The 519,085-nt window shown below is 42.2% G+C and overlaps 19 protein-coding genes and 2 long non-coding RNA genes across 44 annotated transcripts; 10 read left to right on the plus strand and 11 right to left on the minus strand.

Annotated features, from left to right (window-relative positions):
- Positions 1 to 1,121: 1,121 nt before the first annotated feature.
- LOC135233348 (corticotropin-releasing factor-binding protein-like) lies at positions 1,122 to 7,515 on the minus strand. The gene is made up of 7 exons (XM_064296778.1): positions 7,367 to 7,515; positions 6,885 to 6,978; positions 5,432 to 5,589; positions 4,539 to 4,749; positions 3,363 to 3,517; positions 2,243 to 2,360; positions 1,122 to 1,955 (listed from the first exon to the last, which is right to left on the minus strand). The coding sequence occupies exons 1-7, from the start codon at positions 7,445 to 7,447 to the stop codon at positions 1,801 to 1,803; spliced, it is 972 nt and encodes a 323-aa protein (XP_064152848.1). The 5' UTR covers positions 7,448 to 7,515; the 3' UTR covers positions 1,122 to 1,800.
- An 11,926-nt stretch (positions 7,516 to 19,441) lies between these two features.
- On the minus strand, positions 19,442 to 22,145 carry LOC135233349 (proteinase-activated receptor 2-like). The gene is made up of 2 exons (XM_064296779.1): positions 21,728 to 22,145; positions 19,442 to 21,262 (listed from the first exon to the last, which is right to left on the minus strand). Exons 1-2 carry the CDS (start codon positions 21,792 to 21,794, stop codon positions 20,169 to 20,171), a joined length of 1,161 nt encoding a protein of 386 aa, XP_064152849.1. The 5' UTR covers positions 21,795 to 22,145; the 3' UTR covers positions 19,442 to 20,168.
- A 2,791-nt stretch (positions 22,146 to 24,936) lies between these two features.
- f2r (coagulation factor II (thrombin) receptor) lies at positions 24,937 to 27,681 on the minus strand. The gene is made up of 2 exons (XM_064296783.1): positions 27,405 to 27,681; positions 24,937 to 26,870 (listed from the first exon to the last, which is right to left on the minus strand). Exons 1-2 carry the CDS (start codon positions 27,472 to 27,474, stop codon positions 25,717 to 25,719), a joined length of 1,224 nt encoding a protein of 407 aa, XP_064152853.1. The 5' UTR covers positions 27,475 to 27,681; the 3' UTR covers positions 24,937 to 25,716.
- An 883-nt stretch (positions 27,682 to 28,564) lies between these two features.
- On the minus strand, positions 28,565 to 91,330 carry iqgap2 (IQ motif containing GTPase activating protein 2). Of its 3 annotated transcripts, XM_064296780.1 has the most exons (38): positions 90,952 to 91,330; positions 83,651 to 83,750; positions 68,233 to 68,389; positions 66,823 to 66,900; positions 65,168 to 65,244; positions 60,919 to 60,986; positions 60,033 to 60,146; positions 59,485 to 59,663; positions 57,965 to 58,052; positions 57,403 to 57,566; positions 57,194 to 57,281; positions 56,855 to 57,018; positions 55,965 to 56,125; positions 55,420 to 55,544; positions 54,208 to 54,371; positions 48,935 to 49,025; positions 47,992 to 48,159; positions 47,619 to 47,764; positions 47,185 to 47,355; positions 46,666 to 46,749; positions 46,327 to 46,398; positions 46,088 to 46,157; positions 44,879 to 45,087; positions 43,905 to 44,057; positions 43,603 to 43,766; positions 43,155 to 43,379; positions 42,252 to 42,392; positions 41,254 to 41,338; positions 40,281 to 40,513; positions 38,393 to 38,525; positions 36,249 to 36,351; positions 35,466 to 35,607; positions 32,721 to 32,808; positions 32,280 to 32,492; positions 31,807 to 31,967; positions 31,097 to 31,240; positions 29,732 to 29,840; positions 28,565 to 29,397 (listed from the first exon to the last, which is right to left on the minus strand). In XM_064296780.1, exons 1-38 carry the CDS (start codon positions 90,995 to 90,997, stop codon positions 29,284 to 29,286), a joined length of 4,992 nt encoding a protein of 1,663 aa, XP_064152850.1. In that variant the 5' UTR covers positions 90,998 to 91,330; the 3' UTR covers positions 28,565 to 29,283. The 3 variants fall into 3 exon arrangements, with proteins under 3 accessions (XP_064152850.1, XP_064152851.1, XP_064152852.1); XM_064296781.1 differs by lacking the exons at positions 83,651 to 83,750; positions 90,952 to 91,330 and adding an exon at positions 83,551 to 83,587; XM_064296782.1 differs by lacking the exons at positions 83,651 to 83,750; positions 90,952 to 91,330 and adding an exon at positions 83,053 to 83,081.
- On the plus strand, positions 50,897 to 54,835 carry f2rl2 (coagulation factor II (thrombin) receptor-like 2). The gene is made up of 2 exons (XM_064296784.1): positions 50,897 to 51,197; positions 52,392 to 54,835. Exons 1-2 carry the CDS (start codon positions 51,131 to 51,133, stop codon positions 53,432 to 53,434), a joined length of 1,110 nt encoding a protein of 369 aa, XP_064152854.1. The 5' UTR covers positions 50,897 to 51,130; the 3' UTR covers positions 53,435 to 54,835.
- Positions 91,331 to 95,738: 4,408 nt separating the features above from the next.
- sv2ca (synaptic vesicle glycoprotein 2Ca) lies at positions 95,739 to 141,441 on the minus strand. Its single transcript, XM_064296785.1, has 13 exons — positions 141,259 to 141,441; positions 128,789 to 129,483; positions 115,707 to 115,887; positions 112,073 to 112,224; positions 104,701 to 104,834; positions 103,790 to 103,879; positions 103,264 to 103,374; positions 102,902 to 102,990; positions 99,283 to 99,447; positions 98,255 to 98,388; positions 97,398 to 97,601; positions 96,907 to 97,066; positions 95,739 to 96,419 (listed from the first exon to the last, which is right to left on the minus strand). Exons 2-13 carry the CDS (start codon positions 129,369 to 129,371, stop codon positions 96,236 to 96,238), a joined length of 2,187 nt encoding a protein of 728 aa, XP_064152855.1. The 5' UTR covers positions 129,372 to 129,483; positions 141,259 to 141,441; the 3' UTR covers positions 95,739 to 96,235.
- A 15,159-nt stretch (positions 141,442 to 156,600) lies between these two features.
- Positions 156,601 to 168,421, plus strand: poc5 (POC5 centriolar protein homolog (Chlamydomonas)). 5 transcript variants are annotated; one of them, XM_064296791.1, is made up of 13 exons: positions 156,601 to 156,677; positions 158,117 to 158,200; positions 159,076 to 159,256; positions 160,669 to 160,764; positions 161,373 to 161,554; positions 161,870 to 162,046; positions 162,512 to 162,616; positions 163,028 to 163,207; positions 164,739 to 164,901; positions 166,612 to 166,751; positions 167,072 to 167,185; positions 167,415 to 167,591; positions 167,867 to 168,421. In XM_064296791.1, exons 1-13 carry the CDS (start codon positions 156,609 to 156,611, stop codon positions 168,002 to 168,004), a joined length of 1,806 nt encoding a protein of 601 aa, XP_064152861.1. In that variant the 5' UTR covers positions 156,601 to 156,608; the 3' UTR covers positions 168,005 to 168,421. The 5 variants fall into 5 exon arrangements, with proteins under 5 accessions (XP_064152861.1, XP_064152859.1, XP_064152858.1 ...); XM_064296789.1 differs by having other exon boundaries at positions 156,603 to 156,677; positions 167,397 to 167,591; XM_064296788.1 differs by lacking the exon at positions 156,601 to 156,677 and adding an exon at positions 157,309 to 157,555.
- ankdd1b (ankyrin repeat and death domain containing 1B) lies at positions 168,382 to 178,080 on the minus strand. 2 transcript variants are annotated; one of them, XM_064296792.1, is made up of 15 exons: positions 177,821 to 178,075; positions 176,505 to 176,605; positions 176,291 to 176,389; positions 176,056 to 176,154; positions 175,297 to 175,401; positions 175,056 to 175,160; positions 173,772 to 173,870; positions 173,227 to 173,325; positions 172,847 to 172,945; positions 172,247 to 172,345; positions 171,820 to 171,918; positions 171,265 to 171,357; positions 170,367 to 170,568; positions 169,760 to 169,891; positions 168,382 to 169,135 (listed from the first exon to the last, which is right to left on the minus strand). In XM_064296792.1, the coding sequence occupies exons 1-15, from the start codon at positions 177,993 to 177,995 to the stop codon at positions 169,080 to 169,082; spliced, it is 1,662 nt and encodes a 553-aa protein (XP_064152862.1). In that variant the 5' UTR covers positions 177,996 to 178,075; the 3' UTR covers positions 168,382 to 169,079. The 2 variants fall into 2 exon arrangements, with proteins under 2 accessions (XP_064152862.1, XP_064152863.1); XM_064296793.1 differs by lacking the exon at positions 168,382 to 169,135 and having other exon boundaries at positions 170,367 to 170,510; positions 177,821 to 178,080.
- A 2,606-nt stretch (positions 178,081 to 180,686) lies between these two features.
- polk (polymerase (DNA directed) kappa) lies at positions 180,687 to 200,026 on the minus strand. Of its 2 annotated transcripts, none has more exons than XM_064296795.1 (15): positions 199,896 to 200,026; positions 198,287 to 198,458; positions 197,226 to 197,345; positions 195,693 to 195,845; positions 194,064 to 194,195; positions 190,987 to 191,149; positions 189,327 to 189,521; positions 189,063 to 189,187; positions 188,528 to 188,694; positions 188,151 to 188,183; positions 187,178 to 187,274; positions 184,122 to 184,293; positions 181,871 to 183,028; positions 181,158 to 181,209; positions 180,687 to 180,813 (listed from the first exon to the last, which is right to left on the minus strand). In XM_064296795.1, exons 2-15 carry the CDS (start codon positions 198,416 to 198,418, stop codon positions 180,732 to 180,734), a joined length of 2,781 nt encoding a protein of 926 aa, XP_064152865.1. In that variant the 5' UTR covers positions 198,419 to 198,458; positions 199,896 to 200,026; the 3' UTR covers positions 180,687 to 180,731. The 2 variants fall into 2 exon arrangements, with proteins under 2 accessions (XP_064152865.1, XP_064152864.1); XM_064296794.1 differs by lacking the exon at positions 199,896 to 200,026 and adding an exon at positions 198,898 to 199,148.
- Positions 200,027 to 200,458: 432 nt separating this feature from the next.
- Positions 200,459 to 231,771, plus strand: LOC135233358 (ceramide transfer protein-like). Of its 3 annotated transcripts, XR_010323817.1 has the most exons (19): positions 200,459 to 200,600; positions 201,732 to 201,866; positions 209,554 to 209,670; positions 217,873 to 217,980; positions 218,789 to 218,927; positions 219,732 to 219,815; positions 220,047 to 220,204; positions 223,108 to 223,200; positions 223,438 to 223,524; positions 223,927 to 224,019; positions 224,696 to 224,758; positions 226,280 to 226,375; positions 226,915 to 227,047; positions 227,140 to 227,210; positions 227,469 to 227,597; positions 227,842 to 227,971; positions 228,412 to 228,548; positions 229,170 to 231,388; positions 231,473 to 231,771. XR_010323817.1 is itself a non-coding variant. In XM_064296797.1 (18 exons), the coding sequence occupies exons 1-17, from the start codon at positions 200,505 to 200,507 to the stop codon at positions 228,537 to 228,539; spliced, it is 1,860 nt and encodes a 619-aa protein (XP_064152867.1). In that variant the 5' UTR covers positions 200,459 to 200,504; the 3' UTR covers positions 228,540 to 228,548; positions 229,170 to 231,771. The 3 variants fall into 3 exon arrangements, 2 of the variants coding, with proteins under 2 accessions (XP_064152867.1, XP_064152868.1); XM_064296797.1 differs by having other exon boundaries at positions 229,170 to 231,771; XM_064296798.1 differs by lacking the exon at positions 224,696 to 224,758 and having other exon boundaries at positions 229,170 to 231,771.
- Positions 231,772 to 233,913: 2,142 nt separating this feature from the next.
- On the minus strand, positions 233,914 to 245,614 carry hmgcra (3-hydroxy-3-methylglutaryl-CoA reductase a). Of its 2 annotated transcripts, none has more exons than XM_064296799.1 (20): positions 245,358 to 245,614; positions 243,286 to 243,473; positions 243,028 to 243,139; positions 242,843 to 242,930; positions 241,262 to 241,346; positions 241,040 to 241,145; positions 240,668 to 240,774; positions 240,456 to 240,575; positions 240,065 to 240,225; positions 238,962 to 239,203; positions 238,689 to 238,849; positions 238,242 to 238,436; positions 237,841 to 237,999; positions 237,592 to 237,749; positions 237,398 to 237,503; positions 236,630 to 236,800; positions 236,349 to 236,489; positions 236,068 to 236,226; positions 235,811 to 235,965; positions 233,914 to 235,472 (listed from the first exon to the last, which is right to left on the minus strand). In XM_064296799.1, the coding sequence occupies exons 2-20, from the start codon at positions 243,448 to 243,450 to the stop codon at positions 235,418 to 235,420; spliced, it is 2,646 nt and encodes an 881-aa protein (XP_064152869.1). In that variant the 5' UTR covers positions 243,451 to 243,473; positions 245,358 to 245,614; the 3' UTR covers positions 233,914 to 235,417. The 2 variants fall into 2 exon arrangements, with proteins under 2 accessions (XP_064152869.1, XP_064152870.1); XM_064296800.1 differs by having other exon boundaries at positions 245,246 to 245,364.
- A 1,004-nt stretch (positions 245,615 to 246,618) lies between these two features.
- Positions 246,619 to 248,061, plus strand: LOC135264538 (uncharacterized). The gene is made up of 3 exons (XR_010332727.1): positions 246,619 to 246,876; positions 247,141 to 247,202; positions 247,980 to 248,061. It is a non-coding gene; the product is annotated as an uncharacterized LOC135264538 (long non-coding RNA).
- A 73-nt stretch (positions 248,062 to 248,134) lies between these two features.
- On the plus strand, positions 248,135 to 249,685 carry LOC135264524 (uncharacterized). The gene is made up of 4 exons (XR_010332718.1): positions 248,135 to 248,198; positions 248,396 to 248,463; positions 248,903 to 248,973; positions 249,228 to 249,685. It is a non-coding gene; the product is annotated as an uncharacterized LOC135264524 (long non-coding RNA).
- Positions 249,686 to 253,266: 3,581 nt separating this feature from the next.
- On the plus strand, positions 253,267 to 265,948 carry LOC135233360 (uncharacterized). 2 transcript variants are annotated; one of them, XM_064296801.1, is made up of 16 exons: positions 253,267 to 253,471; positions 253,786 to 253,916; positions 255,273 to 255,449; positions 255,589 to 255,731; positions 256,452 to 256,596; positions 256,695 to 256,771; positions 256,961 to 259,817; positions 260,036 to 260,191; positions 260,474 to 260,616; positions 262,101 to 262,263; positions 262,456 to 262,565; positions 262,804 to 262,891; positions 262,980 to 263,076; positions 263,193 to 264,327; positions 265,168 to 265,288; positions 265,665 to 265,948. In XM_064296801.1, the coding sequence occupies exons 1-16, from the start codon at positions 253,452 to 253,454 to the stop codon at positions 265,802 to 265,804; spliced, it is 5,703 nt and encodes a 1,900-aa protein (XP_064152871.1). In that variant the 5' UTR covers positions 253,267 to 253,451; the 3' UTR covers positions 265,805 to 265,948. The 2 variants fall into 2 exon arrangements, with proteins under 2 accessions (XP_064152871.1, XP_064152872.1); XM_064296802.1 differs by having other exon boundaries at positions 262,456 to 262,556.
- A 594-nt stretch (positions 265,949 to 266,542) lies between these two features.
- Positions 266,543 to 271,366, plus strand: LOC135233361 (beta-1,3-galactosyl-O-glycosyl-glycoprotein beta-1,6-N-acetylglucosaminyltransferase 4-like). 4 transcript variants are annotated; one of them, XM_064296803.1, is made up of 3 exons: positions 266,543 to 266,665; positions 267,368 to 267,438; positions 268,018 to 271,366. In XM_064296803.1, exon 3 carries the CDS (start codon positions 268,019 to 268,021, stop codon positions 269,312 to 269,314), a length of 1,296 nt encoding a protein of 431 aa, XP_064152873.1. In that variant the 5' UTR covers positions 266,543 to 266,665; positions 267,368 to 267,438; position 268,018; the 3' UTR covers positions 269,315 to 271,366. The 4 variants fall into 4 exon arrangements, with proteins under 4 accessions (XP_064152873.1, XP_064152875.1, XP_064152877.1 ...); XM_064296805.1 differs by having other exon boundaries at positions 266,574 to 266,665; positions 267,345 to 267,438; XM_064296806.1 differs by having other exon boundaries at positions 266,609 to 266,679.
- A 13,740-nt stretch (positions 271,367 to 285,106) lies between these two features.
- LOC135233362 (trichohyalin-like) lies at positions 285,107 to 307,379 on the plus strand. 3 transcript variants are annotated; one of them, XM_064296808.1, is made up of 14 exons: positions 285,107 to 285,449; positions 296,123 to 296,259; positions 297,124 to 297,223; positions 297,315 to 297,400; positions 298,007 to 298,178; positions 298,577 to 298,756; positions 299,029 to 299,151; positions 299,268 to 299,371; positions 299,711 to 299,753; positions 300,338 to 300,452; positions 300,720 to 300,879; positions 301,250 to 301,414; positions 301,791 to 306,662; positions 306,785 to 307,379. In XM_064296808.1, exons 2-14 carry the CDS (start codon positions 296,125 to 296,127, stop codon positions 307,349 to 307,351), a joined length of 6,822 nt encoding a protein of 2,273 aa, XP_064152878.1. In that variant the 5' UTR covers positions 285,107 to 285,449; positions 296,123 to 296,124; the 3' UTR covers positions 307,352 to 307,379. The 3 variants fall into 3 exon arrangements, with proteins under 3 accessions (XP_064152878.1, XP_064152880.1, XP_064152879.1); XM_064296810.1 differs by having other exon boundaries at positions 301,250 to 301,408; XM_064296809.1 differs by lacking the exon at positions 285,107 to 285,449 and adding an exon at positions 286,391 to 286,976.
- An 8,951-nt stretch (positions 307,380 to 316,330) lies between these two features.
- Positions 316,331 to 326,572, plus strand: LOC135233363 (ectoderm-neural cortex protein 1). Its single transcript, XM_064296811.1, has 3 exons — positions 316,331 to 316,700; positions 318,116 to 319,918; positions 323,266 to 326,572. The coding sequence occupies exon 2, from the start codon at positions 318,122 to 318,124 to the stop codon at positions 319,895 to 319,897; it is 1,776 nt and encodes a 591-aa protein (XP_064152881.1). The 5' UTR covers positions 316,331 to 316,700; positions 318,116 to 318,121; the 3' UTR covers positions 319,898 to 319,918; positions 323,266 to 326,572.
- Positions 326,573 to 420,086: 93,514 nt separating this feature from the next.
- Positions 420,087 to 482,035, minus strand: LOC135233364 (rho guanine nucleotide exchange factor 28-like). Of its 4 annotated transcripts, XM_064296812.1 has the most exons (36): positions 481,734 to 482,035; positions 478,527 to 478,570; positions 470,859 to 471,009; positions 469,489 to 469,785; positions 464,251 to 464,434; positions 463,638 to 463,827; positions 462,619 to 462,694; positions 460,918 to 460,964; positions 460,415 to 460,478; positions 450,167 to 450,291; positions 448,128 to 448,432; positions 447,074 to 447,278; positions 446,602 to 446,713; positions 444,926 to 444,968; positions 442,985 to 443,086; positions 441,965 to 442,088; positions 440,511 to 440,646; positions 439,740 to 439,795; positions 439,317 to 439,374; positions 438,072 to 438,198; positions 437,658 to 437,776; positions 437,296 to 437,436; positions 436,298 to 436,548; positions 435,412 to 435,537; positions 435,180 to 435,297; positions 434,329 to 434,583; positions 433,936 to 434,012; positions 433,590 to 433,768; positions 433,191 to 433,282; positions 432,688 to 432,870; positions 432,158 to 432,298; positions 431,621 to 431,763; positions 430,510 to 430,557; positions 429,205 to 429,693; positions 427,008 to 427,335; positions 420,087 to 422,750 (listed from the first exon to the last, which is right to left on the minus strand). In XM_064296812.1, the coding sequence occupies exons 2-36, from the start codon at positions 478,557 to 478,559 to the stop codon at positions 422,566 to 422,568; spliced, it is 5,310 nt and encodes a 1,769-aa protein (XP_064152882.1). In that variant the 5' UTR covers positions 478,560 to 478,570; positions 481,734 to 482,035; the 3' UTR covers positions 420,087 to 422,565. The 4 variants fall into 4 exon arrangements, with proteins under 4 accessions (XP_064152882.1, XP_064152883.1, XP_064152884.1 ...); XM_064296813.1 differs by lacking the exon at positions 442,985 to 443,086 and having other exon boundaries at positions 481,734 to 482,034; XM_064296814.1 differs by lacking the exons at positions 460,415 to 460,478; positions 460,918 to 460,964; positions 462,619 to 462,694; ... (4 more) ...; positions 478,527 to 478,570; positions 481,734 to 482,035 and adding an exon at positions 455,555 to 456,246.
- A 2,665-nt stretch (positions 482,036 to 484,700) lies between these two features.
- Positions 484,701 to 492,064, minus strand: utp15 (UTP15 small subunit processome component). 3 transcript variants are annotated; one of them, XM_064296816.1, is made up of 13 exons: positions 491,892 to 492,064; positions 490,999 to 491,118; positions 490,457 to 490,549; positions 490,097 to 490,281; positions 489,490 to 489,668; positions 488,916 to 489,041; positions 488,236 to 488,371; positions 487,893 to 487,977; positions 487,606 to 487,761; positions 487,241 to 487,342; positions 486,342 to 486,475; positions 485,991 to 486,049; positions 484,701 to 485,568 (listed from the first exon to the last, which is right to left on the minus strand). In XM_064296816.1, the coding sequence occupies exons 2-13, from the start codon at positions 491,086 to 491,088 to the stop codon at positions 485,336 to 485,338; spliced, it is 1,578 nt and encodes a 525-aa protein (XP_064152886.1). In that variant the 5' UTR covers positions 491,089 to 491,118; positions 491,892 to 492,064; the 3' UTR covers positions 484,701 to 485,335. The 3 variants fall into 3 exon arrangements, with proteins under 3 accessions (XP_064152886.1, XP_064152889.1, XP_064152887.1); XM_064296819.1 differs by lacking the exon at positions 491,892 to 492,064 and adding an exon at positions 491,742 to 491,870; XM_064296817.1 differs by lacking the exon at positions 491,892 to 492,064 and adding an exon at positions 491,512 to 491,658.
- Positions 492,065 to 493,108: 1,044 nt separating this feature from the next.
- Positions 493,109 to 496,471, minus strand: LOC135233367 (transcription factor BTF3). 2 transcript variants are annotated; one of them, XM_064296820.1, is made up of 6 exons: positions 496,324 to 496,471; positions 495,108 to 495,176; positions 494,881 to 494,994; positions 494,565 to 494,766; positions 493,704 to 493,760; positions 493,109 to 493,421 (listed from the first exon to the last, which is right to left on the minus strand). In XM_064296820.1, the coding sequence occupies exons 2-6, from the start codon at positions 495,174 to 495,176 to the stop codon at positions 493,375 to 493,377; spliced, it is 489 nt and encodes a 162-aa protein (XP_064152890.1). In that variant the 5' UTR covers positions 496,324 to 496,471; the 3' UTR covers positions 493,109 to 493,374. The 2 variants fall into 2 exon arrangements, with proteins under 2 accessions (XP_064152890.1, XP_064152891.1); XM_064296821.1 differs by having other exon boundaries at positions 496,260 to 496,342.
- Positions 496,472 to 497,505: 1,034 nt separating this feature from the next.
- Positions 497,506 to 499,224, plus strand: LOC135233368 (forkhead box protein D1-like). Its single transcript, XM_064296822.1, has one exon. The coding sequence runs from the start codon at positions 497,749 to 497,751 to the stop codon at positions 498,679 to 498,681; it is 933 nt and encodes a 310-aa protein (XP_064152892.1). The 5' UTR covers positions 497,506 to 497,748; the 3' UTR covers positions 498,682 to 499,224.
- The last annotated feature ends 19,861 nt before the right edge of the window (positions 499,225 to 519,085 follow it).

The raw sequence follows: 519,085 nt of genomic DNA on the forward strand, positions 1-519,085 counted from the left end.
ACATACAGCCAAAATCATGACAGCCTGTCTTCTTGATTTTCTCAAGAAGACTGAAAATCACATTTCCTGGAGGGAGGGGAAAGGGAGGAGAAAAAAGCATACGATTGCTTAATCGAGTAAGCATGTGTGAAGTGATTTGAGATTAATTTAATTCAAAAGAAGGATCAAAAGGAAACAAGTCTCAAAAGATGTCAGAGAAAATATCTGTAAAAGCGCTAGGATTCGAGCACTAATCCCATTAGCGAAATTATTTTTACCGATAAACGATAGCATTTTCAACCACTGAAGAAATCCAGAGTCTCGGGCTCAGTAAGGTCAATAACCTGTTTCACGTGATTATATCTGCGGGAGCGTTGCGTGTTCGCCTGTGGATTCAGCTTGTCGGCCACACCACGGCTGTATGCGCAGCAGATGCGTGCATGACAATCCCGGGGAGATTCATTAACACTGGAACTGATTCGATTACGCGCCCATTCCACCCACCGAGCCTTTCGTTAAGCCACGGCTCAAAAAGATTTGTGTCTTTCGCTCACGACGTTGCATTTCAAATGCTGGGAATGGCAGCTACAAAACGACCACTGTCTGTCAAGACCTCCTGCAGTGGCCTGGTCTTCTGCCATCCATTTTGTTTGGATTTTCCTCACGTACGTTCATTTTTTTTAAATCAATGCCTTATGGCCCCACGGTATCCTCATATTGTGCAAAAAAAAAACGATGAAATTAGACAAAAAATGGGAACATAGGAAGAAAAGTAGTTAATTTTATTTATAGAATGTTCCCCATTTTCTGTTGGACGAACATTACCGAATCATTTTAACCAGAGATTAGTTTTTTTGTTGCCAGCTTGATGGGCATTTCTGTTTAACTGCCGTTTTCACAGCAAATTGTGTGTGAGTGGTAGACATTTCTTTACAAGAAATAAAGCAGAAATGAGCAGTGTAATGGACTGAGGGAATAGACACCCTCAAGACATATTAGTTCGGTGTGCCAGCAGCCAGGGGATTCAATAAAGTGTTTCTCATTGTGTTGGCCAGAGGATTATAAACACTAAAATATTCAGAATGAATCATAGCAACACTGCTTTCATAAACAATAGTTTTCCACAGATTATCAGCTTTCAGTGATGTTGACATGCAGCCCATTTTTATTACAAATACATTTAATACATTTAATACAAATAAATACATAGGTAACATACTGCATTTCCCTTCCCTTCATTCATACAAACAGAAAGGTATGAAGCACACATGCACATTTATTGAACTTCTCAGACAAAAAATATATATATTTTACGTGACAAAATAAATACTTTGAATTTGAATTTCATTTTCAGTTATCCCCATCCATTGATTGTTTAAGTACTGTAGATATATATTGTGGGTTTAGTTGGACCTGTGCTTTAAAGTCAAAGTACACTGTTTTTCATAGTGGTTGAATCAGGTTTAACTTTAAAATGTATATATTCCAGAATACTTAGCAACTTCATATACAACTTAATATACGGTGCTTTAATAATGAATAAACATTAATATTTTTATTTCATTTGCATAATTCTGAGATGCCATTAAAATGAAAAGAAATAATAGCCAAGGACATTATTCGTATAAGCCTGGCAAAGATCAAACAAAAAAGATTAAATTACACAGTATCTGTTCTGAGGAGAGGGGATTTTATATGCGTAATTGCATCTAAATTTCTAACAAAAATGACGTCACAGCAACAACGGGAATTCTTTCTGCTTCATTCACCTGGCTGTGTGGAATTCAGCAACTGTTTTCTTGCAGCAAATGATTCTGGGACTCATTCAATGAAACAGAAATCCTCCACGTCGTTTCCTTTGAGCTTCTGTAGTTCGTGGTGGTCCAGTGGGCGGTACTGGAAAGTGACGCGGTTGATGAATTTCCCGCTGGAAACCAGCCTCATGACGGCGTTATCGCATCCGACCTTCAGCTGGGCTGCAGGTACACAGAGACGCATGCGGAATGAGGACCAAAAGGTGGCGTCAAAACAGTGACTCAGCTAGCTTCGAACCAAGGGCAGTTTCGAACTGAACATTAGAAACTGATACGGGCGAAGAATCTATGAGAAATGCATGTACTTGGGTTTGACACAGAAAGCTCAACACTTTCATGAGTTTAACCCATGAGTGTGGTAAATATCCACCACGCAAATGTGTTGTGATGTTGGTGTCTGGTGATTTAAATTTTTTTCGGTTCAATCCAGCAGCTGCCATTATACCCACCAGGCCCTTTTAGGGAATAGCAGATATCGGCCACGGGAAACATCTTAGCGGTGTCCACGCCGTTCCCGCCCAGGAGCTCCACGAAGTCCCCCGTCCCGCCACACCCAGGGACTGACCGCTGGAGAGAGAGGGGGCAACAGGTATAATCCAAACTGCACTGGAGGAACATAAACTATCCATAGAATCCGACAGCACTGAAGAATTCCATTCTGCTACAGAGAGTCTCTGTTATACTACCCCATGACAAATCAAAGCCTTCTCATCAAGTTCACTGCGATTTCTGTCACATCCCTTGAGGACTGTCTTATGAGTACATCCAAATCTTCAACAAGATGCTCCTTTCACAAAGGATTAATAGCAAAGTGCTGTCCAAGATATGTTAAGTCCAGATCAGCATTTGATCAACAGCTCAAACTTAATGAGGAGCTTGGCTAGGACAAGATACATACGTAGTGGTTTGATTAGCACAACATGTTCTCTTTTATTTATTTGAATGGCTTTGCTCAGTTCATTTATCTAATATTCTCTTATCTTGGGTTTATAAAAGGAGTAATTATACTTGAAAGGAGTAATTATATACAAATAACGTGAAAGTGTTTCCAAGTACCATTTGGAAAGTTGAGTGCTTTCACAATAAATCATTGTGGTAACAACTGTACTGTGGGCAAGTAACAAGCTACTCAATCTGATATATGATACACTTACACTGTCCTCTCACTATAACATGTCATTTTATCTTCCACAACAAGGCCCAAGATCTGAATGCATGAATTCCTTCCCAAAAGTCCTACTGCTTAACCACTGCTATCTCACTGTAAAGCTGCTGTTTCATGGTGGTGGCACAAGATTCCCAGTGTTGAATGAACTCTAAAAGAGTTTATAGGAGTCCAGTGGGGATCCACAAATACTCTATTAGAGTTTAAAGTTCTATATCACAGTTGATTTCACATTGAACATGCTGCTGTGTTGAGCGATGTCTATCTCCGCAATGCCCTTCCTTAGTCAGAACCCCAGTTTATGACTAACTCAATATCAGTCTGACCCTTTCCGGAGCAGATGCAGACCGCCAATGATCCATCTCGGAAATGAGCACTACTGGCTAATCCCCGCTGATCCTGACCTTCACTGGTGCGTCATTGGAACCCAGCCGCCCCAAGCTCAGCTCCTCGATCTGGATTTCCACCGGATATATGATGGAGAAGCTGCAGTTGGTGCGCTGGTGAGGGATCACCATCGTGAAGCTGCCTTCCCGGGTCTGAGAGATGATGTTGCAGGCTGGTGAAAGGCAGGCGTGAAGGTAAGTCATCACACTGCGGCTACGCGCTAATATTATTTAACCCTTTAAAGGTGTAAGATCACAAACATATGATTGGAATGTTCTTACAATTAGAATTGAACATTCTAATGCTGATGTCACAATCACTACTGGTGATTGAAAACAATGGAGTTCTAGAATGCTGACTGACTGAATTTTAAAGAAACATTCCAAAAAACCTACTCTTGAAAGGGTTAAAATCTTATCAGTAGTTTACAATGCTAAGCAGTTATATACACCCTTTATATTGCGTGTGCTGTGTATTTGAGTTGCTCACACAGCAGGGAACACTGCGAGACACACCTGACTAATTCAGACCAAGTGCTTTGACATAATGTTTTGTACACTGCGCCCCATTCAAGTATTTTAATGCAAAAATTGCACTAACCAGCTTCCCTCATATCAATGAAGGGTGACTGGAGTGCATTTTCTACATTCCCTGCTTAAAGGGAAATGGTGTAATCACCTTCCTCTTGAGCTTTGAAAAAAACTGCTCAGTTAATTGTAGCGTTTGGTTAATGTGTTATGTACTGTAATCTGCATGGCACTGCTTTTAACTGTATCGGGGATACATTTCAGGCATAAGTGGGGCCCAGCATTCAATTCCCAATAACTCAAGAAAAAATACCCCTCTCTAGAGAATGTAAAAGAACATGTCGTTAAAGAACACACAGTGAAAGAACAAACTGCATTTTTGGAATTCCTGAACGTAACACTGACGTTCTCCAGACCTGCCCGATAAAATGCCCAGTGTTAATTCAACTCTGAGAGAGTACATACTGCATGAGTCAAACTGGGACCATATATACTCTGTCAGAATTGATTTAACACAGAACCTTTTACTGTGTGTAGAATGGTGCGAGTGAATCCAATAAATGTAATGAAGGAACACAACGAGGTGGCCCTAAATGACACATGGCTCAAAAGAGTGAATTGGTTCAAATGATTCAGACTACATGCCCTCAGTGGCAGCTGACTCACGGAAGGGGTTGATGAGTTTCCTCACAGTGATGGTAAAGCCGCTCTCTGGGCTATGGACGCGGAAGAAGATCATGGCGACGTTCTGCGACGAGCGGACGACCCTCCTGGGCATGCCCGTGTCGCAGTAGTCCACGTATCGCTCGGGCAGAGGGAGGGGGTGGTCCTCGTTGCTGGGGAACTTCTCCCCTTTCAGGAACCACCCATCAAACACCTGCAACGCAGATACAAGAAAAACCTCTCTCAAGTCCATACCAACCGCCTGGCAAGTTGTCCTTAACTTATTTACCATTTACCGTGACCCATTACTGTCAACGGCAGCATGTGCTTTCAGTTAGTCGAAATTATGTATAAACTGCAATGCGGTTAGATTAAATACAGGCCATACCCACTTACTGACAAAATTACTACTGACAAAGTAAACCCTCCTACAGCTAGCTGAGCCTCCTCAATTGTGAAAGGAATACATTTCATATTCCTAATAACAACGGGGAGCGAAGGGGGATCGAAGACACAGCCTGATCTCTGATAGCCACTGCAGCTCATGAGGAGTCAGTATATACAACAGGTACGGGGACAGATTATACCGGAATAGTAGGTGCTTCCTGTGGCCTTGCACCTGCACTCATGATGAAATGTGCCCACAGCCAATGATATGAATTATGTGGTAATGCTATTAAAAACGATATTAATGCTGTGATAATGATATTATGAATAATCTTAAGAATGTGATAACGCCATTAATAATGATATTCATAAAGTGATAGTGATAGTAATAATGATATTGATAATGTGATAACGCTCTTTTCTGATGGCGTAACCCCAGTGACCGCCGCTGAATCCTGCTGTAATATAAGGGGCGCTGGCGCGGAGGCGCCACGGTGATGGCGGTGTACCTTGAGGAAGTCCCCTCTGCGGCAGTCGATATCCACGGCGCTGAACTCCACGCTGATGACCTCGCCGGGCTCGGCGATGAAGTAGGCGGCGCAGTTGAGCTGCGGCCGGTCGGCGCTGAAGATGAACTGGCCCTCCACGCTCAGCATGTCCAGGCATCCTGAGACGAGAGACAGGGGGCGTCTTACATCAGGTCATCACTGCTGAGACACACACATGGATGTGTGCATGCGCATGCATATACACACACATGCATGTGCATGCACATACACACACATGCATGTGCATGCACATACACACACATGCATGTGCATGCACATGCACATGCACACATACACATGCATGTGCATGCACATACACACACACACATTCATACATATACATACACATACACACACGCACACATATACACACACACGCATGAGCATGCACACATACACTCTTACCTGAACTGAACACGGCCACACATCCACAGTGTACATTCAACACTAACAGTGTTTTATGAGATCAGAAAGATGTATGCTAACCTTATGAAATGTACTCTTTAAGAGTGCACTTACATAGATTTTTTTCTGTATCTGCACACACAGATGCACATGCATGCACACACACACCCACACACACAAGATGGTGATACAACTGAAGCAAATGAACACACTTTCTCCTATGCATTTTGTCAGAGAATTATACACAGGCACGTATTGCGTATAAAGCATTAGAGTACCACCACACAGTAATGTGCAAAAATGTGTTTCTGCCTTTAGATAACAGTACTCTGTTAGAAATGTAAATGAGAATTTTACACTGTCTTTCACATTAAGACAGTGATGCAATTACATTCTTATGTTAGCATTGCATTATAGCTGATCAATCTTTGACATCCAATTATACTACGTCTGATTCATGTAATGCCACAGTACCATTGATTTCATGTGTCTCTTAACATGTTTTACGTACCTCATTTCGCACATGGGCACGTTGCCAATTTTCATTACTAAATTCAGAGACGTCTAAAGACATTTTGAGATACTGTACATCAGCCTACACTTACTTCATCGGCCAATCACGTGGCATACAACAGCAAGCAACATTAGTTTTATTTGATGCTTACATATTCTAATGAATTCGTTAGAATAATTGAAACACAGCTCTTCTGTAACGTCTGCAGAGCGATTTCATCTCTATTATCAATTCAATTTTTCCACCAAATGTATCATATTTACGTTGACAAGCACGGCTGTGGGTTTCCAGGTTTCTACGTGACAGCTATTCTGTACTGTACCTAGACCTCCAATCATTTATTGAACAGAAATGGTGATATTGTCATTATGTTTGTTATGCACTAATTACTTAAATGTGTGGTGGAAATACTCCAAAGTATGCTTAGCATACCGTTGTATACTCTACATCCTGAGATGACAGACAGGCTGTCTATAAGTGAAATTATATACTTACGTAGCGGTCGACGGTAAATAAAATCTGTTGATGATTCTCTCTTGACTTCTGAATTAAGAAGCGAAAATAATCCCTCTGCAGTAACTTCATTTTCCTGAAAGAAAACATTTAAAATGGGTCAAGCTTCCATGCTTCGCTGTGGCACTCGCTGAACGAAAGAGATCAGCATGTAATGTGCGGCTTTATATTCCAGAGATAGCAGGTAATGCCTGGCTTTATCTCCCAGAGATAGCATGTAATGTGCGGTTTATGAGGTTGAGGCCATGGACTTTAAGTCACTTGGGTAATAGTGAACTCCGGACACAAAAGGTAGCCACCACAACATTTCAATGACGACTTCTAATTAAGTATTTCATGACTCTGACAAACTCGATTCATGCAAAGGCGCACATTTAAGTGATTTACAAGAAATTAGCTGTAGTTTCTTGGATGGTAAAGTATCACGGCACTAAAATAAAGGAATATGGTTCGATCATTCTTACCTGTAGGTATCTGCCCTCTCCCTTAAGAGCCGAGAGCATGAGAAGAAGGCAATACAACTGAACTCTGAAATTCACAGACATGGCACCTCTCCTTACAGCGCGCAACAAGCAAGTGTACAGATGCGGATAACACAACGCCCCTTTTATAGAATCCGGGATTTATTAAATAAAAAATAAAATAAAATGTATTGATATGACTGTAGTTATTATTAGCAAACCCTTGAAAATGACGTCGGTTTGACAAAGAGTTCACGATTCAGTAAACAAAAAAATTGTCGTATTTTATGAAGGCATGCCATTATGAAGTAGGCTACTGAGTACAAGTTCTCGGGGCCAAACACGTCGAGTGCTTCACTTTCTCGGTCAATTAATGGGAAAAGATTATTTAATGAAGTAAATGCAATAATGTTTCAAACCAACAAACTGTGATCTAAGTGGTTCAAGCACAATTTTAAAATACTGACTTGGTCTTCTTATGTTATAAATAGCCTGCATACATATAAGAGGTAATATAAAATATGAACATGAAATATGAATATGAAGTGAACATTAGTTATATGGATCGCACATGGAAGAACAATATACCAAACTAATTGAACTGCTTTCGAGCAAAGAATAAGATGTCATTGTGAAGAATAACAAAATATGGAGGAATGTTGACAGATGTATTAAAATAGCAATTGTTCCACCAAACAAAGTTTCAGGGCTGCTTTCCTTGTAATTTGGTCATCATAGCAATGTTAGATTTGAATTTACATTTTGCGTTTCTTAGGCTTAGGTTATTAATTGATATCGTAAACACTTATGACAGATTGATACATGCAATTTCTTTCAGCTGTGAAGATATTAATCTTGCATTATGTTCCATCCAATTGTGTTTTCACAATGGCTTGGTTTGTTTAAGCGCAATCTGGATGACCTTCAACTATTCTATTAAATTTGGCTTTAGTCATAACCAGCACGTTCATGTGAATCTCATTTTGCAGGAACACAAAATAAACATTTCTGATGGAAGCCTCTAAGAAGCACATTGAATGTGGCTCCCCTTAATCAGTTTAAGGTGGCCCATGCTGGTTTGAATGTCTTTTTTCTGTCATTTGGACATTTTACATGAGAGCATGCGAGCATGCAATATGGTTTCCCGGGGCTGCTCTTTCAGTAAGCCTAATCATAGTGGATCTTATGGAACAGAATGTACAATGCAGTGTTCAAAACATACAATTGCTCATTTATATCCATTGCAAAGTCACTGGTAACAACAACCATGTGAATTTCCAAAACACTTTTTTAAAAACCCCCACTGTCAATTCTCCTTTCAGTCCTTCAGCTTCACCCCATTAGTCCCGAATGTGATGCAACCTTTCTAACGCATTGAGTAATGAAAAGCTTGATGGCTTAATCAATTTGGTATGTGTCAACATCAAATATTATACAAAGGTACTGGTGAACCACATTCAATGGTATAACAAATCCATAGATGTATAATTGATGTTGGGGTCGGAGAATTACCTTTCATCTGCGACATATTGCATTGAATTCAAGTGAACAGAAATAAGTCATAAACAAGGTGGAAATCACATGACTGGTCTCTGAGATCATTGTGTGTATATTTAGAACAACATATACCAGTTCCTAAGGCCCCGTACTATATTTTAGCAACATGTTTGTAGGGAAACATTTTCAGCTGTTAAACAGTGAGTGTCTAGACCACACACAACATAGGCTCCCCAAACAGATCCCCTGTGACTGCCATAACATCTGGATTTTCCACCACTTGAAGTAAATTTCCTCCAGTATTTTCTATTGGGATGCCAAATGTGTGTGGAACATGTGGATAATCAATTTATGTACAACAAAACAAAGTAACCCTTATTTTGAGGTCATTTTGACCATGTTGCATAAGTGCAGCATTGGGACTCAACAGTAGCACCAGCCGTGTGTGTATTAGCGGGTGATAGGCTCACTATAACGGTACGCAAGAAATGATGTCTGCTAATGTACTGTAATCAGTATTGTGTTAGGATGTCGAAGGGTGACCGACAGGAATGATACTGTAGTATTGGACCTTGATTCTACAAGAGTTCCTGTGAATATCTTTCAATTGTGTCACTAGTGTGTTCAGTTGGTGGGTGACCAAGCACTAGACCCCCCCTTCTCCCTAACCCCCCCAATAAAGTGTCATAGCCCTATGGCCCTACACTCCTCATGTGCTTCAAGGAATATCTTCTGATTCGATGTTGTCACCATTCGATGTTTAGAAAAATAGCGTCACACGTACACTCATGCATGCATGTGCATACATTCAAGGGAGCGTAGAAAACACAGCAACAGTCCAGCGAAGACCACGTAAGGACATTGCAAACACTGCAGTAAGAGTGCTCTACCTGGGAAGAAAATGTCTACGTAGTGCTTGAGTCACAATTCTTTCCATTGAAATTTGACTTCATTCATTCACTGACTTCAGAACTGGCTTTCTCAGTCAATGTCTGAAGCTATCATTGTCTCTTTTGTCTTCATGTATTTGTATTTTTAGCTATAGGGAAAATGCTAAGAACACAATGTTATTAAAAAGGCTCTTAGAGTTAATTACCAGTGCTTCCTGCACCGACTATCCAATTCTTTAGAATTCCCCTGCCATTTATTTGTGTAATTCATTTCTTTATTAATCATTCTTTTATATGAACTTTTTTTTCTGCTATGACGCAAATGGGAGGTTTGAACTATAGTTTGTAGGCTAATCGCAGGCTTTCCGGGCTTCTAACTCTAACAGAAAAACACACAAATACAGCATTTGTCTCAGTATCTTAGAGGCTGTCTAAATACAGCCTTGCTGAATTCATAATGTACATCAGGCAGTTGCAATTCATTCAGATACAGACAGATACATACATTACCTGTATTATTTAGTTGTTTATACCTTCAAGCGATGCAGGACCGCTTTAATATTATCATTAATATGATCATTGACATTTCTGTTCATCTATACATCCATCTCCTCATGCCTTACTTCATTAATTCCTGAGGCCAACAAATTGTCATTGTCAAACAGTATCTTAAAAACAATAATTTAAAATTCTACGCTGCATACACAAACACAGTTCTGAAGTATGATCCCCTCAGTAGAATCATTAACATATATACTGTAATTCCGTGTAAATCAGATTAAATTATTTCCATAATCTTTGCCAAGTATACAAAGTACGTATAATAATTTATGGGTGGTATTGACATCTTTGCTTGGTGTTGACAGTTGGCAGTTACACTGGAGACTCTGGAGAGGGCTTTGGTGGCCTGAAAAGCTCTGGGTGCCCACTGCTAGTTTTGTTTCAGAGATATCTATAAACCAGAAGCTGATGTTTAGGTTGTACTGGAGTCCATCCAACAAATGACACAAGCAGATTAGACAATGATCTCCTGATTCAACTAAGTCACTGACATATCATTGAAGGTTTACACTTTGAGCCTAAGACCTAGAAAAAATATCACAGATGTTCCTTTGAAGAGGCCCTTCCTCTGAGAATGCGCATCATCAGGATTGATGAGTTGAGATGTATTTCTCTGTAATGATGACACAAGGGTTCTTTCCTTTTCCGGTTGAGGACATGTTAGCAGATAGCATCCGCCTGATGCATATACTTGGCAGTGTGATCAAATGTTATGTTTTAATAAATGGCAACAGCTGTCTTGTTTTAGAGCAATGCACACAAATGGGCAAAATGTTGCATTATAGAGTGATTTAGTTTTAATGCAGCGAAGACTTATATAACAGGGTGATAAATCTCATTAGCCACTCGGTTAGCGAAGCTTGCTCTGGTGAACGTAAAATAACGCTGATGGGAACAGTCTACATTCTGCCTGCAGCTATACCGCATTAATCACACCCGAATCTACTGTAACAAACGTCTGCGCTCAAAGGTGCCATACTGTAATTACGCCATTCTACATTTCATTCACTTCCTTCCGTTTCCGTTCCTTTGTCTTTCTCTGCGCATTTCCATTCATTATAAATGACGCGGTCCCTCTATCAAATATTGCGCTTGCCATTCTAGGAATTACACGTCTTTGCCTCTCGCTACCACAGCTATATGCTGGTTATAGTTTTGTATAGAGGCTGAAATTACTATGACTCATAAACAATTCAGTCGCAGCGTTTTCAGTACTTAGGGCTGCATGTTTTGCTAGGTGAAAATGATCATGATCATAGAAACAGAGGTCAAATCAGTGAAAATATGTAGAAGACAAAGAACACCATGGGAGCCCAAGGATTGCATTTTAAGGGGTGCATATGAGCTTTGTTAATTTAAATCTCCATCTGGCCCAGTGCTGGGTGGCATTATTTGCCCTATTTGGAATGGGTATTCTCATTCTTTGGCTGCATGTTGATGCCAAGGGAACACTAGAACCAAAACCTTGACCTTTTCCATTCTGGGTATAGGAGTGAAGATCCAGCTTGAAAATGTCAGTTTCATCACAGGGGCAAGGCCTGGCTTTTTCAGGGGTCTTGAAGTCTGTTCTTATCAGGAACAGAGATAGAGATGCAGAGAACAGAACAAAGGAGAGATTTTGAAAATGTTGGTGTACCAGGCCAGTCGGTGTGCCGGGACCCACTAGCCACCCGATCATCCCGGTTCTGATTGGCTCAGTGTGAACAGGATGTCCACCCCACAGTCAACATCCTATAGGACAGTTTATGGGTCTCCCCATAAGCATCAACATTCGGTGGACTAATTAGCCCTGTAGTTGTCTGAGACATGCACATAAGACATTTGGCAGAGCTGAGGGCTCAGGCACTGTCTCTGATGAAAAGATAGTGAGTACTGTTAAATTGCACAACAGAATGAACATATTTGCTTTAAATGCAAGGTGTTGTTGTGGATTTACCCCTGAATGTTACACTTATTTCCATTTACAGCAATTAAATTCACATTAGATTCGGACTCCAGCATTTAAGGTAAATGCATGCGCCGAGTCTCCAAACATTTATTTCCTTAAAAAATAAACAATCTATCACAGATGTTCACGCTAGTCCTCTACTGACTTGGCCAGCTATTTCTCTCAGTCCTGGCTCAACAGTCACAGATTTCAACAAGTCTTTAAAAACTGAATTTTTTTTTCTGAAGTCATCATGCTTATGAGCAACACATTTCTGGAGCATCACACTGGTACATAGCCAGGGGAAATTTTAAATTAGCATCCGTAGGAATGTAATGGCGCTGGGAGTTGTGAAATCATTTTTACTTAAGGCCACATGGAAAACTGATTTAAGTTTTAATATGCGTGTGGAATTCGGATTACAAATATGCAACAGAGAGGGAAAGACATTTTTATGTTGTTGACTTGGGAATGAGACAAAAATAAAAATAAGATGCTAATTTGAACCCTTGCCCTTGCAATAAATCCGGGATTCATCAGTTTAGCATGCTTTTTTTTTCAGGTCTTGATTTTTCAAGGCTAAATTGTTAAAATTCTTGTTCAGTATGGTGGAAGTGTTTAAAATCGTAATTTGTAATCAGAGACAGTAACATATACCCCTAGGGTTCAATCAAAACCTCAAAGTTGTCTTAAGGGAAAATTATTAACCCATCCATCCATCCATCATCTATACACGCTTATCCTGAGCAGGGTCGTGTTTCTGGAGCCTATCCCAGCGTGCATTGGGCGAGATCATTACACACATGGTGCATCACATGTTATTCCAGCACTAGAATACAATGAAATAAACGCTGAATTTTATCAGAAACTGCAAGCTCCCCATGGGATGGGGGGCTGGGGAGCATTGAACATTTATCGAGTTGCAGCCAGTTCTTCCTATTAAGAGTCTGTTTTCTTTCAACTATTTAAAAATAATCATTTTGAATGCACAAAATGCACAGACAGGTCCTTAAGGCACTGTTTTAACAAATGCTACTTTGTTTCAACTGCGGTCCAGGCCTGTTCTATATAATACTGGACAACAAGTCATATTTGTATATTGTATGCACTGTTCTACAGTTTCCTTGTGTACGAGCATGTGCAAAATGAATAAATGTAAATGTGTAAGCACACCTTCTGTGCCTTGGTCAATGGTCACCGTTGTTCAGTGAATTGTGCAGCACTATAAGGTCCAGCTTTCAAACCTTCATTCATAAAACTCCATACGTAATATTTTTTTTAACCAAGTATATATATGTTTCTAATATATATTTTGATAAATTGAATAGTTACTTGTTTCAGCTTCAATAGCCATATGACTCAAGTTTCTCTAGAGCAGGCATGTCAAACTCAGTTTGGCTCTGGGGCCGGATCCAGACTTTCTGTTCTCGGGTGGGCCGGATCAGTAAAAGAATGTCAACTCCAAATATTTAGCTTTGTTTTTCAGTACTATGCTTTATCATTCAGCCTACATTTGTAGCCTACCCTACATATTATAATCACGGATGACAAGGGATCTTTTCTAAGCACAACACATTTATTCACCAACAATGGAAAAAAAAAATGATTTCATGTTAGGCGGTGAATGTGTTAACAACTGGTTTATTTTAACAGTTAAGTGAATGCAGTTTTACACCTGAACCAACTCACCACACTAAACAAACTCAAGTGGGAGCTATGAAAAAATATTTTCGCCTTAATTGTCATACTGCTTTGAAATAAATAAAAAAGAAATACAAAATAAAAGTTATAGCCGTGCATGGGCAATAAGATTAGACTACATCAGATCAAACTACTAGGCTGGGCCTACTGAAGCTGAGAATATACTGCACAATATTAATTGTCTTTAATATGAAACCAGATTAATCTTATTTTTAATGATCTGTATTCATGAGTGCAAACAAATTTCGTGTCATCACACTTTTTTTCTCTCTTACTGCACTCCTGCAGTCTACTTGCTGCTGCTGGCTCCTGAAACTTGGGATCTTTTTGCCTTCACAAGTGTATCGATATTAGGTGTCAAATCCTGAGTAGCAGCACATTTAACAATGTCATTCAAGTGTTTATTTGTTAACCTTGAGCGCTGCTTTGTTTTATTATTGTTCATTACGGAGAACACCTGTTCACAAAGATAAGTAGTCCCAAACATGGATAGAACCTTTGCAGCCATGGCTGTTATTTTGGGGTAACCTGGCACGAGATATTGATAAAACGTATCCAATCCCACGGACCCAAATTTATCCTTCATAGCGGAATCGCACTGCAAGTCAATAAGCTCGAGTTGAATGTCAGCTGGCATATCAGAAGGCTTCACTGTAAATGGCGAGCGAAAAAAGCCAAATTTGTTCTCAAGTTCACTGAATACCTGAAACCTCTGCTCAAACTCTCGCAGCAAATCTGTTATGTTGTCTTTATATTTTTCCAAATCATTATCGGGACGGTCTGGTGCCTCCGGACGCACAGCTGTGAGACAAGAGAAATGCGCGGTGTCACCGTTGGATAGCTGCGTCTCCCACAGTGACAGTTTCATCTTGAACGCACTTATGCTGTCGTAATATTGAGTGACAACTCTGTTACGGCCCTGCAATGTAGTGTTAAGTGTATTCAAGTGTTGTGTAATATCAACCATAAACGCAAGATCCTGCACCCATTCCTTGCATTTAAGTTCCTTTACTGGGCGTCCCTTCTTCTCCATGAACTGTCTAATTTCCCTCGTAGCTCAAAGAAGCACTCCGTGTCCACTTTTCTTTTTTTGACAGTGCCATTTTGGGAAGGGTGTGTTGACCGATAACTTGTTTAGTAGTGGTGAATTGTGAAGCAAGATTGCCGGTTTATTTTTAGTACTAACTCGTGTCAATGCCGCATGCTGGACGTGAGCTCTTTTACACATTTACTGCCCTCCCGCGGCCGGAGGGAGCATTTGGTTTGTATTTATTTTAAAAAATCATAACTTTTGATAGAAATAAGCTAGAGACTCGCTTCTTTTTTTGACATACTCAGAAATTTATGCCGGGCCGGATTAAATCATCCAACGGGCCGGGTCCGGCCCGCGGGCCGTATGTTTGACATGCCTGCTCTAGAGTGTCATCCTTTAGTGCATTGGGTCTGTTCTATTACACTGGGCCATATATTGCTGAAGCTTAGCCAGTCCTGATTGCTCACTCTGTTACTTTTCTGCCTCCTGGTGTTGAAACCTGCCATTACAAACTGGACGGGAAAATTCAACACGTACAGTAGATGCTGATCTTGTGGTCCACTACACAAAGGTTCAGATACAGTATGACTTAGTGAATGAAAACAAAATGGAAATTAAAAAATGAAGATCCAAAAAATCCACCATAGTTCAGCAATCACAAAAAGCTACCAAGGCTTCCTGTTTAAAAAAAAAATTTTTTTTGACCATTAAGGGATTGATTACACTTATCCAGATCAACTGTCATTCTTTACCATGACACAACCCCCATCTGTACAGCTGCATATTTACTGAAGCAGGTCAGACATATGACATTTTTTCTAAAGCATATGAGCAGGGACCCATATAGGAACTGCACCTGTAACTTCAGAATTGGAATTCCACTTCTCTAACCATTACGCTGCTCTGCTGCCCCAACCTGTTATTACTGACAATGGTGCCTGAACTATAAAGTAGGTCCTGTACTTAAATTTGTGTTTTATCCACTGATTTATCAAACAAATTTATCAAAGCTATTTGCAAGTTACCACTGATCCCTGTTCTGTATTAATGTGACCATTTTAAATATATACATTTTATTAGTTAATGCATTCATGTCTAACTGCACAACTTAACCAATTAGAGGTAAAGCGTCAAGCTAACACTGGCTTTCAAAATGAGAAACAACATGGTATTTTGTTGTCTTTACCAGTAGATGGCAAGACGACTTTACAATACATTGATTAAATTATTGATTTTATCATTGAAGAGTTATTTTCTGCCATTTCAATAAAATGCAGCTTTAAAATTATGATGATTTGATGAAAGCTTGCTACCATACCGATATTATTTAATATTTTAATGTATTTGTAGCTTTTATTCAATCTTTAAATACTCCCCCAACTACTATAGACAACACGGTGTCTGTTGCAGTCCATGTCTCAGTGTAGACTATACGTCATAGTGTAATAAGTTGTCAAAATAAATCAGCTTTCATAGATAGTATTTGAAAGAAATCCTTCACATCCCCCACCCATTATAATGTGTAGTAGTATTATCTGACCCCTATATCGGGTTTGTCTTTACAATATACCCCCCGAGGGTACTGAAGACAATACAAAGCCATTAGGAAAAAAGATGCAAGTTAAATTCTCACACTGGAACACAGAGATTTAAACAAATTCTGATTTTAATTTTAAATGTCTATTGTTGTTTATTTAAATACCCATCTTATTCAGAAGCTCTTATTATTTCTTCTTACTGTTATTCCTCAAATGTAGGTGAGAGATTAGAAGAGAGATCAGATAAACTAGTTTCAGGTAGTCAGCGCCACTATCACGACCATCACAAAAACACAGTGGCCTGGATTTAATTAACATTTATCTTTTTATCTTTATGCTGTTTGGTGAGTTCAGCAATCACTGCAATAAACTCACTACACTGGGTTTCTGAAAAAAACCATTTTTAAGTCAAAGTTGATGAAATTGATTGATTGTCTGTGTGATAATCTGCCGAAGTTCATCACAGTTTGGAGATGGAATGTGCTAACTTGAGAAGCTCATTCTCAGTTCCTGTTTAAAGCTGAGAACACAAGAACATTATTAGCTTAACAGTAAGCAGTGAAATGAAGCGTGTTCGGTGAGCCCCCTAGCTCGGTATTGCGGTTGTTTGTTGGCAGTTATTTCCACTCACATATACATGAAGCAGGGTACATTTCGTCTTTACAGTCAAGGTACAAAGAGGTAGAAACCTGCTCAACTGGCTCAGCAGCATTCAGAATGGAGAGACCTGGGAAACAACACCAGCACAAACTGCTGTTAAATGACAGCTAGCCCAGCACAAGCAGAAGACACCCCTCGTGTTCAGCCCACAATGTCCGCCATTTTATAGATATGACGACAGATTAAACAAACTTAGTGCAATTGATTGCTGCTGCATGTTTGTTTTCAGCCTGTCCTTGGTTTAATTGCACCTTATCTGCATTTGCATTTACGTTCACAGGCGTGGGAAAGGTGCTTCACAATGGGGACCCCCCCTCCCCCACGCTAGTGTATTGACTTTCAGCTTCAATGGCCAACTATACTCCAGTTAGTCCTTTGTCCTTTACAAAGACAGGCATTTCAGTAATCTCCAGCGTCTCACCTTCAGACATAAACCAGGGTGCATGGGGGAAGGGAGATAAGTGGCAGACCAATTTTTCTAGCATGTACCTTTTCAAAGGAGGGATGTATTATTACAATAATTTACATAGCCCCATCTGTGCATACCTGATGACGTGTTCGTCTGTTAGTATTTTCACATACAGTACAGAACCCAAGGGAAGCAAAGTCATTACAAGATACATAAATTTGCACTTAAAGAGTAGTGCCCTCATTTAAGACGGGACTCTGAAGAAAGTTTCTAAAACTTCTATGGAATTCCACCGTTCAGAGAAATGCATTTCAGCCGAAATGCTAAAACTAGCTCAACAGTTTTTTAATGCTGTTATTTAACCTGCAATTTGTTCCTTCAAAATATTAGCTAACTTGTCTATTTGTTTATCAATACGTGAGATCCAAGAAACATGTGAATATATGACATAGCTTAAGATAACAGCAGCATGCAAAGCCCTTTTTTGATATACCTGCAAAAAATGTGTGATTTATTTATTCTGTATTCAAAGTACAGATAAAGATAAGATACACGTGGGTCAAATTAAACTTGCAGAGCCTCTTTAAAATCGCTTCCAGCTATGTGAAAATGGAAGTCGCAATAATTCCTCCAGATTCCTTAATCTGCTTAAACAAGGTGTAACTACAATATGGAATCACACCATTACATAATCAACACAGCACGTAATTGATGGTGGAGAATAAACTTGTTCTATGTGAAGTGTATTTTAGTCTCCAGTCCATCTCGTTTAATCTTTAATAGTAAACTCTGAAAATTATTTTTAGATGTTCCTTTGGAAACTTAGGGTGGGGTAAAAGGTGACATTTGACCTCCTCCCTTAAGCAACAAATAGTTGGAATTTCAAACAACACACAGGAGGAATTTTCACTTACGCAAGATAGAAAACTGGCTTGGTGTAAACTGAACTTAGTTCACACACTTTGTCAGGTTCACTTATTATAGCCAGTTACATCCTGACTGAATTTTGCCACAACCACATTGCAGGCCAGAGATTATTTTTGCATTTCCTGTGTCTGAGTGCAAAAGTGCTTGAACTGTAGGTTTAGGCTTACTGTTAAGAGTGCTTGTGGCAGGCCTGAACTGCCTCTAGGTTTGAAGTTTAACTTACTGTATTTAGTTTTTAAAAACCATCATTTTCACTTCAGTAATTATCATTCAGCTCACCTTACACAAGCCAAGGGTGTGACCTCATCATTAAACTGTACACAGTCTCCACTACTTCTGCTCAGTGGCATGGATAAGTGAAATCAACGGCAATCACCTCCATTATTGTACATAAATGGATGCATTCAAATAACAGTTGGAAAAATGTAATCAATTAAGGTGATATTCCTAAAACCTTCTGAGCATGAAATATTGTTAAATCGAGGAGCTAATGTTGGAGATCATTTTTTAAATCATTTTCTTCACTTGTAAAGTCCCTGCAGACATCATCCAGACAGTATTCGCGGTGCACAAGAGGTATCCCTGATGAAAAAGCCCAGAGGCTTTTCCATATAAGGTAGTGTCATCTGTCGAAATTCGGTCAACCATAAAAGCTCGTGACAAGTTGGGTCATGCCAGAGTGATGCGAAACTTACTCAGCCTAGAAACCTAAATTCCACAACAGATACCAAGTACTGTATGAGCCAAGAACATGGAGATACTGCCAGGACTGAAACAGAAACAATGACCTAGGTGGATATGTGTCACATGTTATTGAATATCAAGAGACATTTTTTTTACATGTCCATGGTCTACAGGCGATACGTTTTCCAAAAAAAAAACTAGTTAAAAATAGCAACTTGAGATTGGCATTAGTGAGTCATATTACGACAAACATAAATAAGAGTGGCTTTATCCAAGTGACTGTTCTAGTTATTAAATGACAATGGTGCCATTGTCATTACAGCGAGTTTCAGAAGGTATTTGTATCACAGATCATTTTATTGAAAAATACTATATTTTTAGCTTGATAACCATTCAAATGTTAAACAGATTCTAAACTTTGAATAATGTTAAAAACATAATTAAAATACTGACATTGTATACACAAAATATAGAATTATAAAATACAAACAAATGAAAACAAATTAAAAGCAAATTAAGTCAAGTGTACATTATATCAATGTTAATTTCTTCAGGACAGAGAATACCAGGTGTCAAATGATGTCATTTAGGTGCATTGTAACAGCTTGAAACTTGGCTATAGCTAAAAGCAACAAGCTGGAAAGTTCTGAGAGTGGCAGGCTTTAACTGGAATTCCAAGTAAAACAAACCACAGTTCTGAAGGTGTGTAAAATAACAGCATTACGACACTGGTTTTTCCACCCACTGTCACATTTATCAGTCAAAACAAACCTGAAAAACAGACCATACAGATAGCCACCATTTTATGTTGTTTTTTCTTTTTTCCCTCTGCGGTGTTCGTGCTGAGTTTAAAATATCCTTCTATACACACGTTTCCACCAGACAGGAAACAATCTACATGGCCTCCCTGATTCTGCGTGTCAGTGTCTCTGTGGGCTTAAACTGAACTCCCTGAGTCTCAGGTTTCCGTCCCTACGATCAGCAGGTGCTGGTCTGGGTGGTACCGCTGGATGACGTGTAGACGTCGCTCTTCTTGGAGTACTTCATGGAGCTGAAGGAGACCCTCATCCTCTCGACAGTCCTGCTACTCCTGCACAGCAGGGTGTTTTTCACGTTGTCTCTGAAGTCCTCGGACACATAGTAATAGATGAGGGGGTCCAGGCAGCTGTTGAGGCTGGCCAGGCAGAGCGTGACGATGTAAAAGGCGTAGCCGTTGTTCATCACCCCGTTCTTCAGCAGGGAGTAGTGGATCAGCAGCATGATGTTGCTGGGGACGAAGCAGACCAGGAAGGTCACCAGAACCGTGATGATCAGGAGGACGGCCTTGCGGCGGTTCTTGGTGGTGCTTTCGTCCATCATGGAGTCCCCCAGTGTCCGGAGGAGGCAGACGTAGGCCACGATGATCACCACAGTGGGGATGAGGAACACGAACACCCACATGAAGGTGAAGTAGAAGAAAGGGTACTTCACATCGGAAAAGGGGTTTTCGAGATCGGTGATGATGTTGACGTCATGGCAGGTAGTGATGCCCAGGTCCTTAATTTTTGCCGTCTGTTCATAGAGGTACAAAGGGATGGTGGTCAGCCAGATGAAGACCCAGATGGCGATGGAAATGCCTGTGGCAATCTTATTGTTCTTCCTCTGATGGGACAAGGGGTGGGCGATGGCCCAGTATCTCTGAACACTCAAGCAGGCGATAAAGAGGATGGAACAGTACATGTTAGCATAGAAAAATCCCACCAACACCTTGCAGAGCGCTTCTCCAAAAATCCAATCATTCCCATTGAAATGGTAGGCTATCTTTAGTGGAATCCATATGACAAAGAGCAGATCCGAGAGGGCAAGGTTGGCCATGTAGATGGCTGCTGGGTGCTTCTTCTTGGTTCGGAAAAGGAAGACCCAAATGGCCATGCCGTTGAGGGGTAAACTGATAGCAAACACGATGATGTAGATAATAGGGAGGAAGACAGTGGTCAGCCTGCCCTGAAGGGTTTCAGCGGTCACCTTGTCCACTTCAACGTAGTCTGATTTTTGATCCTTCACTCCTATAAATCCTCGTCCTTTACCCGGTACTGAAACAAACAAACAACATGTCATGAGCTAGACAGAAGATATGTTTACACTCTCTCACAGTCAACACGTTTATCTGAGCAATGCTAACCAAACAAACATTCTAGAAATTCAATGGACTGCATAGCAACATGAGCTCTTACACAGAGGTCTACCGAGTACAACCTGTACAACTTTATGGAGTTATGAACTTCAACCATTTTGCATTAAACGTAAAGAGTACCATCATCTAGTTTAAAGCATTATGATGACCTACATAATATATATTCTTAAGCTCTTAGTCAGATCTGGAAAGTATTACAAGAACTCGATGTTCGTACTGTAGTAAAATACGTTACTCGTTATTCAAGAATCAGAATTGTAAAAAATTATTCATTTACTCTCAAGAACGTCGAACAACGTCAGATTTAAAGGTGACCCCATCAAACTCCCAAACAAATAGTAACACAGCGTATAGTAGAACTTACCTTGCGCACTTATAATTTGCACAGACAGCAGGAAAATAATTAATTTAAATTTACGTGTTGAATCCATGGCAAACAGTTGTATACTCCACCGAAGCTACCTTCAGATGTCCGACTAGGTGTTGCGTAAAGCCTTTTGTTGATGAGCCTCAGATTTTCTTCCTTATCGAAACTCGAGGGCACACCCTTCACCATAAAAGGTAGAAACCCGGTTACCTGCACAACGTCACGTTTACGTATGTACCTCAGTTGCAAGACTCATATTTCGAAAAGGCTTAATAATAACTCGTGCAGGTTTTATGTACAAATTGCATTCTGTATAATTCCAGGTCCGGTCCTAGTAACAATGAGATGTTTGATTCTTCTGAACGCTTTTAAGCAAATCTCAGGTCTTTCAAGTCTCTCACTTGTGCTTTTGAACACGATAGGCCAATCTAGTAGTTTCGTTTTGAAAGCTAAGGAATCAAAAAATGTACACACGTCTACGTAATCTGCAATTACAAATGTGATCGGTCACCATCTACATTATTAAATCCCAAATAAAAGCATCAGTGGAAAATGTCAAACCTTTAAAATAAACAGTACGCTACCTTTCAGTAAACAAACAAGAATAATGAAAACATTAAATAATCAGAGAGATTCGTTATAAATTGCGACTAATTATATTTTACACTAATATATGGTTTTGATTACAATTAATTTATTTTATTTAAATATTGCAATTGGAATTCGATATTATAAAGGGAAATAAAATTTAGCTGTATGTTAAATTGAGCATTTATTGAACCTGATGTTTGCCATGTACTCAAACTGGAGATACAATCTAAGCATAGGATGCATTAACATATGAACACCGCTAGAGGTCAACATTACTTTATTGTTACAACATTCAAAGGGTTATTATCTACGTACAGTTTTACTCCGCTAATGCTAAAGTGGTTCTCAAATTCGGTCCTGGGTTACCACTGTGTATACTGGTCTTCATCCCAAGCACAATTGCAATCTCAGAATTGTAGCAAGCTGTTAATTTTTCTTGATTACGTATTTCTCGTATAGAGAGATTATTTACTTTCTTAAATCACATTATGTTAAGTCACATCAATATGCTCCTAATTTGCGAAAGTATGAACACAAAAAACTAACCATTTGGTAGCTAATGTAAACTTCAGATAAAGCACATGATATTGAGCCAAACCTGCATTGTGTCAATACGTTTAAGGGAAAAATTACGAATGAACATAAACACATATGTTCAACAGCCTCCTATTTTCCCTCAGTCTTTAATTTGATCAGTTAAAAAAAACTGTTACCTCTTTTTATGTAACTGTTTATTACTATGCATTACTATTTCTGAAATAATATGGCTTCAGAGGGTAAATAATCCCTCTAAACATGTAAACCACCCAATTAAGAAAAATTAACAGCCTGTTAAAATTTTGGAATTGCACTTGAGTTTGGAACAAAAACCAGAGTCCACAATGGCACCCCAGGACCGAGTTTGAGAAACACTGTGCAAATAATTCATTGTGAGTTATTAATTAATGGAAACAGTCTGGCTGAGTAGCAGAAAAGTGTTATGAGAGTGTTTGGTTTTTATCTACATCAGTGCTTCCCAACCCTGTCACTGGAGATATACTGTCTTATATGTTTTAATTTTAACCCAAACAAAGCACACCTCATTCAATGGCTAGAGATCTCATTGAGGTGCTAATTAGTAGAATCAGGTGTGCCAAATTAGGGTTGAAATGAAAACCTACACAATGGCAGATCTCAAAATCCTCCATCTCGAGGTTGGTGAGTCATAACCCAATGTGAGTTCTTGGTAAGTTTTCAATGTAATGTAATGTGAATAACATTGAGGATGTACTTCATGTTTATAATAATAATAATAATAATAATAATAATAATAATAATAATAATATATTTTTTATTGACTATGTTTGCAGATAATTGTTTGCTGATAAATATACAGCCCCATGTCGGGCACCAAATGTAACAATATTCTTATTATATATATTATAGAAAAAAAATGTAACAGCCGCTTTTAAACAATATAAAGATGAAGTTGTGAATATACATATATTTACCCTTAAAAAAATATTTTCCACTCCAGATATTAAGTGGAGAGAGGGCCCTGCATGTCCTGAGCAGTAATCTCTTTCCCTGTTGCTTGGCTATGTGCTTGTGAGTCTTTCCAAGACTCCACACACAGAATTTCCTCCTGGTTTTATGATTTGCAGGTATTAGTGTTGGATACAAGCAAACTGCGTGGCAGAGGGGGTCTGAATGGGAAATTCAGTAAGGAAAAGTTAACATTTTCAAAACTAAAACACTGCCAAAGTGTTTTTGTACTCTAGCAATATCATTCTCAGAGTCATGGAAATCCACACTGTTATTTTTGGTAACACTTTTCAATAAGGTCCAATTAACTAACATGATATAACGCATCAACTAACCTGAACAAAGAATTAACTAATCTATTAAAGCATTTGTTAACATGAAATCATGCACCATTTTCTTCATGTTAACGTCATTCAAGTATCATTTGTTTGGTCATCATAAGCAATGTTTCATATACAAACAGGAAACAGTTAAGGAAGTATTTCCTAACATTAACAAATTGTTGACTAATGTGACACTTGCACGAATACCACATAGTTTTCTATTCTCATAGATCTCCTATTCTACCTTTGCAAATGGCTTAGTTAACACAAATAAATGTAAATAGACTGGTTAATGCCCTTTTCAGTTTAGTTAATGCATTAACTCCTGTTAGTTAATGGAACCTTAATGTAAAGTGTTGCCTTCTTTTTTCCCTGAGTTAAGTTTGACTGACTATTTCACTATTGCCATGTGTTCTCCCCTCTATCCACTAAAATAAGCTGTGTATATCAATTTATATTGCACAAGTAGTATGTGCGATGTGATTGTGATAAGAGTAACAAGTACTTTATGTTAAGATACTTTCAAACCTTGCAGGAACAAGCTGTAATCAGGTTATTATGACTGGCAAAAAATAAGAGGACAGGAACATTTATCAGAAAGCTGGAATATTTTATTTACTTGAAGCAGAAGAGTCTCATTTCTATTTTTCCCTTTAAGATAGAAATGTGAAATATTGTGTAATGATTCTGTGCATGTCAGAAAAAGATACTGGATAATATTGGGTAATTGGTGTTTGTAAATCCTTAAAATCAAGGAAAACAAATGGCAATCTTTTAAAAATTTATTTCAAAGTTAGAACTATTACATAATCTTATACCACATAAGTAGTAGAAATTATTTTCAATTTTCACAGAATGATTGAACATTGCATTTTAATATTGTAAGCAAGCTGGCCATAAGCTAAACAACAGATGACATGAGATATTCATATTTGTAACTTGTAGTGAAACCAAATAATGCTTATAACAGGCCAACACTGACTGAAAATGAAATATTCAGCTAACAACCAAGGTTGTTACAGAATTAGTTAAGCAGGCCAGCCTAGCCTATATATTTTGTATTTAAAAGCACTATTTTAAATCCATGATTAATACTGGCAAGTAAATGTGAGAATACAAAATATTGAGGGTAACCAGACCCAAAAATAACACTGATAATATACATACTAACTACTCTTATATAATAAGCAAAACATGGCAATCCTTCATTATGTAGGCTATTGTGCATCACGTATTGTGACTGAGTAGTTTTACATAACAGCAGTCTAATAGGCCTAGCATTTAGCCAGCATATTAAAATGGCACTCCTGTCTCACCCAGGCCACCCTATGTAGGCTGTTCATCGAACTAGAAGCTATAAAAGTAAATGCAAATGGAGTGACACTGTCCCATAGCGATGACAGAGAATCTAACATGCTAGCGTTGCAATGTAAACTCATAGTCTAAGAACAGAGCTGATACAAAGCATTGAATAAGTTCCATACTTCAGATTCAGGTCTGGGACGCAGTTAAAAAAAGAAAAATTAGTCAATGAGAGTCTCATCGCGATCAGGCCACCAGTTTTTTGTACTGGCTCCCCATTTCACTCTGGAAAGACTCCATCTTGCTTGTCCGGGTACTGCCCGACTGCGTGCTCCGCTCCATCTGCGGGACGGCCCGACACCGCAGGATCCCGGCCACCTGCTTCTGGCACTGGGACGAGCCGAAATAGTAGAGGAGCGGATCGAGACAGCAGCTCACGGCACCGATGCACATGGACAGCAGGTACGCGACGTAGGATGCGTCGCTGTGCTTGTGCGCGAACTGAACATAGTGCGCCATCAGGATGACGTTGGTCGGCGTGAAGCACACCACGAAGACGGCCAACACCACGATCGCCATGGCGACGGCACGCGTCTTCTTGGAGGGGTTGACGGTGCTGACGGCTCTGAGGGCCTGGATGATGCGCAGGTAGCAGACGGTGGTGAAGACGAGGGGGATGAAGAAAAAGATGGAGCAGAAGATGGGGAAGAAGTAGAGGTAGTAGCCCCGCAGCTGGCTGATGTCCAGCACGTCGTGGCAGGTGGAGATGCCCAGGTCGGGCAAGTGGATGAGCTGCTCGGACAGGAGGATGGGCGTCACCCCGGCGACCGCGAGCATCCACATGGCCCCGCAGACCGCCACCGCACTCTGCGAGCTGCGCCAGCTCAGCGACTGGATGGGGTAGACCACGGCCAGGTAGCGGTCCACACTGATGCACATCATGAGGAGGATGGAGCAGTACATGTTGCAGTAGAATGCGGAGGTGACCACACGGCACATCCCCGACCCAAACACCCAGTCGCTGCCATTTAAGTGGTAAGATATCCTGAAGGGGAGCAACAGCACGAACAGCAGGTCGGCCACAGCCAGATTTAGCATGTAGATCGCCGCCGGTTTTTTGGGCCTTATCTTATTTACGAACATGAATAACGCTGCGCCATTGAGCGGCACGCTGATGATAAAGATCAGGATGTACACTGTGGGGATGAATGCGGTCACCAGAGAGCCGGTCAGATATGCGGAGGCCTCTTTAGAGACGTAATAGTGCTTAACTCCTGGTGGCTTGTGGTCTTTCGTGGAATCCGGGCTGAACCCGGATCCGCTACCTTCCTGCACATCAAAGTAGTCAATCGGCTCATCGGTCACCATCCGGAAAAATCCAGAAAAAGTCCTGATACTTCCTGTAGCGAAGACGGCATAGAGGATTAGTCAAACAAGACACAATTATTAAGGACTTCTAACTTTTTGAAATATGGTTCCTTTTAAATAATTTCGGAAAACAGGTTACTAATTTTGTCCAAAATCACTTGAGGGTAATTTAAAGGAATAACAGTGACTTAATCTCTATAGGCTAGCCTACAGTACTTGCACTGTTTTCATGAACGTCACAAACAAGCAGAACACCGCTTCTGAAGCAAGCGTCAAGTGTGTTACTCCATCTGGGTGCATGTCCAATGACCTAGTGTTAGACTTGTATTCTGGAACAGTGACATGCGTAAAATAGTCGTATGGTCAACATGCGAGTTTCTGTTTTAGCTGATTATGATAAGATGTAAGTACAACAGAAATCCAGTATTCAGTATCTACTTTCAGTATTGTTATCTATAATACTTTATTTTAGCTGCAATAGTGACTCCAGGAGTTATTATACAAATAATCAACCATAATTGCGATATTCCAGACAATAAATTAAAAGCTTCTGTTCGGAAACTTACCATTGAATGATGTAGCAGCAGATGGGTACAGTCCAAGCAACGCCAACGCGATAATTGCTTTTGAAATCATGGTAGTTACAGGCCAAAGTACACCCTTTCAAAACTTCCTTTTAGTATATATCAGTCACCAAATAGGTAATATGAGAGATTCGGAAACTTTAATTTGCAGTTGAACTGACACGAAAAACAAGGATCTCCTCTGCCCCGAATTGTAACTGCTCACTTTGCCATACCGCCCAATTGTCAACGCCCACGCTGTGAGTAATGCGCGAGCAGCGGGCTGCGCGTATCTTTTCAGTGATGTCAGCAGCAGAGTTTTTGGTTTTATCAGACGCACAACTTGAGTAAAAGCTGTGTCCGCTGCCTCTTGCGGCTTGCTGAAACATATACCCTCTACAAGGGGTTACTTTAAAATATCTGTTTTGGACTGAAACGTGGGTACGTACTTTATGTAGTAGAGAATAACAACTGTAGCCTAACGCCACGCTACAAATTACGCATTGCACTCCCAATCTAGGTTAATTTATTTGACCAAAATGACAGATTGTTTTGGCTATGCAACAGACCTCAGACTGAAGACACACCTGACTGCAGCTTGGTTACCCTCCCACCCCTATCCCATAGCACTCCCTCCATTTGTACTCCTTTACGTTATAGTATTTTTATGGTTCCAGGTTATATTGTTTATGGTTTTGCGTTTCTCTTCTCAGTGCTTTTTGTGGATGTAGCCTTGTAGCTATGTATTTATAACTGTTCCTGGTTAACAGTGAACGTGCACTATGAATTTCACTTCAGTGAAGTTGCATCTTTAGTCGCAGGTGTGGGATTGCTGTTAGTCAAACCTAGCACTGTTGTTCATTATCGTCAGGTGAATGCACTTGTGTTTCTCCTATATGGCAAGTCATCATGGACAAGTGCATTGGCTAAATAAAAGTAATGTAAACGTAGAGAAACGGTAAGACTACATGAACTCTGAAATAGCGTGCCTGCAGCATTATGTAGCATTATAAAATGCCTTGAGAAAACACAGAATGGTAATTACATTCATAACAGGTGTACAGTGAATAATGCTGTCAGGTTCAAACATACCAAAGGCATTAATACTGAAATATTTTTCAAGTGGGGTGCCATCTTTCAAAAAATGACATTACACTAACAGGTACATTGAGGTTTGTAGTTTATTCATCTTTTTTTTTTTTAAACAGTGGAATTATGTTAATTGGTGATCTGACTGCATTTAAAAAGGAAGAAAGACTGGGAAGAACTAGTTATTAATGAACTGGTTTTAAAAATATGCATAGCTTCCCAGTACTCTGACACAAAAAGGCACAGGGTAACACTTTTAGCAAACCGACTGGTGACCAGTCTGGTTGGAATGTTCCATTTTACATCCTAAACAACCTTGAGGCAGTAGTGCATTTTACAACAATTCACTATTATCTTTATTCACAAGTGATAATGTTGTTTGCTTATATAACGTCTTTATATAAAATGTCATTTTAATTATAATCTTAAAATATATATTCCATATACAATCACCCAGTGGATAACAAAATAAACCACAACAATAAAATTGACAATATAAGTAACCATTTGTTAACTTTTCCTTTTTTTTTTTTTTGCTTTGTAATGAGTGGAATGAATTCCAATCAACTTCCCAAAAAATAATCCAGTTATTAATTAAATGACAAAAAATGAATCCAGTTATAATTCTGAAAAAGCATGTTCGTTTTACACAAGGCAAGGCACAATCCAATTTTATCCCCCATTTCTGAAAACCGACTCCATAAACTGGGGTAATGGAAACCGTCATAGCTTTACACACAGTTATGTCTGGGGGCGGGGTTCTGGAATCTAAACTGTGCTTTGGTCAGAAGCTTCACTTCCCGTAGAACTTCTTGTTTAGTAAGAATATCAGCAGGTTGACGTTGACTTTGGCTTTGTCGAACATCTTCATGACCGCCACGCCTTCATACTGAAGCTGGAGCAGGTCCTGTAAGAACACATTCAGAAAAAAAAAAAAATAATATGTCCTGTTTTTAAGCACAAGTTCAATATTGCCTATCGCAGAAGACCAAAAGACCCATTTTGTAGATGTACATCTGTACTAGTGGAATGCCTAACATACCCTTTGATGCATTTGTAATACATGTGTACGGTATACAGTTAAAAAAAAAACAATTCTTAGAATACAACTGATCGTAAATGCATCCATAATTATAAAAAAATATATATTTTACTTGCATTTCTGGTGTTGTACTTTCCAAAGCATAAATATGAACAAAAAAGTGTGTGATAGTTCACACGTAGAGACTCTGGTTATTTACCTGGAAATGCAGTTGGACCTTTTCCATTTCTACGCCCATAAACTTGGCTTTTACCTCAAAGTCCCCAACTTCCTCACTGGGAGAGATTTCAAACATGACGTTCTTAAACCTGATAAACAATAGAAATATAGGATGTGTTCATCAACACCTCTGTTTCTCTGACACGGTCAAAGGGATGTGCAATGGCACACATTCCAGTTAAAGCGGTGGGATTTAGCCCTTAAAATCCAGAGTAAATGGAAGCATGCCAAATAAACAGAGTCATTACAGGTCAAATGTTAATACAGAACAATGTAGTATTAAAATTATTATTTCACAAGAAGCAGACAATTCACCCACACTAAACCTAAACTGAACTGTTATGGTCCGTTATTTAGCCTCTATATGTATCAAAACTAATGTGTTTTTTTTTCTTGCAATTGCATTAGACATTTATGCTGGCTAGTTTCTTTTCCCATAAAACATTAATTTAGTGTAAGGGGAAGTCAGTGTTTTAGAAAACAAACTATAGTAACCCGGCTTGAAGCAATTATTAAAAAATAAGGACAATGCACAGCGCATTGCAGGTTAAATTTGCATAATATACTTATGGGTTTGTTATTTTCTACCTTTAACTTTCTGTACATGTTTTCATTATAAATTTATTTGTGGCTATAATCCTTTTAGAAACTGAAGAAGATTTTAAAAAGAGAACTAGCCACATATTATACAGCAGGAAGTTAGCATTTTAAAAGGATGCTACACGATATTGAACCTGCTTATCTGAAGTTCATCTGAGCTTCACCGAGGCTACAGTGAGTCAGTCAGGCCTGCCTTCATTGCTACATATTTATACACGTACTTACACAGAATAAAAATGTGTTTTTCCACATTCGGTTTAAATGTGCCTAGCTTCGGTACATTTCCTACAGAACTTAAGAGTTAACAAATTACAGCAGAGTTAAACTACAGGAGTTAAAATGACAGCAGAGAGATTAAGACTCATTAGTGCACAGTACTTTTTCATGCAGGAGCGTTTTGTACGGTTCCAACAAAAAAAATATTGTAGTTACCGGCATATATAATATATATAATGTATTCTAGGAATTGATAACATAATATCCCAGGACCCCAGTACTTATGAGCCCCCCCAGCTCTGTGCCTGCTGAAAATTCCACCCAAATTTTCCAGGCCTCTGTCATTATTGCTTTGACTGGAATGGGTTGGACAAAACAGGAAAGGCCTGAGCCCGGACTGGGCACAAAGTGGCATAATGCTGCCTGCTGAGGCTCTCTCTAATAGCTCTCTTCCTTCCTGTCTCAAAGTGCGGTATCTCTATCAAATAGCAAATGATCATTTCTTCGCAAAATGTCCCTGGACACTCACTGGTTGGTCTGCAGTCCCTCTATTTCCAGGATGACTCCCTTCTCGTGCAGACGTGCCCCGTTGTACTTGAGCGACTGCTGCTTGGACTTCCTGCTCCCTTTCTCCTCTCCCTTGCTGTCCAGTTTGATTGACCTCCGAGCGTTCCTATGGCAACCCAGAAGAAACGAATGTTTAAACTGCGAGGACTCTGCTGCCAGTTGGGTGAACTGCCACGGGGAAGCCAACCGTAGCTGACCCATCAATTTGATTGTAGATTATGAGCCCATTACACGCGGAAATTATGGATAAATGCTGTGTCCTTCTCGTCACATACTATGATCTCACATTCTAGTGTTCTAGTGTTCTCGTCACACACTATGATCTCACATTCTAGTGTCTTCAGCTACGCATGCAGCATCCCTGAGTTAGCAAGGCAGAACAAGGGCTAATTGGTATGGATAAAATAGGCGCACATGTTTTTCCTTCATTCATAAATAATGTTTCTACAGTATATTTAAATACTAAGGGTAGAAAACACCTTTTCCTATAAAATGTACCATGTAGAACCCTGCATAAAACCTACACTAAATACTGTATGATTCTAAAACAGGTTACAAGATTGAAGAGTACCTCACAAATGAATTATTCACGTAATATTTTGTCTTTAAAATTCAGAAGTTATTCATAGTATGTATGCAGGTTGTGGGCTTTGCTGTGCATTGCCCCCTTACTTCCTGTTGAGGTTGTCCAGGCAGGTTTTGATGTAGGTGTCGTAGTAGTTGATCTGGTCCTGGTAGAAGGCCGTTTTTGAGTTGAGAGCGCTGAGAGTCTGCTGGAGCTTCACCAACTCGGCCTTCCGTCTCTGCCGGTACCGTCTCTGGTACCGGATGTCCTGTCAATCAAACGAAGAAGCTAGCTGGTGAATGCACTGCTGGGAATGAAATTATTCCTCTTAAAACAACTGTACAGTAGGGTGAGGCGTAACAGCTACAGTGACACCCGGGTATGGGGGGGGGGGGGTTAATTACTGTACTAGCATGCACCCTAGTGTGAAAACACGTGTACCAGTGAGCATCCTCTGATGGAGGACACTGGAACAATAGGACTTTTTCTCTGAGGGTGAACTATCGATTCCCAAATCACAGGAATCTCAGGTGCGCATCTCCCACTGAGACCCACAGGGTGGTTTGTGGGGGCCCGTTACCTTGGAGATGTCGTTGATGACGTCCTGGTACTTGTTTTGGGAGGACACGCGCCCAGCCTGCTCCAGGGTGCGCAGGTTCCTCAGGATCTTCCTCTTCTTCTGCTCCAGGGGCAGCTGGCGGTCCTCCAGAACCGACTGGCTGGTCTTCAGCCCGTCCGGCGTCCTGGCGTCCTGGACCGCCCGCTTCTCGATCACCTTGGCATGCTCCGACTCCTGCGGACCCCAGAGAGGCCGTCAGCTTCAGACACAAAAGCATCACCGGACACATTCACAGTGTCGTTTGTGATCAGGACACTAAGAAACGCCACAGAGAAGGTTCCCTGTTCTCATAATGCGAGATCCTTTCATTCAACGGAAAGGAAAAGTCTGCGAGACTCAGCCAATAATATAGCCGATTAATATTGGGCAATAGAGAACTAGGGGGAGGGGCCAGACACCCACCTGAAGGGGCGTGGCAGGCGTCTCCAGGGTGTCTGTCAGCGTTTCCCCCGGCTGGATTCGCACCACGTCCACGATCAGCTTCTTAGTCCTGATTGGATGGCAAAACACACACACACCCATTGGTGGAACGAATTGAAAACAATCGCAGTGGAACAAGTCCAAGTGGGATAAAAGTTATTCTCAAACCGTTTCCTGCATTGCATCCTAGTCATCAAATACAAGAGTTGGCACCAAACTGAAAATAAAACTGATGACATTGTTTTTATATAACACCCTGCCCCTGAGAAAGCATACCTGACCTACGACCTTGGGAATAGGAAAATACTGATGCACCTGAGACACACAGGGGAAGCAAGCACTTGAACTTTTCAGATGATTCTTTGCGAGTCACACCCAGACACAAATGATAACACAAACTGATATTCTCTCTGTTCAGCACTACTTTAAAGTAGCTGCAATTTTTGTTAGTCAGATGTCCATCTCCTGAGAGTGCTTTGTGCTTGTTGTATCTGGCACTGAAAAGAGGAAACTGTGCTATGAGAGGACTTGAACAATATGCCACGTTTTAGGGTTATTGTACAACTTGGTTTATTAGGAAATTCTCCAATTGTTCGGTTCCACTTCCCATTTCCTGTCTCTATTTCCCCTTCCTGTCTCACTCCTCCTGGACGTTCGGAGCCAGACTAAATACGGCTCAAACGCTACAGCGGGAATGCTAGGTCTTCAGAAGTCAGGAAGTGGTGTGGTGAATTCTGCTGGGGTCACAAGATGGCCACTGTGAGAGACCTTGTTAAAGGTTTAAATGGGCCGACCGCTTACGGATTCAAACTCAAAACCATGAAGGAATGCAGCAGCTGTTTTGTCTGCAGTTCACTGTCAATGATAAACACAGCTGGGCTTCGGTTTCAGTATGAGCACCAACAGGATGTTCACTCGACACCGGGGACCAGCGACCTTGTTGCTAGGCACAGATCCTTCTCTGTGTCATGCTCTGTGGACAACAGCCTTGGCCTGAATGACCCTGGTTTGGCTTGAGAATTTCAAATAATCCATGCAGTCTATAAAAAACAAATGAGCTTATTTACATAACTCTTAAAAACATATACACAGAATACCATGGGCACATTATCCAAAAAATATATATATACAGTATATTTGGTCTAAATTAACAGGTGCGTTAATAACTTTAAAAATTGGTTTGTAAAGTTACACCAACCCCCCATCCCCCGGATTTGAGAGACCATCTCTGGTAAAACACTCTTCATAGAATTTAAACACTTTTTCCAAGCACTTGTCTATGATTCCATGCTCTGAAAACGGCCAGTTCAGATGGATGATTTCCACATGTATTAGTAACAAATTTAATTTTATGACTTCATGAGCATCCTGTGCATTGCACCTTACATATCCATCATGGTTATATTAGATCACATGACTGACTTGCCAGCTAATTATACTTCGGGCACATCCCAATGCGCAGGGAGCAGAAATGGAGAGAACAGACAGATAAAGCTGGCCTCTAACCACATCCTATCTAGGCAAGGAAACGATAGAGAAATTAACTGTCTGCGTGGCTCTGTCATTTAGAGATAGCCGACAAGGAAACAAGCAAGTGGAGGGATACTAAAGTGACAAATTTTCAAAACAAAAAGACTGTATACTGTTGCTTGTACAAGTTCAATGGTATGAATAGCTATAGGGCCTATGGCTCAGAGACTTTTAGATCGTGTAATAGTTCTCCCAGTACGGAACAAGGAATATGCCAGGATGTGCCGCAGCAATTTTATTTTAACGTGAATAAAAATAACTAAATAGCAACAGATGCTTCCTTCCATGATTGAATGCATCCTTTCACGAATACAAATGACACGACTGGTTTCTTCACAGCTTGTCATGGATGGCATTGAAATACTTAGAAATGATGAGATCATTTCCCAAGTGTATGACATGAATTACATTAATAATAAAACTCTTCATTTGTTCTCTGATTTAGCAGATTACTGAACGACCCTTAGTGTACCTTCAGCCCATGAATCAGTGTTTGAACAATAGCGGCTAATCAAAATCTGTTTCACGGCACATTAATTTCAATGAAACGAACACACTCTCCTGAAGATACAGCACACTGGAGACTTTGTGCTTGGAACCCCTGCTCCGCAAAACACAATGACCGTCACTGTTACGACACACAGTGAGATTCAGCTTGTCATCTGTAAATTTGATTGGCAATATTTCACCATTAAGCATAGCAGACTATAACTTAAATACAATAAGCCTATAGTGCATTCAATTTTCACGTTGTGCCATTCTAAGACCTAAGAGGGCCCTGTAGATGTATGCTTGCGATTCGACGTGCGATTTAAAAAGAACCTTCACTGGAAAAAACCCAAATAAATCAGTGACTTAAAACCACGCCCACAAATACAGAGACAACAGTCAGCTGCCCCTTTAAAGAGAAAAACGTCGATGTCAGGCACACACCAACCCCAATGCGTAAGGCTCCATTATATTTACAGACAAAGGCTTCAACATTTTTAAACGCAAGTAACAAAAAAACCCCGTTGTTTAAATATTCAGCGACCTGCTTCCAAATACAAACATCGACGAGACGCTGGATTAAAAACAGCCGAACGGCGTGCTTTCTGGGAAATAACCTGAGGGCTTATCGTGAAATATGCAGCGCTGGCGCGTTTGAGATAAGGCCGAGACGACCGGGCGGAGGGAGGAAGGCCGAGCGACTCTTACTTCATCATGAGACTGTTCATGTCCTGTTCGTCGCCCTCCAGCAGCTCAAACTTGCTGGTGAGGGTGAGGGAGATTTCCGTTTTGGCCAGTTGACTTAGTGTGCTTTCCTTGTTGGGGTCGCCGGGGTCCACCGCTCCTTCCCCTGAAAAAAAAACACGGCCGGAGAACGATGGTTCAGCAACTGAGGTGACCTTTCGGCGTGAGTCAGCGGGCGAGCGAGCAGTGTAACGGGCCAGGTTGCAAAGAGAGAGAGAGAGACTAAACTGCTACTTATTTAGCTGAATTCCTGCAAACATATTCAGTCCGTATTAGTCATTCAAGATTAGTCCGTCGGTAACTTTTGCACTCTAATCCCCATAAACGTACAGAGTATATATGCTGATTACTTGCGAGGGCAATGGAGGTATGGTACTGAGTGCAGGGGTGCCTGTCAGTAATGTGGGGGTAAAAACAGTGCAGTGCTCCTCCCTCTACAACATAAACTGCCTTTCCTAAAGCATCAGCATTTACAAGAGCTTCTGGACTTTCAGACAGTAGCCGGCCATAGGGATTACAGATGACCCGGAGGTTTGTATTTCGATTCACCAGACCCTCCATAGGAATTACAGATGACCCAGAGGTTTTTATTTCGATTTACCAGACCCCCCAAGGGGATTACAGATGACCCGGAGGGTCGTATTTTGATTCAGCAGACGCTCCATGGGGATTTCAGTTGACCCGTCTGTTTTTCCACGTTGAAGTGACGCATGTTTTTGCCACGGGGAGCGGAGGGGAATGTCCTACCCAGCAGAGACTCCACGTCGGGAACGTCCCCCAGGTCCTCCACCAGCTCGTGAAGGAGGTCGTTCTTATCCGGCGAAATGGCGTCCTGATGTTCCAGAACCAGCTAGGGAAACCAAAGCAAGAGCGCTAGCCCTTTATCCGAAGCAGACAAAACTGTGCTTTCACCTTAAGTCTAGTGAAAGAAGACACCTTACAACTTAGGCACCATAGAAATACTGCGGTTGGCACAAACACACCGTTTTAAAAATCGCACATTGCTTGTGCATTTAGCACGGTAACAAGCATCATAAACTTCCAGCCGACAAATAAAACGGTTTGATGTAATGATTTGCTGAGAGAAAAGCAGCTGGTTTGGCACGGTTTCAGCACGTTGTAAATAACAGATTAAGATTTTCTGTAGCACTCACATCACAACAAATAAATTATCACAGATTGCCTTATTTGGATACCTTTGGTAACCATAGCAAAAATACAATGCCTAGAGTGCATGTTCAACCTTACACTGCTTACTGTTGGATCTGCTAATAGCGAGCTGTGTTTATGAGATTCATTTACCCTTTACAAGACATTCTAAGGCACTGAAGCAGAAATTCACTCCCCAAAATATGCAGACAGTCAAAATGTTCCTTGTTATTCTACTCTGCTAATGTCTAATCGTTAGAGCAACACAGCTCGGCTCCTGAGAAACAACTTCTGTTTAATCAGACAGCCAGCCAAGTCTTGTTGTGTAAAATGGATGTTATCACAACAAAAAAAGGGAACACTTTTGTGAGCGTTTCCTGAAACGAGCAGGGATAGTGCATTCCAATACTGGACATAGTCTATCTTGTTTGTATCAAAATTGCACTGAATTACTTCCTGAATGCCAGGACTGAACTCGTTCCTGACGCAGTAAATGCAATACAAACACGACACACTGCTGCTCTCTAATCGCTGAAACAAAGTCCAACTATAAAAGTTGAAAAGTTGTGTGAAAGTCTATCATCATTCAGAACTAGAGGAAAAACAGGCCATAAGTCTCTGATCAGACTAAGCATTGGCTCTGATCAGTGCAAACTATTATTATTATCTTTGACCTGTCAAACAGTTTAACAGATAAAAAATACGCTTCATAGAAAAACCAACTATGAATCACAATTACGACTTTTATGCAAAACTTTCACAAAACAATATTTCAAGTGTACTTTGAGAATAAGACAGCCTGCAATGTGTCCGGGACACATCGTAAACATCCACTGTGTGAGAGCTAGCTTTGCTGGGACACATGGTTCCATGTGAGAGGAATGAGAACTAGCTCAGCCCTCAAGCCCAGCAGGCTCTGAGCTCACTTCCTGCCCTGGGAAAAATGAGCTGTGAGCTTCACCGCGGCCGGGCCGGTGCACAGACTGTGTTCAGAGGGAGGGCCGGGGGCGGGGGCGCTCAGACGGAGGGGGCCCAGTGCTAGGGAGAAGGACAGAGGGGCCTGCTCTGGGGTCGGGGGAGTGGGGGGTGGGGGGGCGCTCCTTTGTGCTGGGAGTGAGTGGGCGTGAACCCGCCACTGACTCATCCTACCAAAACAAAGAGCCGTTACCTCACCCGCACACGCACGTATGGTCCCGATTACCACGGCCGGTCCTGCTGGGTCACCCCTGCCCCAGCGGCCTGACGCACTGTAATGCTGTGCTCTCTCCCTTCAGCACCAACTAAATCACAGTCATCACATCATCGCACAAGCCACACGCTTAACCTGATAAAGATCAGCCTTAAATCCACAGTCATCACACAAGCCACATGCTTAACCTGATAAAGAACAGCCTTAAATCCACAGTCATCACACAAGCCACACGCTTAACCTGATAAAGAACAACCTTAAATCATATCTTAACCAATTAGAGAACAGTCTTCCATCTCATTCACCACCTGATAGAGGAAGCATCCCCATTGATAATCCGCACTGATTTCAGATTCAGAGGCTTACTTTGACAAACAAAAATCTGCTTGTTTCGGGCATGAATAAGGCTAAAAGTAAAATTGTAGATTTTTGCAGCTTTTCTATGAGCAAATTTCCTTTATAATCATGTCCACACAATGTATTGATAGAACTGATATATGAAACAGCCTCAGTGTTCCATGGCCCACCCACAGTGAAAGCACCCCAGTCTTACTGAGTGAGTGTTGATGATCTCCTCTATGGAGATGTAGATGACGGGTTTGCTCAGGGTGACCATGTCGGAGTACTCGTCCACGTTGAACTTCTCCTCTGGCTCTGGAACATCGCACGCTGCCTGGAAAAGCAGTCTTAGAATACGAGGAAAAAACACGTCAGTGGGAAGATGCACTAATAATACCGCATCGTGGCATTACTTTACCAAACAAGGAAGGAGAACAGGATAAAATGTGTGAAAGTGAAAATGTAAATGTAGGACTAAATAGATTAATTAATTAATTAATTGTGGAGTAAATGTTTAAATTATTTCGTTAAATCAATTAGAACAAATACAAGGGAGAGAAAATAAAACAAAAAATCCGACTGAATCCTGCAGCTGGTTAGAATGACTCATGCAGCAGGAAAGACATTCACCAAAACGTGTGGTTATTTAGTGACACTACTATGGATGTCAGATGTTGGCCTGGAAAGCCTAGAGAGGCCCTACTGTCTGCAGGAAACGCTTACTCAGATGCCGACGGATCTCATTCAGATGCTCAAATTACAGCCCCATCTCTCTGCTCTATGTGTTCAGTTAAACTTCCCTGGACGGCTCTGACAGACGTGCGTTATGCAAAAAAGTGAACACGTGATCCGATGCACTTCCAGGAAGCGTGAGTCACTCCCGTTGGCTTATTGGTATTCCAAGAAGACCCCTATTCCCGTTCAGGCCATACGGTGCCCCAGAATTCCCTGATGGCCCGACACTAAGACAGACGTTTCCTCACTTTTTATTCCAGTGTAATCCGCTCAATGCTCAACCTGCAGATGGCTTTAGGGTGATCGTACTGCATATTCAGTCATTTTAGGCCATCGTTCCTTATATTTCTTGTATTTCATCGTTTCTTGTATTTCCTCGTATCGAACCTTGTATTTCCATGTAATAAGCTGCTTTAGACTTTTAACTAGAAGCTCATCTATCATTCGTTAGTCAAGGATTAAAATAATGACAGTGTGCTTGTGATGTCATTAGGCCACTAAAAACTGTGGCACAGAACTCAAGAAGTGATCCTCACTGTGTTTAATCGCGATTCGGTACCATTTATGGATTTCGGATTCCATGACACTCCCACGCCGTCAAATTAGCCTGCTTTCTCATTGGTCATTTCATAAATTAGTGTGTTAGAAATTAATAAAATGTCCTTAAATCTAATACTAGAATTTAAAAAGTCTGCACTGCAGAGACTGAATTGAGGCCACAACCCTAAATTTATGTCTGTCCACATTTCAGAATTAATTTATAATTAATAGATAAATATTAACTAGAGACTGTAGGTTATGGTGCAAACCAATGCACAGTAAAATACGTTTGTATGTTTCATGTGTGTTTGTTACCTAGCAAAAAAAGACTGTTCACATCAAATCTTTCAAAGTTCCAACTCCCCTATCAGCTTCAGAGCAAACTCTGAAGGCTGAACATCCAGGAATATGTTAGTCAGCTTTATTAGTGCAACCACAATTCAGTTTTCGCTGCCAGTTAGCATGTGTTGCTGCTTTTCTACTTGCACATTTTGTACACTGGTATGCTGTGGAGTTTCCCCAGAGAATCTTGGAAATGGCAGCATTAAAAGGTTATTTTACTGCAGACCATATTTCAAGCATATATATGAAAGATGGATTTCCCAGATTTATGTTACTGATTTCCCTCTTTCATAATTTTAAAGATTTGTGTACGTTTTTTATATTTTAATATTATGGCATAACATAATTAATTTATTAATATTCTTATTTCATTTTCTCTTGTACATGAAATACTTGCAGAGCACAGTCTGAAAAACACTACTTTGCATTGCTATCAACGTGTCAGTTCAAATGCACAGGGAGGGGGACCTAGTAAATTCTCCCACCTGAATTTTTGGTATGTCTGGGAAATGTAGTTGTTCATGGAGGCCATGTGGTCGGTCTCGCCCTCGAAGAGCTTGTTGGCGGCGGCGTGCTGCAGCACCTTGGCCACCGAGCCCAGATTCCTGCGCTGGTCCGAGTGTAGCTGCCCGCCCGCCGTCATGTCGATGATGTCAAACCCGTCCGGAGCCACAATGGCGGGGTTCATGTAACGGTAGTACAGCAGGTTTCCCACAATCTGCATTTAAACATGGAAACTGTTGTTTACTCCAACCTTCGTTCAATAAAAATATTTATATACATACACACAGACACAGTGTGATTACAGTTCCGATTATCACAGACAGAAATCAATAATAATCAAGACCATGAAGTGCATGAATCTACATAAAATAAATAGTCATGTTTATGCCACACTTTGTAAGAAGCAATCCATCAAAGAAAATAAACATTATGGTCGGGTTGCTAAATCCATAACACCAATCACCCAAACATTTGACCACAGTGTTTAGGACTAATGGCTTTCAACATAATTCACACGCCTCTATTCTGGGCTTGTTTGTTTTTGGGGAGTCACAAGGTCCATGTACTGTACTTGATGGGGGGGTGGGAGTTGCTATTTGTTGGATTAATGTGAGGATGGTATGTGGACTGGGGAGGGGAGGAGGGCGTATGTAAACGCTAATACAATTCCAAAACAAGGAACACATTTTTGGACGGAAGGGAACAGAATGCCCACGCAGCAGGAGGTGACTGTACTTTGTGATCCACAAGTGTATTGGCCACTGAGGAATAGTGCCTCCAATTCTGAATTACTGCTGATGACTCTCCTGTCCCACAAATTAGGCTGACTATAGATCTCCCCCAGTGAGGCTAACAAGTCTTCCTCCAGCCAGTAAATTATATTTATGCACCTCTACATCTGTCTCTTCAAACTCCCCACTGCGTGACTAAAGGCAGAGGCAAAGATGCGGGTACCTTTAGAAGCTCATCCTCCGTCGCGTCTGGGAATTTTTCATGCAGTGAATTCTTCAGAACTTTGGCTATGTATCTCATGCCATAGCTACATGCAAACAAACACAGTCTGATGAGGTGGAGTTAAGGCACATGACAAAGCAGGCACACCCAACGCATTGTGGTTTTACGAGAAACACTTAGATTTAGCTGGAAACGTTACAATGCGCTGTGCGGTATAGAACAAATCGAGTGGGTGAAAAGACTCAGCATTCTGTGTCCAAAAATTGACACTGCAGTGCCCTCTGGTGGACAGCAGCTGCAGACATCCAATTACAGAGTCAGTATCTACAGAGGATGTTGAAACGGGTTTCCTTGCATAAATATTTTGGGGTAAGTAATGTTCCTTGGTGGAACTCCTTGGCAGTCCAGTAATGAGAGAGGTGTTTTATTACCAAATTTTAAATACAACAGTTTATAAACTGAACAGTCACTTCAAACATTCCTGCATACCAAACAGGAGAATGTTACACAATTTAAAAGGCTTATCAGTTTACTGGAATGTCTAAGACAAGCTGTTTATTGGTCTCCATGCAGTGATGAATGCCTTTCCACTATTATGGCAGCAGTAACCTGCAGTGAACCTAGAGCAAAATAAGCCTAATTCTGAAATATAACATAGCCCAAAGGTCCCAACTGTCATGCTCATACGATCAGTCATTAAGTTTACCTTAGTGGGGAGTCAAATCAGATTCATTTACTCCAACTTAAATCATATAAGTGTCAAAATTAAGACTGTTGCATCAATCAAACGCAGGTTTTTCAGCTATCTATTTCAAAGTCCTTAGACTTACAAGACAATTTATTTTGTGATGAAAAATGTTTTTTTTTTTACTTTACTGTAGTGCTATTCCCCCGTTCTATATCTAAAAAGATTAAACATAAATGATTCTTTGCGATTAGTCTTTTCCCATCCACACAATGCTGAGCGGGGACCCCGGGGGATCCTGGGCAGGACTCACGGGATGTTGTCCAGCGAGGACACAATGGAGCCGAGCACTTTATCAGTGGTCAGGCGCAGGTTCTGACTGGAGGTCTCCAGCCTGGCCCTCACTTCCTCGTGGGCCACCGCCTGCTCGGGGGTGACCTCGTACGGAAGTTTGCTGAAACCACACGACAAACACGGCTCGACACAAAGGCAGGAAGACATTTGACGAAGTCCATCTGCCCGGACTTCGTCAAATGCCACGTACGACCAGATAACTGAGGTAACTAGCGAAACAAAAAAAGATGGGAGTTTGGTAGCGTGTGAACGAACAATGAGTCCTTGCACATATTATATTTACTGCCGGTATATACTGAATAAGGTTATGGAATCTTCAATCTAAAGAATAACAATCTACACAGCGAATGTTCTGCGTAAAATCAACTCTGTCAGAAAACTTTTCACTCTAATAGAGTACATGCGGTGCCCCTGGACTCCTGTAAACTCCCTTAGAGTGATTTAACGTGGAAAATATTGCTGTTTAAATCACTTGATGTCATTCCTTCTATACCACAATATGAAAATGGGGGTTAGGAATAGGATATGATCACTTTTGTTTTTTTTTTTCCATTTTTAAAGAAAAACAAAACTTCCCTAAAATAGCATAACCTATCGCCGCATAGCCAGGGACTCCGGGCCAGATCTGCGCGGAGCCCCGCCCGGCCGTGCAGACTTCGGGCCAGAATCGGCGCAGATCTGGCCCGGAGTCGCTGGCTATCTGGGTCGATACACCACTGAAGTGCAAAGTGAGACTGAGAAGAAAACAAAAATGGCATCTTACAAAAGCATTAAAATATTCTGCGCTCTTGAATGCCTGGTCAGATCATCTCCTCGCGGTCATAACGACCCTCTGTAAAATCCCCCTCCGTCTCCAGCTCACCTGGCCTCCCCAGTGGCAGATTCCAGCTGGTTGACCCAGGCCTTGTACACGTCCACAGGGTTGGTGTTGATCCCCAGGCTCTTGTCCTGGATGATGTCTCTCACCACTGGGGCCAGCAGCTGCCTGAGGGCGTTCTGACCACGGGCCCCGCGGTTAAAGCTCACGACCATCTTGATGACCGTGGGATTCCCCGTCACAATGTCCTGGAGCTGGTCCACCTTGGATCTGTGGGAGGGAGTGAGCCATTTCTCATAAAAAGCGAAAATGAAACATTCACACCACACTGATCTCACTGCAGTGCACAGGCACTGTCATTAAAACCAACCCACCTAACACCACTTAAACTCCTCCACCCACGCCCTGGAGAACCCACTAAATCTCCTCTCCACCCACACCAGACCCACTAATCTGCTCTTCCACCCAATCCCACACCCCGAGAGACACCCACTTAATCTCCTCTTCCAGGGCAGTCTTAAAGAGTTTGAGCAGCAGGTACTCCTCGCGTTGGTTGGAGGCATAGTTGTACAGGGTGAAGATCACCGTGTCCATGAACTTGGTCGATTTGTTCTGGGGCATCTGGAAGATCAGCTTGGCCAGGTACGAGGGATTCGTCTGCATACAGAAGAGTCAGAAATCAATGGCTAAATCCATTCGATGTGTAACACGGACCGTCAGCGTCGTAAAGGAAAGCTTCATCCTCGAGGAAAACCTCATATTCGCCGGGTTGTACACAGTCAGTGGGCCACTCACCTGGAGCAGGTAGAAGAAGTGTTGATAGGCCTCCAGCTTCCTTCTCTTGCCCTTGCTCAGGCCCTTGATGCCCTGCTTGTCCCCCATGGACATGTCGTCCTTGTTTACTTTACTCTTTTTGTTCTTCAGTTTCTTACTGTGGGACACCACGTCCTGTCACAGAGGGAGGTATAAGCGGTCAGTGAACCCTGGAGGACATCACACCCGTCGCTACGCAACCATCTCTAAACAACCGTGCTCATACGTTCGCACGGCTGGAAAGAGGCCTAAAAAACAGATTTGATCGAAGAAATAAACGTACTGAAGTTTAGTGTTTACATTCTGCCCTGTGTGTTTTCTCGTTACTTCCATTCGTCATCAGATTCACCGTTTCAGCCTCTGGTTACTTGGTTTGAAAAAGCCGCCATCCACCAGCAGTAGAGACTAGCTCTTCGATTTGTGGATTGCGATTACTTGCATGTTTGACCATATTTTGTTTGACTTTTGATTCTTGTCTAGCCCTTCTGGTTTGTTTGCTAATTCGATTTTGTGTTTGACTATTGACTTGTTCTACTCAATTCTGATTCTCGTCTAGCTCCTCTGGCTTGTTTGCTGACTGGACTTCGTGTTTTATCAGACTTGTTCAATTCAACCTTACCTCTCATTTTTCCTCTCCGCTCATGGTACTTCCATAGGGACTCTATTTTGTTATTTTTCTTTGTTATTTTTCCTTTGTTATTTTTTAAGGACAGGCAGATAACAACCAGAGTTGCTTGTCAGTCTGCAGTTATCATTCCCATTATCCACTCCCCTCTCCCTTATCCTTTTTCCCATTACAGTCTGACCTAGACCGGGTCATAACAACACACAGACACACAGAGACACACACACACACACACACACACAGAAACACACATGTGGTTGCGCGTGCACACACACATACACACACACACACACTCACTCTCTCACACACACACACACACACACACACACACCTGAAGCGTGATCCTGTTCTTCACCAGCAGGCCGATCTTGATGTCCATCAGATTGAGGTCTTTCTCCATCTGCTGGTTGGAGCGGATCATGGTCACCACCTCCTCCCTCAGCCGCGTCACCTCCAGCTCCTCCTGCAGGTCCAGGCTGCTCTGCTCCAGGAGGTGCACGAACTTCCGCACCACCGACAGCGGGGGGTCCTCGGCCCCAGCTGTGGGGGTACAGGCCCGTGGGTCAGTCTGCCGTCAACACTGCTAAAGAGGGCGGGGAGCGCCCCCTACAGCCAGACACCAGCACTGCTTTATTTCATTAAAGGAGGGTGCGCCCCCTACAGCCAGACACCAGCACTACTTTAGTTCATTAAAGAAGGGGGGCTATAGCCAGATACCAGCACTGATTTAGCTCATTAAAGGAGGGTGTGCCCCCTACAGACAGACACCAGCACTGCTTTAGCTCATTAAAGGAGGGTGTGCCCCCTACAGCCAGACACCAGCACTGCTTTAGGACATTAAAGGAGGGTGCGCCCCCTACAGCCAGACACCAGCACTGCTTTAGCTCATTAAAAAGCAACACTTCGTTGTACGTCGCTCTGGATAAGAGCGTCTGCCAAATGCCTGTAATGTAATGTAATGGGGGGGCCCTACAATCAGGCATCAGTAGGCCCTTCAGAACTAGAAGTATGCTGGTTTCTGTTTTATCTCCTCACTCTGTCGAAATAACTAAAGGGGTTTTCCGATTCCCAGGTTGATACATGAGCTTTCTCAAAAAAGCATGTTAAGAAAAAACACCCAAGCAAAATCAGCAATAAACAGTGTTTCCATGGAAAAAACAATATCACAGATTAAAGGCTGTCATTGGGCTATGTCTCATTGCTTTCCCAGGCACATGGGAGCATGTTATAAACTCAACAGTCAATGAGCACTTTATACAGGCCAGCTGTATAAAGTACATACATGGTACAGTGTGCAAAACAATGAAGTGTGGATTTATAGAAAGGGATATTCTTGATGTGCTTCATCAGCCTGTTCTAGAGCAGTGGAATACTGTTTGGAGGCATTCTTGAAGATGTCGTTATTCAGGTCCAGGTTCAGGCTTGTTCGTTTGGAGCCAGCCGTAAAAATGTAACATCCATCTTATTGGCCCTTGGAAACCTAACGTTGCTAAAGGGCAAATGTTCCGTCATCATGAATTCACAGTGAAGGCTCACTCACTCAGTGTTCTGTAGTCTTCTCTCGCCTTATTTGCCTTCAGAAAAGCCTGTATTTTCACAATCTCCTTCTCCTGACCACCAAAAAAAGAAAATAAAAAAATTATTTACGTTTCTGCAGAAGCGTTTGACCGACACATTTGGGCAACATTCCGAAAACTGACGTGTGATATTTAAGTTTCTTTAAGTTGCGTTATGTCTCATTGCAACATTAAGAGAGAATTAAGGGTAAGGACCACTTACGTGCTCTTTGAAAAACTGAATCCTTTTTGAATATCTGCTTCTCAGGCGCCACATTTTCACCCATGACTGTATCTGTATGTTGAGAAGTCAAATGTCTGAATGCACACTTAATGCTAAGCTAATACAAACCAGAAACTAAAACTGAACAATGACATACAAAACTACTATAAGTGAATTTTAAATGGATACACAGCAGACACAGTAAAGAGACAAAATTGCCTCTTTTAAAGGAAAATCATATGATAAATAATGAGACTTCAAAAAATGTTTTTGTTGTTCTATTAAAAATGTTTTTGCTGTACAGTGTGTATGCAACTAGGCCCACTTTATGTCTATTACCTTGACAATAGCAGCTACGTTATTTTGGAGCACGCTCAGTCTGTTCTTGTAGGTCTTCCTCTGTTTACATCCCTTCCAGGAAGCCTGCAGGAAGCAACAGAAGGTGCCGGAAGCATCATGGTCTGCCACTGTTTGTTTGTGTCATCGTCAAAAATATCTATGCAGACTAGCGCTCATCATTTGAAGGTTAATAAATAAAGGACTGAGAGCATCATGTTACCGTAAAACTTTTTACAGATAGGTTTTAGAACACAAATGGCTCTGTTCACATGAAACTAAAAAAAAACTTTTTCCATCATGAAAACAACACTAATGCTTGACTTAGTACACAACTGCAGTTTAGTACATTCTGTCCTGTAATTATCCATTATAATGTATTATAATAATATAATCTATTATTTTACATTAATTTTTCATGCTAATGACCAAATCCTCCAAAAACCCATGAGACTTAACACCTGGAAAATAAAACAGGATCGTCCCTGTTACTCAGACCCTGTGCTACCGCGAGACTCGCACCTGCAGCCTGATGACAGAGGGCTCCTGCCGCCGCAGGTACTCCAGCCTCTCGGAATGAGCCCGCCGCACCAGGTAGCCTCGAACCCGGGCCTGCAGCTGCACGATCAGGGGCTCGTTGGCCAGCCACAGCTGCTCGCGGTCATAGTCAGCCGTCACGCTTCCCACAATGCTCTGCGGCGGTCATGAAGAACCGAGAGTCACTGTTACAGCATTTACTTTACAATACAGGACGATATGCAAAGGACACACTCTACACACGCTACATACATCATATGAGCAGACAATACAAGAGCATATTCAATGGACCTACTGAGCACACTCTATACACAGTACATAAACCGCAATTAGTAAATTTCATGACAGCTGACAGACAGCCCATTTAGTTCACCCAGTAGGTAGAACATGCACTGTGCAGTACCAGCCAGCAGCAGTACCTGGATTTGCTCTTTGGTCAGCTGAGTGTTGCAGTGCACAAAGCCCTCCGGCTCCAGCCATGTCCCCTCCTTGCTCTCTAAGTTGTAGAAGAAGTCATACTTGTCTTTGATGCAGTGTTTCACCCACACGCTGTCGTTGGAGCCTACTGCAAAAGGAAAAATAAAAATTAACATAAAGCTGACAGTCTGAATGAGAGATAACAGCTATACACAATGTGAGGATGAATGGCTATTTCATGTATGAAGCAGTTTCTGTGTAACTCTGTGTATAATGTGAAACAGAGCCTCAATGGTGTCATTAGTGAGAAAAATGAAGTGGTCAGACCTATGGCCCTTCAATCTTCCCTGGGCGTGACTGAGTGGCTGACGGTACCTTCAGTAGTGTTGAGCGCCTGCTGCTTGGACAGGTCTGACAGATAGGTGTCCGCGCATTCGGCTAGCACCCCTCTTAGACCGACGCAGGGGGACTGCAGGGCCTGCAGGGTGCTCTGGGGGTCCCCCTCCGACACCTCCCGGTTAATGTCTGCCACCGCACCGGCCACTGGCAACACAAAACAGCAAGTTAACACTACTGCATCGGCCACAGTTAATTCAACCTTAACTGGAGAATTATAATAATTACCAATGCTATCGCATGGGTGGGGACACAACACTGCGTCATAGTGAACAGTTACAGTCCAATGTCCAGTGAAAATTCTTTGCGCATGACGCATTAAGGCAGTACCATCATGCCAGAAATGTGCCATTGAGTTAAATTTAAACCATAGGGTTAATGATTAAATAAGTAGTGCCCACAGTCTCTAACACAGTTGTGCTACATGTCATTACATGTCCACCTCAAATTTCACCACAGACTCCTCCGGGACGTACAGTAGGGCCCGTTCTTTCATTTCAAAATGATGTTCAGTTAGTTTGTCACAGTGGATATTTTTACAACACTCCAAACTGTACTGTAGTGATTACTTTGAATATTAAGGACTACTCCGAGAGAGGTGTGTGGGTGGGTCCTCTACTGCACAAAAACCCAAAAAGTCATTCTTCCGCGGTCAGCTAAGAGGCGTTGTGTCACAGTGTCAATTGTGAAAAGTTGTGTTAATTGTGTGCACAGATTAACTTTACTTCACCAAAACAGGGCTGAAGCTTCACTGGAGGTGATCTTTGGCTGCACATAATAATTTATAAACAATCATAAGGAGATTTGTATCCAGTGAGAACAACAGCTGCAAGTTAAGTCGGCTGGATTCCATTCAAAGAGCACCATGCGTGGTGTATAAGCATGGGCCGATAAGTGTAGCGGTTCATAAGCCGTCTCTTACGCTTGAAGGCCTCCTCCTCGTTCTTGTTGGCGGTGTGGACCCCCTCCTGTATCTGATCCAGCCAGAGCACGGCACTCTCATCTCCAGACTTCTGCAGGAACACACCACAGAGGACCAGTCGCCCCCGGATACGGAACACATCAGAGGACCAGTCGCCCCCAGATACAGAACACATCAGAGGACCAGTCGCCCCCGGATACGGAACACATCAGAGGACCAGTCGCCCCCGGATACAGAACACATTAGAGGACCAGTCGCCCCCGGATACGGAACACATCAGAGGACCATGCCCCCAGATACAGAACACATTAGAGGACCAGTCGCCCCCGGGTACAGAACACATCTACTCTCAGTGCTAATGTCTGAGCTGCCCTATAGCCTGGCCATGGGCACATAATGAACAGCATTTTTACAACGGCACTCACATTTCCCACAACACTGCGGCTCTCCGGATAATATAACTGCAAACTCCCACTTTTTACCTTTTTAAAACATTTTAAAACTTCTTATCAAATCACGTTTAAATTGTTAATCCTTTTTGAAAACAGAAAAGACAATAAATCACCCACCCTGAGGTGTAAACTAAAACTGATATTATCTGCATGTTTGATTCTTTATCAAGTAATTAAGTACTTCAAGTACTGCAAAATATGTCCTATGATGGACTAATTTTAGACAAGAAGTGGCTACTACTTAAAATAGCAATTTAAAATTCTAAAAAGTATTTAAAAAAAATGTAAACATTTAGTTTGTTGGTACTGTCTCCTGTTGTTTTTTGCCAATATAATTTCCTTCTTTGTCAGTACTGCAGCAAAACCTATTCATTCAATTCCTTTTGTAAATAGAGGAAAATCTACAAAGAATTACTACACAGTAAAACCAATACCATTTTCTCTACACCAACACACAAGACAGGCAGGAAAATGTGGAAAATTTAAAGTGTGTTAGAAACTCGTTCTTCAACAATTCCATCTAAGAGCATTACACAGTAAGTTTCTATTGTACAGGTTTATATACGTATGTTCCTTTCTAAATCATGCATTGTCCATTTAATCCAAATCAAACGGTGTGTAGTGCAAAAGCACAGAAAAGCGTTCCTGTGAAACAGGAGGGTAAATAAAAAATAGTTTGGGTACAACAATGCGATCACCCTTTGATAATGAGCACACTGCAAAAAGCTTTGCTTAGTCTACACAGCCCCCTTATCACAAAAGACATCTTGAATCCTTTTGGAAAGATATTCTTGAGGGATGGAAGTATGCTCCTGGTAGTGAGGTCATCAACACAAAAACTGTCTTATCCGCCACAGCCAAACGTTTCCTTCCTCCTGACACACCGACCAAAGTCACAAACCCCTTCTTCAGCAGACAGAAGCTCAAAATGGCGCATGATGAACACTTATTTTTTAAATGAGACTATGGCAGTTAGGAATGCCTGAAAAAGCATGTTAGCATGTTGTGCAATGAGGAAAATTAGTGATATGATATGTCCACTTCCACTGTTATTTTATATAGTAAAATGTGTGATCAATCTGAATGTGAACATCAGCCCCTGATCATAGAGATTACCAGCACTCTGGTTCACACATTCAATGTGACTAACAGGCTAGTAACAGGCAATCAATCTGAATTTCGACATCTGATCATAGAGATTATAAGCATTCTGGTTTAGTACATTCAATATGACTGTGCATTGTCACATTCTGTTTGTGTGGGTATGAGCCCTAACTGCTGTGGGCATTAAAGGTTATTAAGTCTCCAGGAAGGGAAAAATTATGGCATGTAGAGGGAATTGAATTAAGTACAAAACCAAAATGGACAATTGTGCTGTACGCAGCTACACACAATGTATAGCCAAGATCTGAATTAAAAATACACCACACTGTAAACATAGAAGTAGGAGTGTCACAGCAGAGCAAGTGGAAGTCCCCACCCACGGACAGACTTCAGCTCCTGGCAAAGCAGCCAGACATTCTCACACACTGCAGAGCAGGATACGGAGCTACGCGTCACAACCGCACACACGCGCAGATTTTATCGCGCTTTCATCATCGCACATCATGTGACTTCGGATCCGGACCGCGCGACGGACCACCGCCCTGATCTGGAACCGCACAACCTCTGGGCGACATTTAACGGCGGCTTTTCTGTTGTCGACTGCACAGTGCGCGAGCCTGGAATGTAGGAGGAAGAAACAATGCGAAAACTCCTGCTCTTGGTGCCGATTTCCTTATTGCTGCTGGGCCTACCACTCCCAGGAAAAGGTAAAATAACACTTTTCTACTTTCTGTCACATTTCAGTTTAAATCCTTGTGGATTGATAATAAATTTATAGGCAACTTTAAGAACTAGGTTCCACTGAAAGGCTGGGAGGGCCCAGAATATAGATTTTCAATGTTCTATTTTTATAATTATTTTTTAAATTATACTCCTATAATTTGTATTGTTCATTTTAAAACTGATTATATCATTATCTGGATATTTAACCAGAATGGTGTCAAGTTTATTTGCTATTTTCCATGTTTTCTTTCTTATTGGTAAGTAATTAAGTCAGAAGTCAGACCTTGGTGTTCAGAATTTTGTTAAGGTTTTTTTTTTTTTTTTTTTTTGGAAGGCTCTGGAACTCTATAAGGCATTGTAAATAAGACTGAAAATCAAATGTTCATGAGCTTCATCTCAGGACATGTCGCAAGCTGAAATTAGGTTCAATCTTTTATTTAATTTAATTAATTTTTTTAACCATCAACCACTGAACAATTAAACACTTTAAAATTGCAAGAGGGACCCAGACAAAAACAGCAATAACATCCCATTACACACCTGCACTACTAAAAGATTAAAGCCACCAATTAATAATAATGCCTCAGGTACAAATCACACGAGAAGAATGATAATGTCAAGAGACCTCAGGAAGGTTTTTTGGAGATTTTTGGGATTACAGAAATGTAAGAGTGCATTTAAATAATTACTGCAAAACAGCTTGCAGTGTTTGCATTATCTCTGGGCGGTGAAGCGAATGTTGGAGCCTCTGCAAACTCTTCCACACCGGCAGGCACAGAGTATGCAAAAACACAATAAAATACTCAGCTGGGTGTGAAATTTGTTTTTACTCTCTGGTGCATTTTCTTTCTACTTCAGTCTTCTGCTAAAATCATGTTAAATATTTCACTGACAGAAAAGAAAGAAAATGGCTTATACGTACAGTACATTTATGAAGAGATGGTCTAATAAACAGTACAACCTTGAAGCCAAAGTTTGTACACAGTACTGCACAGAAAACACTACCACTATAGAGATCTTAATTTACTGCTCTTCATCCTTTAGAAGAAAAGGTCCAGGATTTCAGGCTAGTTTTCAAATCTAAGACTGTAGTCCCTTTAGAAATTGTCAGGAATCTGGCATACTGGACTTTGATCATACGTTGATAAAATATATATATTTCTCTCTGTGTTTTACAGGAAAGAAGCCTAGCATAGCAAAAAGAAATGCCTCGGGCATCTTAATTCCCAAAACCTTCAATGGAAGGAGTATTAGTACGAACTCAAACGAGCTAGATCTGACATCCCTCCTGCCGGAGCCGAAGGAGATCACGGTCCATGTTGCCGAATACTTCCATGGGGTCCTGAGTACCCGCATAATCCCCGCGGCCTACATTTTGGCCATGATTATCGGGATCCCCGCCAACGCGTTCATCCTGTGGACTTTCGCCGCCAAAACCAAGACCTTCTCCACGGCCATCCTCTACTGCAGCCTGGCCGTGTCCGACCTCCTCTTCCTCGTCACCCTCGCCTTCAAGGTCCACTACCACCTCGCCGGCAACGACTGGGTGTTCGGGGAGGCCGCCTGCCGGGTGGTGACCGCCTGTTTCTACGGCAACGCCTACTGCTCCATCCACACGCTGGCGTGCATCGCCGTCAAGCGCTACGTGGCCATCGTGCACCCTTACACCTACAAGAGCCTGCCCAAACACCAGTGCACCGTGTGCACCTGCCTGGCCGTCTGGGCCGTCTTCGCCGTCGCCATGGTGCCCGAGCTCCTCATTCGCCAGACCTACCGCATCCCCCAGGTAAATGTCACCACCTGCCATGACGTGCTGCCCCTGGAGGACCCGTCGCTCTCCTTCCTGCTCTACTACAAGCTGGCGCTGACGTTCCTGGGGTTCGTCCCGGCCTTCCTGGTCACCCTCTTCACCTACGGCTCGATACTCCGGCAGCTGGGAAAGTCGCACTCCGATTGGGCGAGCTACATGAAGGCCAGCACCCTGGTCTTCGTCATCTTCGCCGTCTGCTTCGCGCCCAGCAGCGTCATCCACTTTGCTCACTACGTCAAGCTGAACACCAGCAGCCAGGACCACTTCTACGTCTACTACAACGCGGCGGTCTGTCTGTGCGGTTTGCACAGCTGCCTGGACCCCTTCCTGTTTTGTCTCATGTCAAAGGCCACAAGGTCGAAGCGGACGTTCATGACGTACAGAGGAAAAAACATCAGTCTTTCCACGTAAATCTGAAACCACCTGCAGCGCATCTGCCGGACAGTGGTGTCACAGGAAACCAGCACGAAATGTCTGACGTCGGTTGCCACGGGAAACAATGCAAGACAGCCCTCTGCAAGTCCAGGGCCTTCATGTGAATGCAAACTATTTTCACTTTGCTGTTACAATGCGTGCATTTCTACAGACTTTACACCTGTTAATCTGGTCACCTTTGTGAATGCTGTATGCATTAAACACTGATCAAATGCTAAATTTGATACACAAACTGCAACTTTTTCCACAATGCTCCAGAGTGCAGAGTCATCGAGGGGTGGTTTCGGTGTTGGAACAGACAAGTCTGACATTCCAGTCTTGTTGCGACAGACTCTCAGTTGCGATGTGTAACCTTGAAATGACTTACGCCTACCGCATAAATGTGGAGGTACGTGTATATACAGAGGAAGGGACTGTTACTTCATCGATTTAGTTTGTTCTTTCAGTGACAGATCAAGCAGTGTGCTATAAGCGGAGTCTCTCCTAGAACATATTAATATGTAGTACAACAGATATAATATGAAGACTTTCAATGGGTCGCATTGCTGTATAAGAGATAAATTCACTTAAACTGGATAAGACGTCAGGTTTTGCTGCGTGACAGCCAAAACGTTTACTGCACGTGGCTTTTATGCGAAAGGTCTGAAAGACATCGATCAGAAAGCCCGTTTGCCTCTAATGACACCAGACGAGAGGTAAACCGGAGGGCTTTTTTAATTTCAGAAACAGACGGCTTCTGGCAGACTCACCTCACAAATGTGCGCTTTGGCGTGCTGCAGCACGTCGTGATAGTGTTTGGCAGTGGAAGGCCTGACTCCCTGTAGCTTAGCGGTAGGCAGCAGGAGGGCGGACAGGGTCTTCTCCGGGTCGCCGGTGCTGAGCGCTTCGTTTATTTCGGCTATCGCCAAGATTCCTGGAGGGACACGTTGAGCCGGTAAAGCAAAATCAACACCTCAGTGTGGGCACAGACATTTCGATGCTTAAAAACAGACTATGCTTATCAAAGGCGGTTTAAGCCTTTAACTCTTTTCTATTTGGTGACCTTTTGTTCTTCTAAAAAATAAGCCGTTTAATTGGTAACAGCTGAGAATGCGTGTTTATTGTTCTTTGCTTGCTATGAAAGTGTAAACAGAGTTTGTGTTCTTAAAATGACATGAAAACTGTAAAAGCCCTCTTATAAAAGGCCCACAGAAGGCACGCGTAGCACTTATGCCGACTGAAATTCGATTATAATATGGTATACAATCTCACAAGTGACATTAAACATACCAAGTCAAAAGGTCACAGTATTATTTATTCTGTAGACAGTGACATAGCACAGGCCATGACCGTCTGTTTGGGGTGAACAATTTATCTCAAAAAATATAAATATCATGCTATGGACGAGTGTAGGAGAGAGATCAATTTCCTCCAGTTAGCTAGAATTAGCATTTATTCCAAAATGAGTGCCAAAGAAGAGAACTCTTCTTCAAAGACAAATATTTGTGTAAATAAGAGCTGAAAAATATTTTTTGTTCATTTTTCCCCCTTTAATATCCTTTTGTATTCTCTCTCCTTTCCCTATACTTGTTCTGTCCTGGGTCTGTGGGGTTTTTGTATTCCCCTGTTCCTACTGTAATGTGCCTTTGAGTTTCTTGAAAGTAAATAATAATAATAATAATAGTAAATGCATGTAAATAAAATGTATTATTATTGTAATGTAAACAGTTTAATAAAATTATGTTGGAAATTATTTGGTTTCATTTACCATTTTTATTCAAATAAGTACCACTGATTTTTACATTTCTAAACCATATCACTGTCATGTATCAATATATATATATATATATAATTTGTGTTGGTTTGATGAAGTGGTTTTATGAAGTGATTTTCAGTGTATGTGTAGTGCTTATGAAGCTGTTATGCAGTGCCTATGACAGCTCGTCTGATGGAGTGTTCATAGAGAGCATTGAAACACGTACTCTCGTGCTCCTCGTGGACCTGGGTGTTGACGGAGTCGATGCTCTTCTGCACATCGTTCCAGGTGAGGAACTCACGACCCTGGGAGATGGCCTGGGCTTTCTCAGTGATCAGCATGTCTGCGTACCTGAGGACACATCGCATCACGCCCCGTACATCACACACAAGCAGGCTAACACCACCAATGCCACAAAAACCCTGCTGCAAGTATGTTGTTCTGTATTGAAATGCGCATCCAGTATTTAAGAACTCAGAAGAACATTAATATACAGGCGCCCTCTGCTGGTGAAACTTGTTGTCGCACAACCTAGAGTGTATTGTTCTGAATTAGGATATTTCATGACACCGATGGTTCATGTAAATCAATGAATCATGCAACAAAAAATTTATTTTAAAAATGTTGCTAAGTGGTTAGTTCATCAATGGAAACATATGAATCGAGCCAACTTTCAAGGTCTAAAGCTTTCCTTGCAGAAGAACAGTCGATTTCTCACAAACTGAACCTGCCATAATTTCTGAAGCAGAGGCCCAGCAGGGTCCCTCTCACCTCTGCAGGTTGTCCTGCTCCATGTTGCTGAAGCCCAGCGGAGAGTCGTTCAGCTGCTCGATCACCCCCTGCGGGTCTTTGGTGTCCAGGACCTCGTTCAGCACCGCCACCGCCGACAGCATCTCCACGGCAACCGACAGCTCCTCGTATCCCAGGTTCACCTGCACGCGAGACGAGCACACAGACCTCAGACCAGCGGGTATCTGAATCTCACAGACCTCAGACCAGCGGGTATCTGAATCTCACAGACCTCAGACCAGCATGTACCTGAATCTCACACTGACCTCAGACCAGCAGGTATCTGAATCACACATTGACCTCAGACCAGCATGTATCTGAAGCACACACTGACCTCAGACCAGCGGGTATCTGAAGCACACACTGACCTCAGACCAGCGGGTATCTGAATCTCACAGACCTCAGACCAGCGTGTATCTGAATCTCACAGACCTCAGACCAGCATGTCTCTGAATCACACACTGACCTCAGACCAGCGGGTATCTGAATCTCACAGACCTCAGACCAGCATGTATCTGAATCACACACTGACCTCAGACCAGCAGGTATCTGAATCACACACAGATCTCAAACCAGCATGTATCTGAATCACACACTGACCTCAGACCAGCAGGTATCTGAATCACACACAGATCTCAAACCAGCATGTATCTGAATCACACACTGACCTCAGACCAGCATGTATCTGAATCACATTGACCTCAAACCAGCAGGTATCTGAATCTTTAGTGCAGTTTGTACGCTAGAGAGCAGTTAGTGCAGTGGGTACACTAATGAACAGCTAGTGCAGTGGGTAAGCTAGTTAACAGTTAGCGCAGTGGGTACGCTAGTGAACAGTAGCAGTTACTGAGCCTGTGCAGCGGAAGCCTCACCCCCGGGTTCTGGGCCTGCAGGCTGAAGAGCTCGGACTGGTACAGGTTGGCGGCGGTCTGGTACACGATGGGCAGCTGCGCCTCCGGGTTCATCAGCTCCTCCGCCGTTTCGGACGCATCGCCCCGCCGTATGGCCGCGTTGATCGCGGCGACGGCATCCATCTCTGAGAGCGGAAAAAATTTAATTCTTTATGAAATTCTTTAGAATTTTCTATCATGGCATCTTAGAACATGTGCGCGACACTCACAGCAATCACATTTAGACTGAATGGGTTTTAACACTAAGCTTTAACACCAAGCGCACTGCGCAGCGCAGTAAAACGCTCGATGAGGACGTACTTCGTTTCTCCGCCTCAGCGGAGTCGTTGCAGGAGCTGACCATGCGCTGGATCTCCTCCTTCTCCAAGCGCAGAGGTGTGCCACTGTCCTGCACAAACAGACACACCCGTTTCCAAAAACAGCAGACCTGCCCTAACACTAAGGTGCCAACCCCATGAAATTATAGGGATATGATAACAGGGGAGGTTGTGGGATAGCGGAGGACTGACCGTAGAGTTCTGCTCCCTGTAGGTGGTGAAGTGGCCCAGGTACCAGGCGGAGTTGGCGTCCAGCACCCCCAGGAGCCCCAGGGCGGGCAGCCTGAGGCCGGCCAGCAGAGCCGCCTCGTCCTGGGCACTGATGGCCTCGTTCACCCGCCCAACCGCCGCCTGGGCTGAGAGGAGGAGGGGGAGAAACGAGGCGCGTCAGGGGGCGCACCCGGCTGCATTCCCACAATGCCGTACTGTCCGTAAATCACTGATATTACGCAAAGCAATGCTGAGGGGGTCCATTACAGACAGGGACCTGGTCCTGTCACGGTTTCCCTCAAAAGTCTGCATAAACAGGATTTCTGACTGTGATTAAGATGGAGCAGATGTGTACAAGGGATTGGGCCTGGTCCTTTTCTGATCGTGTTATTCACAAACAAATCTCATTCTGCAGAACAGTACTCCTGCCTGAACAGAGGGGGGCAGTACAGCGCAGCCAGCGGCTCAAATGCTCCTCCCTGCAGCAGGACAGGCTCAGCTGAAGGTCCGGGGACAGGTAATGATTCACCACGGCGACACTCACTGTTAACGAGGTCGATATTGGTCTGGATTTCCGACTGTGTCAGTAACTCCTCGTACACGTCTCTCTCTTCAGTCGCAACAGAAGAGCGCTGAGGAAGAGGGAAAAAACAATCAAATATTAACTTCACTGCTGCACAACACACAAGGCTCATTTCAGACATCAAAATACCATTTTTGGGATATGCTCAACTATAGGGCGGCAGTGTAGCACAGTGGGTAAGGAACTGGGCTCGTAACCGAAAGGTCATAGGTTCGATTCCTGGATAGGACACTGCCGTTGTACCCTTGAGCAAGGTAGCAGGTACTTAAACCTGAATTGCTTCAGTATATATCCAGCTGTATAAATGGATGCAATGTAAATGCTACGTAAAAAATTGTGTAAGTCGCTCTGGGTAAGAGCGTCTGATAAATGCCTGTAATGAAATGTAATGTAATGTAACTTTTAAAAAAAGAAAGGGATTTGCAGGAGGACGAAGCGGGCGGAGTTTACTGTGCGAGCAGAAACCTTGCAGAGTCCTAGCAGGGCAAACACAAACAGCGTCAGCTTAATTTCCGTCGATCCGCTGGGAAATCGAGCGTGATGGACAGCCGGTCCCCACGGGGGCGGCGTACGCGGGGAAGGAGCTGCTTTCCCATTACCGCTTTTTCGGCTGACGCGGCGCATTCCGGAACGCGAGCCCTTCAGAAAAAGCGCCAGCAGGGAGTTCTGGTGCAGCGGTTTTTGTCGCGCAGAGTAATTTCCCGCCCCCTCAACCGTTTCTCTCAGTGGAGGACATTGGGTAATGCGGTTCATACATAAATAAACACAGGATTTCACCAGGGCTATGGTTCAATTACTAAAAACCTCAATTGAATTGCACCTTCCTTCGTGCATAAAGCACGAGCTGACACTGTACCACGGTACTTTGGGTTGCTGCGGTTTATTTATTACCGCACTGTGGCCTGAGCAACTGATACTAGCCTCAACTTCAGGAGCGCCACAATCCTGGTCCTAAAAGGTACTTTTCCAGGTCTATTTAAACAAAATAACTGGAAAACTAACTTTCAGCACTATGTAGTGTTGTTGAACCAGTCAAATCAGGAATCAAATGCGGTTATAACAGGGTACAGATGCTCCAGCGTCAGGTTCTGCATGTCTCTATATGAGCCTAGAGATATGGTAATAGTCCCTCTCTCAAAAATGTTGCTTTTTTTAAAATGAACTGATGTATTTATAATGTACTATCTGTGTTAGCCTTAACATTATGTAAATATAATGTTGGCCAAGTCCTGCAGTCCGGCCAATGGCACTGGGCACGGTGTAGGGGGGTCCATGGTATTTGCCGTAGAGTGGGGGTCCAGGGTATTGGGTGCAGGGGTGGGGGGTCCATGGTATTTTCCGCACCGTGAGGGGGAGATCTATGCTATTGGGCGCAACGCGGGGGGGGTCCATGGTATTTGCCGTAGAGTGGGGGTCCAGGGTATTGGGCGCAGGGTGGGGGGAGGGGGTCTATGATATTCGGCGTGGCGCGGGGGTCTTACCTGGCCAGCGGATCTGTCCTCCTTGCGTCTCTTGGCCTGGCTCAGGGTGCGCTGGTACTCCGGTGCCAGCGGGGCCTCCGTGTTCCTCAGCATGGCGTTGGGGTTGTTCAGCGCCGCCATCGTGGCCTCCGCCTGACCTTTGTCTATCGCCTCGTTGATGGCGATGACTGCAGCGTGCACTGGTTGCCCAGGCAACAATGGGGAGACAGGTCAACCGCGGCATAATGGCAGACGCAACAGGGGGCGGCTTGGCTGGGGAATATTTACTGTAACTGCTTTCGTATCGCCATGGGAACTCGGTCCCCCAAAACTGAGGTGCTTGTGCCTCTAAGACAGACAGTTAAACAAACTCGATCCACAGTCGAAAGCAAAAGCAAAACCTTTGCTGAAGAGTTTGCACCACCATCCATCCACCGTCCCACAGGCTCACGTGTAAAGGCCAATGGTGTGCCCACAATTTGTGGTATTAACAGAGATATGCAATAGGAAGCTGAAGATAATAATACTGTAAAATATAACATTCAAATATTGGAGAGAGGTTTATTTACGGGCAGCTTCGTCCACGGACAGCTCATTGGCCAGGATGCCTCCGATCTTGCTGAAGGTCGGCATCTGGATCCCGTATTTATCCAGCTCTTTCCTCACATTGCTGATCTCCTCCTCTGTGGATGTGAAATGAATCACACGCAAATAAGGCAAAACACCTCAACGCACAGTCACACGTATATTTTCAATGGACAAATCTGACTCTTAAATGAGGCTTGTTTAAAAGTAAGAGTTGATAACTTTCTTGAAACTTCCTGTCCCAGGTTTACAGTGAATCAGTATTCTTATCAGTGCTTATTCACTGAAACGTAATTCATGTACTACGCTCGGAACAGGAAATTTCTTATCTCTCCAACGAAGGCTGCAATTTTTTTTTCTGTGACACCACAAGGGCAAACACAATAACTTCACGACGCTCGACCTTATTTCCGTGAATACAGCTAATTACCCAAACTCGGTACTCAGAAAACACAACGATAGCAGCTGTTTCAATTAGGCAAAAAAAGAAAAAAAACACACAGAAACTTGTAATTACTTGTCATTAAGCCCTACAGAGATCCATTAATCATAATCTTACACGCCGGAGAAACGATTACGGAGCATTTTCAATTACTGAGAGAAAGGCCTCGAGGCTCACGCTAGGCCCGCGCCGCCGCTCCTTCGCTAAACGCCGCTTTCGGCTCCTGATTTACCTTCCTTCCAGCGGCTCTTAGTAAGCCCTGCGAGGCTCCTGACGACCTTTAGCTACCGGTCCGCCCCCCTAAAAACGCCGCCATCAATCATGAGCAGAAGCGCAGACGTAAACCCCCCAGGCCGCGGGGGGCTCCGGTTCGGGTGAACCGTGACGGAAGCCGCGGTGGTGTGGGTAGGAAAGCGTGCGGGGATCACCTGTGAAATTCACTTTCCCCAGCAGGTCCTGGATTTGCGGCGCTATTCCCAGCTTGTACAGGTACAGGCTGAAATAGAACGTAAAGAGAGATGGCCTTAATGTGATGTGACAGGGAGGAGGGGAGGCGTGAACAGACTTGCCCCCATCAAAAGCTCAAATATAAAGATGTTTAAAAAAAAAAACTGTTTTAATCAACTCTTCCTGAAACAATGTGTTAAATAAATTAAGAACAAAAATATCATACGTTTAAACAGCATTTATTCAACAGTTGCCTTCTTAAAATATTATTAGATGGAAAAACATTAAAACAAATTTAAAACAAAGCATTTGATGTTTTCACAAATATAATTCACAACCACCATCTGAATGTATATGTGCTATATAACCCCATGCTACAGGGCGGAGATACAACCAAACAGGCGCAGGAACAGCAGTGCGGACACAAAGATCGGAACACTTGGACCCTACGCAAGACTGGCAAGGGTGTGAGTGGAAACTGCATTAAAATTTAACGGGCCGTTCTGTTTGTGGGTAAATGGGTATGAATTATTGAAGGGCTGGGGGGGGGGGGGGGCGGTGTGTCGCTTGCGTCTACGTGACGAAGCGCGAGCTATCGGGCTCGCATGCAACCTTTGACCCCAGCGGGAGAACACGGGCCTGTAATGCTGAGAGTCTGCCGTCGGGCCTGGCTGGTGGGGGAGGACAAAGGTTTAATTGCATAACCTTGACGGTAACCGCGGCAACACAGCTCGGCTGAAGGGAGCTCCCAGTTCACGGAAGCTTAGTTAAGTTAAATTTAGTTAGGCCCGTTATCTGACTCAGGACACAAGCTTACCCCCCCAGCCCCAACGCCCACGTCTGCGTGCCCTCCGGCACCTCCGGAAATAGCCCCCATGTTTTCTTTTAATTTCATTTCCACGTGTTCCCCCCCACACTCCACCATATGGCACGCTGTAATAACAGTTATTGTCCAACCTAGCGCTGTGACGTTATTATTCTGACCAATGAGAGCACGGCGGAGCTTCAGAGACGCAACGGTCGCCAGCGTCACGGGGTTGGTTCAGGAAGTGAGGCGCAGCCAAGAGCGTGGCAGCACGAGATCGGCGAGCGCCGTCGGCCCGCGGAGGAAGGAAGCACTTCCTCAGAAGGCCCGTCAGAGCACAAAAAAACAACCGCGCTTTTCTTTTTGGCGGGAAGACACCGGCACAAAGATCTTTCACATGTCAAACTTTTACAAGTCTGTGAAGAGTCAGAAGGCTCTATAAAAACATTCAGAAATCAAATTTAAAAACACAAACCTGACCGACAAGCAACTGTAAGGCTGGTAATGCATTTCCTGTCATTCTGTCAGGTCTTGTTTAAACACACAGAAGATTTTCTACTCATCCCCCACTTGGGGGCAACAGGGACCCGTTCTGTACACAGCGCACGCCAGGTTTTACCTGCCATCGGAGGGCGGTGTTTCTCAGTTTGTTTGGCCTGTTTGGGATTTTCACAGAATCTCGCATCAACTTTGCAAAGATCAATATTAGAAAGGTCATTTGCTTGCACAATTGCATTTCAGCATCGACTGCACCACAGTCACGTAGACTCCACCGCGGTCCAGTCATATTTATGATATGAGCAATGTCATTTATACAGTGAATATGGGCATGCAGGAGCGGCCTTGTTTGAACTTGCATAGTGAACTAAAGGCTACTCTGACATCACATCAAGCTCTGTAGCGTCAAATGCTGCAGGAATCCCAGATTCACACAATCCAATCAGGCAGCAAACTGAGACAGAAAGTCGGTAGCCGATTCGCGACGTCATTTATATGGAGTTGCATGGAGGCGGGAAATTATATCCTGTACACAGTGGTGGGCTGAGGCAAACTCAGCGCCTAAGAACCAAAGAACACGTATGTTCCGTGTGCTCGTGTTCCCGCCACATTCGCGGCCTTGAGCGGACTTTAGAATGTCACGGGTCCATTTACGCGACGGGCGAACGCTCAGCGTTTCAGACGATCTCACCCGCCGGGTACGCGTGACCCATCGTTCATCGGAATTAATCAGAGGTCAAGCAAACTTTTAAACTGTACACGAGGTCCCAGTGCAAAACTACCTGCTGAACTTTTCAATAACAATAACACAATTCAGAGTTCAAATGTGCATTTACGCAGCAGAAAACGAGCATCATTTCCAAAATTAAAATGAGAACTGAAAGAGTTTTAGAGTCCCGGACATTCAAGAGTTGTGTCATTTCAAGTCACTCAAGATGTCAATATGGATTTAATTATGGGATGGTCAGAATAAATACCACCGATTATATTTCCTGCTGTGTCACACCAGACCACACACACACTGACAAAAAAGTTGTATAATCATAGCTTCATGTTGGTGGTATATTACCAAACAACTGCAAGAGCACAAATTGTGGTAAACACACATTTTGTGATTATGCGGCCCTGTTAAAGTGAGCGATTGTACACACCTTGCACACAAACCAGGCATGTAAACCTAGCGCATAAGCCCTGTGAACAAAAGAGCTTATGCTTACTGTCAGGTCACCAGCAGCACATCTCCCATGCCCTATCATGAGGGGAAAAGTGGAGCACACACAGGGCAGTATAATGCTATACACAACAGCTGCGTTACAGACCTCCGCCTATTGTTCTCCTGCACCAGTGAGAAAGCAAAAAAAGAGAAGGGATGCACACAACTGTGAAATTACACAAACACCTTTATAATATTTGATCTACCTTAACAAAAAAGAAAAAAATTCATAAAAATAATTCATAAGCCCTACAGATAGAGGTTTTCAATTTTTGTCATTTCTAATTTTAATTTCTTAATTGTTCATATTATTTTATATGGACAAAGGAAACCAACTAAATAAAACTATGCCTTTACAGGTCATTCTGTATATTTAGGTAGATGTCTTATGCACTGATATTCAATGGTGGAGTAGAATGAAAAAAAGCAGGTTCAAACTGACAGATGACTGCACATAATAACGTTTGAGACTTGGAAACAGCCATCTGGCTCAAAGCATGCTGGGAACATTTTTTATCTGGCAGGGGGGAAAAAAGCACTTTTTCTGAGACATAAAAGCAAATAACTCCACACCCTTTTAATTTGCAGCCACCTAACTGGAGTAAAGTGTCCAAGTACACTTTACTACAGAGCAATTTGAAGGCGTGGCCTAAATGGGCTCAAGGACTTTACTGGACTTTTATGTAGAGCATGAAGGACACTCTGCAGCATGGACTGGGCTCAACCTTTTATTTTATTATGCCTTCATTAAATATACTACATGTAAGGCGGGGCCTGAGTCACATGACTCAGTCTTACACAGGCGAGGTGAGGGTGAGGGTGCACGATAAGCCAGAAAAGGCATATCACCTTGTGTTTGTTAAAGCAAAAGAGCACATTTTATTTGTATATACCGTGCCCTTCAAAATTACTGGCATCGTAGTGTTGCCTTTAGCAACAGCCCAACAATGTGTAAATGCAAAAAAAAAAAACCAAAAAACCAGGTGTATAGGTTTACATATTTCACTGGAGATTTCATATGCTGTTCAACAATATCATCCTACTTCTGGTGTCAAACCCACCACTGGTGAGTGAGAAGAAAAAAAAATTGGTCTCACCTGACCATAAGGCTCAGTTCCAACTGAAGTTCTGCATTAGAATTTCACTTCCTTCATTTTGAGAAACTTACTGGGAACCGCATCATTCCAGAACAGATTTCTAACTTAGAGGCTCTGCCAAATGTTAGGGCCTGAAGCATCTTTTTTCCCTTAAAAACTGTATCTGCTACCTCGGCAAGGACAATAGCCCAGTCCACAAGCAGAATCAGTGGGTTTGATTTAAGCCTATTGTGTGTCATCCAAAGAGTAGGAATGTCTAAAAACTATGCACATATATCTTTTGACTGCTTTATAAATCCAGGAACAGGAGCACTGGTGACGTGGAAACTACATTACTCAAGCCTAGACTCAAGACACCATTTGTTAATGAGAGAGGACATGAAACAGTCCAGGTTCCACCACTTGACAAATGGCGAAGGGAAAACATATCTGTTTACAGGAAATGACTCAACGCAGACAGGAAGCCCCCTATCGGCTTGATGGGTCGGCCTACAGCAGCCTGAGTTCAAGTCCTGGACATACACAAACCTGTTCCATGATTTTTTTTTTTTTTACAATATTTTAGATGTATAAATTCCCACCTGATTCTGCTTTTAACATAAAAAAGACTGTCTTACCTTAACGCATGTATGCAGTATATCACCCTGGGCATGTTTTTACGATCGTACACGTCAGTCGTTTCCGGATAGAATATCTGAAAAGGTGAATGAACCACATTAGTCCCTATAATTCTGTTGATCTTTATGTCATCCTTATAATCCTGTACAAAAATGTACCGGTGCAAATGGTGGAGATACAATGGGACTCAACATGTAGCAAAAGACCCACAAACCATACAGAAACGAGTTGAGAATACAGCAGAAATTTCTGTCTGTTTCTTATTAAATAGTTCAAAGCAGAAAATAGATGCATATGCATAGATCACAATAGATGCATAAATGAACATGAGTGCCTCAAATAGACAAGAAAAGCTGAAACAATTTTCTCCACACCACATTGAGTGCAAGTGAACTAAGCCATCCTTCACTATTTCATCAGTCTGTTTTTACTACTGCTGATGTATTTATTACTATTCTTAGTTTATGTCATGTGACAATAAGCAGACATGCCTGACAAGTCCCTCAAACACTGCTCACCTCATTTCAATACGGTGTGGACTGAAACCTACGAGAATCTACTCATGACACATAATAACAACAGATGCTAGTTTATAGCATCTCTTTCAACGGGCATACATTATGCATCGCGTGCAGTTTATGAGTTCAGTGATATGTTGAGTTAGTGTACATCAAGAGTCACGCAACACACACACAAGCTCCATTCTGGGCCAGGGCTGATGAAGGGTATGGTGTGGATTGTGAGGGGAGGTCTCTGTGAATATCACTCCAGGTTCGTGCCGTGGGAGCGGAGCCCTAATCTGCGGGACGGCTGGGCGGGTCTAACGGCGTCTGTGGCGTCTGACACCGTGTGAGAAAAAGCAGCTTCCTGCAGGACTGTCGTCCAGATCCCGCCGGTTTCCCCAAGCTGCTCTCTCTCTCTCAGGACCTCCACCAGACCGCGCCAGACCAGACCGCCATTTCCCAGCAGGCCCTGTGGCTGGACACGGGCGCTGACCCCCTACGCCCGCAGCTGCGCTCACACGCAGGCAGGGGTCCGCTCAGCAGGCTATTTACAATGTCATGACTACGCTTCGACTTGTTAAGATCAAGCGACGCAGATGACGTAAGCCTCCGCATCATTCTATAGCCCTGCATTTCTCTCTCCTTTTCTTCTGTCTTCTCTTGTAAATAGCACATTTATGTCAATCCTAGCAACACTTAACAGATTCTCAAGCTAAATGGGAAGGTTTAGGCAAAAAGCAGATCACCTCCAAGTTATGAGTCCATTAAAGCATCACAACGATTAAATTTTACAAAGGTAATGTTTCACACAGTTAAAAGCTCAAAATACGTAGTTGTACTTGAAAAAGTACAAAAAATTGAGGCGTACTGAAGAACTACGCCATACATTCTGCAGACAGACCTGCTCTGAGAAACACCCACCTGACTAAAACCCACACCCCTGGGCAACAATGCAACCCCCACTGGTGCAACGCTGCAGCTAACCATGCATCACCCTAAGGATAGCTAACACCGCAGTCTGGAGGAACGCTCAGGAGAAGGCGGTCTGTAGCTAAGGAGAAGACGGAGGTCTGTATCTAAGGAGAAGAAGGTGGTCTGTAGCTAAGGAGAAGACAGCGGTCTGTAGCTAAGGAGAAGACGGCGGTCTGTACCTTGGGCAGTCCCACAGACTCCATGGCTCTCAGCCACTGCACTGTGTTGTCCGTGTGTCGAAAGTGAAGTCCCGTGCGCTGGAAACAATTCAAACAAAAGCAGCGTCATTTCTGTACTGTAGCAGGGATTTTCTGCGAATTAAGGGGCTCTCTGTACTGGATTAAGAGCTTCTGAATCTCTCAAAAACAGTAAGAGGGACGAGAAAGAGGATCAGTGATGCGTCTATGGAGACTGCGCAGTTACTTCTTGCTAGCTTGTGACGTCCATGAGAAAATGGCCAATTTACTGCAGTTACACTGTTGCTTAGTAAGCAAAGCCGTGTAATTTACACAGTCATGTAATTTATACTGCATAATATGCGAGTAAATCCCTATGATTAACATAATATCTTAAGCATTGGCTGGAAGTATCAATCATTTCTATGGGGACTGGTTCACAGTATAAGCTGTTTAAGAGGAAAATAAGCATCTGCTTTATGCTCCATTTCAAAGCACACTTACAGCAGAACCACACTATCTCCTCCGCATATTAACGTCATGATTCAACATTAGCGCACTTTATACCCATTCTTGAAGAGGTTTAATTTCATGTAAAGGACTGATGTATGTACAGCAATATTGGTTAGGGGACATGAATAAGTACTAAACACTTTTATGAATAGCTTGAAGAAGTCATATAATGTTAAAAAAATGTGAAGAGACAGACATTTTGAACAGAAATGAATCACACCAGAGAGGACGATGAACTCAGCATGGGAAAATGTACAGTAAATCACTGACACGGGGCAGGCATTCAGCTCTTTTTCACGTCATTATAACAACGCTGACGATAAAGTGCTTTGTTCAGGTCACCCATATACCAGGTCTTATCACATTATTGCCGTGACCTCTGACCTTTGCCCTCTGCCCTCTCTATGGATGCTAGCGGTCTTTTCCCGGGCAGTGTGTGACTCGTGTCCTGGGAGAGAGTGTGTGTTTGGTTCTGTGCTGTCAGCACAGCTGCTAGGCTGCCCTTCCCGCCCCCGTCGCTCCCCAATGGGGGGTTGGGGGGGGGGGGCGCTCTGCAGGAAATGGGACATCTATGGTGGGGATGGGATTGGGCCCAGGGCTTCCTGTTTGACACTGTGCAGTGTGGGGCTCCAGACAGACTTCCAGATGTGCAGCAGCCGCGCTTCCCCTGTAGGCTGGCTTTGGAACGTCCATCAAAACGCTTCACCGATTTTCACGTCAGGCCTGATGAACTCCGGAAAGTTCTGTTAAGTTTTGACTAAACTGCCCCTATGGGAGTGCACCATCCGTGAATTCAGATACAAAGTTATTTAAGGAAAAATATTATTAATGCTACTTTCTGTCAGATATAAGGTGTGTGAGAATCACGCCCGCAAGGTGTTATGGTGTTGATTTACCCACCTTATAACGCGCTTGGTCTCTGTCGTAGATCTTCTTTTCGGACACCATCTTGGGAGCGAAGAACGTGGCGAGTTTGCCCAGGTAGACTCCGTTGCGAAGGCCCTCCTCCAGCTCCGTGGGGGGCGGGAGCTCCTCCTCCAAGCAGGCCTCCATCCACCTGAGCGGGGACGGAAGAGACACCGCCATCAGACCGTGTTCTGGAACACGTCCCTGAACACTCTCAAACCAACACGCCCCGGAACACTCTCAAACACATGCCTGATTGTCCAGCAAAGGGCTGTCCAACCCTGTTCCTGCAGATCTGCTGACCTGCAGGTTTTAACTCCAGCCCTAACAAATTGCACCTCATTCAACAGCTAGCCATCAGGTTGAGCTGCTAATTAGAAGAAGAGTCAGGTGTGCCAAATTAGGGTTGAAATGAAAACTGGCATGTCTCTCACCCTGTAGCAAAAGGACGGAAGGATAATGACATAATGTTTTATTGATCGTCTTCTTCTTAGACTGCGGCAGCGTTACTACTTCAGGCCAAAACAGATTGCAATTAATATAAAACACCCACCTGAGTGTAACTACAAGGCTGAGATTTCATACAGTCTGTCAGTTAGCCGTTAGAGTCTTCAATCATTATAATCATGCCGACCGGGGGAGTCAAACTCCAGCCCTGGAGGACATGCGGTGTCTGCAAGTTTTTATGGTTTCCTTTCAATCGGCAGCCAATTAAGGCCTTGGAGACAAAGTGTGTTTGACAGTTTAGCCAATCAATGACTTACACTAAGCACTCAGGGGCTGAAACACACTGAAAAACAGCAGTCACGGCAGTATCTGACTGTCAGATACCAATAATACAAACAATTCAGTAGAACGCAAAGTGAAATATATTAGTCTGCATGCGATGACACGGACAGCAAATCTGTCTCGTCAGTACTAAACTAGAGTTACGTAGCTCACAATTTGATTAACATAATCAAACTATGATCCAATGATCATAAACTATGATCCAAAGATCATAAACTATGGTTCAAAGATCATAAAGCCTGAGAGGAAAAGTTGTGTTCCAAGTGATATGATTCTGATTCTCTTCATGCTGACAGGATACAGCATAAATTATTAATTATGATTATGACATTTACAAATATTTATAGAATAAACGACCAGTTTTTGAAAGTGAGATCATGTAACCCTCCCTCATTTGTCGAACTGTTACCACAGAAACGCACAGGAAAAATAAACGCAGCCTTGGACTGTCCCTGGCCTCTGACCCCACGTCCCACCGGCAGAGTTATCTGTCCAAAGAGACGGAACCGCTCCACAACCCCCCCGCCTGAATGCTGGGAAAACTGCGAGTTCGGCCCGTTTTCGCGGTACGCGGTTTGAGCGTCGCCGCGCCGACGTTTACCTCAGCAGGAGGCGGGCCGAGCACGGTGAGCCGATTCGGCAGCACAAACTGGGCTAATAGGCGATTACGTGACGATCCCTTCTATCCCTAACCGCGCACGGCTTTCACACCTCACAGCCACGAGAACGCTGTGGCCTGACACCGACGGCATCCGGTTACCGTGGCGGCTCCCGCTAGCCGCGGCTAAGGGCCCTCATTGGCCGGTACTCGGCGCCGCCCCCCTACGCGGCTCGCGCCCGTGCAGGTAAAGCCGTTCAGTCCCCCTCCCTGCTCCTGAGAACTCCAGGCAGGAGCAGGACTGGGAAAAATCCCACGTGGGCAAAGATAAACCTCCTGAAACACCAGCTCTATCTCTCAGTATCAAACCAAGCTCTACGCGCTACAGCTACACTCTGTGCTGAAAGTCAGCAACCAAAGCCAATATTGACTCTGTTTTCTTCACAGGACGCAGGTACAGGGTTTCGCATTACTGGAAGCGGCAGGCTACGGGTCCCTTTGAACCTGGGATTGATGAAGAGGCTGGCAAACTTTGGAGCATTTCATTGGCACGGCGACCCGTTTTCCTCCAAAATAAACGAGCTCTTTGGTAACAGCGTGTTGAAAAAAAGCTTGGCTCTGTGTGATGTATGGCATCAATCTAGTGCGACAGAGTTACCATTGTATCCTTTTCCGCAAACAGAACAGACAATTATGGATTTGTGAGACGACAAAGGGGGCTATTATCTGTATGGGTATTCTGTATTAAGGAAAGAATGAGCAAGACGGCTCACCACACTCCAGCAGCTGCTGTGCGTCCACTCATTGTTCTTTGTTGCGCCCGAGCATCTTACAACAGCGATGTGTTACACTTGTACGCAAAACCGATATATCTCACCTTCTGCCATTGTTTCTAACAATAGTGATGTTACGCTTGCACACCAAGCCAATATATCTTGCATGCGTCCATTGTCACCTTCTTCCATTACTTTTAACCAACTGAAATACACCGTAGGTGTGTGCGCCAAATTAACCTTCACACGCCAACGAGAAGCCTACGTATCACTAAATTCTGAACAGAGTTACACTTCATTGTGTATCTCAGATTAAACAAATATATATATTATGAACATGCTATGTGTACATCAAACAGTATATCAATTATTTTATTAATTCCCAAATTAGTGCATTACCTTCAAAGAACTTGTGTGGTTAGGGCCAAAGCCAATGACAATGCAAGGACTACCAGCAATACAAATCAGACAGTGATCTGTCAGCAACAGAGTGCAGAGTGTATATTGACAAAGATCATTAAACTCAAAGGCAGTGCAATGCCTCTTTCCCTTGAGTTATGCAATGCAGGGGAACCAGCAGACATAATCTATTACAAAACAGGTTCTCAAACTTTACTGCCACGCAACCTGAATGCATGCAGATACATCACATTGTTGACTGAAATGCAAGCACGTAAGGAGTTCGAGAAACCCTGTGCTGGGAACTAAAATTTTAGTGACATTTAGCACTGAGACAAGTGGACATTGTTAAGGCACCTACACTTGGTACAGTGCAGGGCCTGGCTCAGCCCAATCAGTTTTCAGTCAGCCAGTTCAAGCCTCCTCACACAAAACTGAACTATTGCCTCCTCACTTAATGAGCCCATAGAAAGTATTTTTATAGACAGGAGACAAAAAAATTATACTGTATATCTTTTTTTTGAAACATCTAAAATTAACATCGTAATAACATTCGTATTTGACGTTCTAAAAGGGACCGATATGGTCAAGTCATAAAAGACTGAGCTAAGATAAAATAAACACAGATTATGTATTTTTGTTGTATATGGTGTGTATCGTTCTAAATATGAAAAAAAACCGAAAACAAAGCTGCTTCACAATGGGAGGTGACATTCTGTTTTCATTCAGGGATGTCAAAGGGATGACGCCAGGGGCTCGTTTTAAAAGGGATCATTAATTCTTCATCAGAGGAGAGCGTAGAGCAAAACCCTTTACATAATTCACAGTTCAACAGAGCTGCAGCCAAATGCATGATGACAAAGTATTACTGAAGAGACACAGAAAACAAATACTGCGATTATCTTTACATAGTAAATGATCATGTACAAATACAACAAAAACACGTACAGTAAGAAACACAAACACCGCTTGCAAGTTAACGAAACATTTTTTAATCAGTTTTTTTCCTGCAACTATTACCTAATATTACAGTAAGTGTGTTATCCTGTCAGTATAGTGTAGTGTTTGAATGAGTGCCTGTAGAGTTGGAGAAAACTCAGAAGCACCGAAGGACATGGTTTCGCTGGCTGAGTCATGGGGGGTCTTGGGCATCTGAGGTGCTCAGTGAAGCCAAACTTTGGGGGGAAAAGGAAAGCAGGCATTCTGCCAGAGCCCAAAATGCAATGCCGTGGTTAGGGTGCGTGTCCAAACCCAGATCCAGCATTGAGAAATGCAAAAATCAGGGGGCGTGTCCAAACCCAGACCCGGCACTCAGAAATGTGCAGATCAGGGGGCGTGTCCAAACCCAGACCCTGTATTCAGAAATGCGCAGATCAGACGCTGCATACAGATTTTTTGTTGACTAATGATATTCAGAAGAGACTCAGGAGATGAGGTTAGCGGAGAGCATGAAATGAGAAATGAGTAATTTGTAATAAGGGTAATTTGTTGCGCAGAGTAACGTGCATATTAATGCATCTGGCAACACACTGACAGATGTCGACAGTTCGTCTGCACCCCCCCACCCCCTCCCTTCCGAATCCAGATGAGATCATTATCTTGGCTGAACAGGCACAGAAACAGACACTGATGGTGCCGTCTCTGCAGACGCCTGCACTGGTCCCACAGGATGCCCCTGGTCATTTTAACAGATGATAAACCAAAAGTATCAGATCGTCTGAGACTTTTGATCTCTGACTGTTTAACTAAACACTCCCCCCTCCAATTTTATTTTACTATCGCGAGGTCACATCCCTGGCCCTTCACAAAACCAGGCAAAAACACCCAGATCCTGCTAACACAAAACCAGGCTGAAAACCCTGCTAATGTCCAAGATCCACAAATATGGCTGGAAAATCTCAGAACTTTGTTTGAACAAATCTTTCCTAAGTTTCCAGTTATAGTTCATAACAGTTTCCAGTATTAGTTCAAACAGTTGCTGACTGTACGCATTTGCCTTCCATTAATTGCCTCCCTCTGGCTGAAATGTTTAAAGGGAATATTTTTTGAATATTCTGACTGTTTGACAGACACAAATCATATTATATCCTGCACACTGGACAAAAAATGTGGGGCTCCAACTGTTATTATGATTTTTATTGTCATCATGACTATGGGGTTTATAAAAATCGGTATTTTCTGAATGTTATGTATAAAAATGACTAATGATCATGTTTTCTGTAACAATTATGTTCAGCCATCAGATTTTACAGTGCAGAGGTGACTCTCTTGCGTTACAAGTGAGTACTGACATACTGGAGGATGCAGATAACATAGTGAGCCAGTAAAACCCAGTGTTTAATAAACATGGAGTTGAAAGATATGATCCCTCTTAATTATGGGCTGTGATCAAAAACCTGTGTGGTGGATTAGGCGCAGTGTGTCTCCGGATTCTGAGAAGCCTGCTAATTACATCCCGGGTAAGATTATTAGCAAATTAGATGGGGTTAGACCTGGAGGAAGTCCTGCTAAACGGATCATGTTAGAACACGGGAGATTTGTATCACAACATGAAAACATCACAAACGCATCAGTAAAGGGGGAAAGTCACTAAGACTGGTGTAAGCCATCAGGCTTTGTTCACTGAAATATTCCTGATCTAAAACCTGAGTTTTCTGCAGGGGGGGTCACTGGGCAGACATGATTTGTGATGATGTGAAGACTATGCATAGATTTGGCAGAATATTTTGAGAAATAAAACTTATGGTGTGTGCCTTCTGAATGCCTTTGAGCCTGGGTGGGGGTCCCTGGGGGATCAAAAAAGGTTGAAGTTCCCTGTTCTTCTAAAGGTCTTGCTTATAAATCTTCTGGCTCTGTAATGTAGATTTTTAGTGGAAGGGAAAACCGCATGTACTGATACAGGCAGACTTACAGGGCTTTTGAGCCAAAATGGCAAGCTTGTGCTTTGGTCCTCTTGTTTTACAGTACACGTTCTAACTTCAAAATGGCTGATGCGATTCCAGACTAGGCTAGTCTGCACATATACTGGTCAAACCCCTGCATGTGTGCAATATGACACTTCAACTGACGACTCTTTGAACTGATAGGATGAATCAAAGGAAAATAATTACAAACATCTGGTATTGGAACAGACACATGTCAGATAGAGCGGTGATAACAGTGACAAAAATCATGGCCTCCCCATTCATGCTGTGTCCTTATCAGCGACCTGCGTTTCCTCAGCAACCAAACTAAAGAACTACAAGGCCCTAAGTGCACTGAGCTGAAACCTCTGAATTGACAGAAGTTGCTTAATAAGAGATTCCACATTGCAGTGGCCAGTGCGAGTTTCACAATGTCAACTGACAATCATGGCAAACAATATAAACCTTTGGTTCTAAATCTAAATCTTTTTAAAGTGCATCGGGTTTCGAGGTACTTATAATGCAGGGGAGGTCATAATTCTATTATTATGGATGTTCGGCATCCATGGTATGCAAACCATAGAAATCTTTAAACATGCTGAGTTCTGTTAATAATCTGCTAACCATTTCAAGTTGACCTCAGCACTTGACTGGCTTGGAAGCACATCGCTAACTGGGAAAGCAGTACCTGTAGGTCTCGCTGTAAGTTCACGCAAATTCTCCTACAACAGAAAACAGTGTCCCACCACATCGAGGTCTCCATGTTCAAGATCTGTCCCAAAACTGGCTGCGTAAGCTCTTAAGGGGGAAATGTCTCTCTTTCAATACGCCTGACAGAAAAGGACGGGTGTTGCCATCCTAAACAGTGCCTCGGAGAGTAATCTGAACGCCGCTGTACTGACAGTGGATCAAAACTGAAATCAATTTTTCCATCGTGTTGGGTCTGGTATTTATACAGGAAGTGGCTGCCGCAATGAGATTAAGTTCTTTGCAAAGATTGCAGCCAGACAGTTTGCCTTTCTGAGGTTTTAGAGTTCAGTGTACAGTAAGCTCTCCCTCAATACCAGCTCGCCTCTGCCATAAAAACAGCCATCTTCCCTGGTATGAAATCTGAGGGACATCTTTAATTACTGCCACTGCTTTCCCTCCTCTTTTCCCTACCCTACCTTTCCTCCATTAGCGCTCCACTCCTGCGCTCGTTCACCCCGTCTTAAAGATGCACATTTAATTAAAGCGGGGGGGTGGGGAAAAACCACAGTGCTCGGACCCAACGTTCCGGCACATCCCTTGGTTCATTAAAAGGCCCCACGAGCCACTCTCTGGCACTAGAAACTCAAGGCCTGTAGCCTAGTCGTATCAAACAAAATAACAAGGTGCGCGTTGGGGACGCTGGGTTTGATATGCAATCCTACATGCATGAAATGTGGCGAATGTAGGGCTAGTTAAAAACCAAGCTGCTCATGGAAATTCTGCTTGGCTGATTGCATTTCTCATTCATCTAAGTGCACAAACAAACCCAGTTAGTACATCTGCGCTTGACTTCAATATAGCTGACTAAAGTCCCTCCAGACTTGATCTTGTTTTCTAATGTACATGGGAACACTAGGGTATAGTTTAAACAACTAACAAGGTAGGTCAATACGCTTCTAGTGCGTCAATGCTTGTTTTCACAGATTTATATACTGCAATGAAAAGCAATCCATTTCTCAAATACTCCTGGCACTTATTGTAATACAAGCCAGGCGCCAGCCCTTATCCATTACACCCTCAAATAAGATAATGTACTGTAATTTAATTTCTAAATATTATTTAAAATGAATATCTGATAACAAAACACAAATAGCAAAAAATTCCCAAAGCAAATTTCAATAACTACATATGATGTTATAGTGTGTATAACATTATATCAGCTGCATAGTATGCAGGCTCAATAAGACATAGGCTATGTTACCATCCCCTGAAGTATTTGTGCTTCTTGATCAACATACAGGCAGCCACCCTTTAAGGCAATGATAATACTACACCCTTCTATGCATCTTCCCTTAACCAGAAAATTATCAAGGATAACACCCTTCCTCTCTCTACAGACCACAAGCGGCTGATTCACCCAGCCAATGCCCTGAGACTATGCCGCCGTTCTGGGGAGGGAGGAGTTGTACCCAGAGTAATGTGGCATGGGCGTGTGTCAAAAACCGGAAGTCGTCTGGTTTTGTGCGTGCAAACGAGATATGGGGAATATGGGTACTGATTCTGAAAGATTCTGTGGTTTCAGGGTGGAGTCTCTCACACAAAAACTGTGAGACAACAAATTGCTACAGTGGAAGCTGGTGGTGAGGGGGTGTTCGAACTGACGTGCGTGCACAGTCAAAAAATCTACATCTACAGTCGTCATAGGCCGCGACCCATTCACTGATGTGTTAGAAAAACTATAGTCTGGCTTAGCATCAGAAAGTATCAAACTGTGGAGGCCTTTTTGGCACATCTCAGATATCCCAGCACATAAAATAACACTTTATAATAAATAAGACTAATCTTCCATCCTCACGCGAAGGCAGAAATGAGTCACTTTCAGTTTCGTGCACAAGCCAACGTGCTGATGACTCCGGTATTGGCAAAATGTCCACATTATTGAGTGTGTGATGATGGGCAGGTGATCCTAGCCCTGCTCCAACACTAGCAGCTAATCTAAAACGTATTCATCGGCGCAGTCGCTTTGTACCGCATCGGTTTCGAACCTCGGCTGTGTGCTGGCGGTTAGCTGCAATGGCACAGCTCCAGGAAAGTGGCCTGTGGAGGATTTAGCTCCCGTTTCATTTAGTGAATGGCTTTTAGAGGCAACTTAACTAGGAGAGGTGCCCAGTTACAAAGAGACATGCAATCTCTTTCAAAATGAAGGTAATGAGTTCACATCATTAGCACTCCAGTGAAATAGTTCCGTTCCCTTAAATGACTTAACTGAACAGGGGGATGACACTGGACCGAACACTAAAGGACAGACGGTAGCCTAAACCTGATGTCCGTACTGCAGTTTTGGCTCCTTTAGTGCGGAAATCGCTGTTCGGTGGGACCAAATTCTGAAAACCCTTTTGCATCTTTCATAGAAAATGGGATTGAAAATAATCCATGCACAAAATGGCTATTCTGGATATTACAGTGTGGCAGATCATGTGACAGTCAAAAAGTGAGGGCGTCAGCCACACTGTGGTCATACCCAGAGTATCGCACAGCCTACAGGTTTACGATCACAAAAAAACTCAGATCTTTGCTTTCCTCAGCGGTTTAGTCATTTCACAACATTACAACCACCCGTTAAATGAAACAGTTTTCATACCCACTGATTACTTTAGCCTCCAAAGAATAAAATATATTGTCACTGCAAGTCACCGCACTCTTTGCTAACATGGCCTCATAGTAATCCATTGTGTCGTAACAGAGGCGCTGTCTAATCTGTGCTAGCCAAGAAGGAGAGCCTCGCTCATTATAACCAGTTGGACGATGCCACACCAGCCGCTGTATTTATCTGTAAGGAGAAATATGCACTCTCTGAAATGTCAGTCTGATGTATGTGAGCACCTGACAAAACTGAACTAACACAAAGAGCTAACAAAGCTGAGGATGTTGGGCAGAGACAGAGAGGGAGGAAGAGGTGCCTGGGGAGGTCATGTCACAGGAAACATTTGGGAAGACCTGTTTATTATTCATTAAAAATGTATTTATTAGGCTACTTACTAAAACCCTAGGAGCAAATGCTGGGTGGTGCCAGCTTTCTGTATTATACTGTATATTTCTATGTGCTAGAGGTTCACTGTACGCCTGAACCAAATGTCATGAATATGCAGTGGGCTGCAAACCTTTTGTTACAGTAGGCTGCGTTTTGGCATTGGGAATGAATAAAATGGGCCTCGGTGCAGTTTTTTGGACAAAGGCCTGAAGATGTGATGAAACCTCTGTTCTTGCCTTTCCTATTCTGAGTGCTAGGCTACTTTCTGGAAAATCACACATCCCTCAGGGAAGCATCTCAAAATGTACAAGACCTTAAAATAGCCTCAAATTTCCCAATGGTGAAGTTAACCTGCACTGGCCTCAAATAAATAAAAATGACGAATTGTGTTCTGCGGCGGAAACGACACAGATTATGGAATAAGAAAATCAGACCGCTATGCAACTAGCATGACCAGCCCATATAATCCATACCGTTCTAAATCCCCTGGCTTGGCAACTGTTAAGTCCTTTAGCGGGAGAGTTTGTAAGGTTCACAGAGGACAGAGGAAAAGAACAGTGGCAGGAAGAGCCGAGAGCAGCACAGACGGAGTCCTTGCTGATCAGAGGAACAGCCCGTAAGCACAGCTATGCTGAGTGAAGGTGCTGTCCATTACATTAACTTCTACACAGAGTACAATGTGCAGAGGACAGAGGACAATGTGCTAAAATGGCGGGGATATTTATTCACCAGCACTACTGTCCTTCAGTTCACCTCAAGTCCCAACGAGATACGCAACAAACACAACGTTAGCAGAGATACAGCATGTTTAACTCAGATAATATGAAAAACAACGGGCAGGCTCTACTCCCAGCCTCACAGATAACACAGAGTACACACACAATGAAGCCTCTCCCCAAGATGCTGACAAGTCCAAAGAACAATCATTTTAATTTAGCGTATAGCATTTGGAGTAATTTGGAGTAAGTATAATGTGCCTTAGACACAGCCAGTAGCCTAGCACCAGGCATCTAAAGCAGACTAGACTTAATACAATTAACCTGATGACAAATAGATGAAGTCAGCATCAGGAGACATCAGAAGCAGCCTTGACTTAATACAATTAACCTGATGAAATTATATAATTAGCAAGCACATTGACAGAAATATCTTTGCATTACGGTTTAATAGTTTCATCTGCAAACTAACCTACAGTAATATACAAGTAGCAGTTTGCTAACAAGTTAACCAATGGCATCCTGCGTACCACTCTGCAAATGCCAAATTTAAGTTTAACTAATGCACTGTACAATGGAAGAACAATATTTTCATTGTTTGGCAACATTTGTTCACAAACAAACCAAATGCACAGATACTTTTATGTTTAAAGTGAAATAGCCTATGTGCTGATGGTTTGGATACTGCCAAAGCTGATCACCAGGATTGTGTAATGGGGGAAAATGAATTGTCACACACTGACACCCATTAACGTGAACAACTGTAAACAAGTATGGTTTGCACAGCAGATCAACTGGATAATCATTAAGGAGGAAGATAACACAATCACCTTGTTGACAATATCAGAAAAGCCTAAATATTAATGATATTGATTGTTTTTCCAACAGCTGTGCTCCAAAACGATTGACTCAAGAGTCATGTAAGGCATCAAATGGTTCTGGATAGTTTGCAGGCTAATGCTATTTTTATTTTTTTATTTTATTTACCTAAAAAAATTTATATCTTTGCACCATGCTTTACGAAATAAGCAGTAAACGTGCACGATCCTATCAGAACCGAAAGAGGAGAGCTAACGTGACTCAGAGAGTTTGGACAGGGAGCCAGCATCAGTGCAGATCTGTGGTCAGATAAGCCAAACTCAGGAACACCGTCCGGCACGCTGTGGCACATCCTGGTGAAGCTACCGAACCCCGCTCCTGACAAGAGCCGCTTCCTGGAGCAGAACAATGCCTCAGCGAATGTCTCACCGACTGCTTCTATGATATTATTTTTAACTGAAACCCCCCTTTCCTGCTATTGTTTAAACCTGCGGCAAATAGGCTATCTGTTCCCTTGCCGTATGAAATTAAACAAGAGTCTATTCCCAGCACACAGGCCATGTATTTTAAGACTCAGCAAGTGCTTCTGTATCCCAAGCTAAATTTTAAACTTTGCTACTGTTAAAAGATGTTATTTTGTTTATTTATTTTTTGATGAGCTAGTTTAAGTCATTTGGCGCAGAATGCATTAGACATTATGTAAAATGTAGCCTATATGTATGTCCACAACCCATCAACAGCGCAACACAAACAGCAAATAAAACACACAATTAGTTCACTACAATTATCAATTTAATAATCTAAAAGTCAATCCAGCTTTAATACATGTAAAAGATCCTACCCTCTTTCTTGCCAAAGAACCTTCATGATTTAATTAATGCTTTTATTTTGTGTAAAATTACACATTTTGCTGGGTTTGCTTTCAAACCACTTCCATCTTAATGCTAGAATCATAACCAGACTGTTGGTCATCTGGTGGTGTAGAGCAATGACTGAGTGTTTCAGCCTGATCCAGAGCCATTGCAAACGGCTCTGTTTCTCAGTTTCTCTTCATTTTCCCATTGGGAGTATGGCTTCACTTTCCTCTTCTGCAGAAGGACACGTTTCCTCTCAAACCCCAAAGGTAGTCTGGAATATCTTTAAATGGCAGTGGAGGATGACAAACAAAATGTCTGGGAGTCACGGGCTAAATGACCCAACGCAGTGAGAAGGACAATGACACAGACTTCACACATAAGTGAAAATAACGGCAGTGGCTGTTTTCAAAGGCCTTTCTCTGCCTTGACAAGCTGCCAAAACCAAAACTTCCTTTGGCAGCTCTGCTGAACAAGGGAGAAAATCACACCGACGTGCCGGACGGACAGCACGGCTCGTCCTAAAACCACGACTGGTACAGGCTCGTCCTAAAAGTTAACGGTCAGCCAAGTTCCCATGAGTCCTCATGTTTTTTTGACCTAACTCACAAAATGTTCTACTTCTGATAGCCACAACACACCAGTGTCACCGGCACAGCTTGCTTTACACCCCCAGCCCAGCCCACCTTTGAACTTATTTGACATATTCAGAGTTTCACTTCCTCTCTCTTCCTGTTTCCTGCAGTAACGGCAAAGCGTGCGTGTGGTTAACTAAATTTACAGTGGACCTCAATGCCTTAGTATAGAAGGGCACACACTTCTGTAGTGGGGAAAGGAAATGCAGTATATTTTTAATGAGCTCACTGCCGGCTCTTCTGATTGGACACAACCACTGCCGTTCAGCTTCAGCGGTTGAATGTTAGCATTGGCGATGAGAAGATTGTCGTTTCTTCAGTCATGCAAGCTACTCTATAGGCTGGCTCCTCATACCCCTGATCTGGCCCTCGGCTGAGAACCTACTGAGGTGGCCATACAGGACAGGGGAAGTACAGTGAGGATGAAAACAGTCCACCTGACAAAGGCCCAGAGTGTGGAGGGTGTAAATGCAGAGTAGCTTCTTTCACCTGTGAGACAGCTTCATTTTTCTGTGGCACACTGCATTGGTTAAAAGTCTATATGGAGGGAAAAAAAGGAGTCTTCATTTTTAATTTAAACAATAGACCTGTATCACAAGGGACACGTCCAAACACCAATGTACTGCTAGGAATTTATTTTCAAAAATGAAAATGAAAATGGCACTGTTTTACTCATTTTCCTACAACGTCATCCGACTTTGAATTTTCTCTGTTCTTACACCGCCAGTGAGTCAGCATCAGAAAACATTTCGAAAAGTAGCCTTATCAAAAAAAAAGTCTGTGCTGGTTAGCGGTATTTGTTTAGCGCTGCAGGTACAAAGTCCCCTTCTTAATATCCTGTGAGGGGAACAGCTCTGTGCTGGGTGTGGCCTGCAGTCAACGCTGAGAGCTCTCTTAAACCCAGAGACCACAGGCCACACATGAAAGCACCACAGTCATCTTCAACAGCCTAACACCACTCACCAGTATGTCACTGATCCGAGCACTGAGACTAACTAAAAATACTACCCACCACTACAACACCGTGGGCTGGTTTCCGGACAAAGACTAAGCCTTCTCTGGGAAACTGGGCCAGTTTACAGTGTTTATTTATTTATTTTGCGATCATTATTAAGCCAAGAAATAAGCACTATAGTTTCCCCCTCTACATCATCACCCCTGTGACTGACAGAGACTCACATTCGTTTTCTGCTTCTCCTAATACCATGGCGATGGTAAACCCCTCCCCTGTCCCGTAAAAGGCTGATTAGTAGCCAGAGGTATAATCCTAATCCCTTACGGGGAGATTCCTGGAACAGGTCTTTAGTTCAGAACAGAGGGGGGGGGGCAGTCATCAGCAGGGCTGTGAGGAGCTTTCCACAGGCAGGGAAAGCCATGGCAGTCCTCTGTCAAGACACGACAGCGGTCTGTCAGGACATATGGCATTGCGCTGTCAGGACATGGCAGTGGCAGTGGTCTGTCAGGATATGGCAGCACTCTGCCAGGGAGTGACAGTGCTCTGTCAGGACATGGTAGGGTACCCAAACCTTGGTTAACACGTGATGGCACAATGGATGTGGAAACAATGGCATGCTTTAGCTATCTGCTGCATTAATGCAAATAAAAACTGACAAAATTATTTGCGGCTACAAAAATAACTACTTCAGCATTAGACTATCGAGTTCAGGAAATGGAAGAAGTACAGAGTACTTCAGTTAAGCAAATAGGCCTATATTCAACTTCACCATCAAGCCTGTCTTTAGACTAACCTAGCCGAAAATGAACCAAATCTGACACAACAATCAAGTCAACAACAGAAGATCAGCTTTCAAAGAGCCGGCATGGAAGAGTACAGGCTGTTTTCAAGCGCAGTTTAACCAAGATTAACGATTAACTTCAATCTTAAACCTATTCAAAAGGAGGAAAAAAAAACATCCACACTGGCATACGTCTAATTCAACGTCTAATGAGAATCGGCACAGTTTGCACCCGGCCCTGTGGTGTGACAGCAGAGGAATGGCGAAAAGCGTGCGGTCGGAGCGTGGAACTGAGAGCGGGGAGGAAGGCGCTTCCTCTTACCGCAGGTGCGCCTGCAGACCGTGGTGCTCTGCGCTGCGACAGGCAGGAAGCGCATCACGCGCAGCAACCAGGAAGAAAGGGCGCGCAACGAGCCGGCTGAAACAAGGCCCGTAAATCAAAGCAGCAAACGTTCAAATCTGCTTACGTGCTGTAAGACTGAGGGATCAACAACAAAGCACAGCTACTCGCTCTGAGCACCCGTTCGCGCTCATTTAGGCACTTTCGCTGGCGGGATTCATAATTTCAGTTCCACCCCTTCCACCCACAATAAAAACACCATTTAGCAGCAGACTGCCTGGCTTTGAAGTATCTACTTCTCCCTGGCCTACAAAGAGCAAAGGACTGTGGGAATTTCACTAAAAGGGTATAAGTAGTGGGACACGGATGCAGGAGCAGCCATATATATCGTTGAACGAGAAGTCAGGCCAGGAGCCCTGACCCTGGCACCGATCCCCTGCTAATCAGTTGAACCTAATATGCTTAAACCGTGCACTGTGTCAGAACAACTGTCAATCAAACCACACAGGTAAACTCCACTGCGCTACTCACTGCTTGGCTTCCTCTAGGTGACACAGGTAAACTCCACGGCGCTACTCACTGCTTGTCTCCCTCCAGGTGACACAGGTAAACTCCACTGCGCTACTCACTGCTTGTCTCCCTCCAGGTGACACAGGTAAACTCCACTGCGCTACTCGCTGCTTGGCTTCCTCTATAGGTGACACAGGTGAACTCCACTGCGCTACTCACTGTTTGGCTTCCTCTAGGTGACACAGGTAAACTCCACTGCGCTACTCACTGCTTGGCGTCCTCTATAGGTGACACAGGTAAACTCCACTGCGCTACTCACTGCTTGGGTCCCTCCAGGTGACACAGTTAAACTCCACTGCGCTACTCGCTGCTTGGCTTCCTCTATAGGTGACACAGGTAAACTCCACTGCACTACTCACTGTTTGGCCTCCTCTAGGTGACACAGGTAAACTCCACTGTGCTATTCACTGCTTGGCTTCCTCTATAGGTGACACAGGTAAACTCCACTGCGCTACTCACTGCTTGGCTTCCTCCAGGTGACACAGGTAAACTCCACTGCGCTATTCACTGCTTGGCTTCCTCTATAGGTGACACAGGTAAACTCCACTGCGCTACTCACTGCTTGGCCTCCTCCAGATGACACAGGTACTCGTAAGCGATGTTCTGCCGTCGCCTCTCGTCCATCTCCTCAGCAGAGAGCCGCTCGTCGTCCACAATGGCTGCAAAACAAACGCGAGACACGGGGAAGATCAGTCCCTGGGAAAATAAATACGAGTTCATCACGGCTCTCTCGGCAGGCCAGCTCATCTCTGAGGTGACGTCCGAACGCCGTTTACTTTTCTCCTTCCTCAGAGAAACTGCAGCCGGAATGAAGACACCTCACAGTACACAACATCATGCCTGCTGTAGGCCCTGTAGGCAGCTTATAAAACAATTCACAGTTACATCAATGGCGTTGCAGGGTTTGCTAAGGTGAAACATGACAAGGAGATGACGTGAAGGGAAACTAAAACATGCTAATGGGGTCCAAAATGAAATGAATTACTAACAAAGAGGAATTCTCACTTCATTAGAGACAGACTTAATGGAAATGAATAGTTTGTTGGCGCTGATTAAGACGAACTGGAATTAGGGCTAATTTATCCTATTGGCAGGATGTCGGCCAACAGTGAAGAAACCGGGGGGGAAGGAGAGGAGCAGTGACAGCTTTGGTCCTTTTGCCTGCCAGGTGGTTTTTTTTTGGGGGGGGGGATTAGGAGCTGGATTTCTGGATTTCTCCACAGCACTGCCCTTTCCCCAGCTGCTAATGACATACTCCCCCTGCCCCCCCTCCCCCCCTCAGTCTCATAAATCCCACAGAATGGCTTTATTTCTGGCTGAACGCTGCCTTGGCTGCGCTGGAGAATGCGCTTTTAAAGCGGTCTCATGACAAGATAAAGTGCCGCGCGGTTATTGCTGTCAGCTGAGCGGCCTGCTCCAGCTCGGGGCTCAGGTAAGGTGAGAGACTGAGGCCTTTAACCACTCCCCCGGAACCCTTAACCACTCCCCTGAGCCTCTGACCACTCCCCCTGAACCCTTAACCACTCCCCCTATGTCTTTAACCACTCCCCCTGAGCCTTCAACCACTCCCTCCAGGCTCACAGCAGCATTTATGTGCATGCAATACACACACAGATGTCATATACCCAAGCCAACATACACATCCACACATTACACTCTAACACACATACACTTACTCACTCACTCACTACTCACACACGCACTCACTTTCTCTCGCTCTCTCACACACACATACACACATACACACACACACTCCCCAAGTCAGCAGATTCTTTATGTTTGGCAGAGGAATACCCAGGAATCAGGGTGAAGCAGAAAATAACATCACTGATCTGCAGAGAGGTTCTTCCCTCACTTGGGATGAAACAGACCTAATAAAAACCGAATGCACTAACTGTACACGTAACGTTATCACTGCTTACTACTCTGCTACACAGACACACACACAATAAACAGGCTAAACACTGCAATAATCTTTATTTTTGCCTGTAGGCCCAAGTTCTGACCTGACCAAGGACCAACGAGAAGTGGACACTATGCATAAAGAAGTGTGTCAATTGCCCATAAAAAAGAAAAAAAGAAAAAAAACACACACGTGTGCATTTCCAGTATGATGAGAGAACCAGCCAATCTGTCTGGCCCAACCCACCCACAGACCCACAGACTATGAGATTATCCCCCGTGAGACACATTCCTGTGGTCTATTTGGACATGCTCAACAACCCCCTAGTGACCTTCTTCCCTCCATAGGTAATGACTACAGCACCGTCAGGCCAGAGACTGCACTGGAACTCACCCCAGACGCGACTGTGAATGGGATTTATAATGTGATGTCATTGTTTTTTCTTTCTGTTAAACAAATGCCTAGTGATCTACACTATTCCCCTGAAGATTGCTCAGAAGAGAAGTATGGCTTCAATACGGCAAGACAAATCTTTGGCAGACAATTGCGCTAAAATTAAGATAAATTTTCCATACTAAAAGATGAAGAGACCCAAATTTGTTTGCTCGGAATTCATGTGACTGTGGATGCAGCAAGCAAAGGGCTTTATTTGTATTTATTAAATCTGTAAGTGGCCCAAATGTAAATCTAACATTATAATAGGTATTAGTATTAAATAAGCCCGAAATTCATGGACTCATTAATACATTACATGATGTGGTCAAACCCAAAAGTTGTTGGAGGAGGACCCAAATATAAAGAGTTGTTTGTTCTTTTATGTTTTTATTTGCATGGTAATATGTACTAGGATAAAAATGATTTGATATTTAAACACAGCATGGTTCCCAAGAATGGGTTCAAATAAAGAAATCATAAAACCACTGTTCTTCTAAGCATTGCCTGAAAGTTCTTTCAGTGCTAAATGATGCAAAAAAAGGCTTTTGTCAAACAGCTTAGTGTGTACTTCAGGGTAACGCAAGACAACCACGCTATCTGTAATTCTACAATTATTCATCCTCTCTTCTTCATGAATATTAATGAGAAGGCCTAAAATATTTCTCTCCTTTACTCGGTGACTATTTTGCAATGGCCAATCCAAGTAATTGTTGAGTGACCAGTAACCACACAGTGGAATTCTCAAATAATAAAATATGTGGTTAGTCATTTGTACAACTGTGTTGCAAAAAGAATTTTATTCATTAAAAGTAATTGCTGTGGTCTGAGGATAAGCAGGCTGGCTGAAAGCTGGTACGCTGGCTCTGAATCAGGCACCGACAGGCCTGTCAGTCCCACCACTCGCCACGCACTTCAGCCCTGAGCGCACATCTTGACCCAGATACGGCAGGTTGCTAGGCTACCCTGTGGCAGAAGATCGCGGCGTAATCTGAAATGGCCAGGAGCAGCGGGGTCAGCGGCGCGTTCGAGTGACCCGTGGACGCATCGGGCCGGCAGCAGCCAGGACAGCTGACCCCCTAATCAACGTGAGGCGATGTAGCCTACTTCACCGCTTCCTACAAGAAGTTCTTTCGCGCAAGCCAGCTAGCCTGCTCCACAGAGACAATAGGCAGCTGACCTCATGTACGAACTTAATATCCTCAAAAAAAGGTGAAGCTTGTGCTGGCTACTCAAAACCAATAAAAATAATGCTGCATTTGACACGCTGCCCAATGCGTCTCACTCCCCACACACTCTCATGCAAGTCTCTGCTGAACAGATCAGGACTTTACCAGCACTCCTTTGGTAAAGCAAACTCTACTCTGAAATGTGCAGCAACTAGTGAAGAAAAATGACAAAGACCCAAGTTTAGACAGGATTACACACACCACACAGAGGAGTGGACCTCTAAGAAAGCAAGGTGTTCTGGGATACATTCAGCTGTTGAGGAACGTGAGGAAAGGGGGCTGTACCAGACAGAAAGAAACCGTGTCACTCTTCCCACTCTGTACTGTACAGCAACACCAGGCTAATCGCTAAAGCAGTGTTTGGGCATGTCTCTCCAAAACCCATACTGCACACTTTTCCCAACAACTTTACAGATAATAAATCTGAATACTGCATGCCCCCCCCCCCCCCACCCCCCTTTTGAAAATAACTCCAAATCTTGAAGGGAATGCGTGGGCCACCCTTGGAATACAGAGACCAGGGCAACACCTATTAACACAAACAGATTCCAGCCCCAGATGGGAAAAGACTGCCAGAGTATCTGGACTGGGCTCACCCTCTGCCTAAGCCTGAATGAGCAAATTGTTTTCCTATCTTCATTGACTCAGTAATAATTAAGCCTGCTGACACACACCCCCGTGCAGGGGAGGTTCTCTCCGCCAGGATCACAATATTGCCCAGCGTGGCAAAATTTCCTCCCTGCCAAACAAGCTCGGATTTCCTAACGACTCTCTTTGGGGATTAATGGAACACGCCTTTGTTCGGTCGTATCAAACACATCGACACGAGTCCAGCCACCTCCTCTTTACAAAAGGACACAATATTTGTATGCATAAGAAAATGTTGCCATCACCGTCAAATCAGAGTTAATTACACTTTTGGCTCTTTTGACACTTTCTACACTTTTGACTTGCACCAGGCGCGGGTAACAGTCAGATTCCTGTTAGTACTCAGGCAAGTACAGAAGGCAATCACAAGACCTGTACACCAAAATGTGACAACTGAACTTCTGCAACACCTGCCAGAAACTGTTACATTTAATTCAGGAGTTAAAATGGTCCTTTGTACTTTATCAACTGTAGTAAGTTTAATTTGCTTGACCAAACATTAAACAGCCTCTGATAACTCTGTATTGCACAATACTGAAGTCTTCACCCTAGCACTTCTCTATTCAAGAACCAGCCCCAACTTACACCGTCTAACTTAATCCCTTTTTTCCTTCAGCTTTCAAATGCAAATCATATTGGATTATGTGGCTTTGTCAATGACAAGATCACTGCATTCTCAATAAGCTATAAAAACCCAAATGACTGCAGCCTGTTCGTTTGACAGTGTTATTCCATTTAAGTTCTTGACAGAGCAGAAATATCCTTGAACAAAGTCACGCTCCGCCCACTAGATCTTGAGCTTTTTTTTAATAATAAAAAAACAGCCCTGTCAGCCTTTCCTCCTTATTGATGTATTGCCTGCTCCGCTCTCCAGCAAAACCTCTCCTCACTTAAGAATGACTAACCCGATGAACCGAAGACGACCCCAGCGGTTGGTAAACTGTGATTTTTTCCCTAACTGCTTCCCTCTCGTTCTCAGGGCCATTAGGCTGTTCGTTAAGAGCGTGCTGACTCAGCGCGGCGAGGGGCAGGGCGCCCGCGAGAGCCAGAGACGGGGTCCTTGAGCTGGAGGCATCTGTCCGAGCGAAGGCCGTTCCGCCAGCCGCACGTCTGCGGAGGACGCCGCACGCGCTGTGAACCGCACGCTCGAGAGCAGCCACACCGCTCCTAACACACCTGCACAGCTTCTAACACACCTGCACAGATCCTAACACACCTGAGCAGCTCCTAACACACCTGCATAGATCCTAACACACCTGCGCAGCTCCTAACACACCTGCATAGATCCTAACACACCTGCGCAGCTCCTAACACATCTGCGCAGCTTCTAACATACCTGCACAGATCCTAACACACCTGGACAGCTCCTAACACACCTGCGCAGATCCTAACACACTTGCGCAGCTCCTAACACATCTGCGCAGCTACGTTTCCTCCAGCCGCTAACTTAATGTCCCAGATAGCTAACTCTTCAGTGCCTTCATCTATCAGTACACTGAACGTGTGGTTTATTTAGAACCAAATAAACATCTAAAATGACCACGTTGCTCCCTGCTTAATTTCACGCATAAGGGGCCTGGGTTGGGCAACGTGCACTGAAAAATAGTTCAGTGATAATTCAAGACCAAGAGGGTAACGATCTCTACAAATAGTATGTATAAAGTTTAATCTACTACAGTTTACCCAGCCTAAACACCATAAAAGAAGTTTATATTTAATGTCAAACAGGGCATTAAACATGAGGAAGGAAGGATCTTTGCTGTGTGCTCCCTCACCACCAGCATAAAAGCAGATCAGTCAAGCATGGTGGGAAAACACTGAGTCAAGCACATTACCACTCGAGCCGAGAGCTTCATAATATGCATAACGTGTCATCATCAACAGCACAACCACGTTAGGCTAATTAATAGAACGGCGCTTTGCATAAAATTAATCTAAACGGTACGTTGATTATAAGCAACACCATCCACTCCCAACAGTGCCTCATGCACTCCATTCTAACTGTGCTTGTGAACAGCACTCCACAGGTTTTTATCTGCATTGAGTAGACGAGGCTGGCACAGGGTGCTACAGTAAACAGCCTAGCATTGAAGAGTGGCAGGCTACAGCCAGACCTGCTGATGGACAGAAAACCCCCAAGGGCTACAGTAAATAACAGATGCTTTTCACAGCCCTGAGTTATGTAAAACAAAGGCCAGAAGAATTACATGAAAGAAAAAAGACTGGAGAATCTTTTAAATCAACAGTTTTAATGGTTTCTGTACTGTTTTGCGAATGTTGTGTGGCAGAGTGATCCATCTCCATTGTAAAGCACCATGAGTAAATCAGCTATAATGAGTAACTTGAGCCTACGTATGAAAACACACAGACCCAAAAAGACAGGACAGAGCATATGCCATTGCACTGCACTAAATAATGCCCTTTACCCCTTTGTCTATTGAAATTTTGGGCTTCATGCGACGTGAAGTCATACAGGCCCCAGTACCTTGACAAACAGAACCTTTACCCTTTTCCATTTGATCTCACAAAGTTGGTTAAGGTTAATATTATACTAGTAAACAACAATCAATGACATACAAACATATTGAGACATTTTTGACCCCATCCACTACCAAAGTAGCTTTAGGGATTTTTGTCTCTTGCAAAACAGATAATCAAAAATAAGTATATGCTAAAAACTAAAGGGAAAAAAAGACTGATCTTGAAACACTCAAATATATATATATACCAGCTATGTAGGTAAATAGGTTTTGGCAGTTGCTATATATATATTTGGCAACTGACAAAACCTATTTATGTGATAGAGCATCAAACTGATCTGACAGCAACAGATGAGAACGTCATCTTGTCAGATTAGTATGAATCTGCTTTGCAGAAACGTGTGCCGTGCCATAAAACCTGTATTCCTCGTTGATCAGAAAGGTGAAAGTTTTACAAGAGCAATAGAAGCGTTAATACTTAACTAGAAGAAACTTTTTTCGATGAAAATAAATACCGCTATACTGTCCACACCCACTTGAAGAGGCTCAATTTTAAATGTGGAAAAACACAGACTCTTGAGCGGATTAACCAACCCAAAATCCAACCATCATTTTTAACCAAAAATCACTGGATTAGTAATCAGATTAACGCACGTCGTGACGCAGTGCACAACATTATCAAGACAACTCCGACTAGTTAGCCATATGGGCTGCTTGTGGTGCCTGACAAATAGAAAATACAACACTATAAACACACATGTATGACAGGTCTTTAAATTGTAGTGCAGTGAACAGGTGTTTAAGGTAGGACCCAGTTCGCTAATGAAATCAGTGGGTCACCTGCGAAGGTTTTCAGTTATTTTCACTAAATATTGCGAGCTCTTTCGGCTGGCCAATGACCCCACAAAACCAACCACCTGTAGCTCGTCGGTTAAAAAATAATGCATGCGTAATAAATGGCAAACTAATCTTGTGTCCGTTGTCTTGCTAGGCGCTAGGCGAATGTTAACAGTAACATCACCTAAATATGCGTGCCAGTTATATCCAGAGAATGAGCTAGGTTTCTTGCTATACAGACATATATTACATAGAAAAGTTTCATTTGGTAAGGCACTGACTCAAGAAAGGAACTGTGCTGTAATTAATAAGTAACACTTAAATTACTTACATCCATAACGTGGCCTGAGTGCGCTCGTGTTTTCTTCATAGTACATCCTGCTTCAGTCCCCCAGTTTCGCGCACTTGAAGTTTCAGATCAGCCAGCTAACTATCTTATGTTAGCTTGCTCTTTCAATATGCCGCGACCTATGCTGGAACCGGTGGCACGATTTAAGTTTGTAGCAACCTAACTTTTTAAACTGTCCCTCTGTAATAAGTTTAGCCTTGTGGTCTCTTGTTTTCTAAATTATTACCCGACTCCGCTACGCCACTTTTCGCTTCTACCAGTCGCAATTCCTTACTCCCATTGCATTGCATTCACCTTTGCCTCGCTCATTGACAGAGAGAATGGGCTACTCGCTTCCTCTCCCTGCCCCGTTAGCAATTACGCTAGACTGCACCTTGGTGTACGCAAGGAATCAGACCCTTATTGGACCGTTGCTCCACCTGGCGGCCTATCTACTTTCTATCTAAACAGTGCTGTCCAAGAGAGCTTCGTTTGGCATAATAAGAATTATGGCCCAAATTATCCTTTCTCAGAGTTTAGTAATCAATATAGTTGTGGCGTTTTGCTCTTTGAAGCACTAGAGGCAAGTAAGAATCTGAGAAAGTTGATGTATGTTGCTCTGTGGCAGAAAGCGGTGTATGTTTTTTCTTCAGTGCATTCTGCACGGATAGGTTTGCGTAGCACCTTGACTTTACAGGATTTACTGTAAGGACTTGTACGTTTAATATAAAATACCATTTTTATCCAGTCAAGCGATTCCTATAATTTTGGTTTTCCAGTTGTCTTACAGTAACTACTGTGACATTGTACTTTACATTTGAACTTGTTTGTATGCAATTCTGTCGTTTTTATTTTTTTAATAGATTATTTTTAGATTATTCACGAGTATTTCATTTATTATCACTAGGGTTCCCATGGACCTTGAAGACGTAGAAAATTGTACGTTTTATTGCAACTTAAAAATTACCAGTGGAAGATTTGGCAGCAGTGATCTTCCAAAAAATGAAATGTTCCCAAAAATCTTTAGCTGGATTTTCAGGTATTGGTTGCAACCGGAAGAAGCAGTCTAAGAAACGGTGTTCTCGTTGAATTTGTGGCTCCCTCGGCAGTCATTTCACCGTTAGAGGGTGCAAAGTTACTTCAGTCAATGTACCAGGCCAAGCTGTTTGTTTAGCACACAGTGTAACCACATTTCCTCAGATCAAAACAGCAGGAAGTGTATGCACTTATTGTGCAGAGCCACAATCAAATAAAGTATTTTGACAAACATGTAAACCAGGAAATTTAATTTAATTGATTATTTAATCATCAATTTCAATAAAAAGTAACTAAATAATACATTTAACAAATGTTTAATATAGTTAAAATAGATGTTATGTAGCTGGCTGATATACTCCATTGTAGTGTGTCTTCATTTTAATATTAATTTAGTCAATATATGCTGTTGCTATTTTTACCTTTCTCTGTAAACAAGCTCCTTACATTCGAATACAGATCTATGTGTTTTTTTTATGTATTTGTATAATTTCATGGCCTTGCTGTGTAATTCAGGAACCAAACAGTTACCTTTAGTGCTCTTATAAATATATTTCAGACAGTGCAGAATGCATGTCTCGTTCTCTGGTTACAAATACATACTAGGGAAAAAAACAAAGAAAGCACCATTTTTATTATAGAGAACATAACTTTATTTATTAGGCGTGGACCACAAATGCAGCCACCTTTGTTGACTTTGCATCTTTTGCCTTCCCTTTTTAAAATTTTAAGGATAGCTATTTGGCAAATACTTTTATACACACCTTCACATATTGTACAGGACATATTTCATACAAACAGTCTTCCCACACAGGCTGCATGCCCTTCACTATCATAGACACATCTGAGCACACACTTTGTTTTTGTTCATTTCAACAAAATGACCCAAAAAAAAAAAACCTGATACCTTACAAGAATGATACATTCACATTTTCCAAATCAACATTTTTGTTCTTCTTCCAGAAGAATACGAGAACACAAATTAGAACACAAATGAAAGAAAGTTCAACACACACATGCAAGTTTTGTTAGACTAGGATACGGAGTGACGTGGAGATAAAAAGGTAAGAAGCTTGCAGCACCTGGAGTTCCAAAAGCTGTCCCAAGCTCATGAACACTTCAGTAAATCAAATAATGAACATATCAGCCCCAGAAAACAACTACGGTATCAATATATACAGTATTTACATACATACACACAATTGCACACGCATTCTGCATACAAATGGAAAAAAAGAAAGAAAAAAGCAACATTCGGCAGATAAAAGCAAAGGGCAAATTAAAATGCTATGCACATCTATGGGTTAAGTTTTAGAACTAGTCTATAACCAAAATAACAGTACAGATGTAATCTTTCCAATTCATTAAACAGTATTTTTTAGACTTCATGGCACTACTGAAATGTAGCAGCAGAGAGCAACTTTGGTATAACTCTGGCCTAATCGCATGGCTTATTTGTCACTGGTAAGCAAGTTTTAATAGTTTTTTTTAATTATGATTTTAATTAACATATGGCTGTTGCAGATTTGCACACATTAAATCGAGCAACCGATAATTAACAACAATCAACATACTTTACAATGTCTGAAATATTAAAACTTCTTTTGTACTGTACCTTACTGGAAGCCTGGAAATGAATGGGGCCTTTAAATAAATCTCAATGTGTCACGTTGATGGCAGTTTTATGAATTACTATATATTATATTATTTTTAAATTGTCACAGAAACTACAGGCACACAAGAGGACAGAGACACTATGAATGTGTTGTACTGACAGGCAATGCACAGAGAGACAGTGACAGCAACACAACAGACAGGAGTGTAAAAACATGAAGGCAGAGGTCTTTATCTGTAGCCAGTAGCATCACTGATATGATTCGATTTTCAGTGTAAAATAAGTTATTTTTTAAATGTCCACTGTCCATCCAATGGGCTGTCATGCACAACCAATGGGAGGACGCTGTGGAAATTTTACATCTGAATTCATCAATGCAATTTATACTCATTCAGATCGCTGTAAGATGTCCTGTTTTTAAAACTGACGTGAAATAAAGTCAGGTAAAAACCACACTGATAAAATTAGTTTTAGCAACAATTTACACCACTCCAGCAACGCAATGATCCATTTTCATTTGCGATGAAAGGTTTTTATATTTTTAAATTGGCAACACAAACCATTAGGAATCCTTAGACTTTCAAAATCCCATTGGTTGATCTATTTATTTAATTTACATGTAAGAATCTATAAAGTTGCTCATTGTATTTAAATGCTGAAAAAAATCTGCATCAACATTGGCATTAATTTTTCCCCATAGCCACTGACGAGGGTCCATACATCACACACACATGGTTTGCGCATATATGTGTACTGTATGTAACAGTATATAACAGCATACTGCGGACTAGGGGTGATATCACTCCTGGAAGGAGAGGCACAACATTTTAAAAGGCCATTCAGAATTTTCAAAATGTACAGCATGGGCATATAGTCACTGCCACAAAAAAAAAACCCAAAGGCGTTCCAGCGTCTTCTCTGGAACAGCAAATAAAAATTTGACTTATAATAAAGCCCTTAATGTAGAGCTTGACTGTACAATAAAGGAACCAACATAAACAGCAGGAAATAAGTTTACTGCATAATCTTTTGTATCTTTTTTACATGTTGTAGACTCCAGCCCAACAAAGCAGAAAATGTAAACAGTTTTTTTTTTTTTAAATTGCCAATAATGAAATCTGCAACTTAATGCAGGTGTATATACTACACTGAATGTATGCTTTACGTGTAAAATGATAGTAGTTACAATTCTTTTTCTATGGCCTTTTTATTCTTGGATTAAAAACTGGTGCAAAAGGCTTAGAAATCCACAGCACAGAATCTATGGGGTCAAAGATGATCAGAAATCACAAAACGCCTGAAGGCACGGTTGCAGATGCATCGTCAAAATCACAAACTCACTCAATCACAAAAGCACTCCACCAGGCTGCAAATTAACTAATGCTCCTAATGAATGCTAATGTCCGTTTTTAACAACAAACACAGTAATTACATCTCCAGTGAAAAATCAGTGAGATTTTTTTGATATTTAAAAGGGAAAGTCAGGAACTTCAACACTGCCATTCTCTCTTCTGATACTTGAGCAGCCTTATATCATCATTGTCCTTTAAGCAGTAGTCATAGTGATGGTTGAGTTTTACAGTAGTACATCTTTGTACTTTGTACAATAGTACATCTTTATGATTCATAATTCCACTTCACTGAACAGCAGGCTATGCTGTCACATCTCTAAGGGGATGTGACTTCTCATTTACACTTGTTTTTCACACACATCCATCCTAATAGCAGCGCATGAATAATCACATCAGCAACCAAGCCATTATTCCACTTACAGTCCGTTTCTGAATAAAATAAAACCATTTAAAGCTTTTTGCCGAATGACCTGACCTTTAATTAACTGACCTCTCGCAAAGGTCATCTACTTAGTGTGTGCCCAGCACATCCAACCGACAGCTTTTCCTGGGGTTCATTTCCTATGTCTACTATAATTGTTCCAAGAAAATGATAATAATGTGGATCGGTAACTTATATGCAAATCTAAAATAAAAAAGAGAATTGCTATAGTTGTTCTTTAAATATTCTGTTGAGCCAGTTGGTGACATGTGTGAAATCATAAAAATAAGATAGAGAACATATCAACCCCATAGATCCATTGAGCTCTAAAATGTTATGACGAAGCCACAAAACATACACTGAAAAGTAAAGTTGTGATGGGTTTATGTAACTGATCATAGTAACTGTGGTGCGCCATCTTTGATTCACAGAGCAGAGAATATCTCTCTGGTCTATGCTGTGAAATACAGGAATATCTCTGTGGTCTAAGCTGTGAAATACAGGAATATCTCTGTGGTCTAAACTGTGAAATACAGGAATATCTCTGTGGTCTAAGCTGGGAAATACAGGAATATCTGTGGTCTAAGCTGTGAAATACAGGAATATCTCTGTGGCCTATGCTGGGAAATACAGGAATATCTCTGTAGTCTACGATGTGAAATACAAGAATATCTCTGTGGTCTAATATGCGAAATACAGGAATATATCTGTGGTCTAAACTATGAAATACAGGAACGGTCTCTGTGGTTTAAGCAGTGAAATACAGGGATATCTCTGTGATCTAAGCTGTGAAATACAGAAATATCTCTGTGGTTCTAAGCCTTCTGCACCGCTGCCACACCCGGGCGGGGCTGAAGCGAGGCGTTACATGAGGACGTTGGCCCTGGTGTCCGGTAGCCGTAGCCCCACCAGGCCCCCGCACACCAGCACGGAGGAGGCCAGGAGGATGGGGATGGCTTTGGTGATGCCCACCAGCGACCCGAAAATCATGTTCCCCAGCACGGCTGCCAGCTTGCAGAGGGCGTTGCAGAACCCAAACCCTGTGCATCTGCAACACAGTGTGGGGGGGGGGGGGGGTGTGATTAGTGGGGAGACTCTGGGTTACACACATCTCTTTGACTTCATTTCAATTCTGTTCCATCTCAGGGTTGCCATTCTGAGAGTTCTAAACAGGAAGAGCTATATGGGATTATTTGAAACGAAGACTTTCTTCAAGCGTGTGTCCATGTGTATGCACATGTGCGTGTATATTATGTAGACATAATACAAAATGGTCCTGTGTTTACTTAAATCTATCCCAGAGCTAGAAAGTGAACTTAAAGGACAGACACTAACCCAAAACACAAACGAAAGGTGGTGAGAAAGTTATCGCAATAACATGTAGGGGTCTTCATTGCTATTGTAACTTTTCCCATGACATACTGTGTTAGTGTCATAATTCCATTTTTGACAGCAGTATTACTCTGTTTTGCAGGTGCAGTATAATTTGCTTTGCAGGCACACTCTGTGTGTATTGTGCGGACAGCAGCAGCTACCTCCTGTCTGTAGGGTAGAGCTCCACAGTGACCACATCCAGGGAGTTCCAGGCGGAGATACTCAGGCCATTATACAGGCACAGCATGCCGATCATCATGGCCTCGCTGGTCCCGAACCACAGGAAGAAACAGCTGATCCCTGACAGGATCATGGACCCGCCTGCAGATAACAACAACAGCACAGTCCACAGATATTACATCTCTTAGTGAAAGTAATATCATATACTGACATCTACTACATTCATCAAACCTTGTCTTCCAGTCATAGCCAGAAGCAGTACAGCTCCAGCACATTATATACAGAATATACCCAGAAGCAAACACTCTTCTAGCTGATTGTAAAGAAACTATCAAATCCACGTGGATAACTGTATACTTTGATGACATTCCACATGCTGTGCTTTTGCAAACAAAGTTATAGAATGAAAAAAAGCATCTTCAAAGTCTGTATACTGCAGATAAATCCTTCTATCTGAAATTGGGGAGATTACCTAACATTGACAGGCGTCCTATTTTGTCCATGAGAAGTGCAGACACAATATTCCCCGGCAATACCGCCAACGTTCCCAGGAAGTTGACAAAATAGACCCAGTAGGCACTGTAGTCATCGTCGAACGTCATCTGGCAGCCGGTCTTGTTGTGGTGAAAGGTGCTGTTTATCACCTCTGAGTTCCTTAGCTTAGAGTCGTCAATATCTAGAGGGAAAGGAACACTGTTTAAAGGACATAGAGACCCTTCTTTAAAGGCCTGAGCAATCACTTTTTTTTCTTGTATTTGAAAGGTTCACTAAACCACAAAATGAAGATGTATATTTTATTATTGTGATTTTAAGTTTAAAAGTTAAAAAACAAGAGTTAGGTAAAACCAGACATTCTTCAAACAGAATACTGTGACATCTATGAGACAAAAACCCATTTCTATCGTTACAGGTTTCTTTTCTATTTTATTTACCACTGAACTAGAGAACAGAACCGGAGATTTCAGACAGAACGTCTGTCCCAGGAACTGTCATGGTATGCATAACCACAAGGGGGTGTGGTTTTCATTTTATGTTCCATAAAATGTGGTACCTTGTAACTGAGCTGTTGAACAACAAAGTGAATTTAATCAAGCCAGTCACAGAAAAGTGTAAGCCGTGAAGTGTCTGTTTGTTATCTGGTTCCTTTGTTATGAGCACCTGCTCCAGTAAAAACAACGTTCTGCAGGCTCAAGAAGCTAAATTCAATTCACACTGAAAAATATTTCTCTACAGCACTACATTCAACACATTCAACTAATGTAATGACAGAGACAGCAGAGACGTGTTCAGAACAGTCGTGAAATGGTCCACTACAGTGGTCTGACTTACCCGTGTTGTAGAAAAAAGCTTCGATGAATGTGCAGTTCTTGAAATAGGAACCCACAGACGTCACGTCATCAAAGTAGCAGTTCTGAAAGGTGGAGTCGATGAAGGTGACCGACTTGAACTTCATGCTGACGAACCTATAACAGAAGACATTTAATGCAGACAACTAAAACAAGACAAGTTTAGCTGCCGGCCATTTCTAAGTTAAATTAACCAATCACATTCAGCCCTGGAACTGACAAGGGACTGACTGTATAATTCAAATAGTGTTTTCATTTGTCTCATCTTGTAATAAATCCAGTGGTCAGTTTAATTGCATTCATAGCTCCAGTTAAACCGTTATGTTTATTTCACCATTAACATCTTACCATCAAAAGAAACCTTATAGAAGAACCAATGGTGCAGAAGATGAGAATGATACTATAACGAGCAGTTTATCTATCTAATTACACTTTGTGTTGCATACAGAATGCTAACAAGCTAGCAGGTCAAGCAGGACTGACAACAGATTCAATATTAGTCTTTTAACAATCTACAGCGAAGGTTCAAATTCAGATCTGTGAGCAGTGATAGAGTCAAAATGACACTGAACACCGTGTTTATTCACTTGCTAATTGAAGCATTTTAACACGCCACTGCAACCATGCAAGTCAAGGAAATGCTCTCTGTTACCTGCAGATCTTAATCACATTTTCATTTATACATCGTCATCTAAAAGTCATTTAGGGTTAATTTTATTAATTCAGCATATTAATATGACCGCATTTTTCTTCAAGGGAGGAAGTTTTGGTCTACACCTGATGCAGGTTATTCTGTTGGGCAATATTAACAGGGTGCACAGTAACGTTATTCATTGTTTCTTTTACAGGGCCCTGCCGCAACAGCATATTAATTCACGTTTCCTTTTCGCCTTGGCAGTAGCGAGCAAGAAAACCGGCAGCAGAGAGGGTTAGCCGGGGGAGATAAGGATTTTAATTTCCGGGCTCAGGCGCAGATAGAGGCGAGGGCATAAATTTCAGCCCAACCCCAACCTGTCATTGATGAACACCCCGTTGGTGTGGATCTGGTTCTCCAGGGTGAAGTTGAAGGTGAAGTCCTCGATTCGCTCGTTGGCGTGGGTCTTGACTTTGGAGGCGTACTCGTCCGCCTGCAGGTGCTTGATAACATCGGGGAACCAGACGGACAGGCCGTAGAACCTGCGGGACAAACGATGAGATACGGCGGGAAGGAAATGAAACATTCGGACCGGCAACAATAAAGGAAGCCATTTTTTCTTTTAGTCGGACGCCTTAGTGGCGTTCTTTAGGAGCCCTTTGACTTTTCAGCATTTTTGTACTTTTGAAAAAGAACAGCAACACTTCCCAACACCAAAGATCATATTATTCAAAGATCACAATTTATATTCGATTCAAGAATATAACCACTTTCTGCATGCCTGGAAATGTTCTATTTCCAGAGAGGAAATGCAGTGTTTTCCAAGGACAGGATCATGTAATGTACAGTTCTAATGGGCTAATCACATTTCCTGAAAGGCTACATTCTTGGTCCCCATAACATAGGCACTCAAACCTAAAATATATATTCTAGATATAATAAATATTTGTAGATACAGCTCAAATTCAACATTATCTGATGTAACATCAGGCAATTTCCAGCCAACCCACATAGTCATATGTTTTTACCAACACAATAATTGGAAGGGTCATCAGTATCGAGTTATAATTAGTGTCATTTACATTCTCCTCGTATTGATTTTAAAATATTATGCGGTGCGTGTCTACATCACACGCGGTTACCATGGTATCAGAATCATTAAGATCTGTCTGGTCTGGTGCATTTCTGTTAACAGGTAGCGTGGGCAGTTACTGAAATGCACGACAAATAAAACAACCGCATTTAACAGCGCTCAACTTTTTCTCCACACCGCATTAGCATATTCAGAGAGACGGTAAAACACGGAGTCACGACCAGACACCACTTGATCCTGATGAAAACAAGAGATACGGGGGTGTAGTAGGTCGGCCAGGTGGCATCATAGCAACAGGCTCCACTGCGGGGGTTCACAACATTCCGGATTTAAGTCACATGATATAAATCAAAAGAGACTACTGCATGCCAAGTCTTTCGTGACCATTCATTTACGGTTCCACGACATCATATCTGAGCACTATAATCTAACCACATGAGATGCTGTAAGATCAGGCTGCACCATTTCTGTATCCACCACGTCCATAAAAGGACGCACCTTCCTTCAACTCCTCCCTCTTGAACTGCACCGCGGCAAAGAATTATGCTTGAGGTGGCTTATATGGGCTGAGTGAGCACTAATCTGTGACATTAATGCATGATAAACATGGTACGACCTGCGCCTCTGTCTGCGTATCCTGGATACCAAACTTCATGACAGTGCATGCTCTAGATGCATCTCTTTAATACAGAGATTACCCCAGGATAAACTAAATCTGCTGTTGCTTTTTCCAGACAAAATATAAATACAAAATGCTAACATTACAAAAAATGGTGACAGATGAAGAGACAAAAATCATTTATAATCCCACGCATATCTACAATGGTCAGCGCGAGTGAAATCTTAACATAGAGTACATTGAGTAACATATGTTAAGATGATCAAGACACTGCATGAATGTGATTTCAAATAGCACTGCCTTGCAGTGACGTTTTTTTATGAAAGGGAGAAAAACACAGCCTGTACAAAATATTTCTTTAAATGGCTACTTATCTCAGGAAAGATAGATACATAATACTTTGGCTTCGTTTAATTGGACTAGATCGGTACAGTTCCAGCCTGCAAGCCTGAGAGGACAGTGGGAGGAGCCAGAAGGTGGGATGGGGAACACACTGCAGACAATCTTCCTGAAGCTGATTCGTCTACGTTTCCTGTCTCCGGGGAGACGCCGAGGAAGCTTCATTTACTCTGGGGTTCACAGGTCGAGCTGTGAAAGCTGTGTCACTTTTAAGAGCCCCCCAGTGGGCCTCGGACACGTGAGGCTAATGGACTCCACTCGACCAGCTGGGCTACACACACTGGGGACACACCCACTCTGACAGCAGGGAGGGTCAGCGAGGGTTTACAAAGACAGAGATGAAGCTCCAAATCTACTCTGTGATGCCGTCCTGCTCTCTGCTCTGTGGGGGCCCTCAGTTATTAATCACAGAATGACAAAGAGGACATGTCTTTAGAAGGTGTTATAAGGAACCTAACCTTGCTCAATTTTGCATATACACATACACACACACATGCACGTGCATGCGCACACACACACACACACACACAAACGCACACAGTCTTGCCAAATAATTCAACAATACAATATTGTCCCAAGCAAACCTTTAAATCAACTCACGAAGGGTTAAATCACCACAAGATTTCTGCTTGCAGTGGCCATATCTGTCCCCAGACTTATACCTAACTGAACATTTCACGCTCACCGATCTTATGAAACAGATAAAAGATGACTCAGCAGTTTCATTCTTGGGAGGGTGCACAAAGTACTGAAATCAGCAGAGTAAATAATTGTGACACATCTCTTCGGGGGGGGAAAAAAATTTGTTCTCAAACAAACTTTTTCTCAGAGAAACTGTAATAGCACAAAAGAATATAATTTACCTATTTCTGAAATGTACAATATAGCTCATTACCTGCATTCTTTATTTTTTATAGCCTTTTTTTATTGTCTTTGCCAAGGATGTTAATAATACATCTGAGTCACTGTCAGTGGGGAATATTTTGGATCACACACCACTTTTTGGGATTACTTATCTTGACTCAAAGCACTGACGAACAGCAGGTCTGTCACATGCTCACGCTGTACAAGTCTACGCTATCTGTGGTAACTTTTAAAACATGTACCATAGCAGCCAACCAGCTGCTGTATAAAACTGGGTATATTTGTAGAATTTGAAGTGGTTTACTTTTCAAAGGTGGTCCTTTTCTGTCCCCCTTTCATAAGCGTACTGACATTATGCAACATATGCAGAATTTATCTATGCACTTCATCTGCATAACTGTCAGGATCAGACAGCACGCACAGCCAGCAGGACTCCATGAAAACTGCGCCGTCAGCACAAATCGGAAGAAGCTGAAGAAGGCTACTTCACTCCTGCGGCTACTGAAGATGTAGCACAGTGCGGAGCGATTAAAAACCCCTCCGGTATCCTTTCATCCCGCATTCATGCATTTAAATGGAAGTGGTAATGCCGCCTGTGCAAACCGATCGGCCTGCTTTACACTGCATTCGTTTACATTGTCTTCGTAAATCCACACAAACTGTCATCAAAGACAGACAGAGAGAGAATAATTTTTGTATTTCTCATTCACTGTGTGGCACTGTTATTACATAGACTGTTCTGATAGTGTGTTATGATATTATCCAGCTTCAGTTTATGAGTTTCATAAGACAGAAATACATTTTGATTCCCCAATGGGAAATGCTTGATACACACAGTAGGAATCTCAGAGAGAAAATAAAAGTCAGCTGCAGATTAAAATGTACATAAAAGCTACATAATACATGAAACTGTTTATAAATAAGTGTTAGCGCTTTCTTGACTGAGAAATGTTGTAAACAAAAAATGAATGAATAATGAAAATAAAAAAACAATCTTTAAATTGAGGTTGTTGCAGCTTACCCAAAGGACAGTGTAAACCATACAATGGCAAGTTTAATAGTGTTGTCTTTCACTGGGTAGTTGAAGCATTTCAGAAAGGTCAACCAAATCTGGAAAGAGAGAGAAAGTATATATTTTGGAGCTGAAGTACCATTTTTAAAAGTTCCCACCCCTCCACAAAACATAAAAATCACATTGACATGTAGGTGTCTATACCTCAATATTGTTATTTTACTGATCCGTGACAAATATCTTCATTGTGATCAGAGCTTTGGTTTCAGTTTCATTGCAAGTCATCCCTAGTGCAAGTATACAAACCCCCAGCATACGCCCGCTGACTGCACCGCAGAGCTTTAATTTGTGAGGACCGTGTTCACACCTACCCCGTGAAGTTCGGCCTTCACTCGGAAGAGCACTTTCGAGACGGGGTTGCCCGTCTCAGACTTCATCTCCACCAGCTCGTCTATTTGCTTCGGGATCTTGATTCTGTTCACCTGCGCAATGGGACAATCGGCTTTTTAAACTCATGGCATGGCTTTGTTAATTAATTTATTTATTTATTTCAATTGATTTTGCTAGCCTTCAATCTATTGCATCCACTCCACGAGAAAAAAACAGGTTTGCAGTTTTTTTCTCTCTTTTTTTTCTCACAGAGAGCCCGACAGTTAATAAGCTTCACATTTTAATATGAAGACAGGGCCCGGATAGCTGTGGCAATCTGTGTGCTCATACAGCTTTGATCTCCACTTTAACCACTCACCCCTGCCTTAGCCTACACGATTTAGCTTATGCATGCGAATACCTTAAACGCTTTTCACAGTACACACAGTTGCGGTTTTAACATGAGTGGTGTTAAGCCGCTTTAGCCCTAAAAGTTAAAAAAAAAAAAAAAATTCCACGTTGACTCACCGTGAACACTTTCTCTGGCTGCCCACGCGCTCGCATATTGGTGTCGTGGATCTGCTTGAGGATCATCCAGGCCTCGTCGTGCTTCCCCACCTGACGGGAAAAGCGGAGGCGTTCGCGGGATTAGCCGCTGGCGAAAAGCGCGGCTCGTGACATCCATGCTCGTCACGCATTCTCACGCTCGAGATAAACCGAGATGACAGAGCAGTGGAGTCACGACAAGCACGAGCCATTACAAGAGTGATTCTCTCCAGTATTCTGTGGACAGGGGTGCGTCTGCACTGCAGCATAGTGCATAAGTGTTCCCTTGCGTTTTTGAGTCTTGTGTGAAAAGCCAGGGGGCCATTGCGATTTAATTAACTTGTTTTTCTTCAAGGTAAAACAGCAAGATGATCCGTGGTAATTTATGGAGCATAAAAGACAGGCTGTTGTTTTTCTTTTGTGTTTCCATCAATAATAATAATAATGTGCAAGTTACCTGAATTGCTAAATTAAATGTGCACTGAGAAGGAACACTTCATTAGTTATATTCTGTCTCTCAATAGCGCAGAGTGGCTTTGTGAGACTAATAATCACTTCATAACTCTGAGCTACATTAAAGCCATTGCATATTAATACTCTTCCAATTTGATGAGTACCATAGCCTCTTCTTTCTTATTTTATGTTTGATCGAGTGTAGGGCATGAAGTATAATAACAGCAGTAAGATTACAAAAAACTGTTTATACCAAATAAACCAAGTGAGGGTAGATAAGTGCATAATTACCTGCTTGAATTTGCAAATGAAGTGCTGAATGACAATGAGAAATAGCATAGGCTACCCTGACTGTGTGCCACCAGGGTTGACCAGCCCTAGTGCAGAATACTGCAGTATTCCTCTACCCACCAGTCCTGTGTTTCCATGTTTGTGTTTACCTCGAGGTAGAAGCGGGGACTCTCGGGTATGAAGGTGAGCGCCACCACCGCGCAGACGCAGGGCAGGGCGCAGACCACCACAAACACCCTCCAGCTGTGGAACTGATACGCCGACCCCATGCTGAAACTCCACCCTGCGCGGGAGAGAGAGACGCGCGGCACCGGTCACCGGACGGAACTCAACTGCTGCAGCACATGCTAAGAGTTTTTATTATTTTATTTTTAGTCACTGACGCAGGGGAAAATGTGAACATTTAGCCTAGCGCAGCGTTTATTGACGACGACAATGTTATTTACTCAACATATATTGGAGTTAGCATTTTTTTTTTGCTATAATTTAGAGGACCTCATCAGAAGTCCTTGAATTTCTCGTATAATGCAGATAATGCTCTCTGTCTTTCACCAATGGCAGGAAATGTCATCAGTCAATCCAGCATGTCAATATTTTTCCATTGACTTTAAAGCAGCAACTGCCGGGAAACTGGGAGATATATGGCTTGGCCTGCTCAATGGTGACTTTGGGGACCGTTTCTTGTGTAAAGACAAAAGACCGGGACTCACTGAATGTCACATGGGGGAACCGTTTTTACTTATCTCTGAAATCTTTTCATCTGAGAAAATTCTGTCAATGTGGAATACTGGGGGGAGCTCTGAAACATATGCTTGATAAAGGGACAGCCAACTCCCTAGCCAGCCGTGAAGAGCCTGCTTCCACTGTAAAGAGACCCAGTTGATATATCTTGCTGTTCCAACAGATGGTCTAACCGACCAATATTTTCCATTGACAGCATTTACTGCACTCAATCACTGTACCTCCATACCTTACGGTGACCTCCCCCCCACCCCCCTCGTAAAGTATCTGTCCCCGATTCGTCCATTGGGCCCTCGTGGCGCAGTAGCAGTAATCAGTCCTAGCTCTAGTGGGGTTGGGTTAGAAAAACAAGATTATATGGGATGGCACAAGATAATAAGACGTAATCTGCCCCAGGTCATTGCCAAGAGTCCCTTATTTAGTTTGTGTTAGTCTAATATATGTTTTACACTAACACACATTTACCCATGTTCTTGGTGTGGTAGATTATGGTTAATGCAGTCGCCTAATCTCTGGTGAGAACAGCTCCCACAGGGAAAGGCCTGGGAGCAATCAGAGAGGGATGCTTTGCACAAGCCTCTCACTCGCCTCTTAAGCGAAGCTACCCCTTTTCCCATTACGGGGACTGTGGAGGCACTCGCGGCCCAGTCAAAGAAAATAACAGCTATTATCAAACCTGCCCGCCTTTCATTTTCAGGATTCATGAAGAGGAGGGGAGCCCGCAGTTGTTCTGCTGCAAGGTGTCTGATTGTTATCAAGCAGTTTTATGAGGGCCGTTTCTCTCTCTCTCTCTTTCTCTTTCCCTCTCTCTCTCTCTCTCCCCCTCTCTCTCTCTCGCTCTCTCTCCCTCTTCCTTTCTCTCTCTCTCCCTCCCTTTCCCCCTCTCTCTCTCCCTCCCTCTCCCTCTCTCTCTCTTCCTCCCTCTCCCTCTCTCTCTCTCTCTCTCGTGAGAGAGAAGAACTTCTTAGCTGCATTCCCATTCCCGCCTAAAAAATTAATTGCACTGTCAGAGCTGCAGAACATGGAGTAAGGGGCGCTTTAATTGAATGTGTTTTCAGACAGAACGGCACCGTGGCTTCCCCAAGACTTGCCCCCCTCCCCATCCAATCCCATCAGCACCCCCGTGTCGAGAAAGCCTCCCCCATCGCCCGTGGCGCATTGCACAACGAGCAGTGGTGGTATCACGGGGAGAACCCCCCCCCCCCCATCGGCATCAGACTCTCATCAGGGTCTACCCAGAATGCACTGCAGGGGGGTGAGGGAACTGCAAGGGGCTCGGTTCGGGGAACAAACCCAGGCCTACATGAGAATGACCGAGAGGCATTACCCAAAAATATTAGCTGTGTCACAAATCACATGCCGATTCCTAAACCCAGCTGTTTCTTGTACTGTCTGAGGTAAGCTTTTGCAGTCACTGTGTGTACATATACTGTATATTGGCATGTCAAACTGAGTCTTGTAGGATCAGCAGGTTTTTGTGGTTTTCTTTCAATCAGCAGGTAATATAGGATTTTTATTGGGCTTGGAAACAAGGTAAGTGGACTCTATTCAAGCAGTTACTTAAATTAGCAGCTTTGAGCTGATACACACCAAAACCAAGCAAACACTGCCTCTCCAAGACTGAAGTCTGACTCACCTGCTGTACATGTGTATAGAGTTTAAATCATAATTATAAGGTAGGTTGCAAGATTACTGTTTTGCCAGCATTAGCAAGCAATGATATTTCCGAGCCTATATCAAAGCTCTACAGAACAGATGACACAAATGCTAACCTCAGCAACCTAGCCTGACATTATTGATGGTCGTCTGAGTGTGCCAAGCTTGTCATGAGGTTGGGCGGTGTCCCTGTGTCACCAGTAGGGGGAGATGTGAGCACAGAGGATAAAACGGGCCCAACAGGCTGCAGCTTTGAGACTCTGGAGGATACAGGAGGTGAATTTAAACCACACTGGAGTGGATCACCACCTGTTTCTTCACTCTATAAAAAGACCTTCCCATACTGTGTCTGTTTTTCCTCATCTGTATTGATTTTCTTTGCACCACACTGAAAAATCACTTTCTGGAGCAGAACGAGGGGTGTTAAACCCAATTCCTGGTGGACTAACGGCATGCTGTTTTTTTCTCAGAAAATGCCCTGGACTTAAGTGTCTCAGTCAGTTAATTAGATCTGCATTATTACACCAAAAGGTATCGCTACAGTGAAAATCTACAGCCCAAAAAACAGCTTTGTGTTCAGATTTCCACCTGGAAAAAACTGTACAAATAAGAAACTGAGCTGAATGACAGGGCTAATTAAACCTCTACAAGTCGAGGTTGGACCAAAACCTGGGTTACGGGCAGCCTTCCAGTCTGACTCCACAAGCGTAGAGTAATGCAGAGCTAATAAAAGTCAATGAATATAAATGGCTACAGTGCTATAGTGAGACGCAATTAAGAGTTCCCTTTCTCATTCCAGCTCTACGATTTGAACGTAACATTTCATTTTAATTAGCCGGGCTTTCAGACTAAGGCAAACTGTAATGATCGCTTCCTGCTGGTGAGGGGGGGTTGTGTGTGGGGGGGTCCCGTCCTTTTAGGGTCCTGCCGCATGCCGGACCTGTGGCTGCACTGACCACAGCAGAATTCTTTAAACAGGGCTCCCAGTACCACCGCTATAAGACCAGAGTGTGTAATTACCGGTTAAAACCGGTCATTAAAACAGTTTTCATACCTCAGCACATCAAAACGTCTTCCTCATTATCATTCAGAAGAGCTGCTTACTGTACTCAATGGCTCACATAAATAGCTGCCCCACATTAAACCAAGGAGGACTTGAATGGTGTGGAAGAGGTGGTAAATCCTTGAAAATGGATGTTTCGTTCACGACAAATTCTTTTCCAGCTCACATGTTCCCTCACAAAAATGAACTGCTGTCAAGAAATTCTGCTCCACACCTAACTGACAGCCAGCCACTAGGGGCTGCTGTTCAGAACTTCTTTATTTGAAATATGCTTTTCATTCATGTTTCAATTTGTTGTCTCCCTCGTTTCATTATGGATAAAATGTCACTGTTTCTGAATACCTTGCTGAAATGTGTTCAGATTCATGAGAAACCACAAAAACTAGAGAGAGAAAACAATAAACCTGTTTTTATATTACACCAGTAAAAATGTAAGCCAAACGTAATTCTACTTGGACTGAAATAAAACCATCTTCAGCTTTTAGTGAATTTATCATCACACAATAAAGAGTCTTCCTGACTCCTCTGCTGCAGATTAAATGCGAATCAAAGAGAAAACAGTCCGCTCGTCTCCCACCTCCTCATCTTTCTCAGTAACAGGATGGCACGTATCGATGTGGGAGAAGCCGCCATTTTAAATGTACCCTCCCGCTGTCTGCTTCTTACCGTTGAAACCTCGCTTCACTCCCCTGCTTTTGCGTGTGGTGTCCTCACAGAATAATGCTCACTATACAATGATGTCGGGGAGAGGGGGATTACTACTGCATTAAGGAGCTCTTTAGATCAAATACGTGAGATTCCAAGGAAGCCTCGTAATATTTTCCATTATAATATTTTCCATTAAGCATTCAAGAGTCAGTCTTGGGCTACAGTCTGACTTCAAAGGCTGAGAGAGCTATCATAGGCAGTAGAAATGGCAGTGTGGGTGGACCCTAATTTTAGACCAGAAAAATGATGCATTAAATGATGGTTTGATGTTCAGGAAACAATAGAAATCACTGAATACTCCAAACAGACAAGAAGCACACAGTACCCGTACAGGCTGCGTTGTATTGTCGGTGATTGCCAAACAATATGGTAAATGCATAACAATTAGCATTTTCTTTATCTTTGAGAAGCAGCTCCACTGAGAGGGCACCCTGATTGATTGAGCTGTGGATGAGCTGGGGCAGGAGGTGATGGGATAGGTTTCTTCCACACGCACATAGAGGGGCACTGTGGTAGAGGCTGCTGCAGGGGGTTATGGGATAGGTTTCTTCCACACACACATAGAGGGGCACTGTGGTAGAGGCTGCTGCAGGGTGTTATGAGATAGGTTTCTTCCTCACGCACATCGAGGGGCACTGTGGTAGAGGCTGCTGCAGGGGGTGATGGGATAGGCTTCTTCCTCTCGCACAATCAGGGTATCTGTGGTAGTGGCTGCTGCAGCACTTGAACCCAGAGAATCGATGTGCCACTGGGAATGGTTGGACTGAGGCCAAAGAGTAGACCTGCAGTGGAGTGGGGACGGGGGGGGGGTCAGACGGGGGGGTGCAGACCCTGGAGGGGGGCACACCCTGGAGGCAGAATCTGTCAGTGGCTCTGGAGAAAAGATCATGTCTGAGATCATTAAGCCTCCAGCTAGAGACAGAATCTCCCATCTGAGTTCCCACAACCACAGATGCATATCATTTCCTAGCGAGGTAATAGCTCCCGTGTATTCAAACCAGGCTAAAACCTAGTACATGGCTGGACTGAACTGGCCGACGTCACAGACATTCGCATTTGCAGGGCTGGCCCCGCTGTTGCTGTCCAGCCAAAAAGCAAAACAGACAGACTTGTTTCAGGAGCACGAGTGATGTACCCACAGACCAAGGGTGCTTTGAAATTTGAGATAAAACTCTGAGGTGCTGGAGAGGTCTTACTGGCCCCAGTGTGTGGCTGGGAACTGTCCCTGTCGTTCAGATGGCCCAAGGGGGTGGGGTGGGGGGGGACGTTACCGCTGGACGGACGCAGCAGGATCTTCGCATTCTTCACAGGAAGGAGGATGCAGCTCGAGTAATTGGCTCTTTTGCGGCGGAGTAGCTGGGAGCCCCAGAGGGCTCCATTGAAAATCTCATTACGCGGATTATGTGTATAATTGAAGGAGAGCGCGGCGGACGGTGAAACGCGCGAGCCTTCGCCGGGCCTGTCCGCCGAGCCCTCGGTCTCAGCCCACTGATTCAGACCCTCCGCTGCCACAAAGCAGGCGTATAAATAACAACAGCGCTCTTTCAACCTGCGAAGAGAGCTTTCCGGAAACTGGCCACGAGTCATCCTCTCTTCCCACACATTCCCTGGAGACAGAAACGCGGCAAAGTCTATTACACCGCCTGGCTGTTAATAGAAAAAAAAACCCTGTTAAAACTAATCAATTGACCTCAATTACCGGCCCAGGTGGCTGATGACGGGAAAAGAAAAGGCGTGAGCTTGTTTTATGACGGCCTCCCGTCCAGGGCTTTTCAATTTTGTAGGCTTTTAAGCAAAATCAATGGGTGCTACGCGAACTCCCCCCCCTCCCCTTTTGTAAGAGGTAGTAAATTAGGTGCGTCTTCCACACAAAGCTGAGCTCAGTTTCAGTTATGCAGGGAACAGAGAAGCAGGTATGTGAAAAGTGCTTACTTCAGTAGAGCAGAGCAACTGTGCAAGCTGAATGAAAAACATAAAGCTGCTAAAAGCAATGTGCTTAGTCCACAAACTTTATTAGACAGAATTAGCTTTTGCTGCCGTGTCAATTTCATACTGACAGCGAAAATGTAGAAGGAGGAGTCAGTTTGTGTTCTTTGTGTGCTATTTCCCAAGTTCAGATGTTATACTGTACTTATGTGGGCAGTACCTAGACTGCTTCCTCCCTTGAAGTCACCACTGCCCCTTTAAGGTAATCTGAAAATCTGAGAGAAGCTTTCACTACAAAGCCGACGCCTCTTCATTAAGAGTCTCGTGAGCTCCACCCATCGGCTCCGCCCAAAAGAGCAGCGTGAATTTTGCAGTTGCCACACTTGTCTATCCACATGAATACGGGGGCGCCCCCTGCTGGTCCGGGCGTGGGCAGCAGTCTTATGTCACGCACGCCGAAGTTCACGGTCCCCCCCTGACAACGGGCCATTCATAAATCACAAGCCATGCCGGATTTGTTTTGCGAGGCAAGGAGAAAAACCTAATTACGCTCGATCTGGGGCGCCACGGAAAGGTGTATGTGCCCAGCGCAGCGACTTCCACGCGCTACTATTACGAGGGGTTTTTTTTTTTCCCCCGGCTTTATTGATGAGGCCAGCTTATTTCCTGCTCCGCGTGTGATAAATCTCCACCGCCGCTCTCCCAGAAGCACGGCTTCATCCTTTAAATATCCTCGTCCTCAGCTCGCATTAATCATTTGACCCGGACCCCTCGGCCGTCCGCAGCCACTTACAGAAATGAAATGGCGCAGGGGCCTACGGACAGCGACGCCCGGCCCCAGCTCACACACGACAACCTGCTTTCATTTCTCAACCCGAACCGAGGTCAAGTGCTGGAAATCTTTCTTCGGCATCACTTTATGTGGCTCCAGTGCATGCCTTTCGCCAGGGAGCTGTGCGATGTTCAGATTTTATATGTTTCCCAGTCAGTTATTTGTTAACATACCGTATTTACCATAGATATAGCAATGTCCCATCAGGATCTCAACCACAGCAACCTTTCAATTTTACCATTTTACTACTACTACAAAAAAAGCCCTCAAAAGTATACATCCTCATTCAGAGCAGCAGTCAGCATAACCTAACACAGGTCTGTATTCATCTGAATATACGAACGTGCAATATACAAGTGAAATCATATATTCTCAGTCATCAGTTTGACATGAGTCTGCTGAAATTGATTGTGAGGTGATTGCAAAATCTTACATTGACACATAACTGTTTTTAGATTTTAGGTAGATTACTTTTTATGTCTGCATATCTATTGGATAATGGATGAAAACAGGTTTTAAAGCAGCTGATTGTAATGATGTGGGAGGAGCCACGGGCAGAGAATGTGAGCAGGGGATTGTGGGTACTGGCTCTCACCGTAGTGCGGGATGATGGCCCAGGCCATCGCGGAGGCGTAGATGCCCCCGATCATCCAGAACATGCAGAGCCAGCTCAGGTGTTCCCCCCTCTTCTCCCTCGCCAGCGTCTCCGCAAAGAAGGAGAACACGATGGGCACGGCTCCTCCGATCCTGCAGGGGGCGATCAACACGAGACAGGCTTACAGCAGTGAGCGTCACACATCGCTTTCCAGTGGAGATAAAACACGAACCACGGTCTGGGACATGGTAGGATGTGCACAGTAATCCAGAATCGTGTCACACAGTGTGATTCAGGACAAGGGATATGGAAAGGATTACCCGGCTGATGCTTTCAACAGCGCCGCGGTGAATTGAATGAGTCTGACTGGAGGCATTTCGGTTAAGCGTTTTGATCAAGGTGACCCAAGCCAAGACTGAAAGCCAGAATCCTCAGTCATGATTCTCGAGTACGCCCACCCGTCTCCGAGATTTATGTTCGTTAAACTTTTCCTGACGACAGTTGGAAATCTTCTTTAGTCACTGCCGCGGAGGGCTAATGACGCTTGAAGTAGCGAAAGCACAAAGCGCTCGTGATATAAAATGCAAATCTTTCCTGGCAGCTGAGTCTTCGTTTGCGGCAGAAGAAAGAGCATTGAGAGGACTGCGATGAAGACCAGCTACAAATACTGCGGTGCGGCCTGATGTCAGGGGATGCACACACTTGTTCCCAGGGGGTGCTGGAGCCTATCCCAGCGGGCATTGGGCGAGAGGCAGGAATACACCCTGGGCAGGCCACCAATCTATCGCAGGGCACACACACCATTCACTCACCATTCATTCACTCACACACTCCTACCTATGGGCAATTTAGAGTGTCCAATTAGCACTACCTGCATGTCTTGTCCCACAAAAGAGTTCAGCATTGCAATGCTCAACATTTGCCAAACAGCCTGGGATCGCCCTTTAAAATGATGTGTTTCAGCTCATTACCTTCCTGGGCTTTGATATTTGCATTACTATTCAAACAATCTGTGCAACGCCCAGTCCATTCTGCATGCATCAGTATATATTCCCCTGACATTTCAAAAAGTTGATATTTTTGTGACCAATTGCCCATGTCCTGCCTGTGACATTTACTAAAATTTCCCAAAAATACAAAAAGTTTTAGTCTCATACACAGGCCAGTAGATAAGTATTTCCTGTATGCCAGTTGTTACTCATGGTGCCTGTCTGGTGTGAGAGATGCATTCTGGGACATTCTTTCAGTAAGAACAATAATTATGATGGCATGTACATGTATGTGCAGTTCACAAGAGAATTACTGCAATCAGTCAGTAACAACAGGAGTGACATCTATGTATTAGTTCCCTCCTTCGTCTATCAATTTTCAGAAGACGTGGGGCAAGAAACGAGTCAGAAAATCTGTTTTTCCGACTCAAGGTTTAACTTGCTTTAAAGAATCTTTCAGCAGAACAAGGCGCTTCATCCAACCAAGCAGGCTTTAAACAACTTCCCCATGCTCATACCCAATATATGTTATACACATACATACAGTACACGTACACATACACATGCATTTATACACATATTGCCACTCATTACCACTGTGGAAAAAATAATAAATAAAACATTCCATTTCCATCCAAACAAATTCATTTGTAATCATTTTTCCTCTTGTGCATGCTTTTTAATTACACACTTTTTAATTCACTTTATCGTTCCATTGCATTTATTATGTAATAAATTCCGTTATCTTTAATTTAGCTGCATAATTACTGTAATGTTTGTTTTGCTCTGTGGTAAACAAAAAAGGAAAACCAATCCGCATTCGTGGCTTATCCTACACAACATATCAATTAGAACGATCAGTGACTTAATTACAGACTCTCAGGCGTCTTCCGTTTTAGTCGGGTACTGAGAAGAGAAACACTGCAGTGACTATTGATCCAGGGGACGAAATGTATTGTCTGTCAAGAGAAGACTATTATCTAAAACAAGAAAAGCCAGACACGAAGAATGGCTCTGCAGGGTCTCAGACTCTTCAGTTATTTCCCATAACCGTTTCTCTCTCTCTCTCTCTCTCTCTCTGTCTCTCTCGCACTCTCGCTCTCTCTCTCTCTCTTTCACTCTCTTTCTCTCTCTCACTTTTTTTAGTATTGTTCTGTATAACATTCGTCATTCATGACTCATCCACCTGGAATTAGAATAAGCACAATGCCCCGCTTGTCATAACAATGCAGCCTCAAAGATGAGAAATGCCAAAAGTGCAACTAAGAACCAAATATATTCGATTTCCCCGCCGTTGCTCTTAACGACAGCCTCTTAAAAACCACCGAGACAGTGACACATTGTCTGATGATTAACACATTACACTATCACTCAACACACCAGTGACAGGACGGTCCTACAGCATGTGCTGTGTTTGGCTTCTCTCTAACTCTCCATCTTACACTCTTGCTTGCAAAAAATCTTTTTTTTTAACCATTATTAGAAGAGAACACCATCAGTAGAGCAATGAAAAATGAATGCTACATGGTTAGTAGTTGTGCACACATTTTAAATGGCTTTTCGATGGAGTAGTGATTAACTACCTTACAGATTAATAGAGAAGCATTCATATTTTTGCATTGGTAATAGTGCAATAAAGAATACCGCAGAATAGGTAAAGCTCTTGGAATTGCATTGTAAACTAGCATATCGGCTGTGTCTGTTCACATACAGAATACTGGCAACCCAGATGTGGAGCATCCTCAGGAATCCAAAATGGAAGGATATCATATGGCATTGCTGATGGAACCATATTTACAAGCACATGCTACGTGCACACGGTACTATGCTTGGCCACAGGCCCCCCAGCGCAGTTGTAATAATATTTTCCATTAAGGTTTTCATAATGCAGTATATATGTGATAACTGAATAGGATTGCGGGTGTGGATAGGGTTGAGAGGGATGGCCTGAGCATTCTCCTCTGACTGGCCACAGGTCAATAATCTCACACATGAACCCCACCACTGGGTGAGTGGGCTAATGTCATCTGAGGTGGTTAGAATTTAACCGGGCCATTGCACCATATCTTACAAACACAGCAGTGGCTGTGTGAATCATTGTGTGTCCTACGTTTCTTTACTGCGGCTTGAGAAGTGGCAAGAGCACATTGTTAAACTGATATTTGTTCTTAAGGCTATGGAGTATGTGCTTCCATTGAATGAAAACAGCAAAGCAAAAAGGGCTTTTTTCTGTCATCATTTTAGCTCCATGCTCATGTATTGATCTGTGTTTATTATTTATTGCTGATTTTCCCAAGTTTCTTGTCTCATCTTTTTTGCCTTTAGGGTACAACCTGTCACCTGCTACTGCAGTATTTTCTAACACACAAAGGCTAGCATATAATCCATGGCTTTGATGAAGGCAGACCAATACCGCATGAACCCTCAGTGATGTGGAATAAATGCGCAAAACACTGGCTGAAATCACTAGCGCCCTCCACTGGCCCTGTCGCGAATCACAGGACCGCTTTGTCCTTCGGTTCACAGCAGGTGGGTCGCAAAACCGATTTACCCCTAATCAAACAAGAACAACAGCAGCAGCAGCGCAAGATCAGAGAAGGAACGCGTGATGATAATAATAATAATAATAAAAAAGCGGCACTCACCCGAATCCGGCAATCAGGCGGCACAGCAGGAAGAAGCCGTAGCCCTGCACGAAGGACGAGAGGAAGGCGAAGAAGCCGTTGAGCGACATGCTGATCAGCAGGCACTGCCGCCGGCCCACCTTGTCCGACATGCCCCCCCAGAAGAATGCGCCCACCATCATTCCCAGGTACACCATGCTACCTGGGGAGACACAAGACACAGCATCCCGGTCAGCCATTTTGGCTCCGCGCACCCAATTTCACCGTCCATTCTCAGCACAGTCCATCTGTGAGCAAATGTAGAAAAGCAAAGACCCCCTGTGAAAGATTTTTTTTTTCATGTCGTTTACAAAATAATGGGCACTTTCAAAGTCTGTGGTCTGTAAGAGCAGCGGCTTAATCGCCACAGTTGTCTGATCAAAATAAAAAATGGCTTTGAAATTTATATTTTGAAATAGTGACAACAACAGCAGATTTGCAGTGTTATAAAATTCAGTTGATGAATATGACAATTCCTGTATCAAACAGTGACACACACCCCCCCCCCCCCCCAACCTGCATGTCTTTGAATTGTGGGTGGAAACCAAAGTACCCAGAAGAAACCCACGTGGGTGACTCTGGGTGAACATGTAAACTCCACACAGAAAGGCCCCCACAGAAGGTATAGGTTCATAAGCGTATACAGTGCCATGAAAAGGTCTTAAAGATCTGAAACCATTCAGAGTGACAAACATGCAATAATAGAGGAATCAGGAAGAGGGCTGTCACTGTAAATTCACCCCACGTTCACTCCAGACCCAGTTTATAAACCTCATCACTCACAACATTGCTCTCCCAGCGGTACATAAGAGCAGTCCGGGGAATCTTTTCCCCCAGCACTTCAATAGTTGTAAATTAAGAAAATATTTTTAATTGCGTTGTACTTTAACTTTCTTCAGGCCAGTCACAGAGCAGAGGATAATTAAACCTGTTTCTCTTTTACATACTGAAAATGCAAAAGTCGTCTAATGGCTGTCATTAGATGAGAGCTTAATGGGGGTTTTATCTCACCAATCCAAAGTGAGTGATCTCTCTCTGTTAATAATGGACCATTAGCAAAACAACCTTCACTTTTATTCTCCTGTCCTGTGCAGTAATGTATCTGTTTGTCTCTTTCTGTCCCTTTTATCAGTGCTTTAGTCACCTCTACTCACTCCCTGATGCAAGAAGTTTTTAGTCAACTGCAGCACATTTTAGCAGATTGTGTGCATGTGTGTGCGTGTGTGTGTGTGTGTGTGTGTATATACCCTGGAGAATAAAAAAGCAGAAGAATCCATTAGTGATAATCGTTTAATTAGCTGATTATACTTCAAAAGCATCTATTTTTTCATAAGTAATAGTTAAGATAGAACAGTAATAGAACACAAAGAAATCCTGATGATTGAATAATGTATTACAACAATAATAACAATTAAATTACTATATGTTTATTGTATAATTGCATTATATATTACATCATTTCTATAATATTACATTATTAAATAAGGTTTATTAAATTTATTTGTGTATATGATATTATTGTGCATATGATATTTATATGCATTATACTGTATATAATATATAATTCATATATTAATTTTTTACTATTATAATACTCATAACTCAAAGTAGCTTGTTCAGTAGCAACAGCATTACAAAGCCAAATTTTCAGTGTTAAATAAACTGTGTTTAGTGAGAGCACAAAACAGTTTACTGTGTTTGTCTCCAGAGGCTATAGATATGAATTGAGATTAATTTTATTGAATTTATTTACCATTATAAACATCACATTTTATTTTGCTGAGGCATAACACCACTGTACAAACTGCTTTGCGGTTACTCAAAGTGTGTTTTCTCTCTTTAGACCAGGAACCTCTGAATGTCCTTACAACCATTATAAAACTGGCAGGTAATCATAAACGTCTGTGCATAGCTAAAATATACTTTTAGCTAGTTCTATATTCCTCCAATTTCTGTAGGCTGAAATAGGCATGTTTAATGTTTTATTTTTAGCATGCATGTGGACTGGTTTTGTGCTATAATACTGAAGGTTTATTGTTAAGTTTCCCAATTATGAAGACTGGAGCGTTTTATATTTAACTACCTAACTCGCAGTACACTAATTAAATATAATCAACTCATTACTGCAACAAGGGTCTTCCCCAACTAAACAAACACCTTTTAATGAGCTACAAATTCCACACACACCTGCAGGAAAACCAAACCTCAGTCACCAGCCTACCAAACACATACCTCACAATACCACAGACCCAACAGTATAAAATTAATATCTGAAAAGTAAGTCTCCAATGTTATTTAGTCGATTCCTACACATCTGGGAACACATTAAAGTATCGCAATCCCAGTACGGCATTTTCTCCATATTTTATTCAGCCAGTACTTTGCTTTAGATCATTTTATACTAGCGCCCTGAGCCGTGGCAACTGAGGAGGTTGCAGTGAATCACTCTTGGTGAAATTGAACTGACTGATAAAACTGCATAAACAATTCACCGAATCCATTTTTTTTGTTTAACATAAATCAAGATGTCCAGGATAATAAGAATGCAAACTCATTACTGAATAAAGCAGCTGTTTGGCCCCCTCATTCCGTGCTGTAGGTGAATGAGTTTTTTTTCCTTCTTTCTGATTGGAGAGATATGCCCGGACCAGGATCCTTTCTCAGAGCAGTGCGTTTGTGATGACGCAGACTCCGTGGGCCTGTAATCCATTACCCGTGACAGCTGCAGCACGCTGCAGAACAAACAGGACAGGAGCGGAGCTCTTTTACTATGATGGTGCTAGTGCAACGTTGTGGTTAGGGAACCGGGCGAGTGAACCAAAGGTTACGGGTTCGATTCCCGGCTAGGGTGCTACCACTGTAGCCTTCCTATGATAGTTAACCTGAATTGCTTTGGGACATTCGCCAACTCTGTAAATGGACTGTATGAATACATGGCCTAATCTGTGTGTGTTGCTCAGTCATTCAGTGTCATTGCAGATGCATATATTAATGCAGTCATTCAGTATCAGTCAAAATGCATGTATTAATACAGCCATTTGCTATCAGTACAAATGCATGTATTAATGCAATCATTCAGTATCAGTATAGATGCATATATTAATGCAATCATTCAGTGTCAGTATAGATGCATATATTTATGCAGTCGTTCCGTATCAGTACAGATATATACATTGCCTGGGGAATAAGATGGTTGCTTCTCTGATTGCAGTCTGGACCTCTTTCTCCTCCGATGGGGGTTTGCAGATATTGATTGTTTTGCTCACATTTTGATTCAGGGTCAAACTGAGGTCATGATTTCTCCATCGGCCAATCAGCTTCCTCAACTCAAACGGGAGCTGAGAAGCCAGATAAAAGGAGCCAGTAAAACTCTTCTCCCTGCTGAGTCCATTGCGCTTGGATTTTTCTTACGATTATAATTAGTTAAAGGAGGGAGCCTTGGTACATTTCATACACAGGGATCCTACAGCCCTGAAAGAAGATGGAGGCCGCAGAACAATAAAAACACACAGGACCTCTTACTGCACAGTTTACCTCAGTCTGAGCAAAGAAAACTGGAAAAATAAAACGATTGATCAGCAAATAGGAACTTGAGTGGGTCAAACAATAAATTTAGTGAACTAAAATATAATGAATAGTCAAGTCAATTTGAAAACTAACCAAGTAACTGACTGCAGAGGAACAGCACACCGCATAGCAGCTTGACAGAGCACGACAAGACTGAAATTGAGCACTTCTACTCTGCCCCTGAAAGCATAACAATCTGCCATTTTCCTCATGGCTTTAATTTAAAATGAATGCTGCACAACTGTGTTTCCCCAGAAACTCCCACACCTTGGTTAAAATAGCACGGATATCAGGCATGGTGGAAGAGGATATGAATCAAGCTAGATTTTTGGCAACTTTCTGTCCCCGTCAGTCAATGTTTTCTGAAAAAAAGTTTAATTACAGGGTTCCTAAACATACTTTCGCTGCAATTAACAAACAAATTAGGCTGAACAATGCCTGTTCGAGACAAGACAGAATCAATCTGCATACCGTGAACAATGGAACACTGTTAATGTGAGATACGCCTCTTTGCTATGTCTGCATGAATATACATGTAGTTAACAATACTTCTTATTTTAGTATTATTAAAAACCATTATGTAAATGCAATACATATGCCTCATTAGTCTACATATGTATTTAATTAATTTTATATTAACCCATATATTAGAGTTCATTCATTTATTAAACATCTTCTGATGACAATACAGTTTTGAGTTCAGAAGCATTGCTCAAGCACAAATTTCACAAGCACTTTTTTTTCTTGCCATTTATTCAATACAGATCAATACTACTTTACAAAACTCTGTGGGACTGAATATTTAAAGCTGACATAGCCAGTTCACTGCTACTTTTATAGTGTTCCTGATTATATATTTAACACACTTGATTAGACGCAAAGTGTGTAGTTATGTGAATTTGCGAAACCTTAACCCTGAGATAGACTATGTTCATATTGATGATGGGAGCATACTGACTGACTATTGTATTTATTTCTGCTCAACAAAATGTTTTTATTGTGTTATTTTCCAGTGTACAGGCAGGGATATGTACGTTCTACTATCACTGATAATACTCTACCTTTCCTATTAATAGAACAAGGAGTATTAAAATGGTTCTCTCTTCCTGGAGAAGAAGTGCTCTTGGTCATGGCTTTGAAATTGCACTGTCATGCGCCTCTCTATTCCAGCTGTCGTTATGACCAAGCAATTTGCAAGATTTCGGCTGCAGGCCAAAGACCTGCTCTTCTGGAACAATCCAAGCGATTATTATGTTGCGGCAAACTGCTTTATTAGCATATTACAAGCGGCAAGTTTAACTGTCAACCGTCAAAAATCACAGGAAAACTGAGCGGGGAAAATTCGACCAGTGAGAAAAAAATAAGAGCAGCACATGAAAATGTCTTGAGGCTTAAAATGTCCTACTGCTTCGCCCAACTGTCAATTAACATCGGCGTTTTAAAGTATGCAGTCTATTTGTTTGGCAATAATATCTACACTACAGTGACTTTAAGACATATTCTGTCACAGAGAAACACAATCAACAAAAATACAAAAAGAATGTCCTGTAAGCTCAGGGAGTTTCTCTCCTCAATGCAAGCAGCTACCGTCAAAGTTGATTCACTGAGCAGGCCAGGGTGGGGCTATCTACTGATCACTTAATTAAAAACCACAGCCTCCTGCATAACCAACCTGGTATTCCATTGGTGCAGCTATATCCTGGCTCTCAGTGCATTACTGCACATAAACCGCTCAGTGCATCACTGCGCATAAACTGCAGCATATAAAAGCAAGGAAATCTTGTTGAAGAAGCTGTATCACACTAACGTTGATCATGGGTTCCACGCCAGTTGTTTTTGAGAATCAGAGGAAGTGTAGCTCACACAGGGAACACGTGTACTAATGCAGTACACGAAAACACAACACAAATTCCGCCAAAGTGTTAATATGCTCTGGAAGATGCTTTCATCGAACACCTCGCTGTGACATAAAGAGACATTGCCCCTGCAGTTATGAGAAAAATGAATTCACAAAAGGACATAAAAGTTTAATTGTGAGCACAATTAAGTAGGTTTTAATTAGAGTGATGAGGGTTAACGAGGAACAGCGAGGCAGAGAAATTAAGCTCAGGTGCGTATTTTAGGCACTGCCGCAGGGTTTTTACTGCAGCAGTAGGTGACAGGGCGGGTATTTTTCACTGCAGAGTAGGTCAGCGATGCGCAGCAACTCCGTAGCCAGGTAAGGCTCCCCAGGAGACCATCTGAACACGAGCAGCTCTGACAAGGAACAGGAGCTCATCACTGGGCATCCCATCCACCTCGTCACCAGCAGGACTGGTCTCTTAGTCCGCATATTTTTTTCCATACTGTAAGTGAATATTGCCCATGCGCGCACATACTGTGCACAAACACACACAGCATGGGTGTGAGACGTAGTGCATTTCAACAGGAAAGCGTATAATTTTTAAAAATCTGGTACTGAATTGCTCCTAGTAAATGCATTGAGAGAGGGACAGAGAGAGAGAGAGAGAGAGAGAGAGAGAAGGGCCTGGCGTTTTGCACTGTCAGATCATGTGAAAGCACCCTGGAGACTGGTGGAAGCGTTGAGCTGCAACATGGGGCCCTTTTCTGATTTCATGGCTGGACGGTTCTCCTGAGAGGGGGAAACTATTTCAGCCGCACAGAAACCATCGCTGCTTTAGCCGTGGTACCTGCACTGGGTGCAAAATGCTCCCTCCCCTGTTATGTGGACAGAGCAGTTTTTTTCCCACGATGGAAATGAAATGAGGTAATGTTCCCCAATGTCTGTTCGATTGGAGCAGGCATGTAATTCAATTGGTTATTTATAAAGCCTGGCTTTAATGGATTCCGTGTTCTCTTCATAAATAAACCTTGTCATGATCTCAGCAGAACAGCACCGCTGGTTTCACTGAAGCTTTTCATGCCATTAATGGTTTTAGCTTATAAATATCTTACATAACGCCGTTAGATTTAACTGTTTAACCAACTGTATTTGCATCAATGTACTTAGCTAAATTGATGTCACAGCAACAACATGCTAATTAGCTCACAATAAAGCCATAAAGGCATAAGCGTTACGAAAACAAGATAAGGCTCGCAACGGGCCATGGGTGTATCGTTTGCCTTGCCCGCGCTACCCGGCATTACGACTGTGCTGTAATCTCTGCAGTAGTGAGATTTCACTGCAGTTTAGCCACGCTTAGCTGCCTCCGGTCCGCGCGCGGAATAGCTGCTAGCGAGCGCCGTACAGAGAGGATTAGGGAGAGACAGAGCTGATAACAGCGATGGCTAGGATGTCGAAAACAGAGCGAACGTTGTAGCAGGGCCCTACTTTGTGTCAGACATATCTGAAAAGGGTGTCTGTCTTTGCCCCTGAGTCCTATATCACGGTGCAGTACATCAAAGCCAAGCTCTGTCACGTGAAATAAGAGGATTAGAGGTTGTGCTTTGCTGGTATGATGTCTATATTGTATGCAGTCCAAGTTAGGATACAGGTATAGCTATAGAGGGCATTCTTAAAATCCCCCAGACTTAGTCCATAGAATGTTGTATGGCCCCAGATTCCCACTGATTAAACAAGTCTACACAATATTTGCTGTACCTGCCTCACCTGAAAATGTTGGAATGTTGAAACTGCGCCTCATCATTCTTCCCAAAACTGATTATGAACTGCAAAACTCTCTTACATATGCCCATATGTGAAACATATGACTTTCGCTGCCAGGACAAGTTATTGGTCCAGTGAAGTCCACAGGTCATGAGAATCTGATGTTAAAGTCTAAATGAAGTGATTAAAGATTAATTTTTAGTGTCATTAAGATTCATGGCCTTTTATGACTTAGAACTGGAATGCTGCAAAATAAACAGTTCCGATTAGTTCTTCAAAAAATGTTTAAATTATTTCTTAACCACAGAACAGACGGGGAAACATCTGAAAAATATTTGAAAACATTTGAAAAACATATGAAGAGCCTGGGGAACTCACATTTTCGTCAAGTACAGCATGTAAGAGCATGCGGCGGTATTACCACACAGGGGGCGCTATACGATGCAGGACACTGCACGATGCAGTTCTCGGGCTTATTCAGCCCTGGCTGTAGCCTTTCTGTATCTATGACCTCTAAATCGCAAAAACTCCAAAACTAAAGGATCTGCAGCACAAACACCAGCAGGCTGAATGGGGACATTTCACCTTTGACAGCGAGCACCTCCGTCCTCTTTAAACACCCTTTTCATAGGTGACCTCACTCGCCACGCATGATTACACATTCAGAACGACCCCTGTGGGAGCAACACTTTTCTAAGGCGACGTTCAAGACTCTTAGGTTAGCCCACGCTCAGTACGACACTGTTAGCTCAGGTTGGCTAAAAGTAAAGCATGTGGTGAGAAATAAAATTGCATTGATCTACACAGGGACATTTAAACAATAATTATAGAGCAATTATTTCTGGGACAAAAGAGTGCCATGGAAATGTACAGTACATGGAGATATGAGAGAACATTCGTTGAACAGTGAATAAATAATAGCTTTTTTTATTTATAAAGTCCAGGGACAAAGAAAGCATTCCAAGGGCACTTTCTAGAAGCATTTACTGGCCCTCTGCTTTAAAGCTTCCTGTGCGGCAGAGCGCTTGCCAGAGCCCTGTTAAATGGCTGAAGCAGAGCTGCGCAAACGCCACCGCAATAAAGCAACGAAAAGAGGAAATAGCGATCTGGTCAACCGAGGACAACACCGACCCCAAGGCCCGGGAGAAGGCTCGCTTCCCTTAAGGTACTGACGCTGCCGATAAAACCGACGGCACAAAAGAATGAGGAAGTGCTAACACCCTTATCGAATACAAAAACACACATTCATATTACACCGCAAAGATAAAATAATTTTTAAAAAACGTGGAAGCATTGTTCAAACGCAAAGACAACAAGAGATGCAGAGATGGTTCCTGCACAGTACTTTGAGCTGCTTTTTGCATGAAAGGTGCTATATAAATAAAATAAACTTGAAACTTGAAACAGTTCTGGACTCAATGTAATTCACTAAAAAGAAAAGGTATTTCTACAAGGAGTGCTTGTAGAAATACCTGCAGAAATAGGCTATATCAGTGGGATGAATCGTCCTTCCAGGCTTCATAAATGCTACTACTCTGGAGTAGACTCTGGTCTGCTTGTGGAACATAAAAATGCTTCCTGACCAATCTCCCCTAATTGCCATTTATGATGGTGAGCCCACTGCTGCTCACAGTAAAGATACAGGTTCAGTGCATCACAGACACCACAGGTATATAAATGGACCAGACATTACGCTCTGCATGTGTAACACTACAAGTTCTAGATCTAACTATCTAGTATTATAAAATATCTGTGGTCACATATTCAGAGAGAGAGAGAGAGAGAGAGAGAGAAAGAAGGGGGTGGGGGTACAGGGTGTGGAATGTAACAGTATCATCAGTGCTGTTTTATCATGTGTCCCTATAGGGTCCGGCTCATTTAAGTAAACTTTAACTTAATTGGTCAGTGTTTAATCCATTTGTCTGACTCTGTCACTTTCTTTTGATTTTTAGATAGGAGCCAGATCCTCAAATACGTCAGCTGTCTCTGCACTATACACGTTTCACTGCTGTTCTCGACAAAGCCTACTAAATTCAAGAATAAAGCATCACTTCAGAAAGAATGTTGTTTACAAGCATAGTCACATACCATTAACAACAAGATGATGATGGTGAGCCAAATTAATAATTCATTTGTGTACTTTTCATAGTTGTTGGTCTTGGCTTTCCGTCATTTTAGCTCTTGTGTCATATACAATGGAATATACAGTATGGTGGCAATTCTTAAATGTATGTCTAAAAAAAGCCCTAAATGTATTCTGTTTCCCAGAACAGGCAGTCAGCTGGTGATCTGTCTGTGTCAGAACCTCTCCCCAGAACCCCTCAGACAGCTCGACTGCAGTTCGCAGGAGTCTTTCATGCTTGAATGAGCTTCACCATTTCCCTCGTTCCCTCTCTCCCCCCCCCTCTCTCTCTCTCTCTCTCTCTCTCTCTCCCTCGCTCACCACAGCTTGCTGCATTCTGTTGCAGAGGGAGGGCTCCAGCAAAGGCTCAGGCAGAGAGAGAGAGAGAGCTGCCCAGGCTGGAGCTGAATGCAGGGATATTGTCTAAATGCAGACCCTCACACGAGCACATATCTCAGGCCTCTACTCAGGCCCCTTTAAAGAGAATCAGAACACATGCACATTATTTTATTAGAGCTCACACTGTGATTTGAAAACACATACACTGAATCAAGTGTCTGTCATGTCCAGTAACTTTTATAGTCCTGTACACAGAAGAATTTGATGGCAGATGGTAAAATGGGCCTGTATTTCCCTCACTAGTGATCACCAAACTCATTATATAGAAATTCATTCCATATGAAAAGTAGCTTACAGAGAGCGGTGATTGTGCTGCACAGTGTGTGTATGTTAGCCTGGCCGGAGCGCATTTCCATATATTCAGTTCTGCGGAACTTGGCCAAGGTTGTCTTCATTCACAAAAGCCCTCAACTATGCAGTACAGAAGTGGCTGTAATTATCTGTGCTGGTAGACCAGCTTCATCAAGCTGGAAATGTAATGGGCATGCTATAATATCAACTTGGTCATGCTTGACCAGCTGGTTCCAGCATACTGGTCACCAGCATAACCATCTTCACTGATCTGTGCTGTCTCCACAGCATGATGATTTAGAACACGTACTTGATAACTGATTGTTTGTTATTCTAGTCATTAGGGAACTAATTATATAAGGTAAAAAATGTATTTGGATTAAGTAGATTTAAAAACATTTCAAATGAATTTAATATTGCTGACCTGTTAACCGGAATTACCTAGATGTTCAGAATGCTAGCTAGCACTGATTAACAGTACTAATAAATAAATACTGTATGAAGAACTACATTAATCAATACTAATCAATAAAGACTGTATGTAGAACTACATTAATCAATACTACTCAATAAAGATTGCAGGCAGAACTACATCAGTCAATACTAGTCAATAAAGACTATATGCAAAACTGTTAACAGCATCTGCACCCAAATTTACAGTGGATATAGGAGCCAGGAAAGCTTCCAAAACTTCGCAAAAAATCTAAATCACAACCGTAGATAACCCAGAGCCAATTTGAGATTACCTCACGCCTGAGTGTGTGAGTACGAGGCAAGGAACGCAAGCTTTCAGATGTACTCCTGCACCGCTAGAAAAATATATATAGCCGTGATAACAAAGTCCCTTTCGTGGCTTTTCCATTCACCACGCACTTTTTGATTCGTTTTCCATTACGCCGGGTATTAGGCGTTTAAATCGGGCACGCTGACGTAGCGGCGGACAGTGTTGCATTAGCAACGGCTCGCTCGCGCGGCGGCGGCTGAATAAAGACGATAGCGTGTGTGGATTAGCGGGAGAGGTGAAGCCCCGGTTCCCCCCCGCAGAGCTTATTAGAGAGGGAGTGAAACTCCGGGCGTGCGAGCGACAGCGTGCGATGATGCGCGCCGCTTGCCAAATGATCTCATCTTCCGCCTTTAATGTGGAAAACTGCGGGAAGAAAACCACATTCGCCCAGACCTGATAAAACAGCCCCTGTGAGACTCCACCGGATGCGACAGGCCATGCGTATGCACTGTGGCTGCTCTTGAAACCACTCACATGGAGCATGCGTTCCCCCAGCTAATGTACATCAGGGGTGTCAAACTGAATCCGCAGTGCCGCAGTGTCTGCAGGTACTTGTGGTTTGCTTTCATTCAGCTACCTATTAAGGCCTTGAGAACAAGGTGTGTGGATTCTTTAGCCAATCAATGACTTGAATGAAACACTTGTGCCGAGAATGCCCTAAAACCAGCTGCACCGCGGCCCTCCAGGACTGGAGTTTGACAGCTGTGAAGTACATACTTATGTACCCCTTTCATAAAGACACTACCCTCACAGGTCAGGGAGGCAGGTGAGGTAGCAGAAGATCCCAATAGAGGCCCTGTAATGAGTTCCAGCACTACTCTTAATCAGCTTTAATTAACCATTCCACTCTGTAGTCACATGTGTTTCTGATTAGAGCCCAAAATTAATTTCTCAATAAACTTATGTTGTGAAAAACATCAGTTAGCATTTGAAAATGCACCCCGGAGAAAGGGTTTATTAGAGCATCAAGCACGCACTCAGCCAACAGCCTTTCAAAGGTAGATTTTGTTTCTGGGTGCAATTTAAAAGCTTTGCTTACTTAATGCAACTTTCCTGCATGAGCAATGGCATCATTAGTGAAACTGTCTCCTGAAACAAACGGAAAGATTCAAACTTTGCATTAGCAGGATGCAACTGGACCAGTCCTACATTACTACATAGTGTTAAGGAATGTGAGCAAAGAATCTAACGCTTATGTTAAAATTCCAGGAGTCTAGTTCCTAAGCAGTGACTAGTAGCGGCTTCAGTGTAACATAAACACTGAGGAGTTATTCAGATGGGGTATGGATATGCTCCTATTGCTCACTGAAGTGCCATTATTCCTAAAAATAAAAACAAAAGACGTAAATAATTAGGGGCCATAAAGCTGGAAGCACACAACAGACAAAATGGGCAATTAGTTTAATAGTAAAACAGATCGATCTGATTGGTCCAGAGCAACGTCTCCGTGGCAGTCTTTGCCAGCTACTCTGACAAGCACACAAAACACACAAAAAAAGCACCATTAATGCGAGTTATAACCGTGCGGCTTGACCTTCACAAGAGCTGTTATTAGAGGTGCTGCATTCCTTTCTTCACTATAGCTGCTGCTTAATACAAGCAACCAAGGAGCTCGTAATACAATTCCGCAGTCCAAACAGCAGTACTTTATATCCTCCTGAATCTTTACTTAGAGGTGTTTCCTACAAAATCACTTATTAAAAGGAAGAAATCTCATTCACAATATCATCCCCCGTCTATCTCACTCTCTTTACCCCTTTCCCTCCCCCTTCTCTCTCTCTCTTCCCCTCACCCTACCCTCCTCTCTCTCTCTCTCTATCTCTCTCTCTCATTGCCTTCAAATACATTAATCCATGACAACCAATGGCTTGTACCAAACTATATCATTAGAAATGGCAACTGCAGAGCTATAAAACTATTGGGCCTGTAATTCTGAGTCTAATGCAGGAACCAATGCAATTACAGGTTATTTTCCTTATCCATCACATGACAATGCAGTACTGTATATAAACAGTACATCCAAAGACCTGCCTTTTTTCAGAATTCCTTGTTCCATTGTTCACATGGACCAGTGGTTCAGACCACAGGAATGGCTGTACTTTATGGCAGAATGAATCCTCCGAGGATTCTCTTCAGCCAAGGGGGAATGTCATCACGTACCTTTATAAAGCAATGTCTGAGACTGTTTCAAATTAAATGGAGAACAACCTGTTTCGCACTTGCCGCCTCCCAACATTCAAATGACACATTCCGCTATCGCCCCCTCCCGTTGCCGAGGGCGAGTTAACCCTTACCTAGCCAGCCGGAGCGGGAGTCGGGCACGCACATGTCCGTCTCGGCGCTGGGCAGCACGAAGCCCACCACGAAGACCTCCACGCCGTCGGCCATGAGCGCCAGGCCCAGGACGAAGAAGAGCTGCCACTGGAAGCGGCCGTGCCCGCACTCCTGGATGATCAGCTCGTACTGCTGCGCCAGCTCCTCCTCGTCGGCCTGCCGCTCCGTCTCCAGCTCGCGCCGGTCCTTCAGCCCGTCCGAAACGGGCTGCCCCGCCGCCACCTGGCCGCCCTTCGGGTGCCCCTCGCCGGGGATGCCCTGGTACTCCCCCTCGTAGATCTCGTCCTCGTCGTCGTGGCCCTCCGTGGCGTCGCTGGAGCCCTCGTCGTCGTTGGCGCCCCCCGCGTAGTCGCCATCCTGCCGGTAGTTGTAGTCGTCGTCCTCCTCCTCGTCCTGGAAGCGGCTGTAGGACCGCTGGGTGTACTCGTCCGCGGCCCGGTCCACCACCTTGTTCACCTTCTTCGCCGCGTGCCGCTTGGCCTCCTTGGCGATGTCCTTGGCCCCCTTCACTAAAGAAGTCCTGTCCTGGTATGCGTCATCCATCTCGTCCGGGGCGGGCGACCAGAGCGGGAGTTACCAGCGGGATTGTGGGAGTTTCGCAGTGGGCGCAGATCACCGCATAAGACTGTCAGCTTCAATGGCGGTGATCATTCGTCTGTGAGAAGCAACAGAGAAGCGTCATAATTAGGGGCAGAGGTCTCTCAGACGTCCCTTAAACATTCAGAACTGCTTAACCCTTTAAGCTCAACTCAGTCAGGCAGTATCATTTTTGTATGTGTTCTCCCTGGCTGCGCCAGTTAAAGGGTTAAAGCAGTGCTGAGGAATCCAGTCTCATTTCCATTTTCCAGCGTTGCTAACAATGGGATCATTTGAAAGGCTCATCCCTGTGAAATCACCTGGTTTTATGGATGATGTCCATGCTCCATTGTTTCGCATTAATATTCACGAAACGGTTTGCGTATGAATTTGTTTATCTTCTATCACTGTCACTTTGGATCCATATCTCATTCATATGTTGGTATTTTTGCATTTATCATAACCTGAGATATGTTGCATGAGATCAGCTCTATATCACAGTAAGTGAAGCATGCACTCTGTTACATACAGATGCATCACATGAGAATTTTGTTTGTGCAGAAGTGTCATAGATCAACAGTTTTTACATTTGTAATGTATTGCATGTAGTAGGCCTATCTTTTTGTGCATCTCTATTGTGCTGTATTGAAGCTTGACTTCAGCAGAGTTGTGGTCTAAAGTTCTCATTCATTTAAGTAAAAAACATAAAAACTCTTTTATTTAAAAAAGCAAAATAAAGAAATAACTAATAGCTAAGGCAGTGCCAAATTAAAGACAAAATTCTGAATGGTCTGTTCAATCCGTTCAGCATCAATCATAAGTCTTCGGCCTGTTGAATGTGTTGTTTTGTAGGTCAGATTTTTATCCAGATTTTTTATCCAACCCCAGAAATGTCTTCACGTTGCTGATGCACACCATTAAAAATAAATTTTTCATATTTCATATTTTGCCTCAAGAAAGAAATCATAGCATCATTCAATTATTTTGTACATATCACAGAATCCACAGAAAATCGAATACCCTCAGATATATTTTCAGTTGGCTAAATTTGAACATACATCATTAATATGGATTTTCTTACAATTTAGAAAAAAAACTAAAATTAGCAGTCCAATAACAGCAGTGTAACATTGCCTGAGGAAATTGTAAGAAATCGCACCCCAGACAACTCCTGTACCACTTCCTGGTTCAATATGCCGATTGACATGTAAAATAATCACACAAGCACGTGTACAAACCAAAGCAATGAATCAGGATCACGACGCAAGGTCATGCCGTATAGAGCGAGGCTGCGGGCAGAGTTTCAGCATTGAACTTCCACCTTAATCACTCGCTGGGGAAACGCCGCGTGCAAGAAACAGCGTACAAGTCATCACTGAGAGATCGCTCAACGTACCGCACGTCCGCCACCGCGAAGAATCCGTCAATCGCTGGCCTATGATGGCTCCGCAGAGTTCCATCAATGAACACGCCTGACAAGTCTTCTAATCTGTCGTTAGAGCTTTGGTACAACGCGAGCGAGAGCGCCAAATGGCGTACGACCAAGAAATGCCTTGCGAAGGCAGCGGCCATTTCATGCGTCAATGAGAATCAGAAAAGAGGGATTCATCAAGCTCTGCGGTTTGATTTATGTTGTGTTTAAGTGGGTTCGCTGTAGCTGCGAAAAACTGCCATGACTCATTTTCATGAGATCCGCAGTATATGCAATGAGTCATCGTGAAGTGAAACCTGAGTTACCGCGGATACAGACCAGTGGGGTTACAGGTAGCAGTCACAGCAGCCGTCATCATTTACAGAATAAAGAAACGCCAGGTGGGGAAAACAGCAGCTGCCTCTTAAAATGCAAGTCAGACTTTCTCTTTGCCTTCAAAGCTGTTTAAATGTCCCCAGAAATGTGGAATATGGTCTCTAAAAATATGCATAAATCCATGCAGATTTTCAGATTACTTGCCTCTTATAATACCGAACTACCAGTAAATTAGTACAGGGGTCTTTCATGTTATTTAGAATTTAAATTCTCAATGCACTAAGACACACCACATCTGTGTTTAGCCTGCTGGCTTACTGAATTGCCTTTATTCTGAAAACTCTGTCTCAACATATGGTCTTTGAAAAGGCACCCTCTTATTTTATCACAGACAAGGGGGGAAGGATGGCGCATGGCGGCGTCGAGCTCTAAAGCGAGAACGCGCGGAACCGTGGGGCGCAAAGCGGTGGAACCGCACGCAGTATTCCCGCGGCGGCGAAGCGAGCAGTAGGCCGGCGGACGGTGGAGCCGCCTGTCAGATCGGGCTGACGGCGACGGCTCAACCTGAGCGCTAACGCGGGATCTGTGGGTGTGCTGTGAGAGGCTACTCCCTGACTGTGTGTGCCTCCCCCTACCTCCCCTCCCCGGTCCCACGCGGGTGGCTGCCCCCCCCCCCCACCCCCCCACTGTGTGGCTCTTACTCCCCCCCCCCCCTTTTCCACTTAATGCATCAAAGCCCCATAAAAGCCCCCTTCTGTTCTGCATTTCTTACCAGATATATTCACAGATTTCACAAGTACAAAGCAGATATACTCATAGACTACAGTTACAGAGCAAATATGCTCATAGACTACAGATACGGAGCAAACATGCTCATAGACTAGAGATACGGAGCAGATATACTCATGCTGTAGACTGGATATTTTGCCTGAATTTTGACAGTTTGGTCTAATAATGCTGCTTTTATGTAAAAGAAGGACAGCATTTATACAAAGAAACATATATTGCACTCTTTGGACTCTTTTTTTTTACTGTTTGGAAATCATGGCCATTAAATCCCATCTGTGTTATAAATCCAGATTCACAAGATTAAATTCCACCCGTAGTCAAGCTTGGTTAATTACTAGGATAAAAATATTGTGCCTGATGCAGTGAAATCCTCCATTTTGTTAAGTAGTGGGCTCGGGAGTGTCAACCAGAGGCTTTCAGGCTCTTCCTGAGAAAATGAGGCCTATTCTCTCAAACCATGAATTAAAGTTAATTTGTGCACCGAATAAAATGATATAGCTCTGCAAGCACGCAGCAAATCAGGAAACATGGTTTCATTCTGTGGATACATATTTTGTGTTGTGATGTGCTGCAACACACCCCTCTCAGGCTAACTGATCTTTAGCATATTCCCCTTTCAGCCAAAAAGCATATAACATATCCAGCATAAAGATCCACACAGTAAATATCTACCCAAACTGGACCTCCTACCTGGTAATGACAGAAATTGGCTGAGACAGGGCGGGTGGCACGGTCACACTCCAAGCTGGGACTGTCATATGGGGGGGCAATCCACAGGGCCCTCTGAGCTATTCCTCCCAGGACTAGAGCCACTGGGGCTTGTGCTGTATCATTACTACTGTTCCCTGCTGCTTAAACTGACTTCACTGCCCCTACCTACTTTCCTCCGGTGTTTTCACTGAAGGATTTGACACTGCATCCCACGGTGCACCAGCAAAGTCACGATATGAAGCTCTGCACCTCCACTAACGATCATCCTGATGGTCCTTTACCTGCTACTGTGCTCTCGCACTGCATGATGGGAAAATCATGCGGACCTTTCCTGCAGGAGAGTCAATGGTACTGCAGCTTCTTTTGTACAGCGGATTTCTTTAGTCTAATGATGGACCCATTTTGACTCGTGAGTTTCAAGAACTACATTTATGTAAGATGCAATCAAGTCCTCCCAAGTCCCCACCAAAGATCCTTTTCGATTTAAAGATAATTTTTCTAATCAAGTTTCAAATGAGAAAGAGGAGCTAATCTCATAGATAACTGTGAGGAAATATATCTGATTTATCATATACAGTATTTTAATACCCAGGTTCACCATTCTTCTCTAAGGCCAACTAAAAGTCCTCTAATGAAGTATAGTCAAATAATGGTTTGATAAGACAAATCACTGTAATATCACTGAAATGTACTGTAATTAAATTTCATTGTAAGAATGATATTGTTGATTTAGGACTCTTAACATATATGGGAATATTAAAATGAGCAAACAAGTTGGTGTTGCTTTGCCAAAACTCAGCCAAAACTCACCACAGGTCACATTTGTAGTTGAACCATACAGGGGTCGCTACTTGTTTTACTTTCCTGAGGACCTAATTCTGGGTCTTACAATAATGCAAAGTTGCGTTTGAAAGTTTTGTGAATTTGGGAAAATTAAGGTAGAAAACCCATCGAGAGCTTTAGCACCGCATGCGAGGTTGGGGAGGGATATCAGTTTATGCGAGTGGAGAATAGCGCTAGCGGAGATACGACCCATTAGCTGCTCTGCTGAATGCAGGTTCAGCATCTGTCCATCAGCGATCCAGTCGAGTGGAGCCCAAATCCCCTCTGTCAACAACGATGAGCATCACCGTGGGCAAAGCCCTGCATGCAGATAGGGGTGGAGCATCTACCTGTCTGCGGCGAGATGACAGCGGTGCCAACAGTGCCAGCTGAACTGCGACACTCGGCCCGATTGACGCCCGTCAGTGGAGGAGGCTACATTTAGCGGTCCTTCACGCGGTCCTTCAGTCGTTCAGGCACGTATCAATATTCCGAGTACAACGCGAATGCGGTCTGCCTGACAGTGGCTGGAAACACGGTCTGCACCCGCGGTCGACTCGGGCAGCTTGATGTATGATGTTTCTCTTCTCTAACGGACTCCACTTCCAGATAAGACATCAGGTCAAGTCTCCGTCACCTCTAAGACAAGGACTTTGAATTTTTTATTTTTAAAACAGCTCAAACAAAAGTTTAAAAATGTAAATATTCCATGTTTTCTTTAGCCTAGCGAGTAAATCTATGCCTGAGATAGATTTATTTTGCTGGTTTCCCACTTCTAATTAAAATTTCCTTTTGCTAAGCAAAAAAGGTGGTGAATTCTAAAGGCTTTTGTGAGAACTATTTGATTCAAGAAATATGGTACAAGGTTACACCGCACCAACTGCCACAGGTCAAAAATTCCAAATTCCCAGATACCAGCAACTGCTAAGCTGCCTTGCCAGCAGATACATCTATTTATAAAATATCCTTCATTGCATGAAAAAACTGCCTACACAAACTGAAAACATAAAATAAAATTGAAATGATATCAGAGAACCCCAGCAAATGAACAATTCTATTACCTGTGCTTTTTTCAGTTAACTCATAGACAGAATCCCTTACAGAGCATGAGCAACAGAAACACCAAGACCCATAAAAACTGCTTTGTTGCATGCATTTCCTGTCAGAAAGCTGCTTCAGGGAATGAATATCTATATTGCTTACCCAATGTAAAAAACCTATATGAATTTTTAAGAGGATATTAATACTGCAGTGGAAAGGGAAGATTACACACAAAGAGCTGATCACACTCAGGTTTTTGCACCAGTAATTTCTGCCATAATGAAGAGGGAATTTTCCTAGAATTTCCCAGATAAGCTTCTTATCTGCGCTTGAATTTGGAAGAATAACTAGGAAGCTCGATGGGGTATGAAGAACGGAGGTCCGGATGTCATTGAAGAGAAAAATATTAAGCACATTTGAAACATTCAATCCAAAACTGTAGGATACACCATAGGTTAGTGAGAATAACCTAGAGTACCATGCTCTTTAAATGTTCTATTAAATTAACCATTACTGTTTTATTTAATAATTTAGCGTTAGTAATATATCTGTAGATTTGTGGTGATCTTCTAAATTCTAAGATGCTTTATGGCATGTGTCATTAATGCAGAGCATCAGGTGGGCGCTGGTTATTTAACTCATAACTACCCTGGGGGGGGGGGAAAGCAGAGCTCAAACGTCCTCTAAAGCTGTCAAAGGAACATCAACTTACTGTCCCTCGTGACTGCGAGGGAGCTACACTAATGTCAGCCGACTCAAATCCGCACGGACCAATCTCCAAAAGGGCAGAGCCGCGGCGTAATTACATCAAGCCAAACTGCGTTACCTAATCTTCAGGAGGAGGCTGGCGTTTCTTACATTAGGAGATCTCATCAGACGGTGATGGCATTACTGAGAGAGAGAGAGGGAGAGAGAGAGAGAGAGATAGAGACAGAGAGGGAGACAGAGAGAAAGAGAGAGTGAGAGTGAGTGAAAGTGAGAGAGAGAGAGACAGAGAGAGAGAGAGAGGGCATGTGGGCCTGTGGATTGCTTAAGATGAAAGAGCAAAGTGGTAGTGACAGCCATCAAGGCCAGTTTGCATCTTCTCTGGCGCTCTGTAGAGCAGGTTTTGGAAGAACACGTTTTGGAGAAGGTGAACAGTTTAAAGACACACTTTCTCAGCTACGCGCTGCACCAGTGACATGTCACCGCTTTGAAGTGGAGTAATTACGCATGGTAATTAATTAGGGGTATATAAAAACAGTGCTGTTCAAACTCGATAAGAAACACAGAACCTCAATGGGCAAATGATAAATGAGTCACATAACACTGAGCTATACATATGAACAGATGCTTTTTGCACCTCCCATTTTCATAAGAAGCAAAGGAGCTGGAAATTCCTTCAAGCGCACGTCTGTCTGAGGTTACGTCATATGACCTGCCAGATTTCGAGACAAATGCTTTCTCTTTGTGTCTCTTGGCAACCATTGAAGGTGGAATTGAGCTGCAGTGCCCCCCTGTAACCACTGAGAAAGCTGTGCCAGGAAAGACAACAACACTGCGTTTGCAGTGACTGTGCCTCTTCTCAACAAAATGGCAGTGTGTCTCACTGAGGATGATGATGTAACAAGGGAAGACTTTCAGAAATTTGCACTGGGGAGAATGAACCCACATCACAAGCATCCAAAACAATTCGGCCAAAAAGGGTGTGCCTCTTCAGAAGGCTGAACCAGAAGCAATGACAAAAAGTCAAAAGCACACCTAATTTTATAAATTGTACATAAAATATGTTATGTGATCAGGATTTTGTGTACCTTTAAGGTATTAGGTATTTAGGTATTAGTAACCAAATAGAACAATATCGTATTTTCGAGGACCATTTGAGAAATTTGTTGCCTAAAGAACAAAAATTTACCTCCACTGTACTCACAGAGTGTAGTCTGAACGCATAGTGTAATAATGTCTATACAGACAATAATAGAAACAGCAGCAGATCATTTAGAATCAGAGCATAAAAATGTAAATATTAGACATTACAGTGTAAGTATAATGAATGAATAAAAAAAAACCTTTCAGAAGTTAATGGTGCAACACAAGAGCACTTCACATAATGCACAAAGAAATGCGGACGGCACTGCAGCACTGCGCCAGATCCTTTTTCTGGGTCCTCTCCCTCTCGGGGAGTCCCGCTGGGTGTGTTATAGGCATGAATCATGCATGGGATTCTCCGTCGCAGATGAAATATTCGCCAAGAGCGATAAGCGGCAAGGCCGTGTTCTACACGGTTCACACGGCAGCCGGCCGCGCCGTGGAAACAGACCGTCGGAGGCGGGGCCGAAACGTTCAGAGGAAATCAAGGGCAGAATGGGGAAGTCCCGATGGGACACAGGGGAGCTGTGTATTCGTCCCTCCTCTAATTACCCGTGGCTACCCTCTCCTATATCCCAGACCTGCCCTGCCCTCTTTCACAGCAGACCCCACCCCCCTCTACTTTATCTCAAGCCTGCCCCGCCCTCTTTCACCTGAGACAGACCCCACCCCCTCTCCTTTATCCCAGATCCATTCTGCCCTCTTCCACCTGAAACAGGTTCCACCCCTTAGACCACACCCCCTTTCCTACAGGGTAAAGAAAAAGCTTTCAGGTTGTTAATCCTAGGTGGGGGTCCGTTCTGACGTCCTAGAGGAAGGTACATAACATGATTTGCCGGTGTGAATACCCAGCTGCATGAGCAGATAATAGAATGGGGCTGCATGGCCTTAGATAACATCACCTGCTAATCAAATTATATATGATGGTATGTCTGTCATCTGAGAGACAGTGCTGTATCACTCTGTCCATAAGATCCTGTTCTTCTTTTGGGCTCCAGAGTGTCTGAGTGGTGGTGAGTGTTGGCCAAAGCCTTTAGCTTAGACATCATTGCATTCAAAGACCACACCTCCACACACTGACTTTGTCTTGTAAGGGCGTTCAGTTGGCTTAATGTAGGTTACTACTGTAAAATCCTCTTGACATATCAAGCACTTGCAAGCTCATACCTGGCATCATTAAGGGTTACATCTTTCCTCCACTTGATGCTAGCTCTCCTGTAGTACTGTGAGGCCTATAACTCGCAAATGGACATTACCTCACTGAAGAAAACAACATAGAAGTGTACAGCATATGCCTTTGTTGTAAAGCTCCATTTGAAAGGTACAACTGCTGATTTCTAAATTTGGCTTCAAAATAAAATTTAAAAGAAATAGCTCTACCAAACTATCCAACACTTTAAAACATCTTTTACCTAATATATATTTGGGTCCTTGCTGTTTAAATGTATCCTCATAGTAAGGTATTATGCAACTCCTTACTGGGGAGTAGTTGGCTTGAGCGAGTGAACAGCTTATGTCTTGGTCGACGTTCATTGGAATGTCCTGACACAGCAGAACGGATGCACAATGTCATTTTGAAAACACACTGCTTTCAGTTTCTGTGCATTTTAAATGAGGTTTATTTGCTTATTCTGTTTAACAGTGTAAAGCCAGTTGTATGTGTGGGTGCTTTGAATGCACAGAAATTTAGGTGCAATGTGGTTACTATACATTTTCATTCTGTGTTAATTACAATTCATAAAATTGGCCTCATCTGATACAGAAAGAACTGAGGTGCAGATCTGTAACATATCAGTCTATAGTGAGTCTATATGGTTGCTTGTCACTACCAGTTAATTCATGAAAATCCAAACAAAATGAATAAAAGCACGTGCTAGCCGGCCATCATCTTACGCAATAGCGGATCGGATCTTAGAGGCGGACATATGTTCATCCGGCCGTGCCAGCTTACACTGTGAGGAGAGCAGAGCCGCAATGGAACCACATATTGAAGCACAAAGCATGTGTGTTTGTGTCTTTATAAATGGACAGACTCAGCTGGCAATACATTTCATATTTTCATGTGCCTTTCCAACAACATCTGTCTGTGATATTAATTTGAACTCAGCAATGTTAATAAGGTCAAGCTTAGAATATCTGTGGTATGAATTTCACTGAGCAAAGCAAAATAAGACTGTGTATATAAAACCAGGCTAATATACCTTTGCAGTAATAAATAAAATAAACATTCAAATGAATAAATTACATTTCAAATGCAATTATATAGAATGTTCAATAAATAAAAGTCATGATGAAATAATCACATTTTAAAAGGTGTTTGTCTTGTTGGTATATTGGCTCCAGGAGAATGCAGCTTTAAGTACATGATGGTTAAGCAAGAGTAGCTGTAACAACAACTGCCTTCCTACCCTTGAGAAAGGTACTTACCCTGAATTGCATGCAGTCATGCAAATGTATAAGATTAAAAGTAAGCTCCATGAGTCACTCTGAATGCAGACCTCCACCAAGCATGTAAATACTGTAATGCGTGACATTGAGCCTGACATTAACAATAAGACTCCAGATAGTCAGACAGCATAAATAAAGTTCATGCATTCAAGTCATTTACTGGTGATAGATGGCTCGTGCTATTTATTTATTTATTTATTTATTTTCATAGAGGCAGGTACTAAAATTAATTCAAGCTTTGAAGCTAGCTGGCTGAATTTTTTACGTCAGTTGGTCACAGTCAGTTACCACTTCCACATCACTAATAGTTTTAATTCTCAGTTTGGTTAATCAAATATATACATACAGCCAGAAGAATAATGAAAAATTACCCATATACCCTACTGACACCACGTCAGATCAGTCTCTCTTGTGTCTCTTTGAGATTAAGGCTATAGTGGTCGAGATAGTCATGTTCTGGTGATGGCCAGGATTCGACAGCAACAGGACTACACTCCACAGTAATAAACTGACAGCCTGCAATACTTCTGAGACATCTACTCTGTGATTTATCTCACTTCCATTTGCACTGCGAATGGACCAGTTGCGAGGAAGTGAATGATTTGAGCAGATCAGAATAAAATAAAATAAAACTTTCTGAAGGTGATGGAAAGGAGAAACGGTTTATGTCCTTTGATGAATGAGAAAATGATCCTGTCAAATATGCTGTGTAGGAAGGAACTGAGACACACACCATTTTCATCATTTCAAGATTGATAAGAGAATGAAGAACAAATGTACTCTGTATTGGTTTGCATTAAGAATCGGTTTTAAATATGTGTTCACAAACTGCAAAAGATGATTGAGCACATTGCATCCTGGACATAAATAAAGAGTAAGTAAGCAAATGAAACAATAAACAAATAAATAAGAGCTGCTGAAGTGTTAAATGTATTGTAATGTAGTGTATTTTTCATCAGTCGAATTGCAGCACTGTATAAGTTCATTAAAAACGATCACATTATTCATTACAAATCCTCCTAGTGTATTTTTGTACCGTCAGAGAGTCAACGCTGTCATAGTGCATTGGTAGCCTACATCACTTCAGCTCTCGTTAAAAAATATCTGCAGCGACATCAATACCCTGAGAAGTACTGAGCAACTACAAAAAATCAAAAGGCAATAGCTTACATTCTAACGTCCAGTCCTGTGCACGCTATGTTTGGAAAGGCTAACTAATAACAATTGCCAACTTTACAAGTAATAATTTCATGGTTGAGGGCGTGACCCATTTGTTATATGCAGTTATCAACATTTGTCTAGACTCTGAGGTTAAATGCTTTATTATTTTTTATTTATTGTGAATCATGCTTGTAGGCACTTGTGAAATGTACTGCAGAACAGGTTCTAGAAATGTGGTTTAATCTCCTACCATCCTCTTCAAAAAAAAAAAAAAAAAGTCATGACTATCTACCATTGTTTGCAAGAACTAAAAATGGAATCAATCAATAGATACAGCAGCAACAGCTGCCTTCTATATAAACCATTCTTGTACCTTGACAGGGAGCTTTTGAATTACTCCCTCGTCCTACTCTCTCCTGAGCTACAATACACGGATGACTCAGTACCGGCAAATTCTAGCACCACTTAGCCGGATCTGCGTAACGCAGAGTGCTCTGGGCGCCTAGGGCTAACTGCCATAATACACATTTTACAACATCGCTGTCTTACTCAAGGAAAGCTACAGCAGCGATAGGCAAGCCTCTTGTTTTCAGTGTCTGTGAAATATTCTATTTCCGACTGCGCAATATCCTTTGTTCTTATTTTATAAAGAAAAAGTAGCTACACTGGTTTCAGATGCAATGGTAGATCTAGAGCACAACCCGACTGTAGCCTACCGCAAGCACAACTTTCTGACTTTATTGTTGATTTACACAAAACGCAGCAAACATGATGAATGAGCATGACATATTCATAATAAAATGACTTTTTGCGAAAACATTTAATATATCTACTGGCAGCGGAGAGTTAATGCATATTCTACGTGTGTTGTTCAGTTGAGCGATGTATAGTCCTGGTAATTCATTTATATACTGTTTCTTGGGAATCATCATTTTTCAAAGAACATGAAAAAACGTTCATTTCTGCCAACGCTGCAATCGCACGTGGCTATATTAGTTAGAGTTCGACTGAAAGTTAACTTCCGAAGGATTTAAACCGCAGCTTTAATGTGAATGTGCATTGCTATATGTAACTTTATGTCGTACTGAATGTATGACCCAAAAAAAATAATTAAAAAAAATTTCCTCGGTAACATCCATATATTTTCGTTTGTAACATACGCATATATCAACATTGTACGCATATAAAACCCGTGACATTTCATGGATGCACACAAGTACAGCACGTTCTGTAGACACGGGGAAATCCTTCCATCACGCGTAACTCTCAAAGAATAAAAACACTTACCGCTGAAGAAAAGAGGTAGAGTGGATGTTAGGATTGAGTACCCATAGCACAAAACTAGCTGTATGCAGATATTTGCTGGTATCCCACAGCTGAATGAAAGGGATTGAGGTAGAAACTGCCGGGGAGGGTTTTTTTTAACGTTGCAGTTGTGCCTCTGCAGTACTTCAAGAAAGAAGGCAGCGAAAACGAGAGAGAGAGAGAGAGAGAGAGAGAGAACGGAGGAGGGTCGGGGAGGGTGTGTGTGTGGGGGGGGGGCACAAAGAGTAAAGGGAAAATAAATCAATAATTGTATCCCATGGGGGTGAAGTGGGCAATCCCCTCTGACGGAACAATCTAGCTGGCAGCGAATGTGGGGGTGGTCAGCAGAAAATAAACAGCGATATCATTCTTAAGATAAGGATAAATATAACGGATGAGACATGGGCATTCATAATACTGATATATGCGTGTTGTTGGGATGTTGTGAATGAATAAATGCGGCATATGTTAAATTAGTTACATGAAAATGAATAAATAAGCCTTTACACGCATCCCCCACATTACAGTTCTTCTTAACATGAAGGGCTTTCTAGACACGCGACTCTATAGCAACAGATAAGAGATAATACTACGTATGAGCTGCGTGTGGGTAGACTTGCTATTGAAGTTACAGCACCACATATGCATTTCAAGTCAAATATTTTATATTAAAACTGATGCTTACCAACCAAATGACAGTGTAGCCAAATATGCGTCAAATTGTTAATGACGTATATTGAAATGAAACGTTCATTAACTGAGAGTGAAATATATAAATCGCAAACTATCGAAAACTATCAACCCCTTGCCATTGGTTCTACAGTTTTGGTGTACTTACTGTATACACATGACATTTTTTTTTATCTACAGCAGAACAAACTTAAACAAAACTCCAATAGGACTGAAGTTTCTTCAATCAGGGGACAATTTGGCAAGTCTCTGTAGACAGCTCGCTGCATTCATGCGTTTACCTAGTACTCAATACGTTTCATGAACCTGCGAAAATTCGTTCTCATATTGCCTATTTTTCTTGTTTTGTTTTTTTGTTTTTTTTGGTGCTGAAATAAGATGGAGCTGACCTTGGTGCTGAAACTGTAGTTAAAATTGCAAGGCAGCCAACGGCCGAGTTTAATAGCCTTGAAAATGCAAATTAATGTTTGTAAATCCGTTTTCTCTTTCATTATCTGGTGCTCGTGGTCGCAAAGCCATCTGTGAACTGCCAGTCAGACCAGGTTTACCGGTGTTATTCTGCCCTTCATATTTAAACACTAGTTTTTCAGAGTTGAGGCTGGAACGCTTCCCACGAGATAGCTGTGAACACAGACGACACGAAAATTAGGAACGTGTTTCTGAATTATTTAATCTGCCAGAAATAACAAGAAAATATATCGTTTGAAGAAAGTTGGCCTTGAAACATTTTGATGCCACTTGCATCAAAACAACAGCAGACGTCATTTGAGTTCTTACACAGCTACACACAAGCAAGCACAGATGCATATACAAGTTCACAAGCACACACACACACACACACACACACACACTACTGCTGGCTTTTTTCTTACTGTTATTAATGCATTAATTGTATTAATTGTCATGTTGTGGTATGGTTGCAAACAAAGTAAAATGCTCCTGAAGGTAATGAACTGAAGCTGCTATCTGTAGAGATCTGCATCTCAGCAGCAGAAATGTACCTCTCCATTCCATAAATGTGCTTAGCAAACTGTTACAAACTCTTTGACATCACAAGCATTTGGGAGACATATTACACAGACCCAAAGCCATCTTCCGGCAGCATTGTAAATGGATTAGGAATTTTGAGACTCCAGTATATATGCAGCATGCTTTTGTTCCTGACATAGAAGTTAACTTAATGATGTCTCCAGTGGCGAGTGGTTGTGATGTGGGAGGGGCTGAAGCGTTTCTGTGCCGTTACAGTCAGTCTGACAGAGAGCCCAGGGTGTTTTATCCCCCCCTCCCCCCTACCCCCCATCCATTACCACACACAGCCTGAATAGATGTGTCCTCATTCTCAGTGTTACAGGGACTTGTGCTGCCACACCACATGACCACCCGTACACCATCTGTATTAACCAATCCGCACGGCCAACGTTTAAAACGCCACATCTTTCAGTCCTGTGCTTTGGTTAAAGACTAAAGAAATGCTCTGGGAGGAAAACATTGGTTCATAGATTTTCGGCAGTTATGGATAAGTGAATCGGTTTTATTCATGGAATGTATCGTTCAAATTCCTTCTCTTGTGCAGTGCCATCCCAATTCTGATTTGCATAATGAATACATCTTGATTCTTATCCAGTCACTTAAAGTCCCTTCACCATTATGGCCATACTGTGAATATTCAGAGAATTGTCATGGTCTTCCAAACAAAAAGTTGTTGGACACACAACAGATGGCAGATGTATTTTCATGACAAAATGTAACTAATTTCCTGAACCATACGGACCACAGTAGTCACTACACTAAATACAGAGCAATATAAAATGTGTGTATTAGGGAGACATTTAATCAACATGATCATTCATAAGAATATATTTGCTTTTATCATGCCACTGTAAAATAGTCATGTATGCCTTTTCTTAAATAATCTCAAAAAAAAATTTGAAATGAGTTTCTACTGGATAAAAGGTATCTTGTAATCTGTATTGTGAATCATACTCAGTAATCTGTAATCAGAGTTGATTTTGCACTGACCATTTGGCTGTGTGCTGCAATGTTACGTAGTATGACAGCCAGAAACTCCGGAGCTAAGGAGATCACTGCAGGGCTCATTAAGAGATAAGAGAGACATTGTGGAGCTGCAGTGCTTGCTTTATTCTTGTGCAGAACTCAAGCAGCTGGTGCAGGCAGAAAAAAAGATCTGAAGACAAAAATCCTCCGTATCGCAATCTGCATCCACCATTTTGAATGTGCAGTCTTGCGTCGCACAACTGACGCGGTCGCATGCAATGCAGCAGTGAGGAGAAATTGCATTGTAATGACAAATAACACAGAAAGTATCATTACGTAGACCGACTGAATTGCACCTTGAACAAATGTTCAGTTTCACCATTTTTATCCGAGAACCAGTCAGGGCCAGCAGGACTATATTTGTTCTGATGTCACTAAGCATTATTTTTAAGTCTTTGAAGGAGCCCTTCTACACTCTACCCATCCTTCCATTGCTTTACTGTACTGTATATATTGACAGTAGTAGCCTGCCTGCTTTGATATTGGCTGATCGCTGAAAAACTGGAGCGAGAGGTGGCTGTGACACTGAATATCATATTCAAATTACACCCGATCACATGGGTTTAATGTGCAGGAGAAGACTATCCTTTTCACGAAGCTCTGGCTGGCTGAACAGTAGGAAGATGTTTAGAATGCAAGTATCTGATTGGCAAAAGATAACGCTGAGGTTTAAACAGACAGGGGACCACCCCACCAACCGAAACTCTCTCTCCTAAGGAGATTCTGTAGCATATTAGCACATGATTAAAATATTTTTTGCCAGTATATTTTTGTATTGGCAGCTATTCACTGGCGATTGTTTCAAATTTATGCACTTTTAAAAAGCCCAGCGGTAGTTTAGAATCTACACTGACTGAAAGCTATAAACTCAACTGTTACTATAAAGCCTTTGGTACGATTAAATTCAATCATATTACAGGGGTTTGAATTACATGCATTACTGTTCCAGTAATCTGAACTACTATGTGTTGCTGATGTGAGAGTTATGCTGTCAGGCAGGGAACCCTGTGATTTGAGAACAGCTCCATAGCCAGATACATCAAACCTCCTGTAACTGAGAGGTCTGACAGTTGTCAGGCTATTCAAGGGATAATTGTGCACCTTTCAAGCAAGCTCAGGCACACATAGTTATTTCTACGATCATTTGTGATATTGAAGTCCAGGATACAGACCTAAAACACACTTGGTTTTTTGTGATTCTGTTTCCCTGTTTTGATTGTGCCTGTGTGTGTGTGTGTGTGTGTGTGTGTGCGTGTGCATATGTGAATGTGTGTGTGTGCATGTGTGAGTGTGTGTTAGTGTGTGTGTGTGTGTGTGTGTGTGTGTGAGTGTGCGTGCGTATGTGCATGTGTGTGTGTTGTAGGAACTGTTATTGGATTTTATTCTTTTGTTGTTTTATGCTTCTGTACTCCTCAGGGAGAAAAATAAACAGTGCTAAGCCATCAACTTTCCTTCGTGTCTTATCCATTCACTCCTGACACAGTGACCACCCCCCACCCACTACCGTGTCACTATACATGCAAAAAATATTACTGAAGAGCACCGTCTGTTTTATCTGAGCGTGATGATTCATGAAGTCAGACCCCCCAGGTCTAATGGCACCCACAGGTCTAATGGCAAAGTGCTTTTAATGCAAAGAGACAGGCATGCTCCTCTGGCTCAGTGCTTCAGATATCCCTGGAGAGCACAGAAGCGCTTCCCTTAATGTAAAACCTTCATATAAATCACACATAAAATATGCCACAGGTCGCTCCTGGGTTCATACACTAAACTCAGGAATACACAAGAGTGTAATACACTCTATATACTGTATTGGGTGATATATACAGTACAGTGATGTAAAAATAGTATACCCCCTTTCAATTCTATGGTTTTACACACTAGGACAAAACTAACCCTCATGTAATCGTCACCATGTCTTAACAGTACATAAATCTAACCTCACGTCAGTAATAACAGAGCAGATTTCACTTTGTCATTATTTATTAAATGAGAAATAAGCCAAAGTGCCTTCTATGAAAAGTGAATGCTCCCTATGCGAGTAGAACTCCCCCCTTATAGCAACAGAGACATAAAGTAATAGTTTTCTGGATGAGTTTATTGGTCTCTTGCATCACCTCTGAGGAATTCTAGGCCACTCCTTCTCACAAAACGGCTTCAGCTCATTGAGGTTTGAGGGTGTTCATTTATGCACAGCTCTCTTAAGGTCTTGTGTGATTTGTTTGGCTTTGTGGGCACAACACTAGGCGGTCATGACCATTGGTTTCGGAAAACTTGAGCACGGGGGTTTACTGCCACGATACAAAAGAGATTTTAGGAAATGTAAATTTAGGATTTATATGAAGATGGAGGAGGAAATGCTGTATTGCTATTTGTCACTACCACTGTACTGTATGTTGGCTATAACACAGAGTATTTACAGGATTACATGGATGCCAGGGAAGATTACATGGTCTTGGTTTGAAACACTCTCAAATGCTTATGTATTTTAACACACCATATTTTAGAGGTCTTGGTACGGAATATAGCCTTACTGACAGACTACAAGTAATCCTATAATATGCATGTAGTATAAAAAATACAGACGATGCTTTTATAGTATCATGTTTGCATAACATATTTATTCTTTCAGTTTGAAAGTGTTTCTTTCTTCCCGTGCTCTACGAAACAGCTTTTTTAAATATCAGTTAAACATTAAACAATGAGATTAACACATTTTTTGAGCTCTGTTTAAATTTTACATTTCACAGGCCTGCGAAAGCAATGCATAACCCCTGATCTAATTCTTCCACATTCCTAAATTAGTTTTCTTCCTGTGAACAAATATGTCATACAATACATCGTGCTCATACAAATGCTACTTTGCCATTGGCTACAAAATGCATGCCTCAACAATACAACAATTCAACGCAAGGCCCATGAAGTACTTCTTCCTGAGGGTCAGAATCTTTTGAAAAATCATTGTAGTGAGCTCTAAATGTGGTTTCACTTGCACACTCTAAATGCAGGAAACTCAAGAATTTTTTAAAATTCAGTAATGCTTCAGAGAGGGAGTTCAGACCAACACACAGGCACACATACACACAAACACACACACAAGAATGCATACACACACACACGCAGGCACACACACACACCTACTGTCCTCATTGGTTGGGGGGGTGGGGGGGGGGTGAGGGAGGGGAGCTGTGTGGGCGAATCACTGCGCTCGCTATAATTTGTCATCTTATATTTGTGTGAATGATAATAGATGGATACTGACATTGATGTTAATTGTTTTTTTCCCCCTTAGCTCTGCAGAGGTAGGGATAGATAACTAATTGTGCTTCTCTTCAGGGGCTTACAGCTGTTTGAGATTCCTCCGGAACCTGACCTGACTCTCTCTAAAATACTTACCCAAATGAATAATGTATCACTTTGGGTTCGTCTCTGTTAATCTCATTTTCTTATTTTCCCTCTACTGCGTGGTTTGTCCAAATGACTGTTTTCCACACTTTTGGTAATTTAGAGTGGTAATTACAGACTGAATAAGAGTTCACCTCTATTGCTTTTAATTGCATCAGGAGAGTCTCCTTTCCTGTTGCTATGGAGTTAGGCATGTACTCTGTCGGAGGACTACCAGTATATAACATAGTGTTGTTGTCTCGTTGATAGAAACAGTCCATGAATGGAACAATTAGCAGATCTGGTCAGATAGATCAAAGGAAGTATTAGCCCAAATGCAGTTTGGTTCTTTATGTTCCTTCTAACTTTGGCTGGAGGTACCCCAGGATTTCATCACTGTTTTGTCATGGGAGGCACCCTGAAATTTCTTCCAGATTTTCTCATTGGACGTACCCCAGGATTTGATCGATATTTTGTCCTCAACATTGACTTGCAGTTCAAATAATGTTTTTTCATTTTTTTCTCTCTCGCTACAAAAATGTCAAGCTTAAGTGAAAAGCTATGGACAAAGGTCGACTGAATCCAGGATGTGGTGCTCGGGATGCAGAAACCATAACGTTTGATCTCTGAATTCTCTGCGCAGAGGTGCTCGGGGGTGTGCTTGTGTCATTGCTGCTGGGGAAACCCTTCCTGTCACACCGCATTAATTCCCAGGCTCACAGTGCCCACACCTTCTCCTCCTGGCTGCCAGCAGTCTTTATATCTGATGTTCGTACGCTGACAGAAAATCCATTCGGTCGGGGAAAAATGCACTGTGATATTTTTCGAAGCGTGCGGCTCGGCGGGGTATCCACGGCAACGATGGGGTCGACGCCAGGGAAATGTGACCAGCATGCTTCCTGGCGATTTTACAGGCCCAGAAAGCCAGCCCACTCATTAAGGCCATAAGCAAGTGGCGAGCCATATGCTATCTTCTAGCTAACTACGTAGCATTCTAAGCAGCATTTACTGAAAAGCAGCTGAGTCACTATTTTTGTGAGGGGAAATGACAATACTGTGTTTTATTAGTGATACAATCAAGCAACCTGTTACGAGACATAATGAATCATATTCTGTGACTGAACGAATATAGACCAAATGTAATAAAACTTTGTTACTCGGGCCCCAGATGAGCAAACCTTCTCTCATTGGCTTTCTGAGGCTGAGGTAACCCTAATGAAAACGTATGGGCGAGCAGCTTTAACCAACATGCAAATCCACTTTTCCAATTTTATTTTTCATTTTTTTACAATTTCAGTCACCGAGCTTTAAGGAATGCACCAAAGATGCAGGCTGGCAGGTGCTCAGATAGAAATTGAGGACTATCTATAATATAAAACCTCTTACAGCCGCATAATTTACTACCCGCCTGTCTCTGAAAATCCCTTCTGCAGCCTCATAAATACTCTGAGAGTCAATACAGAGCTTTGAGCTTTTTTGACAGCACCAGCTTAGGATTTTGGCTTTTTCCCTTAAGGTATAAAGGAGCATCATTCAGCATCATTTGATTATAAACCTTATTTATTCATAGATTTTACAGACTATAGCTGTAAGGCCAAAGATCCTAAATGACAACCATTTATTTTACAAAAGATGGTTTCTGCCATAACTTCAAAATGAAGATTCAAAGGTTCAAATTCAGCTTAGCTCAAATTTAGCTTAGCTCATCATTGATTTAAAGGTCCTGTACCTTGGAAATCAGTGTTACCGAGTTTAGGCATTGATTGTGCAGTGTGGCATGATAAAATATGAACTCTCCTTCTACTTCGCATTTTTTTATTGTTGTATAAGAAAAAAAATCACCAGGTCAAATGGGCCATTCAGAATTAACCCCTCTTTCTGCTTCACAACGGGGCGGCTGTGAAAACAGGTGTCATTCAACTAACCAATCAATGCAGAGCATATGGAAAAACATACAATGCCCACCCAAAATGACCTGTTCATCTTGAAACGTAAGAAACTCACTGTATTTAATAAGAAATGTATTGCAATATTTTGTCCTTTAAAAACCTCACCAACATGTACGGTAGACCTTGTGGAACAAAAAAAGAAAAAAGAATAGTATAAATAGATGACCTTTAACACATAATTTGAAAATGGAATGTTTCAGCTAGTTATTCCTAAAATACTTTGTTTATCTCCTCAGGGATGCGTGATTCCACTTCCTTTCTTATTACATCTCTAGGCTACTCATCTTCAATTGATTTTCAATTGTGGAAAAGGCAGTTAAGACTAAAGCCATTTCTCTTTGTGTCGTACAGATTGATTTGAACGTGTGGCTTCAGAGATACAAAAGTTAGCGAAAATGTCACCGTTCAATGCAATTTGGGCACAGTTTTAGTGGCAAACACGTGGGAATGATAAAGTCCTGAAAAACAAAGACTGAAGAGAGTAAGCAGAGGCTATTAGTTTTAGTTTCCCTGTGCTTTAAAGATAACTCCTAGACATAAATCCTACACAAATTAGACAGTGATAATCTGGCTTTTTAATTTCATATTAATTTTAAATTGTCAGAGGAAAACACTAAAGTATTTTTTTTCTTGAAGTAAAAAGAGGGGTCGTATCAACAACCCCTCATCAGCATAATTGTGTTCATTTTTTCTGTCCAAGTGAATTGTGCATGCATGTTTTTCTTGGGGCAGTTGAATGATGGGCAGTCTTTGTTTTTGAAATGAAAGGGTAGATAATTGAGATCAAATTAGTCCAGTGCCCCAATTTCCATTAGTCTTATGGTGCCTGATCTGTATCATATGAATTCATGTTGTTCCCTAAATTGTGTGACTTTGTCCAGTCTGAATTCCTTTTAAACCATCATTACTGAGGGTAGCATAAAGGACATCATGAAACCAGCTAAAGGAAAGTGACTCACCATGATTGATTTGATTAAGGCTTGTCACTGGTCTCAACGTCATGAATATCTAAAATAAGTCAGTCATTGCTTTAGTCACTAATGGCTCCAGGGTAACTCGTGTTGACACATCTCAATCCAGTGACAGAAGAATGGAGAAAGTCCCTTATTCTACACGGCAGGTCACCAGTTTGTCATTTTTTAAAAAGAAAATTCTGTTTCTGTGGGAAAATTTAGTACACGTGATGTCAAATACATCAAAGAGAGTATTTTCAACATTTGAGAGTACTACTCATTGCAATTTTGGATGTTACCTATATATGCATGCTGATATGTTCCAATGTTGTAAGAACACTCTGTTCGATGTATCTGTGCTTTTCTTCAGCTTTTAAAATATACACTTTGACTACTAAAAATTTTTCTGCTTTAAACTACTACCATGGGGCAGTTAAAAAAAATCAAACAAACTGTATGTTTAAGTTTTAGATCACTCGTGCAGATGCAGTTTTTGGAGGAAATCTGTTTGCTTTCTCAACATACAATGTGAGTCAACAGTGTATTCAAAGTAATAAACTTCAAAGAGCAGTGTGGGCTTTTATGGAAGTCTGAGAAATCTTAAACTGTGTTTCAGCCTAAGAGGAAATGACATGAAATGTGTTCTAATTTTCCTGCGGCTGACATCTCATTTTTGCAAGTCACTATCCAGGGGAGAAAAAAATTTGGGTGTGCGTGACTAGGGAGCACAAAAAGGGCTAATACCATATCCAGGGGACAGCTGTGACCAATGGATACAAGCACTGGGCCAAATGTGCAAGCAATACATACAATAGAACTAAAGACTACGTTCTTCAGATTTTCATCATTAAATTACCAGAAGTCAAGATATTATTGCCGTTGTTCTTGTGAAGTAGTCCCACAATTTTATATTTACCGTTGCCTAAATTGCCTGAAAAACATCTTTTGTTGATGAGAATTTGAATCGTAAATTTAGCTGAAAATATCAACACTGGGATTCCTACTGAAGATAATTATTTCTATCATAAGTTTGGAAAGTCCTGTCCATTGAACATAATGCTAAATAATTACCTCAAGGGCTTTTTTATAGGTTTGCTGATGGATATTATGAGATCTAACAGTGAGCCACCACGGGATATTACTTAATAGGTGCATGAAAGATCATAGTTTGAAAGTTTGAAAGTCAAAATCAACGCAAAAATAAGCAAGGTAACATGCATGTTTAATTAGGCTAGCAAAGTAAGGCAACTAAACTGACTGCAATACAGTTGTGCCTTTATATGTATGCGTGATGTGAGCGCGTGCTGTTTCTCGGCTGATTGATTGTCCCCTAAAAATGCATGAATCCTTGAATATTACTATTTTGCACCGAATAATCAAAATGAGCATCTGTGTCCAGAGCATTGTCACTGAAAATTCCTCGCCTTGATAGGTGTAATTATGTTCTGTGGTTTTAATTATCTCCATACACCTGGGCTTCTCAGCAGTAGCTCAATCTCAATTAATTTATTCCTCTCTTTGCAGAACACAGTTACCACCTTTTGCAAATCAGTACACCAAAAGAAAAAAATATGTGAAGTGTTTGTATTTTTTGAAGTCTTAAGTGCAATAGTTCTGCTTATCAAGAGTTATCTTTTTTATATTGTCTGAACAGTACTCTCAAAAATAATAAAACATTTTTACACAAACACACACACTCCCATGCACATTCAAACCATGCTTCATGGAAAAGGTTTGGTACATACTGTACTCTCTGAATCATAACAACTCTATAATATGTAATCAACATGAACAAAGTTCAAAGCATCAAGCATTCACATATACAAATTATGTAGCTCACTGGAGGGCAATTTTCAGCAAATATGTATGTCACATTTATTGGTATCATAGCTACATCGTATTCTTCAACACAGGAAAGAAAAGAACAATGTTTCTAGGCAACTGTTTGCAGGGCAGTAACCTCCTTTTAGAAAAACAACTAAATGTAAAAACTGTTTGTTGGAATGCTGCATGGCATCGATTCCACACAATAGCATAAAGCCCTGCAGAGAACAATAAAAGGGCAGCTTTCAGGCATTAGTCTGACGTTAAAAGGAGCATAACTGGAGAAGATTCGCAGTGAAAGTGACACAAGCGCAGATATGATGGATCGCTCGCACCTGCAAGGCTTGCCCAATAATCCGCACCTTTTTTGTAGAAACGGAAAATAACGGACTGTTATGAAAGAACAATTAATGGAAAGCATCGGTCAAAATCACCGTTGTCTTATTAGAGTCATGAACTGGGTGGACATGTATTGTGAGTGATAACAGCACAAGTTGACATTTTCAGTCGACGTGGTTCTCATCAGAGTAACGTAATTGAAAATTGATTGCCGTGCACCATTTGGAGAGAGAGCATTGTAGCTCTGAAGCATTAGAACAAGGAACACCAAGTATTGGGGCTCTCGTAACCTCTCGATGACACGGCCATTAATTTCCATCAACTGCAATATGTACTTTAAAAATCTCTTACAATGTGATACTTATCACCCGCAGAAAGTTTTGAAAGGTTTGACAAATAGCACCACAGCATCAGCGCAACAAAAATAAACATGCTCTTTCGGAGGTCAAAGTCAGTAAGGGAATACAATTTACAGTTTTATACATTCTTACTGAGATAGTTATACTTTTTAAAAATCTCTGCAGTGCATTTGAAACGTGTACAATAATTTCTGGAACATAAATTGATCATACATTTACATACACACACACACACACACACACACAATGCACATATACACACATTCAAACATGCTCATACACCCACACACGCAAAACAACTCAACATTTTGCATTAGAATTTCTTATTTCTTTTTGGCTGAGCTCAGAATCACCGCAGTAAATGTAGTAAATCTACTCCAGAACAAATACAACAGGGAACAAAGTTTAATGGATTGTGATTATTGTCCCAGAACAGATTGAACCTCTTATAGCCTCTCAGCGGAGTGTGTGAGCTGAATGTAAACGAAGGAAGCGAGATGAATTTCAGGGTGCACCACCAGGCTGAGGAGGGCTGTGGACCTCATTTACAGCCAGGAAGAGTCCAGGGGTACAAAAGAGAATAAAAAAACAATCAACCCCCACATCAGCAGAACAGCCATTTATTCAGAGAATGGAATAAACGTATTGTTTAATTTGAGACCTCATGTACTGTCATCAAAGGAATCTTTCTAGCCTTATCTATAACGTTCAGTGCTATGTCACACTTCAGGTGACACGTGTTCTGACAGACTGTAGCTTCTGTTCATTGCACTCCTGTGCGAATGGATGTTTTTTTTCTCCTTTTCATTCAGCCAGCAAAGAAAAGGGCTTAGATGAAAATTTACATAAGATGTCATTTGTGCTTTTAAAGACATATATATTTTTCTTCTGTTAGATTTTCAAAGACCTGTGAAGAATGTTAGGTTTCTGTCAAACCAGCAAAGCCAATGTTTCCTCACAAATCCAGACCTGTTCTTCTGTTTTAATATAATTTACTCATTCCTATACATAAGTCATTCCTTGTCAATGTGGCCTATTTGTTTGTACACCACAAAAATCTTTTTTACTTTGGCACACAGTAAATACACTCTAAAGGAGGTAGATAAGCATATTGATGAATTTACAACAGGCTATACATTTAACTGACAATGAAGTATTGATTGATTTGATTAGCTGTCAATTAAGATTACACAGCTGTTATTATTCTCATTCATTCAATTTTCAGACATACCCGCATCCAGGGTGAGACACAGGGCATCTATTCATGCAACAAATTAATACAGAATGGAATGTACAAGTAATATACAGCTTAATATATTTTGACTTCAAACTACAACTACAACCTGCAAAACTCCAAAACTACAAATAAAAAAAATTATTAACATCTTGCTATTACCCATGGTGCCCTGAAGCTCAGAAAACACAGATAAATTCCTGGTTTGTTCGCAGCAAAGTGCTGATTGTGCAGTACGGCCCAATCAAAGATGAATCTTGTCATGCTGCCGTAAGCAAACAAGATGGCAGTAGACATAAGAGCCAGGGAATGCTCATGAATTGCAGTGAAACTGCATAAATGAATACATCTATATGACAAACTGAGACTAACAGGGAGAGGACCAACAGAGATCCCAAAGGAAAATAGCAAATAGAACATTTATACTGAGTATGTAAACACCTTCAAACTCCCCATAAATACAACACCATGCACACTCTGTAATCCCTCTTGACCACGCAAACACACACAAATTAGACAGACCACAGCCTCTTTCTCACATATAACTATATACAAATACATATTTATATATACACCACATAGCCACCACCAAAACAATACAGTACATATACATTTTTATCTACATGCCATCTACCCTCCACCAGGGACTTCTTTTCAGAAAGAGCCCTGGTAGGCTGGCCTCGAAAGGCCATGGGATGCACCTTCACCGCAGATCCAAGTAGAGGCGGGTTTTCAGAAGCTTACAGAAGGTGATGACTCTGCAGTAACTGCACCGTTCTGTGATTGGTGGATATCTTTCCATCAGCGATGACTCTAAATATGGCTGGAATTATTCTGAGATAGTTTCCGCCCCCGCTGCTCCTGATTGGCCTGTGTTGTGGTGGGGGAGGGGGGGGGGAGGGGGGTGGGAAAGCCACAGACAATTACTTAATGGAGTAGAACTCTCTCCGGGAAGTGGGTTTGGCTTTGCCAGGACAGCTCTCCTCTGACTCAGCAGCGCAAACATCATTTCTGTGAAAGGACGTTAACTCAATGCAGAGCATGCACACACACATGCACACACACACACACACACACACACAATTCTTTTTACCAGCAAACACTTCAGGGTTAGCTGACATAATTGTTCTTTGTGGTCTTTCATAATTCACTGTTTACAGGTCAGTGGATCTGTGTCAGCTGCTGCACATAAAGAGCACCTGGGAATGACCATTTCCATTGCTTGTGGTTTGTATCAGATCGACTGAGCACCACAAACTAGAGAGGGTCTGTCTATGTCTGTTATGTTGCCTGCAGACATAGTCTTTCTATTGAGTTTTGATAGTGACTGCCTTACTAAAATATATATTACTTCTGTCACTCTATTGATGTAGACTATTCTAAAGCCATTGTAGTGAAATATGATGTTTTCAGCAATTACTTCAGAAAGAGCCATCAGTATCCATCATGGCTTTTGTTGATGGATGTAAGTCATTATTTATTGCATGGTGATGTCTACTGGCCAACTTACTAGTGTTACTTGTTTACAGAAATATATCCACTTGTGTCTATTGTAAAAGTTCATATTGTTACACACATCTACGACTCCAATTTATAATACTAATGGTACAGCTTTGCTTATTATAGCCCTGCACCACTCTATGCCACAAATTCCACTGTAAAAACTCACACAGATACAGACATGATCTCACTGTATTATTTCCCTTTTTATTTATTTATTTATTTATTTATTTATTTATTTAATTATTTATTCATTCATTCATTCATTCATTCATTTAACAAGGACAGTGCACATTGATCAACAGCTCAGTTTTCACATCCCTGTAAACCTGTCACCGTTAGTTATAGAGCTAATTTTATTCTGTAGTCCCCTGGGCACGTTAGAACAGATATAAAAACAATGCAACATCAGAACAATACAATACATCATTATATATCATCATTAAAAGGGTCTGTACAACAGCTATATATGAACAGGGAAGATACATTAAAATGTCGCCACAGATGAGCTACTACTTAAACTCTCATATTAGATCACTTTCATTTTGTGTTCAACATTTCCATTGTCAGCAGTAATTATAACTGTAATGCAGAGCCCTGTCCAAAATAGCATTAGCGTTATCTTCAAATTGCTGCTTTTCAGAAAATAAAATGCAAATTTGAGAGAAAGCATTTCGTATGAGAAGTACTGTATGATAGTATGATTAGGCTATGTCTGAATGCCTTTCATTCACTTGTGCTAACTTAAGAAAAAAAATCGCCCTTGTATAATGCTTTATCAAAGAAATTTCGTTTTTGATCTTATTAGAAATGTTGTTAACAGTCAGGGAACAGGTTCTTTGTGTTGCTGTTGCTGACACGGACATCCTAAGGTCACATGTAAAGTATACAATTAGCCATACGGCCAACGTCTGACCATATGTTACTGTCTGAATGTGCCCCTGCTGGTAACGGCTTATGTAACTTGTGAGTAATCCACAAGCCCTTTCTTATCTGCTAATAAATAAACAGATGCTTCTTATTTGCCTGGTTCATAACAACCACGATGGCAACGGGCAGGCCTGCCAAATGGTGGTATTCACCAATGCAATACAGATATTTAAAACGTATAAGTGTAAGTAGATAACTGTTTTATTTGTAATCTGTTGCCGTTTTGCGTTCATTAATTTACTTTTGGTGTATTGTTTTTGGTGTAAGGTAACGTTAGCTCTTATAGGGATGTCAGTTTTTGTGGGTTAGCTAGTGAAAATGCTAAATTATTGATATAGACTAGATTACACGTGACACGTTTTGATTTTTTTTTTTCAAACTATAGTTAGCTAAAATGTTGCTATGCTGGTAAAATTATTTTTATCTTTAATTTCTAAGTTAGACCTAGTGTTAGGTGTTTGCAGTTTGTTGGGCTCAATTAAGGTTAGAATTACAGGAAAGCACGCAGTAACGTAGGCTATATTTGATGTGCCCCCGCCAGCTCTCTCCAGTCAAACAAAATGGAATTGTCCACCGACAGGATCAATTACATTTATAAAGCGATGGTTGTAGGATTCTAGCCAGCTATGTTTACTGCGAAGCACGCCTTCCGTTAACTTGGACTGTGCCGCTGTGGCCAGCTTATATAGAAGACGCTCTCTCGGATGAATTTGCAGTCTGAATAACAAAAAAGTCAAGAGGACAAGCGATTTCAATGAGCTCCAGTTAACAAAACAAAGATCCGTCCTTGTCATTGCTATAGTCAATTGGTTTTGTATCTGCAAGTTGCGTCCGCAGATTTTGGAAATAGCACGGCGTCGTTTATGGTTTGGCTGCATGTCACCATGGTGACTTAATGGCCAATCAGAATACAAAAACATGAACAAGTCTGCAAATTGTGACCAATCATATCTGACTTTGTTGGAAATTCGTCGGTTTGAACCGCTGTTGAAACTGGTGCAAGTTTTTGCTGCCTGGCTTTCTGAAAAGCGTGGTGTACTGAACTGGAATTCTATTTCTAAGGTAACCCAAAAGTTTTATTCGAAATAAATGGAAAGGGAGATCCTGAAATGGTTCCAGGCTTGGTTTAACTTCCCGCCGTGTCTTGACTATCTAGGTAGTGCTGCCTATTTGTATATTTCAAATTCATAGCTGTGTATTTTATTTTATAGTTAACTGGCTAGCGTGAGCTAACTTAAATATAAAGTACAACAAATCAGAACAGTTGGCTCAAATTTAATATGCTAGGCTTGCTAACATTATTCAGCTTTCTTGATGTACTTTGATAGCGAGTACGCTAACGTTAAACAAAACAATCTATAGGGCGTGTCTGATAACTGTCTGGTCAAGCCAATGTTTGTGCAACAACTGCAAATTTGTAGCAATGTTGTCCTTTCAAAAAGTGGCGAGAATCGAGTAATTACTAGCTCGCAAAGTTAGACTACAAGCAGCAGTATGTTGTCTAACGTTAGCGGCTAACATAGTTGCTTCCTGCTTTGTGATTCAGCAGCCAACGTAGCAAACACACTTCATGCTGAAGGCAGTTTTGTCTCAGGAAGTAATTTTTTCTTTTATATTGCTTAGATGTCTTCCGATGAAGGCGAGGTTAGCAGCCCTGTTCTACCAAAAGATTCTGATCGTGGCAGTTCCGTGTCTTCTGAGTTACAGGTATGATATTGATAGTGTAAATGTCAGCGTGCAATAAGGAAGTAGAACTCTCATCAGAACTGTTTACACATGCATGCATGTGTATGTGGCATACGTCTATAAATACAGAAAATGGTTTCAGGCGCTGAAAGACTGCATGTTTACTCGTTTTGATTCAAGTAAGACTTTAAGCACACTAGTAATTGCACTACATTGTTTTAAGAAGTTGTATGTGTTTAAAGACACCAAGACGGTGTTCAACTTGATCTGGTCTTATTATGCCAAGGCTGGCTGTAGCCAGTAACCCTACAAGGGTTGGCATATTCAATGACTTTCATTATTTGCTTAATGGTGAGATTTAATCGATTAACCCATTCATTTAAACATCTGTCTCTAGAACTCAGATAATAGACTGTAAAAGCATGCATCAATAGGCCAGACCACAGCAAAAACAATAAAATTCAAGAAGCTCATAAGCTGTTGCCTGTGATAGGCTGTTGCATACAATGCATTTAGTATTGTCTCAGTCAATAAAAGTACAACTGACATTTCTGATCAATTTATTCAAAATGTGAAACGGTGCCTCTGTAAAATAAAATGGCCTACAATACCTTTATTTGGAGGCAAAGCTTATTATTTTTCCTTTACACGGCACTGCTGATTCATTGCAAAATAAATACGCCAATAATGTGCTACTACTTTCCACAAATGGGGGGAATTTAAAAAATCTGTGGTGCCATTTTTGATTGCTGAGATGTTGGTATTGTTTGACTGCATGTGAGATTTGCAGTAAGAGCAAACTGGACTGTGCTGAAGATTCTGGCGCTCCAGGCCAAAATGGCCGGGGCTTGACTCTGTCTTTTCTCCTTCCTGTTCTGTGCGTGGCGGGATGACAGGATGAATATGAGGAGCTGCTCCGCTACGCCGTCGTCACCCCCAGATTTGACGCTGCTGCGTTTCGGCAGTCGCAGCTCTCCATGCAGCAGTCCGTGGACGGGCGGGTTTCTGCGGCGGTGGGGGACGCCCCCTCTGAGCGTTCACACGAGCTGAGGGACGCCCTCTCAGTGCATTCACACGGTAAGCTGGGGTACGCTCTCAGCGCATTCACACGGTAAGCTGGGGTACGCTCTCAGCGCATTCACACCTAAGCTCGGGGATACCCTCTCAGAGCGTTAAAACAGTGAGCTGCTGAACTCTGACACACCATCGCTAATCTTACACCAGAAAGACCACTCAATGCACTGAGGCCTACAAGCTGTGGTTTTCTGTATTTGACCTGGGCATGATGATTTGCATGCAACATGTGATTTCATGCAGAGGACAAATTTGCCATAAAGTAACTGTGAACCTTATCACTGCCCACTTGATTTGTGGAACAGTGCCAAGTTTGTGCCAGTACATGCATTGTTTTTTAAAACCGTATACAAATTATGTAACTTCCCTGTTGGCCAGTGTGAGCTTATCTTCATATTGCTAATGGAGCATGTAGATATGTATGTGTTCCACTTGCATGGTGGCCTCCTTAAGTGCAGCGTTTGAGGAAAAAGAGCATGAATTTGTGCTATAGTGCCGTTTCCATGGGTGCAGGTGGCTGCAGGAGTAACTGGAGAGGCTCACCACACAATTTCAGATTATGGAGGAAGAAACGAGACCAGCACACATCACCGATGAATGCAAAAGCTGAGATTTATCTTTTTGCACTTTGGTCTACTAACCAAAGTCTGCTGCTAAACTCAGACATATTTTTCTGTTTTTTTTTTTTTTTGATGATTTTAGAACATTGTGCTATTTTGGATTTAAAATTTTTTAAGTAAATGATACGCATTAAGACAAAATTATCCGCCGGTAAATGATTACGATAGGCCTTAATGTGTTAAGCTAAAAAATGATATGCAGGTGTTTTCAGTTCTGCTGCATTCCAAGTTGGTAGTGCTGCTGATTGATTTTCAGTGTCACAGGCAATCAATTCAATTAATCGGTAAGATCAAAGGTAGCCAAGCAAATTGGACTCAAGTGAACAAACTGGTGCCCTGAAACCAGAATGCCATTTTTAAATAAAATCGTTGAGGCTTTTCCTTTTCTCTCTCAGGCACTGATCTGTAATGGTCTCTACGCAGCAGTGCAGCTGTGGTTTGGAGTTGAGCGCGAGTATTTAGGATGGTCTGCTGTGAAGTGCTGTTAGCGGGAGCGGGCTGGAAACGATCCGCTGAAGCACGGCCAAAAGACGCGTCCTTGAGGAGCTCCCCTCATCCATTGCGCAATTTCATTAAGATATTGACCTGAAGCCATTACTAGATGAGATACCCGAGCGTTATCGTTTTTAGCATTCTACACATCTCTCTCACCCTGTCTTTCTCTCTCTCTCCCTCCCCCTCTGTTTCTCTTTTTCTCTCTTCCTCCTCCTCTCCCTCTCCCTCCCTCCCTCACTCCTTCCCTCTCTCATCTCTCTCCTCTCTCTCTCTCCCCCCCCCCCGTCTCTCCCCCCCCAGGCTCCGTGTCTGAAACTGAAGACAGGAAGAGTTCTGACCAGGAGCCGGAGTTGACCAGAGCCTCCCCGATGAAGTCGGACCCCGGGGCAAGTGGAGGTGAAAAAGAGCTTGTGTTTTACCAAGCGGGAGTTTAATTACACTAATGTGTTACTCCATGACAGGCTTAAATGCATGCATTTATTACCAGACGCATTAGAGCACTGAAGAGTTTGGTTCCTAGTCCTTTTAAGTGAAAATGGACATATTGTATCACATATTGTATTTCACACACATATATGTCACTCATTGTATTCATTCATACAAGACCACCAAGTGCAAATGTGCCAACCTGTTAAATTTTTGTTCCATAAAATTATGTGATAATTCTATAGAACAATAATTATTTTGTAACCTATTCGATGTCGGTTTTAAACATAAAGTACGGCAAAACTTGGTATCTCTGGAAATTTCCGACCACATGATTTTAGCCTGTTGAGCAGACACGATGAAATAATTCAATTCAATGAGCTCCACTGTGGTTTGGATATTATGAGAGACTTAAAAGGGAAGATTTTATATGGGGAAAGCCAAGCTTTTACTGCAGGGGTAATATTAATGTGAATAGGCGATTAGCTTTGGGGTATGAGTGAAATGGGAAAACGAGGGTAGTACTGAATTAAGAAGCCTGGAAGATGTGTGGGCTCACCCCATGTTTGTGGCTGCAGTCGATGATGTATCCGAGAAGTCCCCCGTGGAGTCTGAGGCCGAGTCGGAGAGGGGGTTTGCTCGGTCGGGCAGGAGCAGCAGTCCAGAACTCCTGGTTTCCATGGTGACCGAGATGTTTGTCACTGAGGAGAACTTGGGCAGGATGGAGAACATTCTGGACACCTGGAGCAATAACCTGAAGGCAAGTTATCCTCTCTTCAAGCAGTTTACAGTTTCATGTATTTTATTTATTTTATTTGCTGCCAATTTGTATTATATAGAGCTACATAAACTAAGCCAGGTAAAGTATCTTGGGACTTCTTTCCTGTTGATTACAGATTTATTCCCATAACCCACTATGCCCTGTACAATAATTGCTTTTATCCTGCAGACACAGAGCACTCTGTGTGCTCAGTGTTCCTAAGCCACACTGCAGGACAGGAAGTGTGTTCTGTGACACAGGAAGTGTGTGTCTAAAAGCACCACAGTCAGACAGGAAGTGTTTTTCTGTTTCCAGGTGAACGTGATGGACGAGTTGCGGAAATGGAAGGTGACCTTTGTGGAGCAGCACAGGCTGGAGTTGAGGAAGGAGAAGGAGAAGCATGCGGCCCACGTGGCCGGCCTGACTGCGGAGACGGACGGCCTGAAGGAGCTGCTGAACACCTACGAGACCTCCAATCAGAGGAAAGACCAGGTACCCACACCCCTTTACACCTCCAATCAGAGGAAAGACCAGATACACACAGCTCTTTACACCTCCAATCAGAGGAAAGACCAGGTACCCTCAGCCCTTTACACCTCCAATCAGAGGAAGACAGATACACAGTCTTACCCATGGGCAGGTCCTCACCTTTACACCTCCAATCAGAGGAAAGACCAGGTATCCACAGGTCTTTACCTCCAGCTAGTGTGCTAACCCTGTACCAGCTTAGGATGGAATGGAGTTATTGGTCCAATTCAGGGTTGAAAGGGAAAGCTAAGTTGAACAATGCCAATTGACACTTCAGTCTGTGAAAACGTTCACACCAAAAAAACATGGAAAAAACTGATTTGATTTGCAGTGTACGGGTAAATTTTGAACCGAAACATAAAATTGTGACTGTGTTCATAATGCCAAGTCATCAAATAGTTTTTTTCTCTCTCTCTTGCTGTCCTGCAGGTGATCAGTACTCTGATGCAGAGGGTGGAGAGGGAGAGAGAAAGGGTGGAGATGATGAGGACCTTCACTCGGTGGAGGCTGCAGCAAAGCAACGCCCGGGATGAGGTGATGGGGGTGGGAGGAGGAGGGGCTAGGCTGCTGGGGTGGGGGTGGGAGGGGGAGGGGCTAGACTGGGGAAAAAAGGGGCTAGGTTGCAGGGGTGGAATGGGGGGGGGCTAGGCTTTAGGGGCAGGAGGGGCTAGGCTGCGGGGGCAGGAGGGGGAGGGGCTAGGCTGCAGGAGCAGAACGGGGAGAGGCTAGGCTATAGGGGTGGGAGGGGGAGGGGCTAGGCCGCAGGGTCCTGGCACATGAACACATTGGATGCAATATGTTTGCAATATGTTATGTTCACAATGCTGAAGACCGACAGCTCTCTAGAAGGTTCTAGAATTTTGTAATATTCAGTGGTAGAGAGGTTTTCAGCTGATTTTGTATATTTTCTTTTCTCAAGCGCGATGTGGTTTTCTCTCGGCTTAGGCTCACGGGTGGAGGCTGGCGGAGCAGCACCACCGCCTGCAGCTGAAGAGGAAGGTGTGGGCGGGCTGGCACTCGCTCATCCAGTCCAGGTGGAGGGAGCGGGTGGAGAGGGCGTGCCAGGCGCGGGCGGAGGAGGTCTGCGTGCGGCTGTCGGCGGACTACGACGCCAAGCTGGCGGAGGTGAGGGGAGGGGAGGGGGCGGGGCGGCGCGCCGCTGTGCACATATGTCCACTGGTGCCTGCGGAGTTAGCGCTATTCATTACAGCGCGATGGAGCTGGCACCGCTCACTGAACAGATTAGTGTTTCTGCTCCGTCCATTTTCATGGAAATCCCGCTTGTTCAGTACGTGTAAGACATGAAGACTGCACAATGAATGCCTCATATAATACTGCATATAAGATTGGGGGAAAAAACACAACATGATTACAAATAGTGTCTGTTAAAATACCATAATCAAAAAGGCCACTATTGGCTGATAGTAAAAAAAAAAAACCTAAAATACCTTAAAACAGGGGTACCCAAACCGGAGATAAACCGGAGATCTACTGTCCTATAGGTTTTCACTCCAATTATAATGAAGCACGCCCCGTTCTACAGTTATAGATCTCGTTGGACTGTTTATTTAACAGAGTGAGGTTTGCCAAATTAGGGTTGAAATGAAAAACTACGGGATGGTAGATCTCCAGGAACAGGGTTGGCCAGCATTCAAATTTCCCTAGAATAAAATGCTTCAGTGAAAATAGTGATTTAAATTTCTGATTTTTTTTTGCAAGCAAAAAACACGGAGTTCTTTTTGTTCCACCTCTGCCCGTATTAAGCTGCCGATGTGGTCTTTTCTTCCTGAGCACAGATAGACTTCGAAACTCTAAAAACACAGTTTTTCAGGTTGAGGGTTGTCTGTAGGGTGCTTTGAGCGTGTGTGGACTATTGTGCAGGAGGAGAAACGATAGATCTGTCAGAGCCGATAGAACGTAGCTGAGACGCCGCATTGCAACAGTACAGGCTGATGACTCAGTACGTAGGGGGGGGGTTCTCTGTACGTTAAGAGAGAGGGGGGGTTTCTAAGTTATAGGGGTAAAAGGCGGCTCTGTGCTGTTTTATTATGTTTTTTATGAGTGAACTCATGTGGAAAGGTTAATAATGTCTGTGGATAAGAGCACGCTGAAGCAGTGGTAGCGAGTGAGTATGATTGATGAAGAGTGCTGTATAAGCACAGAGCTGGAGAACCAGCTCAGCAGTGTAGCCTACTGGCAGAGAAACAGCCCGCAGTCATCACGCAGGATATATATCCGCCACAGTATCTGCCCCTGCTGCTGCCGCATTTATCACCCGGGTATCTGCCCCAATATCTGCCCCTGCTGCAGTATTTACCCTACAGTCATCACCCAGGTATCTGCCCCAATGTATGCCCCTGCTGCAGCTTTTACCCCACAGTCATCACCCAAGATATTATGGCAGCAGGATATTAAACACTGTGTATGTAAAAGTAATCACCGGCCATGCCTTAAGCTGCAACGATTCGGTAATTAATGATGCGCAAAGCAGACCATCATAGAACCTTAAAGACACACACTATGGAAACAGGATGTGTTCATTTCATTATCTCTGTAGTTTATTAGCTTTCACAAGCAGTGCTGCTGTGAAGTATGATAAGAAAGCGCTAGCAGAGCTGTAAATGTGACCTGACCCCGCTGTGCTTCCCTGCCCCAGGCGAGGGAGGCGCTAGAGAGGGCCCGGGTGGAGATCCGGAGGCTGCAGCAGGAGCGGGAGCGCTACGAGGAGTCCATGCGCAAGGCCTTCATGCGCGGGGTGTGCGCCCTCAACATCGAGGCCATGAGCATGTTCCACGTGCCGGACGACAGGCAGGAGAGAGGTGAGCCCCGCCCGCGGGCGTCGCCAGCCCCCGCACGCACACGTACAGGCATCGCCAGCCACCGCACGCACACACACAGGCATCACCAGCCGCTGCTCGCACAAAGGCATCGCCAGCCGCTGCACGCCACTCAGGCATCACCAGCCGCCGCACACACTCAGGCATCACCAGCCACCGTACGCACGCGTACAGGCATTGCCGGTCGAGCGCCGAGCGCATTCGACGGCGTTCGTTCTCGCGGACGTCAGCATCGCGGAGAGAAGCTGGAACAGCGTGCGCGTTGCATGCAAAACCCGTTCAGTCAGGTTTACTAACGATGCACACTGCCGTCCAGTGACTCATTAGGAAGCGTAATTAAAAAACGCTTCTCACAGGCGTTGCCAATCAAGCATCATGTGTGCTCCTCAGCGGTCAAACGCTACACGCTCATAAGATGTCATTTGTGTGTGAATATCCACTAATGCCTGGTTATGAGGCTTAACCGGTAATTAGATTGAATTGCCAGCAATTAGCATGTTTCTACCTCTTACCTTGCACTGCAATTCTGTCTTGATTGATTTTTTAAATCATCAGCATGTTACACAGTGGTGTTGAAAGCACGCAATTAACTAAGCTGATGGGCCTGTCGGGTACTTAAACCCCGCCTCCTCATTCGTGAGGTCAGCGCTTCGCAAAGAGAGTCCAGACAAGAGAGGAAATTTTCCCGTTTCTTTTGATAACGCGGAATATGTCACCAGATGGGAGGAGCCAGCCGCAAGCCCTCCTGTCACTCCACTGACTGGGTTTACGGAGCGGCGTGAATCCGCTGGCGAAATGCTGACTCTGCGTCTGGTCCCCGCGAAGGCTGTAACGTTTTTAATGTCGCTGAAAAATGTCCATTATTCCGGATCGGAGGAAGGGCGTGCTTAACTAGCTGTAAAGGCACAGGCGGTATCTGCATAAAGGTGACTGCTGGTCTTTCTGCTAAAGCCAGTCCACCTAAATCACAAAAATAATTCACTACAGTTCAGTGCTGCGTATTTATATTCACAGTCATTTCCTGCTTGCTTTACGTGCCTTTATTTCTTATAATTGCTTAACCTTTTTTTTAGAATATTTGCTGCCTTTTCACCCAGCGGGGGTCGCTCAAGAGCGATGAAACGCAGATCCCTGTCCTTTCCAATTCATCTCTCCCATACCCTGGGCCACACAGGCACCAATTCTGTTGCACCCTGTGGAGCTACATGGCCAGTCTGTGATGGCAGGGTCCTGATTCAATCTGGTCCAGATTCGATCCCGGGCCGTGAGGCTCATCCATGCACCACAGCATGGCGCCTTAACCGAATGAGCCACCCAGCAGTGAAGCATTTCTGTGCTTCATGCAGATGTATTCACGGACATCTGCGGATCAAATGATATGCCTGTTTATCTGGTTTTCTATTTTCACTTGTGCTATTCAAATGCTCAGCGTGTGCTGTTTGCTCCCTGAGATACAGAATATTTAATTTCCTGGTGCAAGTAGGAGGACATAAACGCACCGCACGGTCTTGTTTTGATGCTTCTGTGAGAATTTAAATATTAATAGGGAATGTCACTTCCTCAGTCATAAATAAGTGATGATATTTAAAACACTATTGGAGAGTCCTCAATTGGAATCATTACACAGTTCGTATCGTTCTCCGATTGGTTGCTGTAGTTTTGATTGATGGTTTATTCCGCGCCCCCCTGCAGATGTCCCCACCCCGCGGGAGGAGCCCGGCTCCAGCTCCTCGGTCCGCTTCCAGGCCCCGCCCACATCCTCTGTTCGGTTCAGCCCCGCCCCGTCTGAGTCTCCTCCCCCTCCCCCCCTCCAGAGCGACTCTGAGGACATGGTGAGTACACAGGGGGCTGGGGGGGGGGGGTCCATTTCCTCCTTCCCAATATCAACCCACTAAAAAAACATCCTTACTATCTCTGTCTGCCTTGTCCTTAGCTTACCTATTTTCAGTCAGCATTTTAACTCATATCTTTACTCTTAACACACCCAATCTCTGGAGCTGCTCCAAAGATTGAGTACAAGTACACAATCACAAATTGAGTTCATAAAAATATTTGGTTCACCAAACAGCAGAAAATATAAGAAAATTTTTTTTTTTGTCTAAACCCATTGTAATTCTTTATGAGTCTTACTGAGGCAGTGCTCCTGGTTTAGTTTGTGTCCCAGTCTGGATCTGCCGCTGGTCCCTCCAGAACAGACGGGCTCCCCTCCACTACGGTGGTGGACAGCGTCCTGCCACCAGGGGGCACTGTGACCTCCCACAGACAGGTAACTGCTTCTTCCTGCTGTAGTTTTAAATACCAGTACAGACGATTGCTAACCTGTGCAAAAAATAAGAACTACGACGGACACTTGAAAGTCATGTGTAACCAGTGCACAGTCTTTAGGTCACTGTATAATTACAGTCATGTTTGTCCAGTACAGAGTGGCGATGTATATAATTGCAGTCTTGTTCACATTGACTTCCTGTTTCCGCTAGGTCGCCCCTCCCCTTCAGCCCAGCGCACACATGGTGACGTCCGGCCAGCAGAAAGCCGCCAAGACCATCACGGCTCGCGTCACCGGCCGCGCGGACCTGGGCAAGGCCGGCCGCGTGTCCACCCAGCTCGCCGTCATGGGCGTGGCCCCGCCCATGAGCTCCGTCATTGTGGAGCGACATCACCCCGTCACACAGGTACACCATGTGACACTGGTACACCTACATCACCCCGGCACACAGGTACACCATGTGACACTGGTACACCTACATCACCCTGGCACACAGGTACACCATGTGACACAGGTACACCTACATCACCCCGTCACACAGGTACACTATTTGACACGCATACCATGTCACCCTGTAGCACAGATGCACCATATGACACGTGCATCGGCATTGCACAGGCACACCACGTGACACAGGTCTCTCTTGTACCTCTCACTTTTTCTCATTTGGTCATGGATCAGCTGACTGTAGGTCAGGCGACGGCGGCCCGCTTTCCCAGGCCCTCCCCGTCCGCGGGCCCCCCCAGCTCCCGAAGCTTCCCTCACAGAGCCAGAGGACCCTCGGCCTCGCAGATCAACTCCATCATCGTGGTGGAGTGAGGCCCCGCCCGGCCACACCGACGCCGGGGGCGTGAGCACCGCCGCACCGACTGACACCTCGTCATTATGAAGGATTTACGCAAACGAATCGCTTTCCACCTCTGCTGGGGACTGCTGCTTCGAGGAATGGAGACTAGTTTCGAATAATTAATACAGTCTGTAAACTCGCCATTGCAATGGCTGAAATTTATGGATAACAGTACTGTCGCTGTTTAATCAATGTTGATCGTTTTGTATTGGTTTACAATTTTATAATGGCATTGCTTGAAGATTGTGTCCTTGAAACAATTTCACAATACTTTTTAGCTGCTTTTTTTAATGTACCATATGGTGTACGTTTTACATATTTTTTAAAAATCGAGTCAAGCCACTCAAGCCATGTTTTTTAAATTATTATAAATAAAATTTAATTCATAATGCGACTTTGTAATCATTCTCAAAAAAGCAAGCATTTAGCATTGGACTCAGTACATTCATCATGTCACTGTCATACCTTCAGTATCTTTACACTGTCACTATTTTATGTTTAGTTTCTGAAGTATTTATCATACGAGCAATAGCTTTTGTAATATTGTAATGTTATGGGTAAAGAGTGTATGGGTAAAGGACATATAAAATACAAACACCAATGAACACATGATACAGATGAACACATGAAAATGGCCACTCTTGCTCTAGTAATGAAAATAGGAAAATGAAGGCATTATTACTGTGTAGTCATAATTACCATAGTGTTGAAATGCTAAGATGCAAATGTCTTTCAGTGCCAGACCTGGAGAGCAAGAGGGCCTTGTTTTTAACTCAGGACAGTGCTCTCCGTTCCTGAGTGGAATCCACTGTGAGGAGCTCTTCACTCTGAGGAAATCTGCCAGCTTTCCTCCGCCTTGGAAGGTTGAAATGGAAGACGACCAATTTCTGAGTTGGCTCCGAAGACCGTTGGTGTAACTTCTTTCACAAGATCCGATTCGGAGCAGTTGAAGGAAACCAAGAAATGAGTCATTTGTTGACTTGAGTTGGCTGTGAAATTCACAGCAAAGGCTTACGGGGAGTCCAAACGGATGAAGCTTCACCGATATTATGATACGGTGCATTTCTTGGCTTCAACGCCAGTGGTTTCAAGCCTTATTTTGTCTGTAGGAAATAAACAAAGACAATTTTTTTTGCAGCATAGCCTGCAACCAATTTGACTCCATACCTTTACTTACAATCGCAATTCTGGAAATGTTTAACTCTGATCCCAAGATGAGATGGCCTACCAACATAATGGCCATTTTGGTAGTAACTATACTCGGTGACTATTGAAGCTGCAATGTATCACTGCATTGTAGCAGTTTAGGTTCTGAATTGTTAATTAAGAACCATAGATCTAAACAACATGGTCTTCTGCAAAAGTATGAATTATTTCATATGCAACGCATGCATTACTGGACTGGCTATGGACAGTTTTATGATGGCACATTACATATTTCGAGGGGGAAAAAAATAAATTACTGTTGATGTGTGAATGACTTATTGCTTTTGAGGAGCTGATATTCAGTCAGGTGTTAATTTCATTTTGCCTTGCTCATAAATTCACGCGAGTCTGGCCTTTTGAAAAAGCCTCTGTCTGGAGACATAGGTTAACATTTTCGCCCCGTCCCCGGAGAAAGATGTCAGCGCGGAAGCCAAGCGATGCTGACATCTGGGAGGAGGGAAAGTCGGCGTGTAAATGGAAGTGGATGCGGTGGTTAGCCGTAGCGTGCTTTGGATGCTTACCCGCTGCGCTTTTGTTTCCTACGGAAAGGAGAGCTTCATGCAGGGCTTTGGCGGCACTCTTGTGTGTATAAAGTGCTCCGTGGAGCCAGATTAACATCATTCGGTTTCCGTGCTCCTGGTAGCTCTTGAGGCCTGAAAATGAGCAGTAATAATAATGTTCCCTCAGTGATTCAGTGACAGTTTTTCCACAGGACAACACACACCTTCACATCACACTTTAGTCATCTGTCTTGCAAGTCAACATGGTTTGTCATTTCAGTATTAATTAAGCCTTCAACAAATACATGTTGAGCATTGTGGATTTGCATGAAGTTAACAGTGCAGATCTAGAGGCTAACAAAGATGCCTAGTACCGAACATTCAGCCACTGAGTCTCTTCAGCCACCCTGTAGTTTGGGGTTTTGCCCGTAGGGTCTGCAGCACTATGTGCACAAGCTAAATGATAAGGAAGTAAGCCGACTGCTTCCTGGAAAGGTCACTGCTTTGAGCTGGGGTTTTTTTTTTTAACGACGGTTATACTAAACACTTAAGGCCAAAAAGACTCCTGAGGGCTGGATTTGTCGGGAGGTATGCAGGAGCGGTTTAGTGATCTCGCGTGATCCGTCACCTGTCCACTGCTCCTCGATGGCCGCCACCTGCTCTTCGGTGAAGAGCCAGTGCCTGGCCAGCGTCTTCCAGTCGTGGGGCTTGAACAGTTTGTACGCCAGGTTCCAGAGGGTGGTGCGGATCTGCCTGGTCTCCATTCTGTGGTCTAATTTAAATGTCAGTGGATATTCGTCATGAAGGGTTTCGTTATTTTCCACGCCTGCCTGAAAGGGTAATCAAATCTAGTTACTCCGGGAGAGACGAGGCAGAAACTTTACAGTCAGGTGCAGTAAGTGGGACGGACAGGCACGTCTCGTAGAGCCACACTGGTGTGCTAATCTACCGCAATTAAGAAGAAAAAAAGAATACATCTGTGGCATTTCTGTTGAAAACACACAAAACTGATTATCATTTTTTAAATATGAAAATAAGTTGTGTTTGCATTCAACAAAGATCAAATATTGGTTTAAAATGGTCTCGTTGTTCTGGTTCAAGAGCAAATGATCAAAGAATGTGTACCCATTACATTTAAATGGCTGAAATAAATAGAAGGATGATACTGTAATTTGCTTTTTTCCAAACTTAGAGAATTACATCTTTGGGGAGGAAATTTCCACATATCAAGTCTACATTTAGGCTAGTTTGCAGTTTTCAGTTTATGACCAAGCTAATGGGAGCTTCAACTTCACTTATTACTGCAATATTTTTTTAACTAAAATGAAGGCCCTTAGGGAATTATGCAACTGTGTAACTGTGTTATGTAAAGAGGTAATTGGCGTCTAAATAAGTAAGGGTGAGTCATGTAAATACAAATTATAGAATGTATCTGTGGGGATGAGGGATATATTTGATGATCTACAGACCAGTTATAACTTCCTAATTCTTACTGAAGGTTGAAAAACACATGTGGGGGAACTGACCTGCCATGCAAAGTATCTTTCTGCTTTAATGATCATATCCACAATGATCACCATGTCCGCCCTGGCTGCCACGCCCAGCGCTGTCTTTCCTTGCTGTAAGTGTCAATAAGAGAACCCACCATTAGCTGAGAGGACTGAGACATTTTACTTCCTAAATTAAGGACAATGTGTACTCAATATCCTTTACATTTCACGTCCTAGATAAAGGACAATATGCACAATATATCCTTTATCTCAGTAAGTCATGCTGTAGATGCAGAAGCTAATTTCTGCTACAGTACAGCAATGCTCATTCATCACTGAATCAGATACGGGGGGGTGCGGGGGGGGGGGGGGTGAATTTCGATCTGGAGGTTGCAATCCCTTGGGGGGTGTACCAATTAAAAACAGGTGTCCCTAAGACACCCAGGACACAGAGTGCCTCCACCAGCAAAATTGTACACATTCATAAACACTGACATCTTGTAAACAAACGCCCATTTTTGCGCGTATAGTGTAGCCTTCTGAACGCTACACAAGTTCCTGAATGATCTTTGTCCTATTAATTATGATTACCTTGTCTTGGATCGCCAGGTCTGTACCAGTTTTCAAGATCATCTCCACTATGTCAACCATGCCCAGTTCTGCTGCAATATGTAGGGCAGTTTGACCCCTCTGAAGAACAAAAGATATGTATATATATATACGGTTAAAAAAGTAATCTTAAAGAGTTCAATTCTGTGAAACAGATTTATGTACAATGCAAAGAAGACAGATTAAAGATAAATGGTGTGTGTTGGTACAGCTCCACTTCTGAAAGCATTAGAGAATAAAGACGAGATGCTTCTTCCATTGACCCATTAAGATGGGATCAAGGCCACTTCTCAGCTGGCTGGAACATACATAAACCCTCTAGGCTAGCGTGCGCTATCTTTGCGGCTGATGGAGACGGGCAGCTGGGCGTTCGGCCCCAGGCCGGTGTGTTCGCGGGGGCGGTACGCACGTGATCCGTCACGTTGACGTTGCAGCCGGACTCCAGGAGCGTGTGGAGCACCGGGATGTGGCTGTTCTTCACCGCCAGGTGCAGAGCGGCCTGCTGGTGCTGCAGGTCAGAGGGAACATCGTGCCACACGTTTCGCACACACACCGAAGGAATACTGCAATATTTATAAAGGGCCATAAAACGTTTATTACGACTTCTTAAAAACTTACGACCTACAAGCAGGAAAAAAGGCTGTTATTATCTTGTTATTTGTATTTATTAGGATGTTATTTTCTTTTTTTCCGACAGTCTAAAATGGCTGGTTTTAACTGTTGGCACATTGCTGCAACATCCTCCATTAATTCAGGAGGGTGCACAAATATAGCGCATCACACAGTTATAACATGATCCACTTACAATATATGACACACTTATAATACATTGCACACTTACAGTATAGCACATCACACACTTAAGTTATAAAACATTGAAGTGAGTCACAAACAGTTATGTACATTGTTCATTTTTTATTAAAAAACATTCAGCATATATATATGACTAAACTTATTTGCACATTGTTTCATGATATTGAGAAGACTGACTAAATGACTGTTATCTCACCTGATTCTGAAAATTCATATCCACTCCATTTTCAATGAGGAGTTTTACCAGTGGGGTGTGGCCCTTTTCAGACACAGGATGCAAACAGCTGCTTTTCTCCTGGTGGTTAATACAAGAAAACCATTCTGTGAATCAGTTCGGACTCAAATGACCACTCACAGTCACAGTCTCAGTTGTACTGAATGGTTATTGCCAGCTGAGGTCAAAACAGCTTTGTGATTTCCACCCTAACCCCAACCCTCTAACTGTAACCCTAACCCTACCTCGGATATAAGTCCAGTCTCACCACTACTTTGTTTGAATCTTTACAGTGTGTCTCGACTCTTTTTAACCGTCTCAGTGTGTTCTTAGTGAAGTCTCCGCAGGAGTGGGTGACATACCGCAGTCACGATGTTCACATCACAGCCAGCATCCAGCAGCGCCTGCACACAGTCCTCATGTTCCCCCTCCACAGCCAGGTATAGAGCTGTCTCTCCAGCCTGAGGGGGGGAGTACACACACACATGCACACACACACACACACATACACATGCACATGTGCACATGCGCACACACGCATGCACGGATACACACATACAAATATTTCCTGATCATCAATTAATCACTCAAAAAATTATTTCGTATAATGTCATTTGCAATCAGGTTATCACATAATGGTTAAAGTGGTCATTTTCAGTTGCGAATATTTTATAAAATCTGGAAAAACTCATTCAAGCCCATGCTGGAGTTATTCCCTGATGCCTCAATCAGCGATAAAGGCTAAATATGTACCATGTCAGACTACAATACCAGATAGTTCTGTATTAGTGCAGTTTTATAAAGGATTTCTGTCAGATTAATCTGTCAGTAAGCTCTGAAAGAGGGCGGGGTGAACCCGCCTCTATGCTATTCTGATTGGAAGAAATTAGCTAGCATTCTACTCCACCTTATTGACTGTGTCGCGGGTGTCGAAGCTCCGGAGCAGAAGCTGAACCACATCCAGGTGGCCGTTCTTGGCCGCCAGGTGTAACGGCGTATTCCCGTTCTGGAAATCCAAAGGGATAAAAGCCCAGGATGAAATGGCTGCCAATAACCTGGTCCAAACATAACCTGGTCCAAACATAGCCAGGTCCAATCACAACCTGGTCCAAACATAGCCAGGTCCAAGCATAACCTGATCCAAACATAGCCAGGTCCAAGCATAACCTGGTCCAACATAGCCAGGGTCCAAGCATAACCTGGTCCAACATAGCCAGGGTCCAAGAATAACCTGGTCCAAACATAGCCAGGTCCAAGCATAACCTGGTCCAACATAGCCAGGTCCAAGCACAACCTGATCCAAACATAGCCAGGTCCAAGCACAACCTGGTCCAAACATAGCCAGGTCCAAGCACAACCTGGTCCAAACATAGCCAGGTCCAAGCATAACCTGGTCCAACATAGCCAGGTCCAAGCACAACCTGATCCAAACATAGCCAGGTCCAAGCATAACCTGGTCCAACATAGCCAGGGTCCAAGAATAACCTGGTCCCAACATAGCCAGGTCAAAACATAACCTGGTCCAAACATCTGCTATACTGCAACCATTCACCACCAGCTCTAAAGGCCAGCTAACCAGCAGGTTTCTGCCTTTGCTTTGCTTAAGCCAGCAGCTCCCACAGAAACCAGGAAGAATGATACATTTGCTTGGTCAAGGTAATGATTTTTTAAGTAAGGAGCATTGGCTGCAATAAAAGACAGTGCCCGCACCATGGCTGAGTGGATTTGTATACATTGTATAATTTTATTTTCCAGCAATTGTTTTCCATTTCATTCCTCTCCAGAGTGCAGTCATGGCTCTGCAGCCACTGCTGTGTTATTCGTACCTGTTCAGGGAGCATTGCAGCTCAAAAGCAGGCATCCCTCCAATGTGCTATCAGCCAGTAACTGTTTCCACATGACAAGTGAAAAAGCACTAAGGGAGACTACTGGCAATAGGAAAACAGACATATTTCTTAGCACTGCTAGCTCCTGGCTACCATGTCCATTGTCAGAAAGTGCTAACACAGTTGTAGCTGAAACCCACCCTTTCCTACCTATAGATGATACTTATTGGCTAATACTTGGCAAATAGAATAGCCAAAGCTCAAACCTACAATGTTTTGTTATAGGGCCGCGCCTGCACTAGTAAAAGACTCCTTTAGCTACTGAGTGATCCACTCTGGAGCATCGCAGTCTCACAGGGGCTGACCTGATCTCCTTCCATGGTGGCCATGGAGTACGGCTCCTCCATCAGCAGCTCCAGCATCTCCTCACAGCCGTGCTGAGCTGCCAGTGCGAAGGGTCTGTTCCCTGTCTGAGAGAGAGCATAAGGCCTTATCACAAAAGCGCATCATAGCCAGACTACACTCTCCCATAGCACACCACACTAATGGTTGATCATCACTGGGCTGCCTGAAATCAATTAAATAATTAAATAATCTCCTGGTCACCTGGTCTTCTTTATCCAGTGATTTCATCTGTAGGTCGTTCACAATGTACTGCACGATGTCCGTGTGGTTATTGACAGCGGCACAGTGCATGATATTCATCCCCTCCTGGTGCACACGCAGATTTGAGGTATGAGAGATACACACATACACATATTACACAGTAATAGTGCAGATAGTACACAGTAAAAAGATCAGTTCAGCCCCATTTTACATCTGGCTGCCTGAGAGCCCAAAGGCTGAAGAGGGTCCAAAACACCATGAGTGGTTAAGGCTTAAACCAGACCTTTAAATTCCTCTTAAATGTACATGTGAAAACAGTGCACTGTTTAGAAATCTGGGAAATAAAATGAATAAGCATTCTGAGATGTGTCTCCCTGTTTTCCCAATTATTCTGAGGAAGACTGTGCAGCCGCTATTAGATAGCTTACTCATCAAACTTTTGAATGTTTCCCAAGATAAAGGCACTGCCATAAAAATAACAGGATGTTTCTTACCCTTTAAAAAGTATTTATTATACCAATTAAAGTAGTTAAAGAGGCTGCAAATTTTACGGTAAAACAAAGACCAGCCACTCTGTGGCTCTTTGAGAACAACAGTCAACACTCCTGAATTAGTGAGGGGAATATCATGCTGATGCTTTAGCCTACTGGGATCCAATGTAGAAAACTATAAGGTGAGGAAGATCAATGTTAGGTGTAGGGTGAAGTGAAATTCTATTGGGGGATGAGTGCCCGGTTATTAAGGTGGGCTTTTTCTTGCCTGGTTTTCGACCTTCTGCTCGGCTCCACCTTGAACAAGTAATTTTAGAATGTCCAAACTCCCAAACCAGGCGGCCAGGTGGATGGCGGTCACCCCATGCTGTGAATGGAAGAAAGTTCCGGAACATCGCATGATCAAATCACGAGCAAGCTTTCATGGAACATGGAGGCTTTTTCCTCATAAGCGAAGGGCACCACCACGCAGCTCACTCACGCGGCCCCACAGCCCCTCTCACCTTGTCCGGAAGATCTAGCTTCGCTCTCCTCCGAAGCAGGAGCTCCACCGCCTCCTTATTTCGACCCGCCACGGCGTAGTGGAGCGCTGTCCGGTCATGCTGCGGTCACAGGAAATAGGCCAAATTTTAATAATCCTAATCATCCACAAACCCTTCCGCAAAACCTCTGGTCAGTGGAACGATTCAACGTGATGTTTCACATTTCGCCACTTACCACGTTTTTTGCATTGACGTTGACACTTTTCCCAAGAAGCTTCATGGTGGCAATGTCGTTTTTCTTTGCCGCTTCCATGTAATCCCTTTCTGTATCCAGCACTGCTCCGAGGTGAGGGAAAGGCATTAGAGTAGTTACCTTCACGTATCAGTATTCTGTGGGCTAATTAGGGACTGGGAAATTGCAAGTTGTAATACAAATCTAAAAAAGTAAGTTCATGATGGCATCTTAGTTATTCTCACGCTGGATTTGTATTTTCAAATTATAAATTGAATTTGTGTGGTAGAACAGGTTGCACCAATCATAAAGACCAGGCCACTCCTCGATGAGTCTCTGTTGGCCTGTTGATGCCATTGTAGCATCAGTTATACAGCAACATCAGTAAGACTACATGCTTCCAAGTCTGTGTCCTATCTGTGATGTGGGAATGCATTTTGTGTGACTCACCATTAATAAGAGCTTGTGCATAATTTCCAGTCTATGCTGATTTCAATAAAAAAACGCTAACATTTGGCTCAAAACAGTATTGCTATTGGACCAATCAGCTCTTTGTATCATGGTTTCAGAGGAGGGAACAAAGATATGAGAAATATGAATCACAAGATTATTTTATTATAAAATATTTTTATTAAGAGTGCATGCAAACATGATTTTTTCAGCCAGTGCAACACTGCCACAAAATCAGATACCTGAACGAACTGAACACTAAATGTACACTACCACATACACCATATGCATTGCTTTTTGAATACAGATCTGGCAAGGTACCTCAACCCCTGTGACAAATAAACCTTGTGTGCTCAGTACACTGCACCTCCCTGTGTGGCTTCTAGAAGAGTCACAGAACAGCCCACATGGCTGCACGTTTCTGCCTTGAACAAACATCTCGACAATGCTCAGGGTGTTCACTTCAAGTCTCACAGATCTGCTCTCATGCCTGACTAAATGACAAATTAATGATTAAGCAAACCTGACGTTCACTCTTTCCACACATATTGCTTACATCACAGCTTGGATTTCTACCTAATCCTAGATGTATGAGGAACCATTTAGGCTGTTACTGTACTAACAGCATATTTCTGCCTTTAAGAAAATAATGTGTTTTAATGTGAATTTTCAAAATAGAAAAACTTAAGAAAACATAAACATTGCTGGAAGATGGAGAATGTAGCTTGGATCATACTGTGCTACGATTGTCTGGTCCAAAGAGAGAACGACGCTATATATTCTTAAACATCAGGTAGTTTAATTAGAGTAAAGGTTCCTCTAACTTTATTAGTTACAGTTTAAATTTTTAAATAAAAAGCATTACTCACACATCTCAACATTGTCAAAGCTTGTGTCGGTGCCCATGTCGCTCTCCTTATGCTTTATAAAGTCTTTGAACCCCTTCAGGTTCTCAGTGGTCACCCAGGATTTGGGGCTCAAGGTCCCCCTTTTCAGGGAGGGGTGGTTCATCATTTTCGATTTCAAAGCCAGGGCTTTCTCCATCGTGAACCCTTCGCTGTTCCAGGTTCCAGGCGGTGTGCACTGCGTCACTCCCTGAAGAAGCTTGCACAGGACCTTTGTTTACACTGGAGGTCTCTCTGTTCACACCCACAGGAGACGTGTTCACTGGGATGGAGTTTAGCTTCAGAGCGGCATTAGCGCATGTAGCTACTGCGAAGGCTGGCCTGTGGAGGATGGGTTCCCCCTCTGTAGCCGGGTTCCTCTCGAGATTTCTTCCGATCGGGGAGGGTTTTCTCCCCACTGGGAGTTTTTACCTTATGTACTTGCTACTTGGGGGTTCAGGTCTAGTGTTTGCTCTCTTTCTTGCCTTGCTACTCTGTAAAGCGTCTTCGTGACAGTTCTCTGTAAAAAGCGCTAGAAAAATAAATTTTAATTGAAATTCAATTGAAACACAACTGGCTAAGATTTCATGTTCTGCAGGGGTCTGTTTGTCCTTAAATTCCACTGATTGGCTTTTCATGTTTTAATTGTATTTACGGTGTTGGCTGTAGTTGATTTTAACATTTGTCCATCATGACTTTAAAAAGGATACTGGTTTCAACATCCCTAAAAGACAAATCCTCTTCAGCCTAATGGTTTACGTTTCCCAGAAAGAAGCCTTGTGCCTTCTGAAGGGACTTTCCACGCATTGAAATACAAACAATCAAAATCAACACACTGCCACAAGCGTGACGACAATGGGGCTAATTATTTATTACATTTCCATACAGACACATTTCTTGCTCGACAATTTTCCTGCACAAAAGCACACACACATCCATCTTCGTTAAATAGAATCATAAATACGGAGGGGAGATAATATTATTTTTCACCATTCAATTATAACATTATAGGACAGATCTTGGAATATTTGGACATATCTTTGAATAGCTGCTCACACATTTGTTTAAGTAATTTTGTTCCGAGAGGAAAAATCTTATTCTAATTCCAAAAACATATATAATTTCTATGTAGGCAATTGTTTTGTTACTAAGTAAGGCATAATACATTAAAAAAGTTTAAATTACACACTCCAAGCAATGTGCACTAAAGGCAAAAGTGCATTAAACATTATACATTCAAAATGAAGTGCAATCAATTTAACCAATATATTAAAACACAAGTCTATCTTAGATTTAATAGCAAACCTTCTAAGATTAAAGCCATTTAATCTAAATTAAATGTTAAATCAGAGGCATTTACGAGTACCAGGCATGTGTTCCCCTTAAATTGAAATATATTAAGATACTGTATCACAGTATATTGGCAAAAATACAAATTTCTGTTTTTTGATACTGAAATATATTTTATGAAAAATGTAGTTCTTAAATATATTTATCATTATATTTTACACATGTTTACAATATACTGCAATATGCTATATTTCCCCAAGGGCTAAGCTATTGCACACACGAGCAGGAACCACACCTGCATGTTTGTAACAGAGTTTGTAACAGGTGTGAATCACTATACAGGTAATTCTTATTCAAAGCCCCTTCTCGTGACAGAATAATTAGAAAAGCCTAAGGTAAACACAACACACTGAAAAGCATGCTTTCTCTTTAGGCTTAGGGCTTAGCGTCTGGCAGAAGAACAGATGTTTTACAGTGACAGAAGCACACAAGGCTCAGCCAATGAGAAAGCCTTCCACCCACAGGGTGCACACGAGACTCAGCCAATGAGGGAGCCTCCTACTGACAGAAGCACACGAGGGTCAGCCAATGAGAAAACCTCCCACCCACAGGGTGCACACGAGGCTCAGCCAATTAGGGACCCTCCTGCTGACAGAAGCACATGAGGTTCAGCCAATGAGGAAGCCTCCTACTGATGGGGTACACACAAGGTTCGGCCAATGAGGAGGCCTCCTACTGACAGGGAGGAATGTTCAGTTAGCCCTGGAGGCCTCCCGCGCAGTGATGAATGGTGAGGGCTTCATGCTTTAGCACTGAGAACACCCCAGGGACCGCTAGTCTCTCAGATACGCATTAAGCCGGATTGTTTCAACTGGCGCTCTGTCTTTAAGAAAGCAACCCGCTGCTAGAGCACATGCCTAATATTAATGAGCGGTGCACTGTGCCTGCAGCCAACTACGATGGATACAAAGACATCAGAGTCACTGCCAATTTTTCACACAGCCATCGCCATGATCGTTATTGTAATACTGTGCTTTACCTTCACTATGCTTGTGCTCACTGGCTGGTACTGCTGGTCAGTCACTGTAAAACGGTTTTGATTTGGTAAATCAGATCAGGGTCAGTGTAATATTACAAAAAATTTAAACCAAATAGTTTTTGAGAAAATATGCCTGGCAATGAGTCTGCAAGGCATTATTTATGTTATTTATGATTTGATGCACTTCTTGTCATTGACTTTCTTCTTACCTGTGATTAATATGTAGGCGCATATATGTCCGTATACTGTGCTATGTTAAAAGAAAATGATTTCCATCAGCTCAGAGCACGAGAGCTCATGTCAATATGTGGATTTAAGCCCACTAATACTCTAAAGCCTTCATACTCAGGAAGTTAAGCTATTCCTCCATCAGTGAAAGCTAACAGCTAACAGGGAAAGTGAGTGCAGGGCTCATGCAGTGAAGCTACAGCTAAAGGAAATGAGTGCGATTCCTTCAGGTGAAGCAAAGCAACAGGAATGAGTGCAATTCTGTCAGCAGGAAAGCTAAAGCTAACAGGTGAGGCAGGCTTGTTTCTCATGATGAGCTCCAGGCTGCTCTCCTGTGGGTCACCTGAAGAACCTGTCGATGGTGTTTCCAGGAACCAGCACTTTGGCTTTCTTAGGAGCAGGAAGATGAGGAGACCCATGCCTGTGAGAAGAGCACACACACACACACACACACACACGTAGACAGACATGCAGACAGACACACACATACACACACACACACACACACACACACACATACATACACACACACACGTAGAAAGACAGACACACACACACAGAAAGAGTGAGGAATGGAGAGTCCTCTGTAAAGCAGAATTAAATCTGCCCAAACTTCCACATCAGCAGAAGTTAAGATAACTTTGAGTGCGCAAAGGGAGCAAAGGGAGAACACCTATCCCCACGCAATTAGTTTCCCATCACAAATACAAACCTCGCATCACACAGGTCAGGGAAACGCTCCGGACACATCTGCAGCGGTCTTACCGTTTGTTTTTACCGCTCGGCTTCGTAGGGCTGTGTCCGTTTTCGGGTTTTCCTACGGAGAGATGCGGAGCGTAGGTGAATTTAATTCGACCCGTCCGAGGAGGAAGTGGCTAAACGGACACGTCTCTTTTCGGCTGCAGTAAACGCAGCACTGACACGGGCTGTCATTTCAGACCATTCCGAATGCTTTCAAAGTCATAAAGACCTCCATCTTCTAACGCGGTGTGGTTAAACTGAATTCTGAAGACACCCTGCTATTACTGGAGATTAAGCTCGGGGGGGGGGGAATTGATTTAACATGTAATTTCTGAGTAGATGGCAGCAGGCTGCCTGGAGTTTTTCTGGAAGGAGGAGGAAACGATGTCTAAGACCTCAATTACGCTCAACCCCATTTGAAATGAAGACGAGAAGAACAATTTAGATGTCAAAAAACAAAACAATCTCACTGAATAGCAGCCCTTAATTATGTCCTGGTGCATGCTAATTCACTTCTTCCTTTGGTCTGCATGTCTCTTAAACAGAGCAGATGAAATGGTCATTTTAATTTGTACATTGCACAATGAGACTCATAGGGAGAATTATCTAATGACAGCAGAATTACTACTTAATTCAACAATTGTTTCCTAACAGAGAATAAATGTGTGTAAAAGATGATAAGAGATTGGGCAAACGCTGTAAAATGTTTGTTTTGGCACGTCCACACAAACACTGACCTTTGCCCCAGGCGGTTGCCGTGACGTTGGCGCTGTGCGAGAGAGGCCCCTCCCCGAGCTCCTGCAGGACGTCCTGGTTGAGGCAGACGTCCACGTGCCGGTTGAAGAGGGCGAGGTCGCGGGTGTCCTGCTTCTTGTTGCACACGGGACAGGTCAGGGGGGGGCCCCTGGACCCCCCAGACCCCCCCGCCCTCCCAGAAGCCTCGCTTCCCCTGCCGGCGAGACGGTCGCCGAGCGACTCTTCAGAACAGCCAGCGTCCATGTTTGACTCTTCCTCTCCACTGAACAGGAAGTGACTGGGCCTGCCGGTTCTGCTGGACTCCACAGGCTTCGGACCCAAGCCGTTCAGGGCGTATGTGCCAGATGTCCCAGGCTGCTGGTTGCTAGCAGGTAACGGGCTGGCCCTGCTCTTCTCTGAGGCCTTCTGACAGGCCCTGCTACCCGCCCCCCTGCCCGTTTCATACACAGCAGCGGGTGCTTTAGACTGCATCTGTTCGTCTCGCGAGCAGTGTTCCTCACCTCCTATGCTAGCTCCTGCCCCTGTCCTGCCTGCTCCAGGCCCCGTCCTGCCTGCTCCAGCCCCCACCATGCCTGCCCCCGTCCCTGGCCCTCCATCTGCGCCCGTCCCGTGGCGTTGGGCGTACCCGGCGCTGAGGCACTCGTCCACGTGCCTGTTGAAGCCGCGCAGGTCGGTGCCCTCCTGCTCCCGGAAGCACACGGGGCAGGTGAACAGCTCCCCGGGTCCAGAGGGAGCGGAGGGCTGGAGGGAGGAGGAGGGGCAGCAGGAGGAGGAGGAGGAGGAGGCGGAGTCTCCCGGGTCCCTGGGGTCGCCCCGCCCCGCCTCCCGCCGGAGCCTCAGGGCCTGAGCCCTCTGGAAGAAGGACTGCTGCCCCTCCTCCGCGGGTCGGCCGGGGATTCTGGGAAGCTCGCCCCATTTCACAGGGCTGGCTTTGGACTCCTGGGTCACGGTGGGAGGGGCGCCCGCCTGTTTTGAGGCCCCCCCGTGCAGGGGGTTGGGCGGGACCCCCTGCTCTTCCGGGGCCCCTTTAGGGGGATTCGGGGGATCTCCAGCAGACCTGCCGGCCTGCAGGAAGCCGATGATGCTCTTCTGGAGAGACTTCCTGTCCTCGCAGCTCACAAATCCAGACACTCGAACCCCTGCAGAGAAAAGAGGGGTGAACCTTTACGCAGACAAAAGAGGAGTGAACCCTACAGAGAAAAGAGAAGTTTACTGGCAGCCTTTATCGCACATATCTTGATTTTGTGCACAGTTGTATTTTTCAGTGAACAATTCAAGTCCCGCAAACAAGAAACGCCCCAAGTATTAAAAAGCAACAAGAAAAAGCATTTGATAATGTTCTAACAAAAGGACAAATAGCAGCCTGAAGTAAATATCAAACAGCACAACTACTTTAAAAAACGCTTTAGCGTATATGAAGATGTGTTCTTGCATTTCTTATCGGTTACTTTGTTCAGGAAGGCCAGTCTACGGAACGAAGGCCAGTCTACGGCAGAGTTGGGCAGACGAAGGATCTAACGGCGGCCCGACTGAAACCGGGGGAGGTTGTCGGCGCAGCTGCGTCTCCCCGAGCGTGAAACGCGCGATTAGAGCGGACACGCCGCGTTACTGACTGATGGAGTTATTCGCCGGGCCTCCGCGCCGTAATCAATCCGCCGTCGCGGACACACCGAGCGGCGCGTTCCGCGCCGGCGCCCCGAGCTCATCGAGCGGTCACCCCGCGCCTCGCCCGGGATCGATGCACGACGACGCATCGCCGCGCTCTACACTAAACGCGGATACTATCTGCGGAGCTTAACGAAGAGGAAAACGCACCACAATACTGTCAGTGTGAGAAGAAAGTTAAACAGTGAAGTATGAGTGTTAAAGCAGCCTACCTTGCAGTAGTGAAACATCCCATAATCAGACACACCTAATAGTTCATGCAAATTAAGTTTTTAACAAAAGGATAGTGGGAGTGAGGTCTGTATTGAGTCGTATTGAAGGTCTGTATTGATTTGTCTTTTCAGCTTTTGTTAACTTTGACTTATAAGAAGTAAACACAAGCCTTCACAAACTCAGTTAGTTTTAGCGATTAATGAACTCGACAAACTGTGTTCGTATTGGAAATAAAAAGTATTGCTTTTAAGTGTCAAGAAGAACAGAAGAGATGCTGCTCGACTCCCAGCCTGATTCTTGCATGGGGTGAAACACACAGCGACATGGCGGCTATCGCCATTCCGGTAAAATTACCCATGAGCCTCAGCCTGAGTGGGTGGGGGCTGGCGTTGTCGATCTCGGTTTTCAGGAGATCTTTAGCCACAGCAAAGATCTCCTCCTCGCTGGACACCACCGACGACAGGGTCAAAGCTCGGGTCTTCACCTCGAAGTTGACGTTCTTCAACTTCACTGTTACCGTCTTGCCCTGGAAGGAAAGCAGCTTGAGAATGGACAAGGCAAAGAACTGATTTACAGTCATTTTTGACGTTGAATTTAAGAATCAGTTTGACTTGTCAGGACGAAATCAAACTTCTGGACCAAGTCTATGGTTAGTCCATGAACTGGACTTGATGTCCATGGCCATGGAAAACTTGAGATGAGTACCTTATTCATCAGTGTTTTGTAATTGTCCAATGACCCTCGGTATGCAATTATAGTACCTCGCCTTGGATAAAAGTGTCAGCCAAATAAATGTGTAACATAAAGAATAAAAAAAGTTAAATTCAGCTCTCTGGCACAGAGAGCTTTATATGCATTGATCCACCTTCTCCTCAAGTGCTGAGTCTGACACCGTGTTATTAGGATCCCATCAACAGCTCCATAAACTCAACGCTTTCCTTCTCCCTTATAAGATAAATCCATGAGCATCTATCGAGCTGGCTTGGTATGACGCACCGTTCGACGCCGCGCCTTCACAGGGGGGAAATCGCGCTAAATGGCGGTCTCGCGGTAATGCTGCCAGGCGGATTGCGGGAAAAGATTGATTCTGCAAAGCCGTCGCCGCTCAGACACTTCACCGCATGAAAGGGCCCGGGTTTGAGTGCCCATTTCCATCACCGCAGGAAACCAACAATCCGAAGCAATCTCCACGCGACACAAAGAGCAAAAGACATCGTGTTCCAGATAGCCTGCCGTCACAAAGCACCCGCTAAAGCGCGCCTGCATTAGCCTCAAAAACGGACAAAACGTTTACATATATGAACCACTTCCACGAGAGGCACAGACTGGGAAATACAAAGACAGACATAAAGACTGAAATGATGCTTTTTCTCTCTAACAGAAGTACATTTGCACTGAAGGAGAGGTGGATGAGAACACTAGCTTTGAAATCGATCTTCACGGTAGGAGACAAAGCGGTTTAAACAGCCCGCGTCTCAGAATGGGAGAAGGTCCTCCAGTCAATGCTCAATGAAAGAGTCAAGAAAACTGCCTATGCTATATGCTGTATTCTATACGCTGTCTTATACAAACAGGTAAGGAGTAAGAACAGACATCAGGTGGTCGAAGGGGGAAGTGGCCTCTTTCACAGGGAAGAGCGCACTAGCTAGCGTGCTTATTCAGAACCCAACCTGAGGAGGGCTAGCTACACTTTCCTCAGATACCCAACCTGTCTGCCAGGATCTACCGGAAACGGCCACCTTCTGCCCCCCTTTATCCTCCCCGCTCCCCAAAACCCCAGGGAGATGTCAGCTAGATGTTAGGCATAGAGGCTGACAACCCACACCACCCACCCCACCCCACCCCACCAGACCTGCTGCCAGCTGGTACAGTATCTCAAAGGGGGAGATGGGGGGTGGAGTCCTGGCCCCAGAGTGCCGAGCAGCTGGTCTGTCCATTACATTTGCATCCCGCGCGCGGAAAGGTAAGCAGGTGGATTAATCACCATCTCGGGAACAGGCTGGGCGTGCTGTAATTACACGGCTGCCTTCTCCTGGGAACGCAGCCCCGCAAGGTCACAGGCCCCTCCCCCTTTTCCCTATGCCACGCCTCCGGCCTTCCATCTCACCAATGAGGAGGAAGATCTGGTACTGAACCTGGATACAAGAATTTCACTCACTCCTGAAGAGAGGAAGTAAAAACAGTGCGTTTGTTGCGTAAAAAATTGTAAACCTTACACATAACATCAGTAGTATACAGTAGTGTAGTCTTCTCACATCATTTCAAAAGAATACCCCTGATGAAACTGATGTATTCTTTTGCCCTCTAGGATTATACTGCGACTCCCAGAAGTAAGTGTTTTCTAGGAAACGTAACGGTCAATTTTTCTGCAGTGTGATTTATCGGACTCTAACACTGGGCCCGATTGAGCTGTATGCACATCTACAGGAGATTGGGATGAGTTACCACCAGCAGGGGAGAGGAGACTCAACAAAGAACGGACAGCTCTTCTCTGAGTACACTGAGAATCAGGGGATTCATTATCCTGTGTGACCTGTTACTTCTGCCAAGTGTGAATCAAATGCTCTGCAGGCCGCACAGTACCTTCTTTTCAAACCAAAAGATTTAAGGAAAGTTGTATTTCTTGGTTGTATTTTATCCTCTTAGTGCTGCACCTGTGTGCTCAAACAGTTTCAAATTCCCCATTTTTCTTCATTTGGATTAAAGAGGTGAAAAATAAGCAACCCTCATTTTTCAAGTGGTGACACGTTAAGACTTATTACAAAAAGGCAGTGCACAGTATAAAATTGTAGCTGCACCAAAAACCAAAATGAAACTATGAAAGGACCCACAGATGCACAAAAATGGCTTTCGGATGCGTGTGGTGTCAAGCACACGCATTCATGAGCGTACTTTGAGCATTAGCTGTGCCAATCCAAGCAACCTCTCTATAAAAAATAATCATCTGGAAAAAACCGAGGTTGGCCATCTTTTCTCCTGCTTGGCATTACCTGTGCCAATGTATTTTTGCTGTTGAACACTGCAGCTACTTGGCATTTGTCTCCTTCATGAGTACAAATATGTTTCGACTGAGGCGGCTACCCTTAGCGGCTCAGCTGCTAAACGTTAACTAAGCTATCGGCAAACACTCTCCCTCAGCACTGTAATCAAATCTGTATTCTCTTTTCATTTCTACGTGGCCTCGTGAAGAGGAGTGAAGCATGTCCTGTCAGCGGTGTTTTACAGTAGGTATCTACGGAAACCACAGGGCTGGAACTGACTAGCGTCCCTTTGAAGACTTAAATCGGCATGAGTAAATCGACCGAATGCAAGTATTGTTCCTTACAGAAGAGCCTTTGCTCATCTTTCAGGACCTTGTGTTGTTTTTTATAGAAGAGCCACAGCTCATCTTTCGGGACCTTGTGTCGTACCTTCAGGTCCTCCTTCTGCAGGTCCTGGGCCAGGTCCCGACAGAGCTCTCTACACAGATCATACTGCTCCTCAGCGCTGCTCATCTCTCCAAACGTTCTGCAGGACAGTGACACATCAGTGCTAGCATTAGGCTAACATCTCGATACACAAACCATACATCTACCACTAGTTACATTTATATGCTCATCTCTCCAAATGTTCTGCACCACAATAACACATCAGTACCAACATTGGGCTAAAATCTCAATACACAAACCAGAAATTATTCCATTAACAAACTTTAGCAAAAAAAAAAAAACTAAAATGCATTTTTATTTCTAACCACTGAAGAGGAAAATGAAATCACTGGTAAAAGCCTTACACACATGACAAAGCAGACTGTAGTAAACAGTAGGGCAGTATATCCCTTTTATGGAGCTGTGGACTTAAGCAGGGTATTGCACTTGAACTCCAATAAAACCGCCTCTGCAGTGTTTGCACTGGAAGCCACCCTTGTCAAACTCCAGTGACCTGGCTCCTGATCGCTTCACAAAAGCCCATGCAGTGGCTCATAACACCCCTTTCCCCTTCCAAACCGCAACTGTATCCACAGTGAGAAAAAAGGCAACCCTGATCCTAAATCAGGACTCCTATGGTCGAGATGTTTTAAGAATATAAGACCTGATACAGTCTCAATCCAACAGAAAGGAATAGAACAAGATCACTAATTATTTGAAGAGAAACAGAAATTCAATGTTTATTGAAACAAAAGTCAAGCGCTTTTCATACATTCACAAGTTATGTGAACGTATGAACAAGTACAGTGGCAAAACGTGCTTCTACATTCTTGCTTTTACTCTCAAAAACAGATGCACATAGCTACTGCAGAAAAAAGAATAGTCTGCATGGAAATTGCAGGTAAATGGAGGGAAAAGGAAATGTGTTTTCAGTTGATGCGACACATCGGACTGACGTCATAAATACACACCGTACCTTTCCGTGCTCATGCTCTTCCTTTCATTATCCCTGCAAAAAAGCAGAAAAGGTTTTTTTTTTTAAATGTTTTTATTTCATTCATTAAAATCACAGGGACATAATATTGACACGTGCACTGCTTATGAACCTGATATGATTTTGGCTAACATCTCTGTCTTTCCACTTACATTCATTTTGAAACAGTACGCAGTCAGCTGTAATATTAATGAATCCAGGAACTATTTGTTTTTAAAAAGATATGATAGTTTTGCCTCTGAGGTAATCCTGTATTTCCTGTAGTCTTTCTGAAGTGCTTCTGAGAATGCCCTTTGAAAGGTGAAATATAAATAATCTTTGATATTATTACGGCTCAGTAATACAGTTAACTGGCTGACCTTTCGATGTGTGTGGAGCCCAGTCCCAGAGAGATCTGCAGGAAATGATGCCAGGAGATCTCAGAGAAAAGCAGGGAGAGGAGCGCCACCTTCTGGCGCAGCTCGGAACAGGTCGTGATCTCCAGAGCTCTCAGCATCCTCTCGGTTACCTTCCCTATGCCTGACACCTGAGACACAGACGTATACACACACACGCACGCACGCACGCACGCAAATGTACGCACACACACACACACGCACGCATATGCATAGACACACACATGCACATGCACGCACACACGTTTGCATGCAAGCGCAGAAAAGAATATTCAGAAAAAAAAGCCGTGTAGCCAGCTAACCAAATGACATTATTTATTCATTAATTTATTTAACATAGCTAGACAGACATTGTACTAGAGTGAAAAATCAAGTTCTGAGGTTAAATGAAGCTGCTGATAAGAGGTTTCCTGGTTTAAAATCACAGGTCTGATTCTTTGAATGCAGGTGAACTCGTTAAAGCACAGGTTGGGTGAACTCGTTAAAAGCACAGGCACACCTTGCGGATGGGGAGGTCCTGAATGAAGTCCATCACCGCCTGGCGCTCCGCTGGGATTCGATACTGCCCGTTGGGCTTGTTCTTGTCACTGCACACCTTGGCCAGCATCATGTTTGGGGCGATGCCTTCAACAGACACGTAACTATTAACACCATATGCAATAATACAAATACATACAACACCTAGTAACACATAGTAACAAAACACATTGTAAAGGAGCGACAACATTTCCTCCCTGGAGGGGCGGGGACAGCGTGACATCACCTGCGCTGGCGGTCAGGGTGGTCCTCTGCTCTATGCGGAAGCGCATCTCCCGCACCGCCTCCTCGGCGTCAGTCCCGAAAACAACTGCGCCCCGAAGGGGGGGGTCGGGGGGCGACGTGGGGCTGTCCTCAAACAGGACCGGGGACAGGCTGTCAGCGTCCGAATCGCCCTGGGACTCCGGCTGCGCCCCCTCGCCTGCACGGAGGAAACAGAGAAGCGTTGATAGTCATACAAACCACGCCGCCGCTAAGCTTCTCCCATTCACTGTCCACTGCAGATGGAATTAAATGCAAACACACAATATATGTTCTAAGCCCCATAGTCCACCTTGAAATACATTGTGTGGGCAGACATATTCCCTTTTGTTAGACTTGCAAGAGAAGGTTCACACTTTTAAATTAATTTTGTATTATCCATTTTCTTTCTCAATGGGTTTTTTAAAGTGGAATCTTTTGTACAAAAAACAATTCCCTATCAATGCTGTCCTTTGGAGAATGTTCAGCGAATATATTCCACCTTTAAGTCATTTGGGAATGCTATATGAGACACCTCTTTCACAGTGTTTTCTTATTTTATGTGTCTTTACGGATTTATTTTTATTTTGTAATTCGCTACACTGTGTAACGCTGCTGGTGGGCTGCTATACTCAGAGGAGTTCAGCCGTACAGAGGGCGAGTGTAAATGCTAATTAATCCTCTTTGGCCTTTCGGGTGTAACTCTAGTCCCTTTGATATTAGCGCATTGAAAGAAATATGCTAATCTACTTTGATCCACCTTGTACCTAATGACATGCCTAGCCAGGCAATTATTCACAACGTGCCATCTTCTCTTCAGTCTTATCATTTCATCACAAGCCAGGCCTCTGAAAACCGCTCTCTAATGGCCTGTACTGCAGACTGACCGCAGACTGACCTTGAATCTGCTTCCTCAAGGACCAATTATCCTCACGCTGACCTATAAATGGTAAATGGTAAATGGACTGCATTTATATAGCGCTTTTATCCAAAGCGCTTTACAATTGATGCCTCTCATTCGCCAGAGCAGTTAGGGGTTTGGTGTCTTGCTCAAGGACACTTCGACACTCCCAGGGCGGGGTTTGAACCGGCAACCCTCCGACTGCCAGACAATCGGTCTTACCTCCTGAGCTATGTCGCCTATGTCAACATATTTTACCACAATCATTTTGAATGATATATTAAAATTTTTACACGGTAGCAGCAGTAAGACTGACATCAGCAATGTTTTATATAGTTTCCAATTTTCAAAGAGATGCAAATTCTCTTTGGCATCTCTGTGTTTTGAGATTTGACAGTGTTCTAATCTAAAAAGTAAAGAATTTCAAGTATTAATTTGACCCCGGTTTGGGATATATAATGGAAGTAGAACATCACTTCAGATTAGCCATCATTTCAGGACAACTGTGAACCCAGTAAGTGTACGGTGACCAGTACGCTAGTGTGCAGCTCACTGTAGTGTGTGACACTCAAGCTCTGGTGAACTTGGGGCAGGTACAGGGCATGAAACTCAGAGCCCATTTTGTCTGAGGATGTACGCTAACGAATGGACAGAGGGTGTATAAGGTCACCACCCAATGACACTTCAGAGCGCGTCACGCTTTCTGTGCTATGGGAACCAGGCCCGGGCGCCGGTTAAAACGCACCATTGGCGGCGGCGGTGGCGGCGTCCTCCACGCGGACAGGATGTGTCCTCAGGGACTCGGGCCAGCCCCGCCTCTGCCTCAGGTGCTCCGTGATGTCCAGGTAGGCCTCGTCCAGGCTCACGGGCAGGAAGTGAGGGTCGTAGTCGGCGAAAACCTCCCGCACCTTCAGGGAACAGACCCAAGGGGGGGAAGTGATGAATCAGGCCTATACCCACCTGCTCATCTAAAAGTGATTGACGAGCGTGAAGTTCCCACAGCTGGAGAGGGAAGGGCTAATATTTACAGGCCTGTCACGGTCTGATGTGGGAAGACCTGTCGGCTTCTTATTTAACGTTTCAGAGTTCCTGCCCGTTTCGCTTCGGTTTCCGTCATTGGGTCGCCAAGGCAACCTGCATGTTCTTCAGTTCAGTTCCGCAGACTGAGCCCAAGGGTGACGCTCGTAAAACGACCATGACTGTCATTACCAGGAAAATAAAATATACTAGATGACGGTATTGGAAGTTGACTGGATTTTAACGAAAGCCAATAAATACATCTCTCCTGTAGAGAGGAGCATTAGAGCAGCACTGCACATTGCCATCTCGTACCCAGAGATGGCTGTGAAAGAGGAGCTGAAACCTGCTGTTTGTGAGCTCTAAAGCCTGTTTCCACACTATTTTTATACACACGGTCCATGGAGTTCCCAGCTTCCAATGTTATTTTAAAGCATTGGAGTTGGTTAACTGAAGTCGTTTCAACACTTTTCTAATTCTTGATGATGGCTGCGAGGATTGTATCCTTCCCGAAAGGTTCACTGGTGTCATGCTGAAGCTCTTATGAGTGACATGTAATTGTTATGTAATTGGCATTTGAAATACAGAGAAGCATTATTTACCGTGGGCTTCTTTATTATCGGCTGTGTCATAAAATATAAAATACAGTATAAAATACTCAACTTAAAACACTCCAGGAGATTTATCAGACTACTGTACATATGGCATCACAACATAAGATATAAAATGAGCTGCAGTTTAGTAAATCAATAAGAAATAACACAAGAGATAAGATAAGAAAGAAGTCTAACTTCAGCTGATTAGGAGACACAAAACACAGGAAGTGCAGAGCTGGGTCACTGGGCCGCAGTTTAAACAGGAACGGGGGGCTGGAAGGGGGTAATGCTTTCCCCTGCTATCCCGCCAACTCAGCCAGAATGCAGTCGTGTCAATACTGCTGCCTGGGACCGAGCCACATCCACACTTTCCTGAGCTCCAAAACTGGAGCAATGGTGTCAGGGCCTTCAAAAACTCACACACGCACGCACAAACACACACATGCGTACACGCAGACGCGCGCACACGCACGTACACACATGCAGGCACGCACTCACAGACGCATGTACACATATGTGTGTACACACACACACACAATAATAGACAGAAAAATAAGAATAAAAAGTGTATACAAATCACCAAGATACAAAAACATTCTGGACTTGGTTTTCCTAACAACGCTGAACTTACACTCAGACCGCAAATAAACAATAATACACTCACAAAATTTGAGGCAGACCCACACACAAAGATACGCAAAGAAATTCTAACTAAAAAACTACAACTCATCGTCAGCAAATAAACTTCACGTATTACTGTCATGTGATTACTGCAAGCTCACGGCCAGCAGGGGGCGTAATGAGCACCTTTAAGTCCTGCTGCAGCCACTCCCCATTCATCTTAATTCTAAAATCAGCTTTGGGGCCGGTGGGGCAGGGTGACCGTCCGGCGCAGATGTGCACCTCGGGTGTTAACGTAACCCAATCTAGAGAGGGAACCAGGAGCCAAACGATGGGCTCTCCCACAGCCCCAGCCAAGCGCTCCGCTCTCAGGCAGAACGTCAGCTATCTGCAGCTGCTGGGTGTGCTTACTGTATGACATCATACAGTGTGTGTGTACAGTGTGTGTTGTGTGTGTACAGTGTGTGTGTGTGTGTGACTGTGTGTACAGCGTGTGCGTGTGTGTGCGCGTGTGTATTTGTGCATATGTGTGTATGTGTGACTGTGTGTCTGTGTGTGCGAGAGAGAGAGATAATCTGTTTACTAGCTTACCAAATGGGGTTGGGTTTTGTATGAACACCTGGGTCTACTTACTGTAAGTCACCCTACCGTGTGTGTGTGATGCAGAGATTAAACTGAGTACCCACATCACGCATTTGCTGTTTTCAGAATAGTTTGTCTGAATTATTGCAGAAAATTATGCTCTGCAGTTTTCCAGCCTTTTAAAACCAGTGTCAAGGACTACCTTTTAAAAGAAGCTTCGTCATATATTCCTTTCCAAATGCACCAAGCGCTCTTCATTTAAAAACCATGAACACCATGGGACAGTTCTTCACAGGGGCAAACTAAATGAAAACAAACATCCAGACAAATGTTAAATACAGGATGGAAATTAGGGGTGTATATAGATAAGGGTATGATTACGGGAAGTTTGTTTACATTAATTGATCAGTGAAATGTATGCACGTATTTGAACATTTTGGTATTGATTAAGACTAAAACACAGGACAATCCAATAAGTACAGGGATATTCTAGTGTTCTGTGATGATCTGTGATTAATGGTTTCTTTGAGCTGTGCAATTTTCAAAAATACTGCTGTCACTCCTATATGCGAATCCATAAAATCTGATCAGAGATGTTTTTGGCTCAATATAACATGGCATCTTGCCCTGCTCACAGACCTACTTTTGGGAATAAGGGGACAGCTCTGGCGACATATTGTATTCAAGTAAGGTTTCGTATGACACCAATATCGCCTTATCTAAGAACTGAACATGAAGTCCCCCCCTTTAAAGAAAGAAGAGGATGGGGGTGTATGTAATAAAGGAAAAATCCAGGTATCGGTTCTGTCTGTCCTCTTATCGCTCTGATACAGATGGGGGGAGGGGGGGAAAGGAACACCGAGATATGAACTTATGAGCTAACCAGATCATGCAGCCGAATGGAAAGGCCTTCTGTTGTTCCAAGGGGCGCCATGGCAACGGTGGGTAAACAAGTAAGGGTACAGAGAATGAGGGGGTGGTGGGGGAGGGGGTGGGACGGCATTACCTCAGCGCTCACTGCCCGGTACTTCTCAAAGTTGTGCTGAACGATGACGAGGCCGGGGCAGAGCTTCTTGGCGATGAAGCCGGGCATCGCCGCCCGGACACCGAACCTCCGGGCGTGGTAGTTGGAGGTCGACTGGAAGAAAATCGTCCAGGAAAGCCTGTATTTAGCTCACTTCCAAACTTGTGGCCAGACTACAGAGTTAAAAAACACCTTCACAATGTATCTGAATAAAGCAAAAGATGCTTTCAACTTTGAGTTTGAGCCAAAACTTCATGAATGTTGGTGCTAAAGCTTGACAATGAATAATACGAGACAGAAACAAAACCTGAACGCTCACTCGAGTGTCTGAAATGTGCCAGATGTGCGTAGCTTGTTCAGCAGAATCTGAGAAAAAAATAAATAAATAAGAAAAGAACGAAAATAAGAAAAATGAGATTTATGAATGATTTCACGGCCAATTGTGGCTCCTGGATGGGGATCAGAACTTGGATCTCAGAATTTTGCCAGAAATGAAATGTTTACGGCACGCCTCAGTCGACACCCTGGCAACATTAACGCGTCGAGCCGCGTCGTTTCGCGCCCTCTCTGGGAAAACCGCAGGAACAAAGGGGGAGGCCCACCCACACGAGCGCCTCGGCGGCCGACTGAAAGGAGGAGAGGTTCGGTCTCGTCTTCCCGAGCGCTTGTAGAGAGGCCAAGAGAGGCTTCGCTGGAAGCCTGCCTGCGGTGTGACTCAACTCAAACCTCTCCGCTGCTTCGCTCTCAGCGTCTCGTCTTTTCTCTCAGCTTTTCAGGTGTACGCAGCGATTGCTCGGCGTTAATTTAGCTCACAGCGTGCGAGGCCAACAGGAATAAAACGCACCCGGAGAAAGTAAAATGGCAGACTGTCAGAGTTTATTGGGCCCTGACTACTTTACTGTGTACGAATGTGACCTTTAAAGCGACTGAACACAAGAGTATATTTCAAGCGACTGAGAGGAGGTCTGTCTGAAACATTGAAACAAATGATTTCAGTGTGACACTCACTCTAGAAAACGAATAAGCGCTAAGCTAAAGGCATTATGTTTTTCTTCCAGTGGAAACGTCATGCCTTTAGCTTAATGCATATTCGTCTCCAGGTGTCTACAGTAAAATGTCACATTCCCAAATAAACCAATAACAAAGAGGCAAAGGAAGGGCTGAGTACAAGTAACAGAGAAAGTTCTGGAATGCACGGGAGTTAACCGACCACTTTTACTTGACGCACAAAGAGCAGGAAATCCTTTTATTTTTATTTCCTTGAACTCTGTGATAACTGCAAAGATGGGTCCCATGGAAACCTGCTTGGTTACGTGTAACAAGGACACTCCAAGAAGATGGCCTTAAAAAAAAATATTTATGCACGATATATGACCAAGCAAACAATGGCCTGTATAACATCCTGATTTGGGGGGGTAGGGGGGGAGCCAGGTCTGTCACATGGCTGTTGCGCAAGGCTTCATATACGGCTGTGAGGTGAACATATAACAAATAATGAGTCGCACAATCTTTCTTATCTTAAGACTGACGGTTGGAGCAGACGGGAACTAGAGCGCTGTTCATCTGATGGTGAAGAAGGCGCAGCTGCTACGATTAGCCGCGGACGCTCACCAGCATGCCCTTGGACCCCACGGCCATGGGCTTGTCCTTCAGCTCAGGGCAGTCCCGCATCTCCACCGCCGCGTAGAAGGCGTCCATGTCCACGTGCACGATGACCCGCCCCAAATCCCGGCCCCTCTCCAGGTCAGCGGCCATCTTCTCCACCTGAGGGACCAATGACATTAATGGCCACGTCCACCTCAGACAGCTATGGCCTCTCACTTAATGGAAAACAGCCTCGGCCACAAGCTGAACTGTTTGGATTTCTGTATCGCTTCTCGTGTTGTGTTAGAACAGACGTAGCCAGCCCTGTTCCTGGAGATCTACCGTCCTGTAGGGGTTCACTCCAACCCTAACAAGGCACACCTCATTCAGCTGCAAGCGTTCTTGTGGAGCTGCTACTTAGCAGAAGCAGGTGTGCCAAATTAAGGTTGAAATGAAAACCTACAGGGTGGTAGATATCCAGGAACAGGGCTGGTTACCATTGTGTTCGGATGATGCGCTTCTATTGGGCCTTGGTGGCTGTAATTTAAGATGGAGGACAATTTCTCAGTATCATACAAAATGCATAGCTGCAGGTGGCACTGGCCATTGTTATCGCCTATACCGAGTTACAACCACAGATGTGGCTGTCAAATGTCATCTGACTGTGAAACGTATACACATCACACTGGGTACAAATACATGAGCAATACGATGTGATGCATGCAAAACAGAAATGGTAAAACCAATATATATATATATAAACAAGCATGGAACTACAACTAAATGGCTCTAAAAGTCAGTACATGTGCAATCCATGGGTTAGCGTTAGAAGGAAAAAAAAACGAATAGGAAATAGCATGGGAATCTGTACATGCTGAAAAGGAAATACATGGAATGTTTCCATGCCACTGGCACGCATGCCATGCAGCTCATTTCCTGTTTGGACTGTGCAGGTATTTGACAAGCAGAACTGTTTAATATGGTTTTATAAATGTCCGTTCGCTTCTGTTTGATGGGATGTAATTTTCTGCAGCTGATGAGATGATAAAGAAGACTGGAACTCCAAAGAATCAGGAAGGAGGGCAGACTCGGTAAAGTAAATTACGTAACCTAAAAGGGGGGGGAGGGGACAATTCGCTGATAATTTCCACAAAATCAGATATCCAGCGAGGCCGTATCTGCAGCTGAGCTGAAAGCTGATACTCAGTTTTGGGCATTGGCTTCAAGCTAACCAGACCGTAATTTCAGCTGGAAGTCTGTAAAATAATTCAATCAAAACTTCACCCAGTAGCCATCATGCTACAATCATTTCAAGGCCAGAGGTCACATTTTTCCCACTGAACGGTTGGAGAATTTAGATTTCTCTATTAACTTCAGATTTATGTTTTATTCTAAAGCATCAGTTAGGTAAATGAAAAGAGTCATAAAAGCCAGTGAAAATACCATGCAAAGCCGTTGCTGGGTGCGTGTGTACGGGAGTAGATGGGGGATGAACCTGTCTGTGTGTGTGTGTGTGTGTGTGCGTAGTAGTATGGAGATGATGACGCAGGTGTGGTGTACCTGTGCTTGGGCCTTCCGGAGCTGCTGCTCACTGATCTGAGCCTTCTGCTGCAGCATCCTCTCAATGCGCTGGTCCACCTGCTGCTCCTTCTTCAGCTCATTCTCATAGAACTTGGATCCCTTCGGGCAGACACAGATGACCCATTTCACTCCAAAAGCAGCCAATCGTGTGCTATGGACTCCCCAGTGTGTGCGATGCACTGACCGGAATAGTGTCCTTTCAGCAATAGCACTACTGCTCCCTATTTCAGTTACCCTAACCAATAACCAAACAAGCATAAAGCAGGGTCAAGGGTAAAGCACTTGGACGGGCAGTGAGGTTGTGTTACAGTATGTTTGCGCCTCCTTGTTCTCCTGTTTGTGTACTGAGCATTGATCCCAGAAGCCTCAGCACACACCCAGCACTGTAGGTCCCTGTGACATTTAAAGCTTCCATGGCAACAAACCCGAAATCAGCGTAGCTGCCTGAGAAAACGTGTCATTAGGAGAGTGGTACAGCACCCGATTCCTGTAGCAGGGCGTTGAGGTGGGACTTGACTAAATAAATGAGCCTGGAATATTTTATCACGCTTCTCAGACGTGTGGCTGCTGGAAACTCTCTCGGTGGTTTACAGCTTAGCTTGGGAACTTCTCCGTTCTGGCAAAAACTCCCGAGAGTAAAACTCAAGCAAGGAGTGGAATAGGGATGCAGCTGTGCAGTCATGTACACCAATGCTAATGCTAGCAATGCTAATGCGCTGCCCAAACAGTTATGTACACTTAAATTCCCAGAAGACATCCTAAAGCCACTGCCTGAGAATTCCACAACTACAGCCGGCTGTGGCGCCGTATGTGAATTAACAAGTTTATGTTTGTTTAAAATGAATAGCAGCTGGCTGGTTCAACCAAGCAGGTTCTTAAACTCTTTGGTTCAAAGTGTTATTACAGTAGGAAAACTATACCCGCAAGAGGACATATTCAAGCATACCAACAGATCAACAAATATTATCAGGTTCTTTTTTTATACAAATTAAAATACAACTCAGCAGATTTTTGATCTGTGTGGACTCTGTGGTATTTACCTTAGAAGTCTCCATGATGATCTTGTTGATTTTGTCCCTGTCCAGACCCTCCATACCGGCCTTGTTATCATTGAGGGCCATCCAGGAATGGAAGCCTTCCCCACACCCAGCGGCCCCAGCTTGTCCCTCCATCAGTTCTGTAATGTTGATCACTCCTGCTCAAACAGAAAACCTGCAGAAAATGGTCCCATTGTGGATAAGATGGAGGTTTATTTGAGAGTCTTTACGCAGCCTCACAATATAATGTTAATATTTTTCTTCCCATAATCAACTTCTTGCCTGAAGACATGTCATCAGTAAGATTGTACTTGACAATCTCACCTGGCTTGCATTAGCTAACGTTAACTAAAGATGGTGCAATCAAGGTGGGTAACAAGTTAGTTGTCAGGCTCACTCCTATCAGCTGTAGCTGCTAGCTATAACAAATAAGTTTCATGTCACATCTAAGCAGATAGCTAGATGTAGTTGAACAACATACTCGATAAATTACCGATATAGCTAGCTAATATTATCAAGATTTATGATAATATGATAAATTACGTATCTTGTACTACCTACTGTAACTGCAGAAATCCTCTTGACAAGCTAGCTACCATCAGCACATTGTTTACCTTTTTTATTAATTGCAGTTTTTAAGCAGAAGTCCTTTCTTGATTGCTAGCTAACTACTTCTGGAAGATGTCTATATCTCCTTTCGGTTCCCATATTTTTTTTTAAACTCCACCTTAGCAAGATAATAATAATAATCACAGAATTGTATAAGAATTCTTTTTAAACGTTTTGAACTATCCGCGCTGCCAGGGGTAGCAAACGGTCTACTTCCTGAATGACGTTGCTGTATTTGGATACTAGCAATTCCATTGGACGCGCTTCCCTGCCATATTTGTTGATGGCAGTACTACAAAACTATTGGCACAGTGGGACTTAAGTGCTACGTTTCTAGAATTCTAGTACGCATTCTGCGTTATTTTATCCGTTAGGTCATATAAATCAATATAATGCCTGGCTTGCAAAGTTACTTGTTTGTGGCGCATACGACATTAATGTCCTTATTGGGGAAATTGTCATTTCATTATTGTCAAAGATGGTAAAATACATCAAGATGTAATTCTTTTATAATGCATCCTTGACTATTTAAAAGGCACTGACTAATCACGTTATTGTTCGTGTTTGTGCAATGGCATGCTTTAGTAAAAATATATAACTTCTATTCTATATTATATATATAAATATATATTTAACATCTTACCGAGAAATTACATTAATTACCAACCTATATTAGTGTTGTGTACACCTATTTATAGTCTGTCCGCATCATTTCAAAAAGACCCAATAAAAATCGTTACCAAGACACGCCGCTTTTACACCTGAGCATTCTAGAAATTAAACCGGCAGTGTTTAAAGAGGAATGGTGTATTTTCCATCGGACCTTTAGGTTACTAAAACGTTCTTTCAAAGCAACTGGAAATTGGTCTCAAAAATGAGTACGTTACATATGGTCCTTGTAAATAATGTGGTACACTCCTACAATCTTACAAAAATAAGTCCATGGTCAATGTTTATTCACGTAGGATAAATTTAATTGACAATTAGATTAAATCGTTATTACCGGTGTCAGAAAATTTATGTCGTCATTTCCAGGCGTCGAATTCTGCGTCCCGTCGCTTTTGATTACAAACAACGGAAATATTATCTCACTTTTGACCACAGAACTGTTGTGCATTTGACACAATTCCTGCGACCTTAAAAAAAATACAACAACACACATGCTGTCAACCAGTAGACAAGAGTGAGACGTCAGAGAATATGGCGTCGGTTTAGGTTACTGGCTCTTGTCTGGTCTTCCCCTCTTAACGCTGCGCTCATTACTCAAGAGGAACAACAGAGGGACTCTCACATTACAGCACGTACAGCGCAGGGCCAGGGTCTGCGCTGTTATATAGTAGCCTCTGAAGTAACAACAGTAATCTATCAGCGCGTCGCATTAATGAAACCAAGAAGAGAGGATTGTTCATGGGATTAGCTAGCTAACCAGCTAGTTAGCCTTAGTTTCCAAAGTGTGGTTTTTGGAGTCTTTTTAGCCTTCTTCTCCTTGACTTTCGGATTGCAACATGAGTTCTTGAAATCTTCGACCATTCCCGTTACCACTGTTTCTGTCATTCGTGCTCTACACTTTTATTTTCTTTTTCTGTCTGACGCGGCTGGCAAGCTAATATAAATGTCGGATAATCAGAGTTGGAATTCGTCTGGCTCGGAGGAGGACTTGGACACGGAGTCTGGGCAGCCTGTTGAGCTCGGTGGGATCCTCAGTAAGGTAAGGTGAAACCAGGGAGTAGGGGGGACGGTGTGAGGGTCTCGCCTGTTAGTTCTTTAAGGGGTGCACATAAATCGTTTTCATTATCATACTCAATGTCGCTCTTGTGTTGTTTCCATTTTCTTTAATCACGTGCATTGCCTGCCTAGTTCAAGACCGGTTTTAATCTTGGCATGACGTGCGGTTGTTAGTTAGCCAGGTTGATGGCCAGGTAACAGTCGTAGTCACGGTAGGAAATATGTCTTGAAAGACAGTCTTCACTGTTAACTACAATGGCTAACTAATTAGATTGGAATTCGGCCTCTTAATTACCTGGGTAGAGTACTGTCTCATATGTTAACATCGTAGCAAGCTAACGTTAGCTAGATTAGCTACGGATGTCAACAATACGTATTTTCAATTTAGTAATGCAAGTAACAACTAGCACACGTTTATAGAAAACATTCAGTTATCTTCCAAATGGTAACATTAACGTTATAGATTATTGGATTTAGCCACAGTCCACCAGTCACACGGAATAGCTAACTTAAGTTAGATATTCTTGATAAGTTTATTATTGCTCATCCGTGGAGGTGCTGTTGATCGCGTAAAGTATGTGATTTTTATGGACTTTAAACTTGGACTAGTTACTTTCACAACCCAACTACCGCCATGCTTTGCTCAAGGTCCAAAGTCAATTATATTGCTGGATCATTTAGTAAAAGTGGTCTTTAATTATGGAAATGTCTGAAATCGTAAGTTAGAACATCCAGCATTGCGAACAACGTCTGAAGCAGGTATTATACCGGTTTTTTACTCCTTCGCAAATGCAAACTAATCCGCATGCACATGAGCAACATTTTACTCTCTTTAAAAAAGTGAACACTTCTCAAAAATGACATGTGCCTAGCTAATCCTGTATCTGGTTGCATTTGATTTACTACCGTAAAGATTGCATGCCAAGTGTTTTTTTCAATTGGTGGAAATCCTCGCAATACATTTTGGGATGGTCGGAGCAGGCTCACTGCAAAATGAAAGCCTTGTAAATTAATTGATATTCATATGCAGGTCCTCTATCGGCCCCCTAATGAATCAATTAATATCAGTACTGCAGCGCAATGATGTCCTCACGGTTCCCTGTGTTTTCTTTAGTGGACCAATTACATCCACGGGTGGCAGGACCGCTGGGTAGTGCTGAAGAACAACACGCTGAGCTATTACAAGTCCGAGGACGAACGGGAGTATGGCTGCAGGGGCTCGCTGTGCCTCAGCAAGGCTGTCATTACGGTAAGAGTCGCGCAAACACGAGTGTGACCTGCCAAAGCGGCATTATGCAGTGTCTAGCCACTTGTCATCAGAAATGATGTTGTCCTTATTCCCAGCCGCAGTTATATTCCTGACACCAAAGTGAATGCTTTGCTACCTTAGCTTTTTTTTTTTTTTTTTTTTTTTTTTGCGTTTTCCATTGTAACGGATTTATTCAATAGCTGAAAATAGGATTACCTCGAGCGTGTAATTCAACGAATTCACGGGTTTTCTTTTGAGGTGCCCTAGCACATGCGTATTTGATTTATTCGATGTTGTTTGCTAGGGGCGCGACAAGAATCAACATCGGGGATCAGTGCAGTACTGGAAACCTACAGTATATAGCCTATTAACCATTTGCAGTTGCTTTTTTACGGTATTGATATGACGCACGATGTGTTATGCATTCTGTTCTGCCCTATGAAAGGTTACAGTGTTCAGAGCTCCAAATGTTTCAGTCCAAGTAAATAAGTTAGCTGGCTGTTGATGCTTTAATACTCATAGTTAACTTCCTTCTCAGTGGGGTATAACTTAACTGCACCATAAACAAAAAGGCATGCGGCGATGTGTTTTGGCCAGGGAAGATACCCAAGCCATTGGGAGAAACTCAGCGTTGATGCACCCTCATATAACACATCCATGTTATTTCACTGTTTGCGTTTCTCACCTTGACCAAAAAGGTTCATTACTAACAATGATGTTGTGCGTCCTCAAAATCAGTATTGAGTAGAACTGCCTGAATTTTCCAGGGGTTAGAAATGCAGGTAAATGCTGTGAACAAGCAAAAAACACAAACGTTGTCTCCCGTACTAGAAATTAATTTGCTTTTCGAATGACTGCTCTTGAATTTTTAGGCCCTAGCATGCTCCTTCAGTACATCTGAGTAAAAACAAAGAGGTAGCGGAAGACCAGAGGTTAAAGCGACAGTGCATTATATTTATGGTTAATTCCATCGGTCAAAGGTTAATCCTTCTAATTATCACTGAGCAGAACTCGGACTGTAGTTTCAAAGTAGGTTGTATCGTGACAGCTTCAATGCAGACTCGGAATAAAATATAATGAAGGGACCAGTGCATGTATAGCTGTTGCGTTTGTTTGTATTGCTTTGGTATGCACCATTTTATCTCAAACTTGATTTGTGATAAACTATTCATATAGGTTTGTGTCCCTAGCCTGTGTAGGCTATTCACGGTTTACACAAATGAAACTCATATTTCTCAGGCTTATCATTTGCTCAGCTACTGGGGTAGGGAACATTAACCTTTTGACCTGGGCGTGACTAGAGTTCAACTGTTGTTTTTGGTGCAGAGGTGTGGAACTAGTATTTTAATACATACGCTCTATAGGCTGTGATGAGTTTCACTTGTAGATGTGCAAGAAAGACGTTACTGGAAAAAAGTGACATCACTCTTTTGTGGTGAGATGTGTGTTTGACCACATCCTTCCCTGCAGTTAATGGATTTAATACTTTCGAAGTTCTGTTGAAATCTCCACATCCTGGTGGAACGGTTCTGCTTGTGCAGAGAAAGCGCTGTGGTCAAGTATGGAGTTTAGAAATGAATGGGTTTACACATTCAGGCTAAACATGATTAAGGCTAAATCTTTTTGCGCTGAACCGTAATATGTGTCATTGCCGTAGGCTATTTATTAATTTATTAATTTATTACCAGCCAAAGATTGAACACGGTTGTTGGGACTGCTCTGAGTGCAATGTAATTAAACTGGCTGGGGAAACTCAGCCGTCAGCAAGCAAGGCCAAAGCAAGCGCTCACTGAACCGCATGAATTTTGGCTTGCGCTGGCTTGCTCGCGTCGTTTATCTGGTCCTCCCGGAGAAAGCAGGCATCAGCCCCCTTTCCTAGCGCCAGGCGGGCATCGCATCGCGACAAACGTTTACCAGGCCTGGGTAGCCGCTCGCCGAGCATCCAATCTGGGATGTTTCATATTTCTGTCCTCTCCATTCCTGCTAGTCTGCAAATAAATTCCGAATCTGGTTTAAATGCTTCCGGAGCTGGGTCAGCTGGAATGGGGTCAGTCAGGGAGTCGTCTGCATTCGGAGCGTCTGAATCACTGTGTGCTTATTGCGCGAGGTGGCTTATCACTTTAAGGCCGCTAAGCTGTTACCAAGTTATTTCGAGGGTGAAATATTACTGCGTTGGACTTGGAGCCCAGTTTTGAGATGATATTTCCTAAGAGGGCCTTTCATCAGATTTCATTAAAGGTCACTTGGATTTTAGCGTCGTCGGTGCTGAAAACAGTTTCCATCTTTTGACCTGTATCAGGAAATATTTTCCTGAATTGGTGCATGAGAGGATAGCATTTCGCAGAGCACTGGAATGTGCTGTTTGTTCACATGCTTTCATTTTACCTTGGGCTTCATAAGCAGGACTTTAGATGGAGGGTTCAAAGTCCATTAATGGCCTGCTTTGTTATCTTTCAAAACACCCCCAAGAAACTGTGTTAAATCCTTTCAATAAACACTAGGGTTTACTGCATTTATTTATTTTTTGCTGCACCGGCAACAGATTTTTCTGAAAACAGCTGACTTCATTTTCTCAAGTAGCGCATTCCTGTTCGGAAGCCTGGTTGCAAATGACATCCGTTTCCCCAAATGAAATTTCCTCGAATCACAAGAAGTTTGCACATATTGCAAGGCGTGCTGTGTGCAGGGAATTTGTGACATTAAGCTCTTCCCTCTGCTGAGTTAAAGTTGCATTTGCAGCAAACTATACCCTTCCTGAAAAGTATAATACAAAAATACTGGGTAAAATGCTTGGGGAAAGTATTTTTCATAAGCAGTTAACAAGTATTGGATTCTAAGCCACAAAGCTAAAAATGGGGCCTCAATTGTAGCAAAGTGTGTATATGTAGCCTATGTGCAAGCAAGGGGTAGACATAGACCAACATCTCCATTTTCTTTTGGGGGGAACCTTGCTTTCAAACCTATGTCTTGTCTGTCAAGTGTTTTGTGTGCATTTTTACATTGATAAACCAAAGGGCCTGTGGGTATATTGTGAAATTAGAGAACTAGAAGTAAACTAAATTAAAATTTAGTTCTGCTTTTTCTGCCCTGAATTTTGATATCAGAGGGGAAATACATCCTATTTTGTATAATGATGCACGAAGTCCGAAGTTGTTTGCAGAAGTGTGTACGAACTGCATATTTATTTATGTTTGTGGAACATGTTTTTGGGAAGAGTCTTAAGTACGTCTGGGTTACCGCTGGGCCACTTGGGTCACGCTTCCTGTTACTGGATCTAAAAAAGGTCTGAAAAGTGTGTGAAATTGACAGGCCTATTTTGGTATTTGATATTGCATTTTGCAGATGGCTTTTGCGGCCCGATTTCGGACGACGCGATTGCAAATGGCCTCCGTTGGGCTTACTCAGCGGTTGAGTCTTTATTGATGCTGTGAATATTTGATAACGGCGTGCTATTTACAGTGTTGTGTCGGCCCGAGGGTCACCTTAATTTCATTTCCAGCCACTTTCCAAATGTACACGGCATATCTCCAATAGAAAATTCCTGCTGATGCCTTTCCCTCTAAATCCTATGACAGTTTGTCTCCTTCCCTTCCTAGTACTGATTTTTAATGTGTGTAATGATAGAGGAAATCATTGCAAATAGGGTAATTCTATATAATAATAACATACATGTATATAATAACAATGCAACAATACTACTAATAATAATCTCCATCATCAAACATCATTTCCATCAGCGTGTATACTGTTTGCTCCCAGTGGGTTCTGGTTGCCTGCTCTCCATGATCAGTGTGACTGCGACAGCAGAATAGCCTGCATCTTATCGCCTACTAAGGACTTTTTCTTTATATGTTTACATTACAGTACATTACCAGCATTTAGCAGACGCTCTTATCCAGAGCGACTTACTTTTTACCTACTGTAGCATTTACATTGCATCCGTTTATACAGCTGATATATACTGAAGCGATGCAGGTTAAGTACCTTGCTCAAGGGTACAATGGCAGTGTCCTACCCAGAAATTGAACCTATGACTTTTGGGTTACCTTGCCCTTTGTGCTACAATGAAGGTTACGCTTTTGCTGCCTGCCCAATAAAAGGGGTCTTAATGGGAAATTTGCATTCCAGTCTCATGAAAGACTGCAGACAAGACTTAGCCTAGTTAGTGTTTGCAATTTCTGCAGTGCTGTTTCTATGAAACGACCTCCAAATGAATTCTGGTCCTACGGCCAAAACCAGTGTGAAAACACGCTAGTTATCTGCCTTCATAACAAAACCCGACTTCTTTCATGTAGCTATAAAAAGTGTCACGAATGCATTTTGCCATTTAAAAAAAAAAAAAAAAACTGTTTAGAACAGAAAGAAACGGTAGAGAAGTAGCTTTTCTCGGCCATGAAATGGACTGCACTGTAAAGCGTGCTTTAGTGTGCACGTCCTGGGGTGTTCAGCTCCTGCTGAGGGTCTGTGTGTTCTGTTTTATGACAAAGCCTAACCGACCTGTCTCTTCTGAAATATCACCACCGGGCTGTTGGCCTTTATCAGGGCTTGAAAGCAGGCATATTGAATGAGGTTTGACTGTTAGCTGTGGGGGAAACTCTGTCTTGTTAGATTAGCCTCGGTTGTGACGAGGTGGTCTTTTGCACACGGACCAGCGGACCAGCAGAAGCCCGGCCGTGGGCCGTGGCTTCGCGCACGCACTCCCTTACTGGGGGGGGGGGTTCCACTTCAGAGCCATTTGGGAAGTTTTTCTTGGACAGTCCATGAAAGCATCGCCTTCTTCAGACCTCTAAATATTTTTCTAAAAAAAACAAGCCAGAATGACGGCAGGGGTGAACTTCGCGGATTACCTCATGACCGACCGGCCTATCAGGAAGGCCAGCTTCAGACCATCGACCAGGACCCCTGTTTTTGTCCAAGCCCCCCCCCCCACCAACCACTCACCGCCCACATGCAGAGGGGAGCGCAGCACCGGCCGCAGCCCATCCTGAGCGGTTCACTGAAGTGTCAGCTGTGGTTTGGCGTCGGTTCAGCTTCGGTCTCGGGGTTTTCTTGGACCGTCTCCAGCTCACGGCCTCGCGAACGAACCGCATTATTCTCAAAGGTTCCCTCTGCTACAAAACTTACCGCTGCTGCTGGTTCTGAATGGAAATTTCCGCTCAGCAAATGAATCTTTGTGCTCAGATTTACAATTTTGTTTTTTTTGATATGGTCTCTGTTTTACATGGCCCACACGCTTTTACTCTTCTGGCCTGTGAAGACAGTCTTCAGACTGTAGTGCACTCCGCACTTAGATCTCTTAAGTTTTTTTGTTTGTGATGCATTACTGTATCACAGCCTATAGGAGGCACATTTTATGCCCCTTTAGAATCAGTCTGAAGACTCGGTTGGATATTGCACACCATCCCGTCGGTGGCTTGCATCGAGAGCTAGCTGTTGAAAATATGAGACTGGCAACGAGACATCGGTAACATCAGTCGGCTTGTTGCTGGAGCAGAAAAACCGGATTGCAATCTTTCTCGACATCTAGAAGATGAATATCGTGTCACCGAACAGTAGAGTTGTCCAACAGTTTGTAATATTTAGCTGCTGAAGCAGAACTTCGGCACGGTGTTTGGTTTCAGGTGCGTTCCCTTCCATTGGATAGCTGAAGTTGTTTTGCATGCACAGTGCTGATTCACGTCCTCGTGCGGTTATCTGCGATGTAGACGTCGCGGGGTCAGCTCCGCGTCCCTGCCATCTTGGGACGCACTTCCTGCGGACAGAGAGCCGTTCCGTGCTGTCCTTTGCCTGACAGGAAGTGACGTCAGCATGCGGCTAGGTTTTCAAGTATGCGCGTGAAGACTTTCATCAGGCATAGTGTGCCGTCATGTGTCAAGTAGAAATGTATACTGTTCCTTTCCAAAAAAAAAAAGTGAAAAAGTTACTCAAATATTTTATTTTCAGGTGGCTTTTTTGTCCTGTCATCATTAGAGCAGGTGACGTACAGTAGATGCATCTATCTGTGGTCAGTCAGCCTCATTCAGGGGGGAGCAGTTTGCCGCTGCACAAATGAGGGTTTGTGGCTGAGCTTCAGCGTTTGAAGCGCGCCGCGAATCTCAGTTCAGATCATCACAATGGCGCGTGTCAGGTTTCATCGAATGCCGACGAAGCGACCGCCTGGATTTACGGTGGCGGGGGCGGCGGGGAGGCGAGATTTATCCGAACGCGCGGCTTCTCCTTTTCACCTCTTTGTGTCGGCGGCGGGCCGGGGCTGTGAGGGCGAGCCCTGTGCCTTATCCGTCCCCGGACCGGAGCGCGCTAGCCGGTGCTAAGAGGTCCTTAGCAACTCCTTACTGTTCCCTTTGCCTATATTGAGCGAAGGATACGGTGGAAAAACAGCAGTGCTAGGATGGTAGAATGCACACCTTGGTGACGTGTAGTGTTTGATCAAACTTGCGATGTCACTTATTCTAGAGGAAATTAATCTAATATTGCTATCAAAAAAACAATGCAGTATTTGCTACTGGTGTTGGCCTGTTCAGTAATGATAAGGCAGAGTGAAAAATCCCTTTTTTCCTGTTTTAGGCTCCTGGTATTTTGTCCTTCCCCCATCATTATGTTGTTGTTTGTTTGGGTTCACTGAGTTTTACTACTATATTCAACTTGGCTATAAATCTGAAATTGAGGATTGGGTCATGCCATTAATTTAGTTCTTGTAAAAAATGTAGCTGGCTACACGCAGGAGGGATTCTAGCGGAGCAGGAACAACCGCGGAGGCACCTATTCGGTTCAAGCGCTGACGCTCTTCCTCCTGTTTATTCCTGTTACGCGATTGGCGGTCACCGCGGCCTGACGGCGGCGGTCAGCGCGACCTGTTCTCCGCTCCCCGGGGGAGTCGCGGAAGAACTCGCTCTTCGGTTCGGGAGCGCCGTCCCAGAGGGATCCGCGGAATTCTCCGCGCGCGTGCCAAGGATCGGCACCGCGAGCCCGGGAGTTCTTCCAGCGCTGGCGAAGAACGCGGGAGCCCCTGGCTGCGATCGCTCCGCGCGGGCCACGGCCCGGGAGGCGTCGGCCATGTTTAGACGCCTGCGGCGAACGGTGGCTTTCTCGTGTGAAACCCGCTTCAAGCCCAAAAAGGCCCGGGCTGTAGTACATTAGCAACAGAGCTGCTGCTTCTGCCTTTCTGGGGGGGGGGGTTCTCTTTTGCATGAGGAATTTAAATTCAGGCATTTAAATTGGACTCAAATGCAGTTTGTACAAAATGTACATTTCTGTGCATTAATGGGCTTACGGCACATAAATGGGCTGCAGTGTGTTTTAATAGGGAGACCTTTAAAAAGACAACATGATCTTGTCTGATTTGGTCGGTTGATTTTCAAAGGGAATTCTTACCGCTGCCTGTCAGTGTTACTAAGGGAGCTGCTTTGTGTCGCCTGTATGTTTACGTCCGGTTGTAAATGCTGTGCGGTCAGACCGTGGTGCACCTGCTTTCACTCTTTCTGTCTGTGTATACGCTTCATTTGAACGGTTGAATGGGCCACGGTCGCTTAGACCGAGTCACGCAGGCTTGCGGTATCCAGCCAGGTGCTGAACCGCCCGGTCTGAGCGATGGGTCAGGCCAGGACAGGAAGGGGGCCTCGCTGGGGCGTGGCGTCCGAGCTGATGGTCACGCGTTCTGTTTCTCACTCTGCCCCCCCCCCCCCCGCAGCCCCACGAGTTTGACGAGTGCCGCATCGACATCAGCGTGAACGACAGCGTCTGGTACCTGCGGGCCCAGGACCCCGAGCACCGGCAGCAGTGGATCAACTCCATCGAACTCCACAAGGTAAGGGGGTGGGGGGGTGGGGCAGGGTCTGGGGTCTGGTGGGGGGGTCCCCACTGGCTTTTCGGTTTTCAGAGGCTGGTAATTCTGGTCCTCCGGCCAGCGAAATCAAGGCCTTTGGTTTTGAAGCATTAAAGTCTCCCTTTTAAGGGGTTGCAGCAGTTTTGACTAATAATCAGGCTAACGACATTAAGTGTATTTCACAGAATCCTTATTGACATTATTATTCCTGATGAAGTTTTAGAAGACTAAGAATGCTAAATATTGGAGGATAAAGTCTCTCGGTAGCCTAAACGTATCAAAACCAAATACCAAAGTTCTGGATTTAGTTGTGTTGCGTTGGTGCCATTTTGTTTCAGTCCGGTAATGACTGACTGCTAAGCCGCTTAATTGTACATTGAACTTTAACTTGAAATGAGCAAACCTCTCATTTTTCCCCCTCCAGTCTTCCTGACGTGTGATCTCTTTCGTCATGGGTTAATGAGTGAATTCCGCTACCCTCTGGACGTGCGCTGGAGGTTGTTTTGACTGACCTAAACCACAGGACAGCAGGGATGTTTGTCCTGTGGCTGCCGTAGTTTGTTTTCTCAGCATTTACACAGCAGGCGGTGTTTTCAAAGCTGTCGCCCCTCTGCGGCAACCGGGTTCTTCTGGAGCGCGCTCAGTCGTGCCGGGGCCAGTGTCCAATGGCAGCCTTGCTTTAAAATGTAACGCACACCCCCAAAAGTCTCCCAGCCGCAAAGGACTGGGCGCCAAAACTGGGTGCGTGTTTCCCCTCCCCTCATCAGGGGTCTTACAGATGGAGGGGAGGCCTTGGACTGGCTGCCCACGGAACCATCCGGAAGGGCGCAGAGAGACGTGGGGGGTGGAGGGGGCTGAAGGCCCTTAACCAGAAACACACTCCGGAGAAACTGCAGGCCCCTCTCGCTCACAGACTTGGCGGAATGGCTGCGTTCCCGGCGCGCTCAGAGAGGGAGAGAGAGAGAGAGAGAGAGAGAGAGAGAGAGAGAAAGTAAGAAAGCAAGAAAGCGAGAGAGAGAAAGACCTCTTTGTTTTAATTACGCTTGAAAGCGAGACGCGGGGCTGTAACTCATTTTTCCATGGCCGTAGCTGACAGGGATGCGCCTGTTGAGCGGGAGCCAGCGCGCGGTCCCCGCAGGGCGTAAGCAGAGCCAGAGACTACGAGTCCCACGTATCCCGGCTCCGCCCGGAGCGGGAAAGCCATGCGGGACTGGCCGGTTCGTCCTCCTCTTCCCACGGCCCGTGCACTCGCACGCCCCAGCTAAACCTGGGAAGTGGAGTTTTTTTTGGGGGGGACAAAACTGAAAAGCCTTCAGGGCGACGGCCTGTAAAGGAGTCCGAAAGGGAGTGAAAGAGTGGCGCATCTGCCTGCAGAAAATGGGCCAATCGCTGGGCTGCGTTCACCCCCCTCTCAGCTGCGTGTGATTAAAGCCAGATTCAGAGGAAGGAGCCGCGCGGCTCGCGCTGGGGGAGAGGCTCAGATGTCTGGCCGTCTTTCCTGGGGGCGGGACGGGGCTTTTGGGACGGGGGATGGGAGGCGTGTGGCGTGCTCTCCGGTTCGCCGGTTCTTTTGGTGTTGCTACAGAGCGATGCGTTTTCGGCTCTGTACCCCAGCGCTCAAATGAAAGCTGACAGTCTGCACTTTAAACCGCATGTTCATTCTTTTATTTCAAATCCAGTGTGCTGGAGCACGGAGCCAAAGCAACAAAAATTGTGTCACTGTCTAAACATTTAAAGTGTGTATGTGTTTGTGTGTGTCTGTGCGTGACTGTGTGTGTGCGGGTGTGCGTGTGTGTGCGTGTGTGTCTGTGCGTGTGCGCGTGTGTGTGTGTGTGTGTGTGTGTGTGTATGTGTATGTGTATGTGTATGTGTATGTGTATGTGTATGTGTATGTGTATGTGTATGTGTATGCGTGTGTGCGTGTGTGCGTGTGTGCGTGTGTGTGTATGTGTATGCGTGTGCGTGTGTGTTTGTGTGTGCGTGTGTGTGTTTGTGCGTGTATGTGTGCGTGTGTGCGTGTGTGCGTGTCTGTGTGTGTGTGTGTGTGCGCGTGTGTGTGTATGTGTGTGTAGGTGTGTGTGCGTGTCTGTGTATGTGTGTGTGTGCGCGTGTGCGTGTGTGTGTGTGCGTGTCTGTGTTTGTGCGTGTCTGTGTGTGTTTTCACTGAACGACACACAGGAGTGTCTTGACGGCTTTGCGACACATCGGTATGAGCTTCACCGCTCTGCGGCGAGCTGGTTTTGAATCCCTGAGGAGTGTGAGAATGGCGTGGAACCGGCGGAGGTTTCTGTGCCGCACCGAAACTCCGGGAGGCGCGCTCTCCTCGCGTTTCCCACACAACCAGAAAGCCAAACAGGACAGACGAGATCTGCCGTTCCCCCGCGTCTCCCGAAGGGCTGATCCAGCCCCGCTGCCTTTCCTCCCGCAGTCACGGGCCGTTAGTCACTGGTGAGTAAGCGAGGGGGGGTGGGGAGAGATCCCAGAGCGGGGGCCCAGGAAAGGGGAGTCGCACCCCGGGCTGGGACCTGTGGCTGGCAGCCCACTCTCAACCCTGAAACAGAGCTCTCCTCTCCCCTCACACGGTTAGCGCTTGTGCTTTAAACCCCACATTCCGGCTACTCTGATGCAAAGTATTATTAGGTTTTCGATATCAGCAGGTTGCCGTGCTAAGTAATGATTCACAGAGGGCAGGTTCCCCGGCCGTACGCACACAGAGCACGTCTGAGCCTGTTTGTATTGACCCGCTGCATTTTCCAAAAGGCTTCGTGCGATTTGGCCTCTGCTCCGCAGCCATCGAGCGCTCGCGATGAATCCCCGCGTGACGCTCAGGTTCCGGGACGTCCCGTCCGCGAGCCCCCTGTCCGACTGAGCTCGCCGCACCCGTGGCTCCCCGGCTCGGGCGGAGGAGCCCCCCGTTCGGCTTCGGTGAATCCCACACCGAGCCGCAGAGCCACAGAACCGCTCGATTTGCCCCGCACCCTTCCACACGGCCTCGTAAAAAAAAATACCGTAGAACGCGTAAAAACCATCTGTTGTTTACGCTCGAGGATACCCGTCCCTCCTCCTGTAGGCCACAGGGTTGTGATGCCGTAATGACTTTCCGCCAGTTTAAAGATTAATTTTTGCGAGCGGCCGCTCCAAATTCCATCCGCGGATTCCGGAGCCTGGAAGTTTCAGTAGACAGTCATGTGACCTCGGGCGAGCGTGCGGTAAGAGCTTACTGTAAGCGCTCGCGGGTTGCTGGGTGTCCTTTCAGGATAGTGACCGCCCTGGCCTGCTGTTGACAGATGCAGTACTTACTCATATCCCCACAGAGGGGAAACCCCTTTCCCTGGCCCTGGCCTCCCCTCTCTCTCTCTCTCTCTCCCGCTCGCTCGCTGGCTCTCGTTCTCACACTCTCGCTCGACCCCGGTGCAGCACCGAGTGACTGAGTCACTGCCGGCCAGCCCACTCTGAGTCACCGGCCACACCACCTGCCGACCGCCCGCCGGAACTGGCCCGGGACGCCCCTCGCGAGTTTCCGGAATGTTCCGAGCCCACGGCGTCGCCCGCTGCCGTTCAGTCGCGCAGGTTCGAGCGGTTACCACATAGGCACCGCGGTCACGTTTAATGAGCCGAGGAGTTTTTACTTGGCTTCAAACGGATCACTCCACCTTTTTAAGTGTTTTATCTTTTTAAAACGAATCGGATGTGGAGGAAGGCGCGAGTAAGAATCCTCACTGCCTGATGCTTTCATCCCTGGGCACATGAATGAGTGTGAATTTGTGGGTAGTAAGTTTGGTGCAGAGGATCGGAGTGTGTAGTTTTCAGTGCGCTGGAGTAGTTTGTAGTGTGTTTGCGGAGCGTTTTCAGAGCGTATGTAGAGCGTTTGAGGAGCGCTTGTAGAGCAGTTCACTGAGCGTTTTCAGAGCGTATGTAGAGCGTTTGCGGAGCGTGTCTGGAGCATTTGCAGAGTGTTTGTACAGCGTTTTCAGCGAATTTGCAGTGTTTGCGGAGTTCTTGCAGACCATTTGCGGAAGATTTATGGAACGTTTCTGGACCATTTTCTGGGTGTTTGTAAAGCATTTGCAGAGCGTTTGTGAAGCATTTGAGGAGCGTTTGTAGAGCGTTTCAGGAGCGTTTGTGGAGCGTCGTAGCGTCTGCGGATCACCAGTGCAGCAGTTTGCAGGCTGAATCTGGGCGTGGCCGTGAGGCACGCGCTGCCGCTGCTGTTTCGCACGTAGCTGCAGAAGCGCTTTCACGCATTCCTGCTGTCGTAGCACCGTGTGCACAAACCCCTTCCATTCGTCTGTGCAGCGTCACGAGACCTACTGCTGTTAGAGCTTACACTTCACACTCAGTGCACAGTGGCACACAATGACAAAACAGTGTGAAACCGTCCACTGAGTTTTCAGGGTGTTTGACATTAGTCATTGTGATAGTCTGAATTTAAGAGCTTTAAAACTGCATTATGTGCTGTTTTCCTTTTGAGAGCTCCTGCACAGAGGCCATGTCTGTGTGTTTTAATGTGTTTGTGCTGCTGGCTGATGTCATTGATAGCAATATATTGATAGATGGGTATCGGGGCAGAGAATGGTAGAATGCGATTAGAGACTGGAGGTTTGGCAGTACAGAAGCTACCAGCAGGGTGCTCGACGCTGCAAGGGTTACTCCTGGTCTTTGACCTACAGTAACCCCTTTGAATTTGAAATATGTTCTTCTGGCGCCACCCATTGGCATGAATGGGGAAGCACAGGTAAATTTCACTGGAATGGGAAGTAGCCTATTTAAATGAAAAAAGATTCAATCATGCATGTTCCAGAAACAGGATCAATATTGTTTTATCATTTAATCACACAATACGGGTTTATAATCTGTCTGGATAAGTGTAATATGACCTTTGACTGAATGCAACTGTGGTTCATATTTTGGATCTAATTTATGCTGCAGGCATTTCTCTTTAATCTTATCTGGGCATGATTCCTCAGTACTGTTCCAAAGCAATATTTTATTGAGAATTTAGTTGAATTGTTGAGTTTAATTTTTGGTCAACGTGCACCTGAAAGAGGACACTTACCATGCGTTTTTGATTCAGTGTATCAGTGATTGCTCCTATGCTAGCAAGGCGTAGCAGACAGGACAGTCTGGTAGACAAATCCGGGACAGAACTGCTTGTAGGTTTCTGCTGAATTGTGCAGACTGGCTCGTAGAAAACGCATCCGGCGCTGTCGGCACTTTTTTGCACATTGCGCACTTGCCTGTGTCGCGGCCGTAGTGACTGACAAACACAGATGCACTCCACCTGAGAGAAACTGCATAAAAGCTAGAGCAACGGCTGTGTGTGCTAACCAGAGGATTCGCTACTCCGCCTTGCGCCTTCCCGTTAACGCTTTAGAGGCTTCCCGTCCTGAAAAAGACACGGCTCTATCAACCGCATCAAGCCACGCTCCTGCCCCTCACGATGGATTCCGCTGTGCTGCGCAATGAGGTGGGAATGGCCTTGCAAGGCAGAAATCGCGTCAATGTTCCCGACGCGCCGGTGGCTTCTGCTGGGAACCGCTTGGCGACACCGGCGTGACGGGACGAGGTCGCGCGATCGCTTAGCTACCCAAGGACCGGTCATGCTTTCGCCTCCCTGCTGCTTCCACACTGGTCACACGGGAATTCCCCTTGTGGTTTCTCCCTCGCCTGGCCTCTACGCGCGCTCGAATCCTCCGCAGCCGACGACGCACGGTGTTCTGCACCGCCAACAATAAAGCTCGCTTTAGCCGGTGGAATGGTGGGCTAAGCACCCTGCACTTTCTCGCATTCCTTTGGCCTTTGCATGCGCGTAAACGCTTGCTTCATCAAAGACCGTAGTGATTTACGGTGATATTGCGCTGCATTGTGATATGGGCCCTTTCATCCTCAGCATGTGAAATTAACCAGCATGCTCCTGTTTTTTATTTTTTAATCCAGCGTTCTGCTTTGCAGATAAAGTATAGCATTGCTTTTATAACAATAACAGATCAGTGTTTAAAGCGCCAATTCATATAATAATAATATAATTGTACTTTACAACTTTACAAAACAAATAGCTGTCAGAGGTTTTGGTATTATATGTTTAAGATAATTGTTTTTGTTTATCTCTGTGTTCTAAACTAGCTCCCCTACTCCTACATTATTTTATAGTTTCTGCTTTTATGATTTTAAATTAATTTGTATAAATAAACAAATAAATAAAATGGAACTTTATATAGGAACTTTTTTAATTGTATAGGCTTTATGATGTCATTAATTTCGCAGCAGCATCCATTTGAGAAATTAACCCCAAATTAATTACAATTATCCCAGTTTGTTAGTTCGAAAGAGCCTTTCTGCTAATGATGTAACATTTTATAACAATGTTAAGGTATCACCACTCATTACAGAAAGCGAAACATAAAAGCTTATTTGCATAATGAGCTGGCAGCATTTTTGAATGTCATAGTTTAAAAATAGTTGGTTATATTTAACCCCTGAGGGTCTGTGATAAATTTGAAACTCTTTGCATGTGTTTGAGTGCAGATACCCTAGACTACACCAGTTATATAACTGTGTGGACTATAGACTGCCTGTTTCCCCTGTTCAGAGCTTGTAAAAAAAAAAGGATCTGCTTCCACCCTAAAGCCCAGAGTCTTCCTAGCTGCTATTTTGCATTTCACGGTCTATTTTAAATCCTGATGTTATTTTACCATGAAGAGTTAAGCACAGACAGTTAAGGTTTCCCGTAAGCACGCTTTACCATATAAAATCCTTTTAAATGAAACCTACAGCCACATTTTAAATTATGGATAAGGTAGGCTATAAATTATAGGCTCTGACTGCTGTTTATAGATGGGTAAGCGCTAGATGTTGAATGCAATCTGCAGTGTGACGGTTCAAGTGAATTAGAGCCGTGCTGCACCTAATTCCACTCCAGGCATTTCTTAGCAACGCGGGCGTTCATAGTTCGCATCCCGAGTTACGCAGAAGAAGGCTCTTTTTCTTCCCTGGAGTGATTTATTGCCGTTGCGTAAGGAGTAAAATGCGACCGTGCAGGAGCCGTCTCGTATCTGCCGAACGCATCTAGGCGGTTTCTCGGCGCGTCACGTGTTGCGTCGCGTTTAACCCTTGAGCCGGTCTGTTCAGCCTCTCTCTCTGCCTCTATGGCGGTGACAGGACTCGCGGGCTCGGCTCTGTTTACCCTCACACCCTCCGATCTTGTTCTGTTAAAACAGCGGGAGCCTCCTCATCCGGTTAACTGTTAGCGGCCAGCGATTAACTGGTGGCTGCTGGCTTTGGATATCGGCAAACAAAATATACCAGGCCGTTGATCTTTTGACCCTTCTGTTTGGCAAAGGCTGTCCACAGTCAAAGGAACGCTATGCCCTGTTTGCAGCTATTTTTAATCATCATTATTATTATTGTTGTCATTTGCATTAGGCCTCATTTTTATTTGAAAATATGCATGCAGGAGTCACCCAAAACTGACATTCCTGTGTTATTTTGCTTGACCCTTTCCATAGATATTCTGTAATGAAGACTGCAGTCTAAGAGGAATGATTTGAATTAGCAGTGTGTCAGTACATTACATTGCATTACAGGCATTTGGCAGACGCTCTTATCCAGAGCGACGTACAACAAAATGTATAACCATAACCAGGAACAAGTGCGTAGAAAACCCTAGAGAGAAGTACCATTCCAAGTGCAGGGAACAACCGCATAGTTCAACTTGGACCCTGAAGGATAAACTGATTAACACTAACACAAACAAGAACAGCAACAACGCAGTCTACGCAAAAATATAAGCAGTATATAAGACGAGTGCATTAACTAAGTCACCTACGAACAGCTACCTAGTTACAACCCTAAGCTTAAAGTTAATTTAGAGATCAGTAAATCCTGGCTGGTCAGTTGTGTGCTGGTCACTAGTACCTCGACACCAGCTGCGGCTTCAGTCTTTGCAGCTTGGGACTGTACAGTGTTAGCGTGACCCACCACTCTGGGGCTGAAACATCAAAATGGCGCTTCTCCAGCACGCTTTGGCAAACACACTCTGAGGGAGGGGGTAGCGTGCTACCCAGAATCTGATTTGTACTGTCTGTCAAATGTGAACTTTTAAACGTGGATTGTGCGTGCTGTACTTGGGCCTGTAAGAGCAGGCCGTATATGCTGTACTGAGGACCGTGTCCTTGGCTCTTCCAGGCAGAGTCGGGTTATGGCTCCGAGTCCAGCCTGCGACGCCACGGCTCCATGCTGTCCCTCACCTCCGCAGCCAGTGGCTACTCGGCTACCTCAACGTCCTCTTTTAAGGTGAGGATCAGCGCTTCGTCACGGGAGCACACCTTTATTTACATTAGCCGGTGCGGTACATTTCATCCACAGGTACAGCACATAACGCCACTGACATGAATGCTGTTCATTCATCATGTAAACTATACAGTGCCTTATGTCAATATAACTATATGACTATTCCTGTTTGTTTAGTATGGCTCATTAGGAGTGAAATATGTGTTCAGTGTATAAGCATATTTCACAGCAGAAAGATTTTTAAAATTCCATGTGTCTCTTCAGAGCCCAATCTAAGTCCAGTCTGAGTCTTTGCTTTTTAACCTCCAAGTAACAGACCAGGACTGCATAAAAGTGGTCTACAGGGCTTGACGTAGCATTGAATGTACATGACATGGGGCAGAGGTCTCTACCCAACACTCACTACTCAGTTACAAGAGAGATGAAGAAAAGCGTTATTACGTACAGTGGGTTAGTCATACATACAGCTTATTTCATTTCATCCTGAAACAAACTGGTCTGATTTGTAGCTGAATGCAAATAGACTTTATGCAGTATCTTAACCGCTTCAGAGTTGTCTTCGTGGAGCTTATATTGAGGGTGCATGTGTTCAGTGAACTCGATTAAGCACTGGGAGCAGAACCCCCCCCCCCCACCCCCTTCCCCCTCGTGGTGTTCACTGTCCCACGCTGAACGCCGCTACCCCAGTCGCAGTCTCTCCCCTCCGTCTGCGCTGGACGCCGTACGCCGCACGCGCGGGAAGATGTCGCCGGAGAGAGTTAGCAAGCGGTGGCGGAGGAGAGCTCAGCTGTGCTGTGTGTGCCGTCCCCAGAAAGGGCACAGCTTGCGCGAGAAGCTGGCCGAGATGGAGACCTTCCGGGACATTCTGTGCAGGCAGGTGGACACGCTGCAGAAGTACTTCGACGCCTGCGCGGACGGCGTGTCCAAAGACGAGTTTCAGAGGGATAAAGGTAACTCACACGCAGGAAAAAAAGAAAGGAACGTTTATTTCTCAGGTGAGGTCTTGCAGAGATTTCACAGTGAAGTGCTGAACGTCTCCTTTGAATAAAACTGTTTACAGTACTTGTGTACCTTGTGTAGCAAGAAAACAGTAATGCTACAGAAAGTGTAGAGTGCCTAACTCCTGCTAGTAACACGTTTCATTTCTTAACTCTGGTCAATTCCTTAATAATCTTATTCACACATGGCACAATATTGAATTGTTGATCTATGATTCATTCAGAATTAATGCAATATTATTTATTGTGTATAATATTATATATTATTTTGTATTTGGTATGATTCCATTTGAAACTGCATGTTTCTGACATTCTCAGTTTAAATTTGCTTGTTCAAATTCTGCTGATTTGAAAGAAGTGAAAGATGCTGTTTGATTGAGTGACACGACATCTGCATTACACTGTGCAGTCTTTGGGGAAAAAAAACTGGAGTCTGAAAGAGCAAAAACACTTTACAGGAGCGTATCTCACTCAGTCCAGTTCTCCCAAGAATCCCTGTATCCACTAATTAAAATAGCCTGACTTGGTGGATGCATTTTAGCTGAGGGAAGATTCCTTGGGTCATGACTGGATGAATGCTGTGCTCTTGTTCCCGTAGAAGAACAGCAGCTTGTTTGCGGGGTTATCCGCTAACGTTCGCACTGCGCCTCCATTGTCTGTGAGCGGGCGCAGGCTGTACCTGCCACACGGCCCGGCCTGCCCTTTCGCTCCTAGTGTTTAAACCCTTAAGTCATCCAGAGCCCCGTTGTCTTCCAGTTGTGGAGGACGACGAGGACGACTTTCCGAACACTCGTCCGGACGGCGACAACTTTCACAACAACAACGACAGCAAAGAGAAACGTGAGTTGGGTGGCTGTTCATATTGCATACTTTTAAAAACAAGCCCCGCGATCTGTAGGATTCGACAGTCCACCGAGTGGCTCCATTTTGTGATAAAACTGAATTTGTCAGAATGACCTTTTCCTTTGACCGCATCCTGCAGTTCATTCCATTTCATTATTTCTGCATGGTAACATAAATGGTCCATCTCCGATTGTCCAAAGGCACGTCTTTCCTTCCCCGCTGTTTCAGTGTTAGCGACTGTGAGCCTGAGGGGAATCAATGGGATCGACTTCAAAGGGGAGGCCATCACCTTCAAGGCCACCACGGCTGGAATCCTGTCCACGCTGTCTCACTGCATCGACCTCATGGTGAAGAGGGAGGACAGCTGGCAGAAGAGACTGGACAAGGTAGAGCGCAGCCCACCTGGGACCCCGCCCCTAAATGGGCGGGGCTATCGCGTGTTGATAGCGACGGCTTTGAGCTGGCTGTAGCGGATAGCGGTCGGTGATTGGCGTTTTTTCATAATCTCTGGGATTTGGGAACTAGGATTAATTTCCTACGATGTCTTGCCCTTTTGTTGCGTTGGGATTGCAGAATGAGACCACTTGCTGTTAGTTGCAGTATGGTTTCAAGTGGACAGACCCTAGCTATAAAACAGATTATTATTAACCAATAAAGCATTATAGCCTTGCTCTTGATAGCCCTGCTCTTGGTTCATTAAGATTCTTTAATTGTTGTTTTAATTTTCTGCAAATACGTATTTCGGTTTATTGGAACAATTTTAGCTAGATGGCTGCTATAAAATGTTCCTTTGGAACAAACGTCCTACATAATTTGAAGATCCTATGTTGCCACTGTGTGGAGATTCCCCATGCATTGAGCCATGGAGCTGAAACACAAGCACTCTGGTAGTGAATTCACTCACACGCCAGATTAAGCCGTATGATGTACCAAACATTGCACTTTCAATTGGTTTATGCTCAATACAGGTATTCCTGTTGATGCACATGACTTCTGGCTTTTCATACATGTAAATGGACAGCAGAATGTTTAAGGTGGAGAAGGCCACACTGGTCTAGCACCCAAGGAGGCTAAAGTGGTCGGGCAAGGATGAGGACAGAGATTGTGGAAAGGAGTTGAAAGATGAAGACGGCTCACTGCTTGTGACATTATTGCTACTTTCAGAGGTGCAAAGTCCAGGGGACAGAAAGCAGCCCTGCCATGTGTTTCGTCCACACAGGAACTAAGCCAGCTGAATTCACTAATTAGCTCTACCGCCTAGCTGAAGAACTGCGCTAATTAGCAAATATTGGTGGTTGGAACAGAATACTAGGGTGGAATTTTACTTTCTGAACCTGGGTTTTCCTCCTCCTTGTGACTTTAATGTATATTTTTGAAACTTTAATATAAGCAACACCACCTCATTTCAGATGCTTTACAGTCTTTCCAGGATTGCCAAATTCAGTGGTTGCAGAATCCACATTATTATACTAGTAAGTAAATACTGCAGGTGCAGCTAGACCCTTCTCTTAATTTATCACACGGAGTCCACTGAGTACTTAACCAGCAATCTGAACTTTTAAACCATCATAAATAACTGTTCACGTCAAATCGCAAATCTGTGTTTAAAAATTTTATCAGCGCTTGAAAGATGACTTTTCCAAATAATGCTATCTTGCTTTTTCATCTTGGCCTCCTCTAGCATAGGTTTGTACACCCAAAAGAGCATTTGTGCACGTCTAACCCACTAGGGTTTTGAAAGAATGCAGCTTCTTCGAAAATGTGGAAGGTCAGCCTGTCAAGATTACCAAGGAGACGCAGGGCTCAGACGTCTCGTGATTAAACTAGGAATTCTTTGGCGGTTTCGGTCGATATTAACCTCAGACCTGCGGGGGGGTGTGTTTCTCAAAGAGGCTTTCTTAACCCCCCTCTCCAGGTGCTAATTGCGAAACCTCGGCCGTCCCTCGAGCTCGCTCTCTCCCGCCTGGCGGAACCGGTTCTCTCTGTTTTTTTTTGTTGTTTTTTTTTTGGGGGGGGCATAAACGTTGAAACCCGAAAGGTAGACAGGAAGTGCCTGTTGCTTGAAACCTTAGCAGAGCTGCCAGCGGGGCGTGGGAACGCAGGAGTGCAGCGGCGGCGTTGGCGGCATCGGCTGCGGCGTCGGGAGGAGCTCAGACGCCGGTCGGAACCCGTCCTCCCCCGCGGTCTCTCCGCGGCGCGGCCCCAGGATGAGCTCCCCGTCGGCGGCGTGGTCGGCCTACGGGCTGGCGTTCTGGAGCCCCAGGGCGCGCTGGGCCTCCGAGCCGGCGCGGGCCGACATGCAGAGGTGGATCCCCCTCCGCGCGGAGAACGGCTTCTGCGCTGTAGGTCCTCCGGCCTCCCCCCCTCCACCGCCGACCGCCTGGACGAGTTTCAGCTGGGGAGTGGTTGAGGTTTTTTTTTTTTCCCTCCCTCCTACTGTTCCGCCGCCACTGGGTGTTGGAGCTCTACGGTGTACGGTAAACGGGTGGAGAGTTTCACGCTCCCTAACTTACGGGTTCTCGTCCCTCTCGAGCGTCTGCCTGTCCGTTTCCTGGAATTTCTCGCTCCGGGGGGAAGGATGATTTTAAGCCGTGTTGTCAGATTTTGTACCTGGAAACTAACGGAGCGCCGAAATGCTAACCTCGTTTGGAATGGTGATCAAAGCAGGAGTTATGGGAGGTAACGGCTGTGTGCTATAGGAGGTAAACCTTCGGGCAGGGGTCCTTAACCCTTGTTCTGCTGATTCCGTATGGTTTGATGGCTTTGGTTGTTACTCGGCACTTGATCAATTGAACTCACCTCTCGTGGATTCTCAGGTAAATTTCTGAATTAAAGTGAAAATGCAAAAGAAAAAAAAAAAAAGAACAGCAAACGGTGGCTCTCCACACGTAGAGCATACTAGCTTTTACTATGAATGGAAAAGCACAGGTTGTAAAATGAGTGCACACGTGTTGTACTGTACTTCGACACGCCCAGACACACGTGCTATGCTAACACGCGGGTGGAAGGCAGTGAGCGTGCATGTGTGCATTTATAGTTTTATTCTGATGTTAAATCTGAATGTGCAGAGGGGTTGCATTTGATCATGTGTCTGGAACGGGATGAACACACCGAATCTGATTAAAGGGTTAAAAATACGATGATCCTTAGAATCTCTCTCCTTCTCAAACTTTTTTTTTTTTGGAGAGTTGTTGCAGCAGTGTTTTTTTTTTTGAGGTTGTGAAATTAATGAAATATTCTATCTCTCTCTCTCTCTCTCTCCCCCCCTTCCCTCCCTCTCTCTCTGAAGGAAATGGAGAAGAGGAGACGAGTAGAGGATGCTTATAGGACTGCCACGGCAGAACTGAAAAAGAAATCTCACTTTGGAGGCCCCGATTATGAAGTAAGTGCTGCTTCTTAACTGTGCATTGCTGAATGCAATGAAGCTGGGCTGCAGTGCAGTAAAATGGGTAAGGAGCTGCTCTTGTAACCTAAAGGTTGCCGGTTCGATTCCCAGGTACGACACTGTTGTACTGATCAGTCTGACCGTAATCATTAAGCTTTGGATAGAAATGCAAGCCTTGTGTCCTGAATCTGAGTTTTTACTTATTTTTAATTATTTTTTTATCCGATTCAACAGGAAGGTCCAAACAGTCTCATCAATGAAGACGAGTTCTTTGACGCTGTTGAAGCTGCCCTTGACAGGCAAGACAAGATTGAGGAGCAGGTAATGGTGGTATTGTTGCCTGTATTTGTATATGTACTCTACACAAACATGGTGTATGGGTGGAGTTTAAGCACAGTAAATTAATCTGAATAAAGGCATCATTCGTCTGTGGACTGGGATGGGGGTGGGGAGGTCAGGGGGTTTGGCCACTGTTTGGTAACATGAATGAATATTCAGTAACTGAAACATAACTTCACCTTCACCTTCATTTTTATTTTTATTTAACTTTTGATAATGTCAGGCTGCGTCCAAAATTGCGTACTAACATACTATTCAGTATGCCAAAATCGTATGTGAACCCTTTAAGTATGTCTGAAGCCATAGTATGCATCAGGTAGTATGTGAAAATTCACTGGATGTCATACTACAGCAGCTGTTTAAAATGCCACCCCCTCCCCACAGTGCCAGTCGGAGAAATCCCGGATACACCGGCCCACCCCCGAACCCCCAGGAGACGTGTACTGTGTCATCGGCACTCACAGGTTCGCCCAGAAGGTACGTCCTCCACCCTGCTGCTCCTTATCTTTCACCACTCTGTCAGAAAGCCTGTTTCTCTCTGTGGATCATTTGTCTCTCTCTGTTTCTCTCTTTGGATCATTTGTCTCTGTGTGTGTTTCTCACTGTGGATCATTTGTCTCTCTCTGTTTATCTCTGTGGATCATTTGTCTCTCTTTGTTTATCCCTGTGGATCATTTGTCTCTCTCTGTTTATCCCTGTGGAGCATTTGTCTCTGTGTTTCTCACTAGATCATTTTTCTCTCTCTCTTTCTCACTGTGGATCATTTTTCTCTCTGTGTTTTTCACTGTAGATCATTTTTCTCTCTCTGTTTCTCTCTGTGGATCATTTTTCTCTCTGTGTTTTTCACTGTAGATCATTTGTCTCTCTCTGTTTCTCTCTGTGGATCATTTGTCTCTGTTTTTCACTGTAGATCATTTGTCTCTCTCAGTTTCTCTCTGTGGATCATTTGTCTCTGTGTGTGTTTTTCACTGTAGATCATTTGTCTCTCTCTGTTTCTCACTGTGGATCATTTTTCTCTCTGTGTTTTTCACTGTAGATCATTTGTCTCTCTGTGTTTCTCATTGTGGATCATTTGTCTCTCTGTGTTTCTCATTGTGGATCATTTGTCTCTCTGTGTGTTTCTCATTGTGGATCATTTGTCTCTGTGGTTCAGCCCCATACCTGCCCTTCCATTGATCTAGTCATTGCTCCTGATGCTCACAGATTCAGCGCGCAGGTACCGTATTCACGCAGTGCGCCCCCTGCTGCCCGGAGGCCGCACTGCACCCCCCTCCCTTTGAGGGTGGCCGGCCCCTCCGGCCGCCCCATAACTGCATGCGGCATTGGTCCTCTGTTAACACGCGGACGCGGGCAAACAGATTTACTGGCATGAAGTTTGCTGCGGCTCCAGTTCCATTTTAACTTTCCTCCAATTAATCGCCTGGTCTGTTTTGCCTGTCGAGAAGCCTTTTGTGTACTGAATATGCACACTTGCACAGCCTTTCTGGTTGATCTTCCAACGGAGGCAGTTTCATGTGAAGCACTGGGTACTTCCAGTGTCTCCTGTTTGTTGATCCAGGGATGGTCAGCCCTGTTCAGGTCCACAGTGTAAGAGCTTTCCTTTTCACACAGGAAAGCACGTCGGTTCATCGAGTTTCTTCCTTTCTTGAACCCGTCTAACCACTCCCCTAACTTCTGCCTTTTGTAGTTTGTTTAAAGAAGGGCTGGAAAACCTGCTTATGTACTGGCAGACCAACATAATCCATGCAAATCACTCTCATTAAACAACACTCCTTCAGAGATTTGTACATACCTAATGTTAGGAACTAATATTACCTGTGGGGCTCAGAAAATAATTTTCCAAAGAAGTCCAGGTTCTCTGCTCTGAGAGTTAGAGGAAGGAGTGCTGATGCAGTTTCCCTTTACACAGTTAACCAGGCGTGCAGCAGAACAGGATGCACATGCACAGCCACACCCTCCCTAAATGGGGGTGCACATCTATACCTTGCATAAGCCGAAGTGCACATCTGTCAGCGCTGTTTACCGGACACTTCAAGGCCTGATGGTGTGTCAGTGATGTGCAAGCTGTGAACGGAACGTTCTGTTATGCTGTGTGTGTCTGTGTCTGTGCCAGTGTGTGTGTGTGTGTGTGTGTGTGTGTGTGTAAATAAAGGAGGGAGGGGAACGGTGTGTGTAAGGGTGATAGAAAGGGAAAGTGTGAGAGAGTACTACTAATAATAGAAACGTTATTGTCTGTGTAATGTGGAAATTTGCGTTTAGATTCACAGTAACATCAAAAACAAATCAACATTTGTCGTCAGACAGTTTAAAAAAAAAATACCAGGAGCATTCCACCTTCTGGATCTTAATCTCAACTGTGCAAAGTGCAATTAATAAGCATACGTGGGATGAAAAAGAAAAATGAAGGAAGAGAAGGAGAGCGAAAGCAAGGGAGTGATATAAATGACGGATAATGAAAGTCAGCGGGTGATTCACCCACTCAGGCGCTCCGCAGTATGTTTCTCAGAGGATAACGAGCGGCCTTCCTCCCTGAATTTGGAGACGGTCCCTGGGGAATTATTCAACTTGAGCTCATGGCTGTCAGCAGATGCATGGCAGGCTGAGAAAGGGAGGGCAGGCCACACAACCGGTCAGCAGGATTACGCTTTTACATTAAAGACAGACGGTCGTGATTGATTTTGTCCTTTAGGGTGCGGGCAAGTTCTTGGGTTAACTGTACTGTTGGTGTGTCTTGCAGGTGGAGGAGATGGTGCAGAACCACATGACCTACTCTCTCCAGGATGTGGGCGGGGACGCCAACTGGCAGCTGGTGGTGGAGGAGGGAGAGATGAAGGTGAGGTTTCGAGTACATGGTGGCTGTTTTTATACCAATGAGTGATGTCACGTTACTGATAACCGATAAGGTCTTTACAGTATGAATTCCCATTTTAGACAAAATACCTCAGTGTTTTTTTTTTCTAGTACACAACATCACACAGCGCCACTGCTCCAAAGGTTGTCACGCCCCTCCCTGGCATGTCACTCAAGTGGTAACAAGATGAGTTTAACTGTGAGCCAAAACGTTTTTACAGCAGTGCAGTTCTTCTCTCTGCCGCTAGATGGTGCTGCTAGACAGGAGTTACTGAACAAGAAGCTCAAATTTTGTACATGGGGAGGAAGTGAAATTAATGCATCAGCAATAGTGCATTAGCCGTTAAAAATGTATGATTTAGGAGTTTTTGTATCCCTCTAGACTGAATTGCATAAAAAACATGAGGACTTTTTGACTTTTGACTTAATGGTGCATTAAGTGTTTGGTTCTGTTCTCTGCTCAGCGGGGAAGTTAAAAGGGCTCATTGAGGCCTAAGTAACGCTGGACACGGTGTGTTCCAGGTGTACCGGAGAGAGGTGGAGGAGAACGGGATCGTTCTGGACCCCCTGAAGGCCACTCACTCGGTGAAGGGCGTGACCGGCCACGAGGTGTGCCACCACTTCTGGAACACGGAGGTCCGGAACGACTGGGAGAGTGAGTCCGCCTCTGAGCGTCGTCCTGGCTCTCAGTACTCCGAACGTCCACCCGATGACTGCTGCTCACCGTGCACTTTTCCCCTTTTGCAGCGACCATCGAAAACTTCCACGTGGTGGAGACGCTGTCGGACAACGCGATCATCGTCTACCAGACGCACAAGGTAGCGACCGCTTTCTCGGGAGCTCGGCTGATAACCTGGCAGCGAGTTCAGCGTTCAGAAACTGAGCACGTGCGGGTGATAAGAGCTCCGCGTTTGTTATTGTCTGACTGCTAACGTTAGCACGTCAGGCTGAACCCTTTGAACCCTGTGCTGGAGCTAAGCGCGTATCTCATTCACTGGTGCTGAGTGTGTATCTCATCCACTGGTGCTGAGCGCGTGTCTCATGAGCTTGAGCTGAGCGTGTCTCTTCTCTTGCAGAGGGTGTGGCCGGCCTCCCAGAGGGATGTCCTCTACTTGTCAGCTATCCGCAAGATCCTGGCCAACAATGAGAACGACCCCGATACTTGGCTGGTCTGCAACTTTTCTGTGGATCATGACAGTGCCCTTGTAAGTATTGTGCTTAAGTTTTGTACCTTGTGCTTACATCAGAGTTCCTGTTTCTTTGTAAGACAAAACAAAGAGATTCTTGATAGTCCTACAAACTCTCCTAAGTGCTCAAATGTGGTAATTAAAAGGATGGTTATTAAAAGGCTTATTTTGTCAACCTGGATCTTTAGTCTCATTTGTGCTCTAAAATTTCTGTGGTCTGGCTTATTTTTTTTTGGTTCTGTTTTGTGTTTTTTCCTCCTAGCCCACAAACAAGTGTGTCCGTGCCAAGATCAATGTGGCCATGATCTGCCAGACCCTCGTCAGCCCACCAGAGGGCGACAAAGAGATCAGCAGAGACAACATCCTCTGCAAAATCACCTACGTAGCTAATGGTAAGCGGTCCTGTGCTGTCAGCACTTCGAGTGTCTTCAGACTGTGGAAAATGTGCGGAATCTAGCCTTGGCCAAAGGTACATTCCGTGCAAGATTTTCTTTTTAGAATATGAAGAAGGTAATGTGCATTTGACACAAGATTCCCATGTGACATTTGGAGGTAGTGCACAAGATGTACGAGATATCCGATAGATAAAGGTGCTTGGTCTCCTTTGTCAGTTTGAAGCGTAAAGCTTTATCTTTCATAGATTCTGACTTGCAGTCACTCAATCAACTGCTTTATGTAATTGTGTCATAAGGTATGAGATCTTGGGTTTCCAGATCCAGAAACGTGTGGAAGCTGCAGGGTAGAGAGAGCCAGGTTGTGTGGAGGTGGGGGGGGGGGGTGTGTGAAATGAAAGGAGGGGGTGCTTTAATTGGTCGTTTCCTCCTGTCTCCAGTGAACCCGGGCGGCTGGGCGCCCGCCTCGGTCCTCCGAGCAGTGGCCAAAAGGGAGTACCCCAAATTCCTCAAGCGCTTCACCTCCTACGTCCAGGAGAAGACTGCCGGCAAGCCCATCCTTTTCTGAGCCCTGCAGGTAATGCAGCCGCACCCCCCAAAACACTCAGGGGGAGCTCCTGCAGACAGAGGTGTCTTTCTGCACAGAAATGGGGTTCTCTTTCTGCACTGAAACAGGGTTCTCTTTCTGCATGGAGACTGGGTTCTCTTTCTGCACTGAACAGTTTCTTCGCATGGGTGGGTTTCTTCTGCCGGTTCTGTGGGGGATTCCTGCCTTATCTGCTTTGTTTAGCTACTGCGGTTAATTATTGAGCAGCACAGTCATAAAGCAGTGAACTCACAGGCTTTCAACTGAAAGTGGAAATATGTCCCAGGACAGCCATTTATAGTCACAAGATACGGGTGGCTGTTTAACTGGCTACATGCTATTTAATGAGGCTTTTGTCACATGCTACGTAGTACTGCGCCGATGTTGCCAAAATGCCACGAAGCATTAACTCCTTATGTTTCATAGTGCCATTCAGATCACAAGTGCAGATGGTACATTGTATAAGGACTTCTCTGCAGACACAAGTTAAGATATGCATGAATGAGGAGATTAGTCTCAAAGAAGCTTAAATGTGGATTGTTGTTTGGGTGCGGTGATGTTTGGTGGGTGAATTTAGTGTCTGGGGCTGTCCCCCCCCTTTTCCCCCCCCAGCATCCCAGCGCCATAGGCTGGACGTCCGACATCACGCCATGCGGAGAGTGAGCCCAGGCAGAGCACACATTCCAGAGGCCCTGGGAACTCCCTCAGCGGGCAGAGGCTCCGCCCTGGCATCCCTGCCCCGCCCCCAGCCCCACCCTCTGTCCTGCCCCCGGCCCCGCCTTTCCCCTGGGCTGTTCAGCCATGCGCTGCCACGGTAGCATCACTACCAGTGTGCCCTAAACAAGCTATGGCTCACACAGGCCACGCCCCCTCCACGCTAGTTTGGAATGGGGACGAAATGTGGCTTTGAGTCTTAACCAGAAGCACACTAGTTATCGCTGTAATCCCGCTATGTTGGCCAAATGGATTTAGTATCGATAGCCAAACATATTTGGTTTTGGTAGCCAAAAGTTTTGTTTTTGGTTTATAGAGCCAAACGTCGTTTTGGTTTTGATGGTCGAACGTCATTTGGGTTTTTTTTGTTTTCTTTGTCGTATGTTTGGTTTTGTCTACCGTTCAAACTTTATTAAGCAATTTTTGGGAGATGAACCCTAAGCCCTTCCTTTTGTAAATGTACAATTGTAATAATTATTATTTTTAATGGTTCTCGTTTTGTCCGTCAGTTTGCTTTAATCACTGATCTCATGGCTTATATTAATGCTGCTGAATTTTCTAAAAATTAGAAGAAAAAGAAAACAGTTGTTTTGCCTTCTGCTTAAAGAATCATCTTGCTAATTGTTGAGGGCTCTTGTTGAGCTGTGACCTTGCCTTTTCGTCTCCTCTCTGGTGAAGACCGCTCACCGGCTCTGATGGAGGGAGAGTTTGGAAAGCTTCCTGCATTCTTTCAGAATGATCTATATTTCTACCTTGTTCGAGTTGTAGATGCGTTATGAATCGGCCAATCGAGTCTCGGGCCTTCGGTGCGGCTTGTGGAAAAACCCGCCGCACAGCCGGACGTCAGGGGTCCGCCCACCCCGTAGCCACCTGACATATTGCCAGCTCATCATTGGCTATTTAACTGACACGTGCAGAAGCGTTCCTCCCCATCGGCTGACCTGCTGGGAACGGCCGGGCTGCCGTTTGAGGATTGCCTAATTTGCATATCGTTTTATAAAACACTCGCGTCTATGTGTATAGATTCTGTAAATGTTTTTTTTTGAGGGACTGTTCACACTTTGTATGCCTCGGAGGTCGGAATATACAGGTTCTCTATGGAAACCTGATCAATAGCAAGAGCTGTGTCTAAATCCCAGGACATACGATCTGAAACTGGGTACTTCTAGTAAAAAGGTTCAGTCTGGAAGGAAAAGGAAAAAGTCTTTTTAGCTTTTATGGCTTTGTTCTAATTTGCATTTATAAAGTAATTTGAAAGGGGGGGGTGACTTTTCATTTGATTTCTCACCTTAAGACAGATTTTTCATTCTTCATTGTGAGTTTGCAATCAGCATGGGAAAGTCCATGTAGCTATAGAGCTCAGCTAGGTGTCTTATAGCTCCAGTCAGCTTGTAAGCTGAAGGAACAAAGAGAATGCTGATCTCTCACTGATCAGACAAGCGATTTCCAAAACCTGATGTTGAAATATACAATCAGTCAATCAATTTGTGCATTTAAAGAAAAACAAAAGGCAAGCTGTGGGAGTTTGGCATGCCTGTGTTTATAGAGTTCCTGTCATTATTCGCGTTTGCACTACGTGTAATTAGGAAATGTGATGTCAGTAAAGTGATCACACTAAACAAGCAGTCTGGAGCAAATGGACCGTACTGTGAAAATATGGTACTGTACAGCCTCACACTTGATTGGACGGGCCCTACCACGGCTTGACACGTGATTGGACACACCCTACCCCGGTCTGACGCGTGATTAAACAGGGCCTCGCCTCGGTCTCTCGTACGCACGTGCCCAGATCCTGCAAGAACGGACTTTTGAGTCTGCATATTCCAAGCTATTGCTCCCCGGTCGTCTCTCCTCTGAAACGGAGAGAAACAGCCGTAATCTCATCAATTAAAGCCCTAACGTCCCTAATCTCAGCAGTTAAACCCTTGTACCTGAACAACGTCCCGACAGCTCTGTCCTTCCCTTTTCAAAGTGCGCTTTGGATAATTCTGAAGTGTACATTGGAGGGATCTGATGTATATATTGGATGGATCTGATGTACACATTGGATAGATCTGAAGTGCACGTTTCCAAATTGCACATTGGATAAATTGATTTACACATCGGATTGATCTGATGTACTACACATTGGATAAATCTGATTTACATATCGGATAGATCTAATGTGCACATTGGGTAGATCTGAAATACATGTTTCTGAGGTGCACATTGGATAAATCTAATGTACACATTGGATAGATCTGATGTATACATTTCTCATGTACACATTGGATGGAAGTATGTTTTTGGGGAATGTATAGACTGTAATGTTTTATAGAAGATTATCAAATTCTCATTAAATTCTGTACAAAACCTGTTTCATGATGGCATCAATCTGTACAAAAAAAGAGAATCTGATTCAAAACATTGTATAATAACAAAATAGATTTTTTGTGAGCTTTTAGCTCTACTTTGTTCTCTAATTGAACAGTATTTAAAATTAAAGGGTATTAAAAATGAACTGGCCATTGGTGTTCTTTCTTCTTTTGTAAGAGTTTGTATTATATGCAAGAAGTGAAGTTAAAAGGAAAAGTAACAGACATGTATAGAAAGCATTTGGTGCATACTGAAGCAGACTTAAATTATTCTAGTATCGTAAATTGTTTTTGGTGCATTTTAATGCAATTTTAATGCTATTTTTAAATGCTATTATAAGTAGCGCTGTTAAAACAACCCTTACATAACCATTTACTTGTAATGTTTGAATTGGTCTTGCTTACGTTCCAAAGTAACGAGTGTATTCATAGGTGATGAAAGCGGAGATTTTAAAGCGGGCAGAGCAGCCTGCGTCTGTAGTGGGAGAGGGGAGGCGGTAGGGGGTGGGGGATGGGCAGCACAGACTGTGTATGCACAGTGGTGTATTCTCTCTGCTTCTGCCGGTCCTGCACAAGTGACGAGCGTGCGCTGGAGCGGGCGTGGCTGGGCCGACTGAGACCTGCAGGAGTCGGCCAATCGGCTGCTCCGCAGCTGGTGAGATGTGATGCAGGCGCAGCCGATTGGTTGGCCCACCCTCTGGTGACGGCAGACCATGATGATGTCACTTCAGGAGGGCTTCTCAAAGTTTACACACACACAGACTCACAGAGACACACACACACACACACACACACACAGGACGAACAGTAATTAGAACCAGGCTTTCACTTGATCTTTTCTGAATAGGACTGCTGACACTTAATTCCCTAGAGACCATAAAACACAACAGTTAGTGGCTGCATTTAGATTTCTGTCTGTCTCACAACAGTGAAAAAGGCACTGTGGTTCTTTAAAATAGTACAATGAAGGTTGTACATCAGTTCAGCACATACTGTACAATTCAGCCAAAATAGAAAATATACCTGCAGCTTGTGAGTAAATTTCCTATGTGAGCCAGTGTAATAATCCAATATATACCTTTGTATGTGTGTGAGGTCTATGACAATCAGGGATAGTTAAAAGTTTGTATGAAAAATCTGTTTTGGAAATAAAACTAATGGTTTTGTTTTTCACTGCAAATTAATATAATGAAATATTACTTGTGAAAACATTATGAGCAAGAGCAATTATCAAAATGTCATTTGTGATATGCTTTACAAAATATTTGTTTGTCCCTTTCTTTTTAAGGGAGTAGAGCCGAAGGTATTGTAGTATAGCATGGATAGTAGCAGGATTCAAAATGGCTCTCCCCATCCCTCCCTATCCCCCTGTAAATGACTGTAATCTTAGGGTTGTAACTAGGCAGCTGTTTCGTAGGTGACTTAGGTGCATTAACTGTCTTAACTACTGCTTGTATTTTTCCATAGATTGCGTTGTTGCCGTTCTCGTTGTGTTAGTGTTAATCAGTTTAACCTTCAGGGTCCAAGTGAACTATGCGGTTGTTCCCTGCACTTGGACCGGTACTTCTCTCTAGGGGTTTCGTCATACTTGTTCCTGGTTTTGGTTATACACTTTGTTGTACGTCGCTCTGGATAAGAGCGTCTGCCAAATGCCTGTAATGTAATGTAATGGCTGAATAATGATCAGATGAACACATTTCCAATGGCTACTGGGCCTGAAATACACTTTGTGCTGGTTGTGCAAAAGAGAAATGGTAGGGTCTCCTGACAGAGTTCTAGGATCTGTGCGTTTGGATGAAGGTCTGATGCCTGATGTTGCATTTGCGGGTAAGAAAAAAAAACGAGCGTAAGAAAAAGCCGGTTACTGTGGGGTAGTGTGTGTGTGCAGACTATGACCGGGTCAAAGATTTGAGCAGGAAACCATGGGGTGAGGTCTCTTTCAGTAACAACTTTAGGGCTCCAATGAGGCACCTTTGAGTAACACACATAGAGTTTAGATGGAAATAGACAGGGTGGCTCCTGTAGCTATTATTTCTGCATATTTCTGTGGCTGGAGAGGTGTTGAATGATGAGCTAGAAGTCCGCATGAGTGAACTTTTAAAGACCTGAACGATTTCTGCTTCAGGGACAATCTTTGTAAGGACATTCCTCAGGTGAACAAAAAGCTCCACCACATGTTTTGACAATCCAGACGTGGAACATTCAGTGCTTCACTGAATCCCACGTCTTCACCAAGGTAAGAGTTCATCAGTGCACAAGGTGTTCTTCAATAACATTAAGACACAGGGTACGCTTGAATTTTTTTAATTGCTTCATGTCATTTGCAAATTGGCAGTTTACAGAACAACTCTGAAGAGAACCAAGTGTCCAAGTTGATGGAAAATTCCACTGAGTGGAATCTGCAGTAACTTAAATGCTCATTCATTTGAAATGTATAGCAAATGGGCAACAACAACAACAAAAAAAAACAACAGAAAAAATGTCAGTTATCTTGATGTTTATTGCAAATTCCCTTTTTATGTTTACAAAAGCTGACATCTTTCGAGACCATGACCATTTTTTCCTCTGATCTCATCACTTGTCCAGTGACCGCCACAATAGTGTTTTTAAATAAATATGGGAGCATGCGACTGGTACCGAACCCCCCTTCTACGAACTCTGACCAGCCAAAGCAGGACGTGGTACGATTTGTGACAGGGTCGAGGGCGAGCACATCCAGGAAGTGACATAGCGCTAACTGCTAAATGTCAGATTAGAAATGTAGACTGTTACAGCCAAACTAGTAAGTGACACCCATTCGGGTTTCAAAAGCTGCAAACTGGGTTTGTATTGGATATGGGCGTGATGGCAACGTGTACAACGCACTTGCATCATACGCTAAGTAGCAGGAAGAGAAAGTGAACCAAGTCTAACCTATTTTTAGCACCTTTTTGAAATCATTTGTGCTTACATGCACTTTAAAAGCATTTTCTCTGCAACATTTTCTCATTATCACCATGTTACTTCTAGCTCTTGAAAGGCAAACGTACATTTGAAAGAAAAACTGAATGTTTAGTTTTAACAATCCCATTTGTTCTCATTCTCAACAATGACTTTTAACTCTCCATTCTACTCTCCAGTACTGGCTGGATTTGGCAAGTACGAAAATCCAATATGACAACGATACCTGAAGATTAATTTTCATGATCCATCATATAATTGTGATTTCATTTCTACATTCCATTTAAAAAAATAAATCCGGCATAAAAAAAGTTACACCAGAGTACTTTTTTCTACTCTTAATTTCGTACAATGTTTCCAGTTGATACAACTTATTTTAAGCAAGTCATGCTGCAACTCTAGATTCTGTCCAATTACAGCATTTTCTGATTCTAATTGGTCAACCGCATTACAGCGTTGGGTTTGCAAATAAATGGCATGTCTGTTAGTTGGCTTAAATAATAACAGAAAATAATAAAAACACCATCTGGACCCTGTTCACCAAAAAAATAAAATCAAGGTACATTCTCGGAAAGGCAGATTCCAAACATGGTCGGTCTTTTTTGACAGTGCAGAAATATAAGTGCCGGACAAACCCACATTCAGTTACCAGAAAATCCACGGAAATGGCACAGATAACCATTGCAGCTTATATAGAGGAGCCAGACTGGATGTGTCCCCACTTTGTAAAGCAGGGTGGAATGTGACGTTAAAACCAGGCATAAACAAGCGTGCGCTGTAGTCTTCTTCCTCCCAGTGACGTGGGGCTCTCCCTTCCACTGGCCGTGGAGAACTCCCAGAATGCAACTCTTCTCACGACGCTTTCTTTGTGCACGTTCCGGAAACTTCCTGCAAGTCAACTTTCGACCTGTAAATGAACAGATTTTATTACAAATTTATTACAATTTATTTTAAAAGTAACCAAAAATGTATTTAGAGGTTCTGTACTGTCAACTGTTTGATGGTTGGTAATGTAATAACTCCTTAAATGTCATAACTTTCATTCTCTTCTTTCAGCATAGCTGACACTTTTCAAATATACGATTTAATTTTCAAATGTAGCATCGGTTGTGTCTTATGTGTAACTGAAGTCTTGTAGGTCATCACTATTCTGACCTTAGTTGCATTTATTTCCATTTATTTCCAATGACCAGGATGTGCGTTCGAGCGCACCACTCGGTGGAGCGGCGGCCATGGCGTTCCCACCTGTTGTGCGTCATGTGACTTTTGACCAGGTGTCCGGCGGCGAGCGCGGCCATGAGCGAGAGCTCCCCGGCGAGCACGGTGGCGCACACCACGCGGGCCAGCTGCCGAGCGTTCTCCCCCGGCGCGTCCAGGCACGAACCCTGCACCCCCAGCATCTGAAAAAACGAAAAAAAGCAGCGGCGCTCCAGGTTACGCCCCCGTACGCCAACCGAGGCTAAATGACGTGTCCGAGCGAGTTCGAGCCGGGTGGTAAGTACCTGCAGGCAGGCCTGCTGGGGGGGCAGGTTGGTGCCCCCGCCCACGGTGCCCAGCTCGATGGAGGGCATGGTGCAGCTGATGTGGAGGTCCTCCCCGGTGGGGCCGGTGGCCTCCATCAGCGTGATGCAGTTGGAGCTGCTCACCGTCTGGGCTGGGTCCTGGTCAGGGACAGAGAGCCCAGTTCAGCATCTCTAAATACCTTCAGGGTGATTTCCTACTCTGCAAAGAGGAAATCCCGTTCGTATACGTCTCCGTTCGGCAAAGTGAGGCCTTTCCTCACCTGGCCGCAGGCGATGTAAATGGCGGCCACGATGTTGGCCGCGTGCGCGTTGTAGCCCCCGATGCTGCCGGCCATGGCCGACCCCACCAGGTTCTTGTTGATGTTGACGTCCACAAGCGCCGCCGTGCTGGTTTTCAGGACCTTGAAAAGGGAAGGACAAGAAATCATTTAAGGCAAGACGTTCTTCGGCGAGAAACGGCTACTGGAGTCTCACCCTAGCCCTCCGGTCCTGTTTCGGTTCTCAGCGAAGGCCAGAGAACCTGAGGCCTTGGTGAACGCACCTCTTTGACCACTTTAGCCGGGATGGTGGCCTCGCACACGGCCGACTTCCCGCGGCCCTCGATCCAGTTGATGGCGGCGGGCTTCTTGTCCGTGCAGAAGTTCCCGCTCACCGCCAGGACGTGCAGCTCGGGGAACTCCTCCTGTAGCCTGGACAGGGCCTGCTCTGTGCCCTGTGGAACACACACACACAGCACTCTAATAAGATACACTGGTTAAAGAGGGGTAGTCCCTATTGCGTAATGGCAAAGCCAGCCATGAGTAACAGAAGCACTGAAATGTCAAATTAAACCGTTGAGTCAGAATCTGGCAGCGCACCAAAAGGTGCCAGTTAAGGCATGCCAAAAAATACATATTTATATCCAAATAGCTGGAGAATGTTGACTTTATGAAAGGCTGTATCACAGGAACTTTTTTCCCTCCAACATGAATGAGAGAGAACATCCTCTTTGTGTAACTGAGTAAATAATCCATTAAAAGGCTTCCCTCAAAAGCATTCCAACTACTGGGAGGGGCGGGGTTGGATGTTCAACCCAACCCATCGGAATGTGCAACTGGTTAAAAATAATTCCATCTTTTGACGCTCAGGATTGGACTAGGAAGTGTGATGTCAAAGGGAGTGTGATGTCAAAGGGTGGGGTCTGACATAAGCAGCTTCTCAAACATTCAACTACAAATATGTACAGTACAGTACAGTACAGCAGGGTGAATAGCAAGGAAGAATTTCACCTTAACAAAAAAGGAACTCTTCAACCCTTTTCAGCACTGACCTTGGAGATCATGTTCATCCCCATGGCGTCTCCGGTTCCGGACTGGAAGCGGATGTACAGGTTCCGACCCGCGAGTCCGATCAGCAGCTTCTGTAAGCGGGCGAACCTGCGGCGAGAGAGAGAAGGTCCGGTCACTCCCCCTGGTCCCGGTCAGCCCGTACTCTAGAGGAACAGTACAGGGGGCTTTCACCGACCTGCTGGTGCTGTCGAAGACCTCTTTGATGCTCTGGAAGCCCTCCTCGCTCTCCAGCCACGCCCGGACCTCGGCGGCCTTGCAGGCGGACGGCAGCTGCACCACGGGCCCCCGGGTCATTCCGTCGGCCAGGATCCGGCTGCTGGCTCCACCGCCCAGCTGGAGAGGACATACGACACCGGGGTCAGCGACGGTCGCCGGGACAATTAGAACTGCAGTGATCAAAGTGGTATCTTTGGGCCGTACTTACAGCAATAGCTCGACACCCTCGGTTGGTACTGGCCACCAAACAGCCCTCCGTCGTTGCCATGGGAACCTGGAACTGCTTGCCATCCAGAAGCAGTGGCCCTGCCACGCCCACTGGGACAGGCATGAAGCCAATCACGTTCTCGCAGCAGGTCCCCATCACCTGGTGGACAAGACGTCACAATGAGTCATCACTGAAAACAAACTCGCTCAGCCACTTGACTTAGTTACCACCTAAAGCATCGACTTACAAATATCGGTCAATGAACTACTTTGTCTTCAACTTTCAATCAAAGTTCTTGCACTTCTCAACATGCTAGGCTTTCACACTGATGATTGTCCTTGTAGCAAGTTCAACCATTTAAAGATAATGTGGCATGTATGTGAGCTTGCTGGGCAGCCTACCTTGCTGTAGTCGTAGTCCTTGTAGGGCAGGCAGGTGAGAGCGGAGGTGCTGGGCAGTTTGGACGTGAGCATCTTCCTGCGGATGACCACCCCCCGCTCGGGGGTCTCCATCATGGCCTCCAGCTTGTACCCGGGGATGTGCTTGGCGTTCACCAGTGAGATCACCTCCATGTCACTCAGGTGCCTGCCCCCCATCTGTTCAGCAAGGACAGGTCACAGCGAGAGTTAACCTAGAGGAACCTTGTCAACCAACCCGCCGACCAAGACCACGACTGGATGCTTACGACAGCCTCGGCATTAAGGACAATTTCACTCTCACAGTAAAGAGACCATTTACAGAGCTTTGCTAGCCACATACAAGAGTGCTGAATACAATGGACTTGACCAAACAACAGATGACAGCGATGGAGAGAACGGTGCTAGTTTGACAGCAGTGACAGAACGCACCTCTGGGTTCTTCAGGATGGTCAGGCACTCGTCGATGGGCCGAGGTTCGGCGGGCGGCTTCGGCAGGGACTCTGCGGGAGGCTCCAACGCCGCGTCTTCGCCGCCCAGCACGAACAGGCTCTTCGGCTCTTTCACAGAGGGCAGGGGGCGGATCACCTCGGCTGCGGACGGGAGCGAGGGAGGCGGGGTGAGATCGCCGTCGAGTCGAGGCCGGAAAAAAAGAGACGTTCCCGCTCGCTGTGGGAAAGGGTGACCGGACGCGGTCGCGCCTACCTCTCTCCTCTTTGGTGACCTCCACGGCCTGCGGGGCGGTCTTCTGTGGGGATTTTGGCGGGGCGGGTTCTTTCCTGCAGCACTCGTCTTGGGCCCGCCTCTGGACCAGCGTGTGGGCGGTGATGGGGTTTTTGAGGGACAGTGAAGACTCGGTCTCGGCCTGCTCGAAGAAGATGTACTTGATGGCCAGGAGGAGAGCCAGGCCGAGAGTGATCACCTGCTCGATGTCCATGCTGATCATCCTGCAGGAAAGAAGGCAGACCTTCATACCAGAAATCAAAATGCTTCTCCACACAGTGACACAATGACAGGAGTTGCTGAAAAAACCTGTTTTAGTTACAGGTTTCATGTAACTATGTAGTACTATATATATATTAGACTGTATGTAGTGTATTGTGTTTACTTTTCCTACCATGCTGTGTCTGTAGTTTGCATGCCTCTATGTCTAGCACCTCTGTAGTGTGTCTCCGTATAACACCTCTGGCGTCTGCGGCAAGGATGTCACATTCCTATGCTAAATGGCTGCGAGGGTCCCCAGGAAGGGACAAGACCATTTGTCTCCGGTCCGCCACTTAACTCAACCTTTTGATGTGTATGACTGCAAACTGTATATCTAGACACCACAGTGTGATGAGCGGAGATTCTCGCAGCGCAGTGCCCGAGTGTGCTGGGTCTGTCTCTCCCTTGCGCATTGAATTAAACAACAAATCCTCTGAGGAAACTTTGTCGGGGTGTTCTTCATCGTCCTGCATTTGACTCCACGAATAAGGGCAAAATATCCTAACAAACCTGACATTTCTTCCTAAAAAACCAGTGTTGCCAGATTTGTAAACAGTGAACCCACCCAGAGCAATTTTCCCCACACAACACACAATAACATACAAAAGTAGCCCAACTGGGCAGGAAATTGCCTAATCTTGCAACACTGTAAAAAAACACTAATTACACCAGAGGAGCACTGTATTTCTGTTAGGTAACTGGCATTCAATTGTCAACAGTGAAGCATGGGATATTGCCAGCTTTATATAGCACCATGTTGAAGATGCATGTGGATTGCTAAGTTTGCCCGATGTCTTCTCCATGCAGAGTTGAGAGAACGGTACCTGGACAGGTAGAACTGCCACAGGGGCTTCTCTGGGTCGATCCTCTTGGGCATGTTGTCGTCCAGGCTCAGGCCCATTCTGGACATGTCAACCGTGCTGTTGCTGGAGGCCGGCTCGGCAATCCAGCGGCTATGAGCGTGCACCAGAACCAGGCCCAGAGACTGGAGGGGAAGAGCATAAGAATTATTCGAATCAAGCCATCTGCATGGTCCCTTAATTATCGCTGTATGGAAGGGGCATGCACCTTACTGGGCCCCAATGGGCCTTATCCAACAAACCATAGTTTGGAAACTTCTGCTTTAAATGTAGCATCAGACCCACCCCAGAGTACATCCCTTCCACTTTGGAAAGACAGAAGCCTGTGGTCACAAGAGAGAGCCTCCATCCTTACCATAATCATCTTCACTCTCTGGGTAACAGGGTTGGGCTTGTTGTCCTCCTCCTCTTCCAGAACACGGGCAAAGTGGCTCAGCTGCCAAATGGGGTGGCCCTCCTGGCTCTCCCGGGACAGCTGTGGGGATAGGGGTGGTACGCTGTGTCAGCCCAGATCAAGGCACCCAGCACATGTGCTTAACGAAGAGAGAACTTTCCGGAAGGACCCACCTCCAGAACCAGGGAGACGCACGCAGGGAAGAAGGTCATGAAGACAAAGTAGTTGGCCAGGACGGACAGGCACCCAAAGCAGCACATGATCTCCAGCTGACGCACGCCTGAGGCCAAAGCAGGACCAAACAGGAAGTGAGGCTTTATATGTACACTTACTAATTGACAATCATTTGTTTGGGAAGAGGCCAACGTATCTGATAGCCATAAATCTCCAAATAAGCATTTTTTGTTACAAGATGCCTCAGTAAACCTCCAAAATCTCTGTATTGCATATTTCTTTATGCCACATTAAGGCCCTCAACCACATCAAGCAATTTCAAAGAAACAGTCCAACAGAATGAATATATGGGCCTTAAACAAGCCTCTCACCTGACATGGTGCCAACACCAATCACCAGGCACTCCACAAGGGCATCAAGAGTAAACGTAGGTCCCAGAATGGCCATTCCACGAGAAATATTGTCTCTCACTTCATCCTACAGTATAACAAAGGTATGTTTTACTGATGTGATGGCAGCTGACTTGGACCATGTGTTAATCATTTCTTGAAAATTTAATTCTTCCACAAAGTAGGGAGTCCTGAGAGTTGTACCTGAGAGTTGGAGCTCAGAGCAAACTTGGCGAGAGCACAGGCTTTGGAGAGGTCAATCAGTAGCAAAAAGAAAGGCAAAGCTTCACTGCAAAACAGAAAGTAAAAAAATTCCATTAGAAATCCCCCCTAAACATGGGACAGGAAGGATCCTGCTGAGGTCATTGTAATCTCTAGAACAGGGCTGCTCACACTTTTTCAGCATGCGAGCTACTTATAAAATGACCAAGTCAAAATGATCTACCCACTACAAAAATGCAAAACATATATTTATTTACAAATATATTGAGGATTCTTTATATGTACAATGTATGTTGATGTACCTTGCATAACCGCATGAGCCAATATTGCACAACACAACATAATTAACTATGTACATTTTTTTGTCATTATTTGAGTTTAGTCTGATGACTTGCACTGAATTGAATCAGCCAGGGATACATAGTCCAGACAGTAGCTGCTGACAGCCAGCCTCAAGCACACTTCCAAATGTTCATCAGTCATGGTGGAACGGTACTTGGACTGACTAGCTTGTTAGTTTTGCTGCACTTCGCCGTTGTTTGCACATGCGCAGTGACCTAAGTGTCAGAAAAATTCAGATGTCATCTAACTGGCTGCCCTATATCAATCAAGTGACGGGATGGATGATAGGCTGACGTCTATTTTTTTTAAAGGAGTACCATGGTGATTTTCACACTTTCTCGGTTTTATGTGCTATTTGCACAAGAGGCATTGAAGAAACACAATGAGCAAAGTATTAAATATGTCCGTTCTGTATTTTTGGGGAAATATGCGTTTTAAATTCATCGTCCTATTTTCAACCGGTTGAGAAAGTTGTCATTTTGCTGCGTCACGAATACAGTAACCACTCCCATTTCCACGCTCCGTAAAGAAATCTGACAGGACACACCGTCCTGCTGTTCAGACAATGCAAATATTTGACTAACGTTAGGTTCACTTAAATTAGAGTGCCTTTAGATTATTTCTGGTTATCAGAATATCAGATATTCATTTAGCTAGCTAGCTAACGTTAGCTAGCTAGGAGGTTTGCTTTCATAAGGCAATGTTATCGATAACGTTAGCTTGCTAGTTTGCTTTTATGAGGACGTTATAGTTATGCTTTTATCTTAACTTGGCTAGCTAGATAGCAAAAATTATAATTGGATATAAGTCAACGTCCTTACCTTAGCTATCTATCGATACTTGATATACTACTAAGCTAGCTAGCTTGTGAAAATTCAGTCTCCCAAAGAGAGCGTAGCATGGGGGTAGCTATGGTAACGGGGCACGGTCTGTCAATCATAGCTAACTGACAGTTCTCATTACCACGTCCAGACGGTTCGGGTGAATTTTTATAGTGGGAAATTTAGGCTTAGAAAAATACGTTTTAAAGTACATTGAAATGACTGAAGAATAAAAAAATTATGCACATTTGTTTTGTTGTTGCCTAAAGACAACTGGGAAGTGTCACGTTCAACCACCATGGTACTCATGCGATCTACCAATACTACCTTTGCGATCGACTGGTAGATCGCGATCGACGTATTGAGCACCCCTGCTCTAGAACAATGCAGCACTACTCACTTAAGGCCTGTGAGTTCTTTGTCCAAGAAATGAATGACGACCGTGCTGAATACAAAACTGGAGAATATGGTGAAAAGACCAGCAATGCCTGCGGACAAAAACATAAGTTACATAACGCATAAGTGAATTCCCCATTTTAAAACACACCCATTTCCAGACTAATTCCAGAGGGTCACACAACTTACCCAGAATATATTTTGAACCAAGCTGTCGTAGATTTTGGAATTGGAAATAGATGTACACAATGGCTATGCACCGGGTGATGGTTAGGATGATGATGTCACTGCTTAGTATTTGCTGCAATGTAAAACAAAATTATCAATAGAGACATTTAATATCTGTTGGTGCTAAATATGCGATTAAGTCTTTATACGACTGCTTGTCATCAATCGGCTCTTCGCTCTCTTTGTATTCCATGCACGTGATTAGGCGCCGATCAGTACCTCCTCCAGCAGGGGGCACTCATAGTTCCAGCCGCAGATCTGGTCGTTCCCGGTGAACATGTTCATGGACATCATGCAGATGGTGAGCGTCACAGTCCCCACAATCACTTCCCAGGGGTGGGAGGCCACGAAGAGGCCGTGTATGCGGAACAGTCGGGTCAACATGACGATTCAGTGCAGTAGGTTTCCTAGGACACATGAGGCAATGATGTCAGCCAACAAGACATGGTCCCATCCCTAAGATCAATGCTTCAGGCAGATCACCATTCACATCGATCTGTAGCTGTTCCCGACAAATATTTACTATTTAAAAGCCAGCTGCAAGTCCAAGTTATGGGTCAATACCATCCCCTCAAAAATACAGCTCAAGAAAGGGTTCTTTATTGCCAATTCAATGAGAATGGAAATACCACTAGAGATATAAGAGACAGATGATGCAACACAATGGCATTCCTGCAAATGAACAGGTTGTACCAAACTGTAAGGCCATATTACAGTGTACAGCAAATACGAACTGTTTGCATTGTGACATTTAGATAACTGTTAGATAACTGCTGTAGAACCCTGTAGATTCCATCCACATCCAATTATTCCATCCCATTAAAAATGACAGCAAGTCATTCCAGCTCTGTGCCGATGCAACTTATAGGAATTACCGACACAGTCACAGCATAAAGTGCTACAGCCTGAGTGCATATTACCCTGTCAGTTATACAATGGGACAAAAATATTTTCTGCCAAATGTAGCTTTAGTACTTCAGCAGAGGAGGTGTCGAGGAGCTCATTACACAAAAACTCACAAATTGATACAGCTTAACAAAAGCCTTTTTGTCATTTCATTAAAGAATAAGTCAAATGTATAATCAAAAATGGCTGTGTTGACTTAAGGTAGATCTAGCAACTCAATCAATCTACCCTCACTCAGTCGAGCAACCGACAGTCATTATGGTCAAAGTATTTAAGTAAACTTTTCTTTTTTAAACCTACTTTAGTTCAAAAAAAAAAAAATTTCAAATAGCCTATATACTTTCGTATTCACAACACTGACAGAAAAGCAGTCATTATAAGGGCAATATCCAAGCAATCATAAAATCCATAAGACCTGCGAAACCACTCCCTCGCTGACAAACACGCACAGAGATGCAGAATTAAATTAATCTAGATTTCTGTTAATGACAAATTAATGGTATTTTAACCGACCTAACCACCCCAACAGAGGATTAACATCGCACCTCCCCTTCTAGGAAATAGAAACGGGGAGCCCTTCAAATATGCTGTTTTATAGACTAGCTGGGTATCACAATCCTGATCACTTATTAGGCAAGCACCCGATTCAGGAAAAGACCCTTAAAAAACATGTTAGAATAAAATCTGACGATGTTTTATTCTATAGTAGTAGTAACCGATTAGGTCAGCATCTCCAACGTTATTTCACTGTCACCGGCATATGCAGTGCGGCGGCTTTAGCTAACTCAAGACCAACTGTGAACAAAAACTGCTAATGATTTTGGCTAGGGCACCAAATGACATTAATAGTTCACTTAGCCAATCAATTCAAGATATCGCCGCAAAGATGTAGCCTACCAAATAGTGCTAAAAAGAGGCTATCATTTTCTGGCTTCCGAGCTAACGTTAACATTAACGTTAGTATCTACAGTGAATCATCAAAAGCTGACTAGCTAGAGGTTAAGACAACAGAGTTAGCTAGGAGTTTTATAGCTACCGAAACTAAAAAAATTAAGCCACATAACTCCAATCTACACATACAGTACAGTTTTATTATAACTGACTTCCTAGCTTGCTAACGTTAGTAACTAAACTTCCCGTTCACTCCCATCTCCAGCACTCGCTCTAGTCTAGCTTTCAAAACGCATTAAAACAAAACAAGGAATAGTTAAGCTTCTCAACTACTAATTAGTTTACTTGAGTTAAAAACATTTAACAATACACAGCGGCTTACCATTCAATGATAAATCCCTTTTGAAAATAACAGCTACACGGAAATTAATAAATACACAACATAGCTGCGCGGAAGTCAGCCACAAAGCTAACATTAGCCTTTAGCAACCAACCTGACAGTCGAGAAATGATCAGGTCCTCGCTGTGACTTCTCAGTCCGTCTTGTTCTGTGCCTGACAGCAATGTCAAATTTGAAATAAGCAAGCTAGAAACATATGTGGTAACGTTAGCTCATGTAAAAGGAGGCAGACCTGTGTGGTCAAAAAACTGTTTCAATAATTACGGATGGTCTGGGCATTGCTTTGTTTGAGAGTCGTCTCTCAACAGAGACCGGTTGACGGTCGCCTCCTAATGTCATTCAAATGAAAAAAATGGCGAGGGTCTCATGGTCCGATAGCTGAGCCAATCGCATCTTGAGACCGCCTCCATCACCTGTTGTCATGCTTCGTTACCAAGCCAACGACCAGGGAGGTGTGGCTGGGTGGTGGACGCGTGATCTCACCACTGCAGTTTGAACCAATTTCGATGAAGGCACAGACACTGTAATGCACTATTGGCTAAGCAACAAATAATGCATTACCAATCGCATGAAGTTCAACCTGTCCTCGCCTGTCAAATCCGTGCACAGTTTTCCTTCAGTATTAACGTTTCATTTAAAGGTAACCTTAAACAAACGTTGCTATTGCAATTATTCCTTCTTGAAATACCGCACAATGCCACGGGAACGATCAATTACTTCACTATCATCTAAGGTTGCAATCATGAAACTGAAAAAATGAAGCCTTTGATTTATGATGATTGTTATTGTTATTATTATTATTATTATTATTACTATTACTATTATTATTATTAGGATGTCTGTTAGTACGATAGTGCTGAGGCAAACAAATGAGACCATTTAATGGTAATTAGAAAAATTAAAGACAAATTGTTTAATTGTTGTTCTGTATATTATTGTACAGGGCACCAATTGCTTGTATTTTTCTTAGACGTTACTTTCCCATCTCAAATAAAGGAATGTGAATGTAGGACCAGTTCTTGCAAAATTGCAATTGGACAAAGCTTGCACAGCGTAGCTAGCTTAATCCTGTATTCCCTGTCCACAACAAAATACATTTGTAAGATCATAATGCTAAGGTAATAGGCTGCTCTATCTTTGTATGACGCTGGCCATAAAAGCCAAACTTGCTTATTTTCCGTTTATTATTAAATGAAAAGTCCATTAGGGCAAAAATAATTCCTTCTGAATTATGCGAATGTACAATATTGTTCAAATGAACATATTTCCCTTTTGGTCGGTAGGCGGCAGCATTGTAAAAACTTTCAAGTGAAGAGCGCGAAACTGTAGCCACTCTCCAGAGCCGAATGCAGCTCGTAGCTGAACCTCAGTGAGCTAATATTAGCTATGGGAAATAGTTCTGTGATCGTGAAGTAGACTTTGCTTGTCGATCTCATTTTCGATTTTATCACCTGAAATTTCTGTTAATTAGCTACAAAAAATAAGGTGGATGACAATTGCTGGCATTTACTGTTTCATTTGAACAACATGGAATTTCTGGATACTTCAGATAGTGAAGGGACGGCAGTGGCGGACTCGGAGAGCGATGTAGACGATAATTTATACGCTAGCAGGTATAAATGATTGTACTGTATCTGTCTTACAAAGGTAATAATAAAAGTAAGCTATTTTTAATCTGTCTGAAGTCGTCTAATGGTTGTGTAATTGTGTGTATAATTGATTTATCTAATGTTACTTGGGTTAATCTCTTCGGGGGACATTCGCCCACTGAGTAATGTTAGTTAGACTACTCCAGAGTCAGCCAGTTTAGCAGATGCTAACGTCTGCATTGAAATTAATTAATTTACCTTTTAATATAATGTATATTTATTTTGCAGGTTAATGTGTGCAGATTCATTTTCACTGTCACCGCGGTTGAAGGTATCTTTTCGTGCCACTGGTAAGAGCTGCATTGCCTAGCTAGGTAGACTAGCTGTTCTAACGTTAGCTGTTTCGACAAACTCCTAAGTGAAATTGCAAGTCATAAAATTTGATGTTTAAATGTAGCTGAGTGATTTGGTAGTTAGGGAGCTATGTTGGCTCCTGATTTTCATTGCATTTAGAGGTTGTATGTATTTGAAATATTTTCAAATATGGCATACATGCATTGGCATAAAGCCTGAATGTAATTATGGATAGATGACTGCAGTTTTATGGCAGAGGCTCATTAAAAAAAAAATCTGTATTTGTTCATGGCTATTTCCTTGTGAAAATCACATGAACAGGATTGCGTATACAATTTACAAACAGCCAGCATTCATCATATCATACACCTGGGATGTGCACAGAAACAAAGGTCTGCAATATGTCAACAGTGTAGTTTTTTCATAGGAACTTTTTTAAGAACAAAAGTAAGAATAATTTAAGAAAAGTTTTGTGAATGAGGCCCATTGTCTTCTCACTTTGACTTCTGTTTGTATTTAGCCCCTGCCATTTTTATGTACTTCTGTATTTTACTTTAACTTGTGCAATAGTACAGCAAGCAATGGTATGCTTAATATCTTTTGGCAAATTACTTATACACAATATAGCTATTTTATTATGTTTCTATTTTCAGTCATTTCAACAGGGCATCTTCCCAATACTCAATCTGTAGCAACCTTCATAAAATATTGTAAATTCATTAACTTGGTTGTAACTATTCATATAAAGTGTAGTCTGTTCGTTTATTTGCCAGAATGTTCTCCAGTGATAAAACCACTACCTCGCAGAAAACTGACTGAAGCGGAGAAGACTGCACTAATTTCAAGAAAGGTAAAGTAACGGCAAGTGATTCAAATAATATTGTTTCATAATTGGCCTCGTGATCATGTATGTCTTATGTAACTGTCAGCTATTATATTTCAGTGTTTCTTTATGTGCAGATAAATGCTCCAGGATCTACATCTGTTTCAAGGTGTGTACTACCCTCATTATGTTTTCAACAATTTAGGGTGTTTTTTTTAACTAAATATTTTTAATGTCTCATCATGGAAACTGTTTGACAAGTGAATTGTTTTTTATGACATCATGTCAATACAGTGATATGACAAATAAAGTGGATGTGGCTCTTTCCTTAAAACAAAAGGAAGTTCTGCTTATTTTTTGTGGTAGTTCTGAAGAGGTGCTGGCTTGTGGAGATGAAGGGTGTAGTGACTCTCAGCAGGAGAAGGGATGCACAGGTAATTCTGCAAATTTATTTACTTACACAGTTATTACAAGTGTTTATCCAGTGTATTACTGGCACATTGCTTGGCCTTCACGTGTTATTGGGCATATTATTAGGAAACACTGCCACTCTGTGGCACATAGTGGAAAAACAGCCGTGAGCTTGGGGCTATGGTAGTAAAAATTGATACTGACTGTAGGGCTAATACAATGTGTGGACCTCATGTGTAAATAATATCCTGCATTACTACCTATTTTAAAGAAAAAATTATAACTATCACGCACTTTCAAGTTGATTTTGTATAATGTTGCTAAGTTACCTAATGATAGTGCCTTCACACTGGGGATTAGTTTTTACATTCAGGCTTAAGTTAAATGAACATATCTGTTTTAATTAGTTTTTCCAGTTATAATTGATATAATTGAATGCACTTTTTGTGTTTGATTAAGCAGCTGTGAATTGTGAGGGATTAAACAAAGGTGTCAGGAACGGACGGAAGGGCAAAGCAGAATCAGATGAACTGGTGAGCTCAGAGTGCAGCTACACTTTTAATACAACAGTGCTGCAGACTAATAATTTATTGTAATATGGTATAATTACCTATTCTAGTAGACGAAGAGAAAATTGATCACAATCATTTCACAGCACTCTGTGTGGCTATTATTATGAGTGTTATTATGACAGTCAATCATCTCTTTTATTGTCCTGAGATGATACGTAAGCCATAGCTTTTGGACTTTGTGCCAGGTGCGTGTGTGTTTGTGTGTATTTAAACAGCATCCATCGGCTGTGGGGAAGCATGTAAGCCCTGATGTGGTGGTCATGGTAACACCGGGAGCACAGAGATGCAGGAGTGGCATCAGGGCCGGTGCAGCCTCTGATCGGCCTCAGTCGCGTCCCCGTGTCTGCGAACCGTCCTCAGGAACCCCCCGTCCGAGACGCCCCCTCCCTTCCCGCCACGTCCCCGTGGCATCGCGGGAGGAGCCTGGCAGAGGAGGGGGGGCGGGGGGGTGCACGACGCTTCGCGGCTCGCGGGGGAAAGGAGGGAGCAGGAGAGAGGGGCCAGCTCGGGCTGGGAATACAGAGCCCGGGCCAAGCCTGCCTTCTAGAAGCTTCTCTGAGAAGGAGACCCCGAGCAGGGTCCCATCAGCGAGGACCCGTGTGAAACAGAGGGAGGGAAAACTGGGCCACAAACCAGAGTCTGAGCCAAAGCCCAACACTAAACACACAGCCCAAACCAGGTACATTCACATTCTCACATCCACAGTTCACTCACATATGAGAGTCTGAGCCAAAGCCAGACACTGAACACACATCCACACCAGTACATTTCAATTCTCACACAGAGTCATCATGTCGAGAGGTCGTAGGAACAACCAGACCGGGACACACAATCCAAACCAGATACATTCAAATTCTCATATCCAGTTCACTCACATATGAGAGTCTGAGCCAAAGCCAGACACAGTCCATAGCTGGCTTTTTTTCGACAAAGGGAGGGGCTGATATGGGTCGAGGGGTTGTCAGGGTAATCAACAACCCTGTGAGCACATGTGGTCCTAAGTTAAAAACCGTAGCACAATCCTGTTCATGTGATTGGCATAAGGAAACAGCCATGAACACAAATACAGATAAGGAAAAAATGATGAATGCATTTTCTTGGAAACGTTCTTACACACAGTTTACAGTCACATGTGATCTTATACATGTTTTGTGAATGAGGCCCATTGTAAATGTGCATATTGTGCAGCAGGAGTGGATGTTGTGCGTCTCAGCCTGCTGTAGCGGAGGATTTCACGCAGCAGGACAGGATGTCCTGTCAGTCTCCTCCGCAGCCAATGGGACGAAGGAAAACTGAACAGAGGCCCACCCACACCCGCTCAGGCAAGTACAGTATTTATCTTTAAAGAAAGCAATATTAAATGAACACCAAAAGTAAACTGACATAAACTTTGGGTCACCGCCTATCCCGTCCATATTTTTGGAGTCTGTTATGTTTAATAAACTCTTCATGCTTTGGTTATTTAACTGTGTACCCAGTCGGTTGGCTTTGAGCCGTGTGGGAAATGTAAATTCGGTGTCTCTTTTGAAAGTGACAAACAACTTTACCTGCATGTGAACACCAGGGGGCAGCGTGGTGTCACACCACTGCATTGAGCGGTCCAAAACGGGAACTAATATTTATTTTGAAAAATGTTCATGTTGCTGATTATGTTAAGGGTTCTCTGAAGCTATTTACATAAAAATCAAAGCCTTGTTGGTTATTTCTGACCAATTAATAAGTTATTTCTGGTTAATTATGCAATTATGATTACCTATATAGAAGCTAAGGATGAGCTATGCTATGTACTCAGCTCAAACTTTTGAGTTAAAGGTTTAGATGTATGTGTGAATCATTGGATCAGAGGTGTCCCGACCTTGCAGTTGAAGAATCTTGACATGTTGGGAGGGGAATTATTACAGTGATCGCCATTCATCCACATTACCTCTAGATGGCGCTGTTCCAGCCATTTCACAGAGCCGATCCCCTTAGAGAATGACTCGAGAAGAGCTGCTTGCGGTTAGTCAGCAGGCAGCGGACAGAGGAGACTAATCCAGACTTAGCCCGTCCAAAGAGGCAGCCGACTCCGGCGAGGTGTGGGGTTTCAGCCCCACCTGGGCACATACCTGTGCCGCAATCTGATTTTAGTTTCCATAGCGGCGCTTTCTCGCGGTCAGTGGGCGCGGCGCGCTCGCGTTTTCAGTCTGAGGCATCAGAGCGAGCAGCGGTTCGTGGAGTGACGTGTACAGCGCTCTCATTATCTCTATGCGTAGGAGGATAAGCCAGTCGGCGCGTCCTCGTGTTTTGCATCTACGTGAATGATTTATGATTTATGAAAGCTCGTGAGCTTTGGCGCACGAATAGCGCAGAGAAGGTTCCCGGAACGCCTTCCTAGGGCCCTGGTACGTCGGCGCTGGCTGTTGAATTTCGTACCTCTGCACTGTTCCGTTTAGTGCAGGCGCACGCTTGTGCGAAGCGGAGACAGAGAGTCATACCGCGCGTGGTGGTCAGATTCCATTCATCCGTTACAGACAGGGCGTACGAAGAACTTGTCGGTCATGTGGACCAAAGCTGACATGTTTCCTTTGGGATTTACCTGGCCTGTTCAAAGGGACTTCTTCCTTCACAGTATTCAGTGCTGCGGTGCCCAAAGTCAAATCATTTTCTATACTTCGGTTGTGTTTCTACAATGGTGAAAACATAAATGTTTATTACTGTCATAATGTTAAATTTTTAAATATATGTAGTTTACATAATGCAGGTCCAGCAGAAGGTTTTGCAACTGCCATCACACTATCTCTTTATCAAACCCTGCTGACTTCCTGTCTTCACTGTTGTCCTTTGGCGATCTGATAAGGGGCACACTTCTGTAAGACCAGTGTTTTAGCGTCACTTGGAGGGGCCTGACTCCTGCAAGAAGCTGTTTTAGTTACGTTTCTGATGTGAAGCTCAAAATTTGGTCACAGTCCATGTAACATTATTTCTAAGTAATTTGTTTTCATGCTTGTGCGTTGCAGCATTAATACTTCATTGTTGTGGAAGTAAAAGGTGATGTTGGTACTGTTCTCGGTGCAAACATAGGCCATCAGTGGCATTCCATCAAAGCACATTTACAGATATAAGCGCTGCATTGCCAGCTGCAGCGATAACACCACAAATCTCTGAAGAAAAAGAAAGCATATATATCTTAGTACTTACATGGACTTTTAACTGATGAATTCCCATCCTTATACTAACATGCATGTGTAGATGTAAATATATGTGCGTGTGTGTGTGTGTGTGTATGCACATACATACACACACGTGTGTGTGGTATGTGCCAGGTCAAATGTTATCTGAGATATTTATGCACACAGGACAGTCTCTGAGGAGGCCACATGTTGGCCTAGGTATGATGTGGCGGGTCTTTATTAAAACACGTCTTTCTGCCAACGCAAACATAAGCGCGACCTTTCATTGGAGCATATGCAGTGTTACTGCATGTGGTATATAAAACTACATGCATTTTTAAAAAGATTTCAGCGAATGAATATGTACACCTATACTTACTTTCTGTCGATTTCTTTAAGTTTTTTAAATTTTTTTCTGCTGTAATTTGGCATCTGTAGAGTAAGCTTGGGAAAAGTCAGTGTGATTTACAGTACATGAATGTCAGCTCTTTAACCTCTTCAAATTAAATGATGAGGTGCTGAAGGCAGCATTGCATCTGTCTTAAAGGCAGCTTTCATTGGGCGATTAACTGCTGAGATGTCTACAAGACGTGTGGTTTTGGGTGGCTTTGGGTTTGAATATACAGGAAGCCCTGATAGAGGCTTGTGAATTTTGCAATCGTTTCTGCAATCTTTATTTACTGTACGATGCAGTGTCAGGATGTTATCTTTTCCTTTCAGTGGGGGAGGAGGTGCAGTTGCCTCGTATCCTAACAAACAGAATAGGGAATTCGGGCCTTACACTTTACGTGTTTCACATTGCTCAGTAAACAGCACTATCCGCTTAAATAAGTGAGTCGGACAGAAATGTATTGAATAAAGTAATGTTCCTGAGTCCTGAATGCCTCAGTGTATGTGGAAAGTGTGCAAATTCAGACCAAATCCCCTGGTATTCTGTGGAAAAACACAGCGCTTATTATGCCACCCGAGTGCACGAGGGGGGGAAATCTCCGCGTGCATCGAGTCAATGGTGACACACATCTCAGAACAGCGGTCCCTGCATGGGATTTCTGAGTGAATAAAAAAGACATTTACGGGGTTAACGTAAATGTCGGTTTATCCTTGCTGGCCAACGCTGAGATATGTGAATAATGTGAGACGCGCCACAGAAGGGCGTTCCGCGCAGAGATAACGAGCTTTTTACGCTCCGCAGCCCGTGGCCGCGCACGGAGAAACGGCGGCGGTGTTTCCAGAAGGGCGGAGCCCGTGTCCAGGCAGAGCGCCCGAAGACTCCGCCCTCTTTCCAGGAACATGGAACTGGAGACTAAAAGGTGCGTCTCTCGTGTGAGATTCTCAGTGGCTTTTTCCCCCCGTGAATTAAAGTTCCTCCAGCTGACTGCCACGTACACGCCCTCGTCCTCTTTGTGCTTCACGATGAAGGTCACATCATGCAAAGTGATGAACGTTAATTTAAATAACCTAATCAACCGGCCTACTATTATGGTAATGTTATTTACTGATTGACCTCAAAGTACCCTTCTCGCCATAATAATGATGCTCAGAAATAATCTGTGACAGAAACGATCATTATGCGGTGTGAATAATAACTGGAATATTTTGCTTTTAAACACTGTCTTCCTTTCAGGAAGAGGAAGGCATCCCCTGAATGTGAGCTTGCAGTGTCTGGGAACCACAGTAGCAATCAGAGAAAGCGGAAACAAGAAACAAACCATGGCGCACAAGCTGAATCTGAAAAGTGCAGCAGGACTCCAAAGAGTAATTTTACTTTGTGTTTTATTCTCTGCCTCACACGACAGATCTCATATATTATTTTCATATTCGCCAGTTTTTCCAGTCTTGACCAACAGAGTGATTCCAAACCTCTCCGTCCTCACAAATGAGCCATGCAGGCTTTGAAAAGTCTATAGTCTGGTGGCTGTGTAGTAGTGCTTTAGGTACATTTGCAGTTGGCAATTGTGCACCCTCCCTGGTCACAGTTGCAGGTCGCTAGCATGATCGTGATCCCATTCAAGGACCATGCTGCTAATCGGGCTGAAGAGCACTGATGGGTAGGGGCACATACATGCTGTTCTGAAAATCTTTAATGCTGGTTTTCTGAGACCTTGTAGTTTGGGAGGGGGGATAAAATTGATTTGCTGGGTCTGACTGGACATTGGACATGCAGTGGATTTACTTTGACGCTGATGTATCTAAGATATAAAAAGGAGAGAAAGTGTATTGCTGGGGGATGTTGGCAGCTTCCTTATTCTCTCTTTGAACGTGTGCTATTGTGGTGTGTGGTATTTCCGCAGTGTACAGCAGTGTTAAAGGTGAGAAAATTTTCAACAACAGCCTGTCTCTACAAACCTGTGGAGCATTTTTAATGACTGCAGTGCCCTTTGCGTGCTTCTATTAAGTGGTAGAAAGGGCAGCCCCAAGGAATGTAAACGGCTCTACCACCCCACCAGTTTAGCAATGATTATAAGGGGAAACTCCCTATTTTTACTTTCATTGTTAGTCATTAGGTAGGTAACATTTGACTAGCCCAGCACCATTTTCCTTTTAAGTGCCATCATCCCCTCATACAAGGAAATGTATGGCCATCACAAAATTAAACAATTGTGTGCTGTTCAAAAGAAATTGTAAGTGTCGCGGATTTCGTGAATTCTGTAATTTTTTGGCAGTTCCATGACTTTCCCTGTTTTTTGCAATTTCCCTGATAGTGCTTTCAGTGATTTTTCAGCAGTGTTGGTTAGTAACTGTCAAAAAATGTTATTCAGAATGAATGCAATATGCTTCCAAAGACCACCTTCAAGCTGAATCACTTTGTTTATAAACATGTAAATGCTGTTGATATTGTCCGGGGGAATGCACGCACATCCGAAATATTCCAACAGGCGCAGGATAAAAAAATAGTAAGAAGAGAGAGTATATCCGCACGCTGTTTTTCCTGCTCCAAAAGTGATTTAATAGTACAACGTTTCGACCTCAAAGGTCTTCGTCAGGTACATCGATGATGCTGTTGATATTCCCACACCGAAACGGCAATGGGATTTCACGTCTTCTGGAACTTCATGAAATGCACAAATGGGTGTACTGAGAGAGGTCTAACTTGACATCATGTTTTTGCAGGTAAAAAGAAAGCAGCGCTGCGGTCCAGAGGCGGAAAGGGCCCGCCTCTCAGCGCCATCAACCGGAGGAACCTGCAGGGAGAGACACTGCTGCACCGAGCGGCAATGGACGGAGACGTGAGGCTGATGAGGGCCATGCTGCAGCTGGACGTGGACGTGAACGGAGCCGATTACGCAGGTAGCACCGCGGCACTCTCCGGTCAAACAGAGACGAGTACGCAGGTAGCACCGCGGCACTCTCCAGTCAAACGGTCACGCAGAATAATGGCTGATGATTGGTAATACGATGCACGCTGAGGGACTGGCGCGGTTTTCAGGTTGGACCCCCCTGCATGAGGCAGCGATCGGAGACTGCTATGAAATAGCAGCAGCTCTGCTGGAGGCTGGAGCTGTGGTCAACTGCATAGGGGACAAAGGAACCACTCCTTTGCATGACGCCATAGGCTACGGTCACCATCAGGTACACCTCTCACAATGCCAGTCTAGGCTGACGTTACTCATCAGGACCACCTTGCAAATGCCATAGGCTACGGTCACCATCAGGTACACCTCTCACAATGCCATAGGCTACAGTTACCATCAGGTACACCTCTCACAATGCCATAGGCTACAGTTACCATCAGGTACACCTCTCACAATGCCATAGGCTATGGTCACCATCAGGCACTCCTCTACATGATGCCATAGGCTACAGTTACCATCAGGCACTCCTCTACATGATGCCATAGGCTACAGTTACCATCAGGTACACGTCTCACGATGCCATAGTCTACGGTTACCATCAGGTACACCTCTCACAATGCCATAGGCTACGGTTACCATCAGGTACACCTCTCACAATGCCATAGGCTACAGTTACCATTGGGTATGCCTGTACACGTTGTCATAGGCTACGGTCACCATCAGGTACTCTTCTACACAAAGCCATGGGCTGCGGTCGCCATTAGGTGCTTTTCTCTTGATCATAATCCTCTAACTTAATGGAATAGATGACTGTTTAATTCCTTTCTATTGGGGGTGGCTGGGTGTTTATATAGATTTATGTTATTATTATTGTTTAGAAAGATATCTTGCAACCACAGTAAGCGAGTCGCTTGTACAATGAAATGAGAAGCTCATATAGTTTAATAGTCTGCGTGTAGCCATTTAGCGGTTGTGAGTTTAGTTAATGCCTTTACAGGTTGCTCAGCTGCTTCTGGACAGCGGTGCTAATCCCACAATGAAAAACGAGCAGGGGAAGACTGCCCTCGACATGACAGATGACAGCTCCTTGAGAAAAATGATTGAAAGATACTTACCCAGGACTAGGCGAATATCAGTGTCAGGTCTGAATAATTTCCTCCGTAAGAAAAGGGTCTGTGTTGACTGAAGGACTCACTTTAACCATGTTAAGAAAGCTTTAAGTTTTTTGGTTTTTTTTAAGCTCAAAGAAGGTCCAACCATAACCCTGTTCAAGAAGACGGTAACAGGCAGCAAGTCACTTGCAAGATGCAAAAGAAAGTGAGTGACTTAACCCTTTCATGTTCCAGGTGGTATTTACGTTCATTACATTATTTATAGGATGAAGATATTTTCAATTTTGTCACTATACATTACAAGTTCTCTCTTTCCGGTAAAAAGAATTGGCGCATATTCATTAGGTGTGAGGTCATGCTGAAAGCAGCAGAGCTTTACGTTTTTGCATTTCAGGTGGAGGAAAGTGCCGCTAAGTCCTCGCACAGCTCGGCTGAGGCTGTAAGAACCAGAAGCAGAACCCCTGCAGCCCAGGGAATAATGAGCCAATCCCCTGTGGCCCAGAGGACAGTGAGCCAATCCCCTGTGGCCCAGAGGACAGTGAGCCAATCCCCTGTGGCCCAGAGGACAATCAGCCAATCCCCTGTGGCTCAGAGGACAGTGAGCCAATCCCCTGTGGCCCAGAGGACAGTGAGCCAATCCCCTGTGGCCCAGAGGACAATCAGCCAATCCCCTGTGGCTCAGAGGACAGTGAGCCCATCCCCTGGACCCCAGAGGGCTATGAGCCGATCTCCTGTGGCCCAGAGGACAGTGAGCCAATCCCCTGGACCCCAGAGGGCTATGAGCCAATCTCCTGTGGCCCAGAGGACAATGAGCCAATCCCCTGTGGCTCAGAGGACCGTGAGCCAATCTTCTGTGGCCCAGAGGACAATGAGCCAATCCCCTGTGGCCCGAATTACAAGAAGAAGGACTGGAGCCGGGAGTGGCTGGAATGACAGCCGTTTAGATTTACTTGCACTCGGGGGTGTGTTGTGTGAGGCAGGGAGCAGAGAAATATCTGCTGAACTTCGAGACGAGCGTGGCACAGAACAGGACAGGAGTAAACCGGCAAAATCAGAGGACAGGAAGACTGCTTCTGCATGCCATTGTTCTCAACAGGATGTCCAGACGGATGCAGACATTTGCAATAGTCGTTTTTCGCTCAGCAAAATCAGAAATGGATTTCTTGATTATGATTTGGTGAAGCAAATGCCAGAATCTAATTTGATTCCCTGCCTTGATAAAACTGGAGACCGGCGTTGTGTTGAAAATACCCAGGAACAACAGGGTGATTTACATAATAGCAGAAGCCCCGATTTAGTGGGCAGCATGGAAGCTGAAAATAAAACCAGGACAAAGGGGCCCCAAACAGTGGGGTGTGAACCTGAGTTACAGGATGATACAGTGTCCCAGAGCATACTGCCTGCTCTGCCTGTGGCAGATAAACCAAAATCTAAAGGAACCACTTTTGGCCTGATTCTAGGAATCAGTGGAGAACCAGTAATAAACACCAACACAAGTGATTTGATACAGAATCTCTGCGATATTCAAAGGGACAACAGTGGTGACTCTACAGTGGGAAGTGAGAGACATGTCCTCCCATTCAAAGCACCAGAGGTTTTAAGAGATTCTGACTTCTCAACTAACATGTCTGGTGAATCTGGGATTGTTCACCACAGCCTAGGTGGATGTGGTGCGGAAGAAAATTTGGAAGAATGTAGCATTTCGTTGCTCGCACCTCATTCAGATGTGTTCAGACACATGGTTGTTCAACAGTGTCTCTCCACTGAGGGTGATAGGCAGGAGGAAACACGGTCAGGTGCATCAGTAGAGGAACCAACACTGGCACTCGAGTCTGACAGCAGTACTCCATCCTTGCTGTTCGAAAACCTTAGTAAGAGCGAAGGGTTTTCTCCCAGTGGACTGCGTGTGGATCGCGATGACGGACTGCGTGTTGTCTCCAGTGTAAATGAAAACCTTAACCACGGCACATCAAGCAAAGTCGTCAATCCCGAGAGTATGACCGTATCCTCAGACATTTCGATGCAGCAAGGGCCTCCTGATTCACACGTTAAAGACTGCAGTCTCACGTACAGTATGGAGGAAGATCAGAGTAATCTGCACAGACTCACGTCAAGAACGGTGACTGGACCTGTGCCAATGACAGGAGCAAGCAGTCACATGAAAGAGTTATCTGACTCACAAAACAGGGCCAGTGAGCACCAGAAGAAATCTGTACAAAACTATATTGTTGCAGAACACTTGCATGCAGTAGAGCAGGTGTCAGAATTGACAGAGATCAATGGCAATGCACATTCTACTCTCAGTTCTGAGAATGCTGACAGGACTAGAGGAAGACTCATGGAAGAGGAATGTTTGTTGTTGAATTGCAGCCAGACAGATTTGTCCGGAAATTATGTCCAGGGAAAAGAGATGGGAGGGATGCACACAGACGCAATCCTGAAAATATCTCCTGAAAGACCCGGCTTACAGTGTGGAGAGCAGCTTCTAAAGGGAACACTCCTGTATGACTCTGCATCCATCACTTCTAGTTGTTCTGAAACCCAAGTGACCTCAACCATCCAGGAAATGGAAAACACATTAGTCACTGAAAGTTATATGCAAAAAATGGAGTCTAGAAGTAGTAAAGAAAGCCCCAAAAGTAATCAAATTAATTCATTAAGCACATGTAACTCTAAAGACATGGAGCTAGCCTGCGATATGGGGGGAAGCTTTGACCTTGCCATGAATGATGCTACTGTCATAGATGGCAAAACGCACAGCTCATATGACTCCGACTGCACTATGATCTCAGAATCTAATTACATGGAACGCAACAGTTTTGGTACAGCTTTAGAAAATGTCTGTCTACATCCAGAGCTAACATTGGGTTCCACTAAGGGTCAAGTAAAGGACAATGGAAAGCGTAGCTTTGAAAATGCATTTGGAACAAGCATAGAGAATAATACTGGAAACTGCAAGGGAAACGTCACCTTTTCTGCACAATTAAACTCAGCCAGCACAGTGGATTCTGGCCATAAGACAAGCAATGTGGGAATCTGTGTAGATGTAAAACACCAAAACAAAGACTATGTCCTCAGCAATTTCTCTGGCCAACAAAGTCAAAAAAGCAAAATCAGCCAAACTAAAAATAGTTGTAAAAAAGACGAAGAGATTCAGCAGAAGAGCAAGCACAATGCCTCATCAAAAAAGCATCCAGGAAGAAGCAAGGTAGTATGTGCAAGTGCTTGTGCTGCTACCACATCTTGTGGAGGTACTGAAAAACTTCTCTCATCCCTCCAATGTATTTGCAGAAAATGTGCACTAATTTGCACCTTTTTCACTTAAATTAATTTAATAATAAAAAGCACAGAATTGATTCTATATTATCAGAGGAAATGTACATTTAATCCCATATCTGATTTGTTGTTATTTCCTACTTTGTAACATAATTCCTGTCCTGCCTCTTGCACCACCCCCCCCCCCATTCAGGACCACAACAGGCCTTGAAGTTACCAGTACGAAACATCAACAAGAGAAACAGCCGAGGAGAATCGCATCTTCATTTAGCTGCCAAGAGAGGGGACCTTGCTCTTGTCAGAGCCTTGATAGAGGCAGGGATAAATGTCAACCAAGCAGATTATGCAGGTTACCAACACAAATTTTCTTTTATGCACGCTTCAGTTTGCTGATATTCATTGTTGTTCAGCATGAAGAGAGCCACGTTGGGGAGTCTTAATGTCAGATCGAAAGCTTCACGCTCATATCTTGGGCTACGGATTCAATGCAGCATTTGTGTTGTCAGGGTTTTTATAATTATAATAAATTATAATTAAGATGTAAAAACTGTATTTGTGTCCTATTGTATCCACTAATGTAAAATCAGACTGCTGTCTTATATTGTTTTTTAAATGAATGCATTTTTGGCAGGATGGACAGCTCTGCACGAAGCCAGCGCCCTGGGACGCGTGGCTGTGGTGGAGGAGCTGCTGCTCTCGGGGGCCGACATCAACAGCCGAGGCCTAGAGGGACTCACACCTCTGCATGACGCTGTCACCTCAAACCACTATGAGGTACACTTTCACACAGAGGCTCCCCTTTTGCACCAGACGAGCAACTTCAGAAAGCCTCACTGCTCTTCATGTGTTCGCATGTGAGCCCGTCTGGCTTTATGAACCGAAAGAAAGAATGCAGCGCCTGGGTGGTCATTTGCGATGTGGAAAAAGTGCGTGTGCGCTGTACCACGTGTTTCCTGGCAAACGGTGCGTGTGTGGCTGTGTTTGTGTGTACATGCCATGACTGGGATTAATACTAGATCCTGCTGGGCTGACAGATGTACAAATGTAATTTATAGTTGTATATGTGACAGAATATCTCACCACGGTTTTAAATCTCTATGCAAAGCAATCTGATGGGACACAAAATTCCCTGCCTGGTATGATGGCAGCACCAATAAATGTAAATGTATTTTATTCAGACAAATTCTGCTGAATCTGGGATTCAGACAGGTTGGTAGGCTTTCGAGCATGTACTGCTCTTTTCAGTTCATGCCACAGCATCTCTATTGGGTTCAAGTCAGGGCTTTGACTAGGCCTGTCCAAAATTTTTATTTTGTTTCTTTTCACCCATTCAGATGTGTAATTGCCCTTTCCTGGGAAGCTTCACCACTGTTCCAAGTGGTTTTCCAGTGACTCGCAATGGCTTTGTAACTCTTTCCAGGCTGACGTATTTCAACTTTTTTCTCATCTGTTCTGGAACTTTGATCGTGGCTTAGTGTGCTCATAGAAACTTTGCGGTGACTACTTCACTAGGATGGTAAGGTTGAGTATGAGTGGGGTTTAGATTCAACAGGGCTGGCTGCAGTGAAGCCTGGTTGTGTGCCCTCAGCTGAATCTAATTATCAATTAAATTTGGTTCATAGGTTGATTGAGTAACTAAGGAGGAAGTTACGTTTTCATATGGGTGATTTGGGAGTTATGTATGCTTATGCTTATGTATTTTTTAATTAAATAAATTAAATCATTTTAGAATGTCTTCTGCCTTTACTCAGTTTCTCTTTGACTAATATTACATTTTGTCTAATGATCTGCAACCATTTTGTGTGACAGATATGCAATAATAGAGGAAATCAGGAGGGGATCAAATACTTTTTCACAGCACTGTAAAATGTGGGCCTCTCTTTACTTTTGGCAGTTGGCATCTGGGGCATCTGAGCATTGCATCTAGGTCAGGCATTGTACATTTTGTCCCTGTTGTTTTTTTGTCTTTTGTTGATTTTTGAACTTTATTCTTGGCTCATTCTTGGGATTACCTGGGGAGAGACGAGCTATGGTATGGTGTCTTCTATCATTCATCTCTTTTGTGACTAGCTAGTCTATGTCTGTGACATTCATTGTTTGGTAAGGTAGTTGAAACTTTGTCTTTAAACGTTGATTACTTGTAACTTCATAAATGGATGTGAGGTGCTATTATTCCATGTCATTTTTTCTGTCCAGATGTTTGAATGAGTTGGACTGTTTTCTCAACAACAATAAAAACCTCTTATATTTTTAAACAGACTGTCAAGCTCCTCCTTCAGTACGGTTCAAACCCTAATGACCAAAACGTCTTTGGGAAGAGCCCCTTGGATTTGGAATGTGCGGAATGCATCAAAGAGTTGCTTTCAACATTCCGTGGACCTTTTGTATCACCACGTGAAGGCTTTTCCAAACCCCCCCCAGGTATCAATCACACAGAAGAGCAAAACTGTAACATTACATTACAATGAATGCTTTTTTGGTCTGATACATTTGATCTGAATAAAAATTTATTTTGGTGTACAGCATCATAGCTGTAGTTGGTCGAATGCCTGTCTGTCTGGCACTGGTTTGGCTGTAGCGCATTCTGTATGACATGTTATCTACCCATGAAAGCAGTAGAGAAAAGAAAACCATCAGCCCCTTCCCTTTACTGTGAGAGCGATCGCAGTGGGAGTGGAACTCGGCCCTCTAAAGAAAGTCATGGCTGCAGTGAAGTAAGCACGGTAAAGTACTGTTCATATTCTGTGGGTCCAGCACTTACATAATTAATACAAGCAACGTATCACCGTCACCTTGTGCCAGAATGACTATTGAATGAATTCAGTTGAATGACAAATATGATGGACTCATACAATCGCAGCATTTTAAAAAAGTATGTGGTAAATTTTTCATGATTGTTTGGCCTCAAGGAAACGACATACTGTCTTTGTTACCCATTATTTGTTTATATTCTTGTATTAGCTGGAATCCACCATCACAACTTTAGAGAGCGTGGAAAAGAAGCAAAAGGAGATGTCAACCTGGGAATTTTCAAGCCCAGAAGATATAGGTGACTTGAGATATTGATGTGAATTTTCTGTGGCTAGAAATGAAAGATATATTTACTGTGCCTAGGGTAACAGTGTGTGTCCTGACAGGTAAATTTTCAGAAGCATTTTCTCAAATCCAGGAAGTCCTGAATAGCGTGTTAAACAAACACAAAGCAGAAAACCGTGAGCTCACCAGAAAGTACAGGTATGAGGATTTTATAAATTCCGTTCAGCATATTCTCAATGCCACAGCCCACCTTTTATTCAAAAGTCCACAGCTACCCGTGGGGGATAAGTCCGTTTAAATTTTTTGTATTGCAGGATGGCATCTGATTCATTCAAACAGGGCCTTCTGAGGGAACAGCTCATGTCCTTAGCCTCAAGACAGAAATGCCTCCTGAGCATTCTTCAGAAGCAGAACGCCCTCAAACTTAGTGTTCAGGCACAGAGCTGTCGGCTGCTAGGAGGGCAGCCCTCGACACAGGGCCCAAAACCTGGAGCCGGCGCTCCCTGGGGACGTAACACGGGGCCCTACAGAGGAACACCAGAACAGGAGGCCCCTTTGAGCTGTCATGGAGGAGTCTCTGAGGAACCTCCCCATTCCCTGTCCGTTTCTAGTCCCGGAGATGCAGGCGTCCTGCACCACTCTAGCGATTCCACTCACATTAGCTCAGACACTGATTCAGTGGAATCTGAGGCCGAGGTTGATGGCCTGGGAGACGCAGAGGTTGCCATGCCTCGTACAGATAATGCACTTCACCTGGAAACCGGAAGGCCTGGAAGAGGACTGGAGCAGGCTAAGATCTCTGCACACCAGTCTACACTGCCCTCCTCATCTCAACCAGCTGCTGGCTCAAGAGGTGATGAGCACAGGTCAGAGGTCACAGGTGAAAACGCTGTGGACTGCAGCTCCCAGATGGCTTTCCTCGAGGTCGCCAACAATAACGCAAGCATTGCCCCATCAAGCTTCACGGTTGAGCACCACACCTCACAGACGCATCCAACCAGACCCAACGTCACCCCAGTGCCTTCTTCCTCCACTCTTTACCAAACTGTATACTTGTCTCAGCCACCGGGTTGGATCACAGCCCAACAGAATGCACTCGGTGTGAACAAGACACTTGTACGTACGAAGAAATCTGGTGCTGGAACCGCAGATGATTTACAGGGTAGAGGCTTTCCTCATGAAGTGCGAGTAATCGCACAAGGTCAGCGAAACTCCAGTGAAACGCATTCCACGAAGGGTAGGAATTCAGCTCCCGGTTATCCTGTCCCTGATAAGACCTCTTCTGGAGCAGCTTTGAGTCCTGAAGATCAGAAGAGTGCATTTGAGGCAGCTGCTTGTAAGACCCTTCCACAGCATGGAGACACGGCAGTCAGAAACAGACAGTTGATCGACCTTATTCAGCGTGGAGTTATCAAGCCTGGAGACCAAGCTCTACAGCAGACACTGAAGGTAAAAAGCTATAGGCCTACCTTTTTGGCATGTTTAGTCAGAAAATGTAATATGGACAAGTAGTAGCTTTGTGTGAGCAATAAGACAGATGGGCCATTTTAAAGGTGGAAAGATTGTTACCCAACCCAAGTCAATGGGCAAATCTCAGGTTTCTAAACAGTATTGTCGAGTTTTTACCAGCAGAAATGTCAAAGTGTTTGCACCTTCTGTAAGACATGGAGAATCACAATTTACCTCAATGTACCTTTCACAAACACCCCCCCAAAAAATAAATAACACACTTCTTTCTCAGTAATAGCTTTTATTTGAAATGTATTCAAAATAATGCATTTTGTTAATGCATATTAAAAATAAATAATGATTTTATCTGTTATGTCTATGTATTATGTCAACTACATTTATTGGATACTTTAAATTGATATTAACATGGTAATAGTTAATTTATATTTGATGTTTTTGAACTTTTCGTGAGAAGCTCCATGTAATCCATTATACAGTTAAGAAAAGGGACATTGTTAATTTCTCTTATTATAACACAGGAGGCTTCCAATCATTACTCTGGAATGCTGCACTGGTGCCAGTGTGTCAGTGGTACCACTGCCTCCCATATTTTTAATTTCACTCAAACTTTCCTCCTCTTCCAATTATGTGGGATGGATCACCCCGGTACTTAGTGAGCTATGGAGCCTTTATTTAGTAGGTAAATATTTGTGGAGCATGCCTGTGCTTGGAAGACCAGGAGAGATCCTTGCTGAAGTAGTGAAGTTCTCAAGGCACTCAGATATGTACTCAATTGAAATGAAGTTTGACTTGAGCGATATTATGTCCTACTTTTTACAGGTGACTTACAGATCAAAGTCACCGGTGATGTATGCAGAGAGTTCTGACCTGGCAGCGAAGGATTCCTTAGCAACACAAGCCTTCTTTCCTGATTTCACACCTGTGGTGACTCACCACACAGGTATGTCCTTAGAAGGCTGATTATGAATTACACGTCTGACTTAATGCACAAACGGCTATTTTGGTTATTTATATGTTATGGAAAATATCGTACATGTGCTCTGGCTGTGGGTGGGGGCTTCAGTTCCGTCCGTTATGCACTATGAGGGGTTTCAAGTTTGAAGCCCTGTATTATAGGGGATTTCTCTTTTTTTTGGGCGGGGGGGGGCGGGCGGAGGAAAGGTCTGCCTTCCAGAGCTTCCACTGCTGTCTGGCTTTTGAATTTTTAATGGTTCCCCCCTGAGTGGAGGCTAGTGTCGTGCAGGGGTGGTGTTTGAACAGAGGGAAAGCTTCACGTTTTTCGAGCAGCCTCTCATTGTCCCTGTTTGTTTCCACAGAGGAAGCCGCAAAGACCTCTGTCAGCAACTTCATGGAAATCAACAGGATTATTTTAATCAGCAATGACGAGTTTATGCCCAGCCACTTGATGGATCGTTACTGGGACGTCTTTTCACAAAGTGAAGACTGGGCAATTTAAGTTCATAATATTTTTGTGATGTTTAGCTGTATATTTATTGGTATGTATAATTTCAGCAATGCTGAAATTTGTTTTGTTGTGTATTGACTTACTGTTTCAGTCGTACTTGTTTTTAACCATAGAAATAAAATTTATTTTAGTTAAGTCACCGGAGTATTTTCTTGAATGGGTGTAACCAAATGCACTCCACATAAAAACATTTAAAGGGGTCATATGAGGATTTGTTTTCCTTTGCACTTCATTCTGATTATTGGTCACAGTGGGACAAAATAACAAAAAATAAAAACTCATATCAAACACATTTTATGTTTTTATTTTATTTTTTATTTTAAAGTAATTTAACATTGCATTTTGTAATGTAGCCAACATTTTTGATCAGGTTCAAACAGAACGCTGCAGTTGTGGTTAATGGGTGGCCACATTTCAATTCCATGCCCTACTAATAGTCATTTAAAGTAAGTAGGGGGATGAACCATGTATGGATTTATATGTATAGAACCCTGGCTTAAAGTTACCAGTCTGTACTTTGACCTCGTATTTATTTAATTTAAAATCCAATTTCAAATACAGAGCCAAAACAAGAAACATGTCTCTCTGTCTGGGCTGCATAATATATTCACACATTTTTTTTCTGTGTCAAACATAATGTAAGTTCATCTCAGCATAGATGTTTGTTCATGTCCGACGCACACTGGCAGTCAGCCGCCTGCATTTCTCACGCTTGCTGGCATTGCATGGTTTGCCACACCTACTTCTCGTCCCCCTTCCTCTTAGCCCCAGCGAAACGTAAACCAGCAATCATAAAACTCATTACCATTCCAAGTTGTCAGACCTGCATGAAGACCCGTGATCATCATGGAAGTAAGTTGCCTACGGTGTGTTCATTTTCGGTGAAACTTGTGCTCCGCATGCTACATTTTACTAACGGGATATTAGAGGACCATCGTGGAGGTGGAAAAAAAGTGAACTTAGGTAGTTTTCATACATATTTATATCAAAGGAATAGGTTAGAATATTGAAACATAAATAACTCTGTTCGGTTGTAGGTATTGTGGAGTAATATCCGTGTTTTCAAGCTATTTCTATTTCGGACGGTTTTATTTGCCAGTGTTCCCCATAAACAAGCTTGTTCGATTTCCAAGATGAAGTAAAATCCAATAAACACATAAAAGGTGTATGCAATCAAACGTTTCTATGTACACTGTAGCATTTTGCGATCGTCATTCTGCACAATAGTAATTAATATGTTCCATTTCGCAAAAGTGAAAGAAAGGTTGGTAATACTCGGTTTGACGTTTGAGGGATGTGCTGTAGGTCAGCTAGATCAAAAGCGTCTGTAGGCTATAGCCTACGTTACTGTCATCAAATACATATTCATAATGATCTCGTAATGAAAATGCTGATTATTAACTTGAAGTCATTTTTTCTCTGTCTTGTCATAATAATTGACTGTAGTTGACCTATAGTCTACCTTTTAGAGACTTATCTTAATACCTCTTTGTTTGAGTTGTAATTGTACAGCTATTTTCATTCAGAGTAGCCTATCTTGTAACTGTTTTTCAGTATGTCCTGTGAGAATGAGAAAACTTTTAATGGCAGAAGGAAGAATATCAACATAGTTGTTATTGTGCAAGGTAAGTATTGTGGAATTATCCATTTTAAAAGATTAAATACTTAAGAGTGAGAAATGAAAAATGCATTAAAGGGGCTAGTTTACCTCAATGACAAGCTGAAACAAAGCACATGAAATAAACTGAAAACTACAGCTCTTGAATACATTTTGCATATGCTTGGGATTTCTATAAAAACAGCTTTTGAACCTGTTAATGTTAAGAAATAAAATATCAATCATGATACACTTTGTGGATCACACAGAGTTTGAGGTCAGACCGATTAAATCAAATGTTTAATGTCTTGTGTATGTCCCTTGAGAAATATCTGGCTTAAGGTTTAGATATTAAATCCAGTATACTTTCTCACCGTGGTGCCAGAACCACTTTAACATGTTAGTACCAACTTTGCAAAACAGAAAAGCAAAATTCGTCAATTTTGACTGAAGATTCAGATTTAAATTCCTGACCACATTTCTGTGTGCTGTGTGACAGTTGCTAACCCAGTCAGAGTTTATAATGTGCTGCTATTATTGCCTTTCTATGCATTCCATTATTACCTATATAACACTTTATTTAACATGTTTTTTTTATACTCTACAGAATGAAAATAAGATGTACCTATCTACAAAAACTGCAGTACAGGTGCTACTTGATCTCCCTGTCACTACTCATTGTGTGTCTGTTGAAGCTTGTCTACATAAAAGTGACTGTGAAGAACAGCTTTTTCATTGAGCCCTATGGAATTTCTGCTGGTGCTTTTAGAAATCAAGCACATAAGGACATCGATTGCACTGCTATTTATGAACTAAATCCAGTTGAGATTGGGAAGTCTTTAGAAATAAGGCGAAAAGAAGTCGTTACTTTGGAAGATGAGAATATTGCATCTATAACTTCAGACTGTCAGAGGTACATAGTTTGGAGGGGATATGTGGATATCTCGGTATCGAGCGAGGAGCGGCAGTTTCCACTTGCCTATTCATTGGTTGTGCATAAGGACGCCTATATGGTGGAACGGATGTTACGGGCGATCTATGTGCCTCACAACATTTACTGCATTCACTATGACCAAAAATCTTCCAAGAACTTCATAGCCGCTATGGAGAACCTGTCCAAGTGTTTCCCCAACGTCTTTGTGGCGTCCAAGCTGGAGTCGGTGCAATATGCCCACGTCACGAGACTCAAGGCCGACCTTAACTGCCTGTCGGACCTCCTCAAGTCCCCGGTCAAGTGGAAGTACGTTATCAACCTGTGCGGCCAGGACTTCCCCCTCAGGTCCAACTTTGAGCTGATGTCGGAGCTGAAGAGGCTAAAGGGCGCCAACATGCTGGAGTCCAGCCGCCCCAGCGAGCTCAAGAAACAGCGATTCGCCTTCCGGCACGTGGTGAAGGACGCGCCTTTTGAGTACCAGAAACTGCCCGTCAAGACCACTCAGGCCAAAGACCCTCCCCCACACGGCATCGAGATGTTTATCGGAAGCGCCTACTTTGTCCTGGCGCGCGAGTTTGTGAGCTACGTCTCCGAAAGCCGGTTGGCGGACGACTTCCTGTCTTGGTCTGCGGACACGTACTCCCCGGACGAGCACTTTTGGGCCTCTCTGGTACGGGTGCCAGGGGTGCCTGGGGGGGTCCCCCGGTCCACGCCCGATATCACGGACCTGATGAGCAAGACTCGGCTGGTGAAGTGGAACTACCTGGAGGGGTCCCTGTACCCGTCCTGCACGGGCACTCACCTGCGTAGCGTGTGCATCTTTGGGGCTGCAGAACTGCGCTGGCTTCTCAATTATGGACATTGGTTCGCCAACAAGTTTGACCCCAAAGTAGATCCTGTACTTATCAAGTGCTTGGAGGAGAAACTTGAAGAAAAGCAGCGACACTGGGTTAACCTGGGGTCAAAATGACCTTTTCGAAGAGGGTGGGGGTTGTGAGGCATTTTGGATTTGAGTTTGTGAGCAATTGAATATATAACTTCAATATATTGTCTGTGATAAAAACATTTTCAAGCAGAATATTCTGATGCACTTTATGTTTCAGATTTCATTTCCAATCAAAACTTTGACCTGCTTCAGGCTTCAGTCTCAGTCTTTTTTTTAACTGAGGAAACCTGCCGTACACCTTGGCTTTCAACATCTGAGAGTCCAAGTCATATCATGTTATCATAAGAAAGATATCATGAGAAGAACAGATAAGAGGTCACAGTTTAATGCAAATAACATTTTTAAAGGAACCTAATGCAAGGTTAGGCAATGGCTGCAATAACTGCTTATTTTGAATGAGTCTTGACTCTTGACACGTTGCAATAAGTTCCACGGTGTGATTGTTTGCCCTTCTTGTGCATTGTATTGCTTGGTGCTGTTAAAATGTGTTATCTTTTTTCCAGTCATTTTTAGCTCTGTACCTTCAAATGCTTCTTTAAAGATAAATTGATGTGTTTTAATTTTACTCTGAAATTGCACTGCCCTTTTTGAAAAAGTTAACAGTTGTGCTAATTCTATATTAGGAGTGGTTGTCTTTTAATTACTTATGGTATGGAGGACTCAAGCTACTTTTTATAGATTTATGTTATTTTTACGCCTTTCGCAAAGCCTTGACATTAGCCTAAGAGTGGAATAACAAGTCAGTACAATAATTAATTGCATGTGGTTGAGAGTTTTGTTTTAATATACGTCACCATATCACATAAAGCTACTGTTCTAAAGTGTCCAGATCATATGCCCCTATCTCTCATCATTTTGAGACAGATTGATTTGATTGACACTTTCTATGGAAACCTGCACTTAAAGGCATGGTACTTTCAGGGAACGAATACTGATGACAGTACCCCCAACCTGAATCCTGAATCCAGCATCCAGTGCCATTTTCTAACCCATATCTGAACTTTTATTTGTCTGATAGGGAAGGTGACCACAGGTTTTTTTGGATTCCACGGAATGGGTGCTGAACAGTAATGCTTTTATTTTCCAGGATAGGCTGTTCAAGCAGTACAAGGTAACAAGCATGGTAGCCAGGTTTACACCTGAGTATCCATGTTTATTTTAATCATTACAAAGACACTGATGATGTTTTCTCTTCTCTGGGAATATTGATGAATTACATGCCGTCCGAATTTACACAAATAATACGAACAGCAACATTAATCTGTCCATAGAATACTGAAAATAATTTTTTTTTATTTCTTTTACTTGACTATCGGGCACCATAACACCCTCCATTCTTCTTCATTTAGAAAACCTACTGACTGTAATTTGCTTTCTCATTAATTCAATTCATAATTCATTGCCATGTCAACACAGTTGATGGGAATTTGTCTAGGTGTGCTTGCATAGTAGTACCATAAGATACAATAAAGCCATAAATTTAGGATACTCTCAATCCCTGCTCTGTAAAATTGAACCAAACCCTCCCTAGACACACCAATTTATATATATATATAGAAATATATACTGTATAAATATGGGTGATTTGTGTGCACATCTCAAAGGAAGCATTAACATAGGCCAATCATGAATTATAATGGGGCAACTCACAACAATATTATATAGCTAGCACTGAGATATAAAATAGCTTCTAGCAAGCAAATCCCTCAAAACCAATCCACTTTAGATTTCTTAATGCAATGAAACTAGCATATCCCTTTCTATGAACATCAAACATCTTTTCTCATCTTGTGTTTGGATGTCTCATTTACAAAGTGTTTTATTGCTTTATTGTCATAACGCCATATCAGTTTAATGGACCATGTAACAGGAAATAAAATCCTTTCTGACCATAAAGCATAAGCAGGCCCTACTTTGATATTTGGTGTGGTTTTGCCTTTCCACAGCAGTAGTGACTGATGTTATGCTCTGAATTACAGGTGAAGCACCCGTAGAACTTCAAAATTTATGCTGAAATAGTTTTACTTTGGCTGAATACTGCAGAGTGCAAACAATGAGAACCTCTGGTCTTTGATATCCTCAGTGTCTTGATTATTTCTGAATGAATTATTTATGTTGTTTTGCAACACCTCTTTCCTCATGTATTTCAGTATCTCTGGGCTCACTGTGAAGCTACTTTTATCTATGTAAGCAGTTCTGGGTGCTAACCCCACGGCATTTCCGTGTAGGTCTAGGCTTGATTCCAAAGACTGATAACTTGCTGAGCAAATATGCGCCTAAATCATGTTTATTAGCCAACCCAAGTAGTGGCATTAGATTCAAAACAAGTGAACTGACTTCTGACAGGAAAAGGAACACCACTTCCTTGTCCTTCTAGTCTAAAATACATGCGTTACACCAAAGGCTAGTGCTGAATTCAGTCACCACACTTTTCTTACACAGATATGTCAGAACTTAACTGCAATAGCCTCACTTAAATTAGTACTCTTATGGCAATAACAATGTCATTTACATCTCCAGGATTATATACTGTATATGGTTACTGAAGTCCCATAGTTATATGCAGAATTTGGGCATTTTTATTATATGTATAGTTGTTTTTATTATGGTAAGTTCACTAAGCTGATACTCTATTTCATCTTCTGCAACATCCCTTCTTTCAATTTTTTTCAAAAGTGCCTTTGCTTCTTTATCACTGACAGGAATTCAGTGGCCCATATTGGCTGTGTGAGTCCCTAGAAGTGCTGTAGGGAGATAGGTACATGTGTGTCATGGAGGCCTCAGTACAGAAAACCAACCCCCTCCTGTTTAACTCTTACTGCTGAAAGATTAGACCATACAATGGAATGTGAACACGTAACATGTCACACATACCTCTACCCACAATGCCCCTATCAACAGCCACTTTAACCCCACAACAGCCAGCCACCTTTATTCGTTGTCCTTGATATGCATTGTGCGTAGTAGGCTATACATCAAAAATATGTGCCCGTCAGTGTACACTGAAAGATTTGTTCTCCATGTCAGCCAAAGAGAAACAAAATGGTTTTGTTTCAACCATGTGGCATTCAAAACCATGTACAAATGGGAAAATGGTGTCCAGTAGATGGGTACTAAAGTGAAACGCATAAATTTAAAAACAATGTCTGTGCTGTGTAAAAACAGAGAAACTATGGACTGACTGAACAGTGTTGTTACAATAGCCTATTGTAGTATACTTTCCTTTATATTATCATGTGTTGGCTTAACAGACACTCTTGGCCTGGAAAACCTGTATAGCTCATGTTTTGTACCATTGGACATTTGTATTTATTATATGCACTGGGGTATTTTGGTACACAGAAGATGCTCATTTCTTAACTGAAAGCTTAACCAGAAGGGAAATGGTAGTTATGTATAGGAAATCACTTGAATGAGGAGTTCTAAAAAAATTATAAGTAAATAAACATAGTTCTACGAAATCCAGTTGGCACATGCACTATTGAAAAGAGAATGAAAGACTGTCTCATCAGACTTTGTGCCAGGGAGATACAGATAGCACAGGCTCACTCTATTGCTTGTGATTAGTGGCAGGTTAAATGAACAATATTAATTGACCCAAGGATGATGCAAATCAAGATCAATTGCTTTATTTCCTGAGAATTCTTTGCATTTCTAAATTGACTGTAAGTAAGAGCTCTCCGTCGAAAAAACTGAATTACTGAGTCACTCAACAACAGGCAAGCATGCAGGAATCCTCACAGCCGACTCAACACGGTCATGCTCTCTCGATGGTTTATTTCTTAGCGCCCCAAGCCCCCAAACATGGATATTTGTGGAAAACTGAAACATAAGCCACAGAAAATATGGCAGGACCCATGTGCCCGGTTATTGAAGGAAGGAAACCAGCCCTCCTGGAACCGTTCCTCTACCCATGGTGTGTTCGCAGAAGACAATGATTGCCATTCAAAGCTTTGCTGAATTACATTGCATTCCACAGTGTCTCTGAGGTAGGTGGACTGAAAACCAGACATGACCTGGCTCTCCAGGACTGGAGTCCCATGGCATAACTTGCCAAAAAGCACTTTTTGCTATTTCATCCTATTTACATTTTGGGGAGTAACTGTGTTTAACTGTGTTTAGAATCTGTGTGCTGTTTCCACGGTGCAGTTGGGATCGGAACCAATGTACCTATTGTACAGTTCTTACACAGCCATGATAGGTTATTGCTACCATATCTCTAAACATTGTGAATAAACAAATGAAATAAATCCTACTCCCATTGCATTATTGTAATGTTAAGGTTGATTACTTTTCAGACGTTCATTTATTTTCATATAAGCTGAATCAATACATTTGGAGTAATCTATCAACCAAAATCATGCATTCTGAAGTTCTGTCAGTTCTTGGGGGAGTGCATGACTCCCCCATTGTGACTTTTCCTAAACATATGTATTAAACATTCTGCTATAATTTGAAAATTAACATTGCATAATGAAATTAAGTTATAAACACTTACTTTAATGACCATGAAAATCACACAGGAATAATACATTGGGAAATAAAAAGATAAATAAATAAATACACATTCAAATTGAATGAGATCATTGTGTGTGGTGTTTCTGAGAGTGACGGGTCTCTTAGGAGTCTGGTGGTTGTTTCCAAGGCATCTTAAGCCATCTCCCCTTGCGCTCATTCTGTTCAACCACAGTCTGTTTTGGAAACCATTCATCTGTGTTTCGCCCATTTTTTTTTTGTTCAGGCATTTACTTCATTATAACTCCATTTATATTTCTAACTGTTGTTTGCAAAATGTCACAGCGATAATGACAGAATAATTGATGAACAAAAGCACAGCCTCAATGATGTGCTCCTGTTATATTCTAGTACAAGCATATGCCAGGAGAGGTGTGAAGGGTCAACAATGTCCAACTGCAGATGTTTTTTTTTCATCATCACCAAATCTTTAACACTTTTGACATGGTATTAGTTATATATTTATTATTTGATTAGTTATAAGGCTGAATGTGTTCTTTTGTTAAGTTAAATAAAAGTCGAAAATTAACCTTAACACTGTTTTTAGGTGAAAAAGTCATGCCTATAGCCACTTAAATCTCAATATGTCAGCACTTAGCATCTAACACTGTAAATATCACGTGTGTGCAGATCTGTGAGAAGAGCTGTTAACTCCTGGGTCGTTGCAACATCAGCACTAATGCATCATGTATTTTGTTCTTAACAGCAACAAGTTTATCAAGTCGGCACACAATGATTGTTTCCACTCTGCTTGTTTGTGCTTTAAATGTGGCTCTACGAACTACATTCTGGAAGAGAGGTATATTACATAATGCCCTTTGAACTGGATGAATCTGGCTTTTTTCTAAATGCACTAATGTCATATCAGTGGGTGGTAATAGAATGAACATTGAGAAGGGCTGTAGAGAGGAGAGAACGGTTGCATTGTGCCTCCTTTGGAAGTTACTTGTATCTTATTGTTGGGCATGTTGATTTTGTAATATTCACAGCGAGACATTCCCTAAATGCACACCTGAGTCATGTCAGTTGGATCGACGACGGGGCCTGATCTGCGTCGAAGCCGTGAGCGTTAGAAAGAAAGCAGAATTTTGGCAGCAGTTAAAAGCGGAACCTGGAATAATGGGAAGTAGATGAGTGTTCCCCTTGAGCGGGTGCTCTTTGTGGAAGTATCTGACATTTACGCTCAAAGGCTTATGCTCCTCACTCGGGTGCTCAACTGTATAATCCCACTGAATCGGGAGGGAGCGAGTCACTCTCTGTGGAGAGAGTGACCTTTAGCGCATAGCTTGTTAGCCTGTTTTTATAGCCTCATGCTGATGTGTGTGTTAATGGAGGGGATCTACGAGGTTTAAAAGGTCTGCTTTATTACCTGCCGGAGCTTAGCTATCGATGTTCAGACGTGGAACTGTTTGGCGTTCGCCATCGCGGCCAGACACTGTTTGTTTTCTGAAGTGCAAAAGCACAACCGAATGAACCCTCCGTCACCTTGCCGCTGGAAACATTTTTTTTAAACCACATCCTCTTTCCCCAAAGTGCACGCAGACAGGTTAGCAAAAGAAGGGGGAGTAGAAATGGTATTGCACACTAGTTGTAATGTTAAATGTGTACTGTGTTATGTCAGTAATGATTTCATGATTCAATTAGAAGTGAATGAACAATAAATATAAAATGGAATTCCAATTAAATTTTAAATTCTTGAAAATATAGTTAAAGGTACAAAAGGTAAATTTAAAATAGTGATAACACAGGTTTGGGAATGCAGGGGCTATGTTAAAAGATGTGCAGGTGATGAAATGGGGATTATAAATGAAAGTCTGAAGAGTTATTTTGCAGTTTATGCAAACAAAAAAGAGTAGTGAACTTGAATAGTAGCTTGTGCTTGCATATTTATTCTTTTCCCCTGTATTTAGCTCTCTATTCATTAACAGACAGTAAAATAATTAGATATTTTATGACAATTCACATGTTCAACATGCACCCTGGCTAAACTACATACATACATCTCCTAAAATTTCATAAAGCCCAAGCTTGATATTGTTTTCAAAAAACCCCAATCAGTATTTTTCCTGGTGCCGGTTTCCAAACTGCAACACAGGTGCATTTTGTCACTGTCATCTCATAATTTCCCTGACCATTCTTGCTCAGCAGCCTTCAAAATCACCGTCGTCCGCCCGGAACACGGAGGCCTGTGGGCCTCCACAAACGCGTGTCGCCCTAGCGATGGGGGGGAGCAGCGAGACAAACCCGGTCACTCGACACTGGCAGGGCAGATGGACCTCGGGGAAACAATGAGCCTTTCTTCCGTCCTGAGCGTGCTCCGTACACCTCAATCCGTTCTGCCTGCTCAAGGACTTCAGCCGGAGATCAGCCGAACGAGAGGCCAGGGGCACGTTACATGAGAGGGATGGGCCGATGGCATGAACTCCTGCTTCCACAGAAAGACGTAGACATTTGTGCTGATTGGCTTCTCAGCTACGCCCCAAACTGGACTGTTCAATGATGTTTGGCTGAGAGATGGTGAACTTTTTTGCCCAAACCTATTCCTGACCTCAGGAAAGTTCCAGAATCACCTAACGTGTTGGCATACAACGTTATATTAAGTGTTTTGCTTTCACTTTTCGTTTATGGTTGTGTGACTTGAATATTAAATACTAAATATTCTGTGCATAATTCACAGAGTTCAAAGGAAACCACGCTAACTAATTTGTTTTCAGGAGTTAAAAAAATGTAATGTAAAAAGATTACAAAGGCTGCAAGTATAAAAAAATATTTATCATAGGTATTTTTTTCTGCTTTGTTTACCCTGCAACTGCAAACTAATTATCTCCAAAATACCTTGGAAATGCTCAAGATCATATAGGATCGTCAAAGAGACGTTTCAAATATGATAAAAGAGAAATATATATTATTTCCATATGTCGTTGGCCCAAGTTAAAATTGATGCAAAGGTTGACAAGCCAGTTGCTTATTATAGCCTGGAAATGAAATGATGGCAATTCACTTGCTACATAACAGATAATTGCAATTGTCGGTACACGCTTTAGCCATGTACAAACATTCTTTAGTCCATGCAGTCACAAGATTTTCCACACTATTTACATAATCCAAGTAGTAGTGAAGTCTACATCAAGTATGTGCTACAGTCCACATTAATAATTGGCCTGTTTCTTAATGAATCCCACAAAAACATGTAATTTATTCAATGATAATGAATTGGAACGCAAAAAGCTACATATTTTTAATTAGCGGTCTATAGCTTGCTATAAACCGATGGTAAATTGAAGTATTTATATGGGGTAAACGGTAAGCTTTTATTGCTGACAGAAAATTCTGTGTGTGGACTCTTTAGGCTCATAAAATAAACCTTTCACCCACTTGTGACACTATTTTCTGTGAGTATGTCCATGGCCTGCTCTTAATTTTTCCAAGACTAATCGTGCTCAAGACCCTGTTGCCAGATCCTCTACAGCCAAGAAAACTGCACTTTAAACACAATCAGGTGTACCTCAAGTAATTGGGAACATGTGAGATGAAAACATAAATATGGTCTTGAGGGAACAAAGCTATTGGTGTCAGATTTATTTTTTTTAATGAATGATTAAGCCCAAGACACTAAAATTTGCTGTCATAAATAAAATCAGTGGAAGGTTGAAGTGCAACAGAGAGTACAGCAATAATTCTCGAAATACTTTAAAGGAGAAGCTTCAGGCTACTAGAAAAGCATACCATTTAATTAAAAGACCCCATTCACAAAACATCTTGATTAGCAAGCATGTCTGGATCGGCATCGCCAAGCTAACAACCCCAAACTGTGCTATAAACGCGCAAATGGAATGTAATCTCAATAAAGTGGGAAGGAGATTAACGTAATCCAATGATCTAGGGGTTCTGCAGGATATCAAATTTCCCAGCCCCGTGGGATCAAGTAAGACATGGCTTCTGGAAAGAGCCTTTTCACAATCGTTATACCTCAATGTCTGCACCTCAGACAATAATAACTGCAACAAAGTTCATCTTTGAAACCATAACCTTTTACTTGTGTGCACTATCTTGCTCCCAGTGCCTCCCCTGCTTTTAAACCAGTCTCCAAGGGGCATGTCAGGAGGTGCTCCTTCAGAGAGTGCTGCAAGAACAGTTATTCTTGAGCCTGTCGCCTCTTTCAGGAATGTTAACCTCACACATTAAAACTAACAGCAGCCTGGTAGCTGACTACAACTCAGTGCCATCCCTGGGCAGTATGAATATTAGTGTGCTGGAACTCGCATAGAAACTCATTTTCCACTAACAGAACAGGGAATAGTTATGCTTTTAGGCTGAATTTATGTAGAGGGGAACTTCCTTACTTCATTGACACAGATAGGTTCCTGGCACGCAAATCCCTTCCCTTTTTTGTAAGATTACATGCTGCACATTTCAAATTAAATGTTCAAAAATAAATATATTTGTGATATAATGTTTTCCCCCCTGCAGTTTTGCTAAAATGCATTAACATACTATACTATACTATACTATACTATACTGTCTAATGAGAGGGTTTAAATCCCTTTTTATTTCCTAACTTAAGTTTTAAAAATTAAATACAGATGTGCTTCCTGGAAATGTGTCTTTAGTGTTTAATGGCTAAATTTATCATGAAGAGACACAATTAGACAACTGACAATAATATCATGCTTTTGCTGCTTGGCCGAGATGACTTCCTGACCTCTCTCTGTTTATTCACAAGCTAACTTCTGCTGAACTAGGGGAGTACATCTCACTGCAGCAAGATTCTGCTATGCAAATGGACTTTTCTGTGCGGCCTGTAGTATGGAAAATATCCACTGACTCATGTGCAAGTACGTCAAATGCAGTGCTCTTTGTGTGGGAGTGGGTACCATAGCAGTGACTCATGAAGGTACATTCCTGTCCAAAACCTTTATACAGATTCCTGAAATGATAATTTGCAGACCACATAGTGCTTCCTGCACATGAACAATAAAAATGTTCTTTTTTTAACAAGGTAAAATGTTAGTTAACCCTTGTGATAGGAGAGTGAGGCATTATGAACCAGGAAAAACCTGTAGAACTGCCATTAAGTTTTCTTCGATGGAGTCAAGCATCTTTCAATTGTTGACACCAACTTTAACTACTCATAATGTTTTGTTGTAGACGGCAAATTCATTGGATGGGTCCTAACTCCAGCAACAGGAATGCTACGTACCCCTTAGCTGAGTGGTAGAGTACTGTAAGTAAGACACAGGGGTTGTTCTTCGTCATTCAAAACAAAATGTACCTACAGAAAACAAAACAAAAAAAAAAGAACAAGATCACAGACAGGTTTGTGCTCTCCTCTGAAGATTGTGATATCAGCTCCGACTTCTTCACACACTGCAACTGCACTCACACAGATACGAGTGGGAGGACACTCAATGTGCAGCACAGGCAAACTTGCAGATGAACATTTGTCCAAACAACTAGTGCATTCACAAGGTCATAAAAAACAGCAGTATCTGAAGAACACCTGAATACTTTTTGAAACAGAGCTAGCTGGCTCAACCAGAAAGTGAGATTTTTTATTTATTTATATATTTTTCAATGTATTCTTTTTTTCTGCCTAAGATGTTACTATGACTAATCTTGAACGTCCCTAATACTCACCTGGGTAGAAACACTGCTAGAAATATCTCCAGAGTAATTCCAATATATTACCTGTGTGCAATAAAGCCCTGATACGCGATATGCTCGGAACAGCACACTGCAGCAATTGTTAAGGCATGGTATCATATTCTTTGTTTGATTATAGTTTCCCCATCTGTCTAGCAACTGATGAAGTAATTAAGGAACATTGTTTGGTGAGCTCATTAATTAATAAGCACAATAAGGTTGGATTTCAGTTAATAATTGACATGCATGTTTGTGTAACGTCCATGTGTGAGCGCATGGACAATATTAAAGTGCGATCTGGCTGAATGGTAATTGATGGTTGATGGCATACCTACCCCCGACGTTGGGTCTTAGCTCTCATTGTTAGGGGAGGCTCTTCCAGTACCAGCGAACGAGGCGTGTATGCTGAGGTATGGGGTAAATAAATGAATGGGGCTCTGGTTACTAATAAGCTCTCTTGTAATCTTAGCCGGGTCAGGGCGTATAGCAGTTAGAAAGCGCATGATGGCATTTAGATCCAACAACTACTAAATTCAACGTCGCGACTGGAATTCACTCGACGTATTTCCACTGCTCATGCGTTATCTATCGTCCAGCACATTAGTGTTGGAGATTTAGCAGCCTTCCCAAGACATGTCTGTCATTCAATCCACGATTTTCCGTGGTCAGGGATAGTTAAAGGTGGTTGTCGCTGGGGGGGGGGGGGGGGGTTAGTCGGGGGCAGAGACAGGGAGACGTGTCCAAAACCTACACATATGAGTGGAATGTAAAAGTCAGAAATGACTCAGAATCTCAGTGGTCAGTAATTGCTGACCCTTGAGAGGATTCTTTTGTCTCCAAATGTAGTTCACATCATGACTCACCAACACACTAATTATGTTCACTGTGGTAAATAAAGTTGCCAGTCCATGGACTGAGCTTAGTCAACTGAGTATCAGAGATGTCAATTCAACCGATTGTGTTTGAATATTCCTTAGGGGACAAAAAAGTAATTGATGAGGGGATTTGTTTTATATAAGCAGACAGGTACATTATTTATTTTTTACTAATCCAGTGATCATCATCATCAGCATCATCATAATCACATTCATCGTCATCTATAATTTTAAATTTGTGATGCATCATCGCCACCATCAGGACAATCATGACCATAATTTCCTAGAGTTTAAAAATGTATGTTTGCATTTTTCAGTGAATTGTAATGTATAGTAAAATGTTTATCAAAAGTATTAACAGAAAAAAGTGAGAAGCGTAAATAGGTGAATGGCCACTATGAAAATGTTATGATAGCTAGAAACTACTGCCTGGAAGAACAATGTAGCGAACATACAATGGGACTAAAGCTTCCAACAAAGGACACTGATAACTGCCATACAGTTTTCAAAATGTCTACGCTTAGTTCTGAATAAAGGAAATTAAACAGGGATTTATGTTAAGCAGTAAACGTGTGGTCAGTGATTTTAAGCACTGCTAAGCTCATTGTAACCATTATCCCATAGAAGTATACATTCTTCACTGTCTTTGGAAAAACACATCTGCTTCCATTTAAACCTGGCAGTTTTTTTTTTTTTTTTTTTTTGGTGAAGTGGGGTAACTCTCAACTCGTCCTTTGTTTTTCAAGTCCGTCAATTATGATTCCCGGTGAAAACTAATCACTGAAATTTTAGGGAAGGATAATTTCAATTGTATATCACCCGGTTTTTGATTGGCCCCTCTAGAACCATCTTATTAATCACAGTGTATGTGCAAGGTCACCTAATCCATGTATGGCCTACTCTGTCTGTGTCCTAATGATGTGTATAGCTTGTTGAGGGTGCCTATCTATTGTGTTGAACCTAATATATCTGCAAGGAAAGCACCTAAGACATTTTCAATAAAAAGCTGTCTTGATTATTCCATAAATAACATTGGCATTTCAATAAATCACATTAAATCTTTTGTTCTTCACTATGTTAATGAGATGGTGTAATCAACTATTTGTTGCCTACTAAGCTAACTGAAAAGCAGATTTTGTGTTGAATATTACATACACTGTAAGGTAATGACAATGTTCCTACGAGGAAGGTTTAGATGATATTGCAATATTAATTCCCCCATGACGTATTTGCTGTGCTGGTTCCGCACCATGTGGACAGCACACATGGTAACATTTGATTGATTGACATCGCCACCTGCTGGCAACCTGATAACATATGTTGATTTTAAGCCAAACAGATGAAGAAATAAGTCTTTATTTTAAGGGCATGAATCTGCTGCTGGTCATGCAGTAAGTTCAACACACTCCTCACAAATTAAACTCTTCATGGGTCAGAAATGAGTACATTGCCATTGATAATTTAGCCTGCAGTTCTTCATTACTAGATAGATTTACATGAAAATGAAATACGAAATAAAATGATATAAAATTTAATTTAGAATGGGGTTACAAACACAATTTCAATGTATGTTTAGGTTTATGCATTGTTCTTTTATAAGATTTAAGGACAAATGTGAGACTCATTATGCTACTTAAGCCACTCTTTTTCTAATGTTTCTAGCTCTGCTCCCCCCTTTCTCTCTCCAGAGGCCCCAGTATCCTTAGACTGACCACTGTTCAACCAGATGACCTTACCTGTAGGCACCTGTATCCTACAAATGGTCATACCTGCAGCCATACAACAGTTCCTTCATTTATATAATGAACTGGTGGTTATTTTGTTTTTGTTCTACTGTGATACCTGCCTTCCCCTGAAGTCAAGGAGTCATTTTCAAACCTAAGCAGTTTCAGGGTTAGTATACATATATGAGATTGACAATAGAAATATTTTGGCCTGGAAGATGATGAATTCCAAGGATTTTAGCACGGTTTATAATGCATAATGCTACATATGAAACAACCCCAGACACCAAACTAATGTTAAAAATGCAAATATTACCAAAAATGTATCGTGCAAAATCATGCAACCCAAGACATGTTCTCCCTGAGAGTTGTATTTTACTATAAAGATGTGCCCCTTGAGAGAGGTAAGAAATCCTGCGTTTGGTGGTGTTCATCTGCCACCTAGTGGTAAAACCTACAATCTAATATAACAATTCAGAATATGTTGAATTTTTTAATTTCATCCCTTTACATTCAAGATACTGCTACATGCTCCTGTGAAATTCAACATCTTAGTGTTGAATCTCTATCTAAAGTTCATGTTTAAATATTTTTTATGCACTAACAAATTCGCCTTAACATCTAACTCATTTGTTTTTGAAGTTTTGGGTTTGGTATACCAACAGCACATATAGTCATGAATTGATATAGATTGCTTGTCTCTTTGAAGCCATGAAGATTTGTATTTTATGCATAAACATTTGGGAAATATTATATATTAATTAACCACAATCCCTGTCATAAAATGTGAATTTTTCATTATAAATGCAATGATTACCCTGGATTAGGGGGAGCAGTTACTGTATTTCTGTAATGCATAATTTAACTAGATTTTTACACATACTCAAATGGAGAATATGTATGTTTAATACAACTTTGGATAAATATTAACTATGTTAGAATCAGTAAGAATGATGCAAAATGGATATGTTATTAAAGGCTGCCCTCCACTGATACTCAAAGGAAATGCACAAAAAAGACACTACAAAAGGTTTAACAGTTCTTATTAGGTCTTATATAGAGTTTATTATATCCTATAACACGCCTGATGTTTTACCCACGTCTGATTTTTATCCACTGAATTTGAAAGGACACAAACCATGTAAAATGCAAGCAATCTAGTGTAGAACACCTCACTGCTATTCAGACCTGTACTCTGTCTGACAAGATTGTCAAAGAACTAAAGAATAAAGGCCTTAGGTATGTACCACAAACAAAGAGACAGTTAACGACATGAAAAAAAACCAACATTTATTTGTTATAATATAATTGTTTGATTTAAGTGATTTCAGTGGTATAACTCACTCCTACTCGTGAGTTTGATTTCCTGTTCTATAAATATGATTCAAGATTAATGTCTGTTATGTAGTGAAATAGTACAGTAAAAGCACATACCAATTTCAATCTAATTATATTTGGTTAAAATGACATAATTCTATTTTAATCCAATTATGAATAGATTGTCTCCATACAAAGTCTGTTTTTTTCAAATTGTCTTGAAAAGCAGTTCAGCTAGCCACCATCTTCTACAGTATGTGAGGAAAGAGACATAAGAAAAAAGTTTTTATTATCGCATTATTTTTATTACTTTTTAAAACAGGATTCTTACAAAGATATTAGTTAACAGCAATGTAAAGGCTTTTCAGTATTGCTCAGCATTCTACTATTTGGAATACACTGATAATAGAAAATCCTGCTATGTAATGTGAACATTTGGTCAATTTTGACTATTAAATCATAATGCAGAACAATTTTCATTAATGTCTGCAGTGTCTTATCTGGCTGTTAGCAGTGGAAACATGCACATGAATGCCCTGGCATTCTTAGAGAATGTATTTAGTTTTGCCTATAGCTAAGGTAAAGTTTACATGTGTATACATCTCACTACAGTATATATAGCATGTGACAGATATGGTTTCTGACTATTTTCGTCTTTGAAGTGTCAGGCATTGATGGCAGTCCTCTGCATCACATACCATAGAGGCCATGTAGATATCAACATATTAAATATAACCAGCCAATGTTTTTAATAAGTAATCAGTCCATCTTGAATATATATTAAGAAGTTCTAATGTGTATGTATATATGTGTATGTATGTGTGTGTGTACGTGCGTGCGTGCGAGTCTGATACCACCCACTGGTGTTCTTATTGATAGTACTCATGTTGGCAAGTAATAATAAGCAAAGGGGAAAAGAACAATGAGTTCAGAAATATATAATTGCGCAAGAATGAGCGCTTGTGTCTTAATTTGTTGATGACTTTTTGAATCGGTTCATTTGTTTAAGTCCGCTATGGATTTTTACCTCCTGATATCGCCTTCAACAGTAACAAAGCGATTTAAACGATACCCTACCCACGTGGATTGGCAGATGCCATTGCGCTCAAACATATTTACCATTTCACAAAATCTGCTAAATATATTGTAATATAATTATAAATATATTGTAACTATATGCAAGCATACTATGAACTGATTTTTTTTCGACGTGTTAATTACATGTAAAACGCAAGGAAGGGAAAACCTACGTTCACCGCTTGAGCGATTAATCAGGGGGTTGGGTTTAAGTAGCCTCCTTTAGGTTAAACCGTTTCAACTGTAATAATCTTTGACATTAGCCTATAGAGTCCTAATGGGCTTATGAGTTGGGGGAAATTGAGGGCTACGAGGGAAGGGGGTAGGGTCATGTGGGTGTGTGAGAAGTATTTTTAATAGCCACTTATTCATAATAAAAACAACACGTGACAGAAATAGACTAAATTGATAACCAGATTGATAGGACAAAAGACATTTTGTTCTATCATGATTAGTTCGAATAATTAAACAATTAGGACACATCAAGCTTTATTATATTATTTTATTTCGTTGTATATTTTCAGAAACATATACAGTCCGATGTATTCCGTTTAAATGTTTCCATTTAGCTTAAATAATATACACCCGACTATTCACAGCTGAAGTTCTTTTTGAATACACACAGAGATGCTGATTGGTTCGAAAGAAACCGTCCATTACAAAAGAGTATGAACAAAAACGTGTATTTTCTACGCTCGAATAAGATCATGTTTTTGTTTTCTTTTATTTAACCACAGCAAGTATTCATTTTGGGTTATCTGCGTAGTAATAGAAGATGTAGCGTGTTCAGAAACGATTTCCGAGAGTGTTTTTGCTTTGGATAAGGTTATGTAACACGATTGTACACAGTCTGCTATTCTAACTGGCCGCGGGCAATGTTGAGGGAGCGTGCGTCAGAGCGAGCGCAGAGTACGAACACGTAATACTACTATCAAAGGGGTTTACGGAATTGAAATTAAATAAATAAACATATCTGGAAGAAAAAAAAGAGTCTACAACAAAACTGAGGTGAGTTTCCGATTCATTTTGGCCGCTGACGGCGGTGCGCCCTTTAAAAGTCGTTTGGAGTGTTTCAAATTCTATAATGTGTATAACGTAGAACGAATTTGCCTGTAGTAGTATGGCGCAGTGAGTCGAAAAAGCATCACCAACAGTGGATTAAGGATTGTTTGCTAAATCCAGTCCTTCTCAGCTTTCCACTGTTAATGTCCTACTTGTGCACTGTTACAGTTGTCAAAAGGAAAATTAGGAAATATTTTCTTGCAACGCCGTGGTAATGCGGACATTGCGCGCCTAAGAATGTGTAGACATTGTTTTGATTACATCAGGTAACCCTCTGTAATGGCAAATGCACAGGAATAATAGACATTTCCAATGCATTTGTTCCCGAAAAGACGCGCTTTATCACACTAACTGAAAACAGCTTCCAATATTACCAGTTAAATCATAAACACGGTGCATTGTTTATTTATTTATTTTTTAATGTACACTTCTGCAAACGTAAAGCGTAAAAGTTGACCAACGGATACGTATTCCAGTGTACAAGAATGAATTCATAATGCAAATAAAAGCCAAGTATTGGGAAATGCGTTCTTGGTCATATGCTTTAGAGTGTTGTTCTGGAGATGGAAAATTCTCGTACAAAGTAAACTAAGCCTGTTCCGCATTTTGCGCGAATGGATTTATTTCTGAGATGGCAAAAAAAAAAAAAACTAAACAAAAAATAAAAACCTAAGCACCTAAGTCTTAACAGCTTCAGCTGTCTCTCATAATTATCAACAGTTTGGATTTGACTCATTTTGATCGCTGTGGGTGCTTGTGTTTGGATCCAATGACTGCGCTCCTCAAGTAGGCTATGGCGGGTAGATCACTGCACACACCCACCCTTTGTGTTCAGCAATGGCCCCCTGTCTTCTCAGGCATTTCTTCAGTTCCACATATGTTCTTGTGCCTTTGTTCCTGAGTGTGAGGCCATTTTTCTGGCTGACTTGATCAAACATAGCCAAAGTCACTCTTTTAGGTTAGGGTACTGCTGTCGGCAGTCTTTTTGGCCAGTTTGCCTCCAATTCCTGCTTAAATATGCACGGCGACCCTTTGCAGAATTGTGCGTTTATTTGTGTAAAATGTGAACTCAATGTTCACAAACTAAGGGAACTTTGGTTTTTCTCTCTAAACCTAAAGGTATGCATTCTTGGATAAAGTTTGTTTTTTTCTGGCTCTGCTCATATGAAATTGTATTAATTAATTGTACTCAATTAAGCAATAACACTTAAGTTAACATTGTGGTAAGATAACGTTCTTGTAAGGCATGTTGGGGGTTGTGAAATGTTCTTTGTTTTTTGTGTTGTCTTGCATGAAATCGGGCCAGCCATACATAAACCCCTCCCACAAACTGTAAAAATAACCGAAGCTTGTCGTCTGAACTTATATGTTTACACTTAAACCTTTCTGTTTTGGTCTACTCCGTTACAAGTTTGGATGAATCTGGTGGGTTTCCCCAGACAATTGTGCATTTAAAGGAAGTGAATTATGTTTGTAAGTTATGTTTTTATAATATATGCTTTAAATTTGTTATGGAGAATTGTTCTGTAAACTCTACAGCTATCACTTTTGAATAACAATTAAAACTCTAATTTGGTAACTGTGGCTCAAACCCATAAGTAGGACATTGTTATTGAAAATTAAGCTCCAGATGATTAATTGACTTTTGAATATAAATTTATGTTATGTAATTTACAAATGGCATCAAGTCTTGTTAAACATGTCTTTTAAGTAAATTATAATGTTTGATTGATAAAGAGAGGTTTACTTACTGATATTACTGCAGAAGTACAAAAGCGAATGTTTTGTAAAAGAAATATCTAAAATGAGACCAAATAGGAGTTTGTTTCTCTCAGGAATGTTTGCTTTGCATATGTCTTGCAGTTTGTTTAAGTTATGACTGCACTTTTGATATTGTCTATTGCCAATGGAATGATATATGAAAATGGTATTGTAGGTTAGAAAAACCAGATGGCATTTCAAAGTTCATAGGCTTCCTGTCAAATTCTATCTTCTCAGACTGGATTTCTCAGAGAGAAAAAGGCCAGTGTCACCATAAGCAATATGCAAACATGTATAATTCATATGTATATTCAAATGGTTGAGATAAAGCACCTTGTCCCAGGGTAAAATTACAGAGTCTTACCCGCTATCTGAACTTACAACCTTCAGCTGGCCATGTCAGAGTCCTACGCATGTTCCATATTGGGCCATTCTGCTGTTAGTGCACTGTTTAACTTGAAAGTTAAAGATTGCTCATCAGCTCAGACCTAAAAGAAAAATAATCGGCAGTGGAATTTTCAAAGCAGATAAGGTGAATAAAGAAACCCACCCCCCAAAAAAAGTCCTGGAGCAGGACTGACAAAGTTCCTGCAGCATTAAAGTTACAGCATGTTCCAGCAAAAGTGACACAGAACATTTCTGAGCTGGGTGTTTGTCTTCACGACTCTCTGAAGTGACCATCGGTTTTTTGTGAGCTCTGGTTCAGCTTCTGCTTTGTGAGGACGTTTCTCCTGAACGCTGGCTGAGCTGCTGCTTTGTGAGGACGTTTCTCCTGAACGCTGGCTGAGCTGCTGCTTTGTGAGGACATTCCTCCTGAACGCTGGTTGAGCTGCTGCTTTGTGAGGACGTTTCTCCTGAGCGCTGGCTGAGCTGCTGCTTTGTGAGGACATTCCTCCTGAACGCTGGTTGAGCTGCTGCTTTGCGAGGACGTTCCTCCTGAACGCTGGTTGAGCTGCTGCTTTGCGAGGACGTTCCTCCTGAACGCTGGTTGAGCTGCTGCTTTGTGAGGACGTTTCTCCTGAACGCTGGCTGAGCTGCTGCTTTGTGAGGACATCTCTCCGATGCGCGCAGCCTTTAGCCGAGAGGCAGAGACGGCAGCGCGCAGTTGAGTTCAGCTGGTTCCACAGTCAGCTGCGCATCAGCCGAGTTTCTGCTTGGCTTGTAATCGCGACTGACGGGGGTGTGTGTGTGTGTGTGTTTGTGTGTGTGTCAGTGCCAGCCACAGCGCACGGAGGACACGCAGAGATAATGGGGTCGAGAGTGGCTCTGAGCCTGTCCAAATTAAAGCCTGCCACTCTAGTATATTGCACAGGCTGTAACATCAGCGCCCAGCTCAATATCCAGGGCGGGCGCCTCTGAGCTTACTTCTCGAGCAGACGTCGCTCCCGGGGCTGGCTTTTCAAATCTTTTTCAAACGTGATCTGATAAGCTTTTCTTCTCGCCGCCCGCACTGAAATCACCTGATTGTGGAGCATTGGGGCTACGCGATAATGGACTTTCTCACTCGCCCGCCCGCCCGCCCGCTCGCCCTTGGAGTCACAGAGGGCAGACCTATTTTTTCCTGAACTGCGCGCTGTTCCATAGACTGGGGGTACTGAGGCCAGGGAATGCCGTTAAAAACGTATGGACTGCATAAGTTGCGGTGCATAGGAGGAAATTTTCTCAGCGCGTGTGGTTGAGAAAGCCAGCGTGTGGGGGGGTGGGTGGGTGGGTGGGGGTCTGCTTCTGCTCGCAGCTTTATTGCCAGCGTAAATTCAGCCTGACACTGAGGAGAAAATGGAGGTGTGTAACAGAGACGGCTGTGTGTACTATGGAACTGCACCAGTGACGTCACCGTCTATAAGTGCTCCACTCCCACAAGCGAAGGGGCCCAGCCTTGGGTGTTAACTCTATGTTTCCTGCTCGGCCACTTATAGGGTTATGTAACGTGTACTTTTCAGTTCTGCTCAATGAGTGAAAAACACACTCTCTGTGTAGGATTTTGCATTTTTTGGGGGGGTCTTTCAGCTCACGTTTCTTGCAGACCGTGTGACATTCAGTGTCTGGAAAGCTGGAAAGACAATTTTACCAATTTAGGGACAAGTGGCCTTGGTGTGTCTGAATCCTGTTTTCATGCGTTTTATTTGTGAACTCAGCAGTGTGCACTGGCCCTGTGTCTGTGAGGGGTCAGAGACCTTTCCAGTGAACGCTAACTTTTTATGATTGAGTAACAGCTTCAGATATGCCAGAACCATCAACAAATTTATTTATTCTTTAACATTTGTACAATGTTGGAAATTGCAATATTTTACAGCATTAAATTAATTACTAGTTATTGACCAGTTTTTAAAACATTTTTTTGCAGTTCAAGGAGTTGCATAAAGATTTTATAATAAAATTGTAAATGATAATATTTTCAATAGTTTTGTCTTGTGCTTTTTGGAAGAGATTCTGGGGTCATTGCTGATAAATCTGTTCCACACATTTGTCTAGATCTCTCCCTCTCTCTCTCTCTCTCTCTCTCTCTCTCCCTCTTTAAGCAGTGGTACAGAGTGTTTTGGAGATTTGATGCTGATCTTTTAGTTGTCATGACACCATCATCCCATCCCCCCATTGACCCCAAATAGAAAGCCACTGTGTAAAAATACATGTTGTAGACAACTAGTCAGAGCCTGCTTGGTGTGCTTCCATCCAAGTCTGCCCCTCATCTCTACAGAACTGAAAGCAAAATGGCTCAGCGATTGTGGTTATATTGGCATCGATCCAGACCAGAGCCCCCACAAGACCCTCCACAAAATGGTTCCTTCTCATGCCCTGATTGGTTATTGTTTAAGCCAATGTGAGAACTTCTTCAGGACATCCTGCTGAACCGCCAGTTCAGGTTTACACCAGCTGCAGTCTAAATACTAAATATAGTTATTTAAGTACGGCCAACAAGCTAATTCCAAATTGTAGCCATCTTCAGTTGAATGAACTGATTTTATTTTAGTGAGGATTTTCACAGATTAAATGGAAAGTCTTCCCTCTGTGTGTGACCTGATTTGAAGACTTCTGTATCCTCAGTCAGCCTTCATGGCAAAGAATCAGATTGGAAATACATTAGTGAAGTTAAAGCATGCTGAAGCTCTCAAGCAAGTGACTGCTTGTTATGATTTACCTGCTAGCAAGCAGGCTAGCTGGGAACATTAGCATACCCGTAAAATAGAATTGGGGGAGGGAGCACATGCTAATGCTGTTAGCCATGGGCGCTGTTCAGTTACATGAAGTGAAAGAAGATCTTGCTCGGCCTGTTCTTCACAGCCAGGTATTTCTCTGGGGAGTGTGTCAGATCCAGTGCTGCGCACTTACACAGCAGTTCCTTCTCCTATTAATGTGAGGGCAGGACACTTCTGCACCTCATAGCCAACAAGCCTGTTTGGGTGTGTTAATGAAGCTGGAGTTCCTGACAAAGCTTTTTCTTTGTGGTCCACCTTAATTGGAACACCACCTGGAAGGGTGGAGGGGGTGTATCATACAAATCTGCCAGCACCAGGAACTAACCAAGGAACTTGTGTTGGCAGTCAGAGAATGCAACCAAATTCGAAAAAGGCACATTAAAACTGTAAAAACGTTTATAGAGCACCAAACTTTTGCTGTTTCTACTTAACGTATGGAATGAAACCTTGTTGTATGTCAAGGAGTATTTCCAGGTTCAAAGTTAAAAGATCTCCATAAAAAAATAACTCATTAACTTCTGTAGGTGCTGGAAATCGAATGTGCTTTGCTTCAGCAGTGATAACCAGTTTTTAAGGGTGTTGAAGTTTCATGCAAAGTTGAAAACAATTAAAAAATACAGACGTGTCTGTGGGCGACACGGCAAGAAGGTTCTGGGTTTGAATCCCAGCCTGGGCCCTTTGGGTACCTCTGGGTACTCCGGCTTCCTCCCACAGTCTAAAAACATAATTGGAGACCCCAAATTGTCCGGAGTGTATTCCTCCATTTGCCAGCCCAATGCACACTGGGATAGGTGCCAGGGTGAGTGGGGGATGGATGGATGGATTTGTGTGTCCTCGTGTGTGTGTGTGTACACTAACTGCCTCTGAATGTATGGTCGCTATCCTTCTGCAGTCAGAAACAGTCCTATTGGCCCATATACAAAGATAAGACCCTTTACAGTGAAGTACTGTACCAAACTGCTCATAGCCCACACACTCTTCACAGTGAAGCACTGTACCAATCTTTTAACTGAATGCTTCTCCTCTGACATTAGGTGGAGTCCCCAGGAATGCAGAGTTAGTGCAGGGCGTTGAGTTTGTTGGGGCAGGGAGAGGCTGCAGGCCATATTACACTCCAATGCTTGTTACACAGGAATGGATGTCCAATAGAATGGCCAGTGTTCCGAATTCCTTTGTGAAGTGTACTAATGCTCTTTGCTCGAGGGTATACACCGTATGTAAAAGAAACACTCAAAATTCATTTACACTACTTATAGGTAATCAGAAAATGATTTTCTTCATCTGGGAAACTCCTGATTTATAAGGTCTATAATAGGTTCTACCCTAAATGTTTTGTCTTTGTTGTGAAATATACAAGTCAGTGTTACCAAACTCAGTGTGTTCTGTTGAAAGAGTTTGGGAAAGAGAGCAGGGTCCTCTAGCACCTTAACTATACCCTTTTTGCTGAGCCCAGGAACTCACATTTCTTATGCTCATTTAAATTAGAGGATGAGCTGACAGTACCTTGCATTTAGCAGTGGGCCTACACACGGGGTGAGATGGAGCCCCAGATCTGTGCTTGAACCCAGACAATATTTCTCTTCATCGTCTTGACTGTGGACAGAGAGCTCTTTATGCGAGGAATCGGAGACAGTCCCTGACGTTTCCCACCATTTGAACATCTTCTGGCTGACAGTTGGCTGTTCTGCTCACGTGCAGACGGACTGCCTCGGTCGAACTCTGTGCCCTCCCTGCCTCCTGCCCTGCGGCCAATCCTGAGGCAGGGCATGTGACATAGATTACATGTGACAGGTGTGCGCTTGCAGGGAAACCAGGCTTAGAGTTAGCAGCAGGATGTTCAGCTAAGCTGCTCACCGCCATGCTAGCTGTTGTATTCTGGGAAATGTTGTATTTATAACCTCTTGAATGTATGACATGTGTCAACGTGTTTGAGACAGGTTATGTGAGGGTTCTCTGTCCTGACTGGCCCCAGTCATGCATAACACCAGACAAACCCATGCACAACAACCGAGGTTTGGTCCAGTCCCATGTTTAAGGGGCAGTTATTCCATATAGAAGACCCATTATATGGAGATGTGAATAACATTTGTGGGGAGGGATTGAAGAACGTCTTTGTTAACTGTGCCTCAGTGCTGAAACAGAAAGCAGGACTAACTGTTCTTCTGTTAGCTGGTTGGTGCCAGTGAAAACCTCAAGTACATAACAGTGCCATGTTTCCCTCCACATTCTTTGTTGTCTGTTTACTATTGACGAAATTAACATTGTCCTTAGATGTAAAATTTATAATCATTGAAATGCATTGTGGGATATTGAGTGTACAGTGTGTCCTTGGTACTGTTTTCAGGGAATAGTCAGCACTTTAGAAGGGAGTGTTGCAAAACGAGATAAAACAGGAATTACTACCCACAGCCAAGGTCTCGTGTTGAATATTTCTGTCTGTGCTGAGTCTTATTCATGTTGCATCCTGCTTTGCGTACTTTTGGCACATCACTGTATCCTGCATGTTGACATAGCTATGATATAAATTATTATTTTATGATTCTGATTATGCATAATTGTGTGCAGAGTTATTGCATTATCTTGTTTGATTAGCCATCCGAGACATCATTTCAGTGTTAGCTTTTATTACACCGATTGAGAAATCAAACAGGAGAACACTTGAAAATTAACTGAAGTAATACAGTGAAATCATATCTTTTTATTTAGTCTTATTTCATTTTTTCCATCATCAGTTGATTTGTGGCTGCTTCAAAGCTCCTTCACCCAAAAAAACTGGGTTTGTGCATGCACATAAACCCCCACATACAGTATATACACTGCACATACAGTACATACCCTTCATGTAGAGTACATACCCTGCACATACAGTACATACCCTTCACGGACACTACGTACCCCCCACGTACAGTACATACCCCACACGTATAGTGCACACCCCATACGTATAGTGCATACCCCATACGTATAGTTGGCCCTTCTTGGGGTGACTCTGGCTGGCTCCACAGGGGGGTACAGAACTGGCTTTTGTGCCATGCAGGATGGAGAATTACAGTTGACAGATCTGGCCTTGTCTCAATGTGCCCCAGCGACTGTTCTTGTTGATACTATACGCCTGCAGTCTACAGTTTGCACATTATGAAATTGAGTAGTAAATATAAATGGACATGCAAGAAAACAAAAGGTTTACTTCAGTATGAGAATTTCAGCAAACACATAATGAGATCAGGGTGCCAAGCAGCTATCCAGTGAAGCCTTTCTGAACGCAGCCAACTCTGACCGCAGATTTGACTCTCGCGTTTGCCATGGGGGATACCGAAGTGTGTGACTAGCTTGCACAATCACAGATGTTGATCATGGGAGTAACGGTGATTGGAAAAAAGTTTTGCCAGACGTCACCCCCCTGCTCAGCAAAGAAACATCACCCCAAATTAAATTTTTAAAAATCCTTCTTTGAAGATTTTTATTTTGTGTGATGTCAGATTTCTGCTCAAACGTGACACGTTTTAGCAAAGTTGCTCAGAAGTATTCGATATTTTAAAACACCATAGTGAGCATGCATGTAGGCCTCCTCAGGTGTGCTTCTGTTACAACATAACATTGTGTTGTTAGACAAAGAATGAGTGGAGCAAGAGAAAATATCATTGACTCCAGATTCAGTAATTAGTAACACATCAATCCTGATGATGATCTCCCAGCACATGTGTAATAATTGTTAGTACAGTATCTTTATGATTTAATAGCTCTAGTATTTTAATGAAAAAATAAATTGATTGCATTCAGCATTCTCTGGCAATCGTCACATATTAGATTGATAACATTCAGCATTCTCTAGAAATCTTCACATTTTAGATTAGGTTAAATGAAAATATTAGATCTCACAACTTCAGAATTAACTTGTGCGGATGAAGAGAAGTTTATTGAAGGCACGAAAAGAGGTGAGCGAATTTTAACGAGCCAACTACTCTGGCTCCGAGCCTGCACCACAGTGAGTTTATTACCACCTTGTGCTCATTTGTGTTCAGTGCAAACCCTCGAGTCTGTTTTAAAGCAGGGCTGTTAGACTGGAGACACACATTCCTTCTATTTTGCTATTTTCTCACTCAGAAACAGAACTGATTGTTGCAGAAAACCTTTTCATGTCACCATGAATTGAGCCTCGTCTAATGTTCTGGAAATCTTTGGTGTGTTTCACATAACATCAATTTTTTGTGTTATCAGAATGTTTATTTTTAATGTTTTAAGTGGCTTTTCACATTCCTTTTTATGAGCTGCATGAATGGTGTGGTGACACAGTCCTATGCTAGTTTATGTAGTTGCAGAGAGTTCCCCAGGAGGCATTTACTGAAGAAAGAAACTGGAATATCAAACTGAGATAAGCAGTTCAAAATCCGCATTTTCCTGTCAAAGAAAAACTGCCCTTGCAATTTGTAATTATCTGTCATGGTCTTGTATCAAAAAAATTAAAAAAATTAAATTGAAGCATTGACTTTGCATGGTGCCCAAATTGTATTATTTTTTCATAGTAAATCATTTAAATTGAATTGAAGGTGCAATCACAGAAATAATGCCTCTAGAACAAGGCAATAAAAAAAAACAATGTGACAGATGACAGTATGTTATTTCATGTACATGATTGTATTGTAGGTTGACTCATCATTACATACATTCCTACACAAATTCTTTTAAAGGAGTCCACTTTCATGCAAATGTACCCACCTTCACTCTTGCATCTAGTTCCTGTTTAATTATTTTGTCATAACTCCCTTGCTGAATGTCTTTACGGCAAATCTTTGAACAAAGCCTCCTCACATAAATCTAACTAGATAACTAAACTGGCAGACCATTTCTTAATTAGTCTTTGGTAAGTTGTCAAATTGTATGAAGAATGTCATTGTGCCGAAATTCTCTGACTGAAATGAAAGGCAGGGCCAAGGGGTTCAACAGCCTATCTGCCCAAATGGCAGGCAAAGAAAAAAATGATTGTATTGGACTGCAATTTGTTTACTTAAATACAATAATTCTCAGGTAAACAAAAAAGTCACTCATGGAATTAGAGTCATGAATTATCATCAAATGTATTTAATCATTGCTGTGAAAAATACACCATGCTTACCAGTGAGGTGCATTTGTCTGAGTTTTTGTGCTGTGCATTTCAACTCTGAGCATTGGTCTGTGTGTAAGACAGTGTCCTTCTGAACTTCTGAACTGATGTTAGCGAGAGCACTGTGTGGACTGTGGGGTGCAGTCGCTAGTTTATAGGTGAATACACCAGAAAACATGAGGGAAAAAAAGACATTGAGCGTCTGAGTGTTGTGATATTCCTTACTTGAAAAATACCCCATAAAGCCTTCATAATGCTACCATAAGTGTGATTTTTGGCATATATGGTATGTTTTATGGTCTGCTATTCAAGTAAAGTTGCCCATTATTTTAACTGATGACAGTCTGTTGTCGTAGGGTTGGACTGGTACCCATTATTGTACCGTAACTAACCTAACTCTTGTGTCATAGTGTTGGACTGTTACTCATTATTGTAACTAATGGCAGTGTCTTTTGTTCTAGGATTGTACTGTTACCCATTACTGTAACTGATGACAATGTCTTGTGTCCTCGGGTTGAACTGGTACCCATTCTTGTAACTGATGACAGTGTCTTGTGTTCCAGGGATGGACTTCCCTGTGGATGTCCTGGGCTCCATGAGCCAAGAAGATCTGCAGAGCTCTGCTGAGCTTTACATGTCAGATCTTCTCTACAGTAACCCAGACCGACCAGAGCATTTCACACTGCCCAACTCCAAACAGGTAGGACAGCATTCTGCTTCCTGCAGTGTCAGGCATTCCATTTAATGGTTGATGAGTTTGCTGTGCCGGATTTTGCTAATGCTCGTTTCGCTGAGTTGGTGAAGCTAACTCAACAGATTATTGTTGTAGTTGGTTTCCCACTGTTTTTTCCCGAATGTCTTCATTATGGAGTCAAGTTGAACACGTCTCATGCTACATTCTCAAGAATACCGTAAACTCCCCAATATTACCCTTATGTTTACTGTCAATATGCAAGTCATTTTGGATAATGCACTTGCAGTGTATAGTATGTTTAGCTCAGCATCAAAATGGTTATGCTGGACAATTTTGTATTTTACAGTGCATTATTATTGTAAATATTGTAAATAACAAGACATTTGGACGAGAGCATCTTATTTGCATGATATTATTGTTGGATGAAAGGATGTTATTCAGTAGTTTTGACTCTTATAGTTCTCTATCAGCTCGGAAGTCCATATAGTAGTTACAAATAATAATTTTAGTTCTACCAGAAAAAGCAAAGGGCCTTAATAAAATCAGAATGGAATGCTACTTTAGCCTGCCTCTGTTTTTTATTTCTGTGTGTAAGCTAAGTGGCATAATTTGCCTAAGCAGTGTCTCTCATGAGGCTATGGAAATCATTTTCTTTTTAGCTGGAGTCCCTTTGAATTGTGATTGATGCCAGCGGTCTCTGTGTGCTCTGGCCATCGTCTGTACGCTCAGCTCCAGCTGTGGTACTGACATCCGGCCTCTGGCTGTGACAGACTGTGGGTGCTTACAAGCTTTGGGTTCTACCAGCAGATGCTACCGGTCCCTTGAGTGCCCTTGTTTATGGGGTGTCGTTCTCTCTCCCTCTCTTAATAGATTCCCCTCAGCGTATCCACTGCGGGGTTTGTCCCACTCTACGGAGAGGACCTCAGTCAGAAGGTGCTGGCTCTCTTCGCTCCCGAGGACCAGTCCACAGGTGACCCCCGCCATTGCCGGCCATTGTTGTCTTTTTGCCCTTGCCTCGTTGCGAGTCCGTTTGTTTCAATCCAAGCTTTTGGTGTGTCCAGCTGTAGCGCTGTACCTGGTGGATCGGTGGTGGTCGGTGGAGGACATCCTCAAAACTTCAGACCCTTCCAGAGAGGGTCTGCAGAAGGTGCGTGTTCCTAACCCAACATAATTTCATACAATTAAGATTCTCGGAATTATAGTTATTAACTCATGGAGGCTGTTCACAAAAAGAAATCTCAGAGTGAAAGGAATGGCGCTTAAAACCCATTTTCTGTATGTTTTTACAACTTTATCTCATCAGAGACAGCTGTTTTATTTCAGACGCTCTGCACACTGAGGTTTCTGCATTTGGTTCTTGGACCTTGTGTTCAGATAACATGCTGTCATAATTTAGAGTGATGCGGCATTGAAATATGAAAAGGAATTGAGTGATGCCGTTCAGAATACCAAAAGGAACAAAATGGACCCTGCCCTGGGCTAAAATAATTGTCCTTGCCAAGTGAGAGAGCTCCGGGCAGCTGTTTTCTATTTTTCCCATGTTGTTTTTCCTCCTTGGAAATGGATAATGTCCCTTCATACACTGTAAGAATTCAATTTTGAATGAAAGAGAGGATGTGCTTTTATGAGATAAAAAAAACCCATTGCAGTCATAACTAGTCTTGGTGCTGTAAAACCTTAGCAATCATGACCAGTCTTTGTGCCTTAAAACCAATGGCAGTCATAACCAGGCTTTGCGCTTTGTTCTTTCTAGGTGAACACACTCGGAGAGAGGATAGTGCTGTATGTTCTCAACCGCATAGTGTACAGAGCCAAGGAAATGGGAAAACATGAAGTACCTTTTCTTTGTCACTGTGAAAATGATTTTGCCAAAGTCCTCTGGAAAGATGGTGAGGCTATCGGATTTTACTCAATCAAACCTGAAGGTAATGAAACTTTTACTTCACTGGCTTATGTCACTGGGTTACTGTGAAAAGTAACTTTATCCACCTGATAAAGTGAAAATGGACCTCAAATTTGCCCAATCCAAAAATGTATGGATGCTACTCTTTTGTTGCTGTAGTGTAATAGGCTTAAGTATTAAGTATTATGGAAAACTGTCCTTGAATGCATTTCATTTTTAAAAGGTGTTATTAGAACCATGCTGAAACAGGAAACTTTATTAGAACATTGAAGGCATACTGTACGAAAAGTTAAAAGAAATTGAACTTTTGTAATTGCACTGTGATCGGTAACATTATGTTCTGGTAAACCCAAAAGGCTTTTTTTCTGTAAAGTTGGGAAGTGCCCTGTCTTGATGCCTCCTACTGTGTCTCTCCTACAGGCAGCTTGTGTAACAGCTTCTTGACCCAGTGCTATCAGCTTCCTGTCATGGATTCCCTGTTTGTCAGGAAGGCACACCGTGGTCATAGATATGGCCTTCGCATTCTGGAAGACTTTGTGGATTGTTTCAAAGAGGAAGCCCTCGGTCTGAAGTACCCTCTCAGCCCAGCCATGTACAGAGGTGAGAATCCAGATAAATCCAAGTTTGGGATCAATCTTGCTTCACCCAAAATGGCTTCGACAGTTGATGAAAATACTGTACGAAAGGTGGTAGGTTGGTAGATTGAAAAGTATTTGTGCCGTTGATTAATATTTTTGTGCAAAACGTCCTTAAAGTCACCGAGGCTATGATCCACCAAGCAGTGACTAAGCATCTATCCAGATACACAATGTGAAATATAAGTCATTTAATAACTTAATAGTAAGAGAAGACTGTACCCTTTGTTTCTGCAGTGTGTGAACAGTATCTGACAGCTTACCCAGCAGACACGGAGCTGCTTTGGGAGGTTCAGAGCGTAGGAGGCCCCTTTCAGAGGTCTCAAATAGCCAACAAGATCAAAACGACGACTTACAGAGGTAAGGCTACCAAATTCAGGCAAGGAAATACAGTGTATTGACATCCACTAAAGTTTTCCAAATGATCCCAACTGATTTAAAAGTTTCTGATAAACATAAGTGCATTTTTTTTCCAGCGGAGGATTCATCGTCATCTTTGCTTCGAGAATCGATGGAGACTGAAGTTGTCACAATGGAAGAAACCATTCAGGGAACTGTGACAACATCTATTGAGAGCACGGTATGTTATTTTATTTTAACCATCAAGTTATTTTTTCTTTTGTTTCTTAAACACAATGAAATAACAAGAAATGACAGGATAATGGAGGATAATGTAGTAGTAGGACAGTACAATCAATCAGTCTGTAGTCCTCAAAGAATTGTTATGTTTTGAATAAATCTGATTGTATCCATTTGACAGAGCTTTGTCTTTACCTAATGACATTTGTATTGTAATATAGTTCCCTTTTATGGAAAGATTCTTTATTGTCTAAATCAGTGCTGTCAATCTTCAAACTCTTTTCTGAAGCTTGTATTTAATAGTATATTGTTTTATGGTCAATTTTTTTTTACTTTGCAGGAAGAAGTGGTGATTATTAATAAGCGTATCAAAGCAACAGAAGGCAAGTAATTCAAATTAATAACAGCAGGTGAAATGACTGAAATGATTTTGCAAATCACCATGACAAGCTGTTTGTATTGCTATGCGGAGAAATGCCAATTGAATTTGAATTCCACTTTTTTTTTGCTGGTGTATGATCAAAGTCTGACAGCTGATTTGTTTGATATATTAATTGTTAGTCCAAATACTTTTGAACAGGGCTTATGCGAACTCAGTTTTGCCTACCTTTGAATGTGATTCTCTGGACAGTGCTATTTACTGGCCGTTGCCCTCTATCAAACAGTCTTTTTTATTTATTTATGTTTTTAACCATATTTGTCTTTCCAAGTACCGGTCTCTTCAAAATAATTTTTTCAGGATTTGACTTGAACTTATTTGAAACAAAATCTATAGATTTCTGAGCTTGCTATCAGATTTGACAGTGAGTTGTCCTGCTGGTGCTGAATCAGTCAGACAATGAGGTCTCAGGTTTGTGTATTATAGGGACAAATTACGAGGATACAGTGTGCGAGTGGATTCATTTGTGAGCAGTAGAATATGTGTGCCTGATTGTACCCTAAGTGGATTCTCAACCTTTTGTTTCAGGCATCGAAGGCACGCCTGTCTCAACTCGCACAAGGAGCGGGGAATTCAGGCGCAAGAGACTAAGAAAGGAAACTGCAGGAGTTTCTGAAGAATGCCTACCAGAGAAAATCCACAGGTATTGAGGTATTGCCTCAATTATCTAGGTCATTTTGGTTCCACAGTGGTTGGAAGGATGGATGCTGAGACCAGTTTTCTCCAAACAGGCTGCTCTACTCATCCTAGTGGTTAAGAAAATCCATCTATAGCCTCTGCACCCAGCTCTAATGTGCTTTCTTTAGGGCGCAGAATGAGTCTATAGCCTGTGCACCCGGCTCTGATGTGTGCTGTTTAGGGTGGTGGATGAGTCTAGGCTGTGGACCCAGCTCTAATGTGTGTTCTTTAGGGTGGAAGAAACCAAAGCTGTGGTGGAAGCTCCTGCTGCGGAGCTGGTAGCCGACGAATCGGTAGAAGAGAAGGAAGAGAAAGGAGGCCTCAGTGATGAGGTGGCGGACGAGACTGTGGCCCCACAGGAAGAGGACCGAAAGGAGGAAGAGGAAGCCATGGTGAGGAATTGCTTTAGCGGCGGTAACTCGGTGAAAGCAGCTTCCACAACGCATCAGAATTTTATGCTATTCTCAGTGTCTCGTAGTTCTGTTTTCAGTATTATCTTTTACCAAGACTTACATCTCCTACCAACCATTGCCTACATTGCCTTCATTGTCTTGTCATCATTTGCCATTTCCTGTGGACAACCTACATACTGTATCTATATGAACAATATATTCAGATTTGATGCTGTGATTGATGTCTGGAATCCACTGTGAGAACATTTTTCATTCAGGAATTTTCAGTTCCTTCTGTCTTTTTGCTGTGAAGTTGGCTGGGGGACAGAGGCCTACATTTCAATGAGAAATTGCTTGGGTGGTTTTACAGGAAGCTGGGCCTGTACAAAATATAGAGCCAGAGCCCATGGACTGCAATGTGATTACCGATGAAGAGCAAGAGGAGGGAGCGGCCAACCAGGAATTGGGGGAGCCAGCGGCTTTACAGCGGAAGGGTATTCATATGGAGGACATTGAGATGGACACTGAGGTACAGGTATGGCATATTGTGGGTTATTTTCTCTCTGGCATTGACTGCCTCTTAAAGGTTAATGTGGCATTGATTTGCATTTCAAAGAAGCAAGGTTGTTCACGTCATCTCAAATTGATATTAAAATGTATATTCTCAGATTCAGTTACACTGTAGCGGTCCCTTGTGATAAAGATTGGGAATTTAACATCCCGTTCATGTGTGAAAAGTTGTTTTTGGCCGTTAGTAAAACTGTACCAGGGGCCTCTATGCTATTACACTGTCACATGTAATAGCTGTAGATGTTACCCACTAAAACACATGTATATCCCGCCGTTACATTCCTGTTCTGTTCCAGTTGTTCGTATGATATATACGGAGTGTCATTCTTTCTGATATTCAGGATACTGTACATACAGTTCCTAAAGAAGTGGCTAAAGACTCTGCAGAGCAGGAGGTCTCTCCAGAAGTGGAGTGCCCCCCTGTAGAAGCTGCGCTGCCATTGGAGGATGCTCACTCGGACGAGTCTGCAGTAGTTCCTTCAAATGTAACGGCAGAGGAAGAGGAAGACAATGACGAAGAACCAAGCCCTGAAATGGAGCAGACAGAAACTCAAGACAAATCCAGCCCACTGAGAGACGATGGGCAAGAAGAAGCAGCTGAGGAAGAGACAGAAGAGACCGAGACCTCCAAGGACTTCTGCGATAATGCTGTTCTGCTAGTTGATCTAAAGGAGGTCTCCTATCAACTATCTGAGAAAGGTGGCAATGATCAAATAGTAGAGGTTGAGAAGAAGATACAAAAGGATTGTAGTGAACATAGAGTAGAGACAATACTGGAGCAGAATGAATTGGAGAAAAAAGTGCAAGATAAGGAGGAAGATGAGGATGTGACTGCAGATGAATCTCCTCTCGTGGACGAGACAGGAAAAGAATCAGTTGAGGAGCTAGAGAAAGAAGATGAAATGGTAGAGGAGGGTGGGACGGGTCATAATAAAAATATGGAGGAGGAAGAAGGTGGAGAAACAACAGAAAAAGACCAAGCTCCAGTAGTAGAAAGTAGAGTTTTGAGAAACAAAACAAAAACACCTGTCAAAAAAACAACTGTACGTAGATCCAAACGACTGAGCAAACGACAACAGAAGGAAGAAGAAGAAAAGGTAGAAGAAGACCGGGAGGATGAGGATGAAGAGATGGAGGAGGAAGAGGGAGAAACAACAGAAAAAGGCAAGTCTCCAGTGGCGGAAAGTAGAGTTTTGAGAAACAGAACAAAAACACCTGCAAAAAAAAAAACTGTGCGTAAATCTAAACGACTTAGTAAACGACAACAGAAAGAAGAGGAAGAAGATGAAAAGGTAGATGACCATGAGGATGAAGAGACAGATGAGGACGAGGAGGGTGGAGAAACAACACAAAAAGGCCAATCTCTAGTAGTGGAAAGTAGAGTTTTGAGAAACAGAACAATAACACCTGTCAAAAAAACAACTGTGCGTAAATCCAAACGACTTAGTGAACCACAACAGATGGAGGACAAGACAGAAGAACAGACAGTAGTGGAGCCACCGGAGCCTTGTGCAGAAATGATAGTTCTGAGAAACAAGACAGTAATGATCAAAAAAACATCTATTCGTAGATCCAGACACCTGAAGGAGGATGAGAACAACCAAGCAGCAGCAGGGGAGGAAGAGGAGGATGTGGAGGAGGGCAGGGTTGATGAGCAGAGAGAGGAAACTGTAGTGATGGAGGAGGGAGGAGCAAAAGCAGATGGGAATAAAGAGATTGAGGGAGAGGAAAGGGACGAAGAAAACAATTCTGGGGAAAAACATGAGGTAGAGGAAGAAAATGTGGTAGTGGATGAGGCAAAGATGGAGGATGAGGCTGAAAAGGTGGAGGAAAAGAAAAATGTGGAAGATAAGGAGGATGAGGTTCAAACATTAACAGAGGAGGAGGAAAATGTGGTAGTAGATGAGGAAAAGATGGAGGATGAGGCTGAAAAGATGGTGGAAGAGGAAAATGTGGAAGATAAGGAGGATGAGGTTCAAACATTAACAGAGGAGGAGGAAAAGGTGGTAGAAGAAGAAAAGATGATGGATGAGGGTGAAAAGGCGGTGGTAGAGGAGAATGTGGAAGACAAGGAGGATGAGGTTCAAACATTAACAAAGAAGGAGGGAAATGTGGTAGAAGAGGAAATGATGGTGGATGAGGGTGAAAAGTTAAGAGAGGAGGAGGAGGAAGAAATAGAGGATGAGGGTGACAAGCTGGTAGAAGAAGAAAATATGGCGGATGAGGCTGAAAAGGTGGTGGAAGAGGAAAATGTGGAAGATAAGGAGGATGAGGTTCAAACATTAACAGAGGAGGAGGAAAAGGTGGTAGAAGAAGAAAAGATGATGGATGAGGGTGAAAAGGCGGTGGTAGAGGAGAATGTGGAGGATAAGGAAGATGAGGTTCAAACGTTAACAGAGGAGGAAGAAAAGGTGGTAGAAGAGGAAAAGATGGAGGATGAGGCTGAAAACATGGTGGCAGAGGACAATGTGGAGGATAAAGAGGATGAGGAGGGGGGGCAGGCAGATGAGCAGGAGGAAGAGATGGAGGAGAAAGAGGGAGAAACAACAGAAAAAGGTCAGTCTCCAGTGGCGAAAAGTAGAGTTTTGAGAAACAGAACAATAACACCTGTCAAAAAAACAACTCCGCGTAGATCCAAACGGCTTAGTAAACGACAACAGGAAGAAGAGGAAGAAGATGAAAAGGTAGATGACGATGAGGATGAAGAGAAACATGAGGAAGAGAAGGGTGGAGAAACAACACAAAAAGGCCAGTCTCTAGTAGTGGAACGTAGAGTTCTGAGAAACAGAACAATAACACCTGTCAAAAAAACAACTCCGCGTAGATCCAAACGACTTAGCGGACAGAAGCACAAGACAGAAAAAGAACCAGAAGAGGAGCCAGAGGAAGAAGAGGAAGCGGTAGAGGAGGATGGCATGGAGGATGATGAAAAGTTGGAGGAGGAAGAGCAGAAGGGAAAAATAGACAAGCCTCAGGCAGAAGGGAGAGTTCTGAGAAAGAGAGCAACTGTCAAAAAAACATCTGTTCATAAATCCAAACGACTTAGCGAACGGCAGCTGAAAGGGGATGAGACAAACCAAGCAGCAGCAGAGGAGGAAGAGGAGGCTGTGGAGGATGACAGGGTTGATGAGCAGAGGGAGGAAACTGTTGTGATGGAGGAGGAAGGGGCAAAAGTAGATGAGAATAAAGAGATTGGGAGAGAGGAAAGGGAAGAAGAAGCTGAACAAAATGCTGGGGGAAAAAATGAGGTAGAGGAAGAAAATGTGGTAGTAGATGAGGAAAGGATGGAGGATGAGGGTGAAAAGGTTGTGGAAGAGGAAAATGTGGAGGGTAAGGAAGATGAGGAGGGGGAAAAGGCAGAGATGCTAGATAAGAGCCTTGATGAAGAAGATGAGTCACAAGTGGTAAAAACAAGAGTTCTGAGGAGGAAGACGAAAGTAGTCACAATAACACCAAAGCGCAAATATAAACGGCTCAGCAAGAAGGACAAGAGTGAACAAGAATCAGCTGAGGAGGAAAAGGTGGAAGAGAAGGCGGTAGAAAACAGGGAGGAAGAGGAAAAGGTAGTGGAGGAGGAAGAAAAAATAGTGGAGAATGAGGGAGAAGGAGAAAAGCTGGATGGAAAGGAGGGACAGATGGAGGTGGAAGCAGTGGAAATGGTGGAAGAGGAGGGGAAACAGATGGAGGTGGTTACAGAGCAAAGGGTGAAAGAGGGTAAAGAGATGGAGGAAGGTACAGAGGAAAGGGTGGAAGATGAGGGAAAAAAGATGGAGGAGGGTACAGAGGAAATGGAGGATGAGGAAATGGTAGAAGAGAACAGGGAGGATGACGACAAAAGGGCTGTTGTGGAAAAAGAGGGTGACAGTGCGGGAGAGGAAAAAGAGGCAGTGGTTCCTGAAGAAGGAGACAAATTTGAAGAACATGCTGGAGAGCCTGCAGAAAAGAGCTCAGCAGAACCAGATGAGCCTTTATTGGTGGAAGATAAAAATATGGAAGAGGGCATGACAGAAGGAAAGGGGGGAGAGCAAGAGGAAAAAGTGGAAGAAGAGAGAACACTGGAAAAGGAGGGGCAGGAAGAGGAAGGAAGCTCAGAAGAAAAAAAACAAACTACTATAGACAAACAAGTAGACATAGCAGAGGAGGGAGGGGAGAAAGTGATTGAAGAAAAGGAGGGAGAGAAGGAAAGCAATGTCACTCCTAGTGAAGAAGGAGAATCAGCAGAAAAGAGCTCAGTGGTAGCAGATGAGTCTTCAGTTGTTGAAATTCGAGTTCTGAGAAGAAGAACCAAGACAGTCATGGAAACCCCTAGACGTACATCCAGGAGAGTCAGCAAACAACCACCAAAAGAGAAAACAACCAGCCAATCAGTAGTGGAGCCAGAGGAGGAGACAGAGGAGTGGGATAAAAACACAGAAGAGGACAGGGCAGAACATAAAGAGGAGAAGACTACAAAGGAGAAGGCAGAGAAGAATGCGGAACAAGATGTGGACTTGATGGAAGTAGATGCTGTTGAAAAGGATAAAGATGAGGTGAAAACAACAAGAGTCCTTCGGAGGATGACTAAAATAAACATTGTAACACCAAAACGCAAATATACACGCAGAAAACCACAAAAGGAGGACAAGAAGGACCAGGAATCGGCTGAGGAAACAGAGGAAAATGTGGAGGAGAAGGAGGCAGAGAAGGAGGAGGTGGGAAATGTGGTGGAGGAGAAAAGCATGGCTGAGCAAGAGGAGGGGGGAAATGTGGAGGATGATGAGCAAAATGTGTTGCAGGAGGTGATGGAGGATGTGGGAGAAACAACAAAGGCTGGGGAAGAAGAGGTCATGATAACGAAGGAGAAAGAAATATCTGAGGGAGAGGGGGAAAAGATGGAGGTGGAGACAGTGGGTGAAAAGTTGGTAGAAGCAGAGGAAAAGGTGGTTGAGGAGGGAGAGAAGACAGAGGTAGTGGAGGAAACTGCGGCCACAGAAAAGGGAGAGCAGGAGGGGGAAGTGATAGAAGAGGAGAATGCCACAGCAGAGTCAGAAGAGGTTGTGGCCACAGAAAAGGGAGAGCAGGAGGGGAAAGTGATAGAAGAGGAGAATGCCACAGCAGAGTCAGAAGAGGTTGCGGCCACAGAAAAGGGAGAGCAGGAGGAGGCAATAGAAGAGGAGAACGCCACAGCACAGTCAGTGGAGGCTGTGGCCACAGAAAAGGGAGAGCAGGAGGAGGCGATAGAAGAGGACGCACAGCGAGTCAGGGAGGCTGTGACAGAAAAGGAGAGCGAGGAGGGATAGAAGGAGCCTCAGCAGAGTCAGTGGAGGCTGTGGCCACAGAAAAGGGAGAGCAGGAGGAGGCGATAGAAGAGAAAGCCTCAGCAGACTCAGCGGAGGCTGTGGAAGATAACTGTATGGAACGGGAGGATACTGGAGATGGGGGAGAGGCAGCTGAATCTGTGGAGAAGGAAGAAGCTGGGGATACCAAGGTCATGGTGGGGGAAGAGAAGGAAGAAAGGGATGAAGAGGCCGGAATGGAGAGAGATGTAGAAGTGGAGATGGCCTCCTCTGCCGGAGAGGGCCACAAAGCTCTGCTGCTGCTCCCTAGCTCGGACGAGGCGGACGAGTCTCCCGTGTTGGAGAAGCGAGCTCAGAAGAGAAAAGCCAACGCAAGCACGGCAACGCCGAGGCGTAGATCCGGGCGGCGCAGCAAGCGACGTCAGAAAGGCCGTGAGGATGACCAAACGTCAGAGGAAGAGACGACCGAAGAGAGCGACGGGGAGGAAGAGAAGGATGCGGGGTCCTCCGAGGAGGCCGTATCGGTGACGCCTGTGAGAAAAAAATGGCCGAAAAGGAAGAGAACAACAGTAACACCTGTGACAGTGGCACCGCGACGCAGATCTAAGCGCCTCAGCCAAAAGTAAGCATGTAGCAACTGGAAGTCAGGAATTTTTTTAAAAAAGAGATAAATTAGGACAGGGATTTATGTGAATGGGGCAGGGCATTACCTTTTTTATTGTCTATTTGTAAGATTTCAAAAAATATTTTTCCAAAAAAAAAAGGGAGAAAAATTACATTGATTAAAAATGGTGTTAAAATGAATACGTAAATGCGTAAAAATAAATATTAAATATTTTTTAAACGTCAATAATGAATAATGATCAACAATCAATAATTTGTATCATATAAGATTTTAATGTTGATTTTGAACATTGGATTTGAAAATATTCAATATTTTGTGACATGCTACTGGGACATGTATTTTATAATATGAAATTCAGCTCAGAGTTCAGTTTCCACAAAACCGTGAATACCAGCAGCAAGCCCTCCAAGAAGCACTCACTTAAACTGTCTCAGCGGAATATCTGTAGTGTGGTCTGTAGTAAGCTTAAAAATGTAGTTTGTAGGTACCTACCCTAACTTCTAACATCTGTGAATCTTTTTTGTTTACACACACACACACACACACACACACTCACACAAATGTACCAATGTTGGAAAATATGTTCTGATATTTGATATTTGTTCTAATATCAAATATCAAATTGTTCTAATATTAAGCGAAATGTGAAAGTAGAATGAAAGTGGACACGATCTGTTGGTAACAATGCGTGCTATAATTAAGGCTTGGTTTTGTCACAGAAGTCGCGGGCGTCACGGTTTCTGGAATTCTTTCCATTTTTTGGCGGTTCCCTGACTTTTCTCATTCTCTTTTTGCCATTTCCACAATTTCCTCAATTTTTAGTGCTTTCCCTGATTTTTCGGCAGTTTTGGACGAAAACTGTCAACCTTAATGTAGCCTACAGTGCTATTTGTATAGGTATATGCATTTTATCGATATTGCCTAATGCTCGGAGAAAAGTGTGACAATATATACAGATTCTTCACTGCTGCGATCAAGATTCCCAGTTGTTGCAGTTGTTGCCCAGTGCTCCTTCTGGAGTTACAGTAACATCCACAGCTCCATCAAAGACCAAACCTAGCAACATACTATATGTTGTACCAAAAAAGTAATGAAAAGGAACACACGGTAACTGTGTTTTACTTTAGTGGACTGAATTAAGCAATTAAATGAACCAGCCTACCAATGAATTTTACTCTTAGAGTAGCAGCTGGTTACTGCACGTTGATTTAAAAAAATAAAATAAATTTCAAGCACTTATTACTGTTGCTACAGTTGCACATGTCATTTTAGTCATGTCCCACTTCTGTGTGTGAGATCTATTAATTAAATTAATAAATACATGGTTATTTTTAAAAACCAACGATTTCTTCCGCTTTTTCAGTTTTCTGTGATTTTCAGCAACTTTGCCGTGACTGCTCTGCGACTTCAGCCAATGTTTACCGTGACAAACACTGAGCCTTAACTATAATGGACAGTTTGATATGAATGCATAAGTGTGAAGAAATTGCTGTCCCCAGGAAAATATATTCAGTGGTGACAGATTTAGTCCCAGCGGTGTCTCTAAAAGTTCCAAAAAGAGCATTTTCCCGAATTGTTCTGTTATATTTAAGTAACATTTGTTAAGTAGAACAGTAAACTACTTCAGACTAAATATATTATTGGCTTCCACTCAAATTGGTCTCACTCAAAGCGTACTATTTGATGGATGACCTTCTGAAGTGTATAAACTAACATTTGGGAAAAAAATATGCAGAAATATTGAAATGTAGAATCATTATGTAAAAATAAATAATGTTTCAAAGTAATGTGAAAATATAGCAGAATATTCACTGTAAAAATTAAAATGAATATTACACATTCAATGGCAGAGACAAGGTCTTTCGGATGTGTGAAGTTATGCATGAAAATCTGCAACAAATTTTCTTTTAAGCTTCTTAGTGAGTGTTCGGCAAAAGGATGGCTTTCGTTGTAAAAAAAAAAAAAAGGATGAAGTGTGTGACTGTTTAAGATGACACCTGGTGTCATGTTCATTGCTCTCAGTGCGAATAGAACATAGATAATTTCTGCTCAGGATGGCAACTCCTGTTTTTTTTACAGACTCATTCGAATGTGCTCCTCAGAAGGGTTGCATATAATCTTAATGTAAAATAATACAAAGCCATGCAAAAAATCAGAGGTGACCTCAACTTCACTTGAGGTAGAAAGGCTTGATTTGATCGTGTTTGTGAAGCTAAGGCAAATTATGAATATTATGCTTGCATTTAGACAGTATTTTTTCTTTTTTATATATATCAAATCTTAGTAGTATACAAGTGTTTTTGTTTTTATGTTTGATTTCACACATAGCTCAGAAGAGAAGCTTCTTCTAAATTGTAGTTTAGTTCAGCAAATCACCCATGTATCTATGCTATACGTCTAATAATGAATTATCCTGTTTTTGACAGGGGGTCCTCTCATAAAAAGAGAAAGATATTCAATGATAAATATGACCCCTTATTTGATACTTGATACTGATACTGTACAAATGTTTCATCTGTTAAAACAACAAAACAACAATAAAAATGTAATTAAATAGGCAGTATCCATCTTCTTCAGGTTAGCATACTGTATGCACCTGGCTAGTAGGCTAAAAACATGCTACTCTTACAAGAGCTGTATTAGCTGGCTACTTTTTAAAAAAATGTGTATTTTGATTGATGTCACCTTCAAAAAATGCGGATGCTTTACCATAATGTACTCAGCTCGCTAAATTAGCTGAAAGTCAAAATATAATCAGCTAACAATTTTTGGATGATTGTGACAATAAACAAATTAACTCCTGGCGGGCACTTAGAAGAAATTAACTAATTGGCATATTCTATGGGGAAATAATTGAACTGCCCTCTGTTTTTAGATGAATCTCTCATTTTAACGAGTATACCTCTCAAATGAATTCCCTACTGGGTTACAGTATTGCCATTTTCCCATGTATCTATGGTAGACTTAGCTAAGGAGGGAACAGTAATATGGGTTTTTTAATCATGTCCTCCTTTCAACAGTGGCCATGATGTCCAAAAACCCTTGTCTTGGTATCAGTTTTTGTGAAAGAGTGAATAAAGCCTGTGCTTATATGTCCTTATACTCAGGTGATATTATAATTTGATGTTTGCTTAAAATGTGTACTTTTTTTCTACATTGCACGATGTGATTAAGCCAAGCAGTCTTGCATCTTTATCATGTTACTTCTATTTCCTTATCGAAATCAGCTTTCACATTGCAAAGATTTAAATTATGCAGTTCGAATCCTAGCTTATGTTGCCATTATTTGGACCAACAAAATCAGGATCGACATGAACAACACATCTTTAGAAGATGTGTATGTTTATTACACACATTCTTGTGAAATTAGGAAAATGGAAGAAATTAAGAATGTGAACTTTGTTTCAAACGTTCAGAGAACACCAAAATGATTTTGATTGTAATAATGTTTATAGACTTTTATGAAAATCAGTAGAACAGAATCAGAGAAAAATTCCGAAATATTTTAAATACTTTTTTATCATTTTATTTTTTTTAACCTTGTATATGCATTCTTTTGCTATCTCCCAAATAAATATTTGGGATTTCACTTGTAGACTCTTGTGCTTCATTAAACGTTTAGTAGATATTAGTTTATGAAATTGCTGTATTCATTCATTCTTTGTGGTTATGTTTTTCCATATGATGTTGCAATGTCAATACATCTGTCCCGATTTGACAAACCACTTAACATACAAATAGCACTGCTCTAGTTTTCTATGTACACTATTTTTTAGGCCACAAATTTTCGATAAGGGTAGACTTTCTATTACTGTGTATCAATTTTTTGAATAAAATTTGCAGAACTTTCTTTTTCAAATGCTGTGATTTGTACCTATCTTTGGTAGTAAATAAAGACTTTACTTATTGAACACCTCACATCTCATTCTGTTTTTTAATGTGTTTTGTAATTTTGTATTTACATACAGAGTGTGTCTTGGCCACCAGAATCTTAACGTAATGTACTATAGTCTTTAAATAAAGCTTTTATCACTTCCCATTCACAGGCCTTTCATATAATGTTCCACAAATTACCTTACACGATCATATAGGTTTGACAAACTTGCCAAATTAGATGCCATAAGGCATAACAGTAATATGTCCCCAACATTATGGGGCCAAGAAATGGGGGGACTATGTATTCAAAAAGTGCTGCAATTCCTACATGGTGAAACCAAAGCGTACAAACATACCCTCAAATAAAAGCTGAGGATGTGCACATTAACCACGTGTGAATTACAAATCTAAAATAGTGGAGTACAGAGCCAATTGAATAAAAGCAAGTGCGAATAGAAGCTGTTCTCCTGCACCATTGGCCGAGCTGAAGCATTCTCAGGTACATTCAACAGACAGGGCCCTTTTGCATATTGAAGCTATAGAAAACATGTACAAAACTCATAATACTTTCATAATACTGATGCGTCATAATACTGCATTAAATGTTATTGTATAAGAAATGTACCCTGAAGATAGATGGGTACATGATGCACAATCCTGTTAAAACAATTTTGCATGGGCAATACTCTAATTTAAAAATATGGATCATTAAAGAGATTGAGATTAAAACCATGTTTATTTGACATGGCACACTTATGCTTTAGATATTAATCTTGAGTACAGCACGACTACCCAGTAGGATGCATCTATAACTAGTTGTAAGAAAACCTGATGGTACATTGAGTTACATTTAATTTTAAATTAAAATAAAGGGATCCTTTTTCATTGACTTATTTTACTACTATATTTACACACATTTCTAAAACATTTGAGGTAAATGATTGTAATTATGATCACAGAAATATTGAAAGGGAAAAAAACAAGCAATTTATTTGCAGTATTCTTCCTTGCAATGTAATGTGAATTAAGATTTTGAAGATAATTTGCTTCATGGCCAATTGCTGTCTTAATGCATCTGCATGGTGTGCTTCATATTGGTATACAATATTGATAAATGAAAATTGGCAGAATTTAAAGTATGTTTTGAGGAATTGCAAACTGTATGTTTGCGGGTCAGACAAAGTCTGGCCAAATAATTCAATGGTTTAATTTATTTTGCAATGCAAAATAATTTAAAAAAAATCTTTAGTAATGATGTGCTTCTCATACACCCAGAACCCATGAAGGTGAAGGTGTTCCGTTTATTGGTTGCCGTGTCTGTGTGGGTGCTCTCGCTTTCATTCTCTCTCTCAGTCCACGCAGCAAATTACGGTGAAAACCCGGAACAACCGCATCTCCCTCCCAGGGGTGTCAAACTGATTTAATGTCTACAATCAATAGAAGGAATAAACTTCGCTATTTATAAGTTAATGAAATGCATCACTGTTTTCATCACTTATTTGATCCACAGACATGGCAGTGCCTCCTGGTGGACGCTCGGGGAGTAGTTTCAATTTAACAAAAAAACAGATGGAGCAAGTTATGTAATCTGAGGTCCTCTTTCCGGCAGGCAGAGTATTTCACGTACTGATCCTATTTTCTTTGGCTCAACACTTGAATTCTGTGTTTTTTCTAGCCCAACTTGACAGTTAAGTAGCCTACTGTCGGGTAGAGGGCCAACTATGCTTCAGATGTAAGATAGGCTAACAGGTGTTTTTATTTTGTCAAGGCTTACATGCCGACACGAAGGGGTGTGTCGACCCAAGGAGGTACATGACACGTACGCCCCTAGTGAAGTTTGTGTGTACTGTAGCCTACTGTTGATGTTTTACCCGCAATTACAGTACACGGACACTCATTTGGAGACTGCGCCCTTAACTCTAAAACCGATGCGCGAAATTATTGTTATGTAATGCTTCAGAAAACTATTTGTGCGCGATTGAAATGAAATTTAAAAAGCAGCGTACTACCCGTTGCAGTATCTTCGTATAACAGGTCCCACCTCATCTGAAATTTCATTGGGTGGTTGAATTGGTCTCTCATAAAATGATACAGAACATTGTTTTCCAAGACGTAATCGTATCTTTCTTCCGTTATACTTGTATTGATAATTTTAGTCTGCGCACTACTTTTCTTTTAAAGATAAACACAGCTGTGTTGTATGTTGACGCTAGGGGGACCCAGAAACTAAGCAAAGCAAAAATACATACGCTTCCAGAACAAGCGTTTGAACAGACGTTGTCTAATCTTCCACAGTTAAAAAAAATGTATAAATCAGCCACAGTTTTTCCACAGTTTATTGACCTCAAGTCAATGAAAAGTAAAGGGATTTTAAGCTTCCTCCACAATACCAGGTAGTTGTACTTAATTTGTTGTATTAAATCAATTCTACATTGTGCAAGTTGTCCATAGCCCTTAACACGTACCTACAATGAACTGTGAAGGCTTGAATGTTTGCGCTGTGTATATTGATGTATTATTTTATTGATTATGTCATATATTAAGTCATATATTTGCGCATACTTTTGAATTACGCGATTTGGGTATTTGCAAAGTATTCTTGCAGTTCTACTGATGACTATGTTATGTAACCTAATTTTAAGATGATGATTATGATGATGCTGATTATTATTATCTCCACTTAGTCATAGCAGGCTTACCATATGCATTTTGCTGATGTCACGGACATGTTTCATAAGTCAGAAGAGTTGTGAAAAACATCTAGATCTGGGTGGTCTTGAGTCTGCATTTTGGATGGAACATTGCTTTTGTGAGGTATTTAAAATTAGATGTATTTTAAATTAGATGTCATCACATGCATTTATAGATTTTATTATTCACAGTGACCTACAAAAAGGGTTACATAAATTCATTAAATGAGGTAATAACTGACACTATTAGAGCTAGTAACAGTATAACAAGAAAAAATGTGAATACTCAGTCAGTAAATTATGATAGAAAATTGATTTTTAAAAAGGCTCTGACTGCAACAAACTTCGCCCTGGTTTGAATCAGGTGAGTCAACATAAGAAATGCTGACACACAATACGAATCAGACGGCTATCCTGTCTAAATCTACAGGTTGAAAGCGGGTCCAACTGCAAGTCCCAGCGTGCACCTTTACTTGAGTGCCTGTCCCTTTTTGACAAGCCTCTCACGTCTGGACTCTGCCGGTTAAGGACCGTGTTCACACAAGTCGTCCATTCGACCCTCCTCCGGCGAGTCGAAATTCTGTGTATACCTCAGACTCCGCATACATCATTTAGGGAGCGCACTGATCTCTGCGTGGGTCCGAACTCCCAGGCACAAAGTCTTCGGGGTGCACGGCAGGGTTCTGACAAACATTTCTTTCAGTCCAGGTTTGGCCCGCAATCAGGGTAAAGTAGCTGAAAGATAAAAGCGTGGGCGTTTTCGTTTCGGCTGCGTGACAGACGGGCGCTTTTGAAGCATACTGTATAGCAGGCTGTTCCCCAGACCTCCTGTCTGTGGGGTCTCCTGTTCTGACTAACGAACCAAAGTCATTATCGGTTAAGTTGCCCGCTTATGTCCATTGAATGCCACAGGAGGATGCGATTCCGTTTGCAATATCGGGAAAATGAAGTTGCACTCTTCATTGAGGTTTGGTGTATTATCTTGGTTTATTTAGCCAAATCAAATAAATGTAATGTTCATATACGAAATGAACACACAAGAGTCTTTTTTCCAAACCAGGAAAATGGCATTCATAAACTTGTTTTGCTGTCATTCAACTTAATTGCTGTTCTGTAAGTAATTAGATGCAAAAAAAGCACTTTCCCTCATAGTTCTCTCTGCACAATTAAACAGAGTTAAGAATAGGCAGTAAGAAATACAACAATAAATTTAGTATAAAAAGAGCAGGTATTTACACAGGGAGGAAAACAGATACTGCTGACAGCAGCTGTGCAATCTCTGCTGAAAATCTGAATGGACAAAAGTGAATAATATAACTGAAATATAAATATAACAGTTCTGCATATCTATACTCTCTCTCTCTCTCTCTCTCTCTCTCTCTCTCTCTCTCTCTCTCTCTCACACACACACACACACACCACAGAAACCTATTCATTTGAGATTATATGCCATTCATACATGTCCTACTGTATACAACATTTCCCAGAAATCTGTTTGCCTATGGAAATACTGATGCTGAGTGCTTTCCAAGGACAGTGGAGACCTGAAGTGCAGCTACCTTCACCAAACCATTATGATGTCTCACTGTGTGCCTTACTCATTATGTGCCAAAGTGTCCTATTCTAGAGAAAAGAAAGAAGATTATATACATACATACATACATACATACATACATACATACATGTGTATGCGTGTGTGTAGTTGGGACAAAAAGTCTGAGGACACTACCAAGTCCTGGTTGCTTTCTTTATTGACATCATTGAGAATGAGGGGAGCTTAGTAGAATGGCATTCCCACCACAGTCACTGGGCCTGAAACCAATCCAACATCTGTGGGAGCATTTGAAGAGGGAAAAGGTCAAACATCAAGTAACATCAATGGATCATCTATGGGAGGTGTTGAGGAAGTGCTGGCCTGAAATACAAGATGAGGTGTTTCATAAGCAGATGGAATCAATGCCAAGCAGATTGAAGGCAGCAGTCAAGGCGAAAGGCAGTCACACCAAGTACTAACTTTTTTTGACCTTCAAAAAAATACCTACACACTTTTTTGACTTATTATTTTTTTAAAAATATATTCTTGAATAAGAAGCATAATGATTGCATTAGCCCTTGATACATAATTAAAACAATCAGTTCTTGATAATGTCCTCAGACATCAAACTTCACTGATATCCTAAATTGACTATAATATCCTGCAAATACGAGGGTGGAATTAGAAGGTTTTCAGCAATGTATACAATGTATAAATCCTATATATGCATATAATTAAAACAACTTGGCAGGCGTTCGGTCGGTCACGTTCCGCCTGTCATGCCTTTCAATGCGCCGCTTCCCGGTTTTTAAAGTTGTCGGCTATTTTGCATACTCCTCCTATTTCTTCCCCGTGCTGGGAATGATCCGCCCTCTTAGTAGTTAAAGCTGCATCCCGTCGAGTCAAGCAAGGAGAATAGCTTCTTGAATCCAAGAGTATGAACAATCTCGCAAACGTGAGCGTACATTCCGATGCCTACTGAAAGAACGGCTCCAAAACCAAACATTGGGATACGATTTCAGACAGGCACCGACTCACTCATTTCGATGCCATACAGAGACAGTACGAAACGTATTTTAAAGGAAAGGCAACGCGCATAGAAAGACGGGAGCACTTCAGCGTTGTTTCTTGTGCTACGAGAGAGACTGGATTGCAAAGTGTCCAGTTTCAGCAGAACCGTGGCTTTTCCTGGCGTGGCATGTGCGAGGACTGAAACGGATCGCTTTGAACTCCTGCTTTCACCCAAAGAGGTACATAATCTTTCAGAAATGGTGCTCGTATATAGATATAGCGCCAGATACGCGAAAACGACATTCTTTGGCTGTGGCTGCGGTTTACTGTGGGGACCAAGTTAATGACTCGCTTGTCTGTGAACTGGAATGTGTTGCATGCGTTTCAGAATTTACCGATCGTTTCCAGTCATGTGTAGACAGCTGGTATTCACACATATCAAAGAACACTTCGTCAGTGTTACTGAGATGACATGCAGGAAGGCAGGTTATTAAACAACGGATTCGTCCTTCGCGGAATCTCTGTTAAATAAATTGGCTCTCAATGATTGCCAGGTATGAAAGTAGTTTTTGTGTGCACTCTATTGGCAATGCGTGGATGCAGTGACATGAATTTCATCACAACACACACACACACACACACACATTTTTTGACATTTCTCACGATTAACTGAGGTCAGTTCAGTCCAAGTGGCTGATGCGTAGGCTACATGTATAGTGTCGAAACGAAAGAAAATTGTCCACTAGATGCATATGCTGTGTTAAAACCGCACTATTGTTTTCGTTGTCTGTTCTGTTCTGGGCATATTAATTTCATGCGCTGTAACGTGCGTTATGGACGCGCTTTACGCGTATATTACGCGTATATTTTTTATTGTGCATCTTTATTAAAATTGCAGGGATACATTAAGTGGCGCACAGATAAGCCTATGATATGTAGACAAAATGACAGGAAACGTAGAAATAAATTACATGAAATAAAAAAATTTAAGTTACATTTTGGATTGGTAACTTTCGTCCTGACACAGATATTAGATGTTTGAATAGTTCCCAATTGACATCCTTGATGCCTTTGGAGTAAAGTTTATGTTTTCATTGTCTTGATGCTAGCGTTCAAGGCTTGCAGGTTCATAGCACGGTACTGCAAATACCAACGTCCCTCCGTCTTACAGTGAGGTGGAAATATAATGAAACGCAGTTGACCATGAAATAACCCGAAAGTGACGCTTTAAGATTAACAGAGTGGAAAATCGAATGGGATTACACTGTCCTTTCATAGGATATTTGGATGTTTTTTCCCCCCCCTTTACATTGTGTGTGCACCTGATACAGCAGATAAGTCATGAGTAGAGGATGGTACATTTGTGGGAAAAGCATCAAGAATGGTTTCAGGAATGAGTGCAGTATGACAGCCTTTTCTCTCCAGTGTTTCACTGCTGTGTCTTGTTTTTTATGATTACCTGTGCTAACACTTGCTGTTATCAACCCTTAGGAATCTGAATATGAATTGAAATAAGAGAACTTTTTATAATTCAATGTATAAAGTGCATGTTTAGATTCATTTTGTGCCTGCCAAAGACAAAGCAAACTAAGTTTGCCTCTATATTATTCCTTCTCTCTCTCTTTCTCTCTCTCTACTCTCTCTCTCTGTGTAGGGTTCAATGAAAATGTCCGTCTACGTCCACGAGAACCGCAAGTCCCGTGCCAGCACGGGATCCATGAACATCTACCTGTTCCACAAGTCGTCGTACGCCGACAGCGTGCTGATGCACCTGAACGCGCTGCGCCAGCAGAAGCTCTTCACCGACGTGCTGCTGCACGCCGGGAGCCGCTCCTTCCCCTGCCACCGGGCCGTGCTGGCCGCCTGCAGCCGCTACTTCGAGGCCATGTTCAGCGGTGGCCTCCGGGAGAGCCAGGCCAGCGAGGTCAACTTCCACGACTCCATCCACCCCGAGGTGCTGGAGCTGCTGCTGGACTACGCCTACTCCTCGCGGGTGATCATCAACGAGGAGAACGCCGAGTCGCTGCTGGAGGCCGGCGACATGCTGGAGTTCCAGGACATCCGGGACGCCTGCGCCGAGTTCCTGGAGAGGAACCTGCACCCCACCAACTGCCTGGGCATGCTGCTGCTGTCGGACGCCCACCAGTGCGCCAAGCTGTCGGAGCTCTCCTGGGGCATGTGCCTGAGCAACTTCCCCACCATCTGCAAGACGGAGGACTTCCTGCAGCTTCCCAAAGACATGCTGGTGCAGCTGCTGTCCCACGAGGAGCTGGAGACGGAGGACGAGAGGCTGGTGTACGAATCGGCCCTCAACTGGGTCAACTACGACCTGGAGAGGAGGCACTGCCACCTCCCCGAGCTGCTACGCACCGTCCGATTGGCCCTGCTGCCCGCCATCTTCCTCATGGAGAACGTCTCCACCGAGGAGCTCATCAACAAGCAGGTGAAAAGCAAAGAGCTGGTGGACGAGGCCATCCGGTGCAAGCTAAAGATCTTGCAGAACGACGGGGTGGTCAACAGCCTGTGCGCCCGGCCCAGGAAGACCAGCCACGCCCTCTTCCTCTTGGGCGGTCAGACCTTCATGTGCGACAAGCTCTACCTGGTGGACCAGAAGGCCAAAGAGATCATCCCCAAGGCCGACATCCCCAGCCCTCGCAAGGAGTTCAGCGCCTGCGCCATCGGCTGCAAGGTGTACGTGACGGGGGGCCGGGGCTCCGAGAACGGGGTCTCCAAAGACGTTTGGGTCTACGACACCTTGCACGAGGAGTGGTCCAAGGCCGCCCCCATGCTCATCGCCCGGTTCGGGCACGGCTCGGCCGAGCTCAAGCACTGCCTCTACGTGGTGGGCGGGCACACGGCCGCCACGGGCTGCCTGCCGGCTTCGCCGTCCGTCTCGCTGAAGCAGGTGGAGCAGTACGACCCCGCCACCAACAAGTGGACCATGGTGGCCCCGCTCCGGGAGGGCGTGAGCAACGCGGCGGTGGTCAGCGTCAAACTCAAGCTCTTCGCCTTCGGCGGCACCAGCGTGAGCCACGACAAGCTCCCCAAGGTGCAGTGCTACGACCCCCTGGAGAACCGCTGGGCCGTGCCCGCCACCTGCCCCCAGCCCTGGCGCTACACGGCCGCCGCCGTGCTGGGGAACCAGATATTCGTCATGGGAGGGGACACCGAGTTCTCCGCCTGCTCCGCCTACAAGTTCAGCAGCGAGACCTACCAGTGGACTAAGGTGGGGGACGTCACGGCCAAGCGCATGAGCTGCCAGGCCGTGGCCTCCGGGAATAAACTCTACGTCGTGGGCGGCTACTTCGGCACGCAGCGGTGTAAAACCCTGGACTGTTACGACCCGACGTTAGACACGTGGAACAGCATCACCACCGTGCCGTACTCGCTCATCCCCACCGCCTTTGTCAGCACCTGGAAACACCTTCCTGCGTAGAAGGCGTGCTCCACCGAGGAGGTATGGAACCTAAAATCCTACCCCGTGGAACTGTGCAGATTTGTGGTAGCATGCGGTCTTGTGTATATGGCAACCGGAGTGACTGGGATTACAATTTCAAAGGAAAGTGTGAACAGGTAGAACGGTCAGCTGCAGACAGGCCTGTTCTTTATTTGTACACAACCACTCTGAATTTAGCAGTTATGCAGGGTCTCATGCCCAGGAACCTCTGCCAAGCATAGCTGAAAGCTGAAAGGTTTGAGGTGTTTCATGAATTACAAATGAGAAGCACAACTAGCACATTCTGCAGGAACACACAGCCTCTTCATGAATTGGCTCGCTGTAATCCGAATGAACTTACACACACTTCTACTTGCATCAGGAGGCAGGGGATAATTGGAGTGCCACTTAGTTCAGCGGCAGACAGAGGAAGCAGCCGCCTGAAAGGGGGAATAATACAACCGCAATTACCTGTAATTTGTGAAAGTAGCAATAAAAGTAGTGGCTGTCTGTTCTCGAGCCAATCCGGGTAGAGTGAGTGCGAGGGCTGACGCGCGTCTCGTGCGCTTCGCTTTGAGATCAGTTCAGTGGTCCGTTTTCCTTAAAGAGCGCGCGGGATTGCGCTGACAGGATTTAGCAGGCAGTTCCCTGTGGGGAATGAATGAAGAGCTACAGCTACACCGCGACAGTCAGTCCTGACAGAAAACAGAGGCCGGTCTTGCTGGGAACGGGTTCTCCCAGGGCAAGCAGTACTCTGCGAGTTCCTGTCTCACCGCCCCCAACCCCGCATGCTCAAACTTACGCTAGCGCTGTTTGATGATGATAACCAGGCCTGACGGATGCCGTGCTGGAGGCCTTTTCATGTTCGATCTCCAATAGCAGCCAGCCGCTTTCATGAAAGGGCAGAACAGAGAGCTGTCTGCCACAGATTTTGTCCTCTGCAGTATAATTAACTCACAATAGGGACAAAAAACTGTCCCTATTGTCGCCAAATGGTTCAGTAATCATTGGATGGAATAAGACCGGAGGCACAATTTTTTTTTTGGTACAAAATGTATCCACTCTTGTTTCTCTGAGAGAAAGAGGGTCTCAGTACCATAAGCATAAATTATTTTGATGGATGGACTCTGAATTGAAATACGTTTCTCAAAATGGAATCATCATCTCAGAGTTTTTTCCAAAGCCTTTTTTTTATTAGCCTCGTGAAAATTTTGATAAGAAGCTTCCAACTAATAATTAAATGAGAAAACCATTGTGATAAACTAATAACACGTCTAATGAAATCAGGCCAGTAATTTGTTAGTTTGACTTTGACATCCATGAATATATCTTCGAAGTCCCTGGCTTTTTTAAAACCAAAAACCAGGAAATTCCATCGCGACCTGAATTTGCATATGGAATGTTGCCCACCTAAGTCGGCCAATAAATTTCAAAGCGGAGGTCCCGCTGTGACTGGTCATTAAGTTGTTTAAAGGAGTCGGGAGCAGTTTTAGTGGGGGCCCGCGAACAATGTCATTATACTGCTCTGCTCAGGTCAGTGGAAGGGAAGAGGAAAGGGGCTTCTGCTTTCTTTTCCTCTTTTTATGTTCTGCTATCTGGTCATGAGAACTTTGACTTTGCACCTCATGACCTCCCCCTCCCTTAGCTACTTTCTCCTGGCCTCTGCTGGTGCCTCACAACATGTTTACTGCAGTGGTGACTGGCACTGTGTCTCTGTGCTATTACTGTGTAGCTCATGACTGGGTCCTTTGGTTTTCCTGTGAATTTTTATGGACTCCTCTAGTTGTGTAGAAATTGCTCAGAAATGCATCAGAAATCAGCCTGGGCTGGGCAGTACTACACGATAAGGGGGGGGAGGTGGGATAACATAGATGCAGCAAGGACACTATGTGAAACACTTCAATGAAAATTTTTCCCCTCTGCAAAAATTGGTGCGGACGTACTGTCAGTTAAAATACACGGCTCTGCGTTGGTGGGGGGATGAAACTACTTATTTGTTTCTGAGTCTGAGGGTTCACATTGATCGCTAGAAAGAAACCGGTTTTGATTGAAAATTTGCACCTTGACTGCTCCTCACGAATCACAGACGCAGAGGTGATGGTGCGGCAAACTGAATCGGGAACAAGATCCTTGTCACAAGTTCAGAGAAAAGCACAGACTTCGTGCCTTGCAGTTAACCAACAGGCTCATAATATTGAACTAATCCCATTGAGGAGGCGTGCCTGCGCTGAAACACACATTTGATGCGGTTTTGTTTAAGGTGTGCCTTGAAGAATACACATTTTTATTTAGGAAACGCTGGTGCGTAGGAGTCGCGGATGAGAGAAAGGGTAGAAAGGAAGGGGAGGGGGGGAAGTCTTTTTAGCCCTTACGGAGGAGGGCGATGGAAATTGTTGGCTAATTGCTATTCTTCCGTCGTGAATTCAGGACGGACACAGAAGCTTTAGGCAGAGATAACAAATCAGTTTTATTACCCCCAAATTAAAGGGAGCTGGAAGGAAGCTGAGTGGGAGGCACTCAGAGGAAGCAGGATTTTCCTTTTTTTTTTTTTTTTTTTGCGGGACCCATTATTGTGGGAGCTGAAGGAGGCAGCGCACAGGCCCTGGGTAAAGGCAGACCACAGGAGAAGATAATCCATTTATGCTAGACCTGCTCTATGCGCGGACTTCAAAAAATCCTGCCATAGGACAAGTGTGGTTTTGAGGCCCACTTAAGAATGTAATACCGAGAGTGTGTGTGTGTGTGTGTGTGTGTGTGTGTGTGTGTGTGTGTGTGTATGCGTGTGTGTTTGTGTGTGCGTGTGTGCGTGCGTGTGTGTGTGTGTGTGTGTGTATATGTGTGGAGGAGATTTTGCCTTAAATGGGACAGAGCCTGAAGCTGAATATGGTCTCTGGTAAAAATAAAACCACCGGAATCACTTCCAGTAATGTACACAAAGGCCCCATCAGTATGTTTAATATCTCATAGACCTGCCTCCATCTACCAGGTGCAAGTGTTATTTCTATTATTATCTTGAAGAAAAAAATATCATGGAACTGGAGGTGTCCGAGTTTCCCCTGTCGTATTACAGTGGCAGTGTTTGATGTTACGGATGCTCTATGGCCCAAACATTTGTCAAGAAAATCCACTTCCCTGCCCTGAACTTTCACTGCAGATCCACAGGCTCAGCAAGTTTCTCCCCTTGTGATTAATTCTGGGGAAGCCATGGTAGATAATGCAACATATTACCGCTGTCCTACTATTTGACATGTAGCACCACATTCCTTTGAAATTTCACTTCAAGGTTAGAAATAAAATGTCAGATATTTTGCATTTTGTGAGCGATGCTTTGAACGTAACCCGAAATGTGTTTGCTTTTCTTTCCACAGATTTCCCATTTTTGTTTTCTCAACACATCTGCTAGATGTCAACTGTGAAGAAGCACACTTTATTTTTTGGCATGAAGGATAAACTATTGAAACAAAAAAAAAGAGGGGGGGGGGTCGTTTCTGCGTGGCGAAGATGATGGGATTGCAGTGCGATTTTGACTGCGCTCCCGGGGTAGAACATGAAGGACTGACCCCTCTCCTCCACACTTTTATCGCTTGGCATGCTCCGGGCATTGATCTTAATACAAGCGAGGAAGAACTGGCTGGGGCTAAAGCTCTTTCTAATTGAGGAAGGGTGCTGGAGGCTAATTGGCCTATGCCAGGAAGAAGATTAATGGAGGAGATTTTTTTCATTAATGGACTAGGACGTACATGAGCGGGGTCTTTCTTGTCTCGCGTTGAGAGGACTGGAGGGAGATTTGAAATGGCTGTCACCCCACGCTGCCACAATTTCCAAGGGCCAGCGGCAGCTGTGTTGGGCTGGAGCTGAATCATGTCTTGACATGTCATTTAGAGCAAACGTACAGACGGACCTTTGCAGCCGCTTGCAGGAAGAGGAAATAAGCTCTTCTTGTAGGTGGGGGAGGGGACTGGGATCCACCCAGTCAATGACAGAAAAAAAAACAGAATGCAAGAAAGTCTTAAGCCTTAAAAACTGGCTTTAATGTATGTTCTAGTCTTTATTTATGATGAAAATGTGCTTTGTTTATTCAAAGAATATTTGGTTTGGGGGGGGTTGGGGGGATAAACATAATTTATTATTTTGCTGCTTGTGTTGGCCCACAATCTTGTTTTGTGCCATGCATGACCAGCTTTTTTGGTAGTTGCTGCTTGTTTTGATTGGGCGGCTGTGTTTGCACATTACGAGTTTCTCTGCTGCGGAAACGTTTTCTGATTCCTGTTTGCAGAGGAGCTGCAAGGCTACGTGTGAGAGGGCGGGACTGTGGCCGCGTCTTGGGATTGGTCCAGACTCTAGATTGACATGGAAGGATTATAAGTTCACAGTCATGTCCCTTAACAAGTGACCCTCCAGTTTTGTCCAGTGTTTTTAAAAAGGGACTTCTCGACCAGGGATGCTCCTGTCCAAGTTCTTAGGTTTTCAGATGAGTGCCAAATCTAGCACAACTGATTCTGTGAACGCTGAACTAGGTTTTGAATCCTAAATGTACATCCATATAAAATCATCACACTGTAAAAGGACCCTGCTGTGTCTGTAATCGTCTTTGTCATTCCATTATGAAGTTGCTGATGCTGATGCTGGGTTTGCCACCTGGCCAGTAGTTTTTCAGCCTTATTATCATTTTCAGTGACATTGATGTCCATATGGGTAATTTTTGAATGACAGCCAGTATTTTCAAGCCTTTGAATGCATCTGTCTAAAATTATTGTCATAATGCACCATTACTTCAGTCTCCTCCACGTAATATAACTAATAATGCAAAAATTACTTAAATGGGACTTTTAAATTGGGGGAAACAGGCAGCATTTTTAGATGGCAAAGATGACAAACACAAGTTGGTGAAATGAAAAACTACTATGTTTTGATGTCCATAAATGAAATGTGTATGCTAATCAAATGAGGATCTGACAGAATCTCTAATTTGGTTCTTCGCTTCTTAATGAAAAATGATGCGATTTGTTTTTTAAAATTTTATTTATTTATTTTTTTACCTTGGCTCAGTCAGTTGTCACTGATGTGCTAATTGCACATCCTCCACAACAGTGAGGTTGCAAGTCCATTATCGCTCAGTTGCCAACTGCTGCAGGAATCTTTTTATCCTGTGGGCTTTTATCCTGAGAAGTCCACTTATTCTGTCACACAGCAAGTCTAATGCCATTGCTTGGAATTCAGTGGTCTTCCTGTAGCAGGAAAAATATTTATTCAAATATTTATAATTTTAATTGGGCTTTCTACTAGCTGTACAAAAATCATACTGGAGCTGATTTGTCAGATAGAGGTGTTCTAATAATGGCAGCATTGCATAGCATTTTTTGTTGTTGTTTACCACCACATGATAATTCTACTTCATGAAGTTTGAACACTCATAACACCATCTTTACCAAATCCACATTCTACTCCACTCCGCTGCCACTGGTGTTCGCCTTGTCCGGTGCAACACTTAGTATTTGGTAGTTTTCTTTTTTTTCCTCGCCAAGTCTGGGGGAGTGCAAAATGTTACTGAAAAAGGGAAGTTATTCCTCAGAATCCTGCATTCCATGCATCGTTAACCTCAACCTTGCCTTCTCCCCCCTCCCTCTCTTACAAACTGTGTCAAACACAGATAATCAGGATTGTTCTGCACATGACTGCGGGCGGTTAGCGATCGCCCTTTGTGGGAGGCCCATGCGCGTGTTCTGAGAAATGTAAAGTGGCGGATATCTCGGCGAGCGGCTCCGTTACGCCGTGGCTCTGCTTCTGTGTTGCTGTTGTCTGTTCTCCTTGTCTCATGGTGTCTTGTGTGCTTGCCTGGTCCTTGTCCGGTTTTATCTGGCCGTGTTTCGCTAATCTAAGGCAAATCCAGCTTCGGCTATGTCTCCTGAGTGCCATTAATTGTACAGAACTACGTGTTACATGGAGAAAACGTGTCTGAAGAAAACCTGTACGCGCATCAAGCATTTGGGGGTTTGTCAGCCTTCGTAATTCATGCTTATTTTTTAGCAGGATATGCATGATGCGGACATTGTGGGGGGCGGGGGGATGGGGGGGGGGAGCAATATTTAAGGTGAGAAAGACCTGACCCAGATCTGATCACCTGCAATTGTACAATTTTCTTCTGCAGTGCTTGCACTGCACTACACTACACTGTCTGTGGAAGCCTCTTCATCCTGACATTGTACAGGATTCCTGTGTGGTATAATGGATGAGGGAAACGCTGGCATGCTGTACAGCCCCTAATTCCCACCGCTAGCACAACTCACTGGACGCCGCACTTCAGAATCTCGGAATCAGATAAGGGAGTGCTTCCCTTTCAGCACAAGGGTTGCCATGGTAACACCCAACAAAGAGCCACCTTCCAGTTCTAGTGCGATTGTGGACGGTCTCGTCGGCCGCAGTCTGACACTCGCTTGAATTAGACTGATTGGAAATGATTATATTGCTTGTGCTCTGGCTGAGTTCGACATGCTGTGTGCAGTCATTAAAAACATGTTTAGTGCACGAAACATGACGACGCTTCAATGTGGGATTGTTTTCATTTTGTTTGGGTCAAATGTTTTTTTTTGGACTACTGCAATTAAACATTTTGTACTCGTGGATTTTTTTCACAGTGTGAAATCATGGCTAATAAACAAGAGTTTTTCCTCTTTATTGTAAATTTTGTGGTCCTTTTTTCACTTTCATGACAAGAACAAAAACTATTGATGACACGTAAAATCTGTAAACATTTGGAATGAGTAATTCAAATGATTCAGAGTAGAGTTGGTATAAGAAAGTTTCCCATTTGAACAGATAATTTCCTGCCTGTCCACACACAGGCCTGAAAATGAGTTCAAGATGTGAGTTCTGTTATATGATTCCAAGTATCACGATTATTGTTCTTGCACAACTCCACTACTCCACTATCAAGTTCCTCAAAATAAACTATTTCCTAAAGCAAGCCTTTTAAAAAAGTTTTTAAAAAAAACCACATTACCATTGTCAGAGTCCCGGTATCTTCCCACATGAACTGTACATCTGTTCAGAGCACAAGTGCCCTCTGTTGTCCTGTGGTCCCATAAGCACCAGATTGTGGTAAACCATTTCCTGTGTCACGACACAGTAGTACGATTGTGGTGAATATTCATTACAAAGAGACACCAGTTAAACTTGCTCCTCGGGCCAACACATGGAGCTCCTCTGTCAAGAACAAACAGCTGAGCATGGTGACACAGGCCTAAGAAATGCTGCATCATGTTTTCAGAAAAAAAAACCCCGATACGCTTGGTTCTCCCAAGCAGTCCACCTATCTCAAGTCTGATTCACGCTTGTTTCTCAAATAAATAATCTGTGACTCATGCACATACTTCCTGAATAGATTGAATGGTTTCAACTGTACAAGGAGGTTTTGTTTCATGGGAACATTAACTTTTCAGTTATGCAGCAGGTTTCGATGGAAAGAAAAAAGTGACTTAGGAAACAGTGACACGAATTAGTTATTAATCGCAGTTGCTGATGACAGTACATGAATCAAAGCAGTTATACTGTATATATCAAAGTCTATTTAAACTTGTTTTCTGAATCCTCGAAATCAGAGAAACCCACATATTTTGAAGATCTAAATTAGCCTATTGTAACTTTCTATGGCAATGTAGGCCTCACTGACATATTCTATTGAAACAATTATACTGATACTGTCAAACTGTCACAAGAGATGCCAAATGCTAATGCATTTCTGAGTAGGTAAGAACATCTAGTGATAGAGCAGAATGCTATTTCAGCATAACTGGGTTGTGTTTTTATGAATTATGCAGACTAAGTGACCTGTGCAGAAATGCTTTGAATTTTTTAATGTTTATCTTGCCTTTCATCATTTTGGTCCACAATCAGTTCTATTATTTTTCACTCAACATCAGTTATTTCCCATTTAAATTGCTTTACATGCCAAATGACTGAAACCACTTTTTCCACCACATCCTCTGAGAATATTCTTTTTATTTCTTAAAGACTTTATCCTTAGAATTTATAATGATTAGAAGTGATCAGAGTGATTTGAATGATTTGATTCTAATGACTCTCTTAAAACCAAAGTAATCAATTACACTATATGTTTACAGTAGTTTATGTTATGGTTCATTTAAACATGTCTGTCATGCTATTACTGTTAAGATCAATGAGCCTTCTCAGGAAGTGGAATTTCCTGTCTGTCTGGTAGGTTACCAATCCCTAATGTGTATTTTGCTGCAGTGGCATAAGCACTGAACCTGCAAAGAGTTTGTTCTCAGCCAATCCAGCATGTTACAGGGAAAAGCAGTACACAATTAGAAAAGAACCCAACATTCCATAGTAACAAGTATCACCGACCAAAGTGGTCTCCAACTGGTGGAAGAAAAGACGAGTGTGAAACTAGGAGCCTGAGACTGCATCATAAGTTTATATTTCAGAACTCAAATAGTTGCCATTACAAAAATAGTGAAGTTGTAATTTCTTGCAAAAATTAAAACAAAAAGCAAATGCCTAAAAATAGACTAAAGACATGTTTATTTTTTGTCTCCTCATCCACCATGATTATTTGCAAGGTTTCCAAAGCAACACAGTTCATAAAGTTGGAAAATACACCATGAGTAAATTCATTACGTGTTGAATCTGAGCTGTTCCAGTACTGACTGTACTGGGAACCATGAATCTTGAAGCCACTACATTAAATGTTTTATGTTAATCTCTAATGCATTCGGACTGCTTCAGTTATTTAACTTGTAATAAAACAACTGTTCCATTAAAGAAGAAAGTATGCTCTGCTTGATCAGACTAATCGCCTGGCAACAAAAGGGGGTCAACCAATCAGGAGCTGAAACGAGCAGCAAAAAATGTCCGATGAACCCAGCAGCCAGTTCTCCGAACTTTCTCTTGCGGGTCACATGCTTCACGGGAGGCAACACCTCACCAAACCTGTCAGACGGGAATCTGGAGAGAGAAAAGAGAGTGAGTGACCAACCTGGATGTGTTGTACAGGTATATGAAGCAGGATTCAGTCACCTGAATCGAAATCACAGCATACTCTGTATACTCTGTAGCAATGAAAATGAAAATGGAATGAATTGCCATGAATACATTCAAGCCTTTTAATACAAATATGTAATTTGCATAAAGCAGAGGACAAAAACTTGAAAGCAGGTCAAGTTTGATCAAAAAGGCACCACAACCCTGGGAGTTTCATCCTTTCCATAGCCTTATTTCCCCTGACGGTGGGATAAGGCATGCATTGTGGCTTGATGGTTTCATGGTGCCTCCCTTAAAAACGAATATGTATACTGACCTCCAAATGTATTCATAGCCTGTAAAATATTATTTAACCATTTCCAATCCAAGAAAGAGTGTGTGTGTGTGTGCAACTCTGTGTGTATGTGGGTGCATGTGTTTGTGTTTGTGTGTGTATGCATAAGCACAAATTTTAAAGAAAATCCCCTGGAAGTAAAAAGGAAGCTAATTTTTTTTAGCATTCACTAAGAGAGAAATGACCCCCCCCCCCCCCAAAAAAAAAGGCAGAGAATGGCGTTTACATAATTGCTTGAATAAATAAAAGTACTTTCTGAGTTGTTATCTGTGCATGAGAGATTACCTCCCCCGTACCCCCTCTCGTTCTCAGCCTCATACAGTATTCATTGGCTGGGAATCCTTAACCCAAAACCCTTTCCCATATCCTGCTTGGGAAGAAACTGGACAGCTTCCCACGGCCACCTGCTTGGCATCAGAAGATAGCGGGCCCCCCAAAACGGAAGGAGACAAAACAGGAGCCTCGGAGAGGAAAGGAAGGAGATGTGGGTCTCCTCTGCCAGACGCTTGTCTTTCAGAAGCGAGGTACCCTGGTACTTCTGCATGTACAACTAAATGCCATCGTGTATACGGCTGGTTTTGGCACTGAGAGGGAATGACAGACCAGCAACTATCTACCGTTATGAAAGCATTGTGTACAATATCTTTTGAGACATTAGCCACCTAATTAAATTACAAATATTTGCTTAGTAGGAATGAGGTATTCCACACACGTTGTATTGCATGGATTACCAGTCTGCAGACATTTTAAATAAACAAACAGACAAATAAATAAATACATTTCACCATAATGAACTGAATATCAATAAATATGTACTGGTAGCCCTATGCTACATTAAAATGTTTGTTTCTCACAAACATGACTGGGAAGAAGAAGCTGTCTCACTCCATTAAGGTCTCTGATTGACTTAAATTTTAATATTTCATTAAGTTGTTTGCATCCCTCTATAGCTAAGTGATTAATTAGTATGATTTCATGTTGTATTCTCATCTAATCAAGCTAATCCAAGGGAAATAAAATTGATTCACTCAACATTTACCCTCAACTGAAGGCAAATCAGTTTACCCAACATTTACCCTCAACCGAAGGCAAGTTTATACTACATTTTGGAATTCAAAATGTCTCAATTCAAAGGGGAGGGCATTTATCAAATGGAAATCAACTCGGAACATGGCAAGACATTAGTTGACACTGTTTATTTTGTATTGCACACAACATCTAACCATTTAGTTGGAGAATTAGCATCTAGCAATACTGGATATCTTGTTTCTACTCCCTATCTGAAAGTAAAATGCTTACCAGCCAAGAGCTTTTCAAATATGAGAAACAAAATGCAATACTCCCCTAGTGGTAGTTTGGTGTTGTCTTTTTGCTTGCCATTTCTCTTCTGTGGCTTCTCAGTAAAGCTCCTATGACACTATGCATATACCACTATCCCTATGTAGGCCTTACTCTCATACTCATTGTAGGCCTTACTCTCATACTTAATGTAACATCGTATTTGATTGAAGCGACATTATCTGTCATTACTTGACAACTAGGTCATAGGTCAAATATATGTTGCATTAATAATTTGAATGTTTACAGAAATTATGATTATGATGCAGCTGCATGCAATCATTTATAGTGTGACTACCGTCACTGAAGAATTGAGATTTTTAATGTGTGTCCTAAGCATTGACATTTATTACGAATATTGTTTTGCTTATAAATTAAATGTCAATCATTAAGTGTAAACACCTCATTTGGAATGTCTGTAATATTTTTGAATTTTTGGAAATGCAAGTGTTCATTCTGAATTCACTTGATCAAATTGCCAGAGCCAATCATGAGAAAGTCGAACATTTTCATTGTCAACGATCAGCATTCAGAGGCTTTCTGTGGCCTCCTCAAACAAAGTGTAAATTTAATTAAAAGGAGGCGGGTACGCGCCGCGCGGTCAATACGTCGGTCGGGTCTGGACGGTCCCACGGTCGCTGACCCGCTTAACGCTTTGTGGTCCTCAAAGGGCGAGAAGCGTTCGACGCGCAGAGCTGGACAGAGCCCCGTCGACCCCACGCCATGCCAAAGGTCAGCGACCCCTCCTTTTAAAATATTTAAGTGATCCCGCTGGTGTGTGACAGTCCTGTGGAGAGGGGAGCTTTTTGAATGCATTCGCTCAGGAGTAAAGCCCCGCACAGCGGGAACCCTCTTTTTAGGAGGACACCAGTCCTCCCTTGAGGTCCTTCAGCTCAGAGGCAAACATGATGCACAAGGAGGGGGGGGGGTGTTGGGGGGGGTATAGAGCCTGTCACTCTCCCTCAGGCTTCAGAATACTACCTATAAGCCAGTGCAACCAAACTATGCAGCAGTGTCACCTGGAGACATATCTATCAGGTTATGAAAAGAAATTCACTGTTTAAAGTGTATTTTGCTATGTTTGTTAATTGCCCGCATATTTATTTGGAAAGTTGTCACAAAGTTATCAGAGATGAACTAGCAGAAATGAAATTTCTGACTCCCTTTGGAGTTCGTGAGTATGATATTTTTCAAATGCTTTATTCTGAAAAAGTAAATACTTGAAAGCACTCCAAATAAATCTGCACCTTAATATAACTTGATGAGATTGCCAAGCTTTAAATAATAAAGTCCGGCAGAATCCAAAAGCATTTTAACAAGCAAAATCTGAATTTGACTGTTGTCCCGAGTTTGCCCTGAATTCTTCTACATCAGTCGATTAAGACAGTCACTAAATAAGGACCACATTATTAGAAACTGTTGTCAAAGCTCAAAGAGTTTCAAATTAGTGAGGTTTGGGACCCCCAACAGCTGTTTTTGATTTTGAGTCTTTATCCTTGTTGTTTTCTGTATCTTTAAGAGATACTATTGAAGTTGACCCCAGGAATTTACTGGAGTCTCCTTTTTGTTGCAAGGAGAATCTCTCGGGGCAAAAGCTAGCAAGACGTTAGCATTAATTAAGATCAGACCGACCGCATGTGTCCACACATAGTGTTAATGGACAGAGGTCAAGATGAAAGACGCATTCAGTAAATCAAGCTCCCCATTCCTGCCAAAAGTACATTAACTAAGCCATTATGCGTCTTTGCAGTATTCTGATGTCTAGGACCACACAGGCGGAAAAAGGTTTTCAAAGAAATGCAGTGGAGAGACTGCAGAGATGAAAAGACTAGGCTTTTGATAAGCTGCTAATTGCAATGGACAACAGTCTCAGTGCAAACAGTCAAAGCAAACATTGGGAGTTCATCTTCAAAATGACCTGATACCTTCACATAATTACAAGAGAAATAATTACAATATAACAATCACAATCACACACAAAATCCCAAGAATTCATGGTGATCCTTCGAAAACACAAACCCTTTTTTCAGGCTGTTTCTGAACTTTAAGTTTTAAAATGTGTGTAAAATGTTATTACTCAGCAAATTTGAGCAGATTATTTTTTTGATGAATCAATGAATGATTTTCAGTAATGTATCTTAAAATAATTTAATATGTGTAAAATTTAATAGTGGGATTTTTAAATCAATTTCTTAAAAAAAAAGATAAATGTTTGCACACGAATGCCATGATAGGTGATCAAAGATCAAACACATTGCATTACATGCCAAGCTTTTCAATGAACACTACGCTATTTTTAAGCAAGATGAATCAACATGACTGGCAGTGACAGGCCATTGTGGATTTTTACATGTCACTGAAGATCAATGAAGTAAAAGATTGATATTAAAATCAATTCAATTGAAATGGTCTCTTTTTTTGTTTATGGCACCATGCTTCTTAAGGATTATAAGAGCAGTTCACCCAACACAACACATAGCTATGAACTTGGGCTTTAGTTATGAGTTCCAGCACAGAGAGGATTGCCTATGGAATGTGACCACAGGACCTGCGAATAAACGTATGCATTGTTCTGTCAGCACAGTGAATGGTTGGGTCCCGTTTTCCACCAAAGTGCATTAAAATATCTGGCCATGCCAATATTATTGACGCATTGTCTTCGCAAGCAGGCATGCGAGGGCAGGACGACCGTGTAGCAATTGATTCCTGAATTGATGGAATTGACAGTGAGGACAGGACTGCCAATTCCATCTCAGGAACTGAATGAAAATCAGTGGCTTGTATATCAAAGAATTTTGAAGGCAACTGGACAGAGTGAGATATGAACAGAGGGAAAGAAACCACACTGACTCTAATATCTAGGAAGAATAATTCAATGAATCCTCGTTTAATTAAGTCTCCGGATCATTTACCATCTGTAGCCTGCTAGTTTTTTAAATCACTAGATTTGTATATTACTATTTAATAATTTAAAAGGTTGAATTTCTCGAAAATTCAGAAAAAAGACATAAGCACAAATTAGTTATAGCTATTAGATTCTAGTCTCCATATCCCAGTTGTTTCGTGACAGAAGTTTCAAGAGGACCCGTCAAGGGACTATATGTATAACTGTTTAAAATAAAGCTTGCTGTTCTATCTGTGTTTGTCACAGAAGAATTCTGCCTTAACTCTTCATTTATGTTCCATCACATTAACCCATACTTTACCCTTGGTTTCCCAGGAAATTCCCACTGTGACAGCATCTGCACATTTTTGCAGATTTGGAGCTTCTATCCTCCTCCAGATTGACTCTGAGAAACCCTCTGGCTCACCATTGATGGATTACAATAACAAACCCCGCAAGTCTTCTGTGGAAGTGGAAGTTGACTGCAGAGCTATTTCCATCCCTCAAGGTTTTGCTGCTAGACAAACATGCTCTTTGCATGGTTTCTCATGTAAATCCATACTTCAAAAGCAGCTCAGATGTTTTGCTTGGTTCTACATTTCATGACCTCACGCTCACAACGGCACGCCCCACTACAGCACCAGTGAGAAGGATTAAGAGGGTGGTGTACACGGGTGTGGAGGCACAATGCATACTTACCATGGTGAAAAATACAGCTGACTTCTGTGGGCCAATAATTATAACTGGTCTTAGTGCCTTCCTCATGCATGTTAATCCACCGAACTTGATCCTTAATCTGCACTAATTCCCTTTGTGTCAGCTGAGATTGCTGTTTGAATGATTTCAAAGTAGGTCAATCCTTGAAGTACTTTAAGAGCATCAAAAAATATGTCCGAGTGTGTATATTCCCCCCACTCTCCTCTGCGAGCTTTGAAAGAAGTTGGCAACAGCAATTATCACTGTTTTAATTAGAGATTAGCAAAAAGCTAGGCAGGGAAAACTGCTGTTCCATGACCTTGTTTGCTCCTATGGTCCATCTCAGCTTTGTCTGGCTGTGAGGATTTAGCCGAATGTTTGTGCAAATGTCGTACTGCAAAATGGAGGTGTTTGTGACTGAAATTCTGAAAGCTGTGAGATAGTTGATCAACTGAGCATTCAGATGTTTGGTAGCTTTGTTCCAAGCCTCAGAGAGGGATTACTTGGTCCTGTTGTTTAAAGCCAAAGGTGCCAAAGTGATAGAGTAGAAACTAAAGGTTTGAAACTAACCAAAGTTTTTCTCCCAACTTTCTCAGAGCTTATTAGCATTGAAACTTAATAGGATTTATTTCTAAAGAAACACATTTTCTTCATTATTACACATGAGAAAGCTAAAATGAGAATCCTAGTGGAAATCAATACCTGCCATAGCATACCGATAGCTGTGACAGTACTTACTGAATTCACAGGAATGCATTTCCTTATTAGCCAAATTGGGTGGGTATATTCCCAACAGATTCAATGAGTCATTGAGAGAAATTGGTTGGAAAGAACATTCATGACTGCTGTTCATGAAATATACAGTTTTCAAAAACACAGCACACAAGGAACATCAATTTGGATTGAGTGACCCAAAGAAACACCTCTTCAGAAGAACCCAAAGACTCTAAAGCAAAGGGGTAACAACATCACACAAAATTGCCACGCAGTTCCTTGCCATGACCCGTAATGTGTGAATCAATGCTTCGCTTCTGGGATTTGACGAGGAATGAGCAGAGGACACACACTGTGCGATGATGCAGCACTGATCTGTCTCTTCCCAGAGTAACAGAAGTGGCTGAAACGGTAATGTCCCGGTGAGCTGTGACTGTTCTGGAAGATGGCGGGATGAGAAAATGGGAGCAGAGGGACGCCGAGGCTCATGGGACACCAGTCAGCCAGCCTCGCTCGGTCTCAGGCGGATCCACCCAGAGCTGAGGCACTCTTTCCCCTCCCCTCACCATATTAATCACACAGGGCCCCCTGCTTGATTCTCTTTAAAAAGAGCCAAGTTACATGACATTACTTGGGAAACATTGTGCAGCATAGCTTTGGAATAAAGCTTGTTTAATTTGTGGTTTAATTTGTGTGAGCTAAGATGGCCAATATTGTTTGCTGTAACTTGGCCTCATTTTCTATCAATACTCTTAATGGCAGGCCTAAATTTTCCTAGTTTTATTTAATGACTTGTAGACACTGTTTTGTTTACGTGAGTATGTTGAAAATTTTTGTTGTTGTTGAGATAAACAATCTTAAACTGATTAATACACAAAATTAATCACAATATAAATCACTGAGAAAGCCAGGGTGTAGGATTACAGTTTTACAATTATACCTTTTTTCCCTTTAAATGAGTGGAAGGGGAAGAGAGGATGTATTAAGTAAAGAACATATTAAGTCATGAGTTGTGACAGACTATTTTGTTGCCAGGGGTAACAAGAATATGATTAAATTTCCATTATCAGATAAGTCTCATACAACCTCTGTTGAAAGGAGATTTGATGTTGTCGGCTTTTATAGATAAGATTTGGCATGTGTGTTATCTTGTAATACAGCACCTGAAGGTGTTTCAGGTCTGGTTAAGTATAATCTTTTAAACAGCTGGTGCATTATAAATAAAATATATTGCTTGGGAAACAGTGCACCTGCATATGTTAACGGTCAAAAAAGGCGATAAGTGTGGACTCTAACTGATAATTCCAGTGTGGCTTTAACGATTTCACCCGATATTTCCACAGTAGGGGAAGCTGTGAGAACTGAACTGATAAGATTTTGATAAGGTGCGCTGGGATGTGGGAAAGGAAAGCAGACCTCGTCACCCGAAAGACCAGAGGAGAACACGTTCACCATGCTATAAATAGTTTAATTTACAGCCATTTAGTTATAGATTGACTCTGAATTGTACCTGCACATTGCTTGTTAGCCATTGGCATTTCATTTAGGCTGATTGCAGTTTCAAGTCATAACCAAATTATTTATAATGAAAGCAGTCCCGGATTATTTTCTTGAGAGGACAGATGACCCATGACGAACTTGCCTGCCTGATTAAAACACATTAATAACACTCTTAATTTTCTCAAATCGTGATGGAAAAGTGAAATTGACATTTCGACCGAGCTATATGGATGACCATCAGCCCCCTCTGGTAAATCATCCATGGTGAGAACAAACTGTGAGCATCTTCTGGTGATGTAAGCCATTTAACACGCAATTACTTGCTTCGCCATCCGTGCCGAGCATCCATTTCCTGTGGCACTGCTACAATGATCCCAGATGTGTGGGCATATGGGCACACTCACCAAACAGAAGAGAAGCTGTAGAAGGGGTTAAGGTATTTTGCTTTGAGTAAAAAGATTTATATAATAACAAAAGAAAATATGATATATAATATAAGCATTTTTCATTTTAAATCCTTTAATTTAAAAAAAAATCAAAATATATATGCACAAATGAAGACTATTGTTTAAAATAGGCTATATTCTCACCCAGAATGTTAAGGTTTGCAAGTGCAGTAGACAGTGTATAACAGTGCGGGTCTAGAATGGCTTCTCTCTGACAGAGAGACAGAGAGGCAGGTATCCATTCTACCACTATTTTACACTGGGTTGGCCAGCAGAGGATGGGCTTCCCCTCTATAACCAGGTTACTCCTAAGACTTCTTCCCATTGGGGAGGTTTTTTTTTGCCTCCACGTGAATGTTTTTCTACGCACAGCAGAGCTTTTACCTCATTCCTTGCTTTTTAGGCATTCAGGCTTGGTTTTTGCCCAGTTGTCTTTCTGTTATGCTGTAAAGCATCTGTCTGACAGTTCTCTGTAAAATGCGCTATACAAATAAAATTGAATTTATTTCAATTTTCAGTACACTTTGTGATCACATTTGATGTCAGCAATGACTTCACAACATGATGCTGTTTCTGGGCACCCTCTGGTTTGTTAAATATAGTTTATCAAAGTTTAACTGCGTCTTTTAATGGGTGTCCTTATTACAGGTGCGAATACTATACTGGGTGCCATTAAATATGTTAGACTGTTATTATCTTTGGACTGCCTGTTCTTTTCACACTCTAACCCTGTAATTTCTTCCGTAAGCAGGGCAGTAGCGTTTTACCCAAGGCTTTAAAAGTGTGGCCTGTTTTCTGACTCTTTACACCAAATGTGAGCCTCCTCATTCATATACTTCCAGTACTGCTACACCTTACTGATACTGTATTTTTTCACATTTGAGTCATGGGACTGGGTTAATGGAAATATAAAAAACAAACTAACAAACAAAAAAATATGTAACTTCTAATATTTCTCATGCTGCACGGTGTGTTAGATGTGAACCCATTCAGTCAACGATAACTAAAAAGATAGATAATTATTCTGTCATATAGACTGTGTTATGCGCATACTGGAAGGAAATTGTCATTAGCCCTCTGTAAAAGCAGTATCCAGTGAATGTTAGATTTTTGGTAGTTTATGGTTTATAGTCTTATTAATCTTCTTATTATGACATAATTGTTTGTGGGACTTTGTGGCGATGTGACTCAGCAGAACATGTGGGAGTGTTTGCTCAGTCCCTGGGGCATTTTGGGAATTGTGAAAAGACAACAGGGAGGCTGTTACGCAGACACACAGTTCTCCTTTGTGGAGGCCTGATAACTTCAAGCAGGCTTGACAGCTGTGAGAACAAGCTTAGGGGGAGAAGGCTTTTTGCTAGCTAATCTTTAAATGCCACAGGTTAACCACATCCCCACTATATCACCATCTTTAAAATAAAAGTAGGGTCATTCAAATATGGTTACTTGGGTTCTTTTAAGATTATTTAAACTGAAGATATTCTTACAATCATCAACTTAACAAATGTTTTGTGTTGTGTATGTATAATAAATTGCAGTTTGCTTTCATTGCCAGAAACATACAGTAGGCCTAACATGTATCCTGTCTGAAAAGTGATTGATGAGCGCTTCACACATTTACACCATGGTGAGCTCACTTCAAAAGGACGTGTTCAACATTGATCATGCTGGGTTGGACCCTCAAACTCCATTAGCGGCACAAGACTACAGACGTCTTCTGAAAATCCAGCTGCCAATCCGAACAGGATCACACCATTATATGCTCATGCAGCTAACCGCTTCCTCCGGGACGTCTATTTTTCCATTAATTTGACTAATGTTTCTCAGTATCCTAGCGGAGTCATATCCTTGCTTTATGTCTCTCTTCCCATAAAAAGATCACAGACAGATCACGACTCTTGTTTGACTTACAGCTCCTTGGAAGTCATGTACGCCACCACAGAATGCTTTTGCCAAATCTCCCCCGCACTCAGGACTCTGGGAAAAACTCATAACGCACACATCTGTCATCGCGATATGCAGTGCATCACCATTAATCTCCTGAGCCGGCTCGGGACCCTCCCTAGTTTTATCAGTCCCTTCTCTTTCCCTTTGTGCTGCAGTGCTCTTTCTGAAAATATAATTAGTTAAGCATCCTCCCCAGGACATCTGCGGGGGTCTATGCGATGACCTTTATTTGAGCGTCTCCTGGATCATCTCCAGGAAGAATGTTTCCCAAAATGTCAATTTCTCTCCTCGTTCACGGGAAGTCCCCTTTGTACCAGACTATGTTCATGTTCCCCTCTTACTACGCCATATGCATAATTTAACGGCCTTCCTTTGCACTGGTAAAAGATGACATGGAGTTCCTGTAAATCACACACGCATTATCTCAGCAACAGTTCAGTCTGCACGTCGCATTCTGGATATATATCATTATGAAAAGCATTATTGCGCGCCTGCAGACGAGTCAAAGTTGAGGCCATATTTTTACAAAGATACTAGCTGCCAACGGTGACGAAGTAAACAAGGTAAGTGAGATCTGTGACCTTCTGCAGTAAAAGCTTTGCATTTGTATGATGTCGCCCTTCCGCTGAAGCGGCAGATGCTAAGCAGAGCTTACGAAGACACAGAGGAGAACCTATCTCTGTGTACCATTCTTATTAACTTTCCCACTGTAACTCTCCCACTGATTAATTACTCCCCTTGACATTGACCGGTGGGTTTTTTTTTTTGCCTTGTAATTGAACTGAGGCAGGGTTGGACTATGAGACCTTGTCATTTCTTGTTCAAAGAAGCCTGACTAAAGGGGAGGGGATGGGGGGGGGGGAGGGGGGATGGCAGATAGTGACCATGGCAACAGTTTAATGAGCACACTGGCTCTCTTTGAACTGGGGCAGCCTCACCAGTGGGGAGGAACAGGAGTCAGTCATATCACTAGTTTGTGAAATGGTAGCTTTTCCTGGTGGAGCTTCGAACACCAAAACAACAATAGGTCATTGATAGTCGAAACACGCAATCAAATGTAAATGTTAGTCCTATATATTCACGCTGTTAATTGCATTGGCATTCGTATAATGGGATGTCTGACCTCGGTTCCATGCTGTGTGAAGTTTGCTGGAAATGCACCATCAATCCTGATGTGCAGTGGTGTCATCACAGCTCTGAAGTTCAAGGCCAGATATTGGGAGCTATCCCTCACTGTCACCCTGAATGAATTATGGCCGTAAGTGAAGGCGACAGGGGATTTCACGCGTGACCCTGTCTGCTCTACCCGCCAGAGACAAGCTATCACTTCCAAAATTCACAAGGTCCGGGTTGGACACATCGCCTTCCCGCATGTCAAATCATTTCAAATGTGGATGGGAAACTCCCAAATGAATTCATCAGCTAGAGATGTAGATAGATGACTTTTAATTATTAGTTTTTTTATTACAAAAATTCAATATTTAAACCAAATGATGAAACTGAAATTTACCTCTAAAAGAAACAACCAAACGGAGATCTGATTGAAATTTGATTAATTCATGCACAGGGAAAGAATGAAGTAACTGTTTTATTAAAGTTTTTTTTGCTCATATTTGGGGTTTGTTTTAATAATTTATAAATTAACTACCTTATCCAATTTCAGTTGAAAAGATTTCACAAAGTTTATCCCTACGAGTACTGTTTAATTTCTTTAAAATTGCTTTGAAGTTTTGATCAATGACCATGGGGCCATTATGTACAAACTCACCTGCTTCAAGCCAATATGTATGTATTGCTGCTTGGGCTATAATGAAAACCCTTGACTTGAAAGCACAGGTTGTTTCAATAATTCCCTCCAGCTTGCTGGCTTTATTGAAACCCCATTGATGCTGTCACTGTCAGCACATTATGAGCTTGGTTCTCTTGTTCCTACTCTAAAAATACTTCCCTAGCCAGATGCTTTCTCACGCACATTAGGCACAACTCTACATAAGTCTTCTCAGGTTTCTGATTTTCCAATGTACAGTAGAACGGTCAGGTATAAAAGCAACCTGTCTATCAAAGATACAGCCATAGACAAAGGTTAATTCTCTGTTCCATAAGCACAAAATGGAAAGATAAGTGTTTGTGTTTACTGGCATTGTATCCAGGACAAAAAGCTGATCTTAACGGTGATTGTGGAAGACAATATGTTGATATGCATTACAGAAGTGGACTACAACTGCTTACAGATATTGGCCCTGTGATTGAGTCCATGTAAGAAATCAACCTATTATCATCAGTTCTGCCCAGGCAGTGAATACAGAATTTGTTTTGTGCGGTATATTGCAATTGGACTCAAAGGGACTCTGTTGAAGTTGAATTAACATTTTACTGTGTGCTTGTTCTACTGCAGGCTAAGGAGTTCCTCTAAGCAAGGTCTCTCAGCCAATGGTGTCTACGATCTCTAGTATCTGACCTGAAACAGTGAAGTTTTCTTGAAACGCTGTGACTGTTCTCGTCTGTTTTTTGTTTTGTAATCTGGCATGTAATTGTATGGGACTGGGTCCAGTTGTACAAGCTGTGGAGTATTAGGTAAATTGTTTTCATAATGATGTGGCACGGTCCTGTTTTCTGCACGCCTACTGTCCATTGGTTAAGGGCAGCCACATCTGCAACTATTTGATTTCAGGAAAAAAATCCCACCCATTTTCTTTTCATTAAAATGTCCAATGGTCATCACTTCTCTGAGAAAGTAATGAACTTCAGAGCTGTTATATAAATCTGGCTACGTTTACAATACAGGCCTTAATGCTCAATTCCCATTTTTTTTTTTTGCTTTGTTTCAATCTTTTCGCATTGACTGTTCACATTCATATCTGAAGTGTGAACAGACCTCTGTCCTGAAACACCCAAAATGTGTGCATTAACAACAACAAAAAAATGTAATATTTGTGAGACAGTCCATCATGGAAACAAATGAAATAGCGTGCAGGCATTGATCAAGATCATTTCCAAAACAGCCTTGCCTGCTATTCAGTATACAAGTTGCTCACAAGTTGTATACAGCTTTTATACACAATATTAGGTATGTAAGCTGTTTATTTGCTGTGGACGTGATGCTTCATCAGCTGTTGAGAATGAGGGAGAGAAGGTGGAGGAAGGCCAGGGGAGTGATGAGGATAGTGATCTGCACCTGCGCAGTGAAGTATGACATTAAAAAAACCACATGAATTCCGATCTGATAGTTCTCACAGTGGTCACATGGCCACAGATTGGATAGGAATCAAAACTAGAACCATACATGTAAGTGGCCCAAAACTGATATGAAAAGATAAGATTTGTGTCACATGTAGGCAAAAATTGGATTCAAGCCACTTCCACCTTGTAATCTGAACATAGTCTATGAATCATAGTGGTAATGACCTATTTTGATCCTATTCATAATCAGAAATTTTGCTGATCTTCCTTGATCTAAAACTCAACTGGAGACTTTGATGGCATGTGTGTGATGTAAAGGAATGTTAATGGTCCCATAGACCAAAGTGTTTTTCCTAAGATACACAGCCTAGGGCTGTTCACTCATGCTTGTACCTATTAAATAGCTTTTATGGTGTCATTTCCACAGGTGGTGGAAAAATTTTGAAAAGGCAGAAATTGTAATGAGGAAAGTTTCCAACACAAAAACACTGAGGAAAGAAGGGAAATATATGGGTCTAATCGTATTCAAACCACCGTCTAATATTGTGTTGATTTCTTTGACATTTAATTTCCCATGGTTGTTTTATTTGTGTAACTGAGTTTACCTTATTACAACCATGTAACTCTTACAGCTCATTCGAAATTCATTTAGTATTTGTACATTGTAGTGTGGAGGCTCATAATTTAGAGAAGTTACGGCTATCATTGTTGGCTCTAAAATAGATTAAGAAATTTTATGTTTTCTTAGGTGGTTACCAGATGAAGAATAAAGAACAAATCTTTAAACATGCAACATACTTAAGTGGTAAAATAACCACCCATTCCTCACCCGAAAACCTCCAAAGCTACTTGTACAAGCCTTATTAATCTCTCTTCTGGACTCTATCGTGACACCTTGCTGGCCAGCTTACCTGTGCCATCAAGCCAGTGCAGCTGGTGCAGAATGCTTCTGCCTGCCTGGCCTTCGACCAGCCCAAATTCACACAGGCCATGCCTACTACCCCCCACTCCATGTATGTGCACAGTTAGACAGTAACCATATGCCCCCTGCCCTGAGACAGGTTAAGGTTCCCTTTTGGCTCAGAAATGTTTTTTCTTATACTTATCATCCTTTTCTTTTTCTTCTTATTTTTATTATCATGATCAGCTTACTAAAGGTGACTGGGCTGGACGTAGGCAGTGGCATGGGTGGACTTCCCCGCTCATTATTTATCTACATTATTTATATTTATCAGAAATTAATTACATATGAGAACAAGAAAAAAGACTGATAGTTGCATCTTGCTTTCTTAGCAGAAGATTGTACTTCACAGAAGTTGAAGCTGGGACATTGGGGAAGGGCTATTTGGGACATAAGTGCACAATCCTTTCCAGCACAAGAGTCTGGCAGTGGGAGCTGTCTACGTCTCCCATCTCTCTTGCTGGTCATGGCACAGATTCTGCAATAATCTAGAGCAGCTTCCAAAGTCCTGAAACACCCGAACAAGCCAGGGTTGAGACGGAGCCCTCAAGGGACCGTATGCAAATTGAGAGTTGCTGCTGGATGCCGTTCTCATCATTGGAAAGCAAACCCCTCAAACACTTCTCCAAGCTAGTTCCTGGCTCAGCAAACAAAAGAAGCTGATCCTAGGCTTTACATGAAATATTAAAAAAGAAGAAAAAAACAGAATAAAGTTGGAATATGTGAGAAAAAACTCATAACTCATATGAGACAAAACTCATATAAAACTTATTGGAAGTACACAAATAAAGAATATACACAGAGGATGACAGATGTACGTCACAAACAGACATAGATATAATGGCAATACATATATTACATCTGTACATGTACATATTTTTATTCTTGTTTATACTGTTAAATATATTTCTATTTTATGATACAGTATTTCAGAAAAAAACTGTCAAGTGCATTATGGGTAGTCTCAGGACAATTTGTGTGGAGGTTGCGGTGCAGGTTTGCCCCTCCGATTTGGACCTCATGCAGGTTAAATCTGCATGGTGGAAATTAAAATGAAAGCTTGGCGAGGTTAATTGCATGGGGGAGAAGGAACAGATTTAGGCTATTTATATGTTGATTAAGGTTAAGATGCTTGTTTTCCAGAAAGAGAACGAGAGGAAAAACCCACAAAATTCCGCCGTTGCTGACATGCTTTTTATTCTCGCTTTTTCATTTTTAATTGGGTTCTTTGTTGTCGAGACAAACGCAAAAACCTGTGTGGAATTTCAATAGCTGCTGGAGAACGGAGATATACCACAAGAACATCCCCTGAATGCAACCTGAATTAAATTGTGACCAAAAATGTTTTTTTTTCATTCTTTTTCTTTCATTCATTGTTTTTGCTGTTATGCAAAAAGGAAACAAAATTGTTTGCTGGACAACTAACAAGGCCTGTGAGATATTTAACAAAAAGTTCATTGCTATGTAAACATTCTAAAAAAAATGCAATGTGCAAAGACAACTGTCAATTGTGCTGTACATGTAAAATGTCACATATAAATGCACATATAAAAATGCATTTATAACAGTTCAATATCTATAGCCTTCCAAACTGTTTAGACTAACCCAGCTATAACATGTCTGGTGAATATACCCCCCGCCCCTGTGTGAAGAGCAAAGTGAATATCAAGAGCACTGCTGGAACTCTGTGAGGAATTAAATAAGAGATAAACCTGTAACTAACAGACGAGATTCAGCAAGATCCATGCAGTCTGGAAGCTTTTCTGTCAGGGATGCTGTGCTCTTCTTCTCTGCTCTCTGTGATATGATTCCCCTGAGATCCATTTGAAACACAAATGCCTGAAGTGGTTCCCGCTCAGAAGGGGGATTGTGATGCTGTTTGAAACCTTGCTGCCCTGTGGTAGAGATTTTCATTTAACCTCCCCCGTGTTAACCGCCCTCCTGCCACCCCTGCCTCCCCACCTCATTTGTGAGTGTCATAACCCCCCCCCCCCCCCAAAAGTCAGAGTGTCAGAGGAAGAACTGAGCAAAATCACAAAGGAGTTTTCAAGTACTGTAATAGAAAGGGGCTATTCTTTCAAACAATGAACAGAATGACTGAGTGACAGGCCTCATCTGTCATCTGGGCCCAGAAGCAACTGTGGACACTCGTGCCGCAGCTTTTGTGTGACTGGATTATTCATTAGGTCTATGTTTATTCGGTGAACAAACTCATTATTGTTTATTTTATGGGGCTAAAAAGATAGAAGTGACTTTGACCAAAATGAGTCACAGTTGGCAACATCAGTGATTCTTTACTGACAAATTAAATGAAGTGCCTAAATAAACTACCTCCCTCCATCTAGCTTCATAATTTCATGAAGCTAAAAGTAATTAATTAAAGTGCAATGGTAATTAATAATCAATGAATTATTGTGGTATTTTGCTATTTTGAGAGTTAGGGCTACCCCCAATGTCCCTTGAAACATAATCGAAAGTGGCACAAAAATATGAAATTTTGGAATTTTGGCCAATGAAAAAGTTACGCATTTTTATTGGCTGTCTGTATACTTGGTCAGAGGAATCCATGTTGTGTTTCTCACCCAGTGGACCATATGAGGTTAAACACAATGAGACAGAAACAGTGCAACAGTCCCGTCCACTGAGCCCTTCCCTCCCTGACATAACAGACAATGCAATGAAATTCGAACTGCCTTAGTTGGCACAGCTATGGTCACAGGATGTCTCACGGGCGTAAATTCATTGTTTTTGCAGGATGAGCCAACCACAAAAACCAGGAACACATGCTTATGTTCATTCGATTACGCTTTCAGCATAATAGAAACTATAAATTCTTGAGATTAAGACTGGAGACTCACGTCCCCCCCACAGGGGACCAAAATTAATTGGGGGGGGGGGGCGGTCTTAGGAGAATATTATATGCAACATAAATTGAGAAATTAGTTGTTGCTATGATGAATGTGTTATTTCTGCAGCCTGCTCAACCTCACAGACAGGCATGGAATGGAGCACCATGTTCTGTGTTCATATTTGATCAGCTTATACTGTAGCGGCACCGCTCGTCCGATACACACAGAGTCGGTAAACAGCAGTGACAGTCCCATCATCTCACGCCATTTATACAACTGTGCCAGACTGAATACTGTCAGGTCTCTTAAGAGGCTTTTTATTTTTGTTTTTTGGCCAGCCATTGACATTTGCATGCGTCATTTTATTCCATGAGATTGGATGAGCAGATGTTTTAGTTGCACAATATGCTAGTGCTTTTTTTTCATACCAGACAACAAATCTCTGAAATGTAGATAAACATTTGGAGGTCATACTTTGTGTGGAAGGGAGCAGAACTCAAGAGCTTCAAGAGAGCTTCATAAGCATCTGTGTTATCTGTTATAAAATTTCAACGTTACCTAACATTTACAATTTCCGAAATGTGTTAATACCAGCGGGAAACACTTATTTGCATAGCTTATAAGAAAACTAGGTATGTTCGTAGAAATGATTTGAATATAGTGCATTTGCCATTGATAGGAATTGGTTTTGCACATTTAGAACTAAGTTACAGGATAATAATAAAAGCAATTTACATTACTTATAAGAAAATCAGATATGTTCATAGAAAGGATTTGAATAGAGTGCATTCACTAATGATAGGAATTGGTCTTGCACATTTAGAACTAAGGCATGGAATAATAATTAGCATATAATTAAAGTACTTTGCACTTCACTTCCAGCCATAATGAGGTTTAATTTTGCATATGCATAATTCTTACTCATAGAAGATAATTGATAAAAAAAGCAAGCATTAGAAGACACAATTATAGTGAAAACTGGTACACACTGTTCTCAGTTTAGCCAGGCATTTACTCAAACTATTTAGGCGCATTTATGCAAGTGCAGGTTGCAGCTGACTTTATGCCAAGGCTGGGTTTCTGAATGAGTGTCTATATATGGGATGGCATATGGGGTTAGCATCATCAAAACAATAAAATAAAGGAATATGAAAATATGGGCAATGTCAGCAAGCTGAAAAACTTGCCTCAATATTAAAAATCACACATTGTACAATCGTTTTGGCTGCTCAACTGAATTAAATCTCTGATGGTTCTTCTGGTTTTCTCGTATAATTTGTATTAACAGGATGCTTTTATTTTTATTGAAAGGTTAGTGGTTTGGCGTGTGCTGCTCATGAAAAAAAGATTCATAGTCCTAGGAAACACGTAAGCCCCATTAGCCCCAATCTCGCATGTCCTGCATAATTTATTTTTCATTTGAATAGAGAGCTCTTCACCAGGATTGCACATTGATTATTAGGACACTCTCTGTGACTGTCAACATCATTATTTCTGTATTACAAGTACCTTTTCACATAAAGTGCAGCCTTTAATGTGCTTATATGCCCAGTAAATCTGTGGGCATTCCACTTGAGTTTGTTATGAGTGGTGGCAGATATTTGTATTGTGTCTTCCTGTCTTGATCAACCAGTAAAAGGTTCAACTAGGGTTGTACCATCTGCAGATATTAATGTAGGGCAGTGCACTAGCACATCGAGTTTGGATTTGTTGATAGTGTGGAGAAAAACTAGTCCATGTTTTAGCATTAGTGTGCTATATCTTGTCTACAAAGATGACCTAATGTTTCCTGTATGTTTAATCTTAAAATAATTATATCATGACAAATTAACAGTTGTGATCTGTCAACTATAAACAGGGCTAGGCCTTGGACAAACACAGACTCAAAATTTAATGAAATTGGCAGTGAAAGAAGTTAGAAATCTTATGAACCAAAGAGTAAACAAATGACATCAGGGTTTGGTGTCTCTGTGTCTGTTCACTGAGGTCATCTACATACTGACCTGACAGTCCTAGAAAAGCCAAGACACACAATTCTTTACAGACTAAACAACACTTTACAGTATGTGATGCATTACAGCACACAGAGCTGACAGACTTCCCCTTAAGTCCCTGATTTTGGGAGTGGGGAGAATAAAATAAACATCCAGACAGCAGTGAAGCAGCTTTTCACTCTCATTTTTATGATCCTGGGTAAAAAAAAACTTTCAGTCATATGCTCTCGACAAACAACAGATGTAATGGCAATATTACGCAAGGCGAAGAAATAACTAATGCAGCGCATTCAAAAAAAGATTTGGAAACAATTTCTGCAGTTAACTTAAAATGCACTTTCATTTAAAAGATGGAAGTATCTTGCAAAGTAGTAACTTATGTGTTCTCGTCTTTACTTAAGTTTGTCGAAGCAAATTAGATTTTATTATTAGAATAGTTCACCCTTTATTGTTTATACACACAAATGGTGATGGAACTGCCGGTACTATTTCATGCTACATGCGTCCTTACATCATTCCTTACAGGAGGCACAGGGAGTACCCTTTTGCACTTTGGTTGGCACAGATAAAAGTGGTGGAAGACTCCTTGCTGATGGCTGACCAGGTTCCACAAGGCAGATCTGAGTTCCTCGATTAACCACAGAAGGGTAGATAGACATATTTAGCTCTTCGATTCATCTCAGAAGGATAGACAGACAGATTTGAGTTCCATGATTAACTGCAGAAGGATAGATAGACAGAATTAGCTCCCCGATTAACCGCAGAAGGGTATACAGACAGATTTAGCTCCTTGATTAGACTTAGCCTATTCCAGTAAACCTTAATACAAGCTAATTCCCTGATTCCCAGGCCACGTTAGCATCACATGCTAACGCCTGGCTCATACTTCGCTCTGTCATAGTATCCTTGGTTCTCTCCTGCACTACATGGTGCTGGTGAAGACACTCACTCACACTCACACACACACACAACACTTCGTTCCCCGGTTCCATATCCTTCCTTATTTTCTCTTCTAGGACCTTGGATTTTTGAAATGTTTGTCTGTTTAACAAATTCCGTTTTATTTTACCTCGTTGTTGGTCTGATTATTGTTTGGATAAATGTTTGGACCTACCACCTCCAAGAACTTACGTATGTCGTTAAGTGATTATTGTTTTCATATTTAATATTGAAATTTGTAATCAAGATCATGAGTCCGATTAATCATGAGACTGATTATACTTTTGCACCGTTTGGTCACCACATAAGGTTTTACGTTTGCATATTCTCGATACTAGCTGGCGCTCGTATGGGAGTATATGTGTATATTACCGGCATAGCTGTCAACCCCTCGTGAAGCTATTTAAATTTATGTTTATATCCCCTGCATTCCTTGGCGCCTATGTGCGAGGATTGTTAAGACTGACACGTTTCAATGACCTATCCTCACTATTGTATAATCGGTAGAGGTATTTCCCCTACAGTAGCATGGTAATATCTTCAGCCTTCAGAAGAGGGAAGGTACGCTCCTACCGTAATTACAGCACTCATTCTCCTGTCGGCCAGTCAGGACGGGGTTAAAGGCTGTCCGTCACTCTCGCTGATTTACAGGGGATCTCGCTCGCTCCCAGTCAAGGTAAATCCTTGCAAATGGGCCCATCGAGCCGAGCTATCGGCCTGTCACTCCGGCTATCCGAGGGGGCGGCCCTCTCGAAAGCCGCTCTCGACGTCTAAATCTCGGGTGTGACGCCACTGACGGTCTCCGCACGAAGACGCGCACGTGGAAAGCCAATGGCGCGCGGGCTTAGTAAAACTGAGCAAGGGCAAGAGGGCTCGGTCGACGTTTACCTACATTAGATTAACCCAATCACATTCCCAGGCAGGTGATCTCTTATCGCTTTGATGTGCCGAGGCAATATCTGTCAAACTGCCAAGACAGCTCTTTTTTTTTTTTTTTTTTTGGAAGGAACTGTCAATATTTAATATATGGAATGTTTGCTCATAACGGGAATCCATTAATTTTCAAAAGCAGCAAATGCAATCCTATACAACAGCATGAAAAATCATTTTGCTGAAATTGTGTCTCCAGAATTCAATTATAATTTCATTTTTTTTTATTTTGGGGATATTGCTGTTGTAACAAGACAGTGACAGTGATAGAAAACAAGACCTTTAATGTAAGCTGACTTTTACATTATTAAATCTAAATTTTATTTGCGCAGATAAATTTGGCATGATTGCTATCACGAAATTGTCTGTATTGATTTTTGATGATTGCTTCCTTAAAAACGTATACAGAACACCACGTTTATTTGGTTAATTTGGTTGGTGGGGTGAATGTTAAATTGTTTTTTTTTGTTTTTTTCGGATGTAACTGTTAAACGGTTCAAAAAAAGATGAATGCTTTTGTAACTTTCTGCCATTTGATGTGGTCCACGATTAAAGCTAATATCTAATCTGCAGCTACAAAATAGATCTTGCGTAGAAAGTCTCTCTGTCACAGGCTAGGAAGCTGAGCTGGAGGAGTCACATAAAAGCCAATGACAGGGCCGGAGGTGGAATAAATACGATATATAAAACCCTCCGTGGGTGCTTAAATCTCTCAAGTTGGAATATACATTTCAGTTTCCTCTTCATGCCCAGCGCTCGGCAATAATATCTTAGCAACCGTATGAGGAAGTAGACCCGAGGAGGCTGAGACGTTTGACATGAGCGCTGTACAGAAGGTGGGAAGATCACAGCCAGAAGGAAGAAGACATTTCAGACAGGAAATGGAAGGCGATGCCTTTAACTATAATGAGCGTGTACATTCATGCAATGCCTTACATAACTAAGGCATGAGAACCTCATAAGAATGTAGAGACTCCATATTTATTATTTGCATTTGAACAGAAAAGCTGTGATAGAGTACATGTTATGTAATACCTTGAGCTGTTACGAATTTATTGCATCAGTAATTAATTGTTCTACCAATTTCCTACTGGAACTTTAAAGGTGTGAATAATTTTGATCACTTTGACATCCTGAATTTAACAGAGAAAAATATTATTTGAATACAACTTTAGACTTCAATGGAAAGGGTGATCATGTCATATCAGATCATATCCTAAAAGTAGCATTGTTGAATGAATTAAGGCATTAAAGTTAATGCTTTAAAGTGTGTGTTATGCATTAGAGGCTGTGGCTATCGAATGGGAAGCCGCTGTTCTCGAAATCGGTATTTGGTTCTCGTGCTCTGAACTGAGGCTGGTGGGCGGAGCCACCTCATTCCTCAGAGCCTGTTTGATTTGGGCCACCTGTGGTTAATCAGCCAGAAGGTATATAAGCTTGCCTGTTTTTTTTGAAGTTCATTTGGCAGTCCTGAGAGTGGTTAGGTAAGGAGCGCAAGCTCCTGGTAATTTGTGGTTTTGCTCTCTTCTCCTGAGAACTGCAGAAGATTGCTGTCAGCATTTGTGTTATCTATCAAGATTTGAGAGAGTTTTGTGAAGTAAAATTTGAACTAAAGGAAAAGAGAGAATAGTGAAATTCTCCTTTTGTTTTCCCATTTTATTTTTCAAAGCTGGTTTTTGGTTTACTATACCCCTCAAATTTTCTTTAAGATGTCTTTAAGAACCCCTTTTCCCATACAACCTGACTTAGTGGTTATTTATTTATTTATTTTTTTACTACCTAGTAGTTGGCCATATGAGGAGTGGGTGCATTGTTTTCTTTATCTTGAAGTTTTCTCAGAGTGATATATTCATTTGGCCACTGAAATCTGTCACCTTTTAGATGGAGGGAAAAACTAAAAGTACATTAAATTGCGAAAACATGGTGCCTAATGTAGCTGCATCACAAATCCTTAATGGATACAGCTACATTTACATTTTATCCTTCCTCATCAGCAGAACAATTAAGTGTTTGTTTTAGCTTTAAAATAATACATTAAAGAAACACTGGTCAATTCTTAGTAGAACTGTGTATTTCCATTAGAAAATATATCTTGCATTAAAAAAACTTGAGCAACCTGTGAACATCTGATTTTGTGATATCTTGTGAAATTACATAATTCTGCACAGTATGACAGTTTTGTTTGTTTTGAAATAAGCCTATCCCATCCTCCTTCAAAGATTTGTATCGGGTGTGCTTTCTCTCAAAATAAATGTGCTGTCACTGGCCAGAACCTAGAGTCAGTTTTTTTTTTCCTGTTGGCACAGCATAAATATTGACTCAGTCTACAAAATAGATGACATCATCTGAGCTGACTCATTGTTGTGGTCTGTGTCAGTTCAGGCTCCTTTAAAGATGACTGCAAGGGAGATGGGGCTCCACCGAGACAAGTCCTCGTGATAAACAGTGCACTTATGATGCGGTCGAAAGGGGATGTGAGTGAGGTCATTCCTGAAGCATTAGCGCACCTCATTACCCTCACAAACCTGCTGTGACTTCACAAACCTGCTAAGAATCAGGCATTGTAACACCAGGGCAAAAGCTAGTTTGAAGCTAATTCCACATGGGACGGGTAAATGCTGTATCTTGACCTTGCATTGATTTGTGCATCAGGATGTGCAGTAAAGGCAGACCAATGCTTGTACGCATGAAAGCAGTGTAAACGATAATGAAGAGTTTTTCTTCCTTCTCCTGTTGAGGTATCTCATTGTCTTTTTTTAGCTGTATCTACTATCAGAATGTTTATTTCTAAAAGAAACATTCACATATTATATTTGTACCGTAAACTGGTGGGGGGACTGCAGCATTTCATCGTGCACCAGTGACCCTCGATAGAGTGGAGCTGCACACAAAATGTCTCAGACTACAGATTCAAGTTTGTATGAATCCAACTTACAAACTGCATTGTGATTAAAAGGTGGCAGACATTACATGTTTCAAAGTACATGCTTATTAGTGGGGATGGTGATGAGCAGATTCTAGAGGAGAAAAATGGGAGACTGTAATAGCAATAGACTGTCCACATTATGCACAATATGCAAGTTCTGGAGCCACATCCCTTCTTGGAAGACCATTCTTTTGCAACCGTGTGTTGGCTTGCATTTGAAAAAATGCACGCACAGTATTGCCCTACAGGGAACATGGTAATGAATTACATGAATCTTAATTAGTTTATAAAGGACAGTGGCTCTAATTAGACCTGCTGTTTCTGCTTCTCCCTTTATGCTTGGCTTGAGGGGTTCAGAATATTCCAGCCAGGGGATCCCACCTCTCATGTGCTGCATCAGCATTTTGGAGCGATCGCATCATCTCGTTTATTACAGCTGAAATCGCAGTGGGGGGAATGGGTGGGGGCACTTATGGTGTCTGTGTCCAAACAGCGCTCCAAGACAGACGAAGCCATGTTCTTTTCCAGCTGGGAAATGACGGCTGGTTTTCCCAAATCTGGTCTGTGATATCTGTAACCCTATTTGGGAACATTAGATTTGAGTCATCTACACTGTAGGGAACAAAGCCAAGTGAATGATGGAGTGTGTGAAGCTCACTGGAAGCTGCCATTACAGGAAGAAAAGCAGCGCAGCTTTCCAAAGGAGGGTCTGCAATCTGTGCTCAGTCCTTTCATATTTTACCTTTTTTTAAACCAGAGTTCAACTAAGTTTACCTTTATTTAGCCAGATGAGTTACTGAAAGCCTCTTTTTAATATTAATGGCTGCATGTGTGTGAGTACTAAGATTCATACAACAGGTGATTTGACATGTTTACAGGACAGGGACTTGTGGGTAGTAAACTTACAGCATATACAAGATGTTTGACTGCAAGCACAGGGATAATGCTTTTAAATGAAATTGAAATCAGTGTGACAATATGGGGGGGAGAAAGGCTTGTCAAAATCATTGAAGGATACGAATCCCTGACGAATAGTAATGAGAGCATTAGACGGACTTGACTGCCCCTATTGCCTAAGCTGATGGTATTAACTGATCTCTTTATTGTACTGCAGAGCGCTACAAAGGACAGACGGTCTAAATATTCACTGAACTTTTCAGTAACATGATTGTTTTCTTGCTTTCTTGTGCTCCACTGACCTTTTCCTGTTTAGAAAGGTAGAAAGCCATTTACTCAACCTGACTGTGCATTGTTATTAATCTTATAATGCATGGTACCATGATAAAACACTACATTGCTTAATTCGAGCAAAAATACAAAATGGCAGGTCCCTGACATATCTGCCCCTTTCCCAAAAAGGAAACTGACATGTTTAGTTTGTGATGCATCCTATTATACCAGGGGACTTTTTGGGTCTTTGGTACTGCATTCCACAGGGGTCCGAATGTAGTCCTGCAGGTCTACAGCACCTGCCGGTTTTCAATGAGTTTCAGCTCCTGTGATTCAATTACGGTGTTGATTGGCTGAGAGTTCACACCTTGTCATCAAGGCCTTAATTGGCAGCTGATTGAAAGGAAACACTATGACACTCCAGGACTCTGGGGGTTAATGTCATTGTTTTGGGTGTTAACACCATTTCTTTTCCATCCTGAGTCATTCTTTCGTTTATTACGACCATTGGTTTTTTTCCTGCACCTTTTCTTCAGTTACGGCCTTTTAGTTTTCTTCATTTCCTTGATTGAATTATACGCATGCAAATCTCCTTTTATGATTTGCACCTGTTGGCGTTCTATTTAAACCCCTAGCAAACCGATAAGCTTTGCTTTAGTGTCAACTTGCGTTACACGAAAGCCGGTAACTTGGTCTGGTTTGGTAAGAGGTTTAGTTATCTAGTTCAGTACTAGATCAGTTCCTCTACTGCGTCCTTTGACTTGCATGAAGAGTTACTGCGGAACTGAATTTTGAGGTTATTGGATTGTGGGCTACAAAGTTAGCACTTATCTTTACTGGTTCTTTTGACAGTCCTGTGCGAGGGCTGTTTTCTTGAAGTTCTCACGTTCACCATTCTTTTCAGACCGTTTTGTTTTAGTACTCTCAGTACTCCTTAACCCTTAGTTCTTCACCCTGTACCCGGGTCATTCAAGCATTTTCTTTGGGATAGTCTCCCATAGGAGTATTCGGGTTTTTTTGTTTATTTCTTAACCCTATCCTTTTGTCTCTAACGAGACTTGGTGGTTATTCCACCCCAGGTGGTTAACTTAAAGTATCCTGCTCCCTAATTCCCCACTCCTTCAGTTAACTCCCCTTTTGAGTAGTAAATGCCTATTGTCCTGGGTTAACCGGTTAAATAAATCATATTTGGTCTTACCCAAGTACCATTTACACATTGATAAATAGCCCTTTTGGTCAATTTGGACAATTTAGTTAACTGTTTTCAAGGGGCCACCTTTACCATCAAGAAGGAAATCAAATATTGGATGCAAATAATTTTTTACTTTACTTTCACTTTAATTTACTTTAATTGATAACAGGTGCCATTTTCAGTTCCTTGATAGCTGAGCAATTTATGCCATGGTTCTTGTTTGTTGCAATATTTATGAATCCTCGAGCAGTCTTGGGTAATGTTCCAGGTATAGGGTAATGTTATTGGTACAGTATAGCTGCAAATATACAGTATCTGTCTAGTGGTACTTTCTTTTGTTGCTATACAAATTGTTGTTAGGCTAACATTATGCTTATTGATTATAAACGGGCCTCTGTGCCTTGGTGACATCACATTTTCTGTTCCTGTGCGTAACTAATGACAGTCACTCTGGATTAGTGTCTGCTAAGCGATTGTTATGTAATGCAATCATAGGGACACTGTAATGTGAGAGGTTCTATCTTTGAGATGGGATATAAAACTGATGTTCTGGCATCCAGTGGTAATAAAATATTGTGTGTGTGAGACCCACAACAGCTAGTGTTCTGGACAAATGCCCAAGTATGGCTTTTGAAGTCATGCATTTTTCATTTTTTAATTAAATTCATTTTTTGCTCCAACTTCATTGATGTGAGGTCAGGGTTTCTGGTGTATAATGTCAGCCCTGCATTGCTGAACAAGGTGCTAAATTTCCTCTGTAAAACCCTTTCAGAGCTGATGAAACGTGCTATACAAATTTAATGAAGTACTAGTCAGCCTTTGCTTGTGGTTGTAAAAGCCTTAATACTTAAGATTGCTACTTGTCACGAACACCTGTGAATGATATATCCTCATAATATGCAATGATATGCTGCTGTACATGTACACAATAATAAACATAATATTAATCATCTTGTATAATTATGCACATTTTATAAAAATAATAGTTGACAGCTGGAAGTCTGTGGAATGCAAAACTGATAATGGCTAAATCTAGTACCAGAGACATACAGGAGTGAACACTTCTTACACCTAAATAGCCCAAGTTTTATATGCTAAAATGGCTACATTTAAGCACTGTAAATGTTCAGGATATTTTATATACCATTGTTTCCTCTCCCTGACTTCTGTTCTGCTTAGAATATTTTACCAACCAAACAGAGCTGGTTTTAGAAAAGCAGGCCTCCAAAGCTCAGTGTGAATGGAGGAGCAATGACCCCACCCCAATCAACATTAAATTAAACTCAGCCAAACAGGAACCTGTACCGAAAGAGGTAGAGTTCAGGCCATTCAAACAGGTCAAACTCTATTCAGTTTCACAAAGCAATCTCATACCTTTTAAAGCAAAAGGTCTGAGCTGCAAAGACTTTCAGTAGTCTTCCAAGTTGAGCCCACAGTTTTGGACATAATGGTAAGAAATCTAGCAGTTGATAGGAACATATTACTACTGTAATCATGAGATTTTTCAAGTAATGTAATAGTAACTTAATGAAATGGTTTTAACCACGGTTTGAATGAATCATATTGTGACAAGTCATCTTATGGCAACTTGCTTGTTAGAATCCGTGTATGCCTTGAGGCAAGGTTTTGGCGTCCACCTCCAAAGTGGCAGTAATATAGCCAGAAAAGTATCTGCATAATTTCCCTGGATTTTAAGTCACCCAGTGAAACACCCTACTCTTTGCTGGACCATGGGGATGGTGCATGTCTTTCTTTTTGATGGTTCAGCATCACCCTGCTCTAAAATGTAATAAAAGCCAGCCAGTGAAGAATAAAACAAGTCCATATAATCAACGCTATGGAACCACATTAAATCTATGCGCACCATTAGTTTTTATATGGGGTTGGCCACTTTGGTTTAGATAGCCAATCAGACCATCCTAATTAAAAGTATATTCTTTTCTTTTTCCATTCCCTTACACTGCTTTGACGGAATTAATTGCATGTGATTGCGTCAACCAGACGTTTTTTTTTTATTTAAAAAAAAAAAAAAAAAATGAATAAGGCTAGCTGCATTCCCTTGATGAAAGACAGGGTGCACAGTTTAAATTCACAGCTGACAATACTGTATCTCTTAATGACGCACTGCGGCAACTGCTAACTGTTGTCCTCCGCAAAACCTCCAGCCCTTGCAGGTGCTCTTGACTGGCAGCGAGATTTTTTTTTTTTTGAAGTAGGTCGCTGATAAGTCGCTCGCGACGGTTTAAGTGGAGCCGCACTTGCTGGGAGCGCGGAGGCGCGTGGGCGGGGGATGATGGAACAGACACGGCCCACGCTGATGTTCCACCTGCGATTTGCCTCATCAGCTATGAGTCAGTGCTTGTTTTTAATGGGATGGGGAGTTTTGCAGTGGGTGGGATTACCATATTGCATTTTTTATTTTATTTTTTTCCCCCGCAGTTATTTCTTTTTGAGGTTCTGCAAGCGCAGCTGGTGTGACCATGTGTAAATAAGGAGTTTTATTTTCTGTGTAAGTAACACTGAATGTAGCATACCTTTTAGAACAAGGAACTAAATGCTATGGTTATACAGTACAAAATGTGTTATCGGAAAAGGGAAACTGAGTAAACTCAACATTTTTTAAATGGGTATTTAATTCATTTAATGAAAAGTTATCAAACATCCATATCACCCATGTGCTAATGTAATTGCCCCATTAGTTACTGAATCAACCAATTAACCAATTTAATTTATAATTAGATTCAGCTGATTGAACATGCCCAGGCGTAATTGCAGTCAGCCCTGATGAATCTAAACCTCACTCACATTGGACCTTACAGAGTAAATAGTCGCCACAAAGGTTCTACAAGCCACTAAGCCATGAATGAAGGAAATTCCTGGAAAGATGAGAAGTTGTTGAAATATCTGTCTGGAAAGGGTTACAAAGTTATTTCTAAGGGTCTGGAATTCCACCAAACCATATTGAAAGCCATTATCTCCAAATGGAGAACACTTGGAGGAACAGTGGTGAATCTGGTGGTGAAGAACCCTAGAATGGCAGACCTTTCTCTAGCCTCAGCTAAGGTCGGTGTTCATGACTCCACAATAAGAAAGAAATACTGGCCACAAATATTTGGATGACATGGGTCCCATTTTGTCTGACGTAAAGCAAATGCAGCATTTCCCAGTAAGAACTTTCCTTCCTTGTGACCTTGGACAACTTTCTATTATTTAAGGAACCAAGAATTCTGCTCATGCTTTTGGAAAATGCTTTTTCATGGCACTGTACTTAACCTAAAATAACAAAGGTATTTACACTATATATTACACCCACACCTGCACACATCTGCAGAAAGCATGTGTGTTCAGACTATGGAATTGTGGAATGTACATTATCACTACTATACACGAGTAAAACATTCAATGAATAAGATCACACATCCTTTCACACTCAGCTTAAAGGTGACATCTGGTTAGGAGTCATTGATAAAATTAGAAATGCGTTCGGTATGTGATCATGTGAGTAAGAGTGATCTTGTTTTTGTGGGGGAAAATGAGAGATGTAGGAAATGACACCCCTGCAGTATGTTTAAAAAAAAAAAAAAAAATTATTGCATGCATGAATAATTTAAAGCGGTGTTTTGACTACAGGAGAGGCAGAATACATGTTACCGCAGCGATAGATCAAAGAGAATTGCTGTTGGGCTTTTTTGGAACTCTTTTTCCCACCCCAATTTGGAAGAACTAATTGTGCCTCGAGTTACTGCTGTGTCGTGCACATCCACACGAGGAGCACTCCGGAGCTTTCGCCCACAGGCCAGAGAATATTTTACCACCCAGAGGCCGCGCAGTACCATAAGATAAGCACCACCTGAAACAGAAGTGTATCTCTCACCTGCAACATAGCCCGGAGAAATGGTGTGAAAAAGTAATTTGGCGAGAACACTTCCTATTCCTTTTGGTAATGATAAATGTCAGGATACAGAAGTTAGGGCCATTGCTTAGGACTACCGATCCACTGCTCACAGTCTGTGTTGACATTTTGAACGCCCAGGAATTTTTTTAAATGTGGCACTTTACCTTGCCCTTAACCATTCCAAAAAGAGATTCTAATTACTCGTGGTATCCTGATCAGTTTTATTGCCACTGATGTTCTACAAATGAATTATTTAATTGAATGGTTTCCCCCATTGAATTGCATGATTCCTAATGGCATGCATGAACTTTTGACTTCTTCCAAATACAAACAACAAAATGTGTGAAAATGATCAACCAGATCGGACTCATGAGGGGAAAATTACCGAAATTCGAAAATGGTATATACATTATAGCTACAGTTTGCATTTTTAAATAATTCTTCACAAATTGTCTGTTCATTAAAAAAAAAAAAATCAGTACAGTACCCCTGTGTTTGCAGATGTATTTATTTTTGATTGAGAGCTTGCCCTCTCTATGGCGAAACCCTTTATGGCTTATCAGCAGGTGTTTATACGCAGGTGTGTTTGCACGGCAAGGAGCATTTCCTGCCCTAATTCCCACTGAGAGCCTGGGCACTAGCACGCCCGCTCCTGCAGGAAACACACCTCTGATAACGACATGCAAACATGCTATCAAAGGCCCGCTGCGTAGCCATGGAAAATCCTACCATTCATGCCAATGCAGATTAAGCTCTTTTTTTTTTTCCAATCCTTCCTCTGGGTAAATATAGGCACATAAACACACCTCCCTTATATTGCCAACAGATTGCATGTGGAAGTGCATGAGAACCTCAGTGGTGTGGGTTTTCAGTCGTTTGCGAGCAGAATGTTGTAAGCTGATTTCTTTTTTCAGTCACAGAAGCTGGAGGGGGTTTGATGGGAGGGAGTGGAGGGGGGGGGGAGTGGTTGCGGGGGTGCTAGACCAGGTTTCACGTTCCTTGAATTTCACACACAGCAAGGTGAATAGATTGCAGGATGGTCTACCTGGAATATGGTCAGATGATACAGTGCAAAGTTTTCATTGCATTAAATTCCTGCTCGCTGTCTGAACTTCTGGCATTCCACAGTACTGGGTCATAGGATATCGTAGACGGAAGAAATTAATTTACAGGGTGAGATCATTAAAGGCTAAATGGGATCATATGACCAAAGATCAAGGCTTGGGGTGGTTTTAATCTAATCGATAGGTGCACCTCCATATCTAAATCCTTGCTGCAAATGTGTTTCCTCTTTAATATTCCTTTTAAAGGATACTAAGTGTATTAAGATTTCCATTCTCTTGATTACCATAATCCAACCTATTACTATTATGCTCATTGCTTCTATTTTTAACTCTCTTGCAGTAAGAGACTGAAACATTGTAAGGGAGATGTATAGAGCTGAATATAATCTGAAATAGAAGTGCACATTAAGGACATTTTGTGGAATTTGACTTTGATGGATGAAACTGATATTCTTTCAAACTACTACAAACTCTTTACTCTTTTAAACTGAAAGCTTGGTCATTGCACAGACTGAAAAACCAAAAGCTCTCCAGAGTAAGCATTAGAGGGAGGCAATTGAAGATTGTGAATTTACCCATTTATAACCTATTATAAGTACAATATCCATGTTGTGACGGAAAGGACAATAACTGAAATCAGGAATTGATGAACTCCTGAATAAGCAGATTGACAGACATTAATAAATAGCAAACAATTGAGGATAGCATTCAGTACATCATCCTGAACCGGTTTGATCTCATATATTAGGGTGACCATATTATGCATGCTTCAGTAATATTTTATGTCCATAATTATGCAGCCCACCTTATCTGCAAGCTTATTATAGACCATCTATACACTGAAACAAAGCCAGTTCTCATTCAGTAATTAAACCAAAATCCAATTTTAGATTGCCTGCCCCTTCAGAGAGAGAGAGAGAGAGTCAGATTTATGTCCCCTATGTTCTGGGTACTGTGGCACTACAATGAATTGAATTCTTATCTTCCACCACAAGGTACACAAAACTCCTCCTTGTAATATTTAGGGCTCTATGTCCTATTGAGTGGGCTTGACTGGTGCATCCCACTCCACTGACTGAAGGAATAACAGCATACAGTAATATTTCTGCTATTGATGCTGTGCCAGATACATGTCTGTCCCAACAATGGGTGGAATAACAACCTGCTACCAAGTACCAACCCAGATGTACAATAAGAATGAGAAGACAGATTGGGGATGGAGAAAAGACAGATTACCTTGATACCCGTGTGAGGGGGGGAAAGCAGCGAAGAACAGTTATTCATAAAAATGTCCACCTTTTCAGATGCAAATGACCCAATTTCTGCAAATTCATTTCTGTTTGAGGTGTTCCTGATAAGCAACAGTTCTGAATTGGCTCCTGTAGCAATTATGCGAAGATATAAAAAAACATTTTTGCATGCGCGTTTGAATTTTATTGTGGCTCGTTTAAAGACGTCAAAGTCAAACACATTGGCAGCAGTGCTTTTGAAGAGCAAATTATAAAGCACTGCAGATAAAAGTTTTTAAACTGCATCACAGCCATACCTAGGGATTCATAATTAAGAGAGGACCGTTTCTCAGAGGAATTATTATAATATTAAGATAAATAAAATATTTTACATTAGAACAAGGGCTGCTGGGTGGCTATGCTTAATTGCTATTCAACAAATTTGCTATCGAAATATGCATTTTTCAATATGACATATTTTTGGAGGCAAGAGTGAGTGTCTCAGCAGTTCTTGGTTTATCTTGGAGCAAATAAAACACTTTTTTTTTCTTTTCACCAGGATCTCTCTAAACCCATTTTGAAGCAAATGGGGATTTTGCCATGCAAGCAATGCTACAACATTACACATTTCAGTGGCCTTTTCTCTCTGTGCCCAACAACCTGATTGACAGGATGCTAAGCAGATCTTTTCTTCCTCTTTATATGTAAATACAAATGTCAGGGGTAAGCTGTGGAAATGTATTTTTACATTACAATGTGAGTTCTAAATGGAGATTTGCTCTGTGCCCCTCTTGTTTGTCCCCACATCTGTTGTTGGTTCCAGGATTTTGGATGCCAAGGTGAACGGGGACAGGGACAGTGTTGCTGATCATATGGGAGCCCAAAAAAGTTCCTCCCTCTCTAGAAACCTATGTGTGGGCAAACAGATTGGCTCAGATCTTGTTTCAATTGAAATTGCTTAAAAGTGGGGGAAAATGAGTTACAGCAATTATGCAGGGAAATTTGCATTCAGTATTGATCAAGATGAGACTTGGAAATGCATCTTGAGTAAAAACCTCTTTGAAATTAATGTCTGCAAGGCTGTTTTTCATAATTTACTCTTAGACGAGCAGTGTGAATGACTAAATGTTTTGATACGTATAAAAAGAAACCAGAAAAGTTGAATCGGTACTCTGTTTAAAGTTGCTGTAATATATATTTATAGAAATTTGGTTCCCTTACTTCGATCCTTTTTTTTTTTTTACTTGAGGGGGAGTTTTGGTGTGTGGAGGCGAATGTCACTCACCTGTCTGTGGTGAAATCTAGAGCCAATTTAACTGACTCCTGAGTTCTCCTTTCCCATCAGATCCCCCAGCACTGTAGGAACACTTATGTAAAGCACGGATGGCAAAAATAGGATTCAATAACTTGAATAATTCATTTTGTTGTTTACCAGCACTCCTGAGCATGCACTGCTTTCAAATGGAATAAGACTGCACATTTTACTTGAAAGAGTCTGTCGAATAAAGACATAGGTCTTGTGTGGACATTTTAAACGAACAATAAATATGGAATTTGAGGAAATAGCTGAAGATCTAATGTGTGTGTGTGTGTGTGTGTGTGTGTGTGTGTGTAAGGCAGATAAAAATCTTATGATGCCAAGCACATAAAGTCTGAGACACTTATGCATGAAGTATAATTACAAATCATAAACAAGGGTTTTTTCACAAACACTGGAAAGGATAACAGGGCCATTAATCCCATAATAGTATTGCTGCAATCCCCTGAAGTTCTGTGCACAGACGTAAATGTGTTTACAGAAATATAGAAGTGGCTGCTGTCTGATGTAATATCCAGAGTTATTCAAGGTTGTAAATGATCAGCAGTGCTTTTAATGTTATAATTGAATTCTCCACAATGTTTTCCAAATCATTTGATTTCAGCTCCTCAGAATGAAAATAGGACGGAGAAATGTCATTTACACCAGGAAGAAATAATTAACTGAACTCATTGCCGCTGGGGGGGGAGAAAAGGTCAGTTTTTGCTGGGATGAACATTTTGTTTGTGTTCCACTCTGACTGGTAAAACCTTTGATTGATGTTATATAAAATACCATAGAAATGCCTCAAGTATTTATTTTATTTGCTGTGTTCCACTGCTGAAATGAACTCGGTCTGGATAAAATGTGTTGCAATGTGTGTGGAAGCACTGCAATGCTATTGTGGGTTTCCAATACAGGCCTTATCTAAGACCATTTTTTTCACCAAGGAAATTTCATTCCACAGCATCATCTCAACCAGGTGTATGAATATGTAATCCAGTGAAATCCTTCTTTATTTCTGAGATTGTTAGTGACATAAATTGGGCTGGGAAACATGGCTGGCTGCTCAAGCCCCCCCCCCCCCAAGGGATTCGATCAGAACAGTCTCCCAGTACCTTCGCAAACGTTGACAACTCTTTCTGTTCCAACGAGCGAACCAACACGCGCGCATGCTATCCCGTGTCCTCATGAATAGGAAATTCAAATTGAGATAACGGTTTGCCTGCTGCGCTGAAGCGTCGTCTCGGTAACAGCTGCCCGCCGTTCCAGCCGCGCGGCCTCGGCCATCCATCATCATTTCCTGCCGATCTCGCCCTATTGGAGTCTCAGACAACTCCAGACGGGGGGGGGGACCGGAGCGGCTCTGTTTCCAACAATACCATTTATACAGAGGGAAACCGCCAGCGAAACAAATACTCCTGTGAGCCATAATGGTTCCACTGTAACATTTCAGAATCTTCATCCCCCCCAGACGGTATGATATATCTGGGAATTCTGATCGGGGGAATAATTGTGTTTTAGTTCTGTACCTCCGGGCTGTACTTAATCTTTTCCGATTTAATAGCCTGCTGACAGGCAGGTGGGTGGGCAGCCTGTTATTTCCTCCCCTGCATTCATCTCCCCTGTGCTGAGAGAAGAGCCAAATCTTAAAGTACGGGCGTAAGTGTCCTTTTTTCTTTTCCTGCGGTGCATCGTAAAAGTGGTTAAATGTCAGCCCTGCAGTTATTATCAAAATTGTCTCGTATCTCTCTCTCTCTGGGTTCATTTGCTGTTGCAGAATGCGCTCTGTCCCTTTCGCAGTGAGCTGGACTGCAAATGGCTGATGTGCCTCGGAGCAAAAGTCAATGAAAGACACATTTACGGGCAAATTAAAGAACTAAATGGACAGAACTTTGTATCATTGTTTCACCAGAGATTTGTGGAAAATGTGTTTTTCTTCCTGAATTTAATGAAGTGGAACAGTCAATTTTGGTTGAAAACAAAAACAAGTGGAAAAAGGGTAGGGTTGTATACAAGGGCAAGCAAATATGAGAGACCTGCTCATCTGGGCATGACAACCAAAGTAGATTTTGCCTGGAGGATGTTAAGCAAGTCTGCATACCCCTTGGAAAATATGCAGATGTTCCCTCAGGCTACTTGTAAGGGCAAGACAGATGCTGCTGTAATAAGCATCCAGTTCCTTACAGGAAAGTCAAACTAAAATAAAAACCTCCTTGGAATGGAATTCCTCAACTGCATTATGGTTTTAAATTAGGCACAGGCATCACATTCACCTGCTTCACAATGTGTCAGTATCATGTCCATGGTGTTACACCCCATGTTGGGGCTAAAATGCTGGTAGAATGCATATTTGTGGCATACCTGGCCATAGCATCACCCAGGGAGTGAGGGATTTGATCAGCAGGGTACCCCTGCTCCATCTCTCAATAGTGGCCAGTCTTTCTTATGCTCACCCTGCATTAATCCTGCATCAGCTATGCATGGCTGTGGCTGCAGCATCATAGCTGTAGCGACATAGCTGGTGGATTGTAAAGTAGAAAAAGGTTTCCGCTCATTTTGTGCATTTTTTGGAGGATGCTTATGCTCGGCCTTGGTTTCTGTAATTGACAGTGCTGCAGAATTAGGACAGGTCTTCTGTGTGATTGTCAGCAGAGCCGCCACAGCTGCTGTACCATAGGACAGTTGGAATAAGTAGCAAGGTATTAAAAATAAACATAAGAAAAGAGAGGCTCGCAATTCTCTAGAGTAAATTGCTGCTTTCATTACCATACACGAGCACCTTTCGTGAAACATACTGCCTTTCTCAAGTTGTTGAATAAACAGCACTACATAAGGGATGGGCCATAAAGAATGTGTGCCCTCTTTCAGCCATACACAGCTACTGTCAATAGGGTTGTTCATGTGATTGAGTTGATTAACCTAGATGCCTCAGTAGTAGGCTATGCTTCTGGCATTATCAATACACCTAGAAGTGTATTTGTATTTAATGTATTTTGTATCATCTATGTTGATGATACAAAAAAAAATAGAGACAGTCAAAGTAGGAACCCTCATGACACATAACAGTATCTATGACTTCTGCCCTTCATATCCATTCCCTTATGTCATTTGTAACCTGTTGCAAACATGCTTCACTGCTGCAGTTTGAAATTAATTAATGAGGTCATTTAAGCGGCTGTATAGAAACCCTCTGCAGATATGCGAGTGGACAGGTAATGTAAGGCTAAAGGAAAGGAGGTGTTTATTAAAAATGTACAGATTTGGGAGAAGCCACACAAGGGCATACCTTTCAGCTTCACTAAGGAGCTGAATTTGTTCTCTCTCTCGCTCTGTGTCCACAGGTGTATTGTATTTTAGTGTCTGTAGGCAGAAGATTGTATAGAACTGTGTGGGTCTTTTGTTACCTTATTAAAAGGGAAATGTTGAATGACAGCTACGGTCTTATCAGGTAAAGTGTTCATCTGAAGTGATTATGGAATGCCCCAGTGAAAAGGTGAAGAGTTTTGCTGTAGTCTTGATTTAAAAAATAATACTCTATTCTGGTCCTGTTGTGTGTCTTTTATATAACTGCCAATTCAGAGCTCCCTACTGTTCTGATAAACTGAAGGTGGTATAGCTTGGATTGGCATCTCTACTGTTGACATGGGTGCAGTAAACAAATGTAAATATCTCGCCCTGGACATCGACAGTTACAAACAGTGATGTGCGGTCAAAAGAACCAAATCCCTATTCACAGATGACCCAGTTTTTAAGTAGGTTTTTTTTGTTGTTGTTTTTTTAAACAATGTGTGCATGAGTCCGAGTAACTGGCAAACTCATTTATTTTCGAAGGGGTGGATTTAAAATTTAATTGGCCGGCTCCTTGGCAGGGCCGGGTGAAGAGATCTAAGAGCTGTCGGGCGAACAACGAATGAATGGGGAGCGGTAGCGAGCGGCTCAGCTGTTTCTAAATAAATCAGACCTCTTTAAACCCCCCAAATGATCTGAACTTGGGGAGACTTTCTTTGGCAGCCGCGGTGAATGGGACACTGTGTAATGTGAGGGGCTTTAGATGTTTAATTACCCCACTGTCCCCCGCAGGAGTCTGAACAAACAGAGGCGCACCTGCAAAAAAAGAAGAAAAAAAAAACACTAAGCTCCTGTTGAAGGATTATCGACATTAATGAAACGGGACCTTTTCAAACGTCCCTAATGAATCAGGGCTCTCTGGGTAACTGTATTTCTCCTGGGTGTGTCTTTTTACATGTGAAAAGACCAGCCGGGGCTGGAGGACGTAATATATAGCAGGGTCCAAAGGAGGGCCTGGGCCTTTTTTGTTCTTCACGATCGTGGAACTGTACTTTCTGTTTTTCAAAGCTTTCTCTGTTTCTCTTTTCTCGCGTAATTACTTTAGGATCATAACGGCTTGCTTTATGGTTTTATATGGACATCAGCTCTATAGATGAATGATTTCTATTATGCTCATATGTTGGAAAAGGAATAACTTACATTTATTGCCTTAATGATGTTGCTCATATACTTGTTGGCCTGTGAATGTTGTTTGCTAGACCTGGCACTATTACTTGCATAACTCAATGGATGCACTTATTTTCTCTTGCTAAGTTGCTCTGGATAAGACTGTCTGCTAAATGAATAAAATGCAATTTAATGTGTACAATGCAGGCAAAGTTTGGTATTTTATTATTGAATCCATGTTTCTTGTGCCCCCCCAAATTTGAAATGAGATCTAAATCTGATTGTATCCATATCTGTGACCCATGTGACATGCTACATGTTAATCTTCCTCAATAAATCTGTCCTCAAGAATAAGAATCGAACAATAATTTGGTTTCAAAATTCATATAAAAAGATTTTGTCACTTGTGCAAAACCCTGGCCTTTTGTTATTCACTGCAATGTGCTTTGTCCCCAACTTTGACTTAAATGTATTTGAGCGAGTGTTTCTTTCCCCTCACCTCTTCTCCCCAAGTATAGCATTTTCACTGCAGCCTCTCAAGCATCTTGTATGCTTGGAGTGAAGGGTGGCCATTCTTCCCTTATAGGCTAAACAGAGCAGGGACAATGGGCGCAAATCCCTGGTGTGAGCATCCCAAGGTTTAAAAAAACAAGGGCAGAGAAAGTAAGACTCTCTTTGTGAAAAGGCAAGCAGCATAAGAGAGCATCACAACATAGGAGAGTAGGTGGGGGTGATGGGTGGGGGTGGGTTGATGTGAAAGCTGCTCTGTTGGAACCTTCTCAAGGTTTCCATGACTCCTGCCCCTTCCTGTTCCATTCACTCATTTGTTTGAAATCGGCTCCCCTCCCTCCTGCCCTTTGACCTTCAATTAAAGTTTAATTTGAAGCGGGTCCTGAAAGCCTCAGTTGTCCCAAGCTTCTCGGGGTGACCACCGCTGTGACCCCTCTGGACAGATCATCGCGGGTAGGTGCCCCCTTAATCCCCCCCAGGTCCTCAACCAATGGTGAGTCCGCTCTGCTGGGGAGACATTGCGTTTTAGCATCTGCCCCATGCATATAGCCCACAATGATCTCTCTCATTGACGGTTTCTCCATTGAAAGCTTGCTATCACTGCAGCTGTACAGAACTGTGTGCACACCACAGCGGTCTGGCTGCAGGTAAACAATTCTGAGCATATGTGGAGCGTGTGAGGTGCTTATTTTATCTTGGGATGTTGTATTTAGTTTAGCAATTTTAAACTTTGTAGTCTTCAAATTTTAATAATGTATTTTACATAAGTAATGGAGTCACTGTGTCTGGTAGATACATTAAGGTCACACAAAGGTTAGCATAGAACAACACTATATGCATGTCTGGCAGTATAGGACAAGGCTATATTCACATGACCTGCTGACCTACAGACCTACAGCATTTTATCTGGCAGTAACAGTGGCTGAAGGGATCTACTGGCTTCAGGGAAATTATGTGATTTTGTGTCACTTAGCCACTGATTATAGCTCTTAACCCCTCTGTGTAAGAGAATGATAGAGGCCCCACTGGGACAGGACCTTACCACATGCTAACCCATAGACAGCAGCACTCAGACACTATAGTCAATCTCCCCATGCAATTAGGCAACTCCAGTCCATGATGAAGGCATATAATGCCGGAACGTCGGCAACAAAAATTTCACATTTACACTGGAGAATTGAGCGCCTGTCTTTTCTTTTTGTTTAGGTTTGCACCACCAGACAGCACCACATCAAACGCAGGCTCGCGTTTATTACTTTCTGATACCAAGGTTGCGGACAGTAAAAGGTTTAATGAACCTGTGGACACGTGCAATGGATCACAGTATGCCAATTGTCAGGTGTAATCTGATTTAAATGTAATTGTAAGCAGCTATAAATAGCAGTAGAATGATTTTTTTTATTAATTTATATTTTAATAGATTTATCTTGAGGGATGCTGGGATTTATATCATCTAACTTTATTTATAGCCATCCAGCATGTGTTCTCCTATATGCCTGTGAACACGCAGACACACACACACACACACACACACAGGTACGCACGTGCAGGCGCACACACGCGCATGCCGTCCCTTTTGTTTCAATGTAGGTCACCCCCACCGGTCTCTAATGAAGATACGGGTCAAAGGTCGGCTCAGATCAAGGGTTTTCCCGGTCGTGCCCGGTCTCAAACCTCATAATTTCCTTTCACGGGCGCTCCATTGTGGCGGGGTATCTCATTTCGCCGGGGCTGGTCTTAATGACGGTGCGCGTCATTTATCAAGCTAAGTAAACAATGGGACCGCGCCGCCCGCAGCTTCTTTATTATGTTTCAAACAGTCGGGCTCTTCCGTTACCCTCATTCTGCCAACGTCGCGATAATTTGTCACGTGCTGGCTGATGCACCTGGGTTCTCACTGGCTCGTATATGCTCTCTCTCTTGCTCTGCTGATTCGCTACTGTTCCGATAGCTTATTGGCTGCGCCGGTTGTGTACTGACACCTGTTTCCAGTTCAGTAGCTGCCACACAATGAACGTTTCTGATTGTTCAGTGCCAACTGCCGTTATTTGATAGCGTACGCTATAACAGGCACCACGGAATCCTAGTTCTCAATCAGCTTAAAAGTGGGTGGGAGGCCTTTTAAATGCTTCTCCACCCCCCCCCCCTTTTCTCTTCAGTTTGGAATGTCAAACTGTATCAGACGGCCGCTCTCATTACTGCAACCCCTGCTATCGATTTGGGAAAAGCATGCAATGCCAGCTGCGGCTGATTATGACAGTCAATGGTTTGGACGCCCCAAACAAAGGTACTCTTAAGGTGCAGCTCAGCAAATGAATCGCAGGTGCCTGGTAGACCAGCGGTCACTAGTGAGAGATGAAATGCTATAATCCCAGCCAACTAATGCTAATTTCATGTTGGTTTGCCAGCCACAGTCAGTGCTGTTACGGTCCAGACTCAAAACCAGGTGGTGGTTCCCATCCGTACATTCAGACCGACTGTATGAACAGGAAATCAACAATAGACTGGTGCAACAAATGTGTGGAGTTAGTGATAACATACAAAATGGAATGTGTATGCAACATCTTGTCTTGCCTTTTTCCATTTGGAATAGAACCATGAAAAACATAATATCAGTTTTAAAATATTAGACACCAATTTATACAGTGGCTAAATCTTTAACATCCACAACAAAATTAAGGCGAAACACCTTTTCGATTCAATCTCCTGGATGTTAGTGGGAATGCTGATAATCAGAGACTTCATGCAAAATATTCTGAACAAAAGCTACGTGCTTTGAATTAGCAAGTTTGGGGATTTAGGTGACAGTGGGGATGTAACCTTTTCCTGGAGCCCTGGGAACTCATTTGCATTTCCAATTTGCAGTTGCATGCGCAGTGCACTTTTATATTTAAAATGTTAGAAAATATATATATATACGGTTTCTCCAGGAGAAAAGAACAGAAAACAAGATAAAGGAGATATAGATTGCCCCAGATACTCATTTTAAGGTGTCTACTGTGTGTCAAGACCTTTTCTACTAGAACCATATTTAAAAATGAGTGCAACTAGGGTGCAACTAATGGGCATAGACATGGTCACCAAGATGAGGGCTTGTATTTTTAGTATTCGGTGATATGAACTTGAGCAAGGTCTTTTTAAAAGTAGCTTGTTGGGTCATTAGCTGACTGTCCCTTGGGTCTAGAGTGTGCGAGTTCCAAACACCGTTACACTTTGGAAACCAGTTTTTTTTTCTTTACTGTACACAAAGTACAAATTATTGCAATTTTATGTTTATGCCTTTGTCACAATGCCCACCACTGTACACCACAGTCAACTAATATACTGCAATTATCCAGTTAGCATTGAATGGCTGACAGATGCTATTCTCAAATCGTGGAAACTTTTTTCCCCCATGTTATTCTTGGATGAGCCTCCTTGTTGATTTCCCTACCATTAAAATACCACCTGAACACACACACACACACACACACACAGCCGCAAAAGTTACAGTTTGTTACATTCTGTCTCTGTGTTTGTCTGTCTCTGTCTCTTACATAAAGGTTAAAAAAAAAAAAGATTTTGCCCATTGCAGTAGAAACATACTATTTTTGGAAACTGTGGCTTTACTTTTGATTTCGATCTTTGTAAGTCTTCTACATTCAAATGTTATCACAATGCAGAAGTAAGTGAAAATCAACTTCTACTGCCACTGTTTTGCAGATGGCTTAACTCAAGTAGCAGGCTAAAATTCAATTAAAATTGCTACCTTTCTCTAATTAATGGGAGTGACTCAACGGAACTAAAGCACCTCACCCACTAAGATCGAAAAGATCATCATTACTCTATCTCACTAGATATGTGCACAGCCAGACTTCAGAATTACAGATCATCTGAGGACACGTAAACAGCCTGTTTCATGCATATTCATCATGCAATAAGGTTTAGCAGGAGAGAACGGATAGCTAACTGAATCAGCTGAATAGTAAATGTTTAGCACAGATGGTGAACTATATTGGTTAACCATTGTTCTTAATATCATGCCACAACTGTGTCTAATTAAATTAGCCAGGGAGTTAGCAATCAAGCTATTTATAAGTCAGTACCTTACAGTGTATAAGCCACAGTTCAACAACTACTTCTGGGAGACTAAGACCATATCGGTACTGTACGCTATATATGAATGATATGTACTATGTGTGTAGACAAACATGACTTTCTAATTATTTCAATTAATGATTTCCTTCTGTCATCAGAGTGAGGTTTGCTGACACTGAGCAGATGCAAACGTGAACACCGCCAAAATTATTGATACATATGAATAATGCATTTTGTTTCTCAATGACCAAAGGGCCTAGAATAAGTCTGTCTGTGGGGGGCCAAATTTGGCCCCTGGGCTGCTAGCTGAGTAGCCCTGATGTAAGATGCAACCTCGTAGCTGTCCAGATACCGATAGCTGGAATGCAGGCCAACAAAATGATTTAAAACAGCGACATATCTTTGAAACCTCCTTGCACTTTAATTAAAGCTAGATGTAAATAAACACTTCCACTTGTATTGTCTACTGGCCCTTAAGTATACATAATTATTCATAATTATTAATTATTATTCATAAGTGCACACAATCCTCAGTTCTGCACCTTCCGTACTGAAGTGGCAAGTCATACCACACAGTGCAACAGCATGTAAAACATGACCTGCAGTGTTCTTAGTTACTCATAAAAAAATAAGAGCCATCTTCCAGTACTGATGAGTCCATTCCTTCATTGGGATGGTGATTATTTCCACTAAATGATTGGCATTCATGTTCATGTGACACAACATTTGAATGACCACATTCTCTTTAGATTGTAAGATGAAATAATACAGGGCCAAGTTACATGCAATGATTTTGGAAACATTGGGTAGCATTGCTTTGGAATGAGGACTTATTTAAATTGTGTGAGCTAAGAGCCAATATTATTTGAAGTAACTTGGCCTGGATTTTGATGTCAATGCTTTCAATGGCAGGGACGTGGGAAACGATGAGATGACTCAACAGTAATCACCTCTTTCCTTATTCTCAGCAAAACATTGTCACTGCAAAAGAGACTGAAGCTGACAGCACTTCCTTCTACATCTGCAGTAGAGTACCTCTATGCAGTCACAGAGGCTTACATGATTTAACTGTTATTGCGGGCAGTATAAAGCTTTTCCAGTCACACTTCCCCAGCCCCCCCCCCCCCGCCCCCAACCCCAACCCCATCCCAGTCTCTCGCTGTCTGCCTCTCCACACAGCCGCAAAAGTAACATCTCATTTTCGGGAGAATTCACTGGCTGACATTTTATCTTTTTCCTGGCAGCCTTTAAGGCTGCGGTAGCCCTTGAGCCCGAAGCCCTTGGCGTTCCCTCGTGTTTTATAGGCACGCCTCGTGCGCCATGACGGATACACACCCCAGGACCTCAGGAACGCCGGAGGAGAGACCGCTCTAGGAGCGGAATTCCTCACTCGCTGCGGGGAAGTGGCGAATGTTTTCACGCAGGTTCGACGGCGCGGAAAAGATCCCGCTCTTTTCCCCTCTCTGGGTCTGTTCCTGTTCCAGGCCGTATAATGGAGATTCGTGCAGGGGCATTGCTGGCATTCTCGGCATTCCGAATGAAACACTACGCCGACCTTGGCGAGCTCTTAACCATCTCGAGATGAACCTGTGACAATGTTAATTTCACACTGGGAGTTAATTCCACTCCTATTAAACGCTGCTCCTGGGTGGCAAGTCCAGCTAGAGCACTTGCTCTCATTGTATGTGATGCATTACACTGACCGGATCAAATAAAACTCCAAAATCAAACTCTTCTGGTCATTCGGGAGGCTATGGACCGTCTGCACCAGCTGCACAGCATGTCACCAATCCAGTGGCAGCACAGCTCCACTGACTGCAGATTTCATAGGATATGTCTAAATGCGCCTTCCAGACATGAGGGACATCACAGCGATGGACACCCACAGGTTCGCAAATGTATTATGGGGATATCGGGGGACCAACAGAAATATGAATAACAAAGTGTTAAAGTAAGAGCAATGTAAGGAGAATTTTTGGTGATTACAGCACAAGAAATTGATTTTTTTTTATTGAATTTGCTTATTTTCTTTTTTCATTATAAAGGAAGAAAAACTTCAGCGCATCTGTTTTTGTTCTGGAGGTGTGTCTGGCATTTAAAAAATCACAGATGTGTGACCTTGTGCATTCTCTGGTTAGGCACGTCATTTATTGGAAACTTTACTGCACACACACACACACACATGCACAGAAGGAGGCAGCTTATTTGGCTCCATAAAAATGTGTGTGGGACTGAATAAACATTGACAGAAGCATTTTAGTAACCTTCAGTCGAAATCTGTGTGAGAGGCAACCCCAAGGGTGTGGGATAATCCTCTCAAAAAAGGTTTTTATTTGGAAATGCTGTTTGCCAGAGGAACACTGGTCTCAAAGGCCTTGCATCTCAATCAACCATTGTGTCCTTTCACCACCTTTAGGATTAACATTGTTTGGGAGCACTTCAGTAAATAAAGAAATAACTGTGCACTCACTGGAAACACTCTAAGAGTGCTGCTGGGCGGTGGCATTTCCACACGACAATGCTTATTTAAGCTGTCCATGCTCCACTTCCCATGTGATACCCATGTGATTTTCATGCCCGGTTGGACACACTTCACGCGCGTTTAAAAAGGACAAGCAACGACATCTGAGTTACACATACTGCTGGTGATTTATTGTGGAAAACAGCTAGATGGAATGATACTATCACATGTGTCTTTCGCATTCACATGGGAGATTCCTGCCTGCGTATTTGGCCATGGTAATACTCCTTAAGACACCACATTACAACACCGCATACTAAGCTGTTGTAAGTTTGATTTATTTTAGTTGATGGTATGTGTAAACTTTTACGACTTCTGTTGAGTTCACTAATCCCTGTTTAAACACTTCACATGAAGGTGGCTTCCTTATGTAATGTGGCTTGTTTATGAACGACAATCCTGATTTGTCAAATGACACGCTAGTCCAGTCCATCTCTTCACAATTCACTTTTTGTAACTAATAAATGTTCAGTAAACCTGGAAGGAACTGTGGGTATATTAGTAATGTGCAAGCCTCACAAATACTTACATTATTCATACTAATGTGTGCCTGTTTGGGCTTCACAAGTAAAGTATTTGCTTTGGCTGTCTTCACCTCAGTGCGGACAGTAATTTATTTGACCAATCGAAAATATTTGGTCACTCTCCTAGCCCCTGATATGTGAAATATTCTTTGGCGGATGTCTTAAAACAACAAACCTCTTTCACATAAAACTCTGTTTTGTGTTTATCTTTTTAAAATGTCATCTCAATGCCCACAGCCGTATGTTTGTTCCGAAGAATTACGCAACCGCCGCCCGTGTGCGCGAGACTCTGGACCTCCTCCTCAGTATCTTTCTGTTACATCATTCAGGGGGCAGGGGAAGTCACACAAGAGCCCTGTGTTCATGTTTGGGGCCAGCTGTCTCGAGGAGTTATTGACACACACCCCTCTCTTTATCAAAGCATGTCCCTGGGTGTCAGTGTAGCCATATAGACACACACACACACACTCACATACACAGACACATACTGTTTTTCCTCCCTCTCATTTCCTCCCTGGCATACTCATACACACACACACAAACTAATTTTTATCTGACATTAAAGCCATGGCTCTGTAAGACTGACTTAGCCGTGAAAGGCAGAGTCTGCTTTAGAATTGATTTGAGTTAGAACTACCAACATGGATGCTTGCTGCCGCCACACACTGGGCACTCTGGGGAGGATAACATGTCACACTGGGGATATAACGCTCAGGCCTGCAGGAACGTCAGTGAACGGGTCTGAATGGCTGTTTTGTCTACAGCTGAATTCACATTTGCATGTTTCCTTCAAAGGGGAGTTAATAGGCTCTGATTGGCTATTCAATGCCAATCAATCACCTCACTGCAGCTGGTAAATCTAACAGAGGTGATGCCAAGATTAAGAGAGTCAGGGCTGTGGCTCTGACCAAGTAAATTGTGCCCTTGAGAATAAATGCAAGTCTACAAAATGGCTTTAAAAAAAAGAAGCGTACATTATTCGCTTATTTCAATTTATCTCAGATCACTTTACAACAAACCATGGTTTTTTTTTTTTTGTTTATATGTGGATGAATCGGCATTGCATTTTGGTCTAAGCAGTTAATGAATATGAGTATAATTACATGTTCAGTGGTGTAATTACAACTCCCAGTGTGCTCTGTACAGTCTAAACATCTACAAGAGTTTAGTGCACAGCCCTGTATAAACAGCCTACTCATTTGTCAGGGGGTTGACTTAATAACCCATATGGTTTGTAAAATCCACATCATCTGTGTTCTATCCTTGAAAAAAAAGAAGGAAAAAAAAAGTTGTTTCTCAAAACAGCTGAAACAACGAAAAGCAGATTGAGAGATTGTGGTTTTACACGCAGCTTCAACCGTAACCACCTGTCAAAGGCAATTCGCAAACTTTTTGGCTGGCTCGAACCGATCGACAGCGCCTGACGCAGACCGGGCTGTCCCGACAAAAGCTAGTGCCCAGAAAAAAAGATTTATAAAAGCAGATTACGACTCGTTCCAACCGAGCATCTGCCCGTAAATAAATTGCCGAGGTGCGCCTTATTAAAACAAATTGCCCAGATTGCCACCACCCCTGACTGTCCCAGATAAATCACTGGCAGCTGTGGGGAAGTGCGGTAATGTGTTCCGTTGTACATTGCAGTAAATCTACCCCTCCCTCTCTCTGTCTCCCCTCCCGATTACACTGCTGTGGGACGTCTCCGTACGGTGCTGCTGAAGAGAACACGTGCGTGCCCCGAGGTCACATGACCAGGCCGGCTCTCTGCGGCCTCGCCCACAAGGCATTGACCCTCCCTGTGACAGACTTCGTGCACGTCCAGCTGACATTAAGTCCTATGTAAGACACAGCAGACATAGCAATTTACAGAGAGGGGGGGAAAAAACAATTGGAAACAAGGTGATGGTACAGACAGAAATTACATAGCAGGTCTTGTACGTACAGAGAGATTAACAAGATTCAGTCATGTGACCAACTGTGCTGCTTTTCAACAGCTCTCCATTTCGGGATAAGTTTATTTTCTGTAGTGGTGCTGACACTTATGCATACGTTTAGTTTTCCCTAGTACAGGTACAGACAGGTTCATCCTTGCACTCATAGACTAGATTTGAAAGAAATTCCCAACGATCTGCCACAAGCGGACATTATCACCCGCGTGGATAGCTGAAGATGTAAATAAACAAATGAAAACATTCCTTTCCCTTGACACATGAAAGAACAGCTTTATTTTACACGGAATGAAAGAATCCATCTGCAAATCTCCATGCTCTTATCTCGCATTGATATGCCTTGCCCAGAGCAAACGTAGATAGTCCCTTTGAACTTGTGTGCCTGTTTATTTGTCAAGCCTTGGCGTGCTTCGGGATTACATCATATATTTTCCATGATGGGGTAAAAAAAAACCTGAGCATTGCTTTGGTGGTCTGGTTCAAAGTGCGGCCATTGTCTGCATTCTGTGCAACCAGCTAAATGCATGTAAAACGCTTCTATGCCTTCTGGCTAGAATAAGAAACGGTAGTATGCAAATGTAAACACAACTAGACTACTTGGGTTATAGGTCTGGAAAATGCCTGAGATTTATAATGTCATGCTATAAGTTTAAACATTAGGAAAAAAGGTGTGTGTGTGATGGGGTCAGTGTGTGTGATGAGTTAGAGTTAAATAATTGTTTTTACTGTCTGAAAAGAGGATGTATTCCTTAACACTGGGAAGAGAAACATAAATACATTTTGCAGCATATCAATTTGTACATAAGTCCTTAAGTATTTGGACGTCATCTTCAATTTGAAGTTATTTACCCCTATATCAGGTGATCCTTGTAGGAATTACAACCCTATTTATACATGCCTGCCCCCCCCCTCCCATTATAGGGGACCATAAATAATTGGTCAAATTTATATGAACTTAAATAGTCATATTTAATACTTTGTTGCAAATCCTTTGCATTTGATGACTGCCTGAAGTCTGCGACCCATAGACATCAGCAGACTTTGGGTAGCTTAATGGCATAATAAACCAACTTAATAGCAACTATAGATCAATTATAACAAGTAATATAACAGGCCAGTGGAGCCTAAGCACATAATGAATATCATACAGACAAACTTTAATTTTTTTCCCCATGTCATAAAGTTGATTGGACAATAAAAATCCTCTGCTTTGTGAGTTAATGCGTCATAAAAGAAGCAGACCTTTCTTTTCCAGGGATTTTACATGGACTGAAATCCCATGTTTGACTATGGAAAGCCTTATTTTTGTCAGAAAAGCAAAAAGCTTGCAAACGAAGGATTCCTTGCACTGCAGGTAATACTCAAAAAAACTATCAACGTTATTTACGAGCTTCGTCTGGAGTGGAAAACATCTGGTTTGTGATGGGACAGGGAATAAAAGGAAGACAACAAAAAAACACCTGTCACCACTGTTCTTGTGGCTTTGTTAATGGACCATATCCAGCGTGATTAATGTTTTATGCAAATAGCTCTAAAATGTAACCCTTTGCTGCAAACATTTTGCTGACTTACAACGATACTGTTATGGAACTTATGTTGACAATCCATCTTGGATGTCTAAGCAGGAGCTTGGCTTTGTTCTGCTAAAGGGTTCTATTAGATAGTACTGAGCTGGGTATTACCGAAACAATGCGTGAACACAATGGGATGTACAGTATCATCAGAAAGCTGTGCCACATCTGTGCCAATTTTGCAGATGCCTGTAGTGCTTCAAAGAAGTTCTGTTCAGTTTAAAATCTGAAAGTGTAAAACTCTTGCAGTATTTCCTCATGTGTTTGTGACTGAGACTGGATTAAAATATATATTAAAAAGAACAGTTGTAAATGAATACATTTACATACTGTAACATATGAAGGCTACAAATAAAAACGTGTTTGAGACAGATGGGGAGAGGGAGAGCAGAGATATATTTAAATGAGACCTTTATAAAAAATAATCTCTAAAATAACAATTTTCTCATGGTTGCTTTCGTATATGCAGAATATTACCAATAGCAGCTGAGCATCTGAAACATAGGTCAACTGTCCAAACCCATGTTACCGTACAGTTTTCTAGATACAATTGAATAAAATTTATTTTTATTTTTTCTGTTAAGCTCATAGATCTTTTATCTGCTCAGGCACTGTCCTCAGAATATCTGTGTTTTTCCCGAAACATTCACTTTGACTTTGCCGTCCAAAAGCCAAAAGTGGAAACCTCGCCGTTGTGGCATTGATCCGTTGGAAACATTGGAAGTGAACGATAAACAAAAGCTCAAACGACGAGCTGAAACCGTTGGCTCGGAGACATCTGGATTCGTTTGCGTAGCCTTAATAAATGTGTTTCGTTCCTTATCTATATCTGCGGGGAGGAGGACCGAGGAAGAGAGTCAGCGCCACGGTACAGATGCACCAATCCCCTCCCTCAGGCCTAAAAGCCCAGTGGTGTCAGTGGACAAACAGCCATGCGTGTGAAAGGCCGCTCTGTGGAGGAGTCTTATCTCACCGCTCCAGCTGTTGCCCTACCCTATCCGAGCGGTTCCGCAGGCACAAGGGGGAAGGGGGGGGATTCAGGAGGGGAGGCGGGGCGGATTGGCCTGGCTGCTCTACCGCCTTGCTTTGGTCTTTATCGAGACTTGCCATGTGTTTTAATCAAACGTGACCCCTGCACTATCGGAGACATCTCTATGCATCATCGTCTTTAGTCATATCAGCAGATACTCTCCCACGAGGAAAGAACTCGCCCACGTTGCAGACGATAAAAATGTTCTCAAATGCTTCGGTGTGACTTTGGCTGACTTTGCAAAAGTCAATTACAGGAAGGACAAATTCTATCTATTAAAAAAAAAAAACTATATACTGTAATTAGCTTCAATATTTAATAGCATTAAATTCAATAAATATGTTATTAATGAAATTGAATTTAGTGAATCTAATATAAGAGACATAGGTGGTGAAATATGGTACACAAAAGGTGGACTTTCAACAAAAAAACACATGGCTACTTTATATACACTTACTGTAGTCAATCTTTCATTCGGGCTGTCTTTCTTTCTTTCTACTACTTTCTATTGTTTAATTACACAGCAGACGTTTAAGTCATCGAGCTCTCGCTAGCCAAGAAAAAATAATGCTGTGGAGATCTCCATGACATAAACGTCTTGTGTAGTTTTTTTCTATTTTTTCCAAAATTACTCTTGTAATCAGAAACACTGCCCTTCCTACACACACACACACACACACACCATACCCACATTACTACTTTAAATTATCAAGTGTTTGAATCCAAGACAAGAGTGTACACAGATTATATTCATTAGAGATATTAGACATGTATCATATGAAGTAGTTGGCCCATCCTTCCAAGAAGTACAATTACTGATAAGCCCCAGTAAAAGTCTCTGGGAGCCTTGGAGCTTTTATGATGGAAAGAGCTCTATAATTACCCTCAGCAACAGAGCCTGTATTAAAGGCACACAGTGAATACAACTCCAAAAACACTTAGGGGAACACAAACATTGAAAGCAGATAACAGCTGTGACATTGATAAATTTGTTCTTCTAAGTGATTACAACTTCATGTTATTTTACATGAAGTGTTCCCCCTCCGCTGACATTGTGTAGTTTTGCTGACCAACTGAAAACTCTTAACATTACTCCTATATTCCCGGGCACTTAAGAACATTAATCATATGTCTTCCAGTAGGATAATATTCAAGCAAGAGGAAAAAAAGAGATGGAAAGTGCACTGCTTAAAGTGTGCTGTCAGCTGTGTTGCTTGTCTACAACAAAGCAAATATCTTTGCATCAAATTTGTATGACAACATGTACTACAAGCCTTACTTAAATTTTTAAAGATAACATCCGTGTTGTCATATCATTTGGCAAAACATCCCAATGGTATCAGAAGACTTTTAATGGCATATGGCATCTGATTTGTGCATAATAGCAAGTTTTGTGTCATACAAGGAAAATAAATAGATAAAAATTCCACAGTGGAATTTTTATCTATCAACAACAAATGACCAGGCAGCAAATTAAAATGTCATGTCCAATCAATTTGATGTTCAAGTGACCAGAAAGCAGTACATATCTAACGCTACAACACTGAAATGGTAAATATGTATCTATATCAGTAGTGATTTGACTTTACAAAATTCTGAACAGTTTGCCTTTGGCCTCATGGTAATTCATTTAAAATACACTAGCTACACATCATCTGCGCTCTTAGAACTTAATATGCGTAACATATTGAGTAGTCTGACTAATTGCTTGCTTTTAATGATATGCCTCTTTCAGCAGTGTATTGCAGGTTCTCTGCATGTTTAGATTTTTTTATTATTATTATTGTCAAATCCCTGCCCTGTCATCAGCGGATAGTGATGATGGATCTCCTAAGTGAGTGTAGTCATGGCGTAGCAGTCGTTGCTAGCACGGTGGCACGGCCAGACGCACCGCACGTAGAGTGAGATCATGCGCACGGGCTTCCACGGGCCTGCCGCCAGCTCCTTACCCCCGCCCCCCCATCCGCACTTCGCTCCCCTCGCCTCGGTGCATCTGCCAGGTCCGTTGTTCCGCACCTGAGCGAGAGAGCGGCTCGAACGGCCTTGGCTTCCGGCTCTTATCTCCAACGGCTGTGATTTCCCCGGTGACTCAGAAAAATAACACCTGCTCATTTAGCCGGGGAATGCGCTGGGATCATCTCTCCCAGTGTTTACTTGTTTTTAGCCCCTTCTGCTGGGGCTCCAGATGCTCCGAAAACGCAGCGGAGCTGCAGCTAGCCGCAAATCATGGAGGGCGTGCTTTTGGACAGGAGCTCCAAACCTGCTGCTCGTTTTCTTCACACCCAGAACAGGTGCCCTCTGCAGTCTAAATTACTGCCCTGGCACTGAGATATGCAACTTACTTATGCTTGCCTCAAAGTTCATTCCATAATCAAGTTCATGGATATGTTTTTCCCAGAATGCACCACTTGTAGTATACTGCATATGCCGGTGCAACAGCATGTTTACTGTATGGATTCCTATTCCTTTAGATAAGGATTGCTGTGTTTGTATTGACGTACATACACTACTTTTTCATGGTGTTAAAAAAAAAAAAAAAATCTCTGCTAAAAATTATGATACAGCATGGCCATATTGTTCATGCACTTACGACCGAGAGGAAACCTCTACCCTGCAGCACGGTTAATCAGTCTCAAAGGGACGCTCATACGCATGGGGTGGTGCATGCATAATTTCTCAGGCATTACCGCGCAGTTTTCTATTTGGAAAACTCGCACACTTTATTTGGCAACGTGTGCGCACACAATTTACAATGACCTCTGTGCTCAGGCACGGGTTCATTTTCATTCCTTGTCCTTCCTCGAATTTTATTGAAATCCCATTTTCCTCTGAGTTGGGAGTCTGTAAGCACTGCAGAATAAAATGAAATTAAATAAAATTCAAAATAAAAAAATAAAAATGATTGTGTTCTTTATAATGAATTTCTACCCATGCATGGTTGGCCTTATAATAGTAATGTATGTATAGGGAGTTTCACGTAAATGTATTCTTTCTTCAGCCTGAATATTCATTCCTTAATGAACATAACAAACCAAACTGAGGCAAAACAGAAAGTAACGGTTGGTTCTGCAAAGCTGACATGTCAGGAACAATATTCCTGAAGCCAGAATGTCTATGTATTACAATTCTAAAATGAAATCCTCATGTTCACCTTTTTCAATGCAGGGAACAACTTTGGGAAGACCAGAGTCAGTTGACCTGCTAGCTAGAAAGTACCGTATAAGCTAAACAATGACTTCCATAAATAAGTGGAGAAATAACAATAAAATGGCAAGCAATGACAAAAGAGCTGCTTCTGGCAAAGCAGATGGGGAGAGAGCAGAAGAGTGATAGCCCAGTCTGTTCTGCTCTGCTGTTCTGCGCTGAAAGAAGCTGGTCGATCTGACCTTGTTCAGTACCTTGAGTGGAATATTTACAACATGTTTATTGCTTTTATACAGTGGCCAATGAATACTGATTGCTGACTAATATAAGCCTTGTAGGACACCATTTAAATCACGCTCTGTCTTCATTAGCTAACCACTTTGCACTCTTAAATTCACCAGAATGTAAAGTTTGGCACACATTTCCATCTTTAAAAACCCTGCCTTATATTTTCCCTTTCATTCATCATTATGTTCTCTTTAATCTTCATCAGAGCTAAATATAGCCAACGCACCATACCAAAGTGAAAACAATCATTACATCATGGATGTCTGCATCATCTCCCAGGAGCGTTCATCTCTATTTAGCTGTCTGCTGTACGGTTGACCTTCCACCCTAGTTCACAAAATGTAGGTAGTGATCACACAACAGTTCTTTAATTGCAATTTGCCTGAACTGAAAGCTAATCCAGCTTTGCTATGGGGGTCTCTTCTGTTCACCTCCTTCACCTGCCAGACCAGGTTTATACGCTCACATTATCAGCAGGGGATTTTCCTCTTTTGAACTGGGTCTCTTGAGGAATCAATGCAGGTATATTCAAATTTAGTCAAATTTGAGGTTACTTTGCATCATGCCTGGACCTTTGCAAGGACCAGTGCTTGACTTTACTCATACTCATTCAGCTTCCAAATTATTGGCAGTAACAGAATCCAAACTTAGTAAGAAGTAGGCTACTGAGGTAGAATTTAATGCAAGTTAAAAGTAAGTTTGCTTGTAATTTATGAAGCCGAAAGGACATTTTGATCTGAAGCAAGCAAATTTACATCCACGTCATGCATAAGGACAATAACACAGATTATAAACTAGGAATTTCAAACAGATTGCTTTTGGTGCTGTGTGAGCTTTTAGCAGGTACCATAGTGTCTGAATGTTTTGTTTGAAACAACATAAGGGATCTATGTTGATTGCACTTAAAAGTTTTTCTTTACTTTTTGGCCTTTTCCCCCACTTTGTTTTCCTTGGTCGGATCCCCCAGGTCACTCAGCAGTTGCTACTGAACAGCCACGCCGGCTGCCCTTGACAAAACCAATAAGGATTTTACTCAATTATTTCTAAGCAGAAAATAAATGGATTTTTAATGAACTTGTAAAGTGAGTGTAGGTCATTTGAGGCTCTCCCTCGTTCATAGGAAAAGTTATTTTCACTCGACTGGAATTAATGAAGGCTTTTTAATGTATTAAAACTAGATTTTGATATTTTAATTTTCCAAATAAAAAACTGTCAAACATTGGCAGTAGAATGGGTCGTACTGAAGAGCTCAGTGACTTTCAATGTACACTGTCATAGGATGCCACCTTTCCAACAAGTCAGTTTGTCAAATTTATGCCCTGCTAGAGCTATAGTACATGTACAAATTATAAATACATATAGGTGTGATGTTCATGTGTCCACATACTTCTGGGAATGTAGTGTATCTAATAAAAAGAACACTAAATACAACTCGGTATTTGCTTTTGAATGGCAAACAGTGTAATGTGGTTAGATTAAACAGAGAAGCCAATCATATATGGTTCTAGGTTCCTGTTTTCACATTCAAGTGGGACCAAAGAGAAATTAATCAGCTGTAATTTGCTTCAGGAAAGAGTAATGAAACCATGCCTGCAATGCATGCAGAATAAAAACTGCTGCAGAGAGAAAATTACAATTTGGCGCTCGCAAAAGTGTAAAGGTAGTTTTTTCTGGAGAGAAGACGGTGAGCCAGTGTGATCAAAGCACCCCCCCCCCCCAAGCCCGAGGCTGTAGTTCCGCATTGCATTCCCACTGGAAAACTGTGCATGAGGGGGTGGGCCGCACCTACATGAGTGTTTTCATAGCTGTGAGAATTGTTTGTCTGACTGAACTTTTTACTCCAGAGGGCCCATTTGTTTCAAGTGAGGAGATGCAAGCCATTCCACATTCAGATATCCAATAAAGAACATGTACTTCCTTTAAAAGAGATCTGACACAAAAAGCAGCAATACTGTGTTCTTGGAAAGTTTATCCTTTTTATCATTTCATTTGTCTTAACTGTACTAGTGCACAGTGATCCAGCCCTTTGAAGACATTGAACAAAACAAATAAAGGGAGGATCTGGGGAAAGGCCAGCTTTGCAGTGTACGTGTTTCTTGAGTGCATATTTATAGGGCATGCGTGGATTTTTGGAACTTGCGTGTTTTTGGAGTGTGCATTATATTTGATGGGTGCATGGTTTTTTGGAGCGTACATTTTTTTTGGTGCGTGTGTTTTTCGAGCGTGCATTGTTCCAGGATGTTGTTGTTGCTGTAGTTAGAGCAATTATGTCTCAAAATCATCTTCTTGACCGCAGCCTTAACAAGAGTCTCCCAGGTGTGCAGAAGGACTGAGTGACTTAATGCTGACCCATAGTGAGTGCTTCTCCAAGCTACCAGAGAGAGACGCTGCCCTTCACAAGCAAGGATCAGACCCTGTTATGAGCCTCTGTGGGTGACATCACCCTAAAAGGCTCATACTGACAGGCAGCTCCTCCGGCTCTGTACCTGTCTGCATTCCTGATAAGGACATTACGGGCCTCACCTTAATTAAAGGCTGTGTACACGACCCTGGGTTAGCTCATTATAATTTATAATCTCATCAAGGCATTGGCACCTAGCTTGACCTTGATGTCATTTACAGCAACGGGTAAAAAAAAAAACCTTGCTGGCGAGCAGACCTCCTGAATCAAAGTGTCACCTTCCAAACACTTCAATCATGTAATTATCCATTGCCTGGAGAAAAAAAAAATCATGCGTCAGTCCACTTTCAAATCAATGAAAAACTGCTTCATATATTAATATGGGCTTACTACCTAAATTGTACTGTCTCTGCTGCCTGGAATCACGGCTACTGTAAGACGCTCTGGTTAATTACATATTGATTTCTATCTGTTCCGTGAATCCTGTATGATATCTCTACAGACTATGTTTTACAATGTCATTAAAAAAAGTCTTCGATACCATTAGTGAACCATATAATTAAATCAGACTTATTTTCCCTCAGGACCAGTCACACGCCCCACACGTGCGTACTATTCTCACATCTGTGCACGTTACCGTCTTTCTGAGTCACGCAGACGAACTATTTGGAATATTTGTTCAACCTGCTGCGAACGGTTATTTCCATGTCCGCTCCCTTGTCTTAATGGCTTGAAGTGTTTTCGCACTATCTCTCCCCTGTTATTCCTGCTGCTCATGATTTGGCCGCAGACTGAAGAATGACACAATCGTGCTGCTTTCCAGATTTTGTTCATATGGGATTTGGCATGCACGTTGTATAGATCATTTAATTATGCAAATGATGTTTTGCAATATAAGTGCCGCTTGTAACAGTCACTTTCTTTCTCATATGCTTTCTGGCAGCTCTGTGCTAAAATAATTGTAAAATACTGTTTTGCTAACTGACCTTTAAAGAAAAAAATGTGATTATGACATCATGCATGACAGTATATGAGGAAACGCATCAATTTCTGACAGGCCCAAAGTATGGACAAGTGTTTTCCATTGTCCCATTATTTTCTGACACACCTAATGATGTGTGTTCTTTCTTAAAAGTTCAGAAACACTTGTATGTTCTCTCCGTCTACAGCCATGAGTGTCAAAGAAAAATGTGTTTCTGCACAAGCCCTACCAAAATAATAGCATCATTTCCATGGCAACCGATTGGATAAACTGCCAACGAGCACTGAGCTTGTAGCTTTTACAGCAGGTCTGCATGTTCATTGTGGGTTTTACCCATACATGCCATGGTTTACTACCACCATTCAGGAAGTGACAGGCGGGTGTTATAGCCCTTGTCTGCCACAGGGACCTGCCCTACCAAATAAACACTACATACATTCTCATTTTAAATAATATGTAATGCAAGTGCTACATATGACTTGAATGTGGTGTTGGAACATCTCATCACATTTTTGCAATTGTGGAAAAAATTGCAATGTATTCTGCCACCTAAACAACCATATAAATTAAATAAAGACCTCAGCAAACCGTTAAAATTCAGAATTTTCCAAATAAATGATGGTGGGTGGGAGTCGTTTCAGCAGCTGTTGAGGGGCTCTGCCCAGGCTTGGTTAGCTTCCAAAACCAGTGAAAGACCACGAAACGATGTGTCAAATGGTCTATAAACAAAGCCAAAGTGAAAACAAGAACGTCAGATGGATATTTTGATTTCAAAAAATAAAAATAAAAAAGTAAATAAAATGCAATAAAATGAAGTTAGGGTGAAGTTCCGCTTTAAATTATGATGCAATGGTTCATATGGAAAATTATATTTCTGTTGCAGGTACAAGTCTCTTTATTTGGTGTGCCGCAAACTTAATTTCATGTATTAATGCATTACTATTAGTTTTATTCCAGCAGTGAACACTGTAAAAAAAGCTCTCCTTGGCTTTGTTAGCAGAATGTTTCCTGGGCACATATGAATTGAAACATTATAAAGACCAGGTGTTCCGTTTTTAAAATTATATGGTTTCATCATTAAGGGTCTTCTTTATGAACTCCAGTTATCTTTAGTCCCAACTGTGTTCATGCGAGCCAGTCAGGAGCAGTCCCCTCTCATATAGTAAACAGTGTTTCTACTGGGCGAGCCAGTCAGCAGCAGTCCGCTCTCATAAACAGAGTTTCTATTGGGCGATGGCCGACTGGAGAGCTCTGGCCATGAGTCAGTGCAGCCAGACAGTCTCATCTGTGGAGCACATGTTTATGGCAGCCACTTCCAAAGAGAGAGGGAGAGGAGCAGCCAAGATTGTACCATCTGTGCCGTCTGAAACAATGTCTGGGAAGTCTCTGCAACTATACATCACGTCCAGGTACCGCCAAAGCTATTTCCGGACCCGCCATTGCTGGTCTTGCTTATTTCAGACTGAATCTCATGAGCGCAATTCAAATGGGAGACGTGCCATGCATGCCAAGCAACCATCCAGGGAACAGAGTAATTAGTCTCATGTTTGAGTTACAAAGTGTCCATTCAAACCCTGGAAAACCCCCCTCCTCAGGCCAACACGCATTCAGTACCGTGGTTATGAAGGTGGAGGTGTGAGCATTGGCACAAACCTTTGGGACAGGGGCAATATTGACTCGGCCTCAATGTTGATTCCTTGCATCGGAGCTGTTGGGTGCTACCGCGCAGGATTTGGCTCGGGCGTCATCGACGAGAGCCATGAATGCGACTTTGTTTCTCGGTTTCCAGTCGGCCGTGGAGTTCCTCTCTCCACGCGCGTCCTGGAGCCACACAGTCTAGATGCTTCCCTCATGTGCGCGTATATCATTTCATTTAAAAAAAAAAAAAAAAAAAAAAAATGTTTATGCCACTGAGGTGAGGACAGTCTAAAAGAGGGAGGTAATTGAAACAAACCTTAAAACATAAATAAACTAAACTCTTTTTCGCCTCCCCCATAGGTTCTTCTAGGTCCTGAAAAAACCAACAGACCTGAGAGTGTAAATGTGCTTTTATTTCATCATTCCTCAATACATCATAGCAAGTCAGTCTCCATAAAGAATCGTTGACCCTGAAACAACATTCAACAGAAACAAAAGAAGAACACAAGGTTTGAGAATAAATTTTTTTTTTAACGCTTTGCGGACCAAGAAGACCAATCAGAACTGTGTCCCGTTCTGCAGCGAAAAATACATGAAAACCTGAAGGCATTTTTAAGTGGAGCGTTTCATTCAGTAGTTTGTGGTTGAGAGTTGTGTAGTCTGACAGTGATGCAGAGTTCCTTGTAGAGAAGAACACTAAAGAAGTTACTGGCGAGCGTCCATTTCTCGAACCCTTCAGTTTGCTCCATTTTAGTGCTTCTCTTTCTCTGTAAAGGGCATCCATAAATATATATATATAAAAAGATCTCGATCCAGCATATTTGAGCACCTTGATATTCCCCAGTGTTAAGCTCTCTGCTTTTGTCTTTGAAATGGCTGGGAGGAACACAGAATTAGTTACCCTAAAAGAGCGAAATGTTTCATACCAGGACATTTCTATCATGCAAAAAAGGCTTTACATTTCTCTGGATTTAATAATTTGTGTGAGCTAAGAGCCAATATTGTTTGTTGTAACTTGGCCTCATTTTTGTCAATACTTTTAATGGCAGGCCTCAATTTTGCAAGTTTTAATTAATGACGTTTAGCCTTTGCTTTGTGTGCATGAGTACTTTCGCATTTAATTACTCTGCTCATTGACGATTGACAGTAAAATAATGCCATACATATTTCAGGTATGTTTCATTCAGTATACAACTGATGAAATAATTGTTTCTGTCCCTTTTGTGCCTCGAGGTACTAAATAATTGATTTTAATAAGGACCAATTTGATTGCATCCTTACAAGTTCACTAGATATACCAATTAAAAATGTGCCTTTGTTGTGTCACCGGAAAGTCTTGTGTCAGCAATGGACTGCACCGTTGACAACACGTGTATATTTTGTCCTCCCAATTAATCACGAAAGAGGCTTCTTGCTGTGATTTCCTCAACCGCTGAAAATGAATTGAATTTCATGTCGAAGGATATTTATGTGACTCGTGTGGCTCTTGGCCCTACTTACACAATGTTGCTCAATAGGCTGGAGACTTGTAATGAGCCGCGTTAAGCTCCCTGTGCTAAAATCTCACTCTTGTATAAAGTGTACAGTTATTTACTTTAAATGGGAAGATGAGAAAATGATGAAACGGTTTATTTGCTGTTGCTAAAGAAAAGCCTTGGAGGTTGACTTGAAGGGGTTAGTTATTTGTTTTGGTTAAATAAATGCAATTTGGATCGTGCTTCAGTGATCTCCCCTGTGCTGTGATTAACTCAATGGAGTCTGCAGCTAAGGGCTGTCGATCCCAAGAAGGCATTGTTGTTGTATCTACGTACAAGGTGTTTGGAATACATTGTTCTTGCGCATTATACGTTGTCATGGTGACTGCTTAGTAGACTGCTAGACAGGGAGACTGATAGATAGTTAAGAGGATAGACAGATTGTTTGATACTTGTGCAGGAAATGACATCTTAAAGCTTGTGCGCTGATGAATCATTTCATTGGTGTCCAGATGGATGTGAAACCACAGTGTATCTCTGTATTCAGTAATCATTGAGTCATAGTGACTTTAAGGGAATAAAATTGCCATTTAAAAAAGTAAGACTCATTACAGTGCTACAATGTTTGTTTCTCTCAAGCTGCTTTGTGGAAATTGGCTCTGTAATATGGAAATTTTGTTACAAAGGGATAATAGAAGAACTCCTGGCAAACAAACTTAAGTCACGCTTTGAAAATAGCCTGATCCATGCATTTAGAAGGCATGAGAGAGCAGCAAATTAAATAATTGCATTCCACATGGGTGTAAGGGTAAAAACCCAGCCAAGTGGCAAAAGGAGCATGTCTGCTGTTCAGCCTGAAGAGGGGGAGTACATGACTCAAAAACACTACCAAGGCCAATCACTCTCACAGGTAGCAATATGCATATATGCATATGTTAATGAGCTACGACTGTCCGGAAGAGTTTTCCCATCTGTGACCTACTGCCAGAATCCCAATGAAACTAAATGACTGAAGACAACTTTCAAGAACCAGGGGTCAGACACAGAGGTGACATTGGACTTGGAGAGTATGTGGGAGAACAGTGACTACGGAAGAGGAATTATCCCTCTATAAACAGTGGTGGATTGATGGGAAAAAATGTATATATGGAATTTTCCGGATGTCGTTTATATTCAGACATAGGCTTGATTTGTGCATAGCTTTTAAAATCTTCCAGCTTTAAGATACCAACTGAAATATGAAGGTCTCTTATTTCTCGGGAAAGAGAATTTTTAATCACCGACTGCTTGCAAACATGCCTGAAGTATTTATACTGGTCATATTGAAAACCACATTGAATTGTGCTATAATAACATTCATGTCTGGAGTTCACATGCTATTGGTGTTTGAAGTAATTTATTTTTCCTATATTCTGTACATTCATTGTAGAAACCCTTGTAAAGAAAATAGTTCCACATAAAAATTTAACCAGTGACAGAAATCAGATAATCCATGAAATACAAATTTCTAATTCACTCAATTTCAATATATATATATATATATATATATATATATATATATATTTTTTTTTTTACATTATTCATTTTTTAACTGAGATTTTTTTTTGTTTTGTTTGCAACAAATCAATTCTCATTTGCAATAATAATAATAACATAATAGGATTTTTCTTCAGTTGTTAATTTCCATGGGCTACATGTATGTTATTTATTTTTATTTTCAGAGCTCAATACACTTTCTCAACAGCATTGCAATTTCTCCCTTAACCCTAACCTGCTTTTTTTGTATCCATTCCATCAGTGTGTGTGTGACCCATAATATATCACTTCTATGGGGTCAGCCCAGCCAGGGACGGACTAACATTTGCTAAATAGCCGCACCTCTGCAGCCTCTGGGAATGGACTTATGCAGTTTGTTTTCAAAGAGCAGGAATCCAGCCCCAAAGGCATTGACCCACCTTAGCATGTTATAAAGGGAAAGGGGTGTGACTACTTTAACATATAGCCATGGCCCTAGAAAGGTCATGGGGGTGAGACCCCATTTTGTGTTGGAGGAACATGGAATTGTAATAGCCAGTACCTTATATACCCAGAATGTGGTTGAACCAGCGACTTCCAGCAGTAAAAAGCACCACAAATAAAAGCAATGCAATTAGCACACTGTTTGTTGGCACTGCTGTTTATTTTTTATTACTCTTGGCTCTCTGTAATGCAAATCCAAAATAAATAAATAAACAAACAAAATATCATAAAATGGCTCATTAGAAAGTTAAGGGAAGTGTTTTCAGATTTTTTTTTCTTTCTGCTAACACCCAACTTGACAGGGGGATTGTTTGGCATGAGTTTCAATGTCATACCGATATTCTGAAAATATGTTCTTGCAGCAGAGAGAGAGAGAGAGAGAGAGAAAAACAGTTCAGGGCTTTTGTAAAAAAAACTAAACTGCAGGTGAATAGGTGTTGGAGCACACAGTGCTTACTGTGTATATAAAGTGAGCCTTGTTTGCTCTGGTGATGATCAAATGATTGGCCTCCAGGGATCTCTCAGGAAGGTGTGCTGTCACTGCAGTGCACCACGTTCCCACACCCTGTCCTCAAGGTCACGACCATATCAAATTCCCTTTTTAAGTGTCTTGTTCTTTAAAACAAATCTCACCTTGGGAGTTTCAAACACCCTCTTGTGGTAATATCTCTCCGCCACAGGTGCAATATAAGGTCTGCTTTAATTGCATTTGCATGGAATGAAGTGCACTGTTCTATGAGCCAATGTATTAGGCGAAGCTTAAATGCTGGCCATTCTTTGAGAAACAATAAAAAAAATCCTCATCCCGCACACCAGGAAACAAAAATAGGAAAATTATGTTATTAGAGGTGCATTATTGGGTGTTTTAACTATGCACAGCTAATAAAATGTGCACTCACGGTTCTTGTTTATCTCAGAAGAAAATAACCTCTTGTAAACAAGTATGAGCTGCCAAAAGATGCAGCCATCCCACCACTGTGATTTTAAAGGCCTTACTGACAGAAGTCCGATCTACCACGCTAGCTGAATCATTAACTGCTCTGAAAAGGCAGTAACTGCCGAATTAAATGTCTTCACTGTAGTGTCAGCAACTACGGCTCAGCAGATGCTTCTGTTTCAGCATCAATTCGCTGGTAGTGCCGACCTTGCGCACAAACAGTCCAATAAATATCACTTTTATAGTTGTTGTTATTTATTTTTCTTTTGTCTGGTTACCATCTCCTCGCCTGTGTAACGCTGCCTCAGCCAATTTACTGGTTCCCTAAGTAATGGCGATGTAGGCTCTGTTGTAATATTTTATTTTACAATTGAACCACAATGATGGGATGCTTCCTGTACCCTTGGTGCAGGATTCATCAATATGCATTTGTCGTTGATTTTATAATGGCAACATTTACAACAGATGTGTTGAATGTGGCATTATGTACAATTATAGCTTTAACTGCTTGGCCGTTGAAGACTAGAGCATTTAATTGAACTAGAATTATGACGACATGTTCAAAAGTGGATTTAAAAATGTTATACTCGGGTGCTATTGTTATTATGTCTAATATACGTACCAAGGTTTGCTGCTATAATCTATAGCATTGGACAGGGAAGCAGGGCAGCAGTCAGCAGGGCTCTTCCAGTAGGCTCACATAGGAATGTCTCTGTCATGTTCATGGGGAATTTTTAAAACATTACCTTCATGTCAGATAATTATCCTCAGATGATCAACAGGAACACTTTGTCATTGGAATACAAAATTGAGAGAAAATATAGAAAGGTATCATCTTTGACAAAAAATACCTTTTAAATGAACAACTGCAGTTTTCTGTAACCCATCTGTCTTGGATGAGCTTCAAGGGCCCAGGAGTCTCGTCTGACAGACTGCGCAGGGGACGCAGTTATGCCGGGGTCATTGGTAGGTTGACAGACAGCCCCATGTTACCTGCAGAGCCCCACAGTGAAAGAGAACTTTGTGTGCTGGACGACATTCTTATCAAGGGATCAGTTTGTTAGGGGCCCTGGGTAAATCAACAGTGTGGTTTCTACCCTGGGGCCTAGCTGACAGTCTAGCCGGAGGGAACCATACATAAGGTGGGCAGTTTGGCCGATTTTGGGCTGACCCACCACTGTATGGAGGTGAGGCTATGATTGATCGCCTTTCTTATGATTGATCCCCTTTCACGAACACAAACACTGGAGGAATGCACCAACCCATGCTGTGTTTGCCCTTTACATCATGGTTACCTGCTTGGAAACACATACACTGCACAGGAAGTTAATGCGTGAAGGTCTCTCCAAAAGCAAATCGGGCACTGGGATTGGACAACCCATTTTAATGAATGATGATGTGAAGAAGCCAGAACATTCCACTTTCTTGAGTACCCTACTCAGGTGGTAAATTCCACATTCAAGGACTGAGGACTGCTCAAAGATATTTCTATAATGCAATGTACTGTAGCTACCTGGAGATTGTGTGGCTCTTTATTAACATAACGTTTTTATCCATGTGTTCCTGTGTTTTTATTTGCCTAATGTCTCTTGAATCACTCAAGTTCCTAATTCAACAAGTTAGTTTGCCTGCGAAAGCTCGGACCCCAACAGCTCTCTGCAGGAGCCCATTACTGAAGACTGCATTCGAATCTCAGACATTTAACCAGTGATTATCTTTCTGCATCAGTCAAAATAACAACGAGCTTGAGGTTTCAACATTGTTGTCTCACAAAACAGCTCTTCCAAATCGATGTCCTGGTGTGTTCTGTGTACTGGTAAACTCTACTGCTGTTGCTAATCTGCGTTTAAGGTGACCGCCGTTGTTTCGTTTTCAAATTTACCGGAGGAAAGAAGAGGTGTTGCCGAAGACAACTGATGCGGGAGCTCTTTGAAAGTCCCTTTCTTCGTGGAAACACTTGCACGGTTGCGCCGTGGGAAGCTCATATGGAACCACAGAGATCCAGTTCATTCTGTGCTCAGGCTACAGAGACACACGTGTTAGGCATCCTCGCCATTCGATGTAGCTGATTTGAATACGCTGCTGGCAAAGCCACCGGACCTTCAAAATTCAATCACCGTGTTCCTTTATGCTCCTGCCAGCATGAGAGCAATCACAAACTAGCAGCTTTTTTGAAGCTTTACAAAAAAAAAAGAAATAATCATTTGTTATCGGCAGTCTGTATTATACGCCCGACGTTCATAGCACAAGGATGTATTATGTTCTGGATCTGAAAGTTCATATTAGAAACACACCCAGCGTAATGCCAGTCATTTTGTCAAAAAATGCCAGCATTAGCATTGACTTACTTTCAGAAAAAACACCTGATTCTCTTTTCATTAACTGCAACTTATGAAGCTTTATTACAGTCATTTTTCATGTTCTCAGGGTTACCCCTGGCAGCAAACACATTTTTCTTGGCTGTAGTCACCAGTTGTGTTCTAGCTTATATGACGTCTCCATTTCACTTCTCCTATGGTACATAAATCCATTTTTTTTAAATTGTGGTTTTATTATGCAAAGCAGTCACATATCAGTCTTCTCTCGGACAGCGTGAGACTCAACCTGAAGGAGGAGACCTGCATATCTGTTTACCGTCTACCGCCCCAGGTGTTTGCAGTCCTGCTGGTTAATCTGCTTCTCTTTGGAGGAAACGCGAAGCATGGCACACTGCCAATGTCACCGCCAGGGACTCCCACAATACAAGTCCCCCCTGTAAATTATCATTACACGCAGTTAGCGCGCGGCGGGCAACGCAGTGGCTTTGGTCCCTTATCCAGGTCCTATGAGGAAAAAAATACATTACTTATGGCAAGTGGGTTATTGGAAGTATGTGTATTGAAAAAGCCCAAGGGTACTGCCGTAGTTCAATAAGTGGAGACCTGACCTCTGCGCTTAATAAGGGCTTGTACTGCATCTGAGACCTTGATGTGTGTTTGGGTCACATGATGCTTCCAGTAGTTCCTTCCGGAATTAGTTTCCACTTTTTGTATTCAGCACCACAGCCTACAGGAACATACTGAAAATTCATACGACATGCTTCCCTGAGGGCCTGGCTTAATAACTAATTCAGAACTCTAGAGTCTGAGCTATAGCGTTTAGGCATGTTGAATGTGAAATCAAAGAACAGGACATTGCAGTAGAGTATTATATTAATATTAAGTGGTGAAATGCTAGTGATCATAATAAAAGGATAGCTCACTTTCTGTGGTTTTTGGATATCATTTCAATGGTAGTGTTCATTGTGTTTTGCATTATTACACTATTTATATGCAATGAAGGGTATTTTAGATCCTTACAAGAGTTTCTGACAACCAGCTGGCTTTACAATGCATGGCTGTTATAGGGGCATTCAGGGGTTTATGGTGTAATGCAAGAACATGCACTCGAAGCTACTTCAAAGTAGCTTGTACATGAATGCTATGTTTCCAGGGGCTGAACAGAAATTATATTTCTTTGTTAGCAATATTAGTTAGCTAAACCCATTACTGCAATGGCAAAATCAATGCAGAAACACAGTGAATTTAATATTTTTTGATGGATTTATTGGTGGGTCGAGAAGCAATTGCTGAGGTACATATTTCCAGTGAATGTCTTCAGACAGTGATTATTTTTGCTTGTACTAGCATATGTCCTTGAACACAATTATATAACATAGTCAATGAACCACAATACATTATACTGTCTGCTTTTGGTGTGTTGAAATGTATTCCAGTTAATTAATATGTCTTACAGGAATCAAAATTTAATTCTGGGAATTTGAAATATTAAGAAATATATTGAGGTTAATTGGTTTTCACACTCAGGTATAACATCATAGGATTCCAGTAATGGGTTGAATTTCATACTGAATCTGTTTAAATCTACCTGGACTGTGGACATAATAGTTCAGTCCCACATTATCATTGAATAAAGCAGACAATGAACACATAAAGGTTTCTATGGGGGAATGAGTAATGGTACTGCCAGTGTGTGGTCACCAGGGAAGAGCATATCCTACTAAGAAACAGGGACCATGGGCCATCCTTCATGTGAAAGTGGTCATTAGGTTCCACTACATGAATGAACGGGTCTGGAGAGGAACCCTCACTTGTCATCGGGTAGAACTGTTTGGGCAAATGATTAATTGCTGGTAGACCTACTGACAGGTTGTCAGTGGGGGGACAGGGGGGCGGTTGGGGTGAGGCATTCGGTCAAACATTTTGCTTATTTTCATTTTCAAATCTGCCTGTACTAAACTGGCCATCCATTCAGTGCACATATTGGTGGGGGGTTCATCGGTTCTTTGGGGTCCAAGGCGGGACATGAACCTTATGAACATCCTTCAGATCAGCCTGTAAGTGTGCTTGGATAAGGTAATAATCTTGGCCTGCTTCTTTGAAAGAGATAATTAATGGTTTATGCCGGTATAAGTCTTATGCCTATGGCATGGCAATATGCATGTATCATTTGTCAACTGTTTGGTTGAAACTGCTTGGGTCTAGTTTGGAATCATTTGGAATCATTTCAGAAATTTAAATGGACTCCTGCTCCCAAGCAAATAAAAAATATTACATATAGTACTGTCATATTATGTTCTGATGGAACAATACACACACTCAGGAGACCCAAATGTGTGAACCACAGCAAATAAAATCTGTCATATGACTAGTTTGTGATTGATTGAGATTATAATATAAATTGACAATGGGCAAAAAAAAAAACATTCACACAGGTGATCGTAAAATGCATGTAAGAATGTTTCCAAGAACATTTCAGCTGCTTGCAAAAATTGAATCAATGCATGCAACTGCATAAAAATAAATGCTAAAAGTGCTAACAGAATGTATAATTTTGAGTACATACTAAAACAGCAGTTCACCAGTGTATGGCTGCAAGCATATACTTCTAAAAGTATTCATTCTGGCTTGAATTTGAAATTGTGCAGTTCAATACTTTGCAGAGGCCTTCTCAAAACCAACATATTACAAAACACAATATCACCCACAAGGCTTTCATTTGGTCATATGCCATAGATGTCAGCAGAAATGTCTTGAATCATATTACAAAATGGCCACCTCTCAGGTGTTCATTGATTGGCCCTTTAAGTCAACTTCCCATCGGGTGAGACTTTGCCACTGAGCTGGCAGATGTGCCTTCCTGTATACCGCCTGAGCGAAGGTTATTTTTATCATTCAGTTTCAACTTTACTTGATGCTCACAAAGATTAGCTGCCAGGAGCAGAAACGCGGGCTGCCCATCTGTTACACACCTGACCTTCCAACACCAGCTCTGTTCTTGGAGGAAGGGGCATTTTGGAACCCCCACCCCCATAATGTTCCTTGTTTTCACAGAAACTGTTAAAATTGATTAAGCGAAAGAGACAGTCCCATTCTGTAGATAGAAGACAAAAAAAAGTGTGTGATCAGGCTGACCTGATCCATTGAACATTAAACTGCAGTATAGCTGCCAGTGCATCTGTCATTTTCATTCTATAGCAAAAACAGATGATTGGTCTTGGTAACAGCATTTTTTCCACACGTATACTATCCTCAAGAGTGATGAAAGAGACTCTTCAGTCCCTTCTGTTAACGTACAATGTGGTAATGAGACACTGTGGAGGCTTTTCAGATGGATTGATGTGTATTCCTCTGAGTTGTCTTGTGTCCAGACCAATGAGAAAGGAGCTTCAGACAGCCCTGATCAATCTGATGACAGGGAAAGGACTCCTGAGGACAGTAAATAGAGAAAACGCCATATACCCCAATGCACTGTGCAGAACCTTTACACTGAATATGCCAAATACCCCAATGCACTGAACAGAAGTGTATGAGTGTGCCCTGCGATAGACTGGCGGCCTGTCCAGGGTGTATTCCTGCCTCTTGGCCAATGCACGCTGGGGTAGGCTCCAGCACCCCCCGCAACCCTCACCAGGATAAGCGGGTATAGATAATGGATGGATGGATGGATGGATAGTAGTGTCTGAAAAACTGTTACTTCACCAAGCTCTTCCAAATGAATAACAAAAAGAACTCCTCCCTGTTCCTACCCTCAATTTAAAAACAACAATTCTAAAAATCTACAAATTTGCCAACTATATTTCTTTCACAAACTCTGACGCTCTACAACTATACTGAGCCTGATGGCTTGCATGCATTGTGACTCCCATATACTTTAATTGAAAGTGTACAGTATGTCATTTTTTCAATTATTTTGATGGCTGATTGGTCAAATGGTGTTAGGGAGGACGTCCTCTAAGTCTCGTTTTTGCAATGTAAAAGATAAGAGAGGAGAAGCTTATGGTAACAAGGTTAAATTTGGATGGATGCTTACTGAGGCTTGGGGAGGATGAGAAGCTGGTGTCCTCCCTGCTACATTTCTCCACTGCACTAGAGGCCACTGTTGAGATTTTACATTCAACAATGGGGTTTTGTGTATCCTAGAAATGGATATGAATATGGTTTGTTGATATTGTTATTTTTTATAGATTTTTATTTATTTTATTTTTTGCCTTGTAATTTTAGGGAGAACGATGCTACATGTCGACTGTGGACAGACCAAAAGTGTGTTATTGATAATATCTGATATACATTACTCTGTTTTCCCCCCCATGTATAAAAAGTCATGAGTAATCATTTAACTTGAAATAAAGTACAAAATTGCAATCAAAATGAACCACAGGTCTAATGACAATCATGCTCCTGCTGCTTAAAAGAAGCCACTGGAATGCCCCGGTTTCAGGTTTAAATCTCAGGGGCACTGCCTTTTTTAGCCTTCAGCAAGGTGTCTGACCCGGAATATCCATGGTTATAAATGGAATGTATAATATCTCTAAAGGTAAACAGAGGGCAAGCTGTCTAAGTCACTCTGGATGAGAGTCCTGGCTAAATGGCAAACATATAATAGGGTAATACAAATTATTATGCTGAGCATTTCATCCCTGCTTTGGTGATAGTTTAAAATTTGCATGGGATCATGACATAATGGTCAGAATATCTATGCTTCACCATCTCACAATTGGAATTTGCCCGCGGGTGGGGTGGGGTGGGTGGGGGGGGGAGGGAAGGGAAGGGAAGGGAAGGGAAGGTAAGGTATCTGAGCTCCCACATGCTGCACAGGGCAATATGGCATACCTGGCCACAAAGACAGCCCAGAAGATATAAAAGATGCCAAGGATAACTGAGTAAGAGGTGGTCTTCAGTAAGAAGTCAGTTGTGTATATCCTTCTGTGATGATGCAGGGTGTAGTACAGATAGGTGGAGAGGTACCGGCCTCATTGTGACAGCGTTGGGTGTAGTACAGATGGGTGGAGAGGTATCGGCCTCATTGTGATATGAAGAATGGGCTGATTTGGAGTTGGTAATAGATGGTAATCAGAAATCTGCAGTAACTTTACTGGTATCTGAAAGATTAAAGATTTTAAATAATGATTTTCACCCTGAAATGTACAGACAGCATTCTTGTAGGTATGTAAACATAATGGTCTCACATTAATGCATGATGTAGTCAAGTGGCAAATGACCCTTGCAAGAAACAACATACTTGCCTTGGTGTAACTATCCTGTTCACCTGATATCAACCTAAAAGTGGCCGTGAGTCTAACCATACCCACTGAATTTGCAGAATTTCACCGCATGCACAGAGTTTTCATTTCCAAGTGGGATACTATTACTGAGCGAGGAGTAAACACTTGAGAAGGAGCTGGTCTGGTCAGAATTAATTCATAGCAGGAAACGAAAGATCCTGCATTTCCAAGAGCAGTTCTCATAAGTAGATGACACAGTACTATTTCTACTGGACACCATTAAGCCAACCAAGGATTTCACTGTGTTCAAAGCAATTTTCAATAATAGTCCTAATAGTAAACTTATAATGAGTATTTCCGAGTTGAAAGTGGGTTCTAGCCTTGAGGGATAGTAATAAAACAGAAAAAAAAAATCTTAGTTTGAATTTTAAAACCTTTGCATTTAAATACATTAATTTGGCAGATCCTTTTTTCCTGAGCTAAGGGTTTCCATTTCAAATAAACGCAGTTTAGATTGTAGCTAAAATGGAACATTAACGGAGGATGGATATAGCCCCAAAAGGCTTTTATTTTTTTGTCTGGTAAGATGCAATCTGGCTAAGACAAAGCAAGCGATTTAAGACAAATCTTTGAAAATTAAGCAAAGCAGAGGGAACAGTTTTGAAATACTGAACCAATTATTCTCTGAAGGGTCAATATTAAAGTTTTTTTTTTTTTCAGCTTAATTAAAGGTCTCCATACAGAAACAGATGACTAGCACAGAATAAGGTGGAGAGTCAAGGTTAATCGCATACTAAAGTGCTATCTGAAGCAGAGGACCTTTTTATTTTTGCACCAGCGGGTTTGATTTACAACGCGTGAGCCTGGTGTAAACCGCGTGGCCTTCGGGACAGTGATAAAGTCCCCGCAGTATCTTATCCCACGTCGGCTTCTGTTTAATGGTCTGGACTTATCCTTAAATCAGCAACTTATGGATCTGGGTTAAGCCATCACCGAGGGTCTGCTTCCAGGGTGCCTTTGATGCTGTGCAAGGGGAACTATGGGAAAAGTAAACTTTTGGATCTACTGCGGAATGCAGTGCATTGCTGTTGTTCAGTATTGCCTCACAATATTTTTGAAACGATACTTTGTGAGACAGCATTTATTACAAAGGTTTAACGTAAAAACAAAATAGTCTTAATTTGCCAATGGCAGATCATCGTTAAATTAAATTTGTTGCATTTGTGGAGGAAGGAGGATCCGCGTTTGAGTCCCTGCCAACCGGATCCTCTGCATGTGCATTGCATGCAATCCCCATGTTTGACTGAGTTTTCCTCCAGGTACTCCAGCTTCCTCCCACAGTGTGGAGACACGTAGGCTCCAGAGCTCACTCGCAAAAGAGATTTCAATCTCAGTGTGACTACCCTGATTAAATTTTAAAATATATATTACGGTCTACTCGGAAGCTCCAAGCATAAACTTGCTTGTGCTCTAATTTTTTTACTTGAAGGTTACCTTATTATGAAGGTTAATGTTCCTAAAACATATTAGACTGACTGCAGAAAATCAAAGTGACCGAGTGAAAGATGGGCCTCACAATGAGAGCTCTGATCTGCTCAAAATCAAAGAGGAAGAGAACGATCTTTGATCATCCTACGGAGGTGGGAAGTGCCTATCGGCTCACAGCCTGCGAAGATGGACACCTAATTTTCGCCGGGGAATCTCGGCATCATTACAGCGAATGGAAGTGTCTAAACGACACAGAAACAGACTGCTACCGGCACATGAAACAAGAGTGAGGGGCTCGCATTAAGAGATGGAGATGACAGGGCCCAATGTTCGGGGCCCGCACCATAATCTTGCGTTTGGGTGTGCGCGTTAGCCCAGCTCGCGTTCTGGGGTCTCTGGCGATCGACATGCCGTCGGCTGTTGATGCCGGCTTCGGTCATCTCCCTATCATTCAGCGAGATCAAGGGAGCCCACGCCCACCCGTCTCTCTTCGTTCTGAAAGACTCTATTATTCATGCCAAAACACTTCTCTCTGATCCCTCGAATCCCCCAACAAACTCCACTTTTCATCACAACCTCGTGCACTTTTATTGGCCCCGATTACGATGCTCCCTCACGTTCCAGAGTTTTTAAGCCACATCTGTCAACTTGGGGACAGAGGGGGGGGATAATGCCGTCGCTGTTCTACATCAAGGCACAAAGGATTATGGGCCTCCAAAGATCATGTGGCACAGCCTGTAAAGAGCACTACGCAGAGTTTATAGTCTGTAAATCATGAATTAGTGGAAAGACAAAAAACCCTGAACTTTGCTTTAATACTTTATAACAGATAGGGACAATGAAAATCTTTTGAATAGAACAGAAAATGACAGTAACTCTCTGAGGGAAAATGTTACTTGTTTAGAGCAGAACTTGCCTTAAAATTGCTCTGGGATTGTCTCTTATTTTTATACATCATTAATAGAAAAAATCCATCCAAAGGGGAAAATAAGAAAAATATTTGATAGTGTATTGAAGCCTGAACTTATCGTGCTGTGCAAGATAAAACATCTGAATCAACATCTGAAGTCTAAAAGTAAAAGCAAAGTTTAACATCCTTTATTTGTGTCCAATCAGATCTCAGAGCACGAGCGAGGTTGGGATCATGTATTCAAATCCAAGGGTCTATTGCACAGACATTTTAAATGAATGCAAGGGGTCAGTGCTGTATGGCTCTCACAAAACACATACGGGCAAACATATGAAAGACATGTGACTGGTGAGATCATTCACTCCCTAATCAATTACAGACGAACCCCACCTTTAAACCTATAAGACTTATAAATCACACTGTGCTGAAATTTTTCATTTTGTGTACTTTCCCACAGCTGATAGGAAGACAGAGTTCTTTAGGAACACTTTAGTGATCAATGATGAAAACTGAACACAGTGTAAGTAGCAGACACCTGTAGTAGTTGAATTGTAAGTGAACTCCCATAACTGCAATAAAACTGGTATAAACCCAGTGAAACAAATTGCTTCAGGATGTGAGCACGTAGAGAGAGATTCAATAAGGACAGATTAATTTTTTGTGTTCAGATGCAGCCTTTGACATTTTTTTGACGGCACTCTGTGAGCGCTCACTCCCACATTGGAGACCCGTGCGACCAACCAACCCTTCACTCAAAGACCAGGCGGGGAAAGAATCTTCTGAATATTTACCTCCGCCGGCGTTCCTCAGATCAAAGTGAACGGCCTTTGAAATGCTTCCACTCCTCTAAAAGTGACCATCAAAACAGCATTTGTTTTCAAGGTCATTGTGCTGCGGGAAATAAAACTGTACGGAGCTATTGATTCCAATCCCCACCGTCTTCCATTATGGCGTGTATTTATGGGCCTTTTATCAGGTCCAGCCTCCAGGATTGATTTTTTTCCCGCCCGGGAGGCAGGGGAGGACGAGGCAGGTAATTGCACAAGAAATAATGAAATATACGGACAACAATGAGGAAATAAAAGGCCATCCTATCCGACGTCCTTGTGCGACCCGCTAAGAAGACGGTACCGCGTAAACCATGAGGATAAGGCTTTTGATACTCCCATTATATTGCATGCAGAGGTAACCTCAGGAAGCCATGCTGGGTTTAATGCACAACAATAAATGTAAAAATAAATAAAATAAAACAAAATCCACCACATTTTGTAATGGTATGTCAGGGATTATTGGATTATGATCCCTCTTGATGACAGCTGTCAAAACCCATTCATGGCTGCCTGGTTTTACTGTTCCTCATATTGAGACAGGCATTCAAAAATCATTCCCTCCCATTGGTCTGATTTTCCAATGGCTGGCCAGTGACTTTAGCTCTAGCATTGAATCTTCATGGGAGCAAATTGTGCTGTACCAAAATCCTACAGTTAAAATGGGGTGCCTTTTGGGTGGACACCAAAATATATATTTAGATTTAATTTTATTATATTTGTGTATTTATTTATTTTTGGAGATTCACTGTAATGCAAAAATACACATTACGTCTGTCACAATACATACAATCCATTAGTAATTCTCAGGAGCGGGTTTTCTGGGCATGACATTTACCTTCTACACAGTCTCAGGCTGACATGCTGATGGAGGCTCCTGATAGGCTCATCTCCCATGGCGACAAGCTGATGGAAGATCCTGATAGGCTCATTTCCCACCATCATGGGAGATGGAGGGGAGTCTATACTTCCTTCTGCGCCAAAAAAGAAGACAGAAATATATTAACCAATAGGACCCCAGGGCCTATTAGCATTTACACACGCTTCCCCGTTGAGTAGTCAGCATCGCCCTCGTTTCCCGCCCGATTGTCGTTCTTCGTCGCTTTGATGAGTTCCTCAGGGGGGAAGCGACGCCGCGAGCGGCAATTAGCGTTGGCGGGCCGGCGTTTCCCAGATGTCCCACGGCTATCGTCGAGGTCATCGACGGGAGAGCACCTCTGGGGGGATCAATCAGACGAGAGAAAGACCCGTCATTCCCTCGTTCTGACTCCCCTGTGGTTGAAAGGCCCATTTCGCCCCCACCGCCTCCTCCCCCCCCCGCTGTAATCTAGATTGCCGGGCCGTGTTGTTTGTCAAGGACATGTTTCCAATCAGGGAGCTGTCTGCAGTGGCAGCCGGATAGGGGCCTGGGTTCCTGAACGTGTTAATGACCCCGGCAGAAGAGGCCCGTCCTTGATGGGTGCACAGAAACAGCCACATATTTGTCTTTTTGAGAGAGAGAGAGAGAAAGGTTAATATCATCCTGTCAAAGATTATCGTTCGTTACCTGAAATCCAAAGACCTTGTCGGGGCCGGCTTCAAAGACAGATCTGTGTCGCTACAAATAACATTAGTGTTCCCCTGGCTTTGATGTTTGTTTGCAACTAGCCTTTGCTGCCAACTGCAGGGGGAGAGCTCTAATCCCGTGAACCTCACTGCACTTTGAAAACCGAGGTGGAGTTCTCACAAACGGAGATCGCCAGAAATGTGATCCACACGGTTCATTAACTTCCTCGCAGTTGTTTGTTTTTATCTCTAGTCCGTAAACTTTGTTTTGGTTAAAGCAATTATCTGACCCTCTGCATAAGCCCAAATTGGCTTGTTCATTAAAATGCTTTTATACAATTAGGCCGATATGCATTGCTGAATATGCTGGAGCCTTCACTTCGGAGTGAACACAGATTGACTTACCTTACATTTAAGTATGATACTTTTTTACTTTATTTTTCCTACAACTATATTTATTTTATATTTTCATGATGTCATGTGAGCGCTTAACCTGATGGATGGTCAGACTTGTTTCTTAAAGGTAATGACTAAAAGCACTGCAGTTACCCTAAAGAGTCTACAAAGAACCTCAGTTTAGAAATATTGTGTGTGGATATGTTCTCTTGCCTCAGGACACCAATAATGGGACCTTGTAAGCAGTGAAAAGCGAAGCTGCAAATTAACCATCTCAGTCTACGTACTTCCTATTCTTTGGCCTTGAACCATATCCCGTGACTTCAGTCACAAAAGTATAGCATTGCATATCAAATACTGATCTTTACTTCTAAAACAACAAAAAGCCTTGACATTTCACTTGAGTAATAACCTTTCTGTCAAACCTCCTGAGAGGTCATTTGGCTTAAGTTCTCAATATTCCTCCTGGCTCAAAGGTGGTCATTTTAAAAGACTGATTTTAATCTTCTGTGCACCCGTGCTTGTAACTCTGCCGAGATGGAAATGTATAGTATTTGGGGCCTGGTTTTCATTTTCTCTGAAAGAATGCCGCATCCCAGCATACCCACAGGTCACACAAAGGTCACAAAAAGCAGAATATATGACTTGAGAGGACATTCACCCAGGCTGAATGAAAGGAGACTCTTACCAATAGTATTAAATAATTCAAACGGCAAAATAAGCAATTCAATTATTCAGTACCCTTGTTGTTTTTCAGCGTGATACTTGGAATATGCGCGCCTTGGAATTTTATAATAGACAGGATGGGGGTTGTAGGGCGATCCTCTTTCAAACTGGTACTCGCGTCTTCACATTAAAACAGTGGTCCCAGTGAGAGGCTTATCCCTTTGGATTCAGTTCCACAATCCACTAAATCCTATATAACATCTCACTAAACAGATCAATGTTTATCATTGTGCTTTGTTGATATCCTGTAAATGTTCAATATCATTCCTCAGCTTAACTGCCGCAGGTTTTCTGGGCTACAAGTCTAAAAGATACAGCCTTTTCACAACTGAATCATCACATATTTCTCTATAAAATGACCTTGGCAAGCGACAAAATATTTTTAAATGATACATTATTAATATTCTGTGCTACTAAAAGATTGGCCACACTTACAGTATGAATTGCAATTAGACCTAATTATGATTGCATGTTCCTCCATATAAAAATGAAAACAGACCATTGAAAATATATATGAAATTATTACCTAGTTTCTATTGAACTGTATTGGCTTTGTCTCTAATGGGCTTTACCTATGATTTATGTGGAATAACAATGGGGGGAAAAGATAAATGAGAAACCTTAATTTTATCATATGTCAGTGTAAGGATTGTGTCTATTTATATTCTACACATTCACGTTCATTTCTACACATTCATTTATGGGGAATGTATACATACCTAAACAAGAATGAGCAGTATAAATAGAAGAGGCACCAGTACACCACATACCTATCCAGCTGGGAGCTCAGGTCCCACAGCAGTGTAGCTGGTGCTCTGCAGTCCATGTCAAGACCACGTATTTCACCTCTTGCACGTGCTCTACTAGACCATCATATAATACCGCTGGAAGTTCACAATATGTGTGACTGGATGTAGAGACAATTATGTGACAGAAATAAAAAATTTCAGAATCAGAGTCCAGCAATGAAGCGCTCCCTGTGTGCACTATCTTCGATGTACAACGAAACGGCAGTATTAAAAACATAAATTCAGCTTTGTGTTTCTTGACAAAGCATACACCCACTTCTCCACACTATGGCAAAGAACTACTATGAGGTCATCACAATGAAATAGTGACATCAAAGCAGTGCATTATGGGGTAGCTTCCCAGCACTTGTTCTGTTAGATGCCAGATACTAGAAACATGACTAGAATAATTCCTGATTTAACCTCTGTCTGTCATTTAGTACAGCAAAATGTTCGGGTCATCCCATACAGGGTTTCAATCATAATGATTTCATTTAAATTGATTACCTAATTAAGGCCAGTAGAAGAGTTTCATACTGAAAAATAATTTTAAGTATTTTCTAGATTTCAACTTTAAAGTCAATTTGCCACATAGGAGGTTAAAAACTTGTCTCAGTATTTGGCTTGACTGGGGCAATGATTCTGATGAGGTCTTGTGGAATTCGTCGCACCGTCGACTGTGTCAGGAGAAAGTAAAATTGGGACGCGTTAATGAGGTACCAGGTTAGGCTGCAAGGCGTTTGCCAGGCAGGTCATAAACATTGACCTCCGCTGGCTGTCGGGGTCTATAATTAAACTTAGTCACAGCTCTGAAGGGCTGTAGGTGCGGTGTGAAAACAGGTTCATGGCATGCTGGAGCACAGTGGTGATTCAGCCCCAGCACCTTTTCCCAAAAAAATAACAAGCCTGTCACTATAATGACTGCTCTCGCATGGGACCTTTCCCAGTACATGAAATGGTTTGGGGGGGGGCGTCTCCAGACAATACAAAACCACTGTGATTTTACTGAGGAATAATGAGGAGAAAGCCTTTTATATAACACAGTACAGTACATGACCAACTTTACTGAAGTAGAAATCTATGAATTAAAAGTTAATTCAATGATTTAAAACGTCGGGGTCGGCACAAAACATTTTTAAAAGATCTACGATGTTAGCTTTTATATAGATTATGAATGTACCACTGCAAGATGATGTTACATGGATACATGTAAAAATACATTGCTTGTTATTCTGCAGCATGAATGTTTGAGCCTGTTAATAAGCTGTAACCCTGCACCAGTGACTCTCTACTGTAATGACTCCTAAAAATGACCCAAAAATAACAAGAACCTGTCACAGTAGGTACCAGCAGTTTTGTCGTACCAAAGGGGGCCAGCCATGAAAATTCCCTCTGTAATGAGCATTGTCCAGTGCAGGTGCATTCGTTTAATTTTGTGCAGTGAAATTCTGGAGCAACATCAGATTCCGGTTCCACCACCAATAGGTTTGGACCTGCCTTCAGCAAGGATGTATTTTAAAATGTGCTTCATATACATACCTAGAGTATGTACTTTAAAAAAAATTCTTGACACGTACTGTAGGCCTGTATTCTATAAACATTACCTTTTAATTTACACTTAGAATTAAATGCATGAGCAATTGAGCAAGTTCAGCAATCACTTAAATTAAGGTGATAGTGTTTTTTTTTTTTTTTTTGTCCATTTAGCACTGAAAGTCCGTCCTGAAACAGCCATGCCCTTGTTAAGATTAGGGATCTGCGCTTGTACAGGTTGCACGGTGGAGGCACGAGCATGGGGAACACTACCGCTGAGCAGTGGCTTATTTTCCATGCTGCTGGCTATGAAGTACATCTCGAGAGAGAGAGAGTGCCAACTGGGGGAAGATTTTATCTCTTCCACCTGATTGCCTGCTGGGCCTGGACTGTAATCAGATTAATGCAGCAGTAATCCAACCGTGGCCAACTCAAACTCACCTTACCTGTACCAGAGCAAAGCCAATCGTGTGCTGCCGCTCCTGGTCATGGTCAAGTCATGGCCCAGACTCAAGACTGCAGCACGGCTAGTGTGACACGTTCCTTTACCAGCTGAGCAGCTGCTTCGCCACTCTACCCATGATCTTTGGACGGTCCAGTTCTCCCCTATTTTACTCTCTACAGTCTGCGTAGCACTACAGGAAAGCTGACAATGCCTGGAGTACGGTCATTTCTCTTCCTCGCAACTGCTGGTAGCCTGCAGGTACCCCAAGGAAGCCCTGGCCAATTTAATTTTGGATAATTAAAGTCTCCTGTCGCTCAAACGTCTGGTCCATAACCCAGGCTTGAACCTGTAATCCAGCTAGCAGTAGGGGCAGCCTTCCATATTTCAGCCCTCCTAGCCATGGAGTATACAGCTCTGCCTTTAGGTGCATAAGAAATACCACATTCCAAACAAATATTTGAAATTTGGAGATCAATATCTGTTATATAGCTTGCACCTAATTAGGTTATTATACAGCTGGTATCTTTTTACCAAAAGATGGGAAAAAAACCCCAAAACAGACAGTAGACTTATGGCTCTTCAAAGCTGAAAGGTATTTACTGTCATTCCCATGGTGTAAATAAATGAATTAAAAAGTGTGGATTTCCTTTGAGTGTACACCTGTCATGATGTTTATTGCATTTCTGTGCTCCCCTTCAAGCAAATCTCTGGTGCAGTCATTATTTTTTATTTATTTATTTTGCTATTGTGCTTCAGACCTGTTCAAAACAAGGCAGCAGAGCATAAATTGTTTTTTTTTTCTTTTCTTTTCGTCGTCTTGTCCCTTGCAACAATATTTTTGCACTGCTTTCTCTTGCATTACTTGCCATAAACAAACGCAGCCCCCAATCTAAAAATGCCATCATTCCGGTGCCAAGAAATCTGATGAATTTCACGCTGTCTTGGCAACTTCTCCCAAACGCAGTGATGTGTGTACACACCGCATTCGGTAAGACTGATGAGTCGAGTTATGACTCCGGTTATTAACGCTTGCAATATGGTGGATGTAGTGCCTGTCGGAGCCAATAAGTCTAATCACAAGTCTTTCCGCATTGATCTGCAAGTCAAATACTTTGGATTGTGTTCCATTTTCCTTGTCGGAAAATAAGGTTCCTTCACATAGTTACATAGAATTAAGCTAATATATATTGTGGAACAAAAAATGAAATACTAACCCTTCCTGAATAGGTACAGATATTAATATTTAGAAACGGGTATTGTGAGAATGAGACATACGGTACAATAAACCCAGTTAAGATTTATTTTTTCATTTAGTAATGTCCAAGTATATGAGAACAATTATACAACACAATATATTTGAGGAGTTTGTTTCGTATGAGTTTACATAATGCCTAAGATGAGTTTAATTATGTAAATGATGACTGTACATAACATAAAGGATGAGTGTACATAATGAAAAGGCCTTTTTGAGTCACGTGGGTGTTTGGGATGAGAAATAAACCCATTGGATTGGATGACAGCACTTGAACTGATGCACTGGCAGAGGCTTGCTTACTGACAGAGGATTCGTGCGGATTTCTAAAAACATGCTCTGCAATGAAAAACTCCCACTGCCTGTACAATTGTGCTTTTCCTTGTAAATCTGCTAAAATCAATAGCTTCTTTTCTCTTCTCTCAGCACTGTTTGAGTAGAAGTCCAATTGATCTACATTTCTTATTAATGAAGGCCTACGGGTTATTCATTAGTTGAAGCATATTGCGAATTAACTTATGACTCAGGCAGCTGATAAAATCCTATCCTCATAAATCATTTCATTCTATTCATCAAGAGGTTTGCTAAATGCCATTGGTAAGTGTCTGCAGGACAGTATGCAGTAAAAGGTTTGACTGTATTGTTTGGTAACAGGCAAAGTGACGACTTTGAATAGCTCTCATGTTTAAAATAAAAGTATCTTGTTTTCTGCATCAATTAAAATGAGTACAAACTAATGTAATATTTGAATAGAGGTACACAAACATGTACCGCATTTAGTGTATTACCTGGACCTATGGACTCAAAAAAGCACTGTGGCTGGTGGACACCTAGATTGAGACATATAAGAGATTTTGTGCCTAAAATGACAATTATGAGTACAAATTTCTAGCATCGCTCTCTGTGGCAAAATGTAAATGGGACATTAAATTAATTGAAGGTCATTTTTCATAAGCATTTAATCAAGCTGTAATTGTTCCTCGCAGTTTCACAGGTGCAGAGTGTGAAATGTATTTTGATTTATGGAAAACCTGAAATTTCATTCTCACGATCTATTTTGCCGACCTGTGCAGATAATTAGAATCCTCTACATTACCCTCCATTTTGTATATTTAGCTTGCATACCCTTTTATCAGAAGAAGCACAATCAGGCAGAGAGTGTAATGAGATGCAGTAAATACGTCAGAAAGGGCCAAAAGTAATGTTCAAGTTCGGAATTAGATTTGCGGGGAATGTTTCTTCAGCGGCATGAAAACGGGAAACTCAAGTTTTATTTTCATCTATTCCCTTGATAACACTAGATCCTGTTTGGGGGGGGGAGGGGAATGATAAGCGAAATATTCATCATGCACGGCGTCCAAGGCTGTATATCATTATGAATCATGAATAGCATTTGAAGTCGGAACCTTTTATTAATATTAACAAGCTGGCGACCAAAGCAAGCGAAGCATTCATATGCATGGACTGCACTGTAATATGCTGTGCCATTCAGTGGCGCTATCGTAATCATGGTCTTTGTGAGGGCTATATTATGAATTATGAACTTCATAAAAGCAAACATTATAGCCTCAGCAAGCACCCACATACAGTGAAAAATAACACGGTTGGCAGCAAACTGTGACCTCAAACCTTAATTATTGCATTTCATTTTTCCACTTTTTGTAGGCAATAGACATGCATTTTCTATTACATTTGCAATGAAAATTTATGGGCCCTGGGGATGCATGTACAGGGAAAGCGCTGGTTCTCGAGCCAGTGCGAGCTGTTGCTTGAGTACCAAGGGATGACTCATAACTGGCCTAAGCATTACCCAGAGGGGAAGAATTCATCAAGATAATCCCAGCCTCATCACTGAAGACCCACTCCCCCAGGTTACCTGGACACCTGTGTTCTACTGTGTCTCGTCCTCTCATGCTCTCTACTCCTCTGATGTTCTCTCATAGTCAGATATTTATGAATGTTCCTAGGGCTTGAACTCGGTTTTAATGTTAGGGCGAATTAGGGTTCACCCACGGTTGGGGCTGGGGTTAGTGTTTAGTGTAGAGTTAAGTTTAGTATAGGGTAGAGTTAGGGGAAGTGTTACGTTTGGAAAAATCTTTCTTAAACAAGTTGCCCCTTATGAGGGCCCAATGAGGAAAAAACGTACTGGAGCCTTTTAGTTGGAAAGTTTTATGTGCGTTTGTTTAGTCCTTTGGGAATATGATGTTCAGTTTCATAATTCAGTGGTTTTCTATCCTACATCTGTCCTCTGGTGTGCAGTTAGTGTTTGTTTGAAGGCCTGATATTTCCAGCGCCTCAAGTCAATTGTGAAGAAAACAAGCCACTAGGAGTGTGTCCTAATCATATGCCCTGTTCCTCCTACAAATTTAATGTCACAGTGATTAAACTTCATGATCTTTTATATATGCAGTTGTTTGCGTTGACTGTAAGCGTTCAATTAATTATGCATGTTGTGTTTGTTGTGTTGTTCTTTGCTGTTGTGGCTTGTTTGTAAAATAGTGTGGATACAGTGTTGATTTCTGGTAGTTTGCTACTTCCCAGATTGTCCTTCAGGTTCTTGTTTCTTTTCCAGGTGGTGATCATGTAGTCCTGGAGTAGGTCTGTGTTTTGAAGCACCCTGACCAGGTTTTGTTCAGATTTTCTGGTTGCTGATTGGCAAAATGCCGAGTAGGTGGTGATAAGTTAAATGGTTTTTCTGGTATCCTGTTCTTTTGTAGTCAAGATGATCATTCAAACCTGTCTGAAGAAAGCTCTAGAATCTATGCATTAAAAAATAAGACTTCAAACACATTTATTATTATTTTTTTTTATTAATATGATGACATTACAGTTGTTTTTAATCCATTTTAATAGAACAATCAGATATTTACGGGTACTCCTGGGGGTACTCCTGCTGACGTCTCAAATATAGTCCCATTAATAACTGTGGTGCTTTTTGAGTGCGTCCACCTGAAGAACATCAATAACATTTTATTAATGGTTATTGTATTATACAGATGGCAAGTGCTTTCAATTGATATTGATGCTACCAGTACAGACCCATTAACAAGAACTCTGAAAGTATGATCAAAGATTGTCATTTTGCAAGTCAAACTCTTGATCATGAATCTTACTTTGACAAGCTTAATATGGACTATTAGCTGCAGCAGAACTTTTCCACTTTAAATGTGTTCCCAGAAGCTGCTCGTCACATGCTGGTGTGACACCCCTGGGAGGGAGATGCGGCAGTTCCGGGAGTGGGTTGCCACAGAGAGAGAAAGAGAGCGCACCTACACCCACACAAAATGGAATAAATCAAACACCTTCCCCCTTCCCCCGCATGGGTTCCAAGGCAAAAACAACAAACTAAAACAACAAAGCAAAAGGATACAGAAAAGAAAGCAAAATTGAGCGAGAACTTTTCAGTTCACCGCTCCTAGCTGGCCAGCATCTCAGCTGACCAGCTCCTCCAGCTTTTCAGCTGTGGTTTACTTTCTCCGTCGTGCTCTGACAAAAAAACCCGAAACTCGCTCTCTCGGTGTACGCTCCCGGTCTCGGCCCCGAACTGCGGAGAGGAACGCTCCTTTAGGCACCTGGGCTGATTAGCTAACGCAACCCAGGTGCGTGTGCTCTCTCCAGCGGCCGGCGCAGCCGAGACCAATCCGGTTCACCGCCGGACCGAACGCCACACTGCTGTAGACGCGCAGGGATAGAAATTTCACAAAAATAAAACAATTAAGTGATCTCGTCTGAGATTCAGAGGAAAACATCGGCAGTGGGCAAAGACCCTTTTTGCACAAGCAGCCCTTTTACGGAGGTTTCTGTGAATCGCCGCGATAACACTGCCGGAAACCGGTGGCTAGGACATTCTCAGACATTCTGAGGACATTCTGAGAACTTCTGGATGTGTCAGAGTTAGCAACGGCCTCGGGCACCATTTCCTACTGCCAAATCTCACAAAGGACAGTACTGCCTTCCAGCACCCCCCCCCCCCCTCCACCCCACACTCATTTCAAAGTCTGTATTCATCACTGATTCGGAATTGAGCATTCAAAATCAAAAGGGCATAATGACAGGCAAACAAAATGTTTGATTGAGTGAATTTCCCCAGCGCCTGCTCTCGGTCAAAATGACAGTTATGGCTATGTTTCCTGTGATGACTCAAAAGAACTGGGGGCTGATGCGTGTCAGAACATTCATACATCTTAACAGTACCGAGTTACAGTTATGTTGAGTATAGCTCCAACTGAAAACGAATAGGACTTTCCCCAAATTTTTTGAGTTTCATTGCATAGTTGGCGCCTGTCAATTTGAATTTCATAAGCCATCTGCTTACACAGTTGGTTGTGAATTGCATAGCATCAATAATACAGTATTTTCCTCATGTTTCACAGGTACAGCAGTATCCTAGCAGTAACTTTTACCAGTAACCTTATGGTCCACTACTCTATCCTAAGCACCTCAACTTCACCCAGTACTGTTGCTAAGATACCAGAAAAAATGCTGCTCGCCCATATCTAAGAGCTTTTTTAAAAAAACAAAAGTGCCATTAGGCTGTTGTGCCTTCCCAGCCTCATGCACATTCACTATGAATTATGAACACAAGTAGCACAATTCTAAAGAATAAAAAAATACTTTCTTGCCTTTTATCGCACAACTTGAGAGGCTGCTTTAATCATCCTTTCAGGGGCTGTTGTTGATTTGTTTTTCTCTAAATATTTTATTCTCAAATTTGTGTGGGTGTTTTTGCTCACTGCCCGGGGCATCTCTGATGAATGCACTCTCCCCTGCTTTAAAAGTTGACATTTATAAAAGTATTTTTAAATGCAGATTATTCTGGTTGTTATATTGCATTACCGTGTTTTGTTTGAAAGAGTTTTGACTCGGAGACACAAGTTATACTGTATATTTCCAAGCAGAAAAGTGACAGACATGACAGTAAATGACACTGAGAAGTGCTTGGCTGATACGGATGCCCCCCATATTGTCACGCCTCTAGATAATTCAAATGACCTTCCCCAAAATTACTTACTACTTGTTAAATCACTTATTATTTATATTATTACTTATAATTTTTATTTGACGTTTTATTATATTTGTGCACAACTTGAACTTCTAAAGTATTATTAAAATATTTATTATACTGTTTTCTTTTGTTTTTGCTGTTTTGCTATGTAGTCTATAGAGTTAAACTAAGATTTTAAATGTTTCTAACTTATAACTAAATGAACCCTAGTTTAACAATCAAGATTGATTGCCTGCAAGAAGAACACCTGTGTTCTCCTGCATACCTGTTTAGCACCATGACAGCAGCATCCATTGGGACAAGAGTGATGCAAGCATCACTGGCATGGCTCAGCCAAGATTCAATTCCCCATAAGTACACCACTCATCGTTCATTTCTCTCATATGACATGCTAATTTCTCTCTAAACATAACTAACTGCAGAGCTATTGGCAGTACCTGTTTGTTACATTGAATGTATGGTAGACGGCTAGTTAGAGAGAAGCTTGTCTTTTCATAAGTTTCCATGACACTCTCATATAGTGATTTTGCGCACACAAAATGCTAGACAATATCTTTTAATATCACTTAGAGAAGATGGGCATGCAGCCATAACGCTGCAGAAAGGTGCTATGGCTGTCTTTGTTTTCGGAAAGACGTGGTTTCCAGCACGGCGGCTCGGGCTGGGATTGCTGTGGATTTATGTTGTTGCCGTGTATTGAATTGTCTTCCAATAAAAAATCACCAGCAATCCATAATGAAGCAAAATTCCCTCATTGGCATTCAGATAGGTTTAAACCACATTAAATCATGTTACATTTTGCAATTGAAGATGTTTAAATGAGACTGAATTTTAATTATTCTGAAACACTGCAGTTAAAATAAAAAATAAAAAAGAAATCAATCAAGAAGCTGCTGGTTCGATTTGCAGGGAGATCAATGTTGTTGTGCCTCTAAGCAAAGAAGTCCACAGAAATTGCTTTAGCAAATATCCAGATGTATAAGCAGATACTATTATATTCAATATTATACATATAATCCAACTAATAAATAATATATGTCACCTTAAATATGATTCCACCTTTGCGAGACAAAGATAAATGTACCATAATCAGATACAGATAGATCGGCTGACAAAAGCAAGTATGCTGTACTGATTGGACAACCGCACTGCATTTCATTTTTTCCTGCGCCAATAACATCATTTACTTTGCTTCTCCCCCCTCTAATCACGTGGAAGCAAGAAAAAAAGGAAAGGGTGTATTTAGCTTTTCAAAACTCAGCCTCCCACTTACGCAAACATTTGTCTTCCCAGGGTGACACAGGATAGGTATTTAGATGGAAAATTGCTTGTGGAGGCAGTCATAAAAGTCTATCAGCTCGAGTGGCTTTTCATACCACATTGTATATGTGCCGCAAATAGATATAGGAGAACAGTCTGCCACTATATTTCTCGAAGAGAAAATCCAATAAACTGTATGTAATGTTGAGGTTTTCAATAAAAAATCCCAATACAAGATCTAAAATAATCATTGTTTATACCTTCAGAAAATTGTTTTTTTTTTTTTTTCACCACATCGATAAAATAATCAGTTTCCTTGGGGACCTTGTGCTTTAAATGTTCTCCTCGGTGTTTTGGTCGCTATAATTGCAATGCAACACATATTGCTTTTGTTTACAAAACAATTGTTCAACCTTCAACATTTTTACAGCAAGCACTGGACATTAGTAAGCTAACACGAGAAACAAGACATCATTTCTCATCATAAAGGTTATATAAAAATCTTTCTTACATTGTGGTAAAGTTGCCTGGCTTTTCCAGAACACAGATTGCTTGAATGGTTTATCAGTACATTCCAGTATATTGCGTATGTCCTTAGCGAAGAGTACCCCTCATTGCTCAGCTTTGCGTACAGAGAATGCAGATGCCACATGTCTATTGTGATTTTATCCTCCAGAGTCAAGGTAAGGGATTGATTAATCTCCCATAGGAGAGACCTGGATTATTTTAGCATCGTACTCTTTTCGGGTGAAGTCACAGAGTTGTACATTGTGGCAGTGAAGTTTATGGTTTGGAATAAATTACATTTATTTGGCAGACACTTTTATCCAAACAATGTGCAATCAGTGCATACTGAAGGTCATTGGAACAACATACAAAACACAGGTCCGATAAGGTACAATACTCATTATGTAACTGTTATCCATAGCCATGAACACATCAAGTCCAGTTCACACAGTAAGCATAGGCTAGGTCAGAAAGTTCTGGTAAGTAAAACTAGGGGGCATGACGGTGAGCTACAACATCAAGATAATGATACAAGTGCAATATAAGTGCTGGATGAAGATATGTGTAACATGAAAGTGCTAGAGCAGTGGTGTCAAACTCGTGCCATGGAGGGCCGTGTGTATGCAGGTTTTCATTCCAGCCTCAGATCTTGATTATATAATTAGTTAAATTATTTGCTGAATTAGGGATGCAGGTTTGTGCACAATGGTGACCCGACGTCTATGGTGACCCGCATTGTCTAAATAAAAATTTTCTTATATTCTGTGCTTCAATGCAGTTAAACACATATGGCTGAATGAGTAATTGGACTCAATTAAGGCAGCATTAATTGGTTGGAATGAAAACCTGCATACACACGGCCCTCCATGGCACGAGTTTGACACCACTGTGCTAGAGGAACCAGATAGAAGGACACAAGTGATAAGAGCGATCCTAGATTGGTAATGCCCCGCAGAGTACTGATAGTTAGCCCAGGTGCAGTCTGAAGAGAATACACAGTTCCACACCTCACCACTGTGATGTACCGAGTACCGAAGTGGTTGACCGGTTTCAATCAATACCACAGGAGTAAAACGCATTCGGAACCTTGCAAATCAGGATTGTGTGTGGATTTCTAGGCCTCAGAGTAAACATTTGTCAGGTGCACTTTGTGACATTAAGGTTCATTAACCTTTTTAATCAATAGCAGTTTTCTCTCATTCTGAAAACTTTTCTCACTCTAACCCATTTGTGTTCGGCTTGATTGCCTTAATGGATTGAGGTCTGGCAACCTTTAGAATATGATGGACATGGACACATTACATTGGATTTCATTTTCAGACAACACCCGTATTTAAAGCAGGCAAGAGGACGGAGTCAGTCTATCACTTTTCAAGGCAATGATAATTTCATCTTCATCAAGGGTATGAGTCAAGGATGCATCACAAGCTTTAATTTCAAGCACCCAGACCTTTCTGATTAGAGTATTCCTTGAACTATTCTCTCAACGGATTCCATGAAAGACAGCTGCGGTGACTGATGTACCTGATATTTTTCTGACTGAACTTTAGAAGTCAGAGAAGGAAAGGCAGAGTCGGGTCTATTGGTCTTCAGTTCAGTGTAATGCATGGTTTTTATGATAAGCACTGCACTGCATGACTTTGATCCTTATGAATGATGTTCAAAAAGATTCAAGGTTGATGTTCAATGATTTTTTTACTTCTCCTTCATCTGCAAATTTCAGATGATGAAACAGAATGTAATTTAGGGGTATAGTAAATCTAACATTAGATTGGATACTAGTTTGCGTTACTACCATATACAGCTAGTTGCTGTGAGTTCATAGGAAATGCATGCTCAATTGGATTTAGATGGGGTGAATGATTTTGCAAGTCAAAAATTTTCCAGTTTTTGGCTTTGAAAAGCTCTTTAGCAATATGTTTGGGATTATTGTCTTGCTGTAGGATGAAGTACCATCCAATGAGTTTGGAGGCATTTGCTTGAACTTGAACATATTCTTCTGTACACTTCAGAATTCATTCTGCTGCTGCTACATCATCTATACATACATATAATGAATATGAGCTTTAAAAAGTGTTTAATATTAAAGTATTAAACACTGAAAAATACATCTGAATGCCGATGAACATTTATGTAATCATACATAAAATTTATGAAATACTCATGATGAAATGCATGTTATACAAAAAATTGGTTAGTAACATGTGGAACAGTACAGTATCTCCTGTAGTGAGTACTAATCCTGTATTAATTAGGAAGGCTCACATTTAAAAAGGTTGTAATGACTACGCTGCATGTGAAATGATCATCTGAATTAAGATCTGTATTTTTCAGCGTTAATTATAGATTCAAAGTACACAAAAGTGTGCACTTAAACATCTGTTATGATCTTAATAAGCTCACAGAATCGATGCAGTTGCCATGGCAACACAATGCCAACACCCCTTGTATCATCCCACTCCAAAAGACAAAAAATAAATATTTTTTAAAGTAAAAAAAACTGCCAACCCTAAATACCAATGACATCCTTTGGACAACATAAGTTATAACCAAGTCTGTTTTGTGCTAACTGCGTGAATGATGCCCATTGAATGGTGCTTCAAACTATCCAAACCTTTTCAAATGGGACTTAAAGGAAATACTAGTCTTAGGCATTTCTTGTGAGACTGCTGTAGCTTAAGGTGAAGAGAACTAGAAGCTCCCTTATGTCGCACTAGCATATCATTACAGGCTTAATATGCCTCGACTAGAGGGGCACATCCTAATGCATTCATTGGGACACAACATGTATTGGGGTACTATGTATTCACTGTTTTCAGTTGGCACAAACCTGAAAAAGCTTCACTGCTTGGTTTTCCCACCTCTCTCTCCACTGCACAGCCATTAGCAAAATAATAATGGTGTGCTTTGCCACACTGGCACTGATAACATAAAGGACCCTCAATGATTCACATTGTAAGCGGCATAAAAATATGAATAATTGTATTAATTGTCACATTACAATTGATATGATATATTAGTCATGGTGATAAAACCAGAGGGAAACCACACATGCCGCAATGAGGATAAAAATACAGACGCGCACGCATGCGCGCACTCTCGCTCACACACACACACACACACACACACACACACACACACACACACACACACCTGCTGTGCTAATGCTCCTAATTAAATAAAGAGTGGGATGGTTGTTGCCTCTCTGAGGATGATGGCATTCAGTTCACACAGCTTGGATGTTGAAAGTAGGAGTCATCTATTAATTGCAGAGGTTTAGTAACACTAGGTTATTGAGTGTAGGTGATTGCTATAAACAGAGAATTTCACCTGTTGTGGAGCCACATCTTTATAACCTCCACTGAATAATTTCAAGCACTATCCTGAGAGATGGTGTGCACAGGAGGTAGCCTTGAACAGCAAATACATATATAGTATAAGTGTATGAAAAATGCTACACAGAGTTTCTGCGTGCCAATGCATCCCAGACATTTTTGAAATGCACAAATGTTTCATTTTTCTCTATGCTCACTGAAGCAACCTATAAAACTGTTGGAATTAATTTTTTTCTGTCATGCATTGGAATGAAACATTTTCTTTTAGAACGCATAGCTTCAACAGAACGCTTTTTCGGAAAGATTGATTGAAATGGCTGAATAGAACAAAAGGCATTTTGATATAAAATATGCACTGACTGGGAAAATCAGTCAATACCCATCTGTACAAACTGTACACAAAATGAACAAAGTTTTTTCAAAATAATAAATATCCCATTAATGTAATACGCGATAACTGAGCTTACAACATAAAAACCTTTATAAGTATTTTCCGTTGTCACCAAATGAGTACGGAAACTGCAAGAATGCCTAATTCACAGGCATCTGTGTTAATAGATGGGCTGTCAATACAAACTAATGCAAATAAACACAACAGAAAACAGTTTCAGGAGCCTCTGTGACTTTGGCATTTGACTTTTATGGGTCTAGAGAATTTATGATATTTCCTCACAATCCATTAAAAATTGTCCAAGTTACAGGCCAGCACTAAAAAGAATACAAAGCAACAAAAATAAAAAAGGACCGATCATGTTTCAAAGTTTTCAACAAACATGAACGCGTTTCAAACTGCAATAACTATCAGTATGAGACCTATAAACATTTTTACAGCAGACAAAACAACACCAGAAATAAATATAAAAAAACAAAGAATTGACACATCATACAATGCATTGACATTGCAGCTTGGAAGATATGCATGGAGAACCATAAGTACATATCTTACAAAAATGAAGTAACATTCTGTATTTTGCAGACCTTTTTGCAATGCGGTGGAAAGTCTAGTGAAATGGAAACCGTTCCTCCATGGGTTATTTGTATATTCAGATGTATGGTAGAACCTCCAAGGTGTACAGATTAATGAGGGAGGTAGTGATGGAATGACATGAAATGAAATGCTTGATCTAAGTTAATAGCCAACAAACAAACCAGTGCTAACTGGCATCTCAGGGGAACATTAATTGTTCTTTTCTAAATTGGCTTTCTGAACAACATCTCAGCGAACCGCAATCTTTGGCCTGTTCTTCCCTTCTTCATATCACTTCTGGCTTTCTCATACTGCATTGGTGCAATAACGCTTAGACATTCCCTTTGTCTAATTGTAAAAGTATTTTAAATTTTCTTTCAATGGAAAATGTGACTCCATTTCTGTAATGTCAGTGATAAGATGTGATACAAGTGTACTTATGTATCCCTCTTCTGTGCGATTGGCCAGTCAGTCCGTAACTCTCTGAGGTTCTACTATATGAATATTACATTTCAAGAAGGTCGAAGGGAATAACCTGTGCTTTCACATATGGCTTTACAAGAATGATGATTATAATCAAATATTAATGATATGCATTAAATGTAATGCACAGCCATGTTCTTGGTGTCGAAAATTATCTGTAATTAATCCCATAATGATTTGTTTATGCGGTGCATTTCCAGTGATTCACTTGAAACATTAGGAACTGAAGCCATACTTAACTATATAAGCACACAGTATAAGTCAGTGATGCGATCAATTTCAAAGTCCGCAAGTGGACTGGAGAGAAATATTTTAAGCAAAACACTTCCCAAGTAACCACTATCTTCTATAATTACCGGATATCTGTGACTTCACTGCCATCGGTGATGGAGGCTTTCAGCACAGACGCACAGCATCCACCCACCCATCTCAATATCTGAAACTCAGGCACGGAAGTGAAGAGGAGGAATAAGGCAGTGGTGACCGTGGAAACGGTCCACAATGCATAGTGGAAAATCAAGTGCCAACTAAGAGAGAGCCTCTAGTCAATTATAACAGCCACATTTATATTTAGCGTGAATCTATAGGACCTTCAGAATGTCTGTTTCCAATTTTGTGCAACTTAGCAGGGAAACTATGCAATTATGCAAATGAATAATTAAGCTATCTTTTTAGTGACCAAAGGTCAATTCGATACAGAAACAGAGATTACACATAAGAGCACTCTACCACATAAGTGGACAAACATGAAAGGCACAACATTACAATTATTAAGAACATTTCTGTAAAAAGGCACAATGGTCACACTGGTGAAAAACAGGTTTCTATTGTCTAATTTTAATTTAGAATGATAAAAAGGTGGACATTTAATTTAATTACTTTTCTTATTACAATAAAACCTTTCTCACATGGCCCCATTAGTTTGCAGTGATAAATTGTTTTGTGTCCAGAAAAATCATAAATTACATTAAATGGAGACAAAATTGTATCTGAGATAAAATTGGCCACAAGACAATATTCCTTTTAGTGACTAAACACTAAAATTGTTTATTTAGATAAAATGATATTAAAGCAAGAACTTGAATTTTACGTGAATTATTTTTTGCAGTATATAATTTAGGAACTTAAGGCACAGATTTCCCATACCAAGCAACTGTATGAAACCTCAGCTTATACAATATGACAAATACAAATAAATAAAATTACATATGCATGTACTTTTACAAGTACTAAACACAACTTTTCACAAATATATATTTTCCTCACATATATTTATATATATATTGTACAGGGAGATATTTACAAACCTAAACATTTGAATGGGAGTCAACTGTAAAAAAAAATAATAAAAAAAACAAACTGCTGACTTCCACGGTAAAGCTGAAATGGGGAGAGTTTGGGAATTCCACAAGTCAGACTGGCCTGCACCTCAAAGGTACACAAAGTTCTTCAAAGACATACAATGTTCCTCAAATGTACACAGTGTTCTTCAAAGGTACACAATACTCCTCAAAGGTACACAATGTTCCTCAAAGGTAAACAGTGCTCCTCAAAGGTACACAGTATTCCTCAAAGGTACACAATGTTCCTCAAAGGTACACAGTGTTCTTCAAAAGTACACAATACTCCTCAAAGGTACACAGTGTTCCTCAAAGGTACACAATGTTCTCTTCGCTCCTGTCCTCCCCGTTCTCTGTTTCCAAGGAGATGTAGGACTGAGGGCTGAGGAGGGGGTAGTTGGTGGAGGGCAGCATGACCCACCGATACCCCCCCGATACCCCCATCGCCTCCTGCACCGAGGCCTCCTCACTGCTGCAGCTACGAGTGTTCAGATCTGCCAGAGAAAAAATAAAGAAAGGCATCCCAGTTACAGCTTACCTGATTTATCCTGACTTATTTTACACAATTAAACTAAATGGTTTGAAGTCCATTTCAACAGCTGCAGAATTTGTAGGCACAATCCCAGGTGGCTTGCTTCCTGTGTTTCACCAGGAATTTGATCCTGAAGCCATCCGGTCTTGGGTCCAAAGGCCTTAACCTTACTTCCACTCATCTGATAATTTACTGTGTAGGCCCTTGGTCCCGGCAAAACAAATCAACTCAAATGCGATCAAGTAGGCAGCTTCTACTTGTAATTTTAGGATTCCATCTGTGACTAATTTGTTTGGAAGCATCAAGCTTGAGAGCTTTCAGGCCACATATCACACAGCCTTGTTTTATAGTACGCCTATAAACAGAGTTATATTGCACTTAAAACACCCAAAAGAACATGTATATTTATCTGTTTGCCAGGAATTATACAGCACAAGGACAAAGCAAAACACTCTGTTATTAATTCATTGTTGACAGAAATGCCAGAACCCTAATTCTAAGCTCTCAATAAAAGTCTGGATAAATATTATTAATCTAATGCATGTACATGTATTATATTACTGAACTGGCAGTTACAGAGCATCTTACCCCTACGCACATAGCATTACAGACATGACTAATAGTTTCTGTAGAAGTTAATGTGCACAGTATACTGAAGGATGTGCTGGTAAATACAGGAAACTGGAGCCTTACACCAGATATTCAATGCTAATGACATGGTTAGTTCTCTTAGGAAATACACATTATTGACTTCCTAGCACTGTTTTCACTGTATTTATACTTACTGGTATAAGCAGACCATGTTAAAGTGAAGGCAAGCTAATTTGATAATGCTAATACTTGCACACATTGATTTTGCCTGTGCACATAACCATACCTCTAAAAACATGCAACATGTCTGTAAGTCGTCTTGCTAAGCATAAACCTTTTTTCAGAGCCAATCTGAACTACACCACCCCTGTCAAGTAACATTTAGGAGAATTAGTTTTCATTAGGCAGGCTTACTGAACTATGAGCCTCACTAGTGTGTGATAAGGTCAGCGATTGGCTCAATTACCTGTTCTGATGAATAATGACCTCATGTAAAATGGCGTCCAACTGGAGGCAAAGTTTCAGGCCAACTCAACCACTGACTAATAATTTTATTGAGCTTATTTGAAACAATCAAGATACTCAAACTAGGATTCTTAGTGGAAAACAAGTATCACAAACTGTATCTTCCCTTTAAAGAAAGTCTACAGATAAAGCATCTGGATCCAAGTCTAAATTAGTCATTCATTACTAACAGACCTCCAATTCACCTCATCTGTATACTGACCACACCACAACTCTCACTGTCTGCTTTGACATCCAGAGCTGCTATGCTTGGGAATTACCCTACAGGGACCATTACAGATGGAGCTGTATAGAAAAGGTTGTAGCTGAAAAAATGAGTCATGCTAGATACAGCATGAGGTCAGGACACAGGAGAAAATGTTCCGGGAACAGATTTTGGTCTTCTTGTCAAAGCATAATTTTCAGTTATGAGTATGAGATAGCAGAACTTCAAGACTAAGAAAGTCGCTGTGCCCTGCAAACACTGATAAGGCAGCATCGCCTCATTGTAACGGACTGCTGATGTGTCCCTGTGATAAACTGAACCTCATTTCATTAGTTTGGCTCAGAGGAAGGCTGTTGTTTCAGCCTCGATAAATAACAGCATATAAAAACTTCATGTGCAGTAAGGGCATTCATAAGCAACATTATATGCCTGTCTCTCTGCCTGTTTCCCTTATCAGGGGCTTATAGTGCTTTGATTAAGATGAGAATATGATTGTCAGTACTGTATATTTACACCATCTAATAGCATAAACTTTTGTTTTATTATTTGATCAGAATCAAAGGGCTATCAGTTCAAACTTTACCACCCTCAGTAGCATTTTGCACCATTATACTGAAGGTTAACAAGGGAAATACAACAAAAAAAAAAAACAGACATTTTTAGCTATAAAAATTTAGCTATTCAACACAGCAGATTACTGAAGCAATGTGTATTTGATTATTTTCCACTCCCTTGAAAATGAAGTATACATGTGTTTACTGAAAATCCTTATAAACTGAAACTAGAGTGAGGCCTGTAGGACGTAGGTAATCCCCAATCCAAAACCGGCTGCTTCGAAGTTCAAAGTCACACCAAGTAATCAATGCTGCTGACAGAAGACACTGAAACAGTTTCGATTACTTTCCACTTTGCTCTTTCCCTAGTTGGTTTTAGAACCGTTTCATGCTGGGGTGGCCAAAACTGGTTCTTGGGAGGCTTGGGTCTGGCAGTTTTTGTTTTCACCTTAAAACCAGCAATCAATTTAGACCCAGGGAATGAGGTGAAGCAGGTTAACTGTGGACTGGACTGCTTTAAGTGATCTTCTGAGAGAGTGCTTTCACTGTAAACAAACTTTGAAGCGCCACTTCCTGGTTTCAGATACAGGCTAAAGAATTAAAGAATGGGAGTGGGTTTCCTTCAAAATACTGCACCCAGTGAAATCACAGCCATACCAGGGATATTATAAATATAGTAATGTAATGTATCAGTAAGTAAAGTAATGTGATGTATCAGAGATGCCTACAGAAAACAGATCAAACAAGCAAAAAGCGAAGCTCAAAGTTGCTGTTTGTTTCAAACAACGAAGACAGGTTCCCAATAAATATGCTTCACATGCATTATTCAAAAGAATATGCGCAAAACAACATGACAGATTTACTGTGCAGTGCACACAAGAGGAAGAGCCTGAATATTCATTGGAGATTATAATATACTGTAGTTCTGATGCCAGGGGCTCTTCATAGCTCCCGCTATATCGTAAAGGGACCGAATTTACAATTCAACACCCATCCCACAGGCCTTAAAGTTTGTTTATCTGATATTTACTACTCAAAAAAAAAAACCAACCGCCACAGCAGCAGACTCATATCAAAGGTTCATCTATAAAATACAGCATAATATTTCGACAGACCTCACCAAAGCTGTAACAAGTTGTGCTGTAATGAGTTTTATAAAGATTTTCAGGTCAATGTTCCAATCAGTCCGCCACGCGCTTTGCTGGTGATTCGTATGATTCTGTCTGGCCGGCCGCTCGATAGAGAGAGATTGATTTCAAGGCGAGCGGGAAGACAGCCATTTTGTCAAGAGACACTGATTAACTAGGAAAGAAGGACACGCAAGGTTTGGAAGAGAGCTCCATCAACCGACTCGAATGCCAGCAATAATTTAAGCGCTATCATTTAAAATTAGGTACAATTTATAATATCGGGCTTCTGGCAGGTGGCAATGCCCATATGCTACACAGCATGTGAATATTAAGGCCGTTCTGCACTTCTGCAGTCGGCGTAGTTTGCGTTGTGTGCGCCACTCGCAAACAGGCAGAGCATTTATACTTGTGCAGCATGATTTCTGCCCATGGCATGCATAACTCATTCTGACATAATGTGGATTAAGAAGGTAATTAATCTCTCTAATCACGAAAAGCCTCTAATTAAGAAAAGTTAGCAGCTTGTTAAAATTCTGGGATTGCAGTTGTGGTTGGAACAAAAACCAGCATATACAACAGGGCCAAGGTTGAGAACCACTGGTCTAAAGCATAAATATTTTTTAATGTTTATTTATTTATTGATAACGTAGGCCGGTATCAAACCTCTTTGCCTAGACCCTCATCAAACCGTTCCATATTCGTTGTTTCACATTTGCAACAGCGAGTGAACTAATGTTATATAAGTGACCTTTAGCGGAAATTCCACCTCACATCACCAGTCAACCAATCATCATCTGGGGCAGCGTATGCGGTCGCTGGTTGCTAACTAAGCACTTTTAAAATGTTGGAGAGGTGCATGACATCTATGTGGAGGTGCTCTGCAACCTTTGCACATGCTGCACAACACCTACACAAGACGTGTACTTTGCAGAAGTATAAAACAGCCCTTTGGTGCTACTTGCTCTCCAATTTTCATGATAACAATTGGAGTCAGTTTGTATCTTTTCATGTATTTTTCAATTAATCAGCCACAACATTTTGGACTTCCTACACTTAACTGTAAACTTCAGTAGAAGCAGACGTTGATGGTTTAAGAACCTGCACTGAGGACTGGGGTGAGGCCAAGATCACAGAATCATTTTGTTTACATTTACCCAGGTTTCACCCTGGCTGTTCTGCCCAATAGCCCCCAACGTCAATGGTGGCGCACTCACCGTTGTTGGCTTGGTCCTTCCCATGAGCCTTCGCAGTCTCGCTGATAAACTCTGAACACGGGAGCACGATGGGACCCGTCCTGTGGTTGTTATGGTGATGCTGGGAGGAGTCCGCCCTCTGACCGGCCTGCTTCTCGCTGGTGCGGGCGATGAGGGCGTTGAGGTTGTTGTGGGCGCTGGCCAGGTTACGGTTGCCTGGCAACGTGAACCCATGTCCCGAGGGAATGCAGTGGTTGTTGAGGGAGATCTGGAGGTTGGGGTAGTTCACCTCGTTAAGGAACGCCGAGCTCTCTGCATCAAAACTGTCTGACCGCCCATGACTGGAACCCTGAGGATAACACAGATCAGGATTTAACAGGTGACAAGACACTGGTTTCTTTCAGAGAAAGAAAGTTTCATAAAAAACGTCCGGTATATGACACTCCTGAGCAAGACGACCTGCAAATTCAAATAATGTACGAACATGATTCCTTCAATCCCAGCAGGAGATAAAATTAAATTACATGAAAAGAAAAACTGAACTGGAATTAAGAAAATGTCTCATTATTTGGATTCGACAGAATGGTGTTGAGTGCTGTGCTTTTCACACTTGGTATCAACATGAATAATCATGACCGCATTTTCAGGCCCAATCAGGGGAACTGATTTTATTCTGCCTGTGCTGCCACCATAATTATTTTGTCAGCGCTACATTTCAGATGGTTAATTACCATCAATCATTCACTTGTTTATTAGGAAGGGGGCTACTCAAAATTAAGACTGATGATTTTTAAATTGCTCTCATATTGTCCTGCGCCTGGCGTCCTGATTTTAATTAAACTACCCTCTTAGCAGCACACTGTTACTCTTGCCCCGCACCTCTCTGGGGAATATGGAACATTTAAAAGCACTCGCACCAACGGTTTGTCGGGATCTGAATTTAGCATTTTCGCATGAATGAAAACAGAAGTGATTGTCCATCCCAACCAAAGTGGTGTAGCTTGGTAAGGTTTTCGTTTTGGTTGGCTGGCTGAGATTCAGCTGAAGGTCGCCTAGAAGTCTTCACAGCACACAAAGTTGTTACATAAACGCTTTTAAGTCCTCTGTTTATAGCCATTTTTCAATTTCATACAAAATGTCAGACAGTGTCTCTTCGTACAGTGAAGCATGGTCCTTTTTACCACTAGTTTCCAATGTGGTATAAGTCTACTCTCCCGTGTTACAGCTGACATTAGTTCCACAACAAAACTACGATCAAAGTTGCCGACAGACACAAGGAACTTCTCTCCGCATTCCTGGCTGACACTTTTATTTTGTGATGGAAGAAGACGGGGGGAATTTTAAACAGCCCAGACTCCGAGATCATTACCTGGGCAGTTTGGCAACACAGCAGCACCAGTAAATCAGAGAGAGAGCCCCGTTGCCACGACAGCGTGGCTTATGGGCTGTCTGGCTCTAGCATCCAAACTACACTTGGCAGACAGTCTCTAAAGATGCCAACAGCATTACACTTCAAACTTTTAGCAACTTCAGGCTTTTGGAAGTTTTGATTGCCGGTGACTTTATAGGAAATGCTGATAGGGAATGGCAGTAAAAAGAAGAACAGCTATATCAGGGGCGCAAAACTTTTTTTATTATCACCATATTTCTATATTTCCCCATTTGGCATGCTCAGCCACGCTTGCCAGCCCATCCCATAACTGCAGCAGATGGTGTTAATGAGAGTGTGGCAGTGTAGTATAAGGGTAGAGACATGGGTTGACAGCACTAATGTTATGGGTTCAGTTCCCAGCTGGGGCTGCTGCCATTGAACTGTACCTTTGAGTGAAATACTTAAGGTGAACTGTTTCAATAAACATCCAGCCATGTAAACAGTTTGTAACCAAAAAATGTGTGCTATGCAAGTCGCTCTGGATAAGAGGAAGTGTTGAAATATACATGTCAGGAGGGCACACTGTTGGATGCGTACAGCGAGCTGCCATTACTTTTCACCTTACAGTCCACCAGCTGGACTGCGGTTCTTGTAATTCAGGGGAGCCACTACTGCACAATGAGGCCGTCCTACCCCTGCCCCTGTTTCCCCTGGCAACGCTGAAGCCGACCTGGCACTACCTCGAGATCCCCGGCCACAGGAGAGGGAGGGGATCTGAACCCGTGGCAGGGAATCTGAGGACCCCGAGGTTTTCGGTAGCGGCGGCGCCCGGTCACGCGAACGCACCTGGTGGTCGCCCGGGGTGGTGGTCCCGGCTAGGGGCCGCCCGCCCTGCCTCCAGCAGCCGCGCAGTAGCGCCCCCTGCTGGGCCTCCAGCTGCCGGCGCTCCCGCTCCACCAGCCGCTCGCCCTGCCGCAGCCGCTCCAGGCCCTGCTGGTACTCGCGCAGCTGGGCCTCCAGCTCCCGCCGCTCCCGCCGCAGCCGCTCGGCCTGCAGGAGGCAGTCCCGCTCCCGCAGCTCCAGCCGGCTCTCCTGCTCCCCCTGCTGGCGGCGCCGCTGGTCGCACTCGCGCTCCCACAGCTGCTGCTCCTGTCGCAGGCGGCCCTGCAGCCGCTGGAGAGCTGCCAGCTCCTCCCGCCGCTTCTCCAGGCTGCGCTGCTTCTCCTGCTCCTGCAGGGCCCGGCCGCGGCCCGCCGGAGGGGCCGCCGCCCGGTCTGTCTCCTGCAGCAGCAGCTTCTGCACCTGGTAGCAGCTGTCCTGGATGGTCACCGCTGCCTTTGAGGACACGGCGACACGGACCGTTGCTTTAAAAATGTGCTGAGTAAATCTGTAAAACTGTGGTCAGTGGATCTAAAACTGTGGTCAGTGGATATAAAACTGGTCAGTTATTCTGAAACTGGCTATTAATTTGAACCCCAGGTCTGTTATTCTAAAGCTCATTGACTCATTCAGTAAACACTGACCAGTGGTCAACCCTGAATAACTAAACACATTTAATTTTACTGTATAATGTATAGAACAATAATATCCATACAGTACATACCATACTGTGATACAAGAGTGAGATGTTTTTTTTTATTCTGTACACTGAGAGCATATATGTACACATGTCTAACGTTCACAGCTGCCCACACCCACATCCGTGCACATATATGCATGCATGTTTTTTCCTCTTTGCTTAACCACCAACACATGCACAGACACACAGACACACATGCACATGCATACACTGGATGATGGAAACTTCTGTACTCCACACTTTTGCACCACATCCTGCACCTCCAGCACCACAGTGTATGAAGAAATGTGCCTGCAGTACAAATGCTGCACTATTTACTGCTAGAACAAGATAATGGTTAACCTCTAACCGCCAGTAATTATACACTGTTCACATAATAGGCTCAATTGTTCAATGTCTGTACTTTCACATGAAAGTGCTGGAGGTCTACATTATGGGTTTGTCTTACTTCACTCAAAACTGAATTAGCCTTATTTCTATGCAGAATAATGTATTTTTGCAAACAATTATTTTAAAAAAATAATAATTGGGGTTATTTCCCTATGCGAGTGAGCTTAGAGGTAGTTTCTCACCTGTAGACTGTAGAGTAACTGGGTCAGACTCTGAACACTGTGAGCTACCTGTAATGAAGCAACATAAATTAATAATTAATACTCAGACATACGTTAAATTATGCTTCTGCTTCAAAAATAAATCAGTACCACTACAACTGACTCAACTCGTACACCATCAAAATGGTAACACCTAATTATGACATTACTACGTCAAAGATGCATTAATGTTTCAGTGTGCATTCAGTGTGTGGGGGGTACATTTTCATACTGTGTAAAAAAATGTACATGCTTTTGGATTAATAATAATGAAAACTGTACCATGCTCTTCAGGTTATGAAATATGTAATGAGTAGCTTTCAGTGCTAGAAGCCAAAACTGTATTGTGTTTTGTGCACCATCTTGTGGATTTGTACTGCATTCACACTTGAGATTAAGCACACAATTACTGATTACACCAAGAAAGGTCCTCTTTTCATGTCATTTTAAGATTTATATCAACAAAAATATCAGTCATGCACCACATGGGTATGACTTGGTAAACAAGAACAATAATTTGGTGCTTACTTTTTCTAATTGTGCCACATTTGCCACATCTTCCAGTACTTTAAAGACCATGTTATAGCACATTAGGCTATGCTGAGATTTGTATGTCATTCATAAATCCCTTCAACAAGATCTGAGTTCAAAAGCCTCAGAGCTCCCTTCCATTATGGATGCAGGATTATGGAAATTGAATGGATTAATCATTTCTGATTTCTGAACAGATTCTGCAACGGGTATCATTGTAATTTTGGCCTTTGCAATAAACATCATTGGAAAGTGCCATGATTTATCTTCTTGACATTTCTAATTCAACCAAATGGACACCAAATGCTCCCAAAGTTCCATCCAGCTGGATCTTATTTACATTCTAATAAATCAAATGGGCCCAAAGTGCCCGAAGTTAGTTAAGGTGACTTAATACTGTATGTAATACAAAAAGGAGACTGTATACTTTTTCACTAATTCCATATACAGTATTTACACAATACAATGGAATGATAAATAGGTTTGTGCATTATGCATAATTTACCTTCACAGAGAAATGTCTTTCTTTTGACTATGGAGAGTAATATGGTAAATGCTGTACCTTTAAATTAATCCCGGTGATATCCCCTCTCTTGAGTTCAGTGAGAGACTGTAATATCACAGCATCCGCCCATTCCACGTCTCTGGTCTCGCAGTCAGACATCATGGACAGCGAGCTGGAGCTCTGGGTGTTCAGATAATCCGCTGAAAGGAAGGGTAAAATATTAACACGAGGAGAAATAATTACAGAATAAGCAAAGACCTATGATGACCATTTCAACCATTTTTACAACAGTGTCCTGTTTTACAATGTAATTGGTTGTATCCATCTAATCAGTTACACCTTTTTTTCACATATTCAGTAACGATAGTTAACAAGCAATTGTTCATATTTCATAATTCAATATTGACATATACCATATAGAACTTAAATTATACTCTTGAGATGAGGGTAATTGCTATAAATCAAGCAATTTTTTGTTTTTATGGTTTTACAATAATAATATTGTATTATTTTCATTATTATTATTCAAAATGAAACAATATGCCAGCACTTTCTGAACAGAGGAGAGATGTGTGGAAGGAGGTGGAGTCTCACATTCAGTGGGAGATTCCTGGACACTGCTGAAGCTGCTGTGATTGGACAGCTTCATGGGGGAGGTGGGTTCAGCCAGGCTCTCCTGGGACACGTTGGGGGAGGAGCCAGACTGTGACGTTAATGTAGCAGTCAGCTTCTCCGCTGTAGGAAATGGGAAACAGCGCTGTCACAATGTAGCTTAGGGCTTTAATATACAGAAATCTGAGTAACGTGTATGTTTAAGGCACAGCTAATTGCACCCCAGAACCTGCAGCCCAATCAACCATAAAAGTTGCTACTTATTGAAGAGGCGGGGAAACCATGCTGACTGACACCCTGTCCTCCTGGGTGTTGCTATGGCAATCTGTGCTGCGACTCCTCAGCCACAGTTGACACTGTCATGGCTTTAATTACAAATGTGAAAGGAAGTTGGACAGCAGGAACAGGAAGTGCTGAAAGGAAGTGAAACAGCAGGAACAGGAAGTTCTCAAAGGAAGTTGGACAGTAGAGACCTTGAAAGGAAGAGGGACAACATTTCCAGATGATCTCACCCTCTCTGAGAGCAGCGGTGAGCAGCGCGGTCGCCTGGGGAACCTCATCGGAATCGGGCCGGATGAGCAGCTGGGTCTCACAGAGCAGCTCCTCGCTCGCGCTCAGCCCCGCCAGCTCGGCGTAGATCTTCAGCTTCTCTTCGAGGCCGGCACAGATCTGCTGGTCCTGGGAGTTCAGCGTCTCTGTGCACAATACACCACAATACATGTGCGTGTGAACCAGAGATACTGTCCCCATTACACCACAAAACATGTGTTTGAACAGGGGATACTGTTCACATTACACCCCAAAACATGTGTGTGAACAGCAGATACTGCCATGCACATATTTGAGGGTGCTTTGTGTGAGGGGGTCATTAAAAGGGTATTAGCAAAAATTAGTTTTATGCTTCCAGCAAGAATGGTTTGAAAGTGGAATCCCTCTGGGCAATCTTAGCACACACCAGGTAAATGGCCCATTTCTAAATGCTGATTTTAATATTGATTTTGGCTCTCTCTCTCACCCTGTAGCCTCTGGATCTTGTGGGCGCGGGCTTCAGCTGCCCGCCTATCTTCCTCAGACTCGCTGATTCTCTCCTCCTCTTCCTCAGGACAGCTAATGGCATTGGGAAAGGTGTGGGCACACAATGAGAAGAACACACTAACGCAGAAACAATGCAAAAGTACAAGACTTTTGTATCAGGAGTATCAGGAGGCCTGAATTTGGTCAATCTGCACATTAAATATGGGATCAGAAGTGCTAGGTTTATAGCTTAAGGAACAAAACATATACATAAGATATCATTAAGGCTTAGCCACACCCCTCGCCATCCAATGAGAGGCACCCTGTCACAACACCCCTCCCCATCCAATAAGAGGCCTGGTCATACTCCCTCCCCATCCAATGAGAGGCCTGGACACACCTCTCCACTGCCTCCCGAATCAGTCTCATCCAGTTGTTTCGATCTTCCTTGGAGGCCATGTGGACCTCGTACATCTCCGGGCCAGCCGCTGACGCACTGATCAGGAACATCCCACGCTCCTCATTGGCCACTTCCCTCACGATCAGCTTCTGGAGAGAGATCACCGGGGGCTTCTGGTCCTGATTGGACAACAATGATGTCATTCATACATCAGTTGAAGAGGGACAGAACGCAATCACTCAATCACAGTAATTAAATGTTAAACAGTCACCTGACATTCACAGCTCTTAATATTTTGGAAATAATTTGGAAAAATAAAAATTATCATGTGATCCATGTGACATACCACAGCAGCGAATACATATTTTTGGTCCTTTTCTTGTAGGAATATCAGAGCATCGGTAAGTAGGAGAGCCAGGATATCTGATTGAAGACAGAGAAAACATTAAATCAGGTAACTACTGCAAAATTCATAGGAAAAGACTGCACTATAAAAGCCAACTCTGCTGCTGACCCCAGGTTAAAACGTGAAAAATGAAATTCAGACAAATCGATCACACTGTAGGCACCAGCATCGCTGCTGACCCAGGGATACATGAGGATTAAGACCAGTGATTAAGTACGATTAATCAATCATACTGAAAATGCCATCTCTGCTGCTAACCCTAGCCAGATGCAAAGTCGGATTAAGACCAGACTAATCGATCAAGCACGGTAAAAGCCGTTTGTTGCTGCTGACCCTTCAGTCTGCCAGTGGCAGTCTTCCAGTACACCAGCCCCTCATGCTTCAGCGTCCGGGCCTGGCTCAGCAGGTCCTGCTTTCGGAAGGTGTGCCCGTTCTTCAGCTTGGCAAAGCTCTTGTTCTCCATGCGGTTGAGGATTTCCAGAAGCTTCTGCTCCTTCTCGTACTCGTTGACCTTTAGGTCCACAGCCGCGATGACGTCCCGGATCAGCACCAAGGCCCTGGAGAGGTCAGCGTGCTCCTCTGTGCCTTCTGTGGGAAAATGCCAACGCCTGTTAGGATCCTGAAGAGCTCAGGCATAGCTAGAGGATCGCCTGCGCGATGTCTCTTAATCAGGGATTAGCAGACATCTACACACATTCCTTGGATTACCTTACAAACCTTTGGCTTTAATGTTGGGAGTATTACTACCAAAGGGGTCATGATGTGGGTAGATTTTTAAAAATAATTTGAAAGGACTGATTCAAAGTGTTTTGATAACCAGTATAAAATTAGGCATAGTGTGTAGCTGTAGTTTGATTTGCTTTCATTTTGTTTGAACATGACAGTCAAACAATAATAGAGTTGATCAGGTCAAATGGTAAATTAATCTGAGCATTTTAGTTTGACAATACTGACCACAGATCATCTAATAACATTTCAAATGTCATAGAGGGCAAAGTTGTGAGTTAATCTGACAGATCTTGACAAAAAGTATTTTCCTTCATTATTTCTAGAAATTCCTACAGTTCACACAACAGTAAGGGTGACCATTTGTGCACACCCATGTGCTTTTCAGAGAGAATAGTGGAAGACTGTGTGTGATATCATGTTTTTAACACTAGCGGGCAGTAGAGAGGCAAACTGACCCTGAGAGTGTTGCAGGATCCTCTCTAGCAGAACAGGGTATTTGGTGATGCGCTGTGTTACAAGCAGGATGCATTCAGGGATCTCCTTCCTCCTCACCAAAGAGTTATTACTTTGTTGCTGGGGGAAACATTGAACAAAAGAATTCAATAATGAAATCAACAGCATTGAACCCGGCAGACACTGAAATCTGCACAAATGCCTGAGGGCTACAAAGTGAGGTGGAGAACCTACTTTGATGAAGGCCTGGAATTTCTTATTCTGCTGCTGGAGCTCTTTGAAGAAGTTCACCGCCTCGGTGTGGTGGCTGCAGAATTCCCCGTACACCTGCTTCATTTTCGCCGCGTTGTCATCGGAAAACTAAGACCAAGGGACGCATTACTGAATATGTGAGGATTACAGCAAAGCAATAGCTGTGCACAGCACTACTGATAGCTTTCCACTGCACAGCGCGAGACTGACGTGGACATAATATGTTTATGCAAGCATGTCATGGTGCTGAGGGTATGTTTAAAATTGAGAGCCAGTTGGATATATCAAGCACAAATCAAGTACTCCTTACACAAGTGTTTCATAACTACTTGATACTGCCAACATTGTCCATGGGTTTACATTTTTTAAATGAGCATTTTTATTCTATTCTACCACATCTGGCATTGCCAGTTGCTCGAGTTACTGTGATGCCACCCACGCCCATGCAAGACTTGTAGCAAGTACAGACTGAATACTCTTCGAAAGGACTTGTCTATAAGCCAGTGACTACTTTCTACACAGGCTGCAAGTTACTATAGGACAGCTAGTACCAATCTGAGGAGAGGAATATCTTCTACTGCCAACCACTGGAAGTTTGTGAGTGTCTGGCATGTGACTGGGAGGGGCTAACACAGTAGTAGCTGAAGGAACCTTGACTTAAACCTACCCTAGCTGTGGTGGGAAGAGGCCAGTTATGTTCAGTCCATATGAAGTCCTGGTCATAATAAGCTTATAGAATACCCGAGGCTTTAGTCTGTAATGTCCAGGCTATAGAGTGTTCATGCAAACTGATCCAATCAATAATCAATAAAACCATGGGAGAGCAGCTGAGTGTGTGCTATTAAAGATACCTACAAATGATACCCACCTGCTGCAGGAGGATGTCCCCGATCCTCTCGATGCAGAAGTTCCTGCTGTTGTCCCCCTGACTGCTGCTCTGTCGCCGTTCCTTCATTGCGCAGAAGAAGCTCTTGTGGAAGTCGAAGAGCTCGTCCAGGCAGGGGAAGATCTTGTCCACGGTGTAGTGGTCCAGCTGGAGCTCCTCCTTCATGCCCTTGCGGAAGATCTCTGCCATGATGGTCAGGGTCTGGATGTGGTGCATCTCCGTCTGCATCAGCTCTGTGGAGACGAGGCAGGCCTCACATACACGCTCACATTTGCATCGTAATACATGAAATATACCAACATGCTGCACATCCTCGTTCACATTGATAACATCATCACGTATCACATCCATCCGACAGGATCGAGTACATCCATGCTCAAATGCAGGTACAATTCATGTACCAAAGGCATGCCGTGCAACACCGCTCACATCCATCAAATGCTAAATAAAATGCACTAAGGTACAAGTCACATTCCCGCTCACATCTATCACATGATTAATTAAAAGTATCAGAACAGATTATAATTAATCAGTGTTTGGAAAATAGCACTCGGCATTGGTAGTAAGACTATAGGACGGTATTAAATTTAACCAGAGTGCTTTTTCCTTTAAGTTAAAGACAGAAATACAGTATGAAAGCAATACTTTTCTGCAATTGGTATTATTTCTTATAATTAGTCATTTAACCTTTACCATTTTACTGAATATGCCTACTGAGGTGATGACAATTAGTTTAATGAAAACTTTCATAGTCCAGGGCAAAAAAAAAAGATGCTCAGCGAGAAACTCTAAAAGAAAATGGAAAAAGGAATACTTGTCTTATGATTTCACATAGGAATGTGTTGCTATAACAACCATAACCTGGATCTGTAGCAACAGCCTTGAGAGCCACAGCACCACTTATTTATTCTATTGCATCAAAATGTCAGCAGGTGTAAAGAATGTCTTTTCATAGCTGAGAGGCAGGCAGAGGAACTCACCGTAAATCACATCCTGTCTCTTGATGACCCGTTTATCGTGTTTCTTACAGAACTTGTGGTCCACGGCCAGACTCCAGGATTCTGCCTCGTAGTCCAGTAAATCGGCCCTGAGGTCACCTCGCAACGGGGCGTCCACAGCATCTGTGTGGGAACAGACATCTTTTACACTGCAATAGACAGGGCATATAAAAGGAGATGTGTCTGTCAATGGACCAGCCTTCTTTAAGACACAATCAGCCATAGCTGTTTTGTGGTAAAATACAGAATAGTCAGATAATTCAATTAGCAAATAAAATGTGTGTTTCATTTTTTTTTTTTTGGTGAACTAAGGTAAAAAATGTCCCTTTGAGATTGTGTCACACCTTCACTGACAAAGGATGTGGTGGATGGTGGCTCCACTATCTGCAGTATCTCCTCAGACTGAGAGACGCTCCCCCAAACGCTGGTTTCTGTGTCAGCTTCCGCACTGTCACTCAGCGCCCTGTAAACAGAAGCACAATGACACTGGCTCCACCCCCGTTGTAGCACACTGACACTGGCTCCGCCCCGTCCCCCCCCATTCTCATTATATCCTCTAAGTGAGAGGAATGGTCATTTCTTAAAATGAAAAATTATGATTGTGTTATAACACATTCTTCTAGTGGTAGGATGGGCTTGTAATTGTGATTCTAAATTGGGTAATAAAATAAAAGCAGGGATATAAGGTTGTTAAACAAAAAAGGTGAGAGACGCAATGAAAATGTGCATGTGACACATATGGGGGAGGCCTCCCTCACCGATCTGTGGTGGAGGACAGGCTCTTGGAGAGGGGGATGCTGGGTTCCTTCCTCTCTTTGGATGTGATGGCTGGGAGGGAGGCAGAGGAGTTGATGTGACATGCTGGACTGTCCCTCAGTGTTGAACCTGGGGTGACACACGGGTCAGTGGTATTAAGGGCCAGTGAGGGGGGGAAATGGCTGCTTCCTTCTCCCTGGAGGTGAGGGCCAGTGTAATACTGGATGATTCACTAACTGAAAAGATTAACATCGAAATCAGCCTAATATGGGCTTAAAATGCTTCATCGGCCAGTATGTTTGATTGACAGCCAATATTTGAGACAATGCAATGACAACCTGAACAGGACAAAAATGTAGTGAAATAAAATTTAAAAAAATATGCCCACCACATTCAACCACTTGCAAATGACATGTATGGAGGAACACTAAAAGCTGCTTCCTTATCTACTGAATACAGTAAGACGTTTTTAAGCATTTTAAATTAGCCTGGAGTTATTGATAGTGATTACATTATTTCATAAACATACAATTTCATGACTTAACTTCAGTTACCTTTCTCAGATTAACTCAATTTCACTACAGACTGCTTTCAGACAGTCTACCGATCAGTATTCAGGACATGAATTCAAAGTTTATGTTCTCTGCCAAAGTTCTGATTTTGTATTTTCTATGCTAAAATCCTGAGATATCGTATCTCAGATATCTCCCTTCGCCAAAAGACAACCGACAATATTTTCAGATAAATATTCCAGCCACAGGCTGTTGCTGTTAATAAACATTGCAACCGTTGCTTTGCATTTATATTGCATAACTGTAGGAGGTGACATTTTATTGCAGATCTTGTCAGATTACGTATACAAAGCTATGGGCTCTGTAAATTGAATTTGCACAGCAGCCTACTGTAATTTTGAAAACAATTTCTGAAGAATTGCGCTTCATCATCATTTTTCAGACCATGTCATTAGTTTGATTCGTTATTTTATGCCAGGGAGAATGCACTGACATCCAAATAACGTCGCATAATCTCACGTGTCAGATCTCCGCACTATTGCTGATCCATGTGAAAACTTAACATTTCACCGTTATGCTGTACAGAGCTCAAACAGTTCAAAACCTTCAGTTAGATCAGATAAGTAAATCTTCCCCATCCCTCAAGGCCATAGATGTGTGGCCAAGAGTGATTCTGCCATGAAGCCCCTGTGTGGTGTGACAATCATTAATGGACAGAGGGAATGGTTAACTCACTGTGTGGAAGAGATGCAGTCTTGTTTTTCGTCGTTACCGCATACTTGTCCTGAGGCTTCTGTGTACATAAATAAAAGTCTAACTTTCTAAACGTTTGCTTTGCACAATATTTCAGCAATCATTCTTCATACTGTGATGACAGAGACAGAGACAAATATATGTATAAAGAGAGACCCATTCAGAATGATGTAAAACGCACTGCTCGTCTTGATTTAATCATTGACTGCTAAGTGTACACACTACTGCACTATTACTCCATTACTGCTACATTAGAGTATTGGAAAAAAGATTGTGTGAAAAGGATTTGCACCCACTCAGCAACAAGGAGGACTTTCGTGCTATGGTCTGAATATCATTCATAGCATTATTTCCAATTTTAGTCATGCAGCCATTTTGTCCATTCTCCGCTCAGTGACACGTTACCTTCATGCATGCTGTGGCGGAATCTCGACAGCCTTTATGGACGTTGATGGTGCAGTCTGAGGAGGAAGTGACATCACCCAGCATTACATCTCTGAGTCTGTAGAGCTCCACAGTATTTCACAGCCATCAAATGTAGCGGTAGACCATGAACAGGCAGTTTTCCTGTGACCACTGCATGCAATATAATTTAGAAGGGCTCATCCTCCATTTCTTCAGTGCAGCCATTGTGCATACTATGCATGGGACGGTCGCAGGAAAAGTGCAGGTGCCACGCAATCACAGGGGCTGCTCTTTGGTATGAGGCACACAGTACCCTGCGGGCCAAAACCCTTGCATTCTGGGAAATGGTGTCTCCACTGACATGGTCAGGACTAGCCAGAGCCTCCATTGACATATGCGTCCAGATTAGAAGGGACAAATCACTAAACTGAGATAGGAGTGCTTTAGCTGGACAGCCCACTTGACACCTCCCCATGTCAGCACTTTTGACCAAGCAAATGCATATTTTTCCTTTATGTATTTCCTTTACCGATAAGAACAACATTTCCGAGACAAAAAATGGTCATTAAAAGAGGTTGAACAAGGCCGAAAAACATCCCAGCTATGAAAACTCTGGAATGCTAAAGGGGAGGCAATTAGCGTCCCGCAAAACAATGGGAGCGGCATTCCATTCCTCAGATAATGAGGCGACAAACCATTTCGCCCTGGACTGCTCAAAAACAAGGCGCCGGTGGAAACACAAAAACAGGAAGCGGGGAGGACAATACTCACTGGAGCACTGGAGGAGGTCCTTCCCCGCAGCTGGCTTGTCGCAGACCAGGCACAGCGTCGGGCCCGAGCCGACGCCCGGCGCGAACTGGTGCCCGTTCATCGCCTTCTCCTTGCCCTCCTTCTCCTTGCCCTTAGCCTGGGAAATGCGAAACAGAGACGGGTAAATGCACCGCGATGCCCGTTCGGCAGCAATCCGCTGGAGCAAAAGGGCCCCCCCGACTGTTCATATTTGCTTTATTAAAGTCCACTCCAGACACAGCTGCTTCGGTCAGGGTGAGAAGGTGCTGATTTTGGTTGCTAAGCTCACAGTCAGAGGGCCACTGATTATATTAGAGAAGGTGTTTAGCCAACAGGCTGATCCAATTGGGGCTGAGAGGAAACTATAACAAGGCTCTGTTTTGAAAATTGTTAACACACAGAAGTTGTTTTGTTGGAAGTAAGATTTGTCCTCAGTACTAAATAGAGGGTTTTACGGGTTCTAAAATTGGACATGGCCTAAAATGACTTCCGCCAGCAATTAAATTCCCTGTTAAAATACATCTCGCTTTGGGTACTACTGCAATAACCAAGTGAACGACGAGCAGGTTATTAAAATAAATGATGCCTTTTATTTCTCCCTACATTAGGAGTCCAGCCGCCACTGAAATGAACAAAGCATCTATTAGAAAAAAGTAACGTATTCTTGAAAGTTTTCCTGAAAGGACAAAATACATTGTAAATGGATTAAATAGAGAACCATCTGTTAAATCCAATTCAATTAACAATTTGCCGTAGTTTACATAACTGGATTTACAATTGAAGGAAGCCTTCACTGGAAAAACATCAACTCAAAAATCTGAGAATCGGTAATTAAGAACATCTCTCATTTGGTTCCTGTTTCAGAATTTGCTTTCAAAAACAGCTTGGGGTTTTCAAACAAAGCTGTGCAGTGTAAAATGGAATTTCTGGTTCTTTGGCTCCAGAGTCTTCCTTCTGGAGAGGCCCTGGCATTTCTTGGTAACCAATGTGGTTTTCATGATCGCTGATTTGCATTAATGTTGGCTTCAAATCAAAACATTGGCCACACCCCTTGATACCAAGGACATCCAACTGCCTGCTTAAAAAGGAAGACTATACAGCCAGTGCCAGCAACCCCACTGTGCTACAGTGCATACATAAAAACAAGACCATCATCCTTTTCACATGCAAGATAACAAATCACACAAAAAAGAAATGATAACAATAGCGTTCATCTTTTTTCACACGCAGTTTAGCGAGTTTGGCAATCAACAAAAGTATCTGCCATCATATTTACTAAGTATTTCTCATTTTAACTTGTACATGAATTGGCATCATAATTACTATGTATTCCTCAGTTTTCCTGGTATATGATTTGGCACCCTATTCAGTATGTATTCTTCATTTTATCTTGTATATGGTTGGGCACCATATTGAGTATGTATGTCTCATTTTACCTTGTTCTTGTTGCGAGTGCTGGACATCCTGCTCTTCAGAAAGCTGAAGGTTCGACTCACTTTGTACTTCTCCGACTCCGCCTTGGAGGGGATTATATATTTATCCCACTCTTCGTCTTCGATTCTGTTCGTGGGTTAGCAAATCGCACCAGAGAGATCACACATTTAAAAGAGAATAATTCAGTAATGTCTTATTTTAAATCATGCTCAAAACAGACATCTATAAATAAAGCCATTTCTATTTCTACACGATTAGTAGAAGTAGTCTGCAAGTCATTAATTGCGTCATGGAAATAAATGTGCACACCATACACATTTTTTTCACGTGGAAAAAAAATTCCTAAGTTACCTCAGTTTCCAAAATTTGATCCTGAGTTTAGGAAGCTCACGGTATATTTCACACACGCGTCAGCTTGTCAAAACTCATTTTGTGTACAACAAAGTTAGCATTCCTGGCAATATACAACTACTAGGGAGCGGAGTCAATGTCTAAGATGATGCATACGCCACGCTACATGCAACACAAAAGCCAAACAGAAAGAAAAACTCCCACTGAGCCATAACAAACCAATTCAAACTCTACTTAATGGACACAGACACAGGACTTATTTTATGAGATAAATCCATTTTTGTAAGGAATTTCAAAAAAATGACAGTGCCTCGGGGCAGCATTGCTAAAGTAGGAGCTCTTCTCACCATTAATGAGTCTGCCATCGTTAAGATGGTTCTGAGATGCAGGCATGGTTAGGGCTGGTAATGAACGGGTTAAAGGTGGCGTGGGTCTCGTATGTTAAGCTGTGTTACGGACAGCTCACAGGCAAGTGAAGTGCACAGGTGGGGCAGTGACCGACAGGACAGGCAGACGGTTAATGGGACCAACAGGAGAGGGGCAGGCCGTTAATGGGGTGGACAGTTAATGGGACCGACAGGACAGACGGAACGGTTAACGGGTGACGGCAGGGCGTTCCTACGCATGCGTGCACGCGTGTGCGGCGTGGAGCCCAGCGCCCGCCCACGTACTCTTTGAGGAACTCGGAGAGGGTGAGGTGCTGCAGGGAGTTGGCCAGAGCTGTGCTGCCCTCCTCCTCAGCCGACTGCGCCCTTTTACGGAACCTTATCTCCCTACAGGAAACAACACAGTATTCCCAGTATTCCCTTATCTCCCTACAGGAAACAACACAGTATTCCCAGTATTCCCATATCTCCCTACAGGAAACAACACAGTATTCCCAGTATTCCCTTATCTCCCTACAGGAAACAACACCGTATTCCCAGTATTCCCTTATCTCCCTACAGGACACAACATAGTATTCCCAGGTTGCCATGGCACGGGTGGAGGGAAGGGTGGGGGGGGGGGGGTGGTCTGTGTTCTTCGCTGTTGGTGTTGGACACTGGCAGTAAAATGCTGTTTCAGGCTCAATGTTTCTAATTGTATGAGTAGCATGCAGCGAACAGGACTGATGTTACAGACCTTCAGAAATAATGTTGAGATCGGTTGCTGCTGTGATGCATTGGATGACATGTTGGATATTATTCTTGTGCGCATGCTTAAGAGACTGCAATTATGATGAGGTTTAAAAGATGACAAAGCCAGGCTGAGCTGAACAATAAAAATAAACATAAAAACTGCCTCCTTACTTTCATAAAATAATAATTTAACTTTTGTTCTGCTCATGTTCCTTCGTTCTCTGTGGTTATCTATGTTACAATATGCCCCACATGTATCAAAAAGAAGATCAGTTAAAAGACAGCAAGTCTCAATCATATTACGTATTTTCCAATAGAACGATAAATGCTGGAAAGTTGTAATGATAATGCGTGTAAATAGTTAGCTTTCAAAGAAATTTGTACATCACATACTACGCTAGTATGTACCGTATCACCAGACAAGGGGTTTTTGAAGAATAAAATCTCCAGTAGCACAGATAAAATCCCTTGAATACAAATCTGATGTAATTAAAACTGATGGAATTTTAATTAGCAGAAAATATATTTCAGTATAAGCTCAGTAAACAAACAATGAGTCATATCTACATTCAGCTGACTGGTCAATAGCTTTTCAGTTGCAGCTTTCAGTGAACTACTTACAGTAGCAAGAGGGCAAAGAGGCAAAAGATATTTGCAGCTTAAAATAAAAAATTATAAAAATTCTGCAGTGACTGGACATAATCACATGAAAAAAAATACATTTCTAAAATTGTTCTGATCCAAATGCATTTTCATTTACTGAACAGCCAATTTAACACAGCTTCATTACCTGAAAAAAAGAATTACATTGGCTATTCAATTACGCTTAAAAGCGCAGAGACCAGTAATCTGATTAAAACGCCAAGGTAAAGCAGTAGTGAAAGTGCCATTTAAATAATAATTAAAGCTCGGTGGCCTTTTTGTGCAGGTGGACAAGTGGGAGTGTGTGCTACACAAACCAGCCGGCTGTCTCCGGCGGCAGGTCTGCACAATGAGTCATCAGGCGTCCCTGACGCTGGACGTGACATACTTCCTGTATGAGATATGCAGGCCTGCCAATCGTGTCATCACAGCCTCAAAATAACCCTGAATAAACAAGTCCCTTTCCTGCTGAGCAGAGCTAAGGCCAGAGAGAGACGTCAATCCAACACCCCGTCACCACGGAGACAAGCAGCCATAGTGCAATTATTAGGAAGCCATTATGTCACTATTTACCATTTTTTTTGGGTTAAATGAAATCTCCCTTGTTTATCAGTGATGACCAGTACAAAGAAAAAACTGTCTTAGGGTATGACACATATTAAGGAATTGCTTGCTCTGTGCTATGACATCAGTGATCAGAAGAGGCTGTACATTTTATATAAGGGATTACAAATGTCATTATATACGGACAATTACAAGTGTACGTAGGCCACCATAAAATAAAAAGTTTGACATAAATTCAGAAAGGAAAATTTCTACTATATTTGATATTTTAAAAGGTTCAGAAAATACCTTTTCTCTTTGGGCTGTTCAGACAGGCTGATGGTGCGCTGTTCTGCGAAAAGTAAAGACAAAGACTTGTGTCAGCAAAACAAACAAAATAAAACCAAACATTCCTCACAAGTGAATTAAGAACTCATTAAGAATTTCATAATAACATAATAATTTTACTAAAAAAATATTTTAACACCCCAAAGGGACACATAATCATTCCAATGAATCATAATGCTAATGTAATGCAAAATGCAATGTTGGCACAGTTGGGGTAAGCACCTAATGGGATTACACAATGCTGATTATACAATGAAAACAGCTGCTTTAAAACTGATAAGCACATTGAAACAACAGGGACAATAAAGACAGGAACAATGAAGTTTACAGAACAACAAACCCAGCAACAATAAACCCAACAACATCAATGAACTCGACAACAATAAACCCAACAACAACAATGAACTCAAGAACAACAAACCCAACAAAAATAAACCCAACAACAACAATGAACCCAGAAACAACACACCCAACAACAACAAACCACATCAGGTTCAAGGCCCAAAATGCATGCCTGATTTTTTCCCCCAGATCTTGGCTGGATCTCACACACTCACTCAGTCCTTATCTTTGACTTTCAGACAAATAAATGAAAGTGACACCCATTTTCCCGAAAACTAACTTTTTTTTCATTAATAGTTATCCCTCGACTCACCAAACTGTGCAACAAAAACAGCATGTGCATTTATTTGCATATAAATGTTGACTTAATCTAGGCCCTCATGCACAGAGTCTGGGTTCACGGACTAATGGTTTTGGTGGATTACAACCAGTTCATACACTTTGTGGCCTTGTTACCATGGAACATGGCCTGCCCCCTGCCCCCCCCCCCAAGAACTGCAATGATGTCACTGCCATGGAAAGGGCGGCAAGATGCTTTAACGGTGAAATGAGCCATGTTCGGTTCGTGATTATGGGCGTTCCTCCCTGTAGGTCAGTGGTGGGAATGAAATGCCGTTAACTGGGTGGGCTCCACACGGCTTCAGCTGCGGTGGTTAGTTACTCACTAACTGGAACGAGCACGGACACTGATTTAGATCTACAGCGAGTCTCTGGGAGGGTGGGGCCCTCTGCAACCAACCATCTACAGGGCAGGAACACAACAGCCTTGGACCAGGAACACAACCATAAGGGGGATATTCCAATAAGGAGGATATTCCAATTCATTTCAGACAGCCTTTAACCTCGCAGGATAACTGTTGCGTGAAAAGTACAACAAACTTAGCCAAAACCCACAAGCCCCATTTACAAAACTAAACGGTTAGATGTAAAGAGGCTGCAGCTGGTCATTATGTTCAATGCCACAAACACCTTTAAACATTAAAGATTGACAATGTACACCTCTAAGAACCGGTTGATAACACTGCAAACAGAACACTGGTGGGTTAAATCATATCCTACTGACCTCAAAATCACTTTGAAGACATATACAAGCACAGTACATGATTTGTACTAGTTCCCACAATTACAAAGGAAAACACAAGGGTGGCTTCGGATTAATCTCAAACAGAAAATGATTCAAAAACAGAAAACAAAATCCCATTTCCAGTCAGATTATGAAAAATGTGTCTTAATGGGCAAAGGCTGCTATGCACTGCATGTAATTGAATTCTTGGCCTGGTCAGTCTGACACTGACCTTCGCTGAGGTTGGAGATGCCGGTGTCTGGGGTGAAACGAGAGCGCACCAGGCTGATCTTCGGTGTGGAGTAGGAGTAGGAGCGTAGGCGAATACCTGGGTCCCCAAAATCCTGCAAAATGGCAACATAACAATTATTCAAATAATTCATATAATTTTCTACATTGATTTTTTAAATGGTAACAACTGTTGAAAACAAACTAAAATTGGTCAACACACTTCCAACTACAGGTAAAAGAAAATGCTATACGGTTATGCTATATATCTCCCATATTGCCTTTCAATATAGTATTGTAAAGTTTCCTTGTATTAACAAAGTATAAAACCAGATTGAGAAGTATAAGACCATTTAGAGAAATATAAAACCAGATTGAGAAGTATAAAGCCAGACTGAGAAGTATACGACCATATTGAGAAGTATAAAGCCAGACTGAGAAGTATAGGGCCAGATTGAGCAGTGCCACATATACACCTTTGTGGAAGGTTGGTTGCAGGAGGTGGAGGAGTGGTTCCGGCTGCAGCTGAGGTCGGGGGAAGCATCAAATGAGTCCTGCTCATCCCCACTGCTGGCCTGCAGGACACTGCTGGACTGGGGGGGCGTGGGGGCATGGGACGGAGGGGTACTCGCCAGCAGATCGTCCTCCTCGCTGTCCACCTCCAGAGCCACCAGACCAGGGCTTCGGACAGTGCAGAATGGGTTAAAGCAAACAGCCAGTGCAAACATATGCAAGTGTGGAGGGAGAGAGGGGGGAGGGCTCAGCTACAGTGAACAATGGGCTATACTGAGGCTACAACAAACCTGCAGTTACAAGGAAAACAAACTGGATAAAGCTTTGGCTATGAATCAAAGGCACACTCAGTAAACGACTGTGCTGTTCTGTGGGTTCGGTTAGTGATTTTACAGGTTTAGTAAAGAAAAAGGTTGTTGTCCAGGAGTCTGTTAATCAGTAAGTGAGTGTCCAATAGTTACCCTAACTACCCTAAAATAGTTACTTTTGCCTTATTACAAAAGCAGATCGTCTTTTCTACCTAATTTTTCAGTAACCCGAATCACAGCATGTTTTTTTCTCCTGCATCAAAGAGAGACAGAATGTGGACGACTGTCAACAACTTTGCGGGAAGATAGTGGTCTGTCTTTAGTAACAACAGACCGAAGCTATTAATTAATAGCCATCAACCTCCTTCTTGACTCTCCAGTCACTTCTAAAAGCTCTTTCCCCACACTGTAGCATTTTTGTACTGCTTTTACAGACAGCATCACGTACCACTGCTCTGTATTTTGTGCCTTCAGAAGAGTCCTATACCACATGTTACCACAAGCTAACACTCATATCAAGAATTTACAGTGTACAGCAGAGGAAAACTTTATCAACCGATATAATTCCAGATGTCACAGAAATAAGGCAATCTGGTATGGACTGCATTACAACAGCAAAATAAGCCAAATTAAATTATTTTAGTATGATTTAGTATTTAGCATTTCAGATTAAGCAGAAATAACAGAAGCTCAGGGATTAAATCCTTACCTCAGTGCACAAGGCTCCAGTGGTGGGCTTCCTCCCTGTCTGAGCAGGTCAGTTAGAGACGGGTGGTTCAGTCCCAGAGCCAGATTTGGAGGGGAAGGGGGGGGAAAGGAAGGAGCAGGAGGCGATTGTTCCCTGTGGGGGATGGTGCGTCTCCCCCCACGCCCGTCACCGTGGACCACGCAAGAACCGGAGGGGCCTGCTTCCAGGAAGTGGGCGGGCTCGTCGTGGGGACTTCCCCTTGTGATGTCCAATCCTCTGCCCGCTGTCACACTGGCGATGCTGTACTTCACGTCCAGCTCGTCCACCTGTGACAGGAAGTGTACCAAGGTCACTGTCCAAACCCTCCCACAGTGCTTCCCACGGGCTGAGAATTAGAGAATGTATTTGCAGTGGTAGACTCCTTGTGTGTTTGGGGGGGGAGGTTGAATTGTGGCAAGGGTGGGACTTGTGTGCAACACACTCCTTGCAGCTCAGGCTATTTCAACAAATGACAGAGCTCTCTGACACAGGGTGTATTGAAAACATAACTGCTAGTGGCATTTCGCTTTGTGCAGCACTAATTTTACCCCCAAATAATCCAAAAATAAAAAAGCCAAAAAATATTCCTAAACTAAACAAACCCAAAGAACTGCCACTGACTCTTAACAACGACTTTTCAAAAAAGTCATGAACAACTGTTTCGTGAATTTGCTGTTCATGAATGATCAACAGCTTTTGAAGAAGAAAAATTCCTTCAATACTCCCAGACTGAGTTCCAAAAGGGACAACCCCTGGAACATCTGGCAAACCTTACAAGGTGTGAGCATCTCCCCTCCATGCAAGCAGCATGTCACCAGAATCTAGAGATCTTGAAACTAGTACCTCAGGCACAGCCCTAAAATTTCCACTAGCCCTCTAACTGGGCGTTCCTCAAGGCTCTGTTCTTGGCTCTCTATATTATCAATTCTCAGCCTCCCATGTGGTTTTTCATGCAACAACTATCAGGATACAATTTTATTTCCTTTGGATATGTTCATAAGTATCTGTGCACCTCATCAACATCCTTGCCTGGGCAAGTGCCCACTAAGTGAGATTAAACTCCAACAAAGTCAAACCGGCCAAACTTCCAGAGAAATTCAACACCAACCTGGGACCTCACAATCTCAATACACTGCGCCAAACTCCCTACAAGCCCAACTTGCACATTAAGTCTTCACACCACCCTCTCTCTCATCAATGACCCTCCAAGGACGCAGCTCCGCACTGACTCACATGTCAAGATGAAGGCAAGAATAAATCAGACATCTTCCAAAGTAAACTGACTGCACTAGCTAAATTTCCCAGGAGAATTGCCGAAGGAGCGTCCAACTAACTAACTCTGTACTGCAGTGACAGCTGGTAGAATATTTATGGACAAAAAAAAAAAACTGTAAATCACACGGGATCAGGCTGCAAATGTGCATGTTAAGAGCAAACGTGCCCTGCATGTTAAGAAGCTTTAAATGATGGTAGATGATGTTAACTCTGCTCTGGCAGCACCATATCCCACTGTACATTTGTATGTTGTATTGTACATTTGTGGATCAAAAACATTTATTTAACTGCCAAATATAACTGCAAATGATGCAAATGTGTTTTATACATTCCTTGCATAAATTTCAGTCCAACGCATGCACACGGCCAACTAGAGGAGGGACTTTAAAGTGACTGGTACTTGCCAACAGGTCATACTTCTAAAACTAAAAACACTTGGTGGGGTGGTTTAACCCAGGAATTCTTTATGTCCAATATTCATTCAAAAGATTACCATTACCAAACTGCAAAAATAGCAAAAGGTGATTAAAATTTTGGGTTTGCCCTTCTGTCCCCTAAACATAAAACGACTACAAGTACTAGAATTTTTAAAATGTTTTTATTTTTATCTTTCGTCTTTTGCGGATGCGCCACTTGGGAACCCTTTAAGCTTTATTATTTTTTTTTATTGGAAAGCATATTTGAACAATTTGTTTGAATATCAGAGATACATAACAACTGGAAGGACTGCACCGATTAGTGCTCACCTGATCCACCAGCGGGGCACTGGCACAGACCCGCTCCCTCCCATTCAGCATGGCAGACAGTCTGGCCGCCGCCGAGAAGGTGGACTGCGCCGGAGGCGTGCTGAGGGACGGCGACTGATCCTTCCCTACAACAAAAAACAGCACTGCTTTACACATCATTTTAACTGGCTTTCTTTCTTATTTACATTGACACGTCTGCCCATCAGAGACAACACTTTTTTTTGGTTCACTCCCTGCAAGCGAGCGCCTATCGGAATATCGTCCGATCTGAACATCACCCGTGCCGGATGTCATGCTGCCAGAACTTAGCAAATGGCCGCTACAGCTGTCCGCGAACAACGGGATCACTCACCAGCTATTTTCTGCTCTTAACAGCTGATTGTCATCTCAGCTGCGTAGCCCCAACTGTCCGCTATCCGACTACTGCTGTGACCAACTGCTGGCCAATCAACAGCTGCACCAAGGACAGACTGAGTAGGCACTATATGTTTATGGACTGGGATCATATGCATCATGTCTGAAGGAGTAACAAATCTAATTTAATCCTGTGTCTGATTTCCTATATTATTAATAACCACGTATTTCTGTTAATTTAACTAATAAGGATTCTGCTGTTTAGCATGTCAGCTTTCTAGTCTTTCCTGTTAAGAGATTCAATGTGTACAGTCTAAAAAAACACCAACAATATCAATAATAAAAACATGAAATATGCAAATGTATATGAAAACAATTAAAGGACAGTGGCTGCTTTTGAAATAAATGTAAAGCAAACATTTTAGCAAACAGTTAAACATGTCATGTCAAACACGACAAAGCAATAATCTTAGTAAAATATAATGTACAAATACAATATTTTGCCTTGCTTTTTGTCATTTTGTGGCACAATTAATCCAGCATGTTATTACAGTGCCTGTCAATCAACCGATCAGTTAAAAAAATCTTTTGGATCCAATTGCCTTAAAATTAATCAAAGTTTTTCAGATCTATAATTACTTATTACATAACTGCAAAGCTCCATGAAACGGAATATTTTGAGTAAATATTGCTGAAACTAAATTTGGTCTATAATTGTATATGTAGAGGGAAGCTGAATTAAATTCATAAACCCCTATAGACACTGAACACCAGTTCCCAGACTACCTTACACAAACAGAAGTTTTATTCACATTTTATTTTAGTTTTAAATAAACAAAAGACCTAGAATGTCTAACTCACTGTGACCGAACCGCTGTTCCTTACAATTTAATTTTAGTTTCTTTTCATCCATTCAAGTGCCACGTGGTTTGACAAAGAAAGGATGTGATGCAAATCCTGTAGACACTTTTCTTAGTGTATTACTATAAATGGACAGCTTTGCAGCTCCTGAAACACACTATCTAGATTTTCTAATGTCTTACCCTATAATTATATATTAAACTGCTTTAGAATCCCTCATCAGGCTTGTGTTCGATTCATCATATGTTAACATTTACCAATTCTTAAGCAATATCTGTGTTGAGATACAGACAAATACCTAAATATATTGGCTGATTTTATACTCAACGATTTGATCATTTCATTTGGAAACTGAAAGATCTACAACCATTACTTTCTCACAAATACCTTTTTTATTCATTATTATTCCATTTCTGTATTAATCATCTGTTATTTGAAACTACCAGAATACTGAATGTTAATGTCGTTACGCTAAAGCAACTAACCACTATAAAATGTTCGCTGTCAGTTCTAATTTTAATACCTCTGCATTTTAAAGCAGCTGGCCTAGAAAAAAAAGTCCAGAAAATGTATGCTCTAAAGCATCTGAACTGAACATAATTATTATGAATATTTTTGTTTTTGTTGTAACCACATTGGTGGTAAACAGATATATGTGTAAGTGTTACTCACTGAATGTGTTTCCACCATAAATCAAACACAGCCACAATAAAGTTGTCATAGCAACAATGCAGTGGAAACGCATACAGTGCAAAACAATGGCAGAGCTACTCCATTTTTGGAGAATTTCATTGGAAGACAATCTTTTGAACCCTCTCGTGAATGTATGGCTGAACTTGTGAGCCGCAAATGGAATTTTTACACATATTCATTAGAAAAGCAAACTTATTTCTCAGACTTGTAATCTGTACTTGGACGTGGAATTCCACTCTCAGTGAATATGACAGATTTTAACACCGGAGAAACACAAATCTATTCGCATATGAATACAAATAAGAAAAGAAAGTGACAAGAAAATAAAATGGAGTGGAGAGGTTGGGCGCCCAGCAGAAATGCCAAAAAGCAATGACAGAGCTGCTGTTTGGTATAGAGGTCTTAGTGAGGAGCAAACTCGTGTATTTTCAATACTTGAAATATGTTGCTCATAGTGTGTATCCCCATTCATTTAATGCATTAGACCATGAACAGCTCAAGTTATACAGAAACAGCAAGAACAAGGACAAGGTACAGATTAGACTGGATCCCAGCACATTTTACTGTGAGCAATATGGCAGATTTCTGGGTCTAACTGCCCCCACTGAAGGGTGAAGTTTGTGAAACTGAGCCATGGCTCCTGCATCAACAGCCAATTCCCTAACGCGAGACAGAGACCTCTCGGGTCATCCCAAAAAAGAAAACACATGCCACTCTCTTTTTTAAAAAGAAATTAAGGAAAAGAACATAATGGCATCTTCTAATTATGACCCTGTGTTTATACTGCCATTCAACTTGATTATAGTACAATTCAACAACAAGTTAAAACTGTCATGCGATCGCGACTTTGCTATACTGCTGATGCTGTCGTGAACTAATGTTCGTGCTAAAGTAAAACAAGCTGTGGTTTTAGACACAACGAAGCAACAGTATGCAAACGCATATATTTACTGAATTCTTCAGAGGTGAAATGACCGGATCTATTAGGCATAAATTAAGCAGCATGCGGCAGAGCTTGCCGAGAGCGCCGGGTCTCATATATCATAAGCGCAGAAACATCTGTGGTCTGACACGTTCAACAGATGGACCCAGTGAGCGGGGCTGAAACCCATTTAAAACCTGCTGCCAGTGCTGGAGGTGACACGTTTAGGGTCTCAACACTTGTCACTAACAATCCATAAGCAAATCCTTCAATAAACATCATTAAAGTTAAGAAACCAATTCAGTGTTTCATAAAGCTAAATATATAGGGAGGCTATTACGGCTAATGACTGAAATAAAATGACTGAAGAGAATTTCCAAATGCTTAAATTAACTTGGTATTAACTGTGTTAAGACAACAACCAAATAGTAGTATATTTCATTCTGAACAACAAGAAGACTATAAATGCTGTAACTTCTCATTCAAACCTCAGTAGTCTTGGCTTTTTTAGTCCTGGCTCAGCCAAGGACTAAAAACTGCCAAGAAAATAATGCTTTTAAAGGGGGATTTTTATTTTCCATTGTGAGTTTTCATAAACTACTGTTGTTTGTTCAGTCCTTTTGGCTTTCAGAATATGGCAAATACACTTTTATGCTTTTACGATAATTTAATTTGCTTGTCATGCTTCAAATTACTTTCAATATTTCACAATGTTACTAAATATATCATATAATCTATATAATTAAATCATTGTAATGCATTCGGTACAACAGTACGTAAATCATAGCACAAAATCATAATTATAGAATGAAAATTTGGTGGGATGTGCCTGACCCGCACGATCCTCAAGCCAGTAACAGCTTCAGCAAACCACTCCATTGTGCACTGTTTGAAGGACCCGAGGAAAGTTCAGTCTGAGACTCAAGAAACTTCCTCAGAACAGTCTTCAGCAGCGCTTGTGAACAGGCAGTGGAGCACACTACTCAGACAAAGACCTCACTCATGGCCGAGGCCGAGGAACAAGGGCGATAAAAAAGGAACAACCTCTAAGATCAGCTCAGCCCGTGAATGGAGCAGCACTCATGTGGGTCTTTGCCCAGGAGCATAAGAAAACTTAAAAAGCTCATGCAACGTACGCCGTACACCATAAATGGAAATTGGGAAACTACATGTCACAATTAAAAACGTCTCTCTAAGTAGACTGTGGCGGCTTTTAGCATGTAAATGATCAGTTGTCTCACAGATGAGGTATTAGAGGGTCACACATTCATTGGCCGCAGGGCTACCTGCATGCGTGTGGGTGGCATGACATCAGAATGAATTTTACAACCACCGACTCCAAACGCAATTGTTATGAAGTGATGTGTACAGTAATGCAGATGCTGCCTGGGTAAGAAGTTCATGTCTGTTCATAGTCTGCTCCCTTCTGCCCACAAGATCAGCAAGAGCTGAAGTTCCCTCAGCAACCCAGACGTGGCTGAAACTTGATAACACTGATTCGAGGAGGGAAAAAAAAAACAGAGAGTTTGAACTGCTGAACCCTACAATTCATCCCCTTCACAATCCTTCGGAAATACGACATTCAAACAATGAACACCATAAGTACTGTTTGTTTCCTCGGGTGAACTGCCAATGGTGATGCTGCCTAATTTCTGCTAGCATTTTCCACGAGAAAACAATTCGTAGATGAGCTTAATTCCAAAGACAAATTGTAAGGGATTGATGGATAATCTTGCTTTAAACACAGCTGAAAGTGCGACCACAAAGACTCAAACCAGCATGTCAAAGCTGCACAACAACAGTGAATATGGATCCTATTCTTTAAATGGTGCCAGTACATTTTGTCATACCTCAAGCTTCACAGCCTATTAATCGGCTGACACAACATGTAACTTTCCAGGTTATATTAAATATACTCTTGGCACAGATAAGTTCTGAATTGAAAGCTAATGCCAAGCTCATTTCTTCACAGCACATTACATGGTATTTATTTGTTTAACCACACCCTTTATCCAGGTAGGTAGTTTACATTTGTAAACATATCCAGTTTTACAGCTGGATATTGGCAAACGATTTATTCGTAATTTAAGCACCTTGCTCAAGGGCACAAATGTAGCACCCCAACTGGACACCTTACCTTACAGATACAGGTGCAATATGGCCACCCTGTGTATATAAACAAATGACTCTACATGACATATCATGTACTTTTATATTTTATGTAGAATACACTTTTATATATCACATATGATAAAATATATAATATAACATACTTTGCACTATATACCATATATATCCTTTTATACATCCCATTGCATTTCAAAGTTGTTCTGTGTGACAGCGATGATTTAAAGAGAGCAGGCTGCTTGGCAAGACGTGAGAAATCATTTATAAAGCATCTGAATATTCCAATTACACACTCCTGATGAGCTTTCACTGAAGGTAACTACAGAATAGAATTCAAATGTATTCATTAATCATAAAGAACAATTAAATACACACACCTTTGAGCATTTGTTTTTGAAGGCTAACGCAGACGTGCATTTCACTTTTTTTACCTTGTCTCGATGTCCTCCTGTGAATCCTCATTTTGGGAAAAGAGGGCCAGGAGTAATTGAAGGGCGAATCGGAGTCAGAATCCATGTCTGATCCCGGCGAGTTTCAGGCAGGTAGCAGTGATCCCGAGCGCGCGCATTCATAGGTCGCACCTGGCTCTAAACGGTCCGACCTTCAGCGCAGCGACACACCACAGAGAACAGGACCCGCGTACGAGGTGGGGAGGGGAGGAGGGGGGGGGATTCCAGAGTTTCCCCCCAGAGCGCACGAGAGCCACCCCACGTCACCGCGAGGGCGCAGGCCCTGTACCCCCCGGGGAGGCGAACGGGAGCACAAAGCGTGCCGCGAAGAATTCGGAAAGGTCAGCCGGGGCCGATGAATCATTAACTCCGCTTTTTTCAGTTCCCACGTAAACGAGCGCCGCGGCGCAGAGAACGAGCCGGCGGAGCGCAGAACTCAAACTCCAGGGCCGCCTGAAAAAACTTTTTTAAAAACCAGCGAAAGAAACTTTCTGAAAACTAGCGACCGGCCGAGGGGAAAGCCTCCGTGGGACGACGGCTACGGGAGCGCTCGGAGTCGGCCGCTGTTTTCTTTGGCTCGCTGCTCGCAGGGCTGCTACAGACGAGCCTTTTCCGCGCACAGGCACAAACCCGGGGGTCCCACGGGGTCCTGGAGGAGAGAGAGCCGCCGCGGCGGTTTCGGGCTGCAGAGGCGGCTTTTTCGCCCCGCGCTCCGCGCCCCCCCCCTCACACCCCCACGTCTCCCTGCTTGGGCCGGAAGCTTTGGCAGCCGGTCAAAAAGCGAGATAACCCTCCAGGCACAACTGGCATCCTCCGCACATATGCGCGTCCGTGAGCAAACTACAGACACCATCCGCGCTCACATGTCTATGACCACACTACAGACACCAGGGAGGAGGAGACAGAGAAGAGAGACGTGGTAGCACTGCCACATCATTTACTGTGGGAAGGGGGGGGGGGTTCCAGAGTGAGGGGGGAGCCCTCTCTGCTAAAACAAGTTTTCTCCTCAGTTTCTTAGATCAGCTGTGTTATCTTAAGGTCCCCTGATTTTAGCATTGCCGAAGCCCGAGCAGTTTCACTACCCCAGGGGTAACCTCTGCTCCTTGGAACAACCAAGCCAGTGAGGGTTTTTACAACAAAGTCCCCCATTCTTGCAAACTCACACAAGTCTCTGCCGGTAATTAGCATTCAGCCCGGCCTTGGCAGCCCCTCCCCGCCCCCCCCCACCCCCCCCACCCCCCCACCATCTTCTTGGCAACACAAAACTCCTTTCTTCAGGAGCCCATATGTGCTCACAGGGGAGTGAGCCCCGCCAAAGAGCCTGCTTTACTGTTTGTTCACTAAACTCACATTAAACGTCTGTGTTGGTCTCCCTTTAGCAGAGTGATGTGTGGCAGTGAGGCTGGGAGAGGGAAGGGGGAGGGGCGGGGTGGGGTGGGGGGGGGTGAGTGATTTTATAAAAAGGGGAGAAGGAAAGGGGAGGGGGTGTTGGAGAGGAAAGCCAACGTGTGGACAATCTTAAAATGTCTGCTTTTGTGAGACCGTGACATCTGAGCTTGTTAACATTCCGCACTTCACTTCAATTACAGTCTCCAACGTAGAGGCCTACAGTATCGTTCAAGCGCTGGGATTGAAACCAGATCCCGCTCCATCTTTTCTGGCCAGAGATATCAAATTCTCTTCCTGGAGTTATTAACTCATTGCAAGGACAAAAGATAGTACCATGTAAATCATTCCATCTAAACTCCACTAAAGGAAGGGAGAGATGTCTAAAGCTCCTCTTGAACTTTGACCCAGAGTCAGTCTATGTGTCTGTGGAGCATTAAATGTTAGTAAATGCAAAACTGTTTTATCTATGTGTCTTGAATTGGTCTCAGTTGACTCAATTAGTCTTAATTATTATTTATTTTTGCTGTAGAAGCCCTGATAAGTACTCATGTAAAGTGTTATTTGATAGCATTTACACTGAAATGTCCCAAACACTACAATATGAAAAAAGTCCACAGGAAGAAGATGCTCAATATCACTATAATCTCTCAGCAAAGCCACTGTTTGACCATACATTTGTTACTTTATACGGTTACTGTAGCAGATAGCACGTCAGAAAATCACAATAACATATGTTTCATGATTCCATATAATGGAATTCACACTACCATGTTCTTCAAGCTGTTGGTCTACAAGGCCAAACAACTCTACAATCCATGGAGAACAAGCTGTGTGCATGACAGCGCCTCTTTCTGTTACTCCTTTCTTTCTAAAGTATGGTTTGAATTAGGACAGTTTGAACACAGAGCAGAGTTTCAACGACCCCCCTCCCCACCTATGACCAGCAGCAGAACCAGGGTTTCCATAGCTAAAAACCAATTGAGGCCACAGGCACCAGACGAAAAGATGGAGAGCTGGGGAAGTAATTAGATTTTTTTTTCTTTAAATGGCTAAAACAGACCAGCCCCGACATCAAGATATTAAAACGGCAGCTGTTGTCTGCCAAGTGTAAGGCTCTCCGAACTAACGAAGCCGCAACATTCCACCCATGAGAAACGCGCGTCTCTCCGAGCTCGCACAGGCAAATCATTAACTGCTGGATGTTCCAAATGTCTGATCCATCACTGAGGAGGAAAAGGGGTGGGAAACAAAACACACAGCGCTACTGGAAAATATTTAATCACAATACCCCCAATGCCGAAATGACAAGACACGGCATGTCGCTGGTTAGAAACACGATCGTGAGTCGACAGAGCGAGAAATCCACAAAGAAAGCGCAAAGAAATGTCAGGCTGTATCCTCTCCAGGCAGTGAACGCTACTGAAGTGGCAAAGACACTGAAACCCTGGAAACAGTTTGAATGCTCCAATGTTCATACACACAGTTTTCGAAATTCACAAGAAGCTTAAATTAACAGTTGTTGTTGTTGAAAGTGGTGTTTTCTAGATAACTGAAGAGGACTAGAAATCCTATTAGGGGGGCCTTGATAAAAATTAAAATAAATTAAAAAACTGAAATTAATGGCACTTCAAATGAAGGCACTAATTTCAATGTCCCTGAACAAAATTGCAGAAGCATATTCTGCACATACTGAAACCAGAGTAGCTCATGGCTGAAAGTGTACATTTTAAGAGACAAAAGGCATCGCAGAAGACTTTCAAGAACTCAGAAATATCAACACTCACCAAAGATAATATGTTTAAGAAAAACCCACATACCTTTCATTGGTTTATGCAATCTGATATTGAAGTTTGGGCCAGATGTCAAATTCTTTTGATTAAACAGGTTTGTAACTGGGCAGTTTTGAGTCAGCAAAGTAGAATATAAACAATTTGCTCAATCGTTTATTGCCACACTGCTTCAAGAGCAAGCTATTGGTGTGTGCCTGCTGTTCATCAATGAAGACTGATTAACATACAGACTGTACTATGTCTAATTAAACAACATAGCTTCACATGAAATTAATGCTCAATAATTTTGCATGAACTATGTTCACCAATTCACAGTTCAAGCATTAAAGAGGGATCCGTGCTTATGGGTTTCATTTTAAGGATTAAAACATTTTCTCAAACACACAACAGCACTTCACCCTTGTAATGATAAATCCACAACATCTGTAAAACAGAGTCACACTTGGACCTAACTGAGGCTCCTTACAAGGAAACAAGAGCAGTAATATCTAGTCCACTACTAATAATTAATTGTATATAGCGCTCTTTAAGATACTCAAAGCACTTTACAGTATACAGGATAACTCAACCTTGACTAATGTGTAGCAACCAACAGGATGTTGGATGGCAGCCATCAAGGTAATTAAATGGGGACACGATTTGATGACCAGATAAAGAGCACATTATTTGGAATTAGCAAAGAACTCATACTCTCTGCCAGTACCATTGAATCTTTCATGACCACAGCAGCTTGGCACCTTGGTTGGCCATCTCTTCTGAAAAATAGCAACTAGAACACTGGAACTCTGTTAGACTGTCCTCCATTGGGCCAGAAGTTCCAGCTGCCACCTGGTTTTGCCAGATTAGGAACAACGCTCCTGTCCCCCAGTGCTTTCTTAGCGTATAGTCACTCAGTGGTGCAACACTTGGCCAAAACAGACTGTTAATAATATTTCACACCTGTTTCATTCTGGCTGCCAGTGCACCCAAGGTTGTAACGCTTCATCAAGAGGTTTCAAATTCAAGAGCTATCATCGCGGTTAGCTCTGCGTGTACAGAAAAAAGAAGGCTTGTGTGGTTGCGGCTGATCGCCAACTTCAAAGAGCATTTAGCTCCCTGAAACACGCAAGTGCAGTCATATCACAGTATGCTCCTGACCTTAAAACTTCTCATTTACATTTTACATTTAAGCAGTTAGCAGATACTCTTGTCTAGAGAAGCTTTCACCGCATACTGTACATTTTTTCGATACAGCTGTGGATCGTGCACAGGGCGGATCTTGTACAGCTTTATTATAGATGGAACAGTCGATCCATCTATAAGAAAGCTTTGCAGAACTGTACCTCCAGTAAAATAAGTGTGTTTTCATCTGCTGCTAATGCAATCTGTCTCCAGATGCTTGTGGAGAAGTGATAACATAACTACAGCTACAGTTATCACCCCATAAACTACAGAAACTCTAAACTCAGTAAAAACGAATCCACAGGTAAAAATATCTTGGAAGCAGGACGTGAAGATTCAGCTGCCTCATGAAAAAAAAATCCTTAGTCTTGATGTCTGTTTTGAGATGCTGCATCCAATTCTGCAGCATCTATTATTCTGAGACTATGAGATTCTGGGCATCCCATCCTGCTGTCCTGGACAATAAAACACAGTGATCATGATTTCAAAATAAAAGTCCTACCGGAGTCAGTAGGCGAAGGCTCTTCCTGCTCGTCCAGAGAGAGTATGAGCTGCTCCTCGAAAACCTGCTGAGAAAAAGACTGAGATGCAGTTTACACAACACTTCAAAGACAAAGGAAAATAGTGAGTTCAGACCAAAAAAAAAAAAAATACACCTCTAATAGGAGTGGGGAGTGGGCGGGGGTGGAGGGTGCTTTCAACAGTCCATTAGTGGACCACCTGATTCCCATTAACCTTTCAGAGAGGATGTAACTCTCTCTCTCTGCACCTGCACACCACAGGTTACCTCTGAACACGGGCACTAATTACACTGGTTTGATGACAGTTTTAGTACAGCCACATAGCACAACTGAATTGTTATTAACACCCCATTAATAATAAAGCTTCGACTACAACAGAGCATGTGTTGAAGCCAAAATCACGTTGAATGTTCTTTGTAGCAGTAAGCAAATAAATCAAACTGCATCGCGAGTCAAACAGGTATACACTGAGAGTCACACTCACATTGTCTGATGGTGCATAGTCCTTTTCACACAGGTCTTTGGACAAACCTAGAAGTAACAAATAATAATAAAGCACTTTGTTTTAATATACCTTAAACAAGACAGAATTTTGTGCAACCTGATTTGTAAAAATTACAAGGAGACTCCATGAACATATATCCTGGAATGAAATTCAAATGACTAGGATTGATAAATGCTTTGAAGTGATACATCAAATACAATGACTGTAGTAAAGTAAGAGAAGTCATTGGCTTCCAGTTATATAGCCACAATCAAAGCACTGCAGTTATAGTACACAACACACTGTACCCTCCGCTGCAATCACCTACATCTCCACACAAACGATGCTGCTGCTAACCTTGATTTTGGCCCACCCAAGAAAGAGTAATGGCATTCTGGTCTCAGACTCGAGATGTTTGGGGAAACACCTCAGAGGCTTCACAAAGGGCCTTCTGTGTCCATGTCACATAGAGTAACAAGCACGCCAATTCACTGGCCTCAAGGCCCACGAGGCTGGCTAACACAGTTAGCACAGTGCTACACAAGCATTCTGGCCATTGTGTCATACTCACATCAGCCAGCAGAGGGCAGCACTGAACAGCCCAGTGAAACTGACCTGGTTTTCCGTTATTGAAAAGATTTGGGCCATTCCTTTAAATGTCAGTGTGTATTCATGTCAGCGCTACCCCCAAAAGAGGCTTGTTCACAGCCACGAACAAGCCTGGGCCAGTACACAAACTTCAAATATACAAGGAAGTTCCTGTTTTTGATTTGGCAGGTCTATCTCGGGCATACTCAGCAGAATTTAGATTAGGACCGTTTGTTTTCTTAACCTTGCGAGGCCGTGTGGCGTGCGGAGCGGTTCACATAATCAGTCCCCGCCTCCGACCGCCGTTGGCTCTCCGCATAATTCACGTTGTGCTTACTTCCCCCCGCTGTAAGTCTTTATTTACAGTTTAGTGGAAACTCGTCTGCTGGGTGTCCTGGCGTTCTCCGGCTCAGCCCGTTGTATAAGCAGTGATGTGCGAGGCGTGGCGGAGAAAGTGTGGTTTGAGTTAAGGTTCGAAACGTAGGTGGACCACCCATGCGTGCGGTTTTCTCCCTTTCCCACTCCGGGCAGTGCCACGAACGATGCGGTCGACGGGAGCTCGCGCGAACTTTAAGAGAGGTGCCCGCACAGATCACCGTGAATTAACCGATCCTGACCACACCGTTTTAACACAACTACAGGGTCCAGGCAACAAATGTGTGTTATCTTTTATAGCCACTTCCAGAGGCGCAGACTTCAAACAGATGTGGAATCTGCTCCATCTGGACACGAAGTGCAGGTACAGTATATAATAGAAACGATTTGGCCAGTGGCATAAAGAATGTGTGAATTTTAAGTGAGAACAGTCCACGCAGAAAATAAAGCAAGTACCAGAATGAGAGAAACTTTGGGATGTTTTTTGAGGCAATAACGTTTAGCTCCCTGTACTTTTCTTTGACAAAGAAAAGTAATTGTAAAGAATAAAAGCTGAAAGTCAATCAATCAAGCACTAGGAAAATGAATATAACCAGAAAGATGGAGGATTTAGAATTGAAACAGAAGCACAAAGAAACAAAGGGGGAAAGAGATACACAGACAGACCAACAGTCCAATTTTACATCCAAACATAGACACTAAGAACCTGTAGGACAAGCAGAAATACAGAGAACGCACCTTCGTCATGAGTACCGCCTTCATCGACCGCTTTCTTGCTTTCATTCTTTGGCCCACTTCTTTTAAGAGCTTTGATCTGATAAAGAGATTCACAGTGCAGGTTTGGTGCAAACATATTTTAATATCACTTCAATGAAAACAGTAGCATGATTTTAATCTCACTGAAAGAATACTGTAGCTCATTTAATATCACTTAAAGAATACAGGCGCTTGTTTTAATATCAATCATACAGTTGCTGATAATTTTGAAATTTAACGAATCCTTGCTTCCAGTCATCTAAACGCAAACAGGAACACAATAAATAATAACTTTGATGATTTACGTAATGTATAACCTTGAGTATCTACTGTATCTTGAATCTATTTACTGAGCAATGCACTTCTTAATTCCCTTACATCTACAGGCTTTCTAGATCTCATAACATTGTTATTATCTGGTACCACCTTCTTTCAATTAAGTATAATTTCAGTGAATGAAAGCAGTATTTATCGTATTTACCATACTGTAATATATATTTTCCACCTTAAAGCACTCGCATTCCAAAGCACTGGCCAATTGCAGTGTCTTCAAAACAGAACGCACGGAGTATTCTATCATTATGGAATCTTCTTCTCTAAACTAACTCACAAATAAAGAACAAAGTACACAAAGTGGTAATTCTACGCTGCCTACAAGCAGTAATTCTCTCTCACATTAACACATTAATGTCATGTAATTCAACTGCATTAAGCTAGAGGGTGTCATTGCTTTGAGTCAATTACAGTCCAGTGCTTCTTTAAAACAATCTGTTTCAGATTTACTGAATTTGGGCTCTGAACCCAGATTTACTGAGTTTGGGTTCTGAACCCAGGCTTACCGAGATTAGGTTCTGAACCCAGATTTACTGAGTTTGGGTCCTGAACCCAGATTTACTGAGTTTGGGTTCTGAACCTCGATTTACTGAGCTCTGCCTCTGAAACCAGATTAACTGAGTTTGGGCTCTGAACCAAGCTTTACTGGGTTTGGGCTCCGAACCCACCTCCCCCAGGAAGTTGCTGTCCCTCAAGCTTTTCCTCAGGAGCAGAATGTCGGCCCTCCGGTTCCGCTCCGGGCCCCGCCGGACGGTCAGCGTCAGGGCCTCCGACTCGTGGTGGAACCGCAGCAGCCGGGAGCTGTCGGCCCACATCTGGGACATCCCGGCCAGGGGCGTGACCAGGGGGTTGGGAGGACTGCCCAAAAAAGAGAGGAGCCGCTCTTAAGAACCCCGGGAAGAGGCTAATCACGTCAGTCTCCGTCTCCTCTACTTTGACGAAAGCACACAGGAAATTCAGCTACCCAAAACGATATTTTTGAAAACTGAATGCTTGAATTCAACATGTTGATTCAATCCAGGTCATAATCTAATAGAGTAATACACAATACTAATTCAATTCATTATTTAGACTGGTGCAGCAGCGAGCGGTGAGCTGTTGCAGCAGTAGCGTGCATAGAGCTGTGTGTATAGAGCAGTTGCAGCGCTGGTGGGTATAGAGCTGTCGCAGTGGTAGCGTGTATAGAGCTGTGTGTATAGAGCAGTTGCATCGCTGGTGGGTACAGAGCTGTCGCAGTGGTAGTGGGTATAGAGCTGCAGCAGCAGTAGCATGTTATCTCACTTGGTGAGAAGCTCCTGCAGGGCACCCTGCCCAGCCCGCTGTGCCAGCTGCAGGGGGGTGTCCCCCTCCTCGTTGGCCATGGACACAGCCATCAGACCCCCAGGCTGGCAGAGGAGCAGCTCGGAGAGGTGGAGGAATCCCAGGCGCACTGCCAGGTGGAGCAGAGACTCTTTGGGCCGGAGGACTGGAGGGAGGGAGGGAGGGAGGAAGAGAGAGAGGGTGGGTCAGAAAGAGGACGGGAGACAGTGAAAGAGACAGTACCAGTGCTGTTGTTTTGCATGTGTACTGTGCTTTATACAATGGATTGGATAATATTGTTAAAACATTTTTGTATATTTCCAAAGAAGGAAAATACAGTAATGCCTGTAGAGAAACATTTTTACACAACAAATTTTAATGTGATAATCAACATTGTTTTCTTTTGGCTTCTGACTTTATGTATTAGGAACTTTCAAACAGTTTGCTCAGTTTTATTCAATAAAGAAAGCTTCTTGAGAAACGATCACATAACAGCAAATGTTACTACATCTCATTTCATTTAAAACACATAGGGCCGGTTTCACAGACACAAATTAAGTGTAGTTCCAGACTAAAGTGAGTTTTGTATGGGGAATCTCCATTCAAAACTTTCAGAACAGAAAATGTTTTGATTATATCCCATGTTTTCTGTCTTACGGGCATGCATTGTACCAGCCTTGTTCCAGTGACCCGGTTTTTACGGATAAAATTAAACAGCTCCGCTTCAAAGTGCAGAACAAAAACAATGGTACATTTCTGTCCATACGGTTAAAAGCTTTTAATGAAGCCACTGTTCTTCCACAGACACTTCTCAGAGCGGGCAGCAATTCTTCCACTAATGCGGAAAGAGAGACATTTATCTTCAGAGTGAAGCACGGGGCGGCTGCTAGCAGCTACAGAGGCGGGTGAACGCTACAAGTGAAGCATCCATCCACTAATTCAAACCGACAGAACACTACCCAGACAATTCATAACCTCAGCAACCAGTGCAAATTAAGCTGCGCAATTTACCACACACAATTCCCCCATTCTGCGAGGACTTTTGGATGAACTTCAGCTATCTGTAGTATTTTCCTCCTCCTGGCAAGACTGACGTGTCAAGATATTAATTCACATTTGTTCAGCCTCATCCTTTGTAAAAGTGAATCCTTTTTTTATTTAATTAAAATTAAATTAGAATTTCAGACACAGAAATAGCACAGATGTCCATATAGGGAATTTTCTGTTGGACTTCATTATACACTATACGAAGTTTAATAATAGCCTAGTTACGCTATAACATGGCAAGCAATGTATTTTTCAAATTTAAACAAAAACTGACATAACTAATAAATTAAATGTACCAAATGCATCGGTCACACCTCTTCCAGGCCTGAAACCTCCTGCCGGCCAATGAAGATGTAAAAAGCACATTAGGCATTTGATTGCATTCAGGGCGTTACCCTATCCATAAATATCAAGGGGCATAAAAGTGCTCTCAGCAGCTCTTGGCATGGATCCGCTCTTTGTGACACACGTGACTGCCTAAAGTTTTTTCGACACGGCAACCTTGGCGACAGAGAAATGGAGCTTTCTTCTTCATCCCAAATCTTCATTGCTGCTAAATGTCTTGACACCCACAGACAGATCCCCTTTCGCCAAAGGATGTGCCAAGGTTCGTAACAAAAGGCGAAAACCGAGCCCTCAACAGTCATTCAAGACAACGTCCTCTCTTGTATGAGAAATCGACTTTCGCAGACAGGGTGTAAATTGAGCTCTCCACATATGATAATCAAACAATAAGTGGCCATCCCAGGAGAGAGGCTCAGTTCTTTCCCGTTAAATTAACAAAAGGAAGAAAGAGTTTTGTTTTTGGACCTGCTCTGATAGTAATATTAACAATCCGAACTAGATTTGGAGTGAAAGCTGGCCAACGTCATGTTCTGTCACAGATCAAATTACTACTGTGTTGCTAACGGCAACAACACTATTTACTATCACTACTATTTATCCATTTCATTCTTTCCAGGCCTACTTGAAAATATGAAATGAAAAAACAGACGTGCTTGCAGGATAAATAAATAATACAAACAATAATATGAATTTCTATTGTATGTTTTCAGCAACAGTCTCAAAGTTGTTTACAGGTAATATATACAAGGATCATTTGTTCTAGAACCACCTCCAGCATGACCACCATTACTGGCTTTCTTTCAGAGTCTGTCCATATCTGCAACCTTTCCTGATGGCAGACAGGAAATCCTGCTGAATTGTGTTGTGGGCTGTTTGTTTGGGGTGGGTGTGTGGGGGGGGGGGCGTATAATTCAACCAATGACTCATCAGGAGACAAACTGCATTAGACTGCTGCACAGCCTAATTTGTTCTAATGCTCTGTTTGCATGTTCCTTGGCAATCAGTCAGATGATGTAGTGCCCAGTGTTACACCTATCAAGGACTGCAGGGTTCAGTATTAAAGACCTTATATTGCCCTGGGGCAGTAATGGGTAAAAACTGAAGGGTTCAGTACTAATGGCCTGAAATTGCCCTGGGGCAGTAATGGGTAAAAACTGCAGGGTTCAGTTCTAATAGCCTGACATTGCCCTGGGGCAGTAATGGGCAAAAAGATTCTCTCAAAGCTTCAGTTTATGTGGCATGAGCTGTGTCAGATTTTGCATGCTACCTCCTAGACTTCAGCACAAGACAAAGGGTGTACAAGATGTATATTCTTGAACCCACAGGTTTAGCATGTATGCATACATGTGTTGACTTCAGGGTTTATCTAGGGTTACTCTATGCGCCAAACACACATATAGAACAGCACTTCATCTAGACCAGGGCTACCCAGCCCTGTTCCTGGAGATCTGCCGCTCTGAGGGTTTTCAGTGCAACTCTAATTTGGCACAGCTGATTCTTCTAATTAGCAGTTGAATGAGGTGAATGAGATCCTATGGTCATTCTAAAGAAACACTATACACAGGAACATCTGTACCAGTTCAAAAATTGATCCAATTAAGTATTTAAGGGCTTGGATAAAAGAAAAACAAAAAGCACCGTGGCTCGCTTGAACAAGTTTGTCAATCTCCAATCAATAGTCCCAGGGCGGTGCGCTTGTATAGGCCTAAAATTCCTGGAACACTCCGCGCATACTATTTTAGCAATGCTAGCTCACAAGACATAATCAAGGCCGAGATTGTGTTGTATACAGTAGAGGTACAGAGTCTGGAACATGGCAGCAAGTGCCCGCAAATTTAATTTCCTCACAGCAGTAATTCTGCCAGCATTTTATTGAGACGTTTGTTGTGACTTGTCATAAAACAGACTACCATAATCGCATTAACGGCAAATTAGATTTGCTCTTTATGTTAAAGAGACAAGTCCACGCGCATTTAACCCTGGCTGTACCCTCTGGCTACTTCCCGCTTATAACCGCCTTTCTAATTGAATTGCCTGGTGCTTCGCTGGCTGCAATGCATTTCAAGCAGCCCCGCACATGACATAGCAATGGTCACTTTCAGTAATAATGCTGCAGCCGCACAAGAAATCCAATTTTAAAACAAAACAAGCCAGTAGTGATTAAGCTCATTAATAAAAATAACATTTAGAAGAATAAAAGATCAAATGACATATATCTTTCAAAACTTTCCTGTTTTATTCCCCATATTGTATGTATTATTTATTTATTTATTTTTACAAAACTGTGGCCTCAAATGACAATTCTCTACAGAGTGTAGGCAAACAAAATGTGGCAAACAAAACAATAACAAATGAGTAAAAGACTAAAAAGTTTAATACAAAAAAGGAAGGAACAATTTCCAGAGTTCTTAATCTCTCTTGCACAAATGTCAGTGGTTTTAAGCAAAGCTTTTACTAGACTAATAGCAAATTAGGCAGTCTTACCATGCAGAGATTTACCAAGATTTTATTTTTATAACTGAGCAAAGGATATGGGAGCACTATTAACTGCCTTTTTTTAAACCTCTAGCCACTTAATCTTCTTTCTTTCCATTAATGGCTATAATTACCCCACAAAGAAAGCATGCTTTTTTTTTGCTCTTGACCATGTGATCAGATTTTTTTCTTTTGTACACAGTGTTCAAGTTGAGGAACTGGAAAACACAGAACAAATTTAGCTATAATTTAGCCCTAAAAACAGCCGACACGTTTCTATTGTTATTACACATACACACAGAAAATGCATTACTTTTGCAGTACACACCATGCAGGATGTCAAGTTCACACACTTGAAGTTTGTAGGTGCTCGCAACGCAAGTCAATCACTGGAGAGTCCAAAACTTTTTTCCCCCACCAAGTAACATGTTTAGTGCCATTTTCCATTAAACAACATGTGCCACAAGTTGGTTTCAGCAGAAACATAAGAAGCAGAAAGAGTAATGTGTAAAAAATGTACATAACAAAAACAGTGCACAAATGCAGAACACAAACACAAAATAGCCGAGGAGAAAAGAAGTGAATTTCAGGGACCTACCCAACATAAACAGCAACCCAGACAAGCCTCTGGTAGTTATGCCTGTAAACCACTACTCAAACAAGGAAGAAAACAACACGCATCATAGTAGACTACTTCCAAATAATAATCATAGGTAGTCTCTGCCGTAGGTGTTTACAAAATTGATTCTACATCAGCCAATTCCTATTGTACACTCACAGCACACCTGTTTACGATTTTCTAAAACCGTACGACGTGTACTGGGCTTACTGGGTCACGATGCATGTCTGCCGCTAATTCTAACCTGTATAACATGGTTTAATGCAAAAAAAAATGTTCTGTAATCTCAGAAATCTAAAAGGGGAAACTTATAATTACTTGGCGCTGGTCCAAAATAGGGAACGTGGAATTTAACGTCAGCAAACCGGTTCATGCTGGTTACAAGCATGTAGTTACTCATTGAATGTGCAATTAAATGCACCATGAGCAGCATAAAACCCAATTAATTTTGAAAACCTTTCTGAATCACAACCTTTCCAAAGTTCGGCGTTTCAAAGGAGACATCCATCCAGTCCCACGTATGCAATCTTTGATCCACAAGACCAAACAACAAGAGCACGCCCTTCACCTTGTCAAGTGTGGCATTAAACCGGCTACAGCTAATGTAAAAAATGACTACTGGACAACCAAATCTATTCAAGCAGCCCAAAACGTACCTTCTCCAGGTTGGCTTCCCAGAATGTAACAAAATTACTAAGGGACAACCAGATCCATTCAAACAGCCCAAAACATACCCTCTCCGGGTTGGCTCCCCAGGACGTTCCACGTGTACGGGTAATCCAGGTTGGCCATGGCCCGCGTCACGCACTCGTCCATCTTTCGGCGGGCCACCTCGTCCTGGAGGCCAAACCTGCCCAGGACGTCCTGGGAACCGCTGGCGCTCAGACAGTGGCAGTGAGTGACCAGGAACTCGGACAGCTCTTGGGCGTCATCCTGGACGTACTCCAGGGCAGCCTGGAGCTGGCAGGAGATCGGCCCTTCCGCGGTGTAGATGTAGGCTGTGGCCGACACCGTCTCCAATAGGTTATGACCTAGAGAGGAACAAATGGGTTTGTTTTTTTATCATCTTGTGTTGTACAGGATGGTAACCTTACCCGACACATCTGAAGGTGAAATCAATGGAAATGCATCTAAACACACTAAAAAAGGTTACAACTTAAATAGAAATCCACATAAGTGAATATACAGCAATGAATAAAACCTGTAATTGGCAGATGTGTAGCAAAACATTGGAGGAATTCAATTAGCATTGTCAACAAAACACTGCCACAGTAAACCTGCAACTGTTTAAAAATGTGCAATAAGGCCAACTTGAATCAATTATGTGATAACTCTTAGCTTCGCAACAGCTACTGAGACAGGAATCCCATTCCAATCTCATCTAAGACTGCCAGGTTCCTCCCAGCTCAAAAAGAGCAAAGCTCCCTCTGACCTCACAGCCTCACTGTTCCACATTATCCATGAGAGGAGAGGGCTTTTCTGGTACAGACTTTGTCCCAAATACCATAGCAGCTGGTGACATTGGCAGTTTCTGGTCGCTACCGCATTAGCTATAACAATAGCTAACGCCACTGGTAAAGCAACTGGAACTTGTTTCATTTAGAACTCCATTATTACAGAGCTTCGCTTTAGTACACACTCCCCTGAGTACAAACGATCCCTCCCTCTAATGCATTGTCCACAAACCCTGCAGATATTTCTGTGCCAGAGCACCAGCCTGGATGGCTTAAACAGGGGTGGCACTGTTTATAGAGCAGTGATTGTTTCCAACAGAAAGGAAATTGTGATAAGATCGAGCGTCCATCTCAACGACTGTCAGACACAACAGTCTCGGTTTTTTGATGTTGAGAGGGTCACTGAGTTTTTTGTGAGACCACTGAGTGTGTGTGTGTGTGAGAGAGAGAGAGAGTGTGAGTGAGAGCGAGAGAGAGAGAGAGAGACAGACAGACAGACAGAGAGAAAAATAAAGAGGAGGGGTGCAGGAGAAGAGCATGTTGGGGTACACTACAGAACAACAAAGTTGTGTGAGTTAAGCAGAATAAGGCATATGTGATCTTGGAGTTGTTGGAGTTATAGCAAACAAAACTGCTATAGTCAGACTCACCAGGGACTACAAATCCCAGCATGCATCCCTTGCTGCTCCTCTGAGCTGCAGTGATGTGGTCTAGGGTGGACCCTTCCAGCACCATGTAGACCTCTGCATCCTCTGGGATAGGATCTGATGTTTGCAGCACTGCATAGACCTTCACCTGCCCCTGAGAAACAGACATAACATGTTTTGGGAGGCTAAACACAGAGGTGCATTGAGGCAGCTATGTAGATACATGGGTGAGAACTTGAACCTGAGTTTGTATTTGAGACATTTGTGAGATTATCAGGTCATCATCAGTTCTATGCTGACATACCTTTGGCTGAATTAGATATGCACTGTTAACCTTCTGCAATAGAAAGTGCACAACAAGTCACTACGTTGGCAGTCGGCTAGTATGGCTTTTTCATTTCAAAATAGCGAGAGTGAATAAGTTGCATCGGTCACAAGAAACACCGACCTTGAAATGTTGTTAGGACAAAACGTATAGGTAGTTAAGTATTTCCAAAAAATCATGTACTGATTTGGAGGTAAGTGCAGAGCGTATCTAATAGACGCCCCCCTCCGCCCTGTTGACTTTAATAAATTCTGACAAGGGAGCTCTGTGATCAAATTCTCTTCGATACAGCAGTGCATAATATAGCTCAGACATGCTGAAGCACACACTGTTCCCATAATGCTCTAGAACAGAAGTCATCGCTTGCCGAGTTATTGAATATAACTGTCAAATAACGCAGGGCTGCAGGCTGGGGTATCGGATTCAGACTTTGACAGCCTTCCAAACTCTTACATCAATGGCTGTACTTAACAAGGGGAAGATGGAAAACCCCCTCTTGGACTCACCCTGAAAGGCAATAAAAATAGCCATGGACTGTTTTTTTATATCTCCCCTGGTTCTCTGCTGATGAGTTGGCATCATTTACCTTTGGCATTTGGGATCAGGACATTTTCTAATCTAAAGCTGCTAATTTTACTTGAAGCAGAGGTAATATCAGCAGTAAGAACGGTCACAGCCTGAATAGCACAGACTGCTTATTCGAGGAAAATGCAGAAAAAAAGAACCGATCGCAGCAAATTTGTGATGGTAGTTACAGGCCCTTTATGTTCTTAAATAGGGGGGCAAGTGGGAATGAGGGGGTGTCCTTTACGGGAACTGCACTTTGTCGCTAATCACAGGTTACCGTGGAAACTAGACGAGACCAGGGCAAGATGTCCCTCGTGCATAGGAAATGCGTTCATCTAATTTCACAGAGCCACTACTACGCACTTGTGATTTCTAAGTGTGGTTTTCGGGACCTTTGTAAAGCACTGATCATTACTACCAGTGTGGTCCTCATATATCCCTCTAAATACAAACCTTTAAAGGGATATTTTTCAGCACTGAAAGGAACATCAAGTTTCCATTTCAGACCAAAGATTTTCGTAAAGATTATGACACTATAGCTGTTTTGTGGCACTGTTTTGTCACAAAGGACTAAGCAGCACAATATACTGATCTAGTCATACACTGAGACTGGTGACTCAGTTTCCTTGTTACAGTGTCCTGCCAGCTTGTAATTCAAAATAGCTGGAAACACAGGGAGCAGACAAATGCAATGCTGCACTACTGCTGTAAACACATCAGAGCTACATTTCTGCCGGTTCTCTAACGTATGCTTTTAAAATTGTGACATACCTGTACATAACTGAAGGCCAACAACAAAACAGTAGTTACTAATGATGTAACCTGGAGGGCAAATGTATTGCCCTGCTCATGTAAATATTTGTGACAGTGGATGGGGAACACGGCAGCTAAACAGGTGTCCGGCAGTAATATAAAACCATGAGGTCAATAACAGCATGACGCCAATGTTCCTGAACAACATGTCGGGGGGTGGGTGGGGGGATTAGTGAAACCTGAAAATAAATACATTATTTCCTTGTCTGGTATTGCACTCAAAAACCTTCTGAAAGGGTTTGCTAAAGTGTCAGTGTTTTTCTATATGTGGTGTTGATACTGTATATATGTCTCATCCTTGTTTAATTGTTTTGATTTCTGTATTAGCAGTGTGATTTGTATTTTAATGTTTTTCCTGTCTGGGAACTGCAGATAACATTTGCTATGGAGGTGACTCTGCCACAACAGTTGTGATGGGCATGATCCCTCTTAAATAAAATAATAAAGAAAAGATAACATTTTCTATGGAGCACAGAGTATTGCATGATATATAATGTAAATGTCTTATTATAATATGCTGCACATACTAGATAAATAATGTTATAACAGTGTAAAGTTCTTCCAACCAAGGTGGCCACCCACTGTTCTGCCAGCAGTCTTTTAACTTCTTTTACGGGTGGATTCATTTTATTCTCTTCATTGGATCTGGATATTTCTTCCACTTCCTGGATTTGAAGATCCTTCAAAAATAATGATGTCGCAAAGCAAAACACATCCTTGAAGGCCTTTCGTGTGGGAAACTACACGTTGCACTCCCCTCCGTCTCTGGAGCGAAAGTTGTTTTTCAGGATCGTGAATGAATGCCCGCGATTCTCTCCCCATTCTGAGGGGACCCCGACAATGGGTGTTTAGTTTCTTCCTGTAATTAGTATCTGTAGAGGCTGCTAGAAACGAGATGGGTGGGTACAAATTATGACCGTAATTCAAGTCAGACAAAAAAAAAAAAAAAAAAGTCATTCACGCTGCCTGCAAATTGCTGCAGGCTGTCAGAAAGGCAATGAATTGGACATATAAAGAATTGTCATCTAACTGAAGGCACTGTGAAAAGGGAACTCACAGACACTGGGTTATTACCAGACTACGCCTCCCTGCTGTGACCGACACATGACCCCCGTGCACAGACTACAGTACTCCGGCCACTCAAGCTATCGCGGCAAATTGCTTTTCCTGTCAAACCTGAACTTGTTTTCCTATGAAAGATTGCAAGCTGTGCTCGGGGGAATCACACTAGTAGTGGACCGGACACTGGAATGGGGGGGGGGGGGGCAGGCTGTGGGCTCAAATTCAAGGCCCGGCAATTTTCTGTACACAATGCAGACATAAATTTTACACAAAACATAGCATGCTCAGCTTTCCATGTCCTTTATAATATCATTCATAAGCCATAAATTCTTTATACTTCAGCATTCCTAAAGGGCAGATTCTTACAAAAAGCTTTGGAATTGATGCATGATTTTTTATTTGTGAGTGAAGTGAATTATCAAAATTTTAGCAATTAATTAAAATGTAAAGTTTTTAAACATTCACACCAATACTGTTCCTATCGGCACTGAGACAGCATAGCTCTCCGTTACTTCAAAAAGAAAAACAAGCCCTCCATTTTATAAATACGTTACTGCTATATTGATGTCAGAGAACAATGGGAAGGGAGCACAGAGTGATGCTTTTGGCTGGATTTTGGGGGGAAGCAGAGAGAAAAAGGCCACTGGTGGGGACAGACTAAACCACGTGATTTCTATGGTTCTTCCATGAACAAAGCATACAATGTATGACGTGGTTGGGTGTGGATACAGGTATGGAGATTTCAGAGGGGAGCAAACAACTGAAATCAAATTTAATTTTCCCCCCTCACAATGAGGCTGGACTGTGTAGTAGTTACTAATTTTTTCCAGTCACCCCAGTTTAAACAAGGATGAAGTCTCGAGAATGCATTCCCCCAACCTAGAGAAGATGACAGCATAGATGCTGGTTTTAAAACAGCTTTACCAAAAGGGCATCCTCTTTCATGAGAGAAAATGGCCGCACTTTTGATGTTTATGAATATCCTGAAACACTATTGTTGCACGACCTTTAGCAGTTACCTCAGGGGGACTGAAGCAGACACTTTTGCATTCCCCACTGTGTTACCCACAGGTTGTATCATAGGAACCTGCTCTGGGCGCAACAGTTACACGATTCCCCATGAGGAAACGCATGCACAGAATGGCAAATGAAATTCTGGCTACCTGCAGTAGCTCATAACAAAAGGAGAAATGTATGACTAGATTTATGAGTTAATGAAACAGCCAAACTGATTCACAGTCACAAGCACTCATAGTACAGAATAGACCTCTTCCTTGTTCAATTTTTACATTAAAAAAGACTCAGACACTAATGGTAAAATCCTTGAAAATTGCGAGACATTAGTTCAGCAGAGCGTGTATCGTGTAGGCTATTACATGCAGTAGCACACCCCTGTGATTTCCTGTCACAGCCAGGAAGTGACACTGAGGGAATAGTCATAATAAACTGTTTCCTTGCTTAGTGATTAGCTGCAATTAGTCCAATACTTAGATCCAGCTTACAACATTGAACATTCAGTCAGCCAACACTGACTGTACGTAAAGGATAGGCAGTTGCTTTAAAAACAGTTGTATTCAGTTGCAGTTGTACTGACCCACACTTTAGAAACTGGAACTGTAACAGTAAAAACGGCATAAACTGCTTTCCATTTACCAAGACAGCATTATGGTTCAATCATATGGGATTTCTGAACCAAATGTATTAGCTGTTGGGCACACTACTTCTGTTGGCTTATTGCAGGATTCAAAAAGAATCAATACACTGTAAGACTTAGGCTACTTCTAGACAAAGGCACAAGAAGACACAAAATGAAGACTTGAACTGGTTTATTATTTCTGAGATTGGCACTAAAACCTTTTTTTATGTGTTTCAATAGCAAAATAGTAAAGAAACAACTGCGTCTTTATCCAGCTAAATTAGATTAAGGCACAGCGATGCGCAATTTATCATACACATGCTGTACCATTTAGAAACGATGTTAACGCCAAAGCCCTCTGCACATGCACAAACTCCCAGGAAACACAAGAAACAAGCAAACAAGTCATACAAAGTCACCCCAAGTCATAAAAAAAACTAATTAGGCTTAAGAGCCATTTGTACCTAGCAAAATATGCCAGTGCAGACACACACTATTAACCAGGTGACCATATCGACATGTTTCCACTCATTATAAATAATATATCATTATAACAAACCAACCACATATTTTTACTGACAATGATGTAGGTGTTCACTGGTGGCTCAACAAACCCCACAGAGTTAAAATGAAATCAGGCTACAGACGTGATTTAAGTAAGCAAAGAGATCAAAATCAGCAAGTCCAGCATTCTCCCCAATTTGGCCACAGATCATCTACTCGTCTTGTCTTCTTTGCTTCAAAGCATTCCTGCCATAAACCTCTTCTTCAGTTTTGGATTTATTTTAATGGTCACAATTACGAGACGCCATGATGGTTTTGTGGTTACATCAGCAAGCAATGTACTGTAACGTATCCTATATCATCCAGAACTGTGCTTGGGAATGTAAGGCAGTCCAGCTGGCATTCTTTCCATGCATAAGCAGCGTAACAATAGCTATCCCCGCGTGAACCCCCATAAATTCCTTTGTCAGATTACACACCACGTTCACGCCCAATCACCACCAATTAACACAACCTTGGTTGAGCTTGTTACATAACATGAGTTTAAAGGCAATGAATCCTCAAAGAAAAAAAAAACATCTCAGAGAAATATTTCATATACTCTTCGCCATGAATCCAGGGAACATACCAGACTGGGCTGTCCCCATATAATCTTCTAAAAAATGTAACCATGATAGCTAAATATTTAATAAAATAACATACATTCTTCTGGCACAAGACCACTTTAAATTTCAGATCCAAAGCCATGCAATTCTGCTACTGGAATACATTTTCAAGGAGTAAACATTTTAATCAGGTAAATGAGTTTCTGAATTGAAAGAACACTAAGTAACAACCCGGACGTAATATCCATAAACAATCCTGCAAAATTAGGCTTGATGAAGTACAGATTGAAACACTTAAACCTATTAAGAGTTGAACCCGTAAATCTTCAAAGGCTAATGGATTTTACTTGCTCATTATGATGACAATATGTCCACTGTATTAGAAACAAAATGTACTTTGATTCGGTGAACAATTCAACATTGACAGTGTTCAATTTAATGCAAATAAGACATATGCGTTTTCATTTCATCAAAGTAACTCCTCATGAGGGCAGTTGAGGGGTTGGCTCTAGGTACTGCCAGTTAAGCTCTTACCACGACAATGAATGACACAGGAAAGTGACAACAGCGTTAAATCCCAATGTATTCTAAAGGAGATAAACTGCAGTTCTTCTGACATAGCTTCTCTGCTATGGCATGGACAGATCACAGACAGGTCAAGCAACCCAATCTGCAATGCTATTACGGTCATTATTTTTTTTATGGAAGCGACAGCATTTATCCAATCGGTTTATATAAAAACTGCAGAATGCTGTGCCCCCAGCCAGACGCTGACTGTGTGAGGCTCTCTCTGCCAGAGAAGCTCTGGATTCAAGCACACCTCAGGCATTCCTCTCATTCTCATCCACAACCTGGCACATGGGCTCCCGAACCAGGTGATGCCCCACAGCCAGCCAATAGCGCCGGGGCGTGGGGGGGTCAACACATTTCCAAACGCAGTCCCAGCAAACACTGCTCTGGCAAGCTATCAGACGGCTCGTGAGTTCTGCCCGTTGGGCCGCTTCTCAGGGCTCTCAAAAGCAGACTGCAGCCACATCTGTTTCAGAGACGAATGTGCACACGCCACTTGCCGTGAATTTTTTCGGTGGATTTTCTCCACTGCCAGCGAGTCACACGGAGATTATTTTAAGTCTAACTCTCTGTGACTATCCATAATAAATATTTGCATGCCAATGGTAGCACATTTACACAGAATGAAGCCATTTACATGACATTGTGGCATTCAGCTCTAACCCAGAGAAACTTTAAAAGGTTGCATTCTTTACATTCAATGCACTTAAGATATACTTGTATAAGTATATTTTATAAGGGATACAACAGTAATACCCAAGCTGGGAATCAAATCCACAACCTCTGAGCTAGTCTAGTTCCCTAACCATTTACCCTATATACCAACCTACGTTGATTATGAACAAAAAATCTGTACTGCAGTGAAGACAAAAGAAAAAACTGGTAAATGGAAAAGGAGTTTATACAATGTGGTTCTTATAGAACAAAGACATGGCCCATTTCCATTAGTCATCTGGTTTTAAGAGGTAAGCGTTCGGGACAAGCAGGCAACAGGAGGCGAATGAGGTGCCTGAACACTACTACGGCCTGCCTCTCCCAAGAACTGGTTACACAGCAAAACAAAAGGGCCTATTAGGCCATGAAGCATTCTGTGAACGGTGCCAGTCAGACCACCCAAGAATTCACAGAGGTGCAGAGAAACCAACCAAGGGGGGGGAAAAAAATGCCACAATTTCCACAAAACTAAAATAAATAAAATGATAAAACATTTCGGTCTCTCGACACCGAACCCCAGTTTCACAGCTGTTCCCACTCACAACAGGTTTCAACCTCGCATAAGCGCACCTTTATAGCTCAAGGGCTCACCTCCATAAAGCCAACAAACAGCTAATTATTTGCTTGCCTTTCATGCCTCAACCCCCCCCCCCCCCACTCCTCCCGCACGCCCCACCCCAGCACCCCGTGGACCCGCTAGAAAGCCTGTCTGAAGGCCAGGCTGTGAATACGCTTCATCGTCCAGAAATCAGGCAGAATCAGGTGTATTTCCCTGGCGACAGAGACACAATGCCCCACTGGTCTAGGGTTTCAGCTGTGACTCAATTAAGTGGGAGGCCTACGGGCCACTGGGGGGTAGGAGAGTGGTTACTTACATATAGAGGCACTTCTCTTCTGCTCAGCTCCATCTCCTCAGCATCTGCAAAAAAAAAAAAAAAAAAAACGATAGAGGAGCAGACTTGTTTAATCCACGTCCACGTCCACCCTGCTGGGCTGGGTCTGTACAGAGTTTCTGAGAAACCCAACTGACCGATCATGATGAACACCGATTGATTTTTTTGAAGATATGATTAATTCTACAAGACATGTAAATATGAAAACTACAAGATGTCGATTTCCACTTCCACACAAACAATATTCAATAAATATTCCAGGAAAATATATAAGAATTTAGCAGAAATTTACAATGTATATGCTATGTGCATACATTTGCTATTCAGTGAAGCTATTCAGAGGTTGTCTGATTAAATATAAGAAAATATTTGCAAATATTAATCTTAAGTAACATTAGGGAGAAATTTGACAAACGAAGGATTATATTCAAAGGCATATTATTCCCAAATGATTGGCCTGGCTCACACTTTCCTTCAATATTTTCACTGCATTTTGTTTCACAGAAACAGACTCCTAACTGTTTCCTGATGAATGAACAGACTTGACTTTTCTCAAGCTAGGTATAGTAAATCTGTGGATAAAAGCACCAAAAGATTAAAGGCTACAGTGTAACCCAGTGATATATGTTACATAATCTGAAAAATGCTGTGTATTCTTACTGTTAGTGCCAATGTCTTTTTCCCCACACAGATTTGTATTATATATATATATATATATATATATATATATATGTTGTCTGGTATGGAGCGCACTTTACAAGTACAGAGAGCTACGCCGCACTTCTTAACACCAGGCCTGGTGATGTCATCAGGACAAAGGCATACAGTCTGGCGGCGCTTTTCTGTAAACAAGCCCGCTGGTCCTGTCCCTGGCCGACATGACTTCCTGTGCGCCAGGACGGGTCCTGCACTGCCCGTCAGTCACTTCCTGACCAGGAACAGGCTACGCACAAAGATACATTAATTCAGAGGAGGAACCTACTCCCTAAAGTGCCTCTCATGGGCCTATATAATAAACATCATCCAATTTTCCTTTGACGTTATGTGGTATCCCCCTGCCACAAAAAGATTATTGAAACAATTGTTTTTTATCTTTGCCATTTAGCATACACTTACCCGGAGTAACTCATATAAACGACATTCAATACATATATTTTACTGAAGCAATTCAGGTCAGTCACCTTGCTTAAGGATACAACAAGAACATCACAGCTGAGAATCAAAGCTACAATCTTTCCATTAGGACACCAGTGTCCAATCTATTACAAAACACTGTCACTACTATAAAAAAGCCTTAGCATACATTTTCGGAAACACATTTTTTTCTTTTACTTTGACAAAAACTGCCATCCATACCATTCTGCATGGATGAACTCAGAAATTATACTGACTCACTACACTTGTGGCATCATCAGCACTGGGAGCGGTACAAGTGTTCTTTTGGGCACCATTGTCTTTGTTGTAGACATCTCAAAGATTTAAATGTAGAAGAAAATGAAACACCTGGAATGAAGACAATCCACAGATGTTGCCAAGAAAACTGTATGAATAAAACAAAAACTCAAAGGCATCTAAGGAAATGAAGCCATCCATCAATCCAAAAGGTTAGCAACATGTCAAACAGGAGGAATCTGAATGCAATTTGGAAAGGTATGCATGGCATGTCTTTTCTTTTGAGCAAGTACAAAGGTTATGACTGCCAGACAGTGAGTCAAAATGTTCTAATATCAATTAATTTAAAATATTTAGTGCGTGGCATTCCACGGCACCCAGCTTTTGGAACACCATTCACTCCCTGAATTCCATGCACTCCCTGTCCTTCCCATCATTTATTATTATTATTATTATTATTATTGCTATAAGTAGAATGGATAGGCTTCACCAATTGCTTTTCTTTCACAACACAGATGATTGGGAAGCACAGAGGCTCAATGATTAGTATGTCTAATGTTAGACTGCTCTTCACCACAGCGCTAAGGACAGGCTTAGTCTACCATGAGGCCATGGCTCCAGATTTTAGGCTAGGGAAGCTCTGCACTTCATCTCCCTCTTACACCTCAGCAAATCGTCGCGTGAGGAGAACCAAGGATTTACACACACTTGTCGCACGAGACGGCCTAGCAGGGAAATTCTGAACTTAAATCCTCTCATCTTTGTTTGGAATCGGCTACCTTTGTTTAGCATAACTTTAGTCTTTAGAAAGAAAGAGCTGTATCCTTAATGTTCTGTCTGTAGTTATGCCATGGCATTACAGAGAGAGAACGTTAAGACTAACAGAGCCTTAGCAGCTCTCCGGGCATTAGTGGGGAAAATCAGTCGGTCTATACACTTTGTGAGATAACTTACTTCACTTTTAACACAACATCACTATTCACTGCTTACTTTGGTGATGTCGTGACACCCATCAGCGACTATTTCAAAGGATAAATGTAACCAATCTAGAGGCAGTCGTTGTGATGCTTTGATCACAAGAGATTTTTTTAAACTTCCCACCGCAGAATAATGTAGCATAAAAATATTATAGGACAGCCTTTCTTTTAGCGATGTTTTTTCTATAGATAGTTTCGATGCACATAATCTGACACTTACTCAACACAGAATTCACCCTAAATTCAACAAAACAGTAACAGACTTCTGGACAAAGAACCAGAACGGCATTTAGATGCCTCTTGAGGTCAACAATGCTGATGATAAATTTTGATCAGCTGACATGGTCCATTGTTTGCAAAATATGGTCAATACATGTTTGGCAATCGACAAACAAACAAATAAATATGTTTCCCAGGTCCATGGTTCAATTAATGCGTCAATAACTGGTTGTGTCGGGGACTTATGCGCGTAAACAAAATACACAAACTCAAAAGAGGATCAAGCTTCTAGACTAAAATACACTTCACGTTCTGAACCGCTGCTGATAATTGCCACCCAGTGAGGACCGTTTTCGTCTACGTAGCCTACGAAACCAGTAATTTTAACGCTAGTTGATATCCAACACAAACTTAGCATTGTAATGGATAAAATTTATTTTTTTTAAAAACGCTGATAAAGGTGACGTGGTAAAATGTGCAGTTGTGATCAAGTGCTACATTCAGACTATCGCTTCAAGATTAATCTCGCAAAGTAATTGAAAAGCATATAAAGAAGTCGCACAGAACTCTTTCTGTCGGCTACAATAAAAATGCACATTACCTCAATTCACACGCCCGCCTGTTGAGTTGGTCTATGCCGCCGACTGGCAATTATAACTTCCACATCACAGCACTTTATGCAGTTGAAATGAATGACATTATTCATCAATGTAGAGCGAAAATATATATCAGTGGTAGTAAATAATGAAATTATATCCACAAAATGCGTTTCAGTTCGTGTGAGATTCTGGTACGCTCCGAGGAAGTCAAACATAACCCATTATACACTGAAAGCGCCCGTGAGACCACCAGCCGATCTTGCCCTGGCTTGATGTAACTGCACGAAGCGAGCCAGTCCATTGGCAGCAGGCTGTTGGCGGGTCACATGGAGAGCCGCACAATAACAGCGTCACATGTTAGCATAGAAACCTGGCAGAAACCTCACTTCGGGATGAAAGATGACAGCAGGAGGTTAACCCCCTCTACAGGTGTGCATCGGAAGAATGAAAAGCGAGTTATGACATAATAATAATAATAATAATAATAATAAGGTACTGTCTTCCAACTGTTTAGATTTTGTGACATAAACAATAGGCCAACGTTAAAAATGATAAAAACCAAACTCGAATGGGAAAGTAGGCTACCATACATAAGCTACTTGATGTAAATATTCATATGAATTATGAAAGGTCCTTTCAGACGTTCACTAGCTACAAAAGGTACAGTTCAAGTATAATACAATCCCTCGTTTGTCATCACGGATGCAAGCACATTTCATCAGGAGGAGAATCATGTGAATACATTACATTACAGGCATTTAGCAGACGCTCTTATCCAGAGCGACTTACACAACATAGCATTTTACATTGTATCCATTTATACAGCTGGATATATACTGAAGCAATTACGGTTAAGTACCTTGCTCAAGGGTACAACGGCAGTGTCCTTACCCGGGAATCTAACCTGCAACCTTTCGGTTACAAGCCCAGTTCCTTACCCACTGTGCTACACTCCGAAATCAGTCGTTCAGGGGTGAAAAAAAACAAATGGCATTTTATGACCCCTGGACTTTCCACCTCTGTCCATAGTAAGCTTAGGATCAGTCCAAGGGTGGGCTGGCACACGAGTGCACATAGAGTGGATTCATGGAAGAATAGACAAACACAGGAAGTACAATTACTGAAAACAGCTCGCACAGCAGGGTGACACCATGGGGGATTTTACAGGGAGAACTGTCTTATCAGAACATGATTATTGTTTAAATTTTATTCAGGGCAGTTTTTTCTCCAAGTTAATTTCAAATCTCAGCTGATGAATTATCCTCTAATATACATAAACAAACATGTACATCTGCGTAATGGAATAACATGACCTTTTGCAGAGCACCAAAGACCGTGCTTTACCCACATCAAAGTGAACAACTTTTTACTGTCATGTTAGTGTCATAAATCTTCTGCTTGCCTGAAGACATCCCCTGTGTAAGGTGGAGCTACGATGCACCTGTGATACCCACAATGCTTTGAATGCAAATGGCCCATTAGACTTCAGAGGTCACGTTCTGTGTCTATTACACATAATTAGTAATATCAGATAACAAACCGAATAGAATAGCAGGAACAAAAGCTGTCAGTCTTGTTCTAGCATCGTGGGAAAATACATGACTATCAGCAATGAGCTCATTTAAAGTGTGCCCTGTCCAGTTTACTTAAATTACCATGTCCATTATTTACCTTTAAACGTCATAGTGCTTTACAATTTGTCGATGTCCTCCATGTGCTATATACTGGTAATATAATGAGCCTTATAAGTATGAACAACTAACTTCTTCCTAGCAGCTTAAAGTATGGCATGGTTATGCCACGATGCAACTTAAGTCTTTCACAAGAGCTTCATAAACCAAATTCATTTATATTGGTTTGGGTATTAAGTTTGAGTATTTAAGCATACATCATATTGCTGGATTTTCCATATGGGATATCATTGGATCAGGTCTGTGGGAAATTGATACTCTGAGGTTTGCACATATTCTGAACGGGCACGTACCTGCCTTATCTGAGGTTTACCTTTCTTTTTGTGGGAGAACCACCACCTTGCTCCGATTGTGAAAAGAATGATTGATACCCTGACAAGAGGACAAAAGGGGAGGGGGACAGCTTTCAATATGGGAATACCTAAATGGCCTCGACAACCTTTCTTTTAACAATACCCTACATAATGTACAAGGCTTGGTTATACTTCTTGCAGTTAAATGCAGCTCATTCACAGAAGGTATTATGATGCTTCTAAGCATGAGCATGATTCATAATGTTGAGATTTTTGGGCTCTGCACATGCTCAGTGGCTTGGATTTTCCCTACCGAACATGCAACAGCTGTGGCACTTTCATCTACATGGAAAGTAACACAAAACATATGGCAATACTGGATGCTGGACACAAGCCAAGCGACTGGCGAAGGTGCAGTTTGTGAACTGCACAAACGCATGGCTTTAATGGTCCAGGTTTTTGTGTGGGTTTGTTCATTTCAAGCCACAGGGAGTTTCATTTAAAATTCCCATCCCAATCACAGCACTTTTCTCCAGGGACAAAGTATGGTGGACATGAATAGACAGCATGCTGGAAACCAAAAGTAACAGCACACAGTCTTCTTGAATACATTCTCAAACTACAAGCAGTGCTTGAGCCAGCAGGCGTATACACCGACATGGCACACAACAAAGCTTGGTCATTCAGACAGAAGTTCTCATATTTCCACAAACAACCAATTATCATTAGTATTAATGACAATACCGAGGCACACACCTTTCCTAGAAATAGGGATGCATTAACATAGGTATTCCCTTATCACAAAGCCACAACTTTCAAAAATGTATATATGAATAATATTACTCAAATAAATTTCAATTCAACCACACCCAAGGTAGCCCCTCAACAGAGTTTTAACTCATTTCTGGTAACAGCATGGCACTACAGTGCCACCCTGTGTGCAATATGAGTGTTAAAGACAAAAACACCAAAGCAAGACACTGAGAACAATCTTAGAAAAGTTTACTGCGCAGGTAAAATTTATGAAACATGAACTTTTATCATAATTACCAGCTGCCTTACAGCACTATGTGGACATTCATTATTCACTGTTGATGTTTAAAAAGCCTACTCTTAGATGAAAATGTATTTAAACATATCAAACGTGTTCAAATGCAAGAATTTGAGAAGATCAAACTTGGACTACCGTTGGTATATGTAGAATTCAAATATTGAACAAGCATTGCAGCAAAACCTTTTTTTAACAACATTTCATTCACGTTCCTGTTCTATTTCTTAGACAAAAAAAGGGAATTTCTGTAGTTTTCAACACATTCTTTACACATATGTTAGCATATAAGGACATCTCTTCCATAGCGCCTTTCACATAAGAGTACAGAATTTCATACTGTAGCCATTTTCTTAAACCTGCAAGTGCAAAGTGTCCAGCTGCAGTGTGAATATGGAAATGGTGAGCCACCGTTCCTGATCACCTGACCGCACTTTTTTTTTGGCAGTAATCTGGAAAAGTCACATGTGTCTGGGAGATTCTGCTTTAACTGTACACTGGTTCCTTGCTGAGATTCCAGGAGTGGAGTGCCGGCTGACACCAATTCCCATGATGCAGTTGGTCTGAAGGGGTCAAGAGGCCTGCAGGCTCGGGCCCTGCTCCCCAGTCGCTGCCACCCCATTGGCTCTGCTCTCTTGGGTGGCCACCTCCTTCTTGGTTGTCATGGTGGCAAAGAGGGTGTCCAGCATGCCCAGCACCTCAACCAGCTCCTGCTCGAGGTCGATTTCCTTCTCGATCAGCTCCTGCAGCCTCACGATCTGCTTGTCCACCACCGCCGACCGTCCCACCACCTGCACATAGATGTCTGGCCACACGAACACACAGCATTAAAGGCTAAATTAGCATAATGAATCCATAACTGTGTCCAACCTCATCTTTAAGACATTAGAGGATCCAAACCTGCACTTAGGCATAACTGAACGAGTAGGAAAAGACTGATCGTGGACCTTAATAAACACCTTACACTACACAACTTCATAAATAATGCTTCATCAGATATCTGGAGCTTGACACAGGTATGATTCTGTATCACATCCTACTTGTCCATATTTGGTTGTGGGATTTTAAACCTTCGCATTTAAAGTCTTGGTCTTCATTCTTGTCTTTTATTGGCTATTGTTTTTTTTTCTTCTTCTCATATTTGCTATATGCGTGGCAAATTTTCATAACTAAGTGACACAGATAGGCACAATATCCATGCAGAACAAATTCACAATCTATACTCACCCAAAATCATCTCAGCAACATTCAGCAAAACTGGAGCAAATCTGGGATCTACAATATGGCTGAAAACAGAATAAAATTCACACATTGGCACAAAGGTTTTCAGTTGCTTGCCATATATATATAATATACATCGAGTAATACGCACTCTTTGCGGAGCACTTTAATTAGATGGAAATTAAAGAATTGTGGTATGGCTGCTGATAAACGGAAGAGCTGACGCTGAAGAAAAGACCCATGGGATAGTGTGCTACAATGCTGACGCCACAAGCTTTCCCCAAAGAGGGGTCGAACCCCAGCACGATGGCAGAGGAGTTGCGCCCCAGCCCGACCGCACAAGGGTCTCGCCGTTACCCGATGAGGAAGCTGAGCAGGACAGACAGGCTCTTCTCGTCCCGCCCGGCGAGGGCGTTCTTCAGGGTTCCTCTGCGGTTCAGCTCGTGCATCACCGCCACGGTGACCTCTGGGGTCTTCGATCGAATCCGGGGCTGCGAGACAGAAGGGACACGTCTGAATATGCGAGGCAAGAGCTGAAACCTCAAAACTTACGCACATTCGATGCATTATAAAAGTTTTTAGACTGCCGAGTATTACAGTATTACATTACTCACAAAACATCTTAAGTCCCACAGACACTGAAAAATCGATGAAAAATGTTGTGCGAGTAAGGAGAAACAGCACTAGCTAAAAGAAGCAATCCTGTAATTAAACTAAGGGTGAAGTGGCTAACCACACTGATCAAAATTCACTGGTTTGTGTTACTTGGGATGTAGACCAGGGTCAATCTGGTCTACAGTTTCCCAGGGGTTAGAGAAGAAATTCACTGAACACTACCCAACAAATCTTGAAACAAAACCAAAAATGCATTAAAAGCACTGAAATACGGGTTTCGCTGCAATCTAGAATGTAAAAGGAACAAGCTATGGAGCCAAATACTTTGGCTCATGGAACAGGTCCAGGTTTTCCCCGTAGCTCTAATGCTGGGATGCCTGGCACAGAAGTCCTTTAAAACAGGAGTAGCTCGGTCTGGACCCTGGCTGAAGACCACCCAAACGAGAATGATTTGCAAACCATAAAGACCATCATAGCAGCTCAGTGACTTTCTGCCACCACTGTTTTCAGTTTTTGCCTCTCGTGCCTGGAGCAATGCCTACTTAGGGCACTGAAGGGACAACTGCACCCTGAAATGGTTGCTCTTGTTCAGTCTTGACCACTGATCTCCTTGTGTTACCACGGAAAATAGCAAGACTCACCTCCAGGACTGTGTCCAGGGCTTTAGAGACCTGGAACCTCTTCAGCTGCTTGTCATATTGTTGCAGGTGCATTCTGACTGGTTTGCTGACCAAGAAGTCCTCCTAGATACAGAAGAAATCAAGCATGCGTATTTTCACATTAAGACAATAGAATATTAAACCTGCATCTGATTAGCAGGCACTGGTAGTTGTTGGCTTCAAATAAGAAAAAAAAGAGAACGCTTCCCACTATAGGCTCTAAATTAAAATTCACTGTTATGTTTCTCGGTACAACAATACGTTTCACCTGGAAGCATCTAAGCATTTCCCCTTATCGATCAAATGGAAAACAAGATGGACAAAAAAAGATGAGGTCATCGGCCCACCTGTTTCGGTGCGTAATTTCGCCCTTTGACGAAGACGCGGTATGTGGGCTTCCGCCTCTTCGCACCCCCGGCCTCCGGCTTCTCCTCCGGGGACTTCCTGTGCTTCACGCTCAGGACTCCGTTCGCCATGCCGACCACCACGGCTGCGTCGTCGGGCTAAACACACACACACACACACATGGAACTGTGACCGACTGACCAGCCAAGCTGCACGGTCGCTGCACGAGCCAGTTTGAAGCAGACGTACAGAAACGCGCAGAATCTGGACGTAAACGACGCTTACTTACCGCCAGCGCAACGCTCAGGATGGAGGCAGCATAGTCGAAGTTGTGCACCACCTTGTAGGTTGCCGTGTTGTAGACTTTCACGTGTCTTGAGGGGGAAAAACACACATATGAATCAATGGCCTTAAACTGTTCACAGCAATGCTTGAATATCTACCGTTCTGTTCAGTACACAATCTTGTTTACAAAATCAAGTACTTCCCAAAACACACCCACCCCAATAGCCACAAAGAGAGCCCATTATATATTCCCTTGCCTCTATACCTGAAAGCAAACAATAGTTTAAACATTCTGTAATTTGCTCCAAAGCATGCAGACTCCATAAGTCCCCAGGCTCCCCACTCACCTGTCCAGAGAGCCTGACAGCAGTCTCTGACCGGAGCTGCTCAGGCACAGGCAGGTGACCGTTTTGTGATGGTTCTTCAGGGACACCAGGGCCTGGCCCCCTTTGAGCAGGTCCCACACCTTTATATAGCGCCCCCCTGCGAGAGGACCACGCAACCGTGAGGACCTGGAAACTACCCCTGCTCTGCTGCTTGCATATCACCGTTTACAAAGGCTAATAAGATCACCACGAAAGAGTTGATCTGCTGCAGTGCGTATACATTTTCAAGAGAGATTGGGTCAACTGACGTCAGCTACTTTAAATAATTTATCTGCTTAGCAGGCAAGACAAACCACAGGCAACTTGCTTTGCATCTCTCATTTTGTTGTATGCATTTCAAACAGGTACACAGTACACACACATTCACTAAACAGCAGTCCATGTGGCTTACATAAAAGCAGTCTCTCACCCAGGGTTTGAAAACACAACATCCTGGTTCAAAGGAGAGCTCCCTAAACACAACACCACACTACTGCACCCTGATCAGACTTTCAGATAGGCACTTATTCATTGCAGTACACTCGTAATTTCATAACCTGCTGATGATACATTCAGCAGAGTCTGTAACTGACGGCATTAGGCCGTATCTGGCCAGTTGATGGTCGTCTGAGGTCATAAAGCGTGAGCCGTCCCACATTTACCTGCCGACACCAGGAGGCCCTCGGAAGGGAAAAGCAGGACGCTCTCGACGGGCTGGCTGTGATCCATGCTCATCACACTTCTGTCCGTCCGCGCGTCAAACACCTTCACCGTGTGGTCATAGGAGCCTGTGGGGGCAGAGCAGATACCACTGAAGGAATGCACAATACGGCCGGGCTAAATAAACAATACAGAATAAAAGCACGTGTTTGTTCAGAGATGTCTGGACTAGTCATGATTAACCTGGTTAAAACAAAAACATTCCTACAGATCTACATTAGGGATGTACATAACCCAAAATAAAAGAGTAATAAATTCCAATGGAATACTCTATGGTCATTAAAACAACCACATAAATGTAGTGACACGGCATGATACAATTATTACAAATAATAAAAATAAGGGACCACACTATTTTAATTAGAAGCTTTTTTCCATATGGGTTACAAATGGCTGTGGATGTATCTGGGAATCCTCACAGAAGCAGACAGTAATTTAATTAATTTTACTTTCGCTGTATTTATTAGTATAAGTTCTCCTATACTTCTCCTGAGTAACTATAGATGTACTGCTCACCTGTGACAAAGAGGTCTGGGTTCAATTTGCTTGTTGTGCCACACCGCACATAGTCAGTGTGCTCGCTGTAGGAGGCCAGCTCGACTGAATTTGGGATGTCCCACAGCCGACACGTGTAGTCATCCGACCCAGATATTATCCGGAACCGATCGGAGGTAAAGTCTGTAAAATGTACTGCCCTGAAAGAGAAAAACGTACAGACATTCAGTAAGTAATTAAATTAGCCTGTTAAGAGATTGAAGGAGAAAAAACCTTACTAAATGCTATCATGGTTTGAAGCGGATATGCCTTAAACTACAAAGGCTTCCAAAAATAACCACCTTTCATAATTTTATAAGGCCACTCCAAACACATAAAGTCTGCAAAAGCAGGAGTTAAACAAATTCATATTCCACAGACATAACCTCCCACGGAACATGCAAACTCCCCACAGAAAGGCCCAGGCCGGGATTCGAACTCAGGTGCTGTGAGGCAACAGAGCTACCCACTGCACCACCGCGACACCCTCATATACACTTATGTACCAGCTATATTGTCAGTTGTTCTGCATAAGAGCTGCTGAATGAATACAATGTAACGTAATGTGAAGTAATGACAGGAATCCTACTTGGAATGCCCGCGAAGCATCCGGAGGGCCACCCTGCCGCTGACGTCAAACAGCCTGACGACGCAGTCCTCGCTGCCCGCCACCAGGAGCTTCCCGTCGGACCGGAACCTGCCACTGTAGGCCGTGTCTTTGAAGCGCGTGAAGGTTTTCACTGGCTCCTGCGAATAGGGCCCATATATGTGGATCTGAAAAGACAAAACGCACACATTAGTACACAAAATCTTACAACCAACTATCTGTCGCTATGACCCTAAATGTGTTCATTAAATACCAATAACAAATCTCTGAATGGGGACAAATGAGTTAATCAGGGATAGCAAACTGTTGGGCAATTAGGAGTGCCATATTTTGGAAACATACCCTTGTTGAAGCAGTGACTGCATAATTGTATGGGGAAAGAGGAGAAAAGTCTATTGTAGATACTGCTCCAAATTCCTTGATCTGGATGGGAGTCTGCAAAACAATTAACACACACACACACACACAAATGGGTTAATGAGACCCTTTCCAAAGACAGAGCTTTGGAGGCTAATAAAATAGGCAGCATGACCAAACTAAAAATATATAAGCCAAGAGAAATCAATTACTCCAGATAACCAAGGCAAAAAACATTTTACAAGCCTGAGAACCAAAAAGCCATCCCCAGCACCTCAAAGCCTCATTTTAGGCATATCATCTGATTAGCCAGATTATACACAAACAATCAGAATGCTGTGAAACTTCCTTAACAGTCATCATTAAATGATTTATTCACATTGAATTTATCATTTGTGATAATGCTTCAAGAAAACAGTATTGAATCCAAGACTTCTAATTGTTTATATTAATTTTTTTTGCTAAAGTGAGTGGACAGCACAGGGAACTCATGCTACAACACAAATGAAAATCGTCTCTTCATATACCTTATAATTCTTCCAGTATAATGTGTCTTGTGTGACTTTCTCCCCAAGCTTGGGATAGGCTGGAATCCGTGTGGGTTTGAATGAAGCCATTCCAGTCTTTCAGTCTAGCTCTGTTGCCCCCTGAATAGAAGAAACAGCAAGATGCCGTTAAAGCAAGATTCATGCACATTTTCTCTCTCTCGCACACACGTAAACTTAATCTCACTAACGTTATCTCTCACCACAACAATAGTTTTAGTGTTTCTTAAACATTTCTGGGTTGTTTGGAACAGCTGGGCTTTCGTAATACGACCTTAACTTGTAAATGCATCAATAATGTCATCTATACGTCTTGTAAGTAGCTTTCCAGCCATATACTATAGCTACATAGCGTGTCGGTATTGACATAATACCATAGATCCTCGATATACGTTACCAAACTAGTAGCCAGCTGGTCCAAACAACAAGCTTTCTAAACAAACCACATTCGCTTCAGAGAACTGATGTAACTCATTTGGCAAACTAGACACTTACATTGTCTACTTTAATTATCCTTATATCGCGGTTAGAAGCATAAAGTACACCCTCTGTATTTGCCGCTGACTGTTAGCCTAGCGTGCGCACTAAAGGACATGTGGCGCGTTTAGACAGAGGAAAAATAGCACTTCAACTTTTAATAAACGTTAAGCTAATTGACGCAACTAGAATCTATTTCCACAGTATAAAGCCAAAACCACGAATAAAGGCATTAATTGAAAAATTACATATTTGTTTCACACATTGCTAAATTTCTGGCTATGCAGCCAATTGCGTTCTAATAATTCCAGCGTGTTCACGTCGCTAACTTTAGCACATGCTAGCGAACCGGCGAATATGCTGCTGGTGAAGACAGGGCCTTTATAATCAATACTTACTTCTGCAGATGGTAATATCCAAATCGCGGCAACTTTTTTATTTAAAGAATATTGTGAAGTACTATTGCTAGTTTAAATGAAAATGTAACTCAAAATCAACTGAAGTCACGTATGCTCAATGGAGGCAGCCATGTTTTTCAGTCACCCCGCTTCCGCTTGCAAATAGCTTTATTGCTCATACTGCAAGCTGACAGATTTTCAGCCTGTATCGAAACGCGAACATTTATAATAACTATAATAAACTACAACCCAGTCAACTCATCAAATTTTGAATACATATTATTGGACAGACCAGCATCATTAGATGCCACTGAAGATCATGACATATTACATGGGTATAGTTGGCCCTGTTAAACTATTGTACTATAGTGTCATTTTGCATAATACTTCACATACCAAGCATACTGTGAAAGATATCACAGTGCATAGACTACTTTTGCTGTCATATCATTCATAAGTGTTTTGGATTATGGGATTTGAGGTAATCGGCTATTGAACTGTTTGATGATACCAAACAGTACAACTATCAGCTGCAAAGCTGAGACACTGTAAAAAGTGGAACCTGCGACTGCAGCAGTTGTAAAATTACAATCCAGAGCCAACTGGAAGTTGATGGATCTTTTCATGGAGCAAATGATTCTGCCCCAAACTCAAACCATGTTTCACCAGTCCTAACATGCCATGCCGTTGCAAATTGCCAACCCATGAGTCCCTTTAGTGTCATTACGGTTCACCTGGATGTAAAGTATCCCATGACACTGCTTGCAGATTTTTCTTTTTGCAGTTCAGCGCTGGCTTTAAAAGTCAGAGAATTGCCTCAGGATATTTAACTTCGTTCACACAACTGGACTAATCAAGAGACCACTGAATTTTCCATTATTAGTGTCCTCAGAAGCCTTGATATTATAGAAACACAAATTCAGTCTCCACAATGCAACTCAAACCAATCATTCATTCACAAAAATGAAATTGCAAGTCCATTCATGCTTGTGATGACACAAAAGGCTAAATTATAATACCAAGTAGCAGCAGATGGTTCAGTTTGCAAGTGTCTTGCCTTTCCAGAATTTGTGGCCATCTCATATAGAGGCTCTAGGATGTCATTTTACCCAAGAAACACACTGTATGCATTTCTAAAACTAGTTTCCAGAGGAATGTAAATTTGTATTTATACTCAAACCAAAATCATGACGGGGGAAAAAAATCAGGAAATGCAATTTTTAATAAACATCTCTTTAATGTATTTTATTCCAGACGTGTTTAATTCTAACCAGGCTTCACATGAACTGGATTCAGTAATGCAGGACAAGCAGCAAATATTGAAGACCCAAAATGGCTGAAGAGTGTACAATGTATCTATTTCTGAAACTTGATATTGACATGGGAACGATACAAAAAAAAAAAAGGTAACATTACAAAGAAATAAAAAAACAGAAGCTCCACACTGCCCAGTCAAGTCGGGAATCTGGTTTTGGGGTGTTATTTAGTTCGCCTCATCCTTTGAAGCCTCGTCAAAATTCTCCACAAGGTCTGAAACACAGAATGTTACATGTTAGCCAGTCAACATTCTTAACATGGTTGTATTCTCTGCACTGCGTTGGGGTAAATGTATTAAGTTATTTCCTGAACAGTCCATATCCCGACATGTTATGCAATAAGGAGATTCACCAACCAATTTGACTTTGACCTGATCAAGCATTAGACAATTTTCCTTTTTGTTTCCTTTTGTCTCTTATTCACTCATATTGACACTGTTTGGACGAAAAAAAATTCATTCATATTTCACAAGACCATAAGATTTTAATGCATCACCTGGAACTTCATCATCATCTTCCTCCCCAGCTGCAATTGGTGCTTTGGCATCTCCAGCTATATATATATATTTTAAAAAAAAAAAACAGTCAGTAACAATATATTAAGAGAAATTCTAATTCTGGTTCTCGTTGCAAAAGCATATACTAGGTCAATTGCACTGGGCCACTGCTACTCTGAGTAATATTACTATGACTTCATGCATTCATATCAATGCAAACATATCACTTGGCATTTGTATACCTGACGCCAAAGCATATGCCACTTTTAAGAGAACAGTCAATGCACAGAATGGACTGCAAACACAACCTTGCACAAATGGTAACTGAGCTTTTCGGTCATGCAATTACTACCAATCCCCCCCATTCATTTCCCTCTAGGATTAATTTCACAATTCACAAAAGGAGCACACTACACAGCACAGCTAAAGAAAAAAGAAATGAAGGCCAGTTCCCATATGGCCATCATACCATACCTCAGCAACAAGAGCAGGGACAGGATAATCAAGAACAGTTTAGCTCATTGGTTTGTTCAATAATGTAGTCAAAGTAGACATGCAAACATTTCTCCACATTTTCCTCCTTCCCCTCCCCCTACTCTCTAAACAGAGATCAATGTGTATCCTTCATTGAAAAATGTAGAAAAATAGAAATGTTTAAGGAGAGTCAGTGGTATAAGGAGGGGGGCAGGGAGGTTGCAGATGTAATGCCAGAGATAAGTGCAAAGACTGCAGCGGGAATAGTCAACCCGGCACACTCATCAACCAAATAAGCCCTCCTGAGCTACAAGACACCATCTGCTATGCAGCATGCTTAAACATTACCAATATCCACAGCATCCATGCCCTTTGACCTCACTTACACTGCTTGGGCAAGGCCTCTGCAAGTCTCCTAAGGCTGGTCAGGCTGTCGGCCCCAAGCTGGTTGAGGATGCTGGGCAGCATCTCAGTCAGCTGCTTGGTCTCAGCGTGCCCTGTGATGGTGAAGGTGTTTGCTGCCAGAGATGCCTGAACTTTAGGGTTGTTGAAGTGGATCACTGTGCCCTGGTTAGTGAACATGTTGACCTGCAAAATGGAGAGACACTGATAATGAGTTTCAGAAGACAACAATGGCTCAGCAGAGAGAAATTCCATTCCATGTCACTGGGAGTGCCTGCATAAATAAATGAAGCCAAATACCTCTTCGATGCCAGAGATATTGTTGACACCGAGTTTTTTCAAGGAAAACTGAAGCTTCTTGTCATCGGCGGTTGCTGTTCTGTGCACGACCTTCTTCTTTCTGCGAGCAGAGCCCTGTGAAATGCAATGAGGGTTACAAGGGCACGAAGTTGTTGGAGAACAAAAAGTATAACGAACCAAATACGTTGACCAATGACAGCTGGCTCAAAAGTACGTGAATAGCTCACCTTCCCACCAATGCGGACTTGTGCCTGCAGTTTGGCGAGTTTCTCCTGGTTCATTATTGTTTCTTTCATCTGGAATAATATAGATAATCGTTAATGTTTAACGGCGACACTCGCAAGAAGTTCGGCTAGCCAATTAGTGTAACGTTACCCATGTTAGGCATGCAAGTTAACACACAGTGACTATTTATGAAACGCAGAGCAGCTGAAGCTCCATTCGTACAATGCGTCTCAGATGGCAGAAAACCGCCCACAGCTAGCTAGTTAACACAAGTGGCCAGCGACAGTTAGCGAGTTATTCGCCAACTATATAGCTAGCTACTTAGTTCACAGCCCAGATAAAACCGTGTCTTTTCTGTCTACTGCCACATAAAAATACACTGATTCAATTTAAGCAAACAGCATTTATAACGGAAGCCATATCGGAAGCTGTGCTGAGACAACGTTTATACCAATTTAGCTAGCTAGCCTTAAAAACCAAGATAGCTTGCTAGTTCTAGTTATGTAGTAAACCAGTTTAACATGCTAACAAACTTTAGCTACCCAGCACCCGTCATTCTAGTTAGTCATTGCTGAATACGAACACAATCCGGTTGTCTCGTTCAACATCTCGGTTAAGTGATTGCCAAGTTAACGCCCTTAGCTAACGCTAGGTAGCTAACGTGGGTAATGCTGACTTTAATGCCAGTCTCTTAATAACTTCACCCATAAGGCTGCAAGCTTACACGCTATCAATAACAAGCTCAACATGGTCTGCGAGACACACAATCCTGGATTGTCAAAAAACTGTCGACAGCAGTAGCGTTGGCTGTTAACGCTAACAGTAGCTAAACTAGCTGGCTAATTAAATTCTGGAACTGAACTGCCCTCGAACAAGCTGAAAAGTATTTCGTTAAAACGAACTAAAATACAGTAAATCATACTTCGATATAACCTGCACGCCAAGCTTTCAGTTACTCCTAATCGGAGCCACTCGAAGAACGCATATGGCTAGCTAGCACGAGTTCTCTCATCCGACCTGGCTAATTTAGACCGGGGCCTGTCACGAAGATACGCCGAGCAGGCCCCTATATTCAAAACCAGGACCGTTTTGTCTTTCGTCCTTGGTTCTGCGGTTATAATTTTGCCTATGCCTCGGGTCTCCATATTATTTACCTTATATTGTCCGAGTAGGACGTGGCTGTAAACGAAATGAAAGGTTTTATAGCTTTGCACTGACCTGTGCTATACGGACGGCACACACGCGGGGAGAAAGATGGAAATCAGAGGAAGGAAAGGAAGTGACGCAAGCGTACTAAAAGAAAATACGCGCCAGCAGAGGTGGGTACTTGGGGTAGCCTGTCCCAGAAAATGCACCAATTACTGGAATGGCTAGTAGAAATTAGGCTATAATAAAGCCATCAGTCATGTTATGTCACAAGATCTTATGTTTATTTAAAATAACCGAAATAATTGTTTCCACGCAGCAATCTCAAATTGAGAAAAATTTTAATGGACATAGTTTGCTTCTTTGTGACTTATGTTGTGTGTTTCGACTAAATAGATAAGTATAATAGATGATGATCATCATCACCATCATCATAATCATAATAATTCTCATCATAATCAACATCATCATAATCATCATAAAAGCGCATTTTTGTGAGCAGTATTTCTTACATGGTAATAAGTTGCAGTATCAATCTTAACCACGGGGTTGTGCTGTTAAGCAAGACAAGAGTAATGAACCAAAAAATATCCTCAACTTGGTCTAATTTACCTTCATGTCCAAAATAAACACATAAATAAAATAATTAAGCGTTTTTGATTGTGCTCATTTATTCAGATCCTGTGAGATTGTGGTCCACTTTCGTTTTTTTAGGCTTACAATGGCATAGCTTCTGAGACCATTTTTTGAACAAAATTGAGGTAAGCTACTTCTGTTTTTACCAGAAAAACAGTAAACTTTTTTCTCATAGATGCCTGATTCCTCAAAAGCGTGTTTGCCCCGTTGCTCAAGAATTCTATTCTTTCTCTTTGGTTTTAATACCAAGTTTAATGCATATACTAAAAAAATAAGAGCCAACAAACATAATCAAATGTCTTTCATAGCCTATATAATGACACTGCAGTTACTTAAATTTGTGTGAGCTAAGATGGCCAATATTTTGTAACTTGGCCTCATTTTGATATCAATACTTTTAACGACAGGCCTAGATTTTGTTTCAATTAATGACTTATGGACAGTGCTTTGCATGCGTGAGTAACTTAGAATTTTTGAAAACATTATTTTAGATATGTTTTTTTATTATAAATTAACCATTTATCATACACCATTCGCAGTTGTTTGGTAAATTTCTAACGACCATCTCCTACTCTATAAAAGCACCAGTGACGTTCCAAAGCCATGTGATCTTCGTGCCTGTATATACAGCCAATGAAGATACACCCAGAGCTTGCCTTCAGAAGACCGTTTTATAGCCTTCTTGAAATGCTTTCAGTCCGTGGATATGTCATTCGTTTATGAGAAATGATAAGACTAAAAGTGTGGTGCTGGGGGTGAAAGAACATCTTTCCTTTTAACATTTATTTCCTAATGAGTTGTTTTGAAACAGAACAGAAATTGTGTCTTCTACGTGACTTCGGAAACTTACAGCGTTGAGCCATGACTTTGAGCTCGGATATGTCAGATGCCTCTATCCTTTCGGAAGAAACTGACATCGATGTGGTCGGCGAGGGAGAGGACGGGGACACCCAGACGCGGTCCTATGCAGATGAGGTGGCTCAGATGCATGACGATATTCTTTTGACTAGTGCATCCCGGAATCCTTTCCAACCAGCTAGCAAAAACACAATAGTCAAGCCCCCTTATTCCTACATTGCCTTGATTACAATGGCCATCCTTCAAAGTCAAAAAAAGAGACTCACGCTATGTGAGATTTGCGATTTTATCAGCAATCGTTTCCCATATTACAGGGAGAAGTTCCCGGCTTGGCAGAACTCCATCAGACACAATTTATCTTTAAACGACTGCTTCGTTAAGATACCACGGGAGCCTGGGAACCCCGGGAAGGGTAACTACTGGACATTAGACCCGGATTCTTCAGACATGTTCGACAATGGCAGTTTCTTGAGGAGGAGGAAACGCTTTAAACGGCAACAAACTGCGGACCTTTTGAGGGAGCACAGCAGTTTTATCCCCTCTGCTGCATATGGCTTTGGACGCTACGGCGGCGGTTATGGAGTTCAGCTACTGCCCTACCACACACATTCAACCGTCTTTTCATTTCAACATCAGCAATCTCAACGTTCACACAGGGAAACGATTGTCCCAGCATCTTCTTTAATGTCTCAAACCAGTGACCTGGCAAGGAGCCGAGTTTACCCTCAGCCTAGTCCCAGCCTGGCCTCCTCCTTACAGACAATGTCAAAAACTGGTTTTCCTGTCCAGCAGTACCCCTTTTTCATAGAGAGTATCATCGGGGGTTCATTGAGTTCCAGTCGTGACTGTGCCTCGCAGAGTTCTATTTTTCCAATGCCATGCTCTGTTACGGCACAGTCGCTGTTGCTGCAGACCTTGCGTAAAGGAACTGATTAAAATTTGCCGTATAGGCTACTTTCCAAACCAGATTTGCAGCGCTAGCTGTTAACGGTATTGTGTTGTCAAACACACACGCAAAACATCTCGCGGAAGGTAGGAGTATTTTTGCACGTTGTTATTACATTCGTCCAACATGCAGAAACAACCGTTCGTGTCTGCAGGGTTCATGTGAATTAATGCTGAACGTTTAAATGTGAATGTAAATTTAATGGCCTATAGTCCGTCATCTTTGCATGCGTTTTCGTTGCGCGTATTCAGCTAATGGTTTACTTTATACAGGCACGCACACAATGGCAGGTTTTAACACAATATAGAAAATCCAATAATTGTTTCTATCTGAAGACAATGTTTTCTGATAATTGTTTGAGTTAAATTGAATTTGTACTGAAAAATATTAACTAAAACAATACATGCATATCCCATGTGTTCATATTCAGAAATCAAGCATTGTGTGTCTTATTTGTCTATAAGACACACAGTCTATATTGTATTATCGAAATGTGATATTTTTATACATTTTCAATGAGAATAAATATTGTTTTGAATCAAAATGCTTGGCAAATCTAATTGGTTACATGTAGACTTCACTTTGGTTTAAAAATATTAAAAGGTCCTTTATGAAGAATGCCAGACATACATTTTCCTTATATTTTTTCGAAAAGCTAATTCTGATTGATCTTCAATTAAATACAAATAAATTTGATTGACAGGTTCAACAAGAATGATTTAAGGTCTCGTAAAGTTATGTTAAAAGCGAACAAACAGCCTACATTATTTACGGTATCGTGCTTGGCTGTGACCAGGGAGTTCTATGTCATATACAATTTATATCTAACTGTTTTCCGAGTCACGCTAGGGTGTATGCCCTCTATGTGAACTTTAGAGGATGCGTTTCTATTCTGAAAACTTTATATCAGTCATGATTAAGCAAAAGTCAACCAAAATTCGGTTTGAAATGCTTCAGTAGGCCTACAACAAAATACAACCGTCTGTTATAAATAGTAACACGCGGTCGCTTTCATTCTGCTGCCTTCGCGTTATTTCAGTTCAAGAGCTGAAACGCACATGCTTCGGCACGAGAGGGTCATTTGAATGTAAAAAAAAAAAAGTTTTTGTTGTATCCCGTGTTCAATGAGGGAGTAGAATTCCAAAAAAGGAATGTGTTTCTATGTGCCTACGATGGAAATTAGGTCTTGCCATTGTTTTTAAGTGAATACACAGTTAAACGAATAATAATAATAATAATAATAAACACATTTTGATAATAACGTGCTCGTCCAATCTGAAAGAGATTTATATTCTTGTGAAATAACTGCTGCGAATATAAAATACATACCCATGTCTAATATCTTAAATTGGGTGCCAAAGTGACTAAAATATATTTGTCATCTATTTAAGTGGTAGCGCAATTAAGACAAATATCGAAATAGACCACGACACTTGTGCAAAATCGTTAGATCATTTTCACTAAATCTATTCAGCAAACAATGCATATGAAGCATACATACATTTTCGAATGATAAGCATATGGAGGTGGAGATAAACCCCACTGTTACATAATTAAAACGTACGAAAAATGAGCACAGCTGGTACTTCATGTTATAACACAAAAGTAATTTGGCTTCTTCAAATAGTACAGCTATCTAATACTCTCCGCTTCATAATTAGTCAACTGGAATTCACAAAAACTATGCTTCAGTGTCTTGATTGAGGATAGGAATTAGAACACATCTTAAATGTCAGGTAGGTACAAATATAGGCAGTTCCATATATAAATTCGTGAATAGACAGACAACCATTAGTTTCAACACCATGTAAATATGTTTGTTTTTTGTTTTATTCTTTCATTACAATGACAATTGTCTAGAAAGCAATGTGCAAAATTCTTACATGAACATATTTGATATATTTTATATAATTAATATTAATTAATTATTAATGCATAATTTTTGGACAGGACTGGGATTTTGAGAACAGTAGTTTGGGATGCCCAAGCTGTCAATTCAAAATTCCTCTTTGTTTCTTCACATTATAGTCTTGCCATTTGCAATACATCAAAGCAAAAATAGGATTTGCTGAAAGAATAGAAGTATTCATATTTCCATTATTGAAACCTTATAAAGTTTTCCAAACACATGATGAAATAATGGTTGTTGTCTTCAGAAGGGTAAAGTGTATGATTTCCTGGTAAAACACTGTCATATTAGTCTACTTGATGAAGGTACGTCAATCACTTCAGTTAATATCCAACATATATTTGTTGTACAATATTAATTGTACGTTCAATGTAAAAAAAAAAAAATGTAATCTGTGGAAAAAGACCTCTGATAAATACAAGCGTGATGAGATGTGCGATACATCTGATCGGATGTTTTATCCATATTTCACTGATGTCTCTTGAATTGAGCTGTTACCTGAAATATTACCAGTAGATTGCCTTAAGAATAATTATCTACCATGCATATGTATTTGGATCTTGAAATATTTAGAATTTTATGGTATATTTAATTGTAAAAAGTAGCACAAATAATTGTGCTAAAATAAATTGCTTGGGGTTGTAACCTTTCTGATGATCACTAAGGGCAACAATTATTATTATTATTATTATTATTATTATTATTATTAGTTTAAATTTAATGCTGAAGACATTCATGTTCACTGTACAACTTGAATTTAAAAAAAATGAAACCACAACTGCTTCTTTATCAAAGTCATTTGCACTGAGATCTGTGGCATGATTACAACTTTTGTAAATGAATGCTTTGAAGTGACACCATTCTGGAATATTAAGCAACGTTATTTCCACCTCAGTTTGATTCCAAATTAGAATGTGTAATCCAAGCATTTTACAGCAGTTCTCCTCGCAGCATTGCGTTGCACCTCTTTCAATTTGGGAGGGCGTAAAGCAGCGTGCATGTCTTCCAGATTGAGTGCAGTCAGGACACTGATTCTTTCACAGTTAGTAATTTGCCTGCTGAGCTGCCACAAAAACTGCACCACAGGACTGCGCAGCCGAGGCTGCTGACATGGGCAGATCTTAGGCTCCGGATCAACAGTGGAGTTTCTATGAGAAACAGACTGACTGAATCCTGTCAAACTCAAACACAACGCTACAGCCAATCGCGCGTGACTTGACACAATCCAGATTTGATCTGCATCGTAGGGCTCAACACCTGTAAAAAATTCTTGATTTTCATTTCCTTGAAAAGTTCATTTTAATGGTGTACTGTATATTTTGTGGTGTGTCAGGTCTTTACTGAGCTACAACAATAGCTGTTGTAAGCAGATTAGTTAACGGCATATTAACGATTTTTTTCCGCTGAATTGTATGCATTGTTGGGGTGTACAAACCGAGCTTGTGAGAAAAACTGCTGACAGCCAATGAAGAATGCTCTGAATACTTTTTTTATGTGCTGAGAAGATACAATTTATGGAATGAACAGTATATTATTATCTATGAAAAAACAGTATTATATTATTGACAATATTATGGAGAGTACTTCCATATGAAAATTGGTTCATAAATGGGTCCCCTTATGATATAGAACTTGCATGTAAATGGAAATAAAAGTTATCTGTCTTTCCAACTCTTATTTAAGCAGTGACAGACATAAATGTCAAACAATTTCTTATGGAAAGGAAATCTATACCATATGTATTCATATCATCCAGATCATCACTCACTCAGATCTTCAATATCATCACACACTTACTCACATCCTCCATGTTATCACTCACTGAAATCCTCCATATCATCACCCACTCAAATCTTCAATATCATCACTGAATCAAACCATCCATATCATCACATCATTACTTATTCGTATTCTCCACATCATCACTCACTCAAATCCTCCAAGTGAAACTTCTTGTGGTAGGCTGAAGTACCAGTTATTTTTATTTGTTCTTCGTTGAGATTTCTCACTTCAAGGTAACACTCCCTCCTCCACCTCCTCACCCTTCCCAAAAAAAACAAAACTTTGTGTTGCATTATGGTATCCTTTAGTGTGTTTGTCTTGGCATGGTCACTGCTCCAACAAACACATTCAGGCCCAGAGTTCTCAATCCCACTGGCACCCAAAGAGGAGCATGCACAATCCAACATCAAAACAACATCCAGTAGAAACAAGCCAATTGTTCTAACTGCAGTTATATTATTCCATATTCTTTAAATGGTGTGGGATTACTATGTCTGCATTAGCTATAATAATAAAAATAAAAATAAAAACATTTGAGGTAAAGGTCAAAACAAAAATTGAAATTATTTGTTTTCGCTGGCAGGCAAAATGTGAGTTTGGTTTCACAAAATATAAAACAATTAAATAATTTATAAGGAGAAACAAAGACAACATTTGTATAATTTTGATTGTTTCAGCCAAGAAACAAAGAGTCAATCATTAACAAAGAGATTTTTACATTTAGTCTTACATATTGTGGTTACCGAACCACCTTGCTAGATGTCATGTATGCATCATGTATGTCTGTTATTATTATCTACAGTGCCATGAAAAAGTTTTTTCCCCCTTCCTGATTTCCTGTATTATTGCATATTTGTCACACTGAATGGTTTCATATATTTAGACAAAATGTAATATTAGACAAAGGGAAACTGAGTAAAACAGAAAACACATTTTAAACATTATGTCATTTATTTAATGAAAAATGTTATCAAACACCCGTATCAAGTCTAAAAGTTTACTTCTCAAAATGAAAGACAATTAAAACTTTAATGCGAATAATAGCCATGACATTGTGCAGTAAATTGGCATGCCTGCTTCAATGTTTCTTTTCATTTAGAACACTGCACGTGGCTCACATGTGTCTATTGCCTTCTCCCTTTAAAAAACATTTTTGAAATATTTTATGAGGAATAAAGAATTCTTATGTTTTAAAAAACAGGGCAAAAAAAGAATGCCTTTCAGTCTTTCAGTTTTGCTACTGGAATTCTATAACAGACTTAATTATAATAATTATAATAATCTTTGGCTTCCTTTAACTATGCAATATTTGTTTGTTTCAAATTAATGTGAAAGAATCACCGAGAAAGTTATTTGAGATATAATCACACTACAATGCCATTAAGGTACACGTGAACACATTTACTGTGTTTATTATTATTTTATTTGTATTTTATTATATTTATTATATAAAATATGATTTCATATTATATTTTATTTATGACATTTTTAATCCATAAGTATACCTTCAACCCACTACAGACCCAGATTGTGTTTTATGGTTTAATATAATTTATTCTGTATGTGAACTGGTATATAAGCGCTCTCTGATCCCGTTGGTCCTACAAAAGCTTTGCTTTTTTTAAATACATTGTTTTTAAACACACCGCAGATTGTTCAATGTAATGGAGTTTCGTTAGAGTTAGGCACTTGTGATAAAAATCTACAACAGGAAACTGCGCTGGAATTCGGCGAAACTTAAAGCCTACCACTGTGAGGCCCCTTTCAGGAGAAACACGTATGGAAGGTGAGAATGCTCTAGTGAGAAGGAGCAGTGACAAGTTTCAAGGAGATAGGGATGTTTCTACTTTGAAGCCATATAATCTTGTGAACTGCTACTAGTATCGAAGAGACAACAAACATGTAGCTGTATTGGGGAAAATCGGAGCAGGAAAACATAAAAAACATACAGAGGCCAGCAAGCAAAGCAGTTATCAAAGGTTTCAGACAAAGGAACTGTCTGATGTTCATTGGAACAACTACAAAACACAGGTCCAGTAAGGTACGATACTCGTTATGGAACTGTAATCCATAGCCGTGAACATCAAGCCAAGTTCACACAGTAAGCACAGTCATGTTGTCATGGACTACACAAGCAAGTAGCATACAAAGACATTGATACTGCCCTCAATGTCCGCATGAATCCATCAACCAACTATTGGTAATGTTCTCATTGACCACATGCCACAGATCCTGCCAAAAAAAGATTGAACTAGAGACAGCCTGAGAGCCAAGCCTGTCTCTGTTACACCAAAAATGTAGGCCCACCACATGACAAGAGTGCAACTCCTCCCACTAATGCATTCTGTTTAATCGTTACCACAGGATGCTCTTCATGATGGATGTTGTTAAGTAAAGCTCAGATTTACTTCACACTGACACTAAATCTGTCTTGCTACATCTTTATGTAATTTTCCTAAGTGTCTCTATTTGTCTGGCCATCTATTTTTGCCAGCACAGGTTAAACTGTAAATCTGTGTAGGCAACAGTTGGCATGCTGTGTTTAAAATCTATAAACATCTTGTCACAAATTTGAAGTATCTTAAGGAGAAACAGCCTCTCGCCACATTCTGGGTGCTTCAGAGCTGAATTCTGTGTGCCTCTGTGTGCCCAATCTGCCGTGTGTGGATGACAAAGTTCCAGCAAGCACTGTGTGTGGGTGATTCTGGTCCAGCAGACACAGTGAATCATATGGCCAACAGCTACGTGGCTCAGCGGCTTTGGAAATAAAGGACGGTAAGTATCCTGAAATCAAGCCAGGGTAAAACAAAATGTCTATTTTTTCCATGAACGAACGTTAAATGAATATGCCCATTGTTGTGCACATGAATCTCATCTGCATTATTGACAGATCATTAAATGTCTCAAGAAATGTTTAACCAGAGAAATCTGACACAACAAAGTGGAAAAATATGCACTTATATTGGATACGTCGTCCCTTAGCAGTGAGTATTTCCTTCCTCTTATCCCCGCTTTAAAATTTTTTTTTTAGTCTGGCCAAGTTTAGATTGTGTTATAGTTTGAGGGTCTGTTCTTCAGGGTGGTCAGGAAAGGGGACTTGGGACTGGTAAGTCTCTGTTGGAGATCAAGGTGTTGCCTTGCGATGGGGGCGGGGGGCTGTCTTTCTAAACGGAAAAAAGAAAGGACTGCAGCAAATCCAAAGACTGAGTTATAGCTTCTTTGCTTGTGACTATTTTATAAATGTTCTTAAGTTTTTGTTTTGTTTTGTAGATGCCCTTATCTCAGGCAGCTATGATGGATTTTCTTACATGAGAACAATTAACAGCAATTATGATGACCGGATGCCCTTCAAAGAAATTTTAAAATGATAATTTGGAGATTGAATTGTGGTTAGGTGACTCATGGTGTTGGTCATAAGCGCACCATTTTTAGAGATGGAGTCATGAGATGATAGGAAAAGATCAGAATTTACACAGTTTAAAGACATAGCCTGGAGACTCTGGATCTGGTGTTCAATAACACACACCATCATGGGTTCCACTTCCACCAAAAAAAAAAACCACAAGGTAACTATGGACAAATTTACTCAGAGGGACTGTTGTAACAACACAATGCTGACTTCACTGCTTGCTGACCATTTTCTGCATTTTTGGCACTGTACCAAGACAATATTATAATTTTCATTGTATGTGTTGGATAAGCAGGTCATTTTATATTGGGCAAAATAAACGGTTTTGTTTGAAAGCCCAAACAGTTCAGATGGTAGTTTCAATAATGGTTAGAGGAAAAAACATCTTTTACAGACCCTTTATGAAGTATTTTGGAGCAAATTGGACTTAATTACATTGTTTTTCAACTTGTGGCATGTGGACAGAGGTTTTCAACTTCTGCCAATGAAACTGTTGGGAAAACAGGGAAATATGTGGCTGAGAAACAGGAAGGATTGTTTTAGGTGGCTATAAAAGGACATTCAATGATGTTCCAATAAAACGAGAAAATACAGGAAACCTAAATAAAAACAGTACAGTTGTTATTGTCCAAGTGGGTGCCCCATTATGTGTACAGTCTCTTGGTGTCTAATTTCATGATTTGGTTTGGTTGGCTACATCAAAGGGATTCCATAGTTAAGGAAATCCACTCCTTGTAGAAGTAAATAGCCATTAGCAAAGGATTAGGCTGGGCTTAAAGGTAACATTAGTCTATGGGGGAATCTCTTATTTGTCCATTCCACCATTGGCTCATAACACGGTGATGTTACATAAAGCAATTAATCATATGTTTCAGAAGAGGACATAAAGCTGGACATATTTGAAGTTTCACAGCACTAGTCTATCCTCAATGCCAGGCCTAGTCATTCTGACGACAAGATGGCAGATTATCTGCAAGTGTAAAAGAAGCAAGGAAGGTCAGTCACTTAAGGCGTCTACTGAAAATGCTGGCTGGGCCCTGGAGTGGCAGGTTCAAGTCCCAGCTATGCCTCAGGCCAGCTATGACAGTGGGCTATGATTGGCCTTGCGTAGCTAGGAGTACAATGGCTTCCATTTGCTCAAAGATCATCATGTCACTGCTGCATTGACACTGGCTAGGCACACAGGCTGCCAATGGCAGTTTTGACCTGCAGAACTGGGGTATTTTAAAACACGTCTGGAAAAAGGTACACTCCTCACTCTGATTAGGATATTACCTTTTTGGCTTATTAGTTGATTTGATTCCACCATGTACCCACAATGCAATTCCCTAATGTTAAACTCTTATCAAAAGAACTGCTGTCATTATGCTCTATATATACTGTACTGAAAGTAAAACACCACAAAAATGGTAGTGTATTCACTACTTTTTCACCTTTTGGTTTTTCCACACTGGCCTGTAAGTTCAGCTCATCTACATTCCTGCTCATTTAATCCTCTAGTGTGATATATATTTTCTTTGACAAACATCACATTTCACCTAAAATAACTGTACTGTGTAGGCCAACCTTCTCCTGTCTCAAGTGGTCTATCTTGACCATTTAAGAAAAACAAATGAAGCCAATAAAACAAAGTGGTAAATGGATAGCAGAGTGTAACAAACGGAATATGATATCCCCTCGGTGGTTTGGAGCTGACCGTAGGCAGGAAAGAAATGACCAGAACAAAAGTGTTTTCTCAGCTTTCTGGGGTTTTGTCCGCATTTGACTGCCAGGATGTGGATTTCACATTTTGGGAGCTAATTAAAATCCTAACAGTTTGGGGCTTTGAGTGTATTGTTCAGCAAAAAGCCACGCTGGTATGCCTCAAATAGTGTTTTTTTTTTTTTTTGTAGGTTTGTTTTGTAAGTGCAGATTCAGGCCACAGCTTACACAGTAAAAGGTTCAGATCTAAATTAGCTTTATATACATATGCATGTTAACATTAAATCCCTCTTGGACTCTTTAACACTGAAATGAAATGAACACACTGAACATTTTAACATTTTACTGTATAGACCCTCAAAGATGAACCATTACCAATATTTGGATAATGTTTAACCACAGTATATAGCTGCACAAAGTGGAACCCTGATATGAGGAGGTTGTAACAAATCATTTTTAAGAACTGGAAATAACAAGCCTGGGAGACTCTGACTCCTACCATCTTTTTCATGATTCAACATTTTGGAAGCACGAAGCATTGTTTGAAAGTCGCACACCTCATACAGGAGCTGCTAGGAAAACAAGTACTAACCATATGGGTCCCAGTTAGATTTCTTTAAGAAGTGAAAAACACAGACTTCATAAATGGGAAAACCATTAGGGTCTGAGTAGCTTTTAATTTTGTCTGGCAGTGCCCAGGGAACCAATGGCCTTGGAAATGTTATTTTATTTTCCTCCAAAAAGGGCTTTGAGTTGGGTAAAGTTTGTAAAGAGTGGAATATCAAGGTTAAAAACAGTATTAGTTATTGCCTTCTTATTAAAAATAAATACATTTTCCAGCAAGGTTACAGCATACATACATACATAGTAATTGTATGCAGCTCAATGATTTAATATTTTTATAACTGATCCAGAATGAAGTATACTATATTGTTTGAAGAAAGGGAAATTAGTGTGGCATCTAGCTAACAGCACAGACAGAAAAAAATAAAAAAGAAAGTGAAAGGCTGTGCTTGAGGGATGAATTATTAATAAAGCCCCCATTGGAATCAGACTGTACACCAAGACCCTATTAAATCCCGATTCGAATCAGAGTGCAGTCCTTCTTAAACATTGTATCAGAAGCCTCGATGGGGCCTTAACTTGTTTTTACACTTCGGCGCTATATACAATATACAACAAAACCGAACTGTTAAGATGATAAAAATCCGCACAGTATGGCTACTGCTGTACTCCTGTACCCTGTCAGAGTTGAATAAACGCTGTAAAAAAAAAATAATAATAATTTTTAATCACCGTGTAAATGTTCCAGTAATTGTGACATTTAAAAAAAAAATCCTTCTCTCATAAAGAGATGTGCACTTTACGCTACTGACATGATATAAAAGGTCAGAAACTGTAAAATATTCAGCATTTAATCATAAAATGCTTATTCATCTACAGGCCTGTATTTTTACAGGATTATTCGATCTGCTACGGGACCTTTCCATTTCTCAGGTAGGTTACACTGCTTTTTGGACAGCAAACTAAAGTGAAAATTGTTTTAAGTCAAATATTCAGCATTTACGAGGTACGTAAGATGTGTACCTTTGATTCTTGATAGAATTTTATGATGGGTATGCACACCGTATTGCCACTGATTTCACAAGTAAACCTGTAATGGCGTGTTTGTTTTAAATGTAATAGGCTACCGATTAGTGCTGACCCTGTTTGAAATTAACATTAATAGGCTACATTAACATTTTATACTGCAAAACACGCTGATGACAACACGATTGTGGAAAAACATTTAAAATTAGTTACATAAGCGGTTTTGTTTTTTTTTTTTAGTTTTAAATAAGACGTATGCAGTTTATTAGTAAAATCCCAGAGGGGTGGTGATAAGAACAAACACAATTTGTTTACATTAACAAGACGAAATTAAGACCATGCAATTTTTGGAACATGAGCAACTTGGAGTTGTTTATGTCACCATCAGTCGTTTCATAAAGGCGAGTGCTGTATCTTAGTGGAAGTTGGAGTGCAGCATATGCAGAGAAGAATTGCAATTTATAAATATAAATATAAGTTGAAAGACAGTGCAACAACCACTTGGTAGAAAAACTGCGCCACATTAGACGGTTAGCTCCATACAGTTTGCGCTACATTTTTCTATGAATCTCTAAACGAAGGAGACCTACTGTGTAATTCCATAATAAATTATTGGTAATTTCACGTTCAAAAGCAGTTAGTTCGCCGTCACAGGTATAAAATCCCTGTGGGAAACTGTGGAATTTCTCTTATTCATCGGCCATTAAAGATGTCAAAGGTGCAGCCAATATATTTTGTTCAGCAACAGGGGGTTAATTTCTCGTGAAGTGTAAACGTAGCTTTTTCATTGCAGTTTTGCGACCGAAGCAATAGATCAAGTTAACTACAGCACATCAGCGAGATGAACGTGAAGCAGCCCGGAAACACGGGCATATGGTGATCAGATGTGGGCAACAGGTAGATCTGTAGGTGGCCTACGTGAAGAATTAAATTAAATCAATTTGATGCATTCCTGGTTGAGGCATTTAAAATGAACGACTTCAACAGTTATTGATTATCAGTGCAAACTTTGCACCATGAGTTGCACCATGATCCGTAAACAAGTAATGGTGTAATGTTTAGTAATGTTGAAAAGGCGGTTGATTCAAAAAGCAAATTAGTAAATTAAAAGCCTGAACTTGACAAATAACGTACAACGCAAGTGGATGAAAGAAAAAATTAACAAATTAGCCTAATGGATGTAGGCATTGATCTCGCACCAGTTGAAAGAATGAGGAGGGTCCTTGTACCTGAAGAAAGTGATGCGAAATCGCCTCTCTCCGAAAAAAAAGTTAACATTAACAAGTAGCCTAGGCCTATTTTCGACTTAAATATCCAAACCATCTTCGTGTGGCTTGAATGCATTTCTACAAATATAAAAACCTGTTTATACACTCCTGCTACCTTTGAAAATAGTTTTCATTGCTAGGCTATATCAGATGGGCCTGTATAATATGTCATAGTAGCCTATAGCCTGTGTTATATTATTATATTACTATAGCCTATACTATTCCTTAAATAGGCTACGCTATAGATAATGGATCAACTGTGTAGCCTATTAACGCTTCGGAAACCCTTTAACACCACTGGTCCAGTACTAAAACAGATGCGAATCATGCGCCATGTATTGGAAACTAGTTTTTAGGAATTTATAGGAGAAACCTTTTGGTGCACCCGTTTCGCATTAGCAATTACGTTCCAAATTCGGATTTTCCCCTTTGTTTTCAGCTTTGTAGTGCTGTCACATCTGCTTACATTAAAGCTGTTTGGGAGAAGTTATATGTTTGTGGGTTGGCAAAAAAGAAAAAAAAAATTCTAGTCTATAGTCCTGCAGGTTATAAATGGCCGAAATATGCGGATAAATTAAAAACACAGAGCATATTAAAATGTTAGTAGGAGGTGGCGGTGCAAGTCATAGCTATGAAGGATAATGCATAACGCGATGATTTTCCGTCAGAAAGCAACGTAGGCCTACTAAATAAAATGACAGGCATTTTCATAAACTCTTGCCTAACTGATGCTACCCTCAGGGTTGAAATACACAGTGATTCAATGTCTCTAACACTCCGGCACAAGAATTATTTGTAATAAAGAAAACAAGCCATGAACAAAGCCATAGGCCTGGGTTTTATGTGAAGCGAATTGTGAGATCTGTTCGTGAAATGCGCAAAATAAATATTTTTTATTTGATTTAAACAATGCAAGTTCCTAAATCTACCAACCGAACAATGCGTGCCTGAACACGATAGCTTTTGATCAATGTACAAAGTTACATCTAGTTTTTCCTAAATGAAATCACGTAGGTCTACTTTCAAAAAGGCCTGTTAACTTTGTTAATAACTGCAGGGACAAATGTCTTTCAACTAGACTGGACTAGGCTAAAATAGACGAACCAACTTCAAGTATCAAAATTGGCTTATTTATTTATTTATTTACGAGCCTATATTCCAAGTGTATTCCAGAATGTCAGGTGTTGAATTCGTAAATCCCTTGTTTACAGGAAACAACCGTTTTTAATAAGAACAAATCCTTAGAGAACACCCAGAACTGTTCTAAAGCATTAAAGCCGATATTTCTGTGCGGTTACTTCAGACTGAGGAATAAAATAACTATTTGTCTTCTACAATTCTATTTTTTTTTTTTTTTTAATCTGGCCGCTATGGGATACAGACAGAAAATGTTTCAGTTTTCATAATTTTTCCGATGCAATGACTTCCAAATGTTTCAACGGCATAATGCTCTTAGTTTGACAAAGTAATTAACTTCACAATGATATTAATAACGAATAGCGCACATATGTCAGTGTTACTGCTTCTTCGTTAACTAATATAACAAATATCGGGTCCACTACGCGTATAATGTCTTTTCTCATAATTCCCTTTTTTTATTGTAGTTTAGTGGTTTTAGAATTTGCAGTGTTACTGTCACAGGAGGCTCAAGTTTGAGCTAAGAAGGAAGGTGCTGGGCATGCATTAAAAGAAGGAAATCTTCAGTTTGACGGTAAAAAGAGGAAGGACCACCAACAAATAATTTTAAAGGGTCTTTTTTGGAATAATCACCGCGAGTAATCAGAAGTATAACGCGCGCGCGCACACACACACACACACACAAAGAGCTTGTGTAAATTAGGCTATATCACCGTTACATTTAGCTTCCCCTGAAGAAAAACAGCCCCTGCCTTTGATCTTACTTAGTAAAACAAGTGTTCCCTCAGCATACGAGGCGACACATCATTCATTCCACGAGTTGTGTTTATACCATCTACGCTAATTGCGTGGATCAAGTTTTCTTTTTGATGTTGATGAAGTAAGCAGAAGGTCTGCGTTGTAGGCAATCAAGGCCTGACTGAAAGTGTACCTGGTGTTAGCCTCCTGTAAACCGTAGGCCCATACACTGTACATCGTCACTCAATCACAGCCTTTTTGATAGACATGTTGATAAAAACTTGTATTTGCATTTGCTGAAGAGAGTTTTGTAGCCAACATATGCTAGCGCATGAATCTGATGTGTCAAAGTTTAATGTAAACATTCCTGTTTTTTTTTTTTTTTTTTTTTTTACTTTCTAAGCACAGTACAATATTCAGTGTTAATTTAACTGTACTGTAACAGTATTAATTCAACATTATACGGACAACATTTGGTCCCACTCTGCAATGTGGGACCAAATGTTATCTGATAATAACACTGTTAGAGTTGAATTAATACTGGACATCTTACCACGTGGGACATGCAATCTTTTTATGTTTTCAGATCAACATAACAGAACATATTTCAAAGACATGGTGTATGAAATTGGCTGTCAATTGTCAGGGCTCAACCCATATTCAAATCCCTGTGAGGCCTGGGGTTCGATTCCCCGCCATGGTGCTTTTGGTTCTGTGGCCATCCCTACCAATAAGTCTCCCTGCTTTCACATTGTCTGGGACAAAGTATACAGGGCCCTTAAAGCATGTGACACAAACTTTTATTGCTTATTATAATCTTTGTGTTTTTGAGCCCAGCTGTGCATTTGTCCTTGTTAATTCCTCTGTGCATATTTGTGTGTATCCAGAAAAGAAGCAAAGAACCAGGCTTTGCGTTTATATATGATCTCTGTTGCACACATGGAAAGCCATGACTTTTTTTTCTTCTTTTTTAATCTTTCCCGACCTTTTCTGTGTCAGATTTTCTGCATCACCCTCTGGGTACCACTTTTGAAAGTGTGTTCTGAAATTATACCTCCAACCAAATTCAGCCTGCTGGTCTCAAATCTGAATCATTTCCCTGAATAACGTAATGGGAGATCATCTGTTTCCAGCAGTCATTATACACATGTCAATATCCATTCCAATCACAGAGCTCACTCATGTGAGTGACTTCACACACAAAATGGCAGCTCCTCGTAGTAGAGTAAGCTTTTGCACATGATTGATTGACAGTGGCAGATGCGATCCAGTGCTAAAAGATAATGGCTTTCAAACACAGAGGGGAAAAAGCCCAAACCCCCTAATCCTACTCCATCCCCCAACCCAGTGCCCTTCCTCCAGCATAGACTTTTAAACTAGGAAGTGGCAAAAAAAACATATTTGGCTTCATATTTTACTCTCACTGGAGATGATAAATTTGACATTTAATGGAAATTGATGCCTCATTCTCCAGTGATATGGTGAAAAAAACTATTTTTGAAGACCTCTTTACACAGAAACCTTCAGTCTCCTGAATAAATGGTGGAGTGTGAAGGGTATCAGTTTGTGATGTTCCAGTCTATTCCTGGAGCAATCATGTTATTATTAATTTATTTATTTATTTACTTGGAAAAGACGGATCATACTACTGTTCTCTTGAATTCTCTGTTTGTGCCATAACATTAGTGACTTCAGAACCAGCAAACAAAAGAAAGGATTTCTACTCTATGGTTTAAAAATAATTCATTGTACTGTGTGAGGTCTCCTGTTCTATTCCACTCTTTTAATTTTGAATCCTACTCTCCTGGAAATTTGTAGTAAAGTGTGTGAGGCCTATAACATGGCTGAGAAGAGGGTGTTTAGAAAGAGCAGGTGTCGCTGTGGGTGGGCTGCATGTTGTTGGTGGGGAAAGCAGATGTTGAAGTATTGTCACCCAGGCTTAATATCTGGCAACCATTGCTCTGAGTGGCTCCCATGAGGCTGTGGGTTCTACTTTTCATTTTGTTCTGTTCTAATATGGTCTTAATTAGCTCAGCTACAAGGGAATATGCTTTCTGGGGAATATGGGCACGTTCTGGGGGCAGGGGATTGGTCAGAGCAGGTACAGGGACTGGGGATTGGTCAGAGCAGGTATGGGGGCTGGGGTCGAAACAGATTCCTTGCTGTACATAAAAGTGACAGAACTCAATCTAGTTATTCAGTTGGTCAAACTGCAAAGCAGCCATTGAGTAAACAATACTGTACGGTATAATTTTATGCTTTGTAGTTTTTATGGTGAACACAATTTTATAATAATAGTCTATCATGCTGTTCCTGCAATGTAAAACATTTTCATGAAACCAGTTTCCGTTATTTAAGTACATTGCAATTTCCTGTGCAAATAAGTTCCAGGAACCACAGCATGTTATGTGGCAGATGTACACAAATTAAAATATGATTTTTAGAGCAGAGTTCAATTACTCAATCTTATTTTTTGAGATGGAAAGCTTGCCATAGTACTCTAATCTGTGTATTCTGTCCAGATGAATGGACACATTTATGAATCAAGATCATTTTGTCACAGGCATGGAACTGCTTCTACAGTTCCTCACTCCCTTCGACTATATCTCAGTTATTTCAGCAAAATAACTTAGAACTTATCATGATTCTGTTTTACTAAAAACAGGATTTCAAATAAGAGACTCACTCCCCAAAGTCTCTCTTTAAATGCACTGGTACTCTCAGATGTTTTTGTTGAACAGCGCCTCACCTACTAATTACTTCCCAGCTCCAGTTAATTTTCCCTCAACAGCCAGTACCACACAGAGAGCAAGAGGGGAGTCCCAACCAATATATGATTAACATTACCCACCTGCCAATTGAGCTGCTCTGATTATCCTTTAACTAACTGCTGAAGCTTAATTAGTCTTCCTAAGATTTACATCAGCTCAAAAAGAGTGTTTGTTAAAATCTTATATGTGAATGTTTGCAGTGACATCCCCCCTGGAAGAAAACATCAAGCTTCCCACCAGCCCGAAAATGAGATCAAGGGTGGATGTGCTTGTGTGGCGGTCAGACATCTGGGCTGAGATGAGATGCTGCAAGTCTCCAAAGGCGGGAGCACACGGGAACCAGTTCCCAGCAGCTGAAGATGTGTGTAATGCTGTAATCGTATGAGGACATGGGAAATATCCATTGGCTTGGCCGTACGTTTACTCTGATCTCTACAGGCTTCAAACATTTAAAAAAGGGACAGCCCTCCCATGTGAAAAAGTTAAGGGAGCTATGTGTCATAATTTGAACAAAGCCTGTGGCTCTCTAGAATCTGGGTAAAGGGCCACTGGTCAGGTAAGATGTTCCCCTCATTTTTACAAAAAAAAAAAAGAATGGAGCAGTGCAAATTGCTCAAACGATTATGATTAATGTTGAACCAACTACCATCTGACTAAAATTATGTAATACAAGTCCAGTTTTGGAAGAAAGGAAGTAATTTACCTTGACTCTATCTCTGGTTGTTCATCAGATGTAAACGTTGTTTTAGCCCAACTTGTTGCAAACTGCCACCCTAAAATGTTAAAAAGTGTAGCCATGGTAACCATCTTGGCATGACCTTCAGAAAGCGAAACAGACTTCCTGTTTCTCTCACAGTCTGCATCTGTCAGAAGTGGGTTGCTTTAATTACACACATATAAAGTACAACGGAGACAATTTCCGCATGAGAAAGCTTGCTCCTCTCTTCCTCCTGGGTGGTGCAGTCCACCAGGGATAAGGGTGTGGTTTTATGATGTGGTGCAGTACTGTACGAGCATCAGTTGTATGATGTGGTGTAACACATGCATCTGTTGCATCCTCGAGGACTCTAAACACAGTGCACTGATGTCTGTGATTTCTCAGTTTATGTGTTAAAGGAGAAAATTGAAAGATGCAAAGGCCAAATGTATTTACAATTCACCCATTTTATCACACTGTGTCTGGTGTAGGAGAACCACATGTTGCACTGTTGGTGATTTTTAAAATTGTAATCTTGAGCTGTTTGCAGTGTGCCTCATAGAAAAGTGTACTCAGTCATATGAACTCCTCACATTGTTATTTATATTGTGGCTTGAGAATTTATCTTTAGTTTTAAGCGGTATTTCAGTTAAGATACCATATGTGGGTCTTTAATCTTTTGTTTTTCCACCAGACTATGTCTAATGTGTTTTCAAAAACCATAATGCGACCACACATCTAGCTGCTCAACAGTACACTGTAAGCAGGAATGTGGTGGGCTATGGTGTATTTATTATAATAAAAATCATGAAACACTCATTTTTAACCTGCGCTGAGGTACAGCACTGATATATATCTTAGCAGGCTTTCATGCCATTTCAAAGATGTGAAAAATATATCATTTTAATGTCAGATGCATCAAAATGAAATTTTAACATTGTAACTAACATTCACAATGGCAAAAATGTTACACACTCTTCAAAAAAGGTTTTAAATATCAGTGGGAAAGTTAATATACAAAGTTAATATACATAATGTGGTGATCTGCAGCATCTGGGAAGGTTGCGGAAAAAAATTTAGCCGACAGCCTAGCCATAGTAACCCAACAAGATAATTATGATGCATTTTTTATGCATCGTAAAAGAAAGCTGAAGCTTGGTTTCCTCTGTTGGACTAACTATTGGTGGTATCTGGTATGCTGGGTATGTTCCATGGTTATGGACTGTCAGGCCTGTACGGCAGCCATCTTCCTGTTTCTGGGGCATTTTGCCTTCAGTCTTGTCTTCAGCAAGTGAAACGCCGACCTGACACTTTGACTTCATATTCACCATTTCATTTCAAATCTATTGTGCTGGAGTACAGAGCCAAAACAACATCACTCCAAATATTCAGACTGCATATTGTGTGTGTGTGTGTGTGTGTGTTGTGTGCGTGGGTGCATATCTCACACACACACACACACATATAGCACACAACAAAAGTGCCAGGCTTTCAGCTGGAATGAATAATGTCTAAAATGTAAAAAGTTTTAAAGCAAAGCACATTGGTTCTTTTAGCCTTGCGTTTAACTGTGTGACTTACACTGAACTCTTGATCATGTAATGAAAATAGTCACCGAGTAAAAAGAGAGATACATTCTCTCCACATCTCACATAAAATAGCTTCATATGTTTTTGTAGAGTCAAATTTTGACATATTTGCCAAGATTTTCCCGTCCCGGCCAAAATAAATGCTTTAATTCCCGTTGATGTCATTTCTTCAGAGGGTGCTGTGGCAGGCAGGAGACAGCTGAGTTTGTAGAGCATAATATTGGTGGAATTCATGAATACACAGCAATATCCAATACAGCAATCTGACAATGATGTTTTCATAATTAACTACAATAAATATTTAGATAGATATTACAGCAAAATTACCATGATATTGTGCTTGAATGCACAATCATAATTGGATAAGGCTTAAAACAACAAGCATATTATTTACTAGTGGAAGATTTCCTTTAATAAATAAAGGAATAATTCTTCTAAAGGTTCCTATTTCATTTTTTTATTTTTTATTGATTGATTTTTTTTTTTTTTTTGCTTCCATCATTAAGATTATTTTTGCTTAAACATTGTATAAACAATAAAAGTCATTCAGCTTAGGAATTCTAACCATGCCAGTGTGGCTGCTCTGTTTAGTGACTGGAAACCTACTGCAAACGGACCCATCCCAGCTCATGAATGTGCTCGCCATGGAGGTCCCGGTTAGCATGCAGCGATCAGTTTCTGCACACCGGCTCCCATTGCTTTCTTCCCCTTTCACCGTGCCTGGTGGTCCCCTGATGCCAGTGACCTAATCCATATGTTTCCCCTTTTTTCTTCTGATCTCTGTTCAGTGGCCAGCAGAAATTGAATTCAAATACAGCACATATTGTACCAGTATTTGGCCTGCTTTCCCTTTAACTGCAAGAAAAAACATCTATTCAGAATTTACCTAATTTTATTTAAGCCTCATGATATTAGTTTCACAAATCCTTCTCCAATTCTGACACAAGTTACATTAACAAAATGGAACATGTATCAGGACTTAATGTTCCATTAAAAAAACCCAATAGACCCTTTGTAACTAAACCACTATTCCCAGGATGAGAAAGTGACATCATCTGCACAAGTTATTCTTTGTAGTTTAATGTGGAATAATTAACTGACGATGAACGACTATTTATCTTTTTACATTTGGAAATAATTGAAAATATTGCGATCTGGGCCTTTCATTATAGCAGTCATTGTGCAGGTTTTTATTAGAAACACTCTTTAGATGCTCACTGAATGGAGACCACACACAAGTGGTAGAGTTGTGTTTATTCAGCTTTTATTTTGAAGAAATGGGGTAGGGAGTTCTTCCACCTTTTGATTGATGGTAAGCATTGAAAGTTAAATTGTTTTATTATTAATTTTGACATTAATAAAAAAATGTAAATAAAGGTGGCTTTGACTTGCTCCATCTTTATGTATTTATTATAGATGCCTCTTTCATCAAAAGGAGCACACTTTTTTCTTTGTCGTTCAAGCTGAAATAACGAAAAGAAATATGGAACAGGGATGTTCACCACTGCTTGTGATTTGTTCATTTTCTAGCTATTGCTTTTGCTAAATGTGTTGTGGCAGAATGAAAAGACAAACATTATTCATACTTCATACTTTAAACTGCTCGATCAGAAAACCTCCGTTTGGGTGGATGCTTCATAGCACATGAATATCCAGTTCCTTTTGGGTCATAGGGGTAGAAAGGGATGGATATTATCATTATGTCATCATTAAAATGTAATAGAATGTTCATGCAATTATATTGAATTCAAGTTAGTGTTTCATTGTGGCCCAAACACTTACACGGTTGTCTAAGATAAAGTA

Source organism: Anguilla rostrata, chromosome 10, assembly GCF_018555375.3.
Source record: "Anguilla rostrata isolate EN2019 chromosome 10, ASM1855537v3, whole genome shotgun sequence".
In the NCBI taxonomy this organism is placed as follows: domain Eukaryota; kingdom Metazoa; phylum Chordata; class Actinopteri; order Anguilliformes; family Anguillidae; genus Anguilla; species Anguilla rostrata.

Bases quoted from the DNA above. Each gene is read 5' to 3' on its own strand.
- LOC135233348 (XM_064296778.1), bottom strand. From the start codon at position 7,447: ATGTCTGTGAATTTCAGAGTTCAGTTGTATTGCCTTCTTCTCATGCTC. The intron at 3,518-4,538 runs GTGAGTCAGCTG...GCCTTTCACCAG, and splicing joins GAAACTCATCAACCCCTTCC to CCTGCAACATCATCTCTCAG. The intron at 2,361-3,362 runs GTCAGGATCAGC...CTCTCTCTCCAG, and splicing joins CCAATGACGCACCAGTGAAG to CGGTCAGTCCCTGGGTGTGG.
- LOC135233349 (XM_064296779.1), bottom strand. From the start codon at position 21,794: ATGGATTCAACACGTAAATTTAAATTAATTATTTTCCTGCTGTCTGTG. The intron at 21,263-21,727 runs GTAAGTTCTACT...TGTTTGTTTCAG, and splicing joins GCAAATTATAAGTGCGCAAG to TACCGGGTAAAGGACGAGGA.
- f2r (XM_064296783.1), bottom strand. From the start codon at position 27,474: ATGATTTCAAAAGCAATTATCGCGTTGGCGTTGCTTGGACTGTACCCA. The intron at 26,871-27,404 runs GTAAGTTTCCGA...TCTTCGCTACAG, and splicing joins TGCTGCTACATCATTCAATG to GAAGTATCAGGACTTTTTCT.
- f2rl2 (XM_064296784.1), top strand. From the start codon at position 51,131: ATGCGAAAACTCCTGCTCTTGGTGCCGATTTCCTTATTGCTGCTGGGC. The intron at 51,198-52,391 runs GTAAAATAACAC...TGTGTTTTACAG, and splicing joins CCTACCACTCCCAGGAAAAG to GAAAGAAGCCTAGCATAGCA.
- iqgap2 (XM_064296780.1), bottom strand. From the start codon at position 90,997: ATGTACTATGAAGAAAACACGAGCGCACTCAGGCCACGTTATGGAT. The intron at 35,608-36,248 runs GTAGGACATTCC...TTTTTTTTTCAG, and splicing joins CGACGTGGAGTCTCTGCTGG to GGGAAGGAGCGGTGGACCCC. The intron at 32,493-32,720 runs GTGGGTGTCTGG...TGGGGTCCGCAG, and splicing joins CGCCTGCCACGCCCCTTCAG to GAGTCGGAGCATGCCAAGGT.
- sv2ca (XM_064296785.1), bottom strand. From the start codon at position 129,371: ATGGATGACGCATACCAGGACAGGACTTCTTTAGTGAAGGGGGCCAAG. The intron at 112,225-115,706 runs GTGAGTGCCGCT...CGCCCCCTGCAG, and splicing joins CGCCTGATTGCCGGATTCGG to GATCGGAGGAGCCGTGCCCA. The intron at 97,067-97,397 runs GTAATCTCCCCA...TGTTATCTGCAG, and splicing joins AGGACGCCTGTCAATGTTAG to GCGGGTCCATGATCCTGTCA.
- poc5 (XM_064296787.1), top strand. From the start codon at position 157,412: ATGAACAAGTCTGCAAATTGTGACCAATCATATCTGACTTTGTTGGAA. The intron at 157,556-158,116 runs GTAACCCAAAAG...TATATTGCTTAG, and splicing joins ACTGGAATTCTATTTCTAAG to ATGTCTTCCGATGAAGGCGA. The intron at 158,201-159,075 runs GTATGATATTGA...GCGGGATGACAG, and splicing joins CCGTGTCTTCTGAGTTACAG to GATGAATATGAGGAGCTGCT.
- ankdd1b (XM_064296792.1), bottom strand. From the start codon at position 177,995: ATGGAGAAAGCCCTGGCTTTGAAATCGAAAATGATGAACCACCCCTCC. The intron at 176,155-176,290 runs GTGAGAGGGGCT...TTCCATTCACAG, and splicing joins AGCTAGATCTTCCGGACAAG to CATGGGGTGACCGCCATCCA. The intron at 173,326-173,771 runs GTGGAGTAGAAT...TCCCCCCCTCAG, and splicing joins CCCGCGACACAGTCAATAAG to GCTGGAGAGACAGCTCTATA.
- polk (XM_064296795.1), bottom strand. From the start codon at position 198,418: ATGGAGGGACAAGCTGGGGCCGCTGGGTGTGGGGAAGGCTTCCATTCC. The intron at 194,196-195,692 runs GTGAGCGTCCGC...ATTTTCTTCCAG, and splicing joins TGGGGTCCAAGGGCATGCTG to TCGACCTCCAACTACCACGC. The intron at 189,188-189,326 runs GTGATGTCACGC...TGTCTGTTGAAG, and splicing joins CACCCTGACCGCCAGCGCAG to GCATCGCCCCAAACATGATG.
- LOC135233358 (XM_064296797.1), top strand. From the start codon at position 200,505: ATGTCGGATAATCAGAGTTGGAATTCGTCTGGCTCGGAGGAGGACTTG. The intron at 201,867-209,553 runs GTAAGAGTCGCG...CCCCCCCCGCAG, and splicing joins TCAGCAAGGCTGTCATTACG to CCCCACGAGTTTGACGAGTG. The intron at 219,816-220,046 runs GTGAGTTGGGTG...CCGCTGTTTCAG, and splicing joins CAACGACAGCAAAGAGAAAC to TGTTAGCGACTGTGAGCCTG.
- hmgcra (XM_064296799.1), bottom strand. From the start codon at position 243,450: ATGTTGACCCGACTGTTCCGCATACACGGCCTCTTCGTGGCCTCCCAC. The intron at 241,146-241,261 runs GTACAACTCTCA...GTTATACTGTAG, and splicing joins CTCTGAGCTCCAACTCTCAG to GATGAAGTGAGAGACAATAT. The intron at 238,000-238,241 runs GTAGGCTGCCCA...CTTGTCCACCAG, and splicing joins AGGACTACGACTACAGCAAG to GTGATGGGGACCTGCTGCGA.
- LOC135233360 (XM_064296801.1), top strand. From the start codon at position 253,452: ATGGAACTGGAGACTAAAAG. The intron at 256,597-256,694 runs GTCTGAATAATT...GTTTTTTTTAAG, and splicing joins TAGGCGAATATCAGTGTCAG to CTCAAAGAAGGTCCAACCAT. The intron at 262,892-262,979 runs GTGACTTGAGAT...GTGTCCTGACAG, and splicing joins TTCAAGCCCAGAAGATATAG to GTAAATTTTCAGAAGCATTT.
- LOC135233361 (XM_064296803.1), top strand. From the start codon at position 268,019: ATGAAAATAAGATGTACCTATCTACAAAAACTGCAGTACAGGTGCTAC.
- LOC135233362 (XM_064296808.1), top strand. From the start codon at position 296,125: ATGGACTTCCCTGTGGATGTCCTGGGCTCCATGAGCCAAGAAGATCTG. The intron at 297,401-298,006 runs GTGCGTGTTCCT...TGTTCTTTCTAG, and splicing joins CCAGAGAGGGTCTGCAGAAG to GTGAACACACTCGGAGAGAG. The intron at 298,757-299,028 runs GTGAGAATCCAG...TTGTTTCTGCAG, and splicing joins CAGCCCAGCCATGTACAGAG to TGTGTGAACAGTATCTGACA.
- LOC135233363 (XM_064296811.1), top strand. From the start codon at position 318,122: ATGAAAATGTCCGTCTACGTCCACGAGAACCGCAAGTCCCGTGCCAGC.
- LOC135233364 (XM_064296812.1), bottom strand. From the start codon at position 478,559: ATGGAGCTGAGCAGAAGAGAAGTGCCTCTATAT. The intron at 435,538-436,297 runs GTGGGTATCATT...CCTTGGTCTTAG, and splicing joins GGGACATCCTCCTGCAGCAG to TTTTCCGATGACAACGCGGC. The intron at 433,769-433,935 runs GTATGTCACATG...TTGTCCAATCAG, and splicing joins AATATGTATTCGCTGCTGTG to GACCAGAAGCCCCCGGTGAT.
- utp15 (XM_064296816.1), bottom strand. From the start codon at position 491,088: ATGGCTTCATTCAAACCCACACGGATTCCAGCCTATCCCAAGCTTGGG. The intron at 489,042-489,489 runs GTGAGCAGTACA...CTGCCCCCACAG, and splicing joins CCCAGACCTCTTTGTCACAG to GCTCCTATGACCACACGGTG. The intron at 487,343-487,605 runs GTGGGCCGATGA...TTCTGTATCTAG, and splicing joins GAAATTACGCACCGAAACAG to GAGGACTTCTTGGTCAGCAA.
- LOC135233367 (XM_064296820.1), bottom strand. From the start codon at position 495,176: ATGAAAGAAACAATAATGAACCAGGAGAAACTCGCCAAACTGCAGGCA. The intron at 494,995-495,107 runs GTGAGCTATTCA...TGCATTTCACAG, and splicing joins AAGTCCGCATTGGTGGGAAG to GGCTCTGCTCGCAGAAAGAA. The intron at 494,767-494,880 runs GTATTTGGCTTC...TCCATTTTGCAG, and splicing joins ATATCTCTGGCATCGAAGAG to GTCAACATGTTCACTAACCA.
- LOC135233368 (XM_064296822.1), top strand. From the start codon at position 497,749: ATGACTTTGAGCTCGGATATGTCAGATGCCTCTATCCTTTCGGAAGAA.